This window comes from Mauremys mutica, chromosome 3 (genome assembly GCF_020497125.1).
Source record: "Mauremys mutica isolate MM-2020 ecotype Southern chromosome 3, ASM2049712v1, whole genome shotgun sequence".
Lineage (NCBI taxonomy): Eukaryota > Metazoa > Chordata > Testudines > Geoemydidae > Mauremys > Mauremys mutica.
In genome coordinates, this window is record NC_059074.1 from 207,781,695 (window position 1) to 208,290,197 (window position 508,503).

The 508,503-nt window shown below is 57.3% G+C and overlaps 9 protein-coding genes across 32 annotated transcripts; 3 read left to right on the forward strand and 6 right to left on the reverse strand.

Moving 5' to 3' along the window:
• Positions 1 to 897: 897 nt before the first annotated feature.
• LOC123366186 (cullin-9-like) lies at positions 898 to 67,183 on the reverse strand. Of its 6 annotated transcripts, none has more exons than XM_045009394.1 (41): positions 67,098 to 67,183; positions 64,138 to 64,744; positions 57,963 to 58,117; positions 56,982 to 57,515; positions 49,455 to 49,593; positions 44,536 to 44,726; positions 43,268 to 43,634; positions 42,845 to 43,037; positions 41,462 to 41,669; positions 41,011 to 41,204; positions 40,631 to 40,842; positions 39,005 to 39,239; positions 37,611 to 37,716; positions 36,961 to 37,188; positions 35,279 to 35,369; positions 35,008 to 35,179; positions 33,873 to 33,978; positions 32,138 to 32,233; positions 30,694 to 30,869; positions 27,952 to 28,085; positions 27,686 to 27,871; positions 26,887 to 27,002; positions 25,192 to 25,374; positions 24,600 to 24,757; positions 23,205 to 23,418; positions 22,671 to 22,842; positions 22,206 to 22,354; positions 21,590 to 21,707; positions 20,699 to 20,895; positions 20,358 to 20,617; positions 19,914 to 20,277; positions 19,473 to 19,613; positions 13,081 to 13,245; positions 12,821 to 12,984; positions 8,287 to 8,380; positions 8,037 to 8,111; positions 7,136 to 7,246; positions 4,256 to 4,373; positions 3,544 to 3,677; positions 3,328 to 3,419; positions 898 to 2,075 (listed from the first exon to the last, which is right to left on the reverse strand). In XM_045009394.1, the coding sequence occupies exons 1-41, from the start codon at positions 67,140 to 67,142 to the stop codon at positions 1,868 to 1,870; spliced, it is 7,608 nt and encodes a 2,535-aa protein (XP_044865329.1). In that variant the 5' UTR covers positions 67,143 to 67,183; the 3' UTR covers positions 898 to 1,867. The 6 variants fall into 6 exon arrangements, with proteins under 6 accessions (XP_044865329.1, XP_044865330.1, XP_044865333.1 ...); XM_045009395.1 differs by having other exon boundaries at positions 67,079 to 67,174; XM_045009398.1 differs by lacking the exon at positions 67,098 to 67,183 and adding an exon at positions 67,075 to 67,095.
• A 13,165-nt stretch (positions 67,184 to 80,348) lies between these two features.
• SRF (serum response factor) lies at positions 80,349 to 113,510 on the reverse strand. Its single transcript, XM_045009983.1, has 8 exons — positions 112,838 to 113,510; positions 107,257 to 107,523; positions 96,634 to 96,895; positions 96,144 to 96,317; positions 93,225 to 93,344; positions 82,476 to 82,667; positions 81,395 to 81,471; positions 80,349 to 80,895 (listed from the first exon to the last, which is right to left on the reverse strand). Exons 1-8 carry the CDS (start codon positions 113,354 to 113,356, stop codon positions 80,800 to 80,802), a joined length of 1,707 nt encoding a protein of 568 aa, XP_044865918.1. The 5' UTR covers positions 113,357 to 113,510; the 3' UTR covers positions 80,349 to 80,799.
• Positions 113,511 to 125,824: 12,314 nt separating this feature from the next.
• PTK7 (protein tyrosine kinase 7 (inactive)) lies at positions 125,825 to 229,125 on the reverse strand. Of its 2 annotated transcripts, none has more exons than XM_045009560.1 (20): positions 229,062 to 229,125; positions 154,592 to 154,885; positions 150,024 to 150,126; positions 149,466 to 149,656; positions 148,153 to 148,303; positions 145,313 to 145,443; positions 144,781 to 145,047; positions 143,290 to 143,423; positions 142,781 to 142,916; positions 141,486 to 141,605; positions 141,095 to 141,244; positions 140,476 to 140,626; positions 136,267 to 136,394; positions 135,290 to 135,493; positions 131,419 to 131,574; positions 129,789 to 130,021; positions 129,105 to 129,185; positions 128,765 to 128,916; positions 128,500 to 128,678; positions 125,825 to 126,751 (listed from the first exon to the last, which is right to left on the reverse strand). In XM_045009560.1, the coding sequence occupies exons 1-20, from the start codon at positions 229,102 to 229,104 to the stop codon at positions 126,591 to 126,593; spliced, it is 3,165 nt and encodes a 1,054-aa protein (XP_044865495.1). In that variant the 5' UTR covers positions 229,105 to 229,125; the 3' UTR covers positions 125,825 to 126,590. The 2 variants fall into 2 exon arrangements, with proteins under 2 accessions (XP_044865495.1, XP_044865497.1); XM_045009562.1 differs by lacking the exon at positions 229,062 to 229,125 and adding an exon at positions 156,788 to 156,827.
• An 11,773-nt stretch (positions 229,126 to 240,898) lies between these two features.
• Positions 240,899 to 253,527, reverse strand: LOC123366366 (heme-binding protein 1-like). Of its 4 annotated transcripts, none has more exons than XM_045009753.1 (7): positions 253,403 to 253,485; positions 250,438 to 250,807; positions 249,237 to 249,414; positions 247,095 to 247,180; positions 242,133 to 242,259; positions 241,863 to 242,046; positions 240,899 to 241,692 (listed from the first exon to the last, which is right to left on the reverse strand). In XM_045009753.1, exons 3-7 carry the CDS (start codon positions 249,382 to 249,384, stop codon positions 241,518 to 241,520), a joined length of 720 nt encoding a protein of 239 aa, XP_044865688.1. In that variant the 5' UTR covers positions 249,385 to 249,414; positions 250,438 to 250,807; positions 253,403 to 253,485; the 3' UTR covers positions 240,899 to 241,517. The 4 variants fall into 4 exon arrangements, with proteins under 4 accessions (XP_044865688.1, XP_044865687.1, XP_044865686.1 ...); XM_045009752.1 differs by lacking the exon at positions 253,403 to 253,485 and adding an exon at positions 251,171 to 252,049; XM_045009751.1 differs by lacking the exon at positions 250,438 to 250,807 and having other exon boundaries at positions 253,403 to 253,527.
• Positions 253,528 to 256,121: 2,594 nt separating this feature from the next.
• Positions 256,122 to 307,803, reverse strand: KLC4 (kinesin light chain 4). Of its 9 annotated transcripts, none has more exons than XM_045011842.1 (18): positions 307,719 to 307,803; positions 305,088 to 305,175; positions 304,524 to 304,569; positions 288,352 to 288,622; positions 287,872 to 288,102; positions 287,379 to 287,457; positions 286,959 to 287,184; positions 286,519 to 286,606; positions 285,872 to 285,973; positions 285,029 to 285,202; positions 284,772 to 284,871; positions 284,069 to 284,127; positions 277,771 to 277,838; positions 276,734 to 276,842; positions 275,523 to 275,681; positions 260,438 to 260,562; positions 259,890 to 259,947; positions 256,122 to 257,042 (listed from the first exon to the last, which is right to left on the reverse strand). In XM_045011842.1, the coding sequence occupies exons 4-18, from the start codon at positions 288,598 to 288,600 to the stop codon at positions 256,953 to 256,955; spliced, it is 1,917 nt and encodes a 638-aa protein (XP_044867777.1). In that variant the 5' UTR covers positions 288,601 to 288,622; positions 304,524 to 304,569; positions 305,088 to 305,175; positions 307,719 to 307,803; the 3' UTR covers positions 256,122 to 256,952. The 9 variants fall into 9 exon arrangements, with proteins under 9 accessions (XP_044867777.1, XP_044867782.1, XP_044867781.1 ...); XM_045011847.1 differs by having other exon boundaries at positions 275,550 to 275,681; positions 307,719 to 307,802; XM_045011846.1 differs by having other exon boundaries at positions 284,075 to 284,127; positions 307,719 to 307,799.
• An 894-nt stretch (positions 307,804 to 308,697) lies between these two features.
• On the forward strand, positions 308,698 to 315,821 carry MRPL2 (mitochondrial ribosomal protein L2). Of its 4 annotated transcripts, XM_045011757.1 has the most exons (8): positions 308,698 to 309,027; positions 310,185 to 310,326; positions 312,212 to 312,380; positions 312,870 to 313,011; positions 313,256 to 313,371; positions 313,992 to 314,102; positions 314,935 to 315,008; positions 315,555 to 315,821. In XM_045011757.1, the coding sequence occupies exons 3-8, from the start codon at positions 312,308 to 312,310 to the stop codon at positions 315,765 to 315,767; spliced, it is 729 nt and encodes a 242-aa protein (XP_044867692.1). In that variant the 5' UTR covers positions 308,698 to 309,027; positions 310,185 to 310,326; positions 312,212 to 312,307; the 3' UTR covers positions 315,768 to 315,821. The 4 variants fall into 4 exon arrangements, with proteins under 4 accessions (XP_044867692.1, XP_044867691.1, XP_044867690.1 ...); XM_045011756.1 differs by lacking the exon at positions 310,185 to 310,326; XM_045011755.1 differs by lacking the exons at positions 308,698 to 309,027; positions 310,185 to 310,326 and adding an exon at positions 311,739 to 311,801.
• Positions 315,822 to 318,808: 2,987 nt separating this feature from the next.
• Positions 318,809 to 364,488, forward strand: CUL7 (cullin 7). 2 transcript variants are annotated; one of them, XM_045011713.1, is made up of 31 exons: positions 318,809 to 318,882; positions 326,826 to 327,432; positions 329,349 to 329,503; positions 329,845 to 330,363; positions 331,697 to 331,832; positions 334,430 to 334,614; positions 335,279 to 335,284; positions 335,962 to 336,328; positions 336,554 to 336,746; positions 337,946 to 338,153; positions 338,407 to 338,600; positions 338,769 to 338,980; positions 341,136 to 341,370; positions 343,376 to 343,481; positions 343,905 to 344,135; positions 346,041 to 346,131; positions 346,231 to 346,402; positions 347,115 to 347,220; positions 348,860 to 348,955; positions 350,226 to 350,401; positions 352,082 to 352,215; positions 352,296 to 352,481; positions 353,167 to 353,282; positions 354,976 to 355,158; positions 355,630 to 355,787; positions 358,387 to 358,600; positions 359,044 to 359,215; positions 359,786 to 359,934; positions 362,287 to 362,404; positions 363,732 to 363,928; positions 364,009 to 364,488. In XM_045011713.1, the coding sequence occupies exons 2-31, from the start codon at positions 326,838 to 326,840 to the stop codon at positions 364,297 to 364,299; spliced, it is 5,901 nt and encodes a 1,966-aa protein (XP_044867648.1). In that variant the 5' UTR covers positions 318,809 to 318,882; positions 326,826 to 326,837; the 3' UTR covers positions 364,300 to 364,488. The 2 variants fall into 2 exon arrangements, with proteins under 2 accessions (XP_044867648.1, XP_044867649.1); XM_045011714.1 differs by lacking the exon at positions 335,279 to 335,284.
• A 917-nt stretch (positions 364,489 to 365,405) lies between these two features.
• LOC123367454 (phosphofurin acidic cluster sorting protein 1-like) lies at positions 365,406 to 484,491 on the reverse strand. 3 transcript variants are annotated; one of them, XM_045011715.1, is made up of 25 exons: positions 484,358 to 484,491; positions 415,120 to 415,207; positions 400,143 to 400,232; positions 399,528 to 399,653; positions 399,144 to 399,306; positions 398,865 to 398,956; positions 396,889 to 396,969; positions 395,530 to 395,589; positions 390,467 to 390,618; positions 384,883 to 384,964; positions 384,433 to 384,504; positions 383,963 to 384,093; positions 383,333 to 383,465; positions 383,004 to 383,108; positions 381,331 to 381,437; positions 380,666 to 380,820; positions 380,371 to 380,481; positions 372,467 to 372,569; positions 370,034 to 370,066; positions 369,279 to 369,321; positions 369,108 to 369,150; positions 368,645 to 368,786; positions 367,876 to 368,099; positions 366,997 to 367,110; positions 365,406 to 366,095 (listed from the first exon to the last, which is right to left on the reverse strand). In XM_045011715.1, exons 1-25 carry the CDS (start codon positions 484,411 to 484,413, stop codon positions 365,980 to 365,982), a joined length of 2,622 nt encoding a protein of 873 aa, XP_044867650.1. In that variant the 5' UTR covers positions 484,414 to 484,491; the 3' UTR covers positions 365,406 to 365,979. The 3 variants fall into 3 exon arrangements, with proteins under 3 accessions (XP_044867650.1, XP_044867652.1, XP_044867651.1); XM_045011717.1 differs by lacking the exon at positions 396,889 to 396,969; XM_045011716.1 differs by lacking the exon at positions 370,034 to 370,066.
• A 12,392-nt stretch (positions 484,492 to 496,883) lies between these two features.
• On the forward strand, positions 496,884 to 501,765 carry LOC123367528 (transmembrane protein 121-like). The gene is made up of 2 exons (XM_045011839.1): positions 496,884 to 497,005; positions 500,161 to 501,765. The coding sequence occupies exon 2, from the start codon at positions 500,162 to 500,164 to the stop codon at positions 501,098 to 501,100; it is 939 nt and encodes a 312-aa protein (XP_044867774.1). The 5' UTR covers positions 496,884 to 497,005; position 500,161; the 3' UTR covers positions 501,101 to 501,765.
• Positions 501,766 to 508,503: the final 6,738 nt, after the last annotated feature.

The window sequence follows — 508,503 nt, forward strand, 5'->3', positions numbered from 1 at the left end:
GCGCCAGCAGCCGCTTTGCCCCAGCTGGAGCTGCAAGAGCCGCCCGGCGCTGGGAGTACACTTCCTGCAGGGAGCGCTGTCCCTCCCTCCAGGCTCTCTGCACAATCCACGCTCCCCAGCGGCTGCCCCTCCGCAGCGGGGTGCCCGTGCCCCCTGGCGGCCCACCCAAACCGGCATTAGCAAAGCTGCCCAATGTGTGAGTGAAGGGGGAGCAGGATCGCACACACGCTCTACCTGGAGCTCAGATAGAAACATCGCCCAAGACAGGATGGGCTGGGTGTGTTCACAACTCAGTGCTTGAGACACACACGGAGGGAGGGGAGAAGGAGGCTGCAGGGCTCCAGAATGACCCTGAATGCAGAGCAGAGGGTGGGCCCACCGCCCCCTGGCACTGCCAGCTCTAACCAGCACAAGCTCCTGTCCCTACGGGGAAGAGGTGGCCCCAAATCAGCGGCCCGGGGAGACAGAGGAGTGCAGCGGGATTGTTGGAGCACAAGCCAACGGGACAGAGCGAGCTGGTGCACGACATGGGCCAAGGGGCAGGTTCCCGCTGAGAAGTCGTTTCTTTCCCACCCGGGCCAGGGGCGGGGCGGGGCGGGGCTGCTTTGCCGTATCCTGACAAGTTCCCAGCTGCTGTCCGACTGGACAGAGGCCGGCTCTGACTCTCTGGCTCAGAGCACGCAGCACGATCCAGGGCCTGGAGACAGGACAGTCAGGAGACGGGTTTTCTCCTCGTGCCACCACTAACCCCCGGGATGACCGTGGCCAAGCCACTGCCTCTCCATAAAACGGGGCACCTTCGTGAAGCAACGGGGCCATGTCAGGTTGCTCTGAGTGATGGGCTGGGCTCTCCTGAGGGTCCCCCCCAGCCCCACAGGAGGACACGGAGGCCGGTGCTAGAAGAAAAGCCGTTTATTTCATAAACGGAAGTTGTATCTGTAGGGTTTTTCTTTTCCAGAAAGATAAAGCATAATCTGTGAACAATGACAGCTCCTGCACATATATATATATTTATACTATCTATACGGCCTTCCGCATGACCCCTCTTCATGCCAGAGAAGGCCACAGCTCCAATGGTAAATGAGCAAAAATGCAGTTACAGACAACGCGCCCCTCAGGCCCAACACACACACAGCCAGGCCGAGGCGGGGTGGCCGCGCCCAGCCCCCAGCCAGCTCCAGGGGGCACTTTGGCTCCAGTTTGGACACTTAGTTTGAGAACCGTCCCCACCTCCCCCTGCTGCCGTGTGCACTGCCCTGCCAGGCCGGGCCTGCCCCCATTCTGGAAGTGCAGCGGACGGGAGCAGCCCCGCACTGTGAAATTCTCACGCACCGAGTGTGACCGGGGAGTTCACCCAGGGCCAGAGGCAGCACGTTACTTCCAGAGGCACTGCTGGCACCAGGAGGCAGCGTGTGGGATCCGCCCCCCTGCCCCGGGCTGGGAGATGCTATTTCCCGGCGTGCCAGGCAGGTGGGAACGCTATTACTGGGGAAGGGATGGGGCACTGCACACAGCACATCCCTTCACACACCCGACTGGGTCTGTCCACCCTCCCCAGGGGCCAGGCCTTCAAGATCCACTGGGGCCTGCCGTATGCCTTGAGGGTACGTGCTGGAACAGGAGCACAGGTAACAGGACCTGGGCCCAGGGACAGTGGCCAAGCAAGTTCAACAGAGTCACGGAGCAACCAGCCCTAAAAGGAAACTTCCTTTTATTGGAAACTAGCAACCAGCCCCTGCTGGTGTCTGGGGCCCCCGGCATGGCTGGGGCAGAGCAGGGAGTGGCGGTGTGTGTCAGAGCTGGCTGGCAGAGGAGAGGTGGTGTCACGTTAGGCTCTACGATGGGCTCAGCAGCACGGGGGCCACCTCTAGTCATAAGCTTCATCCTCGTCATCAAAGAAGAAGGAATCGCGCTCTAGATTCTCCGATTCGTCGTCATAGGAAAAGTTGTCGTCATCAAGGTCTTCATCATACTCCTCCTGCCACTCCGGGACATACTCCTCATCTTCCTCATCCTCCTCCTCCTTGGCCCCCTCGTCTGTGTCAGGGGAGTCGGACGCCCCATCGAACTTCAGCCTGCGCAGAAGCAATGCAGAGAGTGGGCGCACGCCAAGCGTTTCCTGCCTGAGGGCAGGTCCGGGAGGCAGAACTGAGCTCAGAGACCGGCCTGGTGTCCTTCCCCTCCACCCACACTCATGGGCCATCGGGGGCACTGTCTGGCTCCCCGGCCCGAGAAGCGTCGGGTGATCGGGGCTCTCTGCATCAGCACAGCACAGGCTGCTCCCGGGACAGCTCGTCTCCTGCCAGGCCTGATGGAGCCACCAATCACAAAGGCGGACACACCAGCTCTGGCGATGGCTAGAGCCCAGGTCTCTGGAAAGAATTCAAACCCCTGCCTGGGAAAGTGGGGAGACCCACTTTCACTGGGCCCACAGATCCACCCGCGTGGCTCCCTGGGTCCCTAGCAATGAGCAGACTGGATCAGACCTGGCTGCCAGTTCCCTGTCTCTGACATAGGGGCCAGCGGCAGATGGACCAGGGAAAAGGGGTGAAAACCTGGCAGTAGACGGGGTGAAAACTGGCCCCCTGCATCTGGTGATCTCCTGATCCCTACTGGCTAGAGACTGTCCAGCCCTGAGCAGGAGCTTTCCATGCCTTCCAAACCCTGTTACCATCAGCTATGATAGCTCTCCTCTGGCTAGCCATGGAAAGTGGCCATTCCCCGGCTGACTCCTGCTACATTCTGGCCTCAGACGGCCGCTGGCAGGAAGTCTGCAGCGTGATCACAGCTGGCAGAGGCTTTTCTTTCACCCGCTGTGAACGGTTTGAATTTCCCTTGTTCTCACGCTAGGAGACAGGGAGAACCGAAGCGCCTCATCTGCTTTCCCTGTTCCAGTCTTCTACCATCTCCCCTTCGGTCTCGTCTCTAAAGCAAAGAGTCCCGATTCCAGCCTGTCTTCACAGGAGAGCTCTGCAGGCCCCTGGGGGTTCGTGTCGCCCTCCTCTGACCCCCTCTAGCGCTGCGCTGCCTTGGGGGAGATGCAGTGACCAGCACTGCGCGCTGTCTCCAGGGGAGGCCACCGCAGGGATTTCTCTAGTGGCATTACCATCTATTGTGTTATTCACCTTCCTATTCCTTACTGGTTGCTTTGCTCACACCTGCGCACTGGCTGCCTGCAGGGATGCCTGGTCCCTCCACCACGGCGACAGTGTAGACCCAGGAAGGTGTGGGAGCCCTGAGCTGGCGTCACAAACACTTCAGCATCCAGTCGGAAGCACCAGCATCCTGCTCCTCCCCTCCCCAGTGTCTCCCGAGAAGGAAACTCACTCTTTGTAAGGTGGGGCTGCATTAGGCACATTTGACAACTTCATCTCCCTCTGGTCGGAGCCTGGCCGGGCCTGGAAGCCGACACGGAAATCCTGCCAGGATGGAACAGTCAGAACAAGAGACGGAGGCGGGGCACTTCACCCCCTCCCTGGCACAGCTTAGGGGACAAAGCCTGCCCTCCCCACCCACATCCCCCAGCTGAAATGCAGCTGGTACCTGAGTGGAGTGCTGCAGGATCGCGAGGAGCCGCTCCTGGATCCTGCGCACCAGCTCCAGGCCAGTGTTAAAATGCTCAGCTTTGAGCAGCCGAATGGAGGAGGCCAGGTCTTGACACTGCAGCAGAGTCTCCTCTGGAACACAAGAGAGGCTGCGTTACACAACATCCCTACTCAGGGACCCATCACCAGAAGCGAGCGCGGATGCCCCAAGTGAACGGGTCCATCCCCCGCGCCCCAGGCCGCAGTCACAGTGCACTCGCTAGGTAGCCTGCTGGCAGCAGCCTTCCTTTTGGCAGGGGCGGAGGGAGTGCTGGAGACGTCCCCTTGCTCTGCCTTGGCTTGCCAGCAGCCAGATTAGACTCCCAAGTTCCAAGGCCAGAAGGAACCACTGTGATGGAGTCTGACCTCCTGTACAGCGCAGCGCACAGCACTTCCCTGCACAAACTCCTGTTTGAGCTAGAGCAGCTCCCTTAGAGACCCAGCCAACCACGGGTTAAAGATCAACGCTGCTGGAGAATCCAGGACAACCCCCGGTAAACTGTCCCAGTGGTTAATTACCCTCCCTGTTAAAAATCTGTATCCAGTCAGATAAGCTGAGCAGAACCAGGCCAGAGCAGCTCCTGGATGGGACACCTCCAACCCAATAGCAGGACAGAGCTACGGAGTCGCTGCGCAGCCGCCCGCCCCAGGCAGCAGCACCATCCCCTCACCCAGAAGGATCTGCAGAGCATTGGTGTGTAGCTCCAGGTTCTCCGTCTGCTGCTCCATGACATCCATCTTCTCGGTGTCCTGGTTGTAGTAGCTGTAGACAGCGGAGTAAGCCAGCACCTGGAGCAGCACAGAGCCGGTTGTCAGCGCCCAGGGCCAGCACGGACGGAACAGCCTGGGGCTCTAAGCTGGAAGTTCATTTCTGACTTCACCTGGCACTAATGGGAACACCCTGACCCACTGCAGCGCGCTGGGTGGGCTTTGGCGGTCCCAGCTCTGACCCGGGGGTAGCCACCCAATATCAAAGCGTGGACAGCATGTGAACTGGCACCACAGAGTGAGCAAACAGCAGGCAGGGATGGCACAACCGGCGCCAAGCAAGGCACGCGTACAGGCTCGCAGGGATGCCCAAACTAGACGTGAGCACGGTCACGACATTCACGGATGCGCCGAGTTAAATCAAGGCAGGAACTAGCCAAGGTGAAGGTGTAAGAAAACTCAGCCTAGCAGCAGACAGGAGAGGGCAAGGGGGCTCCATAGGGTTACACAGCATCTCAGCACAAACACGTTCCCACAGGCATTCCCTATCGCCAGCGCCTCTTGCAGGTTCCACAGACGTCCACAGGAGAACCCGATCAGTGGTCCTCCTTAAGCACCACGGCCAGGAGAGCTACATGTATGTGACACGCAGAAGTTGGTTTCTACGAGGGTTGCACATGCTACAGCGATGACAGAGGGACGGAAACTGGGAATAAGAACAGAATGATAGAAGGGCTTGAACGGCACCTGAAGCCTCAGACCCCTTGGTAGCCAAGCCAGATAGAGAGGAACAGCAGCACGAGCCCTCGTATTCACACACAGCTCACATCATCTAAAGCCAGTTCCCTAATGGCGGACGCGCTCTCCTCTCTGATGGGAGGTGGCTGCATGTGCCATTGAGACAGCGAGCGGCAGAGCCTGAAAACTCTGGACCTGTCTAGCTAAGAACAGCAGGATCTCTGTAGAACTCCTCCGCCCCCGGAGGACGCTGGATCAAAGCGGTAGCTCTTGCAGGGCGTTTATGGTTTACTAGGAGTGATGGAAAGTGTCCCTATCAGGCAGCCAGGTTTCCAATCCACTCTCTCCAGCATTACACTGCCTGGGCATTTCCCAGGTCCAGGGAGCACTGCCCAGATGCCGACTCTGTTCAGCCAGTCTCAGGGGTACATTCCTTTCCCCGTGGTTCACCGATCAATTAAACGACTATCAAAAATAAAGTCACAGATTGAGAGGAGCCCAGAGGAGGCTGCTTTCCAACCACTGCCCAGGAGATGGGGCCAGAAGGAGCCACTCTCAGATTGCTATGCATAGATAACAACTGACAGCGTAAAGCAGGGTTCATTATACTCAAGGGTGCTGTTCAGGCCCTGAGAGAAGAACTGAAGACAGGCACAGTAGCAGGGAGAGGAAAAACAGGACCGTTCATGGCAGATACACTCTGCTGTCATTTACATGTAACAGACAAAACAAGACAAGTTTGGACAATGTGATGCTACCCAAGGGCTCAGGTGCCAAGCAAAACCCCCGGGTAAATTGCCTTCTCTATCTGGAAAGCATGAACACAGACACGTTAGCCAGTTTAGACCTGTGGGAAATAGCTAACACAGCTAACCAACCATTGAAATATTTCTGAAAAACCATGCAGAACGTGAGTGGCATCAGGCGAGTGCAGAAAACAAAGGAGGTACCGACTTTTAGAGCAGGATCAGAAGTAAACAGAAGAGAAGCACAGAAGAGTTGTCACAGGGCTCGTTACCTTTCCTGAGAGCTCAGAGCGGAGATGCACAAAGGTGTTGTTTACTTCTGGGGGAATTCTGCGCTACTGTGTGTGTGCATAATTAATGAGCCCTGCATATTTTTAAATTTTTGCACAGAAAGAAGCATCTGCCAAAACATTGCTGCAGTTCTGCCTTTTGCCCACCAGAGGGTGCTGTGGCGATTGAACAAAGCAGCAGCTCCCCACCAGCAAGGGAAGAGAAAGAGCCCGCCTTCTTCACAGTGGGTCAGGTTAGGAGACAGGGGCTATGGGGAGACAATGTGGGGTACTGGAGGGGGTCAGACAGGGGCTCATAAGGGCTAGTGGGGGAGGACAGACTGGGGCAGGGACTGAATGGGAGTGGAGGTGCAGGGCCACATGGTAATGGGGGAGGGATGCAGAGCTACATAGAGACGGGGTGGCTGGGTGGGAGCACAGAGACACATAGGGATGGGGGGAGAGGGTGCATGGCTACATGAGGAGGGGGAGTGGGTGTCTGAGTGGGGGTGGAGGGACACATGGGGACAGGAACAGATGTGCCTGACTGAACGGGAGAGGCTAGGGTTCAGCCAGGGTCTGCATGAGAGAAGCTCCCTAACGATCCCTCCTCGCCCTCCAAAAAAACCTGGTTCCATACTTTTCCCACCCTTACCCAACAACCCTCCAAGTTCACACCCAGGGAAGTTCCATCATTTGGGAAATCTCAAAGTGGACAGGGTAAAGCCCTGGTGAAGGCTATTAGGTGCACCCCTGCACTGACACTGGGCATGGACTAGGTAATTTAATAGGATTTTCCCCTCTCCAGTGTCTATGGCTCAACGACAGGTCAGCTTGCTCTAGTAGTTAAGGCACCAACCAGGACTCGGGAGACCTGAGTTCTAGTCCCAGCCCTGCTGCATGACCCTGGACCAAAGACCCCTCTCTGTGCCTCCATTCCCCCTCTAAGCCTGTGTCCATCTTAGCTATTTGGCCTGCAAGCTCTCTGGGGCAGGGACCATCTCTTAGTGCCCAGCACCATGGGGTCACTGAGCACTGCTGTAATACCTCAAAATAAACCCAATCGGTCTCCCGCTCCTCATGCATTTACCTTCCGGGCCTGTTCCAGGACTTTGCAGGCATCCACAACAAAGGTCAAGGTTCGAATCTGCGGCACCTCGCTGATGGCAGAAACTCTGTTTCTTAGGTTCATAGCAAATTCCTAAAACCACCAAGAGCAAAGTCATCTCCCCGCTTCACCCTCCACCGGCTTCCAGATCACTGCCCCAGCCAGAAGGGCTCAGCCTCCCCTCCTCCCAACCTCTTCTTTACGAAGGACAGAGCTCCCAGGTTCATCCCTCTGTTACGATCACACCACCAGGCCAGCTATTCTGTTCGGTGAGCTGGGCTGAGCGATCCTGAGTCTGCTCAATGCAAAGAGCTTGTGACCGATTGTGCCTTGCTGAGACCGAGGTGCCTCCAGCGACACCACCCGTCTCCATCTCACCTGCCATGATGGAATCTGCACCTAGAATTGCTGGGGAATGCCTGGCCGACCACCTGTGAAAACTGACTCCCGTCCCACACAGCTGGTAAAGTCTAATGAAGAGCTAATGCCAAATGAGCTTATACATTGCTCCATGGCAGGCAGCTACCAACCAGGCCGATTCTGTCCTTTTTCTTGGCAAGGTCTTTGAGGAGCAGTGGCAGCTTCTATCCCCTACCAGTGGCCTGCACAGAAGTCTACATGTCCTTATTGGACCTGACTTGTTCTCTGCCACCCCACCAGCCTCATCCCCACGCTCACACGCTCCCAAGCAGAGTCGGCAGAGAGGAGCAAACTGAGAGAGAATTTTATCACACGCCACGGGGGAGGGGGACATGCTCAACTCCACCACACAGATCTGCAGCCCAGTCAACTCCAGCCACACTGGAGTCTGAATCGCCTGCCGTGGGCAGCTGGGGTTGGGAAGCAGGGCCTGTGCCCGGAGTGTGGGAGGAGGAGCCCTTACCCTTGCTTGATGATGGAAAGTGCACCTCTCATTGTAGTCCTGGAAACGCTTCTCCTGCCGAGCGGCTTTGCTCACCTGCAGGGAAAGGCAGCAGTTACCCGGAGTGGCTGATCTCTCCCTGGGGAGGGTCAACACAAGACCCACAACCGCCAAATGCCACAGGCCTAGCACGAGAGGTGATCCCCAGAGTCCCGAAGTTTGTCCTCACCTCAAGGAGTATCCAAACCGCTTGCACGCAGCAAACACTCACCATGGCAGAACAATTGTAATAATCCTTGTGCGTTGGCTTCCAGGGCTTGAGACAACGCCAGCAAAATCCATGGTTGCATTTGGCACAGGTCATGCTGCACAGGAAGAAGAGAGAAGGGGAGCTGGAGTTGGCCTGATGCAAGGTGCAGTAGCAAACAGTCCCAATCCCTGCAGACACCCGCCCGGTCCCTGGGCATTGGAATGTGGCTGCGGTGCTGGCGTACAGGGGTGGCTGAGTCTCACGTGCTCAGCTCTGCACGCTTCCCTCACACACAAACCACTATTTTTATTCTATCACAGTTGCTCAGAGGCCCCAGTCAAGATCAGGGAACCCAGGGTGCTGTACAAAAATAGAGAGAGACTGTCCCAAAGAGTTTACAGTTTAGACTGAAGCAAAAGAGTGTAATGAATAAGCACGTGCAGTGGAGGGGAAGGAGGACAAGGAATTGGAAGATTTCTTAACAATAATCTCCTGTCTGCTACCAGCGTCTCTCACAACTCCACGACACTTAGGCTGCTCCTCTCTGTGCTGCTGTTCACAGAGGCTGTCCAAAGTTGCAGCGTCACAAGCACTGGCCACCCCCCTGCTCTTGCTTCCTGCCAGATGAGTCATTCCAAAGCTGTACAGCACTCGTAGAAAGAGATCCGCAACTTCCACGGGAGCACAGCAGCTCTGGAGAACCGGCATACAGCCTGCAACGTAACAATCCAGCACAAAGAAAATACCAGACCCTTTGGCATAACGCCCTGCAGGGTGGGTAGAACTGTGAGAGATGCTGCCAGCAGAAAAGGATGTTATCAGTTTAAAAAAATCTCTCTCTCTCTATCTTCCATTCCGCAGCCCAGCGTCTCCCACAATTCTGAGACGTCAGGGAAGTAGCAAGCAGTGAACAGAGCTTGGGAGGGGAAGGTAAAGAAACCCAGCAATGAGACAGAAGAGGGAAAAAAAGGGGACCACCCTTTTTTGTAAGAATTGCTCAAAGGTCAACATCATTTTTGGGCCACCACCTGCAGCACCTGCCTGCCGAAGGAAGCCTCTGCTGAGGACAGAAAGTCCACCTTCTTGTGACTGATGAAGGTGCTGGCTGGCAATCAGATGGCTGCTCCGCAGATGTTCCATGTGGAATATCTTCTTCGTTCCATCCACGAGGCAGCTAGAGCTCTCATGGAGTGCGCTGATACCCTCCAGAGCCGGGTTTCTGATGCCTTGTAGGCCTCAATGATTCAGAGCCGAAGCCACCTAGCGATGGACGAATTGGAAACTGAGTCCTTGGCATTTAGGCTGGAAGGACACAAACAGGGCACCTGACCTCGTTGTGGATTCCATGCGCTTGATGTAGATTTCCACCACTTTCCTGAGCTCTGGGATGTGCCACTCCTTTACCAGATCTTGCGGCTTCAGACAGAACAAAGGATGGACGGCTTCTTGGGAACTACGGAAGGGAGAATTTACTTCATGAAGAAAGGACTCTAGTTCTCAGCATCACTCTGTTTCCTGCACAGACAATAATGCCAGTTCTGATACCCATCTAGCAGATGCGACAGCAACAAGAAAACAGATTTTTATGTATACTGAAGTCAGGAGCTTGAAGGGATGATTTGTTAGAGCCTTCAAAACCTGTGGCAGATCCCATTTTGGGAAGACTGGCCTCACTGCTCTGAGGAACCTGGAGGTCTGGGGGTTCTCTGCCAAGGATCCTGCAGACCCCATAAAAAAGATGCTCCTGAAAGCAGAAACTTGGTGAGCTGTGGTGCTGGACTGAAGGCCCTTGTCTAGGCCTTCCTGGAGAATGTCCAAAATGGCTGAAATCCCCCGTTTCTTGGGGTCCGCCCCATGCTCTTGGCACCAGCCACTGAACCTGGACCAGATAGAGGCGTATGAGGCTCTCTTGGGTGCTAGCAAAGTCTGGATGACTCTGGCAGATTGATGGAGCATTGTTCAGGCTCTCTTTTCAATAACCAAGATGTCAGCTGAAGCCAGGCTGAATCCAGAGGAAGGAATGGGCCTTGGGAGACAATATCTGAGTGTGGAGGCAACAGCTTTGCCCACTTAGTCATAGTGGGTCTAGGAGTTGATGAGGGTTGTTCTGGGTATTGTTCGGAGCCCAGACCTTTCAGCACCCTGAGGCAGCTGAGGGCTGCATGCGCTCAAGTAATGTTGGGTGTTGAACGTTCAATGCCACTAAAGAGTGTGCAGCCCAACGGGCACTGCAGACTCAAGGGACCAGGGCACCATTCCTGTAAGTGGGAACACACAGACTCTCAAAGAACAGCTTTGCCCCCTGACCTGTGATGGAGCCAGAGCATGACTACTAGAAGACACCCAATCTTGATGGCACAATGCCAAGTGATGGAGAATCCAGCCTTTAGTCCCAAGGGTTAACTACCCGCAAAAAAGGATGCTTTATCTCCCATCTGAATATTTTGCTTTGAGCTTCAACGTCCAGCCATTGGATCTTGTGCTGCCTCCTGCTGAATTAAAGAGCCCTCTAGCATCAGAAATCATCTCTGCAGGCAGGTACTTCTAGGCTCTCTCTCTTGTCCACTAAACCCCTACACACAGACTGAGTTGCTTTCGTCTCTCACTGGGAGACAGGTTTTCCAGGCCTCAAATAGCTTTGGCAGCTCTTTGGACAACCTCCTTTTAAAGTGTGGGCACCAGATATGGACAATGCATAGCTTCCAGGAATGGTCTCAGAAGCACCCTAGTCACATGTGATGCCACCTCCCTACTCCTCCTCCGTGTTCCCATTTATACGTGTAAGGACAAACAGACTTTTTGATACAACATCACACTAGGGGCATGTGTACGGTTGATTTCCTCCATGATTCCAGACTCGCTGCTTTCCAGAAGACAGTCCCCCAATGCTGTATGGAGATCTACATTAATTCAGGGCCCTATGTCTAGGAACAAAGAAACCATAGGGGGTCTATTATGGACTTCTTGAAAATCAGTCCTGAAACCTGGGGTTTTCCTTATTTGCCCCTACAGCAAAACCACCAAAACGACCTCAAAGAGGCTCGAGAGGGCGGGTGAGTCAGAATTAAGAAACTCGTAAAGACATGCCTACGCCACACACTAGTTCTAGTTCTATCGCTGTGCTAACATAGTTTACGCTGAAGCTAGCTCCTAATTAAGGCGCAAACATAAGAAGTGTCCAACGAGTAGGAAGTTGAGAAACCAGAGGAAGTTTCAGTTTGCAGGTCTGGTGTGGGAAGGAACCAAGGGAGGCAGGAACATAGCTTACCATGGAGTGCTCCACAGCTCCAGGCAAAGGCCACATGCCCCCAAAGGTCAGAGGGCTCCGCGCTTTGGGCAGTACACAGAGCAGGGATCTGCACTGATAGCACTGGAAGGAGAACACCTGTCGCCCCTGTGCCTAGCAGTGCTGACAGTTTCCGTGCTCTGAGGGTCGGTTTCCCATTTGGAGCAGAAATCGGTGAGGTGGAGTCGGGCATTTTCTTCGTGTAATTTGTGATGAACACAGAGCTTTGGACAGGGTGGTCAAAAATGGCATAAGCAACTCTATCCTGCAGAGCCTCAAAGCACTGCCCTAGCTGCAGAGGCAGCTCTCTGGGGCCTGTGTGGCTCACAAGTCTCACTGCTTCACTGTCTCCTCGTCCTCCCTCAGCACTCTGCCTTGCAAACCCCTCGCCCAAGGCTGCTCGCTCGAGATCGCATGGCCTGGACAGGTGATCCTCAGCACTTCAGCTGTCAGACAGGGCGCTGAACCCCTCAACATCCTTCACGGGCGCAGTTACTGCATGGCACCTTGCGCTCTTCCCATGGAAATTTCATCCTCTCTGCTCAGACATCAATGACCCCCTCTATTGTATAAGCCACTTGCACCTAGTGCCATAACACTGCTCTCCTGATCATTCGCAAGCACAGAATGTGGGTGATCTGGCTCAAGTCACTTGAACAGAACTGTGGCAGAGCTGAGCATCTCCTGCGCCCCAGCATGCAGACCAGGCCATGTTCCAGTTGTAGTGGTGAGGTGGGCAATGTCCACTGAAAAACAGACCAAGACCTACCCACTTATATCACATACAGCACTGCAGAGCCATTGGGGGGGGGTTCATTCTGGCCATCGAGGACCTGTGATCAGCAAAGGGCTCCGCAAATCCCATGAACCAGAGCAGCTCAGCAGTCCAATGGGGTAACAAGACAACAGCACGGATGCTCATCTCCTTGAAGCCAAGCCAGGACCAGCAAAAACAGAAACTCAAGAAATTCATGCAGGATAGGTCCATCAATGGCTATCAGCCAGGAGGTGCAGGGATGGTGTCCCTAGCCTCTGTTTGCTAGAAGCTGGGAATGGACAACAGGGGACTGATTGCTTGATGATTCCCTGTTCTGTTCATTCCCTCTGGGGCACCTGGCATTGGCCACTGTCGGCAGACAGGATACGGGGCTAGATGGACCTTTGGTCTGACCCAGTATGGCCGTTCTTATGTTCTTAAGTGCCCCAGAAACCTGCCTGGATCCCTCCCATATCCTCCTGGCCCAGCCCCCAATGAGGAAAGATACTCACTGTAGACAGCCCTCGTTTTTCTCTATCTGAGCCTGGCAACTTGGGCAGCGCTTAGAGATGAGTTTGGCCAGGTGTTTGCTCTGGGCTTCCACCGTCATCCCTTCATAGTACCCGCCGTCATCCATCCACTGGGACATGTGGCTGCAGCTGGCCGGGTAATGAGCCTGCAAGGGACAGAGCATGAGAGTCACAGGGGAGTGGGAAGGCAGTAGCGAGCTGGCGTGAAGACAGGCCCGCAGCCGAGCAAACCTCAGCCATACCTCTGGGAAATTGCAGTTGAAGCAGGATATCCAGCAGCACTTGGAGCAGGCCTCTCCGCAGCCGAGTCCCTCCTTACAAAGGACCTGATCGCAGCCCTGGGGGTTAGTGCACCAGGTCAGGTTGGAGCAGCACTCCACGTAGCCTCGCAGGAGAGCTTTCTCGTACTGCAGAGAGAGAGAAATGAGGGCAGAGGTGCATAAGGAGGAAGGATGATCATGTGGTTAAGGCACCGGACTGGGACTCGAGCTGTGGGTTCAATTCCCACCTCTGCCACCAACTCACTGCATGACCGTGGGCACGTCACTTCCCTCCTCTGCGGCTCAGCCCCCAGCCATAAAATAGGGACGATGATGCTTCCTTTCTCCCACCCTGCATCTGTCGTGTCTTTTAGATTGTCGTAAGCTCGCCGGGACATCCCTGCCTCGCACTAGGCCCAGCACAAAGGGGCCCACTTTTGGCTGACACAATCGTCACACAAATAGAAAGCAACACGCTCCCTGGCAAAGGCCCTAGGACTGCTGTCAGGGCAGCCATGGAGCACACGGCAGTTCTGGTTTCAATTTGCCTCAATAGGTAGGTGCAAAATACTCACCAGGGTGCAGACTAGGTTCACAAGGGTGGGAAACAATATAGCCCCGAGGGATCTTGCAACATGCACACACTTACTGCAGATACAGGAAGAGGATAAAGCAGTTGTAGAGACACTGCCTGAGAGTCAGGTGTAGAGGAAAGAGCACCGGGGCTGACTGGAGGATGGAGCATAACAAAGGCTTTGGCGTAATTCAACGGGGAGGTCAAAGCAGCGGCAGATCCCCAAAGAGCTGGCTGGCTCAGGAGAAAGGGCCACAGGTTTCCTCTCTAGGGCAGCCCTGCGTAGAAGGAACTGGCTATGGCTGTCAGTCAGTGCCCGATGCGACATCTGAGCAGAGGAGCCAAGGGTTGAATGAGCCACTTTCACGACTAGGAAGAGGCAGACTGGCGAAGAGCAGAGCGTGGGAAAACCTGCCATGTCACCGGCCACGCGGGACAGCCTCTGAGACCAGAAGACTTGAGTCCCTAGAGCTTTCAAGCCAGCACCTCTCCCCAGCACCAAACACGCCGGAGTTTGTAACGATGCCGCCCTGGAGAGAAGCCCTCTGTCTTGAGAACAGGGGTGGTCCTGTCAAATTCTCGCAGGGAAAGAAAAAACGGCGTTGGCAAGCTGGAGAGGGGAATGGGTGACGGCAGAGAGGACAGTTGCAGGGATGCAGAGAGAAACAGGACAGATGAAACAGACATTCAGCAGCAGCCACTCTTTACCCATCAGCCCCATAGGCTACGGACAGGACAGGCCCATCTGACCGGGGGGGTTGGCTCAGTGCCCAGGCAGAAGGAAGCAGACAGAAATCTGGATACAAAGGCAGAAAGCAAGTGGCACTTATTGCCGGAGACTGTTCTACTTCTGCAAACAAGGAGAGACCTCCTGGTGCGTCAGGGCTGAATGGCTTCTGTTTGACACGCCTAGACCGAACAAAGTTCCTGCAGGAATGTTATTTCCCTTACAGGAACGGTGGCTCTTTCAGATGAACAGAGTACTTCGGCCAGCAGCGTTCGCCGGGGCCATGCCTGCACCCAAGGACCTCGCATCCCCCCCAACCCAAGGGCATAAAGAGGTAAGCTGGCCCTTGGTTCCTTCACCAATACAGAATCCTAGAGGGGTACAACTCAGCTCAGGGGAGTGTCTATTTCCTGCGTTAGACAGTCTCTTGAAAGAGCACTGGTAGAAAAAGGTGGTGACTCCGCTGGTACTAGTTGAATGTCAAGGGATCTAGAGGCCCTTGGAACAGATCGGTACCAAGCAAAGGGGAGTCAGGCATCTGTTGCCACAAGGTCTCATGAAAATCTAAACTCCTGCAGTACCAAAGTGCTTGGTACCAAGACAGCAGCCTGGGCAGATGTTACTGCCAGTGCCGTAAGCTCTATGAGCTCCAAGGAGTATCTGCTAGATGACAGTCTGGTCTACGATGGTACCGACGGCTTGGCTGAGTCTACTGGTACCAACTTAGAGTAGTCTTCTCCTTGTCACCTCAAACCCCGATGGTACTGACCATTTCCCAGAGCTGGGACCCTTATATTCTTTGGGTTTAATGGTGCTCACAGTACCTGAGAAAACTGCAGCCTCGTGGGTGCAGAGTCGGGAACCAGTGGTCTTGATCTGTGGATCAGGGTTTCTTTGGGATAGATTCCCTACCAGAGAACTCAAGCTCTGTTTCTTGGTGTCTCTGAGAGGATTCTTGAGTTCCTCTTAGAAGCTCTAGAGGAGCGCTGTGCTGATGTGGGTGACTTGCTCGGAGACTGGTGCACGGGTCGGAAGCCATTCGGAGGTGCAATTTAATTTCCTGGTTCTTTCTGTCTCTCAATTTCACAACCAGGCAAAAATTACATTTTGGGGAGGGACGTGTGACTCCCCACGGCAACAGACATACCAGGAGTGCCCGCCGCTCAGTGGGAGAGCATCCTGGCATGAAAGGCAATGTTTAAAATCCGGAGAGCTGGACATACCTCCCCAGCACTCTAAAATTCTCCCCAGGGATAAAACTGAAAGGACAATGGGCCTTACAACAAATCTTGTGGTTTGTGTAACGATTTAACTACCGAAGCTAACTAAGCTAAGTAAAGCTAGGAGAAAAATAAAACAAAAATGACAGTTGAGCTCAGCTCAACCGGGACACTACTGAGGCTCAGTCTCGGCCCGAGAAGGAACTGAGGGTGGTTTGCCTGTGGAGCTCTCTGTGGCCATGGTGCAGAGCACGAGGCAGAGTAGAGTGCATGTGCGGACCCAACAGGCACTGCTACCGAACGCGGGATCTCCAATCTAAGGCACACAGGACATGCGCACACCTGAAGTGGCACACCCGTTGGGATACTACTCAAGAAGAAGGTATAGCTGCTTGTGGTGCCAAAGGACGTCAGCTGAGGAGTCTTGGACCAAGGTGAAACGTCTCATGAATATGTAGATGGAACTCCATGTAGCTCACCTGCAAACAGCAAGGGGCACCTCTTGAGGGGATGCTGCTGAGGCTGCATGCGACCCTGCAGAGGGAGCCCTTACTCCCAGCTGTGCCATCTGATAGGATACAGCCAGAGATCCACTTCGATATTCTCAGAGGATACAGCTCGTGCTCATGTCCTCGTACTCATCCTGCTATGGCAATAGTAAGTCTAGGTGGCTTTCTGTTCTGGTCTGTTCTCGGAAGGTACAATGCCAGAGCTCATCTCATGTCAAGCAAACAGTCTCCTTTTTTTGCTAGATGCATGCAGCTTTGGGAAAGACACAGGTAAGTGAACTGACAGGTTTATATGAAATTCTGAAACTACCTTAGGAGTGAATTTTGGTGTAGTTGTAGCGAGATTTTGTCCTTATAGACTACTGTGTAAGGTGGGTGTGTTGCTCTGTACCTCGGGGAAACACCCAGCACCCCCATGTTCATTCCTTATAATATGACTATGTGATATCCAATGCAAAGTCTGTCATGTCGGGTGTCTTCGGCAGGCTCATGATGCACTGAGCGTTGTTGTTATAGTAATGTTATAGGTTGTAATTTCATGTATATAGTTATGAGGCTTAAAACGTGTCCTCATGGCTTAAAACAAGCCCAGGCAAAAACTCTCCAGGAACAGAGGGGCAGTTCACACCCCATCAGGGCACGTACGGGACAAACTCAGCCCAGCCTCACAGCAACAAAGGATCTGTTGGACTCTCGAGTGAGTCACTTCCCTTCCCTTGGTCAGTTTGGGGCTGTGATGAGGTGATGCTCACCTGACTCTGAAGGGGAGGAGGAGCAAAGCCAAGAGGGCAGAAAGGACATGATAAAAGAGAGAGACATTTTGCCAGGCTCTTCCCCTCTCTTCCACCTCCATCTACAGACACCACCACCAAGCGACTGAAGCGCTGATCAAAGGGGAGAGCCTGGCTGAAGGGCAACCAGCCAGCCTGTGGCGAGAAGCATCTAAGTTTGTAAGGGCACTGAAAGTGTTAAGATCAGCTTAGAATGTGTTCTGCTTTTATTTCATTTAACCAAATCAGACTTCTTGTGCTTTGACTTATCACTTAAAATCTATCTTTTGTAGTTAATACATTGGTTTGTCTAGTCTACCTGAAGCAGTGCGTTTGGTTTGACGCGTGTCAGAGACTCCCCTTGGGATAACAGGCCTGGTACACATCAATTTCTTTGTTAAACTGACGAACTCGTATAAGCTTGCAGCATCCAGTGGGCATAACCGGACACTGCAAGATGGAGGTTCCTAGGGTTGTGTCTGGGACCGGACATATTGGCTAGTGTCATTCGGTTGCACAATCCCAGCAGCGGCTGGCCAAAAGTGCTCACTCACGTAACTGGGAGCAGCTTACATGCCAGAGTGAACAGCCCGGGAGTGGGGGTTCTCAGAGCAGAGCAGGGTCAGGCTGGCTCCCAGAGTCGAGGATTGGAGTCACCTAGCAGCTCACCGGTCCAGATAACACCAGGGGAACGTCACAGTGGGTTCTGATGGCAGGAATGGAACTCCTCTGCATACGTTCTGAGGCTCTATCCCCCGATTTAGAGACGGAAGCACTCGTGCAGGTACGCAAACCCGCATGCCCAAGGAATGTCGGTTTGGGGGATATACTGAATGAAACCAGGTTTGCAGACATCTCAAGTAAAGCATGCCATGTACGTGCATGAGGCCATGTGTCCCAAGAGCTGCAGACTCTCACGCACTGTTTGCAGAATGGACGTGAGACTCTCAGCTGTAGAGACTATATCCTGGAACCTGCCCATTGGAAGGTAAGCCATGGCAGACGCGCTGTCAAGGCCCACCCCATGAAATGTAATCTCTGTCGAGGCTGTAACATTGATTTTTCTATGTCCAGTTTTAGACCTGGACCAGAGAACAGACATCTGATAACAAGAAGGCTGTTCTGGATATGTGATCTCGATCTTCTGGAACCAGCCAATCATGCGGGTAAGGAAATATCTGACTTCCAAGATGACACGGATGGGCCACAACCACCTTTGTGAATCCCCACGGGGCTGAGGCTAGACCGAGGGCAGGACCGTATACTGGCAGCGCATACTGTGTACTATGAATTGGAAAAAAAGCTTCTTGTGTAGTCCGGCTGTACTGCCACGTGGAAGCTGGTATGCTGCCCTCAACCTGCAGGACGCCTCTCTCCAGGCAAGGGGTAACAGAAGCAAGGGTGGTCACCCTGAACTTCATTTTCTTGACAAATCCGTTGAACACTCTGAAGTCCAGAATGGGTCAAAGACCTGCCTCTGTTTTTGGGAATCCAGAAGCCGCAGGAATAGAAACCTCTCCCTCTGCAAATAAGGAACTGCCTCTTGCTCCCAATCATAACAAGGACAGTACTCACGCCCCGGAGAGAAAGTCAGCACGGAGAGAAACATCTGGGCACCAGTCGAGCCACCAACAGCAGCTGCCTGGATGTCAAAGGGAATCTGAGCAAGAAATGCCTCCCAAAGGGCTGAGTGAGCAGATCCCAAGTTTCCCCCAGCTAAGACTCAAACAGCAGCACCTTAGACACCCCTCTCTGCTCCAGGCCCAGCGACCCTTGCCTCCAGGATCTCTCTGCCAGGAACTCCCACAGAAATTGTGCAGAAACTAAAATAGCTCTCTGCAAATCTAGCCATGCCATACTTCCTTGGACAGGGCAGGTGTTTGATAATTCTGTAGATGGGGAGGCAGGAAGGGGTCCCCACCAGGCCACCAGTCATTTCCGGAAGAGGAAGGAAAGTCCAGTTCTGAAAAGATGTTAATATTGAGACAAGCCTTCCGTTGGGAGCCTGACCCTGACTCCTCCCCTCTTTGCCAATCAGAAGCCAACCCACCTTGGTCTCTCCTGCTGAGGGCTTTGTCCAAGGGTGGAATGGCTTTCCAAGATGGGGTGGAGGAAACTGGGCAGAGGGGGTGTCTGAGAACTGGAGACTCATGCTCGTAACACAGGGACACACTAGCCACGTACTGTTTGGATTGATGTGCCCTGCGAGAGAGGAGCTATTTTCGTTTCTGCACAGGGACTGCCTTCGTCCTCTCGTGGTTGGTTTCTGGTTTGGGGTGGAAGGGGATTAGATACACAGAGCGACAGGAACGGAGGCGGGGGGTGCAAAGGGAGGAGGGCACGGAGGGCAGCGCAAAGAGCGTGAGGGAGGGCAGAGGAGCGAACAGCCAGTCGGCACAGAGGAGGATTCATTCATTCAAAGGCACCAGGTTTCTCCTGGGCAGCTCTCGGCCCCACCACTCTCCAAGACAGGGAGGGGGGAAAGGTGGTGGCCCAGAAACAACGCGTGTTCCCTGACACACCTGCTCAGGGCGGACTAGACACGGCCCCATGCCCAGTAGTGACCTCACTCACCTTGGCAATGACCTCCTGGGAGGAGATGATGGAGCGGATGAAGTCCGTGGTGGGCTGCGCAGGGCAGTCAGGGATGGGACAGGTGCAGTTCTGAACCAGGTTCTGCTCGATGCAAGTCGTCAGATATTTATTCCAGCAGGACTGGGGGAGGGAGAACAAGATCAGATCTAGAGAGTAACTCTCGTGCCCACCCCAGGGCACAGACCCTCCTGATGAGCCCCCTCCCTTCGTCAGGGGCCGGCTCCCAGCTTCACAAACTCAGGAATTTGCCTTGCAGGCGGACTGCCACCAGAATCATGCCACACCTGAAAACAGGGAGCGAGCCCAGGAACACGAGGAAGCCAGGGAAAGAGAGGTGCTGCTGTGCCCCCGGGACCCTCCCCTGACAGCTTCGTCCCTCCCCTCACTGTCCTAGACGCTGCCAGCCCCCAGGCCCCTCACCTGGCAGCAGTAGTGCATGCAGCAGAGGGTGGGAGGGCTGTCGTCCGGGCACAGCTGGCTCACGCACACCGGACAGTGGGTGACGGGACTCGGGGGTGGCTGGGGGTTCTGCACTTGCAGCCCTGAGGAAATCAGCAGCAGCTCAGGATCCTCGGTGTAGCGCTCGATGAGCAGGTCCACGTTCCACTTGCAGTGAATGAGCAGGTGCTGGGCTCTATCAGCGGAGACACTCAGGGTGTCCAGGACCTGCTGCACCGTCTGGTTCATGAGCACCTGCACCTCCTCCTGACTCATGGTGCGCCCCATAGGCAGCAGCAGGGTCTCCATCAGGACCGCCTCTGGGCCGACTCCACGGGCATCCAGCCTGGCAGAGAGCAAACCGTCACCCGTCTGCAGAGCTCCCGGTGACACCCCTGCCGGCCCCCGCCTGAGACGCTCCCCTACCTGAACGGGGAGAACTTGCTGCCCTTGTCCTGCCCCCTCGGGCACTCTGTGCTACGGAAAATGACCTGGGCCTGGCCCCGGTGAGGCGTCGTGGGCTCCGTGGAGACGTACTCCAGCAGCTGGGGGTTGTCCTCCTGGCGCCGCAGGTAGCCCTGGCTCAGCAGGTGCAGGGTGCAGGACAGCACGTCCGTGCTGCTGCAGCAGAAGCTGAGGAACTTCAGGGCGGGGCCAGACTCCCATTTCTGACAGGCGTCGATCACCTGGGGGGGGAGAGGGCAGAGTTACTCCGAGGCTGCCGGGGCGCGGAGCCGCGCGGCCGCTCGCCTGCCAGGACCCCGTACCCTGAACACCAGGTTATCGATGTGCAGCTCCTTCTCCCCTTTCAGGATCTGGATGATGAGGCAGCAGATGATGTTCCTCTTCCTCTCCAGGGTGCTTCCCTCGTCATCCTCCACATTCAGGTACGTCTGCTTGGGGAGCAGCCACAGGCGCTGGCCGGCCGCCCGCGCCAGGGCCGCCTCGTTCAGACGCAGGACGCCTGGGAGCAACACAGCCGCACTCAGCCACGCCCAGGGAGCGGCTCCTCCTGCACCCCCCGCCCTGCTGAGGGACCAGCCCCAGGCCTCCATGCCCCCCCCCACATATCCCACCCCCCGGCCCTGCTGGGGGACCAGCCCCAGGCCTCCATGCCCCCCCACACATATCCCACCCCCCGGCCCTGCTTGGGGAGCAGCCCCAGGCCTCCATGCCCCCCCCACATATCCCACCCCCCGGCCCTGCTGGGGGAGCAGCCCCAGGCCTCCATGCCCCCCCCACACATATCCCACCCCCCGCCCTGCTGGGGGAGCAGCCCCAGCCCCTCCATGTGCCCTCCCTCCCATGAACTCCACCCCCAGCCCTGTTTGGGGACCAGCCCCAGGCCCCCCATATCCCACCCCCCCCCGGCCCTGCTAGGGGACCAGCCCCAGCCCCTCCACACCCACCAGACCAGTTCTCGCTCCGCCAGCCCTGCTTGGAGACTGGCCCCTCCAGACGCAAACCCCCTTCCAGCTCACAGACGAGCCCCGGGCTCCCTGGCACCTGCCCTGGGCCCAGCCAACCCTCCACCCCCCCCCCCCCACCAGGCCCAGCGCAGGGGCTCCAGGGCTCCATCCCCATCTGTGGTCCCCTGTTCAGGGACCACCCAGGGACAGGGCTCAACCCCCCCCCCCGCCCGGTCCCCCCATACGCACCCCCCTGAGGCAGGCTCTGGGTCAGGATCCCGGCCTCGCCCGTCAGAGGTTTCAGCGCGTGGCTCAGCAGGACAGGAGACAGCCCCGTGGCCTGGGCCAGGGTCTCCACAGCAACTTCCTGCAGAGCAAAGGAGACAGGAAGTGAACACGCAGGGGCAGGGCCATGGCAGCTCGGGGGCCACAGCCCAGGGGCGGGGGCAATGGGGCGAAGTCTCTGGGGGCCGTGGAATGGGGGGGGGCGAGGTTGTTGAGGCCTGTGGGGGAGGGGCCATCTGAGGGGGGGCTGGATGGGGGGGCAGAGGAGAGAGAGAACAACGATTCCTCTGGCACAAGCCACCCAGGGGACACAGCAGCTGCTTCTCAGCAGCTCCTGGGCCACGGGGGGGCAGGGACCAGGGCTGTGGAGATGAGAGTCCCAGGGCTCGGGGGTGGAGGGGATTCCCTGCCTCATGGGGGGAGGGACAGAGGGAAGGGGGGTGTCTGCCCGGGGAGGAGAACAGACCGTCTCTGCCCCATATGGATGAGCTGGGGGGAAGGAGCTCTCTGTGCTGCAAGGACAGGAGCGGTTGGTGCCCATGTGCGGGGTCCCACCCCCCAGAGGGAGCGGGGGTCCCACCTGGGCGCTGTTGAAGCCCAGCAGGATGTACATCTGCAGGGTGGAGACGTGCAGGGTGGTGCTGCCCGCGAACCGCAGCTCCGCGTGGCCCAGCCACGTCCACTGCAGGCGCCGCGGCTTCGTGTGCTCCAGGCCAAACCGGTTCTGACCTGCAAGAGACGCGGCCAGTCCCAGCAGAGCCACCAGAGCGCCGGGCCCGCGGGGTCCCCGAGCCAGCCGGGGCTGCCCTGCCCCCCCCCGCCAGCCACACGCCCCCCCCCCCCCCAGCCACACGCCCCCCCAGCCACACGCCCCCAGGCGGGGCTGGAGCTCACCCCACTGCTTGGCCTAGCCCCGTTCCCACCCTGCCCCGGTGACCCCTCTCCAGCCACAGCCCCCCCCCGGGTTCCCTCCCCTGTCACACGCCGCTCCCCGCCCCCACCATGGGGCACAGTGACCGCCCCCCAGCCCCGCCCCCAGCCTCACTGTTGGTGTAGAAGTCGGCGAACCGCGCCAAGTAGCCCCCGAGGGGCCGCGGGAAACACCTGCTGGGATCCTCCAGGTAGCAGAGCGGGGAGATGGTCCAGCAGCGTGGGGACAGGGCCAGCACCTTCACCTCCGGCTCCTCCTCCGGCTCGGCCGGCTCCTCCTCCATCGCCTGGGGACGGGAGCAGGGGGCCAGGGGTCAGGCTCCCGCCAGGGGCCTCTCTGCAGCACCTCCGGGGGAGGGAGGGGGCACGGCGCAGACCCTGCCACGCCCCCCAAGGAAGGGAGGGGGCACGGTGCAGACCCCGCCCTGCCCCCCAAGGAAGGGAGGGGGCACGGTGCAGACCCCACCCCACCCCCCAAGGAAGGGAGGGGGCACAGTGCAGACCCTGCCCCGCCCCCAAGGAAGGGAGGGGGCACGGTGCAGACCCCTCCCCGCCGGGGAAGGGAGGGGGCACAGTGCAGACCCTGCCCCGCCCCCTAAGGAAGGGAGGGGGCACGGCGCAGACCCCCCCTCCCCGCCGGGGTTCTCACCCCGTCCTCCTGGCCCGCGTCCAGCTCCAGCAGGCGCTTGTCGAGCTGCTGCAGCTGGAAGAGGTGGAATTGCTGCTGCAGCTCCTCCGACGCGCTCAGGCTCCTCAGCATCTGCTGGGGGAAGCGATTGGGGAAGCAGAGCCCGATCTGCTCCACGACGGCCCGTTCCAGCCACACGTTCCCCTGGGCCAGGAGCCGGTCGCCCAGGTAATACCTGCAACGGCAGCCGGCGTCAGGGCGGGGCCGAGCCCCCCCCAATTCCATCCCGGACCCCCCAGGCCCCTCCATGCCTTTGCCATGGCCTGGAGCAGGGCGGCCCGGCCGGCCGGCAGCTGGCGCGCGCTGTGGAGCCCGCGGCCTGGCCTGGCCCAGCCTGGGGGCCCTGCAGGGCCCTGCTGCCCCCCTGCAACCCACGGCTGGGCACACAGGCGGCTCGGGGCTGGTGGCCGGGGTCCGGCTGGACTTTGGGGAGCCCCCAAGACAAGCCAGGCACCAGCAGCCGCTGACGCGACGGGCCCCAGACACAGCCCAGGCCGGGCGGGGGGCGCGACGGGCCCCAGACACAGCCCAGGCCGGGCGGGGGGCGCGACGGGCCCCAGACACAGCCCAGGCCGGGCGGGGGGCGCGACGGGCCCCAGACGCAGCCCAGGCCGGGCGGGGGGCGCGACGGGCCCCAGACGCAGCCCAGGCCGGGCGGGGGGCGCGACGGGCCCCAGACGCAGCCCAGGCCGGGCGGGGGGCGCGACGGGCCCCAGACGCAGCCCAGGCCGGGCGGGGGGCGCGGCTGGGGCCCCAGACGCAGCCCAGGCCGGGCGGGGGCGCGGCTGGGGCCCCAGACGCAGCCCAGGCCGGGCGGGGGGGCGCGACGTGCCCCAGACGCAGCCCAGGCCGGGCGGGGGGGCGCGACGGGCCCCAGACGCAGCCCAGGCCGGGCGGGGGGCGCGACGGGCCCCAGACGCAGCCCAGGCCGGGCGGGGGGCGCGACGGGCCCCAGACGCAGCCCAGGCCGGGCGGGGGGCGCGACGGGCCCCAGACGCAGCCCAGGCCGGGCGGGGGGCGCGACGGGCCCCAGACGCAGCCCAGGCCGGGCGGGGGGGCGCGGCTGGAGCCCCAGACACAGCCCAGGCCGGGCGGGGGGCGCGACGGGCCCCAGACACAGCCCAGGCCGGGCGGGGGGCGCGACGGGCCCCAGACACAGCCCAGGCCGGGCGGGGGGCGCGACGGGCCCCAGACACAGCCCAGGCCGGGCGGGGGGCGCGGCTGGGGCCCCAGACACAGCCCAGGCCGGGCGGGGGGCGCGACGGGCCCCAGACGCAGCCCAGGCCGGGCGGGGGGCGCGGCTGGGGCCCCAGACGCAGCCCAGGCCGGGCGGGGGGTGCGGCTGGAGCCCCTCACCGGTAGAAGTGCTCGAAGGTGTTGGCGAGCTCCAGGCCGGAGAGGAAGAGGATGGGCTCCAGGCTCCGCTGCAGCCGGTGCAGCGACTCCACGTTGGCCGCGTCCGTCTGGCTCTCCTGGATCCGCTGGTCGATGTAGCGAGCGAACTGCTCGCTCACCTGCGGGGAGAGCGCCAGCTGCCAGGGGGCCTTCTCGGGGCGGCTCCCCACGGCAGGGAGTCCCCACGGCAGCTCAGGGGATGCCCACATGATGGGGGGCTCTGGGGGAGGGAACAGTCCTGCAGAGGGGTCGGTCTCCGGAGAGGGGGGTCACCCCACGTGGAGCCAGGGAGGCAGAATGGGGGAGAGGCTCCGGGCGTGTCTGGGCGCTGGGCAAGGGGGCGCGAGGGGCCTGTTGGAGCAGGAGCAGGAGCGGGGGGTTAACTGGCAGAGACCCCCACGCACCTGGGACCCCTCAGACCCCGGAGGGCAGCCAGGAGCGTGGCTGGGCGGAGCCGACGCCGGGGGGCTCAGCAGCCTCTAGGCGCTGGAAGCTCTGCTGGGGCCCAGGCTCGTGCCCCAGGGCAGCCAGCCCCCCGCAGCCCCCCACTCACGTGCATGGCCGTCAGGAAGGAGAGCTGCAGCAGGCCCCCGGAGAAGCCCTGCCGCAGGGCCAGCGCGAAGGCCGTCTGCTGCCCGAACAGCTCCTCCATGGCGCTGCGCAGGCCCAGGTAGAGGCGGCAGTACCGCTCCACGAAGTCCGGCCCCTGCCACGCCGACTCCAGGAACCGCTTCACCTGTGCGGGGGCCGGCGGCGCACGGTTACGGGGGGGGAGGTACAGGCTGGGGGCGGGGAGGGGACAGGTGTCTGGGGGGGGGAGGGGGGAAAGGGACGTCACAGGCGTGGGGAGGGCCCGTGGGGATGGGCTGGCCAGCCCCAGGGGGTACAGGGTGGGCCGTGCGTGGGTGGGGCCCTGAAGGTGGGGAGGGCCCCAGGGGGACAGGATGGGCCAGGCGTGGGTGGGGCCCTCCGCATCTAGTGTCCCTGGGCCTGGGGCAGGTGCCACAGAGACAGAGGTGGATGGGGGCCCTGCTACCCCCATGCAGGGTGGGGAGGGGGATGGGCAGCAGATACACAGCACAACAACCCCCACCCCCATCCCCCCTCCATCACTCCTACTGCTCTACGCCCCTCCCCCGTCACCCCCTCCCCGCCCACACCTGCTGCTGCACCACGCCCCTCCCCCGCCCACACCTGCTGCTGCACCACACCCCCTCCCCCGCCCACACCTGCTGCTGCACCACGCCCCTCCCCCCCCGCACACACCTGCTGCTGCACCACGCCCCTCCCCCCCCGCCCACACCTGCTGCTGCACCACGCCCCTCCCCCCGCCCACACCTGCTGCTGCACCACGCCCCTCCCCCCCGCACACACCTGCTGCTGCACCACGCCCCGCCCCCTGCACACACCTGCTGCTGCACCACGCCCCTCCCCCGCACACACCTGCTGCTGCACCACGCCCCTCCCCCCCGCCCACACCTGCTGCTGCACCACGCCCCTCCCCCCTGCCCACACCTGCTGCTGCACCATGCCCCCTCCCCCGCACACACCTGCTGCTGCACCACGCCCCTCCCCCGCACACACCTGCTGCTGCACCCCGCCCCTCCCCCCCGCCCAAACCTGGTGCTGCACCACGCCCCCCCCCCGCACACACCTGCTGCTGCACCACGCCCCCTCCCCCGCACACACCTGCTGCTGCACCACGCCCCCTCCCCCGCACACACCTGCTGCTGCACCACGCCCCCTCCCCCGCACACACCAGCTGCTGCACCACGCCCCCGCCCCCCCACACACCAGCTGCGGCACCACCCCCCCACCCCCCCACACACCTGCTGCTGCACCCCGCCCCCTCCCCCGCACACTGCTGCTGCTGCACCACGCCCCTCCCCAGCACACACCTGCTGCTGCACCCCGCCCCGCCCCCCCGCCCACACCTGCTGTTGCACCACGCCCCCTCCCCCGCACACACCTGCTGCTGCACCACGCCCCTCCCCCGCACACACCTGCTGCTGCACCGCGCCCCCTCCCCCGCACACACCTGCTGCTGCACCGCGCCCCCTCCCCCGCACACACCTGCTGCTGCACCGCGCCCCCTCCCCCGCACACACCTGCTGCTGCACCGCGCCCCCTCCCCCGCACACACCAGCTGCTGCACCGCGCCCCCGCCCCCACACACACCTGCTGCTGCACCGCGCCCCCTCCCCCGCACACACCTGCTGCTGCACCACGCCCCCTCCCCCGCACACACCTGCTGCTGCACCACGCCCCTCCAGCACTGCGTAATCCCCGTCATGCTGCTGGGCTTCTTCCCCGACACCTTGGCGGCCCCAGAGCTCGTCTCCTTGTTCTTCCCGTTCTTCCCGTCTGCCAAGGGGGGGCCGGCGTGAGAGCAGCCCCAGCGCTACCCCCCTCCCCGACCCAAAGCCGCCTGTGGGGCGAGGGCTGGGCCCGACCCTCCCAGCGCTCCCCCGGGGAGGGCAGCTCGCTGGCAATCGGCAGGGGTGGCCGGGAGCCGGATGGGCCCGGCTGAGCCCCACACGGTCACTGGGGGGGGGCGGGGGCGCAGGGCGGGGCCTGGAGCTCGGGGCGGGGTGGAGCCAGCCAGCCCCAGGCACCCCGGGGCAGTGGAGTAGCCACGCCCGGCCGGGACCCTGCCCCCTACAACTGGGCTGCCTTTGCAGAGGGGCGTCTGGCACCTGCCGGCTCTGCCTGTGGGCACCAGACCCACGGCTCTGAGTGCTGGGCTGGGCCCCCCCGGCTCTGTCTCCTCCCCCCCGGCCCCAGGGCCTTGAGGACCAGCCTCTGCTACGCCAGGCCCAGGGGCTGCCCGCCCGCCCGCCCCGCAGAGCGCGCTCCCACGGCCCCCCGCCTGCGGGCATCGGGCACACACAGGGTCGCGCCCAGCTCAGCGCCAGGGCCCGTGCAACAGGCAGCCCGGAGAGCCCGTACCCGTAGGGACCCCTCTCCCCACTCAGCACCCCAGGGCCTCCTCCCCCAGCCCCACCCTGGCACCAGCCCCAACGCCCGGCAGGGGGAGGGGCCCTTACTGGCTTTGACCGGGGCTCTCAGCTCCTCGGGCTCCGGGCTGCCGGGGTCCACGTGCACCAGCAGGTGGCTCAGGCGCCGCACGCGGGAGTTGAAGATGGTGGCGCGGCTCTTGGCGCGTCGGCCCGTCTCCAGGTTCTCCAGGTACTCGCTCAGGAGCCAGGCCAGGGGGCTGACGCCGCTGGGATCTGCAAGGCCAGAGGGGGAGGCTGAGCCGTCGGCCGGGCGGGCTGGGGGCAGCGGGGAGCCGGGCAGGGGGAACCGGTACCTGGGCTGGTGATGCTCTGCACCAAGGGATTGATTAGGGCCTCCCAGCAGGTCCTGCCCAGAGCCTGGGCCGCCTCGTCATCGGGAAGGAAGCGATCGGCGAACACCTGCTCGTGCCGCAGGGCACAGTTCAGCCTGCAGCAGCAGAGACACCCGCGCCAGTCACTGGTGGGGCCCTGGGGCCTTGCCAGGACGTGGGGGCAGATCCTGGGTACAGACACACACGGGGCAGGGCACTGCTGGGGGCCCCGGTGAGTGCTGGGGGGACCCCGGGGACAGACACACGGGGCAGGGCACTGCCCGGGGCTCTGCTCAGTGCTGGGGGGGACCCCGGGGACAGACACACGGGGCAGGGCACTGCCAGGGGCTCTGCTCAGGGCTGGGGGACCCCGGGTACAGACACACACGGGGCAGGGCACTGCCCGGGGCTCTGCTCAGCTCTGGGGGGACGCCGGGTACAGACACACGGGGCAGGGCACTGCCCGGGGCTCTGCTCAGCGCTGGGGGGGACGCCGGGTACAGACACACGGGGCAGGGCACTGCCCGGGGCTCTGCTCAGCGCTGGGGGGACCCCGGGGACAGACACACGGGGCAGGGCACTGCCCGGGGCTCTGCTCAGCGCTGGGGGGGACGCCGGGTACAGACACACGGGGCAGGGCACTGCCCAGGGCTCTGCTCAGCGCTGGGGGGACCCCGGGTACAGACACACAGGGCAGAGCACTGCCCGGGGCTCTGCTCAGCGCTGGGGGGGACGCCGGGTACAGACACACGGGGCAGGGCACTGCCCGGGGCTCTGCTCAGCGCTGGGGGGGACGCCGGGTACAGACACACGGGGCAGGGCACTGCCCAGGGCTCTGCTCAGCGCTGGGGGGACCCCGGGTACAGACACACAGGGCAGGGCACTGCCCGGGGCTCTGCTCAGCGCTGGGGGGGACGCCGGGTACAGACACACACAGGGCAGGGCACTGCCCGGGGCTCTGCTCAGCGCTGGGGGGGACCCCGGGTACAGACACACACGGGGCAGGGCACTGCCCGGGGCTCTGCTCAGCGCTGGGGGGACCCCGGGTACAGACACACGGGGCAGGGCACTGCCCGGGGCTCTGCTCAGCGCTGGGGGGGACGCCGGGTACAGACACACACAGGGCAGGGCACTGCCCGGGGCTCTGCTCAGGGCTGCGGGGGACCCCGGGTACAGACACATACAGGGCAGGGCACTGCCCGGGGCTCTGCTCAGCTCTGGGGGGGGACCCCGGGGACAGACACACGGGGCAGGGCACTGCCCGGGGCTCTGCTCAGCGCTGGGGGGACCCCGGGTACAGACACACACAGGGCCGGGCACTGCCCGGGGCTCTGCTCAGCGCTGGGGGGACCCCGGGGACAGACACACGGGGCAGGGCACTGCCCGGGGCTCTGCTCAGCGCTGGGGGGGGACCCCGGGTACAGACACACACGGGGCAGGGCACTGCCCGGGGCTCTGCTCAGCGCTGGGGGGGACCCCGGGTACAGACACACAGGGCAGGGCACTGCCCGGGGCTCTGCTCAGCGCTGGGGGGGACCCCGGGTACAGACACACAGGGCAGGGCACTGTCGGGGGCTCTGCTCAGCGCTGGGGGGGACCCCGGGTACAGACACACACGGGGCAGGGCACTGCCCGGGGCTCTGCTCAGCGCTGGGGGGACGCTGGGTACAGGCACACACGGGGCAGGGCACTGCCGGGGGCTCTGCTCAGCTCTGGGGGGACGCTGGGTACAGGCACACACGGGGCAGGGCACTGCCCGGGGCTCTGCTCAGCGCTGGGGGGGACGCTTGGTACAGACACACACGGGGCAGGGCACTGCCCGGGGCTCTGCTCAGCGCTGGGGGGGACCCCGGGGACAGACACACGGGGCAGGGCACTGCCCGGGGCTCTGCTCAGCGCTGGGGGGGACCCCGGGTACAGACACACACGGGGCAGGGCACTGCCCGGGGCTCTGCTCAGTGCTGGGGGGGACCCCGGGGACAGACACACGGGGCAGGGCACTGCCCGGGGCTCTGCTCAGCGCTGGGGGGGACCCGGGGACAGACACACACAGGGCAGGGCACTGCCGGGGGCTCTGCTCAGCTCTGGGGGGACGCCGGGTACAGACACACGGGGCAGGGCACTGCCCGGGGCTCTGCTCAGGGCTGGGGGGACCCCGGGTACAGACACACACGGGGCAGGGCACTGCCCGGGGCTCTGCTCAGCGCTGGGGGGACCCCGGGGACAGACACACGGGGCAGGGCACTGCCCGGGGCTCTGCTCAGCGCTGGGGGGACCCCGGGTACAGACACACACGGGGCAGGGCACTGCCCGGGGCTCTGCTCAGCGCTGGGGGGGACCCCGGGGACAGACACATGGGGCAGGGCACTGCCCGGGGCTCTGCTCAGCGCTGGGGGGGACCCCGGGTACAGACACACGGGGCAGGGTACTGCCGGGGGCTCTGCTCAGCGCTGGGGGGATGCTGGGTACAGACACATGGGGCAGGGCACTGCCCGGGGCTCTGCTCAGCGCTGGGGGGACCCCGGGTACAGACACACACGGGGCAGGGCACTGCCCGGGGCTCTGCTCAGGGCTGGGGGGACCCCGGGTACAGACACAAATGGGGCAGGGCACTGCCCGGGGCTCTGCTCAGCGCTGGGGGGACCCCGGGTACAGACACAAACGGGGCAGGGCACTGCCCGGGGCTCTGCTCAGCGCTGGGGGGACCCCGGGGACAGGCCTCACCGGTTGAAGAGCTGCAGCAGCTGCATGCGCTCGTCCGCGATCTCCTGGCACCACGTGTGCGCCTGGGTGGTGTAGAACAGGTACGTGCGCCGGCACAGCTGCTCCTTGAAGATCGGCCAGAAGGTGGGCTTGGGCCCCAGGATCTCGATGCCACGCACACGCGTGTCAATGCCACCCTGCACAGGGCACAAACCTCCCCGGTTAGACGCGGGCCCGCCAGGCCGAGCGACTCCCCGCAGGGCCCCCCTGGCCAGGCCTCTCGCTGCCCATAGAGGCCCTGCGGGGGGCGAGGGAGGCCAGGGCCCGGCTCGGCCGCACACAGGGACCGGGGGGTGACGTTTTATGGAAATATGCTTATGAGTGCGACTGTGATGTAACTGGAATATGCTGTATGCAAAAGGTCTCTTGTAAGGTATCCGAACAGAGCTTATAACCTGCGACTATGACCCTCCTACGTGTACGCATGGATCATTCTTGGATCTGAAGCCAGAAATATGAAGTATAACTCTGAGGTCCTGTTGTAATTATGCAAAGTGTGGGCCATTAATGGTGGTTTAGAATCGTGATGGCTCCCAGTGACTAGGACAATCAGCTGTAAATGGTTTATTTACCTGTGTACATGTGGGCGAGCCCATGGGGAATGGAGACTGGGGGTCTTACAGTGACAAGTGACCATGTCACATGATACTGGAATCCATCTTGAATCTGGTACTTTTCCATTTAGGAGGAGGGGTGGGGACCCAGAGACAAAGGATTCCCGCCTTGTGCCAAAGCTACAAGAGGGGGTGGAGCAGGACAAAAGGAGCTGCCGGTCAGGAGAAAGCCCCTGCTGACCACCCGAGATGTCTGCTGGGACCAACAAGGACTGGAGCAGACTAGGAAGGAGTCTAACCTGTGAAAGAAGCTTAGTGGAACATCTCTGAGGGTGAGATATAACCTGTAATCAGTTTCTTAGTGTATTAGGTTTTTGCTTGGTGACTTTGGTCTGTCTGTTATTACTTGAAACCACTTAAATCCTACTTTTTATACTTAATAAAATCACTTTTGTTTATTAATAAACCCAGAGTAAGTGATTAATCCCTGGGGGAGCAAACAGCTGTGCATGTGTCTCTATCAGTGTTATACAGGGCAGACAATTTATACGTTTACCCTACACAAGTTTTATGGGGAGTAAAACGGATTTATTTGGGGTTTCCCCATTGGGGTCTGGGCGCTGGAGACAGGGAACCTGCTGAGCTGTTTTCAGTTAAGTCTGTAGCTTTGGGGGTGTGGCCCAGACCCTGGGTCGGGTTGCAGCAGGCTGGCGTGTCTGGCTCTACAAGGCAGGGTTCTGGAGTCCCAAGCTGGCAGGGAAAACGGGCCCAGAGGTAATTCAGCACATCAGGTGACAGTCCCAAGGGGGTCCCTGTGAGCGAACCTGTCGGGGGCCCGCCAGCGCACCCACCTGCTGGCAGCGCTTGATCTTGATCTGGATGATGGGCCAGAAGCGGGTCAGGTTCTCCAGGAGGATCACTCTGCTGGCCGAGGGCATGACGTTCACCTGGGGGGTCGGGAGAGCCGCAAGCCGTCAGGACACAGAGATCCCGCCCCGCCCCGCCCCCGGGAGTGTTGTCCAGGCCCAGCCCCCAGAGCTACGGGAAGCGAAGCCGTGGGTGGGGTTAGCGGCGTGCAGGAACACGGGCCCCACAGGGACGGGGCAAGGAGACGACCAGCAGCTGGGACGTAAGTGGCCTCCCAGTAGGGACGGGACTAGCCAGCAAAGCCTCCGCCGCTCCGTCAGGCAGCCCCAGGGCCCCTCCCAGCCACACCTGGGGAGATCACAGAAACCACGGCTCTGCTGGAGCAGTCAGACGCGCCAGACCTCTCCACCGCTCCCTGCTGCTCCCTCCCGGCAGGGCCACCGGGAGACCAGCCCCTGGGAGCTCCACCGCGCTCAGGAGCTGCCGTCAAGCCACCGGGAGCGGCCGCAGAGACCAGAGCCGATGGGGATGCAGGGGTGCCGCCGGGCACGGGAACTGGCCGACAGCCACAGCCCAGGGGCCCGTGCGAGTGAGACGCAGATCTCCCGGCGTACCCCTCGGGCTCCCAGCCCAGCGTCACACCCTGCTCCCAGTGCCCAGCAACCGATCCTGCTCCGTCCGCACGCAGCCAGCCGAGCAGGTTCCCAGCACCGCCAGCCCCAGATCAGGCCCATCCACTGGGTTTGGAGCTGGGGGCAGGTCCCAATTTCCAGCTTTTCTCTGCAGCGGGGGGGGCTGGAGCCTCACTCGGGAAGTCACAGGCGAGATTCTCATGGAATCACCTGGCCCCAGGAGCTGCGGCTTTAAGGAAGAGCCCGGCCGTGCCGAGAGCTGGTGCCAGCACCATCACTGTAAGCAAAGGCCCAGCGCCCCGCACACCCAGCCGGCCGCCGGCCCCGATGTACATGCTGCTCCCAGTAGGAACGCGCCGGCCGGCCTGTCTGCCCCGCCCACCCCCACGCCTCTCCCCAGTGACCTCCTGGGACTCAGCGCTGCCTCGGGGGCCGGAAGGCGGCTCCTCTCGGTCCCTCCTCTGCTCTATGGCCACCGTGCAGCGGAGACCCTAGCACAACCCAAGCCAGGCACCCGGCCCGGCCAGACAGAGGTTTCCCAGGGCAGCTCACTCGGGCGTGGGCCAGGTGGGGACCAGGTCTGGGGAAGCAGAGGGCGGGAGGGCGGCAGGGTCTCGCAGCAGGAAGGGGAGCCGCTGGGACAAGGCAGGCGGTGCCAGGCCTGCACGGGGCGGACGAGGAGCAGGACAGGAGGAGAAGCCGGGACTTGGCCACTGGGGGGTCTTGCCCCTCCCCCTGGAGCAGCTGCTCCTGGCCAGCGTTGGAGACGGACCCTGAGCCCGGGGCCCTGCCCTGCTCCTGCCCGCCTAGGAGAGGCTGGTGACGTGCCCGCCAGGACAGAGCCTACAGGCCTGGGGCTGGCGACTCCCCGCACCTCGGCTGCTGCCTGCCCCAATTCCAAGGCAGTCGTGCCCCCACCGGCCTGGGCCGGGCTGCCCCAGCTCCACGCTGACCAGCAGAGGGGGGCGCTGGCAGGTGGGAAGCTCTCAGCCTGCGCCCGCCCTGCTAGGGAGCCCCCAAGCCCCAGGATCCCCCCACCCCCTGCAGCGCCCCCTCTCCTGTCCGGGGCGGCCTGGCCCACACTCACCGTATTGAGCTCGGTGCTGATGCTGGCCGGGTTCTCTCCTCCCATGACCACGATCCGGGCCGGCATGTAGCTGGAATCCTCGCTGGCCACCAGCAGGCTCATCTGCCTGCAGCCGGGGAGAGCCACAGCGTCGGCACCGGCCCATTTCTGGGCTGTGCTCCAGGCCTGAGCCTATGGTGCCTGTCCCGAGGGGCACGTCCACCCGCGGGCTCACAACCCCCCATGGCCGCCAGTCCTAACGGGAGCCCCTGAGCCCAGCTCCTGGGGCTGCACCTGGCGCTGCATTGCTCTGGGCCCACAGTGCCGACAGCCATCCCAGCAGGGCGTATGGCGCCCGGGGACACAGACGAGGTCCCTGCATGGCTGGCTCCTGGGAAGGGAACCCACCCCAGCCAGGGGACAGCATGTGCAGCTCCCCTGTGCCACCTCGGGCACCCTGCCCCCCGTCGCCAAATTGTTACCTGGGCCCAACTCCCCCCCACCCACCTGATCCCTTCCCCACCCCCGGGACAGCATGGGCAGCCAGCCACCCCCCTGCCCGCCTGATCCCACCCCCGGGACACCCTGGGTGGGTAGCCACCCCCCTGCCCACCTGATCCCACCCCCACCCCCGGGACACCCTGGGCAGCCCCCCCCCCGCCCCCCACCTGATCCCACCCCCACCCCCGGGACACCCTGGGCAGCCAGCCCCCCCCCCACCTGATCCCTCCCCCATCCCCTGGACACCCTGGGCAGCCAGCCACCCCCCTGCCCACCTGATCCCACCCCCACTCCTGGGACACCCTGGGTGGGTAGCCACCCCCCTGCCCACCTGATCCCACCCCCATCCCCAGGACACCCTGGGCAGCCAGCCACCCCCCTGCCCACCTGATCCCACCCCCACCCCCGGGACACCCTGGGTAGGTAGCCACCCCCCTGCCCACCTGATCCCACCCCCACTCCTGGGACACCCTGGGTGGGTAGCCACCCCCCTGCCCGCCTGATCCCACCCCCACTCCTGGGACACCCTGGGCAGCCAGCCACCCCCCTGCCCACCTGATCCCACCCCCACCCCCAGGACATGCTCTTTGCCACCTGGCACACACAGCCATACCCCCCCCCGGGGGCCAGTACCCACAGCCCCCCACACACACACCTGACCACCACGCCGCGGTGCATGTAGATGTTGATGTAGTGCGAGCCGGTGCTGCCGTTGGACTCCCAGTAGGTCTTGGGGTTCCTGTCCGTCAGCTTGTTGGCTCGGTGGGAGTTCGAGGAAACCTCCAGCTTCTCCCAGCACTTGTCCTCCTTCACTTCCACGCTGGAGCCTGCAGGGAGAGGGGACAGCGCTGAAGGGAGCTGGGGGGCCACCCTGGCGGGGGCACAGCTGGAGCAGAGGGGCCCCGGGCGACGCCCCCAGCACTGACCCTGGCAGAGGTTGCGCAGGAAGACGTCGAAGAAGGGGATGTTGATGGGCTGGTGACTCCGTCTATGCTCCTCAATCTGACCCAGCACCATCTGGAAGAGAGGGACGCAAACCGTCAATGGGGGGAGGGACCTGGCAGCCCTCCCCCACTGCCCGATCGCTGGACCCCGGGCAGCAACCAGCCCCCGAGGAACACAGCCCCACAGGTGGGGAGGGGGGAACTGAGTGAACTGGGTCCAGAGAGAGCCTCTGCCCCATGGCCACTCCCCCCACTTCACACACCATCACCCCCTGCCTGCCCACACCCTTCCAGAGTCCACCAACCCCCCTCCCCGCCTGCAGACCACTCCCTGGTCACCCCTTCCAGAGACCACCAACCCCTCTCCCCGCCTGCAGACCACTCCCTGGTCACCCCTTCCAGAGACCACCCACCTCTGTGACACCCGTACCCCATGGTCACCACTTGTATATGGTTATATTTTGTACAAGGTACGACTTGTGAGGGATCATTTGAAAATTCATAAACCGCTGAATATCATTGTCCTGTTAAGATGTGTGTAACAACAGTGTGTGTAAAGCTATGAGACGTTACTGCATGACTGTTACTGAAATACGGTGCCATTTTGGGTAACGCCCACAAACTAATTGTTCAGAGTCAAAGACACCCTGGCACGCCAGCCAAGTCCCAAAGTACCAAATCAGACATTCACCAGCTGGGGGGGAGCGGAGGGAAACAAGTCACAATTCATCAGGAGGGCAGTTTGGAGCTGACGTACACAACAGCCCGGCCCGACCCCAGGACCCAGCAAGGAGGTTTCCAGCACAAAGGGCAGGAGTATAAGAAAGGGGGAAAATGTCCCTGGCCACCCCTCTCCTCTGTCCATCTCTCTGCTCATGACGACGACGACGCACAAGGAGTTGAACAAAGGGGGGAGAGGTCCCAGGCTGGGAAAAGACGCAGCCTGTGAAATGTGCTGCAGTTGCTGGGGAGAAAAACTCCTTCTTATGCTTTGAAACCTACTAGTTTGTATTCCTGTTGTGCCCAGTTCTGCCTGTCCCGCCTGCGGTCACTCCAAATCCCCCCGCTCTGGGTAACAGACTTGTTTCATGGCTCTATCCAAACCCGTGTTTGGGAAACCTCTGCTTGAGGCAACGAAGGCTGGCGCATGATCCCTCCCAGAGCTGGAATGAGGAGCGAGGAGCTTACGCTGCCCGGGAGGGTTCGGCGCAGTGCAGGAGGCACATTTCTGGGGAGCAAGGCTGGGGCGGGGGCTCTGCGGGTGTCGCCCTGTACGTAATTCATGGACGGCTGGGCACAGCTGGCAGTGACGACGTGCTGGGGGCTGGCAGTGAGCAGAGCAGGGACGGGCTGCTGTTCCCAGCAGGGTAACAGGCATCCCAGGCAGGAGAGCTAAGGGGACCCAGGAGTCCAGGCTGCACCCGGGGGAAAGTCCCCCCCTCCCTCCCTCCCTCCCGCCAGGCCACCAACCCCTCCCCACAGACAGACAACCTGCCCCCCTCCCTCCAGAGACAGCCTGGGACCCCCGGCTGTCGCGCCCCGGCATGCTGCAGAGGTGCCACCCACCCAGCGGCCAGGCCGCCCCAGGCGGTGGGGGGAGGTCTCCCCCATGGCAGAGCCCCCGGTCACCTGGGCGGGGTCAGGACGCCCACCCCACCCCTCACCTGGATGCAGCCGGCCAGGATGCTGGTGGTCAGCTTCTGATAGAGGCTGGCGTATTTCTCACAGTCGCTCACCAGGTCCCGCAGCTCCGACCCCAGCAGCAGGTTGGAGTTGTGCTTGTCCAGGGCTTTGGACAGGGCCTCCTTGGTGCCCAGGCGGCACATCACCACGGCACAGTCCTTGGTGGTGGTGGCCAGGCGGTGGAGGAAGCGAACGAACTCCTGCACGGCCTGCAGAGGGAGCAGCGCGGCCTGGGGGTTGGGGCACCGGCCTGGGAGCCAGGAGACCTGCTTCTAGTCCCACCCCTGCCCCTGCCCTGCTCTCCCTGGGCCAGTCGCCCCCGCCCGCCTGGTCTATGGGGAGCGCAGCTCCCTGGGGCGGGGCGCTCGCAGCTCCTGCGGTGCCCGGGCTGGAGTCTGACAGAGCAGAGACAGGCCCCAGCCCTGGCCGGGGGCGCTGGGTAAAGGGCCACAGGCCCAGCTTCCCGGGCACAGGCCTGGCGCAGATCAGGGCCGTTAGGAGCCAGGGCACCGGGCAGAGACTTCGCCAGCGATTCCTGCCGCCAGCCCGTAACTGGGGCCGAGCCAGGAGCCCCTCCCTGCCCCCGGCCTCCCCACCCCCGACAGGTAAGCAGGGCCCCCCGGCCCCTCACCTCCCGCTCGGTGCTGGGGGCGCTCATGGAGGACAGACAGGGCTCGATGCTCTCGTGCCAGGGCAGCGCCTCCTCCTGGTAACTGTCCAGGAGCTTGTTCAAAATCCTGCACAAGAGACGGGGAAGGTGGGGCCTGAGGGGAGAGGCCAGCGGCTGCCAGTGCCCCGATTCCCCGTGTGCCCGGCCCTCTGGCTGCACGGGCCACGCTCACCCCATGACAGGCCCCCCACCCTCACCCCATCCCTCCCCACTGCCTGGGGGCAGCCCCAACTCCCAGCCCACCCCCTCACCTCGGGAAACCCCAACTGACCCCACACACCCCGCCTCAGGACAGCCCCAACCCACCCTGACCCCCGAAACAGCCACCCCCACCCCCAGACAGCCCCAACCAACCCTGACCCCCCAAAACAGCCACCCCCAGACAGCCCCAACCAACCCTGACCCCCAAAACAGCACCCCCACCCCCGCCCCAACCAACCCTGACACCCCAAAACAGCCACCCCCAGACAGCCCCAACCAACCCTGACCCCCAAAACAGCCACCCCCAGACAGCCCCAACCAACCCTGACCCCCAAAACAGCCACCCCCACCCCCAAACAGCCCCAACCCACCCTGACCCCTGAAACAGCCACCCCCACCCCAACCAACCCTGACCCCCCAAAACAGCCACCCCCACCCCCAGACAGCCCCAACCAACCCTGACCCCCAAAAACAGCCACCCCCACCCCCAGACAGCCCCAACCAACCCTGACCCCCCAAAACAGCCACCCCCACCCCCAGACAGCCCCAACCAACCCTGACCCCCAAAACAGCCACCCCCACCCCCAGACAGCCCCAACCAACCCTGACCCCCCAAAACAGCCACCCCCACCCCCAGACAGCCCCAACCAACCCTGACCCCCCAAAACAGCCACCCCCACCCCCACCCCACCCTGACACCCCAAAACAGCCACCCCCAGTAAGCTCACACCAACCCTCACCCCCAAAACAGCCACCCCCACCCCCAGACAGCCCCAACCAACCCTAACCCCCAAAACAGCCACCCCCACCCCCGCCCCAACCAACCCTGACCCCCAAAACAGCCACCCCCACCCCCAGACAGCCCCAATCAGACAGGCCCCTGCACTGGCTCCCATTCCAACCTGGGACATCCCAGCCACACACTTGCAGTACAACCCACAGATCCCCGGCCGCCCCCTTCCCCTACTGTCACCAGAGGCTCCCTGGCCCCCTCCTCCCCCACCAGTGTCACAAGGACCCCACCACCCCCTTCCCCCACCAGTGTCACCCGAGGATCCCCAGCCTCCTCCTTACCCCCCCGGTGTCACCCCAGGATTCCTGGGCCCCTCCTCCTCAACCAGTGTCTCCGCGGACCCGGCGCGCCCCACACTCACCGGAGGGTCCCCAGCTGCACGGCCTTCTCGGCCCCCAGCTGCTCCAGGCTGCGCAGCAGCAGCAGGAAGTGCTGGGGGTCCCGCAGGGCCGCGGCCCCCTCGCTCTCGGGCCCGGCCTCGTCGCAGACGCAGCGTTCCAGGGCCAGCACCAGCTCCTTGGAGAGGCTGCCCTCCTGCAGGCGGCCCAGCAGCGTCTGCACGTCCACGTCCTTCAGCTCCAGGGCTGAGCCCGCCTCTGCCACAGGGAGAGAGCCGTGGGGCCGGGCACTGCACCCCGCCGGCTGCCCGCTCGCAGGCAGTGTGGGGCTGAGCCCGCCTCTGCCACAGGGAGAGAGCCGTGGGGCCGGGCACTGCACACCGCCGGCTGCCTGCTCGCAGGCAGTGTGGGGCTGAGCCCGCCTCTGTCACAGGGAGAGAGCCATGGGGCCGGGCACTGCACCCCGCCGGCTGCACGCTCGCAGGCAGTGTGGGGCTGAGCCCGCCTCTGCCACAGGGAGAGAGCCGTGGGGCCGGGCACTGCACCCCGCCGGCTGCCCGCTCGCAGGCAGTGTGGGGCTGAGCCCGTCTCTGCCACAGGGAGAGAGCCGTGGGGCCGGGCCGGGCACTGCACCCCGCCGGCTGCCCGCTCACAGGCAGTGTGGGGCTGAGGGTGCCAGGTGCTCTGAACCCCGTCCTCGGGCTCTCAGATGGGGCTGGGGGGGGGGCAGGGGGCTCCGTACCTGCCGTCCCCAGGCTTGTAGGCGGGGCGGGGCTGGGCAGGGGCTGCAAGGGTGGATGGGGGAGGGAGTGCATGGGGCGCTGTACCTGCCATCCCCAGGCTCTCAGACAGGGCCTGTCGCGGGGGTGGGAGGGGCTTCGTACCTGCCGTCCCCAGGCTCTCAGACAGGGGCTGGGTGGAGGGGGAGGAGCTGTGTATGTGGGGCAGCGCTGCGTAGGAGCCGTCCTCAGGCTCGTAGGTGGGGGCGGGGCGGGCAGAGGGCTCTGCCGTCCCCACGTCCTCAGACAGGGGCTGTCGCGGGGGTGGGGGGCTCCGTACCTGCCGTCCCCACATCCTCAGACAGGGGCTGTCGCGGGGGTGGGGGGGTCCGTTCCTGCCGTCCCTACATCCTCAGACAGGGGCTGTCGCGGGGGGGGCAGGGGGCTCCGTACCTGCCGTCCCCACATCCTCAGACAGGGGCTGTCGCGGGGGGTTGGGGGGCTCCGTACCTGCCGTCCCCACATCCTCAGACAGGGGCTGTCGCGGGGCTGGGGGGGTGCTGTACCTGCCGTCCCCAGGCTCTCAGACAGGGGCTGGGTGGAGTGGGGGGAGCTGTGTATGTGGGGCAGCGCTGTGTAGGAGCCGTCCTCAGGCTCGTAGGCGGGGATGGGGTGGGGCGGGCAGGGGGCTCTGTACCTGCCATCCCCACATCCTCAGACAGGGGCTGTCGCGGGGGCGGGGGGGTCCGTACCTGCCGTCCCCACATCCTCAGACAGGGGCTGTCGCGGGGGCGGGGGGGCTCTGTACCTGCCGTCCCCACATCCTCAGACAGGGGCTGTCGCGGGGGGTTGGGGGGGCTCCGTACCTGCCGTCCCCACATCCTCAGACAGGGGCTGTCGCGGGGGGTTGGGGGTGGGGGGGCTCCGTACCTGCCGTGTCCAGGTTCACGGGGAGCTTGTGCTCCGCCAGGCGGCTGAGCGCGATCTGGGCCAGCGTCTCGTTGGCGTGGCCCTGGCCCCCCTGGCAGCAGCTCTGCAGGGCCGAGGGGAGGTCACAGCTCACCAGCTGCTCGGCCAGGCCCCGGTGGCTGTCGATCAGCAGGCCGGCCACCAGCAGGCCGTTCTGCACGGCCGACGAGGCCCTGTGGGACAGAGCGCCAGGGTGAGCGCCCGCGGGCACCAGCCGCTGCTCCTCCCCGGGGGGGCTGTGGGGCGACGGCCCCCCTGCAGCAAGGGCCCCCCCCGGCCAGACACCCCCCAGAGCCTCCAGGGAGCTGCCCCCCGGAAACGACCCCGCTCAGCCCCCATACCCAGCGGTGCCCTGCATGGTGCGGATGGCGGCAGGCAGGGCGCAGAGCAGGCTGTCCGAGTCCTTGCTGGAGGCGGAGCCGATGCTGGCGAAGATCTCCCACATCATCGGGGCATCGGCGTGGTTCAGGGGATAGGGCTTCTCGCTGGCACCCACCAGCTCGCAGGTCCCGGCGCCCACCAGCACCTTCAGAGCCTGGGAGGCCAAGGGAGCCGGTCAGGGAGGAGAGCTGGCAGCGCCAGCCCCAGCCCCGGGCCCAGAACACGAGGCCGCCCAACGCATCCTGGCATCCCCCTGGGATCCTGCCACTGGCCACCCCATCCCGCCCTCTCCCACGCAGGATCCCGGCATGTCCCCACCTAAGCCCACTACAGCCACCACCTCCCCCGGGAGCCGCACTTCTCCCTCCCGCCGAGAGATGCCCGGCCCCGCGGCTGCCGGCGCACACTCACCGCCAGGCCGGCCTGCTGGACCAGCGCCGAGGGGGCGTACTCCTGCATGCAGGCCAGCACGGCACGCACCCCGCCCTCCGTGGCAAAGAGCACGCGCCAGTCGTACTTGGCCATCAGCACGCAGAGCAGGCGGAGCGCCAGCACCACCAGCAGCTTCTCCTTCACCTGGTTGGTCAGCAGCTCCACCAGCATCTTCACCAGCTTCTCCCTGCGGGCGGGTGAGGAGCCGGGCTTGGGCAACCGGGGACTGACCTGCTGCGTGGCTCCAGGTCAGCTCTGGCCCAGAAACCAGATCCCCGGGCCCCCTACGGGCCTCCCACCCCTCCTGGCCCCACCACATCCCCCACTTCCCAGACCCTCACAGGAGCCCCAGCAGGGCAGCCAGGTTTGATTTCCAGCTATCCCTGGGAGTTTCTTCCAGCTCATCACCCTCCCTGGTAAACATCTGGGCCTTACGCCTCACAGGCATGTGTCTGGCTTCAGCTCTGCCCATCTCTGCTAGACTAACGGGCCCGTCAGCACTAGTGTTTTCTCCCCAGAAAGGTCCTTGCGCATCATGATCGTCAGCCCTTGGTCGGCCGGTGTCCGCACTTGGTACAGGGCTACCGGACGGGGTCAGAAACGAGCTGCAAACACCCAGGGCTGGAAAACCTGCCTCACAACAAGCGACTAAAGCAGCTGGATCCAGGCAGCTCCTCGGCCGAAGGGGGAGGAGATCTGCTCGCAGTCTGTAGGCACCTGCCTGGGGAGAACCCTGCTGACACGGGGGCTCTTCGATCCAGCAGACAGAGGTGGAAGGAGAACCACCGCAAAGTTCAAACGGGAAATCAGAGACCTGTTTACCAGGGAGGGTGACCGGCCATGGGACCAGCTTCCCAGGGATGGGGCAGGTCTTCTACGGCTTGTGGTCGCTACGCTGGGAGGGGCCATCTGCCCAAAGCCCACCACCTACTGGGCTCCATGGGCCACTAACCCAGGAGACTTCAGTCCCAGGCAGGAGTGACGGGGTGACGCTCTCTGGCCTGCGCGATGCACAGGATCAGCCCAGCCAATCACAATGGTCCCTGCTGGCCGTACAATCGGTGACATGGATCTGTTGCCCCCCCACCCCCACCCCCCTTTGTACGTTGCTGTAGCTAGACCGTAAGGTTCTGGAGCCAGGATCCTGAGCACAGCCCAGGCGCCCAGCCCTGACTGGCACCCCTGGCACTGCTCTAATAGAAACCTCACCCACGGGTAATGCCCGCGCCAGAGACAGACACCCGCCACCAGCCGGCCCCTGCAGACAGGAGCAGCTGGTTTTCCTGCCCCGTCTCCCCAGGGTGGCACTGGCCGGCCATCTCCAGGTCTGGGCACGCTCAGAGGACCCACCAGAGAACTGACCTGATGGTGAGTCCCCCCTCGGGTTTGATGACCTGCCGCTCTCGCCCGGCCTCCTCCTCCAGGGTCTTGATAATGAACCGGAGCCCAGCCAGCTGCAGCCCCACCTCGGAGCTGGACCTCTGGATCAGTTCCACCACCTCTGCAATCCTCTCCAACGAGCTCTTCTTCCCCGACCCCTTCACGCTGCACAACACTGGCCAGGACCAAAACACCCGTCAACCCGCGGCTGCCCCACGAGCCCTCCAGCCAGCCCCTCCCCGCGGCGCTTCCCCACCCCCCGGATCGCCCCTCTGCCCCACCCCTCCCCGAGCCAGTCGCTGGGTCTCCCCTGCCCAGACCCCCCTTGGCCTGCAGGGACCCTCTTTAGCTACAGCCCAGCACCCAGCACCGCCGCGTGCAGCTCCCTCCCCGGCCGGCACGTACCCTTGGCTTTCTCCTCCGCCATCTCCGGGCAGGGCAGCCCCTCCGCTCGCAGCAGCTCGCTGAACAGCTGGCAGTCGGATTTCTCCGGGGGGGCCGGGGCGGGGGCAGGCACTCTGGCGGTGGGAGGGTCTTTCTTTGGTTTCTTGGACACCAGGGATTCGGCGCACTCCGAGGGGGCTGAGTCCAGCCCCAGGCCGCCCGGCTGAACCCCCGCTGGGCGGAGGAAGTACTTGCTGTAGACATGGGAGCTGTGCAGGTCACTCAGGGTGCAGCCCTGGCACTGCTTGCTCAGCACCCGCAGCACTTTCTGGGCCAGCTCCACCGGTACCGACAGCTGGATCAGGGCTTCTTCATCCAGCTCCGACAGCTGGAAATGCAGGGCCTGGGTTAATGCTCAGCAGGCCCATGTCCCCAGGCCAGCCAGAACCGACCCAGAATGTGCTAGTCCAACCGGGATGTCCCTAGACCAGCCAGAACCAACCCAACCCTGGGCTAGTCCAACCGGGATATCCCCAAGGCAGCCAGAACCGACCCAGAATGGGCTAGTCCAACCGGGATGTCCCTAGACCAGCCAGAACCGACCCAACCCTGGGCTAGTCCAACCAGGATATCCCCAGGTCAGCCAGAACCGACCCCACACCAGGATGTCCCCAGGCCAGCCAGAACTGAACTCACACCGGGTTAGTCCAACTGGGATGTCCCCAGGCCAGCCAGAACCGACCCAGAATGGGCTAGTCCAACCGGGATGTCCCTAGACCAGCCAGAACCAACCCAACCCTGGGCTTGTCCAACCGGGATATCCCCAGGTCAGCCAGAACCGACCCTACACCAGGATATCCCCAGGCCAGCCAGAACCAAACAAGCCCAATTCTCTTGTCCTAGATCGATGTCCGAGTGGCTGCTGACAGCATCTTCCCATGCCTGTGACCTGCCATCCAGAGTCTGCTGGACACAGTTTCTCTACCCGGGCCTGGGCAGAGCTGGTCTCCTCTTTCGTTCTCCTTCCTCTGTTCCACCCACAGTTCTTGGCCCCCCCCAACATGCGCCCCCCCCCCCCCGCCATCTCCACTTACTCCCACAGTTCAATCTCCCCACCCAGTCTGCTCCGCTCTTCCCAAGGCTCCCCAGTTCCCTGTTCCACTCCATCCCTGCTGCCCCCATCCACTCCCATCTCACCTGTTCTCCCGCTTCGCTCCATGGTATCTCACCTCCCAGTTCCCTATTCCTCCCAGGTCCTTCTCCCTCCCCTGCACCATCCCGTCCCACACCTGCTCCTCCTGGTACTGCCGGATGAGCTGGGCGACCTCCTGCTGCTCATGTGGGTCTAGCTTCTTCACGAAGAAGAGCAGCTCCCACCACTCGGCCCAGCTCAGGGCCTCGGAGTCCTCGCTCAGCCGGTCCATCAGGTAGGGCAGGGAGTACAGCCCCCCAAGGGGCTTGCAGTAAAACGTCTGGGTCACTGCAGGGGGCACAGCAAGGCAGAGACACAAACCCTGAGCACCTCAGCAGGACAGTTACGCTGCTGCAGAGCCATCTGAGCCAGGAGGAGACAGCTGGCTTGGGCCACTCAGGCAGCCAAGGGCCAGGATTCAAAGGGAATTCAGTCTCTTAACAGGCTGGCCGGATTCCCAGCCTGCCATCTACCCGCACACAGAGCGAGCGCATGAAGCAAGAGCAGAGAACACTGGGTGGCTATCAGGACCAACCACCACCTTCCTGCTCAGCGACAAGGAGAGATCCAGCAGGGATTTTAAATAAAAGGATTTCCATTTAAACTGACTGAAATCTGAGCTCACTAGTCAGAGCCAGCTGCTCAGTTCAATCCAAAGACACCAGGCGGCTGGTGCGGCGCAGCAAGGGGAGAATTATTACAATCACACTCATCATTTTGAGGACACGACACCATCACATAGAATGACCACTGGCTAGAGCAGGGGTCTCAAACTCAAATGACCCCGAGGGCCGCATGAGGACTAGTGCATTGGCCCGAGGGCCGCATCACTGACACGCCCCCTTGCTGCCCCTGGCCCCACCCCCAATCCACCCCTTCCATGAGGCCCCGCCCCTGCCCTGTCTCTTCTCCACCTCCTCCCCTAAGCGCGCGCAGTTTTAATAAATATATACACTCAGTAATGCACCTCACTCAAAGGACAAAACACGCACTTAGATTTACTGCCTAAGGCTCTGGGAGGGAGTTTGGGTGGGGGAGGGGGTCTGGATGCAGGCTCTGTGCTCGATGCAGGCTCCAGGCTGCGGCAGGGGGTGGGGGTGCAGGCTTTGGGACGGAGTTTGGGGATAGGAGGGAGTGCAGGGTGAGGGCTGTGGGGCTGAGGGCGAGGGGTACATGATGCAGGAGGGGGCTCAGGGCTAGGGAAGAGGGTTGGGCTGTGGGGTGAGGGCTGTGGATGAGGGGTTAATGATGCGAGGGGGCTCAGGGCTAGGGAAGAGGGTTGGGCTGTGGGGTGAGGGCTGTGGATGAGGGGTTCATGATGTGAGGGGGCTCAGGGCTAGGGCAGAGGTTTGGAGTGTGGGGTGAGGGCTGTGGATGAGGGGTTCATAATGTGGGGGCGCTCAGGGCTGGGGCAGAGGATTAGGGTGCGGGGGGATGAGGGGTTCATGATGTGGGGGTGCTCAGGGCTGGGGCTGAGGATTAGGGTGCGGGGGGAATGAGGGCTCTGGCTGGGGCAGAGGATTAGGGTGCAGGGGGATGAGGGGTTCATGATGTGGGGGCGCTCAGGGCTGGGGCTGAGGATTAGGGTGCGGGGGGAATGAGGGCTCTGGCTGGGGCAGAGGATTAGGGTGCAGGGGGATGAGGGGTTCATGATGTGGGGGTGCTCAGGGCTGGGGCTGAGGATTAGGGTGCGGGGGGAATGAGGGCTCTGGCTGGGGCTGAGGGTTTGGGGTTGGAGAGGCTCAGGGTAAGGGAAGCCTGCCTTGCCAGTACTGGCGGAGGGCAGGCACTAGGACCCTGCACCCTAATCCTCAGCCCCAGCCAGAGCCCTCATCCCCCCACACCCTAATCCTCTGCCCCAGCCCTGAGCGCCCCCACATCATGAACCCCTCATCCCCCCGCACCCTAATCCTCTGCCCCAGCCCTGAGCGCCCCCACATCATGAACCCCTCATCCCCCCGCACCCTAATCCTCTGCCCCAGCCCTGAGCGCCCCCACATCATGAACCCCTCATCCCCCCGCACCCTAATCCTCTGCCCCAGCCCTGAGCGCCCCCACATCATGAACCCCTCATCCCCCCGCACCCTAATCCTCTGCCCCAGCCCTGAGCGCCCCCACATCATGAACCCCTCATCCCCCCGCACCCTAATCCTCTGCCCCAGCCCTGAGCGCTTCCCTTCCCCCCCCCGCCCGGCCCCGGCGGGTCCCGCTTCCCTTCCCCCGGCCCGGCCCCGGCGGGTCCCGCTTCCCCCCCCCCCCCCTTACCCGAGCGCGTCTCCGGCGGTCCCGCTCAGAGCCGTGTGGTGAGGGGGCGGGGCTGGGAGCTCCACGCCGAGCGCAGCGCTCAGCCCAGAGCTCCCAGCCCCGCCCCCTCCCCACGCGGCTCGGATCGGGGCGGGGCTCAGGCGCTCGGACGGAGACTCGGCGCTCTATGCGCCGAGGCTCTCCGCTTTTCTCTTGGGGGCCCCTGCGGAGCTCCCCTGGGGAGCTCCGCGGGCCGCAGGGAAGAGCTCCGCGGGCCGCATGCGGCCCGCGGGCCGCATGTTTGAGACCCCTGGGCTAGAGGACTGTCAGCAAAGGAAAGGGGGCAGGAAATGGGGGACGTCTGGGGGGTACTGTGGAGATCAGAAGTAAGTCTTGCTTAACAGCCTCCCTAACATCTGGAAGAAGGGAGTAAGCAGCATCTTAACTGGCAGGCTCCGCTCGGGGGAGCAGAGCACGCCTGTGAGGACTGAAAAATAAAGAAGGACCTGAAGAGAACAGACATGTGCTCAGTAGAAGCACCTGCTTTTGGTGCTCAGAAACAACGGCCCCAGGGCTGTACCAGTACCGAGGTACAGAGATTTCCCGCACACCAAAACTGCAAGCATAAAAGGTCCCGTTTGTTCACTGCTGTATTAACCGGGGTGAGGGTCCTGGGCTCAGCCACAGCAGTGAACAGATGTGGCTTGGGGTCTGAGTACTCAGAGATCTTAGTTTTGCGTCGGCCTGATCTAGGCCCAGATTTTACACTGGTGGCGAGAAGGGGGTCTGAGAAGAGCCATAAGAACGATCAATAGTCTGGAAAACATGCAGGACTCTTAAAGAGCTGAGGCTATGTCTATACTTGCAGCGTTTTTGCGCTGTTAGGTTCACCAGTGAAAGAAAAGCCCTGGTTTGTGTCCTCACTCACTTTCACAGGCATCCGAGAGCGTTCACGTTTGCAGCACTTCCATCGCGGACAAGAGCAGCTATCCCACAGTGCAGCTCTCTCCAGTTTGATGATAGGTCTTATGGGAAGGGGGAGGGAGGTGATCACAGGGCATCCTGGGTCCCTGCACAGCGTCCTGTCCCCAAACACTGATCAACTCCAGTAGCTCAGCATTGCTCCAAGCAGGGGATCGTTTGTCGTGGAGCAGCCATTGTCACCTGGCCAGATAAGTGAGCACTTCCCAAGAAACCAGGAAGGGGAGTTTCTAAATTCTTGGGAGTTTACAGGGGAGGGGTGGACGTCTGTTTACCTGGCGTCAAAGCAGCGGAGCTGCTGGCCTGAGTGGTCACCTAGGCCCTGTAGGATATCCTCCGGAGGCTAAAAACTCTGTAAACAGGAAGAACGGGTCTTCACTTGCACATCACTGCAAAAGCATCACCAGTAAGAGCTGTGCGCCTCTCGTGGAGGTGGTTTTCTGTTTGTGGTGAAACTTCTGAATCATTAGCAAGTGTAGACGCTCCCACGTTTTTTGCGCAAAAAAGGGACTTTTTCCACTTTAAATGGCAAGTGTAGGCATGCCCTACATCGATTTAGCTTATTGAAAGGAAGGCTAAATGGAGCCCTGATCATGGTCCGGAAGTTCTTACGCAGGGAGAAGGTATCATCACGAGAGAGCTCAGTAATAGAAGGGCTTGCCTACATGCAGAGTGCACAGGATAACGGTGTGATTTTAAACAAATGTATTTAAAGCATTGCCAAAGCTGTGGGGACACACTTATTCCAGTTTAAATCAGGTTTATTTCAGGTAAACTAGCTTGACTAGGAATAGATATAAGCTAAATGAATTAAACCACGTGTAAACTGAAATAAGAGCATCCCTACAGGGGTTTGCAGCGGTTTAACTTAAGCCAAAGCAAGCTGGTGTTCAGGCAAAGTTTAACAGACAGACATCACAAGGTCCAGTGGCTGGGGGTCAGTGATGCAGAAAGCCAAACTGGAAAGAGAAGCACACTTTTCTAACAGAGAGGGTGACTGATGGCTGAAACAGCTTACTCTCTGCCACGTGGAGTCTTTACATCAAGACTGGATGTCTGTCTAAAAAATGCATCCTAGTTCAGCAACAAGTTGTTGGGTTTGATGCAGGAATTACTGGGGCAATTCTCTATCCTGTGTTATGCAGGAGGTCAGACAAGATGAAAAAGATTTTCAAAAGTGACAAATTTTGGGTGCCTCGATTTTGGGGTGTTCAGCTTAAGACTCCTTAAAGGAAATTGTTGAGTACCCTGCCTAGAAAAACCAGACCTTTTAAGGTGCTTCAAGATGAACCCCCCAGAAATGCAGATACCCAAAATTACTCAACAGCTTTTAAAACCTTAGCCTATCAAACTCCAAAAAAAGCACACCGGTGCTTTTAAAACTTATGATCCTACATTGTTTGATTCATTCCTCTTGATGTTATATGCACCAAATTTCAGGTGGTTTCATTTGCAGCAAGTGCCAAAATATCCTAAGATGCTGGTTTTAGCAGTTAGTTCAGTTTAATTCTAACTAGAGTTTATGTGCACACTCTAGAGTGACGTCAATGTATTAAATGACATTTTTCACCTATTGTTCTCTGCGCATGTGTCCCATGCAGCTCTATGTCATATCACTGACTGACAAGCTGTCACCCCTCATACAGAACGGCAGAATTACTTCTCTCTTTAGGAAAATCCGTAGAAGAAATGTAAGTCACTTCATGCTGGAAAGGAAATGTGACCAGTCCCAAAGCACATGGGAGCAACAGGCAGAGCATGCACATGTACATACAGTGCACAGAACCTCACCTGTGGTTAGTGTCAAGTTCTCCGTCAGACTGGATACCTTTTCCTGGGCAGCTTCTTCTTCAGGCTGCTCTCCAGCGCCAGTAATCTCCACCATGTGCCAGTGCACCCAGTAAGTCCGGCCTGTAGACTGCCACAAAACCTGTGGGTGAAACAGACCTGTGTGATCAGACCTGCCACTTCCCCAATGCCCCCGTTCTATAACTAGAGAAGGGAATACGCCCGCCACCATCTCCCCCACTAAGCTGCATAACCGTGGGCACATTCTGTGGTATCCAGGACACACAATGTGGCTTAGTCAATATTGATATTGGAACCGTTGCCTTTCCCTGATTTTAAACGGGTAAACTTGATACTGTCCTGCATTAACAAGTGCTTTTGCGTCCGTTTCCTAGGTTCTTGTTTAAAAACAGCATCAGGAACTACTCACATAAGTTCTACCAGCTTTGCTTCTGCTGCTTGGAAACTCCTTGCTCTTGATTTATTCAGGGTATGTCTGCACTGCAACTGGGAATGAGCTTCCCAGCACAGGTCAACAGACTCACGCCAGCTCTGCTCAAGCCAGGACACCACACACAGCAGCGTAGTCAGGGATAGCGGGGCAGCAACTCAGTGCAAAGCCACCCAGCCTCCTTGGCACATTCACGGACAGCTAGCCTAAGCCACTGCCCGTGCAACCTTGCTATTTGTGTGCAAGCTAGAGCAGGGGCCGTGCATGTGTCTACCAGGAAGCCTGCTCTCAGCTGCAGTGCAGACACAGCCTCAGCTTATAGAATTTAAAAGCTGCTCTCCTACTAGATGAGTGTGTGTGTGTGAGAGAGCGCACGCACACTTAACACTAAGTGCCCAGCTAGGGACATTTTCTGCTGTACGTGCTCTGCAGACACTCTCCAGCTTGTCCCATCGTAACAGAGTCAAAAACACTTCTTTCAAGCCAAGCGAAGGCCTTAGCTCACCACAGAGATCGGTACCCGGCCAAGTTTTCAAGCGCAGGATAGTGCTTTGACAAAGCTGGCATCATGTCTACAAGTCTGAACACGGTTCTGAAAGTACAGTGCCTTCTTCACACTTACAATTTCAGCCCTCCTCGGCCGCAGACTTTTTAAAACCCTTACGAAGAAAGATAACAAAAGGAGGATGAGTCAGTGTCTAGGAACTTTTTAAAGACCTTAGGGGAAAAAGCCCTTCACAAATAACATCTGGCAAAGCACAGGCCTGAGCCCACAAGTAAAGATTTTCACGATCAGCTGAAAGCAGAGGGAGAACTCCTAGATCACTAGAGCTGTGGGCCAGAGGACAGTGAAATGATTGGTGTGCCAGCAATCCTCCAGTTTTAACTTAAGGACTAAGAGTGTGTTATACTAGTGTGGACAGGAGAGGCAGGCAGGGCAATGGGATGATAGATTTTTATAGAGAGTAAAGGGCCTGGAATTAAAGGGGACCTCCAGTGACAGAATTTCGTTGTGGAGGATGGAAACGGAATGGCTGGTGGGTAAAGACGGGCTCCGAGCAGGGAGGAGCAAATCCTTGCGGTGAAAGTTCCACACCTGGCAAACGAGGGCTCTGCCGGAGGCCGTGTACAGGGACTGATCAAGTGAGGCCAGGCCACGGAACGGAGAAGTGAGGGTGTCAAGAAGGAAGGAGAAACGGCGAGGGAGGGACTGTTTGTTTGTTAAAGTGGCCGTTATGGCTGGCAGGGCCTTCTCCGAGGGCTCAGACTCTGGAATTTGCTTCCCGCCTTGATCCAAAAGAGCTCAGATTTGGTGACTTCCTGGTCCTGTTACAAAGACCCCTGTTTGACACGGCTTCTGGAGAGGACAGAGGACATGCATCCCACAGCAATCAGGGGATAGAAGTAAGTTTCTGTAGGCACTGGCTGGCTGAGCACCTATGGGAATGCTGCTGGATTTCACTCTATTGTCTAACGAATGAGGCAGGGTGCCTAGAGCCTTGCAGACACATCTTTTTTACAGTTTCAACTCTAAATACATTGGGATGCACCCAACCATCAACTGCACAGCAGACATCTTATCTGGACACTGCGGCACACTCTCCAACCAGCTGGTCTCACCAGTGACAGGAAGATTGGGTCAGAGCCACTGCCGTTACCAGGAACTTTTATACCATCGCCGGGCCAGATGAGCGGCTACCCAGCTCTGGGCTCCCAAAGCCAGCTTCTCAGGCTCAGGTGTGGCACGGCTCAGTGCACCAAGACTGGTCATGCCTGGGGCAGCCAGGACAGCTCACTGCACATGTGTGGAGGATGCTGCACACACGCCGCATAGTTGCTCTTTTCATGTGGGGGGGTCTGGAGGACTGGATGCTGCTGATTCAGAGGCTACTGACTGGGTCAGGATGGTTTTTAAATCTAGCCTTCCTTGTCTTGGTCACACACAATGGCTATCTCAAGGAAGGAGATGGTTTCAGCGAAGCTGACCAGGAGGGTTGTGAGGGCGGCGGAGGCAGCCAAGGAAGATAGCGTAATGGGCTATGCAAAGCAGAGTGTTGGTCTGGGGAAGGCCAGAGTATGGTCCTAAGTATGGTCCAAGGCCAAGTGAGGAAACCACTGCGGAACGGAATGGGAAAACAGAGCGGGAAGAGTGGCCACAGAATATTGATGACAAGTGCAGTCTGGGACAGGGAGGGCAATCCTGGGTGTGAGGTAATATGGTCTGCCCAGCTGACAATGCTACAGCACAAGACAGATGCATGAAATGTTCAAACGAACCCCAGATGGCAAGCCGAGCAATGAACATCATGAATACGCACATAACCCACAGGGCAGTCATTGCACAGAGCGGAGAGAGCTGACCGATCTCTGGTGGGGAGAAGGAGAGGCAGGTAGGGAGCGTGGCCAGGAGATCCATGGAATGAAAGTGGGTGTGGTCAGGGCTCAAAGTTCCCCAACACCCACTGGCCCAGGTGAAAATCTCCTCCCCCCCAGCCCTGCAGTCCGAAGCAACAAGCGTTAGGTGCTGGCTATTCTGTACCCTATTTAACAGGGGCACAGTCTGGTCAATCTCCCAACAGATCACAGCCATTCAGGACCCTGTCTCCTTGCAACTCCCAGCTCCCATTGAAACCTGCACTTCCCCCAACACTGCAGTCACTCCTTCCATCCCCACTCCCCGAGCCCGGCTTCCCCTGCTACCGAGCAGAGCCAGGGCGCCAGCCTTCCTCTCCCAACACCCCACATCCCTCTTCAAACGGCAGCGAATGAGTGAGACCAACACTGCATCTGACTTTGTTCTCCCCTCCCTCCATCTACTGCCCACGGGAACGTTCCAGCCACCTTTCTTTCTGGCCTGGACTCCCAGCGCCTCCTCTTTTGCGCGCCACAATCTCACCCTTCTGGCCTCTAGCCACCCACCTCCCTGACCACAGCCTAGGAGCAGCTCTCCCACCCACCAAAATGGGCACCAGCCTGATCTGCTCCCCTCGGGTCCTTCCCTCACTGAGGCTCCTGTGCCTGGCCAGCGTCTCAGCTCCAACACAGCCTGCTGTGCCCTCGACTTGCCCCGCTACCCAGCGGCCTCTGACTTCCCCCAGCACTGCCAGGACTTCTCTGCTTTCCACCCTCACTGACTCTCCACACTCACCCAGCTCAAAGATCCCCAGCCCTGCCCCAGCCCCACCATCCACTTCCTCAACTCCTGCTGCTGCACAGTGCAGGGCCTCTAGCACATGTCCCAGCCCCAGGAGGACTTGCTCCGCTGCAAATCGTCTCTCCTTCTATGGCTCTGCCCCTAGCGTGCACCATGCTCACTGCCCGGCCACCGTCAGCTCCCTCCTATCCCCCTCCTCCCGGGATCCTCCTAACTTCTGCGGGAAGAAAACTAGCAAGATCCAAGTGGAACTCCATCCCTCTGCCGCCCAGTCCTCACTTCCCTTCCCCCTCTGCCTCTCACCACCCCACCCCTCATGGCCCCAGTCACTGAACCTGAGAGCTCATCTCCTCTCTTCCTGCAGCCCCTCTACCCTGCCCCTGTGACCCTATCCCACCCTGATCCCCCTCACCTCCGGCTCATTCCCCTCCCAGGACAAGCATGCTTTAGTCTCTCCCACCTTAAAAACAAACAAAAAACCCTTGACCTCCTTTACCTCAACCACTATCCCCCTCAAGGCATCAGCACAAACTGAATTTACTAACAGATTAAGTAAGTGATCCCTCAATTCGAGGATGATCTCTATCACAGAATTATATATGGGTCCTGAGATGACTCGAGAGTCTGATCCTGGACCTGCAAATCCACCCGCTGTAGGTACAGATATTTCGTGGCAGGCCAGTTGCCTGCTGGGAGAAAGTTCTTTCTTTTTCCTTCCTTCTCTCAGCTTCAAGGGCAAGGCACTTCTCCTCAAAGCAGGCCACTGCCTGATGTGTTGAGATGAGTTCCTGTCTGCATCCTGTAAAACTTGCCCATACCGGTATTGCCCTGGCCTCTTCTTTTGTCATTCAGTGTTGAACGCATTCTAAAACAATATGCATTTCCTCACCTTTTGGGGGCGAAGCCAGACTTTAAGGCACCTGCTCCCCTACATGGTGTAAACTTTGCTTGTGCCAATCAGAAATGAACACAAACAGGTTTTGGGCCCCGTCCCCTATGACACTTCTATGATGTCATAGTTGGTACTTTAGGCCTGCCTGCCATGTGCAGGCAGGGAGAGGAGAAAGAAAAATGAATCCTGTGTATCCTGTGTACACCCGTAACCGAGCCTGATCACCTCGAAGCCTCTCTCTCAGCTCACGTGTTTCAAACAGAGCTTCTACATTTGCCGGTCGTTATGCGCTGGTTTGTATTTGTAAGTATCGGTTATTACTAAATGCTGCATCTTTGTTTATAAATATTGTTAGTAGATATTTTAGTCATTGTGTGTTTTAAGTTTCATTAACTCTATTAGCTAATCATACGCTGCTCCCTTACCCCTTGTAATTATCCCCAATAAAACTTTAAATTGATTAATTTTAGTGTGTGTGTGTGTCTGCAGTTTGCATCGTGACCCATACTCTCCTTGCATCCCTTACCAATATAGTCTGTTGCCACGTGCAGCCTGGTAAATAACAGGCCTGCATTTTCTTTCGCCCCTGCGAGTCCGTGGCAATCTACAGACCTCCTTTACCTCAACCAGATATTTCGTGGCAGGCCAGTTGCCTGCTGGGAGAAAGTTCTTTCTTTTTCCTTCCTTCTCTCTCTTTTCAGCTTCAAGGGCAAGGCACTTCTCCTCAAAGCAGGCCACTGCCTGATGGAGGAAATGGCACCCTTGGGATCGGTAGTGGCTTGTTCCTTCCAGCTTGTGATGTCCACATCAGTTTTCATAAGATCCGCTTTTAGTGCGTTTTTGTAGCATTTCCTCTGACCACCGCGGGATCTCTGGCCATGGGTGAACTGAGAGTAGAGGGCTTGTTTTGGGAGGCGAAAGTCTGGCATCTTGCACACCATGTCCAGCTCAGCGAAGTCAGTGCATGAGGATCATTGCTTCAATGCTGGTGACATTGGTTTCAGCGAGGATGCTGGCGTTGGAGCAGCGATCTTCCCACTTGACACGAAGAATCTTCCGGAGGCATCGCTGGTGGTACGGTACCTCTCCAAGCTCCTGAGGTGCTGTCGACAGGTCACCCAGGTTTCGCATCCATAGTGAAGTGTAGGAACAACAATTGTCTTCTAGACCTGGATCTTGGTGTCCTGCCGTAGGTCACGGTCCATGAAAACGCGTCGGAGCAATTTCCCAAAGGAAGCACTTGCGCGCTGGATCCTGTGCTGGATCTCACTGTCGATTTTTGAGTTTTGAGAAAGTTGGCCACCGAGGTAGCAAAAGTGCTCAACTGTCTCCAAAGTCCTTGATGGTGATTTGTGGTGGGTCATGTGCAAGGCCTAAGGCAAGTTGATGGAGCACTTTAGTCTTCCCAATAGTGAGTGCGAGTCCTAGGCTTTGGTAAGCTTGTGCAAGAAAATCCAGTATGGACTGAAGGTCATACTCAGTGTGCGTGAGGATGACACAGTCATCAGTAATGGATGCCCTGAAGACTTTAGACTTCGAGAGGAGACATCGAAGATTAAAGACCCTCCCATCCATTCTGTATTGAATGTCAGCTCCATTGGGGAGGTGGTCTTTAACGAGGACCAAAATGATTGTTAAATAGATGGAGGGCAGCTAACTCTGGCCAGCACCTCTCACAGGGATTCACGATTGACAGAGTCAAAGGCCTTTGCCAAATCGATGAAAGCCATGTACAGGTTCTGACTTTGCTCTCGAGACTTTTCCTGGATTTGGCGGGCAACACACATCATGTCGGTTGTCCCACAGGATGGTCTAAAACCACACTGAGATTCCGGCAATATTTCCTCAGCAAGAGGAAGTAATAGGTTTAAGAGGATACAGGCAAGAATCTTCCCTGCTGTAGATAGCAAGGCAATGCCTCGATAGTTTCCACACTCCGACTTATCTCCTCTCTTAAAGATTGTAACAATGTTAACGCTTCTCAAGTCTTCTGGAATCTTCTCATTATACCAGATATGAAGAAAAAGTTTGTGGAGCTTCCCTACCAATTCTTCACCTCCAAACTTGTAGACTTCAGACCCTGTGCCTTGTTGTTCTTAGTTTGCATTATGGCTCGTGTTACTTCTTCTGCGGGGTGGGGGGATGGATCAGCAAGAGATTCTCTTTCATGTCGTTGAGGTATAGATTCAATAGTGGCATCAGAGAGAGTTGACTCATGGTTCAGGACTAACTCAAAATGCTCCTTCCATCTGGCTTTGATGGCTTCGCTCTCCTTAAAATATGTTGACCCGTCTTGGCCTCGGAGTGGTGTGGGTGGAGCATGGACCATAAATGGCCCTTATTGCCTGAAAAAAACTCCTCATGTCATGTTTATCAGCGTAAAGCTCAATCTCCTTGGCCTTTTCTCGCCACCACTTATTTTTGATGACACAGATTTTCCTTAGGGCTTCAGCCTTGAGTTGCTTGAATGACTCTTTCTTCTGCTGGTGATATGTTTGTTTTCCCACATGCAATGAGCTTGTCTCTTCTCGTCAAGCAGGCCCTGAATCTCAGCATTGTTCTCATCAACCAATCTTGGTGATGGTGGGTGACATAGCCAATGGACTCAGCACATGCTGAGAGAATGGCAGTTTTGAATCCCACAAATCTTCATCATCAGCAGCAGCTGTAGGCATAGCGGCAAACTTCTCTTGGAGACACTGCTTAAGTTTCTCCCAAGTCAGGTGGGCTCTGTCTGCAGCTCTGACCCTGCACCAAGCACATGCTGCTCTGCGCACGCATAGCGCGAAGGGAGCCCCCCAGACTGGACTCTCACTTGCAGCCGGCTCTCCTAAACGGGACGTGTGAGGATGAAAAACCTGTTCACCCCCGGCCAGGGGAGCACAGCCCCTTTGTGGATCAAAGGAAGCCAGCTACAGAGAGTCCAAGCCGAACACCAGGGACCGGGGCTCTCAGGGGCAGGGAAGCCATGCCACTTGCAGTGTTTCACCCTCCTCCCTTACTGTGCCAGTCCCACGCTCCTCGGGCACTCACCTGCACGGGGGGCATGCCGTTATTGCTCTGGCGGAACTCGCCCTCGTCCCCAGCGCTGATCTCCTCGTAGTCCTCCAGCATGCGCACCATCATCCCTGGCTTGAGGGTCTCCTGCACATACTCCACGTAGCTGCTGCGCCTGGCAAAGTCGGACAAAGTCAGGAACCCGGGGCCCTGCTTTTTGCGCGGCGAGGGCTTTGGTGTGACCAGAGGCACCTGGACGGCGGCGCAGGCGGGAGCCTTGGGCTGGAAGATGGAGCGGACGACCCGCGGCTGCCCCTCCTGCAGGGACAGCAGCTCCATCCTCTGGCTGCGGTCCCAGCCCATCACCCGCACCAGCTCGGAGATGAGATTGGCCATGGCCATGCTGAACTCGAACTCCCGCTGCAGGCGGCTCCTCTCCCCGACGTGAGCGCAGGGCACGGCGCAGTCCTGCCGCTCCCCGCCCAGCTCCGTGCTGCTGTTGAGCTTGTCCACGAGAGAGGTGACGCACAGATAGCGCTTCACCAGCGAGAACAGCAGCTTCCCGGGGATCTGCAACAGACACGGCGTCAGAGCCACGGTACGAGAGCTCCCCACCCACCCCCCTGCCTGCCCACCTGTCCTGGAGCATCGCTACTCACCCCCAACAGGCCTCCGCCAGCCTGCCCACCCTGAGCCATCCCTCCCCTCCCCCATCCTAACAGGCCTCTGGGCCAACCCTCCCCCCAACCTCCCCGTCCTGCCCACCCTGAGCCAACCCTCCCCCATCCTCCCCACCCTGAGCCAACCCTCCCCTCCCCCATCCTAACAGGCCTCTGAGCCAACCCTCCCGCAACCTACCCACCCTGAGCCATCCCTCCCCTCCCCAATAGGCCTCTGAGCTCTCTCTCCTGTCACCACACCGTCCATCTCCATACCAGACAGGTCTCCAAGCCCCCCGCCCAGTGAAACCCCCTGCTCCTGTGCCCCTCCCCCCAAGCTAGCCAGCCCAGCGGGTACCTGGGGCAGGTGGATCCCCTCGAAGGACATGCAGTGCTCTTCGGAGGACGTGGTCTCTGCAAACAGCTCCAGGAGGGTGTAACGACTGTCGAAGTCCATGTGCTGCTCAATGCCGTCCTGCTGGCTCAGGGACAGGAGAACGTAGGCCCGACTCCCTGCAGCGGCGACACACACCAGCTGAGTGCTTTCCCTCCCAGCTGCCCCTCAGGAGCATCTCAATCTTCCCAGCACCCGCGCCCTGTCCTCTCTCCATTTCTCCCAGCTGCTCCTCAGGAGTGTCTCTGCCCCAGAAAGGGGAATCAGCCACACAAAGCCAAACACCACCCCCATGACCACCTATCCCCACTGGACAACTCAAACCTGTCCCCCCCCACCCACCCTCAGACCCTTCCAACCACCACCTGGCCACTAAACAACCAAGCAAAACATGGGGCTACCACTGCACGGGAGAGTTCCCAAGGCCTGCAGTACCCCAGGCTTTGCCCACAGCAAGAGGCCCAGTCCCCGGCTGGGGAGAAGAGTCAATGAGAGCCACGGAGCTTACTGCCCCCCAGCCCCCGAAGGGAAACAAAAAGCAGCCAATGAAAGCTAGATTGCAGCCACGAGCACCTGCCCACACCTGCCGGTGACCCTGCAAAGTAAAATAAAAAGCTTGTGCTTTTGTTTTGCTGCTTTCTGACGGCGAAAGAAGCCCGGCCTGGCCGTTCCTCTCCCCCAAAGCAGCCTGTCCCCCTCGGGTTTGGCATCAGGAAGCTGGGCCCTGTCAGTTGCGGGACTGACTGAAGAATGAGTGAAATGGGGACTTGGGAGTGAAACCTGCACCAGTCGAGAGAGGGAAACTGCGTCACTATTAAAGCTCCCTGAGAACATCTCGCTTGAATGACGAGGAGCATTGCAACGCCCCCTGCCTGCTAGATTCAATGCCCATGCCGCTGAGTTGAGAGCTCACCCTACACAAGCTCTCAGACATCCAGCAGGTCCTCCAGAAAAACACGCCTCGTATCGTAAGGAGAAAATAAAACAAGCCACAGGAAACCCCTGGTTTTGGAAAAAGCCCTTTCAGGCCCCTTTTGTCACCAGAGACAACCTGAAAGGCACAAGCGCGGTTCTTTAAAACCCTTTGCCGGCTGCCTTGCAGGTGTTGCTGGGATTTTATCACCCTGTATTGATGGGCCCATAACTTTCTGAGCAGTGTCCTTTGGGGCTGCCACGTGCCACGCTTGGCACTTCCCGAGGGTGCGTGTACAGTCTGCACGCAGCCCCTGCAGCTGGCCAAGACGGGCTCAGAACACGAAGAATGTCTTTGCTCACTAATAACCCAAGACAGCAAAGGCAGATTCCAGACGTGCCCCCTCTTTGTGGGGTCACCCCTTTGGTGTGGTAGCAGAGTCAGGCTGTTTTAAGCTGTCCAAATATCATCATGGCAGATGTAAGGATTTGAGATGGTCTGATGCAGCACCAGCATTGCTCCCTGCCTGCCCCAACCGGGGTCTCCACTGCCCCAGGACAGCACCGGATGGAGGGGGGATCTCAGTTCAAGCACACTGCAAAATCCCCCGCAAATGGCTAATTAAAGACCCACACTTGTTTCCACTGATCTCAGTGGGAGCAGGATTAGATCTGAGGGGTCTGGCTACATCTTACACTGACAGAGCTTGTTACTGAATAAACTCTCACTGAACTGAGCTGAAGGACCCCCGTGTGCTTTTCCCTGACTCCATCACTCACTACCCTGGGCCTCTCCGTACCAGGCCCATTCCCTGACATGCAGTTGCAAGCCCCGGAACAACCTCATCAAGGCTGGGTCCACTCAGTTCTGTCCCAGCTAGGAGCACAAGCACTCCCTGCTGCTAACCGGGCAGCTGCCAGATGGCCTCCCAGCCACGGAAGCGAGACACACACCTGTATATCAAGAGGGCAAGGTTTAGTGGGAGTGGTGGTGGTAACAAGCACATCCTGGACAGCTGCTCTACAGAATTTGCAGAGCTCTGCACCAATATTTTTTTAGTCACAGCCAAGCAGCTCTCACCCTCACCACACCCAGCCCTGCGCAGTGCCACATCTTTTTACACCCAGTCAGCCTGGAAACTCCCTGGGCAGGGAATTCTGCCTGCTTCATTGTCCTTAGAGCATCGGGCACAGCTCTGATGGCGTTTCACAGGTATACCAACCGGCACCGATACGGAGTAGGTGGAAGATTGCTCCCCACTACGTTCATTTGCCTTCAGGGACCCCTGGAAGGTGGGGACTGGGGTGAAGCAGAAGTGGGAAACCTTGGCTAGTGCTGAAGCATCCCCTTGAAACACCCGCTAGCACAGTGTCCCTTTGCCAGGCAGGAAGGCAGCAAGCAAATCTGAGCCTGGTGCCCAGGCCTGAACTGCTCTTTGCAAGAGCTAGAACTTGGCATTATGCACAGGATCAGTGGGTGCTGGAGGAAGCATTAGGCACAATGTGCCAATGGTAACCTCCTCTGCCACATTACCGTGCCAGGCACCTACCTCTTTTCTGTGCCTATACACTGATGTCCAGATACCACACCAATGGGTGCCCTGCCCGTCCTGTGCCTACAACACCTACTACTAGCCCTAGGGCAGGAGAAATGACTCCAGCTGGGAAAGGAGCCCGCTCTCTTTTGGGGGGGCTTGGGTGCTAGCAGCAGGCGTTTCTCCTTCTCTGCAGGTCTGCTCCAGCTCAAAGAGGTGCCCTCGGAGAGCTACTGCCCTGAGATTTGAGAGGTCACAGCCGACATGACGTAGGAGCCCCTTTCCCATTCACAGAGCAACAGCTGGCATCAGACTACAGCATGAGGAGCCAGAGACCTCACTGCAAATTTCACTGCAGCCATCAATGAGCCGTTAGGAAAACTTTACAGTGGAGATCACTTCGGCTCATCCATGATCACACTGCACCAGGCTGTGATAGCTCTGAAGAGAGAGAGGTTTCTACGGATGAGGCCAGTGCTTCAAAATGTTTGCTTGGAGATGCTGATCCCTGACCCTCTGGAAAGAGACTGTCTAGTTCTGGGACCTGGACGTACTGCAGCTTGTCTCGGGTAACCCATCAGAGCTTGTCTATTTAAACTCCTGCCCAAGCGTCTCTGGGGAAACACATGGCTTGTGGCTTAGGAGGTTCCCCCTGCTCAGTCTAATTCCAGAGCGTTTGTCTCAAAGCCCTCACGTGGCAATAGCCTCTCCTGGTTCTCCTGCTCAGAACCCAGGCCGCCCTCCCGTCTCGGGAGCATCGCTCAGAACCCAGGCCGCCCGCCCCTCTCGGGAGCATCGCTCAGAACCCAGGCCGCCCTCCTGTCTCGGGAGCATCGCTCAGAACCAGGCCGCCCGCCCGTCTCGGGAGCATCGCTCAGAACCCAGGCCGCCCGCCCCTCTCGGGAGCATCGCTCAGAACCCAGGCCGCCCTCCCGTCTCGGGAGCATCGCTCAGAACCCAGGCCGCCCTCCCGTCTCGGGAGCATCGCTCAGAACCCAGGCCGCCCTCCCGTCTCGGGAGCATCGCTCAGAACCCAGGCCGCCCGCCCCTATCGGGAGCATCGCTCAGAACCCAGGCCGCCCGCCCCTATCGGGAGCATCGCTCAGAACCCAGGCCGCCCGCCCCTATCGGGAGCATCGCTCAGAACCCAGGCCGCCCTCCCGTCTCGGGAGCATCGCTCAGAACCCAGGCCGCCCTCCCGTCTCGGGAGCATCGCTCAGAACCCAGGCCGCCCTCCCGTCTCGGGAGCATCGCTCAGAACCCAGGCCGCCCTCCCGTCTCGGGAGCATCGCTCAGAACCCAGGCCGCCCGCCCCTCTCGGGAGCATCGCTCAGAACCCAGGCCGCCCGCCCCTCTCGGGAGCATCGCTCAGAACCCAGGCCGCCCGCCCCTCTCGGGAGCATCGCTCAGAACCCAGGCCGCCCGCCCGTCTCGGGAGCATCGCTCAGAACCCAGGCCGCCCGCCCGTCTCGGGAGCATCGCTCAGAACCCAGGCCGCCCGCCCCTCTCGGGAGCATCGCTCAGAACCCAGGCCGCCCTCCCGTCTCGGGAGCATCGCTCAGAACCCAGGCCGCCCTCCCGTCTCGGGAGCATCGCTCAGAACCCAGGCCGCCCGCCCGTCTCGGGAGCATCGCTCAGAACCCAGGCCGCCCGCCCCTCTCGGGAGCATCGCTCAGAACCAGGCCGCCCGCCCGTCTCGGGAGCATCGCTCAGAACCCAGGCCGCCCGCCCCTCTCGGGAGCATCGCTCAGAACCCAGGCCGCCCTTCCGTCTCGGGAGCATCGCTCAGAACCCAGGCCGCCCGCCCCTCTCGGGAGCATCGCTCAGAACCCAGGCCGCCCGCCCCTCTCGGGAGCATCGCTCAGAACCCAGGCCGCCCTCCCGTCTCGGGAGCATCGCTCAGAACCCAGGCCGCCCGCCCGTCTCGGGAGCATCGCTCAGAACCCAGGCCGCCCTCCCGTCTCGGGAGCATCGCTCAGAACCCAGGCCGCCCGCCCCTCTCGGGAGCATCGCTCAGAACCAGGCTGCTCTCCCCTCTCGGGAGCATCGCTCAGAACTAGGAGAAGGGGCTTGTTTTGCTGCTGTGCAGATTCTTAGGCTTTTATCACCCCCAAGCCCTGCGTGAGAGGGGCCGAGTCTCTCTCCACCTGCCTGTTCAGCGCTATTACTGTACCCTGGCCAGATCAAACTGCACAGGACCAGACGCTGCCCTCCCACCAGAGCTAGCTGTCTCCCCCACTTGCCTGAAGGGGCCACAGAGGAACAGGAGAGAGAGAAAGATGGCGACAGGCTGGCTGTGGCTAAAAGAATGGGTCCCCTTGCCAGAGCCGAGTTCTCGAGGGGCTGCCAGGGCTGCAGCTGGAGATGGGTGAGATAGTATCTTTGATTGGACCAGCTTATTAGCTGTTCTCACGCCCAGAAACAGACCAAATGTGCCACAAAAATTAAAGTCTATGGAAAGAAGGGGAAGGAAGACGGGAAGGCGAGGCAAGGAACTCGGAAGGATGGGAACTCCCCTGCTGCTTGGTTAGGAACACCGGAGCGCTGCAGACATAGCTGGGGCTGGGCATGAAGGAAGCTCTGCTGCTTGCTTACCGAGGACAGGTCTGCATTTAAAACGCTGCATCAGCACAGCTGCACCGATGCTGCTGCACCACTGTAGGTTTAAGTGAAGACTCCCCTACACCGACAGGAGAGCGCGCTCCAGTCAGTGCAATCCACCCCCCCGAGAGGCGGTAGCTGCCCCACTGACATAGCGCTGTCTACACGGGAGTTAGGTTGGTAGAAAGTCGCTCGGGGGGTGGACATAGGTCTGTAGTGTAGACCTGGCCTTAGTCACTGCCAGCAAGAACTGTCCTTGGGGAATGAGAGGCAGGATGAGCCAAAAAATCCTTCCAAGGAAGAGGGGCAGAGAGGGAAACCACCAGGCTCTTCCAAGGAGCACACAGAAAATCCACATCCCTGAGCCATGTGCGAACAAAAAGCTTGGAAATGCTTTTAGCATCAAGTTTTATCTTATAAAATAGGATACAACGGCAAGCAGGAAATGAAGATTCTGTGTAAGCTCCCAAACTCCACTGGGATTCTCCAAGGAGCACCAGGTAACACAGCGACATGGGCTTCAGAGTCCAGAATGCTGCTCTAGGCTGCCCGGGACAGCACCGGAGATGGGCCTGGGGCCTGGCTCTTCAGTACCCCGAGCAGACGAAAGACGACTGGAACTAAACCCAGGCCTCCCACAGCAGTGCAGTCCCAGTGCCTTGTCCTCAGCATCTCACTCTGCTCACTGCTTGGCCTCATTCCTCCCAAGAAATTCTGCTGAGTTTGCTGGCCTGGGACGCGTCTGGAGATCAATTACGGGACTTCTCCCTCCCTAGGAGACACCTTGAAACACATTCAGGCCTCTGAGTTCTACATTCTGCTGGACAACCTTGAGATGAGCGAGTCAGGCCCTCACCAACCAGTCAGATTCTCAGAGTACTGAGCCCACGTACTAGCAACAGTACCCAGCCTCAACTCCTCCCCAGCCACCCAGAAGAGAACTGGGTCCCCGAGAAGATCCTGCTGCCTGGGGGAACCCAGCTCCAATCTGTTCCCCTTCCCAGAGAGCTCCAGGATCCCCCCAGTACACCATGCTCAGCAGATGGGCCTGGCCCAGCCCTTCTCTGGGGCTCCTGGCCAGCAGATCTCACCTGCGTCGTGTGAAGCCAGGGCCCTCAGCATCTTGCCGGCGCTGCGGCGGATTTGCTTCTCCTCATTACACAGCATCTTCATCAGCAGGTCCAGAGCCCCGGTCTCCTTGAAGACGCCCGTCAGCGAGCCAATGCTGGCGTAGGCGCTCAGCACGTGGATGGTGTTGAGGATGGAGGACTCTGGGCCCGTGGGCCCGGCCATCTGCCGGCTAGCCCGTTGCACCAGGTTCCTGACGTCAGCCTTCATCTCCAGCAGCGAGGCCTCGTCCAGCGTGACGTCCGGAGGGAACGTGCTGGGCGCCTTCTCCTCCTTCACCCGCTGCCCCTCGGGCTTCCTCTTGCCCAGCAGCGTCGGGCAGTTGGCATAAACCTCCTCTGCCGACATCCACATCAGGATGTTCTCCGCTTTGCTCTCTGCCGAAGAGGCATTGGTGCTGCTCCCTGGGCCCTCCTCCAAGCTGAGGATGCTCCAGCGAATCAGGTACTCGGTGTGGCCATCGTGGCCCCGGCGCTGCCGGATCAGCTCCTCGGGGTGGGCCTGCAGCTTGGGCCCCAGGTGCACGAGCAGGTTTCCATTCCTCCTCTCGCCCACCATGACGGGGAATGTCTGCGCAGAGAGAGAGAGGCAGGAGCAGGTTATGATCCACCTAGGAACCCCCGTCGAGAGCTCAGGCAGAGAGCTCTCCAGGGAAGAACCTCTGGGACCCAGCTGGTAGAAGAGGGGGCTAGAGATGGAGAGCTCTGCATGTTCTGCCCCCAGCCCTGCCACCGACCTGCTGTGTCACCTTAAGCAAGTCACCACCTCTGTTTTCCCTCCCACACTTGATCTGTCTTGTGTGTTTGGACTGTAAGTTCTTTAGGGCAGAGACAGCCACTCACTGTGTTTGTACAGCAAATAGCTCAATATCCGCCATCGTTCCCCAAGGGGAAAAGTCATTAACAGAATTTCCTAGGTTCAATACACATACAGTAAATGAATCTCAATGAATAAATCAATTCGCACTGACCCAATCATTCCCTAAACTGTATGCAAACTGAGTTCTCCTGGTACTGAATGGGAAGGTTCACCAAAGCCAGACTAAGGAACTATCACCTCACGTGGAAGCAAGTACCATGGACATGATACCTTGGAACATGCGGACCAAGAAACTCAATTTGCTTTTCTGTTGCCATTTCTGCATTTCAAGCTCCTCTCTGGCTTGCAGCCTTATTTATGGCTGGGGGCCAATGACCAGCCTGTCAGCAGGAAACTTCCTATCAGTATGAACAGAGGTCCTAATGACATGTGCTGTGTGTAGCACTGTTCTCAACGATCCTGGGGACTAGACTGCATGTAAAGCACCAATCTCTCTACTATTCATGATGCTGGGTTACATTAATTTACACGAGCTTTTGTGGGTGAATACCCACTTCGTCGGATGCACGTCACATTCACCCACGAAAGCTCATGCTCCAATACGTCTGTTAAGTCTATAAGGTGCCACAGGACTCTTTGCTGCTTTTACAGATCCAGACTAACACGGCTCCCCCTCTGATGCTTGACATTCATTTACATGGCAAGAGTGACTAATGGAGTCCATGTGGCAGACAGTGGGGAGGAATGAATAGATGCTGCCTGAATCATTTACCCACATGGCCAAGGGAGCTGGTAACAAGGAGAAATATTGTGCAGCTTAAGCTGGATCTGGATCAGTTATCTGAGTCACTGTCTACAAGCAGACATCACACAAGGAACTGATCATCCTTCCTACAACTAGAGGGAGGTCTCTGCATGCAAAGGAGGGCTATCCTGAGATGCAGAGGGAGGGCACATCCAGATCTAAATCCTGTAGCACGGTCCCTGGATTCCACAGCACCCTGGTACAGCAGAGCTGGGATTCTGTGGGTGCTTCCTCTGAATTAAACAGTGGATGACATTATGTATTCTATACATATAGTGTGGTAACACCCAGGAGCGCCAGGCCTGGGCCAGGATCCCCTTGTGCCACATTCTGTATAAATGCAGAAAAAAAGAAGGTGCCAGGCCCAAACAGCTTACATAGAATAGAAAGTGAATGAAATAACACGCAACAGTTCCTGTGTCATTTACTCTGATCTTACATTGCACTCACTTCACTGGCCTCACATTTTCAGGGTTCATAATGTGCCACCGCGTTTTGTGCTGGCAACGGATCACAGAAGTTGTCAGGTGAAGCTGGAGGTTTTGGCAGCTGGGTAGGTTTTAGGCACCTCGACAGGCGTTTTAGGAGTGTGTGGTAAGTCCAATCGCTGAGTGGTTTTACTAAAGCTCTCAGCAGCGAAATGGTCAATGCCATGAGGTTTCAGAGAAACGTCACAGTGAGAGAGATGAACGGGGCAACTCCGCGGGCTGCCTAGGGACTCCAAGCACCGCCCGGGTCACACTCAGCCCCATGGGCAGGGACGGGGCTTCGCACACACGCGGGGGCTATGACTGGAGCGAGCGCTCGGTCCGCGGCCCCGAGAGACGGTGCGGACGGTGCCGCCGCCGCGGCGGGACAGCGCAACCCCGGGCTGCGGCACCCGGCGGCCTCGCCGCCCTGTCCGGCGCTCACGGGACTCTCCGACCGATTCGCTTCCATCCAACTGGATGCCGCCCCCCCCCGGCCCCGCCTGCTGCTCTGGCCGCCGGCCCCTCCCTGGGGACACGGGCCGGAGGGGCCGGTCGCCCCGCCCAGCAGCGCCGCCACGGCCCCGCTCCCGGCCGCCCAGGCTCTCCCCGCCCGCCCCGGGGCCGGCTCCAGCCCCGCGCCCTGCTGGGGCCTGCGGCGGCTCCGGCCGCCCGGCGCGACCCCGCCCCCGGGCCGCAGCCCAGGCCCTGTGCGGGGCCCGGCCCGGCGCTGGGGGGGTGGATCTCGGCCTCCCTCCGGCCCCGCCCCCGGCAGCCGCGCGGCCCCGCCGCCGTCCCGCGCCCGGCACCTGCCCAGTCAGCGCCGCGCTCCCGTCCTCGCCTCGGCCGCTCTCCGCTTCCGGGTACGGCGGCGCATGCGCGGCGCGAGCCTCGCTTACGGGTCGGAGCCGGGCGACAGGGCGAGCGCCGGCGCGCATGCGCCGCAGAGCTGAGGCGCCTGGGTAGCCGGGGCCGCGGCTTGCAGGGGGCGGGGCGGCGATGGGCGGGTCCCCTCTGCCGGGGGGGTGGCGCGTGCCAGCCACGTGCGGGACTGTGCCCCCCCCCCCCTTACCATCATCACTCATTTTTGTAGCAGGGGCACTGGAACAATTTGTGCAGGGGATGCTGGGAGCCATTGAACCAAACTAACCCCTGTGTGTGATAGAAACCACTTCCAGCCAGGGGGTGCAGCAGCCCCCCCCCCCATGCATTGTAGTGTTTCAGAGAATCTGGGTCAGCTTCTCTCTCTCCCCACCAGAAGTAGGTCCAATAAAATATATTCCCTCCCACGCCACCCCTTTCTAATGGCGCGGGACCCACCCGTCTACAACAGCACTGCCTGCAAAGAATCCCTTCTCAGTGCTCTGCACAGTGCGAGCAGTGCACAACGCCACAGAGCAAGTCGCAGAGACCTAGCTGCAGTTCTGAACTGGCCTGTCTATTTTTGGTAACTGCATTTCACACCTTTAGGTTGTTTACTTTTAATCTGTTATTACTTTTAGCACTTGGTCATTGACCCGTGTTAACATTGTGCAGCTGGATGGCATTGTGCTGTTTCATGTATAGTTTAATAGTCTGTAATCATTGAAAATATTAATAGGTGCTGGGAATTTCAAGAGCCACATTGAGACCTGGGACCCCCATGCACCTACGCTGCATACGCGCCTTCCGCTGTCACCCCTACTGTAACATTTCCTGGTTGTATTGCAATAGCGCAACTTAGCTTGTAATGGTCAATGGTTGCTCTTTGTTATGAAAAAAGTTTATTCTGTGGGCTCACATGAGTTAAAGATTGAATGTAACGAGGTGTTTTGAAATCCCACTAGATGCCTAAATTAATACCTTTAAAAAAACCTGACCTTAAGGGCACAAAGTTGTACTGTAATTTTTACTAAATACAGATACTCAACGCCAAGATAGACTGACAAGGACAAGCATTCAAAAATCATTAGCTATTCACCCAAAAGTCATTACATTACAAAAACTGGGGTTTTTAATTTGCTCTGTTAGTTTCTGAGCCTTTAGGGTATACTAGCTTCAGCCCTCCCAAAGAATCCTCTGCCTAAAATGCTTGTACAGTCCTGTAATATTCAATTTGACCTTTCAGTATCATGTGATTTCCCCCCCCACCCCCTTTTGTAATTGAAAATGTATTAAAAAATCCTTATTTCTGTAAGTCATCCCCCATCCTGCAAACACTGAAGTATACAGGTCATGCTCCCCCAGGCCTGGATGGGGGCTGAGCTGAGCTCCCTGGGGTCCCTGATTCTAGGCAGTGTAACACAACAGTAAATAGGGAACAGGTGGGAAGTTGTTGGACAACAGCTTCTGAAGCTTCATGCTGTTCCATGGGCACTTGGGAGACCTTGCTCTTCAGAGAGGCTATTGACGAGATCTGACACAGGTTAATGGCCTAGTCTCCACTTCCAATCCTCTCCCTGGGCCCCGGCCTGTCCAGCTCTGTCCCGTTTCCCCCTTCACCTTGCTTGTCTCTCCACCTACCCCACTGTCTCCCTCCACTCTCTGGCCTCACAGAGGACTGGCCATTGCCTTCCTCCTCTCTCTTTACACTTGGAGCCAGCCAATGCGGTCCCCACCGGAACTGCTCTCCCTGAAATCTCCAGAGATGTGTCCAAATCTCAGAGCTTGCACTTTGTCATCCTCCTCCTGGACTTCTCCACTGCCCTTGATTGCTCTGATTCTATTTACCCCTTGATTTTCATACCCTCTTTCCTGGTTTTCATCTTCCCTCTGTGACCAGTCCTTGTGTGTCTTGTAGGGGTGCCTCAGGGCTCTAAATAGCATCCATCCCATCTAGCTACCCAGCGAGATGTCTTGCATTCCTCACTGTAGTGTGCAAGCACAGCCAAACAGCAACCTTTTCCTAATGAACAAAATAATCCTACACCCCCCGTTAGAAACAGACCTAAATCTAGTGCATGTACATAATATAACCTTCACTTCCACAGAGGAGCTCTGAGCCACGGTCTTTACATGGAAGTAGCCATTGTTAGCACTGTGACTCTGTTAGCATGCTGAGAAAGTGTATGTGTAGTGACTGTAGCACAAGCTGTACTCAGGGATTCGTTACAGTTCTCCACCCAGAGACTGGCAGGGTGCCGTGGTAGTGACGGCTATATTCCTTACCTTACGCTTTTCCCTTACAATTCTACTGACTTTGAGACCTCTAGTTCCTCCATGATATGCAGCAGGACTCCATAGTTCAGCAAGAGGGACATACTGGGGTCAGGGAAATGCCTTTTGCTGGCCCCATGTAAATCTGTTCAGATCTGGCAGTTAGGAGCAGCTGGAAATTTGCTGACTGCAGCCTGCTGTCAAAACCCCTGAACATTCAATGAGTGCTGCACAAGCATCACCCCACCCGGCTCTTCCAGCCAGGACACAGACAAATGGCTCCTCAGCCACTTAGCTACCCGTGGGGTTCAGGGAAGGTGCACCAGAGGGGGGGACTACGATTTCACAGCTGTCTTCTGACTGCATTGAGAGTTATTTATTCATGAACTTTCCTACTGAGTGGTCTTGGCCTAGCGTAAACCTGGGGTCACATCTGTGGCTCATAAAAAGCGAGAGACTCCTGTGGCACCTTATAGACTAACACATATTGGAGCATGAGCTTTCGTGGGTGAATACCCACTTCGCCAGACACATGCAGGTCTTCACCCACAAAAGCTCATGCTCCAATACGTCTGTTAGTCTATAAGGTGCCACAGGAGTCTCTCGCTTTTTTACAGATCTAGACTAACACAGCTACCCCTCCGATACTTGACATCTGTGGCTCGTATCCCTCACCTGGCCACGCTGGGAACAGAACCCAGGTGTTTAATATGGGAGACAACCACTTAGCTGTGGCAGCTTCTTTCTGAGAGGCAGTGTGGCTCCAGATTCAGCTATGCTGTCTTTAAAACAAGGCTACTCCTGTTTCAGTGTGCTACACACTCTGTGGCCCAGCCACAGTGAACAACAGCCTACACCCGCCGGCAGCTACAACAACTAATCTTTCAACTCACGTGGGCAGGGTCTGTGCAGCCATACTGAAGGGTTTGGGTTTAATCAGGATCGTGGTGGGGTGAGGGCATTAGAGTTCCTTTTAAAAAACCCTTGGAAATTATATACAAAAAAACTCCTCCGTTCAGAATGTAGAGAAAAGGCCAGCACTCAACAGTCAGGAAATGCCAAATTTACAACTCTGCCCTGTAGTGACCTCATGGCAGGAAAAAACTTAGTGTCTCCCTAAAAATCAGTTTAGTGTAAGCTGTCACCTCCGTCACTAAAAAGCTTAGTCATAATGGCACGGTTATGGAAGGGCCTGATTTGGGGGCAGAGTCAAGGTTGTTTGGGTGCCTTCATGGTGCTTTCCCAGAGCATTACAAGTTTGGATTTCTTTCAACTGCAGCCTCATCTCTGAATTTCCTGGGTGCGCGGCCCTTGGGTTAGTAAGAATTACAACCTCCCGGTAAGGTGTTAAGATTAAAAAAAACCCAAGTTACTAATACTCCCAGCCTTCACTCCATTTCAAGGAGGTTGTGGGTCTTGGAACTTCGAGTTCAGGATCCTGACACAAGGAAGAAAGGAGAGCAGCAGAACACAGACCCTGGACTTCAGAAAAGCAGACTTCGACTCCCTCAGGGAACTGATGGGGAAGGTCCCCTGGGAGAATAACATGACGGGGAAAGGAGTCGAGGGAAGCTGGCTGTATTTCAAAGAAACCTTATTGAGGTTGCAGGAACAAACCATCCCGATGTGTAGGAAGAAAAGTAAATATGGCAGGCGACCAGCTTGGCTTAACAGTGAAATCCTTGCTCGTCTTAAACACAAAAGAACAGCTTACAAGAAGTGGAAGATTGGACAAATAACCAGGGAGGAGTATAAAAGTATTGTTCTGGCATGCAGGAGTGAAATCAGGAAGGCCAAATCACACTTGGAGTTGCAGCTAGCCAGAGATGTTAGGAGTAACAAGAAGGGTTTCTTTAGGTATGTTAGCAACAGGAAGAAAGTCAAGGAAAGTGTGGGCCCCTTGCTGAATGAGGGAGGGAACCTAGTGACAGAGGATGTGGAGAAAGCTACTGTACCCCTTGCTTTTTTTGCCTCTGTCTTCACAGACAGGGTCAGCTCCCAGACAGCTGCACTCTGCAGCACGGTAAGGGGAGGAGGTGACCAGCTCTCTGTGGAGAAAAAGACGGTTACTCACCTGTAGTAACTGTTGTTCTTCGAGATGTGTTGCTCCTATCCATTCCAGTTAGGTGTGCGCGCCGTGCGTGCACGGCATCTCGGAACTTTTTTACCCTAGCAACACCGGCGGGCCGGCTGGCGCCCCCTGGAGGGGCGACGCTATGGCGCTAAATATATACCCCAGCCGGCCCGTCCGCTCCTCAGTTCCTTCTTGCCGGCTACTCCGACAGTGGGGAAGGAGGGCGGGTCTGGAATGGATAGGAGCAACACATCTCGAAGAACAACAGTTACTACAGGTGAGTAACCGTCTTTTCTTCTTCGAGTGATTGCTCCTATGCATTCCAGTTAGGTGATTCCCAAGCCTTACCTAGGCGGTGGGGTCAGAGTGAGACGTGGCCGAGTGTAATACCGCTGAGCCGAAGGCTGCGTCGTCTCGAGACTGCTGCACCAACGCGTAGTGGGAGGCGAAGGTGTGGACAGAAGACCAGGTGGCCGCTCGACAGATGTCCTGGATCGGAACGTTGGCCAGGAAGGCAATAGATGAGGCATGCGCCCTCGTCGAGTGTGCAGTGACGCGGCCTGGCGGTACGCGAGCCAGCTCATAGCAGGTCCGGATACACGCAGTGACCCAGGAGGAAATCCGCTGGGCGGAAATCGGCTGTCCCTTTATGCAGTCAGCAACCGCTACGAACAGCTGGGGCGAACGCCGGAAGGGCTTCGTCCGCTCGATGTAGAAAGCGAGCGCTCTGCGGACGTCGAGGGTATGCAGCTGCTGTTCCCGAGGCAAGGCATGTGGCTTCGGGTAGAACACCGGGAGGAAGATCTCCTGGTTGAGATGGAAAGCTGACACTACCTTCGGGAGGAAGGCCGGATGAGGGCGAAGCTGCACCTTGTCCCCATGAAAGACCGTGTATGGCGGGTTGACCGTTAGAGCGCGAAGCTCAGAGACTCGTCTCGCTGATGTAATAGCGACGAGGAAGGCCGTCTTCCAAGAGAGGTATAGCAGGGAGCACGTGGCTAAGGGCTCGAAAGGAGGACCCATCAGTTTGGCCAAGACGAGGTTCAAATCCCAGGTCGGGGCCGGGCGCCGCACCGGCGGGTACAAGCGGTCTAGGCCTTTGAGGAAGCGGGAAACCATCGGGTTCGAGAAGATGGACCGCCCTTCCACGGAGGGAAGGAAGGCAGATACCGCTGCCAGGTGGACTCTCAAGGAGGAGACCGCCAGACCTTGCTCCTTAAGGTGCCAGAGGTAGTCCAGGATGGTAGGGACCGGGACCAGGAATGGATTAAGACCTCGATGATCACACCAGAGTGCAAATCTCTTCCACTTCGCTAGGTAAGTGGAGCGAGTGGAAGGCTTTCTGCTCTCGAACAGAACTTGTTGAATTGCTGCAGAACAGCTTCTCTCTGCGTGGGTCAGCCACTCAGGTACCAAGCTGTCAGATGGAGGGACTGCAGGTTGGGATGGCGGAGTCTGCCGAAGTCCTGGGTGATGAGGTCCGGCCACAACGGGAGGGGGATGGGTTCCCGAACGGAGAGCTCGAGCAGCAGGGTATACCAGTGCTGCCTCGGCCAGGCCGGCGCGATCAGAATGACGTGAGCTCTGTCCCTCCGAAGCTTCAGGAGCACTCGGTGCACGAGCGGGAACGGAGGGAAGGCGTAGAGGAGGCGATCCGTCCAGGGGTAAAAGAAGGCGTCCGACAGGGAGCCTGGCGAGCGACCCTGAAACGAGCAAAACAGGTGGCACTTCCTGTTCTCCTTGGAGGCGAATAGGTCTACTTGGGGAAACCCCCACCTCCGGAAGACTGTGTGGGCGACATCTGGACGGAGGGACCACTCGTGGGAGAGGAACGACCTGCTGAGATGGTCGGCCAGCGTGTTCTGCACTCCCGGAAGAAAGGACGCTTCCAGGTGAATTGAATGGGTGACGCAGAAGTCCCACAGGAGCATCGCTTCCTTGCACAGGGGGGAGGAGCGGGCTCCGCCCTGCTTGTTTACGTAGAACATCGCGGTGGTGTTGTCCGTGAACACTGTCGCACAACGGCCTTGCAGGTGGGTGCAGAAGGTGCGACAGGCCAGGCAGATGGTGCGCAGCTCGCGGACATTGATGTGGAGGGCGAGCTCCTGCGCCGACCACTGGCCCTGCGTGTGGAGATTGCCCAGGTGGGCCCCCCAACCGAGTGCTGAGGCATCCGTGGTCAGAGTGACGGACGGGCGAGGAGGGTGGAACGGAACTCCGGCACACACGACCTGTGGGTTGAGCCACCAGTTGAGAGACTCGAGGGTCATCCTGGTGACCGTGACCACCATGTCGATGGGGTCTCGAAGTGGCCGATACACCGACGCGAGCCAGGACTGGAACGGACGAAGGCGGAGCCGCGCATACTTGGTGACATAAGTGCACGAAGCCATGTGGCCCAGGAGGCGGAGGCACAAGCGCACCGTCGTGGTAGGGAAGGCGACAAGGTCCCGGATGATGGAGACCATCGTCTGGTGCCGAGCGCGAGGGAGACAGGCTCTGGCCGTCGTGGAGTCGAGAACCGCTCCGATGAACTCCAGCCGCTGTGTCGGAATCAAAGCGGACTTCTCGGAGTTGATGAGAAGACCGAGCCGATGAAAGAGAGATACGATTTCTGACATCTGATCCATCACCAGTCGCCGGGACTGGCCTCGAACCAGCCAGTCGTCGAGATACGGGTAAACGTGCATCTGACGACGTCGGAGGGCTGCGGCGACTACCGCCATGCATTTGGTAAACACCCTCGGGGCGGTGGACAGTCCGAACGGCAACACGGCGAACTGGTAGTGAGTGTCGTTGACCACAAACCGGAGGTAACGACGATGGGGAGGATAGATTGCGACATGGAAGTACGCGTCCTTCATGTCGAGGGCGGCAAACCAGTCTCCCGGATCCAGAGAGGGGATGATGGTCCCCAGGGTGACCATACGAAACTTGGGCTTGAGCAGGTACTTGTTCAGCTCGCGAAGGTCCAGGATAGGACGCAGCCCGCCTTTCGCCTTGGGGATGAGAAAATAACGGGAGTAGAATCCCCTGCCCCGTCTGTCCTGAGGCACTGCTTCTATGGCACCCACGCTCAACAGAGTCTGGACCTCCTGTAAGAGGACTTGCTCGTGAGAGGGGTCCCTGAAGAGGGACAGGGAGGGTGGGTGGGAAGGCGGGGGCGAAACAAATTGCAGGCGGTATCCCGACTGGACTGTTTGGAGCACCCAGTTGTCTGATGTTAATTGGGACCACGCCGAAAAGAAATGGGAAAGGCGGTTGTAAAACAGAGGGGAAGGATCCGGTAGGGAGAGTGATGGGCCGTCCTCGAGCGTCCCATCAAAAGGCCTGTTTGGCCCCCTGCGGGGCCTTCGAAGCAGCCTGGCCCTGGGTTGCGGCGGTTGCCGGATGGACGACGGCGATTTTGGGCCGGACGTCGGCTGTTGTAAGGGCGATACCGGGATTGGTAGGCCGGTCAGGAGGGCTGTGGACGGAATGGCCTATGCTGCGTCGCTGGCGTATGCATGCCTAACGTGCGTATCGCGATACGGCCGTCCTTTAAAGTTTGGATCCTAGAATCCGTCTTCTCAGAGAACAGCCCTTTAGTATCAAAGGGAAGGTCCTGTAACGTATATTGGACCTCCGGCGGCAGGGTGGAAGACTGCAGCCAGGCAATACGCCGCATCGTGACCCCGGAGGCCAAGGTCCTCGCACCCGAGTCCGCAGCGTCGAGGGCGGCTGAGATTGAAGATCTAGACGACCTCCTTCCCTCCTCCAACATGGCCGTGAACTCCTGTCGGGAGGCTGTCGGCAGGAGCTCGGTAAATTTCGCCAGGGACGTCAGGATGTCGAAGACGTACCTGGCGAGGAGGACCATCTGGTTGGCAATCCTCATTTGCAGGCCTCCTGCAGAATAGACCTTTCGGCCTAGCAGGTCCATACGCTTCGCGTCCTTTGACTTGGGCGCCGAAGCCGGTTGACCGTGCCGCTCCCTGTCATTAACCGACTGGACTACCAGGGAGTCCGGGGTCGGATGCATATACAAGTATTCATAGCCCGTGGGAGGGACAGAGTACTTTCGCTCAACACCACGGGCTGTAGGGGGCACGGACGCTGGCGTCTGCCAGATAGTGGTGGCGTTCTTCTGCACCGTCCGTACAAAACGGAAGTGCAACTCGCACCGGCATGTCAGCCTCGACCACGTTGGTGATAGGGTCCTCGTCCTCGTGCACCTCCTCTATGGGCAAGGCCATCGCCGTCGCCACACGACGAAGGAGGTCCTGGTGAGCTCTCACATCAATGGGGGGAGGCTCCTTAGTTGCTGCACCGGCCACCGCCTCATCAGGCGAGGACGAGAAGGACAACCCCTGGACGACCGTCTCCGAAGAGGGGTCCGCCACCTGCCCGTCGGGGGGTGCGGGCTGCTCGTGGCCTTGGGACTCCGATGCTACCGCATCCGCCGCCGGTGTCGAAGGGGCCGGTCTGGATATCGTCGCCTCTGGGACTCTGCGCTCTGACGCGGGGGGCCTTGGTGGAAAAGGCACCCCCTGGGCCTCGTACTGGGCCCATGGAACCCAAAAGCCCCACGGTTGTGCCCCTTGAGGATGGTCCCGTGGGGTGGGCGGCAGGAGTCCGTATCCGTCCGTGCCGGAAGCGACCGACGCGGGTCGAGAAGGCCATGGCGGTGCCGAAGCGCTCGCAGAGTGCGCTGCCGAATGGGGTAGTCCGTCCCCGGATGGCAAAGAAGCGCGGGGTTGCTCCCGTCGGTACCGGGAAGGCGACCGGGAGTGACGTCCGCCACGGTGCCGGGAGCTCGACCGGTGCCGGGAGCTCGACCGGGATTGAGATCGACGGTGCCACGAACGTCCGCGCGAGTCGCGGTGCCGGGAGCGGTGCCGGGACGGCGATCTCTGATGGTGCCGGCTCGATGGCGACCTGGATCTCGTGCGGCGTCGGGAGTACGACCGGTACCGCGATGACGAGCGGTACCGGGACTGCGACCGACGTTTTGATGGCGACCGGTACCGCGAAGGCGAGCGGTGCCGAGATCGCGAGCGCCTGGATGGAGACCTGCCGCGGGACCGGGACCGGGAGCGTCGTCCATACTGCCTGTCCAGGGACGGTGACCGGGTCATTCTAGCCGGCTTCCCCGCCGACACGACGGCCCGCACCGGCGGCGCCGGGGGCCGGAGGCCCGGTGCCTCTATGAGCTGGATCAGGTCTCTTGCGGAGGCGAATGTCTCCGGCGTTGATGGTAGCCGGGGCTCAACCGCGGACGGTACCGGGGAGCGTCGCGGTGCCGGACTCGACGGGCCTTGCGGCGCCGGAGTCAAGGGTCCGGTGCACGGCTTGTGCACGGGCACCGCGGGGGCCGCAAGCTGTGCAACCGCTCTTGCAGAGTCCTCAGAGCGGACCTGAGTTATTGCTTTCGCCAGTCTCTGCTTCCTTGTTGTCTCAAGTTGCAGAGGGGGAGATTTAGGTTGGACATTAGGAAAAACTTTTTCACTAGTAGGGTGGTGAAGAACTGGAATGGGTTACCTGGGGAGGTAGTGGAATCTCCTTTCTTAGAGGTTTTTAAGGTCAGGCTTGACAAAGCCCTGGCTGGGATGATTTAGTTGGGTTTGGTCCTGCTTTGAGCAGGGGGTTGGACTAGATGACCTCCTGAGGTCCCTTCCAACCCTGAGATTCTCTGATTCTCTGATTCCTTGTTTGTTAATTATTAAAAATTCCACACACAAGCCCTACCCAAGACATGCTCCCAAGGGACATTGCCAATGATTTGAAGATCTGCTCTATCAACCCTAAACCTCCTTTTTCTCAAATGTTCACTTGTCAGGTCAGGTGCAGCAGAGCCTGTGGGAGAGGCTGGCGTTGAATCTGCAGGTGGCTGATTGGCTGTGTTAGCAGGACAGCCGTTGCCATCTGGCCTGGGCACACAGTTTGTTTCTTTAACTTATAATCAAGCCATTTCTGCTCGAGTGAAATCACTTACAACTAGGCGTGACATACATCACGCATGTCTCAGCCCCTCCGGAGTTGTTCTCCTTTAAGCACCCGGTTCCTAGAAGCAGACTCACGACCATCCAATCTGTGCACAAATGATACATTTATTGAAAGAGTATTTTTTTTAATACAAAAAAAAGCTCTGTACATAGTACTGTGATTACTTCCACATCCTTCCAGAAAACACAGCCCTGGAAACTTTAAAAAAAAAACAAAACAAAAAAAAAACCCCACAACCACCACACACACGGACGCACGCACACACACACACACAACCAAGCACACGCTCGCACACACAAACAAACCCCAAAACAATCAATAAAAGGAACTAAAAAGGTCACCACACAATAAATGCCATTTCATCCCTGATATACAAGTGTTCTGACAAGTCCGCACTTTAAATAAAATGCAACATTAGCGTTTAACCTGCATTTCCTTTGGAGGGTAGCGGGAGCTGCATGGGGGCTTTAATCAACTCATTCCAGCTCCGGCCAGGGGGTCAGTTTTGCACCATCAGCCCAAGAAAAGCAGGGGGGGGAAGGCCAGACAACAGCTCCAGACTCCCCTCCCTGCCCTGGACTGACTCCTAGTTAGCAACACGAGGGGGAAATTGCTGCCCGGAAAAGTGGCTCTGTTCCAGAGAGAGACCTGGGCATATCGGCCTGAGCCATGGCTGGGCTCCAACCCCCTGCCGTACGCGGCCCCGCAACGGGTCAGCTGCTGCTGGGAGCCAGGAGCTGCGCAGCCGGAGGGGAGCGGAGAGCCTGGCTTGGAGGAGACTCTGGGGAGCGCCCCAGTGCGGAGAAGAGGAATGACTGGTCCTAGCACCTCCACACTCCCAAGGGGACCTGCCCAGCTCACCAGCAAACAGCACAAGGAGAGGGCTGGCGGGAGGCCGACCCCTCTCCTCAAAGCAGCGGGGGGTGGGGGAGGAGCCATGTCTGCATGTATTCCTGGGAGGGGTGTGAGGGGCAGAGACCGGCCCCGGGGGGACAGGAGAGCCAGCAGCCTGAAACTCCGGCATCTCGCCCCCCCAGGGCCGGGCGCTGGCCTCCTGCCCAGCTCAGGGAGAATTAAGGCTTTGCAGGGACATTGGAAACTTCTCCCCAAGCCGTCTCTCAACCCACTGCTGGAGGCACTTGTTTCCCAGAGTGACAGCAGCTTTGGGAGTGGGGCGCCGGGGCAGACACCCCATTAGGCCCTGTCCCCGTCTCAGCTCTGAGGGCACCATTCCAATTGCAGCCGTGCGGCGAGGCGTATCCCAGCCGACACCAGGCAGGGCCCTCGAGGGCTCGGGCGCCTCGCGCCAGCCTCTCCCCCGTTCCCACCACACAGCAGGAGGGAGCAGAGGACGGACTCCCTGCCCCGTCCTCCCGGCACCCATCCCAGCCCCTCCCTGCCCTCCGGGGGCCGGTGGCTGGACTGTTGCCCGCCACACAGGCCGCCCAGACTGGTCCAAGGGACGCAGGCACGCTCAGAACCGGCAGAGCTGGCCCCAGTTCAATTCCTAGCACCTGTGGGCACGTCGGGGCGGGCAGCTTAAACGCTAATGCTGGAGGAACCATGTCCAAGGTTACAATACAAATTCAAAAGCAAGGCCCCGTCCTGTCCCTACCCCCCGCCCCCACCGTGGTACAAACCCCATGAAAACTGTACAGGAGCTGGACTTTAATTCCTTTGAGAATTACATAAATACTGAGTTTAACACTTAGAAAAATAAAGTCTTTTTTTTTTTTTCAAGGCTTCTCGTCTTTAATTTAAAAAAGTTACAGTAGCTGCTTCGTTCCCTAAGGAGTCAGCAGCCTCCTCTCTCCCCACAGAGCCGCTCACTGCAACCTACGTTCTCCTATCCCCAGACAGGACGCTCCTTCCGAGCGGAGCCGTTCCCCTCCTGCTGCGTCCACACGACCAAAGCGCCTCCCTCTGGGGTGCCCCCCCTCCCCTCCCCTCCCAGGTGCCTGAAGGAATCCACGCTGCCCCCTTTTGCCTCCTGAGCCAGGCTGCGCGGCAGCTCCGGGGCCCTGTAGTTTTTCCCTTGAACGTTTCAGTTGACTCCTCCATCTCGCATTGAAATGGTGCTTTGGAAAGCACTCACCATGGCAGGAACTGTGCCCGGATGCAGACAGCGCCCCCGGCAGGAGCGAGGCAGCACTGCGATGCACAGGGAGCAATCCTGCCGCCACATACCTGGGTCTTCCCAGCCCCGGCACCCGAACGAGAGCACATGGTGGCCTGGAGCGTCCCACGGAGATGATTTATGTCCATGGGCTGCAGGGCTCTCTAAGAAGGGCAGGGACCCACACCCAGGTTACCTTGCTCCCAGGCAGCTCGCTAGTGTCCAGGGGGCACAAAAGCAACTGCCTTGGCCAGGCAGAACAAGAGACATTTATCATGGGAAATGCAAACCACCCTTTACTTCCAGCTGGGCTCCCACGCAGCGCCCGTCCGGCCGCTCCTCATGGACAGTGCTGGGACAGCGTCACAGCCCCCAGGGACACCCGCCAGGCCAAGGAGGCATTGCACGGGGCCGGTGGGGCTGTGCCAGGAGCTCGCTTTCCTGTGTCCCAGCAGTGCCAGGGCTACAGGCAAGGGAGCATCTCGCCCACGGTGCTGCACTACCGCTGCTGGGGGGCTGCTTTCTGCCACGCAGGCCGAGCCACGGGGCCTGGCGCCTGTGCTGCCACCTGGGCAGGAGCAGGTCCTGTCCAGCCCACCCTGCCAGCAGGAGAGCAGCCCAGGAGGATGCTGATGCCCCAGCATCCCTCCTGGCAGGGGAGCAGACTCCGCCTGGGAGCCCCCTGGAGCAGCCTGCCGTCTGCAGGAGGGCGCCTGCTGCTGGGCCATGCTGAAGGCATGCTGCCTGGACCCGCCCTACCCCTCCCTGGCACATGGGAGTGAGACCTGGACCTGGGAAGAGAGCTCCTTCGGTGGGGGCTGCTCCCGTCGCGTCGCTGGGCCCGTGCCCTGCTCGGTGCGAATACTCCTGGCCAACAGCAGCTGGAGACACCCGGTCCGACGGCAAGGAGCCGGGCAGACACCAGGTTGTTTACTGACACGGCGGGGGAGCCCTGCCCTCGAGGGCCGAGTTTCTTTGGCTGGAGTGAGAAAAGCACAGGAAACGCAGCGTCCCAACGCAGCCCAGCCCCGGCTCAGCTCCACCCCGCGCCTCGTGTGTGCGTGCGTGTGTGTGTGTGAAGGAAACGTGAAAAGGCAACAATAAATAAGTGACGCAGTCCGTACGAGAGGGAATCGCAGCCGATCCCGGCGCTGGCGAGGCCAGAGACGGCACCCGGCTGGCAGCAGCTGCCGCAGTTCCCAGGCCGGGGCACCACAGGGCCTCTCAGTCACTCTTGGCGCCGTGGGACGTGTCCAAGTTCACCACCTGCAGCTCGGTCAAGTTGCTGCTGCTGCTGGACTGCTGGCCAATGACAGCCATCTGGAGAGAGAAGGGAGGCGAGAGCACCGGGCAGCGTCACGGGGCCACCCCAGGGTGCAGCCAGGGGCCACCCGGAGAGCCAGCCTGCCAGCTCCACCCATTGCAGGGGGGCCAATGCCAGGCCTCCCCATCCACAGAGCAATGCTTCAGGGCTGGGAGGGTGCGCTGTTAACAGCAGGGAGAAGGAGCAGCTCCCCCACCCGTGCTGCCAACAAGCAGCCAGGCTCTGGTCCTGTCCCATCTGTGGCCCAGCTCCTAGGCTGCTGCCGTCTCCCCTACGGGCTGGGGGTGCTGCGGAGCAGAGGCTGACTGCGTTCAGAGCACGTCCCGTCCCACGGGCACAGTGCCTTCTCGCATGCCCTCCCTCCAGCTGGGACATCCCCCATTACCGGTGACCTCTGGGGATCCCCGCGAGCAGGGGGTGGGACACACATCCGCAGGGCTGGTGTGGGGGAGAGGCTGGGTGGGCGAGGTACCCACCGAACTGCTCTGTGCCTACCTGGTGAAGCTGGACGGCTGAGACCGGAATCTGAACAGTGCCCGATGGGGCCGTCAGGAACACCTGGGGGACAGCACCTGCCACACAGAGTGAGCACTTAGATCCTCCGCCCCGGGACGCCGTGGCAGGCCGGGCCCCAGGGACCGCGCCCCGGGACGCCGTGGCAGGCCGGGCCCCAGGGAACGCGCCCCGGGACGCCGTGGCAGGCCGGGCCCCAGGGACCGCGCCCCGGGACGCCGTGGCAGGCCGGGCCCCAGGGACCGCGCCCCGGGACGCCGTGGCAGGCCGGGCCCCAGGGACCGCGCCCCGGGACGCCGTGGCAGGCCGGGCCATGTGAAACACCAGCTGTCGAGCCTCTGGGAGGCGGTTCGGCCACGCGCACTGGCTGCGTCACCCCGCTCCGCACCAGACCAAGCGGCCACAATGCGCAGGCCGGCTCACCAGGGCTCTCCATCGCCAAGGCAGCACAAAGGAGCCAGTGTCCATCCCAAGTCTCCTGTGCGCCCCCAAACTCTCTTCCCCTGTTTCTCACCTCCTCCCATGTACACCCCCAAATCCCCCATCCCTTCCTGTTCCCCACATCACCTGCGCACCCTCCCTAAATTCCCTTCCCACCCCCAAATCCCCCTTCCTTCTGCCCCCACCCACATCCCCAAAATGCCCCTCCTGTCCCATTGCGCCCATCTCCCAAGTCTCTCTGCCCCCCATGTACTCCCCAAATCCTGCTCCTGCCCCCACGTTCCCGTCCCTGGCGAGCAGGTCTGGGGCAATGGGTCGGTTTTGACAATGTCTCTTAGGGCCGAGGGTCAGTTTTTGCCAGCGCTCTGCTTGCCTGAACGCTTCTCCTGCAGCAGAGGCAGAGGTAAAACATCTTCACCCAGCCCCACTCAACAGCTGTTCTCTTTCAAAATGGCTGCTCTCCCCCACCCTTCTCAATGGCCCTGGGGTCACAGATGGCTCTTGGCACATCCAGCGCCCCCTGCTGCCAGCAGGCAGAGAGGATCATCCGGAGACGGATGGGGGCGGGGGCTGGGACATGCAGAAGGGAAGTCGAGCACAGCACGGGAAGCAGCCCTCTTACCCTGATCCTGGACCTGTCCGTGGGAGACCTGCATTGCCGAGGACGCCTGGGAGAAGGCATTGAGGACGGTCAGGCCCCCGTCTGCCAGGCCTGAGGTGGGCGCATACATCACGGCGTGAGGGCTGGGGTACATCATGTGACCTCCCACTGTGGTTGGCACAGACGAAGTCATGATCGTCGCTGGCAGCGTCACTGGCAGGAAACAGAGCAAGCGCTAGTCAGAGGCGCGGGAGGGGCTCCCCAGGGAGAGCACGACCTGCAGCCCCCCTGCACTGTCCCCACAGGGCCCCACCCCCCACACTGCACCCACAGTGCCCCTCCGGGCAGACCGTCACCCAGGGAACTCATGTTCAGCTGATTACCCACAACCCCCACATCCTTTTCAGAGTCGCAGAGGCCCCTATCCTGTAAGCGTGGCCTGCATTCTTCATTCCCGGAGATACGCATTTACAATTAGCCATATTAACACACACCGTGCGCTTGCACCCAGCTTACCAAGCGATCCAGGTCACTGAGTCAGTGACCTTCCTCTTTGTTATTTACCTCTCCCCTAAGTTTTGCGTTATCGGCAGACTATCAGGGATGATTTTGTGTTTTCTTCCAGATCATGGAATAAATGTTAAATAGCCTAGGGCCAAGAACCAATCCCTAGGGGACCCATTGGAAAGGCACCTGCTCAATGAGTCCCTGTTTACAGTTATTTTTGTGACCTATCAGTTAGCCAGTTTTTAATCCATGTCATGTGGGCCATGTTCATTTTATATCATTCTAGTTTTTTTTTTAATCAAAATGCCATGTGATACCAAGTCACGCCCCTGACAGGAGTCTATGTATATTATGACAACATGACTACCTTTAGCAAACAAACCTGAAATCTCAAAAAGGATCCAGTTAGTTTGACAGGATCTACTTTCCATAACCCATGCTGATTTGCACTAATTACATTACCCTCCTTTAGTTCTTTATTAATCAAGTCCCGTATCAGAGGCTCCATTATAGGGTGACCAGACAGCAAATGTGAAAAATTGGGACGGGGTGGGGGGTAATAGGAGCCTATATAAGAAAAAGACCCCAAAATCGGGACATCTGGTCACCCTACTCCATTATCTTGCTTGGGATCGATGTCAAGCCTATAATTAACTGGGTCATCCCAGTCACCTTTTTAAAAATTGGCACAATGTTAGCTTTCTTACAGTCTTCTGGAAATTTCCCAGGGCTCCAAGACTTATTGGAAATCAACATTAATTGTTCAGCAAGCTTCTCTACCAGCTCTTTTAAAATTCTTGAATGCAAGCTATCTGGAGCTGCTGATTTCAAAATGTTTTGACTTTAGTAGTTTCTATTTAATACCTCCAAAGATACTAGTGAAATGGAAAGTGTGTTATCCCTATATGATGAGACTATATCATCTGTTTATTCCCCAAATACTGAATAGAAATATTTATTGAGAACTTCTGGCTTTTCTGTGTTATTTTTTGATAATTGTACCATTTCCATCTATTAACGGACCAATACCATTGTCAGGATTCCCTTTGTTCCTAATATATTTTAAAAACTCCTTCTTATTGTCCTTATATCTGCTACGGAGATGGCCCTTTGCTTCCCTTACCAATTTTCTCCATGGCCCTTTGCTTCCCTTACCAATTTTCTACAATTCCTAATTTCTATCAACTTCCCCTTTCTTCCATTTCTTTTTCATACGAATAAAATTATTTGGTGACATTGCACTCCATATATTTTATGGAAATATGCTCATGAGTGTAAATATGATACAACTGGAATGTTTTATGAAAAAGGTCTCTTGTAAGGTATCATTACAAAGGTTATAACTTACTGAATACGTTCTTCTTACGTGTATGCATGTATCATTCTTGTATCTAAAGTTAGAAATATGAAGTACAACTCTGAGGTCCTATTGTAGTTATGCAAAATATGGACCATTAATGGTGGTTTAGGATCTTGATGGCTCCCATTGCCTACGACAATTGGTTGTAAATGGTTTATTTACCTGCAAGCCTTCCTGTGTACCTATGGGCCAACCCATGAAGAATGGAGACTAGGAGTCTTGTGACATGTGATCATGTCACATGATACTGGAATCCATCTTAATCCTTGTACTTTTCCATTGATGAGGCGGGGATGGGGACAAACACAGTCAGAAGATCCCCGCCTTGTGCCAAAGCTTAAAAGCTCCATCTTAAATCCGGTACATTTCCATTTAGGAGGGGTGGGGACCCAGAGACAAAGGATTCCCGCCTTGTGCCAAAGCTACAAGAGGGGGTGGAGCAGGACAAAAGGGGCTGCCAGTCAGGAGAAAACCCCTGCTTACCACCTGAGATGTCTGCTGGGACCAACAAGGACTGGAGCAGGGGAAAGGATTGGGCCCAGACTAGGAAGGAGTCTAGCCTGTGAAAGCAGCTTAGTGGAACATCTCTGAGGGTGAGATTTACCTGTATTCAGTTTCTTAGTGTATTAGGCTTAGACTTGCATGTTTTTGCTTTAGTTTGCTTGGTGACTTACTTTGGTCTGTCTGTTATTACTTGAAACCACTTAAATCCTACTTTTTAATACTCAATAAAATCACTTTTGTTTAATAATAAACCCAGAGTAAGTGATTAATCCCTGGGGGAGCAAACAGCTGTGCATGTGTCTCTATCAGTGTTACAGAGGGCGGACAATTTACAAATTTACCTGTATAAGCTTCATACAGAGTAAAGCGGATTTATTTGGGGTTTGGATCCCATTGGAAGCTGGATGTCTGGGTGCTGGAGAGGTAACCTGCTGAGCTGTTTGTAAAGTCTGTAGCTTTGGGGGTGTGGCCCAGACCCTGGGTCTGGGTTGCAGCAGGCTGGCGTGTCTGGCTCAACAAGGCAGGGTTCTGGAGTCCCAAGCTGGCAGGGAAAACGAGCTCAGAGGTAATTTCAGTACATCAGGTGACAGTCCCAAGGGGATCTCTCTGACTGAACCCGTCCATTTTTTTTTTATTTTTTTTTTTTTTTTAAAAACAGCTGCCTTCGTTTCCATCAAAGTCAGATCAGTTTTTCAACCAGTCCGGCCCTCTTCTCCGATTGGGGAAAAAATGGTTACTCGCCTTCTCATAACTGTTGTTCTTTGAGATGGGTTGTTCATGTCCATTCCAATCAGGTGTGTGCGTGCCACGTACACAACAGCCGGAAGATTTTCCCCCTAGCAGTATCCGTCGGGTGGGTCTGGGCACCCCCTGGAGTCGCGCCTTCATGGCCCTGCCGACCTGCCACCCCTTCAGTTCCTTCGTGCCGGCTACGCCGACAGAGGGGTAGGAGGGTGGGTACCGGAATGGACGTGAACAACGCATCTCGAAGAACAGTTACGAGAAGATGAGTAACTGTTTTTTCTTCAAGTGCTTGTTCACGTCAATTCCAATCAGGTGACTCCCAAACTTAAGTTCGGGAGGTGGGGTCAGAGTTGTCCACCGACTGGAGCACTGCTTGTCCGAAGGCCGCATCGTCTCTGGCCTGCTAGGTAACTGTGTAGTGTGTGGTGAAAGTGTGTATGGAGGACCACATCACTGCTCCGCAGCTTTCCTGGGTGGGAACCTGCGCCAGGAACGCTGCTGAGGAGACCTGAGCCCTGGTGAAGTGCGCAGTGATCGGAGGAGCGGGCACTCCTGCCAGGCTGTAGCACTCCCGAATGCAGGATCCACAACGAGATATGTTGTGATGACACAGGCAGACCTTTCGTTCTGTCCGCCACCTCCACGAATAACTGGACGGCCTTTCAGAATGATTTTGTTCTCTCGCTGTAGAAGGCTAGTGCCCTAGGGACAGGCAGTGAGTGAAGCCTTTGCTCCCTGCCACTCCAGTACAGCTTAGGGTAGAATACAGGAGGAGGATGTCCTGGTTGATGTGAACACCTTTGGGAGAAAAACCGGGGGAGGCCTGAGCTGGACTTTGCCCTGATGGAACATAGTGTAGGGGGACTCTCGTGTTAGGGCCCTGAGCTCAGACACCTCCTGGCTGAGGTTATCACTACCAGGAACGCCACCTTGTATAAGTAAGTAAGTAAGTAAGTGAGAGAGAGAGAGAGAGAGAGAGAGAGAGAGCGCGCGCGCGCAGGGAGCACGTCCCCAAGGGCTCAAATGGCAACCCTGTAAGTCTGGATAGGACTAGTTTGAGGTACCAAGCTAGGACAGGCTGTCAGACCTGCGGGTATAATCTGTCGAGCCCTTTACAGAAAGGGCTGACCAACGGGTTGGCAAAGACCGAGCAGCCCTCTGCGCCTGGATGGAAGGCGGAGATGGCGGCAAGGTGAACTCTTATTGATGTCATGGACAGTCCCTGCTGCTTGAGGTAGAGAAGATAGTCCAGTATAAGTGGCACCAAGGCGAGCGTTGGGGATGGAACCAGATTGACAATCTCTTCCATTTGGCAAGGTAGGTAGTTCTCGTGGAGGGTTTCCTGCTGCCATGGAGAACTTGTCTGACTTGATCAGAGCAGGACAGCTCCACTGGGTTCAGCCATGGAACTTCCACGCTGTGAGGTGGAGCAACTTGAGTTTCGGATGGTGGAGGCAGCCGTGATCTTGCGTGATTAGGTCCGGGAAGAGCAGCAGGGTGACTGGGGCTTCCACGGACGTTTTCAGGAGTGATGTGAACCAGTGCTGGCAGGGCACGGCTGGTGCTATCAATATCACCAGAGCTCGGTCCCTGCAAATCTTGAGGAGCACCTTGTGAATGAGAGGGATGGGCGGGAACGCACATAGGAGACTGTTCCTCCTCCCACGGGAGGCCGAACACGTCCGCGATGGAGCCTGGGCTGTGACTCAGGAAGGGGCAGAACTGCTGACACTTCCTGTTACGTTGTGTGGTGAACAGGTCTACCTGGGGAAAGCCCCACTGATGGGGGATTGAGTTCACTGCATCTGGGCGAAGGGACCACTCGTGGCCTGCTGAGATGGTCCGCCAGCTCGTTCTGTACTCCAGGGAGGGACGCTGCTTGCAGCTGTATAGAACATTCGATACACAAGTCCCACAGCATGAGGGCTTCTGGCACAGGGGAGAGGAGCATGCACCCACCCCCTCCGTTTGTTGATATAAAACATCGCCATGGTGTTGTCTGTCAGGACTGATACACAGCTCCCTGCTAGGTGGGCTGGGAAAATCTGGCATGCCAAGTGTACCGCTCCCAGCTCCCGGACATTGATGTGTAGAGCGAGATCCGCCTGAGACCAGAGCCCTTGTGTACTGAGGGCTCCCAAATGTGCCCCCCAGCCCAAGTCTGACACATCTGTCACTAGAGAGAGGGATGGCTGCAGACTGGTAATGGGGACCCTGCACCTACCACCCCCGGGTTGAGCCACCACAGCAGGGAGTTGAGTACTGGGCGAGGCAGGGTTACAATCCTGTCCAGACTGGCCGGCTGACTGATGCTAGCCAGGACTGAAGAGGCTGAAGTCTGAGCCTGGCATGCTGTACTAGGTACATGCAGTTCCGTGCTGTAGTGGTGGGGAATTGTCTGAGACCTCGAATAATAAGAACATAAGAAAGGCCGTACCGGGTCAGACCAAAGGTCCATCCAGCCCAGTATCCTGTCTGCCGACAGTGGCCAGTGCCAGGTGCCCCAGAGGAAGTGAACCTAACAGGCAATGATCAAGTGATCTCTCTCCTGCCATCCATCTCCATCCTCTGACGAACAGAGGCTAGGGGATAATGTAACCCAGGGCTAGAAATCTCACTTCGGGAAGGAATGCCCCGGCGTGTGTCGTATCCAGTACCGCCCCTACAAACCCCATCCTCTGAACTGGCCACAGCTTTGATTTCCCCTCGTTCAGTAGCAGTCCCAGCGTCATCGAAAGATGCTCTTATGAAGGCAACTTGCCTCCCTACCTGAGCCAAGGATCAGCCAGTCATGGAGGAACGGGAACACTGTACCTGCCGCCTGCGCAGGAACGTGGCCATAACTGCCAGGCACTTGGTGAACATGCGAGGTGCCACTGACAGGCTGAACGGGAGGACTGTGAACTGGCTGTGGGTGGTGTTCACCACGAACCTGAGGTATCTTCTTGTGGGACGGAGTTATCGCTATGTGACAGTAAGCGTCCTTCAAGTCGAGGGCGGCGTACCAGTCTCCTGGACTCAGTGAAGGGACGATGGAGGCCGAAGAAACCATGCGGAATTTGTGTTTCTTCACAAACTCGTTGAGTTCTCGCAGGTCCAGGATGGGCTTGAGCCCACCCTTGGCTTTCGGTATTAGGAAATATCAGGAATAGAAGCCCTCGCCCTTCTGCTCTTCCACTGCCCACAGCGAGAGGAGCGAGTGCACCTCCTGTGTAAGGAACTGCTCGTGAGAGGGGTCCCTGACGAGGGACCGGAAAGAGGGGTGGAAGGGAGGGAGGGCGCAGAACTGGATGGCGTATCCCCTCTCTACAGTGTGGAGTACTGAGTGGTCCGAAGTGATACAGGACCATGCACAGCAGAAAGGGGATAGCCAGGATGAGAAGGTAGGGTGGGGGTAGATCCAGTTCTCAATCTGGTACGCCATCATCTGGCCTGCAGAAGGCTTGGTCTGGCCAGAGCCCTGGCCTGAGGATGGATGCGGCTTCTTCCCGCCACACCTTTTCCTCCTCCGGGAACCGTCCTGTCGGTTTTGCTAGTAAAACCGTGGAGGAGGTTGCGTCCTGAAATGCCTGCGTTGTGTGGCGGGGGTGTGTATACCCAGGGGCTTGAGGGTATCCCTCGAGTCTTTTCAACTGTGCAGTCTTCTGTCGGTCTTTTCAGAAAAGAATGCCTGACCTTCAAAGGGTAGGTCCCTGGATAGGCTGTTGGACTTTGTGAGGTAGTCCAGACGACCTCCTCACGGCCATGCCCGTAGCCATGGTTCAGGTAGCTGCATCTGCACCACTGAGAGTCGCCTGCAAGGACGCCCTAGAAATGAGTTTGCCTTCCGCCACCAGGGCCTTACATTCGGAACAGGAGTCCGGACACAGCAACTCGGCAAACTTGGCCATCGCTCCGCAGGAGTTAAAGGAGTATCTGCTAACGATGGCCTGTTGGTTTGCAATCCGGAGCCGCAAACCACCAGTGGAGTAGACTTGCCTCCCAAATAAATCAACCGTTTTGGCCTCCTGGTTTTTAGGGGAGGGTCCCTGGAACTCCTGGCGCTCCCTGTGGCTCACAGCATCCACCTCGCTGTAGGGGGCAAGGAGGCCGGGGTCTTCCACAAAGCTTTTGTGGTTTCACTTAATAGTTTTAATAAGTGGCAGCGAGGGCCCGGAGAGGGTGAGGACGTTCACCATGGGATCTGTATTCTCTACCACCTCCTCTGCCTGGATCCCCAGGTTCTGGGCCACTCTGTGCAACAACTGCTGAAGGACCCTACTGCACTCCAAGGCCAGGGCCGATGACATGCCTGAAATAGGCCCATCTGGGGAGGACGAGGACGAAAACACTGGCCCATGGCCCTGGTCACTGCCCTCGGCGCCCAGGGGCTCGCGGTGCTGGCGTGCCGATGGTGCCGGGATCGGCAGTGTGGAGCTCAAAGTGGCAGGCAGGAGTGCGGGAGTCGTTGCCAGAGATGGACCCGGTGCCAGTTGCTGTGCAGGGCGATGGATGCCTACCTGGATCTCGACGCCTGGCTCGGACCCCGGGCCTGATGATAGGCCCAGGGAGCTCGAAAGGGCCACTGAGTTGGTGGTTGCCATTGAGGTGGCCACGGCGCCGAAGGGATCTAGGCAATACCACCAGCCTCAGACCTCTTGCTGCTGGAGCTATCCAAACAACAGGACTCCGCCTCGGACTCCGAAAAAGACGACCATGGAGGAGTGATGCTGACTGGTGCCATAGGGTATGTCTACACTACGAAATTACGTCAAATTTATAAAAGTCGTTTTTTTAGAAATCATTTTTATACAGTCGATTGTGTGTCCTCCCACACAAAATGCTCTAAGTGCATTAAGTCGGTGGTGTGTGTCCACAGTACCGAGGCTCGCGTCGACTTCCAGAGCGTTGCACTGTGGGTAGCTGTGAGTAGCTATCCCACAGTTCCCGCAGTCTCCACTGCCCACTGGGATTCTGGGTTGAGCTCCCAATGCCTGACGGGGCAAAAACAGCATCGCGGGTGGTTCTGGGTACATGTCGTCAGGCCCCCCTCTCCCTCCCTCCCTCCGTGAAAGCAACGACAGACAATCATTTCACGCCTTTTTTCCTGGGTTACCTGAGCAGATGCCATAGCACGGCAAGCATGGAGCCCGCTCAGCTCACTGTCACCGTACGTCTCCTGGGTGCTGGCAGGCATGGGACTGCATTGCTACACAGCAGCACCTCATTGCCTTTTGGCAGCAGACGGTGCATTACGACTGGTAGCCATCATCATCGTATTCCTGGGTGCTCTTTTCGCCAACCTCGGTGAGGTCGGTCAGGGGTGCCTGGGCAGACATGGGAGTGACTCAGCCAGGTCATTCCCATCTTCTGCCGAGCACCCAGGAGATGACGATGGCTAGCAGTCGTACTGCACTGTCTGCTGCCAGCCTAAGATGTAAGAAAGAGATGGATCAAAACAAGAAATTGACCCGATTGGTTTTGTGAAATCAACGGCCTGCTAAACCCAGGGTTTTGAGTTCAGTCCTTGAGGGGGCCATTCTGTGTGACAGTTGTTTGTGTTTCTCCTTGACGCAAAGCCACCCCCCTTTTTGTTGATTTTAATTCCCTGTAAGCCATGTCGTCAGTCACCGCTCCCTCCGTCAAAGCAACGGCAGATGACTGTTTCACGCAAAACCAGGCGAGCCGGCACCGGAAGCGCGGTGATGAGAGGGATATGGTCGGACTTCTCACAAAGTACGGGCCGGGCAATGTGCCCCAGCAATGTGCACATCATGCTGATGAGCTCTGCAAACACGCTGGCCAGACAGGAAATGAAATTCAAAAGTTCGCGGGCCTTTTCCTGTCTACCTGATCAGTGCATCCGAGTTGACAGCGCTGTCCAGAGCGGTCACAATGGAGCACTCTGGGGAAGCTCCCGGAGGCCAATACCATCGAATTGCATCTACACTACCCCAAATTCGACCCGGCAAGGCCGATTTCAGTGACAATCCCCTCGTCAGAGGTGGAGTAAATAAATCGATTTAAAGAGCTCTTTAAGTCAAAAAAGGGCTTCGTCGTGTGGACGGGTCCAGGCTTAAATCGAGGTAACGCTGCTAAATTCGACCTAAAGTCGTAACGTAGACCAGGCCAAAGAGTGGTGCCGGGCCTCTGGGGACTGCTGTGGTTTCCCGCATGGCCACTGGTGCCAGGGAGTGGCCTGACATCACCGCCGGCTTGCCCCAAGATGGAATAGGCGGCCTGGCTGACACCGATGCCTCGTCCCTCCTTGGGGAAGGCGGCGCCATCAGGTGAACAAGGTCCCGCGCCGCCTCACAAGTCTCCGGAGTGGACGGGAGTTGAATGTCCCAGCCATGGCAGTCCGGAGAGGAGTAGTCCGGTAGCAGGGCCGAGCGTGACTAGACCCCTTACAGGGCAGGAGTCGACGAGCCCCTGGGAGCTCCTGAGCCCAAAGTCAACTGGGTGGGCTGAGGTCTCCCTGTTGCTGTCTCCTTAGGCTTAGGAGGGGGAGAGCGCCCCCTCTTTCTTCTGGGGCACTGGGGATACAGACCAGTGCCTACCAGAAGTCTTATGTTCGGCACCGTGTCAGTGCCGGGAGTCCTCCGGCTCCTTTCTAGGAGCCAACTCCCGTTCTGTCGGTGTCGGTGCCGGTGCGCTGCGCACGGAGGTGGCGCTCAGCACGGGCTCCGACGACCGGGGGTTGGACTGCGGGCGGAGGGCTGCCTCCATGGAGGATAAGCCTGAGTCTCTGCTCACGATCCTTAAGGGTCCTCGGCCAAAGCCCTTTACAAATGCGGCACGTGTCCTTTTGGTGCCTCGCCAAGGCACTTCAAACAAGGAAGAGTGCGCAGGTCACTGTTTGGCATCAACTCTCCACAGACTTCCCCCAGTTTGAACCCCGGCGACCGAGGCATGCCCCAGCGGCGCGGGAAAAACAGGGGGACGGGGACCCCCCCAATGAAAACAGCCTACTACTACTACTGTTAACTTAAAGCAAAAAACGACTAACTATACACAAAGCACAACGAGACACTGCTGAAGAGCGAGGGACGTCCCAGCTAGCTGTCACTGGCAGCAGAAGGACTGAGGGGGTGGCAGCTCAGCAGGGCCCTACATTGGGCGCCATGAAGGCACAACTCCAGGGGGCGCCCAGGCCGATCCTACGGTTGCCGCTAGGGGAAAAAATCTTCCCTCGGTCGTGCACGCAGCGCACACGCCTGGCTGGAATAGACATGAACAAGCACTCGAGGAACAACTGAGACTTTTGGGGCATCTAGTACCGTGTTCTTAAATGATTCCCGACGATCATTCACATTGATCCGACAATATTCTTCCTACCAGCTGATGTGGATCGTAGACAGCTTTGTGAAATCGGCTCTTTTAAAGCACACGGAATATATATTACTGGTCTGTATTTTATTCTGCTTGCACATTATAAATATGATTAAGTGACGATCACTTGGACTTAAGAGACTCTTCATTTTTAGTTCTGTGATCAGTACCACTTTCTGCGTTAGGACAAAACAATGAAGAACTCCCTCATGTTGGCTACACCCCTTTTCGTGACGTACTTCCTGACCCCCTGAGCAGGGTGCAGACCAGCCCTCCACGGCCAGGGAACCACAGCCAGGCCTAGCGGCCGGGGGCAGCGAGCCAGCCGCCGCGGAGCAAGTTACCTGTTCCACTGGAAGAGGTCTGGGCGAGGTCGGTGCTGCTGTCGCTGGATGGAGACGTTTGCTGTGGGGCCTGATGCACCTGGATGGCCTGCACGGGAACCTGCTGCGTCACGGTGCCGCCTGGGAGGAGAGAGGAGAGCCCTTCACCGCACGCTCCCCCGGCCGCTGCCACCCAAAGGCAACGCAGGGACCTGCCGGCCCCGCGTCACACACCCACCCCGTGCCTGCAGGCAGGATGAAAGGAGAGCAGAGCGTTTAGGCCCCACTCCGTGGGCTGGGACACGTTCACACGGTGAGGGGAGGAGACCCACCCCTCTGCATGCACCTGATGGCACCCGCCCGCCTGCCGGAGGAAAGGCCGACCTCCCGACTGGGCTCAGCAGCCCCGGAGACTGACAGCAGCAACCCCTGCAAGGCGTTACTGCCTGGAGCAAGCCACGCAGAGGGGGCACGTGGGACACCTTCCCCACCTGGCACACAGCCCTCGCCTACCCCAGACAGGGGGGAGCCCAGCCAGCAGCAATATGGTCTGCCCCCCTGCCACACCCCATCCCTGCCCCCCCTCACCACTGGGACTCTGCCCACTAACTCCTGGTCCAGGCCCCCACGGCAGCAACCCCAGCCCCTGCCTCCATCAGGAAAGGAGTGGGGGTGGGGCTGTATCCCGGGGCATGGGAGCTGGAGCCGAAACCCACCGCCCAGCACAGACGCACTAGCCGAACAACGTGCGGGTGCCACATCTGACTACGCCAGGTGACGGCCACAGGCCAGCCCCCCCCAGCCAGCCTCCTCCGGGCGCTCGGTGCTCCAAGGGGGAAGCTCGCTGCGGCCCTGGCCCTGAGGGGGACCCGGCTACGAAGCTGGCTCTCCCCGTAGCTGCTCCGGATGCCAAAGGAGAAGCCCGATGTTCCTGGGAGCAGCCGTGTGACACGGCACGAGGCCTCCAGTCTAAGCTGCTGGGCCCCGAAGGAGCTGGGTGCGGTTTTTGCACAATACACACACAGCACAGCAGTCACCAGGCTGGCTCAGAGCAGCCCAGGGTCCTGTCTCTGACAAGCCAGGACCAGCTAGTCCAGAGAGAGGGCAGGACACCGAAAACAGGCAGCTACCGATGGTCTGAACCCTGCCAGTTAGCGACTGGCTTCTACCTGGAACCACGAGGAGACACCCCCCCTTGCACACCCCAACCCTGGCAGAACTTTCAGCTTGCCAAGTCAAGGCGCTGGGACATGCCAGCTCTCCAGCTGCCTACGCAACCTGAACTCGGCCCTTGTGCGTGCGCAATGGGTGGACCGGGTGCGTCGATTCACCATTTCCTTGTGTCCGGCTCATTCGGCGCGTGGCCCCACACAGCACGTGCCCAGGTAACGAAGGCTTTGCTGCAGTGCACTCCGCAGGGTGGGAGTGCGTGATTTTGCTTTGCTCCCATTCTTTTCATGGCGGGTTTTATGTAACTTCCAGTGTTTTCAGAAAGCAAACAGAAAAAACAGGAACCACGCTGAGCCCCGCCTCGGTCATCTACAGGGGTAGAGCCTTTTGAGCCCCAGCACAGACCTCCATCACTGGAGCTCACTGAGTAACTGAAGCAGTAGTAGGCTGTTATCTTCTATGCCAGGGAGAGCCACGCTTTGCCAGTGAGGCTGGCAGCAGAGGAGTGCTGGGACTCGGGGATGCCGGGCTCAGTACCAGGCTCTGGAGGGATGTGTGCTCTCGTGGGCACAGACGCTTCCTGCCCGACCCCCGGCCCTCCCAGCCTGACTACTTCTATAGGATGGCCCCTCCTCCTCCTCCTCTCCTCCCCGAATTGCAGCAATTGCTTCCTCTTCCCTCTCCAGACTGCCTGGGCACCACAGGGGGGCACCGAGAGACCAGCTCTGCTCAGTCTGGTCCCAAGCAATTCCAGGGGGAAGCCCCCCCAGCCTGTGGCCCGGGGCTGGAGCATGGGCAGAGCAGACAGAATGTTTGGAGCCTCTAACAAACCCGTCGGGAGCACGTGCAAAGGGGATGTTCAGAGAACAACAACTCCACTGAATCTGGGTGAAAGGTCACAGCAAAAGGCACCTCTCCAGCCCCAGGGCTACTCCCATGTCCCTGTTTCAAAGCACAGGGTGCTAGAACAGCTCAAAGGACAACTGTAAACACACAGCCCATCACCCGGGCATGGAGCGCATGGGGGCACTGCAGCATGGCTTTTAGCTGGACGTCCCACCTCGACGCCTAACGGCGAATCCCCCTGGCTGGTGACAAGTACATCCTATCGCCCGTTTGAACTCATCAACTCCAGCGCCCAGCCGGGAATCTGCTTCTGACCCTGCCTGGTAGGTTCTCAGCAGCCGATTTGAAATGAGACCGACCTTGTCGACAGCTCAGCTCCTGCCGGCGTGTCCAGTGTGCTCTGGGGACTTGCTGCTCTGTAACCCCTCCGTATATTCCTGCTCCACTTCGGACCCTGCCTCGTCTGTTACCTGCAGAGGGGAGTTCAGGGACCCCCCACTTCCCCCCACCCTATTAGCGGGTCACCTCCTGTAACTCCCCTTTGGTGGAGCAGCTGTTACTGTCCTGCTTCTTTTTACACTGGGTCAGTCACCCCAGGGAGCCAAGCAGCTTCCCCGCCACAGCTCCCGGCGCCCCGAAACCAACACAGCGCCACCGCCAGGGCTGGAGAGAGGCGCCCGGGTGGCCAGGAATCTGCCAAGACACCCCTCCTCCCACACTGACTGCCGGGCCCCCTACGCACAGTCAAACTCAGCCTGCCCCATGCAGCATGCGCCACGCCTGTTTGGGATACTGCCCCCTGCCAGCCGGCAGGCAAGCACTGCCCTCCAGAGCACCCTGGGCTCAGCCTCCTGTGCCCTTCAGCCTGGCATGGGCCGTGCGCCCCCCGCCCCACGAGCAAGCCGAGGAGAAGCGAGCGCTGACCTGTCAGAGACACAATCTGCCCTCCGGCTGTGGCGGGGAAGCGGAAGACCGTCTGCTGTGCCTGCTGCAGCTGTCCAGCGGTGCCCGCCTGCCCCTGCTGGCTGGAGAGGGCCAGCGAGTGCGGCTGTAACTGGGCGAGAGGAATGGTGGGGGTCCCGGGAGGGAGCGAAGCACCTGCCGAAAGGAGGGGGAAAGAAAGGCTTCATCACGACCAGCTCTTACCACCTCCTCCAGCCCCGGAGCTTGTGCTGAGCTTCCTCCTAGGGGCGGCCCTGGACACACCCGCATGGCCCAGCCTGGATCCCCGCAATCCCCACCACAGGCGGGAGGCAGCGCGAGCCCATCCCCTCTCGCCCCCGGGGCCAGGGCCTGGCCGCAGGGACAGCGTCCAGAGAGCACCGCTGGGGGCAAGGCAGCCCTGTTCGCTTCCCCCACAACCCATCGGCCTGGGGCCAGGCCTCGAGAGCCCCCCGCCCCGGCACGCACTGACCTGGCATGAGAGTGAAGCCGCTGGGGAGCTGCATGAGCCCTCCGGAGGCCACGGCGCCGGTGCCGGTGGTTTTGAGCACAGTCCCGTTGGGGCTGGTGACGGTGTTGGGGCTGACGCTGGCAGAGACGGGCGCTAGGTAGTTGGTGATCGGGTAGGAGGGGCCGCTGCTGACCTGCATGGACGTGGAGGTGGTGGGCACCGTCTGGATGGCCGACGTCGTCCCCGGCAAGTTGGTAACTGTGAACGCAGGTTTCAGCGAGTCCTACGAGAGACGGGCAGGTGAGGGAGAGCCAACCCGGGTCCTGGGCCCCGTACGCGCCCTGCTCCCAGCCAGAGCTCAGGGCTCTGCCAAACCCCCAAACCGGGTCCTGGGCCCCGTCCCCCGCCAGAGCTCAGGGCTCTGCCAAACCCCCAAACCGGGTCCTGGGCCCCGTCCTCCGCCAGAGCTCAGGGCTCTGCCAAGCCCCCAAACCGGGTCCTGGGCCCCGTCCACGCCCCGCCCCCAGCCAGAGCTCAGGGCTCTGCCAAGCCCCTGGGTGAGGGCTACACAGGCCAGCAGGCAACAGAAGCTGCTGGGAGCCAGGGCCAGGCCCGTGTGAGCACCAAACTCCCTGAAACACGCGGAGCAAAAATCCACACGATGCTGGCACGGCCCTGGGGCTCCGGGCACACCCCCATGTACACCCCCCGGGCTCTGGGCACGGGCTCTGGGCACACCCTCGGGCACACCCCCAGGGCTCCGGGCACACCCTCGGGCACACCCCCAGGGCTCCGGGCACACCCCTGGGGCTCCGGGCACACCCTCAGGCACACCCCACTGCTCCGGGCACACCCCTGGGGCTCCGGGCACACCCCACTGCTCCGGGCACACCCCTGGGGCTCCGGGCACACCCCACCATGCCATGCACAGGGTTCTCCCCTCCCCACACCAAACTTTGTTCTATGGCCGAGTAATTAGCAGCCGGCCCACAGCCAACTACACTCAAAGGAAACACCAACTGTCCTGCTCTTGTTCCAGAGACGCGTGACCGCTCAGTACGCGGGATGGACAGGAAACCAGCCCCGTGCAGAAGGCAAAGGAACCACTGCTACACAGGAGCCTTGAGATCAGCTGCACCAAAGACGGGGACAGAAATTAGCCAGATCTGACAGGGGCCCACACTGGGCAGAAAGAGATCGTCTGTCTGTCTGCCGTGGCCCCCACACAGCTCCAGCGTGGGCCACAGGTTGCTCCGGAACAAACCCCCACGTGCAGGGGTCGGGAGGAGCAATGAGCCACACGCCAGCGGCAGAGCCCTGGGGCGCCAGCCTCCCCGGGGATCACAGCACCACCCCGCTGCCGAGGGTTACGGAGCTCGTGCTCAGAGCACTGCACAGCAAGTGCAGACTGGCGGGCCCAGAGCTCCCACGTGCTGCGGCCGGCCTGTCGCTCTGCCAAGCAGCAGGAATTCACAGCCTGCCTAACGGCTAAAAAAGGGAAGGCAGCCCATTTTGGACAGGCCCAGCCAATCCAGAGCGCCCTGCCCGGCTCCCCCAGGGGAGGGGAGGGCTGGGTGGCAGAGCCCCGCTAGCCGCGGCACAGATTCCCTGCAGTCCGAATTAGAACGAGCATGTGATAACGGAGCAGAGCCAGGCACATTCACTTTCCATTATCTCAGCGGCAGTCTCCTGTCCCCACGCGCAGGGGCTGGGAGAGAGCCGAGCCACCGGCCCCAGCCCCTCCCTGGGAGGACGAGAGAGGGTGACCCAGCCACCCAGCCGATGCTTCCAGGGGGATCAGCCAGCAATTCAATAATAGCCGGGCGGGCGGGCGGGCGTCCCCACTGCCTGATACCGTCACCGACAGCCGTGCACCCTGGGTATCGTACCCCGGGCGCGCACTGCCAGCAGTGCCCACAACTCACGCCACCTCGGTGCCCCCACCCCTCTGCCCGCTCCACAATCCCCAAACCCCCCTGCAGAGGAGCTGCTTGGTCCCACTCCGCTCTGTCAGGGCAGTGAGAGGGAGCCAGCCCCCAAACTCCCCCACTGCCTTCTGGGGCTCCCCCCTACTCCTGTCTCCCGGGGTGCGGCGGGGGCAGGGCACTCTGCACCCCTCCATTTCATAACACTAAGAATAGCCAAGTTTCATTTGAATAGCTGGACAGCCCTGGTGACTCATGCCCGGGGTGCCCGGCCCAGCAGGGCAGAGCCCGGGGTTCCTCGGAGCGCAGTCCTGCTGCTGTGACACCCACCCCCGAGCAGCTCGGCACGCAGAGTGCCCCCACCAGCGCCCGCGGGCAGGGACCAGGGTGGGGGCAGAAGTCAACGGGGCGGGGGATACAGCAGTGTGGACACGAGAGCCCTAAGCTCAAACACAGGTCAGCAAATCCTTACCCTGGGTTCCAATGCAGGGCAGATGCTCCAGCCCAGGACTCCCGACGTGGCGCCCCATTAACCGAGGGTTGCAGTACACCCAGCGCCCCCACCCATCCGCGAGCGTGTACACAGAGCACTCAGCATTTAGTAGCTGGAGTCTCATGGTGCTGGAGGGGGAGGGGCTGGCCTGAGGATTTTGACCCATGGGGGCTGGCAAGCCCAGGCGTCCCTCCTCCATTGCTGTCCCCTGCCAGCTCCCTGGGGCAGGGTGTGCCTGCTGGCCTCATCCCCACAATCCCCTGCTGCCCACTCCAGGCCAAAGCAGTCCCCCTCCAAAAGCCAGCCCTGCAGGGACCCCAGCCGGGCTCAGGTCAGTGGTTCCCAGCCCTCTGGGGCAGGGGAATCCAGGGGCCAAGGAAATTTATTTCCAAAGAGCAGTTGGGGGCCACGAGGGGCCCTTCGGGGCAGGCTCCCCGCTTTGCTGAGAGAAGACTGCGACTAACATTCCAGCCCCGTGCACACAGATCGACTTCCAGCACCACCTCCAAACCCTTCCCAGCCCACACTCCTCCCGCCACCTTCACAGGGAGTGTCCCTGGCTCCTACAGCCCCGCTGCAGGCCCTGGGGCAGGCATGTGCTGCATTCACTCCACCTACCCCAACGGGTGCACAGGCCCTCGGGGCCCAGAGCAGATCAGCTCCCGTCCCACTGGCCGCATGTCGCCATCCCGCATGGCGGGGGAACCACGCAGCCAGCTGGGGCTGTTTGGAGCAACCGAGGCTAAATAAGCAACGGGCCGGGGCTCATGTCATTCTGAGGGGGGTGGCACTCCCACGCGATCACCCCGAGGTCCCCGCCGCGCTGGAGAATCAGGGAGTCCAAGGCCAGAAGGAAGCAGCAGCTCCTCGTGCCAGCCTGACCTGCCCAGAACCCAGCTCCTGGAACAGACAACAGGAGCCTAGAGCAGCACGTGCCCCAGGCAGAGAACAGGAGGGACCCAGGTGCGCCAGGGCCAGCGTGTCCGTGCAGCTCCAAGGCAGCTCACACAGCTGTGTGCTGGGCCCGGCCCGCCTGCCCCCTGCCAGCAGGGTGCTCTGGAAGTGTCCCGGGGCAGGGGCACCGGAGATCCACGGTCGGATGTGCCGCATGCAGAACAAACAACGTCTCGCCCTCCCAGCCAGCAGGGCCCTGCTCTGAGCTGCCAGGGCTCCGGGTGGTTGTGCCTAGGCTGTACTGCCAACGGCTTCCTCGGGCGTGCCCCCCCTGCACTGCAGCTGAGAGGTGTGAGCCCCAGGACAGGTGCAAGGCTCAGGAGGGGCCAGCCCCAAACCAACGCCACTTCCAGGACGTCCGGCCTCTCCCCCACACCTGCTGCCCAGCCACATTCCAGCCCCGCGCCCGCTGCAGCTGTTCCCTTTGTCAGCACACAAGTGGCGCCTGGCCTGCCCCAGCAGGGGAAGGGGGGCGGGGCAGGCCCCACTCACCACCATCGGAGCCGACGTCCCCCCAGAGCAGCAGAGAACCTGGAACCCATCAGCTCCCAGCCCCTGCTCCCGCCCCTGGGGCTCAGCAAACAGCCTCTGCCCCGTCCCCTCGCCCTCCCCGGCCCAGCTCACAGCTCTGCCAAGCCAGGCCCTTGGGGAGCCTCCCAGCCGGAGTGCGCCCACCCTGCTCGGGGGCAATATGCACCCGGCTCAGGGACGCTGGAGCAGCTGGGCTCGGAGGGTCACCTCCCCCGCCTACTGGCAGCAGGCTCAGCAGCCCCCGTGCCCATGGGCCCCCCACTGGCCAGGGTATGGGGGAGGAGAGCCCTAGCTAGCAGGGAGTGATCAGGCCTCACAACTGTTACTATTTCCCCTTCTAGCACTGTGGGGCAGGGTGGGGGAGCGGTTATGCCCACTGAGCAGGTGGGGCTGGAGGCCCAGACACGCTATGGGGTTCCGGCAGCCTGGCCTGGCCAGACACGAGCCGGCTGGCTCGCCCCTGCGTGGCCCAAGATCAGGCCAGCGTCCTAGGGCAGAGGGCTCAGCCCCCACCTGCTCTGAGGGATCCCGCAGGCTGACCCAGCCCCCAGGGCTCACAGGAGGCTGGCTGGTACTGGGGGGAGCTGCCTCCCCGCCCCTGGCTGCAGCCACTCGCTCCGGCGGGGGTGTGATACAGGAGAAGGGAGGCTCACGCCACCTCCCGCTCCCAGCTGCGTTTACCACCCCCCGGCGCTGCAGGCATCTGGCGCGTTTGGACTGAGCCAGATCTCCTGCCACTGAGCTGCACCAGGACCTGCGTACATGGGCAGCCCCCTGCCGGGGGTGGGGGGCGGCTGCGGGGGCCTGCGTACCTCAAGGCACTGAGCTGGGCCCTGGCCATATCAGCGAGGAGCAGGCACTGCACTGCGAACCTCGGCAGCTTCACCGTGCAGGCCCCGCTCGGCCAAGCCCCCGGCCAGGCCGAGCCCCAGCTCCATCACCAGCCGCCTGCCTCTGCTGCAAGGATCTCATGCTCCTCCTGGGGCACCAGGCTGCACAGCACCTGGGCTCCCCCCGCCACAAGCCACACTTGGGAAAGGAGAGATGCCAAGCCAAGCAGCGCTCCCCGGGGCGGCTGGGAGCCAGCCTGGCCCGCCGGCAGCCTGGCCTGCCCCTCTGTGTGCTGGGGCAGCACGTCCGACCCTGCAGTGCACGGAGGGCTGCACCCCCGCCCCCTCACCACCCCGCCCCACACAGCCGGCTACTCAGGGCCCCGCTTGCTGCGGGTTTGCTGCACGGGTCGCAGGGGGAGGGCCAGGAGCCAGCTGGCTACAGAGCCAGAGACCAACCCCCGCCCCCCAGGAGAGATGGTCCAGCCCACGCCACATGCCGTGCTGCAGGTCGCGGCGGGGCGCGGGCAGCATGCGCGGGCGGAGAGCTGGCCAGAGCCGTGGCACCCATTGCTAACGGCCAGGGACGCTTCCCAAGCGACCTGTGGCTGGGATTCCTGGACAGCCGCCTGTGACGTGTCTGAGCCGGAGCAGAGCAGAGCTGAGGCTGCATGCAGGACTCGGGGAAGCTCCTGGGCCTGGCTGCCGCCCCCCGAACGCCATGGGAATCCTCGCTCCGGTACTGGTGCCCCAGGAACACCGGACAGAGCGCGGCTCCTGGCCACCGCTCCTGGAAGCTGCTACCGAGCCGCTAAGGGCCTGGTGCCTAGCACGGCCCCTCCCACGGCCAGCGCCCGGCACTCTCCGCCCACCCCCAGGCCAGGCGGCGGGACACAGGGAACAGGAGCTCCTTGACCGCATGGTGCTGCCTAAGGCTGGGCGTTCCGGCTGGGGAAGGGGCTGCCCTCTGCTGCAGCCCCTGGCAGCCCCACGCCCCCAGAGCTCAGCAGCAGCCCGGCGGCCCCCCTCCGGGAGCTGCTCTCCGCCAGCTCCCACGCAGCAGAGACCTCCTCAAACAGCTGGCAGCACGGACAACGGCCAGGGGCACACGAGGCTGCAGCGCATGGTCGGTGCCTGGCCCCAGGCTCCTCAGACGGGCCAGCCCAGGGATCAGCCAGCTAGAGAAGATGCACAAGCAGGATTCCACCCCCCCGCTCCCCAGGCCCCATCAGACTTAATTTAGGAGATCTAAGGAGAACATAACGCACAGCACCGGCTGGGACGTGCCGTACACACAGCGGCGCTGGGAGCGGGGCGAGGGACGCAGGCAGGGATTAAACCCAGGCCCCCCTCTCCCCCGCAAACAGACGCGTGGTCCTAGCCAGCACACGGGGCTTGGAGACATGCCCGGGCACACGCCCCTGCTGGGCCGGACGCTCCCCATGGTGGGGGAGAGGCCTGGGAGACCACGCTGAGGCAGGGCCAGATAACCCCAGACCATGCCTGCCAGGGGTTTGCCCCCCTGGTCTTAGAGACCCCCAGGGATGGGGACTGCACTGCCTCCCGGGCAGCCTGGGCCAGCGCTTAACCACCCCGACAGGAAGTTTTCCTCACAGCTCACCTAGCTCTCCCTGCGGCGGACGATGCCCGTTACTGCCTGTCCTCCCTTCAGTGGGCAGGGAGAACAACCGCTCACCCTCCTCGCGGCAGAAGCCCTTGGCATCTTCCAAGATTTATCAGGTCTCCCCAGCCTCCTCTTCTCAAGGCTCAGTACAGGCCCAGCTTCGTAACCTTCCCTCCTTGCTCAGGGCTTCTACCCCTCGGATCAGTTTGACTGTTCTCCAGTGGCCTCTCCCGGGTCTGCCCACTGCCAGAGGCAAAGGGGGAAAGCAGCAGGGACCCACCGCCCCTCAGTGCAGCCGGGCACCCGGGGGAGGGAGCAGTCAGGCTGCAGAGACTGGCCTCACTGCTCCGCCAGCGGAGAGCCAGAGACTCCTGGAGCTGCCTGAGTGGCCCCCGGCTAGGAGTCCCAGCATCCTCCCCCAGCCCGAGCTCCGCAGGGCACGGCCCCTGCCCGCCTCGCCGATCTCTGCCGCACTAACCGAGCCCACTCCCTGCTTCGCTCTGGTGTGAATACGCCAGCCCAGCGCTTCCGAGGGCTCGGCCACTGCTCCGCTCCCCTCCCCAGGCCGTACTGCAGCGTCCGTCCCCGTCGCCCCTCCCCGGGTGCTGCCACCCCAGCACCGGCACAGGAAAGTGCTGGGAAGGAGCCAAGCTCCCTGGAGGGCCCGTGAGTGCAGAGGGCCCCAGGACGCACTCCAGGCCAGGGCTTTTCGTCACTCTCTGGGGTCTGATGGAGCTGGCTGCCACGGAGCCTCCCTGCCTCCACTGCGACCTGCACTCAGGCCGGGCCACCGAAGGAGGCAGCGAGGGGGCTGGAGGCAAAAGAAGGCAGCCCTCAATGGACGTTCACGCATCTCCCACACACCTGCCGTGGGAGGCCGGCCGCAGCCGCACCCAGGGACGCTGACTGGTCAGCAACTCTTGGAAGTGCCCGCGAATCGGCAAAAAACCCACCCTTAACGTTGGGCCAATACACCAGGGCAAACTGGGTGACCCAAGTAACTATAAACCTGGTTAGCCCGGCATCAATCCTGGGCAAACTCCTGGCAAAGCTGGTACTGGGAGCAACCAGCAGAGAATTAAAGGGGGAGGGTATAATTAATGCCAGTCAACAAGATCCTGGGGGAAACGGGTCTCTGGGAAACGAGGCAGCTGTCGTTTCCGAGGAGATCACAAGACCGGGCGCTAGTGTAACAGTGAGACATCCCGTCCTCAGACCCAGCGCCACACGCTACACTCCACACCGCCCAAGGCCCAGCTTCCCGACAGAGCTCAGAAAAGAACTAGCTGCGGGGGCCCGTGGGGCTCTGTACCGGGCTTAGCGCTATTCAACGTCTTTATCGATGATCCGGAAGAAAATCCAACGTCCTTGTCGGTAAAACGTGCAGACGACAGGACACTCAGCGATCGGGATCGCTGGTCAAGCGGGCTCCTTTGACGTGGATTTTAATACAGCCCAACACCAGGGCAGACATGTGAGGAGCAAAGCCCCAGGATGGAGGCTTTTATTCCGGAACGCAGGGACTCTGAAAAGGACCTGGGGGTGGGTCTCGGCTGAACATCAGCTCCCAGTGCCAGGATGTTGTAGGAAAGAGGGGCCAGATCCTTGGCTGCAAAGCAGGGGAGTATCAAGCAGAAGTAGGAAGCATGGGGGTCATCGCCATATACAGCACTGGGGAGCCGGTTACCGGATGCTGGGTCCACACTTCAACCAAAAAGAAAGATGTGGACAAACTGGAGAGGGCTCTGCTGCAGGGACCTGGAGGAGAGAGGTCTGGAAAACACCTCCCACAGCCAGAGACTGAAGGAGGCCCAGCCAGGCAGTGTATCTGAGAGATGACTTGATTGCAATCTACAAGGGTGTAGCCAGGGAAGAGATTTCGGCTAGCAGGGTGCTCCAACCCCGCAAACACAGACAAGATCCCACGGCTGGAAGCGGACACTAGACACATTCGGATCGGAAAAAGATGTCAACTTCTACCAACAAAGATCGTTTACCCTGGGCACGTGGATTCTCCGACACTTGGAGACTTTACATCACAACTGGATCTCCTCGGCAGAGCCCGGCTCGAGCACGAACCGACGTTCTGGGCCCCACGCCAGAGCCGCTGGGGGAGGCTGTCTGCGCTGCGCTTTACAGGTGTCAGGAAGGATGAGCACAATGGGCCCGTCTGGCCTTGGGCCCTCTGAACCGAGAGAGCTCTGCAGCGCGAGCGCTCGTGACAGACACGCTTCTGCTTTCCCAGGGCTTGTGCAGCCCTGGAGACTCAGCCCTGAGGCGGTGGTGCAGGGCGTCAGGACTCTGGTCCCAGCTCAGCTTCCTGGGGAGTCGTGCTGGGCACGCCGCGCGGCTCCGTCACCCTGCCTGCCACGCGCGGGGCACACTGCCAGCAGAGGCAGGGCCGAGAGACAAGCGGGCAAGGATCCCCGGCTGCAGAAAACGAGGTGTGAGACGAAGCCAGCAGAGGGGGGTGCAGGGGCTGCCCGTGCCGCAGGGGCTCGGCCGGCACGCTGACAGGCAGCGTACTGCGCCCCCCTCCCGCCACCATGGGCTGGGGTGCTGCGGCAGCCCCCTTTACTGCCAGTGCTAGCAGATCCCCTCGGATGCCCGATTTCCTTCCCCACTCAGCCTGCCAGCCCAGGGCCTGGGTCACCCACACCAGGGGCTCAGCTGCAGGGCACGGGGGTGGAAGGTTTTAACCGGGTCGCCCCTCAGCTGCACCATTCCTCTGCCTTTCCAGGCCACAGTGTGTGTGTCCAGAGAGCCCGGGAACCCCCCTTGGGGGGCTGTTATAGCCGGGAAGCCACCGACTTCAGGGGAGCAGGTGGGACAGCAGGAAACGGGGCGGCTGCTGCTCAGGACAGTGCCAATATCGCCTTCCCCGCAGCCCAGCGGAGGATGCCTGGGGCTCCGGGGCCAGCGAGCCCCGCATGCTGCCTCCAACCCCCAGTGCCATGGAGGGGGACGGGGGACAGGAGTCTCCCAATGCCCCAGTCCGGTTGTGCAGCGCAGTCATCCTTGAGGGGCAGCTTCCACACCGAACCCACCGCCCCCTGGGGCTCAGCCGCCCACGCCGCCCAGCACGCAGCAGGGGGTAGCTACGTCCTCCCCAGCATAACAGCCTGTCCACCTGCAGCGCCCCACCGGGCCCTCCGCCTGCCTGGTCCTTCCCACCATGGCGCCAGGGGATCCCCTGGCAGACACCCCGCACGGCCAGCGCAGACCCGAGACCCCCACCAGGACCGGGGACACGGGTGCCAGGAGAGGGTGGCAATCCCCCTGCCAGAGGCTCTGGCAGCCACCCTGGGGAAGCAAGGCCGCGGCCGGCTCAGCCTCCTCCCCCCCGGCACCACGTGGTCCCTCGCTGGGGGCCCATGATGGCTGATCTCCCCCTGCCACCAGCCCCCGCGACGGAGCCTTTCCCAGCAGGGGGACAGGGACGGCACAGGGGCTCGTGAAGCCAGGAGGGTCCCAGCTGGCAAGCCAGCCCCTCGGAGTCCCCGGGGCAGAGCAACAGCCCCGTGTTCTCGGCTAGCGGGAGCCCGAGCCGGCCGAGCAGGAACAGCCCGGCCAGCCAAATGATTCCATTCCCCATGGCCTCCCTGCCCCCTTCCAAGCCGGCCCCAAAGCAAGAGACAGCTGCAGCTTATAAGGAATGTGAGGGGCCCTGCCAGGGACTCTGGCGAGGGAAACCAGGCCTTATATGGCCATGGAGGCAGAATCAAATTTTTATCAATGAGAGCGAGAGCATGGAGACGCCGAAGGAGAGATAACAGGGCGAGGGGCTGCGGGGGGGGGGCTGCAGGGGCAGCGACACCTGTCACCCCCCCCCCACCGAGGGGAGAGCGGCTCTGCAGCTCCCAGCCAGTGAGCCCCAGGTGGGCAGGGGACTGCAGCACTGACCTTATCGCAGCCCAGGCCAGGCCACTATCCTCTGGAGCTTGGTGCTCCCACTCCCACCCAATCACCCCCCCCAGGGAAACTGAGGCACGGCCCCACCACAGGGAGGGGGACCCAGCTCACAGCCCAAGGAGCGACGGAGGGGGGCCAGCACCCAGACCAGCAGACTAGGCCCTAGGATACTGTGCCAGGGAACCGCAGGGGTGAGTCCCCCCAAGATCTAGCAGGCAGCCCCGGTTGGCCCTGCGAGCTCCTCAGTCTGGGGGGCAGGGGAGGAGCCTTCGAGCTGATCCCTGCAACAGGGTGGTCCCCACGCTGGGCAGACCCCAGGCAGGCTGCCAGGGCCCGAGCCGGCCCTGCCCATGGGCCCCGAGGAGAGGGGGTTACCTTCGTCTCGCCGCTGCTGTCGGACTCCGACACCTGGTAGGTGAGGTCGGTCTCCTCGAAGCCTGTGGCACTCATGCGCTGGTCGGTGGTGGGGTCGGACCGGGGCGGGGAGTCCGGGGAGTTCAGGCACGTCTGGATCAGCGCCTTCCCCGTCTCGCTGGTGATCATGGGCTGCAGCTTCCGCGTGGCAAACGTGTACACGTGGCCCGTCTCGCTGGCAACCAGCAGCAGCACCTGAGTGCCCGTCAGGGTGGAGAGCTCATAGGCCTGCAAGGCAGCAGAGAGAACGCCGGTCAGCCACGGACACCCGACGTGGGGCACGGCCACAGGCCGGGGCCAGCGCTGCCCCCACTGGAGACGCCAGCGTTACCTGCCTCTGCCTTCCCCCAGCAGGGCCCGAGGCTGTAGGTGTCACTGGAACCCCCAAAGTCCCCCCCCCCCGAGCCCTCCGCCATGATCAGGCCTCAGCCACGTCTGGCCTGCCCCACTGCTTCCTCCCACACCTGCGAGCCAGACGCCCTGAACTCAGCCGGCCAGTCACATGGACGTCGGTGCCGCCCCCCAAAACATCTCCCAGGCCGGCTGTTCTGCCCGAACTACCCCCCAGCATCCTCTTCCTCAGGGCCCTTTCCAGCGCCGCCCCACCCCACTTCCCTCTCGTCTCACTGTCGCCAGCCAACCTCGACTGCCTGCCTGCTCCTGCCAACGCCCCCCCGCAGCCTGAGGCCTGGCCCCCAGCAAATCCCAGGGCACGGCTGCCACGGGCAGAGCTCGTCCAAGCCTCAGCCCCATTTCTCCCCCACAGCCAGATAGCTACCAGGCTCTTGGGCAGTGCCCGTGTCCCCCTGGGTTTGCACAGCACCAGCCCCACAAGGCCTGGGCTCCCCGACCCAGCAACACCCAGCGCCCCCAGCCCATGGCTGCACACAGCCCCGGCAGCAGAGAGCTAGGCTCCACCAGGGCTGCCCGGCTCCAAACCCTCCACCCACACCACGCGAGCCAGCCGGACCCCCCAGGCCACAGGTGCCCCCGGCCAATCCTCCTGCTGCAGCCGGCGACAGCCAGGGGATCCGCCCTGCCCCGCAACACCAGAGCTCCGGCAGCCTCAGCCACGGAGCAGGGCAGTCATCCCTGGCCCAGGCAGGAAGGGGGCCGCCCCGCTGTGAGGGAGCTGGCCCCCTGCCCCCCCGGACAGGACAGGACCAGCACCCAGTGGGGGTCCTGTCTGCCTGCCAGCCCAGCAGGGCACAGGCTCCCTGCAGTTCCCCGGGAAACCCCCAAAGCCCAAGAGCACGGGGCCGGGCTGCCAGGGACGTCTGCCATCTATCGTCTTTCCCGTCACGTCTCTGGGGACGGAGGCGAGCAGGGCTCTGGCCTGCAGCGGCCTGCGGGGGGGCGCTCTGGCCTGCAGCGGCCTGCGGGGGGGGCGCTCTGGCCTGCAGCGGCCTGCGGGGGGGGCGCTCTGGCCTGCAGCGGCCTGCGGGGGGGGCGCTCTGGCCTGCAGCGGCCTGCGGGGGGGGCGCTCTGGCCTGCAGCGGCCTGCGCAAGTCCTGCCACCACGGCACCGAGAGAACGTCCCACCGCGTCCTGCCCCTCAAACCCCACTGCCGGGGAAGTCAGCCAGCAGGGCCAGGGCAGGGCCGACGGGACACAGCGGCCCTCGGCTACGGCGTTCCAAGAGCCAGCGAGCTCCTGACACTCATCCCGGACCGTAAGTGCTTATTGGCAGAGCCTGTCCCACCGAACCCGGCACAAGCCGGACACGGCTGCTGGGGCCCTGCCCTCCCCCAGGTCGGCAGGCTGGAGCCGAACCCCCCCCCGCGTGTCCAGCTGCTCCGGGTACGGCACGTGTCTCCCTGCCACCGAGGAGCGGGGGATCACCACCCCAACACACCAGCTGCAGGTCCCCGCTGCCAGGCGCCGGTGTTACCCCCCTGGCCCAGCAGCCCCAGCCATCTCAGCGCCTGGCGCCAGCACCCGGCCAGGGCACGGCGGCGTCAAGCCAGGCCCAGCACTCACCTCTGCTTCCCTCGGCTGCCCACCCATGTGGCCCTCCAGAGTGGGCGAGACGGACACAGGGCAGCTCAACTCACCCCCTCAGCATGTGGAGCAAGGAGCAGGCAGGCACCCCCGGTCCAGTGGGGACGCCCACCCCCAAAGCGAGACTGGCCAATTTGCAACACTCGGGGCAGGCAGAGCTCTCCCCGGAGGCACCGCGGCGGCTGGCGCTATGCTCTGCCTTTGCAACGGGGAGCGTGGACCCAGCCCCTGGGAGCACAGGCTGGCCACGGGCCTTCCCCAGCACGCTCAGAGCGGCTCACGGGGACCGGCTGCCCTGGGCAAGAGGGGGAAAGGGGCCAGAAACCACTAGTGCAGTCCCGGCCATAGGACCAGCGCCTTCCTGAGCCCCAGCACCCACCGCCTGCAGAGGGAAGCTGCCCGCCCCACTGGTCCCCAGCCAGAGCACCCCAGGGGGCAGCAGCGCTGTCTCAGGCCCACGGCCAGGCCCACGAGCACCCAAGGATCCAGGGAGTGGCCCAGCCCAGAAGCCGGAGGCAGCAGCGGCCCTGCTTTCTGAGCAGTTTGAGTCAAATCAGGGCAATCCCTGGTGCGGGCTCTCAGGGAGCGGTGACAAACCCGTTCCAGGCAGGTCAGTTACACCGGCACCCGGCTAGCGGGGAAGAAACACCATACTGCAGGGGGTTCCCCCCGGACGCTGCCGAGCACAGAGCAACATACAGCGCAGCCCCAGCCGTGCCCAGCAGTCACAGCTGGAGGAGACCGGGCCGGGGTCCTGGCAAAGCACCGTTTAGCTGCACTTCAAGGAGGGCATGTTAGCAGCTGGCTCTGCTTCCACTGACCCTGCCAACTCCGCCTTCCCCGCCCCTCCGATGGCATCACCTGCCCCCGTGTGCCCTGCGTGCCACCAGCCAGGAAGGACAAGGGGGTGCTGCCAGAGGGTAGCCAGCGGTCAGGGGCACCACCTCAGCCCATCCCCAGCAACATCCCCGCATGCATCAGTGGTACAGAATCAAAGCGGCTGGCTTCCGAAGGTGCAGCCCCCGCCAGCCTCCTCACCAGCAAGGTACAGCCCTGTGCTCAAGGGCAACCCGCCACGGCTCCAGATTCTTCCCAGTTTGTTACAGGCCCAGCAGAGGCTCCCGATGCCCACGGCACAGCATGGCAGCCCCTCACAGGCAGCTCTCTGCCCCCAGCAGCTCCCCGCCCTACCCAGGAGGGATCACATTGTACTGGCCCACGGCGTTTCCCAGACACATCGGCACACAGCAGACTGGCGTAAGCACGGAGGCAGAAGGGTTACAATTCGGGAAGGGCTCTATCATGACAACACTGGGTATTCGCGGTAGCCATGGAGATGCCCAATCCCTTTTTGAACCCGGGTAGGCCAAGGGTCTCCCTTCTCTGCCCCACTCGTTGTTAATCAAATTTTATCACGTCCTAATTCGTCTCCTTCCTAGGGTAACGAATCGCTCTCCCGAGAGGAGCCCTCCTGGCACCTGACCACTCTCTGAACTGCCCAGTAACCTGTACGAACAGGTCACGTTTCCCCCTCCAATGGCCAGTACTTCGCATTTCCTGACCCCGGAGTCGGCTCCCCATTGTTCTCCCAGCCTGCCTCGGGCTCTCTGAAGCGCCTCTGGTCCCGACTAGCCTAAATAAGGGTGTCTCCTCTGCAAACCTGCTACATTCCTGCTTACCCCCGTTTCCACGGTTCAAACCCCAACTGGCTCAGCTCAGCCCCTGAGACGGAGGAGCCGATGCCAAAGAGCCCTTGACCCACGCTGACGTTCCCCGGTATCGTCTGTAAATTGGGATTCAGTGGAGTGCTGACGAGCACAGCCCCTCGGCACACTGTTCACCCGGCTGGCTGCACTCAGGGGATCTCTTACACCCGGTCACCTTCCCTTGAGTTGCTAGCCAGCCAGGTGTAGCGCTCCCAGTGCTTCTCTAGCTCTTGGCTGGCCACATCTCCACGTGCACAAGTGGAGATGCTAGACAGCTGATGGAGGGGGACCCACTCCTCAGTTTGGATGGGCAGAGCATTAGGTCACACCATTACGTGCAGAGCAACAACCCAGCTCCCCAAGTCTGCCCTGTACCTTCTGGGGAGAGGCTGGGCCACCACCTTAGTACCAATACTGCACTTTTGGGTTGTTCCCTCCCCTCTTGCTTGCTAGCATCAAGAGATCTTGACTGTAGCTAGTCTGCGGAGTAGGGCAGATCACCTGTAAAAGCATCAAGTGAAGGCTGGATGATAACAGACCTGCTCTGCAGCTCTGGTAGAAACGCATCTGGAACCACATGTTCTGTTCTGGACTTCAGAACCAGAAATACATCAGGAGTTGGGAAACCGGAAAGCGGATTTATGGGCAAGAGGGACTGACTTCCAAGGAAGGGAGCTAGAGATGCACCCAGCGTGGCTTGGCGAACACTTGGGGGGGGGGGGGGGGAGCAGCAAAGCTTAACTCAGTGTGTTGGGGGGTGCGAACTCCAAGGGAGGGGATCTGTTAGGGCTGTTCAAAGCTCCATCCGGTCACGCCTAGGGACCAATTAGGCCAAATAGCGAAATGAGTCTTGACTGTGGCAGAGTTCAGGCCTCTAGAATGCTCTCCCCAGCTGGGTCAGTCGGCGCTAGACTGGGTAGGGCTCTAGCGTGCGTATGGCAAGAATACCCCCGCTCACTGGGTACGGCGCTTTCCCTTTGCGCACAGCGGGTCTAGAACAGGAGAGTAACGATTTACAGCGTGTTGGTGAATATTCTTTAGCCGGTGTTTTGAATACTACTTAGCTCCGTGGGTGTAAACAGGATTTACACCCCTTTAAAAACACCTTCCCTCCTCCCCCCCGAAACGTCACCTTCACCAACACTTAACACGTATTGCCCTAGGCGCTGCATGTGGGCAGTTTAGTACCTGGCCAATGCGCTGCTGCCATATGACTGGTCTCCTTGAGCCAAGAGTCTCTATCATCATCAATCATGTGGATTACAGTAGGGGCTCAGGGCCACCCAAGAGCCGGCTCATCCTCACCCAAGTGTCTCTCTAAGTGTTTCCAGCGTGCCTGTCTCAGCACACCCGAACCACCCCCTCCGACTACCCCTCCACTGGGCTCGGCCTCCATCCCACGGGGGTGCACCCTGCACCCCAACCACCAGCCAGCCAGACTCGGTCTAGCTACCACGCAGCTTTAAAGCCAGGCCAGGACCTCATCTGGCCCAGCAGAGCCTTGGAGGGGAAGCCGCGTTCTCTGGTCCCTGCTTCAGAAGGGGCAGAGGTGACAAGCCGCCCCCGTGTCCCCTTCCCACTCCGCCCCGGGCCTGGCACCCTGGGGTGCGTGCGGGGACACTCCCAGGGGAGCACCCTCAGCACCTTCCCAAGCCGCAGGTCCACGGCTGCTCCGGGCCTGGGGGCTGGCAGCGGGGTTACTCCGGACCCCCATCTCCGGACACTCCCCGCCCCGCAGTGTCCCGAGCCGCCCCCGTCTGTATGTGACCCCCCAGGCGGCTACTGGGGCCCCTCTTCCGCAAAGGCCCGGGCCGCCCCGGATCCCGCCCCGGTACCTTCTTCATGATGCCGGTTTTCCGCTTGCTGAACGTGGTGTAGCGCCGCAGCTTGTTGTCGATAAATTCCATCTTGATCTTGACCCGGCCCCGGGTCTTCTTGCCGGGCTTGGCCCCGCTCACGGCCCCGCTCACCCCGCCGTAGCCCGCGGCCGCCGCCGCCGCCGCCGCCTCGGGCCCCACCACCACCCCCAGCTCCACGTCCCCCAGGCTCCGCTTCAGGCCGCGCCGCTCGCCGCTGCCCAGCTCGTCCTCGTCCGCCGAGTCCGAGTCGCCCTCGCTGCCGCTGTAGAGCGGCCCGGGCCCGGCCCCGGCCGCCGCCGCGTCCCGCTCCCGCTCGAAGCGGCCCCCCGCCAGCCCCGCGCCGTTGCCAGGGCCCCGGGGCCCCGCTCCGCCGCCGTTCGCGCCGCGCGGCGCCCCGGCCCCCGGCCGGCCCGAGGCGGCCCGGGCCATGGCCATGCCGGAGCCGCGGGGCAGGGCGGCAGCGCCGTTCCCGGCCCCGGCCTGGCTGGGTAACATGGTGCCGCGCAGGGAGACGAGGGAGCGGGAGAGTCGCGCAGGGACCGCGAGGGCGGGTCAGGCCGGCGCTGCCATGGGCCCCGCGCCGGCTGCTCCGGCCCGGCCCCCGCCTCCGCCTCCCGGCCTGGCCCCGCTCGCTCCCGCTACAGAGGGACCCGCTCCGGCTCCGGCCCGCCGCCCGCGCGCCACTTTCCCCCCATATAAAGCGATACAATGTTGCCTTTTATGGCGAAGCCGCTCCTTATATGGTGCGAGCCGGCGCCTCCCGCCCATTGGCCGCCCTCTGGCGGGCCTCGCTCGGCATTGGGCGAGGGGGGCCCGAGCGGCGCTTCCCATTGGCCCGGGGGCGGGGCTTGATTTGCATACATTCCTGGGGAGCTGTGCTCACGCTCGACGTCAGTCGGAGGGGCCGGGGACAGAGGGAGGCTCTTAAAGGGACAGAGCCCCATGAACGCTTGCGGGGCGGTAGCGCGGGCCTGGCCCGGGACAGAGCAGGGACAAGCTGGAACTAGAACGAGGAGAGGCTGGGGTCGAGCGGGGGGGGGATCAGGCCAGGCGGAGTGCAGGCTGGAGAGCGGTAGGCCAGGCCTCTGCCCTGGGTTATTCCTAGTCCCTGTGCTGGGATCGGACCAGAAGGAGATTAGCTCAGTGTATTGCCCTTCCTCACCAGAGGCTGGTGAAGGCTTCTGGCCTTGGGAGCCACCCAGCTCACACCTCCACCCCAGTGGATGCCTCGGGGGTTAGGCCAGCACTGTCCTGGGTTAAAGACCTGCCATGAGCCCCCAGCCGAGCTGAAAGCAGCCCCTGCCCTCCTCTTCCTACGGTCCAGCAACCTCTCACAACCCTGATTCAGCAGGTCATGCCAGGGTTTAACCTTTGATTAGCCTGTGGAACTCAGTACCACAAGACATCATTGAGGCCAGGAGCATAGCCGGGTTCAGCAAACAACTGGACATTAATACGCACAGGAACATCCACAGTCACCATAGACAACTATAACCCCTCATTTCAGGGCAGAAGGCAGCCAGAAACTAGTGGGGGCTGGGAGAAACTCCCCTTGCGGGCAGCTTATTCTGAAGTTGTCCACTCTCAGGGTTCTCCCACCTTCCTGTGAAGCTGCTGATCCTGACCACGGTTGGAGACAGGCTATCAGAGTAGCTGGGCCATGGCTCTGACCCAACCTGGCAGTTCCTATGCCACGGCCTACACAGCAAGATACAAAGGTCTGGCTTTAGCTCATGACTGGAAGCTAGAACCCACCTATCCCCTCTGTTTCACACAAGGTCCTTTTAGTTCTTTGGAGACTCAAGTGGTTGCCTTACAACCTGCTAAAGACAGCGCAAAAGGGGGCCCAGTTCCCTTTCCCCCAGCATCCTCGCTGAGAGCAGCTATCTTTGGGGGGGGGAGTAGGGGCCCCAACTGGATCTCCCATTCCTCCCCCACTCAGCAGAACCAGTCACCCCCAGGTCAGTCGGGGGGGGGGCAGGGAGAGGAGGGGTAGCCCAGGGGAGAGGTGCCCTTGGATGGAAGCTCCACGACAGAACCCAAGCTAGGGGCCCCAGCAGGAGGGGAGCCTGCACTCGTTAGGAGCAGGCGAGGGAGAACGCTGTAGGGCCGAGGGCTGGGAGTGCAGAGGGTACAGAGACCAGAGGAAGGGGAACAAGCCAGCCCTCCCCCTGGGGGTGGGCCACAGGGTACAGGGTGGGTGCAAGAGAGATGGCAACAGACACGCTGCTTCCCAAGAGAGGCCAGGAGAGTTCAATGGGGGGGGGGCACTCCTGGGCAGGGCCGGCTTTAGGCCAATTCGCCCAATTCCCCGGAATCGGGCCCCGCGCCAGGGCCCCACGCCTTAGGCGCCTTGCAATTTATGTTTTTTTACTCACCTGGCGGCAGGGGGCTCCGCGCCGGGGTCTTCGGCAGCATTTTGGCAGCAGGGGACTCCGCTCCAGGGTCTTTGGCAGCATTTCAGCGGCGGGGGGGTCCGCTCCGGGGTCTTCGGCAGCATTTTGGCAGCAGGGGACTCCGCTCCAGGGTCTTTGGCAGCATTTCAGCGGCAGGGGGGTCCGCTCCGGGGTCTTCGGCAGCGTTTCAGTGGCAGGGGGTCCTTTGGTGCTGCGGAAGACCCAGAGCAGCCCCCACACCGCCACCAAAGTCCCAGACTGCTGCCAGGTATTAGAATCGGGCCCCGCAGTTAATAAAGCCGGCCCTGCTCCTGAGCCTGTTCTGTACCTCTCAGAGGCTGAGGGACTGTCTGACTCCCTCGTTTGAGCCTGTAACAGGGTCTTACCTCCTCCAGCATCAGACCCTGCTGCTGCCACCCCAATAACATCAGAGGGAAGCACCGCACCCAGCACCCTTGTTTTCAGAGGGAGGCTGGCTGAGCACCATCACACTCACCCGGCCACACACACGCTTCCCATCCCCCAGGCTCTGGGCCAAGGGTAACACACCCCTCCCTCCTGCCCTGCCCCTTACACCTCCCAGCAGGGCTGGTTCTTGGTCACATGCTCCCATCACAGGAGCCCTGGACTCCCTGCCTTCACCTGGGGGGGGGGGGCGGTTACCCCAGCACAGGTGAGGCTGACCTCACCCTCTTAAAGGGCCAGCTCCGCCTGGACAGAGCCCGCATTGTATCCACCCTAGACCTCCTCTTGAGTCTACAGCTCCCTGCCTGGAGAAAGAGAGAACAGCCCCCCCCCCCAGCGCCTGGCTAAACATCCAGCCGAGGCTGAGGGGTTATTGGAGCACGAATCTAATCTCTGGGCTAGTTCTCCCTCCCCCTCCCCCCCCACCCCGCCGCAAACTGTAAGCTCCCCTTTCCCTCACCCCATGCACAAGACAGGGAACAAGCAGCCTCGGAAAGGGGGGGGTCCCTTTTCTGATCAGCAGGAGAGGCGGGTAGGACTGGCCCCATCTGGTACCCAACCCTCTAACACAGGGGAGAAGGAGCCCTCTGCCGGGCCTGGGGAGCCCAGCGCTGCTTGGAACTGCTCACCCAGGGAAGCCTTTTACGGGGCCCCACAGAGGGGAAGGGCGGATGCCGCAAGGTCTGATCCCCACTGTCTGACACAAGCTGAGCCTCGAGCAGCTCTTTGGGCTGGCCCTTCCAGTGGGGGTGTGCCTGGAGTTAGATGGGAAACCCCAGAGATCCTAGCCCAGAGTCGGGCCAAGGCCCACGTGGGCAGGCTGTTGGAAAGCCCATGGAGCTCATGGCACTGGAGAGGACGGGGCCTCAACCTGTCCCCTCGCTCCATGCTGCTCTCTACTCCCTGGGGAGAAACAGCAGGGCAGCGTGGGAGAAATCATCATGGGCCACAGCTGGGGGAGAGGCGCCCTAACCCAGGCCGGCTCAGACCTGCCCCAGCCAGGGAAGAGGTGCCACTCCCCTGGCCACAGCCCAGCCTGGACCTGACACGGCCAGGGCAGAGGCACCCAGCCCAGGTGCTGCTGTGAGGAAAGAGAGCTGGGGGGGAGACTTCTCTCCCTGTCATAGTCCTGGGGCAGCCTGCACCCCAAACCCCTCTTCTCTGGCCCCACCCCAGAGCCCACTGCCCCAGCCGAAGCCCTCACCCCTGCACCCCAATCCTCTGCCCCCACCCTGAGCCCCCTCCTACACTCCAAGCCCACGCGGGGGCTACAGCTAAGCCAGGAGCCAGGATTTGTTTGAGATGCCACCACAGCCCCAGCTGTGGAGCCTGATGCAGGGGAAGGAACTTCAGGTAAGTAATTGTATTTCCCATCACAGGGCCGTTCTGGTGGCACTTAGCAGGACCCAGCTATTGCCTTGCCATTCATTGACTCGTGCTGGGAGAGGGCGTGTTCCGACCAGGAGAGCTAGAGCTGCGATCTGCTTTTCAGTGCCCCCTGGAGTTAAGCGGGGGACCAGGTGGAGCAGTTAATTATGTGCACAGGGATGTCCCTTGAATCCTCCTGAGACATCTCGATGACACTTTCATGGAGGTTTGAGGTGCTCTGCAGTGCTCTGCCAAAGGTCTCCAGGGATGGCAGCCTTATTTCTTCCTCTGCGGTAGGACACTTTCCCACGTCACTCAGCGATCACTTCGGCTTGCACCACTGCAGTACATGGGCTGGCAGCATACAGCCCCGGCAGCATATGGGACGCCAGCAGCAGCTGGGCTCTCTCTGCCTTTGTTACCCTCCGGAGTGAAATATCAGCTAAAATCACCCCTGCCTGTGAAAACCAGTGCCAGTATTCAGTGCCAGTGCTCTACCCTGCTAGAGTCATGCAACCGAGCAATTCCCTCATTTCTGGCCGGCCGCGCTCCCCATGGCTGGGGCTGTGCTCCGAAGCACAAGTACCAAGAAGCACGTCTTGTTTAAAACTTTAGGGGAGCAAGGGAAGGGAGTTCTGAATCTTAACTTTTGCTTTCCGTTGTGACTGTACTGACAATGGTACCTCTGCCTATTTTATCTGCAGCTGCTGCTGCCATTATGTTCTTAATGGTCTCCGCCTCCACACCCACAGAACACCTGAGCCAGATAAGCAGGAGAAAGAAAAGGACTCAGATGATATGTTCAATGAGATCCTGCAAGGCAGTGCTGCATCGGACCACAAGCACAGGGTCTGGAGGGTGAACATTGCAGACAGCCTGGAGAAGGAACCAGGAGACGGGCCCAGGCGTCCCAGCAGAAAAAGGAGAGGGGAAATGCACTAGGATGTAATGGGGCTTCTCTGCCAGCAAACACAGCTGCTGCAGGCTCTTGTGGACCTACAATTTTATCAGTCCCAGGCTCACCTCCCTTGGCAGCCCATGGAGAACTCCAGTCTAGTGCCTCCCTACATCACCCGCTCAATGTTCCACATGACATCAGGGGCTGCATCCCTACCCCTACCACTCCACCCAGGGGACAGTCAGGACAACCACAGCTCCCCATACACTGACCCGTGAAAGCCACACTTGCTGTATGTGTAGCTAAAATCGACATGAATGTTCGTTCCCCTTGTTAAGTTCCGTTCCATTACTTTACTAATTTTTTTATGTATTTGCTTTTAAATTGCACAGATTTTTCTTTGCACTGGTTTTGTTATTCAAAATTCTATTGTTTAGAGAATAATTAATCTTTAGTACTTCACAACATATGCTACAGAGCAGCTAGTGGTACTGAAAGCACCCCTTTACTTGTTATTGAACAGTGACACAACTCATAGGATCAGTGACACACACAGTGTAATAATCATAAATGCAATAAGCACCACAAAATTAATAGGTGCATTGATAGTGTTATATTCCTACATGTCTAGCAATCACCACACAATTCCTTCCTGGCTCTAAAACAGCAGGGCCAGAGAGAGCACAGTCCACCACAACACATTCCTGTAAAGTGCTCCTTCAAAGACTTCCTGAGCCATATAGCCCCGTTCTCAGCTCTTCTGATAGCTCTTGGTCTGGGCATTCAAACTCATCAGACAGCCCCTCCACCCCAGCAGCAACTTTTCCCCTGTGCTACACAGATATTATGCAGGACACAGCAGCCGCTATAATCATTGGGATGTTTTTTCACTAAGATCCAGTCTTGTGAGTAAACCACGCCAGCGTCCCTTCAATCTACCAAAAGCACATTCAGTTGTCATTCGGCACCTGCTGAGCTGGTAGCTGAATCTTCCCTTGGTGCTGTCAATGTAGCGGGTGTACGGCTTCTTGAGCCAGGGGTAGCCTGGGTCCCTCAGAATCACTACTGGCATTTATACATCACCAATGGTAATCAGCTGATTGGGAAAGAAAGTCCCTGCTTGCAGCTTTCTGAAAAGTCCTGTGTTCTTAAAGATGTGAGCGTCATGCACCTTCCCTGACCAGCCCACGTTGATGTGGGTGAAGCATCCCCAGTAATCACCAACAATTGCTTAACCATAGAAAGTAGCCCTTTCTGTCGATCCACTCTGTGGCAAGGTGGCTTGGTGCCAAAATAGGGATGTGTGTGCTGTCTATTGCTCCTTCGCAGTTCGGGAGCCTCACTGCTGCAAATCCACCCACTATGTCCTGTACATTGCCGAGAGTCACCGTCCTGCGTAGCAGGAGACGATTAATGGCCCTGCACACTTGCATGACAATGATACCCCACAGTGGATTTTCCAACTCCAAACTGATTTCCCACTGACCAGCAGCAATCCGGCACTGCAAGTTTCCACAGTGCACTCACCACTTGCTTCTCCACTGTCAGTGCAGCTCTCGTGCTGGTGTCCTGGTGCTGGAAGGCTGGAGGGAGCTTGGTGCACAGATCCAGGAAGGGAGGGGTTGTGCATTCGAAAGTTCTGCAGACACTGCTCATCATCCCAAACCTGCATTACAATACAATCCCACCCATCAGTGCTTGTTTCTCAGGCCCAGAAGCAGTGCTTCACCATCTGCAGCTGCTCCATGAATGCCACCAGCAACATTACCTTGGTTCTTGCTATATCCCACAGCAATCTGTCCTCCAAGGAATCGTCACGCTCCCCACTCATGCGGTTCTTTGTGCAGCTCTCCAAAAACTGGAAGGTCGTGTGCCATAGACTCATAGAACCATAGGGTTAGAAGGGAGGGCCAGGGTCATCTAACCCCCTGTGCTTGCAATGCACGAGACTAATGCAGAGCAGTGCAGGCTCCAGGCTTCTGTCGGAGATGGCAGATAGTGAGGAGAGCCACAGGGGCTCCTGTGATTTTTTTTTAAAAGGTGTGAAAAATATGGATATAGGTGACAATAGGGGATGGAGACAATTGTATGCTGGGAAGTTCACTCCTGGCTCCCAGTCACCCCTGCGCGACCCATTTCTACCTACCGTGCATTGCCAAAACTTTCCATAAGAGTGCACTGGACAGGGGTGGGTTGCATGCTGGGATACCTACCCATAGTGCGCTGCACTGCACATCGATACAAGCTCTCCTGGTGAGTACACGCAGCGCCAACACAAGGAACCAAGTATGCATGTGCACGACGATGTACTAACGTTGACGGCTTTATGCTGATGTAACTTGCGTCGGCAAAATGTGCCGCGTAGCCATGGCCTAAGAAAAGTGTCTGAGTGGAAGAATGGAGCAGGTAAAAGCTCCACCTGAGCTGAAACTCTGGAAAACAACTGGAGAAGATTTAAACGGTTCTCCACTCTCTATCTAAAAGTGACAAGGCCTGAAAAAAGGATGACAGCAACTTCCCATAGCAGATTCTGCAGCACTTGATGTGGTTCATAGTGTGGCTAACTCTGAAATTGTGTTACAGAGATTTGCGGAGAACTTCTCCGTGTAAAAACAAAACACACAATGTGTTTTTACACAGAGTCCCAAAAGAAGGTGAAAAAATAAGAGAGGTTCACTGAGCTAAGGCTGAAGAGCGAATCTTGAAATTTCGGAGGAGCTAACTGATAACAGACCAGCTTGTGACTGAGAGCTGGTAGAAATAAACCTCACAGACAGACTTATGGCCTCCTCTCCACTCCCCTCCTAGCCCTGGTCAGACCTCTTCCCCCTTCTGGCAGAGTGGAGGGGTCAGACCTAGGTCTCCCGCCTCCCCAGGGGGTGCACGAACCCCTGGGACTGCAGCCATATGGGGGCCGCACCGGCTTCTGACAAAATGGCCCAGGTACCTGGCGCCAAGCGAAGGGCTCTGGTAGGGTGACCAGATGTCCCAATTTTATAGGGACAGTTCTGATATTCGGGGCTTTTTCTTATATGGGCACCTATTACCCCCACCCCCATCCCGATTTTTCATACTTGCTGTCTGGTCACCCTTGCTCTGGCTCAATCGCAAGCAGAGGTCGGCACCGCCCTGCAGCCTGGACTGGAGCAGCCAGCTCTGGGACGGGGCAGGCCTTAGCATCCCCCCCCGCCCCTGAAGTTTCTGTCTCCCATTGCCTAGCTGAGGCAGCGACCTGCCCAGCCTGCTGGCTTTGGGGAACTGCTCTCTAAGGTGTTTGTTCCCATTCATTGGGTGGGGAGCCCAGGTGCCTAACTCAGGCTCTGCGAGTGATTTGCCAGGCACTTGGTTCCTTTTGTGCAGCCAGGCCTTTCGGCTCAGTGCTTGGCCCAGGAAGTGCAGGTCTATGCAGCCCAGCCCCAGGCACTCTGGTTTCTGGTCAGCACTCCCGTGCGTCATTCGATTGGTTGCAGACTGGGGAGTGGGCCGCTGTCCTGCAGAGCTGCTGCCTGCGTGGTGACCCACCTCTGGTGGCTGGAAACACGCTCTTAGATTGCACGTCCCAAAGGACGTTGGGACTTGAAGGCTGTTGCTAATTGCTGAAGCAGGGATAGGAGGCTGGAGCTCATCTCCTCTCCACATTCCCTAGCATCCCTCACGCCTTTGCCGACCAGGAAATATTGGAGCACATGGAAAAGTCTGACAGGTCCTGGGTGTTTCTCCACTGACCCTGTGGAACCCTTGACAGCTCCGAGCTCAGGCATTAGTCACAGCCCAGGATGCAGGCTGTTGTGGGGAGATGGCAGTTGCTGCTCTTTCTCCTACCCTGGGTGCCTTGGTCTGCCGGGGCTTGTCTGTGGATGGGCTCCGGGTGCCGGTAGTAGCTTCAATTTGAGGCAAAGAGTTACAAAGGGCTCTCACTAAACAGAGTGTCTGGGTGACAGAACGGCAGATGCAATTCAATGTTTTAAGTGCAAAGTGACGCACCTTGGAGAACATAATCCAACTATCCAGATAAAATTATGGGTCTAAATTAGCTGTTACCACTCAAGAAAGATCTTGGGAGTCATTGTGGATCGTACTCTGAAAACATCTGCTCAATGTGCTGCAGCAGCAGTCAAAAAAGCAAACAGAATATGAGGAACCATTAGGAACAGAATAGATAATAAAATAGAAAATTAACAGAATGCCACGGCATAAATCCATGATGCACCCGCACCTTGAATACTGTGTGCAGTTCCGGTTGCTCTGTCTCAAAAAAGATATATCAGAATTGGAAAAGGTGCAGAGAAGGGCAACAAAAAAGCTTAGGGGCATGGAACAGCGTCCGTCTGAGGCGAGATGAAAGAGACTGTTAGTTCAGTTTAGAAAAGAGATGACGAAGTGAGGATATGATAGAGGTCTATAAAATCATGACTGGTGTGGAGCAAGTGAATAAGGAAGTGTTATTTCTTCCTTCACGTAACACAAGAACTAGGGGATCACCCAATGAAATTAATAGACAGCAGGTTTGAAAAGTACTTTTTCACACAACGCACAGTCAACCTGTGGAACTCACTGCCTGGGGATGTTGTGAAGGCCAAAAGTATAACTGGGTTCAAAAAAGATTTATAGACGTTCCTGGAGGACAGGTCCATCAATGGCTATTAGCCAGGATGGGCAGGGATGGTGTCCCTAGCACCTGTTTGCCAGACGCTGGGACTGGGCGACAGGGAATAGATCACTTGATGATTCCCTGTTCTGTTCATTCCCTCCGAAGCACCTGGCACTGGAGACAGGACACTGATAGATGGACCATTGGGTTGACCCAGTGTGGCTGTTCTTTCACATGTTCATATCTGCTCTGTCAGCTGCTCTTGCTGGATTGGTGAATTTGCTTCCAGAAGTAGCTGCCTGATGATCTGTCACTGCTGAGGGCTGGAAATGGCTCTATTTCCTGGGCAGCCCTGCCCCCAGGGAGCCTTGCTTGGGATTTCCAACAAGAGAACCGAACTCGGTGCCTTGGGGCCAGTTTGTAGCCAGCGCCCCCTAGAGGGGAAATGCCCCTTGCCCCATTCCCAGCCCACCCTCCCAATCAGCCAGTCCCACACCTTGGGCTGGATCAGAGAGGAAAGGCCCCATCTCCCATTCTGTGAGCCAGGCATTTGGCAGCCAGCACCCCCTAAAGGGGAAATGCCCCATTCCCTGCCCCCACCCCCCCGAGCCGGCCCGTGCCCCTTGGTTTTCTAGGTCTGATTTGGAGGACGAATCAGGAAATTTGAAGTTCTGGTTCCTACAGGAACAGCTGTGAGTCGGGAGGTGGGGGGAAGGGGGCAGAATTTTGTTACTTTAGCAGGTGCTAAAATTATGCTTTAATCTCAGTTCCTGGTGCATCCTGTGATGATGTTGCCATGGAAACGAGTGCCGAACATGCCTGCCACACAGGGGCCCTGGCAAACACCCGCCCTCCTCGTCCCTCCCCGCCAGGCCGTGCTGGTGCCCGGAGCCGCCTGCAGACTGGCAGAGACCAGCACGGAGCACATGGAGATGGCTGGGATTACAAGATGGGCCGGGAGAGAGGGCAGACGCCACAGTCGCTGAGGCTGGGCTGCCTGGCCGTGGAGGGGGGCAGAAAAAACGTATGCAAGGCGACTGCCTGAGCATCCCATGCCCAAGCTCTGCAGCCCTTCCCAGCCTCCCGCCGGCCCTGGCTCCCCCCAGCTCCCTGGCCCCTCCCCAAGCTTCACCCAGGGCTGCCACCCCCACCATGTCCTGGAAACCCAGGCCTTCGGCATCCCATCTTGAGAGATGTCCTGACGAGACCAGCTCAGAGAGAGGGACTCAGGTGACATCCCACCCGTACCAGCTCCAGCTGAAGTCCAGCCAGGCCCTGGGATGAAATAGAATCAGACTTTACCACTGTTCAGTGCTGGACAGCGACTGGGTTATGTAGCACCCTTAGCCCATCTATTCCCTGTAAATTAATACAACAGGCCTCAGGGACCTGTCTTGGGACCAATCTTATTTAACATTTTCATTAGTGACCTTGGCACAAAAAGTGGGAGTGTGCTAATAAAACTTACAGAGGACCCAGAGTTGGGAGGTATGGGCAATATGGAGGAGGACCGGAATATCATACAAGATCATCTGGAGGACTTTGAAAACTACACTAATAGAAATGGGATGAAACTTAATAGTGCAAAGAACAAGGTCAAGGACTTAGGGACTGACTAACAAGAAGACTATCGCTATCAGCTGGGGACGTATCAGTTGGCAGCGACAGAAGAGAAAGACCTCGGTGTATTGGGCCATCACAGGATGGTTATGAGCCACTAACGTGAAGCGACTGAAAAAGACTAATGTAATCCTAGGTATGGCTCAGGCGAGGAATTTCCAGCAGAGACAGGGAAGTGTTATTGCCATTGTACAAGGCACTGTGAGACCCCATCTGGAATACCGGGTGCAGTTCTGGTCTCCCAGGTTTAAGAAAGATGAATTCAGACTGGAGCAGGTGCAGAGAAGAGCTATGAGGATGATCAGAGAAATGGAAAACGAACCTTATGAGAAGAGACTTAAGGAGCTTGGCTTGTTTACTGTAACCAAACGCAGGCTGAGAGGAGATGTGATCGCTCTCTAGAAATACATCAGAGGGATAAACAGGAGGGAGGGAGAGGAGTTATTTAAGTTAAGCACCAATGCGGACACAAGAACAAAGGGCTATAAACCGGCCATCAATGAGTTTAGCCTTGAAATGAGGCGAAGGTGACGTTCTGGAACAGGCTCCCCAGGGGAGCAGTGATGGTGCCAGGAATGAGTTTGAAAAGTCTCTGGAGAGGATGGTCTGATGTTGCCTATGATGGCACGTGGCCCCATCGACTGCTGTTAGCCAGTATCTCCCCCAGCCGGAGATGGCTCAGTGCGGGGAGGGCTCTGAGCTACCACAGAGAATCTTTCCCGGGTGGCTGGCTGGTGGGGTTTGCCCACATGCTCAGGGTCTAACTGATCGCCGTATTTGGGGTCAGGAAGGAATCCTCCCCCAGAGCAGACTGGCAGAGACCCGGGCGGTTGGGGGGGAGATTCGCCTGCCTCTGAGGGGGCAGCAGGGGCTGGGCGAGGTTCTGTGGCCTGCAGCTCAGACTGGATGTTCATGCTAGTCCCTGCTAGCCAGAATGGCCCATGCAGGGAGATGGCCGAGGCCACAGACCCATCTCTTGGGGAGGGGGCATTGCCCAGCGTCTGGGCACTACCCCTGCCATTGCTCAGGGAAAAGCCTCCATGCCTGGGCGTGGGGGCCCCATGAGCTCTGCCCCTTGCAGGTCCCCCTGGGGCTGGCGCCCCCTCTCCTCTTAGCGCTACAGTCCTGGCCTCGCTGCCCCTGTGCCCGGGGTGTGGGGAACATGCTGGGCCAGTGCCACCTGCCGCAGGGACGGCCAGGCACCCGCGGGCGTCTCCAGCACCGGTGAGGGGGGCTGCAGGTGGGGACCGGGAACGCCCAGGGGCTCTGCGGCAGCAGCTGGGATGGAAAATGTTTGTTTTTCCGCTTCTCACCAAAAAACCAAAACTGAAACGTTCCCCGGAAGAGACAAACCCACCTGCCAGGCTTTTGCTGACGCGCCCTGCAGAGCACCCTGGTTCCCGGCCAGCTCCATGCCCGGCTCCCGGGTGAGGCGGGAGGCCACCCAGCAGCAGGGACGCCAGCCACCGCGTGTGCCCCTCGCCCTGCTCCCGGAGCCCAGCACAGCTGCGTTGCCCCACCCCACGGCTGGCGTGTGTGCGAGGCACTGGAGGGCTGGCGGCGCCGACAGCCGGGCCAGGACCCGCCCAGCCTCTGCAGGGAGGAAGGAGGCTGAGCACAGCGGCTACAAAAAGGGATTCTTTATTGAGAGCAGCGTGTAAAAAACCTTGGCTGTCACAGCCCCCGCGCAACCAAGCCGACCCCCGGGCTCTGGGCTGGGAGGGGTCAGCGCGACACCGGGAGCGGAGGGGCGCCCCCCTGGGAATCATACAAAAAGGCATCGGACAGTCAGGAAAGCGAGTGAGAATCTCCTTCATATGCCAGGCACTTGGTGTTCCTGCCGCTCGGCTTGCTGCGCAGGGCCATGGGCGGGGCGGGGCAGCAGAACCTCGGAATAAATAGCCAGGTTCCTCGGCGACTCCGGGAGCGGATCTGCACGGCTCCCCTCGCCTGACAGCGGCAGGGACGCGGCCCACAGCTCCGCGCCAGGCTGCCCCAAAGGAGAGGCTGGCAGCGGCGCGCGGGGGAGAGGGGAGGGCTGCATTGCACAGCGCGTCTCAGCCGAAGGGGGTTCCTGGCAGGCTCCCAGTGCCGAGGGACACGGAGCCCAGCCCCCCGGGACGGGGCCTGGCTGTGCTGGGTGGCGGGGGCTCGGGGCGGCAGAGGAGCCCTGGTCAGGGCTTGGAAGTGGCCCGGGCCCCCCAGCGTTCCCTGCAGCACACAAGGGCTGGCTGGAGCACCGTGGGGAGCCGAGGGAAGGCCTGGACGACACCATGCCGGCAGCACCCAGTCCAGCCGTGATAACCCATGGTCCCTCTGGGCTCCGACTCGTCCCAGTCCGACGCTGGAGCCCGGCTCCCCCCGCCCCCCTGCAAGGGGCCGGCTGCCCGCTCAGGCTCTGCTGTCGGACGGGCTGTCGCCCAGCGCGGTGGCGAGCTCACTGAAGGAGGGGCGTTCCTTGGGGCTGGCGGCCCAGCAGCGCTGCATCAGCTTGTAGAGCTTGGAAGGGCAGCCCTCGGGGTGGGGCAGCTTCATCTTCCCCGCTTGTAAACCTGCAGGGACAGCAGGGACCCGGGGTGAGTGACAGGAGAGCCCTGGGGCAGGGCGGGAGTCACCCCCCTGCAGGGACAGCAGGGACCCGGGGTGAGCGACAGGAGAGCCCTGGGGCAGGGAGGTGTCGGCCCCCTGCAGGGACAGCAGGGACCCGGGGTGAGCGACAGGAGAGCCCTGGGGCAGGGCGGGTGTCGGCCTCCTGCAGAGACAGCAGGGACCCGGGGTGAGCGACAGGAGAGCCCTGGGGCAGGGCGGGAGTCAGCCCCCTGCAGGGACAGCAGGGACCCGGGGTGAGCGACAGGAGAGCCCTGGGGCAGGGAGGTGTCGGCCCCCTGCAGGGACAGCAGGGACCCGGGGTGAGCGACAGGAGAGCCCTGGGGCAGGGCGGGTGTCGGCCTCCTGCAGAGACAGCAGGGACCCGGGGTGAGCGACAGGAGAGCCCTGGGGCAGGGCGGGCGTCAGCCCCCTGCAGGGACAGCAGAGGCCCAGGGGGTCGGGGGGAGGGGACAGGAGAGCCCTGGGGCAGGGCGGGTGTCAGGCCCCCTGTAGAGACAGCAGAGGCCCAGTGGGTGAGGGTAGGGGGGGACAGGAGAGCCCTGGGGCAGGGCGGGGCATTGGCCAAAGGCCTGGGGGGCAGGGGGTGAGGAGAGCCCTGGGGCAGGGCGGGTGTCAGGCCCCCTGTAGAGACAGCAGAGGCCCAGGGGGTGAGGGGGGGGGACAGGAGAGCCCTGGGGCAGGGCGGGGCATTGGCCAAAGGCCTGGGGGGCAGGGGGTGAGGAGAGCCCTGGGGCAGGGCGGGTGTCAGGCCCCCTGTAGAGACAGCAGAGGCCCAGGGGGTGAGGAGGGGGGGACAGGAGAGCCCTGGGGCAGGGCAGGTGTCAGGCCCCCTGTAGAGACAGCAGAGGCCCAGGGGGTGAGGGGCGGGGGGCAGGAGAGCCCTGGGGCAGGGCGGGTGTCAGGCCCCCTGTAGAGACAGCAGAGGCCCAGGGGGTGAGGGGGGGGGACAGGAGAGCCCTGGGGCAGGGCGGGGCATTGGCCAAAGGCCTGGGGGGCAGGGGGTGAGGAGAGCCCTGGGGCAGGGCGTGCGTCGGCCCCCTGCAGGGACAGCAGAGGCCCAGGCGGTGGTGGGGGGGGTGAGGGACAGGAGAGCCCTGGGGCAGGGCGGGGCATTGGCCAAAGACCTGGGGGGCAGGGGGTGAGGAGAGCCCTGGGGCAGGGCGGGTGTCAGGCCCCCTGTAGAGACAGCAGAGGCCCAGGGGGAGGGACAGGAGAGCCCTGGGGCAGGGCGGGTGTCAGGCCCCCTGTAGAGACAGCAGAGGCCCAGGGGGTGAGGGTAGGGGAGAGACAGGAGAGCCCTGGGGCAGGGCGGGGCATTGGCCAAAGGCCCGGGGGGCAGGGGGTGAGGAGAGCCCTGGGGCAGGGCGGGGCATTGGCCAAAGGCCCGGGGGGCAGGGGGTGAGGAGAGCCCTGGGGCAGGGCGGGTGACAGCGCCGAGCCTGTGTGCAGGAAGCCTGGAGAGCCGGCCAGGGCCGAGGCACTGAGCAGTCTGGGGAGGGCACAGGGATTGCCGGGGGTCACCGCGGGGCCTGTCCAGCCCTGGGCCCGACTCAGATACCGGCCAGGACCCACTGCTCCAGCAGCCTTCTCAGGAGCGGGAGAGAAGGCAACAGCCCAGCATAACCCCCCAGCCCAGCAACCTCCTCTGCCCAGCCCCGCCCAACCCCGGTGCGGGCGGTGCCCCACGTACCCGCTAGCACCTCGTCGTCCGCCAGCTTGGCGTGGGGCATCTCCCCGTGCGTGAAGACCTCCCACATGAGGACGCCGAAGGACCACACGTCTGACTTGGTGGAGAACTCGTCCTCCAGGACGGCTTCCGGGGGCATCCAGCGCAGCGGGATCCAGGCTTGGCGGAAGTGGTAGTACTCACTGCAAAGCGAGACGGGGGTCAGGCCGGCCGGAGAGCGCCGCACCGGGGAGCCCGCGGCAGGCGGCCAGGGTCTGGCCTGACGCACCTGTTATACACGTCCTTGCTGAGGCTCAGGGCCGACACCTTGACCTGCCTCTGAGCGCTGATCAGGCAGTTCCGGGCGGCCAGGTCCTTGTGCACAAACCTGCTGTTGGAGAGATGCTCCATCCCCAGGGCCACCTGGCTGCAGACAGACACCTGCCACGAGAGACACACCAGTGCCAGGCACAGGGCATCGCAGCACGGCCTGCCCCTGTGCTGGGCCACATCAGGGCTGGTACCCGAGGGGCAGGCTCCAGGGCCCATCCTGGGGAGGATCGGGGCCCTCAGCCGGGCAGATTGGCCCCTTTTAGCCCACCGGGGGTCACCGATGCTCCCTCACTTACCTTGTGTTTGTTGCTGAGGGGCTGAGGCTTGAGCGTCTCATCTTTGCTCTTGGAGATCCTCAGGAATTGCTTCAGGTCCCCCTGGCAAGGCCGAAATCGCCACGTCAGCACGGCTCAGGGCAGCCAGGGGCTGTGTCTGCCAGAGGCATGAGCCCGCCGCCCTCTGGGCAGCAGGCGAGAGCTCCAGCCAGGGAGCCCTGGCACTGCCAGGGCCGGGGGAGCGAGGGCTCCGGAGAGACCGGCGTCCTCTCGGCCCCAGGTTTTAGACCAGCGCCCCCTTACACAGCTCTGCCCTCCCTCGTGCAATGGGCAGCTGAGCCCCCAGGGCGGATCGGGCTCCGCGCGGTCCCCGTTCCCCAGCCGGGCCTGGGCACTCGGAGCCTGGACCAGGGGGGCCTGGCAGCTTGGCACCAGCCCAGGGCCAGGGGACCAGTAACCACGTGCCCTGCCCCAGACAGACCCACACGGAGTCTCCGCTCCCTCCTGGACCGTGCTGGGGGGGAGCCCTGCCTGGATCCCCACAGGGCAAAGCGGCCTCTAGATAGAGGAGGGAGCGGAGGGCCTGGCCACAAACCCAGCCTCCCTCCTCTGGTCTCCTTCCTGGGTGCTAGAGGGTCTCTCCCCACACGGCATCTCCCGGCCTGCGCTCAGCCCCGCCCCTGGCCAGCAGGGCCCCTCCCTTACCAGATCCACGTACTCCAGGATCATGTAGTGCGGCTCTGCCTCGCGGCACAGGCCCAGCAGCCGCCCCACGTTGGGGTGGCTCAGTTTGCCGAACATCTCCGCCTCGCGCCGGAAGTCCAGCTGCAGCTGCTCGTCTCTCGTCTGCAGGCTCTTCACCAGCACCAGCACCTCGCTCTCGCTGTCCTCCAGGCCTTTCGCCTTGGCCAGGAAGACCTCCCCGAACTCGCCCTTCCCTGGAAGCAGAGGGCAGCAGGTCACCTCCGCGCAGCCCAAGCCCCCTGCCCCGCTGCAAACAGGAGAGCTGGAGCAGAGAGGGGATGACTCTCCTGAGTCACCCAGCAGCTCAGGGGCAGAGCTGGGAAAGACCCCAGGTCCCGAGTCCCAGTTCAGCACCTGACCCACTAGGCCATGCTGCCGCCCTGGTTTCCTACACTAAGCTGGCAGGAGAAGGCTGACCCAGCCTTACTCTCGAAGCAGCCAGCAGGACAGAGCCGAGAGCTTTGCCCAGCTGGGGTTTTCACAAGCCCCGGTTCTGGGGTAAGCAGCTGGGGCAGTGGGGCCAGCAGGGAGATGGCCATGCAGGGGACAAGGCGCTGCCACTTGCACACACAGGGTGTGGCTGGCGGCTCACAGCCGCACGTTTAGGGCAAGCGGCTAGGTTAGCGGTAAAGCTACGGCAATACGGCCAACGCCCCGCTTCCGACCGGCGTTCCTGTCTGCTGATATGCGGCAGGGCGTTACCAAGGGCCCAGTCAGCTCTGCCCAAGAATGTCGTACAAGTGGGCATTCCCGGAGCCAGCGCTGCCAGGAGCCGGGGGTATCTCTGTGCGCATGGGGTAGGGGCGGGTGACAGTTCTCATCCCCCGTGTTCTGTCGGAGGGGGTCACGCTCCATGCATGCTGATGGGGCTGGGATGTCTGTTCTGCACAGGGAGGTTTCCATTGTGCTGGTGCTGCGGCTGATTGCAGGACACCAGAACATGGCACGAGGAAACAGCCCCTCAGGGCGACAGCCCCTGGGGACTGAGAGCCATGCCCGTGTGACACAGCAGCCCACTGCTGCCAGCCGGCAAAGGGCTCACTAGTCTTTACAAGCAACTCCTGTCTCGATACCCCCCACTACTGCAGCTGATTTAATGCTTTAGGCAAGGCGGGGTGCCTAGCTCCGCGGGGGGGCGGCAGACGCTGCAAAAGACTGAACTTTGGGGGGTGGAATCTATCAGACAGGCCAGGATTGGGTTTCGATGTAACCATGTGTCTCCACTGCTCACGCTGGTTTCTAGCTGACTCTGTCCCTTCTGCAGTGAATCTCCTGTTTGGCTGTAGCTGCCCTGGAGGGCTGGGATCCCCTGTCATGTAGGAAGTGGGATTTCTGTGGCTAGCTCGTGATCAGGGGCTGGACTCCACAGGGGGCCCCTGGGGAGAGACTCAGGGGACGGGGTGCATCTGCTGGCAGGCTGCAGGGCTGGTGCAGCCAGAGGAGAGTGCTTGAGTAGCAGCCGCGCAGGAGGCAGCCCGCAGCTGGCACAGGCAGGGCGCCCGCGGGCTGGGGGCAGCCAGGGGGCTCCCAGCCCGGGAAGCGTCACGCCCTGGCTGAGCCTGGGTTCCGGACCTAGCCCCACTGCCCATACCCAGCGTCGTGATGCTCTGCAGATTGGCGCGGGGGAAGTGCATCTTGTCGGTGGCGCTGTGCCTCTTGCTGGCGCCGGAGCTACTGCCCAGATTGGTCAAGGCCACTTCTTCCTGGATCTCGGCCGTGGTTTGCCCGTTGTGCAGCAGAGCGCCGCCTGCAGAGCGAGGAAAACGGGGCCGTCACTTCCCGGCGTGGGCAGCCAGGAGCTCGGGTCACTGCCCCGGTCGGGCTCGGAGAGCGCTCTGCCCCTCCACACACTCAACCCCCCCCAGACTGACATCCCCCCCAGACTGACATCCCATGCCTGGAGCCTGACACCCCCTCGCCAGGCTCCTGACGGCCTGCAGGCTGCTACCGGCTTCTCCAAGCCTGGGCCCTGGGAGACCTTCCGCTACCGCACCAGCTGCCCGGGGCTCTACCCATCGCCAGAGGAACCGGCGCCTGAGTTCCCGGGCAGAGCGAGCTGGCCATGCCCCACGCAGCCTCCAGCACGGGCCCCCTGAAGGGAGCTCAGCATGCAGGCTGGGGACGGGGAGCAGGGCCGTCCTTAGGCACAGGCAGAAGCCTAGGGCAGCACTAGGTCTGGGGGCACCGCTCTGCCGGGAGCCCCGACAGATGGGAAGCAGTGGAGCAGTAAGAGCAGGCTGCTGGGTCCTAGAGAGAGCTGAACGCAGCACAGGCTGAGGGAGGGGATGGGCTGCTGGGGTCTCTGGGAAGGGGTCGGGGAAGGAGCTCACCTGTGCGTGTGACTCTTTCCCCCCGGCTGAGGTGAGGTGAGGCAGGCTCTGCGGCTCCGGAACCAGTATCCTTTGTTGTCCCCCATAACATCCATTCTTCTCCCCCCCGCCCCATGGAGCGCCCCATGGAGCACCCCCTCCTTTCTCCCTCCCCCCCCAGGAGCATCCCTCTCTCTCCCTCCTCCCTCCCCTCCGTCAGGGCTGGGTTGGGTGAGGTGCTGGGGGGTAGGTGGGGGGAGGAGGCTGCCTGCCTGCTGAGGAATGAAAGTGAAAGTAACTCACTTCCTCGGCCAGGACTGGAATGTCACATGGGGCTGGGCTGGGGTTAGCCAGATGTGTGAAAAATCAGGACAGGGGGTGGGGGTAGGGTGAGCAGATGTCCCTATTTTATAGGGCCAGTCCCAATTGTGGGGTCTTTTTCTTATATAGGCTCCTTTTACCCCCACCCCCCACCCCCTGTCCTGATTTTTCACACTTGCTGTCTGGTCACTCTAGATGGGGGTAATTGGTGCCTATATAAGACAAAGCCCCAAATATCGGGACTGGCCCTATAAAATCAGGACATCTGGATCTGGGCACCCTAGCTGGGGAGCGCCTCTGCCCCAGGCTGGCAGCTGCCAGCGATCCACCTCATCCGGGGGGAGCTACACAGGGCAGGATGAGCTGCTGTGGCTCCATGGGTGACCTGTCCCTGAGATCAGATGCTGTGCTAACTTCACCATGGTCCGTAAGGCTGGTGGTGGTGCCCATTGGTGTGTGATTGGACCTGAGGGTTTGCTGCTGCTGTTGCCACTCTGCACCCCAAGAGGTGGATTTTGGGGTCTACTGCAGCTGTTGGACCAGCAGGCTGGGGGGTGAGCCAAGCATGAAAGCAGGGCTGTGTTGCCATTTAGATTGTCATTTAACAACTTTGTTTGCCAAAAATTCTTGCTAACAATCCTGAATCCAATTTCAATATTTAAAAAAAAAAAATCAATATCTTAGCCAAAAATAGAAAATTAAGTTGTTGACAATTATTAGTGACAGGTTTGGTTTGCGGCAGGGAGTGGGCCAGTTTTCATCAGAGAAACAAAAAATGTTGACTGACTTTCCTACAGCCTGTTACTCCTGATAAGAGCCCTCCAACAACTGTAATATGCTCATCTCCTTACTAGTGTACAAAGCAGGGGTCGGCAACCTATGGCACACGTGCCAAAGGTGGCAGGTGAGCTGATTTTTGATGGTACGCAGCGGCAGGCTGAGCGGCTCAGCCCATCACTGCTCTGGGGTTCCGGCTGCTGCCCTATTGCCAGCTGGGATACCGGCCACCGGCCCCACTCAGCACCTGCTGCTGGCCTGGGGACCCCCAAGGAACCCCAGGCTGGCAGCGGGCTGAGCAGGCGGCTGAACCACTCAACCTGCTGTCAGCCTGGGGTTCCATTCACTCAGCCGGCAGCGGGCTGGGGGGTTGAGTGGCTCAGTCTGCTGCCAGTCTGGGGTGCCGGCAGCACTCAGCCTACTGCTACTTCGGGGTTCCGGCTGCCGGCCCCTTGCCAGTCAGGAGCCCAGCCGCCGGCCCCACTCTGCCTCCTGCCAGCCTGGGTGAGCAGAACCCCAGGCTGGTAGCGGGCTGAGGGGGTTGGCAGCCGGGATCCTGGCTGGCAGGAGTTGGTGGTCAGAACCCCAGACCAGCAGCGGGCCTGGGATCCTTGTCTAGGGTTCCAGCCACCAGTCCCGCTCAGCCCGCTGCCAGTCTGGGGCTTCATTTACTCAGCTGGCAGTGGCCTGAGCAGGACCTCAGATAATACCAATAGTTTATTTATATAATATAGACATAGAGAGAGACCTTCTACAAACGTTACAATGTGTTACTGGCACAAGAAACCTTAAACTACAGTGAACTTGGCACACCACTTCTGAAAGGTTGCCGACCCCTGCTATAGACTGACCATATGTTGTACTAAGATTCTCCTGCTTTTTTTTTTTCCTGTGAGTCAGTATAGCTTTTGCCAGCCCAGAAGTTGGGCAGCCAATGTTTTACATTTTCACAATGTTTTCTCCAACTTTCATAAAGTAAATACATAGTTAATATGAGTTTAAAAGGCCAGGGACACTTCCTTGTGAAGAATCTGTGCAGCAGATCATGCTGGAGCTGTGAAAATGTCAGTTTTTGATGGAACTTTAGGGGCAGTGATTTATCATGTATTTTAGCATGTGAATGTGCTGCTAGTGCCAATGTCTTTCCAAACAAAAATAAGGCACAATAGGACTTCTGTACCATTTCTGTGCTACCTTAATCTAGATGAGATGATTCTGTGCTGACTTCATTTTGGTCACTTTGTGCTTTACCTAGCAGTAAAACTGGGGTTATATTTTCCCACTGTTTGGAAACCCAGCTTATTAAACTGATTTTGCAGCCAAAAAAGCCAGAAAGATTGCTTTTAATTAAAAACAAATCTTTGTTTCAATACCTCGTCATATAAATTTCCAATAAAATTTTGACAAATTAAAAAAATTATATTATTTGCATCATTCTGTCAAATCAGTATTTTTTCTATAGTGCTACTTCTTTAGTGCTAGTGCATCAGCATTACAGTGTGCTTCATTAAGTTAAACTGGTTTTAATAACGTGAATGTGGCAAGTTTTCCAATACTGTATGCTTATATTTGTGTTGCTAAGAGCAGATCAGGCACAGGGGCACCAGTTTAATAATCTCGCCTAGGGCACCAGAAATCCTAAGGACGGCCCTGGAGGGGGAGCAGGGAATGCCTTGGCATGGGGGTCAGTTCTCACGCTCCCCACTGCTAGGGAAAGCCACAGAGGGGGCGCAGCCTTGCCCTGCCCGCCAGAGGGCACTGCATCCACGCACTGCAGGGGACTCTCCCTGCTGCGGCCCAGTCGCTCGTTGGGTCACTGCACAACCTGCCACGGGGCAGCCCGGCCAGCCTCCGCTGGCACCTGCACTGCCAATGCCACCGGCACAGCCTGCTGGGAGAGCCTGGGACCCCAGCCCCACGCTCCTGCCTGGCACAGAAAGGACTCTGCGCTGATGGAAACGGAGCCAGCCCCCGTCCGTCCCCAGCCCGCTCCCAACGCACTGGGGCCTGCGTGGGAGGCCTGTGCCGAGCCCCGGCTGGCTGCTAAGGCCTGACCGTTGAGACACTCCATCTCGGGCTCCTCGCCCTCCGGGTGCTTCTTCAGCCGCTTGGCCTTCCTCCGCTTCTTGCAGTAGAACATGAGGCCCAGCACAATGATGATGTAGGCGACGGCCGCCCCGACCGACAGCCCGATGGTCTGGATCATCTTGTAGGGTGTGTGGCTGTTGGGACCGTCATCCCCTTCCGCAACCGGCTTGTCTGGGGGCAAGGGACGCAGTGTGAGATGAGAGCGCAACGCATAACTCAACACGCAGCCTGGCTGGACGGGACGCGGCTCAGACGGTGCGTGTGTGTGCAGGGGAGCCCCTGGCTGGGTGGGACGCAGCTCAGAGGGTGCGTGTGTGCAGGGGAGCCCCTGGCTGGGTGGGACGTGGCCCCAGGGAGCCCCTGGCTGGGTGGGACGCAGCTCAGAGGGTGCGTGTGTGCAGGGGAGCCCCTGGCTGGGCGGGATGCAGCTCAGAGGGTGCGTGTGTGCAGGGGAGCCCCTGGCTGGGCGGGACGCGGCTCAGGGGGTGAGCGTGTGCAGGGGAGCCCCTGGCTGGGCGGAACGTGGCCCCGGGGAGCCCCTGGCTGGGCGGGACGCGGCTCAGAGGGTATGTGTGTGCAGGGGAGCCCCTGGCTGGGCAGGTCACTCTGTGGGGGGTGCTCTTTGCCCTGAGTGAGTCCTGACCCCAATTCCTCAGCTGTGTTGCCATAGGGAGCCCGACTACCTGCAGCCACTGAAGCCCCAATGGTCCAGCTCCAACCCCCACTTGGCTGTCTCCACATTGCGCTCACGGTGCCGTGTGCAGGAATGGTGACCTGCCGGCGCGGCAGAACGGTGCTACGGGAACAGGAGACCCTCCCTCGACTGCACAGAGGTGCCCGTGCAGAGGGGAGACGCCTGCCCTGCCTTCCCCAGCTGCTGTTCCCACTGGGGGCTGAGCTGCTCCTGCCCGAGTCCCCAAGAAGGGCTCGAGGGCGCCTCCTACCTACGACATAGAGGGTGGCGTCACGGTGTTTGATGTTGCAGCTGTTGCCAGCAATACACGTGTACCTCCCGGAGTCGTCCGTAGCGACGTCGTAGATCACCAAGGAGCCGTTGGGCATGATCTGGATCCTGTGAACAACAGGCCCCCACCACAGCAGCACTTAGGGGGTGTCCCGGGTGCTAGGTGCTGCGCAAACCCCAGGCAAGGCCCTCCCGGGACACAGCATGTGAGGCCAGAGCAGAGGGGAGCGGCAGGGGGCGAGGGCCCGGGTTCTTGTTGGGTCTGTGCAGCCAGGGATGGCAGGGAGGGAGACGGTGGGAATTCTGTGTCATGTTTTCTATGAACAATACCGTGTACCTCAGAATAGCTCCCGCTACCCCCATATTCCTCCAGAGGCCTCCTGGCCTGCATGGAGCCAGCAGCCAGCCGGCCCACTGCAAAGTGCTGCCCTCCAACACTGCGTGATGCAGAGCACACTCCCGGAACGCCTGTGCGGGCATCTGATCCAGACGAACAGCCGTCCGGGGCCTCAAATCCGTCAGCACAGCAAGCCCCCACCGGCACTGCCCACTGCGACTGACGCCGCTGGGACAGGAGAGCGGTTCTCACCGCTGAGACGCATGCGCCTGCACACCCAGCGGGCGAGCCCAGGGCCCAGCAAAGGGTGTGAATGAGGTAGGTGCTGGGTCAGGCATGCAGGGTGCTGGCTGCCCCCCGGCCAGCGCGCTCTCCTCTGCCTTGGCTCCACTGCTCTGCTGCTGGTGAAAGGGGCCAGGAGGCAGAAAGTCTGAGTCCTGGCACCGCTCCTCAGGCCTCAGCCCTGCTAGGGGCCTCGCTCTCCCTGCCCACCCTGCACTCAGCCCCTTGGCCGCGGCTGTCGGTGACGCTGCCCTGTCGGATGTGGGCACCTGCCTCGAGGAACTGGACCGAAGCCCCGTCTCCGCTCAGCCCTGTAACTAGACCGGTCCAGTTAAAGCAGCGCTGCATGGGAAGGGCTGTACCTCCACTGTAACCCTGCGCTCAGCCCTGTAACTAGACCGGTCCAGTTAAAGCAGTGCTGCATGGGAAGGGCAGTACCTCCACTGTAACCCTCCGCTCAGCCCTGTAACTAGACCGGTCCAGTTAAAGCAGTGCTGCATGGGAAGGGCTGTATCGCCACTGTAACTCTCCGCTCAGCCCTGTAACTAGTCCGGTCCAGTTAAAGCAGTGCTGCATGGGAAGGGCTGCACCTGCATTGTAACCCTCCGCTCAGCCCTGTAACTAGACCGGTCCAGTTAAAGCAGTGCTGCATGGGAAGGGCTGTACCGCCACTGTAACCCTGCGCTCAGCCCTGTAACTAGACCGGTCCAGTTAAAGCAGTGCTGCATGGGAAGGGCTGCACCTGCATTGTAACCCTCCGCTCAGCCCTGTAACTAGACCGGTCCAGTTCAAGCAGTGCTGCATGGGAAGGGCTGTACCTCCACTGTAACCCTGCGCTCAGCCCTGTAACTAGACCGGTCCAGTTATAGCAGTGCTGCATGGGAAGGGCTGCACCTGCATTGTAACCCTCCGCTCAGCCCTGTAACTAGACCGGTCCAGTTAAAGCAGTGCTGCATGGGAAGGGCTGTACCGCCACTGTAACCCTCCGCTCAGCCCTGTAACTAGTCCGGTCCAGTTAAAGCAGTGCTGCATGGGAAGGGCTGCACCTGCATTGTAACCCTCCGCTCAGCCCTGTAACTAGACCGGTCCAGTTAAAGCAGTGCTGCATGGGAAGGGCTGTACCGCCACTGTAACCCTGCGCTCAGCCCTGTAACTAGACCGGTCCAGTTAAAGCAGTGCTGCATGGGAAGGGCTGTACCGCCACTGTAACCCTGCGCTCAGCCCTGTAACTAGACCGGCCCAGTTAAAGCAGTGCTGCATGGGAAGGGCTGCACCTGCATTGTAACCCTCCGCTCAGCCCTGTAACTAGACCGGTCCAGTTCAAGCAGTGCTGCATGGGAAGGGCTGTACCTCCACTGTAACCCTGCGCTCAGCCCTGTAACTAGACCGGTCCAGTTATAGCAGTGCTGCATGGGAAGGGCTGCACCTGCATTGTAACCCTCCGCTCAGCCCTGTAACTAGACCGGTCCAGTTAAAGCAGTGCTGCATGGGAAGGGCTGTACCGCCACTGTAACCCTCCGCTCAGCCCTGTAACTAGACCGGCCCAGTTAAAGCAGCGCTGCATGGGAAGGGCTGTACCTCCACTGTAACCCTCCGCTCAGCCCTGTAACTAGACCGGTCCAGTTAAAGCAGTGCTGCATGGGAAGGGCTGTACCTGCACTGTAACCCTGCGCTCAGCCCTGTAACTAGACCGGCCCAGTTAAAGCAGTGCTGCATGGGAAGGGCTGTACCTGCACTGTAACCCTCCGCTCAGCCCTGTAACTAGTCCGGTCCAGCTAAAGCAGTGCTGCATGGGAAGGGCTGTACCTGCACTGTAACCCTCCGCTCAGCCCTGTAACTAGACCGGTCCAGTTAAAGCAGTGCTGCATGGGAAGGGCTGTACCTCCACTGTAACCCTGCGCTCAGCCCTGTAACTAGACCGGTCCAGTTAAAGCAGTGCTGCATGGGAAGGGCTGTACCTGCACTGTAACCCTGCGCTCAGCCCTGTAACTAAACCGGTCCAGTTAAAGCAGTGCTGCATGGGAAGGGCTGTACCTGCACTGTAACCCTCCGCTCAGCCCTGTAACTAGACCGGCCCAGTTAAAGCAGTGCTGCATGGGAAGGGCTGTACCTGCACTGTAACCCTCCGCTCAGCCCTGTAACTAGACCGGTCCAGTTAAAGCAGTGCTGCATGGGAAGGGCTGTACCTGCACTGTAACCCTGCGCTCAGCCCTGTAACTAGACCGGCCCAGTTAAAGCAGTGCTGCATGGGAAGGGCTGTACCTGCACTGTAACCCTGCGCTCAGCCCTGTAACTAGTCCGGTCCAGTTAAAGCAGTGCTGCATGGGAAGGGCTGTACCTCCACTGTAACCCTCCGCTCAGCCCTGTAACTAGACCGGTCCAGTTAAAGCAGTGCTGCATGGGAAGGGCTGTACCTGCACTGTAACCCTCCGCTCAGCCCTGTAACTAGACCGGTCCAGTTAAAGCAGTGCTGCATGGGAAGGGCTGTACCTGCACTGTAACCCTCCGCTCAGCCCTGTAACTAGACCGGTCCAGTTAAAGCAGTGCTGCATGGGAAGGGCTGTACCTCCACTGTAACCCTCCGCTCAGCCCTGTAACTAGACCGGTCCAGTTAAAGCAGCGCTGCATGGGAAGGGCTGTACCTCCACTGTAACCCTGCGCTCAGCCCTGTAACTAGACCGGTCCAGTTAAAGCAGTGCTGCATGGGAAGGGCTGTACCGCCACTGTAACCCTCCGCTCAGCCCTGTAACTAGACTGGCCCAGTTAAAGCAGTGCTGCATGGGAAGGGCTGTACCTGCACTGTAACCCTCCGCTCAGCCCTGTAACTACACCGGTCCAGTTAAAGCAGTGCTGCATGGGAAGGGCTGTACCTCCGCTCAGCCCTGTAACTAGACCGGTCCAGTTAAAGCAGTGCTGCATGGGAAGGGCTGTACCTACCCCGGAGAAGGCACCTTTCTCTCAGTCTAGCTGCGCCCACGTTAGGGCATAACTACAGCTGGAGAACAGCACCAGAGAGCCAGCTCTACTGGTACCACCACCGAGCGCACAGCCGTCCTGAGCACCCAGCTCCTCACACCGTCCTGGGCTGGTCTCCCACAGGGACTCCAATGGCCTCCCAGGCCTGCTGGGACCCCTCCCCCTGCCGGGCAGTGGCCTTGCGAGGGAATGGACTCCCCTGCTCCTGGCAAGAGGCCCCGCTCCTGTGCTCCTCGGTGGCTCAGCTGGTGAGCTCGGCTAGAGCAGGGTTCTCAATGGCCTGGGCCCAGGGTACCCCCTCCATACCTGGGCCTTGCCTTAAAGCCTCGGCTCCCGGAGGCAGGGGATTCCCAGTCACAGCTGTCACTCACGGAGCAGTGCAGGAAACCACCCAATGACCAATATCCCCCAGGGGACTGGTCTGGTCTCCAGGCCCGGGGCCTAGCCCAGGAGTGTGGAAGGCTGGGGATGGTGCCCCCAGCTGGCCCCCCGACGCTGCTCCAGGATGGATCGGAGGCAGCCAGCCCACACGCCACACATGCCCAAGGCAGGAGAGCTCAGGTTCCAGCGGGGGGCAGAGAGAGGGCTCCATACCTGGGTAAGAGCCTGCTGGGATCTAAAATCCTCTCCTTCCCCTTCCACTGGATGTGTGGCACTGGGTCACCCTCGGCCTGGCACTGCAACACGGCTGTGTGCCCCTGGTACACCGTCGTGGGCTCCGGCTCCAGCTTAAAGGTGATGTAAACTGAACACAGAGGTCACAGCAGCTCAGTGCCGATGCGTTTACTTCTCCTACTGCCGCTCCCCACCGCCAGGTCTGCGCAGGCTCCCTGGACATCCCAGCTTGGGGGGGGAGGTCAGATCAGGGCCCGGGCGAGGGGTCAGTGTGGGACAGGACAGCTCCCTGTGGGTGGCATTTCCCAGTGCCACAGGCTGCAGCGGGGAGCCGGCAGAGCCGCGGGCAGGAGAGGGAGCTGCACAAACAGCACTGGGTTTCGGGGTGACTCGCGGACAAACAGCCGCTGCCAGCAGCTCAGCTGACAGGGAGGCCACCACTGGCAGCACCAGTAGGTGCGAAGGGCCCGTGGGGTTGGAAGCCCGAGGCCAGAGCATGCTTCCTTCCTCAGGACGGCTGGTTGGGGTGGTGCCCAGGCAGGCAATGCCCCTCACCTCCCTGGAGCAGGGACTGAGCCGGGAGGCGCGCAGCACTCACCTGCCACCGTGAGCTGCACCGTGGCCCGGATCTCGCCCTGGGGGCTGTTGGAGGCGATGCACGTGTAGTTACCAGCGTCGCTCCGGCTCACCTTGCGGAAGTGCAGGGCGCCAGCGCTCAGGCTGACGTGAGCCGGCAGGCTGCTCCCGTCTGGAGGGCAGGAACGGGGGGTTACGTTGCAGCCAGGAGGCTCAGGGCACTGCGGGCAGCCTGGGCTCCCCCTCGCTGCGGTGCTGGCAAAGCAGGGCACGTGTGCCCAGAGGGCACCGACCTACCCGGCCAGGCCAGAGGCCTTAGGCCAGACCGATCCCTGGTGCCGCGCCCGGCCACCCCCATGCCGGGAAACCCAGCCCCAGGCAGTCCGGAAACACACCACGTCCCCACCCCTCACCTGTTTTGACCCACCGGATGGTGGGCTTCTCGCGGCCAGTGGCCGAGCAGGACACCGTGACCTCCTTGTCGAATTCCATGCACTGCAGGGGCTGCGGGGGGGGCGTGAACTTCAGCTTCTCTGGAACAAACACGGATGGGGCAGTCAGCCCAGGGACCCCTGAGTGTAACTGACCCCACTGCCTACCCGTGCGGGCACCCGGAGCCGTGCCTGGATACCCGTGCCGGGAGCTGGGGGGGCCGTGCCTGGAGACCCGAGCTGGCACCGGGAGCCGTGCCTGGAGACTCACGCCGGGAGCTGGGGGTCGTGCCTGGATACCTGAGCTGGCACCAGGGTCCATGTCAGGAGACCCGTGCTGGTACCGGAAGCAGGGTGGGAGTGGAGAGAGTAGGTATGGGAGTGTGTGTGTGTGGGGGGGGGGTGGAGAGGCGTGCCTGGAGACCCGAGCTGGCACCGGGGGCCGTGTCTGGATACCCGTGGCGGGAGCTGGGGGTCGTGCCTGGAGACCCGAGCTGGCACCAGGGTCCGTGTCTGGAGACCCAAGCTGGCACCGGGAGCCGTGTCTGGATACCCGTGCTGGTACCGGAAGCAGGGTGGGAGTGGAGAGAGGGGGTGTGTGGGAGGGGAGAGGTGTGCCTGGAGACCCGAGCTGGCACCAGGGGCCGTGCCTGGAGACCGCGCCGGGAGCAGAGGGAGGCTGTGCCTGGAGACCCACACTGGTACCAGGGGCCCTGCTGCGCACACAGGCAGGGAGCAAGGGCCCCGGCTGGAGACCCGGCCCTGCTGCGCGCGCACACGGGGAGCGGGGGCCCCGGCTGGAGACCCGGCCCTGCTGCGCGTGCACACGGGGAGCGGGGGCCCCAGCTGGAGACCCCGCCCTGCTGCACACGGGGAGCGGGGGCCCCGGCTGGAGACCCGGCCCTGCTGCACACGGGGAGCGGGGGCCCCGGCTGGAGACCCGGCCCTGCTGCACACGGGGAGCGGGGGCCCCGGCTGGAGACCCGGCCCTGCTGCACACGGGGAGCGGGGGCCCCGGCTGGAGACCCGGCCCTGCTGCACACGGGGAGCGGGGGCCCCGGCTGGAGACCCGGCCCTGCTGCACACGGGGAGCGGGAGCCCCGGCTGGAGACCCGGCTCTGCTGCACACACACATGGGAGCAGGGCTCACGCTGGAAGAGCCACGGAGGGAGAGGCCCAGAGCAGCCAGTGTCCCAGCCCAGGGGTGCAGGGCCTGCCCAAGCAGTGGGAGCAGGGGCATGGGGGTCCCCGTGGCAGCACACAGCCGCCCAACCTACCCAGGACGTGCACACGGGCATATCCCTCGATGCTGCCCGCCGGGGTGCTGCTCACACACTTATACACGGTCCCGTCGTACACCTCCACGTGGTTTATGCGCAGCGTCCCGTTCTCCGAGATCTCAAAGCGCGAGTCCTGCCCAGCCAGAACAGAGACATCAATCCTGCTGCCCTCCCCCACCCGCCCTGGCCCACAGACCCATCGCATGCACAGCCCACGGCTGGCTCAGTGCGCTGCCGCCTCCCCTGCCAGGGCTCAGGCTGGGACCTGGCCCACGGGAGCAGGCTGGGGGGCAGGGGGTAGAGCTGACAGTGGCAGGTGGGGGGACACGCAGGGGGTCCTCGCACTGGGAAAGGCTCACGGATTGGAGCTGCCCCATGCAGCCGGGGCAGGAGGACGTGAGCCTGCTCCCCGGACCCACGCGCAGCCCGGAGACGACAGGGCTGAGCAGGTCTCCATGGTGCCGGGAGCGCGGCCGGGCTGGCTGGGGCTGACACACCCCACTCACCTCGGAAATGGGGACGCCGTTGCGGTACCAGGTGACGGTGGGTTTCAGCGAGGCCTTGCTGAGGCAGTGGAGATAGCCCGGCTTCCCCTCCTCCAGCGGGCTGTCCCTGGGCATCTCCACCCACCTGGGCACCGCTGGGGAGAGGGGACAGCGTTACCTGGGCGCCCGCCAGCAGGGCAGTGCTTGCTTCAGCCACACCAGGCCCCTGGCAGTGCCCCAGGCTGGCCTGGAGAGCTCGGGCACTGCACCACCCGCCTGCCCAACTCGGACTGCTGGCGACGGGACGTCCGGGGCAGCAGGAGCTCGGCACTGTAATGTGGGCAGGGGGCCCCTGGGAAAGGCCCTACCCCCTCCCACCTGGGCACTGCCCCCGGGCGGGGGGGGACCTGCCAGAGGCCACCCCAAAGAGAGCCAAGGCCGTCTCCTCCCTGCTGCGCCGGGGCTGCCTGCTGGGCAAGGGTCTGCGACGCAGCGTGCACTCGCCCGGCCTTTCCTCCACAGCCGGTGACACGGGGGGCACTGCCCGTCTGCCATCTCAACCCACTGGCCCTGCCCAGCACCCCCTGCCCAGCACCCCACAGCCCATCCCCAGCACCCCCTGCCCAGCACCCCCTGCCCAGCACCCCACAGCCCATCTCCACCGTCCCCTGCCCAGCACCCCACAGCCCTCTGCCCAGCACCCCACAGCCCATCCCCAGCAGCCCATCCCCAGCAGCCCACAGCCCATCTCCACCGTCTCCTGCCCAGCACCCCACACCCCATCCCCAGCACCCCCTGGCCAGCACCCCACAGCCCATCTCCACCGTCTCCTGCCCAGCACCCCACAGCCCATCCCCAGCACCCCCTGGCCAGCACCCCACAGCCCATCCCCAGCACCCCCTGCCCAGCGCCCCCTGCCCATCTCCACCGTCCCCTGCCCAGCACCCCCCAGCCCTCTGCCCAGCACCCCCTGCCCAGCACCCCACAGCCCATCTCCACCGCCTCCTGCCCAGCACCCCACACCCCATCCCCAGCACCCGCTGCCCAGCACCCCACACCCCATCCCCAGCACCCGCTGCCCAGCACCCCACAGCCCATCTCCACCGTTCCCTGCCCAGCACCCCACACCCCATCCCCAGCACCCCCTGCCCAGCACCCCACAGCCCATCTCCACCGTCCCCTGCCCAGCACCCCACACCCCATCCCCAGCACCCCCTGCCCAGCACCCCACACCCCATCCCAAGCACCCCCTGCCCAGCACCCCACAGCCCATCCCAAGCACCCCCTGCCCAGCACCCCACAGCCCATCTCCACCGCCCCCTGCCCAGCACCCCACACCCACCGCCCCCTGCCCAGCACCCCACACCCCAACCCAAGCACCCCACACCCCATCCCCACCACCCCCTGCCCAGCACCCCACACCCCATCCCAAGCACCCCCTGCCCAGCACCCCACAGCCCATGTCCACTGCCCCCTGCCCAGCACCCAGCATCCCCAGCAGAAGACACTTACTGGCTACGCTGACGCTGAGGTCTTGCTTCTTCTCCCCGGCCTTGTTTGCCGCGTGGCAGGTGTAAGTGCCAGCATCGCTCCCGGTAACGCTGGTGAAGACCAGCTCCTCGGCCTCCTGCCGCACCCTGCCGCTAGCGGGTATCGGGACGCCGTTCCTCTCCCACCAGACGCGGGGCTGGGGCACGCCGCGGGGGGCAGGGCAGGCCACGCGCTGCTCCTGGCTCGCTATGAAAACCTTCGGGGAGAACGGCGCCATGTCCTCGATCTCTGAGAGAAACCGGGGGAGACGCGACTTACCCCCAGCCGTGCGCCGAGGCCCTGTGCCTTGGAGCAGAGCAGAGCTCCTGGCCCTGGCTGGGCAGTGGGACAGGACTGCTCTGCCATGGCCGGGCAGCCCTGGAGAAAGAACGGCTCATCCCCAACCACCCTACAGAGGCAGCGCTGCGCCCGCCTGGCTCAGAGCACGTCCGGAGCCGCACGAGCACCCGGCCAGCCACGCAGGGCCTTACCTGCCAGCCACGCAGGGCCTTACCTGCCAGCCGCAGACTTGCCTCCAGGACGGTGGGTTTCCCTCTCTGCCCGTGGCCAATGCACCTGTAGATGCCCGTGCTGCGTGCTCTCACCTGGGTTATCAGCAAGGAGCCATTGGCAAACACCGTGACCCTGCACGAAGGGAGCGAGGGGCTGAGACAAGAGGGACAGACGTGCAAAGCAGCAGCACGGCCCTGTCTAAGCAATATGCTCCGTGGTCACGCGCTCCCTCCCTGCATCCCCTCTCCTGGGCACTGGAAGATGAGACACAGGGGGTCGGGGGCAGGCTCTCTTCCCCACCTGGGACAGGGGGCTGGGGGCAGGCCTGGCTGCCCACCTCAGGAGGGCTGGGGGGTGACTCACAGGAGACTCTCTGACGGGGAATTCCGGGGGAGGTGGTCCTGGACGCACAGGCCTGCGTGGGGATCCTGAGGCAGTCTGCAGCTGGCGGTGTGTGCGCCCATCCTGAGGGGGCGCAGAGCAGGGCCCCGTTTCGGGATGGCGCATGGCACTGGGGTTCCGGGGGATGGAATCTCCATCCTTAGAGGTGTTTACGGTCAGGCTTGACAAAGCCCTGGCTGGGATGCTTTAGTTGGGGTTGGTCCTGCTTTGAGCAGGGGGTGGGACTAGATACCCCCTGAGGTCCCTTCCAACCCTGCTAGTCTATGATTCTATGATGAAGGGAGTGATCACTTCTAGCGAGTAACTGACCCTCAAGCTGCTCGGTCCCTTGTGGCCACATTCAGCACCACCCAGTGAGGAAACCTGCTGCGCCCAAGCCCCACCACGCTGCTTTAGCCCTCCCTGTGCTGCTGTCTTCTCTGCCCTTCCTAGTCCCCGGGCTCCAGCCAGCTGGTGGTGTCCCAGCTGGGATCTGCTCCTGAGAGCCAGGGGGCCAGGCTGGCTGCAGACAGCCCTGCCACGGCTACGCTCAGCTCCGTTCGGAAGCGGCCGGGACAAGAACCGTCAGGTTTGTGAAACGCCAGCTGGGCGCTCCCGGGCTGCAGAGATCGACCCAGAGCTCTGCACAAATGGGAAACGACCAGAATAAACTGAAACCCAACGAAAACCTCGCCCCGCAGCAGCCGCTCCGGTGGCTCCCCTCCTGCAGGGCTGGGCTGGCTCCCTGCCCCCGCTGCTGTGACCTGGCACACAGGGTGGCAGCTCTGCTCGGCTTTGGCCTGGCCACCCCCTCGGCATGACGGGGGCCAGCTGGGAGCACCACAGCCTATAGGAGGCACAGGTATCCGCTAACGGCAGCAATGCAATGCGCCTACAAGCCTCAAGGCCAGGGCGACACCACCTGAACTCACAGAGGCTAGGGCTGAAACGGCCCTCGCATAAGCCGCTGGCCAGGAGCAAGCCTGGATCGGGAGCTGGACTGAAACGCTGATCGGTAACCAAGGATACCAGCTGATAGCAGCTTTCCTGCTCCTCGGGTCAGGAACATCAGCAGATCTCCCACCACCACAAGGCCACGGTCACTGACGTATATGCCATGAAGCTATGGGAGACGGGCACCCCCACGTTAGTGGGGGGCAGAAGTAAGGAAAAGGGGCTGAACCCCTACTGACTAGGCGCCAGCGCCCCCACTGGGAAAGCAGTATCCCAGCCTGTGTGCCCTGGGAGACGCCAGGGTGATGGGGAGGACAATGACTGACTGCAGGTTTTCGTGGGGGGGATGGTGTGAGTACATGGCCGCTCAGACAGTCACGCTGTATTCCCACCCCAGGGTGGGAGAGTTTGTGATTTTGCTACTGGTGTTAATGAAACTATTGCAAACTCAGAAGCTTTTTCCCAACCGCACACGTTGGGATTCCCAGTTTAACAGCAATGCCCACACCACAGCCTGGTCTGGAGCCTAGAACCCACCCCAGCTGGGGATTCTTAAGCAATCAACAGGTCAGGCGGACCCAAAACACAGAGCTGTCTGCACGTGCCCAGCAGAGGGTGCTCGAGACTCTCCAGTGCCATTCCTAGGCTTTGGAGGCTGGGTCAGGCTTGTTGCCATGTGCTGCAAATGGCTCCCTCCGACCCTCAGCTCCTCACTCGGGATCCTGGTGCAGAGCAATGGCCAGGCACGTGTCTGCTCAGTCACCATTGTGCACGGCCACTCTGGGGCTGGCTGCCCATGTCCTCAGCTCTTGCATCAAGCGCTGAGATACCCCAGGCTACCAGGCGATTCCCTGCCCAGCTCTCAAGCTGCCCCATAACCCACACAACAGACGAGAACCAGGCCAGGGCCAGCAGCAACAGCCTGGCCAGCTCAGGGGAGGGAGGGAACAGCGGGATCACGGTTCACAAGGCAGGTGCCCTAACGACAGGGCAGGGATGGTAACAAGGCACCCTGAGGCCTGGCCTGGCCTGGCGTACCCACGAGTTGGCAGGAGTTTAACTATAGGGGAGTTTTTAAACCGATGTCATTAAGGCCGTGCAAAGCGCAGTGCAGACGCTCTGACTGCAGGCGAAGAGTGGCTTGGGTCAAGCCAGCTTCGACCGATTCCTTCCTGACGTGAGCTAGCCAGAAATCAGACTGCTTCCCCTCATCCCGCGTCTTAACCGGAGAGAGAAGCCCCCTTCCAAGCCCCTGGCAAGTGGCTGGCAGAGACCGCGCCCCATGGGAACTGGGACCGACCCAGAACGAGCCTGGCCCTTGGACTGGCGCTGGGAAGGGCGGGGAGGGAATTCAGGACGGGAAGCGGGATTGATCCCCTCACAGGCGCAGGGCTCACGGCTCCTCCAGCCTTGCAGGTCTCAGGAGCCCGCGATGAAATGGGAGACGGGTTTCCTTTCCTCCCCACACCCCACCGCAGCTTCCCAAGGGGGGCAGGGGACACTTACCGTGTCCTGTTGGTGATGGGAGAGCTGTCCTCGAAGACCCACTCCTGCGTGGGAGGCGGCACTGCCGTGAACTGGCAGTGGAACATGGCCTCTTCGTTCTTACTCACGATCAGGTCCTGCGGGATGAGCACCGGGCGAGGGGAGCTCTCGTCTGGGAGGGGAGACCGCAGGAACATTAGGGTGGCTGGGGTCCCGGCTCTCCCCCGAAAGCCAGCTCATCTCCCACGAGACACAGGGAGGCCTGGCCAGGGGCTGGCGGGAATCCCGCACAGGGCAGGGCTGCAGCATCCAGAGAGCCTGCCGGGACAGGGACCCTCGTGCCTGCAGGTGTTTATATGCCTGTCCCAGCACAGGCCCTGCCTCCTGGAGAGGCTGCTGTGTCCTCGCGTCTGGCTTTCACGGGGTGGTTTTGGCCCCTGGCTCCCCTTCGGGAACGCTGACCAGTCTGGAAAGCACAGCCAGAGCCACAAGCGTCAGTCTGCTGCCGCAGCCCAGCCGCAGGCCAGGCCAGCCCAGCCGCAGGCAGGGCCGGCAGAGCTGGGGAAGGCCCAGCCTCCCTTCCACGCAGCCACGGAGAGGGGGCCTGTCCGACATGGCAGGGTCTGGCACCAAGCTGCTTGCTCCCTTCCCACGCGGCAGAAATGTACCTTCACCCAAGCTCCCTTCTGGGCATGCTGCCCCTCTGCCAGCGACAGCCCCTGCGCCAGGCCCCCCACGACTCGGAACGGGAGGGGTGGCTAGGGCCTTGTCTACACACACAAGGTGGGTCGCTTCACCTGGACTGGGAGGGGCACAGCAGTCCAGCCCCTTGGGTGGATGCTGCTGTCACGCTGCCGGCACTGGTGGAAGGGGAATACGCTATCCTGGTCCTGGGCACCTTTATCCCGGTATAACTGTGGCTGCGCTGGGGCTGAACGGGTCGGACACACCGGTACAACGGCCCCCGCTGACCGATACAAGCGCTGTGTGCGGAGCAGGGCTAACAACCCACCAGCTACCTGCTGGGCTGCGCAGCGGCTAGTTACAACCATCCCTGCCTGTGCCTGCCCCGGGGACGAGGCGGGGTTAAAACGTGGCCACCCAGGGGTGGGGCTCGCTCCTTTCTCTAGCTCAGGCAGGGCCCCTGGGAATGACAATTTCCCCTCCCTCCTGGGGGGAGGGAGGAAATCACACCAGCCTGACACTTCCCCAGCTGCGGCAGATCTGAGGTCACAGCCTCCCTGATGTGCTGCCACATCAAAGAGAAGGCGGCTGGCACAGGCCTGAGCAGCCCCCTCCCGGGCCCTGCTGCCTCGTGGGCGGGCGCCCCTCACCGATGAGATTCAGTGTGAAGTTGTCGCTGCTGCACACCATGCCCACGGCATTGCGAGCGCAGCAGGAGTAGGCGCCGTTGTCTTCGGGGCTGGCGCTCTTTAGGGTTAGCGTCCGCTCCTTACTGCTGATCCAGTAGCTGCTCCGGTCATCCAGCAGCTGGCTGCCATCCCGGAACCACTGGCCCGTCGGGCTAGGAGACAGACAGGCACGTCAGCGCGGCGGCCAGCAGCGGGCCTGAGAGCACATGCGCTGAGGAAATGGCCCGCTCGGCTGACCCTTCGTTCCACCCCGCTGGCCTGGACAGGACACACGGGCACACAGCTGGGGAAGCCATGACGCGTGCAGCCGTCCCAATGACAGACAGACCCCGGTCAGCACACCAAGCAGCTCCAGGCCCACCCTTACTGTGCTCCCGCGGGGATGCTTATTCCTGCCTCTCACCTTCCCCCTAGGCTTTGGTGGATCTTCACAGGAGAGACACAGAGAGAGAGAGAGAGCAGGTGAAAGGCCAGGCAGAGCCCAGCCCGGACGCTGGCGAAGAGCAAGTGGCTCCTTACCGCGGATGGCCGTCAATGTGGCAGCGCAGCGTCACGGAGGCAGAGGGCTGGATCTCTGCCATGCTTGCTGGGTGCTTCAGGACAACACCGCCCGTTTCGAGCCCTGCAGAAGGAAAGGGAGTTCCAGCACCCCCTGCTCGGAGCAGCGTGCACACCCCACACCGTCCTGCCTGCACCCCGCCGCTGCCACGGCACTAGCTCGGAGCATGCCAGCCCCCCCACGCTGCTGCTGCCACCTGTCAGCGACAGCACAGCCCCAGGTACCCACCCCAGGCTGCTCGTGGGCCCCAGAGCGCCCGAGCTGGTTCTTGGGGCTCTGGGCTTGGTCCAGCGGCTCCGCTCCCCCAGCCAGCGCAGTGCAGCACTGGCCCCAGGCAGTTCTTGGCTGAGCCCAGCTGGGCCTGGGCCTCTCCACACCCCCCAACCTCCAGCGCTGACATCCGGAGTGTCTCCAGCCGTGGCCTGCAGCACGCAGGGGCTCTGCGCCACTGCGGGGGCAGCGGCAGGGAGTAGAGCATTTGCAGAGATCCATGAAGGGCCTTTAAAGCAGGCAACGGAGCAGATCAAAGCCAGGCAGACATGAAAGCCGAGGTCACAAGCCTGGCCCGGGGGCCGCGCTGGGAACATGGGGGAGGGTCAGCCGCACCCAGAGGGCTCAGCCAAACCACGAGGGTTGCCCAGCTCATCACAGACCCAGTAGAATTGGAAATGGTGCAGAGAAGAGCAACAGAAATCTTCAGGGGGATGGAGCAGCTTCCGTCTGAGGAGAGATGAAAGAGCCTGGGCTGTTTCAGCCTGGAAAAGAGAGGACTAAGGGGGATATGCTAGAGGGCTATACACTCACAACCAGTGTGGAGAAAGGGACTAGGGACGTCATTTACCTCGTCCCATCACACAAGAACCAGGAGTCAACCAATGAAATTAACAGGCAGCAGGTTTAAAACAAACAGAAGGAATTTCTTCACCCAATGCACAGTCAACCTGTGGAACTCACTGCCAGGGGATGTTGTGAAGGCCAGAAGTATAACTAGGTTGATAAAGGAATTCGATACGGGCTAGCTAGACCATTGGGCTGACTCAGCATGGCCTAGTGCTGATGGGGAGTGCCGCGCAGGAGAAGGGCCGAGGCCTGTGCTCAGCGTCAGCCAAGGGGACAGATGTCCAGCAGAGCCTGGAGCAAACACTGGTTAGGAGCATCAGCGAAAGATGGAGACAAGTGGCCCATGACAAACAGACTGTTGGAGGTAAAGGAGTGGGGCTAAGACTGGCGGCGCTCAGGGCCACTGGCCAGCATCAGATTAGCCCAGACGCTGCACAGACTCCAGCTCGCAGCTCTCCATGCCGGCGTCCCCGCGGGAGTGCTGCCGGACTGGGCCCAGCTCCCCCCCGAGCAGGCGTTCGGGGGCAGCGCCATCGGCCTGGCCTCGCATGGTGACGGGGGGTCGCTTTTCCAGCAGCCATGTCTGAAGGCTTGTGCCCAGTGTGGGGGAGGGAAGGTGGAGAGCAGGAGGCGGGTAACTCCCAGGGGAAGGGCCTATCACAGCTCCCGGCCCATTCCCCGGGTGCTGGGCACCGCAGATCCCTGCCTAGGCTTTGGCCCAGTTTGGCAGCTGTAAGCGTCAAGGGCTCCCACCCACTCCCCCAACCCATAGTCCCACAGTCTGGCACAGCCCCCAGCTAGAAACCCCCCCTCCGAACCCGGTCAGTCCCTCTGCTCCCACTTACCCCCGAGGAGTCAGACGGGCCCAACAGGACATCTGCTGGGTCCTGCAGGAACCGCTGTGTGCAGCCCAGCTCCTCGCTCAGTGTGACGGCTCCACCCTGGCCCCCACCCACACCCAGTCATACCCTGGCCACCCGCAGCCCGCCCCGCCCCATCGCAGCCACATCCTGTCATACTCTGGCCACCCCCGCCCCACCCTGGCCACCCCCGCCCCACCCCACCCCACCCATCCACACCCCCACCCCACCCCATCGCAGCCACATCCTGTCATACTCTGGCCACCCCCGCCCCACCCCATCCACACCCCCGCCCCACCCCACCCCACCCATCCACACCCCCGCCCACCCTGGCCACCCCCGCCCCACCCCATCGCAGCCACATCCTGTCATACTCTGGCCACCCCCGCCCCACCCCATCCACACCCCCGCCCCACCCCACCCCACCCATCCACACCCCCGCCCACCCTGGCCACCCCCGCCCCACCCCATCGCAGCCACATCCTGTCATACTCTGGCCACCCCCACCCCACCCCATTCACACCCCCGCCCACCCCCGCCCCACCCCATCGCAGCCACATCCTGTCATACTCTGGCCACCCCCGCCCCACCCCATCCACACCCCCGCCCCACCCCACCCCACCCATCCACACCCCCGCCCACCCTGGCCACCCCCGCCCCACCCCATCGCAGCCACATCCTGTCATACTCTGGCCACCCCCACCCCACCCCATTCACACCCCCGCCCACCCCCGCCCCACCCCATCGCAGCCACATCCTGTCATACTCTGGCCACCCCCACCCCACCCTGGCCACCCCCGCCCCACCCCACCCCACCCATCCACACCCCCGCCCCACCCTGGCCACCCCCACCCCACCCCATCGCAGCCACATCCTGTCATACTCTGGCCACCCCCGCCCCACCCCACCCCCCACCCCACCCACCCCCGCCCCACCCCATCATACTCTGTCCATCCCCACCCCAGCCTACCCTATCCACACCCCCGCCCCACCCCATCGCACCCACATCCTGTCATACTCTGGCCACCCCCACCCCACCCTGGCCACCCCCGCCCCACCCCACCCCACCCATCCACACCCCCGCCCCACCCTGGCCACCCCCACCCCACCCCATCGCAGCCACATCCTGTCATACTCTGGGTACCCCCACCCCACCCTGGCCTCCCCCTCCCCACCCCCCCCCACCCATCCACACCCCCGCCCCACCCTGGCCACCCCCGCCCCACCCCATCGCATCCACATCCCATCATACTCTGTCCACCCCCACCCCACTCCATCCACAGCCCCGCCCCACCCCATCGCAGCCACATCCTGTCATACTCTGGTTACCCCCACCCCACCCTGGCCACCCCCGCCCTACCCCACCCATCCACACCCCCGCCCACCCTGGCCTCCCCCGCCCCGCCCCGCCCCACACCACCCCTCCCATCCACACCCCCGCCCACCCTGGCCACCCCCACCCCACCCCCCCCCACCCATTCACACCCCCGCCCACCCTGGCCACCCCCACCCCACCCCACCCATCCACACCCCCGCCCACCCTGGCCACCCCCACCCCACCCCATCGCAGCCACATCCTGTCATACTCTGGTTACCCCCACCCCACCCCCGCCACCCCCTCCCCCCCCCACCCCACCCCTCCACCACCCCGCCCCACCCTGGCCACCCCCACCCCACCCCATCGCAGCCACATCCTGTCATACTCTGGTTACCCCCACCCCACCCTGGCCACCCCCACCCCACCCATCCACACCCCCGCCCCACCCTGGCCACCCCCACCCCACCCCATCGCAGCCACATCCTGTCATACTCTGGCCACCCCCACCCCACCCCATCATACTCTGTCCAGCCCCACTCCACCCTACCCTATCCACACATCCTGTCATACTCTGGTTACCCCCACCCCCACCCCATCGCAGCCACATCCTGTCATACTCTGGTTACCCCCACCCCCACCCCATCGCAGCCACATCCTGTCATACTCTGGCCACCCCCGCCCCACCCCATCCACACCCCCGCCCACCCTGGCCACCCCCGCCCCACCCCATCATACTCTGTCCATCCCCACCCCAGCCTACCCTATCCAAACCCCCGCCCCACCCCATCGCAGCCACATCCTGTCATACTCTGGCCACCCCCACCCCACCCCATCCACACCCCCGCCCACCCTGGCCACCCCCGCCCCACCCCATCATACTCTGTCCATCCCCACCCCACCCTACCCTATCCACACCCCCGCCCCACCCCATCGCACCCACATCCCATCATACTCTGGCCACCCCCACCCCACTCCATCCACAGCCCCGCCCCACCCTGGCCACATCCTGTCATACTCTGGCCACCCCCGCCCCAGTCATACTGGCCACCCACACCCCTGCCCCACCACACTTACACCCCCACTCCACCTACCCCACCCCGGCCACACCCTGTCATACCCTGGCCACCGCCGCTCCATCCCATCCACACGCCTGCCCCACTCCATCATACCCTGGCCACCTCCACCCCACCCACACCCTTGCCCCACCCTGTCATACCCTGGCCACATCCCTGAGGATTCACTGGGTCACTGCAGTGTCTAGGTGGGAACTGCCCTGTGCCTCTCTGTGGATGGGGGGTGACCGGGCCAGGCCTGCAGCCCAGTGGCCGTGGTGTGTGCCCCTCCACAGCAGACATCGAAGGAAGGAGCCAGGCCGGTAGCTGGCTCTATGGGAAAGTGGACACCAGCTGAGGGGATGCCCTGGCAAGGAAAAGGCAGCAGGAGGGAGGGCTGTACCCACTGCCATGTGCCCTCCCTGGGGCAGGCTCGCTGGCCCTGCTCTCGTACTCACACTTGATGTTGAAAGATGCGTTTGCCGTTCGGGCCTCCTCTCCCGTGACCGTGCTCCTGGCCACGCACTGGAAGCTCCCGGCGTCCTGCTGCCGATCCACGGCGGTGAACTGCAGGTTGCTGCCCTCCTGGAAGCGGCGCTCGGTGTCCTGGACGGAAAGCCCATTGTGCAGCCACTCGAACTCCACGCCGCTCGGCTCCTCCACCTCGCAGCGCAGGATGGCGCTGCGGCCGTGCAAGGCGTCCTGAGAGGACGGCTCCTTGGTGAAGAGGATCCGCGCCCGAGTGCCCGCGGCTGAAAGGAAGGCAGGAAAGGAGGTCACCTGTGGGGCCAGGGGGTACCCTGGGGAAGGGGTGCAGCTCAGACATCAAATGGGGCGAGAGCAGCCCCCTGCTGGAAGCGTAGGGGGAAGGGGTCAGACTCTCAGCTCTCAGGCAGGGGAAGACAGCGTGAAACGGGCCCTGGCAGGCCCTGGGGAGCTGCAGGCCACGCCTGGGTTGGGGGCAGCCCAGCCCCGATGCTGGAGAGCCATAGCACAGACGTTTCCAGGGAAGGGGTTTGGTGGGAGAATTCTGCTGCTGTCCTAGCCGCATCCACCCCAGGGTCTAGGGCAGCAGAACTTTTCACACCTAGCTCGGGCGATGTGAATTCTAAGTGTCGAGCCGGTCAGTGCGCGTGCGTGGGGCTCCAGTGCCCCTCTGTGACAGGACGCCCCCTGCCGTCACACCCGCACCCCACTGCCACCATCTCTGTACCAATATGCGGGGGAGCTGAGCCCTCGCTGGGCAAGAACAGCCCGGGGACATTCTGCGTGAAGCTCTGAGCATTAGCTGAACTCACAACTGAAGGGCACAACGGAATTGGGACTTAGAGCAGTTTCGATTTTCTTCATCTGAAGCCCCAGAGGGATTGTCTGGAGCCCAAAGCCTCCCTGCAGCTCAGCCCCGGGCAGTCTAGGGGGGCCGTCCCCCAGTGTACGCAAGCTGCTGAGCCCATGAAGCACACGCAGGAGGCCTGTCCCGAACACCGGCGTGCCAGGCCAGCTGGAAACACTCCCCTCTCTCAGGGGGCGCTGGCCGAGCAGGGGCAGAGCCCTGGGCTGGGCTGGGCTGGGCTGCTGAGAGAGTCACAAAGGAACACCCAGCTCCGAGCCACATCGAGTGGAGGGTCAGAGTCCCTGAAGCCTGAAACCCCCCGAAGGCACCTTGATTTCGATCCCACAATGGCCCCCTCTGCAAAGCTCTGTCTGGAGCCCTGCCCCAAGTGGGGTCCTGGGACTGTCCCTACCAGGAACTCTCCTGCCACACCTCCCCCACCCGGAGCCCTTTCCAAAGGCAGGGGGTGAGTGCGGGAGGGGAAGGCAATTTAGCAAACAAAGCCCTTTGAAGGAAGCCCACTGGTCTGCCTGGGAGAGCAGCAGTCAGAGCCCTGGCGGAGTCTCTCCAGGGCTGGCCCAGAGGGAGTTTGCAGGAGAGAGGCACGCAGCATCCCGAAGCCCAGGACTAGCCGGGCTGCGCACGCCCAGCCGGGTAGCCGATAGCGTCTCCTCCACCACCAGGCCGGTCCAAGCAGCTCCTCCGTCTGGGCTGCTGCTCCTAACCCAGAGCTGGCTGGTCTCTGAGGCTGGAACTCTCCTTTCCAGCCGCTGAATCCCAGCCAAAGAAACTAAGGGCCCACGGCCGCCTCTGTAGCTTGACCGCCCCATGGGAGCCATAGCTGCTGGCCCCAGGGACTGCACAGGTGCTGACGGGCTCGGCTGGCGCCTGCCGAGCCACAGGAACAAGATGGGACCCTGGGGAGGGAAAGCGGGGGAACGGGCTAGTTGTCTTGGGGCGGGAGTTCAAAGGCCCCGAAGGGTGCGGACATCCAATCCTGTCTCCCGAGGAGCTTGTCCAAGAGTTCAGGCCCTTCCAGGTGACTCTGAAGTGTTCTGCTTGGCAATTTTCCAGCAAGCAGGTTCCTCCTCATCCTCGGAGTGACCGAGCCCTTGTCCGAGAACCCGCTGAATTGCCTCCCGGGGCTCATTTCCTGCGGAGTGAACCAAGGGCTCTGAATCCAGCTCACGGAGCCAACAGCGTTCAGCCTGGCACTGCTAGCCAGTGCAATAGCCAGTGGCGCTCGGGCTCCAGGGGAGTCCGACTTCAAGGCCAAAAGGGACTCGGCTGGCCTCCTGCCTAACAGGCCACAGAACCTCACCTAGTGATTCCTTCACAGAGCCCATTGCTTCTGCTGGAGCTCGAGTCTGGATTTAACAACTCCAAGTGGTGGAGAATTCACCATATCACTAAGGAGGCTGGTCCAGTGATGAACTCCCCTCCCTGTTACAAATGTGCACCTCAATCTCCAGCTCGAATCCTCAGAGCCTCAACTTCCAGAAAAAACCCGCACTGAAACCAGCACCGTTGTCTTCTCAGCCCTACGCGGGAGCAGCCCTGTGCCCAGAATGGCAATCAGGACAAGAGGGGCAGCTTGCCGGCATCCCAGTGCCTCGCAGCAGATGCTCCCTGCCCCTCCAGAGACACTTGCCCTCTCGGCCTGAACAGGGTCCAGCCAGCAGCCCCGTGCGGAATGCAGGGTCAGTGCGCGGCAGGAAAAGGATACGCAGTGTCACTGGCCGGAAATGCAGGCTGAGCACCCCCCCAGGCCAAGGAGAGCACTGGCCAGGCCCGGGCCACGTGGCAGGAGAATCGGCCCGGGCCATGAACGTACACCTAGCAAGGTCAGTCTAACGCTCCACCCAGGAGCGTGCAAACTGCCTGGCTGCAGCCAGCTGCATGCACGCGCCGCTCGGGTTACCAGCTGGCAATCGGAAGAGAGACACACAAAGGGCAATTCAGCATTTGCTGCTCGCTACCCGATCCCGTTCCCAGCCTCCCGCTCTCACATGGAACGAGGCCAAAGCAGCGCAGCGCGTGGGGGGCCGTTCAACCCGAGGCAGATGTTGAGTATTTTACACAGCGAAGGCGAATGGCGAAGCGCCCAAGATGGCGTGTTCCCACAGCTGCTCCGGCTTCAGGAACAGGCTTCCTGCCTGTATTCCAGCAACAAGCTCCAGAGCTACCTAAAGAAGGTGGTCAGGGACCCACTGCGGTGGGGCTGGGGAGAAAACGCAGCCCGCCAGCCCAGCCTGCAGGAAGCAGCGCAGCCGACCCTCACAAGCGCTGCACGGCCAACTGGTCAATCGTGTCTGGTGACAACTGGGGCAGATCCCCGACAGCTCACCAGGAGCCGCTGCCATGCTTGCCACCGGCTGTGGGGGTGGCCAGCCCCTTCCCCTTCCAGAACCAGGCTCCTGCACCAAGCCTCGCCGGGTCTGTCAAACGAGTCTCTGCTCTGGAGAGATGAGCCAACAAGCGCGGTAGGTGTCTCCCACAATGGGTACCTCAGACAGCTCAGCTTGCACCTGGGCCACAGGCAGCCTGCTGGCCGCAGCTCACCCCTCGGAGGGGGCCGTGGCAATGGAGTGCCAGAGCCAGGGCTGTGCTGGAGCGTGACACGGCCTGCCCCACCCACTGCTGCGCCGCAGGGAGCCCAGGGGCAGAGCCACGGGACCTTCCTTCACCCACACACAATGGATAGGACACTCCTGGGGCAGAGACGGCTCAGGGCCCCATCTCATCCGCATTCCCACTGCAAACCCTGCCCACCGTCACCATGCGATACCCACACTGCAGCTCCCACATGAGCAGAACACAGAGCCCGGCCCCGAGCTCCTGGACCCCCACGATTCACACAGACAGCGAGGGCACGGCTGCAGGTGTGCAATCACCCGGCCCCGCTGCAAAGCTGCAGGGGGCTCAGGCCAGACGGCAGAACACACTCCAGACCCAAGCAAACCTGACTTGTAGAGAAGGTTTCCCAGACACTAACGTGGAGGGAGTGTCTTAGCTCAGGCCCTGACGCCCACATGCTTGAGCTGGACATTTTAATATTCACCTACAGCTGGTCCCATTCGACCAATGCGCTCAGCCTCCCAGAAAGGCCTCAGCGAGCCTCGCAGGGGCAGGGGATGAGAGGAACTGCTCTGCTGGGTCACCGCGCCATTCCAGAGCAGCTCACCTGCCAGGGCCTGCACCCCAACACGGCCCGGGGGAGGAAAATCCCCCAGAAGAGACTCCGCAGCCCATGCGGACAGAGGGCATCGCACCACCATGCCCCACCCAGCCTGGGATTGGTTAGCTCAACTGACGGGCAGGCAGGTGGAGCCTCCCCGCACCTGGACAATGGCTGTGAAGGCTACGAGCCTGGTGCCCAGCGCCACTGGCGCTTTGAACACGTGTCTCTATGCCCAGACGCTGGGTGAGCACATTGTAAAGTGGAAACCCTACTGCCTGCAGGGCGGCTGGCTGCGCCGCAGAGCACTGGGCTGGCCACAGGTGGAACTGCGTAGCCACAGCAGGTCTCCACGTCTGAGTGGCTGCTCCTTGCTGGGAAAGGCAATGGGGACAATCTCTTGCATGTCCGGCTTGCCAAACCAGATCCTTGGCCATCCTGAGCTCCCCGGGCTGATGGCCGAGGCCTGGCTCTCCTCACAACGCCTCTGGAAGCAGCACAGAAGCAGGCAGCACTCTCGGTCCACCCAGGCACAGTGCTCTGGTCACCAGCAGTTACAAAGCTGAGAGCCCTGCAAAGGGAACGCCACCATTTCCAGTCCTGGCCTCGAATCACATGTGGGATTTGTTTAAACAGCAGCCCCTCCCAGAGTAAAACCAGACTTTCCACGGCTACCCCCAATCTCACCCCGGCCTTGGTCACAAACTGCTCCTTGCTGGCCTTAGGACGTGCACATCTCCCCATCCACCACCAGGCCTGCCGGTCACATCCCAGCCCCACTGCCCCCGTTTCCGTGCAGCCCACAGCTGCTGCCAGCCTTCTGCGCCCGCAGCAGGGTTACACGACACGGCAGTTCAAACACCGCCAGCAGGGCAGCCCAAACAGCGGAGGCACCAACGGCAAAGGCTAGTGCAGGCCCAGCTGAGGCCTCTGCCAGAGCAAGGGAGCAACGCTTCGGGGATGGCCAAGCTCCGGGCAGGGAGGGCAGCCAGCCCTGCTTTGGGGGACCTCACTCAGCCCCTCTGCCCCACACCGAGCGTTCGCAGACGCTGGCGCCCAGGGACTAACAACAGGAAGCATGAGAAGGCAGCTGAGTCCGATTGATCTAAGCAGGTCCCTCTGGCGGCTCAACGCCCTCTCCCTCCTGGCTGCTGTTGGGTTGGGAGGACGGAGCAGTATTTGAAAAGCCGGTTCAATACCAAGTGCTTTGGGTGCCTGAGCTGTCCCCTCCACCCCCACCTTGAGGAGCGCCGTCTGGAGCCCGAGCCCAGAGGCGCTGGGGATGGAAAGGACCGCAGCGGCGCTGACGGGTTTGGGCATGCTATTCTGGAAGTGGCTGCGGGAGCTGTCACCTGCCAACGCCAGCTGAGGGCAGGGGAGCACAGGGCTATGATGACCGGAGCCTTCCTGAAGCATTTCGCAAGGAAGGAGCAAGACCACTAAAAGCATCACACATTTTGTGGCTAAATGCAGCATTTGGCCTCTTCCCCTGTCATGTGAGCAGGGGGAGATCAACCCAACACGTGGGCTAAGGAGGGGCTGCTCCTGTGCTGGATTCCCAGACCGCAGCCTTTGCCAGCTGCGATTACTTGTCCAGAGAAGCCAACAGGAAACTATGGGGGAGCAAACCTGATGTCATGCAGAGGGAAGCGGGCCCAGGTGGCAGAACAGAGCCATCCCACGCGTTGGGGTGTTGGGGAAGGGCTGGATCGTGACAGACCATGGCCCAGCTTTTTGGCTGGCTTGTGAACATGCCACCTGGTGTTGTGTCTGGGTGCTGGTGTAGGCCCGACACGAACGGGGGAGCAGCACAGCACCCCTGCCATCAGTGTCTGGGCCAGGCGCGGCAGAGGGTGATTAAGCGCCAGCCCACTCTTATGTACACAGCTCGGAGAATGCACACAGGGCCCTTCTGCAGATCACGCCTCAACACCGAGGCCTCCCAGGGGCACCTAGAGCTTCTGCAGAGATACACACACCCTGCCCATCAAATGGTGCCAATCCGCTGACTTTGATCAGCCCTGGAGTTTGCATTGAATAGTACGAGGTAGGTACAGTGATGCCAGGCATGGTACGATCCACAGTGCAAGCCCACTGCCATGAACCAGGGCCTGAAATCTTGGGCTTGGGGGCTTGTCTTCAATGGTGTGTGCCCCGGATGACACTGGTGCAAGTCCAAAGGGGGTTTCCGCTGTCAGCCACCACATCCCACATGCCCTACAACGAGGTACAGTCTGTCCATCAGCCCGCAGCAGCTGTCGCATAAACAATACAAGCCGGCTCAATCTCTCAAGGCTGCCCAGCAAGCTGAACCACACGCTCTTTCATTAAGCTGCACTCGTGACGGGCCATGTCACTGACAGGCTGGGCACTAGCTATCTGACACGGTAGGTGAGGGACAAAGGCTAACAGACAACCAGCAGATGTGACATTGCACTGTACGTACAGCTCCATGCACGTTGTTATTCATTTGTAGTCAAGTAGCCTCCAGACAAGGTGCTGAACAGACAAGTCTCAGAATAGGTTTACAACAACACAACAGGCGGATGAACAGACCCACAGGAACAGAGGGGGGCAGGGCATACGACAGCAGTAATTTGCAGACTCCTTCCCTCAGTTAGGCACACGTGCTACTGCCATTGACCTCGGAAGGAAAGCTCCAGAGGTCCCGGCCGTGACCTAGGCCAGTGCCTTTGGAAATGTTCCTCATGTAAAAGCCAGGAGATCCGTTCAATTACAGCAGGGTAGCCTGACTTTCATGCCAGCACCCTCCTTGCCCTGAATACTTTCACTGTGATCTATTAATTTGTACGAACCTCGCATCTGATGGAGGGATGCGTCATCCTCGTTTTAAGTACCAGGGGATTAAAGTATTAAGCAATTAATTTCAAACCAAGAGTGCTTAAACCAATAAAGCAGCAATCATTAACTTGTGCAACACAAAAAGAATCTGGCAGAACCACCATCACCAGGCCCTCGGTTACCAATGCAATCACATCACTACACTAAGAGCTGACCAGCTAAAACCCAATATAATCTGATTGTGTGCAGCAGCCCATCTGCTATGGCAGCACCACTTCTTGTTCCTGCAGAGAGGAAAACCACAGTGTTACTGAGTGACTTGTGATGCACCTACAGATCAAGAGGTCAGGCCGGGTTATTGTGGCCTCTCTGAAGCACGATGCGTGTACTGGGGTGGACACACTTGCTGTCTGTACAGAAGGGGTCTGTGTGAAACTGAGCTGGGGCCAGCCGGATCCAGGTGTTGACTACGGACTTTACAAACACTCAGGTCCCAGGATGTGTCAGAGGCCGGATCTCCCTGGCGAACCAGGGGAAACAACATGCTTGTTCTCGATTTTTATACTGTCTATTTGAGGGGTAATGGAGGCAAACACTGGTTGGGCCAAGGTAGAGCCTAGTGACATGCTGGATTAGCACTCTAGCACCAGGATCCCGCCGCGTGAAGCAGAACAGGAGCAGCAACAGTTGCGCTCTCCTTCGATGATAGAATTTGGGGCCAGAACTTGAGTGGATACAGGAGCTGGATACAGATTTTCTAAGGGCTCATGACGAGGACTCGTCAGGGTCTGAATTTTAGCGTGAACTAGCAGCAGCCAGACTTGGTGCTTGCCTACACAGACATTTCGTTCACAGAAAGCTGGGGTGTGACTCTACCCCACACTAGCCCACCAATGACTAACTGTCCCTGTGGACCCTGCTGACACGCATTAACAGTTGGTTAATGAGCTTTGATCTAGTCCTGGGTGAGACCTCACTGCAGCTGATGGGCATGCTGGCTATTTTCCATCCAGACTCCATGAGGGAGCAATTACAATTGAAGCCACCGCCCAGAGATTAGACTGAATGCAAACACAGGGGCTGGGTTTTGTCTGATGGAGCTGTGTACCTCTGTGATTAAGCAGCAGCCAGAAGCAAGCAGAAAATCAGGAGACAACAAGAGAAGTTCTTGTAGTCTGACCCTGAGAGAAAGTAAAGAGAGCGATTTTTTTTGGGCAGAGTGCTGGCTGAAAGAGGCATGGAATTGTGAGCAAAGAAACAGCCTCCTGTTTGATTCTTACTGTGTTCAAGGAAACAAAATAAACAGGATTGCACCAAAGAAATACACGATCTCATCTCAATTTCTCTTCCTGGCGAAGACATCCCACAACACCCTGAATGCTGGCTAACCACTTGGGCTAATGAGGAGTAACACTAGTTTTTTTGTGTTGTGAACAATTTCTTTAGCACTCAGTTTGGTGTGACACAATTAGCACTTGAAACCTTCCCAAAGGCATTTTTTTGTCTTTGCTGATTTCATGAACGATTGTATCTGACACCATATACTTCTGGCTGCTACCCTGTGGCTGATAAACGGCAATACAAGGCGATAACGCAGGGGTAGGACGAATCACAGAGTGAAATTAATGCTTCAGATCTGGGACTTGACTAAAGCGTTCTGTAACGGACATCAGAACCCACCTGCTCAGTCACTCAATAAGTAAATAGTTTCATCCCCCCACATAGAGGCCCAACAGTATCAATGCCAAGGTAAACTGTGAGCTTGACAGGGCTTGTTTCTGCACAGAGAAACTTCCTCTGAGGCTTTCAGAGCATAGTGCTGGAGAGCGCGGTCCTTGGCCTCCTGCAGCAGACATCTCGCCGTAGGTCCCTCTCCAGCTGAGCCCAGGCTGGCCGCTCACACTCCAACGGGGACTTGGTAGGGAAACACAGGTGCTGCAGAGGTGGGGTTCGTTCCCTCAAGGCCCTGGAGATCTCAGTGGGACATCAGGGCGCTGCCCTGTCAGAGGTGCCACTGTGGAGGAGTCCTGACTCCTCGGGCCAGTGAAGGCTCCATTGCAGGCGGCTGGACGCCAGGTGCCAGCATCCTGCTCACATTCTAATGGCTTTATTACACTTTGCCGAACTGACTCGTGGTTCTTGACTGGCCTGCAGCGCTGCGGGTGTAGAACAGCCGGCCCGCAACCCACATGCAGCGCCAGTCACACGGTTTGAGAGACGCTTTGGATTCCTGCGGAATGAAAAATGCTAGTACCAGAGCTGCATTTCACATCTCTCCCACTCCGACACCAGCCCCCCTTTTCCAGCCGCTGCCTCTTGTGGGGTAGGTCAGGTAGCCTGCACGTTCGGAGCACCGCAGGCTGTCAGTTTCAGCTCTCCGTAAAGCACCCTGCGCATGAGTGGCTGTCTAGATAATCACGCCCGGATATTCCCTGCAGGCCAGGGATAATGCAGCTCAGACAAGCAAAGCCCTTTATAATTGCACTGAGGAAAGCAGCATTTGAGTCTCCGCCACTGACCGATGTCAGACCAGCGGAATCCCTCCCTCCCAATGGACAGCAGGCTCTCTGCCCGCTGCCATGAGTGCCCAGTTTGTGAGCTCACCAGCGTGATCCCCAGCACAACCCAGACAGCAAGGCAGGCCTGGGCCATCGGCACTCTCGGAAAGTTAGAGAGGGGCTGAGCGGCGGCTCCAAGGCAAACTGAGGGATGAATAGCATGATTGTTCTGACTTCAACCAAAAGGGCTGCTTGAAAAAACAGTCATGAAAAAGCTGATTAACTTAATTAGGAGCCAACCTAAAAGTCAAGGCTGAGCGCCAAAGCATTTCATGAGTGAAATGTAACTGCGCCAGCCCCCACCACCATGGACACAAGTGTTAAAACAGCTCTGTTAAACCTGTGTACACACCCACCCACCCACAATATCATTGTGTGTGTACCACAATAACTCACGTCCATGTTAAGCAAAAAACACCTCAAAAATCTGGTTTGGGCCTGAACTGTTTCTCTGTGGCCTCTTGTGTTTTGGGACAGTTTCTGACTGATCCGAGAAGCAAGCCTTAAGCTCTGGCGCTTTGTAGAATAACGGGGGGTATTTCGCTTTAAATAGGTACGAGTGAAAGGTACAGGCCTCCAGCTGAGCTAGTTAACAAAGGCTGAGGGCCACTGGACTCTTGAGCAGCCAGGTGAGTGGCCTTGTCCCATCAGTCCATGGGACAGCGAGGAGCGAAATACAAACCCTGCTCTCATGTGGCAAAAGAGGATTCAGAAGATTTCTGCAGACAGGTGTGGATACAAACTGTATCCAACGGTGTGAGCACGCACCCAGCTGCACCAGCAGTGAGACAGCTGAGGGAGGACCCTGGGTACCTGGCTCCCTGCTGAGGTTAAGGAGATCTAGTTCTGTGGCTGGTGGCTCAGAGTGAAATTATACCATATGCTTGGTGAGTTCTGCAATTTCAGGCCTGGTACATTCCCCCTGGACAACAGCAGGCCCCTCCTTAAGCAAATCCTCTCACACAGGGGGCCTCCTAGGATCTCCAGCCTCTGGGGACACACATGGAGGCAGCAGGGCCACAGTGGGTCCATGGGACTCATTAGGCAGAGTTCTGAATTAAGAGAGACTTGTGTTCAAAACCGAATTTCTTTTCCTTTGCTGGGAAAGTACATCTGCATGGCAGCCCGGCATCCAGCCCGAGCACAGGAAGTCATAGCAGTCAGCGACCCTGCACAGGAGGGTGGCAAGTGCAGGTGGCTTCCTGTGGAAACATCGTGTGCATTAGCTCTTAATAAGAACCCCTGCAGCTGCCCCCAGCTCTGCGGGGATACTGCAGGTACCCCCTGGCAGTGAGCAGGACTGGGACTCACACTGTCCTCAGCACCCAAACACCCAGCGCTGCACTGTAGCCAGGAGTGAGTCATCGCCAGTCACGGGCCTGGAGACAGAGACCCAGGCGCCAGGGGTCAGGGCTCGGCTCGGAGCGGGGAAGCGACTGACTGTTACGTGCTGCAGGAACAGACTCAACAAAGCATTCCAGAGAACTCCTCTAAGCCTGGTGCTCGCGCACACCCGGCTTCTCCCGGAGCAGCCCCTGCCAGCAGCCCGCGGGGGCTTGCAACACACCAGCAGGGAAACACTGCCACGTACTCAGAGCATCCCAGCACACGAACACAGAGCCCCATATGCCTCCTGCTCCAGGCCCTACTCTGCCCGCAGACCCAGCAGCTCATGGCAGCCGTACAAGGAGAAGCACAAACCAGAAGGACTCAGGCTCTAAATAAGAGGCAAAGCTTATTTCCGCACCCACTGCTTAACTCCTCCTCGGCCGCCCCCAGCATGGCTAATCGGGCGTCTCAGCTGAGCGAATGCAGAGCGAGTGGTCCCATTGCAGGCGCTCCAGGTCCCTCTTTCTGTGCCAGGCAGCATCCCCCTCACCTCCCGCTGCGCCTGATCCGAACAGCTTGAAACAATCCGATCACCACCGTCTCTCCCGCTTCCTCAGTAACATCTCTGGGGAATGCAGCCTGACCACAAGCCAGACATCGCTGCACCGACTGGGCTCCCCTTTGTCTTCGCACGGACCCTCCTCACCTACAGTTTCTCACTGGAAGGAGCGGGGGACACTCAGGACTCAGCTACCCCACCCAGACACTTGGTGTCACATTAAGCCATGTTGGAACCTCTCCAGCCCTCCTTTCTAGCAGCAGGGAGGGGATGCAGTCATGGGGATTTTTCAATACCACTTGTACAACGTTATTGAAGTGACCACGTACACTGAGCAAACCAGAGGGTGGTGCCGGAACTCCTCCGGCCGTTCAGCGGAGCCAGAAACACGCCAGGTTTTGCTGACCTTGAGAGCAGCTTCACTTGAGAGCAGCAGCCGCTCTCGCTAGTCAGACTATGCGGGACCATTCCTGCCTTTGTGTTTGTGTAGTGGCCAGCACACAGCTGCACTCCGGGTCAAACCCGCATGGTGCTGCGAGTCCATGCTATAACACTGACATTTCACATTTATATAGCTGAATCCATGACATTTACGATTTTAAAAATCCTAGACCATGACATTTACCAAAATGGACCGGGATTTTGGTAGGACCCTACCCATGGGGATAACAGCCTGGCCCTGCCTCCCCCAGTGGTGTGAGGGTAGGTACAGGAGCAACTGCCAGGTGTCCCGGCACTATGCTGCTGCGGGCCACAGATCGACAGAATCTGAGGTGTGCAGTGACTCCACGCACAGCGGTAGCTGTACCACGACTCTCAGTCGGACACAGGGCAGCAGGAACAGCCTGTTGCCTCTCTGATCGCCAGGACAGGTGTGGAAGGGAGCAGCAGGAAGTCACCCCATTCCTTCTGTTAGCGGCTGAGAGGATGTAATCGCTCCCCACATCACATTAGACAAGCCGGGGGACCGGAGGGTGTCCCACAAGCCAGGGTCAGGACGTTACCTGTCGTATCCAGGTGCTCATTGCACTGCTTCAGGGTGTTAGCTTTATTCACTGATGAGACAGCTTGGTCTCTCAGCCAGCTGCCTGGGCAGTCAGGGCTTTGGGTGAAGTGGGCACGGCCGTGTGTTCACAACAGTACAGAGTCTTTCACACACTAGTTGCAATGGACAGGCTCAGCGGATGCCCCAAGCCCATCTTGGACCTAACCACCAGAGCGTTACTGTCCCGCTGCTTGCTTCCGAAGCGAAGAGAATCTATGCCAGCTTGCAGTGAGCCCTGGCAGGGTGGGACCATGTGTAGAGTTCAGCTAACGTTAGTCCAATCCCAATGCAGCAGATAAAATCCGAAGCACTAGAAAACGACCGTTGTGCGGAGGCTGCAGAACGCAGAGCACACAACAAGCCAACAGAAGCCTGTCTCCTCCCAGAGCATGGGGCATCCTTCGTTCTCTGGTTCAGAGGAGGAGCTCAGCAGCTGGCGCAGCGGCTGGCTAATTCCTCACAGTTAGTATGAGAATAACCGAGACTAACTGGCTCCGCAGCATTGAGACAAATGTCTTTTCCATAAATAAAACGTACCCTGGACGTTAATGGAGAAAACTGATGAGAGCCTGATTCTCCAAGGAGCTCTACTGCCGGCAGAGATGGTGGGCTCAGCATACACGGTACCCTCTCAAAGTCACAGGACTAGCTCCAGCAGCCCGGCTTAGGAAGCAATTCCAGCAAGAGTGGCTGCTTTCCGATTCGACACGGACAACACCAGCAAGAAAGAAAAGCTCTTCTAGTGCAAGAGAAGCTCCCAGAGCAGCAGATCACCAAGGGGTCCCACCAGCTAGACACACAGCCGAGTCCAGGCTGTGGCCACTCTGTCTTGCAAAAGATACTTATGTTCTAGTGCAGTGGTTAAAAATATATATATATTTGGAGCTATACCTATCTCCTAGAACTGGAAGGGACTGAGAGAAGTCATCAAATCCAGCCCCCTGCCTTCACTAGCAGGACCAAGTGCTGATTTTGCCCCAGATCCCTAAGTGGCCCCCTCAAGGATTGAACTCACAACCCTGGGTTTAGCAGGCCAATGCTCAAACCACTGAGCTATCCCTCCCCCTTAAACTTTTGTATTGGTGACCCCCTTTCCCTTTCACACAGCAAACCTACGAGTGCGATCCCCCCTTATAAATTAAAAACACTTACAAAAAATATTTAACACCATTACAAATGCTGGAGGCTGACAGCTCACGACCCCCCATGTAATACCCTCGCTACCCTGAGGGGTCACAACCCCCAGTTTGAGAACTCCTGTTCTATTGGAAGTGTCAGAGGTAGAACCACCTCAGCAACACACCTATGGCCCATAGCCACTCATCGTCAGTCCATTTTCATCATGAGTTAAAGCAGCAAGCAAGAAACCTTGATTTAAATAACTGATTTTAATCTTGTTTTGCATTCATACTTTTCATTTTCCTAAAGAAAGGTCGATCCTCATTGATTGGTATATCCATTAAAACACATTGATTTGCTATTAAATATAACCTTTACACTAAATATGGCGTTCCATTTTGCTTACCAGGAGGCTATACTGTAGCTATACACATGTATTTAAGCAATTATACCTAGCTTAACACATATTTATTCAGATTCTTAATTTTACATTTTTAATTACATTAGAAAATCTTGTTTACTAGATTTTTTGTTTTTTTCACCCATGATTTGTGTCATGCTCTATTTGGATGGAAATTCAAATTCAATAAAAAATGCACAAAACCAGCATTTTAAAGTAAATACACCTTAAATAAAACGACCTTAAATGTGCTGGATACATAAGAACAAATAAGTAAGTTTTTCAAAACATGTTAAAACCAAGTGACTTATTAAACAAAGGAAATATTATTTGTAGTTAAAGTGGAAGTCAAATGCTAGTGAGGTAAACAGAAAGGAGCATAAACACTGCCAAATTAAGTGTAAAAATGTAATAAGAAAAGCCAAAGAGGAGTTTGAAGAACGGCTAGCCAAAAACTCCAAAGGTAATAACAAAATGTTTAAGTACATCAGAAGCAGGAAGCCTGCTAAATAAACAGTGGGCCCCTGGACGATTGAGATACAAAAGGAGTGCTTAAAGTCGATAAAGTCATTGCAGAGAAACTCAATGAATTCTTTGCTTCAGTCCTCACGGCTGAGGATGTTAGGGAGATTCCCAAACCTGAGACGGCTTTTGTAGGTGGATCTGAGGAACTGTCACAAATTGAGGTGTCACTAGAGGAGGTTTTGGAATTAAATGATAAACTTAACATTAACAAGTCACCGGGACCCGATGGCATTCACCCAAGAGTGCTGAAAGAACTCAAATGTGAAGTTGCGGAACTATTAACTAGGGTTTGTAACCTGTCCTGTAAATCGGCTTCTGTATCCAGTGACTGGAAGTTAGCTAATGTAACGCCAATATTTAAAAAGGGCTCTAGAGGTGATCCCGGGAATTACAGACTGGTAAGTCTAACGTCGGTACTGGGCAAATTAGTTGAAACAATAGTAAAGAATAAAATTGTCAGACACATAGAAGAACATAAATTGTTGGGCAAAAGTCAACATGGTTTCTCTAAAGGGAAATCGTGTCTTACTAATCTATTAGAGTTCTCTGAAGGGGTCAACAAACATGTGGACAAGGGGGATCCAGTGGACATAGATTTCCAGAAAGCCTTTGACAAGGTTCCCCACCAAAGGCTCTTACGTAAATTAAGCTGTCATGGGATAAAAGGGAAGATCCTTTCATGGATTGAGAACTGGTTAAAAGGGTAGGAATAAATGGTAAATTCTCAGAATGAAGAGGGGTAACTAGTGGTGTTCCCCAAGGGTCTGTCCTAGGACCAATCCTATTCAATTTAGAATCATAGATTATTAGGGTTGGAAGGGACCTCAGGAGATCATCTAGTCCAACACCCTGCTCAAAGCAGGACCAATCCCCAAATGGCCCCCTCAAGGATTGAACTCACAACCCTGGGTTTAGGAGGCCAATGCTCAAACCACTGAGCTATCCCTCCCCTCATAAATGATCTGGAGAAAGGGGTAAAAAGTGAGGTGGCAAAGTTTGCAGATGAGAATAAACTGCTCAAGATAGTTAAGACCAAAGCAGACTGTGAAGAACTTAAAAAGAACTCACAAACTAAGTGACTGGGCAACAAAATGGCAAATTAAATTTAATGTGGATAAATGTAAAGTAATTGGGAAAAATAACCCCAACTATACATACAGTATGATGGGGGCTAATTTAGCTACAACAAATCAAGAAAAAGATCTTGGAGTCATCATGGATTGTTCTCTGAAGACGTCCACACAGTGTGCAGAGGCGGTCAAAAAAGCAAACAGGATGTTAGGAATCATTAAAAAGGGGATAGAGAATATGACGGAGAATATATTATTGCCCTTATATAAATCAATGGTATGCCCACACCTCGAATACTGTGTACAGATGTGGTCTCCTCATCTTAAAAAAGATATACTGGCACGGGAAAAGGTTCAGAGAAGGGAAACTAAAATGATTAGGGGTTTGGAACAGGTCCCACATGAGGAGAGATTAAAGAGACTAGGACTTTTCAGCTTGGAAAAGAGGAGACTAAGGGGGGATATGATAGAGGTGTATAAAATCATGAGTGATGTGGAGAAAGCAGATAAGGAAAAGTTATTTACCTATTCCCATAATACAAGAACTAGGGGTCACCAAATGAAATTAATAGGCAGCAGGTTTAAAACAAATAAAAGGAAGTTCTTCTTCACACAGCGCACAGTCAACTTGTGGAACTCCTTGCCTGAGGGGGCTGTGAAGGCTGGACTATAACAGGGTTTAAAAAGAACTGGATACAATCATGGAGGTTAAGTCCATTAATGGCTATTAGCCAGGATGGGTAAGGAATGGTGTCCCTAGCCTCTGTTTGTCAGACGATGGAGCTGGATGGCAGGAGAGAGATCACTTGATCATTACCTGTTAGGTTCACTCCCTCTGGGGCACCTGGCATTGGCCATTGTCGGTAGACAGGATACTGGGCTAGATGGACCATTGGTCTGACCCGGTATGGCTGTTCTTATGTTAAGTTTAACTGATTGGTTCTGGTCACCACGTCCTTCAAGAATTTAGAACTAACAGATCTCATCCTCTCACACCTATTTTTTATTCATAGATTGGAAGAGGAAAACAAAACTTTCCTGCTTTTTCAATTCCCAGTTTCTTAGCTTGGAATAAACTAGCCATTGAACTGAACTAGTTGAATAAACTGAAATTTTAAAAAATCTCTATTTGCACAGTGCTGTCAAAACCTGGGTTAGCTATTCAAACTCGGATTACAGGTGCTGAGCCAGTGACTTCCAGCAGTTCAGTGGTTTGATTATCTTTAAAACTTCAGACAGCAAATGTGTATTGCTTGAATATTAATTATTTGCATTAAACTGAAATGATTTTAATAGACTATAGTAAGTTAAGGCCTTAAAGACTGTGAATTTAAAATGTAATGTTAAATAAGGGGTTTTTTTAATATTTAATTTAAATGTTAAAAATCTGATTTAAATTAAAAATTCATTTGTAATGAAGAAGCCATGAATTCTTATTCCCCCTACCAGCGGTGCAGCAGGGTGGGGACCACAGGTCTCAGCTTATGATGATCCTTTGTGACCTGAGCAAAGCCACATTGCCTGCTGGGCTCTGCAGCATCAAGCAGGCAGTCACATTTGTGTATTAAAAAGAAGGCTGGCTGTCACCTGGTCCATTTTAAGCACGTTCAGTGCCTGCCTTGGGCACATGCTAAACGTCTTACACAGCAACAGGGCAAGAGACATAAGTAGGGCAATTTCTTTACACAATCGGGTGAATGGCAAAGAGCATCAAACGTGAAGAGATGTTTTTAAACAGAGAAAATCCGTTTCAGAGATGCGAACACCATAGAGCTCTAGGCCTTGAAACAGCCAACACATTTCCAGCCAGACTCTCCTCTTGAGACTAGACCTTTTCCCTACAGCTGACAACACCGACCCCAGGTCATTCCCAGAGAGAGCCAGCCCCCTGCACTCTGCTCTCTGGAGATGCACTGAGGAGCCTGCACAGATCTTGTGGTGCAATGTACGTTTGCACACAGCGAACCAGCAGCTTAAAACAGGATGAGTGTTTGAGTTTTACAAATGACACCAAAAAGCCTTAGCCATCAACCACCAGTGAACAGCCCTGGGATTTCAGGACTGTCAGATCTTCCCAGGAGTCAGCCAACTGCAAAGTGTCAGGAAGAACTCCGGATCAGTAATGGCCTGTGAAGCCATGTCACATCAGAGCCCTGAGAGAGGCACAAGCCCTCAGCCACCAGGGAAAACAACAGGGCCCCAGTCCTGACCAGACAGAGCCTAGGCACTTCCCCAGTACACCAAGCTGCCGTTTGAAGCGTAACACCTTCAGTACAGAAGCAGCGGACACGTCCTACAAGCAGGACTAGAAAGGGCTCCTTTCAGATTTGCATCCTCAAAGAACAGGATTAAGAGACACTTCCACACCTTCCTAGTCACAGAATACAACTTTGGACTCATTTGCTAATTACAAAACCCCAACTAAGAGAGGGGGCGGAGGCAAGAGTTTATAATCTGGGCAACTAGGTTAACGATTCAGTCACCTGATTTATGGTAAATGCTCTCCCCAGCGTCTTTAGCACCCCGTGTTTCCAGCTTTGGGCACACTGGCAGGGTAAAGAGAGGTCTTTCAATTAAATGACCAGCAACGCAATCTGTTAGCTAGTCATCTCGGAGGGCTCAAGCAAACCACCATGTGAAGGGACCCTATCACAGAACACAGAGCCCGGTCCGGCCTGGAAATACTTTGCTTAGCACATGTCCAATGACTGACCGGCCTCTGAGGCCTGTACACACATGAACTAACCAATGCTGGAGCAGCCGTCCCCACAGCCGCATCCCCCAACTACGGATGCTCTCTTACTGGGACAGCAGAGGCAAAGCCCCCTCCTCCCTGAGCCAGTCGGGTAGCAGGATGCTGGATGAGCTGCTGCTGCAAACCAGCCTCCAGAAGGGTTGTGCGCTTCAGTCCTGGTGCCCCAAGCGGTCACGCTGAGACAGTGGGTGCTGTGCTCCGCCCCCTCGGCGAGGAACGAAAAGAGGTGCTAGGATTCGGCCCAGCTCAACCCAATAACTAAGCGCTTCTCTCCGGCGCCTCCGGGCTCGAGAGCTTCAGACATTAGTTGCTCCACCTTCCCACAAGCAGATACCCCATTTTCCCAGGTGAGGGCATTGACATGAGCTGCCCAGGCCGGTCAGCCAGCCCAAAGCAGACGAAAGCCCGGATCTCATGACTCCCAGCCCAGGACACTCAGCGCGGAGAGCTGGAGGGAAGCGCTGCCCTCTTCCCAGTCTCAACCACAGGCTGTAAGCAGACTTCTATGCCCCACTTCAGCCCTCCCAACTCCTGCCTCCGCCCAGCCCTCCCAGACTGCGAGGCTCACGAGCTCCGGACACCTCTGAGCAAGTCCAACACCCAGCCCGCCACAGACCTCTCATTCACGCCCAAGTGAGCCATGTGTTTCCTGGCACCGGTCAGCGGGACGTTATGAACTTCCTTCTCTTGCTGCTAATTTTCAGCATGACGGGACAGGGAACAGCACAAAACTCCAGAGTTGAGCTCCCCTCTGACAAAAACGTGAAACCACGTCCCTGATTTTTCACTACTAGAAGCTGTGGAAGCGAGTGCCGAAAGCTAGGAGGTTCGGCAGATCCCTTGAATGCTTACCAGTACAATACGAATCCTTGCTTGGAAAGGCAGTGTCCCAAGCCGCGTAAGGAACACTACTCACAGCGTGACAGCCTGCTCTGTGCTAGGCCTATTCTAGAGCTTAGCAGGATGGAGAGATGCTCGGCTAGTCCAGGGATGGGAGCCAAACTAAACATTGAGAGCGATTTGAAACTCAACATGATTTCCAGCCCCCATGCCGCTCAGTGTGAGGGTCTCCGGTTTAGAAAGCCCCTCAGACCTGCGGAGTTGACAATAAAACATTTTAACCATCCAGGCCATATGGAACTACTTTAAAGGCAGGGAAGAATTTCTGGATGCGGCTGGCCTGTTCTAATCAACCTCAACATCTGGAAATTCCTTTAAGGCCCATCAGGCTAACTTTTTAAGACGTACACTGCATCCACTGCAACCAGAACTTTAGGAGGAAAAAGAGGAACAAAAATCATCTCTGCACCCGGAAACATACTGATCTGGCGAGTCTATGGCCAACTATCACTGGATCACAACACAACTCTACCATGGGCGAGATGGCTGCTGCACCAGGTGGACAGCTCCATCACAGCGATAGGGAAACCAGTCTTCTGGGTGACAGACTAGCTAGACAGGCCAGGCGGGCATTAGACTAGCAACTGAAGGGGCAGGGTACTGGGGTAAACACAGGACAAACCCAAGCCTGTGGCTCAGACTCAAGGTGTCAAGGGACACAGAATAAATTCTTTGATCACCGGTACAGCAATGCTGGAAGCCTGGTTAAACAAGAGGAATTAGAAATGCTCATTGATGTATGAAATTTGAGACAACTAGTACTGCTGAGAGGTGCTGAGAGGAGTCACATAACTGGAATGTTAAAATCACTGGCCACATCCTACCTAGAGAGAAAGGAGGGCCCTGAAACTCAATCCCCCTTCTCAACGGACTGGGCTGGTAAAACTCCAAGTACTTAGAACAGGTGTATCCTCTGGACATATTAGCTGTGATGCTCGTCCGAGTCACATGGACCCAAGAGGCTACGTAGACTCAGGAGACAGCTGTCACCTCTCTGTTCCCTCCGCTGGTCTGACAATCACAGCACCAGCCCTCCTAGGAAGGCAGCATGCAGGAGAAGCTGGGCTGGAGCAAAAGGCTGACATCTCCAGCCGCCCGCAGGCTGCCCCAATGGGCAATGTCTTTTAAAAACAGGCTCTGAGCGTACAGCTGAGAAGCCAGCTACATCTTCAGCCAGAGTTTAAAACAAAACCCACGACCACCAAACAGTCTTGGGCCTGGTCTACACCAGGGAGTTAGGTCGGTATAACAACATCACTCCGGGTTGTGAAAATCAACCCCCCTGAGCGACAGTTAAACCAGCCTACCCCCTGGTTTAGAGAGGTCAACGGGTGAATTCTCCCATCACCATGGCTACCCCCTCTCGGGGAAGTGGAGTAGCTACACGGGAGAAGCCCTCCTGTCGGCACTGGTAGCCTCTCCAGTGAAGCACTGCAGCGTTTCAAGTGTCGACAAGCCCCTAGTTCCCATCAGTCTCTTCCAAGCAGCTCATTACGAGATGCTGTAACCAATGTTTTTCCATGTCTCTCTACCCGCCTCATGGCCAGGATCTGTACCGTGGAACGGCTGTGCAGCCTTAAGCTGAATTTCTAACCAGTTACAATAAAAAGAGAACAAAGCGATTATAGTTTCATGCCTGTAAACTGATCGCTGAAGACAAGGCTGAGGCAACCCACCCTGTAACGTGCATGGGAACAGCTGGCCTCCCGAAAGGGTTCCTAGAGGAATTCCGTCAATACCACACTCAGCAGGGAATCACAGGCAGTCTCCACCGCACATGGTTAACATCACAAAGCTGCTCACACATGCGCTCCTTCACTGCTGCATGATAACTCAGATCCCTACAGCTCCCCCTCCAACTGTAACAATTGCCTCCAAAGAGCATTTCAATGCTGATCCGGTTACATAGAGCAACCTGAACACAAAATCCCTGCAGGAACCTTGGAGCAGGGATTGCAGCCTCCAGGAAAACCCCTCACTGATGCAATCTGAGCTACCAGCGCTTGCCTGGCAGAGCTCTCTGCCCCAGCCGCCCCTCAGGACCTGCTCCCTAGTATTCCTCCCCACAAACGTTCCCCGCTTCCTCCATCTCCCTTCTCCACGCAATCTTCCATGTTGTAAGGGCTGAAGCATTTTTCTTTAGTAAGCAGCAGCAGCCACATTAGGGCAGCAGCAGCCAGGAGCTAAGAAGCAGAGAGTCACATCCTGACATTCCATCTAAACTGCATCAAAACAATGTTCCCGCCCCGGGAATCGGGACAAGCGATGCAGGACGTGCAGCTATGCCAACAAGACACTACCCCACGTCCTGTGTAGCTGCAAGCCCCATTCCAGAGCCTGGCAGCTGCAACACAACACCAGCCAAGATCACCCAGCGGTAAATCGGGACAGGAAGGACCAGGACACTCTACTACCTTACCTTATGTTTGCTATCCGGGAGGTACCTCAGGCCTTAACTGGGTTTTCCCCCTTCGAGTTATTATACGGGCGTCACCCCCGTGGCATACTAGATATCACCAAAGAGATCTGGGAAGAGGAACCCAATGCAGGGAGAAATATAATAGAACATGTATTGCAGATGCGAGACCGGATAGCCCGGGTCACCCCTATTGTATGGGAACATTTGGAAAAGGCACAGGAGGCCCCGCAAACCCATTACAATCACCAGGCAAAAGTCCAACAGTTCCAACCAGGGGATCGGGTGATGGTGTTGGTACCCACAGCAGAAAGCAAGCTTCTGGCCCACTGGCAGGGGCCCTATGAAGTGGTTGAACCCGTGGGGGAAGTAACCTACAAGGTGCAGCAGCCAGGGCGCCGGAAACAAGAACAGATTTATCACATTAACCTCTTGAAACCTTGGCACGAGCAAGAGGCATGTGTGGTGGCCCAAGAGGCCCCAACCCGGGGAAATAACCTACATCAGCAGATCAGGATATCCTTTGATCTGAACCAAACCAGAAGGAGGAGGTAACTGAGATGATCAACCGGTACCAGGACGTGTTTTCAACCAAACCAGGCCGAACCACTGAAGCATATCACCACATTATCACAGACCCTGGGACAAAGGTAACTTTAAGGCCCTACCAGGTCTCAGCGGCAAAAAGGGAGGAGATCAAGGCAGAGGTAAAAAGGATGTTGGAACTAGGAGTCATTGAAGAATCCCACAGTCATTGGTATAGCCCAACTGTGTTGCTGCCCAAACCCGATTGCACCACTAGATTTTGTAATGACTTTCGCCGGCCGAATGAGATATCCAAATTTGATGCATACCCCATACCCCGCATCGATGAGTTTGTTGACCGCCTGGGCAATGCCCGATTTTTTACAACCCTTGATTTAACAAAGGGATACTGGCAGATTTCCCTTGACAAAGATGCAAAAGAAAAGACGGCATTCTCTACACCAGAGGGTCTGTTTCAATATACTGTTCTTCCTTTTGGACTGCATGGGGCACCTGCCACCTTCCAGCGTCTCATGGACAAGCTTCTGCAGCCCCATAACGGTTATGCAGCTGCGTACCTGGATGATGTAATTATCCATACCCCTGACTGGGAGACGCACTTGGAAAAGGTGGAAGCGGTTCTGGACACACAGACGGGCCGGCCTCACAGCCAACCCAGCCAAGTGTGCTATAGGGCTAGCCGAGGCTAAATACCTTGGTTACGTTGTAGGAAGGGGCATGGTCAAGCCCCAACTAAACAAACTAGAGACTATCCAAAACTGGCCCCGGCTGAATCGGAAAAAGCAAGTCCGGGCATTCCTGGGTGTGGTGGGGTCCTACCGGTGATTTATTCCCCATTTCGCTACCAGAGCGAGTCCCCTGACAGACCTGATAAAAGCCCGGGGTCCAGACATGGTGAAGTGGACAAACACTGCAGAGAACACATTCACGGATCTACGGACGGCCCTCTGCAGTAACCCCGTGCTTATAGCCCCGGACTTCAACAAAGAATTCATTTTACAAACCGATGCATCTGAAGTAGGATTGGGAGCTGTCCTATCGCAGATGGTCGGAGACGAAGAACACCCAATCCTCCACCTCAGCAGGAAACTCCTCCCGAGAGAGCAGAAGTATGCCGTGGTTGAGATAGAGTGCCTAGCTGTGAAATGGGCCATGGAAACACTACGTTATTACCTTCTGGGACGACGATTTACCCTTGTGACCAACCAGGCACCCTCCAGTGGATGCAGCAAAATAAAGAGAAGAACACATAGGTGATCAGATGGTCCCTGTTCCTACAACCTTTTCAATTCACCATACAACACGGGGCTGGAAGCCACCATGGCAATGCAGATGGCTTGTCACAGGTACACTGCCTGACATCCCAAGTTGCCCAACCCCGTGGTTTTGAGCAGATGGGGTGGATATGTGACAGGGTCAGGCCAGATGGATACAGGAGAGTGTTAGAAGACAGCTCTATTAGTCCCAGATTAAGTAGATCCCTTTTCCCTAGGTAAGGTAACAGGGGCAGTTCCAGAACAAGCAGGAACTTGCTGGAATCAATTAAGGCAGGCAGGCTAATTAGGACACCTGGAGCCAATTAAGAAGAAACTGCTAGAATCAATTAGGACAGGCTGGTTAATCAGGGCACCTGAGTTTAAAAAGAACCTCACTTCAGTTTGTAGCATGCGTGCGAGGAGCTGGGAGCAAGAGGCACTAGGAGCTGAGAGTGGGAAGGCGTATTGCTGGAGGACTGAAGAATACAAGCATTATCAGACACCAGGAGAAAGGTCCGGTGGTGAGGATAAAGAAGGTGTTGGGAGGAGGTCAGGGGGAAGTAGCCCAGGGGTCTGTAGCTGTTGCGCAGCTGTTCCAGGAGGCACTCTAGACAGCTGCAGTCCACAGGGCCCTGGGATGGAACCTGGAGTAAAGGGTGGGCCCGGGTTCCCCCCAAATCTCCCAACTCCTGATCAGACACAAGAGGAATTGACCTGGACTGTGGGTTCTACCAGAGGGGAAGGTCTCTGGGCAACATGGAGAATCTCTGAGGCGAACAAACCCGCCAATAAGCGCAGGACCCACCAAGATGGAGGAGGAACTTTGTCACGATTTGTGGCTAATCTAAGCACTAGACCCAGACGTACAGACACACTTTTCTTGACCTGTGTGCTATACACATTTTTAACATTAGCTTTAATAAAAAATTTAAATTGGGCTGTTAGGAATTTAACTCCTGTCCTAATAGTACCCACCACCACCAGATAAAGAGACAGATCTTAAGATTTTTGAAGAAAACTTTGACAGCGTTCTCTCTGGCGAGAAACCACTTATCAACCGCTGTGACTGTGAAATCTCTACTTCTATCGTTTGGCCTTTACGATCCCCACTTCTGTAGGGTCTGTCTCGTTCTTTCATTGGTTCTGTCTGTTGTGTAACTAATTTTTTACAATATTTAAATCAACTAAGATGGTGGGATGTGATTGGTTAAAGAATTGTTTTGTAATGGGCTAGGATTGGGGGGAAATACTGGTTTGTAGGACTTTAGTTTACAGTGATTGGTTACAGGACAGCTAAGCAGGACCCAAGTTTAACTATATAAATTGGAGTCCAAAAGGAACTCCAGGACACGGCTCCAAGATCAGAGCCGCCAGACCTCAACACCCTGCCAACCACACTGTGCAGAAGCTGGAGGAGCCCAGGACGATCTAATCCTGACTGGCCACCAGGAAAAGTTCAGCTGCCTTATTGGCAGTGGTGCGCATTGTAGGCTAGCGTGTGGGTTCTGTCGGGTAACTGTCAATACATAGAGGTTAAGGATGTTACTGGGTAAGGCTCGCTCACTGGTATGACCCTTTGACCACACTCCTGTCCCTGTTCTTTTATTAGTTGTCCCCCGCAATTAGTGGGTTTCTGAGGCCCTGTGGAACCTCCCCTTAGGCTGGGGGGGGATCCGTTAGCATGGGGCGGGCTTTGCCCGCCCCGTTTCCCCGAAACCCAATAGATAAAAGGCCCCGCAAACCCGCACAAGATTACGCCCTGAGCCTATGGAAGGGTAAAGGTGGGGTGCCCTGGAGCAGGGGTTCTTAGACTTTTGTACTGGTGACCCCTTTCACCCAGCAAGCCTGAGTGTGACCTCCTTATACATTAAAAACACTTCTTTATATATTTAACACCATTATAAATGCTGGAGGCAAAACGGGGTTTGGGATGGAGGCTGACAGCTCGCGACCCCCCATGAAATAACCTCATGACCCCCTGAGAGGTCCCGACCCCCAGTTTGAGGACCCCTGCCCTAGAGTGTGCAGGTAACAACGCCACCCCGTGTGTGGCGTGACCTCCAAAAATCAGTGTGCCAAGCCCTGACCCTTTCCCCATTCGGATCTCTCCTACAGACTCACTTCCTCTGCAAAAGCCACAGAGACTAACGCAGCTCAATCTCACATTGCTTCCAGGAGAGCCTTTCAATCTAAGCCAGCGGCATCCTTGGCGTCCCTGCGCATCTCATCTTTGTCCGCAAGACGACATACTGAGCAGGGGACTCGCTCCCTGTCTCCGGATGCATGCTGCATGGCACCCTAACGACAAACAGCCACGGAAGTAACATTACAGCAAATCCCCCATAACGAAGGGAAAAGCCGAAGGGAGACAAGGAGGGGAGGTTATACGTGTCTCCTAGACCAGCTGGCCAGCAGCTGCACTGTGCAGCAGCCTGGGCATGGCAGCGGAGACTGCTAGCCCGGTGAGAACAGTTGCAAGTGGCCCAACCTGTCACAACAGCGTGAATGATCAGAGAAAATGTGTCCCCCGTTGGCAGTGTGCAGGGCCAACATGAGGGCTTAGTGTGATGCCCACAGGGTGAGAAGACCACAATATACAAAGGTTTTGTGATGCTGTTACCATTCCCAAAGCTGACCAGAGATGACTAATCCCCACATCCTCCTGACAGTTTCCTCAGGCATCCCCAAGTAGGGAGGCAAATGAACAGGCCATCAGGGGTTTACATCTAATGAAACAAACCTCCTTGAAGAGATCCCGTTTGCTGGGGATGCAGCAGACAGACACTCTTAATGGGCATTATTATTTCTCAGCCCAGACCCACACCCAGAGAAACCTCCAGCCGCACAGGGGAGCTTGTCTCACTGCCAAGGATTTGCTACGCAGCTCACGTCCCATGGAAAGGCAACCCTCTTTCAAACAGCCAAAGAGCCATCTTGCCCCGGCTTGGGGGAGAGGGTTCAGACTGAGTGACTTGGCTCCAGGCAGACAATCTCTGCCTGAGCTGCTAATGATGTTTTTCACCCCACCACATCACCTGCAAAGGTGTTTGCTGGGGCAGGGAGAAGAGGAGGGTTAAGAAAAATATCCCTTCAGGAGTCTAACTCCTCGGCAGATCTACCAGCCAACAAGAGGAGGTGCCTAAGCAGAACAACTGGCCTCCATCCTGAAACTGTACGTCACTGCTCCTGCGTGGGCTGCCCCAGGGCCAGGGCTGCCTCCCAAACCCGCTCTCCATGCTCTCTAAACCAGCCACGCCCAGGAAAGGAGGGGCCAGGCATCCCCAGGCCGAGGATGATGTTCTCCCAGAGATACCTCCGGTACACTCAGCCACAGGCATCTCCAGGCGCAGGAGTGTCTGCCGTGGAGAGAGATTCCCAAGGCATGATCCTGCTCCTCTTCTCCGACGCCCAGCTCTTGGGAAAGCTGAGCACGGTCAGCCTGCATGCTGGGAGGCCCAGAAGTGGGATGCCACTGAACACGCAGAGCTTTAGGGCTGGCTTCCCGTTACACTAGCCTGGCAACGTGAAGCGGGTGCACGTTACCAGAGTGGTTGCAGAGCCGTGTAAAGGGGCAATGACAGAAATGGAATTCAGGCCGCCAGGGCTCTGCTGAACAAACAGCTCGTTCCCTTAAAGGTTCAGCATCCCAGGTAAGGCAAGAGAAGGGCTGGGAGCTTGCAGGGACCCATGGGTGGCCTTACTCTCCCCTCAAAAGGTTCTCTCGGTCACACAGCAGATCCCAAGACTTGCAGCATGTTGGCCTGAGTGTCTTCCTCTGACAGTTGTTCTCATTACTGCCTTCCACCTTCAGCCAGTGCCAGGCCTCCAACCCGCTATAGAGAAGGACAGCGAATGCGTTCAGCTTCCAGGAGCAGGTACATACTAATATAGGGCTGATGGTAGCCGATACATTCTTAATAACATACGACTTCCAGACAGTACCAATCTGCCCAGCTGACTTTGGCAGAGTCTGGTGCAGCCACTCTCATGGGGAGAGATTGGGAGAGTGTGTTAATTTTGTCCCTCTGAGGCAGACACTTATGCTCTACCTGCTTAAGAGTGATTGGGGTGGCCCGTCCCTCCAGAGTTTGGTCCAGACTCTTAGATGAGCAAAGCAAGACTGGAAAGGACCAACATTTCCAGGCTGGAAGCCTTGCAGTCTCTTAAAACATTTGCTTCCATGTCACTAAGATGGGGAGCTGTGAGTCTTTCAGGTGCTGGCTTGTGGCTTTCTACTCCCAACCTCCAGTCTCAGGAGGACTGGACTCCACAAAGGGCTTTTGGCGGTACTCGCCTGGTGTCTCCAGAGAACATCTCCACACGCAGAGAACCCAGGGTGTGAGGTGCACCTAATGCGCTGAATCTTGGAGTGACATCATCTGTTGAAGCACTGGAGGCTTGGACTCTCTTGCAGCACAAACCTCAAGAAGCAAATGGAAGTGACAAAGCCACCTGACCCAACACACATGGGGTCTGAAATTCTGAGCTGACTCGGTTTGGCTTTTGCAGAAGCTTTTCTAGTTCAATGCATGGGGCACACAGTGTGCCACTGCGGACACCTCATTAGACTCTTCACAAAGTCCCATCCGACATGCCCCTTCCCAAAACGGGCTGCTTCCGAATTGCCCCAGCCCCACCACAAGCAGATTTCTGCTACACCTCGCAACTCTGATACTTGAGCTCCACTCCCAGCATAAAAGAAGGGGGCATCTTCAAGGACTTCTGCACTGACTTATGAACCAAATCAAGCTCCTTCAGAGGAGGTGATGTATAGCCAAATGTGCTACCTCAGCACCTGACAGCCTGACGAGATCACTGCAGAGCCACATGCCCTATGTTCCTCCCTCCCCAAGGCAAAACTTACAGCCAGCATGTCAAGGTAATGTGACGACAATTTTTACGAAGGGCTCCAGAGATGAACCCGGCAATTACAGGCCGGTAAGCCTGACTTCAGTACCAGGCAGACTGGCTGATACTATAGTAAAGAACAAAACTGTCAGACACAGAGATGAACATAATTTGTTGGGGAAATGTCAACATGGTTTTTGTAAAGGGAAATCATACCTCACCAATCTACTAGAATTCTTTGAGGGGGTCAACAAGCATATGGACAAGGGGGATCCAGTGGATATAGGGTACTTAGATTTCCAGAAAGCCTTTGACAAGGTCCCTCACGAACGGCTCTTAAGCAAAGTAAGCAGTCATGGGATAAGAGGGAAAGTTCTCTCATGGATTGGTAACTGGTGAAAAGATAGGAAACAAAAGGTAGGAATAAATGGTCAGTTTTCAGAATGGAGAGAGGTAAATAGTGGTGTCCCCCAGGGGTCTGTACTGGGGCCAGTCCTATTCAACATATTCATAAATGATCTGGAAAAAAGGGTAAACTGTGAGGTGGCAAAATATGCAGATGATAACTATCTTGAGTAGTTTTGTAAGTCTTATGCAGACTGCAAAGAGCTACAAAAGGATCTCACAACAAAAAAGCAGATGAAATTCAATGTTGATAAATGCAAAGTAACACACACTGGAAAACATAATCCCAACTATACATATAAAATGATGGGTCTAATTAGCTGTTACCACTCAAGAAAGATCTTGGAGTCATCGTGGATAGTTCTCTGAAAACATCCACTCAATGTGCAGCGGCCGTCAAAAAAGCAAACAGAATGTTGGGAATCATTAAGAAAGGGTGTGGAACGGCTGCCATATGAGGAGAAATTAATAACACTGGGACTGTTCAGCTTGGAAAAGAGACGACTAAGGGGGGATATGATAAAGGTCTATAAAATCATGACGGGTGTGGAGAAAGTAAATGAGTAAGTGTTATTTACTCCTCATAACACACAAACTAGGGGTCACCAAATGACATTAACAGGCAGCAGGTTTAAAATAAACAAAAGGAAGTAGTTTTTTCACACAATGCACAGTCAGCCTGTGGAACTCCTTGCCAGAAGATGCTGTGAAGGCCAAGACCATAACAGGTTTCAAAAAAGAACTAGATAAGTTCATGGAGGACAGGTCCATCAATGGCTATTAGCCAGAATGGACAGGGATGGTGTCCCTGGCCTCTGTTTGTCAGAAGCTGGGAATGGGTGACAGGGGATGGATCACTTGATGATTCCCTGTTCTGTTCATTCCCTCTGGGGCACCTGGCACTGGCCACTGTCAGAAAACAGGACACTGGGCTAGATGGACCTTTGATCTGACCCAGTATGGCTGTTCTTATGTTCTCAAGTCATTTTGCTTTTGGTCTCTGATTCTTGAGGTCACTGTCCTGTTTCAGCTCTGCCGTGGATAAGCCTGAAAGTGGGGCGAGGAGTCAAGACAAAAACCGGTGACAGGAAGAGACAAGCCAGGATACCAAGTGAAACCAGAATCGGTGTGAGGGCCCCAGAAGAAACATGAACGTTCCAGATGGGATAACATGTATCCTGTGTTTTAAACAAGGACTTTGCAATGATCTTAGGAAATAAACAGTCACTAGAAAGGAATGGAGGAAGTGGAGGAAGATGCTGCATAAAGGGCAGTCAGAGAGTAGAGCACCTCACTCTCCGCAGGAGGCTCCCACAGCTCGAGGGGGCAGGCGTGTACCTTCTGCCGGTGAGGCGGTCTACTGGCCCGGAACCTCCCTGTGGAGCGTTGCTAGCCTGCTGAGAAAGCACAGAGCCTACAGGGTAAAGCTACATGACTTGCTGTGATAGACCCAGGCCAGCTGGGAACAGCAGAGTAGTAGAAGGGAAATATACTGGCCACTGGATAAGCAGTTTTCTGTTCCCTGAGTGACCAGAGCAGGGGCTGCTCCAGGCTAATGAGAACACCTGACTCCAATTAACCTGCTAAGAGTCAGGTGAGGCTGTTAAGCACCTGACTCTAATTAAGGCCCCTCTGATGCTATAAAAGGGCTCACTCCAGTCAGGCCAGGGGGAGGCAGAGGAGAGGAAGAGAGAGAGAGACAGACAGACAGACAGACAGACAGACTGGGAGCAAGAGGCGTGCAAGAAGCTGAGTGTGAGTAGGCACTGCTGGAGGACTGAGGAGTACAAGCGTTATCAGACATCAGGAGGAAGGTCCAGTGGTGAGGATAAAGAAGGTGTTGGGAAGAGGCCATGGGGAAGTAGCCCAGGGAGTTGTAGCTGTCGTGCAACTGTTCCAGGAGACACTCTAGACAGCTGCAGTCCACAGGGCCCTGGGTTGGAACCCGGAGTAGAGGGCGGGCCCATGTTCCCCCCAAACCTCCCAACTCCTGATCAGACACAGGAGGAATTGACCTGGACTGTGGCTTCCACCAGAGGGGAAGGTCTACGAGCTGTTTCCCTACCCACAGGGTGAATCTGTGAGGCGAGCAAATCTGTCAATAAGTGCAGGATCCACCAAAGTAGAGGAGGAACTTTGTCACATTGCCTGCAGAGAAACCAGGGTTTGTACTCGAGTGAATCAAGGTCAATACCTTGTACAACAAACCAGGATGTGCCGATTAAGTCATCTCCCTTTAGTTCACACACGGATGAGCGCTGAAAATGCTTTCGGTTATTCAAAGCCAGTTCGGACGCTGCACGGTGTGAACACCCCAGAACAGGACGACAGTGACACACAAACAATTTCACAAGTGCACAATTCTGGCCAATTGTTTAACATTCTCCTGTTCATGCCGAACTGCCTCACTGGGAGACAATGGGAAAATCAGGACCAAGCCAATAAAGCAGCCCAGGAGTTACCTCCAGCAAGCGAGAACTGTGGCCAGCTGGAGCATGGAAACGTCTGCTACAAGGCTGTAAAGACAAAAGGGAAAGAGACGGGAAGAGAAGGGGACAGGAAGCATGAATGCAATGCATGTGAATCAATCCAACTGTTTCATCTGCCAGCAGAGGAGCGGATGTACCAAAAGCATGCGGAGTGCAAGCATGGTCACAGCCATCTGCTGCCAGGACCCTTAGCCGCTCTTTTAATGGGATAACTAGCAAATCTGTCCATGCTGGAAGGGGCATCTGTCCAGAGCTCTAGTCTAAAAGCACATGAAGAGTGAATCTGAGCACAGCACCCTCCTCACACTGAGCAGCCGCCCCACTGAGCTACATCAGCTCTGTCTTCCGGGGAATACAGTGTGGTGCTGGACTCAGGCACATCTGAAACTAGGCCAAGCGTAACCTAATTTGAGACTATCGTGTGTCGCAGAAAAAGCTTTGCACTGATTAAAAGGGCTGTTTCCTCTGTGTTCTTGTCAGGTCAGTAACTTCCAGGAGTCTTATAACGGGCATTAGGCAAGGAAGGTTTAGCGACATGCACAACAAATAAACACACAGCTGCATCTCCCTGGAAGGAGGAGGCAGGAAGAGACGAGGCTGCTACCTGTCCCATTTCAAGTCTCGCTCTGGGTCCGTGTGCAGCCCCCTGCTGCTTGGGTCCAGTACTAGGGTCCAGGTCTGGAACCACGCCGAGCTCCATGCTTCACAGGTAAGTCAACTGCACAAAGAGCTGACAAGGAAGGGGGCCAATGGGGCTATGAAGGGAGCAGCTACTAGTCTTCTGGAGAAGAATGTCCTTCACCGATCTGCTGACCTTCTCCAGCTTTTAACTCGGTGCACTGAGAAGCAGGCTGGGCTAACGGGCTGAGTGGGTGACTGGGCAGCCAGCAATTCCCATGCCCATACTCAGCCCCTAGCATGACCCACGGGGGTGACACTCACCCACCTCCCAGTGGAACTGCAGCTTTCTGCACTATTATCAAGGTGAGATGCAAGCTCTGTCCACCCAACCTTAACTCCAGTAGAGCTGGCACTCCCGTGTAACATGACCTGAAGGCTGCAGAGCTCACACTCGGACAGGCCATGCTACCTTGGGGACTGCCCATCTGACTATCGCTGCCTGGGTGTGTTGTACATCGTCACCATGCAAGTCTTTTGTTACGTGATCACATACTATTTCCCAGATACAGTATCTCACACAGCTTTCTCCCATGGTTAAGCAGCTGTCGTTACTAATCACTGTCACCCTCAATCTATTTCCATGGGGGCTGTCCCAATAACAGCCCTCCCCCGATGCACCACATCCCCATGGAGCAGAATACACTCTAGAACAGGGGTAGGTCCTGGCCACCGGTCCAGGGGGCTCTGCATTTTAATTTAATTTTAAATGAAGCTTCTTAAACATTTTAAAAACCTTATTTACTTTACATACAATAGGTGAGTTATACACTTATAGAAAGAGACCTTCTAAAAATGTTAAAATGTATGACTGGCAGGCAAAACCTTAAATGAGAGTGAATAAATGAAGACTTGGCACCCCACTGCTGAAAGGCTGCCGACCCCTGGGCTAGTGTCTGTTGTGGATGGTGCTTCTTGCTTAAATGTGGGTTGTAGACTTTCTGTGGCGAGTGCTACAGTGTGTATCCTGCAAAATAACCAGGGACAGGAAATAGGGCCTGGTAAATACTCAGGAGACTTGCAGGCATCCTAGCCTGGAGCTGAGCGTAGGCTGTTCACCAGCACAGTGTGCACACAGGCAGTTGGTCTCAGTTTAGCGAGCATGGCTCTGCAAAACAGCATCCCCACTAGTCAGAGCAGCAACAAGCTGGTCTGAATCGCCTCCCCTAGCCTGGAGTTTTCGAAGCGCCTGCAGTGGCTAAAAGCAGCCAGCTAGTTAATCTGAGAGTTGACCTCCCCTGGATTTTGAGTTTGGTAAGCAGAGAAGAGGCAGTTGCTTCCAGCCAAGGTACAATAGCACAGCTGTGTGCAGGAATTCAGTGGCGAATCCCTGCAGCTGTCACCGAGATCCAGAAGTCTCCTTTTGGAATCTCTGCAAGTGGAAGAGGCTTTTCTCCAAGGCCCTGTAACCCTCGCTGAGGCGCAGCCAGATGGGTCCTTCTGGCTTCACGTTAAGTCTGTCTGACCCTAGCAGTACATTTCCAGACATGCTGCTACACGAAAGTTACAGTTGTAAATACGTATCCAGGACTTTGGGGGGCGGGGAGGAGCCGTGAATAAAATATTCATTTAAAATCTGCGTTTGCGAGGTGGGGAATTGAAAACAAAGGTTACCATTTACCACCCCAACCATGGAGGAGTTAGCACTGTCCTGGCGTTCTCCACCCCCGGCAAGTGTCACAGCTAATAGGCATGTTTAAATTCTGAATTTCCTTGATGGCTCAACCAGGAAGAGCTGGGTTATTTTAAAGGTGAGGTGCAGAATGGGGTAGGGAATTGCCCTTTTCAGCTACTTTATGATAGCTAGAGAGAGCCTGAATGGGTTGGGGGGGGGGGGGGGTGTTCTGCCTGTTTTTATATTGTACTCTGGCCTTGCCTACCCTGGCAGTCTTGACTGTAGGCCAGGGGTCGGCAGCCTTTCAGAAGTGCGGTGCCGAGTCTTCATTTATTCACTCTCATTTAAGGTTTCGCCTGCCAGTCATACATTTTAACGTTTTTAGAAGGTCTCTTTTTATAAATGTATAATATATGACTAAACTATTGTTGTACGTAAAAGTAAATACGGTTTTTAAAATGTTTAAGAAGCTTCATTTAAAATTAAATAAAAATGCAGAGCCCCCTGGACTAGTGGCCAGGACCCGGGCAGTGTGAGTGCCACTGAAAATCAGCTCACGTGCCGAAAGGTTGCCTACCCCGGCACTAGATGCTGGTAGCAGTTCCAGCATGGGATGCTAGGCTGGAGGCTAGAAACCCTGTTAGAGTTGAACCTGGGAAGTGCTTGGGACACAGAGGGAAGAGAAGCAGCGAAATGTGCCACCCGCCTCTTGAGAAATTCACACCATTTTTCACGGTTCCCCCACCCCACACAGTTTCTTTCCCTTGCCTGGGGTACGACTCAGACCCTCAAAGATATCTAGGTGCCTCATGGAAGGCAGGCATCTAAATACCTTTGAGGATCTGGGCCTCAGTCCCTACAGCACAGGAGACCAACAGAACCTTTCTACAACAAATCCGGGAAGACCCTGATCCCATCGGTCAGTGCCACCTGCCCCAATGCCCTGAGGAACGTGGGTCCACACTTTCACTTGATGAAGAGAGGGGAGAGGCAGAAATGTCCAATTCTGACTGACAGGATGCAGCTCATCGAGTGCAATATTCAAACAGAAGCACCCAAGCAACACTACTGATCGGCTTTCTTTGAACTCTAGAGGGGGAATCCCGCCTCACCAGAGAGCGCTGGCAGCGCGAACAGAGCAGGATACTGGAAGGCTCCCAAACAAGGCACTGGTGAGACCTCCTCTGGAACGCTGTGTACAGTTCCAGGCACCCATGTTCAAGAAAGATGCCTGATTGCGGGAATTCTCTCGCCCAACCTACCCTCACGTCCACGGCCGAGTACGTGATGGAGAGGATCAATAGCTGTCCATGGGCTTGAGTTCCAGTCTGGACACACATGTGAAATGAGCTTCGATAGGTCTCTGTAAATGTGGGGCTGCCCACGGGTTTCTCCACTGGTACCTTGCTGATTTCCTAAAGGGCGTCCGCATGCTGTCAGGCAGGGTTCTACCAGGTCCCCTCTTGTCTGAGGGGTGTAGCTGCGCGGGAGGGCTGGGGAAGAGACGTGGGTTCCGGCTGTCCAGCCCGAGAGCAGTCCCTTGCAGTGCTCAGGGACTGGCTAAGGGTCAAACAGATAAGGCCAAGGCCATGTGGGTTTATCACTAGTAAGCATTTCTATTGGAGTAGTGTCCAAAAGCCACAGGCAGATTTGGGGCCCCACTGTGCTCCACAAACGTGGCGTCCCCTCTGCCGGACACACTATGAAAAAGTAGCACAGGGCATATAGGAACTGCCAGACTGGGAAAGACCAGAGGGCCACCAAGAGGCAGTGTGTCTTATCATCTACCCCTTTCTTAATGATTCCCAACATGCTGTTTGCTTTTTTGACGGCCGCTGCACACTGAACGGATGTTTTCAGAGAACTATCCACAATGACTCCTAGATCCCTCTCTTGAGTGGTAGCAGCTAATTTACAAATTTCTAATCTGTATTGCTTTCCATTTGTGAATACTGAATTTCACCCACCATTATGCTCCCCATTCTCCTAAATTAGTAAGGTCCACTGATGCTCCTCACATCTTCCCAGGTCTAAACTACCCTAGACATAATTGCAAGTTTTCCCCCACACTGTTCACTGGCTTTTCCTGATCATTAATACAATGGATGCAGTCCAGGTGTCCATGAAGTTATTATCTCTATCAGCTGCTTTTGAGACACCTGATCACAAGAGGCTCCAATGTGCTTCAGAGCTCGGCAGGGGCGGACAGGGCTGTGTTTCAGTGACTGTTCTTTTTGCCTTGGAAAGATCATAACAAGTAATTGTGGGGAACTGTCCCTTTTCCTTCAGAGCTCTCCAGCGTGGAGTGCTGCAGGGAGCTGCTCGGTCCCCCTCATGTTCCACATATGGGGGCAGTCAGAGGCGTGAGGTTTTCACTATGCTGACACCCAGTCAATGTATGTCTGTCTCCTCCGATTCACCAGGGGGCCTCCGCAAGCCCCTCCTTGAGATTGGGGCACAGATAAGAGTGAGCTGGCTGAAAATTAATTGGGGTGAGGATGGAGGGAGGAGGAAAACAGCTGGAGCCAATCCCTTTGGTCACCCAAGTTCACAATTGGAGGACTCCAGAATCCAGCCGCAGCTGGATGGTCATATTACAGCACCAACCCAGACAGCTTTTCACCATCGGCATCTGGAGAGCGAAGCTGGCACAGACGCCATCACACATGCCCCCATGCTTTGAGATCTACACTGGCTGCTGGTCTACTGGTCTCCAGGTGGAGTGTAAGGCACTAGCTATGAATTAACGCATTAAATGAGCAGGGACCTCCCTAACCGAGAGCGCCTCTCCCTGTGATAAAAAAAATGAGGAGTCCTTGTGGCACCTTAGAGACTAACACATTTATTTGGGCATAAGCTTTCGTGGGCTAAAACCCACTTCACCGGATGTGATATCCTATCACAATGAAAACTGAGCCATGACTCCAACTCTTTTGATTCGCCTTAGCCAGTTTCCGATCTATGACAATGCTTTGTTCTTCGGCCCTGGACTACCTAGTTTCTTCAGGTCTGCTCGACATACAGCTATTGCACCTGTTTAAATTGATTAAGAAAACACCGTAGTACAATTTGGGGGTTAGCCTCTTGCGAGGAACTCTGTCTCAGCAGCTTTGAAAGCCTAAATAAATGGTCAGGCAGTTCTCCTTTATCCACCCTCTTCTCTAGCCAGTCAAAGATTCTAGCAGATGAGTCAGACGCGGTTTGTGTCGCAAAAGCTGTGCTAGTTTGTTCCTATCATATCATGAACTTCCAGGTTTTAAATTTCTGTTTTTAATTATAATTTCGGCCAATTGATTGGGTACAGGAGTACGGCTCACCTGACCGGAATTCTCTGGGCCGCTCCCAGCAACCCCAGGCAGATCAAAAAAAGCAGGGGCAGGTGTCCTGCACTTTAGAAAGTCCCTCGTTGCTGCTCCAGAAGAGCCCAAATTTCTAGCTTTTAGCACAGGGGGCCACCTATTCTCCATGCCTCTGAGGAAGGGGAGGGTTTCAGCTCCGTAAAATGCCGTGCTAGTATATTGTTATCTGGCGGTTACTGAAGGAGTGTTACAATAATCCGGTAATTTAATACCAAGGGCATCCGCAGGTTTAGACAATCTGTAGATAGTGTAAATCAGTCTCCAGGGGAGCGATAGCCTATTCCCAAACCCACGGCCCAGGAAAGCATCACCGAGTAACTCAGCTCAAACCCAGCCCAAGCTGCTGACTGAACTCTCAAGCAGCAAGGCCACCTTTGCGCCACTTGTCAGACAGCTGCGTGCCGCCTTTCCACTCAAACGGAGCAAGCTCTCTCTGCGGGCTTGGAGACACCAGGCCAATGGCCTCTACTTTCAAAACTTACCTTTAGTATCAATCGATTGCTTATAGGGACAGGGGAAAGTTGGGACATGCAACTTCAAATCTGTGTTTGTTTAGTATAGAAATTTAAAAAACTATATTAAAAGCCACAAAATCAGTGAACAGCCAGAGAAGCTAGTATTTCCTGTGCTCATACAATATTTAATAAAAGGATGCTCTACTGTTAAACATTACTGCATTTCCGCCCCTCTAAAAACGGATAAAAGCCATTAGCAGTAGGGATATGCAAACAGGGCACTTTCTGAAGTGCTTTTACAAATCAATAGGTGGGCAGAATGTCTGCTCCAGTACAGTCTGATAGAGAGCCCAGTCACCAATTAACAGGAGAACCAAGCAGAACTGATGCTCAGTGATAGAAATTCACATTAAATTAAGCATTCCTGAAAAACAAGCGCTTCCCTCATTACAGCATCAGCTCACTTGATCACCAGGAGAGCTGGAGAATTAATCATTTCTATTTCAGTAACTAATTTACAAGCAGGAGAAGTATTGAGATTTGTTATGCATTTGGACAACACTCGGCAGCTGGAAATAACTCTGTCCTTTCCCATAGCACAGACACTTTGTAGACCTCCCGGTAATTTTCTGTAGGCATATTGCCAAGCTCTTGGTTTAGATTCCAGGATTCCTGGAACAACTTCTGAAGCTTCTGATTAAAGCAACCAGATTGGTCCAGACGCACATTTGGTTAAAAGTGCCTAGACAGGATCAGCACAACCAGGGCCACAAGGGGACCTTGCTGATATTTCACAGGGGATGAGGGTGGGTGCACAGACAGAACACAGAACTGAGCACTGCAGGGGTGTGACCAGTCTCCAGAGCCGCTCACAGGCAGCTCTGGTGAAGGAATCCTCACACCCGGGGCCTGAGGCTCACAGTACCCCAGCTGGGACTTCCCCATGACCCTATCTGTTTAAGTAACATTACAGCTTCCTTCGGGGGCCTCCCCAGGTCCCAGCTTTCCAGACTTGTGCTGCCACCTTCTCACGTACACTCAGCAGCACAAACACAACCCCTCCGAATCTCCACTGGTTCCCCAGCCTTTTTCTGGGTCCCACTCCAAACCCCCGTCCTCCAGGTCCTGGCTCCAACCAACCCCACGGGCCCTGTCTCTCCACTTCCTCTTCCGCTCCCTCCCCACAGGTTCTTTTAATGACCCACCATGGTCTCAGCACCAAGTGAGCAGCAGGCCAAAGGTTGCTTTGTTCTCCACATTCCTGCTTTTTCCTCTCTTCCCTGCCCCTCCCTCCCTTTTGCTTATTTACCCCTCCACTTACCCAGTCCTGAGAAGGGAAGGGAGCAGGAAGACCAGCCCAGCTCAGGGCCAGCTCCGTTCCCGCCTGTGAATGTGCTGGCCCAGCTCGCCCTGACCTGAACGTGACTGCCACCCCCCCTTCTCTCACAGCCTTTTTTGCTCTGTACCTCAGTTCCCCATCTGTAAAATGAGGATAATGCCCCCTCCTCCTACGTCATGTACTCAGTGTACGAGTGATGAGCACCAGAGAAAAGCCCCTGAGGGAATTAATAACTCTGTCTTCAGAGCAGAGGCTAAAAAGTAGCAGTAAATAGGGCTGGGATCACACACTGAACAATAAGAACAGAACAAAATATTGACTGGCACCATCCACTCCGCACACTGAATGAGGCACAGGCTTGTAGAAAACCTGTACTTGATTCACTGTGTAATTAGAGACTGTATCATAATGCATATGGACAAAGGGACCGAGGCCGTCCAGGCAACCCTAATTCTGGCAGTTACTTATTTCTGAGTGCTTGACTTTGCAATCTGAATAACGTTCTTGCAATGGAGTCTGTGTGTAATTTCATACAGTTTTAGCATGTCCCCGTCCCCCCCCCCCCCCCGCCTTGTTCACCTCTTCAATCTGCCTTTACAGAAGAGCTTTCCAGACCTCTGATCATTCTTGTCACTTTTCTCTGAACCCCTCTAGTTCTGCAATAACCATTTGGAGACGGGGTGGTCAGTACTGCACTGTGTCCAGAAGAGGCCTCAGAGCTGATTTATATAAAAGTGAATAGTACAAAGAGCATGAGAATACTGTCACATTCATAGGCACCGACTCCGTGGGTGCTCCGGGGCGCACCGTGTCCCCAGTCCTCTGCCCACCTCCCAGCACTTCCCCCCAGCAGCTGCCAAACAGCTGTTTGGCAGCGTGTTGGGAGGGAGGGGGAAAAGCGGGAACGTGGCGCGCTCAGGGGAGGAGGTGGGGAAAAGATGGGGCCAGGGTGGCAATTTGGGGAAGGGGTTGGAATGGGGCAGGGAGGGGGCGGAGACTTTGGGGAAGGGTTGAAATGGGGGTGGGGCAGGGCCACATGGAAGGGGTGGAGTGGGGGCGGGGCCGGGGTCGAGCACCCAGGGGAAAGTGAGGAAGTGATCACATTCCTTATGCACCAGTATGTTTGCTCTTTGATCTCAGCTGGGCACTGAACAAGGGTCTCCACTGAGCTGTCTCCAGTGCCACCCAGCCCCCTTTTGTGAGTTGATGCAGGGAATTTAGAACCCTGCCAGGTTCACGAGGAGTTTGCATTTTCCCTCTTGTAGCCATTACTTCATATTTGTTGACACTGTATTTCATTTACCACTGTGCTGCCCATTCACCCAGGTTAGTTAGGTCTCTCTGAAGTTCCTCACAGTTCTCTGGACCTGACTAACAAACTATGTGTCCTCTGCAAATTTTGCTCGCGCTCTCTCACTCCCCTTACCAGACCGATAAGTAATAGAGGAATTAGTGTGGCTCCTTAGGTCACAAGTGTCAACTTTTTGCCATGATGAAAGCTGACCATTTAATCCTACTCATTGCTTCCTGTCTCTTACCCAGCTATTGATCCTGGAAAATTCTTTGCCTCTTCCCTTAACTGCTTAGCTTCTTTAGTAGCCTCTTGTGTGGGAACTTATCAAGGCCTTTAGGAAATCTAAATAAACTAGGACAACCTAGTCTGCTTTATCCAGTACTGTACTGACACATTCAAAGAACTCTTAAGATTAGTGAGGCACTATTCTTACAGAATTGGTTAGACCCTATCCATATCATGATCGTCCAGGTATTCTGTTGTTCTGTTTTTAATTATGATTTCAATCAATCAAGTAGACACATACAGGTCTAATTCCCCAGAGCACCCCTAGAGCCATTTTTAAATATAGGTACAGTGGCTGTTTTTAATGAGACTGCCCACTTTTGGTGTCGGCTCAGCTATTTCACACTTGAGCTCCTTCAAAGCTCAGGGATGGATCAAGGAGGACAGGTGACTTACTGCACTTTAAAATGATCAGTTTGCTCCAGCACCTCCTCTCCTGTCACCTCAGTCCCTCACAGCACCTCATCTGTGTTACCAGGAACGAGAGGTTCTGGCGAAAGAATCTCTCCAACGTTCTCAGCATTGAAGAGTGAGGCAAAGAAATCCATGAGCTTCTCAGCAATAATACATGTTTATTTATGCATCTGTTTATTGGCTTCACTAGAGTCAGATTTCCAAGTTCTGAGTGATTTCTGTTTGGGTTAAATACCTCCTCTGGAGCCTGCCAGGTAACCACACTGGCTTACTCCTTGCCTTCCTATTTCCCTTTAGCTCAGTCGGACGCAGGTCTTGTGAGACTATTACTGTTTTTTCAAGTAGCATTCAAGCCACATAATAAAGGATTCTGCTTTTACTTTTAACTCAGGGCCTTTTTCAGGAGGCTCTTCATTTTCTGAAGTCTCCCTTTCTCAAGTGTCACTTTTCAGTAGGCACCTGCCCCTGGGATGTTGACTCTTGTGGTCATTGTTACTTACTGGCTCAGCTACTGTCACTTCTTGCATTCGTCTTAGACGACACACAGGAGCTAAATTGAAACCTCTCCTCCTAGGTGTCCTAGAAATAGCTATTCTAAGAAGCTGAAAAGCAGTGAGCAATTGAAACCAGCTATATGTTGGTTGGACAGCCCAATGGGACAGCTTCTAGGTGGACAGCTGAAGTCTCCCCTTATCATTTTGGTAGATTTTACTGCCTCTTTGACCTTGTGCACCCAGCTTCCTTTTCTTAGCTGGACAGCTGAGAGTGTAACTCACCTAATACATTCACATGCCTACACTGTGGGATTCACACCCATCAAGGGTATGTCTACACTACAAAATTAGGTCGATTTAATAGGAGTCGATTTTTTAGCAATCGATTTGATACAGTCGTTTGTGTGTCCCCACTAAGCGCATTAAGTCGGTGGTGTGCGTCCACAGTACCGAGGCTTGCATTGACTTTCGGAGCGTTGCACTGTGGGTAGCTGTGAGTAGCTATCCCACAGTTCACGCAGTCTCCACTGCCCACTGGGATTCTGGGTTGAGCTCCCAATGCCTGATGGGGCAAAAACATTGTCGCGGGTGGTTCTGGGTACATGTTGTCAGACGACATACCACGGCAAGCATGGAGCCCGCTCAGCTCACTGTCACCGTTTGTCTCCTGGGTGCTGCTGGCAGATGCGGTACTGCAGTGCTACACAGCAGCATCCCCTTGCCTTGCAGACGGCACAATACGACTGCTAGCCGTCGTCGTCGTCCCATGGTGCTCCTGGTCAACCTCGGTTAGGTTGGTCAGGGGCACCTGGGCAGACACGGGTGCTCCTGGCCGGCCTCGGTGAGGTGGGTCGGGGGCACCTGGACCCCAGGTCATTCTCTTCTTTAAGTTTCGTCTAATGGAGATTCAGTCCTGCCTGGAATATCACGCCAGCTGGAGGCTTCGGCCTCAGGCTGCTCTCCCAGTCGGTAGCACTGCGCAGTCGCACCTACCCCAGCCTACCCCTTGCTCTCATGGCTCATGAAGCCTGGACAGTAGTAAGGAGCAGTTCAACTATAGGCTGGGCAAGTGCAGAATGGTGGTAGAATGTGCCTTTGGACATTTAAAAGCTCACCGGCGCAGTTTACTGACTCGGATAGACCTGAGCGAAACCAATATTCCCATCGTTATTACTGCTTGCTGTGTGCTCCACAATATCTGAGAGAGTAAGGGGGATAGGTTTATGGCGGGGGGGGAGGTTGAGACAAATCGCCTGGCCGCTGATTACGTACAGCCAGACACCAGGGCAGTTAGAAGAGCACAGCAGGGCGCGCTGTGCATCAGAGAAGCTTTGAAAACCAGTTTCACGACTGGCCAGGCTATGGTGTGAAAGTTCTGTTTGTTTCTCCTTGATGAAAACCCACCCCCTTGGTTCACTCTACTTCCCTGTAAGCCAACCGCCCTCCCCTTCCCCCTTCGATCTCCGCTTGCAAAGGCAATAAAGTCATTGTTGTTTCCAATTCATGCATTCTTTATTAATTCGTCACACAAATGGGGAGATAACTGCCAAGGGAGCCCGGGAGGGGTGGGGGAGGAGGAAAGCACAGGGGTGGGGTAGTTGTAGGGGCACCCCTTAGAATGGCATGCAGCTCATCACAGAAGCGGCACGTCTGGGGCTCTGACCCGGAGCGGCCATTTGCCTCTCTGGTAGGCTTCACGCGGCACTGCTGCAGGTCCCTGTTATAACCTCTGCCTTCGTGCCCTTGGAGATTTTTTCAAATATTCTGGCATTTCGTCTTTTGGAACGGAGTTTGGATAGGACAGATTCGTCTCCCCATACAGCGATCAGATGCAGTACCTCCCGTTCGGTCCATGCTGGAGCTCTTTTGCAATTCTGGGACTCCATGGTCACCTGTGCTGATCAGCTCGCTACACTGGCCAAACAGGAAATGAAATTCAAAAGTTCACGGGGCTTTTCCTGTCTACCTGGCCAGTGCATCTGAGTTGAGAGTGCTGTCCAGAGCGGTTACAATAGAGCATTCTGGGATAGCTCCCGGAGGCCAATACCTTCAAATTGCATCCACACTACCCCAAATTCGACCCAGCAGGGACGATTTCAGTGCTAATCCCCTCATCAGGGAGGATTACAGAAGTCAATTTTAAGAGCCCTTTAAGTTGACAAAAATGGCTTCGTTGTGTGGACAGATGCAGGGTTAAATCGATCTAAGGCTGCTAAATTCGACCTAAACTCGTAGCGTAGACCAGTTCAACTGCATTGTTGTCTCCACTCGGTTTTTCATCTCACTAGATTCCCCAGAGTCCGCCCTTTACACACAGCACCGCTCCCACACCTCTTTGGACTAGCATGGAACTGGCCAGGCAGTCCACAAGGTGAGGGGTCGCTGAAAGGGGAAACTGAAGGCTGGTTCTGTGCTCTCCACAAGTCATATCTAAGGACTGGAGCCCAAATGGCCAGAGATGACCCAATGCCTTTTTACCATTATTCTCTCTTGGCCTGTGGCAGCTGGGGTCAAGATAGTACTTCGTCCTAAGGCAGGGTGAGGCAGCCAGAGATGTGACTCAGCACCCGAATCCTGAGGAGAAAGGAAAGCTCCTGAGCTGTGGGAGCTTCTGTCGATCCCAGCGACTGCACATCTTCTCCTCACATGTGCGGAAGGGCCTCCGGTTCTGTACTGAGGACACCTTCACAGTATTAGTTTGTGCTTCTGTTGAGACCCCGCAAACGAAGAAGCCATGCGTCTCTGGTCATGAATCTTACCGCAGAGTGAGGCCCCATGTGCAGCTTGCAGGGAGTGCCAGGTAACTAGCTGGCTCTCCTAGCTAGCTTCTTCTGGTGCTGGAGATCTCTTTCTGTTCGACCCAGGATCCCCCCACGTGACACAAGAACCAACGCGAGAAAGGCCACATTCTGGAGAGCCTGGCATATAATTCCCCCATGGAGCTCAAGAGCACTAAGCAGCTCTTATGGGAGCTAACAAAGGCCCGACAGTCAGTATATGTTGAAGCCCTCTTGTTCCAGATGCTGTGCAGAGGCCCCTCAAAGCCCAACGGTCCGGTGTCAGATCCACATAGCTCCCACGCCAGGAGTCCCATAACAAAGTGCTTCCCCGACCTGCTGAGAGCGGAGTAGGCACTGGGACTAGCATGCAAGCATAGGCCCCAGTGCGTCAAGGCCAATATCAGGAGGACAAACACTAGGGAGCTCACATTAGAGGTCAGAACCATAAACTCTCATGCCAAGCTCTCTGGATCCAAGCTCTGATCCCAGGGAGGAGGATTTCTTTCTCCTTTGGAGCCAAGCCAAGAGTGCCAGGCCTCCCCGCATATTGGGTCCAACCGCTCAGCATCAGAGCAAGAGGAATGAACTGCCTCTGATGTCTCCAGCATCACCATGTCAGTACCCAGAACATCAACACAAGCTTTCAGGTCTTACTAGGATTCAGTGCCAAAGGGAATCCCAGCACAGATGAGGCAATGCCTGGCAATGCCCCAACCTTTGGACAAGTGAGAGGTTTGCCCAGGGTTTCAGTGCTGGTACCCTGGAGGCTCGAGAGGGCTCTCTCTCAGCTGAACCCACAGAAGCCCCAGAACTGGACTTCAGGTGCCAGCAGCACGAAGAGTGCAGATGCATCAAAGTACCGGACATTGAGGGTTTTGGAAGGTAGAGCTGGGTCCCTGGGGAACACAAGAGCGGGACTATGGAGAGGCCACCCCGAAGGACAGAGCCTCACTCTCCCCTTCCTGAGCCAGTTTAGAAGAAACGCTCAGACTAAGCAGCTCGCTAAGCTGTGCTATTGTATATCCCAGAGACAGCTATTCAGTCCTCCATTCCGGACGGGGGCCCTGCAGCCAGCTTGCGCGCTGTCCTGGGCCCACAGGGTGAAGCGCAGAGCCTGGCAGAAAGTTTCTGGGAACTTAAGCATAGGCACACCCATGAAGAGTCCTTTCAGCACTCCCAACCCCCTTCTCTCTCGTCACCAATACCTTTCAAGGACTTGGGAGCATGCAGAATACTTTAAACACTGCACCTCCGCCTGGTAACTAGCCTGTTTCGTCAGGACTCAGTTTCAAAAGGCACAGGAAAAGCAGGAATGTGAATGAAGAAACAGTAACTGATTAGCAACGTCTATTTTCTTTGGCCTAGGCTGATTAGCACAACTCTTTAGCTGCTGGGGGAAACATTTTTCATATTTAGTAGCTGGCCCCTTTCCACTGCAGTCAGCAGTTTAATAAGCATTTGAATGACCCGTCCTCTGCAGTGCTAACCCCATCCTGCTCGCATGAATGTTTCATGAGTTCTGAAGGCAGGAAACTCAGAAAATCAATACGGGTGCCTTAACGGTCCTCACTCTTCTCCACTCTCAGCAAATGTATATAATTCACCAACAAAAAACACTCCCTTAAAGCAACCTGAAATTGTAAAGCTATTTTCTAGCTTAATTCTAACACCATGCACCTCCTATGCCCCTTAGTGCGTACCACACTCAAGGATGCGTCCTTAACTTGTGTTAGTGGCACATGGTAACACCCTAGTGAAGACAAGGCCATTTGTAGTTTTCACATAAGTTAAGAACATGCCCTTTTTTCCTAGAGAAGAGACACCCAGAGAGAGCCATGAAGCACAAAGAAGGTACAACACACACAGCGTAGAAAGCAACAAAGACACTGGCCAGTCAGATCCCAATTGGCTTGTAACTGTGACATCTCTTACAACAGCCGCTTGTTTTGAAGTCAAAGCATTTCTTTGTACTCTTAAGAGACTAACAACCCCTAACAAGAGGACTGTTTGCTGATGGATCTCAAATAATAGGGTATGCGGCTTACACATTAGCTTTACAACAACTCTGCTTTCAACAGCAATGATTAACACTCTGCAAATTACAAAGGGACAGACTGGATACAGTAGCTACCTGGTCTATACCCACCTGTGAGGAGAGAATGACAGTGCTTAGCGGATGACAAGCAGATTCCCAGCTGATGAAGCTGGGGGGGGTTGGGTTCTTTTCTGGTTAGATGTACCAGCAAATGAAGGTGTGATTAAGCAGGCGGGTTAACAACCAGAATAGATAACCAGGCTCCCCAGCAGGATTGTTCTCAGGGCTGGAGATAGGCATAAGCAGAGTAAGCAACTGTTAGGGCCCCGAGCAGCTCAAGGCCCCCCCCCCATTAATTATTAGTATGGGTTGTGGGGGGAGCCCCAAAATATTCCTGCTTAGGGCCCCCAATGGGCTAGCACAGTCCTGATTGTACTTGGGCAGCCGCCCCATGCTGCAGTCCTTGCTGCCATGTTGTCACTGCTACTGTTGCCAGTGGTGGACAGATCACGGTTGGTGCAGGTAGGCTTACCCGAACTGCAATCACATTTCATTTGCTGTGCAGACATATCCTTAGTGGAACTGGATTCATGGCTCAGTTTCCCATTTGGGCAGAGAAAAACGGATCTGATTTGCCAGCACCATTACAGCCGCCTGTGCAATGAATTATTTTGAGCTCTAGGCTCAATAGGATTTGTACTGTAGCCAATTTCAGGATTCAGGTCTGTCTCCTCTTACGCGGGGGTTCCGTTCCGCGGTTAGCGCGTAAAGCGAAAACCGCGTATAGGCAAAATTACATTGAGTTGAATGGCGGGCGGAATCGCCCGCACTACAGGTACAGTATTTAAATTGTTATTTTTCTCTTTTTTTTTTTGTTTTTGCCAACCGCGTAAAGCTGAAATGGCGCATGCTAAATGCGCGTAAGATGCGACAGACTTGTACGCCTTCGCACTCAGACCTAGGAACATCGATTCCAGGGCAACTAACTACCTGATGCAGCGATGACAAAGGGAACAGAACTATCCAACGGTTATTCAATTTGCTAGCTATCAAGGTGTCTTGAAAGCAGCAGTCTATCGGTTTTGCATTGAAGTCTCTGTGCAAAATCCTTGGGGGCCATTCCTGTTCCACAGATTTAAAACAACCAAGTAAAATGTAGTCAGCCTTTAGTACCTGGAATTGGAGTGAAGATAAAGAGAGATTTAAATACACTCAACAGTTCAGTCTCTTGAAGTGTGTAAAGTATCACACTGCATGTTAAAAAGGCTTCAAACTGCCCCTTAAAACTCCTCTGCCATGATGCTTATAAAAACTTAACAGGCCACTGGTGTACCAAGCCCACTGCCTACCAGACTCACCAACTGTCTCTCGTTTGCCCCCATTGGCCGGCTGTGTCTACTGTCTATGCGGGTGGCTGCTGCTCAGGTCGGCAGAGCCACCCTAGCCGCGAAGATGGGGCAGCGCAGGTTTGAGCGCAGGCTGTACAAACCCACCCTGGATATATACGCACACTGCTAGTGTGCGCCGCTGCAATCACACCTCCCACTGCAGCATAGGCCCCCCTTCGGCTGTGAGCTCTCTGGGGCAGGGACCAGCCTTTGGGTCTGTCTGTCCAGCCCCTCGCGTAAGGGGATCTTGGTCCATGACAAGGGCTCTGAGGTGCCATGGTAATGTCATTCCCTCTCTAGCTGGCAGGCAAAAGCCCACTTACACCAGATCCGCCCCCCTTCACTGTAGACATCTCCTTCAAGGGCTACAACTTTCTCAACCCACACCACACACTCCCCTATACGCCCCAATGTCGGCCCTCCAGTTCACCAGCCCTTTATAGGCCAGAGACGCCAACAACTCGCTTCTTGCATTGCGAAGTAAGACAACTCTCCTCCGCCCTAACTTCCCACGATGACCGACCGACCGACCACAGTACAGTGCACTTCATTCTGCAGCTAGAGGTATTCCTCAGTCACCACCACAATATGAGCAGCCACCCTCTATACGAACTGGAACCCAGTTATACCTTCCACAGCCACATTCCTGATGCAATTCGCAAAGCCTAGCATCTGGACAGAGCTCTCAGCTCCCCTTTATCCGCCTCTAGCGCACACGGCTCATCCCCCAGGGTACGCCATTCTAATCAGGGCCTGGGCTGCTTTGGCACTTAAGTACCATCCATGATGTATTTCAGGGACCAGACTGTTTTACAAGGACCAGTCTAGACAACAGCTTCAGGAAATCATGTTGCTAGTAGAGAGAAACCTGCGTAGACTGAGAACGCTTTTGAAAAATGATTGTGGAAAACCGCTTTCAAATCGAAACAGGCCAGCACCAGGCAGCAAAGCCACAAGAGCAGAAACGGTTTTCAAGAACCAGTATTGAGAGTCAAGGCAGAATCCACCCCAACTGATTGTTTTCAGATCGTAATCCGCATTCCTTGTTGTAAGAATAGGTTTGATCACGCCTCAGTGTAGGCCTACAAAGAGCAATCACTGACCTCCTATACATGGTGCTTTTGGAAGCCTTGTGAATAAAGTGCTAAAAAATATAACTGATCAGGCATAACATGCAATTCTCAAACAGAAAAGAGCATCGGTTTATCCAGTGCAGGGACCGGGAGAACACTTCCATAATGGCTCAGGGATCCATTTAATGCTAAATGAAAGAGTTCTCATTTTTGTACATAAACTTGGGGAAAACATTTTCACATTAGACCGAGAAAAAAAGCTGGCACGGGGAGTGGAAGTATGAAGCTGGAGCGGCGAGCACTCAATGAAAAGCATATGCACTAGGGGCTTGACTGCCAACTCAAACCGATGCCTTTGTAACAAAGGCCACTTGTGTTCTCAGATCTTCCCAAACTGCTGGGAGTCTGGCAACAGAGCTTAAAGAAAGCTGCATGTCAGTGCTGAACATCTATCCCCTGCTGCCAAGGACTTATGTAAAACAAAGAAGTGGTCACGATACTATCAGCAGGGGCAGCTCCAGGCCCCAGCATGCCAAGCGCGTGCTTGGGGCGGCAAGCCGCGGGGGGCGCGCTGCCGGTTGCCGGGAGGGCGGCAGGCGGCTCCGGTGGACCTCCTGCAGGCGTGCCTGCGGAGGGTCCGCTGGTCCCGCGGCTTCGGTGGAGCATCCGCAGGCACGCTTGCGGGAGGTCCACTGGAGCCGCGGGACCAGCGGACCCTCCGCAGGCACGTCTGCAGGAGGTCCACCGGAGCCACAGGTCCGGCAGAGCGCCCCCCGCGGTGTGCCGCCGTGCTTGGGGCGACAAAATGGCTAGAGCTGCCCCTGACTATCAGACTCCTCCTCATAGGTTTTAATCCCTGAATACCTGCCACAAATTCAGCAGCATCACCAGGCAAGAGAAGCCAGGAGAAGCTGATCCTTAAACCATGTTGACGGCTTATAGTAGGGAGGCAATGCTTCCACACATACTAAGGATGACTCCAGGTAGTAGGTGCCCCACTGTGTGTGAAACGGGGAAAGAAGTCTTGCGTGGAAGCTGCTGGGGATACTGAACACACCAATACACGACACCCTTCATAGTGCCCTAGCACCGTTGTTGTAAATTGGCATGTGCCTCTCTAAACTATCACACTGGTTTGTATCATGCTATCAAGTTAACCCTAATAAGTAAAGTGCATGTGTTTACTGACCGGTATTCCACACAGGCGTATTTTAGAGATGTGCATTAACAGTTATCCGCTTACAGTAAGACTGTATGAAATCCATGGTGTCTGACCTACCCACACCTCTCAGGGATGTGAAAAACTCACCCCCACCCCCAAGTAATACAGTTAATGGGAGACAGGGGATGGATCACTTGACAATTCCCTGTTCTGTTCATTCCCTCTGGGGCACCTGGCATTGGCCATTGTCAGAAGACAGGATACTGGGCTAGATGGACCTTTGGTCTGACCAAGTTTGACCATTCTTATGTTAAGCCAACCTAACCCGGCAAGTTTCCATCCTGATCAGTGCATCCTTCGCCGTGCATCCTGGTTTTCCCTACTTTACAATGGGGAAGTGACACTTTGGCCACGTCCACACTAGCAAGCCGTCGCACTGCGGTACTGATGCAGCTGCGCGCGCTACGATGGCTCGTGTAGCCGCTCTAAGCCAACGGGAGAGAGTTCTCCCATCAACACAATTAAACCACCCCCAACGAGCGGCAGCAGCTCTGTTGGTGGGAGAAGCTTTCTTGCCAATGTAGCGCTGTGCACAGGAGCACTTATGCCAGCAAAACTTATGTCGCTCAGGGGGACATAAATTTCACACCCCAGAGCGACATAAGTTTTGCCACCATAAGCTGCAGTGTAGACATGGCATTTGTTTACGAACCCTTCCATCAACCTTGCTACTGCCTCTCAGAGTGGTGGACTAATTACAGCGATGGAAAAAACCCTTTCGCCAAAGTAGGAAGCATCTACAGTACGGCGCTCCGACAACACAGCCGCAGCGTAGACACAGCCTATGTTTCTGAGGGACACGTTAGTGATGCAATTCCAAATGCTTTCTGAGGCTGGCTTTGAGTATCTATCGACTCCTACTTACTACTCAGCTGCACTAGGCAGGATTTTGGAACTATCAAAATCCTCAAGTACAGGGAATGGCAGATCAACAACTGCCAGCGATGTGTCTCCCCACAGCTTTCTACAGAACCCTTCATAATGCAAGTGTCAATTCCCCACTGTAAAGGAGGGGAAACCAAGATGCTCGGGAGAGGTTGCATTGATCAAGATGGAAACTTGCAGATGGTACTGCCCATGCCGGAGTCAGATTCCCATTTGTGGACACTGCTAAGTCTCAGACTATTGATGAGTTGCCACTGTATGCCACGGTGGGCAATGGTTGGGTATCCCAATGCAAACGGACAGCCTGCTCTTGTAGAGTCAGCATCCGAAAGCCAAAGCTGCCCATTATTCTAAGTGGGGTAACCTGGAGAACCCTAATCAATCCTCTCCCTAGAAACACCCAGCATGCATGTATGCAGCACAGCTGGTTGCCCCAGGCGCAGACATTCCAGTGGCTGCTCCACAAAAATAAGGCTCAATGTTTTCAACAGATGAAGTGCCAAACAGCTGCTGAACTTTCCAATAAACCAGACACCTTAACCTGGAATGACAGCTATTCTGGTTAACAGCAGTGTTTCCTGTGTGGCCAGCCAGAAAGTGCCACGCTCCAGCTTTGAGATGATGGGCAATGGTGCGCTTCCTTTCCAGCTTTAGCCAGCAGCAGCAAAAGTCACTCATCTGTTTACAATGTCCACTGGTATCAATACAAGAATATGGGCCCTTAGCCTTCTCGTTCTTCAACCCTCACTGCTTCCTAGGGGTCTGCAGATTGGTTCAGAGACCCACGTAAAGTGGGCCTGTATGGCCAAGTTGGGATGAAATAAAAGCTGCAATCGAAGGCCTGGACTACTCTATGGACGTAAGCTTACACCGATCTAACTCTTAACTGTCTTCACTATAACATTGCTCCCGCCAGTGTAAGTCGTTGACTACAGCAATTTAATGACTGCACCCTTAGGCCGATGTAGTTAGGGTGGAGCAGTGTCCATGTAGACACTGTTACTTACATCGCCTGTTGGTTGTCAGGGCTCAGAGTGGGAACCTGCCCCCTGCCCCAGGGCTGACAACCCTAGCCCTGAGCCCCGAGCATGGCTCAATTTCACAACAGGGAGCCTACCAGCAGTGCAACTGACCTCACTTTCACGGCTTCAATTTTTTCCCCACTTAGTTTGGGGCTCCCGCTGTCAGCCCTGGGGGCAAGGGAGCTCCAGCTGCGAGCCCTCCCCAGCTGTCAGTGCCTCACACAATGCCCCATGTCAGTCGGTGCAGGCGCTCCTGGCGTGGACGCACACCAACAGGAGGAGGGCAGCACGGACATCAACAGCCGACTTAATTGCTGTGGTGGCTGCAGGTCGATTTAACTTAAGTCAACCTAATTTTGTAGTGTAGTCAAACCCGAGGTGTCAGTCTCAGACCTGAGACACAAAACCTGGCTTTACATCCCCCCAGGCCAGCACTTGTCCTAAGTGCTGCTCCTCAGGGAGAGAAAAACAGGAACAGAGCAACAATGGTGTCAGTAACAAACCGGCCACTGCTGCCACTACCTTTCCTTTGTGAAAAAGGTCTCTGCAGCCATGTGTCACTAGCAGATCCTCCAACGAGCAGACGGGGGAAGGGGATGGATACATACAGGGCTGACGCCGCCAAGATTTAGAGAAATCATTGCTTTTAAGAGCTAAGCATCCCGCACTTGGACCTCCATTTCATGTACATGGTGATTGAAGAACCCTGCTTCCCAGACAGTCCCACAATGCACGGGATTACCAGGCTGACAACTGTTTCTCTCTCTCACACACACACACACACACACTTTTGCTATTTTAAAAGCAGCCTAAAACTAAAGTGAAAGCCAACCCACTGGAGCCAGCAGGGCAGGAGACCTGGAGGCGTTCACCACTGCAGTGCCCAAGGAAAGAGGCAGACGTCCTGTCACTTGGGGCTTCTAATACTGGACAAAGGCTGAGAAAGAAGCCCAGCACAGGCACCAAGCCGATGGAAAGGCCTGTCCCACCTGTCTTTCCCATACCCAGCGTCTATGGCCTGCTGGGTCACGACAAGGGGTAGACTGTTGGTTTCAGCAGCTAACCCTGTTAAGGCCAACGAGATGCAATGGCCGCCATAATTAGCAGCTGGCCAGAATGCCCAATTACCGCCGACTCTGAAACGCTCCCTGGGTTGTGGTGGCCCCTCCTGGCAGTACCGCTGCCCTTGCTTAGCACAGCTCCGGGGGATTATGATAACAGGCCACATGACTAATCTTTGCTCCAGGTCCCGGTGACTTGCCATGTCCCTAGAACCCTCCCTCTGCCCAGGGGAGACAATGGCTCCATCTGACATTCCTCCTCTGAGAGGAAGGCTGCAATTACTTTCCTGCTCTTCCCCCTACACTTACAGCAGCAGGAACAGTGACTCTCATGCTCCTGGCTACACATTTCCTCAACAAAGCATTCCCCATGACCCTTCTCTCTGTCTCCTCCCGCTAAGGGCTGCTCAGTTAAGATTAGCTAGTGCCTGACGCACGCAGCACTTGACTACAGAGAGCGTTCTCCGAACTGTGCTAAATAATCGCCACAGACGCCTTAAGCCAACTGTAAAAGTAAACAAGCTGGTGCCACCAAACCAGTAACTCCATGACACATGATACAACAGACAGTCACAGATCACAGCCTCTCAGAGACACAACCCTGGGGGGGGGTTAAAGCCAATCCCTGCCTGCGCTGAGTTATACTTTGCCTTCTTGACAAGCTCCCCCGCTTCTAACTGCCAGTGGCACATCAACACCATCCATCATATACTCTCTGCTTCCACCCCATCCTCACCTACCCCTCCTCTTCGCTCTCAGCCTCCAACCTCTGACACTATCATACTGGAACCATTGGGGTCCAGAGCTTTTGCAGTGGCCTCAGAGCAGCTAGGCTACCCTGGTTCGATACTGAAGCTAAAACTTGCCCGGCGCTGGTAAGCTCTAGGTCTGTGCACCCCCACTAGCCATTTTGCATTTCTGCTGGGTTGCACAGACAGGGTTGCCACCATACGGGGCTTACCTGGACAGTCCAGTTTCTGGCTTCTGTGTTCAGGTGCCATTTAGGGTTGCCAGGTGCCTGGTTTTCGACCAGAAGGTCCGGTCAAAAAGGAGACCTGGCAGTGTCTGGTCACAGGACTGGACATCAAAAGCCCAGTTACTACGGGGAGACTCCGGGTCATTAACACAGGCCAGCCCCTTCTCAGGCTGCGGCAACTCCCGTCCCAGCCCCGGAGCAGAGGGAGCCTAGTTGAGGGGTGGGGAAGGAGGTGGAGACGATCCAGCAAGCGACAGCGGGAAGAGCAGGGAGAGGAGCGATCGACGGGGCGGGGCCTTGCGGGAAGAGACTGAGCAGGGCTGGGGTTCCCCTTTTCTCCAAGAATGAAGAAGAACTGACCTTGCTTATTTCCAGCCCAGATCACCCCCCGCCCCAGAAATGTATAAACCAATCGTTATATTCAGTTTTGTACAGACAGTCAAACTATGGCAAAAAGGGATACGTTACTGGTCAAGAGAGTCTGATCGGCTATTTAAATATAGAGTGGTCACTTGTCAAATGAGACCAACTGCAAAACTATGAAGGTTGTTTCAAAACAATTATGAATTGAAAAATTCCATTTTAAATATGAATGTAGCCGAGTCTGCTCCTCATCAAGACAAGAAACATCTCACATACACATTATCCCTCCTCCCCTCCAACGCGGAGAGACTATACGGGACAGGCTGAGAGCTGCACGTGACCATCCGCCATTAATAAAACAAATGAAGGGGCTGCATACAAAAAAAGCCAATGGCCCCTAGACCGGAATCCTCTACACAGCTGAAAATCACTCCTGAGGGTCATCAATAAGTTGACAAGATCCTACCGAAGTTCAAAAGGCCCAAGGGGATGCCTGGAGGTGCGCCCTGCCTGAGAACCCAGCAAGACTGGCATCAGCCCTCACGGCACTTCTTAGCAGAGAAGCTGGATCGGAGTCTAAACAAACAGCCTGGCCATACCATCAAAAATTGCAGTGGAATTTCTCTACAAATACATGTGGCAGATTCAAGTATCAACAAAGAACACATTTGTGACCAGGTCTGTCCACTGCTCAATGAGCATTTGTGTGGAGTTTATGAATACCCAAAGCCCAAGCCCACTGCTAACATGAAATATTTCACATTCCAGCACCAAGAGCTAGGCTTCAAAAGCTGGAGAGAGGCAGGAGTGTTTATTCATGGGCTGGAGCTAAAGATCAGGGTATTTACTTATGCCCACGTGTGCTTGGTGGAGTCCTGCTTTGATCTTGATGATTCAAGTAGCAAATGAATTGTAAGCAGAGTAGGAAAAATCCATGTACAGCTTCACCACTAAATATTTGTCACTGATATCTTGCTATTTTTCAGTTCAATTTAAAGAAAGGTGCTGTCAGTTATGCCTGGACGGGGCCCTGAACTTTCCCCTACTGCCCCGGAGTAAACGAGGGCTTTTGGCTGTGTTCCACAACACAACTGTGTTCCTACAATTCCACAAGCCCTCCCAGAATGTACTGAGGGACCCTAATGTCTCCAGTTTAATTGCTCTCCATTCCAGCCACTAGGCTAAACGGAGAGCTCAGCTCAACATGCCGCTCCAGTCAAGAAAGCACAAGATGTTCGTGTGCATCAAGGAATGGTAATGGAGAACTCTACAGAACATACTGTGGTGCACTCTCCGCTGGATACTGCCCGCAGTACTAGCTCAAACGGGAGTGAACGCGGTAAGTCCTAATGCCTGTGTTAGGCTAGACCCCCAGAAGGGTCCCTTCAGGCCTTGAAATCTGTGAAGCCTCGACAGGGGCTTATCACCATTGGACAGGTGAGAGAACTGAGGCAGAGAGGAAGGGTCTGTCTACACTGCAATGTCAGTGGGACTCAAATCAGCTGGTCCTGGGTTAGAGAACCCAGGGCTTGGGCATCAACATTGATTGTTAACCTTAGGTTAATTATTTTCTAACCCTGGCTCAAAACCACAGCTCTAGTGTCAACAAAATGCAGAATGCAGACCTGAGCCAGACCAACCATATCCCAGACTCCCTGCGCCCATCTGAAATGTGGCCGATCTAGACCTCTGACGCAGTGCACAATGGGAAAACTGGACTGGCCAACCCTGCATGTTTCATGAACAGCCTGCCACAAAATCCTGCCGAGCTGTGTGTGCTCCCAGCTACTGGAGGCACCAACATGGAGGAGGCACCTTCTGAAGAACTTCTCTTGCTTGCGCCTTCACTCTTGGGTCAGGAAATGGGCAGAGCATCCGTGAGATGCCAGTGGACATTTCTGTGGTGTTTTCTGGCCCATCAGCAAGAGGAGGCAGCAGCAGAAGAGGTGTACCCAGGCATGGAACTGCTCATTAGACTCACTGTACCCATGGATTCCCCCTACGTAGCCCGGCATGTCTGGAGCAGAGCCGCAAACACAGACTGGTGATGGACAAAGTGGTAGTAGAGGTTTCTGAGGCAAACAGGTGTGTAGTTTGCCCCAAGGTGACAGACATAAAGGATATTACATAAGAACAGCCATACTGGGTCAGACCAACGGTCCATCTAGCCCAGTATCCTGTCTTCCAACAGTGGCCAGTGCCAGGTGCCCCAGAGGGAATGAACAGATCACTGTAATCATCAAGTGATCCATCCCGTCACTCATTCCCAGCATCTGGCAAACAGAGGCCAGGGACCCCATCCCTGCTCCTCCTGGCTAATAGCCATTGATGGACCTGTCCTCCATGAATTTATCTAGTTCTTTTTTGAACCCTGTTATAGTCTTGGCCTTCACAACATCCTCTGGCAAAGAGTTCCACAGGTTGACTGTGCGTTGTGTGAAGAAACACTTCCTTTTGTTTGTTTTAAACCTGCTGCCTATTAATTTCATTTGGTGACCCCTAGTTCTTGTGTTATGAGAAGTAGTAAACACTTCTTTATGTACTTTCTCCACACCAGGCATGATTTTATAGACCTCAATCATATCCCCCCCTTAGTTGCCTCTTTTCCAAGCTGAAAAGTCCCAGTCTTAATCTTTCCTCATACAGAAGCTGTTCCACACCCCTAATCATTTTTACTGCCCTTTTCTGAACCTTTTCCAATTCATATATATCTTTTTTGAGATGGGGAGGCCCCACATCTGCACACAGTATTCAGGATATGGGCGTACCATGGATTTATATTCCTGAAGAAACTGCTGGCTTTGAAAGAATGGGGTTTCCAAACTACACTGGGGCCACTGATGGATTCATGTGCCCACGGTTTGCCCTCCTCAGTGAGTACATAGAGCGTGAAAAGTGCTGCTACACTTATGCAGGCCCTCATGGACCATAGAGGGAGATTTATGAATGACAACATGGGTTACACGGGAAAAGTTCATGATGCCAGAGTTTTCCCACCAATCAGCAGTCTACATTCATGGACAGGCTGGGACACTATTCCCACCAAATTACATCATAAATGGAGTTACTGTCTCACCGGTATTCTGGGGAACCCCACCTATCTCCTTTTGCCTTGGCTTATAAAACTGTACCCTGGATTTCAAAGGCCTTGGCAAAAGACAGTTTAATTATACTCTCAGCAGGTCCAGAATGGTGGCTGAATGTGCTTTTGCCAGACTGAAATCCTGTTTAGGGTGTCTACAGACCCGTTTGGATGCCAGTGTCATCAATGCTGTTCGTTTCCTGTGCCCTTACAGTCTTTGTAAAGCTAGAACTTAGACATTTCCCCCTGAATGGGCCTGTGACCGCGAGGGGCTGCAGAACCGGCACAGAAAGGGCACCTCCCACTGCTGGAGCTGGCAACAGAGTGGGGGATGCTGTGTGCTCCCATATTAGACATGCATGGCCCAATGGAAGAGGGGATATAGTACCTTTGTGAATGTGCTTCCGGGAGGAGTGGGGAATGTTAGTGTCAGGCTTATGAATGACATGACACACTTGAAATGGGGAGGGGTTATTCACACGGTGGACTGATGCAAGTGTGACTTGCTATAGATAACTGTACGGAGGGATAGTCTTTGCATACTAATTCCTAATTGTCCACGATCAGTTGTTTACCTTTATTATTTTCAACACACATGTGATGTGAAGCAGTGACAGAAATAAACTTTCCAGATAAAATAAAGAAGTTTTTATTTGTAAACATAAGGAATTACAACATTCTCCATTGCCAGGCAGGACAGCTGCCATTACCAGACCTAAACCCCAGTAACATCAGACCCTTACAGAAAAACAGAGTGCATGAACAAGTGCAAACAGTGGAACCCTGGACAAGACAGAAAACCCCTACCAAGGCATGGCCCCGGCCCCCCATTCTCCTCTCCCTTCATTCCCTGTGCACATGGCACTGTGGAAAGGGGTCAATATGAAGGGCTGCATGGGGCAAGGTTGCCCTGGCCAGCCACTCATGGGGCCTAACTCCATGGGCCACCCAACCATGGAGTCTTCCAAGCTGCTTCTGGACTGTGGCTCAAGGTAGTGTACAAGGAACTCAGGTTGTGGTCTGGGTGATGAAGCAGGAGCCTCCACTCTTGCAGTCATTAGTGATCTGAGCCACTCAAAGGGCTCTTTCTGCTGAGCTCTGTCCTCCCTTAGCTGTCGTTCCTGTTCCGGGAACTGCGAAGCAAGTAACTGCTCCTGCGCTGAAACCCCATCCTCAAGCTGTGTAGCCGGCCTGAGCCTCTCCTCTTGCCTTGCAGCCTGCCTTTTCTCTAGCTGCACATCCCTCTGTGTCTTTGGTACCGGGCCTGCTTGTTGCCCCTCTCCAGAACTTCAGCCAGAAGTTCATCACGGAAACAATTCCTCCTGGAACAGTCCATGCAGGTGTCCTGGCCCAGGCTTCTGCTGTGCAAGTGCTGTAGCTAGTAGAGAGCGAGGAGCCTGGAACAGGACAAGACCCAGACAGTTATAGTCTCCAATAGCTCACTGCAGGAACACAGGAAAAATCCTTGTGGAACTTCAAGGACATAAAATGATACTGCTACAAACTGAATGTCAGTCTATTGTGAGAAGGATGCTTCAGGCCACAGGAGCTCCCTGGACACAGCCTGCTTAATTCCATGCAAAGCCGCATTTTTCATGTGAGAAAATTGCAAAACTACTTGGGTTTGGGGCAAGGGGGGCTGCCATCAGTGGCTGTGCTACAAAAGCTTTTTCTATCATTTCAGGCCTTCCACATTTTGGGGGACATAACTGTTCTTGTGGTGCCTGATTGGCAAAGAGAGAGGTTAGTCCAAGCTGCTGCTGGGAAACCTGCAGGTTATGGAAGCAAAGGGTTCAAACAAAGTGACTAAGCAGCTTGTCGATGAGTGGAGTGGGCTGGTCAGCTACCAAGGAAAATATGCCCTAAAATGTGACTACCTATCTAGAGCAGTGGTTTTCAACCTGTGGTTCGCAGACCCTGGGGGTTCACAAAAGGTTGTCATTACCATAGAACAGTGGTTTTCAACCTATGGTCCGTGAACCCGCAAGGGTCCCCAGACTTTGGCTATTTTAGATAAAGGGGTCTGCACTGCCAAATTTTTAAAGGCTCCACACATGAGAAAAAGGTTGAAAACAACTGATCTAGAGTTCCTGCTTCAGGAAAAGTTTGCAGAGATCAGCACCCAAGATTGGGCCAGAACTCATGAGGGAATCAATAGGTTGCTGCTGCGTTAGCTTCCATGGCTTACCATTATGGCTGCGTACAAACACACATGATTCCTCCCCACCAATGGCACAATTCTGGGCAAAATTACAAACCCCAGTCCTATTTGGGACAAGTGATTCCGTCACCTGCGGACTGCATGGACTAACTTGAACTGAAATGGACTAGATTTGTAAATGGAACAGATTACCACTCCCACAGTCACTGTTTCCAGGTAGCTCAGTAGACCAACTGGTTACAGAGCAGCATACCTATAAGCATGGCAATGTGTGGTTATTTTTAAGAAACAGGAATGGCCCTAGCAAAAATCTGCACCTTTCCTGTAAAAGTTCACTGCAAAGGTGTTCCTCACTGTTTGCATGGCAGCTGCCATTTTGAATCCCACTTGGTGGTGGGGGAGGTGGAGGGAGGACGCCAAGGCATTGGCATACAATCCCCCATTAGCGGATACACATTGCTAGCCGGGGCTTCTCATAACTTTTGCATTGGTTCCTAGAGCGGAAATCCCTCCCATTCCTATATTAATAAGCCAGAAACTTACCAGGCTCAGGGGCGGCTTCTGATCCCTTCTGCCGGCTGTTCCTGGGAGGGGCATCAAACAGCTGGACCCGTGGTCCAGAGCCTGCTCTGGGGCTGCTTTCAGTAACCGAGTGATTTTGTTGTCCCCACGCGGTGCCTGCTGCTGGCTCCCATCAGTCCCAGGCTGGATTCTGGGATCAGCAGGACACTGTCCCAGCTGAGCAGCTCATCATGCACCACCGCTGGCTTGATGCTAGGTTTAATGTCCAGCACCCAAACACCTCATCAGATGGGCACAATGTCGGCAAGTTGCCCACTGTGTGGTTCTGGCCCCTGGTTTTCCAGGACTCACTAATCAGCTGCTTATCCCACTGTCTGCACTGGTCACAGGTCCAGTAAATTTGCAGCACTGCCAGCTGCTTAGCTATTGGCTGGTTTGTGTGGTTATTCCTGTTACTCTTACTGAAGTCTGCAGTTATGCTGGCCCCCTGCCAGAAACGTACCAAACTCTGGTTGTGTTCCCCTGGCCATGGAGCAGCATGATTTGTTCAGTTGCCATCGCAAACAAAGAAGGCTCTGGTGGTGCATTTGCAGCTTGGTGGTCAGAAGCCAATGGAAGGGCTGCTTCCATTTTCAGTAGCGTAGATGCAAAGTTCTTGGGCTAGAAAAGACAAAGGAGGTTGGCCCATAGGATTGTGGGATACTTTTTGGAGGACTCCCAGCACCCGAGTTGGGGAGATTGTGTCCATACTGCAAAGCACCAAGGCTCGAACCCTGGGTCAGCGCGATTCTAGGTTAGATGGAAGGGGGGCTAGGCTTGAGCCTGGGCTTACACTGCAGTGCAGACATACACTGTGTGGAGCAGGGAACTGACCCTGGTCTTCTGAGTGCCAAGCTAATGCCATAACCACTGGGCCACCGTTCCCCTGGGGCACAGAGAACGATGCCATACATTTCAGCAGACTGTGACCATTCCACTTCTGGGTCCTTGAGTGATTCTCAAGACTCCTACTGCAGGGCAGGGCTCCCCTGGGCCTCCTCCACACAGATGGAGATTAGTTTGGAACTGGCATTAGCAGCTAGCTGAGCTCTGTGATAGAGCACGAGGGGGCGGGGGAAGGAGGTCTAAGCCCCTCTTCCAACAGTTCCACTGGCCTCCTGGCATGAGAAATTCAGCAAGCCCGAGAGCAGTGCCAGGAACCCTGAGATACCTACCCATCCAGCCATGTTCTACAAGCAGCGCAGGAGCTCAAATACAAAAGCAGATCACCAAATGAGGCATAAGGCATACAATCAAAGACACATCAGCTTAACTCTAGCAACGCATGTCATGTCAGTGAAACTTGTGTGTGTAGATGATGCCTAATACTGAACAAAGGAGGGAGTAGCCGATAGGCTTTCGTACAGAAACCTGGAGGTCAGAGTAGTGGCCACCAAAGCCTCCATCTCTGGGGGTGAGATCAACACACAGGCTGGGACAAAACACAGTTACCCTCCAAGTTAACCAGAAGCACCACCAATGGATCTAGCCTCTAGAACTGAGCAGCAAGCTGGGGATAAGGAATTACTGTTTCTGATTCAGACCCTGTGGGGAGAGATGTTTTATGGCCTTTATTCAAACTTCTCCATAAAAAGCCCCCTGGGCACTCTGCTCTGACACACTGGTGACCTGCGAGGTCCAAGGACACACACCATGGTACTATGTAGGGCCAGCGTACCGAGATCCGGATACTATATACCGCCTGCTCTCCGAGACCCAGTCTTCCCCTTCTACCTGCCTGCTGTGATAAGTGAAGGAGAAGTTTTATTCACCTGCAGAAATACCCCAGAGATCTGCATGTTACATATTCTCTGCTTTAATCAGAGCTGACAGACACATGCAAAACGTGCCAGAAGGCTTCACGCTCAAGCTGCAGGATCTAGGAGGAAGACATGACTCCACATCGGGTGTGTATTCCTAGAAAGCTGCAACATGCAGTGTCCTGAATGGGCTCTTAGTTGTTTACAACTAGGCCAATCTGATGGGCAGGTTTACATATTTTTTAGTTTGTGTTTTAAAAATTGACTGAAAATGCAAACAATTTAAGGCTAAAAAGAGGCTGAGTGAGATGCAACAGTATGGAAGTTGTTCATTTGTTTTAAAATCCCTGAAGAAATTAACATAATTCCCAACTTCAGACACGCTCCCCCCCATTGTCTCTTCAATGCATGTCCCAGCATGTTACTTCAATTCAGGGGTGTGTGTTTAACCCTAAAAATAAAAGAGCCCTTATTTACAGTAGGAAGAAATTCACATGCCTACACCAATGTCCATTCTTCAGATAGGTTTCTATGAACAATCAGGTTCTGATTCTTCCTCATCATGGCAAAGCTAGGTATTCAGCTTTGACAAGGGATTTAATGCTGCTCGGTTTAATTCCTTGTTTGTATAATCCACAGCTCAGCTCTTGGATGGTGGTCAGTTCAGTGCTGCTGCAAAGCCAGAACTGGGGTCTCATCAGTTCAGAGCAGCCCACAGGAGTATGGGGTTGGTTTATTTTTTAATTTCATAGCAACTGAGTTGTGAACAAAATAGCTATTCAGAGCCCAGAGGAATTTTTGCTCAGCTTAACCATTTAAAAGGTTGGTACAAAGTCTGTATCATTCACAGAGAACACCTTTGACGATGGGTCCTCAATCTAGCAGAGAAAGGTAAAATCCAATGGCTGGAAGTTGAAACTAGACAAACAGATTGTAAATAAGGTGTAAATTTTTAACAGTGACGGTAATTAACCATTGGAACAATTTACCAAGGGTCGTGGTGGAGTCTCCATCCCTGATGTCTTTAAAATCAATATTGGATGTTTTTCTAAAGGATCTGTTCAAGGAATTAATTCAGGGCCATTCTCTGGCCCGTTTTATACAGAAGGTCACAGACTACAGGATTTCAATTACCTGGGAATCTATGAACAAGAAAAGTCCTGTAAAACAGAGAGTAGGGTTAAAACCAGGAAAGGCCTGGATTCAGCTAAGCAGTATCAAGACATTAAATTTAGGAAAAAACTCTCCTTAACCAACCATGATCCTCAGAAGTGGGATGAATCACCTAGAGGGCACCATCACCACCACCAGACAATTCACTACATGGGTAAGAGCTAGTAATTTCAGCTGCATATTTCAATATTGGTCAGCTCAGATGCAAAGGATGTGCCCCCATGACAGCAGGGCCTCAAGTCAGGGGCTGGTCCTGGGCCAATTTCAAGGATGGAGAGCTAGGCGTGGCTAAGAGCAGGACTTGCACACTGATGCAAACTAGAAAATGTACAGAAGAAACTGACTTGGGCCATAATTCCTTTGCTAGTAATTCATATCTGGCATGCCAGAGTCTGCCATCGTGGGAACGACTACAAGATCTAACCAAAGAGGATGGGCTGGCGGATCAAATCCAAAGTCGCTTCAGTAACTAAAAGAGGGCAAGTGAGACGAGGAAGGTGAAATGATCTGCGTAAACTGGATCAATACAACACTTCCTCCAAAATGACAGTCCTTCTTTACTGAGCACGCTCAACTGCTGTCGGGTGACAGCTCTTCAGTCAGGAAAGGAACAATGGAGAAACCCTCCCTCTGGGACCTATGAGACTGATCACCACCAAATAAATTCTATATTTAAGGTCAGCCTTCCTATTAAAGCGGTCAGACAAAGTTAAAGTTTGGATCTACATTTACAATGGCTTCAAGTGTGCACACGGGACAATCTCACAGATACTGCAGTTAGTGAGCAGGCAGCACACAGACACATACAAAGAATACATTTAGAACAGAACTTTAGCAGAGCAACACAGAAACATCAATAATTGTCTCCTTTGGCCCAAAATGAGAAAAAAGCCCAGCCATGAAATGCAGCGTAACTGTGCTTATGACAGAACCAGATTTATGAGCAAGTTGATGAAATACTGAGGCCTGTTTACAAGAAATTTTGCAAGTTTGTCAGAGAGGAGACAACACAGCTTTTGTAAAGGAAAAGCATGCCTCACTAATCTACTAGAATTGTTTGTTGATGATCAACAAACATGTGGACAAGGATCTCTCATCAATATAGTGTACTTGGACTTTCAAAAAGCCTTTGACAAAGTCCCTCACCAAATGCTCTTCAGCAAAGTAAGCTGTCATGGGATAAGAGGGAAGGTTCCTCTCATGGATCAGTAACTGGTTAAAAGAAAGGAAACAAAGGGAAGGAAAAAATTATTAGTTTTCAGACTGGAGAAAGGTAAATAGCAAGGTGCCCAAGGGATCTGTATGGGGACCAGTGCTGTTCAACATATTCATAAATAATCTGGAAAAAGGGGTAACCAGTGAGATGGCAAAATTTGCAGATGATACAAAATTACTCAAGATAGTTAAATCCAAAGCAGACTGAAGAGTTACAAAGGGATCTCACACCACTAAATGATGGGGCAACAAAATGGCAAATGAAATTCAATGCTGATAAATGCAAAATAATGCACATTGGAAAACAATCCTAACTACACATACAAAACAATGGGGTCTAAATTAGCTGTTACCACTCAAGAAAGATCTTGAAGTTATCATGGATAGTTCTCTGAAAACACCTGGTAAATATGTACTGGCAGTCAAAAAAGCCAACAATGTTAGAAACCATTAGGTGAGGGACAAATAAGACAGAAAATATCATAATGCCACTATAAAAATCCATGGTACGCCCACACCTGGAATATTGCCTGCAGTTCTGGTCACCCAGTCTCAAAGAAGATATTAGAACTGCAAAAGGTACAAAGGCAACGAAAGTGATTAGGGGTATTGAGCAGCTTCTATATGAAGAGAGATTAAAAAGACTCAAGTATCAGAGGGGTAGCCGTGTTAGTCTGGTTCTGTAGAAGCAGCAAAGAATCCTGTGGCACCTTATAGACTAACAGACGTTTTGCAGCATGAGCTTTCGTGGGTGAATACCCACTTCGTCGGATGCAAGAAGAAGTGGGTATTCACCCACGAAAGCTCATGCTGCAAAATGTCTGTTAGTCTATAAGGTGCCACAGGATTCTTTGCTGCTTCATTAAAAAGACTGGAACTGTACAGCTTGAAAGAGAGACGACTAAGGGGGGGGGTATGACAGAGGTCTATAAAATCATGAATAATTTGGAGAAAGTGACAGGAAAGTGTTATTTACTCCTTCACATAACACATGAACCAGTGGTCACCCAACTAAATTAATAGGCAGCAGGTCTAAAATCAAACAAAAGGAAGTATTCCTGCACACGATGTACAGTCGACCCATGGAACTCCTTGCCAGGAAAGCTCCAGCTCATGTTGGAAAGCCAAAAGTATAACTGGGTTCAAAAAACAATTTGCTAAGTTCATGGAGGACAGCCACTGATGGGCCTTATTAGCCAAGGTTGTCAGGGAAGCAACCCCGTGCTCTGGGTGTCCCTAAGGCCCTGACTGCCAGAAGCAGGGACTGGACGACAGGGGATGGATCACACAATAATTCTGTTCATTCCCTGTGAAGCACCTGGCACTGGCCACCGTCAGAAGACGGGATACTGGGCTAGCTGGACCATTGGTCTGCCCCAGCACGGCCGTTCTTATGTTCTTAGGAGAACGAAGAGCTTCCAGTCAGAGCTTTGTCAAGTTCTGAGCACTAAAACCAGATTCCCAGGCTGCTGTGAGCCAGTCAGCAATTCCGGTGCTAATTAGTTAAACAAAAGCTGCATTTTGTGCATGCTGCCTCCAAATCGCACGTTATTTCCAGTCCAATAGCAGTGCCCAATCACAGCTCCTTACACATGAAGAGTAAAGCTGGAGCGCTGAATGCCATTCCAGCAGACATGCAATGTTACTCCCCTCCGACACGTTTAGCTTTATGCAAACACCAAGCTCTGTAGCAGAAACAGACCAGGACTACTGTATATTAATGTATTTCCGCTTCAAGGAACAGACGAGAAGGGAGTGCCACAGAGTGCATATTGCCCAAAGGCAGTATTTAAAGGAGCTGATTATCTTGCAACAAAAACCCAGAGCTGTTTGAGGGGGTAACGAAACACTTGGGCACACAAGTGCCCGCACAGGAGCCTTGGGAAGCAGGCCTGAATGGCTCACCCACCAGAGGGAAAGAAGGGTGCCTGGGCTCATACACCTGCAGGGAGGGAAGAGGCAGCTGAGCGTAAGAAGCGTTCCGCGCTCCTATTCGTTAGGAAGCTCCTTTATCCAGGACCTGCCCAGAGAGGCACTTACCAGTCAGGTGATTGGTACAGTTTAGCTCTCGCTATGGCAAGGGAGCCCCACGGGGGGGGGAGGGGGGGGAAGAGAACGGAACAGGAAAGGGAGGCTCCATTGGTCTGAAGAAGAGCAGCAGCAAGAGAAGAGATGCCCAGCCAAAGGGGAGAGGGGAACACGGAGGGGGAACTGAGGACGTAAAACCTGCTTTCGATTCTTAACACTGGAGATCTCACAGCACTGTGAATTGCAGAGGCTTTTTATAACGCGTTTTTGAGCGTCTCGGTTTCGCTGCATTTCTCTGGGCAGCCTCCCCCAGCTCCATCAGACACACAAACACACACAAACCCAAAGCAACAGGAGGCCAGGAGAACTGGAGCACATAGGCGAAAGGCCAAGCTCACTCACCAAGTCCCTGCCGGAGTGCTCATCTGCAGCGATGGCTACAAAAAAGTAATTTTACTACTTGTAACTTGGGTCTTATTTTTATATTTGAAACCCCCCCCCCCTTGCCTTGACCTGAATGACTGTCATGCTGGGACCCTTGTCCTTACTCCTCACACATCCTCCTTAGGGTTTGCCACAGTTCAGACTCGGAGCCCCACAGAAAAGGTACCCTCGTCTAAGTCTCTGAATCACCTAACGGTACGTCTACACTGCAGGAAAAACCCTGAGGCAGACAGTCTCGGAGCCCGGATCAACTCACTTGGGCTCATGCTAAGGGGCTAAAAATTGCAGGGTAGATGTTTGGGCTGGGGCTGGAGCCTGGGCTCTGACATCCGGTGGAAGGGGGCGGGGGGCACAGAGCCCGGGCTCCAGCCCAAGTGGGAACATCTGCACTGCAACTTTTAGCCCCATAGAGCAAGCCTGAGACAGCTGACCTGGGCTCTGAGACTCGCTGTCACAAGGTGGCTTTTTGGCTTTGTTTGCCCTGTAGACACACACTTTTGGCTGTTGAAATAACACAGGGTAGAACGTAAGTTTCAGTAGGGTTGTGTTTTTGTTTTTTACCCAAAATGTTTATCTGCGGTGGGTTTTCCCCGAATAGCTTCACCGGAGAAGCACATTTAAATAAGGAGGGATTCACGGATCTGAGAGTCACACGGCGTGTCCAGGGGCTAGAGAATCTGAGCTTTTATTTCAAAGGGTCAGCTTCTATGCCTCCCGGATGTAAGGAAAGCCTTCAAAACGCGAGATCGAAGTGCCGCACATCAGCGTTGATTTCCCAGAGCTACGGACAGGCTGAAATACTGGCTCTCAGAGGGGCAACAATCTCTCCATCCCCATCACCACAGTGTCTGCACATCTCAACCTTTAATGCATTTACCCTCCACAACCTCTGAGGCCGGTGCCATTGTCCCCATCTCTCAAACAGGGACCAAGGCACAGAGATTTGTCCAAGATCACACAGGCAACCAGTCCTGGAGCAGGAAACCGAACTCGGGTCTCCCCGCACCCTGGCCAGCACCCCATCCTTCTTCTCTAAGGCAAGAACTCCCTCCACCCCATTCATCTCACTAAGGTGAGACCTCTAAAGCACTGAGCATCCGAGCAGATGAAAACAGGAAGGGAGCGGGGAGGAAAACAAACAGGGATAGAAGTTGGGAGGGGCCGTGAGGAAGAAAATCCAAAGATGCAGAGTGCAGGAAAGGGGAGACAAAGGGCAGACGAACAGTGATGCTGGCAAGAATGTCTAACTTGGCAGCGCTTCGTAGGAAGCAATCAGCTGCTGAATAAATCATGGTAACTAAAATGCAGTCAATATGAAAGGACCAGATTCTATCCTTGAGGTTTGGGCAAACTTCCCACTGACATCACAGTGGGGGATCTGTGATGGACTGAGGGTCAGACAGAGGCCTAAGTGTATACCCCAGTCCGTGGGATTACAGAGGTGCTGGTCCCAACTCCATACTCAAGGTTGTGTTACTTAGAGTTCAATTTACCAGCAACTTTCAATGAGATTGTCATTGAAAAGTTTTTTAATGGCACAAGCCAAATCACACAAAATAAACTGAGCATTATTTGAAGTTTTCATGATGGTTTGATGAGACCTACAATATCACTTATACATCAAAAGCATCTACAGAGCATTTTGCAACTTTTTAGACATAGCGGCAAAGCAAACCCGCAGAATCGGACGACAAGCAGCACAAACACCATCAAACCAGGCGTTCAAATCTCACCTCTTCTGTTTAAATTCCCAAGCAATTGACTATGGTCACCCCAGAAATGCCACTGAACACCACTTTAAAAAGAAGCTAGCAGCGAGCTTATGCAAGATCACTTCAGGCCCATAACCCAGGTTTCTAACATAGAATCATACAAAGGCAGGGCTGGAAGAGATCTCAAGACATCATCTAAACAAGACCCTGTGCGCTGAGGCAGGACCAAGTAAACCTAGACCACACTTGACAGGTGTTTGGTCCAACCTGTTCTTAAACACCTCCAATGATGGAAATTCCACGGTCTCTGTGGTAACCTGTTCCAGTGCCTAACCATCCTTAGAGTTAGAAAGCTCTTCCTAACACAACAAATTCCAGTCATATCCACTGCACCAAATGTCTTCCAGAGTGACTAAACCCGTTTGGATTATCCCATCCCTAGCTACTATTACCCACAGCCCTCTCATCACCAGGGACAGGGTTCAGGATTCATGATCACCATTGTTCCACTGCTGACTAATACATAGCGTGTTACACACATGGGTTGTGGGTGTTAAGGCAATACCCATGTGGTGAGCCCCTCTGTCACCAATCCACAGAGGATGAGAGTCTGACAGTTCTTAACTTGAGAGCCTGGCTTTTCAGCAGAAGCTGTAAAGATTCATAAAACCTTAACAGTGACCTCCGCAGCATTAAGGCAGAACAACTTTCCAAATGCACATGATACGTGACAGTCAGACGTGCCGATCTGTTAATGCCTTGCTGGACAGGACACGTTTGATGAAGCTGGGCACATATTGCTTTTGGGTATCTTTGGGAGATGGAAATGAAAGGCTTCCGGAGCACTGGAGTGTGTTATTGACAGCGCTGTAAGTGATGTGCATTCCTTGCCACCTCCACAAGTCTTCCCCAGGCTGTTAAGGGCTTGGGGAGATGGACCTGAACCCCCTCAACCTGTACTGCCACTAAGTAGTTTTTAATTGCTAATCAAAAATAGAATCTGACACTCTCCACACACTCAGCTAAGACTCATCCGAGCCTGCTGAAGCCCCTCCCCTTCGTGACATCACAAGTACTCCCTCCCCAGCCTAAGCAAGGCGCCAAGTCGGGGGCTGGTACTGGGCTAATTTCAAGGACGGAGAGCTAGGCCTTGTCTATGCAAGGGATGCGCCCCCATGACAGCCACCAGCAGAGCTGCCCCAGTTCACTCCTCTGGTATGGCCAGATAAAGTCACAATCTGCACCACAGGCGCTCACCCTTGCTTGAAATCAGAGTAAACTCCTTCACGACGCGTTAAGGCCTTGCCATGGGAACCACCTGGTGAAATTCTACAGCCTATATTTCACACGAGGTCAGACTAGATGGTCCCCACAGTCCCTTCTGGCCTTAAAGATGGATGAAAACAAGTAAATTACATGCAAAAAAAAAAACCCTATGGTAATATAATGCTAAACATGCAAGTAAGTCACAAACAAGCCAGTAAAGGCACGAGTTAAGAGTCCCAGCAGGAACACTAACTTGGTTCCACTACAAAGCTGCAATTTCTATTACTTTGTTTCTTGTTAACTATATAAATACATTCGTATTTATGCTATGGAGCACAACACACCGTATGTCTTATGGGATCAAGGTAATGCAGCTGTTGCCTTAACTGCCATATTTCCTGTGTGATTTTACTGTATTATCTTATCACTGCATGAATACTATTTTTGCATTATAAATGTGTGCCTTGCATTTCCCTAATCAATCAAACTCTCCAGCAACATGAAGACTTTGCTTTCTGAGGCCCCATGTATGAAGTAATTTTTATTCATGAAGCACATACAGAGGTCTCTGCAAAGCATAAAGCTTGGGGACAGCACAAGTAGGATTGTATTAATCAGTGTTTTAGGCACCTGCCTACCACGCATCCTTAGTAATTCCTTTCAATTCCTTCTGCTAAACTTGATAAATCAATACAAATTTGAGCCATGAAGTGCCAGCTTCAGAGGGAGCGCTTCAGTGTGTAACCTTTGCAGACAGTTTAATGTCACCCTTTTTACTACACGTACAGTGCCCACAAGTGTGATGGGTGCTTTACTGATCAAATAAAGACACAGCCCCTACCTTGCCAGACAACAAAGGGATCACCACACAAAGAATGCAATTTGCACTAACAAGCAAGCAATATACTCAAGCCTCAACCCAGTGCAAGTTCCTGCAGGGAGAATGGCTGCTTTTACAACTTAACAGCTCATTTATTTCAAAAGCCCCTGGTATTCCACCCACAATGCTCATGTTGCTGCACTGTGAGGTAACTATCATACCAGCTGAATCTTCACTGCACTCTTTTTGTAGCAGTTATCCTGTTGCATGCGTGGCTTCTTGCCACTCTTTCCTGTTTGAAGAAGGAGCCTAGTACTTAAATATTTCAGATACTTAATACAGCCCCACACTGCATTAGCTACTTACTGGAAGAATGTAAATAACAGCTCTTAAAGTAACATTTAAAACCAGCAACAGGAGGTGGTTACCAAACTTTTCCGATTAAGCATTTAGAAGCACTGGCGGTTGCTGGAGTCCTGACATTTCCAAGGGCTCCAGTTGCTGGTCTCTCCACTCACATCTGGTTTCTCCCATTGTTACAGAATGGACTGTTCATCAGATCTTAATTACCAATTAATTAGGGGGAAAAAGGCACTGTCAGATCAGAGCAGGGCCCATCTGCCCTGTCTCCAACAGCAGTCTTGACCTGGTGTTTTAGCTAGAGGAAGGTACAAGAACACTCTCCAACTGGGTAACTGTGGAATAACCTGTCCACAGAGGAAGTTTCTTCTTACTCCTATCAGTTAGAACCTACATTATGCTATGAAGCAGGAGGGATTATATATTAGTTACTTAATATAACGAGATATTGTCCTCCATATGAACATAATCCTCTTTTGAAACCTAAACTTGTTACTTCAAGTTTTAAGTTTTTAAAAAAACATAAGAAGTTTCATACAAAAAATGTTAACATGTTAAGTCTGCAGAATCAAAAGCTGGAAAAGGCCAGAATTAAGGTTGCCGCTGTATACTGCCTTGTGCGTATGTATTATGATACAGCCTTCAACTGCATGCTGACATGTCGAATGCCTCATTCCATACACTGGATGGATGGTGCTGATTTAATTGGCCCCAGACCTTATTTGATAAGAACAGATTTTTTCAAAGTCCGATGATACATAGAGTACATTGTTAGTAATAACCCAAATGTAGGTGACTAGATTTAACCATACGGTTTAGATATCAGAATCTGAATACTCAGTTACATCCCCTCATGAAAAGTTGTACAAAGTGGGGGTGGAAAGCAAAATACACCAATGAGTGGAGATTGTCCCTCAGTAATTGAGAATTAGGTAGGTCGTCCATTTAGAAAATACAATCCATGAGGGAAGTGTTTCAGTTACTTTCTTGACTGCACTTCTCATTACACACTATTCAAACCCTGCTCTGAATACAGCTTAGGCTGTGGCTACACTTAGCGCTTCAAAGCGCTGACGCGTCAGCACTTTGAAGCACTAAGTGTAGTCAAAGCGCTGGGAGAGAGCTCTCCCAGCGCTGTCCGTACTCCACCTCCCTGTGGGGAATAACGTACAGCGCTGGGGCTTTGACCACACTGGCGCTTTGCAGCGCCGCAATTTGCAGCGCTGGAGAGGGTGTGTTTTCACACCCTGCTGCAGCGCTGCAAATCTGCAAGTGTAGCCAAGTCCTTAGTTTCCTCAAGGGCTTTTCTATGGTGCTCATCACTACAGCGTCTGAGTGCTTCACAAACAATCTTCACAACACCCCTGTGAGAGGAGATATAATTATCCCCATTATACAGGTGGGGGACTGAGGCACAGAGAGATTAAGGTCTTAAGTATCCACTAACATGGGTGTGCAATTTGACACACCTAGGCACTGATTTGTCACAGTAGCATTGTGTAGCACTTTCTTTGTTCAGAACACAGCTCCCATTGCTTTCAGTTGGAAGTGTGAGCATTCAGCACTTCTGCAGATCAGACCCCAGGTGGCTCAAGATGGATACTCAGAAAATGAGGAACACTGAGTGGCCATCTGTGAAAGTTTTCATTTGTGACTTGCCCGGTATCATATAGAAACTCTGTGGCAGAGGCAGGGATAGAACCCAGGGCAGCATTCAACTTGTCTTTAGCATGAGGCGATCCTTTTTCTTCCTGCAGTTCCCTGATTCATTCACCACACACCTTTCCAATTCTGCAACACATGAAGCAGAGCTCCTAACAGGCAAGTTTCATTCACTACACAATGCACAACCCTCATTCAGTCCCTGAGCAATCTGTCCTGTGGAAAAAAACAGGATGTGATCATGTAATTAAAGATGGACTCATGATGCATATGCACAAAGGGGCCAATTTAAGACTCTCGGGGAACCTCAATTTTGGCATTTCCTAGCTTTTCCATGTTCACTTTGCAACTTTCATGTTCTCTTAACGCTGGTGTTTTTATGCAATTTGTGTATTTATTACACACTGATCCTAGTACAGGCTTTTGGAGCAACCACACTGGTAACCTTTTACTACAGTGAAAGTTGGCCATTTATTCCTCTGATTTCTCATCGCAGCTTTCTAATAGGACAGAACTTTGCCTCTCACCCTGGGACTACTTAATTTCCTTAATGGACTCTTGTGATGAACTCTGCCAAAGCCGCACTGGAAAGTACAAATAAAATTATATCACTGGTATTGGAAACATATCCCTCCAAAAATATATTCATTCTCTCTAATGCACATTTCACAGTGTGTTAAAATAAATAATTTGACAACTTAACTCACACATTAGAAAGCTGTAGATATTAAAAAAACAAATGCTGTCTGAGTCATCCAAATAACCTAAGCACTGAAGAGTCTGGAAATACTCTGCCAGGAACCCCACATGCTTTATAAAGTTAAGTATTTCCAGATTCATGCTTAGATTCCCCCCCCCTCCCCCCGCCATAACAGCCTTCTAATTTCCTCACTTTCAAAACTATGGTTGTGGTTATAACTAAGCGTCACAAGCAAAAAGCTTAGCCAGTGTGGAATTAAATTTGCTGGCAGTCAAGACAGCCCTGTGCTCCTCAAGCCCTTCTAGAATATTAGAGCTTCCTTCCCAAAACTTAAAGTCTGGAAAACCACGAAATGCTGAGTTAAGGTCCCCTTGCAAGGAAAAGCAAACCAAAATTGTTAGAAAAGGCACACTTCCTACATATCACTATCACACCACCTTACTGCTGCCCTTGGGGAAATGGCAACAGGACCTGGGAATATCCAGTACCTTACCCTCCCATTCTCTCTGCAGTGCCCACCTCCGTCCAACACCGCACTCCTCTTCACACAGCCAACAGGCACAGCACCTCTGACCCAGGGAGTACTTGCTGCTGGTTTGTGGAGATCACACTTTATACAGCAGCTAAAGGAGGGTAAGAGGCTGTCACCTCTCTTATGGACATGCCAGGGTAGGGATCCAGGAGGGGAGAGTTACCTGACCATAATACACATTTCAAATCCTAAAAACATGCCAGCTAAACCCAACTCCCTTTACTCTCACTTCAGGTCTGGCTAGTTTAGAACGAAGTTCCAAACTGCAAGATCTAAAAGATTTGTATTAAAGCTGATACAGCTTGAAGTGATTGTGTACAGGGCACGCAGCCATCCTGCATCAAGCAGTGACACTGGGTGAAGTGGATACAAAGCAAGTCTTTCTCACAAGCGGCCACCCGGCTTCCTTTCAGCTCTTCGGGAGCATTGCATGCCCGTGGGCTCTCACGGCTTTGCAGTCCCCGCGCTCAGCGGAAGGGCTCCCCGGGCCGGGGCGGAGGGAAAGGAGCGGGCAGGCAGGAGTACACCTTCTGGAAAGCTGGCCCTGAACAGGGCTGGTGGAAACCAGCTGCACATGAGCTCCCAGAGCAATGCGGTGGCCAAGGGGGCTCAGGTGATCCTGGCACCTACGAACTAGCAGGGAACAAAGACGGGCCCAGGGAGAGGTTCTCTCGGTACAGGAGGGAGGTAGGGAGGGAGGGAACACCCCGGCTGGGGCAGCGCCCGGGTCTGGTGTCCGCACTGCCACAGGAGGCTGGACATGTGAAGAGCCCCGAGAACGAGTCGCAGCCCCCGGGACACCCCCCGCCACGAGACGCGCACAGCGCAGCGGCACCTGCGGGCGCCGCACGGGGGGGCCCCAGGCGAGGCGCGGCGGGACAATGGAAAGTTCTTCACTCCAACAGGCGAGCTCCTGGCCAGCGCCCGGGGAACAATACCGGCACCCGGCCAGGGGAGCAGCCCCTCGGGCCGGGCTCGGGGCAGACGCGCTCCTGCTCCCCCCGAGTCCCGGGGCGGGCGGGCGGGTCCCGGGCCGGCCCCAATCTCCGAGCCCGGGGGGCTGCGGAAGAACCGGCCGCCCCTGCACGTCCAGACCCGGCCAAGGGGGCTGCGCTCCCCCGGCGCCCCCCGCCCGGCAGCGCCTGCTCCCGCCCGGGCCCCGGGCCCCGCCCCGCACTCACCGAGCAGCAGCAGCAGGAGCCAGACCCCCCGCGCCGCCTCCATCGCAGCCCGCCGGGTCCGCGCCGCCGCCGCGCTCACTCCATGCCGCCGCCGCGCCCCGCCCCGCCCGCCAGCTCCGCTCCGCCCCGCCCCACACAGGTGGGGCTTCCGGCGGGGGGGGGTCCGCACCGGAAACCGCCCTGATCAGCGCCACGACCTCTGACCCCGGGGAGGCGCCGCGACCCCCTCTGGAACGCGGACCCCCTCCCCCACCGGGCCGTCACCTAGCAACTGCTCTCCGGCCCCGCCCCTTAGCGACAGCCCTCGTCCCTCCCCTACCAACTGACCCCACCCCCAACCCTGTCCCTTGGCTACTGGACCCCGGCCCGGCTCCTCCCCTAGCAACTGATCCCGCCCCCCAACCCCACCCCATAGCTACAGACTCCAGCCGGCCCCGCCCCTAGCATCTGACCCCCCCGCCCCCAAAGCAACTGACCCTCCCCTAGCAACTGACCCCGCCCCATAGTCACTGACGGTCACCCTGGCTCCTCCCCTAGCAACTGACTCCCCTGGTCCATCCTCTGGCCGTTCCCCTTAGCAACACATTTCCCTCCTCCCTTCCCTAGCAACTAACCCCCACCCCCAATCCTGTCCCTTACCTATTGACCCCCTCCCCAGACCCACTCCTAGCAACTGACCGCCCCCAAGCTCCACCCCTTAGCAACTGACCCAGGGGGGTCCTGCCCTGCCCTTAGTAACTCACCCCTGCTCCCACGGGGCCCTGCCCCCAGTGACTCACCCCACCCCAGCTCCTCCCCTTAGCAACTGACCCCCCATGGGCCCCACCCTAAGCGACAGACACCCCCCACTTACCCTGGCCTGGCTGGATACACCAACAGCCCCCGCCCCCGGCATGCAGTACGCTGCCACCACCCCTTCCCCACATGCCCACTGCCAGGTCAGGGCAACAGCACCCACTTGCTCCCTGGAGGGCACCTACTCTGGGCTCCTGGCTCCCAGCCATCACCTCCCTGGGGCAGAGGCCTGCATCTCGTGCCCTCCTGGACAGGGTCTGAGCAGGCTGCACAGATCTTCTGATACCCCAGTAAGGCAGACGGCCTAAGCAGGCCAGGGTCTGCACTCCGCTGTCTCCTCCGAGGCTGGGAACAGCATCGTTACCGACAGGTGAGTTATAACACAGCTCTTTCGACGCAAGCACACGTATCCGAACGGTGAAAGCATTACAGGGAAAACCTATTAAAACAATCAGAGAACCGACGCCTACGGTGGAACACTTACCAGACGTCCCCCCTGCTCCACCAGGGGCTCGCGTAGGAGTCAGTCCTTCAAACCCCACAGGGGTTCTCCCAATGATTGCACGTCCATAACCACCTTAGCTCAGACTAAGTCTAAAACCCCTGGCCCCAGCACTAGCACCTGCTGTACTTTCCACCAAGAGAGGCGGGTGTGCTGCAGCAGCTCAGAAGGCTGCCGGGGGGAGAGAGAAAGGCGAGAGGGCGGCTGGAGCTGGGGGGAGGCTCAGGAGCTCCCCAAAGGGGAAGCTGGATGGCAGTTACAGAAGGTAGTGCTGGCTACAAAGGGGTTTGGCCAGAGGAAGCTGGTCTGTGAAGGGCTGTGGGCATGCACGGAGCACAAAGCGTATCACCAGGGAGGTTGACCATTGGGGCACTGACAGAGGAAATACAGTTTGGGCGCCTGGGGAACCGGTGTGGCCCTTCGGGTGAGGAGCTGTTGCTTGCGGGCAGACCTGCTGGACAGAGGTGCAGGCCAGAGAGAGACGAAGGCGGGACAGCAGGCATAAGACTGGACTTTGCAGCCAGGGAGAGCAGGAGCTGATTCCTTCTTGGGGTGGCCCAACGCCTTGTTGACAGGTTTCATTTATTGTGATAGACAAGGTGGGGGAGGGAATATCTTTTACTGGACCAGCTACTGGTGGTGAGAGGGACATGCTTTGCGGCCACACACAGCTTTACTTCAGGGCTGGGAAAGGTGCTCAGAGTGTCACAGTTACACTGGTGTCATGGTCATTTATGGTTGATTATTTTCCTAAGCAAATAGTTGATGTTACTTCGTATTGTTTCTGTGTTTGCCAGATTTCTGGGGTGTCCTTTATAAAGTGTAACAATTTAAGGTTATCGCCAGTGTCTGTAGCTCACCTCGGCCTCTCATACAGTAGGCGGAGCCTAGCCAAGGCCTGGGTCACTGCACACTACACCCCTGAATAGGTTACTCTTTCCTGTCTACAGCTTGGGCCCTTGATCTTTACAGGGTGGGAACAGGTGATGACTAGATGATGGTCCCTGCTCCAGGGCATAGCTTCCAAAGGCTTGGGGTTTGCATAACAAGGGAGTTGGGGGGTGAATTTCTATTCACCTCCTCCTAGAGATTTCCCAGTGAGCAAAAGCCCACGCTTTACCTGAGCACCCACCCTGGAACAGCTCTGTCATTGCCCACTTCCGCCACACCATTCCTGACTGTTCTCCCCCAACCTACGCAGCCACCCAGCAAAAGTGCAAAGGCATTCCACCTAGGAACACAAACCTCACTGTGGCCCCTGCATCAGCTCCTACCCCACTGGCCCTCACTGCCTCGTGCCCACCATTCCCCCCTCAGTGCAATAGCTGATAGTACCCTTTCCTCCCCACAGTCTGCTCTGGGCCCTCTCGGGCACCCTTTCGTGCTGGCTGGCATGTCAGAGATCACTGCAAACATAAGAGAGTAAACACAAAGTTTAGTTGTCTCCTATAAATTCCAAGGAAGTATCAGAGTACGGCCCATGCACCACACTCCTCTCCCCCGGCCCCGTCTGTGGAGCAGGGCAGCGTTTTTAAAGTGATGGTCTGTTTCATTGGTGGCTATAGCACCCGTTGTCTTCCCCAAACTGCTGTTAGTCTTTCTGTGACAGTCAGAGATGCAGTATTGACAACCCCAAATGTTCAAAAATCATGACTCAGGCTCACCACAAATCACGAGATTGGCTTTACAATCATGAGATTATGTAAAAATACAAGATTGGATGTTGTTTTTATTTGCCTTCTGCTTGTTGAGCCTTTAGGTGCACCGGGGTCACATTTTGCAGCTTCCTCCACAGCCACAGGGGCTAGAAATTTACTTTTTCTTTAAAAATGAAGGTTGAAATCATCACATCTCCACTTGACTCCAGGAGCTGGGGCTTTAAAACAAGAATTATTATGAGACTCATGACAGAATCACGAGAGTTGCCAATACTGGCAGCTGCCGTGATCACTTCTGTGAGTCCCAGCACTAGAAGTTGGAGTCTGCACCATCAGTCTTTCTAAGGCGAGGAGCAGTCCAATACACTGCTCTAGAGGATAAGAACCAAAGTGCTAGGCACTCCGCCTGGATACCAGACCTCGAGCTCAGTAGGAGCAACTCAGGGATGTAGGTTTCAAGTAGATTTTCCACGTTGGAGCAAAAAACATTGTAAGAAATTTAAAATGTAAACAACAAAAAGTCATTTGAGGGGATTTGTATCTCAGGAACGTTTTGACCCAACGCTGCCAAGTTTTCACCACAAACGCTTCCCTGGTCCTTGAACTGGCATGCCAGATTTCAAGCAGATCTGACTGAGCACGTAGAGAAGTTTGAAAATTGGGCTTTGAAGAGAAATGGTGTTGCAATCTTCATGATGGAGCAGCTAGATCTCCGCTCTACAGCTGGGTTTTATACCACACCTATCAATAGCATAGTATGCCAGAGGCTTCTTACCAGGGTGCAGAGCTAACTACCCAGACAGAGTGAGTACCCAAGCTACCTCAGGTCTGCTTACAAATTTGGGAGCTTAAACAAGGCCTAGAAAATAGAACTGGGAAAGATGCCTGAGGCCACCCCCCAGGGCCCAGCGCAGGAGGGTTCCTGAGCAGGAGGGTTCCTTTGCTGGATTGGTAGCATGGGAGCTTTACTCTTGCCAAAGCCTGGTAGTCTCATGCCATTGTGCTCATTTCCCTGTTCTTAACTTCATAGCACACGGCACTGTCCTGTTCTCCTTTACTTACTGTGCTTTATGGAGCAACACGGAGCCAGTCGGAAGTGAAGGCTGCATCCGCATTTCTGCATCAGGACAAATCTTCAAACGGCCCAAAAATCCACAGGCAGAGTCAGATCTGTCTGAAAATTGATATACCAGTTCGGGCCTGGGGTAGAGTCCGTGGGGGAAATTTGGGGCCACTGGATCAAGGGGTTCTTGAGATGCAGCATTCCAAAACCAACATTTGAAAATATTAGCCTTAGAATGCTTCTTTGCACGAAGATGGAGAAAGCAATGGGTAAGATCCCTGTAAAAGGGATGTTGCTGGGATGCCACTGCTGAGATTTAGTGCGACACTGGATAACTCAAAAGGGATGGAGCTTGTCCTTTTTTTGGTTTGCTGGACTGCTGCAAGCAGGCAGAAAGAGGGGGAGAGAGAGAGCCCCTCCCTCACAAGGTAGCTGAGGGGAAGGTGCACTGGGCTGGAAGCCAGAGATATATGAGTGCAAGTCTCAGCTTCCACAGGCTGCTGCTAACATGTCTGTACCCTTCACTTCTATTAGTAACCATGTCCACATATCCCTCCCTCAGGGCAAGGCAACGATCTGCCTTCCCACTCTGCAGAGAAGGAAACAGAGCTGCACAGCAGCCATCACATCAGTGCCAAATACAGAGGCAATAGATCCTCTCTGCTCCCCCTCAAAATTCCCGTTTACGCATCCCTGGATCACATTAGCCCTTCTGGCCACAGTGTCACGTTGGGAGCTCATGTTCAGCTGATTATCCATCACAGCCCCCACTTCTGTTTCCATCACTTCTTCCCAGGATAGAGGCCCCCATCCTGTAAGTGTGGCCAAGTCTTTGTTCCCAGATGTACACATTTTCCATCAGCTGTATTCAGACACAGATTGTTCACTTGCACCAAGCTTACCAAGTGATCCAGTTCATTCTGAATCAGTGACCTGTCCTCTTCATTATTTACCATTCCCCCAAGTTTTGGGCCGTCTGCAAACTGCCTCTGTGATGATTTTCTTTTCTTCCAGGTCCTTGATATATTGTTAAATACCATAAGGCCAGGAACCGATCCCTGCAGGACCCCACTAGAAACAGACCCGTTCAGTGATGAGTCCCCGTTTGCAGTTACATTTTGCAATCTACCAGTTAGCCAGTTTCAATCCATGTAATGTCTTCTCTGTTCATTTTACATCTTTCTAGTTGTTTTAATCAAAATGTCGTGTGGCACCAAGTCAAAGGCCTTCCAGAAGTCTAACTAGCTTACAACCAAACTTGTGATCTCATCTTTATCAACCAAACTTGTGATCTCATCTTTATCAACCAAACTTGTGATCTCATCAAAAAAGATCTCCAGTTAGGCTGACAGGATCTACTTTCCATGAACCCGATTGGCATGAATTATTTTACACTCCTTTAATTCTTTATTAATTCTTTATTATCAGCTGCTCCATTATCTTGCCCAGGATCAATGTCATCCCATTTACCCATTTTAAATATTGCCACGATGTTAGCTTTCTTCCAGTGTTCTGAATCTTCCTTCATGTTCCAAACCAACAGTAACAGTCTAGCAAGCTCCTCAGCCAATTCCTTTAAAACTCTTCGATGCAAGTTGTCTGGACCTGCTGATTTAAAAACGTCTAATTTTATAGCTGCTGTTTAACATCCTCCTGGGATACTAGTGGAACAGAAAGAGCATTATCATATGATATGACTACATCATGGTTCTCCCAGATACAGAACCGAAATATTTATTGAACACCTCCGCTGCCTTTTCTGCATTATCCTGGATGATTCTACCATTTCCATCTGCTGTAGTGGTCCAAACTGCAGGCCCATTTGTTTGACCTCAATTGCATGCAAGGTCTTGGAACAAATTTTGAAGGAGAAGGTAGTTATGGACATAGTGGTAAATAATAACTGGAATAAAATTCAATATGGTTTTACAAAGGGTAGATCATGCCAGACCAACATGATCTCTTTCTTTGAGAAGATAACTGATTTTTTAGACAAAGGAAATGCAGTTGATCTAATCCACGTGGATTTCAGTAAGGCAGTGAATACAGTTCCACACGGGAAATTATTAAATTGGAAAAGTTGGGGCTTGATATGAGCACTGAAAGGTGGATAAGGAACTGGTTAAAGGGAGATTACAATGGTCATACTGGCAGGTGAACTGTCAGGCTGGAGGCAGGTTACTAGACGAGTTCCTCAGGGACCTGTCTTGGGACCAATCTTAATTAATGACCTTGGCACAAAAAGTGGGTGTGCGCTAATAAAATCTGCAGATGACACGAAGTTGGGAGGTATGGGCAATATGAAGGAGGACGGGAATACCATACAAAAAGATATGAAAGACCTTGAAAACTGGAGTAGTAGAAATGGGATGAAATTTAATAGTGCAGAGTGCAAGGTCATGCACTTAGAGATTAACAAGAAGAATTTTCGTTATAAGCTGGAGACATATCAACTGGCAGTGATGGAGGAGGAGAAAGACCTGGGTATATTGGTTGATCACAGGATGACTGAGTCGCCAGTGTGATGCAGCCGTGGAAAAGGCTAATGTGAGTCTAGGATGCATCAGGCGAGATATTTCCAGTAGAGAGAGGGAAGTGTTAGTACCACTATACAAGGTGAGACCTCACCTGGAATACCGGGTGCAGTTCTGGTCTCCCAGGTTTAAGAAGGATGAATTCAAACTGGAACAGGTGCAGAGAAGAGCTATCAGGATGATCAGGGAATGGAAAACTAACCTTATGAGAGGAGACTCAAAGAGCTTGGCTTGTTTACTGTAACCAAAGGAAGGCGGAGGGGAGATGTGATCGCTCTCTAGAAATACATCAGAGGGATAAATACCAGGGAAGGAGAGGAGTTAAGTGTGAATGTGGACACAAAACCAGAGGGCTATAAACTGGCCATCAACAAGTTTAGGCTTGAAATTAGGCAAACGTTTCTAACTATCAGAGTGAAGTTCTGGAACAGCCTCCCCAGGGGAGCAGTGTAAATGGAGGATTCTCTAACTTGAAGTCTTGAAATCATGATCTGAGAACGTCAGTAACTCAGCCAGAGGTTAGGGGTCTGTTACAGGAGTGGGAAGGTGAGGGTCGGTGGCCTGCAGTGTGCAGGAGGTCAGACTGGATGACCATGATGGTCCCTTCTGGCCTTAAAGTCTATGAATCTGATTCCAATACCAGATGCAGTAGCTGTGCCCCCCCCCCCGCGTTTTACCCCAATGGGGGAGCACTGGGCCGGGAAAAGGGCAGCTTCTCAACCCTCTCTGCACGATGCAACCACACCTCCTTAACTGTGCCCCTGTGGGGATGGCAATAGGAACTGGGGACATCACAACACCTTGCCCACCCCTAAACAGACCTGCCACCCTCTCTGTGCCCAGCACAGCTCCAGCTCAGCACCTCGCCGGCCCCTTGCTGTGCTCCGGGCAGGGCTTGGTGCTGCTTGGCACAGAACACCCAGGGCAACGAGGCTGAGGGAGGGGTAAGGTCCTGCCAGCCCCCGAGGGGACATGTGAGGGTAGGGACCGGAGGGGCTGAGTTAAGGTGGGGGGGGGGTGGAAAGCATCACCTTAACTCTGCATTTTACAGTGTTTGAACAGATTTGAACAGTAAAACCCCATTTTCTCTGTATTCCTGCACTGCCCAATTGAAATACAGCTCAAACAGGCCATGGCAGGGAGCAGGGCTGGCCCTTGGAACCACAGCCAGTGCCAGGGCACTTACTGGGAGCAGGGTCCATTTCTGCATGCTGGCCATGCAACCCAGGGCAGGGAGCCGAGTCCCCCGCGCACCCTGGCAGAAGGGAGAGCCTTTCACAGGGATGTCAGGCATTTGTAACCAGACAGGGCCAGGCGACAAGCTCACACCCTGCCCACGCAGTACACAGCCGCCGGCTCTGCCGGGTGTAGCGACTGCTAGAAAACAGGTCAGGGACCGTCCTGCCCCACCCCCATCGAAGGAAGGTTCAAATAAGGACTAGTCCTTTGAGAGCAAAGCTGGCGAGAGCTCAAACCCTCTCACCACACCCAGCACTGCGCCTGAAGCCCCATGCCAGACAGACTTGGGTTCAGAGCTCAGCCCTTCAGACAGCTGGAAAAACAAAGCCAGGCTCCTCCGGGGATGAGAGCCAGAGGAGCGCCTCATGCCCAGGGAAAGGGCAGGGCTCGGGAGAGGCAGCACCACCCATGGGGAGAGCGCACTGGGCTGGGACTCAGGAGACCTGCGTTCTGAGCCCAGCTCTGCACAGGGCTGCGGTGGGCCTTGGCCAAGTCACTTCCCCAGCATGTGCCTCAGTTTACCCTCCCACCCCTTGTCGAACAGGCTGCAAGCTCTCTCTTACTACGTGTATGTACTCTGCCCAGCAGAATGGGGTCCTGAGCTCACCTTGGAAATATTCATTGCTGGCAGGGCTACCTCTCCTGAAGGCTGCCTGCCCCTTCCCATTCTAAGCCCCTCTTTCCAGTTGCTGATCACATTGCTAGGTAACTACGTGGGATGAACTTTGCATGCTGGGTACCTGCCTCCTGCTGTGCTTTTTCGTTTTGGCAAACGAGCCAAAATGGTTCAGCAGCAAAGAGGCCTGTGGCACCTTATAGACTAACAGACGTTTTGGAGCATGAGCTTTCGTGGGTGAATACCCACTTCGTCAGATGCTACCCCTCTGATACTTGACAAAATGGTTCAGGCATTTTCAAGCATGAGGCGAAGGGGAAAAACACATTGTTTTGCCCATGTCAAAAAATGATGGTGGTCTCTTTGAGCAGCTGTTACGTCCCTCTGCCTTGGAGCAGGGATTGAAAGTTGGCGGGGGGTGGGGGGGGAGGCTTTTGTCATCCTTATGAAAATCTGGCCAAGCTCTGGCTTCGACCCAGCCCAGTTCGCACATGCTCCTTAGGAACCTGCTAGAGTTTAGCAGCTAAACTCCTCCAGGATTCTGTCCCCACTGAGCATGCTCCATCCTCTCAGCGCCTAGTGCTGCCCAGCCAGCACCTGGCCATGCGCTAACCCATCGCTATGGGCCACTCGGCAGGACGTTCCCGGTAGTGCTGCTCCGAGCTGGAGGGGGGCCAGGCCCTGCCAGGATCTGAGCGCAGCGAGCCTGGCTCTCCTGTGCCCTCCCCTGCTGGCATCCAGGGAGCGGGGAGCGGGAAGGCACCTGATTCCAATGCAGAGGGGACAAAAGCCAGACCAGGGGAGGGGAGGTGGGGGAGGCTGGGAGCCAGTGAGGGAAACGGGGTGAGGGTGGGAAGGAATACTGGGAGCTGATACCGAGGTCAGCCAGGGAGTTGTGGGGCAGACTTGGCTGCACAAGGAGACTGGGACTAGAAACGAGCAGGGAGATCCGGAGCAAGGAGGGAGAGATCTGCCGAGCAGCTGGGGTGCAGGAGAACTGGGACTGCCTGGGAGGTGCTGGAGAGAGACTGAGATTGGAGGAGGATCCCGGGGATGGATATGAGGGTTGGAAACCAGTGTGGGGCAGGCAAAGAGGCTAGGCAGATCAGCCAGAGTGGGAGGGGGCTGTGACTGGCCGCACAAGGGGGACAGACTGTGAGGGTGAGTGTAGTAGGCCAGCCCCCTCCCATGCCCACCTCGTAGCCTAGGATTATGGTCCAAGTAGCCTGCCTCAGTTTCCCTTCTTGGAGTGTTAAAATAAAACTTCACTCAGGATTTTTTCTTGGTCAAAAATACTCCTCCTTCAGGCGTGGATTTAGTAATACAAGTCACCCTGCCAACAGCCCTGAAAATACCCGTAGCAGGTCCTAAATCCACACATGGTTTCTCTTCCCCTTCCTAGGCCTTCATGCCTGGGGCCTTTGCAGTCTCACCCCTGCTTGGCCTGGGGCAACTCCCCTGATCCCAGGGTCCACCCTGCAAGAGCCATTCCTCATCCGTCCTCTCCATTGCAGCCACCTGCTGCCAGTTGAAGGCTACGTAGGCTACCTTCATCTGTAATCCCAGGCCAGCCCCAGCCCTCCAGCCTGTAAGGGGTGAACCAGCCTCTTACCGGGTAAGTGGGAAACGGCCAGCAAGCCCGGAGAGGGAGACTAGGAGCAGCTGGGCAAGGAGAAAGGGGCTGGGCCAGTGAACTAAGGCTGGGGAAGAAGGAGGAGCAGGAAGGGGATGGGGCAGGAGCCAGGCTTTGGGGTGACGGTGGGTGGAACGGGTACAAGCTGTGCTCACTAGAGACCACTCCCCTCCTAATCCTTGAGTCTCACCAGTCCTCCACTGTCAGCAAATGTCTGTGAAACCCACCAGTGCTGGTCCGCCTGGAGGATGACAACCTACTACTGCTAGCAGTGACTGTTAGCTCAAGTGGCTGAGGTCAGTGGGGTGGATCTAAAGGGCCCAAGGCCTGCTGGTGATGCGAGTGGGGGGGCGGTCTGTCCGATTCCACAGAATGGAATTGCTGTTTCAGTGATGAGCATCCCAGAAAAGCTCATAAGGAAATTAATTATTCTGGCTTCAGCGCAGGGGTTGAACAGTGGCCAGGGTCACCCAGGGCACAATGAGACTCGCTGCTCACTGGGTGAGTGGCACCCATCCATCCTGTGCACTGAAGGGGACAAGGCCCTGTGGACGACAGCACGAGCGTGTAAGTTGCAGGTGCCCAAAGGGGCCTGGTTAAGGGTGCGCAGGTAACTTAACACTGGCATTGCCTCACTTCTGAGGGCTTGAGAGAGGGGGGGTCTGTACATACGATACACGGCCGGCGTGCAGCAGAGCGCAGGCAGCCTGCCCCGGCAAGCCCTTGGCACGACACTTGGACAGCTAGTGGCTACAGGGAGAGGTCATTCCAGACTGACAGACTGACCATGTGCTTGTCTAGCTCAGCCTCGCAAGATCTGTGGCCCCCTTCCAGTGCCAGCGGGAGCAGGGAGGCTCCACCCACGTGATTCTCCGCATTGGCTCCAGACCGTGCTCATGGATCCCAGGGCCAGACAGGCCCACGGCCGTCAGCCATCGACCTTCCCTAGCTGAATTCCTGCCTGAACTAGAGCAGAGCTTTAGAAAAAACAGCCCAGGCGGATTTAAATATTCCCAGTGATGGTGAATCTTCCCTGCTCTCAAACATCTGCACCGTATTTCTAGTCTGAATGGGCCTAGCTTCAACTCATATAAACCCTCCTCAAAGCTCTGGTCCCACTGCAGGTACTTACAGACTGTGACCAAGTCACCCGTAACTGTCTCTTCGGTTAGCCAAACGGACTGAGCTCCTCGCATCCCGTCTGGGGCCCCCGGGCACCGTGGGGCGCTGGCTGGTTTCCCCTGCATCTAGCCCTTCCACTGACTTCAGCCGACTCATCCTGTCAGTCAGTCACTAAGCCCCTGCTGCATTTGCCAGACAGCTGGATGTCATGGGGCCAGCTCAGGTGGTGTCAGGGTTGGCCGGGGAGGCTCCTGGGGCAGGGATGCCAAGGACAAGGAGCGAGCACCCTCCTACCAAGCCTGCTTGAGACAAGCAAGAGCCCAGGCTGCCCTCATCTCTTGGAGCACAGGGCAGGGGATGCATGGGCTGGACAGCCCCACACACTGTGGGGTCCACCCAGTCCCTCCAGACATGGCCCAGGAGGTCTCTGAAGCTGGTGGACCCAGCCAGGCCCATCCTTAGCAGCAGCTGCGGTGACGCCCTGCACTCAGGAGCAAGCAGCAGGCTGTGCGCATGCTGGCTCCGGCGGGGGAGTGGGATCAGAACCTGGGCACAGCTAACAGGGCTGTGGAGCCCAGCATCGGGTGCACTGTGTCCACGAGGGGGCAAGAAGCTGCCCGGGCCCTTGTCTGGGCACAGCATGGCCCCCCCCAGCCAATCAGCTGCCACACACCGTGGTTTGAGCTGGATTTATTTCAGGTTCGTGCTGCCAGCCTCCCCCAGCAGCAGGCGTGAGTGTGAAACCAACCAATCAATGCACAACACAACACACACAGTGCCCCGCTGCTGCCCCTCTCTGCTCAGCCCAGGGCCGGGGCCACAGGCTCAGCAGCAGCACGGCGGGCGCAAGGGGGGGCAGCAGGCAAGACACGGAGGAATGCTCAGTGCCCCAGGAAGTGCCACCCCAGTCATCACCCAAGGGACCTCGTTCAACCACAGCCACACGTCGGCAGTGGTGCCCGGCCCACCACTGCAAACTCAAGTCCGGACGGACACCTCGAGCCCAGGCTGGCACCCTGGCACAAACGGGCATAAGCACCCGGCCTGGCCGGCCAGCCCCCATGTGCCCAGCCACACTCCCCACTCGGGCACGCTGCCCCCTGCAGGCGTGGGATGGATCCCGGCCAGCCCTTTGGCACATGCTGGTTTTCCCGGGGCTGGGCGCGGAGCAGGTCTCCTCTTCGGGTCCAGCGCAGCGGCGCTCCTCTACGGCGACCAGTGCGTCAGGCTGTGCATTCATCTCCTTCAGCCAGAACTGCCATCGAAACCAGGGCCAGCACGGGCTGCGCTGCCCTCATTCTGCCCGCCGGATGAACCAGATCTCGTTGCGCCGCTGAGGGACGCTGGGGTTCTCATAGGCAGCCACCATGTAGCTTTCCCGCAGCACGGTGTCTGTGGAGCCCAGCAGCTCCCAGAGAAGGCGGATCTCCCGGAGGATCGTCTCCTCTGTCGTCACCCCGTAGAAAACCCTGGAACAAAGGGAGTGGCCACAGCCACCGGAGAACAGTCAGCTGGCAAGCTCCCCTGCCCCCAGTGCGCCACCTCTCCTAGCCCCCGCCCCGAGCCACCGACATGCCTCCCTTCTCCTCCCCCTCAGAGCCGTTTCCTCCCCCGGCCTGCAGCAATGGCAGGGCCTCACCTGGTCAGGACGCGGAGCGGCTGTCTCTCCACGATGCGGATGTCAGGGTCCGTGGGGAGAGGGGGGTCGGGCTGGAACTCCCCTGGGAGGTAATAGGTAGTGGTGACGTCCCGCAGCAGCTCGGTGCCCTCCTCACTCAGGCGGATCTCGTTCACCACAGGCACGGTCATGCCCAGGTAGCGGCCTGCAGGGAGGCAGGCACAGGCGGGCAGTGAGAGGGCGCCCGAGGGGCGGAGCCAGCCCCCCCGCCCCTCCCCTGCCAGCACACACCTGTGGAGTTCTCCTTGCAGATGTAGCGCATGAGTTTCATGAAGCCCATGGAGATGCTCTGTTCGTACATCGGCTCCCCCTTGGTGACGCAGGCCCATTTCCCCGCTGGGTACAGCCGCTCCTCGCACTGAGACAGGCAGGGAGACAAGCCGGTCAGAGCCCAGAACAGGGCAGGAGGCTGCCTGCTGACAACACCCCACCCCTACGGTCACTGCCAGTCACCAGGCGGGGGCAGAAAGCTCCTCTGGGCCCTGGGCCCTGGCCACTGGCACGGTTGGCAGAACGGAGGGGGACACATCCCAGCCGTGTGTGGCCAAATGCAAGCAAGGAGGTGGCACACCCAGGAGCATTGGCCTTAAAGCTGAGTCCCCCCACTGCTGGAGGACATGGGGGTTGTAAGGGGTCAGGCTAGGGGGTAATCCAGAGTCCTCTGGGGTGTAAAAGTTCCCTGGACACACACTCTGCATGCTGCACTGGGCTTCCTCCCCATTTCCAGCCCCTGGTCTATACAGCTAGGAGAAGCTATAGCCAGGCGTACGGGGGACCCTTGGCATTCAGCTGTCTCCAGCAGCTTTTCCTAGATACACTGCAGCCTCAGCTTCCCCCGGCTGCACTGTGTGTGTGACACACACACACACACCCTGAGCACCAAGGGCAACGCCAGGGGCCAGGACGAGGTGACCCCACTGCTTGAATTCAATGGAAGGCAAAGCAATGGCTCGCCAGCTCACACTGCCAGGGCACACACTGGAAAGCCAACGGAGCAGCTGGCAGCTTCACAGATCCTGGGGCTGATCTCCAAGGTGCTGCAAACCTTGTCTTGCCCGGCTGGGAACTGGAGCGCCAGAGGAGACCCCCTCGTGGAGGGGAGGCTGGGCCTGGCCTGGCCGGTAGTGCCGCAGGCCACATGCTTCAGTGTTTATGATCAGTTTGCTGGGAAGTGCTTTCGGGGAGCTGCTGCTCGCTAGTCCTCACTGGCCTTGCCCGGAGGGAACGACCTGCAGGACTGTGCTCAGTCAGACCTGCCACGTGCCCACTGTTGATTCAGTGCTGGGTGTCAGCCCCGTGTGAGAGAAACCAACGTTTCCCCGACCAGAGGGAGAGAGCAGCTGGCCGCCACCTGGAGAGACCGGGTGCTGGGAGAGGTGGAGCTAGCCTGGGCACTGTGACAAGCTGCCCACCCCAGGCCAGAGGCACTGGCACCCCCTTCCGGGCTCAGAAACAGATGCTAGCTGCAGCAGGTCAGGAGTGCAGAGAGCTACAGGAGTCAGACGGACCTTCCAGAACAGGACCCAGGTGGAGCAGATCCTGGTCGAGGGTAAAACCTGCCTCAGAAGCGCTAGGCTGAGGGTCAGTACGGTCACTAGGAAACGCTGTAGAGAACTCAAAGCCCATCCCGCTATGCAGCCAGAATGGCGAGACTCAATTACCACTCAACAGCGCTGGGCTCAGCCGAACCACGCAGAGCCGGGCACTTAAAGCACAGCAGTGCTGGCTCTTGGCAGCTCACCAGCCTGGAGGGGCCAGGGGACCACGCCCACTCTGGCTAGGGCTTCTGCACTAGTAATAGACTTGGAGGTTGTAGATTTCAAGGTCAGCGGAGACCTCCCTGCACAGCACAAGCCAGAGGATCTCACTCAGCGACTCCTGAAGGAAGCCCGGGAGCTAGAAAAGCCTCTGGTCATGATTTAACAGCTCCCAGGGCTGGAGTTGGGCCAGATCTGAATTACAGCCCATTAAAAGCCTGGGCCTGCTGTGGACACAGCATTCGGTGGCGATTGTACGTCCCTCTGTTTGCTCCCCATGGTGGTGTTTGCTCCAGGATTACCAGGGTCTCGGTCCCACAGGGCTCAGCTGGCATGTACGGAAAGGGGGACAAGAGCTTCAGCCTGCCCCATTTCCCAGCACCGAGCAGCCAGGGCAGGTGTCAGTTGCTGAGACCCACTGTCTGGGTTTGCAGCAAGGGAGGAATCCAGGAGGGAAACTGAACCAAAGAGCTCCGGGGTGGTCCAAGAACAGACCAAGGGAGGGAGGTAGGGGCTGCGGGGGGGCCGAGTGAACCTCAGGGCTAAGGCAGGTGAGGAGATCTGCACACAGACACTCATTGGGTGATGGCCCTTTTCCCTGGGGAGGCTCCGGTCCTGCTGTGGGGAACAAACACTACTGGTCACAGCCCCGCCCCAGGAAGGCTGGCAGGACCCGAACACAGTCAGACCTGGTACCCTGGGCCCGGCCTACGTATGGGAGAATGGCAGGATTCCACCTTGTGTGAGGAGGCAGCGCAGGGTCTGTCAGCTGTGTGGGGCACTCGGCGACCAGCAAGGGCTCCACAGTGCAGCTGGCCTGGAACGGGGACATCAGACAAGGACTAGAGAGAAGTCTGGCTCCAGCATCAGCTGCTGGATCTCACTCTGCCTGCTGGAACGAGGAGTGCTCTGGGTCACGCGCTTCAGCCTCAGCTTTGGGCGCCAGTGCCCTAGAGATCCCCGTGCTGCTCATGGTGGGCACTGCGCCACTTAGGTGAGCAAATTCTGCCAGCTGATGGGGCATCCGGACAGACTTTAGTGCTACTTACACTGGGCACAGAATCACCATAGCTCTTGGATCTCCACCCTTGGCCCCTGACTCAGTCAGGCCAGAGGGGTTCTGGGGTCACAGTGCCACTTATGCCAACGGAACCCTTGAAAGGGTTAACTCCCTCTGCTGGGTTCCCTCGGGCCTATGGGCAGGGGCACTGAGGCAGGGCCTTGCCCCATGCAGAGGCAGAGGCTTGGAGTCAGCCAACTCCAGGTGGCACAGGTGAGCAGGGATCAGCCTATTCCCCTATAAAGAGCCGGGGGAAGGGAGACTCCAGCCGGCACGCTTGGGCATGGGGCTCATAGAAGAACCCTTCCAGCTGGAGTTTTCCGTTGGGGAGGAGGCAAAGCAGGCAGGCCCGGCCTGGCGTCTCCTCCAGCAGCAGACAGCGCCCAGGGTAGAGGTGCTGTGCCTAGCGGAAGGCTGGGGGCGGGGGGAGACTTGGTGTTTACTTGTCAGTGTCACGTCACGTGAAGGGGCATTAGTGGACAGAAAAGCCTGGGTGGAGTTTATTTAAGAAGTAACAGACAGGCCACTGAAGAGTGACCTCAGGCCACGTGAGGGTGCTCGGGAGGACACTGTGACGGCAGCCATGGTGACAGGCTGACGGGGGGTGGGGGCTCCGGAATGAAGCCAGAGGGCCTTAGACAGCCAGAGAAGGGCAGCAGGGCACGGATGTGTCCAGAGAATAAAGCTCTCGGTGTTCGGTTTACACTTGCGGTGGTTACAGTTACTGGCACAGGCCAGCAGACGTTCCCCCTCGCCTCGGTTATCGATGGAGCATGCCTGGCTGCGAGCTGCGGGGGCTGGAAGAGGCTCCCCGCCCAGGGGCGAGGAAGAGATCAAACTCTGTCCAGGAGAGTACAGCTGGCGGGGGGTTAACAGTCAGCAGTGCTGGCTCCTCTGCAGGTCCTCAGTGCCCCGTGGGTCGAGCCCAGGGCCACTCTAGCTAGGGGTTCTCCAAGGCGCCGGCCCCGGGCACTGACTCGTGGCCCCAGCCAGTCTGGGGACTGTGGTGCACATTTGCTAGGCATGGAGCCGCTGGGGCTAGTGGCTCTACACAAGCTAGGACCTAGGTGCTAGGCCTAAAAAGCCTCTCTGATCAGCAGGGGCTTAGGCAGCCTTCCCCCCTCTGCAGGGCTGGAAAAGCTGAGGGACCCCAAACCAGGCCAGCCCAGCAGGCAGAACAGGACACCAGCAGGGAAGCACCAAGGACAGAGCATAGTCCCAGTCTGCTGCGCCCTCAGTGGTCAAAAGGAGCTGGAGGGTAGCTGGGGCCACTGCTCCCCTTGCAGAGCCCTGCTCCGGGGGGAGAGAGGGGGGCAGGTTGGCTGGCCCGAAGGCCGGGGCTCTCCGTGGGACTCAGCGAGCTAGCAAGCAACCCACACAGGAAAGCCCCCAGAAGCGACACTGACTTCTAGAGACGACGCGGCCCTCTCCTGCGCGGAGCAGAGGGGAGGAGCCCGAAAGCCGCCCAGGCGGGCACAGAGGCAATGCTGGAGGGGTGCAGAGTGAGCAGCTCCTGGGGCTAGACCAGGGCTGGGGGCTTGGCACGAGGAGGGTGGGCCTGCCGTCTCTGGACAGGACTCACAGGAATGAAGTGACCCTGGGCACGTGCCAGACGGCAGGGGCTGGGACATGGAAAGGAAGAGAATTCCTGCAGCCGTGCTCGGGGACTCAGGCCAGCAGGACTGGAGAGACTCTACCCGGAGCAGGACACACGTGAAGAACACGCCCCTTGCATACACCAGAGAGAGACAGGAAGAGGCAAAGGCTAAAACACCAGGTGACCCAATGGGCCAGGGAGCGAATGTCAAGGTGCCCTTACCTGAGCTGGGCTCCTCCAGTCCCGCCCCAGCAGCCTACGTGACAGGATGAGCTTACCCCGCTCGCAGCATCTCCCTCCCCCTCTTCCTGTCTGCTCGCACACTTGCTACGTCCTGGCTTCCGTTAGACCCGGAGCTCTGCGGAGCAGGAACCGTCTCTCACTCTGGGACTGGGCATCGTTAGGGTACACAACGGGCAGGGCGACACGACAGACGGACAGTGCGGGGCGCGTCTGGTGAAGAACGCTCTCCCGTCGCCATGGTAACTCCACCTCCGCGAGAGGCGGGAGCTGTCCACACCAGCGCGTGGGTGGGGATGCTGCGTCACTCAGGGGTGAGATCCCCCAATTGGATTGAAACAAAGCCCCGGTGGAGCATTATGGATCGTGGGGGGTCTGGGCTGGAGACGAGGGGTAGCAGCAGGAGGGCGCAGGACCAGGGCAGGGAGAGGATCTGGGCTGTGGTTGTTTGCAAGGCCAGGGACCCACTGTACAGAGACACAGGGCCCCCCACACTTCCCAGGACACGGGCTGCGGGTGCCCAGAGGAAGGGTCCTCACCTTCTCATGCTGCAGCAGGGTGACGTAGGGCACCGGCTCACGCACCTGGTTGTGCTGCGTCATCTGCATGATGGGACCCGCCATCTCTGCAAAACCAAACAGACAGGAGAAAACGGGCCGGGACGGCGAGCAGGGCGGGGAGAAACGCACAGTGCAGAGCAGCAGGGACCACGCAGCCCGAATACCAAGTGCTGGGAAGTGTCCGTGCTGCACCCTGGCTGCGACTGGCCACCTCCCCAGCCCAGGAAATGGGCAGCGGCAGCTTGCTCGCCCCCTCGTACCGCTCTGTGGTAACCCCGATGCTGGACCCAGGCGCTTCCGAGGGCTCCCCTGCCCTGAGAAGGGCGTACACGGAGGAATGGCTATCGCCGACATACAGGACTAGCCTGCTCTGTTTAGACTGGCAGCCCTTTGGGGAAGGACTCCTGGCTCCAGACCTGCCTGCAGAGCGCCTCGCACATGGTCAGTACGATCTGCCACTGTAACGCGAGACCGCTGGGCCGACAGGGCCAAGCTATCGCAGCTCTGCGTATCGCAGCTGGAGCCAGGCACAGCATTAGCAGAGCGCTCCCCGCTGCGGCGCTAGGGAGTCCGGGACGAGGCTCCATGGCACAGAAGCGTGTTTCGGATCAAGAGTCCCACAGCTGGTTTTGCCTTTATTCTTACGTCTTATACAGGCTGTTCACACTGGCTGCACTACCCAGAGCTCAGCGGTCAGAGCCAGAGGTCAGTGGGCACACGCTCAGCAAGCAGAGTTACCTGGCGGGAAGGCAGGTTGATAAAGCACGTGGGCAGGGTGCCTTCACACTCTATTGGCCCTGCCGTCCGTCACTCACATACGGAGGGGACATCGGCCCCTCTGAATTGGGCACCAAGCGTCTGTTTGCTGAGGGGTTACTGGACAGGCTGTGTCGCTTATTTCTCCAAGGAGCCAGTGGTTTAATAGGAATCAGCTGAACCAGTCTGCTCTGGCCCTGCTCTCCCCACTGCATGGGGGGCAGAGGACTGAATCATTTCCTTGAGGGGCTCTCGCTGTGGAGACGCTGCATGCTCAGCTCTGATTCACCCTCAGGGTATGTCTATGCTACAAAATTAAGTCGACCTAACTTACATGGGCATACAGCCACCACAGTAATTACAGGGCTCATGCATGGCTACTCTTCGCTCCTTGTGTCAGTGGTGTGCATCCTCACCCGGTGCGCTCGCAGCCATTGTCCTGTCAGTGCGGGGCATTGTGGGATGGCTCCTGGACACCAGTAACAGTCAACGTAACCAACACAGAGTCAGGCCAAGGGTCAGAAGCAAGGTGTAGAGGCAGGAGCAGAGATGGCACAAGGATCAGGAACAAAGCTAGAGTGAGGCAGGAACCTGGAACAGGATGGGAGCAGGCCAGGATCCAGGACAGATGCCGATCACAGGAGACAGGCAAGGAACGGGATCCGATGCACCAGCAAGAGGGAGTTTACACAGTTGCTCAGACCCCACTCCTTACCTGTCTCCTTCAATCTGCATCCAGCCCTGTTCCTGCTCTGCTCCTCTGTCCCCTGCTCCCAGGTCCTGCCTCGCCTCTTCTCTGGTTCCTGCCCCTACACCATCACTCCTGACCCCTGGCTCCAACTCTGACCCGACTCCAATGCTGACTCTTGGCTTGACTCCTGCTCTGACCGTGCGCCAACTGCCCACCTCCCGGTTCGTAACAGCTGCTTGGACAACCCACCCCGGGTCACTTCCTGGCTGAAATAATGGCTGCAAGCCAACTGGGTGACCCAGGCCTTGGGCATCCCGACAGGACTTCCTGGGGGGCCTGACCTGCCAAGATGAGGGAGGTGCTGCTTCATCTGTCTCCCTTGGTGGTGACAAGGGAGTATCCGAGACTTAGGGCGGCCAGAGCCCAGGTTCTAGACCTGCTGAAACGAAGGGCCTGACTCAGCTCCTTGCATGCACACTAGTCTCTCGAGCCATAGAAACCCTGTCAGCCTATAAAGGAACTGCTAGTTTCATATTTCCTGGGCCATGGGGCTTAGAGCACTGCCCTTGGAGGGTCAGCTCCTCCCAGTGGAGCAGCCAGGAATGGGCCACACAGAGGCTGCAGGTGGAATTTCTAACTGTGGGGGTGGGGGAGGAACTCAGCCTTGCTCTCACCTTGAGGAAGGGTCACTTGGTGGGTGCTGGCCACTGTTTCCCAATGAGAGAACAGCCTGTTCTGTTCTTCCCCATCCATTGGCTCCTCATCTTCATCAAGGGACTCATCGTCCAATCCATTGAGGTCCTCCAGGGTAATGCGAGCCATGCCAACGCCACGCCAACGCCACAATGCCTGCTGCAGGGGGAGAAAAGAAAAAAGCAGAGCGTTTAGTGCAACCCTGAGAGCCCGCAGGAAGAGGGGGAGCCGTGTGCGCTCTAGACGCAAGGGAACCGCAGGCTTGGAGTGGTACATGCCAATACAAACAAGTTGGGGGGGGGGGAGAAGAGAGGGGGCAGGGCCTGGTAGAGCCAGGGATGAAGCTCAGGCACTGCTCTGTTCTCCTCCCTACCCCCTCCATTCAGCCCAAGAAGAGTCACCTGAGAAGCTGAGGACCAGACTGGAGAGTCAGCAGAGACTGGGGTGACTCGGGTGGGGCAGTAGAAATGGTGCAGACACTGCCAGTGACTTCCTGGCTGGTAGGGACACCAGGAGGGTGGTGAAGGAAGGTCACGATATTGACATAGCCCTGGGGATTATTAAGAGCCCCGGAGCTGTGATCAGAACCCAGAAGTCCTGAGCTTACAGCTGCTTAGATACTTGTACAGAAAACACTCGTTAGCAGCAACTTATTGGTGCCCTTTTGCTACCTTGCTTCTAAGCAGCTGGTGCCGTCATGGGGAGTGTTGTCTGACCAACGGCAGCCTGCGTTTTCCGATCCGTAAAACTGCTACAGTGCACACTAAAGCTATCGCTGTACCAATGCGATGTATTTTTATTATTGCTGCTACGGGATTACTGCACTACACCTCCTGTTCTTCATGCTGCCCATCATACTGCATCAAGAAAGCAATACTGAGTTAAGGCTATAAAAGTTTTATTTTTGTTTTAAGATCAAACATCAACCATGACAAACACAGCCTTCCGCTCCTGTAAACGTTTTTTGTACTCACACTTAACTGTGACACTCTGTACACATTGTAAATCACTGGATAAGGACATCTGCTAAGCAAATTAATAATAACCTAAAAGTATTATTCCACATCAAAGAGAGTCTTCTATTTATACAGTGAGGATCAACTTGCACATTAATTAAGCATGGACAAACTCACTCACTTCGGCTGAAAGAACATTGAGAAGAAGCAGAGCAAATTAACAAACCCAGTTTTGTTTTGAAGATGGGACTCCATGTCCTGCAGACCCTGTCACCAAGTCCCACTACCCGGGGAAAGTGCCAGAGTGTGTGCAAAGCCTTCAACCGCTCAGAGTTTGTTGGACAACTTCACTCTCTTGATTATCCTCTCAATTATATGTTTCATCAACACAAGCTTGTTTCTTTGGCCTTGCAGCAGCTGCAGCTCAGTAATTTCTCATCGGGTAGCTCTCCAAACGTGAGCAAATCCTCATCCCCAGCAGCTGCTAAGTCCTCTTTTTCCATGTTGACTGGAAGTGGAACATTGTTCAGGGAAGTCGCCAGTCTTCAATCCCCTCGTCTCGCAAACCTTCCACTGGTGCAACACATTTGCCTTTCCTGTAACAATTGGAAATTGTTGTCAGTTTTACATCTTGCCAGGAGGCAGCACCAAGATGAACACAATCTAGCACATTTCCAAGTTTCAGGCCTGTCTGAACATATGTGCAGGGTCCGCAGCAAGAGCAACAATAATCTGGTTTGTGATTTTTGATCGGTAATGTCCCTTCATGTTCTTAATCACACCTTGAACCATAGGTTGCATCAAAAATGTAGCATTAGGGGGTAAGAATTTGAGCTGAATGTTAGTGAGACCCATTCCTTGGGGGTGTGCAGAGCAGTTAGTCAGGAAGGGGCATATTTTACAGCTCTGCAAGCAAAGCTGATAATCCCACTTTTTCAGCCAGTTGATGAAAATCTCACCTGTCATCCAGGCATTCGCTGAACTGACAATTGAAGGGAAGTTTACTGAAATCCTTCAGAAAGCATCTGGGTCATTTTGACTTCCCGATCAAAATGACCCAGCAGGCGTCTGTCACTCCCATCCACGTTGGCACACTTTCCCTCCTCCTAGCTTTTCATTTTTTTTGACATGTCCTTGCAGAACTGGAATTAACTTGCAAACTAGAGTCCCATTTATGAGATGGAAGAAATGCTGGCTAAACCGACTGTCACTTGCCTTAAAATCATTCAACCCCAGGGAAGCAGCAAGCTGAAGGGGTTTTTCCTTGGCACAGGGAGTACTACTTGCTGGACCCGCAGTCATCTTTTCCTTGAACAATATAAAGAGAGACTAGTCGACATCAGGAGCTTTGCCCTTCATGCCGAAGCTTACGGCAGCCATTTGACTGTCTGTCTTCGTGCTTATCCTTCTGCTTCCACATTCTGCCAACAGCCAACCTGTGCAACTCCCACTTGGCTGCAACTTGGTGTTGAGGAGCCCCCAGAGCTCGACAGTTGTGGATAATCTGTAGATTTTCTTTCAGTGAGAAATTGCTTGGCATTTTGTCTGGTTTTGCCACAAAAAAAACAATGCAAGTAAGCGGAGGATGTGACATCACAATGTCATAAATGTTGCTCTAATGCAGCAGCTACGTTGCTGTTACCGAGTGGACAACTTACAGCAGGGCAAGTGTTCCCAGGGGAAACGTTGCTCGTAAGCGGTGGGTGCTCTTGCAAAGTGTTGCTGCCAACAAGTGTCTACTGCATCTCCAGTAACAGACTTCAAAGTGGCAATTCTTCAACAAAAAACATTCAAAAACAGACTCCAATGTGAAGCTGCAGAACTGGAATTAACTTGCAAACTAGATACCATCAGATTAGGTCTGAATAAAGACTGGGAGTGGCTGGGTCATTACAAAACCTAAATTTAATTTCCCCAATACTAATTTCCCCTTACTGTTACTCACACCTTCTTGTCAACTGTCTGTAATGGGCCACTCACTTACCACTTCAAAAGTTATTTCTCTTGCCTTGGTATCCTGCTGTTAATTGATTTATCTCATTAGACTGATTTAACACTTGGTAAAGCACCCCCATCCTTTCACGCATTTATACCTGCTCCTGTATTTTTCACTCCATGCATCTGATTAAGTGGGTTCTAGCCCATGAAAGCTTATGTCGAAATAAATTTGTTAGTCTCTAGGGTGCCACAAAGACTCATTTTTTTTGTTCTAGATACAAAACCGCCATCTCTGGGGAGAGCATCTAGGCCAGGGGTAGGCACCCTATGGCACGTGAGCTGATTTTCAGTAGCACTCACACTGCCCGGGTCCTGGCCACTGGTCCGGGGGGTTCTGCATTTTAATCTAATTTTAGATGACGCTTCTTAAACATTTTAAAAACCTTATTTACTTTACATACAACAATAGTTTAATTATATATTATAGACTTATAGAAATAGACCTTCTAAAAATGTTAAAATGTATGACTGTCACGCGAAACCTTAAATCAGAGAGAATAAATGAAGACTCGGCCCAGCACTTCTAAAGGCTGCCGACCCCTGGCCTAGGCTGCCATGCCCCCAAGGCAGCGCCTGGGCAAGCCAAGGACACTGCACAGCTGTGCGGGTTTCCCCCTCATCTGTCTGAGCGCGGGGATCACCAGCTCTCCCACCTAGGGGCCTGCCAGTCAGGTCCGCAGTTCGGCCCCCGGGGCCGTGATTACACTGGTCAAACCGGTCTCTGGGAGGCATCTGTTTGCGGTGGGGGGGTGTCTGTACTGGCAGCATTACGTGGCCGTGGCCGGGTGGCTTCGTGCCCCGGGCAGCGGCTGTGAAAGTTCTTCACAAGGCGACGGCAGGAGGGGCCCCGGCTCGGCCCGCGCCTCCCCAGGCTCGTTACCCGGCACGGGGGGACTCCGGATTCGCTCCCTGTCAGTGTAAACGGCCCGCCCGCCGGACTCCCCATTGCCGGCCGCGGCGCCCTGCAGCGGGGAGTTCCGCAGGCCGATCCCGCCTGGGGCAGGGGAGCCCCTGAGCCCATCTCGCCCCGCTGCCCCCCAGCCCGGCCCGCAGAGCCGGGGCCCAGGAGGGGGCCCCACAGGCAGCGCTGGGGACCCAGGAGTCCGGGCGCTGAGGTCAGGGGTCACAGGTCACGAACCCCAGGGCAGCCCCGGGCCGGGCAGGACCCCGCGGAGGGGGGGGGGGGCCGTTACCTGGCACTTCCTGCTCCGCGCCCGCCCCGGAACTTCTCCGTCCTGAGGTCACCGGCCCGGAAATCCGGTGACGATTCCTGCGTCCTGACGTAACCCTCATAACGGGAGGGTGGACCTGTGACGTGATGACCCGGAAGCGAAGGGGATACTTCCGGTCCCGCCCACACCCGACGGGATCAGTACGGGGAGAGGGGCCGGGCGTATGGCGGTGGGCGGGGCCATCAACGGGGGAGGGCGGAGCTGTGTAGCCGGGGGGCGCGGCCTCTGGCAGGGGCGGGGCCTGCGTATCCGGGGGCGGGGTCTGTGCCAGGGGCGTGACCGAGGGGCGGGGCCCAAAACGAAAGTCTCCTCCTGGGGCGGGGCTGGGGCGGCCCCTGGGCGATGCTCCCTGCCTATTGCCCCGCCCCCACCCTCAGGCCCCGCCCCCATCCCGTTGCCCCGCCCCCCTGAGCGAGGCCGGCCTGGGGCAGACCCATCACTGGCCTGGCCTGGGGTGCGCCTCCCCGAAGCCCTGGCCGGGCCGTGCTAATGAGAGGCTGGCCGAGGTGCTCGTTAGGGTAACGATGGCAGCATGAGAGGGGCTGAGCCAGTGTTGCCAGCCCCAAATGATCAAAGCTCCTGAGCCAGGCCCAAGAGCGGCGTCAAAGCTGAGATTTTGAAAGAAGTGGCCAATGGGGGGGGGGGGGGTTCTTTGTATTCGCCTTCTGGTCTTTGAGCCTTTGGGTCACATTCAGGCTTTAGCTTGTGAGCCGTAAGGTCCCGTTGTCTTTTGAACAAAGGAAGCTGAGCTGCTCCTCTGTGCCCATGATTCAGGAGTCAGAGCTTTGTAACAACCACCATAAGACATGCAGTAAAATCAGGGGAGTTGGCAACACAGCGAGGTTAGTCAGAACTGGAGAGGACCGTGAGGAGCGTCACAGGGAACTAATCCAGGCTAGAGAACAGGCAGCAAGATGGCAAATGAAATTCAGTGTTGAAAAATCCAAAATAATAAACACAGGAGGGAACCATTTGAACTATTCAGACATGTTCCTGGATTCTAAATTAATTGTACCAATTCCGGAAACAAACCTGGGCATGAGACCTCTGCTCAATGTGCAGCTGGGCTCAGATAAGCAAACAGTGTTTGGCTGCAGTAGGCATGGGATGGAGAACAATATGGACTGTCATAAATGCCATACCATAAATTACTATGACCGTCTCCCCAGCACAGGGCCCCTCGTTTCATGCAGGATATTACAGAACTAGAGGGACTGAGAAAAGGGCAGTGAGAATGATCAGGGACCAGGCAAGCTCGCATATGGAGACAGGTTGAAAAGATTGGGATTGTGTACGTTAGAGAATAGACAAGAGGGAACATGATCAAAATCTATAAAACCAGGACTGGGACAGAGAGGGGAGATCAGGAGCTTCTATCCACCTTTTCACACAAGAACAAGGTGACAGTGACGTTTAAAGACAGCAAATTCAAAACTGGTAAGAGGAAACACTCTTTCCCAGTATGCACAATTAGCCTGTGGCACTCACTGTCACCTGATGTTGTTAAATCCCATTTAACAGCATTCATTAAAGGCATGGGCATTCATTGGGTAACAACAATATGCAGAGTTATAATAATAAATACCGAAAACAACTGGAGTTTTGGAAGGGCTATAAACCCTAATGCTTCATGGCAGAAGCCAACCTCTAACTAATAGGGTTAGGAGGAAGCTTTCCCTGGGGCAGGGTATTCCACAACTACCACTGTCAGAGACAGGGTACTGGACTGGGTGGACCCCCCACCCCCAGTTGGATCCAGTATTGCATGCGGAGTTTCTTTTGTAACTCTACAGCCTGCAGCTGGGGTGTTCAGGATGGAAAGCTGGAGAGATCACCAGGCATTTCACCCCCAGCAGCCTCCCATGTGTTTAACGCAGACAGCAGCTGAGAGCAAGGGATCTGCATGCAGCCAGATGTTGGTGTGAGACTAAACCTCCCTCTCCCCTTGGCAGCACGGCAGGCACGGGTGCCGGTTGAGTCTGCACACAGGCCTAGTCAGGTGTCAGTCTCCAGCACCTGGGGCTCGGCACAGAGGAGGATGTGAGGGCTTGTGACTAGCCAGGCCTGGACGTTAGGAGCAGGGCTGGCTCCAGACCCCAGCGCGCCAAGCGCGCGCTTGGGGCGGCATGCTGCGGGGGACGCTCTGCCTGTCGCCGGGAGGGCGGCAGGCGGCTCCGGTGGAGCCGCGGGACCAGCGAACCCTCCGCAGGCACGTCTGCGGGAGGTCCACCGGAGCCACGGGACCGGCGACCGCCAGAGTGCCCCCTGCGGCGTGCCGCCGTGCTTGGGGCGGCGAAATTCCTAGAGCCGCCCCTGGTTAGGAGTGGAGCTGGGCGACATTTTTCAGACAAAACTTTTTTCACCGAATAATGCATGTTCGGAGCGACCACAACATTTCACAAATTCGTGTCCAATTCGCCAGATTGTTTCATACAAACATTCAGAAACAGTTTAAATGTTTGACTTTTTGATTCAAAACAAATTTTTGTTTCAAATTTGACTCCCCTTCTATTACTTTTGTAAGGTAAAATCCCTCCAAAACCAAACGTTTTGTCTGACCCAAAACACTCTTTTTCTTTGGTTCAGCCACTGAGCTCCGTAGCTAGGAGCCACTGTCCACATTTGCCGGAGTGCAGCCAGCCCTCCCTCCCCACTGGCTTGGAGGCTCTCACCACAGTCCTATCGGTGATTTTTTATTTAATAAAATAAAGTACCACAATCAGAGGTAAATCATGGGTAACAATGAGCCCGCCAGCTCCCCCGGGGCCCATGCACTGCTCTCTCCATGCTAAGGCAACACGGTGAGATCAGGAACCAGGCTTGCAGAGCTCCTAGGGATGCCTGGGCTGAATCCCATCGGTGAACTCCCCAGGAAGGTCGCAGGGTTGCCGTGACCCTTCCAGCCTCGTTCTCTGGTTCCCAGGGAGCTGAATCGGAAGAACCCCAGTCCCGGGCACTGGGTGGTGCTGAGGTCGGGGAGCAGCTGATAACTAAGGAGAGGGCAGTGCTGAGGGGGGTGAGCCCTTCACTGCTGAAGGGTCAGGCCTCGGGGGGCTGGTGAAGGAGCCCGCAGGTCTGTTTTAGAGCACACCTGGCGCTCCTCTCAGCCAGCCCCTGCCTGGGGGAAGGGCTGGCACCAGCCCCAGGGAGTGGGGAGTCTCCACCCCTCAGCTCTGATAGCCAAAGCCACAGGTAAGCGCTGCTGGAGCCCATCTCTGAGCAATGCTCCAAGTGCTGCCCCCAAAGCCGCTAGTCCCTGGCAGGTACCAGGCCCAGGCAGGCGGCTGGCAGAGGGAGGCTCTGTGTTGTCTCGTGGCTGGTGCACCTCACGCCACGCAAGGGCACACCTCTTCCAGGGGCAGTGTCTGAGACAGGGCAGGCTGGAGCTCCGGGCCGCGGGGGAGCAGCTGGAGTGTCCTGGAGGTGGTGCCGGAGCCACAGGGTGCAGTCAAGCAGCAGGAGCATCTGAGATGGAGCCAGGAGGGGGTGCAGAGAGGAGCCTGGAGGTGGGTCAATTGGAGGTGAGCAGGGAGCTGTGAGAGGACAGATCCACGCTGCTGGCACTGAGGCCTCTCCTCTCTGCCCAGAGGCCCGGGGAACCCTGAAAAACAAACCACACCATTCAGGATCCCACGTCCCCGGCCCAGCTTCCTGGGGGGAATGCGCTGCCTGCCCCGCTCTGAGCTGAGCCCAAGGGGCCATGTCGTCTGAGCTCCCCCAGCAGCAACCAGTCAGGTTAGCTCCTGCCCCAACCCCATCTCAGTGGGATCCCGTCTGATTTTCATAGTGACCACGGACAGTATCACAGGAGCTGCTGGGGGAAGCTGGAGGCTTTGGCACCTGGGGAGGAGCTCAGAGGGGAGGGGGCAGTGTGGATTTAGCACATTAGTGGGGGGAGGGGTGTTTTTTTAAAGTGATCATCAGTGACTACATGACTGTTGACATGTGACTGTCATCACTAGGCTCCAGAGTCACAAGCTCATCAACAGAAATGAGTCAGTTCAGCCCTCTCCAAGCTACTGTTTCAGGCTGTCTGCACACCCAGGCAGGCACACGCAGGGGTCATGCTTCTGCCACGTTTAAAGTTTCTTCCAACAACACGGGCTCGGTTTTTGTTTTTAATAAACGCTCAGACTCTGGCAAACAGTTCTGCAGCAAACCTCCCATCCCCGGAATCCTACCATCCAGCCCGGGGCCGGATTCACTCATGGGCTTGGAAGATCACGGTCCAGCCTGAATTGTCCCAGACACTGGCATACATGGCCCTGGGCTCCTTCCAGAGCCTGTCGGTGCTGCTCCCTAGCTGGGCACAGGGCTGGGTACTGAGCTGCCCTGCACACCGGGCCCAGGGCCTGGCACCTGCAGGAACCAGGGCTGTCGCGCTGCTGGGCCCCTGGATTGCAGAGTCAGTCATGGGCCTCAGCAAAGCCGGGGCGGCGGCTGCACGCGGGCAGCCAGCTCCACTGAACAGCACCTGGGGCTCTGCTCAGCACCTGGGAGCCCTCCAGGCTATTCCTGCCCATGAGCATTTCCAGCCCCCAGCCCCGGGGAATTTCGGATGCCACTGCCCCGACCCCGCCTCCCCCCAGCCCCGGCCCCGCCTCCCCCCTGCCCCGGCCCCGCCTCCCCCCAGCCCCGGCCCCGCCTCCCCCCTGCCCCGGCCCTGCCTCCCCCCAGCGAGTACCCCCCCAGCCCCGGCCCTGCCTCCCCCCAGCCCCGGCCCTGCCTCCCCCCAGCCAGTACCTCTCCCTGCCCCGGCCCTGCCTCCCCCCAGCGAGTACCCCCCCAGCCCCGGCCCCGCCTCCCCCCAGCCCGTACCCCCCCAGCCCCGGCCCCGCCTCCCCCCAGCCCGTACCCCCCCAGCCCGTACCCCTCCCTGCCCCGGCCCCGCCTCCCCCAGCCAGTACCCCCCCAGCCCGTACCCCTCCCTGCCCCGGCCCCACCTCCCCCAGCCCGTACCCCTCCCTGCCCCGGCCCCGCATCCCCCCAGCCAGTACCCCTCCCTGCCCCGGCCCCGCCTCCCCCCAGCCCGTACCCCCCCAGCCCGTACCCCTCCCTGACCAGGCCCTGCCTCCCCCCAGCCAGTACCCCTCCCTGCCCCGGCCGCGCCTCCCCCCAGCCGGTACCCCCCCCAGCCCGGGCCGGGCCTCCCCCCAGCCCGTACCCACCCAGCCCCGGCCCTGCCTCCCCGCAGCCCGTACCCCCCCCAGCCCCGGCCCCGCCTCCCCCCAGCCCGTACCCACCCAGCCCCGGCCCCGCCTCCCCCCAGCCCGTACCCCTCCCTGCCCCGGCCCTGCCTCCCCCCAGCCCGTACCCCCCACAGCCCCGGCCCTGCCTCCCCCCAGCCCGTACCCACCCAGCCCCGGCCCCGCCTCCCCCCAGCCCGTACCCCTCCCTGCCCCGGCCCTTCCTCCCCCCAGCCCGTACCCCCCCCAGCCCCGGCCCCGCCTCCCCCCAGCCCGTACCCCCCCCCGCCCCGGCCCCGCCTCCCCCCAGCCCGTACCCCTCCCTGCCCCGGCCCCGCCTCCCCCCAGCCCGTACCCCCCCAGCCCCGGCCCCACCTCCCCCCAGCCCGTACCCCTCCCTGCCCCGGCCCTGCCTCCCCCAGCCCGTACCCGCCCCAGCCCCGGCCCTGCCTCCCCCCAGCCCGTACCCCTCCCTGCCCCGGCCCTGCCTCCCCCCAGCCCGTACCCCCCCAGCCCCGGCCCTGCCTCCGCCCAGCCCGTACCCCTCCCTGCCCCGGCCCTGCCTCCCCCCAGCCCGTACCCACCCAGCCCCGGCCCTGCCTCCCCCCAGCCCGTACCCCCCCAGCCCCGGCCCCGCCTCCCCCCAGCCCGTACCCACCCAGCCCCGGCCCCGCATCCCCCCAGCCCGTACCCCTCCCTGCCCCGGCCCCGCCGCCCCCCAGCCCGTACCCCCCCATCCCCGGCCCTGCCTCCCCCCAGCCCGTACCCCCCCCAGCCCCGGGCCCGCCTCCCCCCAGCCCGTACCGCCCCCCAGCCCCGGCCGCGCCTCCTTCAGCCCATACCCCCCCCAGCCCCGGCCCCGCCTCCCTCAGCCCATACCCCCCCAGCCCCGGCCCCGCCTCCCCCCAGCCCGTACCCCCCCCAGCCCCGGCCCCGCCTCCCCCAGCCCGTACCCCTCCCTGCCCCGGCCCCGCCGCCCCCAGCCAGTACCCCCCCCAGCCCCGGCCCTGCTCAGTTTGTAGGGCCAAGCTGCCCTGGCGCTCCCAGTGCTGGTTATTAGCATCTTAGTCCTTGTCTGGCCTTTGCCCTGATGCGGCCCAGCTGATGGCTGTTGGCTTCCCAGCTCACCCTGCCCGGGTCGGAGTTCATTTCAGAAAGGCGGCTTTGCAGCCCTAACTGGCCCGTGTGCATCGCTGTGCAACCCCCGCCCCGCGGGCTGTGAGCTGGGGGGCGGCGGGCACGGCTTGCTGCCGAGCTCTCACCTGGAAGGAATCGTCACTGGATGTATTCAGGTAATTTAATGATGCTGCTCGTTTCATGCTACAAAAAGAAAGAGGAAAAGGGTGAGATCTCGAGCCCAGCCCCAGCCCCAGCCCCTGCCCCTGCCCATGGGGTGCAGCCTCCCACCCCTCGGCCTGGCAACCCCCCGCCTCTCCGCCGGACAGCACAGGGACAGGAGGGAAGGAGCTGGGACATTCACTATTTCCCTGGCAGACCCAGCCCCATCCCCACAGCCCCTCCTAGAGCTTCGTGGGTCCCCATCTCCGCACATGGGCAGGACGAGAGAGCCTCTTGCTCCCCCTGGTTTCTGTGGGCTCAGCCTCCATGCTGCTGCCGCCAGCCCTGCAAGGCAGCGCCACCAGGCCCCAGGCCAGAGGGCTCTGCAGAAACCCCTCTGTGCAGGGACCCTGTGCCAAAGAGGCAAAGCCTCAGGAAAGGGCAGCCCCTGGCATCTGCAGACCGCGTTTCCGGCTGGCCTGAGAGGCAGCGACGGGTGCGAGAGCACGCAGGCCCCTTGGGAGACACCTACGTTGTGTCCCTGGGCTCCAGGGGGAGGTTCCCCTGCAGCTTCTTGACGAGCATTTCACTGCTCCTCCTGAGCACGTCCCGAAGCTTCACCAGGGAGCTGCTGCGTTGGAGGCCACCGGTGCCATCCTGCAGAGAGAGAGACAACCAGCGGGGGCGTGAGATGGCTGACGAGCGCAGGGACTGCGCCCCATGCCAAGGGAAGGCTGCAGCAGGACCCCAGTGCAAATACCTCAGGCTCACGAAGCGCTAAACACACGGCAAATCACAGTACAAACAGAACTGAGCCTCTCGGAATCGGCACCCCCCAAAGGCTGCCCTCAGAGCCAAGCGCGGCCAGTGCTGAGCAGGGAAAGCCTCAGACAAGCCGGGCACTGAATCAACACGATAGACCAATCGCCAAGTCGCCCTGGTGCCCCTCGAACCGGCCATTGGCGTAGGGCCCCTCCCGGGGCAGGAGGCTGGTGGCGTTACTCCCACGCTCACGTGCCCACAGAGACCCCCTAGCCCTGGAATTCCAAGTGCCCGGCCGGGGGGAGCCCCGCCCTGATTGCTCCACATGGGATGGAGCAAGCACCCCGCACGAGGACACCCATCTGTGGAGACTGAACCCCTTTGCGGCTCAAACGCAGGGGGAGGCAGAGTCCACAGACTTCCCCGGGGGGGGGGCTCTGGGACTGACCAGCTTCCTCCCCTGGGGGGCAGCGAGGACCCCAGTGAGCTCCTCGTGCTGGCACAGGCCGGTCGGGCTGTTGCTCGCTGACACGCACGCTGGCAGGAGCCGGGCCTGGGCCTGGGGTTGGTGTATGCTGAAGGGAGCTTTGCAGTTCATCTTAGGGGGGCTGGGGTGCCTGCTCCTCTCCCTCCTTGGCGCACACCTGCTCCTGGGCTGACTGCTCCCCTGGCATTTCCCGCTCTCCCAGGACAGGCAGGAGACTGCTGTGCTGAAAGCCCCTGGCTCTGGCTGGGCTCGCTGAAGGACGATGCTGGCTCTGAGGGACCCGACAGTGCTCAGGGGAGGAGTGTGGAGCGCCTGCCCCGGGGAGGACTTTCCCTCTCCGCGTAATGGGTGTGCTTGGCTCCAGCTTAGCCCTGCTGCAGATCACTCCCCCTGGCATCTCTGCTTCAAGGGGTGTTTCTTCGCTCTCCGCTCTGCAGCCTGGCCCTGGCTTCTCTTGGAGCCTGCTGACCTGTGGCTCCAGCAGCCCTGGGCTGTTTGTGAAACTCTCAGCCACGGATGTGATGGACTGAGATAGGGCAGAACAGAGACGGGGCCACAGGCCCGGCATGGGTGTGGGACCCACCCTGGGGCCCAGCTCAGCAAAATCAAATGGCAAATACAAATTCAAGAAATAGATTAAATAGCTGTTCTTTATGTATAAAGTCCCCAAATGTTCACGTTCACGTCTCTAGTTAAAATATAGAATCACTGCAGTCTGGGAAAAAATCATCTCAGTGAAGACGGACACAAACAAAGCACCTTGGAGAAACACGACCAAGGTAAGACAATGATGTTCTCAATCTTATCTATCTGTGTTATCCTCTAGATACTATAGGCGGCTGTTGAAGCGGGGGGTTGCGGAGTTGCCTTGTGGCTGGGGTTGCAGCAGGTTTGCCGTGTGGTGGTAGTGGGGGGGGGCTGTTTTTTTTGCATTTCACCCATAGGGCAGGCTGGCTTCCCTCATCCCCTTGCAGGAGCTGACCAGGACATGTCCCAGCAGGACCAGAGATCCCAGTGCTCTTGGCCACTGGGCAGGGCTGCCCTGTGTCGTCGCTCAGCACTCCACGAGCTGGGGTGAAGGGCCCTTTGGTCCAGTTTTCACCCCCATCCTAACCCCCCCGGCTCTAGCTCCTCCCCACGCCCTCCTGGACGCGACACCCCCATGTCCCTTGCCAGGGCTCCCCTGGGGGCTGTTGTGTGCCCTGGCTTTGCTCTGCCAAGAGCATTTCTCAGGTGCGTGGCCTGGTGGAGGGCACACAACCCCCCGGCAGCACTGACAGAATCTGGGGCAGTGCTGGAGGGGCCCTGCCGCCCCTCGGCAGAGGGCAAGGCTGGCACTGAGGCCCACAGAGAAGCAGTGCCCCAGGTCACCCAGCAAGTCAACCCCAGAGCTGGGAACACAATGTGGCAATTGTCAGGCCCGACCAGAGCAGGGTCCCATCGCTGACACTGGCCAGAACCAGCTTCTCCCGAGGGAAAGGCAAGAAGCCTGCAGTGGCAGTGACAGGATAAGCTGTGCAGAGGGCACATCGGCTAAGCTTGGCGTGCACTACACGGCGGTACCACATCCGCGCCCTGCTGTGAACAGGCAGGAGAGTTGTCCCCACGCTAACCACAGTGCAGAGACCAATGGAGAGCAGCACAAACCGAGTTCAGCATCATGGCAGCCAACACCTCTGCTCATGTCTGCTCGGACATGGGACAACCCTGTGCGGCAGGACAGGCCGGTGTGACCACCCAACCCCCTTAAACAGGGGCTAGATCCCTTCCAAAGCTTTTGGATTGTAAAGATCCTTATGAGTGTGACTCCAGCTTAGTTATCCTACGCCAGCTGAGTGTCCAATCCTTTTTCAAATCCTGCTAAGCTCCTAGCGGCACCACTATCTTGTGGCAGTGAGTTCCGCACACCAACTGTGTTTTGTGTGAGTCTTGCCTTTGCGCAGCTGTGAATTTGCCACCTTTCAGTTTTAATGACTATCCCCTTGTTCTTGTGCTACAGGAGCTGGTGAACAGCCACACCCTTCCCTTTGCCTTTCAGTACTTTTTGTCCCTTTGCCGTGTCCCCTCTAATCCATCTCCTCTCCACAGCAAACAATATGTGTATAAGGCAGCACCTAGATGCCCCAGCTGCCACTGTACTAGGTGCTGTACATGTGGTAAGAAACATTTGGTAAGGCCCTGCTCCAAAGAGCTTGACAGGTGTCATAATAATGTATTTCTCCTATGCTAGGGCTTGGGAACAGTGAGCTGTTCAAAATGGAAGCACCGGGCCGGATCAGCGCCTGGGCCCAGCTAGCCAGCCCTGGGTCCCGTCTCTCACACCAGCCAGGAGCAGCCAATTCAGAGGTGAGTCCATGAAACCCCATAAAGGACAATAGGGGGATAACCTGTGCAGAGGAATGGGCAGTCAGGGGCAGTCATTTCCTGAAGCACTATGGTTTCTATCCCACTCCGAGCCTCTCTCCTATACCCGAATGGCCCCATCCCTAGGAATGGGAGGTTACTCCTCTGCAGACCAGCTTTTTCCTTTGATCAGGGTGGCAATTGCTGCTTTCCACTTTCACTTCTCCCTGTATCACAGGATCGTCCCTGTGCCATTCACTGATCTAGAATCTGTCATATTCCCTGTCTTGCTAATCAGCCAAACTTTGCAGTATCCGCTTGCGGAAGTTTTTCCAGGCCTCTAATAACTTTTAATGCCCATCTCCAAATCCCCGCTATTTCTGCTCTATTGTTTTCTCAACAGGGTGCCCCACACTGCACACAGCACCACAGGTGACAGCACACCATGGGTTTATATACTGCCAATAGAATGCTTGCAGTAGGACTTGCCATTCCATTCTTCGGCATTTCAGAGAATTTCACTAAGCTGCTGACAATGCCGCCCCGGTCTCTTTCCCAGGTGGTTCCAGTTAATTCAGAACCCAGGCATGTGAAGGAGTTGGTCAGATGATTCTCTCCTTGGATCTGTCAGCATTGACTATTGTTACCACTGTGTAGCCCATTCTCCTAGCTTGGCTGGGTCCTCTGAGGTCCCTCATAGTTCTCTCTCTGGTCTTGACAAAGCTAAACATGATCCAATGGCTCAAAGTTGAAGCTGGACAAATTCAGACCAGAATTAAGATGTACATTTTTAACAGGGAGAGTAATTAACCATTAGAACAACGTACCCAGGGTTGTGGTGGATTCTCCATCACTGGAAATTTTCAGATCAAGATCAAATGTTTTTCTGAAAGCTCTGCTTTTAATTATAATTTCAACCTAGTCAGCTGAGCCTGAAGTGCGGGCCCTGGTCTGTCATTGGCAGGATGTGAAAACAGAACATGTCCTATCTTCCAGCCCTCCCGTGCAGAGCTAATGTCAGTGGGTGCTGGTAATCCAGCCACTAAGGGCCTGGGTTTAGGGAGACTCCTCTGCACAAGCTACCCACTAAGTGTCCTTTAGGGGATTTCATGGACTCTCCTCTGAACTGTTGTTCATTTTGGCCACTGGTTGAGACGGCCCCTGGGTTAGAGCTCTTGGCAGCACCACCTGGCACCAGAGGCTCATTGCTCTTTAATATTGGTATGATCCAGCATCTTTCCGTCTGACCCCTCAATCCCTGATACAGCAGGTCCAGGGTAGGAATTTCCACAACATCCTCAGCCATGAAGACTTGGGTGAAGAAATCCTTTTGCGTCTCAGAAACATCCCACTCTTCTGTATTTGCTCCCTCTGACTCGAGGTGGTGCAGCAGACCCACCGCTTCCCTCACACAATTCCTGCTTGTGATCTGCTCACATACCCCTGGTTTATTTTTAATACTTGTGGGCACTTGCTCTTCAGATTCCTTCTTAGCTTGATGGGTTCCTCAAGTTTTGTCGGCTGTAGTGCATGCTCCTTCCTACCAACGTCACTCATTTCTGAAGGGTCTGTGGCTTGAGTAACCTCCTAAATCAGCCATTTGTCCAGATGAGTTCACTTCTTGCTCTCCCTTTGTTGGTCTGAGGTAGACCTGCCCTCCGAGACTCTGTCATTGCTTCCTTCAGTGGAATCCAAATCTGTGGGGCTTGGCTTCTTTATTTTTGATTCTACGGCCTCTTTGAGCAGCTTCCTCATTCTTTAAATGCCCATCTTACTTGTAGTCTCAATGTGCCAGGTTTTGGTGACTGTCCTTCCCTGTGTGGTGGCATTTGGGTTGCTATGACAGAGCTCATCTACTCTCCCTTCTTGAGCCAACTGCTGTGTGCTACTCGGGACTCAGCCTTGGGGTGCTCTGGAGCTACCTGCCCCAGAAGCAATCACTGAAAGGAACTGCGTCTCTGAACGAGGTCCTGTGGCGCCCTCTGACCAGGTGCTATGCGGGAAATCTCCCATTATTATTCTTGCATTACACTGAGTTGCCTCTTTGATCTACTGTTAGATCTGTATTCTTCAGATGTGGAGTATGTCTGTACACCAGCTGTGCTGTGTGGTCCCTGGCACTCAGAAATGCCACCCATTAGGTTCCACTGAACCCTTCAGTTCTGGCACTACTCCTCCACCTCCCTGCAGAGGTGGGTCCTACCCAGCTCACGCTTCTCCATGGATGTTGGTCGTTCCACCATCAAAGCTCCTCTCTCTGGGCTAGGAATTCTAATTGCCCTAGCTTGGTCCTTTGCTTCTCACTGTAGGGGTGGGGTGGGGTTACTTTTGACTGTACGCCTATTCTTAACTCCTGGGTCTGCCAGTTTGATAACACCACCATTTCCCTCCGTGACCTCGCCTCGGCCCCGCCCCGATGCTTAGCCAGCCCTGGGTGTGGAGCTGTCAGAGGCCCTTGTCCAAGCATTCTTCGTAGTGAGTGAAATATAGCTTCCAGGACCTCTCCCTGCCCCTCCCACTACGCTACCTAGGCAAAACACCCAACAGTTCTCCGTCTCCCCATGTGCAGTGATCAAAATCCCCTATGGAAGCTCCCAGCTCCCATCCGAGTCCCTGGAGCGACCGTCTCAGTCCATGAGGTTTGATCAGCCTCCACTGTCCTGCTGGAAGGTGGGTCCTATCTAAGAGGATATGCCCTGCCTCGCACCTGCATCCCCTCCTGCCACGGGACTGACTGCAGTGCCGAGAGGATGGGGGAAGGCAGATGCGCTCTGCAATGGCCCTTTTTGTCACCTCTGGAATAGTTTCAGCTCTCGCTGCTCCTCCAGTTCAGCAGCTCTGGCCTCAAGATGCTGCACCTGGCTCTGAGGTCCATGGGCTGTTTGCATTGGATGCAAATGAACCCCCACATGTCCACAGCCCAGGCATCCTGGGGTGGGTGTCCTGGCAGCCGACGGGGGACCAGGTTATCTTTCTTTAAGTGGAAGGCCAGGATTTCAGTGGTCTATCTCATCCACAGGATATTTGAGCACTTCACTAACAGCCAATCTAGCAGCCTGCCCCCCAGCACCATCTCCCCCAGTGCTCACTCTAGCAGCTGGCTCTCTGCCCTCACACAGGGGCAGTGGCAGGGAAAACCACGGCTGGCTACCGACGTCCTACTTGCTGTGGTGCCAGGCAGCCCCTCCGGCTGGAGCTGAGAGAAGCGGCCGCTGGTGCATTTGCCAGCTCTGCATGCTGGGGCAGACCCCTCCCCACGCTGCACAGGAGAGCGTTGTGGCATAGCAGCAGAGCTCAGTCAGGCTGGTGCCCAGAGAGAGGGCAGGGAGCAGGACCCGTGTTCTCTGACCCCCAAAGGCCCTTCACAATAATGGGGGAGGGCGGGGGGAGCAGATAAACCCTTGGAGTAAAGTGTCAGGGTTTGTAAAATGGAGGCTGCTGTATACAGGGGTCTCCCTCGTCAGAAAGTCCCATGAGGCAGCTGAGTGTGGGGGGCTCACGAACCCTGCAGTGCCCTCGCTGCAGAGAATAAAGCCTGTCTCTAGCCTAGCCGAGCCCCTTTGCAAGATGTTACGCAGCATCCTGCAGCGAGGGAGGCTGGGCTGCCGGAGCTGAGGAGATGCCGACTAGGAAGAGGGTGGAGCAAGCCCACCACAGAGTGGCTGCTCTGATATTCCACTGGGGAAGCCAGTCGTGGGATGGGAGGGGACACGGGTGAGCTGGAGAGACAGAAGCAGCTGACGTTCCTCATGTGCCAAGGGGGTCGCTCCACACACACACACAGCCAGCAGGGAGTGCTGTGATCATCCCGCCTGACCTCCAGTAGAACGCAGGTCCCAGCACCTCACCCAGTGTCGCCTGAACCCAGCCCGGCCTTCTGGCTGGGCTAGAGGGGAGCGGTTAGAAAGACATCCAGTCTCGACTGAAAGACTCCCAGTGGTGAAGGAGCCACTGCCTCCCCATGGTGAACTGGTCCAGTGGTTAATTACCCTCAGTGTTGAAAATGTCCATCTTACTTCCACTCGGAATTTGCCTCAGTTTCCAGCCACTGGATCTTGTTCTGCCTTTGTCTTTGCTTTCCAACCTGACTCATCTGCTGTTCCCGTGAGGGATTCAGTCCTTAGCAATGCAGAGGGCAGAGTATCTGAGGACTGGGACTTGCCTACTGGGCAGAGGATGTTGTAAGGCATTAGACAGACGTGCCGCTAGTGCTGGGGAGGAGTCCGGTCTTGGCACATAGTGGTACAGTGACAGCAGGAAGTGAAGGGTCACTTAGATTGCTAGGAATAAAACTTCCAGGTCTCTGCACAGAGGGAGCTTCAGCGTCTCAGTGCACTGAGGAGATGATGGTATGAAGAGGGGGGTTATTTTTGTGTGTTGGTGGGACAGCCTCTCCAGCAGGGCTGAGGGGGGCTCCCCCCAGCCCAAGTGCTGCCGGCACAGAAAACTAACCAGAATGTGTGAGGGGGGGAGGATAATTTGAACTAGGAGCTGGAGGAGCACTCAGATCAGACAGGCTCCGACCTGGCTCTAGGAATGGGCAGAACGGGTGATGACAGTGCTGCTGACAAACACAAGGTAATGCACATTGGGAGGGGAGCGCCTCGCTCATTGTACTCAGTTCTAAACCGACAACAGGAAAGCCCTGGTCTTAGCCAATGCTCTGTACCGAACCATTGACTGTGCCCAGTGTCTACCTTGGCTTTCTAGCACAGGTCAAACCTCTTGTTGTTAAATCCTTTCCACCGTCGCAGAGCGCCAGCCAGCCCTCCTCCTGCTGCTACAGGGGACAGGTGGCGATGCAGCCATCGGGGAGGCAGGACTCCCTGCTTATCAGAAGGAATAATTGGAGCTACTCTATACCTCAAAGAGTTCTAACGTCACTGTAGCCTCTCAGGGAACAGGACTGTGTGTCTCTGTGGGAAGCTCAATGAAAACCTCTGTCAATGGTCAAACAAGAAAAAATATATCAGGGCTTCCAAGGAATGGGATGGAGAATAATGCTGAGAATGACAGCTAAATCCCTTGTTCAGCCTCAGCTGGATACAGTGCACGGCCCTGCTCCCCCGCCTGAGACAGGAGAGAGAGTTAATGACATGCAGTGAGACTAGCCAAGGGCCTGGAAAACTCCTATGGAGAGAGGCTGGAAAGCCTGGGCCTGCGTAGACTGTAAGCGCTCTGGGACAGGGACGCTCTTCCTACATGTCTGCACAGCCCCCAGCACAACGGGGCCTGGCTGGTAGGGCCACGAGTTCCTACAGTAACACAAATATTGACTCCCGAGAGGAGATGGCTCAGAGGGGACACGCCGGCAGATGGGCAGGCAGGCATGGCTATTCATCCATGCCTGTAACACAACGACAAGGGGACAGTTTCAAGTCTCCTCTCAATCTCTTTCATGAGAAACTGCACAGCCTGAGCTCTGTTAGTCTCTCACTGGGAGGCATTTTCTCCAGCAGACCAGCCCTCAAATCCGATTTCTGGCTCTTCTCTGCCCCCTCTCCAATTTTTCAGTTGAGGCCAAATGCTTAGCAGTATTGACCGAAGGACTGGAGATTTATCTGGCACCTGAGCTATTCAGAGATACGGCAGTGTGGAGTTAAAGGATTGGGCAGGGATACACCAGGGCACGAGCCAGCCTCCAGCTAATAGGGTCAGGAGGAAACTGCCTTTGGTTAGCCACTGCTACTCCTGGGTTTCTTCCAGCCTGCTGTGGGGCAGCTGGCACTAGCTCTCATTGGAGGTGGGCCCTGGCTCCACCCTGAGCTGGCAATTGCCAAGTGAATGGCACTGGTCCCACACTGTCAGTACTGAGGTGTCCTCATGCCAGCTCCCCCCACTCACTACAACATTCCTGCTTGTAGCTTTGATCAGCCCTGCATCACTGCTTGGCCAAGCCTGAGCTCAGCACCTCCAGCCTCTGGGAGCTGCCTCTGGCTGTGTATCTGCTGGGGGAGCTCACTCCCAGCCCTGCTGCCTAGGGCCGGCTGGGAAGTGGCCTGCAGGCTGCCACGGCTACGGACTCTGAACCTCAGTGACTGCAGACAGAGGCAGAGGGAGGCAGCCGAGTGCCACGGCTAGGCCCCAGGCCCCAGGCCCGGCAGTCAGGAGAGCCTGGGTTTGTTCCCTGGTGTGATCATAGACAACTCCTTTAGAGCAACTTTCCAGAGCGGCCCCTCGCGCGGGTGCCCAGCCGGAGGTTTGCCCAGAGGGGCTCCCACTGATGGGAGTGCTCAGCACCCCTGGAAACCTGAGCCTGCCCTGAGCCCCCTACTGGGGGGGCCTCACTTTGGGAGGTGTCTGAGCCTCCGGCCCCCCATCTGTTCGAGGGGCCCGCTCACTCCCCTTTGCGTCTAAGTATTGCCATGCTCGGTGCATCTCCCAGCCCACACAGACACACAGTCCCCACACACACCCCTACTCCTGGGTGGGCCAGGGCTGGGCAGCTGCAGCACATCCGGGCCCAAGGAAGGAGTGGGTTGCTTCACCCAGCGTCGGTCCAAGTACCGGCAGAGCCAGGGGGCCTGCGTGTGTCGCATGGAAAGAAGCACAGGGCAGCAGTTCAGGTCTGGCTGCCTTTAATTGGAGGTAAGTTCGTTCACAGCATCGACGGGGAGCCCCAGTTCACGTCAGAGAGACGCGCCGCGGCAGAGGTGCTCCCCACGCCCAGTGCCAGAAGCAGGCCGCTGAATAACCCGTGGCAGGTGGAGTGCACAGCCATGCAGGGGCCCAGGGCACGGCTGGAGGAGATGCAGGAGCAGGGGCTGGTTTATGGCTCTCTGGGGGGGCACTGGGAGCAGCCACCAAGGAGAGGCTTCCTCACAGCGTCCTGGCCCCGGCCTTGCTTGGGGCTGGAGCACGGCTGCATGGGCACTGGCCTGTGGGCTACCAGGGAGCAAGCTGGGAGCCCAGCACCCTTCAGCAGGGCTCCTCTGCACTCAGGACAGGAAGGCAGCGGCTGCTGTGCATCTGGCATTAACAGGGCTCTGGCTCCCTGAAGTAGAGACTCCCCTCCCCTGCCCCCACTGGATGCCAGGGCCTAGGGGGGCTGCCAGCAGCAAGGGTCGGCTGTCCCACAGGCCACACAGAGCCCTGCCCCACAACCCCTACTAGGGCTAACGGCCCCCCTTGCAAGGCAACCCACCCTGGGCCACCAAGCCCTGGGGCAGGCGACCCCCTGTGGCATAGAGCCCCAGGCAAATGCCCCCCTTGCAAGACAGCCCCCCACACTGCATCCCCTTGTGCAGAGGGTCCTAGGAGACCCCTTCTAGGCTGCTGCAGCCCAGCCAGCTCCCATGGCCCCTGTGACAGCAACAGGCAGCACCTAGCTCTCTTCTCTATGCCCCCGCTGCCGAAGAGCCCAGGCCCCCTGAATCCTCTGGGCGGCCCTGTCTAGCTCTCTTCTCTATGCCCCCGCCGTTGGGCTGCTTGGAGCCCTGTCTCGGCATCAGCCCCTCTGTCTGCAGCAGGGGGGTAACCGACCTTTCCAGGGCCACGGCTGGGAGGGGCAAGGTTTGGATACATTCTCCCACCACCCTCCTCCTAAGTGCAAGGCAGTGACCCGGGAGGCTGAATGCAGCTCCCAGCCCAGGTCCCTAAGGCCTGCCTGGGTCGAGGCTGCTCCGCTGCTGTCTGGGCATGAGCTGGGCTGGGAGAAGGAAGTGGGGACTCCCCAATCCAAGTACCTCAGAAACATGCCCTGCTCTGCCTGCTCCTCCACCACCCCCTTACCTCCCTACAGCCAACCCTGAACTCATCCCATCTCTCCCTCCGTCCCCCCACCTCCTCTGGAATGCCCCCGCGTCCCTCAGCCCTCCTGCCTGCTCCTCCCCAAAGCAATTCACCCTGCCGCAGGGGGAGCGCCCCCATCCCGTGTGGGCCTCCAGCTGGCCCTCTCTGCTGGGAGCTCCAGCTGGGGCCTGCCTGCTCCCTTCCCTTGCCACCGTGGCTACACATGGCTCCAGCCTCTGCTCCTTCATTCCCTGCTCCCTTCCTCTTAAAGGAGCAGCAGTGCACATGCTGCTTCACCCCTCGCTCCCCGTCCCCGTCCCCTCCCAAATGGGCTACTGGGGAAACGCAGGCTGGCTTGGAACCGTTTTCTCAGCACAGTCACCCAGGGCCATAACAGAGACCAGGTGGATACCCCACCCTCCGGTCTCAGCAGAGAGGCCAGGCCTGAACAAGCCACACACAGCCGTGCCTGTCCCATGTCTGCGTCCCGCAGCCCCCGTCTCCCCCAGCCCCTTCAGCTGCTGCCCCCAACCCTGACTGGGAGTCTGGATCAACAGCCCCTGCTTGCAGGGTGGGACCCCTGGCTTTGGGCAGCCCCCTCTCGCCTCGGCCTTGGCACCTGTTTCAGTCCCCAGAGCCCAGCGCTACCATCCTGTGAGTCAGAGCAGAGCCTCAGTGCCCACAGACCAGAGCCCCCCTTGCTCGCCCAGGCCTCTGTGGTGCCAGACACAGGCCCATTCTAATGGGATACAAGTGCCCACCCACAGCCCAGCAGAGATCCCCATGCGGCCCAGGCCTGCACACCCCAAACAGTACCCCCCTAGCCTCCCTGTGCCCTGGCAGCTAGGGGAAGGGCAGGGAGCAGGCTGGGGGGCGTGTTGCAGAGCAGGCTGGGGGATGATGCGGGAGTGTGAGCTCCTTTGGGTGTGTGGTGCACACCCAGGAAGCGAGGACACTTTCCACCAGCAGGCCAGGCCCCAGTGACACAAGGACAGAAGCAGAGGTCGGGGGCCAGAGGGATCCCTGCAGGGGAGCGGACAGCTCCACGCAGATTCTTCCTGCTCTCTTGCTGGCTGACAGAGTACAGCGGCTGAGCCCCTGCAGCCAGGCGCTCCTCTGCAGGTGCCGGGGCGCCCCTCGCGTGCTGGGAAGGTAGGCTGGGGACTGGCGTGGAGTCCTTGCCGAGGAAAGCAGGAGCGGTGGAAGGAGGGATGGTGCGGAGGAAAAGTCGGAAGGTACAACACATACATCCAGGTGATTGTAGTGGAAGGGAAAGAGGGAGTCTCAGGAGGCATTTAAGCCTAGTGCACAGAGAGGAGAAAGACATCATTGACAAGGCCATAGTGAGGATGGAGGTAACCCTGGGGCATAGGCCCGGGCAGAGACAGAACACACAGCTGCCCTGCAACTGGGCACCGACCATTCCTAGGGGAGCAGGAAGACTCAACCAGGGGCCTGAAATGCGTGGAGTTAGAGGGGGTCAGTGGGGAGGGCTGGGCCAGGCCGGACAGAGGCGCCCTGTGTGCAGACCCGGAGGCCTGGGAAGGTTTGGGAGGCCCTGAAGGCTAGCTCCAGACCGGGCCCAGTCAGCTCTCATGCCCTACATGGAGGGAGGGCGCAGACACCTTTTCTCCCAGGTGTTTCGTCACTGGAGTGAATGGATGCCAACAAGCAATGACTCCATCCTCCTCCTCTCCCTGCCTGTCTGGCTTGCTGGGATGCGGCCACAGTTACACTGGCTCTGTAGCCAGCAGGGCTGGGGTTGCTAATGAAAATACCAGCAGAGCCCCCTGCCCCCCTCTCCTGCAGGCCTAGTGCTGGTTAGAAAGGGCCCATGTGCAACATGTCCCTTGGGAGATCTCGGTGCTCCAGGTGCTACCTTCCTGCCCAGACCACTGCAGGGCAAACCTGCTGCCAGGGGGAGCTGCTCTGGGGAGGGCAGGACAGCAGTTCATGGACAGAGATCTTTGGTACTTGAGGGCCTTCTCCGCCCACGGACTTGACCACTGGAAGTTACACAGCCTTTGGCCCAGGGCACGACAGGCAGGACTGGGGGTTGGCACTAGGGGATGGGTGGCCAGGATCCCTCCAGATCAGAGCAGGAAGCAACTGCCCATGAGGGATAAGATCCTAAGTTAACTGAATCCATCTACCCCTGGGAAGGGCATGTAGCCAGGGGGCAGAGTTACTGCCCAGCAGAGCCGCGGGGGAGCCAGCCAGGTGGGCAGCAGAGCCGCGGGGGAGCCAGCCGGGTGGCCAGGCCCGTGGGCAGCAGAGCCGCGGGGGAGCCAGCCGGGCGGCCAGGCCCGTGGGCAGCAGAGCCGCGGGGGAGCCAGCCGGGCGGCCAGGCCCGTGGGCAGCAGAGCCGCGGGGAATGGGAAATGCACTGAGCCACCAGGCTGGGACTCCCACCTCCCTCAGGGCTCAGCCTCAACTGGGGCAGCTGTGAGCTGCAGCCCCCCTGGAGCTACACTGGGCCTCATTCCATAGCTTGCCAAGCCAGGCAAGGGAAGTCCTGCTAGGCCTCCCCGGCTCAGGACACGACAGCAGGCACTGCCTTCCCCCAGCGTGGGCCGGGATGTGGCACAGCCTGGCCCCCTAGGAAGGGTGTGATCCGGGGCAGCCCCTCAGGGAAAGAGCTCCCAGCCCACCACCAGAACGAAGCAGATCAAAGGGCACCACAGTGAAGACACAGCATGGGAGGGACCACGCAGGGAAAGGCAAGCCAGGAGATCAGTGTTGGGGAGTTCTGGACCCAGCGCCCGGCAGCCCCCAATCCACCCTCTCTGGGGGATGACAGGCCCCTTCAGAGACCCATCCAGGTGGGGCAGTCCTCCAGGCCCTCCACTGGCAGGCAGGGAGACAGCCGTCCTGACCTCCTCCCTCCATAGAGCAGCAGGCTGCCTGCATTCCCTGGGAGAGGGAGCTGCACCGCAGGGGAGACCATCGCCATCCTCTGGAAGGAGAACCCCAGCCCTGCTGCCCCTGGCGGATAGCCTCCTTCCCCCGCTCCCAGCCTGCGGGCTCCTCGCCAGTCCTACTCGCAGCCCTGGGGGGCTCCCCGCCAGCTCTGCTCCCAGCCCGGGGGCTCCCCACACTGCCTGGAGAGGTTACTCCACAGCTGCCTCTTGGGTACAATCCACAATCAAGAGAGCGAGAGGCACAGCGTGGTGCTGCCTGGCCGTCATGGCAAGGGAGGAGAGGCTCATGCAGGGTGTGCGCCTGGGGTGGGGTTAGTGAGCTGATGGAGGTGGGGGGGTGTTAATGTAGCCAGGGTCACAGCAGTCAGGAGCTGCCTAGTCTAGGCCAAGCCCATCCCCCACCATGCTCCGTGCCCCCTTCCTCTAGCTCAGATGTGCCCAGAAACTAGCTACAGTGCACCACTCCCCAGGACCCCCAGTGCCACGGCTCCCCTCCCCCGAGCCAGAACACCCACCCTCTCCCTAGCACCACGTGCCCCACACTCTCCCCACTGCCGACCCCTGCGCACTGCACCCCAGCTAGACTCACATGCCCACTCCTCTGGGCCAGGAGGCTGGTGGCCCTTTCAGCAATGGAAACAGAAGAGCTGCCTCCCTTCAGAGTAAGGCTGCCCTGGCCTCCAGAGCCAGATGGAAACCACAACCAGGGTCAAGCCCAGTCTCCTTTGGAGGCAAGGCTGGTGGCCGGGGGATGGAGACACGTTCCTGCCCACCCTGCCTGGCCTGTGCTTCCACTGAGCCCTAACTCCCAACCCCGCCCGTCACAGGGGGGCACATGCTGGGAGGGGCTCTATGGCTTTCAGCCCCCAGGACAGCAGAGAGGGTAGGGAGTTGCCTGCAGCTATAACCCACTCCCCAGTCACACTCACACACACATGCACCCCCCCTCCCACCCCGCAGCAGGGTGCTGCCCACCACAGGGCACAGGAGCTGTCTGCCAGGCGCCCTCAGGAATGCCACTCGGGGCTGGCAGTCGGTGTGCGATGCAGACATAGCCAGGAGGGGTGTTAAGGGGATGCCAAGGCTGGGTTAGGGGCAAGCCAGGGCTGCTTTGTTCTGGACATTTCCAATGCCAGGCTCAGCAGCCCCTCGGAGCGAGTGCCAGGCGCTCCTCTCCCTGGCCCAGCTGGCTAATGGCGAGATAGGGCAGGGCAGGGTGCAGGGAATGAATGAGGCAGGCAGGGATGCCACGACAGGCCATCAGCTCCTGGAGACTGCAGGGGGCAGCACTCCAGCAGGGGCCCCTGGGCAAGTGCTGCCCCCTGCCTCTCCCGGCTGGCCTAGGCAGTTCTTGATGGTGGACTTGTACTTACCCCGCTCCACTGCACGCCCATACTCACTTCCTCGCTACCGTCTGTGGCGTTCTCATACTTGACACTGCCCACCAGGCTGTCACGGCTCCTCCTCCGCTCCGCACTGGCTCCCTCCTTCAGAATCTCCACCACCTTGGTCTGGTTAATGGGGTCAATGCCCTGCAGAGGAGTCAGCACAAGAGGATCCAGTCAGGGCTGGCCCCTGGCTGCTACAGAGAGCCAGTGCCACCATCTGCCCCGGGACGTGGGGGCAGGGGGATGGGCCGTGCCATCTCCAGGACCAGAGCGCTCGGGGGAGGCTGGCTTTGTGCTGTCCCCTTCGGGCCTAACCTCACACAGCAGGGAAGGGAGAGCCCCAGAGAGACTTGCTGCGGGCAGCCGGGCGTCCCCACCCCCTAGCTCACCACTCTGAATGGGCCAGCTAGAGCATTACACGCAGGCCGGACAGAGCCTGGCTGCAGGGCTCTGGCCAGCAGAGTGACCAGACAGCTGACAGTCCCACTGGCCATCGCCTAGCCCTTCTGCTGCTAGCAGCCCGTGTCCCGAGCAGCCCTTTGCGAGGGGCCTCGTGGAAGGTGCCGCCGCTCCCGCTCAGCAGCTGTTTCAGCTCCGAGGGGCACTACTGCCCTTTGCAGAAGCTATGCCGGTCGGGCTATCGTCTCACATTCAGCCAGGGGCTTCAGCGCTCTAGTTATTAACCCTCCTACCCCCCCAGTACCGAGCAATGCTTCCAGCCCTGCAGTTCCCGGGATCTCCGCCAGAGCCCTTCTAACCAGAGCGGGGCAGGCTCTGCCACCTTCCAGCCCCCCGCAGTCACCCGTTTGTTAGCCGCTCAGGCAGCCCTTGGCTGCACCGCCAGGCCTGGGACCTTGTGTGTCCAACTGTCAGTTTGATCTCGTCACACCTCAGTCTCCCCAGCAGCTTCTGTGGTGCAGATGAATGGCTCCCTAGCTATCGGCCAGGCTAACAGATCTGTGGCAGGAGCGTTTCCCTGAGTGACTCCTCCCAAGCCCCAGCCCAGGGGGAGCTGATGGGACTGCACAGATTTAAATCCACCAAGCCTAGGGAGCCTGGGCAGTGGTAGGCATCACAGGGCCCCACTCCCAAGAGATCCTGTTGCTACTCTGAGGGGAAGTGCGAGTGAGCAACCCCTGCCCCACCCACCCAGCTCCATCCCACTGCCCAGGTTGCCAGGGCATCCCAGGGGTTACCTGCCGCCGAGACTGCACCGCACATGCCTCCAGCGTCTCTGCTGCTTCCAGCTTGCCCTGGCGCCTGTACAAAGCGCCTAGGTTCCGCAGGGTGGTGGTCACTGTGGGGCTGGGGGCGAGAGGAAATGTCAGGCTGAGGCAGCAGCCATCTATCCTCCCAGCAGCTCCTGGCACTCCTTGTTCTGGAGTGGCTGGGGCCCCCTGCCACGCTGGGAAGCCTCAGCTCTGTGTGCCAGTGCCTGGGAGCGTCCCAGGGGAGAGCAGATGGGCCATAGCTGGGCTGGAGTGGGAGAGCAGGGGAATGGAGCCGCCAGGTGCCTGGCCTTCTGGCATGGGCCACGCTGCACAGGAGGGCCCAGCCATCAACTCTCCCTGAAGGCATTGTGAACGCACGGACGCTGCACGCCCCTAAGGAGCACCTGTGACCCTAAGAGCTGCTCCGCGCCAACTGGCAGAGGGCACCCCATACACAACTCAGCTCAGCCTGACTCTCATTGCCCCAACTGCGTCTCTAAAGTGTCAGGTACGACAGCATGGGTCAGCTGGTGACACACTGGCCCTGGAAATCATCCAGTGACTATGGATGGGGTGGGCAGTTAGGGACACCTGCTGGAAATAGGTTCTTCCCGTGTGTTTGAGAGGCGGCTCCTATGTCCAGCCTGCCCTAGAGAGAGGCACATGGATTCCCCTGTCTGACTGGCTTGGTTCCGGAGACACAAGGGGGCGGAGGGAATGTCTTTCACTGGACCAAATTCTGTTGGTGAGCGCGCCAAGATTTGCAGCAACACGGCAGGCTCTTCGGACCCTCACAGGCAGAGGCAATGACAGTAGATGTACATACAAGATAAGGTAATCAAGCTAAAGAGGCCAATCCCCAGACAAGTGCTGGAGAGGGCAGGGCAGCCAGCACGAGACAAGGAAAGCACTGCAGGGGCTATTACTGCGCTGAAGGGTGTGGCAGGGCAGCACCTTGGCTCCAGAGGGGCTGGTTGCCAATGCCAATGCCATGGCCCCCGGCTCCCCAAGCCCCGCCTTACCTGCTGACTTTGCAGGCCTTGTACCAGCTGCCGTACTCTGCATAGGGGTCACCGTCTCTCTGTTTGCTCTGCAAGGGAAGGAGAGGAGAGGTTAGCTAGAGCGGTGCCTGCCTCAGGCCCCCAGAACAGCCCCACCCCATGCTGGACTGAGCCAGACCCTGATAGCTGTGGCCAGCAGCAGCTCAGCATTTAAACACCCCCCTTTCCATCCCTGCCCCCCAGTTCTATGGGGGCCCCCAGAGGAGCTCTACATCCAGCCTGAGCTCCCTAGAGCTGACTTGAGCCACCCAGACTCCATCCCTGGAGCCCATCCTCCCGCTGGGGCATGGCACTTTCCTGCCCCACTTTGGGGCCGGACCTGCCTGCCCAGCCACTGCTCCCTGAGATTTTCACAAGCACAGTGGCTGGTTTCCACGCCAGCCTGAGTGGGGCCAGCAGTGCTGGGGCTGAAACAGACCTAAGCCCAGGGCAGATGGCTCTGAGCACCACGGCTGGCAGTGCCACAACCAAGGCTGGGGTAGTAGCAATGCCATGCGCACCCCCCTGCGCACATGTTCCAAGCGGGGGAGAGGGCAGTGCCTCCTGACCCCATAGTCACCAGGGCACAAAGGCAGGGCTTAATTTGTGCCAGGCCTGAGCCCCAGCACTGCTGGGCTTGGCAGTTCAGAGCCCCGACACCGCTGGGCTTCCCGCACCAGCTATGAATGTAAACACATTGCTGGAGCCTTAGCACCTCTCGTTACAAATTAAGCACTGCCCAAAGGGGACAGCCAAGAGCCCAAACATTCAGAACTCAGTCCTTGGGCTGGTTTAAAGGGCCAGATCCTCACGCAGGGGCTGTCAGAGGGGGGAGCACCCAGGGAGGGCAGTGGGGCTCGCAGCTCTGCACATCAGGCCCCTCCCATTTCAGAGTCTCACTCCAGTCTAGGCGGCTTCTCCAGGCCCCAGTGAGAGCATTTTGGCCTGAGTGACCCCAGGGAACCTTCCCACAGGGCAGAGCCGCTCCCTTTGGAGGAATCCAGCCCCTGGGCCTGTCACTCCAACCTCCAGGGCAGGCAGCCAGCGTGGGGACACTCAGACACGCCCTCTCTCTCAGGGCTGGGAGCTGCATTTGAGTGGTGTGCTCTCTCCTCAGGGGCCAGGACTGGCCAGGGGATCGGCCCAGGCTAACTCAGCCTTGCCAAGACCACAAGGGGAAGCACCTCAGCCATGTCAGATGTGGGGACAGTGACAGGCCATGCCCAGCCCTCCCTCTGCCCGGGAGCCCAGGTGTGGCCTGCTGGGCATCTAGCTTCAGTTCCTGCTTCTTGCACAGCCAGTCAGAATAATGGGCTCTGGGGCTGGTGGAGCCCCCAGCACGACCACCTTGGCCACAGGATGACACAGCCATGAGGTCAATGGCTAGAGCGCTCTGGACAGAGAGCGGGAAGGTGAGCAGCAGGGGGCTAAACAACCCTAGCGGGTACACCCCATCCATGGGCCTGGAGCCAACCCTGCACACATACCATCAGCCCGGAGCACTCCACCCCACCCCTGGCAATGAGGAAACACTGCTTCAGCTTCCAGCCATGGCTTGTGTTAGACCTTTGTCTGCTAGACTGAAGAGCCCATTGTTAAATATTCCTTCCCAATGTATGGAATATTTCCACTACATGCATCCGACGAAGTGGGTATTCACCCATGAAAGCTCATGCTCCAATACGTCTGTTAGTCTATAAGGTGCCACAGGACGCTTTGCTGCTTTTACAGATCCAGACTAACACGGCTACCCCTCTGATACTTCCCAGTGTAGGTACTTATAGACTGTCCTCAAGTCACCTCTCAACCTTCTCTTTAAGCTAAATAGATGGAACTCCTTGGGTCTGTCACTCTAGGGCAGGTTTTCTAACCCTTTAATCGTCCTCGTGGCTCTTCTCTGACCCCTCTCCAGTGTATCAACAGCCTTCTTGAACTGTGGGCACCAGAAGTGGACAGACTCCAGCAGCACTGACGCCAGTGCCAAACAGAGAGGTAAAATAACCTCTCTGCTCCTACTCGAGACTCCCGTTCATGCACTCCAGGATCGCATTAGGCCTTTTGGCCACAGTGACGCAGTGGGAGCTGAGGTTCAGCCAATCATCCACCACAACCCTCACATCTTTTTCAGTCACTGCTTGCCAGGGTAGAGCCTCTCACCCCGTAAGCATGGGCTACGTGCTTTGTTGCTAGACGTAGACATTTACACTTGGCTGTATGGAAACACAGATTGTTTGCTTGGAGGCTTGACCCCAGCAATTGACTGCCTGGATTGGTCTACCTGCCGCCTCCTGAGGCATGTCACACAATAACACACCTGGGGCTGGCCCGTGTCAGCTGACTCAGGCTGAGGGACTATGAAATTGCAGTGTAGATGCCTGGGACTGGGCTGGAGTCCGGGCGCTGGTAGCATCTCAGTTACAGCAGGCTCATGCAGCTTGAGACAAGGGCCAGGACCCAGACTCTGTATATCTCCCAGCCCTGCCTTTAAACACCCACTGATTCTCCTGCCAGGATATCTGCTGCAGCACCCTGGGCTGGCATCACCACAGAGCTCCCTCCCAGCCCCCACATCATGGGGAGAGTCAGGCTATTCCTACCAGTGGGCATTTCCCAACCCGTCAGCCCAGGAGCATTCCAGCTGCCACTGCCATGCCCAACACCCTCCCTCCCTGGGGGGCACAGCTCCTGTCTTGGCCCTGCCCAATCCCCTCCCCGCATGTGCCCCCGCTTGTAAATCCACCCACCCAGCACGCAGCCCCATGGGGATGGTCTGTGAAATGGTAAGTAAAGAGAAAGAAAGTGAAGCTCTGCCAAAATGGGTATGATGCTTTTTAATAGGAGAAAACAGACAGGCAACCAGGTATAGCAGGGAGGGCCTCCAGGCGTGGGAGGGAATGGGAGCAACACCCCTCAACCTAGGGGCCGGGCTAGTGCTCCGCAGAACCAAGAGAGCTCAGCTCAAGGGAACAGGGACCACCTGTGGGTTAGGCTAGCAGGCACGTCTCCCACTGGCTACAACACAGCTGTCTCCTTACACCCAGCCCACTGCTGCCAGCTTGGGGGGGGAGCCACAGTATGCCCTGGGGGGCGGCTGGCACCGCATCACTGCACTGCAGAATGCCCAACACATGAAGCCACCTCCACTAGCAGGAGCCAGAGGTTCCCCCCCGTCTCTGTGCTTAGCAGTAGCCTGGAAAGCATCTCAGCCCTGTCCAGGGGAGCGAAGGCCCAGTCCTGGCCCCTGAAGAGAGCACACCACTCAAATGCAGCTCCCAGAAAAACCGGGTGCTGGAGCCACTCCTTCCCAGCTGGAGCTCAGAGCTGCTCTGGGCTAGAAGCAGGAAAGGGCAGTACAGGCATAAGAAGCCACTTTGCCCCGCACTGGCCAAGGCAGTTTCAGGGACCCTGGTGGAACCTCCTTGCGGCAGAGTCTTGTCCTGAGATGGCAGCAGGAGAGCCATGGGGACATGGAGATTTCTCTAGCTCGAAGCTAAAGGTGTACGCCCCAGGCCAGAAGTTCGGCTCTGGGAGTGTGTGCGTATGGAGCACGCATAAGGCCTGGGAGGCAGGGCCCAGAGATGGGTAAGCAGATGTGAGCCCTCAGGCAGGGATGGTGGTGACTAAAGACCTGAGTGGTCTACTAGCCTGAGCTGCGGTCTCTCCTCCCAGTCCCCCTGGTAAGGGAGCTGCTCCCATCTGTCAGAGCAACACTAAGGCCCATGGAGAGCAGGGGGCCATGGGAGCTGCCTTTCTGAAGGAAGGGCCTTCCCTGGAGCCTCCTGGCACACGCAAACAGGGAGGGTGCTGCAGGCTCGCCAGACCCCCTTACATACCCTGGCAGGCTCCTCAGCTCTGAGCCAGTGAGCCAGGGCTCACCGTGTACCTGGCCATGGAGCTCTGGATGCACAGGGAAAGCAACAGGACACGGAGCCGCTCCAATCAGCAATCCCACACACCAAGGCTAGCAGCACAGGCAGGCCTCCGCGTAGCAACATGCCCTGAAAGCAGCTGAGCAGCAAGCTCCACTGACAAGAGGTGGCCACATGTCATCTGTTAATCTCCAGAGATCTGCCCCTTAAACACCACCAGCAGCGGTGAGCCTCCAGCCAGCCCTGGGAGAGCACTGACCCTGCACCATCTGGGCAGGTGACACTGCAACCTCCAGAACCTCACCTGCACATGTGAGGGGGGACACAGCAGTACCCTGGGGAGCTCTGCACAGCACTGGCCTCAGCCTAGGTGACAAAGCAGCCAGGTGCAGAAGCCCTCAGGAGCAAGCCCAGTCACCCCAGTCAGGGGCCACAATGAAGTCAACAGAACTGTATGGGCAATGGCATCAAAGGCAACTAACAGACCTAACGGGCTCAGCACGGTCAACTGACCTTCATCCATGGCTGGATCTCCTCGAGGCTCTGCACAGCGCTAGGACAGATGGGCAGGGATGGAAAAGTTGCAGCAGGCCTCCAGGCAATGCCAAGGCTGCCTCACCACCACCTTTTCCATCACCAGCTCCCAAAGGCGCTTACAGACAGGCTGACATTCAGCACAGCCCCCCGTGTCAAGAGTTGGCACCAGTCCTCCTTTCGGGAGACATTAACAAGCTCCAACAATAGCTCCAAACCCTACATTTGGTTTAGCCATCCACAAAAGGCCTCAGCGACAGAACCCAGCTGGCACCAAAAAGCCTCTCCCTCCTCCACAGCCAACTCCTCACTGCTCAGAACTGGCACCCCGCTGGCACCCCCACTGGAGGAGACCCCGCAAATGCTATCAGGGGCTAGAAATCTTGCCTTGACAATTGCCATGTCACTCCCTCCTCTTTCCCAGAGGCCTTGTCTAGCCCAGGCTATCGGCACAGCCAGCGGACCTGTGGCTTACAATAAATGCTGGTATCAACCCAGCAGGCCCTTGGCAGCATGGACCAGGGGCCACCACCCTGCTTAGGTGGAACAGTGGGTGCAGGCAGCACAGAGCACCCAAGGGGCGAACTAGCTTAGAGCAGCACTGGCACTGCCACCATGATTCTTTACAGTTTATGTGCTAGTCTCTGCAGTCCTGCCCCCCTGCAGCACCCCCTGCCCAGCATGGGGCTCAGCATCCGACAGGGACTACACTGGGTGGTGAAGAGATTGCAGCTTGGGGAGCAGGGAGGCCAGGAGAGAGCCATCTAGACTAGACTGCGCTGTGCAGGATAGAAGCTGGGACAGCTTCCAGACACAGGGTGGGATCTCAGAGGGGCCGTGCACCTGCACCATTCAGAGTTAGTTACTCAAGCCCTCAAACTCCAGCCTGGCCGCCTAGATGACGACTCTGCCAAACCTGGTACAGGGTCTGTGCACACAGACGAGAGACCTGAGAGAGGCCTCCCTGCTGCATTTGCACAAGGGGGGGCGACAGGTGTGCTGCGGACTCCTGCGTCTTGCCTGCTGCATAAGAAGGGACACCTGCTCCGTATGTCTGTTTAGCTCAGTCCATCTCAGGAGTGCACCTGCCTCTCTCTCACAACTGCCGGGGTCAATTCCCATTTGCCAGAGAGCCAGGGCTGCTGCCCACTGCCCCGGGAAGGCAGCCTGGCTCCCAAGGCCCTGTGCTCTCTGGGGCTCTAGCTGCTGGAAAGGTTTGCGTTGCCCTCCCTCAGAGCTGGGCTGGAAGGACCAGGGTGCCGGGGAGAAGTCTAGGTCCCATTCTGGCTCCAGCAGCACACAGCAGAAGGTTCTCTGGGGGAGATGATGGAGGCAGCAGACTGCAGCCTCTTCCCAGTCCTGTCTGCCTCTCCTCTCAGGTTCCCTTTCTCCTGATCAGCCTTATGGGCTAGCCCAGGAGTGAGCTGGACTTTCAAGGCCCTTTGGCGCTGGAAGCTAAGTCTCTGGCACAGAAACATGCTGTCATTCTGCCATCTTCCGCTGTCCAGCGTGTCCTAGGGAGAGCACTACAAGCAAAGAGAAAACATGCAGGCACAGCTAGACACACAGCGGGCCTCCCCCCGCCCCAGCACAGCTCTCCTTCCCACACAGGCACAAGAGAGCAATTGCAGCACCTCCACCTCTGCCAGGCCCCTGCCCAGCTGCAGCACCCTGCCTCCCTCCCTATGCCTACGCCCTGCCCCTGCTGGCTGGGACCAGCTGCAGCACCTGCTGCTCTAGAGGGGTTACAGAAAGCAGAGACTCCCCTCCCGCCCCTAGGGAAGAGAAGAGACTCCAGCTCCCTCTCCACCCCAGCATCCAAGCTGAGCCACTGGGCTGTCTCCACTGTCAGAGGCTGTGCTGATCTGACCTCTTACCCTCACCTTGCTCATCTCCTCCCTCTCCTCCGCGTGCATCCAGATCGGCTTGTGCTCATCTGTGGGGAAAACACAACAGGGTGCTGTTCACAACCGCGCTCCGGAGCTCCGCCCTACCCACCTACGCATCTGGCACACGCTGCAGCCCCACTCCCCACTTAGGAACCAGCCAGGATCCTGGGGCACTGGCTTCAGAACGCACCTCTCCGGCTCTCTCCACGGGACACTGCCTGTGGGGCTCTCCCCAACCCCAGCAGGGGCTGCATCCCCTGCTCATGGGCAGCTAATCCCTTCCTGGTTTCATAGTCACTGACCTGCTCTCCACACATAAATGACCTTCCCCTTAGCCCCAGGGAAAGCCTCCAGCCACTCTGCATGGTTCAGGGAGAGGGGCAGGGCGGTGCCATGCCCAGGGATGGTGGCGCAAGGACAGCTGTTCACCACTGTACAGTGTCACTGTGCTCTGCAAGGTCTGTGGATAGATCTCGTGGTGCCAGCCCTGCAGGGGAATGGGTGCCCTCTCCCTTCCCAGTGCACAGAGACAAGCCCAGGCAGGGTGCAGAGCGCAGCAGGCTTTGCAGGGACTCGCCCTGCCAGCAGAGGGGACATTGCATAGTGCCAGCCCCACAGCTGGAATGGGGAACTCCTCAGAGAGCTATGGCCAGGCTCCCCACGTCCCCCAACCATTTCCAGCTGTACGTACCATCCACAGAGCCAAACTCCTTCACATGGGCGCGGGTGAGGATCTCCTTGTACAGCACCTCAGCATCCTTGTATTTCCCTTGTTTCAGGTAGCAGGAGGCCTGCAGCCAATAGAGAGAGTTTTTCAAGCCCCACTGGGCCACTTGGGACCATGATTGCCCCCTAGGCCCCCCCAGTCAGCTCTCCCAGCTCCTCCCCCACTGACCCAGATGCCACCCTATGCCACCCAGACATCCCCCCATCTCCCTGCAGACGCACCAAGTTGTTCTTGGTCTTGGCCACATTGGGGTCGTCATGGCCCAGGCGGCTCTCGTAGATCTCCAGTGCCCGGCGGTAGTAGTACTCCACCTCCTCGTACTTGCCCTGGTTCTGGCACAGCAGTGCCAGGTTGTTCAGCTGTTTGGCCACGTCTGGATGGTCTTTGCCTAGAACCTGGAGAAGCCAGAGAAGGGAGGCCTCAGACAGCAACCCCTTCCAGATCACTGCAGGCCCCATGGCTGCTCCTCCTTGGACTCCTGGGAATGCCCTACTCTACTGAGGGACACTCTAGCACGCTAGCCCTTGCCCAGCACTCCCAGAAGCTAAAAGGTAGGGAACAAGTAGACTCCAGCTGGTCCCTCAGGGGCAGGGCCTGTAGCCAAATGCCAGGGAGATTCAGAGAAAAGGTCCACAGGCAGTGAATGGAGATGGGGACCCCGGCACTACAAAACAAAGCTGGAGGCAGGAGAGCAGGTGGCAGAGGCCAGCGCACTCGGGGCAGGGGGTAACTACAGGGACCTGCTGGATGTTTTTCAGGGCATTGGGGACTCAGACTTTAAGGCCAAAAGGGACCATTCATGATCATCTAGTCTGACCTCCTGCACACTGCAGGCCACAGAACCTCACCCACCCACTGCTGTAATAGATCCCTCGCCTCTGGCTGAGTTACTGAAGTCCTCGAATCATGAACTCATCTCCCTGCCCTCCCACCCCAGGCCGACTGCTAGGAGGAGTCAGGGGAGGGCAATGCTGGTACCTTCTCCCAGATCTCAGGGCTGGGGAGCAGCCCATCAAGAGGGGTGAGGGTGGATACATGCACACATGGAGGGCTCAGGCGGGTACCTTCTCGCGGATTTCCAGGGCTCGCTTGCACAGCGGCTCTGCCTCCTTGTACTTTCCTCTCTTGCCATAAAGAACAGCCAGATTGTTGAGGGTCGCGGCCACCTACAGAACAAGCCCCACCCCACTGAAGTGAGAAGGAACCAGAAGGAATGTGCCTGGGGAGCAAGGCCATCCTGGTCCCTTTGCACTCACTATTGCAGCCACTGTGGCGAGGCACCGCAGCAGCTTGGCAGCACACAGCAACGCTGCCCAGCTAGCTGGGCCAGGAAGCAGCAGCCTGTATCCAGCTGCAGGTGCCAGGCGCATTAAGGAAGCAGCACAGAGGTATCCAAGATGCCCAGGGTAAAACCCAAACTCTTCCCAGAAGTGCTGGAGTCAGGACTGGGACTGCACATGCCCTCACCTGATCCCCTGGCATGGTGTAGGGGGACAGAATGCCAAGGGGTGCTCCATGGCCAGTGCCTGAGCCCCATTCCCTGCCACCTGGGGCTTTCCATGGCAGCCTGTTGTGCAATCAGTGAGCAGCCCAGCCACGTGTACCACGGAGAATGGTGGGAGGGAACGTGACATGCTTCCTGCCCACCTGGCCCCCGCTCCCCAGCCAGCAGGGGACCTGTGCCCCCAGGGCCAGGGCAGCAGATACTCACTGCAGGGTGGTCTTTCCCCAGCGTCTTCTCGCGAATGGAGAGTGCGTCGTTCAGCAGATGGGCTGCCTCTTTGTATTTATTCTGATCCCTGCAGCACAAAGTCAGTGTATCACGGTGCAGGTCTAGAGTGCTGGGACTCTGAGCATGCGGCACCTGGGACAACAGTCCCCCCGGCAACCCTGCAGCCTTTTCCAATTCCCAATGAGCCTCACCAACCACAGCTCTCAGCCCATTCCAGCCTGCCCTCTCCCATCCCTCCCCAAATCCCATCCCTCCCATGGCTTTCTGTAAAGCCCACCCCAGGCTAATGGGGCCTGGGCTTCATGGCCATCACCTGACCCCAAGCAGTTTCCCAAGGGAGACTCTGCCAGATGCAGGAGCCGTACATTTGCCAGATGGGGAAGAAGTGGCAGGGCCCTGCTCCCCACCCCAACGCTCACCTGTACACCAGCGCCAGGATGTTGAGCATGGTGGCCACATCGGGGTGGTCGTGGCCTGATGTCTTCTCCAGGTCCTCCAGTGCCTGCTTGCAGAGCGGCACAGCTACCTCGTAGCGCCCCTGCGAGGCGTACTGGATCACCAGGTTGTGGAGGGTGCGCAGGCGTGCTGGGATCTCGTAGCCACCCTGCTGGGCAGCTGCCGCCGCACTGCTGTGCTGGTGGGGCACTGCAAACACACACACGAGTAACCAGGCTGGTGGTGGGCACAGAGCACGGGCAGCACACCGCTTGGGCTCACAGCACCAGCCAGGCTGGGCTACCCACTCACCTCAAACCAGCCAGGGCTCTTATTACAGGCCCCAGCAGACAAACCACAGGAGAAGGTGGGAGGATGGGGTAGGGGGGACTGGAACCACTTACTTCCTGGGCCATGTTCCTCTTCTTCGTTCGGGAACAGATCATCCAGGGAGTCCTTTGTGGAGTCCCCTTCCTTCTCCTCCTGGTAGGGGGAGGGGAAGAACCATCAGTGTAAAGTGCCAGCACCCTAGTAAGACAGCTCCCCACCCCACCCTGTGCAGGGTCCAGTCCCCACTGAGGTCAGGCAGGTGCTCCCCCCACCCCATGGGCCCAGTCGCCCCATGGTCAGTGAGCCCACCCCCCACCCCGAGTCTCACTCCCGGTCCTGGCAGCAGGGTCCCACATCACAGCTGGTTCCTTAGCAGACAGGCCCTGGTTCAGGCAGGTGAAAGCGCACTGACACACACTGCCACACACTGCCGGACTGACACACACTGCCGGATGTCTGGAGCACAAGCCACGGAGGCTGGGCACTCCTGGAGGGCCCGTCTATCCCTCGGCTCAGCCCTGTGGGATAGCTCTGGGAATTAGCGCCCCCTGCAGCAATGACTTTTACCGATGGTGAGACGTCCTCATCGTATTTCTTCAGCTGGTTCATGAACTCCAGGTGCTTCTTCTCCTCCTCCAGCTGGGCCACTGTCTGCTCACTGCGCTGCAGCTTCTGCTGGGTGTTGGCCAGCTCATCTCGCAGCCACTGGTTCTCCTGGCACAGTCTCCGCACCTGGGCACGCAGCTTCTGCTTCTCTGACTCCACTGCATTCAGGTGGCTGGACAGAGCCATCATCACCTGCGCCAAGAGAGCCAACAGCAACATCATCAATCCAGCAGGAGAACCAGCACAGCCTCTCCCCAAGGCAGCCCCACTACGTTGCACCCTGGACCCATCTGCCTCTCCAGACAGAGGTTAGCCATTGCCAGGCTCAGATCTGGCAGAGGATTCTGCAGCCCCTGGGGATGGCACAGTACCGTATCTGCCCTCCTATGCCAGACCCCTGGGTGACCCATGTGCTTGCTACCATGCCTCCCCGTCGCTCACCTGAGCCTCCCCAAGCCCCAGCTCAATCATCTCCACCGACTTGCGAAGCAGATTGGATTTCTCATGCACCAGGTTGGCCTCCTCATCCTTCTTCAGACACTTGATGGTCTCCAGCAGGCTGTGCAGGATGGAGTTGTGCTCGTTCTTGAGGGCCTCCAGCCCCTGGATCACCAGCTTGGTGTTGCAGATGATCTCCTCCTGGCTCAGCTTGTCCAGCTTCTCCTCCCTTGGGTACACCATTGTGGACATGGTCCTTCACCTACACGCCCACCTAGCAACGAGAGAAGAGCAGAGCCTGGCCCAGGGGAGCTACCATGGCGCAAGATCCTAAGAGAGAAGCTGCTTAGAGCCCCACCCCCACAGACGAGTCAGAGGGGATACCAGGGACCAGGCCTCAGACGCTTTTGATTACCCCTCTCCTCTCTTCATCCCGTCTCCTTCAGGGAGGGGAGAGATTTTTGGGCCTACCCCCTTCTAAGAGGAGGGGGACATGGAGGGCCGTCTGTCACCTGCAGGAACAGCATGCGTGGGCAGCAGACAGAGAGCCAGCGTCAGAACTGACACGCTCCTCTACGCCCCCACACCTTTGGCAGCTAAGAAAGCTGATTTCGCTGCCCTTTAAGAGCGGAGATAAGTAACTGGCAGCTGGGCTTGTGATGAACACACCTCCAGTCCAGAGGTCACTGAGAGAGAGACAGCAGGAACCAGCGCAAAGAGGCACGAGGCACCTTGGCTGGGTAAGAAGAAAGGACAAAGAGAAGATAGAAAGAATCCAACCCGAAGTCTGTTGCTTCCTCAGCAGTGAAACCCCTAAGAAAGCACCTGCCGCAGGGCCGGGAGGCACTGACCTCGGCCAACCTAAAAGGCTCACCACCCCCAGAACAAAGACATGCATTGGTCTGAGCCAGGGGAAAGGAGCACAGCATGATGGACAGGATTCGGCACAAGCAAGGGGGGAAGGCACCGCCACGTTACTGAAGGCTGTTACACACAGGGAAATTTACTGCATTCCAACAGCAATACAACAGTACCACAACAGCTACGCCGCCAGAACTCCCCAGGGAGACTCTTCTCTGGAATGACAGTAGCCTTTTCTCTGGGTAATCTGCTTTGCTGCCAGCCAAGGGACTGTTCTCAGCACAGGGCTCCTGGGTACAAGCCACTCCATGCCCCTGTCTCTCTCTATGTGCAATGGGAGAATAGGAGCCCACCAACCTTTGCAGGGAACTGTGAGAGTTACTGTTTATAGCGTGTCATTGTTACTGCTGGAGCCCTGCACAGGAGCCTTCCGTGCTGTTCCTGGCACAATGGGGACAGCATGCACTCTGCAGTCCTGAGCGTGAACGGACCAGGTGCAGGGAAAGCACCAGCACATTTGGCAACTGCAGTCCAGAGAGAACACCACACACTGCAAGCAGAACTCCTGTGCCCTGGCTGTCCCTCCCTGGCAGACCTGTAGGGTCTGGTCTCCGGCTCCCTCACACCCACTCCTCCTTTAGGTGGTGTCAAGGTGCAAGGTAGAAACATACCGCCCCAGAGATCAGCCCCTTCACACTCCAGCCTGACTCCCCCCTGCCTCCCCCAAGCCAGACAAGTGCCCTGGCCCCAGGCACATCCAATTCTTACCTCACTCAGTGTCCCTACCTAGGGCTGGATTAGGGGCAGGGACCTAGTGCCAGTGCTGGGGCATGCAACAGCAGCTGCTGGAGTCTGCCCACCAGCATTGCCTCTGCAGACATGGAGAGATACCAAGCAGGCAGTGCAACCTGGGCTCATATGACCCACTGGAAGGAAGGTGGCAGGTGGCCAGGGTATTACGCCAGCCAGAAGAGGGAGGAGTGAAGGGAGGGTGCTGGCAGCAGATTTGCCTTTGTTCTGCTGTTAGGACCCACCTTTGTGTGTTATGGGCTCTTTGCTCAGCAACAGTCTCCTGCCTGTGTTTACAGCATAACAAGAAATCCTGCTCCAGGTGCAGCATGGGGGAACAAATCAAGTCTCTACAGAACTCCCACCCCAGCGGGCATACTCCCCTCAGCTCTCCGGGAGCCCCTACCATCTAGGCCTCCAGTTCCTTGTGGTGGGGAGGGGTGCCCCAGAGGAGAGGTGGTCGGTGCAGCTGCAGGGACACAGCCCCAGGGACGCTAGTTGCACACTGAACTTGGAGAGGATCGCCCACCCACTGTGAGACAGTAAGTGGGAGGGGACAGAGGAGACTGGCAGTCAGTGCCCTCAGAGACAGAGGAAGGCTGCAGAGCAGAAGGCTCTTGCACCAAGAGCACTGGGAGCTGAAGGGGCCTCGGCCTGTGAAGATGCTGGAGCACATCCATGGAGAGGGATTTTAAGGAGGCCTGGAACGAGGACTTTGCAGGGGGTGGACGTGCGGGTGGCTGCAGCAGCACCATGGATGTGCTGGAGAGCTGGGCCTCAGGGAGGCCACAGAGCAATGGTCATGAGGAGAGAAGGGTCAGGGAAAGGAGGAGACAGACGGATGTGCAGACAGTGGAGGCTAGGAAATGGCTCAGGCACAGATGCTGGGGCTTGGGGAAAGAAAGATGAGATGACAGCAATGAAATGACTGGAGAAGGAAGACGACTAGGTGGGGAGGAGTGAGGTGAGTGAGTGCAATGGAAGGAAATGGCAGATTCCTCATCTCTGGCCAGACAAACTGGGAGGGGCAGGTGAAATGGAGAATGTAGGGGAGTTAATGGCCTGGAAGAGGGAGCGAGGAATGCCAGCAGGTTGGGAGGGGAAGGAAGCTGGGGCTGCTCTACACTGAAAAGTGACATCTCTTGTAGAGTGAAAAGTGTACACCCCTGAGAGATGCAGTTAAGCCGACCTAACCCCACCTTCCATGGACCTAGCTACTGCCTCGCGGAGAGGTGGATTATCTACAGCCCCAGGAGACCCCTCCTGCTGCGAGTGTCTACACCAATAGTCCCCAAACTTTTGTAGTTGTGCCCCCCTTGCCTCTAATACAATCTGCCTGCCCCCTGCCCCAGGAGTCGTGGTTGGGCACTGGGGTCGGGAGCGGGGCTGGGCCATGGCCAGGAGTCGGGCTGGGGCTGGGGCCCAGTGCCGTAACAAGGGCGAGGCGAGTGAGGCACTTGCCTCGGGCGCGCAAAGCAGAGGGGCGCAGCTCTACTGCGATCGGCGGCACTTTGGCGGAAGCACTACCACCGACGCGTCTTCGGCGGTGGGTCCCTGAAGGACCTGCTGCCAAATTGAATGAAGCGGTGGCAGCAATTCGGCAGCAGGTCCTTCCCTTCGACAGGGACCCAGGGACCCGCCGCCGAATTGCCTGGAGCCAGCCCTTGCCTTGGGCACAAAAATTCCTTGTTACAGCTCTGGTGGGGCCAAACAAGGTGGTGCTCTCTCTCTGCCCCCCACTCCCCAGGGGCGCTGGCCCAGGTCCCACCACACACACCCAGAATATTCCTCCGCGAATTCCTCCCTGAACATGCCCCATAGTTTGGGGATCTCTGGTCTATACTGAAGCACTTTAGCTGTAGCATGTTAAATGTAGACCAGCCCTTAGACTCTGCAGGTTGGGAGGCAGCTCAGCAGAGTCACTGATGAGATTTCCAGCTCAGGGGAAAGACAGTCAATGAAACATGGGCTGCCTGAAGGAATACAGCAGAGAGGGGCCTGCTGCTGCTGGAGCCCAGAGGGGGAAGTGTTCATCCCCACAGCCGTGACAATCTGAAGGAGGCACCCCCAGCACAAGAATGGCAGGACAGTGCCACCTGAAGATGGCTTGGCCATTCTCTCCCAGGCCCTGTCTCCACTAAAGCCATGTTAGCCACAGCATTGCAACTAAGTCACTAAGGTGGAGTTATAGTTGCTGGCACAAAACACAGGACTTCAGCCTAGGCTCAGACACGGGGAAAGCAGGAAATGGGAATCACAGGCCTCCAGTGTGTGAGGGAGAAGAAACCCCTCCTCCAAAGGCTTCTCAGGGTGGTGGTGTAACCCTGGCCACTGGAGGTATTTAAGAACAGGTTGGAGAGATGTCAGGGACAGTCTAGGTTTACTTGGTCATGCCTCAGTGCTCTCAGAAGGCTGGACTTGACCTCTCAAGGTCCCTGCCAACCCTACATTTTACTCCTGGGGGAATTCTGCGCCATTGCAAATGCACAGAATTTATGTCCCCCGCAGATTTCTTTGCTTCCCCACAGAAAAATGACTTTCTGATGGGGAAGCCACAAGAGCGGTCCTGCGGCCTCCCCAGCAATATGTTCTGGGTGCCCAGGGCAGCCACCAGAGAGGTAACTCACTGTAGGGCAAGGGGTGGGACTGGGCAAGACCCTGCTGGTGGCTTCTACCCTGAGCCGGCCTCAGCTGCTAGTCCCAGCTGGGCTGGGCAGGACGGGACTTCCTTTTTCTCTGCACACATCCGGGGAAGAGTCAGACCCACCTCCAGATTTCTGCCCCAGCTGCAGGAAGCTCTGCAAGCTCCCTCCCCTGCTTCCTGAACTCATCACTCCTCAGCTGCAGGGGGAGGAATCCCTGTACAGGGAGCTGCTCCCCCATCCACCCAGACCCCTTCATGCCCAGACCTTCCCACCGAGCCTCACCCTCCCGCTGAGCCCCACTCCCCCAGCATGGGACCCCTGTTGAGCCCCCCACACCCTCTACCAAGCTCTGCCCGCCCCACTCAGACCCCTCCTCCCACTGAGCCCCAGCCACCTTCACCTGGATCCCCTGCAGAGTCCCATTAGCACTGCACCCAGAACCCCTGCAACAAGTCCCTGTGTATCCAGATGCCCCGCACACTCTGATTCCCCACTGAGCCACCCGCACCCAGATCGCACCACACAGAACCTGCACAACCCACACCTGGATGGAAGGGCAGGGGCCTGGGGTGTTTCTGGGCCAGGCCTGGTCCCTGCGCTGTGTCACGGTTGGGTGCAGCCTCACCACTGAGTCCGTGTCCCAGGGGGAGCTGACAGTGATCTCCTGTGCTCCCCAGTGTGAGGCTGGAGCCTCCACATTTATTTGACAAATAAAATGGGCAGAATTTTAAAATATTGTGCACAGAATTTTTACTTTTTTGGCACAGAATGCCCTCAGGAGTAACATTTCTATGATTTTAAGTGCTAAGTGGGAGCCTCAGCTGGTGAGTCAAATGGAGTTCACAACTCAAGGGAGTAAAACAGACCATTTGCGTGTTCCTTAAAGAGTCCCCTCCGGGAGAGCAAAGAACAGCCACCCCTACTAGTAGACTGGCTGCTGGACTGCAGGCTCTGCTAAAGGGGGCAACTTCTGAGAGGAATCTCTGGATCCAAGCTTCCCCTGCTCCTTGCATGAGCAGATCAGCCTGTCTTTGCTAAATAAACTGAGGCAAAGGGAACCAAAAATGAGTCTCCTTTTTGGATCCTGAAAGGGCTATACCATCCAGCACCGAGCATTTCCTAGTTTCCTACCAGGAGGAGCCTTGAGCCAGAACTGACACCCGTCTGGGGTCGTGCAATTCCAGCTCTGAGCGCAGCAACGTCCCAGTAATGCCCAGTCCAGTAATGTTTTCTGCTATACAGCATGTGAGCAACGCTGGCTGGCTGGAGCCCTGCCACCGGCCGGGTTTACTCTCTGGCTGGGATAGCGAGTCTTTGCCAACAATGCTGGATGCTGCTCTGAGTCTCAGAGAGCGTGACCCAGGGCTTTGTAGATACATCTCTGTATTAAGCATCTTCACATAACTTTCATATGATTTTGTATTATGCCTCTTCGTATAACCTGGTATTAAGCTATTTTCATACAACTTTGTATCAAGTCCTTTGATATAGGAACTTTGTATCAGAGCCCTATGTAGAAAAACTTGTGTTAAGCCTTGGTATAATGTTATAGCCCCTAAGGATACTTAAAGTAGAAGAAAAATGTCTTTTTGCTAGGAGTAGACTAAGATCTTCCCCCCCACACACACACTCCCTTAATCAATTGCCCTGTTGAATGAACGAGGTGTGAATGAGCAAGGTGTGGAAGGCAGCACCTCCAGCCACTTGCAACCCTTGGAGAGGGGATGGAAGCCAGACCCAAGGACAATAAAACGTGTCAAGTAGGCTCATTAAGAAAAAGCAGACATATTGACGGCCCCAGGGGGAGGGGGGGGTTAAAAGCAAGCACTTTCTTTTGGAAACACCCTCTTTGCAGCATTGGGACAACACCCAGAAGAAAGCAGGACAAAGGACCAAGGGACATAGACACAGATTTTGAATCTGGTACCGATTTGCATGAGACGGAAGCTGCTATAAATGTGAGGTGTCTTGCAGAGGACCCCGGGTCTCGTCTTGTCAACATGGGAGCATCAATCTGGATTGGCAGACGCCCGGCTCCACCCCCTCCCCCATCTAACTCACCTGGCCAGTAAAGTTAGGGGGAGCAACTAATTGGTAACAACAACAAGCCGGCGTGTGCTTGTGAGTGTAATATATCATATGCATAAGATACGGTGTTAACTAATCCATGTATTACTAAGAAATGTGGGGTTTTGCCTTATTCCCCCTGAAAAGATCCTGTGCAGTACTTTACGTACAACAGATTGTCCCTGTCCACAGTGCTCCAGAAACAGCCCCACTGCAAAGGCCTGTGCATATGCAGACTATTGGAGCCACCTTCTCAGCAGAGGCAAGCACCTGGTCACTGCTGACCATTAGTATGTTATCCCAGGCACCATCCCGTCCCCAGACACCCCACTCCCCTGGGGTGCAGTGATAAGAGAATGGGGAGCGATGCAAGGGATGCCAGCTCAGGGAGGGCAGCGCTGTGACCCAGGAGATGGCAGCTCCAGGCACCATTTGATTGATCCTATGCTCAATTAAGAACAACAACAGTCACACAAAGCATACACAAGCCCACAATGTGAGTGCACACCCAGCACACACATACATACAGTTGCAACAGGAGTCACTGGGAAGGGGCAATCTCTTCCCAGCCTTCAAAGGCTCTTCACACCCTAAATGAGCCTCCCCACAGAGACCTTATAAATAAGGGCAGAGCATTCTTATCTCCAGGCTCCCCACACCACTTTGTCCACAGTCCTCTGCTCTGCAAGACTCCTGCCTCTCATTCCCAGCACAGTCCCAACCCTCCCAACTAACCCAGTCCCCCAGCTCAGTTCTGGGGGTTCCCTGCACTCCCTCCCACACAGACCTAGAAAAGCTGTGCCCCCACGCCCCTCCAAACCCCTCACTTTTCTTACCCAGCTCCAGTGATTACAATTATCCCAGTTTACAGAGAAGGAATTTAAGCAGAGAGAGGTTAAGGATAAAGTTAGTGACCACCTCCCGATATTTGGGCTTAAGTGGCTTGCCCACCATAGCATGGGAAGTCTGTGTCACAGCAAGAGACACCCCATCTTCCCTGGGTCCCAGATTACTGCCCTAACTACAGGATCATTGCACTAAGGCAGCCTAGCCAGAGATCTGCTCAGCTTCCCTCCTCCTCCTCTACCCAGGAAGTCTACCATCTGGGAACTAATTGCTAGGCTAGTCCAGCTGGCTAGAAGTGATGTGGCGGAGCACCCCTATTGCACAGCCAACCAGAGATTTGGCCTACTCTTTCTGAGAGGCAGCATGCCTTAGTGATTGTTCTGCAATACGGGTGCTAGTCCTGGCTCAGCCAGAAGCAGCTTTGTGAAATCGCTGCTGTCCTCATTTGTGGCACAGGCTGAAAGATACTTGGGGGAAAGTAAGTGTATGTTGTATGTTTCACTATCAGGGCTGGCCTACATAAGAACCTACTTCTGCTATGAGGTAAAGACATTACTCTTTTAGCTCAGATGGAGCCTCCCACCCCATGGGGCTGGAGGTCCTGGGGGAGGTCACATCCCTGTCAAGAAACAATCCCCAGTTATCTGTCTGAGGTTTGACAGGATCAGGCCCAGTATTATTAAAGTTACTATTTATTTGGGAACCCTGATGTACCTTGCAACCTTCACACTTTATTACAAATACAGAAGCATTCCTAGTTTATTAGTACATTTATCAAAATCACAAACACTCTAACCCAGCAAGGTAGATAGTGATACTACAGAATGTACATCTGAACATCCATACACTCACACCATCCCTGGCAGGGCCCAAAATGTTCTGAAATGTTAACCATTATCTTCCTCATCACCATCGCCTTCCTCCTCATCACCAGTGAGGATCATTCTGGCACCTCCCAAGGGCTACATCTCTTACACTTCCTGCTCACAGGCTGGGATACAACTTGTGTAATATATTACGCTGACACTGCTATGTCTAATATATATTCAGTAGGAGTTTCTCCCCTCTTTCTTATTTGTATTTAATCATCCTACTAACGTTGGGGTGCCCTTCTCCTATAGTTTAGTATGTTAATGATCTCAACTTATCATATGCATCATTGCCAGGGCACTCTTGTGGTCAGGCATCCACAGATGTTCCCATCCTAAAATACTGAAAAGCTGGTGTTAGCTCACGTTCCTGTGGTTGGCTGGTATCATTATGGACAAACTTTCCCCTTAAACACTATTCCCAGTCCCCCAAAACTTAGGGCCAGGCCATTTATCTTTGCCAAAGTTCACAGACCTCAAGCCTTATGCTAACTGCTGAAGCCAATGTCTTACAGGAGACAGGCCTGTAGGTTCCCTGCATTACTGCTGAATAAAATAAATGCTAAAACTAGCTCTATGGGCTACAGCGAGGAGCTGGAGCTCTGCCAGGATGGCTAGCAGCTTGCCACCTCCCTGAAGTTTTAAAGGCAAATCAAACTTTGTGTTTCTAGTGTTAGCCTGCAGCTCGGCACCCTGTGCTCGGTCAGTGAGGGGTGGCCAGAGACACATGCACCTCCTTTTCCTCTAGGGGTGGGCAAAAAGAATCGCAAGACTCTTGCAACTTAGAGCAGCCTAAAGTTTTCAGTCTCAGGCACCTTTTGGTCAAATGACTTCAGATTTTCTCCCTACTCCCACCCCAGCCCTTGAGCTGAACAGTCAATTTCCAGGCTTAGCCACTGTTTAAAACCAAACTTGGCAACTTCCAAATCCACAAAGGGAGCCCGCCCCTGCCCTGCCCCTACCAACCTCTCCATAAACAGCACTTCTCCCTTCTACCGTCCTTTTCATCACAGGATCTTAATGCATTTCAGACCCCATTTTATAGAGGGAAAAGATGACACTGAAGGGGAAGAGACGTGTCTCACAGGCACAGCTGGGAAGAGAGCCAAGGAATCCTGACCCAGAGCACCCCCTGGGCATTCTAGCCCTGAGCTGAACATACAGAGCTCTGCACCACTTCAAGCTTTTCCGGTCCTGAGCTCCACCAGCTCTGTATAAGCACCTCAATCCTGGCTTGCAATAACTCCTTCTATTCTTCAACTGAGCTGCACAGCAGCCCCTGCTATTCCAGACCTGGCCTCCTTCCATACAGCTCTGCTACTCCATTACACAGACACAGACCCCTGCCGCTGTGCTGGTTATTTAGAAGTGTCTATCCATGCCAAACTTTGATGCTAGTCTAGCTGAGCAACTCCAGTTGCACATACAAAGGGAACACCAGTGGCATGCTGGGGCTCAGCTGGAGGGTAGGAGCGCTCTCAGCAGCACCACACTTAGCTTACTCTACAGTGGAGCCCAATGCTGAACACTGGGGCACAGCCTAGCCAGAGATCTGCTCAGCACCTAGCTGTGTCCAACAGGAAGAGGCTTTTGCTTAAGGGGATTCAAGCTCCCTATTCGGCTATTCAAGCAGGGGGAAGAAAGGGAATCCTCCAGCCTGAATCATGGTCCCAAGGACTGGGAGCAGCAGCCTGGCTGCCTCCTCTTAGTCCCTGTGTACAGTTCAGCTGCATTACATAGCAGGGAGAGGCAGGGCCAAGGAATGGGAGGTCATCACAGTCAAGGAGAGCCCTCTCTTATGGGCACAGGAGCAGCCTGTCTCCAAAGAAACCCCCCCCACATCAATAGACATTTATTATCCTTTGAAAATGATGACCCCCAAGGGCTTCCCTGGAGTTCCAGGAGAGCCCCCCCTTACAGCTTTCCTAATGCTGGCAGGTACACAGCCTGCCAGACAGTACGGGAGCTCTATGGCAACGCGTGCTAATGTCAAGCTCGCTGGGAGCAGCTGCTGTATGCAAGCTCAAGAGAAAACCTTCCCTGCACCCCCACTGCTGATAAGGGCATTGTGTGCTCTGTGTCAGGGCAGGCAAAGCTTTCCCAAGGTTCCTTTGGAGGGCAAAGCAGCTTCCAAGAGGAGGGCAGGCGTCTGAGCTTACCAGGGGCGGCTCTAGCAATTTCGCCGCCCCAAGCACGGCGGCACGCCGTAGGGGGCGCTCTGCCGGTCACCGCTCCCGTGGCTCCGGTGGACCTCCTGCAGACATGCCTGCGGAGGGTCTGCTGGTCCTGCGGCTCTGGTGGACCTCCCGCAGGCGCCGGAGCCGCCTACCGCCCTCCCGGCGACCGGCAGAGCGCCCCCCGCGCCATACCGCCCCAAGCACGCACTTGGCGTGCTGGGGCCTGGAGCCGCCCCTGGAGCTCACCCTTCAAGATGAGGGAGCCCCAGCTGAGCAGCTTTGGGCCGGAGACATCCCAGTGGCTGAGGGAGGGACAGGGAAGAGTGCATTTAAAGGTGTGAGATTCCAGAACAATCCTAGGCTTGCCTACACTAGAATTTAGCTAACACTTGCTAACTAGGAAGCCTAGTGCAGACAAAAGCACAGTGCCTGTAGTATGTGCTGAGCAGGTCGAGTTAGAGACTCGGCTTCCCTTCTGCTAGGGAGAGAGACATGGCCTGCTTCCTGGGTAAGGGCAGGGGGTGCTTTAGTGGAGGTTTTCATACAAAGGAGTCTGTTGAAATCGGCTACTGCTGCTCAGCCCCTGAGGAACTCCTGGGGTGGTGCACATTGATACTAACCCCAAAAGAAGAAAGAGGGGCCTCCCGGCTGTACAGAGATTAGCAGGCAGTCTAGGGCCTCTAATAGCCTTCTCCGAATTATTCCTGGCACCACTCACAAGCTCAGCTGAGCTGGGGCACTATAGGGTCTCCCCGAGGTGGCAGGACAGAGAGGAAGTTTCAAGTCCTTCAAGCAGGAGATCTCTTGGGGACAGGCAGACCTGAGAGTGGGGGATCCCTCTAGAATACTTATACCACATTCCTCACCATGATAAGAGCAGTCACCCCTTTGCCAAAAGGGAGCCAGGCTGGTGGTCTTAGGAATCCCTCTTCCCATCCCCATTAGTTACATTACACACTGAGAAGCAAAAAGCCTGCGAGGACCCAGGAAGGAAGAACTGATGAGAAAAATATCGCCTTATCCAGTAGTGAGGGGCTATGGTTCAGGCATTCAGCTTGACAACTTTCCACTGTGAGGTGGAGTGAACGCACTGCCACTGAGCTTGGAGCAGACACCGCTAGCAGCGAGGTACCCTAGGGAAAGGGCCAAGAGGAAAAGATACTTTCTCACTAAGCTGTCCAACATGCTCTGGGTTTCTCCATCAGGACCTAATCCATCCCATTTTCTCTTCTCCCCATACCACACATCACCACTCACTGAGTTGCTTCCAATAGTGCGTTAAGCAATGTGACTACATGTCACATGTGGTTTGTTCTCTCATCCTCTCTCCAGAGGGAGAAGAGTGTGTGGGGGGAAGGGGAGTGGAAGAGGGTTGTTAGCAACAGATATATCTGTGTGTGTGTTTTTAAACTAGAAGAGACAGGTCAAATAAATGTGCCTTGTACTTGGAGCAGAAAGTGGTGAGGTTTGTGCTGGTCCTTAGTTTTGGGGGGAGTTTATTGCAATCTGTAAGGTGGGTCCTAGAGCCTAGGCTCCAGCCCGAGGCCAAACATCTACACCACAATTAAACATCCCCTTAGCCCGACCCTAAGCTGGCTGGCACAGGCCAGCTGCAGGTATCTAACTGCAGTACAGACATGCCCTTAGCATCCAAAATGAGAAAGCTGGAAGATGTGCTTATCACTCTCCTGCCCTCAGGTATGTCAGGCTGCCTACGAGTTTCTAAGGGAAAGAGCTGGGAAACCCATTGCTTGGGCATTTGAAACCAGAGTAGCCACTGCACTAGAGAGCACCCAGTCAGGGTGGATAGATGACATCCATAGAGTCTAAGGCCAGAAGGGACCATTATGACTATCTAGTGACTAGTCTGACCTCCTGCATAATACAGGTCAGAGGACTTCCCTGAATTCTTGTGTGTTTGAATTAGAGCACAGCTTTTAGAAGAAACAGCCAATCTTGATTTTAAAATTACCAGTGATGGAGAATCCATTACAACCATAGGCAAGTTGTTTGAATGGTTAATTACCCTCACTTACAATTTTGCATCATATTTCCAGTCTGAGTTTGTCTAGCTTTAACTTCCAGCTATTGGATCTTGTTAGATCTTTGTCTGCTAGACTGAAGAGCCAATTATAATGTTTTTGTTCTTCATGCAGATACTTCTAAACTGATCAAGTCACCCCTTTACTTTCTCTTCATTAAGCTAAAGAGATTCAGCTCCTTGAGTCTACCGTTATAAGGCATGTCTTTCAATCCTTTAATCATTCTCCTGGCTCTTTTCTTACTACAGCGTTGACCAGAAACAATCAGTCCAATGAACCATCTATGAACAACACCTCCTTAGTTTTCAACAAAATATGTTATGATACACTTTGAAAAAATTCATATATATCCAGCACACTAAGGCAGTTTTACTTAACTAATATAAAGGAGTAAGTGTTTTTGTCCAGTTTTTATTTAATTCACATTTTCATCTAATAGAGCATGAAACAATTCACAAAATGAGAGATTAATCTAGTAAATACATCATATACCTTAGTAAAAAAAAAGTCAAAATTAAAGAATCTGATAAATGTAAAGTAAGCATATAATTGCTTACACTAGATTTATACACATTTACTTATCCTCCTGCTTAGCAAAAAGAAATTTAGTGTAAAGACTATATTTAGTTCATATTTTAATGGTTACCAACCAATAAGAATCAACATCTCTTTAGGAAGATATTTAAAGAGTACAAATGCAAGATAAGGTTAAAAAAAATTGATGAATTAACTCAAGATTTCCTGCTTGAAAATTTAAATCATTATTAAAATAGGTGATTTAAATCAATCCACCCTGCAAATACAGTGGTAATATAACCACTTTCTCCTACTTGATGGGCCCTAATAGTTTGTTCCATCCTGAACTTCCAGGACATGGTATCAGATGCTGTGAGACTAGATAAAACAATGGGATACAGGGACCCCTGGGTGCTCAGATGTTATGGTGATGGGAGACATAGCAGTATGTAGAGAGAGATGCCGGTCACCATTAACATACTTACAAATACCTTTGTAAATCATTCACTTTACTGCCTTCCCAGATATTCTGGTGCCCAGTATGTAGGAGGTGTTAACAGTGTTGCCTATGCAAGTAGCAACATTTTGTAATAGTGACTGCCCTTGATGAGGTAGCAGAGGGGGACGGGCTGGGACTGTATTTATACATAAGAGGCCATGGATTCTAGTGAACAAGTAACACAACAAGATGATTAGGTGATGGGGGAAAGGAAAGTCAATTTAGTTGCATACCCCATGCAAGAGAAAAGTGATTCTCTGCTGAGAATAAGTGACAAGGGGCCTCGGATGTTCATCCTAGGGAGAGACTCGGGCCCTTTTTAAGACAAACTGAGGTTTTAAGGGTTTATTTTCATAATAATAATTTAAGTCTTGTTTACCTGAGGGCTACCTAGTTAAACAGTAGGGTTGTGACATCACCAACACTAGGGAAGCAGAGTTTGACTGGTCCAAAGCAGGGATTTTTTTTTCCCAGCCATTTCAAATTATTTTGTTAGTACCGATCAAAACACAAACACTTGGGATAAAAGGTCTCTTCGTACAAAATTCCCCACACCTCTAATTAAGTGGTGAGAGAGCTCCTTGACTACAGCTGAGCCCCTGCCCCCAGGGACACTACAGAAAAACAAGACCTGACACTTTGGACATTTTTAAAGGAAAGGCAGAAGATAAAGAAAAGCTTTTTAGAAAGCAGACTTCCAGGCTCTGAAATTGTCACAGAGAAGCAAAAGAACATGGCACATTCTCTCTCATGCTTTGTCCTGCAGCAGAGACACAGGGATCTTTCCCAACAGACAAAGAAAACCCCCTCATATGCCACACAGCCCATTGCTGGAGGCCAGCACAAGGGTGTTCCTACTGTACATTTACCAGGATTGTCTAGTCTAGTTTGGAACCTCCCAAGAGGAGGCTTCCAGTCTAGCTCACTGCAAAAGCATGGCCAAGTATAATCCTTTGTTACAGGAAGGTGCAGAGCCAGCCCTCCCTCCTTCCCCAGGATGTGACTCATCCCACCCCCACCCTGCACTAGAAAGGAGTGGTACCTGGATTCCTGCAGAAGCCTGTCAGGTATTAGCATTCCTACTCCCAGGGATGTTGTGGACATCGGAGGACTGCAGGATGCAGTCACATACACCGAGATGATAGCATCGGCTGCTACTCTGACCTCCCTTCACATAGAGACAGACATTAGGCAGCTCAGCAACCAATCTCCCCCTACTGCAGTGGGTTGGGGGAGGAGGTGCAGCCAGGCTACAGAGAAACCATCAAGACTCTCCTGGGAGCACAAGAAGGTTTTCTCCAGCATTGTTCACCCATCAGCATGGTGTGGCAAACCCACACAGGCTTCTGCCTCTGGGAGGCAGTGGAAATCCCAGCGAGCAGAGCATAGCACAGCGCCAAGCTGTCACCGTATACCAAGAGGGTTCTACCCTACAGTTATGATCAAAGCTTCCTGCCTTGCTGTTCTCTGGAGTGGGATCCTAGAGACTGTACCTGGCCCAGAGTGCTGATGCCACCTCCTTCTCCCTCTGCCCCCAACAGGTGACCAAGGATTTGCTGGGTTTCAGTGAGACATTCAGTCATCAACCCTGTTTGGAATCACACTCATCCACATTCTCAGTGTGAGCCCTTCCCTAGCCTCTCAGGCCAAACATATGGAGCTTAAGGGACCGTCAAATTAGCAATAGCTTCCTCTGGCACTGCAGAGTTATTAGCTATTTGCATAGCAGTAGCACCTAGGGCCCTGCAGTGCTAGGCACTGTATACGCACAGAACAAGAGAGACAGGCCCTGCCCAGAGTTCACAATCTGACTAGACAAGGTGGCCACACAATCACTGACAGGCTGACATCCACCAGACTGCCAGGAAGCACAGCTTGGCGGTTCGTTTTTGTTCCCAGCCATCCTGCTCAAAGGTGCCCACCCTTCAGCCTAGTCCACCTGCACAAAAACAACCCCATTCATGGGGCAAAATGAGCAGGGTCATTGTAACACGCCTTAAAATGGCTCCCTAGTCTGCGCTCTCTCCCCCACCCCACTGGTGCAGCTATGTGGCCCGCAGCCTCAGGGTTATGCCCCTGTCCTATGTAGTGTCCCTGGGGAAGAGGGAAGGAGCCCAGCCCAATGCTTTCTACACCCTGCTTCTGCAGGGCATCAATAAGGAATATTATCATTCACCTCTCCTGCTGAATGTTTGTTATACCCACTTCTTGTGCCTTGTCTCAAAGTTGTGTTTTCACCATGATATTCCTAACGCGCATTTGCCAACTCACTGCAGAATCCTAGTAAAGACAAGCCACTATACTTTTACCGCGATGTAGTGCAGTGAGGGCAAACCAGGGCACAGGTGCAGTGCTGACCCTATCTTGCTACATCACAGTAAACACTCCAGCATCTCAGCTCCACTAGGGCTCCACAGAAACACAGCAAACATTCACTAGTTATCTCACTGTAAAACCCGCCTTTTCTGGCAGTGAAGACATGGCCTAGCTAGACTGTCAGAGCCCCAGGCCGGGGATTGACTGTGTACAGCGCACTGCACAACAACTGCTTCTACCCTAGAAACACTTCCTCTCAGGACAGGTTCCCGCACCCCCTGGCACTTTACCTTTTGTAAAGGGAAAATGCACACCTGAGGGTAAGGAATCCGCCTGTCTCTCTGGGGCTAGGAGCTTTACTCATGCATCAGATGGGGCTGATTTCCACTCAGTCTGGAGAAGAAACACCTAGTAAATTCTAAAGTACAAGGCAAGTCTTGTTACTGTGCCTCTGCCAAGTCAAAGGAACCTTTTCTTGATTAGGAGGAAATATTAACTCTGCCCTGTGCTTCTAAGGAAGCTCAAGTCCAGCCCCACCTGTACCTTACCCAGAGAGTTGCAGCTGCTCCAGCAGTTAACAAGAGTCCAGAGTCCCTGTGAACAAACACACCCGTTGCTTAGAATTAAGGCTGTTTTACTGTGTGGACAGCAAGCAGCATTACTGTTAAAACCTAGGCCTTTTCTAATACAGATGTTAACAGGGAAGAGACACACCTACTACTCAGTTCATACAATCTCTGAAATAGAGGTTTGTGTGTTAAATTGCACTATTTCCCAAACAAGCTTAATACCACATGCCTGCCCCTCTTCAACCTTCAGACCAGGAACTCTGACACCTGCCTCTATTCCAGCATGGCCTGCAAGCCATCACCCACCCCAGCCTTGCATGGCCACAGAGCATCCTCCAGTTCATCTGCACATTACTAGCCAGATGTTAACACCCTGCCTCCATATGCAGAGCAAATGCCTCCACCATGCTCTTCTCAACTACCCACTACATCCAAAAGACCATCATTTCACAATTCATTCTCCAGACATTGCCCAGAAACAGCATCTACCCAGTCCCACTACACCTTTCCTATGTACCCTCTCATTGAAGTGGAAGTTCTTACCTTCCAGAGGGAGGCCACCTTCCACCAAACCTCTCTCTATGCATAGCATGCAGATCTGAATACCCTGCTCATCAAAGCAGGCAGGTACCTTGGCACAGAGGAGAGAAGGGAGTCAGTGTGGTCATCAAGTGGCTATTTTCATTTGTGGTCAGTTATTTCAAGAGAACTTCTGAGGTTGTGTTTATGACCAGGGTTAATATTATCAGAAGACACAGAGCGGGGCATTAGGACCTAGGCAGAGATGGAGCATCCCTGTTAGATGGATGGCTACATGGCCTGAGAGCCAAGGGTTGGGAATTTTTAAAGCCTGCAGTATGATCTTACACAGATTTGTGGAGATTTTAAACTCCTCCTTCCATCCTTCCATGGAAAAAAGGGGAATCTATAAAGGTTTTACAAAATGAAACAACACCCCAGTACATAATGTATAGGATAAATTCTTCAAACACAAACAGGCACACAAGGCCAAATGCTGCACCATGCCACACTTCTGCAGACTTTGTAGTGTCCAGGATCAGCATGTACAGGGGTATTAGCTAACAACAGTTAACTGGCACTCAATTAACTTGAATTACAATGCAGACAAACCCAAAGAAGGCAGCTCTCTCAGTCAGCCAAACTTCTTACTCTGACAGCTAAGTTCCATCTCTGCTGTTCCCTCCCCAATCTCCCATCTCAGAAATGCTGCTTTAACTACAGACCCATCCCAGAATAGCCCTGCCTTCTTCTGTGCAGCTCCTCAGCAGGCCATCCACAGCCTGCAGCCTCTAGTTTCCTCAGTGCTGGCCGTGTTCCCCCATCCCTCTGCTGTGCAGAAGGAGCACAGCCAGTAGCCATGCACCTCTGGAAGGGCAGAGCAGGGGTTTTACTAAAGGGGAGCAGCATTAGCTTAAGTGGGGGAACATGGCTGGGAAATGTCATGGAACACAAAAGGGGCAAAAATTGCAGCCCCTGAAAGCTACCCAAAGCTGGCTTCCAGCTAAGGCATTGCCATGCAGAAGCCTGGGGGTGGGGTTGATTTCAGGGACTCTCAGACAGCAAAGAAGAGATTTGACTGACTGCTGTCAGAGTGGAGTATGTTGATTGTTTCATTATGTTGTGTCCACCCCGCCTCCCAATCAATCAAGTCTGCTCTGATTCAGTTGACCTGGATTCTTGTAAGCATCTGGGATAAGTAACACTGATTGTTGCCTTCCCAACAATCAACAGAGCCTCAAAGTGCTCTTCAGTCAGGAGGTCCAATTGGTGTAAATTTTCTACTAATTATTAGTTTAGACAAGTAGACAACAAAGTGAGAGACCATGTGTGGATCACCACACTTCAACAGCAGCAGAATATTCTGCCCCAGCTTGAATTCAGGGCTTTGATCTTACGCAGACCTAGACTCTCATCACAGGTTTCATATCCAGCTCTGCTTTCACTGATAATTAAGGCCCTTGCTAAGCCACACACAAGGCAGGCCAGGTGAAGGGCCTGGTTACTCGCCTGTCTTTGCCAGCCCCTCCTCGCCATCCTAGCACGGCACTGGCCAAGTGCCCCCTGCATAGGGTGACCAGACAGCAAGTGTGAAAAATCAGGACAGGGGTGGGAGTAATAGGCACCTATAGAAGAAAACACCCCAAATATTGGGACTGTCCCTATAAAATGGGGACATCTGGTCACCCTACCCCTGCAGTTAGACTGCAGAAAGACCCCGTGCTTTAGGGCTGCCTGCCCTGGACCGGTCATCACAAAGGATTGACAAACATGGTTTGCCGTATATTGAGTAACCAGATGTCTACTTGCCCTTAAGTCAGACCCTTTCCTAAGTTGGGAAGATTGCTCCCTACAACATTAGTTCTGCCTCGGGTCAAACTTTAAGATGCTGGCTAGGGAAGAGACCTGTTAGGTCCCGTCTAGCCCATTGCCAGGGCAGGACTAGCCTCTGCCTGGAGAGCTTTGTCCAGTCTAGGTTTAAGCATTCCAAGCAGGAGTGTTCCCTCTTCCCCGGGGACGCCAGTCACTGGCGCTCCTGCCTGCTGCCGGGACGCCTTCCCTCGCAGCCGCTACGTCTCCCCCCCTGCGTCCCACCTGCCCCGCTCCCAGAACCGAGCGACGTGTCCGTGCTCAGGCCAGAGGCCCGTGGCAGGGCTAGGAGCCCAGATCTCAAGGGCCGGCCCGGGGCCCTGGGCGTGGCACGGCGAGTGTCACGAGTCTTCGCTCTCTAACCCCTTACGCACCGCAACAGGGGCTGTATCGTCCGGCCATGGCTGCCCCCCCGCCCCCGACTCCCGGGTCTCTCCCCGCAGCGGACGCAGAGAGCGGCGAAGGGGGGGGGGGAGTCTCCGCCCCGCCAGGGGCACCCCGGGCATTTCGCCAGCGGCGAGAGCACCGGTCAGGGCTGCTCGGTGCCGGCCAGCGGGGCCCGTTCGCGCCGCTGGGCAGGGGGCGAGGCCGGGTCGTCTTCTGCCGCCTACCCGCTCCCCGCGGCCGCGGCGCCGGTTCCAGGGCGCTCAGGCCGGACCGAGGCCCCCGGCCCCCAGGCCGGTCAGCGCCGGGCGAGCCGCTCGGGGCGGCGGCAGCAGCAGCCCGGGGGTGAGGGCGGGGACCCGGCTCGCCGGGCTCACGCGGGGGAGGGGCCGCCTCACTCACCCCCCACTCGGCGGGGCCCGCTGGCTCCGACCGTCCCCTCAGCGCCGCCGGGCCGGTCCCTTTAAATCCAACTCGATCGCCTCAGCCCGGCAGCCGCTTCCCACAATGCCCCGCGGGGCGGCTGGGTTCCCGTGGGGCACGTAACGTGCCCTAGCAACCGCCCCGCCCCGCCCGGCCCGCCCGTTGGGCGCGCGCCCGGCGGCGCTGCGGGGCGGGGCCGCTCCCTGCGGGCGGGGCGCGCGCTGTGGGGACGGCCAGGGCCAGCGGGGCTGCCCGCTCCCTGACAGCCAGGGGCCCTGTACGGCCTGGCCACGCGGCCCTCGGGCAGGGGCGCTGGGCAGTGTGTGTAGGGGGGGGTCCTGGGAACCGAGCTGTAACCCCCGTGTGTGATGGAACTGCAGGCCGGGGGTGCGGAGCCCCCACTGCCAGGGTGACCGTTAACGGGGCGCATCAAGCCGCATAACAAAGTTTGGGGGAAGTAGGTCTCCTCAAACACACTCGCCGGGGGGGGGCTTTTTGAAGAGACGACAAACTCGAAGGACGGTGCCGCTGGTGTGGACGGAGCTTACCGAAGTCCAAACGTGTCCTCTGACTGAGTCCCACGTGACACGGGTTTAAAATAAAGCACTGTCTGTGAGGAATGTCCTTTATATTTAATGGATTGAAAGCTGGCTAACTGAGCGATCTCAACAAGGAATTGTGAAGGAATCATTTCTAGGGGGGTACCACACAGATCTGATCTTAGCCTAATACTGCTTAATATTTTGATCAAAGATCTGAAAGTAAATATACAGTCAGTGCTGATGAAATGTGCAGATGACACAAATGCTGTCAGAATGGTATATAATTATAGGGACAGAGCAGTCATACAGAGACAGCAGGGTCACTTGGTAACTTGGGCCCATTCAAACAAAATTCAAACAAGGCCTAGGAAAAAAATAAAGTAGGTCATACTTACAATATGGGGACTTTATCTGCAAAGGACTTCAGGATTATGACAGATAACCAACTCAGCATGAACTCCCTGTGTGATGCTACGGCTAAGAGAGCCAACACAATCCTCGGATGTATAAGCAGGAGACCATCACCTCTGTTTACAGCACTGGTGGGCACATTACCAGATACCGTGTCCTGTTCTGCCATCCACACTTCAAAAAGAATGTTTTTGAGAAACTGGAAAAGTTCTGAAAAGAACTAAAAAGGATGCTTCGAGGTCTGGAAACCTTGTCTTATAGTGAAAGACTAAAGAAGTTCAATCGACTTGGTTTTTCAAAAGAAGGTTATTCCCCATCTACAAGTACCTTAATGGGTAAGAGATTTCTTATAATTCAGACTGGAAATAAGGGGTACATTTTAGACCATGAAAATTACTAACCTATGAAGGATTCTCTGTCACATGGAATCAATAAATAAAACCTAGATCTCTTTTTAAAAGGCTTAGCCAGAAGTAATGGGCTTGATCACTGTGCGAGATTCTCCTGCCTGTGTTATGCAGGAGGTCAGAAAAGATTATCATAATGTCCATTCTGGCCTTAAAATTTATTAAATTTGTCCCCTCAGCAACCATGCGTGGTGCTAAGGCAACCTGACCAATTTCCCTTGCCAACCACACTCCACACTAAGAAAACCTGGCCCTACTCAACCTTGCCAGACATACCCAGCCAAATTCTACTCACCAAGCACGCTCTGTGTTATGGAAGTGTAACCCAGCTGCCCTTGCCAAGCACAGGCCTAATTCCAGCTACCTTCCCCTCAGGAGTGACACCTGACTCAAGCCCCAGCCAGTTATACCCAGTGCATCTCTGGCCTCCGCAATAGCAAAATGACACGCAGCCCAACCAACAATACCCAGCAATAACAAGACCCAGACCAAGCAAGACTCCCTGCCCCAACCGCAGGAAAAATACCAGTTAGGGGAATTACAGAGGGTGTGACTCAAGGTTGACTTCCAAATTGCACTTACAGAAGGGAGTCAACCTCTTTATTCTGTATGAAAAGCACAGCATTTCCTCCTTAAACTTACAGCCGTTTAAGGGACAGAGAATGAGCTTTCTAAAAATGTACAGGTAAAAGTGACTTAAGAACTGGATCCTTTAAGAAATTATGTATCTTTTCATTATCTTGAATTATTATACTAATGGACTAACACACTCCACCCCATCCGAAAAGCACGTTGCAGTCACTTGCATGCTGGGATAGCTGCCCATAATGCGCCGCTGCAAGTGCCGCAAATGTGGCCATGCCAGTGCGCTTGAAGTGTGGACAGACTGCAGCGCTTTCCCTACTGCGCTCTACGAAAGTTGGTTTAACTCAGAGCGCTCTACATCTGCAAGTGTAGCCATGCTCTCTGGCTCCACTGCACATTGAGCCAGCACAGGCAGGGGAAGTGAGACAAGAGCACTGGAGAACACAGACACAGGGGGACTTAGGGACTGACCGGGTTCTCCCTTCTATCTTTTCACATAGCACTGATCTCACCAACAGCCCGTGACTGTCGATTACAGATGACTGGCCAGATTCATCAGTGTGCTCTGGCAATGCAAAGCTGCTATAAACCCATCTTTCCTGTCTGGAGTGCTCTGGTGCATGGGTGAATCTGTGCTGAAAAGTTAGCATTCCACAAAATAAAAATAAAGTTGATACTGGAAATCTTCAAATCATTGGAAATGTCCCATGGGAGTATTCTCTTTCTCTTGGGATTTCTTGGTTAGGGCTCACATGCAGTGTTCTTAATTTAACAATCAACCATACAAACATGATGTTAAAATGGAATGACTGTTAAGAATATGTAATAGTAATTTAGGTCAAAAAGCATTACAGGGATGTTGTAATTATCCCCAAACCAAACAAGTTAAGGTTTGGAAAAGCACAGTTACATGATAACCAAACACCTTTAAATCTTCCTATAGTGACACCATGAGCAGGGAAGATGTAAATAATTCAATGTGTAGTTAAAAATTACTCTAATCTGGGATCACACAAACACTTTGGGTACATCTACAGTGCAAAGAAAAACCCATGGCCCCGTCTCAGAATCTAGCTCTGGGGCTAACCCTAGCAGCGTAGATGTTTGGGCTCTGGCTGGAGCCTGGGCTCAGAGACCCTCCCCTCTTGCTGGGTTTCAGAGCCTGGTCCTGAAGAGTTACACTGCTGGTTTTAGCCCCGCAGCCCAATCTCTGTGAGCCCGTCAATCGACCCGGGCTCTGAGACTGAGCGCTGCAGGTTATCCTTGGCTAGGGTGACCAGATGTCCTGATTTTATACAGATGGTAACGATTTTTGGGTCTTTTTCTTATATATGCTCCTATTGCCCCCTACACTGTCCCGATTTTTCACACTTGCTGTCTGGTCACCCTATCCTTGGCAGTGTAGCCATACCCTAAAACACCGCCATCAAAATGGTCTGGTTATTAGAGGGGATGGTTGTAAGGCTGTGCGGATCCTTAGTGGTGCATTCCCACCCCAGGATTGATGGCACAGAGTGTGATCTTCACTCTAATTTCTCTGGATGTGCAAGGCTTGGTTTGGAGATAATGGCATGCAGGGGCGGCTCCAGGCCCCAGCACGCCAAGCACGGGCTTGGGGCGGCATGCCGCGGGGGGCGCTCTGCCGGTCACCGGGAGGGCGGCAGGCGGCTCCGGAAATGTCCCATGGGAGCATTCTCTTTCTCTTGGGGAGACGCCTGCGGGAGGTCCACCGGAGCCGCGGGACCGGCGACCGGCAGAGTGCCCCCTGCGGCGTGCTGCCGTGCTTGGGGCGGCGAAATGGCTAGAGCCGCCCCTGATGGCACGGCTACTCTCCACACCGCTCCAGCCCTAACACGGGACTGGACCGGCGCGGTGCACCAGCAGCCTCGGCCCAGCTGGGGGGACTGGGGCCCAGTGCTCAGAGCTGAGGATCAGGACTGGCTCGGGGGGCGGAGTCAAGACACGCCCCGCCCCGGGCTCTGTGGCTGGGGGCGGGGCCCGGCTCCATCCGGGCCTGCGCCGGTCACGGCCCGCTAGGCGGGCTCCTCCCCGGCCCCGCCTCCTCGGGCCGGGCGCGCATGCTCAGCCGGGGCCGGGGAAAGCGGGGGTGCCGTGCTGTGAGTGAGGCCCCCCGTGCTCCGTGGCGCGAGGCGAGCCCCGCCCCCCCGGGCAGTGCGCGCGCGCGTGGGGAGGGCAGTGAGGTGTGGGCCCCACGCTGTGCCGTCTCTGCTCTCCCAGCCGCGGTGCTGCCACGATGGCTGTCTCGAGCCTGACTCGGGCCTTGGGGGCCCTGCTGCTGCCCTCCGCCCCGAGCCTCCCGCAGGTACCGGCCCTGCCGCCTTGGGCGGGCGGGTGGGTGGGTGCAGCGTGCCCAGCCCTTCTGCAGCCTGGCCGGAGTGGGGTGGGCTCGGGAAGGGGCCTGCATGGCAAGCTCGCCCCGCATCACTTGTATGGCCCCGTCACTTCCAACCTGGGGCTGGAGGGCTCTGTTCCCGGCGTGTCATGTTGTTTGTTTTGGATTTCCCAGCTAGCCCAGTATCCCAGGCTGGTCTGCCTTGGGGGGAACCTCCTCCCTGCGTGCCATGGATTCAGCACCTCAGCCAGCCTCTCCACCAACAACCCCATGTGGAAATGCAGGATCAAATACACCACCAGGCCCATTGGCATGAAAAAGACAGGTGGCCGTGATCACACAGGTATGTCTAGAGTGCAGATTCCCTGCAACCCACCAGACTGGGGCAGCTGGCTGAGAACGGACGTCAGGGTTACACTCAAGGGACCCCATTCGTCTGGGGGGGCATCAGAGGAAGCAGAGAAGTTAATGGCCCAAGATCCATGCCATGGGGGCAGGAAGGGTCTGCTCTTCGGGGCTTTGTCTTGTTTGTGGATCCCACGCTTCGTGCATGCAGCCCAGGTACACCGTTAGCATCTCTAGGCCATGCTGGGACATGAGCTGCAGGAAGCTATGCTGGGGGCTTAGAATGACCAGAGTGGCCAGATGCCTCCTTCCATAAACAGAGCAAGTGTGTGGATGGATGCAGGAGATGGCACATCTGGGACCTGGGTGGGAGTCAGTATCTCCTGAAGGAGTTCAGGGGTGGTTGCTTCCTGAGGAGTTGGGTCAGGGCCCAGGAGTGGATGGAGCTGGCTCAAGGATGGCTGTCTGACTCTGGCTGTCTGTGCAGGTCGTATCACTGTGCATGGGATCGGCGGGGGGCACAAGCAGCGCTACCGCATGATTGACTTCCAGCGGCTGCGCTATGTATCTGGGGCTGAGTCAGGCCCCTATGAGGAGAAGGTGATCCAGGTCCGGTACGACCCCTGCAGGTGAGTGGCAGTGAGGAGTGTGGATCAGGTTTTTGCTTGGGGACGTGTCTGGGGTGTGGGGCCACATGTGGGTGTGAGGGGGACGGTGCATGGGCCTGGCTGCCCTGTGTGGGGTGGGAGGCACTGTGGGGCCCATTGTAAAGGGTAAAGCTTTCTCACGCTGTGGGAGCCAGGTGTGAGGCTGGTAATCTTGCTGCTCTCCCTACCCCAGTGCCCTCACTGAGCTCCTCTTTGTCTGTGGCAGGTCGGCTGATATCGCCCTGGTGGCTGGCGGCACGCAGAAGCGCTGGATCATTGCGACAGAAAACATGCAGCCTGGTGACCTCCTCAAAACCTCAGGGCACATAGGCAGGATGGCAGGTGAGCTTGGGCAAGCTGCTCTGGGTGAATCCCAGGGCATAGGCCCTGGCTCCCCTTGGCAGGGGCTGCACTGTTGCCTCTTGCACGCTTCAGAACAGCATCTGCCATTGGGCAAGATGCTGGCCATGCCTGTGTGGGGCATAGCTGCTCAAGCTCACTTAGTGCAGCACATCTTCATAGAGACCCTCCCTCAGGCTCACACCACATCACTCCGTCTACAGTGGCACTTGTAGCTGCTTCGGGTACGGTGTCAGCTGGAAGGAGCCAGCCTCCCATGTGCAGCCAGCTCCCTGGGACACCAGGCAGGACCCTCTGATGCAGGGTTACAGGGGGGTTGGGAGAACAGTCTCAGGGGAAATGTTGAATGATGGTTGGGGGAACTTCAGATGTTCTCATCCTGCTGTGAGAGCCTGTCCTGAGGGTGAGGCAAAAACCCAAACCAAGACATTGCCCTGGAGCCTGTGCTGGCCCCCCATGGAGTGAGGGGTTAGGCCGGGTGGGAAGTTACTTTGGGGCCTTCTGCTGGGATTGGGAGCTGGAGAAGCCCCATTTAGGCCTCCCTGGAGTCACTGTGATCAGCAGACTTGGTGCTAGCACACTGACGGGGCTTTGTCTTTCAGTCTCTGCCAATGAGGGGGATGCGTACCCATTGGGAGCTCTGCCTGTGGGGACCCTGATCAATAACCTGGAAAGCCACCCTGGGAAAGGAGCGCAGTACATCCGAGCAGCAGGTGAGATGGACCCTCGCCAGGATCACAACCAGCATTAAAGCAGGTCTGGTCTTGGCCCTCCGTTCAAGGAGAGCAGCTGGGATGGGGTTGAGTAGAGGCCAGATGACTGGATCGGTTTGGTTTGACTCCAGGCAGGTTATATCCTAGGTTCTCCCTCACTCCACCTTGTTGGGGACTGAGCAGCTTCCTCTGGCTTTGGTGCTGGTCTGAGGTGGATAGCGGGTGGGTGCCCAGCCCCAGAGAGGCAGGGACCTGTGGGTGCTGTGGTACCAGGGAACCAATGCTGATTCCAGGCTGGTATCCTGGGCCTTTGCCCTCCTTCACCATCTTGGTTCAAGGTCCCTGCTCTGGCATCTCTGCCCCAGGCTGGGAAGAATATTTCCTATTGTTTCGCTTGTTGTACAGCTCTCCCCTAGCCTCAGCTGTGAGGCCTGACATCCCAAAACAACAACTCCTGCTTGGGGAAGGAGCGAATATCTTGTCCCAGTGGGTGAGCAGGGCACTCCCAGGGCGTGGGGCCCTTCCCAAAGCTATCTGCCTGCTCCAGGCCAGGGGGCAGGGGCTCCTTACCTGGTGGGTCTGGAACACTCCCTTCTTGTGATGTATGAAAATCCCGAGTGCCTCTGTCCCCTCCCGCCCGCCTCCTTCGGTGACAAGGGAAGAGGTGAGGGCTGTGTGCATCTGGGATGGAGCCACTTCTCTCCGAGGCACTGCAGAGGGCTTCAGCTGGTTTGCTGGCAGGGGACCATTTGCTAAGGGAGGAGGTTGCTGGCAAGGGACCGGTTGCTAAGGGAAGCTAGAAACTAGCCTGCCCTCTCCTTGTGTGCCGCAGGGACCTGTGGGGTGTTGCTGAGGAAGGTGAATGGAACAGCCATCGTGCAGCTGCCGTCTAAAAGACACATACAGGTAGAGGGGGTGAGGGTGGCGTGCAGATGCCTCTCTGCCCTGGGCCCTGAGCAATGGCTGCTGGCTGAGTCTGCAGTGTCAGCAGCCAGAGGATCTGTCCTGGCTGTATGGGCTCTGCAGCAGCCTAGACCTGTGGAGCATAGGCCTGGTCCCAGACACACATTCCCAGTGTGGACAGGCCACTGAGCAGAGGCAGGGAGGGATGAGGCCTGGTTCTCAGTTCTGCCCTAGGATAGGGGAATCCCCTACCCAGCTGGCCCCCAGCCTCTGATCTTTGTCTCAGTCGTATTCTCTAGCCTGGCCCATCCCATGGGTGGGGTCCAGCAGTGAGAGGCACCTGCTCTGGTGCAGGGGTGGCAGACCAGTGCCTGCCAGGCCTCCCACACATCAGAGGGGTTCCAGGAGAGGACATGGGGCTGGGGCTGTGTGTGCAGGCAGAGCAGCTTCTTGGCAGCAGGGGCCAAGAACTCTCCCTAGGCAGCCCTACCCTGGGTGCTGTCTGCCCCAGGTGCGCTCCTGCTCACAGCCTCTCTCTTCCTCTGGCAGGTGCTGGAGACCTGCATGGCCACCGTGGGGCGAGTTTCCAACATTGACCACAACAAGCGGATCATTGGGAAAGCTGGCCGGAACCGCTGGCTGGGGAAGCGCCCGCGCAGTGGCTTATGGCACCGCAAGGGCGGCTGGGCAGGACGCAAGATCAAACCACTCCCACCTATGAAGAGCTACGTCAACCTGCCCACAGCAGCAGCTCGGGCTTGACACCTGGCACCCGCCCCTCAATGGCTCTCAATAAAATCAGCCCCTCAGCTCTCACTTGTCCTACAGCATCTGCTCTGTGCACGGCTGCAGGAGTGCCCTGATGGGATCAGTGCTAGCAGGCTCCACATACTGCTTGTGGGAACCTAGCCTTAGCACCACGGGCATGTTCAGAGCCCCTAGAGTGTGGATGTGGGGCTGCTGTAGGAGACTTGGCCTGCTGATTCCCAGCCGCTGGGCTCGTCTGAGCCTTGGGCCATAGAGGTGGGGAAGGGGATAACGAATTCCTGGAGTGTTAAATGGATTAGCCCTGTATTCTGTCCCCTTCAGCATCTGCAGGAATCCTAGTCCATGCATCTTCCCCTTTTCCCAGAACCCTCTCCACTGCAAGGGAACTGAACCTAACCTCCTGGGCCTAGCATGGTAAAGATCCTGTTCTCCGTGAAGGCGTGGGGGGCTGTTCACGGGTCAGAGCCTACCAGTTGTCCCCCTCCCTACTGAAGTTACTGGACCCTTTCCAAGAACCTCGCTTCCTGGTGCTGGAAATGCTGCAGTAATCTGTGTCCCTCTCTAGGTTATGTCTGCTCTGGAGGGGCTGAACTTGGTGAGATAGGACAGGGGAGTGGTTGTTGCCTGCAGCGATGATGGGGGTGCCAACCAGTTACCTGCTAGATGTCCCACAGTGAGGTTGGATCAGTCCCAACATTCTCCTGGGTTATGGCTGGATGGTACATACTGCTGGGCTGCCCTTCTGAGGAGGAGATAGCCACTCTCATTCTCTTTCCCATGGGGAAGCTGCCTTGGGAGACTTGGATTAGAAAGCCATATGGTGCTGCTTTCGTACAGAAGCCTGGCATGGGTCCATGCTCCCACTGCTGGGCCTTTCTCACAATAAATGTCAATTGTAGGAGAGATTTGTTCCTGGCAACCTTGTTATTGTCCCTGGGAGAGAATGAATTTCAGGTGCTGGACTAAGGTCAGACCTGCTGGGATAAGCACAGTGAGTTGCAAGCCTAAATTCTTGGCCTGGAGTGACAGGGACATGGGTCTGTGCCCTGAGAAAGAGTTGATGGCTAAGAAGCATGAGACCTGAATGGGTGCCCTTAAAGTCATCAGGAAGGGGATCAGAGGAGCGGTTAACCCCAGAACTTTGATACCCAGAATCAAAGGGAAAAAATCCATGCAAAAAACCTGGCCACCTGAAATGCAGAGATCCCAATATAAAATGAAACTTTTGGGACTGGGGGAGTCAGGCCTCCGCACCTTGAATCTACAACAGGATTCCCTCCTGGTGGCTGAGTCCAGCAGTCGTGTTTTGTAAGAGGGAGGGGCTGTATTACTGCTTTACAGAGCTCAGCAAGTTGCCTCTAATGGAATGAGCATAGAATGACTTTCCAGAGTCAGGCCAGCCAATGAAATACCCTCTTAGTAATTAGAGCTGGGTGGGTTTTTTTGGTGAAGAGTAGATTTTGGGGGGCACCAAAACTATTAATGAATTCAGGTTGGCTGTTGGTTTTTTGGAAATGCTGGTGTTATGTTTTGAAATTTTCAAACCAAACCCTACCAAAAAATGTTAAATGAAATGTCATTTTGAACCTTTAGTTTGACCTGGACAATTTTTTAAAATTTTTTATTGGTGGTTTGTTTTTTGCAAGAAAACCCAAAACAATTCTGTTTCTGTTCAAAATGACCCAAATGTTTTTATTTATTTTTAGCATGGCCACTGAACCAAAAAATCAATTTGCTCAGCTCTATTAATGGTACTACCCTGGGGGGAGGGGTCAAACAAAATAAAATGTTGGGTGGCCTTTCTAAAGGCTTCAGCCTCTCCAGGCAGAACTCCAAGGAACTCTTCACAGCAGGCATGTGGAGAAACCCATCCTGCTAAAGCCTATGGGGGAAACATGACAGGATACCAGGCTCAGACATGTAGAACTCTGATACCAGCTTGAGAAGGAATCTTGGATGAGCCAATTTACCAGTTTGCTCTGGTTGCTTGGTGCCACTCCAGGGCAGTGCAAACCAGCTGGAATGTATGGGCAAACTGGCCCTCAATTTGCTACTAAGCAGCTGCAGAACTTTGAGGTACAGTGATGTTGTGAACCAAGGAATCTACCAGTAAGAACTTGTGACATGCATAGTTCCCCTCACATCATGGATTCATTTCTACCATGGCATGCAAATGAGCCTGAGTGGAAGGGTGATGATTGTTTGAGGTACTTCTGAGGTTACCATGGTCCCAACTGGAGACAATGAGTTAGTTTAGTTTATAAACTCTGTAAAAATGAGATTTCAAGATCTGAAAATTCTTTTAAGATGGCGGTTCAGGCGGATAGTATCTGTTGTTGAAGGATGAAAACGTTACAAGGATGTTGTATTCCCCCAAAGCAAGTGTTACAAACACAGAGCAACACGCAAGGAAAAGAACATAAGGGCCACACTGGGTCAGACCAATGGTCCATCTAGCCCAGTATCCTGTCTTCCGACAGTGCCCAATACCCAGAGGGAATGAACAGGTCAGGTCATCATCAAGTGACCCATCCCCTGTTGCCCATTCCCAGCTTCTGGAAAACAGGCTAGGGACACTGAGTGCATGGGGGGGTCATGTGTTCCTGGAAGTCCTCCAAGCATGCTGAGCTGTGGAAACAGACGGGGAGATGGGACTCAGGGCCTCCCTGCTAGCTCATGTAAAACATGGGCCCTGATTGTGGGAACTGGGCTTTGCTTGGTGTGCCAGGCTCTGAAGATCCAGGCAAGACCATCCCTATCACCAGAGCTTTGCTGGGCAGCTGCTCTCAGAGAGGCCCTGCTGCACCTGAGGCAGGCGGTGTTTGGAAACCCAGTCCTAGATGCAGGATGTCACGGGCAGGCTGCCAGGGTGGGAGTCCCCGGTGCTGCTTTTCCAGGGGCGCAGGAGTCAGGACCTTAAATCCTGCAGCTCTGGGGGGAGGGGCCGTGGCGCGCGGCTCCGCCCCCACCGGGGGGCACGGCCTCCTGCCCGGCTCTTCCCTTTGGCGGGCGCGACTGCCGGGGTTTGTCTCCAGCGGGGAGCCGTAGTGGGCGGGGTGCGCACGCGTCAAGGACCCGGAAGCGGCGCGGGAGCGGCTGGAGGGAGCAGGTAACGGGCAGAGCCGCCGTCTGGCCCCGCCCCCAGCCGTGGCGGGGAGGGGCCGAAGGGAGGCCGCGGCCTCCCCCGCGGGAACTGCTGGGGGGTCTCCCGGGTCCGGGGCGCTGAACCCGAGCCGGCCCCGCCCGCCGCCCCCCCCCCCCAGCGCCCTCGCGAAGGGCTGGCCCGGGAGGGGGGGCTGCTGAGAGCCCCGGGGCCGGGCGGGCACAGCGCGTGCGGCGGGGCGGCCTGGAGCCCGCAGCTGGGGGGGCTGGGTGGAGCTGGGCAGGGGGAGCCGCCTCGGCGCCCTGAGGCCCGGGCCCAGCGGCCCCCGGGCTGGCTGTAGCCTTAGCGGGAGGGGTGGAGCTCCTTCGGCTGCCTAGGGGCCCTGGTTAGGTACCGCGCCAGATACTTATTTTTCAGAGCAAATTCTTACCTCCTAGCGCTGGAAAGGACCCTGCAGGGGCATCGAGTCCAGCCCCTGCCTCCACCAGCTGGCCCAAGTGCTGATTTTGCCCCAGATGATCCCCCTCAAGGATTGAACTCACATCCCTGGGTTTAACAGGCCAATGCTCAAACCGCTGACCTGTCCCGCCCCCAGCGTGTTTAGCAAATGTCTACACAGTACTTCTGAGCCAGCCTTCACCCTGGGTAGAGGCTCAGGCTCGTGTTCTAAAAACAGGGGTGTGGCCAGCGCTGTGCAGCTGCAGCCTGGCCTGCAGTCTGGGCTCAGAAGCCTAGGGAGTGGGGTGGCGGCTCCAGACCGAGAGCTTGGGCTGCAGAACCTGAGCTCCAGCCCAAGCTGCAACTTCAAAGTGCTCACTTGCTGGAGGGTTCTCTGCAGCTTGAGGTCCTCAAACAGTTTGAGGACTTCAATAACTCACACATAGGTTAGGGGTTTGTTACAGAAGTGGATGGGTGGGATTCTGTGGCCTGCATTGTGCAGGAGGTCAGACTAGATGATCATAATGGTCCCTTTCTGACCTTAAAGTCTATGAGTCTACACCGGTGGCGGGTTTCGAGTTAGTGGGGCCCTGTGCTCAGCTTCATTTTTGGAGCCCCACCCTGGGGACTCAGCCAAGAAAAAAAACATTCTCTCTTATCTCCCCTCGGCCCCTGTTTTTCATTCTTTTTTTCCTTCATCCTCCACCTGTAAATAATAGGAAGTAAATGAAAATGAAGTGAGGTACCTGGATTGTTTTTGCAGTCTAATTTTTTTTCCACAGACCACTGGAAAATTGCTGAGGGTCTCGGCAGGCCACTTAATGATCTTTCCAAATATTGTTTGTACTGTTTGCTAGCTATTGTAAAGCGCTTTGGATAAGAGTGCTTAATAAAAAAAAGTAAAAGAACATTGGGGTGTGGGGTCTGGCCAGGAGTTAGGGTGTGGGAGGCAGCTCAGAGTTGGGGTGTGGGGTCTGGCCAGGAGTTAGGATGTGGGAGGCAGCTCAGAGTTGGGGTGTGGGGTCTGGCCAGGAGTTAGGGACTTAAGCTGTGGGAGGGGGCTCAGGGCTGGGGCAGGAGGTTGGGGTGTGGAGCGCTTACCTGGGGCAGTTCCCATTTGGTGTGATGGGTGCAGGTGGGAATGTGTGCGGGGGGATGCTGGAGTTCCCGTTTGGTGCTCGGGTGGGGATGTGCAGGAATCAGGGCATGGGAGTTGGGGACTAGGTATATGTGGGGGTGCAAGAGTCAGGGAGGGCTGGGGGTGTGTGGGGGATACAGAAGTCAGGGTTGGGGTTGGGGGGGTGCAGGAGTCAGGGCAGGTGGCTGGGAGTGTGAGGGTGCTCCAAGCCCCCTGTCCTGAGCAGCTCAGGGCATGTGTAGAGGGAGTGCGGGGGCCCCGCCTCTGCTTTGCTGTGCCCTGATTCCATCCCTGCCCCTGCCCCACCTCCTCCCTGCCCCCATTCCATCACTTCCCCAAGTCCCCATCAACGCCCCACCTCTTCCCCTGAGTGCGCTGCGGCCTCGCTCCTCTCCCTCCCTCCCAGAGTGCCCTGAGGCACAGCAAACAGCTGTTTGGCGGCGGGGGAAGCGCTGGGAGGGAGGAGGAGGAACATGGCGCACTCTGGAGAGGAGGTGGGGGATGGAGGAGCGTGGCTCCCAGTGGGTGTGGAGCCTGCAGCAGGAGCCCCAGGAGCTGGCAAGAGCGAGCTTCTGCCCCTGCAGCTGCCCGGCCCTGGGGCCCTCTGTCATTGGGGGCCCCATGCCAGGGCACCCTGTGTTTTACTGTAAATCCACCTCTGGTCTACACACCTATTTATAGAGAACTAGGGTGAGCCATGTTAGCCAGAGTCTGTGCCCCAAACTGGGACGCTTGCTCCAAAATGCTGTGTAGATGTACCCATAGTGTTTAAGGCCAGAAGGGACCACCAGATCATCTAGTCTGGCCTCCCGTAAATCACAGGCCACCAGCAGCACCCAGCACCCGCACATTAAACCCAACAACTGAAATTAGACCAAAGTGTTACAGCCCTCAGGAGACTAAACTATTGAGAGCTACAGGCAGAGAACAGGAAGGCCCAAGGTGCACCAGTGGCAGGGAGTTGGTGAGGTGAGACATGCTCAGATGAGATGAGCAGGTGATTCGCTTCTCATGCTGCAGAGGAAGGTGAAAAATCCCCAGTGTCCCTGCTAATCTGAGCTGGGGGAAATTCCTAAATTAGTTTTTGCATCTTTACCATCAGTAAGAATCTTTTAAGAACATCAGAACCAGGAAAACTGCCAAACAGGCAGTGGAGCCTGTAGGGCTATGTCTACATGGAACTAAAAAGCCCACGTCTGGCTTGGGTCAGTTGATTTGGGTTCGGGCTTCGTGGCTGAAAACTGCTGTGTAGATGGTTGGGCTTGGGCAGGAACCTGAGCTCTGGGACCCTGCAAGGGAGGAGGGTTACAGAGCTCTGGCTCCAGCCTGAGCCCAGAAGTCTACACAGCAATTTTTAGCCCTGTAGCCTGAACCCCACAAGCTCAAGTCAGCTGACCTGGGCCAGCCGTGACTGTGCTGCGGGGAGTTCATCCTCCTGTCGACATAACCTAGACAACAGAGATGCTAAAGGAGCTCTCAAGGAAAACAAGGCCGTTGCAGAGAAGCTAAATGAATTCTTTGCATCAGTCTTCACTGCAGAGGAGGTTGGGGGAGATACCCACATCACAGCTATTCTTTTTGGGTGGCAAATATGAACTACTGTCCCACACTGATGTGTCAAAAGAAGAAGTTTTAGAACAAATTGATAAATTAAACTGTAATAAGTCACCGGGACCAGATGGTATTCAGCTGAGAGTTCTGAAGGAACTCAAATGTGAGATTGTAAAACTAGTAGCTGTATGTAGCTAATGTAATACCGATTTTCAAAAAGGGCTCTAGAGGCGATTCTGGCAATTACAGGCTGGTGAGCCTAAGTTCAGTACCAGGCAAATTGGTTGAAACTATAGAAAAGAACAGAATTATGAGGCACATAGATGAATAAGACTTGCCGGGGGAGAGCGAACACAGCTTTTGTAAAGGAAAGTCATGCCTCCCAATCTATTATAATTATTTGAGGGTGTCAACAAGCATGTGGATAGGGGTGATCCGGTTGATGTAGTGTTCTTGGCTATTCAGAAAGCCTTTGAGAAAGTGACACAGATCCACAGGATTGGTGCTGTGGCCCCAGCTTTGGAGTGCTCTCTAGGAGGAACCCCTTCAGTGTGTCAGATCCCTAGGGGTCTCGCTCTTCCTCCAGGGAAGCCATGCAGCTTCACTGGCTCCTTAGACTGGACCTGCAGCACCCCTGCTTTTCACACTGAACCCCATTCAGCAAGTCCAGCTGAGACAGACTCCTGATGGAGTTTTGAATGTTAGCAGCAACTACCATGTGCATGACACAAATAAAGACTCATTTTGTTCAAAGACTACACTTCAATTAAATGATAAAACACTTTTTTTTTTTTTTTGCAAACGGGACATGACAGCGAGGAACATTCTCGGTTCAGGCTCTCACAGCTCTGTGTAACTCTAGCTTTCATCTGAAACCGGTTTCTAGGGGTGGATTGCCGGGGTACTGCGACAGAATGGGGACATCCGAAGAATGGGTTGGGGGAGTTTGGGCAGGGCATGGAACAAGTTCTGTACTGGCTGCAGGGGGAGTCGTGCATGGATGTGCTCAGACTGCAGCACTATGAGGGACTTGAGCATCTCTGTCTGACCCTCCAGTAGCTTTATCATCCACTCCTGTCCATCTATCATCCGCTCCTGCCCTGTCTCCTTTCCAGGCTATACAGGCCGAGGTTTTTATGAACTCTCTCCCTCCATGCTTTAGTTTCCTTGTGTGCTGTGTCTGTTGATTGCAGCACTTCTCTAAACATATCCTCCTTCCTGGTTCGCCTCCTTATCTGACAGAGGCGCTCCACTGGTGTGCAGGAGTTGGTCCTCAAGGGCACATCTGCAGAAACCAAAGGAACGCTGGACAGAGACAGTATTGTGGGTGCACTCACAGCCGTGAATCACAAATCATGCACCTCTTTCTTACTGTCTCTTGGCTAGCACACAGCTCGGCAAGAGTCCCAAAGATGGTGAGTTTGGGAAGGGGGAATGGCCGGGAAGGGACAAAGGGTCTGGGTGATTTGCAGAGAGGGTCACTACACTTACCTAGGGAGAGTATTCTGAATATTGGCCCCCTTTTCCACAGGCTGGGGTAATCAAAGCCGAAAGCTCACTCCTAAGGGTAACCCAGGATGCAAGGAAGCATCTCCTGCATGCGTGCGGCTTCAGACCAGCTCTGTATGCTGCTCACCTGTGGGCTGCTTTGGTCCCCGCTGAAATAATTGCTGGCTGGTGCAGCAAAGTTTCCTACAGCGGGAGAAGAAACAAGTCAGCTCTACCAAGATCTCTTCCTAGAGAGGATTCCCGGGACATCCCAGTGTCATTAACAGACTTGTCTACTGGGTCCCCACTGCGTAGCTGCATAGGCTCTGTTGTTAATTTATCTCCCTTATCCCTCTTCTGCCGTATAACAGAGTAAATGAGACCTCAGTCTCCTATCATTGTGCAGTATCAAAGCAAAGTGCTGCTTACCAGAGCTTGCCTCTCCTGCACCATGCACGCCAGAGCCGGAGTGCTGGGACTGGCTAGATCGCTTTGGAGTCAACAATAGGCCCTGGTTTGCCACAACACCAGATGTCCCTGTCACACGTCCCACATTCTCCTCCAACTCCACTTCCTCATCCACCACTTCGTCCTCAGGGCTGCCTCCGCTGGCTGTTGCCTCCAGTCCCCCCAAAGCATCCACAGGGCTCGTGGTGGTGGGGTTGCCACCAAGGATGGCATGCAGCTCCTTGTAGAGCAGCGTGGCTTCGGCGCTGCACCAGAGTGACGGTTGGCCTCCCTTGCCTTCTGGGTCGCCTGCCTCAGCAACTTGATCTTAGCACAGCATTGCTGCATGTCCCTTCTCCTGTATGCCCCAAGCAATCTGCCTGTAGATATCAAAGTTCCTACAGCTTGAGCAAAGCTGCCATTGCACAGCCTTCTCTCCCCACAGACCCAGCAGATCCAACAGCTCCGGTGTATTCCATGCTGCAGCGCGTCTGTTGCGGAAAGCCGGCACAGTCAGCTGGGAAGGTGCTGAGTGAGCAGTCCATGCCGAGCAAACAGGAAGAGGAATTTCAAAAATTCCCGGCCCTTTAAATGAGGGAGGAGATCATGCCTGTGTACCTCAAGGCAATGGAGTTCAAAGTGCTGACCAGAGCGGTCATGCTGGGCATTGTGACACCTCCTAGAGGTCAGTTAGGCCGACATAAGCAAGTGCAGTGTCTACACTGACACCGCATCGCTCCAGCTGCGTCACAAAAGGCTCTGTGTTGTTCGTTGAGATGGTTTTATTTTGTCAGCATAGCAGGGGATTTACATTGGCGGGAGGAGCATTGCAATATGTACACCTCTACGGTGTTGTCGACAAAACTGTGTCATGTAGACAGGGCCTCACAGGGGGAATCTTGCAAAACTGGGTGACTGGGGAACGAAATGGCAGATGAAATTCAACATTGACAAGTGCAAAGTAACATACATTGGAAAACATAATCCCTACTATAGCTATAAAATGATGGGCTCTAAATTAGCTGTTACCACTCAAAGAGAACTTGGAGTCATCATGGCTAGTTCTCTAAAAGCTACAGCTTAATGCACAGCAGCGGTCAAAAAGGCTAATGGAGCATTAGGAACTATTAGAAAAGGGATAGAAAATATAATCGTGACACTATATAAATCCATGGTGTGCCCCTACCTTGAATACTGTGTCCAATTCTGGTTGCCCCCTCTCAAAAAGGATATGCTAGAACTGGAAAACATTCAGAGAAGGACAACAAAGATGATCAAGGATATGGAAATGCTTCCTACAAGGAGAGACTAAAAAGATTAGGGCTGGTCAATTTGGAAAAGAGACAATTAAGAAGGGATGTGATAGAGGTCTCTAATCACGAGTGGTGTGGGAAACGTGACTAGAAAAGCATGACTGACCCTTTCCCACAATACAAAAACCAGGGGTCACATGATGAGATGAATAGGCAGCAGGTGTAGTACAAAGAAGAGGAAATACTGTTTCACACAATGCACGATTAACCTGTGGAACTCTCATTGCCATGGGAGGTTGTGATGGGCAAAAGTATACCTGAGTTCAAAAAAGAATTGGCTACGTCCATGGAGGGTAGGCCATTAGCCAAGATGGTCACGGATGTGACTCCTTGCTAGGCATGACCATGAGCTTCTGACTGCCAGAAGCTGGGACGGGAAGACGGGTGGATCTCTCCAGAATTGTCTGGTTTTGTACGCTCCTACTGAACCTCTAGTGCTGACCACTGTCAGTGACAGGATACTGGGCTAGATGGACCATTGGTCTGATCCATATGGCCATTTAGGTAAGGCTAAGATTTTGTCATGGTTATTTTTAGTAAAAGTTATGGACAGGTCACGGGCAAAAACCAAAAATTCACGGAAGCCTGTGACCTGTTTCTGATTTTCACTAAGAATAACTGTGACAAAATGGAGAGGCGGGGGGTCCAGCACCCACTGCTGCTGCAGCCCCGGGATCCGCCCTGCTGCCTGCAATGGCTTGGAGCTCCAGGGTCTGAGGCTGGGAGCTAAGGGGTCCAACTGCAGTGGCTGGGGGAGGGGGAAACTCTGTGGTCCGCCTGCTGCCCCAGGGTTGAAGCGGAAAATGTTACGAAGGTCTCTGGAAATCAGAGCCCTGGCCCACCCCAGCCAATGTCCCATTGTCAGCTGTGAACCGACCCTGCCTCTAGCCCGTATAGCCCAACGAATACTTGGCCTCAATCCTGCAGATGTGTGTGCCCTGCTTAGCTTTCCTGCTGCAGCGCAAGGCTGTTGCAGCAGTGGGAGAGGCAGAAGACATTGGTGTGAGATGAGGGACTACAGGGAGCCAAGGTCTGTGAGAGTCCAGCTGCGACAGGGGCTGGAGGGAATTACACACAGGAGGATGGTTCTGAACCAATGCCGGGAGCAGAGGAGGCTGTGAATGATGAGCATGATGTAGTCGGGCTTTCCTGCATGGGAGGGTGAGGTTTCAGCAGAGGTGGTCATAGACTGTCAGGGTTGGAAGGGACCTCAGGAGGTTATCTAGTCCAACCCCCTGCTCAAAGCAGGAGCTATCCCCAAACGGCCCCCTCAAGGATTGAACTCACAACCCTGGGTTTAGCAAGCCAATGCTCAAACCACTGAGCTATCCCTCTCCCCGGGTCTGGGAGCCATGGTATGCTTGGGCAATAATGCAGAGGTGGTGACTTGCTTAAGGTGACACAGCAGGTCGGTGGCAGGGCTGGGGGCAGAACATGCAGAGCTCTCCATCTCTAGCCCCCTCTTCTACCAGCTGGGTCCCAGAGGTTCTTCCCTGGAGAGCTCTGTCCCCGAGCTCTCGACGGGGGTTCTTAGGTGGATCATAACCTGCTCCTGCCTCTCTCTCTCTGCGCAGACATTCCCCGTCATGGTGGGCGAGAGGAGGAATGGAAACCTGCTCGTGCACCTGGGGCCCAAGCTGCAGGCCCACCCCGAGGAGCTGATCCGACAGCGCCGGAGCCACGATGGCCACACCGAGTACCTGATTCGCTGGAGCATCCTCAGCTTGGAGGAGGGCCCAGGGAGCAGCACCAATGCCTCTTCGGCAGAGAGCAAAGCGGAGAACATCCTGATGTGGATGTCGGCAGAGGAGGTTTATGCCAACTGCCCGACGCTGCTGGGCAAGAGGAAGCCCGAGGGGCAGCGGGTGAAGGAGGAGAAGGCGCCCAGCACGTTCCCTCCGGACGTCACGCTGGACGAGGCCTCGCTGCTGGAGATGAAGGCTGACGTCAGGAACCTGGTGCAACGGGCTAGCCGGCAGATGGCCGGGCCCACGGGCCCAGAGTCCTCCATCCTCAACACCATCCACGTGCTGAGCGCCTACGCCAGCATTGGCTCGCTGACGGGCGTCTTCAAGGAGACCGGGGCTCTGGACCTGCTGATGAAGATGCTGTGCAATGAGGAGAAGCAAATCCGCCGCAGCGCCGGCAAGATGCTGAGGGCCCTGGCTTCACACGACGCAGGTGAGATCTGCTGGCCAGGAGCCCCAGAGAAGGGCTGGGCCAGGCCCATCTGCTGAGCATGGTGTACTGGGGGGATCCTGGAGCTCTCTGGGAAGGGGAAGAAGTTTATGTAGGGCCTTTCCAAACAGTGAAGGGACTCGGGACTGGGGTCAAGTCCCTTTGTGTATGGGACTGTCTTCTGCTGCCTGAGCCACCCCTCCTCCAACCAGGTACCTGGGCAGAGTGCTGGCACTGTGCATGCTGCCCCACTGCTGCTGGATGGGTGACTCTGCCCAGGTGCCCCTTCCTGGGGAGCCTGCAGTCTGATGGTACCAGCTGGTACAGTACAGAGCTGTGCTCGCTGTCTGGGGCGGCTCACAACTGGGAGCGCCAGCCTCAGGGCACTGTCAGAAAGCAGGGCAGACGCCCCAGACCAGTATGTTTTGTAATTAGAAACAAATGTGAACTCCGTAGGCACTCTAACAGTCTTACCGTGGAGTCACAGACAGGCCCCTTGGGCACGCCAGTCTCTCTCTGGCAAACTGGACTGAGGGATAGTCACTTTACACTGAAAATCACCACAATATTCAGGTCACTCCCAGTCCCCAAGGACCAGGCACTTACCCAGGTCAGTTGTACTCAGATTTCAAACCCAAGACAATGCCTGTAGCCAATCCTGTAATAAACGGACTAAAGCTTTATTAACTAAGAAGAGAAATGAGGGTTATTTTCAAGGTTAAAACAGGAACCATGCGCACCAATGAGTTACAGTCTTAGCTTTAAGAAGGTACCGTCAGCTTCTATAATAAGCAGCTGTGTGTGTCCTTTATGGCCGACCCAGGCCAAGCAGCATGGGAATCTCTTGCTCATGTTTAGGAATCTTTGCCCCTCCGAGTCCAGGCAGCAAGAAGATCTCGGTTCCTCCTTGTCAGGGATTTTTATCTCCCCTCCTTGCCCCAGAATCCAGGCTGATGGGATGAGTTGGTGCGCAGGTCTCTCCTTCCTGGAGGGAGTGAGGCACGCAGTCAACAAGGTCTCTGTCCTTGGATGGTCCACACTGCCTCATCTGCCGTCAGGGGGCCACCTCGGGCGCAGGGCAAGCACTTTCCCTGAGTGACTGCTTCCTTTTCCGTTCGATGAGTTCCACAAGTGCAGAGGTTTGCAGTGCAAACACTCGATACAACAAAGAGTCCTAGCTCCTGCTCCAATACATCTGTTAGTATAAGGGGCCACAGGACTCTTTGTTGCTTTTTACTCGATACAACGTCACACCACGGGCTACAGAGATTGCAAGTGAAATCAATACACGCAGCATCCTACAGGATTCAGAAGGTCTAAGCATCACACACATCATTACAACTCTAATATTGATCTTAACAAGGCTAATCCGCAGGTGAGTCAGACCGGTCTCCAGCTCCGTATTCGTCAGTGTTCAGTGAGGCTGGGCCTTGGCATGAGCTGGCCCATGGTCTGCCAGCGTCTCACTCCCCTGGCCAGCCCAGCTCAGGCCAATCTGTAGCTGGAATGGAACAGGGGTGTCTTCAGGTGCACTGGGAAGGGGATGGCAGCTGGTGTTTGGCTCTGCCCATGTGTACAGTGGTGCCTCCTTGGCTTTGTACATGAGCCCCCTGTTCTGAGGGGGCCATACTGCAGACTCGGGCTGTTGTCTCCCCAGGAGCTGCCCTGCTCTCCTCCCCTGGGCAGTATGAGCAGCGCTGGGTTTTGAGACAGTGAAATATGGGTCGAGCCAGAGAGCCTGCAGGTTGGGTGCATCTGAGAAACGTCTCTGGGATCCCAGCCCTTTCCTCTCCAGGAGCTTGCGCTGAGGGGCTGGGAGAAATGGAGAGAGGACAGGGCGCGGGTGCTGGGAAGATTGAGATGCTCCTGAGGGGCAGCTGGGAGGGAAAGCACTCAGCTGGTGTGTGTCGCCGCTGCAGGGAGTCGGGCCTACGTTCTCCTGTCCCTGAGCCAGCAGGACGGCATTGAGCAGCACATGGACTTCGACAGTCGCTACACCCTCCTGGAGCTGTTTGCAGAGACCACGTCCTCCGAAGAGCACTGCATGTCCTTCGAGGGGATCCACCTGCCCCAGGTACCCGCTGGGCTGGCTAGCTCGGGGGGAGGGGCACAGGAGCAGGGGGTTTCACTGGGCGGGGGGCTTGGAGACCTGTCTGGTATGGAGATGGACGGTGTGGTGACAGGAGAGAGAGCTCAGAGGCCTATTGGGGAGGGGAGGGATGGCTCAGGGTGGGTAGGTTGGGGGAGGGTTGGCCCAGAGGCCTGTTAGGGATGGGGGAGGGGAGGGATGGCTCAGGGTGGGCAGGCTGGCGGAGGCCTGTTGGGGGTGAGTAGCGATGCTCCAGGACAGGTGGGCAGGCAGGGGGGTGGGTGGGGAGCTCTCGTACCGTGGCTCTGACGCCGTGTCTGTTGCAGATCCCCGGGAAGCTGCTGTTCTCGCTGGTGAAGCGCTATCTGTGCGTCACCTCTCTCGTGGACAAGCTCAACAGCAGCACGGAGCTGGGCGGGGAGCGGCAGGACTGCGCCGTGCCCTGCGCTCACGTCGGGGAGAGGAGCCGCCTGCAGCGGGAGTTCGAGTTCAGCATGGCCATGGCCAATCTCATCTCCGAGCTGGTGCGGGTGATGGGCTGGGACCGCAGCCAGAGGATGGAGCTGCTGTCCCTGCAGGAGGGGCAGCCGCGGGTCGTCCGCTCCATCTTCCAGCCCAAGGCTCCCGCCTGCGCCGCCGTCCAGGTGGCCTCCTGCCCGCCCCAGAAAGAAGCCAGTGCCTTCAAGACACGCTCTGCCTTCCCAAGCCGCAGCAGCTACGTGGAATACATGCAGGGGAACTTGGTGCGGGGCATGCGGGTGCGCATGCTGGAGGACTACGAGCAGGTCAGCGCTGGGGACGAGGGCGAGTTCCGCCAGAGCAACGACGGCACGCCGCCCGTCCAGGTACGCCTGCTGGCAGCGGGGGCGCGCGGCCAGGCTGCGGGCATCTGCCCGGGGTCTGGGGGAGCCCTTGGCCTGAAGCTCCCTGGTGCCTGGCTGCGCCCTGTCCCTGGGTGGGTTTGGAGAGTGCTGCTGGTGCCGGAGGAGGCCTTGGGCTTCCCTGCTGGCTTGAGGGGTGTGACGGAGCGATTCTGGCGGGACCCAACTGAGAGTGCCAAATCAGGACCAATTGCTTAAACTGGGCAGTCACAGCCCTAGGCTGGGGTTTTTCCACCTCTAAGGCAAACCAAACCAGCCAGACAAAAAGGACTTTGGTCTCACCCCGCTGGCTAACCACAAGTCACACAAGCAATTTCCTTAGACACTCCAGTCTCCCAGCATCACCACCAGTGCACTCGTCCTGGGGATGAATGGTTATGAAAACCAACACCCCAATAAAAGAAAAAGGTTCTCTCGATCCCAAAGGACCAAGCCCCAGACCCAGGTCAATATACACATCAGATCTTACCCACAAATCACGCAGTTGCCAATCCTTTAGAATCTAAAATCTAAAGGTTTATTTACAAAGGGAAAAAGGTAGAGATGAGAGGTAGAATTGGTTAAATGGAATCAATTACATACAGTAATGGCAAAGTTCTTAGTTCAGGCTTGCAGCAGTGATGGAGTAAACTGCAGGTTCAAATTAAGTCTCTGGAATACATCCCCCGCTGGGATGGGTCAGTCAGTCCCTTGTGTAGAGCTTCAGTTTGTAGCAAAGTCCCTCCAGAGGTCAGAAGCAGGATTGAAGACCAGATGGAGATGATGCCTCAGCCTTATATAGACTTTTCCAGGTGTAAGAATCTCTTTGTCCTCACTGTGGAAAATTACAGCAAAATGGAGTCTGCAGTCACATGGACAAGTCTCTGCATACTTTGCTGAGTCACAAGGCGTGTCTGCCTTCTCTCCATGGGTCAGTTGTGTAGCTGATGGTCCTTAATGGGCCATCAAGCCAGCTAGGCAGGGCTAACACCAGCTTGTCTGGGATATTTCCCAGAAGCAGAGCATAATACAAAATACAGACAGTACAGAGCCAATACTTATAACTTCAACTACAAAATGATACACAGACATACAGACAGCATAATCATAACCAGCAACCCAGAACCTGGTCTTAGACACCTTAGATGACCCCCTTTACTTAAGATTTGGTGCCACTACAGGACCTTGGTTGCAACCCATGTTCTATATGGTCCCAATTTATATCAATAACGTCACAAGGGGTTCGGTGGGCCCGGCTGCTCCGCCTGGGTTGTGGGCAAGCTGCCCTCAGTAACCGGTTTGCGGGGCTCCCCCCCAGGTTTATTGGCAGGCGCTGGGCCGCACCTACTGGGTGCACTGGCACATGGTGGAGATTGTCAGTTCGTCTGGCCAGGCGGAGCGGGAGGCCCAGGAGAAGGTGTCCAGCCTGACGGAGAACCTGAAACTGACCACTGGTGAGTGCTTGCTGCTGTGCTGGGCTCTGCCACAGGCCTGGTGAATGACCTTGGGCAAGTGCGTGTCTTCTGTGCCCCTGTTCCCACGTCTAGCGAGAGGGGCACTCCCTTGCCCCACAGGGTGCAGTGCTGACACCCCAAAACCCTGGGGAGGCGCCCGGTGCTGGGGCTGTGTGGACACCTCTCTGGAGACATGCATTTGTGCTGGCAGCCTGAGAGAGTCCTCTTTGGGGAGCAGGTCACATGAGGAAGGGAATTAAGGTTCTGCACCCATCCCCCATTTCAGTGGGGTCCCCTCCCAGCAAGTCTTCCATCCCACTCTGCCCAGGGAGTGTGCACCACTCCCCTCCTCCCACACCCCGAAGGAAGAAGGAGATACGGCTGGGAGGGGGCCGCACACACACTCCGCTGCCTGGAGACAAACCTGTCTAGGTGTCTGGGCGCAGGGGTAATTCTGTGGGCATGTGAATGGTAGGAAAGCCAGGGAGGTGTCATTTGATTTGTAAAAATCCACAGAATCATCATTTCAATTATGTGACCCTCTGTGGTGTGGCCGGGGGAGGGGCTCTCTGCCTCCCAGCTCCAGGTCCTCCAGTCGGTGGAAATTCTGATAACACAGTGTCATTGGAAATGAGTCGAGTTGGGGATCTCTCAAAAGTCCTTCCCCTCCAACACAGTGGGCTCAGGCATGACCAACCTAGAACAATGATGTAGTGTATAGTCGAGAACATTTAAAAATCACCGGTTTTTAGTTACACTTTAGTGCGGGCATGTCGACTCCTCGCAAAGTTAAAGTGTGGCCCAGAACTGGCCGTGTTGTGTCGTCCGTCAGTGCTCAGAACGCAGGTCGGATTCCCTTTGTTAATGTTCCAAATGCCTGGGAGCGGAAGGAGTGCTTCAGGGGAGTGTGCCGTCATCGGCAGAGCGGAGCAGCTCCGTGGTATTATTAGCAGCTCTGCTTGCTATGCCGAAAGTTGTAACGAGGGACTGGTTAAGACATCAGCATCCAACCAGCAATCACTGGAATCCGTCTGCGAATGGTATACGCGTAGTTACGTGCCATACCGCACATAACGGAACTGATTACAATCCCAGAGCCACTTATTTCAAAACCCTGGGTTTTCATTTGGTCTTGATCATTTTTAGGCATCAGTGGGGAGACAGAGTACCAAAGAGTAGCTGCATCTGTGAGGAGCTGGTTAAAGAGACCGCTCGGTGACACCGTGTGTAGTAACCCTGATCCTGGCCTAGCACCAGCTAGCTGTGATACAGCAGCACAGAATGCTGGCCTCCGGAGCGAGACGGCCAGTGGGAGCTGGGGCGAGGGCGCGCAATGGAAAAAGCTGGTGGAGAACGTGGACGAAAGGAGAAGTGTTTTCCAAGAAGCAAACAAACAGAAAAGAACTGCCACCGCCGCAGGGTGCATTTATACCTGCTATCAAGAGGGCCAGTTATCGAGCACTGGACGGGCTCTGGAACAGCAGAATGCGTTCAAAACTACCCTCCCTTATCGGGAATGGCTGGGTCTCGGAGGATGGACTGATCACACCCATTCTGTGTGAAATAACAACATGTGCTCCTGAATCAGTCCCTTAGGTAAACAAATGCTCACGTTCACAGACTGCAGGTTCGCCACCTTACAGCGTTTGGCCAACAGCCTGCCTTGGCTGGAGATGTGAGTGCGGTGTCAGTGACACGTCTAGCAGAGACCGGGGATGACTTTGAGGAAGAAATGTTTTCAGTCCTACGTGTCAAGGCTAATTTCTCTAGGATTAGCCGAGATCCATGGTTTTTCTTTTTATGTAGCCGTGCATTCCTGGGTTAAAGTCTAATTAACAAAAGGGGATTTTGAAACATTTTCTCGACTAAAAAGCGACAAAGAGTCCTGTGGCACCTTATAGACTAACAGACGTATTGGAGCATGAGCTTTCGTGGGTGAATACCCACTTGCGTCTGACTGTACATCTACATAATTGCTCTAGGTTTGCCATGTTTGGTACCATTGTGTCTGTGGGGGAAAGAGCTTCGAATCGTCCCAACGAGACCCATTTCTGATGACACTGTATTGTCAAAATTCCCACCAACCGGAGGATGTGGAGCTGGGAGCTGGTGGGACACAGAGTCCCCCTTCCCACCTCCTCCCTGCAGAGGGTGATATTGTAGCGGGGAGGGATAGCTCAGTGGTTTGAGCATTGGCCTGCTAAACCCACGGTTGTGAGTTCAATCCTTGAATGGAGCCACTTAGGGATCTGGGGCAAAATCAGTACTTGGTCCTGCTAGTGAAGGCAGGGGCTGGACTTGATGACCTTTCGGGGTCCCTTCCAGTTCTAGGAGATTGGTATAGCTCCATATATCTTATTCATTTATTTGAAATGATGATGCTGCTGCTGACGTCTGTGAATCAAATGACACCTCCCTTACCTTTTGATCACTACCTTTCCCTCGGAACGAGAGTTCGCTACCTCATGTTTCCAGCCTATAGGGTCCAAACGCCCTTGGCTGCCTGACTGGCCCTGGCTCAGATGGCTCTGCAGCAGCATAACTGTCCTGCTGAGGTGCTCAGGGATTGTCTCTCTGCCTTGCTGTGCCCCCTGCAGTGACCCAGACGTTTTACTGCAAGCCCCTTGGGGGGCTGTACTCCCTGCCCTACCTGACGGACCGGCTGAGCGAGGACTCCGAGGCCCTGAGCCGGGCCGAGTGGTGGGAGCTGCTCTTCTTCGTGAAGAAGCTAGACCCCCACGAGCAGCAGGAGGTCGCCCAGCTCATCCGGCAGCACCAGGAGGTAAAGGGAGACGGGACTGGGGAGATCAGACAGCAGCTAGGCCCAGCTTTCCTTCCGCCGCTGCAGGGTACCCATGTCACAGAGCATGTCTTCCAAGAGCTACACGTGCCGTTTATTCCCGGGGGGGGGCGCAGGCTGGAGCGAAAGCCCTATTGGCACAGGAGTTATTTGTCCCAGGGCTTCCTGCCAGCTGCTGGGTACCCCACCGTCCCCCTCTTGGGCCCTGAACTCACAGCAGCAGTTTGGATTTGCTCCCCAAACTCTCCTTCTACTCTGGTAAAGAAGGTCTCTGCTGGCGTCTCTTTCTGTGCCTTTAAGCAGGCAGTGAACACACAGACTTCTCTTGCCCTGAGGTTAGTGGTGGTGTCTGTGAGGAGTAGCCCCTCTGCAGTCCTGCCACTGGGCTGCTCATCCATTCCCAGACCCGTGCTTTGAGCGTGCTCCGAGCTGGGTTCTGGAGGTGATGGACTCAGCTGTTACATCTGCTTCCCTGGCCTGCAGCCCTGAGAACTTCTAACCTGGTCGCTCTCTGGCCTGTCCCAGTCCTGGATGGCTAGTGCACCCTGTCCAGCTCCTCCTTCAGCTCCCATGTTCTGGGAGGCTTTCGTAGACCCTGGGACAGGCATGGTGTAGGACTGTGACCAGAGGAGAGGGGAACTGAGAGGAGCAGGTCATTGGGGGCTGACATACTGGGAATGGGATGAGCAGCACAGAGGAGCTGTGGGTGGAGGCAGGGATGGAGTGGAACAGGGAACTTGGGAGCCTTGGGAAGAGCGGAGCAGGCTGGGAGGGGAGATTGAACCGGGGGACTAAGTGGGGATGGTGAGGGGGCAGGTGAGGAGCGGGGACCAAGGACTGCAGGTGGAACAGAGGGAGGGGAACGAAAGAAGAGACCAGCTGTTAAAGAAACTGTGTCCAACAGACTCCCCACAGGCATGGGGAGGTGCTGTCAGCAGTCACTGGGACGTTGATTGTAGGACGAGAATTGGGCTTGTCTGGTTCTGGCTGGCCTGGGGACATCCCAGTTGGACTAACCCGGTGTGAGTTCAGTTCTGGCTGGCCTGGGGACATCCTGGTGTGGGGTCGGTTCTGGCTGACCTGGGGATATCCTGGTTGGACTAGCCCAGGGTTGGGTCGGTTCTGGCTGGTCTAGGGACATCCCGGTTGGACTAGCCCATTCTGGGTCGGTTCTGGCTGCCTTGGGGATATCCCGGTTGGACTAGCCCATTCTGGGTCGGTTCCGGCTGGCCTGGGGACATCCCGGTTGGACTAGCCCATTCTGGGTCGGTTCTGGCTGGCCTGGGGACATGGGCCTGCTGAGCATTAACCCAGGCCCTGCATTTCCAGCTGTCGGAGCTGGATGAAGAAGCCCTGATCCAGCTGTCGGTACCGGTGGAGCTGGCCCAGAAAGTGCTGCAGGTGCTGAGCAAGCAGTGCCAGGGCTGCACCCTGAGTGACCTGCACAGCTCCCATGTCTACAGCAAGTACTTCCTCCGCCCAGCGGGGGCTCAGCCGGGCGGCCTGGGGCTGGACTCAGCCCCCTCGGAGTGCGCCGAATCCCTGGTGTCCAAGAAACCAAAGAAAGACCCTCCCACCGCCAGAGTGCCTGCCCCCGCCCCGGCCCCCCCGGAGAAATCCGACTGCCAGCTGTTCAGCGAGCTGCTGCGAGCGGAGGGGCTGCCCTGCCCGGAGATGGCGGAGGAGAAAGCCAAGGGTACGTGCCGGCCGGGGAGGGAGCTGCACGCGGCGGTGCTGGGTGCTGGGCTGTAGCTAAAGAGGGTCCCTGCAGGCCAAGGGGGGTCTGGGCAGGGGAGACCCAGCGACTGGCTCGGGGTGGGGCAGAGGGGCGATCCGGGGGGTGGGGAAGCGCCGCGGGGAGGGGCTGGCTGGAGGGCTCGTGGGGCAGCCGCGGGTTGACGGGTGTTTTGGTCCTGGCCAGTGTTGTGCAGCGTGAAGGGGTCGGGGAAGAAGAGCTCGTTGGAGAGGATTGCAGAGGTGGTGGAACTGATCCAGAGGTCCAGCTCCGAGGTGGGGCTGCAGCTGGCTGGGCTCCGGTTCATTATCAAGACCCTGGAGGAGGAGGCCGGGCGAGAGCGGCAGGTCATCAAACCCGAGGGGGGACTCCCCATCAGGTCAGTTCTCTGGTGGGTCCTCTGAGCGTGCCCAGACCTGGAGATGGCCGGCCAGTGCCTCCCTGGGGAGACGGGGCAGGAAACCCAGCTGCTCCTGTCTGCAGGGGCCGGCTGGTGGCGGGTGTCTGTCTCTGGCGCGGGCATTACCCGTGGGTGAGGTTTCTATTAGAGCAGTGCCAGGGGTGCCAGTCAGGGCTGGGCGCCTGGGCTGTGCTCAGGATCCTGGCTCCAGAACCTTACGGTCTAGCTACAGCAACGTACAAAGGGGGGTGGGGGTGGGGGGGCAACAGATCCATGTCACCGATTGTACGGCCAGCAGGGACCATAGTGATTGGCTGGGCTGATCCTGTGCATCGCGCAGGCCAGAGAGCGTCACCCCGTCACTCCTGCCTGGGACTGAAGTCTCCTGGGTTAGTGGCCCATGGAGCCCAGTAGGTGGTGGGCTCTGGGCAGATGGCCCCTCCCAGCGTAGCGACCACAAGCCGTGGAAGACTTGCCCCATCCCTGGGAAGCTGGTCCCATGGCCGGTCACCCTCCCTGGTAAACAGGTCTCTGATTTCCCGTTTGAACTTTGCGGTGGTTCTCCTTCCACCTCTGTCTGCTGGATCGAAGAGCCCCCGTGTCAGCAGGGTTCTCCCCAGGCAGGTGCCTACAGACTGCGAGCAGATCTCCTCCCCCTTCGGCCGAGGAGCTGCCTGGATCCAGCTGCTTTAGTCGCTTGTTGTGAGGCAGGTTTTCCAGCCCTGGGTGTTTGCAGCTCGTTTCTGACCCCGTCCGGTAGCCCTGTACCAAGTGCGGACACCGGCCGACCAAGGGGTGACGATCATGATGCGCAAGGACCTTTCTGGGGAGAAAACACTAGTGCTAACGGGCCCGTTAGTCTAGCAGAGATGGGCAGAGCTGAAGCCAGACACATGCCTGTGAGGCGTAAGGCCCAGATGTTTACAAGGGAGGGTGATGAGCTGGAAGAAACTCCCAGGGCTGGGGTGGATTCTGCACCTCTGGATAGCTGGAAATCAAACCTGGCTGCCCTGCTGGGGCTCCTGTGAGGGTCTGGTAAGTGGGGGATGTGGTGGGGCCAGGAGGGGTGGGAGGCCCGTAGGGGGCCCGGGGATCTGGTTTCTGGGCCAGAGCTGACCTGGAGCCACGCAGCAGGTCAGTCCCCGGTTGCCCAAGCCCGGCTCCTCACCCGCCCGCAGGGAGAAGCTGGTGAAGATGCTGGTGGAGCTGCTGACCAACCAGGTGAAGGAGAACCTGCTGGTGGTGCTGGCGCTCCGCCTGCTCTGCGTGCTGATGGCCAAGTACGACTGGCGTGTGCTCTTTGCCACGGAGGGCGGGGTGCGGGCCGTGCTGGCCTGCATGCAGGAGTACGCCCCCTCGGCGCTGGTCCAGCAGGCCGGCCTGGCGGTGAGTGTGCGCCGGCAGCTGCGGGGCCGGGCATCTCTCGGGGGGAGAAGTGTGGCTCCCGGGGGAGGTGGTGGCTGTAGTGGGCTCAGGTGGGGACATGCCGGGATCCTGCGTGGGAGAGGGTGGGATGGGGTGGCCAGTGGCAGGATCCCAGGGGGATGCCAGGATGCGTTGGGCGGCCTCGTGTTCTGGGCCCGGGGCTGGGGCTGGCGCTGCCAGCTCTCCTCCCTGACCGGCTCCCTTGGCCTCCCAGGCTCTGAAGGTGCTGGTGGGCGCCGGGACCTGCGAGCTGGTGGGTGCCAGCGAGAAGCCCTATCCCCTGAACCACGCCGATGCCCCGATGATGTGGGAGATCTTCGCCAGCATCGGCTCCGCCTCCAGCAAGGACTCGGACAGCCTGCTCTGCGCCCTGCCTGCCGCCATCCGCACCATGCAGGGCACCGCTGGGTATGGGGGCTGAGCGGGGTCGTTTCCGGGGGGCAGCTCCCTGGAGGCTCTGGGGGGTGTCTGGCCGGGGGGGGCCCTTGCTGCAGGGGGGCCGTCGCCCCACAGCCCCCCCGGGGAGGAGCAGCGGCTGGTGCCCGCGGGCGCTCACCCTGGCGCTCTGTCCCACAGGGCCTCGTCGGCCGTGCAGAACGGCCTGCTGGTGGCCGGCCTGCTGATCGACAGCCACCGGGGCCTGGCCGAGCAGCTGGTGAGCTGTGACCTCCCCTCGGCCCTGCAGAGCTGCTGCCAGGGGGGCCAGGGCCACGCCAACGAGACGCTGGCCCAGATCGCGCTCAGCCGCCTGGCGGAGCACAAGCTCCCCGTGAACCTGGACACGGCAGGTACGGAGCCCCCCCACCCCCAACCCCCCGCGACAGCCCCTGTCTGAGGATGTGGGGACGGCAGGTACGGAGCCCCCCCACCCCCAACCCCCCGCGACAGCCCCTGTCTGAGGATGTGGGGACGGCAGGTACAGAGCCCCCTGCCCCCCCCGTGACAGCCCCTGTCTGAGGATGTGGGGACGGCAGGTACAGAGCCCCCTGCCCCCGCGACAGCCCCTGTCTGAGGATGTGGGGACGGCAGAGCCCCCTGCCCGCCCCGCCCCCACCTACGAGCCTGAGGACGGCTCCTACGCAGCGCTGCCCCACATACACAGCTCCTCCCCCTCCACCCAGCCCCTGTCTGAGGATGTGGGGATGGCAGGTACGAAGCCCCTCCCACCCCCGCGACAGGCCCTGTCTGAGAGCCTGGGGATGGCAGGTACAGCGCCCCATGCACTCCCTCCCCCATCCAACCTTGCAGCCCCTGCCCAGCCCCGCCCCCCCTACAAGCCTGGGGACGGCAGGTACGGAGCCCCCTGCCCCTCCACAGCCCCATCTGAGAGCCCGAGGACGGGGTTCAGAGCACCTGGCACCCTCAGCCCCACACTGCCTGCGAGCGTGCAGCCGGCGGTGTGCAGTGCCCGGCCCCACGGCTCTCTCCCTGTGGCAGAGGCGGGCTCAGCCCCACACTGCCTGCGAGCGGGCAGCCGGCGGGGTGCAGTGCCCGGCCCCACGGCTCTCTCCCTGTGGCAGAGGCGAGCGTGCAGCCGGCGGGGTGCAGTGCCCGGCCCCATGGCTCTCTCCCTGTGGCAGAGGCGCCCCCAGCCCCACACTGCCTGCGAGCAGGCAGCCGGCGGGGTGCAGTGCCCGGCCCCACGGCTCTCTCCCTGTGGCAGAGACGGGCTCAGCCCCACACTGCCTGCGAGCGGGCAGCCGGCAGGGTGCAGTGCCCGGCCCGGCCCCACGGCTCTCTCCCTGTGGCAGAGACGGGCTCAGCCCCACACTGCCTGCGAGCGGGCAGCCGGCGGGGTGCAGTGCCCGGCCCCACGGCTCTCTCCCTGTGGCAGAGGCGGGCTCAGCCCCACACTGCCTGCGAGCAGGCAGCCGGCAGGGTGCAGTGCCCGGCCCGGCCCCACGGCTCTCTCCCTGTGGCAGAGACGGGCTCAGCCCCACACTGCCTGTGAGCGTGCAGCCGGCGGGGTGCAGTGCCCGGCCCCACGGCTCTCTCCCTGTGGCAGAGACGGGCTCAGCCCCACACTGCCTGCGAGCGGGCAGCCGGCAGGGTGCAGTGCCCGGCCCGGCCCCACGGCTCTCTCCCTGTGGCAGAGACGGGCTCAGCCCCACACTGCCTGCGAGCGGGCAGCCGGCGGGGTGCAGTGCCCGGCCCCACGGCTCTCTCCCTGTGGCAGAGGCGGGCTCAGCCCCACACTGCCTGCGAGCGGGCAGCCGGCAGGGTGCAGTGCCCGGCCCGGCCCCACGGCTCTCTCCCTGTGGCAGAGACGGGCTCAGCCCCACACTGCCTGTGAGCGTGCAGCCGGCGGGGTGCAGTGCCCGGCCCCACGGCTCTCTCCCTGTGGCAGAGACGGGCTCAGCCCCACACTGCCTGCGAGCGGGCAGCCGGCAGGGTGCAGTGCCCGGCCCCATGGCTCTCTCCCTGTGGCAGAGGCGCCCCCAGCCCCACACTGCCTGCGAGCAGGCAGCCGGCGGGGTGCAGTGCCCGGCCCCACGGCTCTCTCCCTGTGGCAGAGGCGCCCCCAGCCCCACACTGCCTGCGAGCAGGCAGCCGGCAGGGTGCAGTGCCCGGCCCGGCCCCACGGCTCTCTCCCTGTGGCAGAGACGGGCTCAGCCCCACACTGCCTGTGAGCGTGCAGCCGGCGGGGTGCAGTGCCCGGCCCCACGGCTCTCTCCCTGTGGCAGAGACGGGCTCAGCCCCACACTGCCTGCGAGCGGGCAGCCGGCAGGGTGCAGTGCCCGGCCCGGCCCCACGGCTCTCTCCCTGTGGCAGAGGCGCCCCCAGCCCCACACTGCCTGCGAGCAGGCAGCCGGCGGGGTGCAGTGCCCGGCCCCACGGCTCTCTCCCTGTGGCAGAGGCAGGCTCAGCCCCACACTGCCTGCGAGCGGGCAGCCGGCGGGGTGCAGTGCCCGGCCCGGCCCCACGGCTCTCTCCCTGTGGCAGAGGCGGGCTCAGCCCTGGAGCTGAAGGACGTGGACGTGCCGACGCTGCTGGGCCGCCTGCAGGAGGGCAGCCTCTCCAAGGAGCTGGTGCTGGCCCTGGAACGCTGCGTCTGCGACGAGGCCGGGCCCGAGAGCGAGGGGGCCGCGGCCCTGCGGGACCCCCAGCACTTCCTGCTGCTGCTGCGCAGCCTGGAGCAGCTGGGGGCCGAGAAGGCCGTGCAGCTGGGGACCCTCCGGTGAGTGTGGGGCGCGCCGGGTCCGCGGTGACACTGGGGGGGGGCGCGGCCGGGTCCTCAGTGACACTGGGGGGAGGGAGGGACCTTGGCCGGGGATCCTGGGGTGACACCGGGGGAGGGGGACCTTGGCCGGGGATCTGTGGGTTGTACTGCGAGTGTGTGGCTGGGATGTCCCAGATTGGAATGGGAGCCAGAGCGCGGGCGTGTCTGGCTGGGCTCTCCTGGGGGTAGATTGAGGCACGGTTAGTTGGCACTGTGCTGGGGACGGTTGATTGGGGCTGGCTGGGGCTGGGGGTGGCTGTTTTGGGGGGTCAGGGTGGGTTGGGGCGGGGGTGGCTGTTTTGGGGGTCAGGGTTGGTGGGGGTGGGGGTGGCTGTTTTGGGGGTCAGGGTGGGTTGGGGCTATCTGGGGGTGGGGGTGGCTGTTTTGGGGTGTCAGGGTTGGTTGGGGCGGGGGTGGGGGTGGCTGTTTTGGGGTGTCAGGGTTGGTTGGGGCTGTCTGGGGCTGGGGATGGCTGTTTTGGGGGTCAGGGTGGGTTGGGGATGGCTGTTTTGGGGTGTCAGGGTTGGTTGGGGCGGGGGTGGGGGTGGGGATGGTTATTTTGGGGTGTCAGGGTGGGTTGAGGTTGTACTGGGGGTGGGGGTGGCTGTTTTGGGGGTCAGGATTGGTTGGGTCTGTCTGGGGGTGGGGGTGGCTGTTTTGGGGGGTCAGGGTGGGTTGGGGTTGTGCTGGGGGTGGAGGTGGCTGTTTTGGGGTGTCAGGGTTGGTTGCGGTGGGGGTGGCTGTTTTGGGGTGTCAGGGTTGGTTGGGGCTATCGGGGGCTGGGGATGGCTGTTTTGGGGTGTCAGGGTTGGTTGGGGTGGAGGTGGGGTGGCTGTTTTGGGGGTCAGGGTTGGTTGGGGCTGTCTGGGGGGGGTGGCTGTTTTGGGGGGTCAGGGTTGGTTGGGGTGGGGGTGGGGGTGGCTGTTTTGGGGGTCAGGGTTGGTTGGGGTGGGGGTGGGGGTGGGGGTGGCTGTTTTGGGGGTCAGGGTTGGTTGGGGCTGTTTTGGGGGTCAGGGTTGGTTGGGGCTGTCTGGGGCTGGGGGTGGCTGTTTTGGGGTGTCAGGGTTGGTTGGGGCTGTCCGGGGGTGGCTGTTTTGGGGGTCAGGGTTGGTTGGGGCTGTCTGGGGGTGGGGGTGGCTGTTTTGGGGGTCAGGGTTGGTGGGGGTGGGGGTGGCTGTTTTGGGGGTCAGGGTTGGTTGGGGCTGTCTGGGGGTGGCTGTTTTGGGGGTCAGGGTTGGTTGGGGCTGTCTGGGGGTGGCTGTTTTGGGGGTCAGGGTTGGTTGGGGCTGTCGGGGTGGGGGTGGCTGTTTTGGGGGGGTCAGGGTTGGTTGGGGCTGTCTGGGGGTGGGGGTGGCTGTTTTGGGGGGTCAGGGTTGGTTGGGGCTGTCTGGGGGTGGGGGTGGCTGTTTTGGGGGTCAGGGTTGGTTGGGGTGGGGGTGGCTGTTTTGGGGGTCAGGGTTGGTTGGGGCGGGGGGTGGGGGTGGCTGTTTTGGGGGGTCAGGGTTGGTTGGGGCTGTCTGGGGGTGGCTGTTTTGGGGGTCAGGGTGGGTTGGGGCTGTGGTGGGGGTGGGGGTGGCTGTTTTGGGGGGTCAGGGTTGGTTGGGGTGGGGGTGGGGGTGGCTGTTTTGGGGGTCAGGGTTGGTTGGGGCTGTCTGGGGGTGGCTGTTTTGGGGTGTCAGGGTTGGTTGGGGCGGGGGTGAGGGTGGCTGTTTCGGGGGTCAGGGTGGGTTGGGGCTGTCCTGAGGCGGGGTGTGTGGGGTCGGTTGGGGTTTCCCGAGGTGAGGGGGTGGGCTGGGAGTTGGGGCTGCCCCCAGGCAGTGGGGAGGGATGGGGGTGAGGGTGGGGGGCCTGTCCTGGGGTGAGCGTGGCCCGTGCAGCCAGAGGGCCGGGCACACGGGGGATCGGGGCACTGGCAGCCGCTGGCCTGTCCCCTCAGGCCCCACCTTCCCCGTCTCTTGTGCAGGATTTTGAACAAGCTCCTGGACAGTTACCAGGAGGAGGCGCTGCCCTGGCACGAGAGCATCGAGCCCTGTCTGTCCTCCATGAGCGCCCCCAGCACCGAGCGGGAGGTGAGGGGCCGGGGGGCCCTGCTTACCTGTCGGGGGTGGGGAGGCCGGGGGCAGGGAGGGGCTCCTGGCTCGGCCCCAGTTACGGGCTGGCGGCAGGAATCGCTGGCGAAGTCTCTGCCCGGTGCCCTGGCTCCTAACGGCCCTGATCTGCGCCAGGCCTGTGCCCGGGAAGCTGGGCCTGTGGCCCTTTACCCAGCGCCCCCGGCCAGGGCTGGGGCCTGTCTCTGCTCTGTCAGACTCCAGCCCGGGCACCGCAGGAGCTGCGAGCCGCCCCGCCCCAGGGAGCTGCGCTCCCCATAGACCAGGCGGGCGGGGGCGACTGGCCCAGGGAGAGCAGGGCAGGGGCAGGGGTGGGACTAGAAGCAGGTCTCCTGGCTCCCAGGCCGGTGCCCCAACCCCCAGGCCGCGCTGCTCCCTCTGCAGGTCGTGCAGGAGTTCGTTCGCTTCCTCCACCGCCTGGCCACCACCACCACCAAGGACTGTGCCGTGGTGATGTGCCGCCTGGGCACCAAGGAGGCCCTGTCCAAAGCCCTGGACAAGCACAACTCCAACCTGCTGCTGGGGTCGGAGCTGCGGGACCTGGTGAGCGACTGTGAGAAATACGCCAGCCTCTATCAGAAGCTGACCACCAGCATCCTGGCCGGCTGCATCCAGGTGAGGGGTGGGGTGGGCGTCCTGACCCCGCCCAGGTGACCGGGGGCTCTGCCATGGGGGAGACCTCCCCCCACCGCCTGGGGCGGCCTGCCCGCTGGGTGGGTGGCACCTCTGCAGCATGCCGGGGGTCCCAGGCTGTCTCTGGAGGGAGGGGGGCAGGTTTTCTGTCTGTGGGGAGGGGTTGGTGGCCTGGCGGGAGGGAGGGAGGGAGGGGAGACTTTCCCCAGGGTGCAGCCTGGACTCCTGGGTCCCCTTAGCTCTCCTGCCTGGGATGCCTGTTACCCTGCTGGGAACAGCAGCCCGTCCCTGCTCTGCTCACCGCCAGCCCCCAGCACGTCGTCACTGCCAGCTGTGCCCAGCCGTCCATGAATTACGTACAGGGCGACACCCGCAGAGCCCCCGCCCCAGCCTTGCTCCCCAGAAATGTGCCTCCTGCACTGCGCCGAACCCTCCCGGGCAGCGTAAGCTCCTCGCTCCTCATTCCAGCTCTGGGAGGGATCATGCGCCAGCCTTCGTTGCCTCAAGCAGAGGTTTCCCAAACACGGGTTTGGATAGAGCCATGAAACAAGTCTGTTACCCAGAGCGGGGGGATTTGGAGTGACCGCAGGCGGGAAGGCAGGACAGGCAGAATTGGGCACAACAGGAATACAAGCTAGTAGGTTTCAAAGCATAAGAAGGAGTTTTTCTCCCCAGCAACTGCAGCACATTTCACAGGCTGCGTCTTTTCCCAGCCTGGGACCTCTCCCCCCTTTGTTCAACTCCTTGTGCGTCGTCGTCGTCATGAGTAGAGAGATGGACAGAGGAGAGGGGTGGCCAGGGACATTTCCCCCCTTTCTTATACTCCTGCCCTTTGTGCTGGAAACCTCCTTGCTGGGTCCTGGGGTCGGGCCGTGCTGTTGTGTACGTCAGCTCCAAACTGCCCTCCTGATGAATTGTGACTTGTTTCCCTCCCCTGCCCCCCAGCTGGTGAATGTCTGATTTGGTACTTTGGGACTTGGCTGGCGTGCCAGGGTGTCTTTGTCTCTGAACAATTAGTTTGTGGGCGTTACCCAAAACGGCACCGTATTTCAGTAACAATCATGCAGTAACGTCTCATAGCTTTACACACCGTGTTGTTACACACATCTTAACAGGACAATGATATTCAGCGGTTTATGAATTTTCAAATGATCCCTCCCAAGGCGTACCTTGTACAAAATATAACCATATACAAGTGGTGACCATGGGGTACGGGTGTCACAGAGGTTGGTGGTCTCTGGAGGGGTGACCAGGGAGTGGTCTGCAGGCGGGGAGGGGGGTTGGTGGTCTCTGGAAGGGGTGACCAGGGAGTGGTCTGCAGGCGGGGAGAGGGGTTGGTGGTCTCTGGAAGGGGTGACCAGGGAGTGGTCTGCAGGCGGGTAGGGGGGTGGGTGGTCTCTGGAAGGGGTGACCAGGGAGTGGTCTGCAGGCGGGGAGGGGGGTTGGTGGTCTCTGGAAGGGGTGACCAGGGAGTGGTCTGCAGGCGGGGAGAGGGGTTGGTGGTCTCTGGAAGGGGTGACCAGGGAGTGGTCTGCAGGCGGGGAGAGGGGTTGGTGGTCTCTGGAAGGGGTGACCAGGGAGTGGTCTGCAGGCGGGGAGGGGGGTTGGTGGTCTCTGGAAGGGGTGACCAGGGAGTGGTCTGCAGGCGGGGAGGGGGGTTCGTGGACTCTGGAAGGGTGTGGGCAGGCAGGGGGTGATGGTGTGTGAAGTGGGGGGAGTGGCCATGGGGCAGAGGCTCTCTGGACCCAGTTCACTCAGTTCCCCCCTCCCCACCTGTGGGGCTGTGTTCCTCGGGGGCTGGTTGCTGCCCGGGGTCCAGCGATCAGGCAGTGGGGGAGGGCTGCCAGGTCCCTCCCCCCATTGACGGTTTGCGCCCCTCTCTTCCAGATGGTGCTGGGTCAGATTGAGGAGCATAGACGGAGTCACCAGCCCATCAACATCCCCTTCTTCGACGTCTTCCTGCGCAACCTCTGCCAGGGTCAGTGCTGGGGGCGTCGCCCGGGGCCCCTCTGCTCCAGCTGTGCCCCCGCCAGGGTGGCCCCCCAGCTCCCTTCAGCGCTGTCCCCTCTCCCTGCAGGCTCCAGCGTGGAAGTGAAGGAGGACAAGTGCTGGGAGAAGCTGGAGGTTTCCTCGAACTCCCACCGAGCCAACAAGCTGACGGACAGGAACCCCAAGACCTACTGGGAGTCCAACGGCAGCACCGGCTCGCACTACATCAACATCTACATGCACCGCGGCGTGGTGGTCAGGTGTGTGTGTGTGTGGGGGGGACTGTGGGTACTGGGCCCCGGGGGGGGGTATGGCTGTGTGTGCCGGGTGGCAAAGAGCATGTCCCGGGGGTGGGGGTGGGATCAGGTGGGGGCCAGGGGGGGGCTGGCTGCCCAGGGTGTCCTGGGGGTGGGGTTGGGATCAGGTGGGGGGAGGGGGGGGGCTGGCTGCCCAGGGTGTCCCGGGGGTGGGGGTGGGATCAGGTGGGCAGGGGGGTGGCTGGCTGCCCAGGGTGTCCCGGGGGTGGGGGTGGGATCAGGCGGGCAGGGGGGTGGCTGGCTGCCCATGCTGTCCCGGGGGTGGGGAAGGGATCAGGTGGGTGGGGGGGAGTTGGGCCCAGGTAACAATTTGGCGAGGGGGGGCAGGGTGCCCGAGGTGGCACAGGGGGGGCTGCACATGCTGGGGTGGGTTCCCTTCCCAGGAGCCAGCCATGCAGGGACCTCGTCTGTGTCCCCGGGCGCCATACGCCCTGCTGGGATGGCTGTCGGCACTGTGGGCCCAGAGCAATGCAGCGCCAGGTGCAGCCCCAGGAGCTGGGGCCAGGGGCTCAGGGGCTCCCGTTAGGACCGGCGGCCATGGGGGGTTGTGAGCCCGCGGGCGGACGTGCCCCTCGGGACAGGCACCGTAGGCTCAGGCCTGGAGCACAGCCCAGAAATGGGCCGGTGCCGACGCTGTGGCTCTCCCCGGCTGCAGGCAGATGAGCCTGCTGGTGGCCAGCGAGGATTCCAGCTACATGCCGGCCCGGATCGTGGTCATGGGAGGAGAGAACCCGGCCAGCATCAGCACCGAGCTCAATACGGTGAGTGTGGGCCAGGCCGCCCCGGACAGGAGAGGGGGCGCTGCAGGGGGTGGGGGGGTCCTGTGGCTTGGGGGCTCCCTAGCAGGGCGGGTGCAGGCTGAGAGCTTCCCACCTGCCAGCGCCCCCCTCTGCTGGTCAGCGTGGAGCTGGGGCAGCCCGGCCCAGGCCGGCGGGGGCACGACTGCCTTGGAATTGGGGCAGGCAGCAGCCGAGGTGCAGGGAGTCGCCAGCCCCAGGCCTGTAGGCTCTGTCCTGGTGGGCACGTCACCAGCCTCTCCTAGGCGGGCAGGAGCAGGGCAGGGCCCCGGGCTGAGGGTCCGTCTCCAACGCTGGCCAGGAGCAGCTGCTCCAGGGGGAGGGGCAAGACCCCCCAGTGGCCAAGTCCCGGCTTCTCCTCCTGTCCTGCTCCTCGTCCGCCCCGTGCAGGCCTGGCACCGCCTGCCTTGTCCCAGCGGCTCCCCTTCCTGCTGCAAGACCCTGCCGCCCTCCCGCCCTCTGCTTCCCCAGACCTGGTCCCCACCTGGCCCACGCCCAAGTGAGCTGCCCTGGGAAACCTCTGTCTGGCCGGGCCGGGTGCCTGGCTTGGGTTGTGCTAGGGTCTCCGCTGCACGGTGGCCATAGAGCAGAGGAGGGACCGAGAGGAGCCGCCTTCCGGCCCCCGAGGCAGCGCTGAGTCCCAGGAGGTCACTGGGGAGAGGCGTGGCGGTGGGCGGGGCAGACAGGCCGGCCGGCGCGTTCCTACTGGGAGCAGCATGTACATCGGGGCCGGCGGCCGGCTGGGTGTGCGGGGCGCTGGGCCTTTGCTTACAGTGATGGTGCTGGCACCAGCTCTCGGCACAGCCGGGCTCTTCCTTAAAGCCGCAGCTCCTGGGGCCAGGTGATTCCATGAGAATCTCGCCGTGACTTCCCGAGTGAGGCCCCAGCCCCCCCACTGCAGAGAAAAGCTGGAAATTGGGACCCCCCCCCAGCTCCAAACCCAGTGGATGGGCCTGATCTGGGGCTGGCGGTGCTGGGAACCTGCTCGGCTGGCTGCGTGCGGACGGAGCAGGATCGGTTACTGGGCACTGGGAGCAGGGTGTGACGCTGGGCTGGGAGCCCGAGGGGTACGCCGGGAGATCTGCCTCTCACTCGCACGGGCCCCTGGGCTGTGGCTGTCGGCCAGTTCCCGTGCCCGGCGGCACCCCTGCATCCCCATCGGCTCTGGTCTCTGCAGCCGCTCCCGGTGGCTTGACGGCAGCTCCTGAGCGCGGTGGAGCTCCCAGGGGCTGGTCTCCCGGTGGCCCTGCCGGGAGGGAGCAGCAGGGAGCGGTGGAGAGGTCTGGCGCGTCTGACTGCTTCAGCAGAGCCGTGGTTTCTGTGATCTCCCCAGGTGTGGCTGGGAGGGGCCCTGGGGCTGCCTGACGGAGCGGCGGAGGCTTTGCTGGCTAGTCCCGTCCCTACTGGGAGGCCACTTACGTCCCAGCTGCTGGTCGTCTCCTTGCCCCGTCCCTGTGGGGCCCGTGTTCCTGCACGCCGCTAACCCCACGGCTTCGCTTCCCGTAGCTCTGGGGGCTGGGCCTGGACAACACTCCCGGGGGCGGGGCGGGGCGGGGCGGGATCGCTGTGTCCTGACGGCTTGCGGCTCTCCCTGCCCCCCCAGGTGAACGTCATGCCCTCGGCCAGCAGAGTGATCCTCCTGGAGAACCTGACCCGCTTCTGGCCCATCATCCAGATCAAGATCAAGCGCTGCCAGCAGGTGGGTGCGCTGGCGGGCCCCCGACAGGTTCGCTCACAGGGACCCCCTTGGGACTGTCACCTGATGTGCTGAATTACCTCTGGGCCCGTTTTCCCTGCCAGCTTGGGACTCCAGAGCCCTGCCTTGTAGAGCCAGACACGCCAGCCTGCTGCAACCCGACCCAGGGTCTGGGCCACCCCCCCAAAGCTACAGACTTAACTGAAAACAGCTCAGCAGGTTACCTGTCTCCAGCGCCCAGACCCCAATGGGGAAACCCCAAATAAATCCGTTTTACTCCCCATAAAACTTGTGTAGGGTAAACGTATAAATTGTCTGCCCTGTATAACACTGATAGAGACACATGCACAGCTGTTTGCTCCCCCAGGGATTAATCACTTACTCTGGGTTTATTAATAAACAAAAGTGATTTTATTAAGTATAAAAAGTAGGATTTAAGTGGTTTCAAGTAATAACAGACAGACCAAAGTCACCAAGCAAAAACCTAATACACTAAGAAACTGATTACAGGTTATATCTCACCCTCAGAGATGTTCCAATAAGCTTCTTTCACAGGTTAGACTCCTTCCTAGTCTGCACCAGTCCTTGTTGGTCCCAGCAGACATCTCGGGTGGTCAGCAGGGGCTTTCTCCTGACCGGCAGCTCCTTTTGTCCTGCTCCACCCCCTCTTGTAGCTTTGGCACAAGGCGGGAATCCTTTGTGTCTCTGGGTCCCCACCCCTCCTCCTAAATGGAAAAGTACCAGATTCAAGATGGATTCCAGTATCATGTGACGTGGTCACTTGTCACTGTAAGACCCCCAGTCTCCATTCCCCATGGGCTCGCCCACATGTACACAGGTAAATAAACCATTGACAGCTGATTGTCCTAGTCACTGGGAGCCATCACGATTCTAAACCACCATTAATGGCCCACACTTTGCATAATTACAACAGGACCTCAGAGTTATACTTCATATTTCTGGCTTCAGATCCAAGAATGATCCATGCGTACACGTAGGAGGGTCATAGTCGCAGGTTATAAGCTCTGTTCGGATACCTTACAAGAGACCTTTTGCATACAGCATATTCCAGTTACATCACAGTCGCACTCATAAGCATATTTCCATAAAACGTCACCCCCCCGTCCCTGTGTGCGGCCGAGCCGGGCCCTGGCCTCCCTCGCCCCCCGCAGGGCCTCTACGGGCAGCGAGAGGCCTGGCCAGGGGCGCCCCGTGGGGAGTCGCTCGGCCTGGCGGGCCCGTGTCTAACCGGGGAGGTTTGTGCCCTGTGCAGGGTGGCATTGACACGCGTGTGCGTGGCATCGAGATCCTGGGGCCCAAGCCCACCTTCTGGCCGATCTTCAAGGAGCAGCTGTGCCGGCGCACGTACCTGTTCTACACCACCCAGGCGCACACGTGGTGCCAGGAGATCGCGGACGAGCGCATGCAGCTGCTGCAGCTCTTCAACCGGTGAGGCCTGTCCCCGGGGTCCCCCCAGCGCTGAGCAGAGCCCCGGGCAGTGCCCTGCCCCGTGTGTCTGTACCCGGGGTCCCCCCAGCCCTGAGCAGAGCCCCGGGCAGTGCCCTGCCCCGTGTGTCTGTACCCAGCGTCCCCCCCAGCCCTGAGCAGAGCCCCGGGCAGTGCCCTGCCCCGTGTGTCTGTACCCAGCGTCCCCCCCAGCGCTGAGCAGAGCCCCCGGCAGTGCCCTGCCCCGTGTGTCTGTACCCGGGGTCCCCCCAGCCCTGAGCAGAGCCCCGGGCAGTGCCCTGCCCCGTGTGTCTGTACCCGGCGTCCCCCCCAGCGCTGAGCAGAGCCCCGGGCAGTGCCCTGCCCCGTGTGTGTCTGTACCCGGGGTCCCCCCCAGAGCTGAGCAGAGCCCCCGGCAGTGCCCTGCCCCGTGTGTGTCTGTACCCGGGGTCCCCCCAGCGCTGAGCAGAGCCCCCGGCAGTGCCCTGCCCCGTGTGTCTGTACCCGGGGTCCCCCCAGCGCTGAGCAGAGCCCCGGGCAGTGCCCTGCCCCGTGTGTGTCTGTACCCGGGGTCCCCCCAGCGCTGAGCAGAGCCCCGGGCAGTGCCCTGCCCCGTGTGTCTGTACCCAGCATCCCCCCAGCCCTGAGCAGAGCCCCGGGCAGTGCCCTGCCCCGTGTGTGTCTGTACCCGGCGTCCCCCCAGCGCTGAGCAGAGCCCCGGGCAGTGCCCTGCCCCGTGTGTGTCTGTACCCGGGGTCCCCCCAGCGCTGAGCAGAGCCCCGGGCAGTGCCCTGCCCCGTGTGTCTGTACCCGGGGTCCCCCCAGCCCTGAGCAGAGCCCCGGGCAGTGCCCTGCCCCGTGTATGTCTGTACCCGGGGTCCCCCCAGCGCTGAGCAGAGCCCCGGGCAGTGCCCTGCCCCGTGTGTCTGTCCCCGGGGTCCCCCCAGCGCTGAGCAGAGCCCCGGGCAGTGCCCTGCCCCGTGTGTCTGTCCCCGGGGTCCCCCCCAGCGCTGAGCAGAGCCCCGGGCAGTGCCCTGCCCCCTGTGTCTGTCCCCGGGGTCCCCCCAGCGCTGAGCAGAGCCCCGGGCAGTGCCCTGCCCTGTGTGTGTCTGTACCTGGCGTCCCCCCCAGCGCTGAGCAGAGCCCCGGGCAGTGCCCTGCCCCCTGTGTCTGTCCCCGGGGTCCCCCCAGCGCTGAGCAGAGCCCCGGGCAGTGCCCTGCCCTGTGTGTGTCTGTCCCCGGGGTCCCCCCAGCCCTGAGCAGAGCCCCGGGCAGTGCCCTGCCCCGTGTGTCTGTACCCGGGGTCCCCCCAGCGCTGAGCAGAGCCCCGGGCAGTGCCCTGCCCTGTGTGTGTCTGTACCCGGGGTCCCCCAGCCCTGAGCAGAGCCCCGGGCAGTGCCCTGCCCCGTGTGTCTGTACCCGGGGTCCCCCCAGCGCTGAGCAGAGCCCCGGGCAGTGCCCTGCCCTGTGTGTGTCTGTACCCGGGGTCCCCCCAGCGCTGAGCAGAGCCCCCGGCAGTGCCCTGCCCCGTGTGTGTCTGTACCTGGGGTCCCCCCCCAGCACTCACCGGGGTCCCCAGCAGTGCCCTGCCCCATGTGTGTCTGTACCCAGGATCTGCCCCCACGTGCTGGCAAGGCCCCAGGGCCCCACCAGTGACTGGCGCGGGTGTCTCTGCTGCTGCAGGCTGAACTGTGCCCTGCGGCACGAGCAGGTGTTCGCCGATCGCTTCCTTCCCGATGACGAGGCGGCCCAGGCTCTGGGCAGGACCTGCTGGGAGGCCCTAATCAATCCCTTGGTGCAGAGCATCACCAGCCCAGGTACCGGTTCCCCCTGCCCGGCTCCCCGCTGTCCCCAGCCCGCCCGGCCGACGGCTCAGCCTCCCCCTCTGGCCTTGCAGATCCCAGCGGCGTCAGCCCCCTGGCCTGGCTCCTGAGCGAGTACCTGGAGAACCTGGAGACGGGCCGACGCGCCAAGAGCCGCGCCACCATCTTCAACTCCCGCGTGCGGCGCCTGAGCCACCTGCTGGTGCACGTGGACCCCGGCAGCCCGGAGCCCGAGGAGCTGAGAGCCCCGGTCAAAGCCAGTAAGGGCCCCTCCCCCTGCCGGGCGCTGGGGCTGGTGCCAGGGTGGGGCTGGGGGAGGAGGCCCTGGGGTGCTGAGTGGGGAGAGGGGTCCCTACGGGTACGGGCTCTCCGGGCTGCCTGTTGCACGGGCCCTGGCGCTGAGCTGGGCGCGACCCTGTGTGTGCCCGATGCCCGCAGGCGGGGGGCCGTGGGAGCGCGCTCTGCGGGGCGGGCGGGTGGGCAGCCCCTGGGCCTGGCGTAGCAGAGGCTGGTCCTCAAGGCCCTGGGGCCGGGGGGGAGGAGACAGAGCCGGGGGGGCCCAGCCCAGCACTCAGAGCCGTGGGTCTGGTGCCCACAGGCAGAGCCGGCAGGTGCCAGACGCCCCTCTGCAAAGGCAGCCCAGTTGTAGGGGGCAGGGTCCCGGCCGGGCGTGGCTACTCCACTGCCCCGGGGTGCCTGGGGCTGGCTGGCTCCACCCCGCCCCGAGCTCCAGGCCCCGCCCTGCGCCCCCGCCCTCTCCCCCAGTGACCGTGTGGGGCTCAGCCGGGCCCATCCGGCTCCCGGCCACCCCTGCCGATTGCCAGCGAGCTGCCCTCCCCGGGGGAGCGCTGGGAGGGTCGGGCCCAGCCCTCGCCCCACAGGCGGCTTTGGGTCGGGGAGGGGGGTAGCGCTGGGGCTGCTCTCACGCCGGCCCCCCCTTGGCAGACGGGAAGAACGGGAAGAACAAGGAGACGAGCTCTGGGGCCGCCAAGGTGTCGGGGAAGAAGCCCAGCAGCATGACGGGGATTACGCAGTGCTGGAGGGGCGTGGTGCAGCAGCAGGTGTGTGGGGGGGAGGGGCGTGGTGCAGCAGCAGGTGTGTGCGGGGGAGGGGGCGTGGTGCAGCAGCAGGTGTGTGCGGGGGAGGGGGCGTGGTGCAGCAGCAGGTGTGTGCGGGGGAGGGGGCGTGGTGCAGCAGCAGGTGTGTGCGGGGGAGGGGCGTGGTGCAGCAGCAGGTGTGGGCGGGGGGGAGGGGCGTGGTGCAGCAGCAGGTGTGGGCGGGGGGGAGGGGGCGTGGTGCAGCAGCAGGTGTGTGCGGGGGAGGGGGCGTGGTGCAGCAGCAGGTGTGTGCGGGGGAGGGGGCGTGGTGCAGCAGCAGGTGTGTGCGGGGGAGGGGGCGTGGTGCAGCAGCAGGAGTGTGCGGGGGAGGGGCGTGGTGCAGCAGCGGGTGTGTGCAGGGGGAGGGGGCGTGGTGCAGCAGCAGGGGGGGGCGGGGGAGGGGGCGTGGTGCAGCAGCAGGTGTGGGCGGGGGGGGAGGGGGCGTGGTGCAGCAGCAGGTGTGGGTGGGGGGGAGGGGCGTGGTGCAGCAGCAGGTGTGTGCGGGGGGGAGGGGGCGTGGTGCAGCAGCAGGTGTGTGCGGGGGGGAGGGGCGGGGTGCAGCAGCAGGTGTGGGCGGGGGGGAGGGGCGTGGTGCAGCAGCAGGTGTGTGCGGGGGAGGGGGCGTGGTGCAGCAGCAGGTGTGTGCGGGGGAGGGGGCGTGGTGCAGCAGCAGGTGTGGGGGGGGAGGGGCGTGGTGCAGCAGCAGGTGTGTGCGGGGGAGGGGCGTGGTGCAGCAGCAGGGGTGTGCGGGGGAGGGGCGTGGTGCAGCAGCAGGTGTGGGTGGGGGAGGGGCGTGGTGCAGCAGCAGGGGGGTGCGGGGGAGGGGCGTGGTGCAGCAGCAGGTGTGTGCGGGGGGGAGGGGCGTGGTGCAGCAGTAGGTGTGGGCGGGGGGGGAGGGGCGTGGGGTAGCAGCAGGTGTGGGCGGGGGGAGGGGCGTGGTGGAGCAGCAGGTGTGGGCGCGGGGGAGGGGCGTGGTGCAGCAGCAGGTGTGGGCGGGGGGGAGGGGCGTGGTGCAGCAGCAGGTGTGGGCGGGGGGGAGGGGCGTGGTGCAGCAGCAGGTGTGGGCGGGGGGGAGGGGCGTGGTGCAGCAGCAGGTGTGGGCGGGGGGAGGGGCGGGGTGCAGCTGCAGGTGTGGGCGGGGGGAGGGGCGTGGTGCAGCAGCAGGTGTGGGCAGGGGGGGAGGGGCGTGGTGCAGCAGCAGGTGTGGGCGGGGGGGAGGGGCGTGGTGCAGCAGCAGGTGTGGGCGGGGAGGGGGTGACGGGGGAGGGGCCTAGTGCAGTAGGAGTGATGGAGGGGGGATGGGGGTGGGGGTTGTTGTGCTGTGTATCTGCTGCCCATTCCCCTCCACACCCTGCGTGGGGGTAGCAGGGCCCCCATCCACCTCTGTCTCTGTGGCACCTGCCCCAGGCCCAGGGACACTAGATGCGGAGGGCCCCACCCACGCCTGGCCCATCCTGTCCCCCTGGGGCCCTCCCCACCTTCAGGGCCACCCCCACGCACGGCCCACCCTGTACCCCCTGGGGCTGGCCAGCCCATCCCCCCGGGCCCTCCCCACGCCTGTCACGTCCCCTCCTCCCTCCCCCCCACAGACACCTGTCCCCTCCCCCCCCAGCCTGTACCTCCCCCCCGTAACCGTGCGCCGCCGGCCCCCGCACAGGTGAAGCGGTTCCTGGAGTCGGCGTGGCAGGGGCCGGACTTCGTGGAGCGGTACTGCCGCCTCTACCTGGGCCTGCGCAGCGCCATGGAGGAGCTGTTCGGGCAGCAGACGGCCTTCGCGCTGGCCCTGCGGCAGGGCTTCTCCGGGGGCCTGCTGCAGCTCTCCTTCCTGACGGCCATGCACGTGAGTGGGGGGCTGCGGGGGGCTGGCTGCCCTGGGGCACGAGCCTGGGCCCCAGCAGAGCTTCCAGCGGCTAGAGGCTGCTGAGCCCCCCGGCGTCGGCTCCGCCCAGCCACGCTCCTGGCTGCCCTCCGGGGTCTGAGGGGTCCCAGGTGCGTGGGGGTCTCTGCCAGTTAACCCCCCGCTCCTGCTCCTGCTCCAACAGGCCCCTCGCGCCCCCTTGCCCAGCGCCCAGACACGCCCGGAGCCTCTCCCCCATTCTGCCTCCCTGGCTCCACGTGGGGTGACCCCTGGGAATGACCCCAGCTCCTAGGGAGTGGCCCCTCCCCCTCTCCGGAGACCGACCCCTCTGCAGGACTGTTCCCTCCCCCAGAGCCCCCCATCATGTGGGCATCCCCTGCGCTGCCGTGGGGACTCCCTGCCGTGGGGAGCCGCCCCGAGAAGGCCCCCTGGCAGCTGGCGCTCTCCCCGCAGGTGAGCGAGCAGTTCGCTCGCTACATCGACCAGCGGATCCAGGAGAGCCAGACGGACGCGGCCAACGTGGAGTCGCTGCACCGGCTGCAGCGGAGCCTGGAGCCCATCCTCTTCCTCTCCGGCCTGGAGCTCGCCAACACCTTCGAGCACTTCTACCGGTGAGGGGCCCCAGCCGCGCCCCCCGCCCGGCCTGGGCTGCGTCTGGGGCCCGTCGCACCCCCCGCCCGGCCTGGGCTGCGTCTGGGGCCCCAGCCGCGCCCCCCGCCCGGCCTGGGCTGTGTCTGGGGTCTGGGGCCCGTCGCTCCACCCGCCCGGCCTGGGCTGCGTCTGGGGCCCGTCGCGCCCCCCGCCCGGCCTGGGCTGTGTCTGGGGCCCGTCGCGCCCCCCGCCCGGCCTGGGCTGAGTCTGGGGCCCGTAGCGCCCCCCCCCCGGCCTGGGCTGCGTCTGGGGCCCCAGCCGCGCCCCCCGCCCCGCCTGGGCTGCGTCTGGGGCTCCAGCCGCGCCCCCCGCCCGGCCTGGGCTGCGTCTGGGGCTCCAGCCGCGCCCCCCGCCCGGCCTGGGCTGCGTCTGGGGCTCCAGCCGCGCCCCCCGCCCGGCCTGGGCTGCGTCTGGGGCCCGTCGCGCCCCCCGCCCGGCCTGGGCTGCGTCTGGGGCCCGTCGCGCCCCCCGCCCGGCCTGGGCTGTGTCTGGGGCCCCAGCCGCGCCCCCCGCCCGGCCTGGGCTGTGTCTGGGGCCCCAGCCGCGCCCCCCGCCCGGCCTGGGCTGCGTCTGGGGCCCGTCGCGCCCCCCGCCCGGCCTGGGCTGTGTCTGGGGCCCGTCGCGCCCCCCGCCCGGCCTGGTCTGTGTCTGGGGCTCCAGCCGCGCCCCCCGCCCGGCCTGGGCGGTGTCTGGGGCCCCAGCCGCGCCCCCCGCCCGGCCTGGGCTGCGTCTGGGGCCCGTCGCGCCCCCCCCCGGCCTGGGCTGCGTCTGGGGCCCGTCGCGCCCCCCGCCCGGCCTGGGCTGTGTCTGGGGCTCCAGCCGCGCCCCCCGCCCGGCCTGGGCTGCGTCTGGGGCCCGTCGCGCCCCCCGCCCGGCCTGGGCTGTGTCTGGGGCCCCAGCCGCGCCGCCCGGCCTGGGCTGCGTCTGGGGCCCGTCGCGCCCCCCGCCCGGCCTGGGCTGCGTCTGGGGCCCGACGCGCCCCCCGCCCGGCCTGGGCTGTGTCTGGGGCCCCCGCCGCGCCCCCCGCCCGGCCTGGGCAGAGTCTGGGGCCCCAGCCGCCCCCCCCGCCGGCCCTGGGCTGCGTGGGGGCCCCGTCGCGCCCCCCGCCCGGCCTGGGCTGCGTCTGGGGCCCGCCGCGCCCCCCCGCCCGGCCTGGGCTGCGTCTGGGGCCCGTCGCGCCCCCGCCCGGCCTGGGCTGTGTCTGGGGCCCGTCGCGCCCCCCGCCCGGCCTGGTCTGTGTCTGGGGCACCAGCCGCGCCCCCCGCCCGGCCTGGGCGGTGTCTGGGGCCCCAGCCGCGCCCCCCGCCCGGCCTGGGCTGCGTCTGGGGCACGTCGCGCCCCCCGCCCGGCCTGGGCTGTGTCTGGGGCCCGTCGCGCCCCCCGCCCGGCCTGGGCTGTGTCTGGGGCTCCAGCCGCCCCCCCCCGCCCGGCCTGGGCTGCGTCTGCGGCCCGGCGCGCCCCCCGCCCGGCCAGGGCTGTGTCTGGGGCCCCAGCCGCGCCGCCCGGCCTGGGCTGCGTCTGGGGCCCGTCGCGCCCCCCGCCCGGCCTGGGCTGCGTCTGGGGCCCGTCGCGCCCCCCGCCCGGCCTGGGCTGTGTCTGGGGCTCCAGCCGCGCCCCCCGCCGGGCGTGGGGTGTGTGTGGGGCCAGTCGCGCCCCCCGCCCGGCCTGGGCTGTGTCTGGGGCCCCAGCCGCGCCGCCCGGCCTGGGCTGCGTCTGGGGCCCGTCGCGCCCCCCGCCCGGCCTGGGCTGCGTCTGGGGCCCGTCGCGCCCCCCGCCCGGCCTGGGCTGTGTCTGGGGCCCGTCGCGCCCCCGCCCGGCCTGGGCTGTGTCTGGGGCTCCAGCCGCGCCCCCCGCCCGGCCTGGGCTGCGTCTGGGGCCCGTCGCGCCCCCCGCCCGGCCTGGGCTGTGTCTGGGGCTCCAGCCGCGCCCCCCCGCCCGGCCTGGGCTGCGTCTGGGGCCCGTCGCGCCCCCCGCCCGGCCTGGGCTGCGTCTGGGGCCCGTCGCGCCCCCCGCCCGGCCTGGGCTGCGTCTGGGGCCCGTCGCGCCCCCCCGGCCTGGGCTGCGTCTGGGGCCCGTCGCGCCCCCCGCCCGGCCTGGGCTGCGTCTGGGGCCCGTCGCGCCCCCCGCCCGGCCTGGGCTGTGTCTGGGGCCCGTCGCGCCCCCCGCCCCGCCTGGGCTGTGTCTGGGGCTCCAGCCGCGCCCCCCGCCCGGCCTGGGCTGTGTCTGGGGCCCGTCGCGCCCCCCGCCCGGCCTGGGCTGTGTCTGGGGCCCGTCGCGTCAGCGGCTGCTGGTGCCTGGCTTGTCTTGGGGGCTCCCCAAAGTCCAGCCGGACCCCGGCCACCAGCCCCGAGCCGCCTGTGTGCCCAGCCGTGGGTTGCAGGGGGGCAGCAGGGCCCCCAGGCTGGGCCAGGCCAGGCCGCGGGCTCCACAGCGCGCGCCAGCTGCCGGCCGGCCGGGCCGCCCTGCTCCAGGCCATGGCAAAGGCATGGAGGGGCCGGGGGGGTCCGGGATGGAATTGGGGGGGGCTCGGCCCCGCCCTGACGCCGGCTGCCGTTGCAGGTATTACCTGGGCGACCGGCTCCTGGCCCAGGGGAACGTGTGGCTGGAACGGGCCGTCGTGGAGCAGATCGGGCTCTGCTTCCCCAGTCGCTTCCCCCAGCAGATGCTGAGGAGCCTGAGCGCGTCGGAGGAGCTGCAGCAGCAATTCCACCTCTTCCAGCTGCAGCAGCTCGACAAGCGCCTGCTGGAGCTGGACGCGGGCCAGGAGGACGGGGTGAGAACCCCGGCGGGGAGGGGGGGTCTGCACCGTGCCCCCTCCCTTCCTTGGGGGCGGGGCGGGGTCTGCACTGTGCCCCCTCCCTTCCTTGGGGGGTGGGGTGGGGTCTGCACCGTGCCCCCTCCCTTCCTTGGGGGGCAGGGCGGGGTCTGCACCGTGCCCCCTCCCTTCCTTGGGGGGCGTGGCAGGGTCTGCACTGTGCCCCCTCCCTTCCCTGGCGGGTGGGGTCTGCACCGTGCCCCCTCCCTTCCTTGGGGGGCGGGGCGGGGTCTGCACCGTGCCCCCTCCCTTTCCTGGGGGGGACGGGGCGGGGTCTGTACCGTGCCCCCTCCCTTCCCCAGCGGGGTGGGGTCTGCGCCGTGCCCCCTCCCTCCCCCGGAGGTGCTGCAGAGAGGCCCCTGGCGGGAGCCTGACCCCTGGCCCCCTGCTCCCGTCCCCAGGCGATGGAGGAGGAGCCGGCCGAGCCGGAGGAGGAGCCGGAGGTGAAGGTGCTGGCCCTGTCCCCGCGCTGCTGGACCATCTCCCCGCTCTGCTACCTGGAGGATCCCAGCAGGTGTTTCCCGCGGCCCCTCGGAGGCTACTTGGCGCGGTTCGCCGACTTCTACACCAACAGTGAGGCTGGGGGCGGGGCTGGGGGGCGGTCACTGTGCCCCATGGTGGGGGCGGGGAGCGGCGTGTGACAGGGGAGGGAACCCGGGGGGGGCCTGTGGCTGGAGAGTGGTCACCGGGGCAGGGTGGGAACGGGGCTAGGCCAAGCAGTGGGGTGAGCTCCAGCCCCGCCTGGGGGCATGTGGCTGGGGGGGCGGGGAGCAGCATGTGACAGGGGAGGGAGCGAGCACTGGGGGGGCCTGTGGCTGGAGAGGGGGCACCAGGGGAGGGAGGGAACGGGGCTAGGCCGAGCAGTGGGGTGAGCTCCAGCCCCGCCTGGGGGCGTGTGGCTGGGGGGGGGCGGGGCAGCCCCGGCTGGGGGCATGTGGCTGGGGGGGGCGTGTGGCTGGCGGGGGGGGCAGGGCAGCCCCGGCTGGGGGCGTGTGGCTGGGGGGGCGGGGCAGCCCCGGCTGGGGGCGTGTGGCTGGGGGGGCATGTGGCTGGCGGGGGGGGCAGGGCAGCCCCGGCTGGCTCGGGGACCCCGCGGGCCCGGCGCTCTGGTGGCTCTGCTGGGACTGGCCGCGTCTCTTGCAGGTCAGAACCGGTTTGGCCTGGAGCACACGAAGCCGCGGCGCCTGCAGTGGACGTGGCTGGGCCACGCGGAGCTGCGGTTCGCGGGCAGCACCACCCTGCACGTCTCCACCCTGCAGATGTACATCCTGCTGGGCTTCAACAGCGCCCAGGTGGGACCCCCGCTCCCTCTGGGGGGTGGGACCCCGCAACTGGGGCACCAACCGCTCCTGTCCTTGCAGCACAGAGAGCTCCTTCCCCCCAGCTCATCCGGTCTGTCCTCCCCCCTTGGGCAGACACCCCCCTTCCCTCCCTCCCCCCACCCCCAAGTTCACGGACTCTCTTCCCATCAGAAGCAGGAAGGCTGCTAAACAACCAGTGGGGCCCCTTGATGATGAAAATACAAAAGGAGCGCTTAAAGATGATAAAGTCATTGCGGAGAAGCTAAATGGATTCTTTGCTTCAGTCTTCACGGCTGAGGATGTTAGGGAGATTCCCAAACCTGAGCTGGCTTTTGTAGGTGACAAATCTGAGGCATTGTCACAGATTGAAGTGTCACTAGAGGAGGTTTTGGAATTAATTGATAAACTTAACAGTAACAAATCACTGGGACCAGATGGCATTCACCCAAGAGTTCTGAAAGAACTCAAAGGTGAAGTTGCAGAACTATTAACTAGGGTTTGTAACCTGCCCTTTAAATTGGCGTCTGTACCCAATGACTGGAAGTTAGCTAATGTAACGCCAATATTTAAAAAGGGCTCTAGGGGTGATCCCGGCAATTACAGACCGGTAAAGCTAACCTCTGTACCAGGCAAATTAGTTGAAAGAATCATAAAGAATAAAACTGTCAGACACCTAGAAAAACATAAACTCTTGAGCAATAGTCAACATGGTTTCTGTAAAGGGAAATCGTGTCTTACTAATCTATTAGAGTTCTTTGAAGGGGTCAACAAACATGTGGACAAGGGGGATCCGGTGGACGTAATGTACTTAGATTTCCAGAAAGCCTTTGACAAGGTCCCCCACCAAAGGCTCTTACGTAAATTAAGCTGTCATGGGATAAAAGGGAAGGTCCTTTCATGGACTGAGAACTGGTTAAAAGATAGGGAACAAAGGGTAGGAATTAATGGTAAATTCTCAGAATGGAGAGGGGTAACTAGTGGTGTTCCCCAAGGGTCAGTCCTAGGACCAATCCTATTCAATTTATTCATAAATGATCTGGAGAAAGGGGTAAACAGTGAGGTGGCAAAGTTTGCAGATGATACTAAACTGCTCAAGATAGTTAAGACCAAAGCAGATTGTGAAGAACTTCAAAAAGATCTCACAAAACTAAGTGATTGGGCAACAAAATGGCAAATGAAATTTAATGTGGATAAATGTAAAGTAATGCACGTTGGAAAAAATAACCCCAACTATACATACAACATGATGGGGGCTAATTTAGCTACAACTAATCAGGAAAAAGATCTTGGAGTCATCGTGGATAGTTCTTTGAAGACATCCACGCAGTGTGCAGAGGCGGTCAAAAAAGCAAACAGGATGTTAGGAATAATTAAAAAGGAGATAGAGAATAAGACAGAGAATATCTTATTGTTCTTATATAAATCGATGGTACGCCCACATCTTGCATACTGTGTACAGATGTGGTCTCCTCACCTCAAAAAAGATATACTGGCACTAGAAAAGGTTCAGAGAAGGGCAGCTAAAATGATTAGGGGCTTGGAATGGGTCCCATATGAGGAAAGATTAAAGAGACTAGAACTCTTCATCTTGGAAAAGAGGAGACTAAGGGGGGATATGATAGAGGTATATAAAATCATGAGTGATGTGGAGAAAGTGGATAAGGAAAAGTTATTTACTTATTCCCATAATACAAGAACTAGGGGTCACAAAATGAAATTAATAGGCAGCAGGTTTAAAACAAACAAAAGGAAGTTCTTCTTCACGCAGCGCACAGTCAACTTGTGGAACTCCTTGCCTGAGGGGGCTGTGAAGGCTGGACTATAACAGGGTTTAAAAGAGAACTGGATACAATCATGGAGGTTAAGTCCATAAATGGCTATTAGCCAGGATGGGTAAGGAATGGTGTCCCTAGCCTCTGTTTGTCAGAGGATGGAGATGGATGGCAGGAGAGAGATCACTTGATCATTGCCTGTTAGGTTCACTCCCTCTGGGGCACCTGGCATTGGCCACTGTCAACAGACAGATACTGGGCTGGATGGACCTTTGGCCTGACCCAGTACGGTGGTTCTTATGTTCTCCACAACCCTGGTCCCTGCCCCCCGGTGGCCCAGGAGCTGCTGAGAAGCAGCCGCTGTGTCCCCTGGGTGGCTTGTGCCAGAGGAATCGGTGTTCTCTCTCCCCTTTGCCCCTCCCCCACAGGCCTCAACAACCTCGCCCCCCCCGCATGCCATGGCCCCCGGAGACTTCGCCCCATTGCCCCCGCCCCTGGGCTGTGGCCCCCGAGCTGTCATGGCCATGGCCCTGCCCCTGCGTGTTCACTTCCTGTCTCCTTTGCTCCGCAGGAAGTTGCTGTGGAGACCCTGGCCCAGGCCACGGGGCTGTCTCCTGTCCTGCTGAGCCACGCGCTGAAACCTCTGACGGGCGAGGCCGGGATCCTGACCCAGAGCCTGCCTCAGGGGGGTGCGTATGGGGGGACCGGGCGGGGGGGGGGGGTTGAGCCCTGTCCCTGGGTGGTCCCTGAACAGGGGACCACAGATGGGGATGGAGCCCTGGAGCCCCTGCGCTGGGCCTGGTGGGGGGTGTGTGGAGGGTTGGCTGGGCCCAGGGCAGGTGCCAGGGAGCCCGGGGCTCGTCTGTGAGCTGGAAGGGGGTTTGCGTCTGGAGGGGCCAGTCTCCAAGCAGGGCTGGCGGAGCGAGAACTGGTCTGGTGGGTGTGGAGGGGCTGGGGCTGGTCCCCCCGCAGGGCGGGGGGGGGGGGGGTATATGGGAGGCCTGGGGCTGGTCCCCAAACAGGGCTGGGGGTGGAGTTCATGGGAGGGAGGGCACATGGAGGGGCGGGGGGGGTGGGAGGTGTGGGGAGTGGGGGCATGGAGGCCTGGGGCTGCTCCCCCCGCAGGGCCGGGGGGTGGGATATGTGGGGGGGGGCATGGAGGCCTGGGGCTGGTCCCCCCGCAGGGCCGGGGGGTGGGATATGTGTGGGGGGGGGCATGGAGGCCTGGGGCTGGTCCCCCCGCAGGGCCGGGGGGGGGGATATGTGGGGGGGGCATGGAGGCCTGGGGCTGGTCCCCCAGCAGGGCCGGGGGGTGGGATATGTGGGGGGGGGGAATGGAGGCCTGGGGCTGCTCCCCCAGCAGGGCCGGGGGGGGGGATATGTGTGGGGGGGGCATGGAGGCCTGGGGCTGCTCCCCCAGCAGGGCGGGGGGTGGGATATGTGGGGGGGGCATGGAGGCCTGGGGCTGCTCCCCAAGCAGGGCTGGGGGGGTGGGATATGTGTGTGGGGGGGCATGGAGGCCTGGGGCTGCTCCCCTAGCAGGGCGGGGGGTGGGATATGTGGGGGGGGCATGGAGGCCTGGGGCTGGTCCCCCAGCAGGGCCGGGGGGTGGGATATGTGGGGGGGGCATGGAGGCCTGGGGCTGGTCCCCCCGCAGGGCCGGGGGGTGGGATATGTGGGGGGAGGCATGGAGGCCTGGGGCTGCTCCCCAAGCAGGGCCGGGGGGGTGGGATATGTGGGGGGGGGCATGGAGGCCTGGGGCTGCTCCCCAAGCAGGGGCGGGGGGTGGGATATGTGGGGGGGGGCATGGAGGCCTGGGGCTGCTCCCCAAGCAGGGGCGGGGGGTGGGATATGTGGGGGGGGGCATGGAGGCCTGGGGCTGCTCCCCAAGCAGGGCCGGGGGGGTGGGATATGTGGGGGGGGGCATGGAGGCCTGGGGCTGGTCCCCCCGCAGGGCGGGGGGTGCAGGAGGAGCCGCTCCCTGGGCGTGGCTGAGTGCGGCTGTGTTGCTCCCAGGCGTCCTGCGTCTGAACGAGGCGGCCCTGGCGCGGGCGGCCGGCCAGCGCCTGTGGCTGCTCCCCAAGCAGACGTACCTGAATGTGGAGGATGACGAGGGAAGCACCCTGGAGAGGAAGAGGAACATCATCTGCTGCCTCATCATCCAGATCCTGAAAGGGGAGAAGGAGCTGCACATCGATAACCTGGTGTTCAGGGTACGGGGTCCTGGCAGGCGAGCGGCCGCGTGGCTCCGCGCCCCGGCAGCCTCGGAGTAACTCTGCCCTCTCCCCCCCAGGTGATCGACGCCTGTCAGAAATGGGAGTCTGGCCCCGCCCTGAAATTCCTCAGCTTCTGCTGCAGCAGCACGGACGTGCTGTCCTGCACCCTGCACCTGCTGAGCCAGGGCTACCTGCGGCGCCAGGAGGACAACCCCCAGCTGCTGGAGTACGTCTCCACGGAGCCCACGCCCGCCCGCTCCCCGCCCCTGCAGCGCCCCCCCCAAGTCACCTTCCAGACTGTGGAGATCAAGACGATGCCCAACGCCGCCTGCGCCGAGCGGAGACAGACCTTCTCCACCTTCAGGTAGAAGCGGAGCGGGGCTGTGCGCACGGGCCAGGCGGGCACGGACACTGCGCGGCGGCCCTGCTCCCTGGGGTGCCAGAGCCCGTCACAGGCAGTGCATTGGCTGCCTGGGCCCAGCCACGGCCCCTGGAGCACGAGACATGATTCCCAAGGGCTTGGGGTTTTTAATGTAAATAAAACAGCTGTGCTGGTCTGTGCCCTCCCTGTGCTGATCTGTGCCCGCAGCCCTGGGCCCTACCAGGGAACGGCAGAGCTGGCACCTCACGCCCAGCGTGCAGGGGCTTGGGCACAGCTGGAGGTTATGGGGGGCTCCCTCCCTTGCCCTGGTGAGGCTGGGGCCAGCGCCCCCATTAGGCTAGTGGCAGAAGTGAGACATCCGGCTCCGTTGGCAGCTCCTGATTCTCCTGTGGGCCCGGGGGTCAGCGTTGACAGCAGGTCCCTGGAGCTGGGCTTGGCGGTCCTGCCCCCTGGCTGGCGCGGTCTCCCGGGAGCTGGGCTCCGGGCAGTGCCCGGCGGCTGCGGCAGCCGTAGCCATGCACGGTTTGTAGGCCCCCAAGCCCCAGCGCCCGCCCCATGGGGGCTTCTCGCCCACCAGAACGCAGCCATGTGGGAGGCAGCAGCATGGCCATGGCTGAGGGGCTCGGCCCCCCCTTCCCGCACGGGGCGCAGCTGCACACACCCTGCACCCCCGTCACAGTGGTACCAGAGTTAATTTATTAAAATTAATCCAGAAAAGCAACCATACAGTAAGTTAAAAAAAATAGAATCTTGTAAAAAACCAGGGTAACGCCCCCGCCGGCCGCCCAGCCCCCCGTTTGTGGCTCCGAGGGCAGGGAGCGGTTTGGCAGCATGAGGGGCTGGGCTGGGCGGAGGGCAGGAGTGTGAGATCCGCTGCAGTGCCAGGGCTGGTGGGCTGCCACACTCGGCATGTGACCCCCAGGCCAGCAGTAAGTGGGAAAGCAGCTGCAGCCCCGCCTGCCCCTAGCATTTCTGGGCAGGGGGGCTGCAGCTTGGACTGACGGCTGCTGAGGGCACAGCTGGGCCGGCCCACCTTTCTGCTCCCCCCCCCAGGCCCGTGCCTGGAGCTCGCTGCGGAGCAGCCCTGCCCCCCAGGCTCGCTGCAGCAGGCCCCTACGTGCAGCGCTAGGAGAGCCTCAGCTGGTCCATAGGCCCCCGTGTTCCCTAGCGGGTGGGGGGGGGCTGGGCCCAGGCTTGCCGGGGCCTTGAGCAATGGCAGCATGGGGCAGAGACCCCTCAACTCCCTGGAGCTGCCAGTGGGGCCCTGGGGCTTCCGAAAGGGCGTGACTGAGGGTGCAGCTGGCTGAGCCAGCCCCCGGGCGGGAGCCAGAGCAGCCTGTTCTGCTGGTGCAGCACTAGTAAGACTCCCTCCAGCAGCTCCCAGTCCCCCTCCCTTCCGTGGGGTGGGCCCCCTGCCCCCGGGTCGTGGGAGGCTGGCTTGGGGGGCTGCAGCTCTGGAAGCCCCGTGGCTGCCCCTGTTGCACCAGTTCCAGCTGCATGTTAAAAGCCCCCTGGGGCGAGGTGGGGGAGAGACAGTGGGAACAGCCAGGGCCTGGAGCGGGGCAGCAGGAACCTCTCCCACTGCCCAGCAGAAGGGACAGGCCATGGCCATCACTGCCTCCTGCCACACTCAGCAGAGTCCCGGCTCCCAGGCCGCCCGGCTGGCTCACACGCTCTTCGAGTAGCCAAAGATGCCCACGGGGAGATGCTTGACATGGGTTGGCCACTGTGCGGCTAGCTGGAAAAACTTCACGTCGTTCCACTCCACCCCGTCGATGGACACTGAGAGAGGAGAGAGCAGAGCGCCAAACGTAAGAGTGGCCGTACTGGGTCAGACCAAAGGTCCCTCTAGCCCGGTGTCCTGTCTGCCGACAGTGGCCAATGCCAGGTGCCCCAGAGGGGATGAACAGAACAGGGAATCATCAAGTGATCCACCCCCCTGTCACCCATTCCCAGCTTCTGGCAGACAGGCTAGAGACACCATCCCTGCCCATCCTGGCTAATAGCCATTGATGGACCTGTTCTCCATGAACTGATCTAGTTCTTTTTGAAGCCTGTTGTAATCTTGGCCTTCACAACATCCTCTGGCAAGGAGTTCCACAGGTTAACTGTGTGGTGTGTGAAGAAATACTTCCTTTTGTTTGTTTTAAACCTGCTGCCTGTTAATGTCATTTGGTGACCCCTAGTTCTTGTGTTACGAGGAGTAAATATCACTTCCTTATTTACTTTCTCCACACCCGGCATGATTTTATAGACCTCTATCCTATCCCCCCTTCGTTGCCTCTTTTCCAAGCTGAAAAGTCCCAGTCTTGTTAATCTCTCCTCATACGGCAGCCGGGCCAAACCCCTAAGATTGTTTTAGCGCTGGGGCGACCACATCTGCAGGCAGTGTTCAAGGTGTGGGGGTACCATGGATGTATAGAGCCAATAGGATATTTTCTGTCTATCGACCCCTTACTTAAAGGTGCCCAGCGTTCTGTGAGCTGTGCTCAGAGCACACATGCAGCTCAGCTTTGCAGGGCAGGGCTCAGCGTGTGCGCGTGCACAGCTCGGGTGGGGGGGGAGAGACTCTGGCAGAGCTCAGCCAGCCCCCGCTGCAGCCTGCCGGGGTCCGAGTGGGGGCAGAGCTGTGGGCCTGGCTGGTGCTCTGGAGGGGTGGGGCGTGGTGCCGGGCCGCCCTCACCTCGGAGCATGGTGTTCTGGTGCTTAGCCGTACAGATCAGGCGCGTAATCCCTTCGATGACTTGGCTTTTGGGCTCCAGGTCCTTCTCCTTGGGTTTCTTACTCAGGAACATCACTGGGAGAAGCAAGCAAAGACTCCTAGAGCCAGCCCTGGCAGGGGAACCAGGCAGGGAATCTCCGCCCGTTCCGGGCCGGGCCGCTACGGGCCCCGCCAGGGGAGCCGGCCAGGGACTCTCGGCCCCCTCCGGGCCGGGCTGGTACGGGCCCCGCCAGGGGAGCCAGGCAGGGACTCTCGGCCCCCTCCGGGCCGGGCCGCTACGGGCCCCGCCAGGGGAGCCAGGCAGGGACTCTCGGCCCCCTCCGGGCCGGGCCGCTACGGGCCCCGCCAGGGGAGCCAGGCAGGGACTCTCGGCCCGTTCCGGGCCGGGCTGGTACGGGCCCCGCCAGGGGAGCCAGGCAGGGACTCTCGGCCCCCTCCGGGCCGGGCCGGTACGGGCCCCGCCAGGGGAGACAGGCAGGGACTCTCGGCCCCCTCCGGGCCGGGCCGTTACGGGCCCGCCAGGGGAGACAGGCAGGGACTCTCGGCCCCCTCCGGGCCGGGCCGTTACGGGCCCGCCAGGGGAGCCGGCCAGGGACTCTCGGCCCCCTGCGGGCCGGGCCGCTACGGGCCCCGCCAGGGGAGCCAGGCAGGGACTCTCGGCCCCCTCCGGGCCGGGCCGCTACGGGCCCCGCCAGGGGAGCCAGGCAGGGACTCTCGGCCCCCTCCGGGCCGGGCTGCTACGGGCCCCGCCAGGGGAGCCAGGCAGGGACTCTCGGCCCCCTCCGGGCCGGGCTGGTCCGGCCCTGCCTGGGGGCCAGCGTGGGCCTTTGCCAGCCTTACCTTTCTTGTTCTTCTCCTTGGTGACCACGGTCATGGCCATGGTGCTGGGGGGGACCAGCTCCCCGGCGCCGGGCACGCGGCTGACCTGCAGCAACCGGAAGTTGCTCTTCAGTGTGTTCTTCAAGCCCATCTCCCGCTTCTCTCCCTCCTTCTTCTTCTCCGGCCCCTGGCTCGTCCAGTAGTCGACCTGCAGGCCCATCACCTCCACGCCGGGGCTCAGGGACCTGGGCGATAGCCACAGCAACATAGCCCCAGCCACGCTCCGCCCCTCCGCGCCGGGCCCAGCCGCCCCCTCCCCGCCGGGCCCAGCTGCCCCCTCCCCACACCATTGTCCCTCGGATCCAGCCCCAGCCACGCTCCGCCCCTCAGTGCTGGCCCAGCCGCCGCCCCTCAGCGCTGGGCCCAGCCGCCCCATTCCCGCCCCAGCGTCCCACAGGATCCAGCCCCATTCGGGTCTCCTGCTGCCCCACAGCCAGCTCCAGCCCCTCTTCCCCATGGGCATCACCCATGTGGCCCAAGGGGCACGGGAACATTGCCCACAATCTCCGCAGAGAGTCTCGGGCCGGGGCTGGGGGTGTGTGGCACAGCCCCCGCCCCTCCGTGCCTGGCCCTGTGTACCCCACCCAGCGCAGCGTGGGCCCCCTCCCTGCTGGGCCAGGGGACGCAGAGGCGGCTGGGACAGAGCAGTGTGGCTGGCGCTGCTGGAGGGAAACGGTTAAAAAGCCTGCGGGACATTAACCCTCCCTCCAGTGCCCGTGCGGAGCCTCACCCAGTCCCCGAGAGGCTGCTGCTGACGGACGGGGAGGGTGGTGGGGTGCCCATGGCCTCCTTGCTGTGGGGGGTCCCTGCGCTGGCTGGAGGTGCGGAGCTCAGCAGGGAACTGGTGCAGACCGTGGCATCGTCAGAGTCCACTAGCAAGAGGGAAAGGCAGGGCCAAGTTAGCGGGAGGAGGGGGCTGAGCTGGGGGGGTATCCCCAGGGCAGCAGTGGGGCAGAGGGCCATGACACCCCATTGCCTGTGGCTCTGGGCTGGGGCGGGATGGGCACTCACAGCCTAGGGCCACCACTGGTGTAGCTGGGACCTTCCCGGCTCCCTTGGCCAGTCGAGGCTGCAGCAGGGCTCAAGGAGGGAGGGGGGGGCCCTGGAAGGCTGCCGCCCCCCTGGGGTTCCCCACCAGAGGGGAGCGGCAGAGCCAGCCAGCCCCACTGCCCCGGGCCGCAGGGCGGGCTCACCTGAGGCGCTGAAGGACTGTTCCACGAGCCCCACCTTCACCACCTGCAGACAGAGAGACGTTAGACACCTCCCTTGGCCCTGCCGCCGGCCGGCCGCCCCGCCCCTCGCCCTACCCGTGTCCATGCGCCTGGCAGGGCTGGCGTGCGGTGCCCCCCCCATCAGACACTCACCCCAACAAATGGCACAAACTTCTGGCAGGAGTCGTCGTCTGGGCTAAGCGAGGGAAGAGGGGAAAGGTCAGACGGCAAACCCGCCGCGGGGACCCCGCTGCTGCCTGCGGGGCTGGCAGGGCCGGGGGCGCCAGGCCACCGGGCAGGGCCCTGCCTTGCCTTCAGCATCGGGTGCCACCTACGGGCCGAGCAAGGCTTTCTGCAGGGCCCCGCCTGGCCCGCCCGGCTGGCGGGGGGGGGCAGCGAGTCATTCGCCACGTAGGGCAGTGCCCAGCCTGCCCCGCAGGCAGTACCCAGCCCCCCAGCTAGCAGGAGCAGCCCCCGAGTCGTCCGCCACGTAGGGCAGTGCCCAGCCCTCCCGGCTGGCAGGGGGAACCCCCAGGCCGTTCACCCCACCGGGAGCAGAGCACTGTGGGGCTCGAGTGCCCCCGCTCTCCTGGGGCCCTGGGTGCTGCCCCGTCCCCTCCATGCACAGCACCCGCCCAACGCTGCAGCCCAGGCTCAGGCTAGTAGGGAGGGCAGGGGAGGAGCGGGATAGCGACAGACGGAGCAGCAGGGGGGCTGCAGGGAAGGGAGTTCACATGCAAAGCTCCTGGGCCGGGCCCTGCTCCGGGCCGCAGGGCGGGCGGGGGCACTGAGGGGCGGGCAGGGGGCACTGAGGGGGCGGGCAGGGGGCACTGGTTCTATTCCGGACACAGAGATGGGACGGAGGGACACGCAACGAGGCCACAGCGCAGCAAGCCACGGGCAGGTACCTGATATAAAAATCAAAATAGAGGCTTCTCTTCCTTGGGTGCCACAAACCAAGAGAAGGGAGAGGTGAACGCACTGCTGGGACGCGCCGTTACAGCCAGGCCCTGGCGGGCGCGGTGCCGGCCCCACCCACAGCCCCATGGCCCAGCCCGCTCCCCAGGGGCAAGACGGCTCCGGGGCCCATTCAAGGGTCTGACCCCTGCACCCCTCCCCATCCCTGCCAGGACAGAGGGCGTGAAAATGGCCTTGGTACCTCCCAGCGCTCAGCTCAGGGACTAGCACTGCCCCTGCTAGCCTGGTGCCCCTCACTCCCGACCCGCAGCCCCCTGCTAGCCTGAGCTCCCCCCCAGCTCTGCCGGTGCCCCTCACTCCCGATCCGCAGCCCCCTGCTAGCCTGAGCTCCCCCCAAGCTCTGCCGGTGCCCCTCACTCCCGACCCGCAGCCCCCTGCTCACCCGGGCTCCCCCCAGCTCTGCCGGTGCCCCTCACTCCCGACCCGCAGCCCCCTGCTAGCCTGAGCTCCCCCCTCCCCAGCTCTGCCGGTGCCCCTCACTCCCGACCCGCAGCCCCCTGCTAGCCTGGGCTCCCCCCAGCTCTGCCGGTGGCCCTCACTCCCGACCCGCAGCCCCCTGCTAGCCTGAGCTCCCCCCCAAGCTCTGCCGGTGCCCCTCACTCCCGACCCGCAGCCCCCTGCTAGCCTGAGCTCCCCCCTCCCCAGCTCTGCCGGTGCCCCTCACTCCCGACCCGCAGCCCCCTGCTAGCCTGAGCTCCCCCCTCCCCAGCTCTGCCGGTGCCCCTCACTCCCGACCCGCAGCCCCCTGCTAGCCTGGGCTCCCCCCAGCTCTGCCGGTGGCCCTCACTCCCGACCCGCAGCCCCCTGCTCACCCGGGCTCCCCCCAGCTCTGCCGGTGCCCCTCACTCCCGACCCGCAGTCCCCTGCTAGCCTGAGCTCCCCCTCCCCAGCTCTGCCGGTGCCCCTCACTCCCGACCCGCAGCCCCCTGCTAGCCTGAGCTCCCCCCTCCCCAGCTCTGCCGGTGCCCCTCACTCCCGACCCGCAGTCCCCTGCTAGCCTGAGCTCCCCCTCCCCAGCTCTGCCGGTGCCCCTCACTCCCGACCCGCAGCCCCCTGCTAGCCCGGGCTCCGCCCTCCCCAGCTCTGCCGGTGCCCCTCACTCCCGACCCGCAGCCCCCTGCTAGCCTGAGCTCCCCCCTCCCCAGCTCTGCCGGTGCCCCTCACTCCCGACCCGCAGCCCCCTGCTAGCCTGGGCTCCCCCCAGCTCTGCCGGTGGCCCTCACTCCCGACCCGCAGCCCCCTGCTCACCCGGGCTCCCCCCAGCTCTGCCGGTGCCCCTCACTCCCGACCCGCAGTCCCCTGCTAGCCTGAGCTCTCCCCCCCCCCGCTCTGCCGGTGCCCCTCACCCGCAGCCCCCTGCTCGCCCGGGGTCCCCCCCCTCCCTGCCAGTGCCCCTCACTCCCGACCCGGAGCCCCCTGCTCGCCCGGGCTCCGCCCTCCCCAGCTCTGCCGGTGCCCCTCACTCCTGACCCGCAGCCCCCTGCTAGCCTGGGCTCCCCCCAGCTCTACCAGTGCCCCTCACTCTCCCTGCTATCCCAGCCCTGGGTTTCTCTGAATGAGGCCGGCTGGCCGGTAGCTGTGTAGGCTTTTCCCCAGCTGGCCACGCTGCTCCCGTTCCTGGCCTCACCGCCCAGCAGGATTAAGTGCCTCGGGTCTGCCAGCAAAGGCCGGGGAGCCCAGTGCCCAGCCCAGACGCCCGCGTCCCCAGCCACGCTCCCGCCTGGCAGCTGACCCAGCAAGCGCTGAGGCTCCGTGGCAGCAAACAGCTGATACCCAGCGGGCTGCACGCGGGAGCCTTGCACTGGGCACGTGCCAGCAGCGTGAGAGAACGACAGCTATGGGTGCCCCACCGGAGAGTGAGGGGAGCACGAGCCGGCACCAGGGGAGCGCACGGGACTGCACGGAGCTCGGATCAGAAACGAGGCCCCGGAGGGAAGGGTCACCCCTGCTCTCTGCCTGGGCCCCACACTTGGCGCCAAGGCAGGCCGGGCGGGAAGAGCACAGGGTGGCATTTATCTGGGCATCTCCACTCACGGCTCCTGCGGCTGCTTCTGCCACTCACACACTGGGGGGCGGCGGCCGAGAAGGGGACTGCACCAGAGACCCTGCATGGGTTGGGGGGACCCCAGCCCGTCCTCCCCTCCCCCAGCCCTGCTGCTCTTTCCTCTGCCACCCGGCTAGTTCAGACACCTCCCTGGGGCGCTGCAGAACCCGGGGGCCACCCGGCCGGGATTCAAAGCGCCACGCCCCAGATTTGGCTGGGGAAGGGTCCCCGGCAGCAGCTGGCACCAGCTGGCACGGCTGGGCGGTGTCCAGGGCGAGTGCCTGTGCCCCCAGGCCTGAGTGCTCACTGCTGCTCTCACCTCTTCTGTTTGTACGTCAGCATGGCCTCGGAGATGGGCAGCTGGTGAGACTGGCCGGCTCCTGCAATGAACTGAGCCACGCGGCCAGGGACGTCCACGGTATCTGGGGAGGCAAGGTGTTCCCACTCAGCTCTGTGCTCTGGGGAACCGGGGCGCAGTACCCAGCCCCCAGCCTGTCTGACTCACAAAAGCCCCCCCTCCCAGCCTCTGCTTGGTCCAAAGCCGATGAGAAGAAAGACTTACAGAAAGCAGGAGACACCTAAACCCCAGGGTGACAGGATTACGGCAACTCCCCTGGCCTCATTTGCATGGAAGAGGGGACAGGGAGGGATCCCCATTAGCACATAGGAGGGAGCAGAGATCCCAAGGCAGGAACCGCAGGGAACTCTGGGACCAGAAAGGCAGGGAAGCAGTGCATCATGGGGGATCTCTGCTCCACATGTTAATGTACCCGCCTACCCACACCCAGCTCAGCAGTGATCAGACCAATTCTAACAATAAACCCTCCGCTAGTATCCAAACTACTGAAGATGCCTAACTGCACTGTGGGCCCCCTGGAAGGAACACGACCCATAGCCAGGAAAAGACGGTTACTCACCGTAGTAACTGTTGTTCTTCGAGATGTGTTGCTCCAATCCATTCCAGTTAGGTGTGCGCGCCGCGCATGCACGGCATCTCGGAACTTTTTTACCCTAGCAACTCCGGCTGGGCGCCCCCTGGAGTGGCGCCGCTATGGCGCTGAATATATACCCCAGCCGGCCCGTCCGCTCCTCAGTTCCTTCTTGCCGGCTACTCCGACAGTGGGGAAGGAGGGCGGGTCTGGAATGGATAGGAGCAACACATCTCGAAGAACAACAGTTACTATGGTGAGTAACCGTCTTTTCTTCTTCGAGTGATTGCTTCTATGCATTCCAGTTAGGTGATTCCCAAGCCTTACCTAGGCGGTCGGAGTGAGACGTGGCGGAGTGTAAGACTGCGGAGCCGAAGGCTGCGTCGTCTCTTGATTGCTGCACCAACACGTAATGGGAGGCGAAGGTGTGGACAGAAGACCAGGTGGCCGCTCTACAGATGTCCTGGATGGGAACATGGGCCAGGAAGGCGGCCGACGAGGCGTGCGCTCTCGTTGAGTGAGCAGTGAGGCGGCATGGTGGCACGCGAGCAAGCTCGTAGCATGTCCGAATACATGCCAGGAGGAAATCCGCTGGGAGGAGACCAGCTCACCCTTCATGCGGTCGGCGACTGCCACAAACAGCTGGGTCGAACGCCGGAAGGGCTTCATCCGCTCGACGTAAAAGGCAAGGGCCCTGCGGACGTCCAGGGTGTGAAGCTGTTGCTCCCGAGGGGAGGCGTGCGGCTTCGGGAAGAAGACCGGGAGGAAGATCTCCTGGTTGAGGTGGAAGGCCGACACCACCTTGGGGAGGAAGGCCGGGTGTGGTCGAAGCTGCACCTTGTCTCCGTGGAAGACGGTGTATGGTGGACCAACCGTTAGAGCACGGAGCTCAGAGACTCGTCTTGCAGATGTAATGGCGACGAGGAAGGCCGTCTTCCAGGAGAGGTAGAGCAGGGAGCACGTGGCCATAGGCTCGAAGGGCGGTCCCATAAGCTTGGCCAGAACGAGGTTCAAATCCCAGGTCGGGGCAGGACGCCGCACCGGCGGGTACAAGTGGTCCAGGCCTTTAAGGAAGCGGTTGGAGAAGACGGACCGACCTCCCATAGATGGACGAAAAGCGGACACTGCTGCCAGGTGTACTCTCAAGGAGGAGACCGCAAGACCTTGCTCCTTAAGGTACCAAAGGTAGTCGAGGATGGTAGGGACCGGGACTACGAACGGATTGAGTCCTCGTTGATCACACCAGAGTGCGAATCGCTTCCATTTCGCAAGGTAGGTGGAGCGAGTGGAAGGCTTTCTGCTCTCTAGCAGGACTTGCTGTACTGCCGCCGAACAGTACCTCTCTGCGTGGGTCAACCACTCAGGTACCAAGCTGTAAGATGGAGGGATTGCAGGTTCGGATGGCAGAGTCTGCCGAAGTCTTGGGTGATGAGGTCCGGCCACAACGGAAGGGGGATGGGATCCCGAACGGAGAGCTCGAGCAGCAGGGTGTACCAGTGCTGCCTCGGCCAGGCCGGAGCTACGAGTATGACGCGGGCTCTGTCCCTCCGAAGCTTCAGTAGCACTCGGTGCACTAGCGGGAATGGAGGGAAGGCGTAGAGGAGGCGATCCGTCCATGGGTAAAGGAAGGCGTCCGACAGGGAGCCTAGCGAGCGACCCTGGTATGAGCAAAACAGGTGACACTTCCTGTTGTCCCTGGAGGCGAATAGGTCTATCTGGGGAAACCCCCACCTCCGGAAGATTGTGTGGACGACATCTGGACGGAGGGACCACTCGTGGGAAAGGAACGACCTGCTGAGATGGTCGGCCAGCGTGTTCTGCACTCCCGGAAGAAAGGATGCTTCCAGGTGAATTGAGTGGGTCACGCAAAAGTCCCACAGGAGCATCGCTTCCTTGCAGAGCGGGGAGGAGCGGGCTCCGCCTTGTTTGTTCACATAAAACATCGCTGTCGTGTTGTCCGTGAACACCGCTACGCATTGGCCTCGCAGACGGGCGTGGAAGGCGTGGCACGCCAAGCGAATTGCCCGCAGCTCCCTGACATTGATGTGGAGGGAGAGCTCCTGGGGCGACCAGAGGCCCTGGGTGTGAAGGTCGCCCAGGTGTGCCCCCCATCCCAACACCGAGGCATCTGTTGTCAGTGTCACGGACGGACGAGGCGGGCGGAACAGGACTCCTGCACATACGACCTCTGGGTTCAGCCACCAACTGAGCGAAGCGAGGGTAGGCTTCGTGACCGTGACTACTCTGTCTATGGAGTCTCGGTGTGGGCGGTACACTGACGCCAGCCAAGATTGAAATGGGCGAAGGTGCAGTCTCGCGTAGGCGGTGACGAACGTGCACGACGCCATGTGGCCCAGGAGGCATAGGCAGGACCGAACCGTCGTAGTGGGAAAAGCGTGCAGGTCTCGAATGATGGAGACCATCGTCTGGTGCCGAGCACAAGGGAGACAGGCCCTGGCCACCGTGGAGTCGAGGACCACTCCGATAAACTCCACTCTCTGCGATGGAGTCAGTGAGGACTTCTCGGCATTGACGAGAAGGCCTAGTGCCCGAAACAGGGAGAGTATCTTGGCAACTTGGTCTGTTACCAATAGGTGGGATGGCCCGCGAACCAGCCAGTCGTCGAGATAAGGGTAGACGTGAACTCGACGACGGCGGAGGTCTGCAGCAACCACTGCCATGCATTTGGTGAAGACCCTCGGCGCAGTGGACAGGCCGAAGGGTAGCACCGCAAACTGGTAGTGCGCACCGTTGACCACAAAACGCAGGTAGCGTCGATGGGGAGGGTAAATAGCAATATGGAAGTATGCGTCCTTCATGTCGAGGGCGGCAAACCAGTCTCCCGGATCCAGGGAGGGAATGATGGTCCCCAAGGTCACCATGCGAAATTTGAGCTTGATCATGTATTTGTTGAGCTCCCGGAGGTCCAGTATGGGTCTGAGACCTCCTTTCGCCTTGGGGATGAGAAAATAACGGGAATAGAATCCCCTGCCCCGCCTGTCTTGCGGCACCTCCTCTATGGCACCCAACCTCAACAGAGTCTCGACCTCTTGCAAGAGGCATTGCTCGTGAGAGGGGTCCCTGAAGAGGGACGGGGAAGGTGGGTGGGAAGGAGGGGGCGAAATAAACTGAAGGTGGTAACCATACTGGATAGTACGGAGTACCCAGCTGTCCGATGTTATTTGGGACCACGCCGGGAGGAAGCGGGAAAGGCGGTTGCAAAACAAAGGGGTTGGATCCTGGGAATAGACTGATGAGCCGTCCTCGGGCGTCCCATCAAAACTGTTGTTTGGGCCCTTGCGGGGCCTTGGACGACGCCTGGGCCTGGGTGCGCCTGCTGCCTGAAGGTCTACGGCGGTTGAGGCCGTTGCGCCGACTATTATAGGGCCTTGACCTGGCCTGGGTAAAAGGCCGGAAGGGCTGCTGTTGGCGGAAGGAGCGCCTCTGGGTAGCTGGCGTGTGCATACCCAGAGTGCGGATAGCTACACGACCATCCTTCAGGGTCTGTATCCTCGAGTCCGTTTTCTCTGAGAACAGGCCGTGAGTCTCAAAGGGCAGGTCTTGTAGGGTATACTGCACCTCCGGTGGCAAGGTGGAGGACTGCAGCCAGGAGATGCGCCGCATAGTTACTCCAGAGGCCAAGGTTCTGGCCCCTGAGTCCGCCGAATCCAGAGCAGCCTGGATGGAAGAGCGGGAGGCTTTCCTGCCCTCTTCGACCAGAGCCGAAAACTCTCGGCGGGAAGCCGTCGGGATCAGTTCCACGTATTTCGTGAGGGACACGAAAATGTCAAATGCGTACCGGGCTAAGAGGGCCAGCTGGTTTGCAATGCGCAGCTGGAGACCCCCCGCCGAATACACCTTGCGGCCCAACAAGTCCATGCGCCTGGCGTCCTTCGACTTCGGCGCTGGGGCTGGCTGTCCATGCCGCTCACGGTCGTTAACAGACTGGACGACCAGTGAGTTCGGAGCGGGGTGAGTGTACAGATACTCGTATCCCGTGGGGGGGACCGAGTATTTACGTTCCACGCCCCTTGCAGTAGGGGGGACGGACGCCGGCGACTGCCAGATGGTCGTGGCATTTTTCTGAATTGTTTTGATAAAAGGCAGGGCCACTCGCATCGGGGCCTCCGCGCCGATGACGTTGGTCACTGGGTCTTCATCTTCCGGGACCTCCGCCACCGGAAGGTCAATGGCCTTTGCCACCCTGCGGAGAAGGTCCTGGTGGGCCCGCAGGTCAATCGGGGGAGGGTCCACCGTAGCGGCACCCGCCACCACCTCATCCAGAGAGGAAGATGAAAACAGAGTCTGTACCACCACCTCTGCCGGAGGCTGCTCAGGGGCTTGGGAGGTTGACGGAAGCCCTGCGGGATCCGACGACGGTAGGGTCTCCCCCAGTGGTGTTGGGGGAGGGCGGCTCACCGTGGCCTCTGGCATCCTGCGTTCAGCACCCACTGGGCGCTGGGACAAGGGGAGCCCTTGGGACTCATGGCAGGCCCAGGGGACCCAAAAACCCCACTGCTGGTGTCCCAGGTGTTGGCTCTGGGTGGGAGCCCCGAGATCTGTCTCGCTGCCCGCCTGGGAGACGACCGATGGCTGACGTGAAGGCCACGGGGGTGCAGAGGCGCTGATGGAGTGCGCCGCGGAAGGAGGCAGCTTGTCCCCAGACGGTGCCAAGGAGCGGTGCCGGCCGTCACGGTGCCAGGGTGGTGATCTGGACCGTCAACCACTTCGGTACCGGGAGCCAGAGCGTGACCTCGATCGTCGGTGGCGAGAGCGGCTTCGGGAGTCGCGACGTCGAGATCGGTACCGGGAACTGGATCTCTGACGGTACCGTCGGTCCGGTGACCGGGACCGTGAGCGGTGCCGGGAGTGCGACCGGTACCGCGAGACTGAGCGGTACCGGGACTGCGACCGGTGCCGGGACGGGGTGCGGTACCGAGACTGGGATCGGTGCCGGGATCGGGACCGACGTGACGGCGACCGTTGCCTGGATCGGGACCGGGTCCGAGGCTTGGAGCGTCGCCCCTCTCTTCCGTCAGGGGTCTGGGGCCGCATCATTGCTGGCTTGCCCAACGATTGAACAGCCCGCACCGGCGGTGCCGGGGGCCGGAGGCTCGGTGCCTCTATGAGCTGAATAAGCTCTCTCGCCGTCACAAATGTTTCAGGAGTGGACGGGAGATGCAGCTCTACCGCGGCCGGCGCCGGGGAGCAGGGAGGTACCGGACTCGACGGCTCTTGTGGTGCCGGAGTCAACGGACCCGTGCACGGCCTGTGCACTACCACAGGTGGCTGGGTAAGCTGTCCCGAAGCTGCAGGTTTAGGGGGTGCGCCGTGCTGGTGCGCTGCACGCCGAGGATGGTTTCGGCGGTGCCGGGGGCCGGAGGCTCGGTGCCTCTATGAGCTGAATAAGCTCTCTCGCCGTCACAAATGTTTCAGGAGTGGACGGGAGATGCAGCTCTACCGTGGCCGGCGCCGGGGAGCAGGGAGGTACCGGACTCGACGGCTCTTGCGGTGCCGGAGTCAACGGACCCGTGCACGGCCTGTGCACTACCACAGCCGGTGCCGGAGGTGCCGGAGGTGGCTGGGTAAGCTGTCCCGAAGCTGCAGGTTTAGGAGCTGGGTGCGCCGTCTTCCGCTTCCTCTGGGGGGAGAGGGAACGGTGCCGGGACTTCGGTGCCGTCTGCGTCCCTTTAGGAGCCTCGGTACCGGGACGGCTCGGTGCCGCTGGTGCGCTGCGCGCCGAGGATGGTTTCGGCGGTGCCGGGGACGGAGCGGGAGGCTGGAGTGCCGCCTCCGTAAGGAGCTGTTTAAGTCGAGAGTCTCGCTCCTTTCTTGTGTGCGGCTTGAACGCCGTGCAAATCGGGCACTTATCTGTCCTGTGCGATTCCCCGAGGCAGCGCAGGCAGGAATCGTGCGGGTCGCCGATGGGCATAGGCCGCTGGCAAGCCGCACAGGGCTTAAAGCCCGGTGCCTTGGGCATGAGCCCGCACCGGTTGTGGAAGAAGAGGGGCTAACCCCTCTAATTCCCTACTATACTATTACTATCACAACTATAACAACTAACTTATTCAACTAATCTAACTACTAAACTAAGTGAACCAACTATATACACTAAAGGTACGGAGAAACGCTAGGGTTGTGGAGGACAGGGAGCACTCCACTGTTCCAACGGCCGTCACGGGCGGTAAGAAGGAACTGAGGAGCGGACGGGCCGGCTGGGGTATATAACAGGCGCCATAGCGGCGCCACTCCAGGGGGCGCCAGCCGGCCCGCCGGAGTTGCTAGGGTAAAAATGTTCCGGTGAGCCGTGCATGCGCGGCGCGCACACCTGACTGGAATGCACAGGAGCAATCACTCGAAGAAGAATTGAGCAGCTCCTAGTGTCCAGCCTGAACAAAACAACTCTGGTATCCTCCACTGAGCCATCAGTTTACCCATAAACAAATCTAGTGTCTCCCTTGGCCCATGGTTCTTTCCCTACAAACCCCCTTCCCACGCTCAAGTGAGTGCTCGGATGCCTGGATCCAAAATCTACATCAGTTCCACTGGGACGTCATCTTCTCCTGCCTGATCGTGCTGGGGGCTCTGCTGTCTCCAGCCCTCCGGCCCCCCAGCTACCCCCACCAGCCGGAGTGGTGAGAACCCAGCTCGCTCGCTCTCTCGGTGTCGCCCTGTGACCCTGACTCGTGTGATCAGTGACAGTTTTCTAAACTTGACTTTTGTCATCGCATTTAAGTTCGATTGAATATTCTGAGTGTTTTGTTTGTCTGGCTCCCCTGTGGTTACCACCTGGCAATAAATAACGTTCATGGTTAAGCTGGTTGCTTCTCTCTCCCCCCATTCGCTCGGCAGCGATGCTCCTCGTAGCTAAGCTAAAGATCCCTGCAGCCAAAACCCTGTGGGGTTTGCTCATCAGGCGGGTTACGACCAGAACAATTGTAACGTGAAAGCGGAGACAGGGCCGTGCTGAACCCGGGACGTATGAGGGTGGCAGCGTAGAAGTGCTGCTCCCCCAGCCTGCTGAGTCCAGGGACATCTTAGGGGTCAGCTTGGGAGTGCTGATTAACCCGGGCCTCTCAGACACGCTCTGTTAACGTGGGCGTGTTCGTCTGGCTCTGGGGAACCTCGGCCCCGCAGGAGAACGCCCGTGACAGAGCCCCGCCCCAAGAGTAACCCGAATAAACGCGCGAACCCCGAGGTATCGGGCACAGCTGGTAACAAAGGGGAGAGGCGAGCGCACCGCCAGCTGCCCGCACAGCCCGGAGCTGGCCCTGCCCGGCGCCCCTGCTCTCACCTGCGCTGGGGGGCTCGGCCCGGCTGAACAGCTCCCGCCACGCCGTGTCCAGGAAGAGGGCGCTGTACCTCCCATCCACGGACGCCAGGTACTTGGCCAGCGGGTGTGAGCCTGCCAAGCAGACGGAGGAAGTGACGCAGCCGGAAGAGACGCTGGCTCCTCCCGGGAGCAGAGCTTGCCGACGCCCCGGCTGCTGCCTCCTCTCCCCCGCATGGGCTGCCTTTGGGGAGCCCTGCAGCCCCTTCCCCAGGGGCCCCGGGCCCCAGAACCGGGGCTCCCAGCGGGTGGCTCTTACCCAGTGGCACCACCAGGAAGCGCAGGTAGTTCAGCCAGTCGGGGGTCTTGCTGGCCAGCTGCTCCACGAAGAACCGCAGCACGATGCTCAGGTAGCTCTGCTCTCCCGCCACGGCCACTTTGACTGGGGGAGGCACGTGAGAGTTGCAGTTACAGCTGCAGAAGGAAGAGAAACCCTGAGAGACTCAGAGCCACGCAGGGGCCGGGACAGGTGCCACCGATGGAGACAAGCCCACTCCCTCCTCAGGCCCCGGGCTGGCCACGAGCCCAGATGAAGGGCCCACCTCCCCCGGGGCAGGTCTGCTGTGTCCCGCCTCGCTGCTCAGCTAACGGGGAGCAGCCAGGAGTTCTCAGTGTTGAGACTGACACCGCCATCATTAGGGTCCAGTGTCAACACCCAGCTGGACAGCCCATCCCTGCTCCCAGCCCAGGGACTCAGGGCCCAATCCTGCGATGGTGCACAATCAGCCCCCAGCACCCATGGGCTTCTCCTTCAAACCCTTCCCTCACTACACGTCCCTGAGCCTGCTCCAGTGCCATCTGGGCCAGGTCCTTCCCCCACCCCCAGAGCCAGGCTCCTCCCCCAGGCAGCTCAGGGCCAGCCCTCTGCCCCACCGTGCTGCCCCCAGAGCCAGTCTCCGCCCCCCCCAGCCCGGCTGCACTCACTATCTCTGGATGCGGGCGACGATGGTGTTGAAGGCAGCCTGGACGTCGGCCACGGACCAGGTGGAGATGACGGGTTGTTTGTGCGCCTGGAGCTGCTCGCTCAGGTACTGTCGAGACAAAGCCAGAGAAGGCAGGGGCTGAAGCCCAGCCCCAGGCAGCCCAGCCCGCGGGACCCACGGCAGCCCGAGCCCACACACACGTCCCTTCTCTTCCCCCCAGTGGCTCCAGTTCATCCGGTAGGAGCAGTTCTAGCGGCGTCCCGCTCTCTTTGGGGTGTCTGCGCCAGGCCCCTACCCCAGGGCCCCCGGCGGGAGGAGGTTGGACCAGAGACTCCGTTCCCATGGGGGCAGGGCATTTCCAGCGGGGTGTGATCGCTCCGAACTGCCTGCCCGGTCTCCCAGCTGGGGGAGGGGCCCCTGAAGTTCCTTTCGGCCCTGGCATTTTCTCCCCCACTTACTCACTGTGATCTGGTCACCCCCTGTCTCCCCTGGAGCAGCCTGAGCAGCCTCTCACTGTGAGACGGTTTCTCCAGCCCTCCTAACGTTTCCACAGCTCTTCTCTGCCACCTCCACGTTTGCAATGGCGGACACCAGACCTGGCCGCGGTGCCAACGCCGGAGACCTCCCGGTGACGTCTCGCTAGCTCCCCGGAGTGCAACAGCCGCAATTTCTATTTACTGCCAGTGTTCCCGAGCCCTGAGGAATCCCGCCAGCCACACGCCCATCCAGGGACGACTCCTCGCGAGCTCTGCCAGGCAGCTCGTTCAACGAGGGCTCCCGGGAGGCTGGGCGAGGTCTGCGAACTGGCGCCTTGCGTGGAGCTGAGTCAAACCCCGTCCCGAAGTCTCACTATGGTACATCTCTGCCGTGACCTTTGCCAACCGAACTTGTAAGCCCATCAGAGATGGAATCAGGGCTGCTTGACAAGACCTGGTTTCCATAACCCCACCGCGGCTGCATGAATGATATTCCTGCCCTTCGCTGGATCCCATCCCAGCCTCTCCATGACACTGCGTGGGACTGATGGCCGGCTAATGAGCCTGCAGCCGGCCAGCTAATCCCACCTGCCCTTTCTGACTACTGGCCCAACACCAGCCCCCAGCCGGGCTTCTGGAATGGCCCTGGTATTCCAAGATTTATTCGAAATTAGCATCAGAGATCTCCACAGTCACCTCTGCTAAGACTCTTGGGTACAAGTTCTCCAGGCTGCTGTTTTAAAAACGTTCGTCCCTGGCAGGTGGTGTTTAATGCTCCTCAGTGACTGCTGGACTGGAAAGCACGTCGTCCTCCACATGCGACACGAACACGTCAGCCTGGTTCCTTTACGAATCCAGCACGGAAACCTCACCGAGCACTTCTGCCTTTTCTGTACTGTTATTGACAATTTTACCCTCTCCAGCCGGGATCTCCTCGTTCTCAATAAACCGAAACGCGTTCCCCTGCTCTCCTGGTCGCCTGCTGCTCTGTCGTGTAGCACATCGTTCCTAAGGCGCCAATGCTAATCCCGGTCGTGCTCTCCAGCGGCTGCCACCGAATGAGGGCAAAGGACATTTGGCCCTAGCCTGGAAACCACCTATATCCTGGGGCCGCCTCCCCCTGCCAGGCTACCACCTCCCATGGCCCCGCAGGCAGCCTGCCCAGGTGGTGTGCAGCCCGGCTCCCCTCCCTCCTCACCTGCCCTTGCCACTCGGCGACATTCACCAGGACGATGCTCTCCGGCAGCTGCTCGTCTGAGATCAGGATCTGGTTCAGCTGATCATAGACGGATTTCCGGGGCACCTAAGACAGCACGACCAGGCAGGATCAAACGCTGCAGGGATCCCCTGCTCTCCCACAGGCCAGCCACTGTCCCGCTCCCACGCCTCCCACATGGGCCAGGGTCCCGCAGGCACCAAACCAGGCCCCCCACTGCCTCTGCTGTGAGCAGTTGGAGCCCAGCCCCCCCGCGCCCCCTGCCCTGCGAGAGGCAGGAACGCCACCCACCCACACTGCTGCAGCCTGACCTGGGCACTGTGCCGCGAGTCCGGCGAGCTCTCACTGTCCAGGCTGCTGGCGCGGTCGCTCTGCCCCTTCGAGTTCTGCCGGTCCTTCATGGAGGTGCTGCGGGGCCGCCACACCTGTCTGCTCTCAGCTTTGCTGCAGGGTGAGAATCTCCAGCAGTTAGAGCTTACGCTGCAGCAGCCTTGGCCCCAGAGCTGGAGCTGCAGAGGCTGGGGCAGCCAGGGCCCCAGAACTGCACCCACACCACTGCAACCGCTACACCAGAGATGGCTGCACCTGGGGCCGGGCTGAGCTCCCGTCCTCCCTCGCCTCCGGGGCCGGGCCCCCGTCATCCCCACCCCCAGGGCCGGGCCAGCTGCACCCGGGGCTGGGCAGGGTCCCCATCCTCCCCCTCCTTCCCCCCGGGGCCGGGCCAGCTGCATCCGGGGACAGGCAGGGCCTCCCCGGGGACAGGCTGGCTGCACCCGGGCTGGGCCCTCATCATCCCATTGTGACTGGTCCATCAGCACTTTCCTTGCCAGAGAACAGCATGGTGGGCCCGGCCGTGCTCGCCCCGTCCCCGTCCCCAGCCCGGGGCCCCGCGGGGCCGGCCCGGCCGTGCAGGCCGGGACTGTGGCCGGGAGCTGCCTCACCTGGGCGACACAGCGTTCGGGGGCTCGGGCTTGCCGGCGCTGGCCAGCTGGGCCAGCCTGTCAACACTGCTCTCCCGCCCGGCTGCCTCTGCCGCCCCGGGGCGTGGGGAGGGCTCCTCCGCCTCCAGCACCTGAGGGGACACAGAGTCACTGGACACAGGAGACACACCAGGGCCCCGGGACCCCTTCCCAGGGGCTGATGGGCCCACAGCCAGTCTCCTGCCCCCCCCACCACCTAGCTACAGCACGTCTCTGACCCCATCGCCGTGGGACCTGAGCACTCGGCCCTACTAGATGGGGGCCCAGAGGCTCTGTGGGGGGGCCCATTGGGAGCCTGTGGACCATCCTTCCTCTCAGCTCCCTGCCCATGTCTGCCCCCCCCCACCCGAGGGGACAGCTCGCTCCCTGAGCGCCGGTGCCAGCCACACACCCCGGCTCAGCCGCGGCCGCCCGCCAGCACAGACACTCACCGCGGCTACCACCTCCACGCCCACCTCCTCCAGGGCCCGCGGCGCTCCGGCCTTTCGCTTCTCTGCTTGTCCCTGGGAAGGGGAACCAGAGTCTAGACCAGAGCGTCCCAGGGCAGCCCCGAGCCTGGCCCCCAGCACAGGGCAGCCAGATGTGGGTCTGGCTGCCTCTGGAGACACACGCGCGTGGGGCAGCCTGCACCCCAGAGCTCCCGCCAATCCTCTGTCCCCCCGAGAGTGCCCCCCAAGAGCGCGCCGGCTCCGTCCGGCTGTGCCGGGAGAGGACGCCGCTCGCGCCCAGGAGAGAGAGCAAAGGGGAAGGAAACGCAGCGCAGTGACCCGCAGGTGACAGACACCTCCCCGGGAGGCCTGGCTCCCGGTGGGACACCCCAGGCCCACAGGCTGCTGGCCTGGCGGCTGGGGGGAGGACGAGGAGGCAGGGGTGTGACTCACAGGGCTGCCGGACTCCTGTTCCTGCCCTTTCTGGCCGATCTCAGTCTGGGAACCCGAGTGAGAGACGCCCTCAAAGAAACGCCTGCAGGAGAGAGACAGACAGGGACGAGATGAGAGACACGAGGACACCGGGGCCCCCACTCAGCCAGCACCACAGACAGGCCCCCACTCGCTCCGGCACTGGCCCAGCCCAGCGTCCCCGGGGGAGGGGGTGAAGCTTGCAGGGAGGGGAGCTTGTCCCCTCGACACGCTGAACCAGAGAGCGCCGGGAGCTGAGCCGCAAAGGGACGACACTGAGGGTCCAGGGATCCTGCCCTCAGACTCACACTGGGCCGGGGTGGGGGGAGACTTGGACTGAGTCGGGGACCTGCGGTTCCCGGAGGTGGCGCACAGGGCTGGCAACCAAGGAAGGGCCGGTTCCCTGCTCGGGGGGCTGGGGCAGGTTTACTCCCGCCCTCCCGTACTGGGACTGTCTGAGGGAGCCTGATGCGTGCTCACACCTCAGACTGGTGCCCCGTCTCCCAGGCCTTGCGGTGCCCAGGGGCTGGCTGGACTCCTGGCTGGCAGAGAACGCGATCCCCAGGCCGGGTTGCTCCCAGGAGGTGGTGCAGCCGCGCAGCTCCGAGAGGGGGAGTGCTGGTGTGAAGGGAACACGCCACGGGGCTGCACCGCCTCCAGGCCTGCAATACAGCGGCGCTTCCCAGGCAGGCGGGCGGGCAGCCCGGAGGCAGGGGGCTGCTACAGCGAAGCAGGGGGACAGCGCCCGGCCGTCATACACAGCAGAGCTGTCGGGCGCCTCAGGGACCTGTCGCTGGATGACGCAAAGCCTTTGGGGTCTGACTCCTTCCCACAGCTGGGGCTCTCGGGGGCTGCCAGGGCTACGTCCCATGCACAGGGGGTGCTGGGGTCACCTCTCTGTTCCCAGACAGCACCGTGTTTAACGTGAGCCGAGGTCACCCCACCCCAATGCCCCACCCCCACCAGAAAGCTGGGAACGCACAGCTGAGATCAACACCCCCCATGCTCGGCGACCTACACCAATGCAGAGTCAGACACATGGGCTGGAAGGGACCCGGAGAGTCGCCGAGTCCAGCCCCCTGCGCTGAGGCAGGGCCAAGTAACCCCAGACCATCCCTGGCCTTAGAGACCCCCAGGGCTGGGGACTGCACTGCCTCCCTGGCAGCCTGGGCCAGCGCTTAATGACCTGAGAGTCAGAAATGTCGCCCCCACCCTCCTTTCACAGGGCAGGCTCGCGCCCCGGCTCCCGCAGCCACTCTGCCGATGGGCATTCCAGACTGCCGACGCCGGGGCTATGCAGCAGCTGGATGATTGCCTATGACTGGCAGCGCAGACAAGCCCCGGGCAGATCCCTTGCTAGTCCCTCAGCTCGAGAGACTAGACTAGCTGACTGTGGGTACAGAGCACTGGCTGCCCGAACCCCACGAGATCACGAGGCTTTTCCCGCAGTGCCCCCACAGCTGCTTGGTTTGGCTAGAGAAGATCTTCCCAGTGAACACGCGACAGGAAGGAATGGCCAGGAACCACAGGCAGGCCAGCTCCGAGGCTCCCGGCACCATCTGCTCCATCCTCTACCAAAGCCACAGCAAGCAGCTGACAAAGACGTGGCTGGTTGGCGGAGGCCCGGGCTCCAGGCAAAGGGAGCTGGTATCTGGAGTCCCAGATCTGGAGGGAAGTGGGGGCTTGATGGAGATCCAGGAATCCCAGCACAGCTGGACAGATGTGGTGTGCAGCGAAAAGGCTGGCGGCTGCGACAACGCATTCTAAAGCCTTGGCTAAAACAAGCTGAGAAGCAGCCCAGGGCACAGGACTAGGGGCCCAAAACCGACACCACCTCCCGGCCCGTGGCTATCGAAGAGGCAGAACGTGACCCAAGACATCTAGGACATGGTTTCCACCTAACAGAGCAGCACTGCTGAACCTATGAGCAAAATGTCCTCAGCTTCATCCAAGGGCTTAACCACGGAGCGGCTGAATCGGCAAGAAAAAGAGGCGCTGTATTAAAGCCAGTGCCGGGGCCCTGGAGAGCAGCAAACGTCGCTGCCATCTCTTCAAAGCCTGTCGTACAATCCTGCGAACTGCAGACCCTGGAGCCTGAGTTCAATCCCAGGTAAAACCCATACGGCTGCTGCTAAGGGAAATCACCCTTCCCAACCCACTACGGCGCTCTGAGCAGGTCGACCACGCAGCGGGGAAAGGAGAAGAGCCTGGGGGCAGTGCTTGGCCTGCGGCAGAGCCCCCCACAAGAGGTGATTCAGGAAGTCAGAGTCATGAAGTGAGAGGCAAAGGCACCTGGCACCCCCCAGAGAGAGCCTTGGGTGTCACCGTGGGCAGCTCGCTGGAGACTCCGTGGGCAAAGGCACCTGGCACCCCCCAGAGAGAGCCTTGGGTGTCACCGTGGGCAGCTCACTCTCGCAGCCAGAGGGGAAAACAAAGGAGTCGGGCACGTGAGGAACGAGACGAAAACCAACGCTGAAAACACCCGGCTCCCAGGGACAGACTCCGGCGGCTCTGGCTATTTAGCTTGGCCAAGAGAAGGTGAAAGGGGGACCTGGTGACAGTCTAAGGGTACGTCTACACTATGGGATTATTCCGATTTTACATAAACCGGTTTAGCAAAACAGATTGTATAAAATCGAGTGCGCGCGGCCACACTAAACACATTAAATCGGTGGTGTGCGTCCACGGTCCGAGGCTAGCGTCGACTTCTGGTGCGTTGCACTGTGGGTAGCTATCCCGTAGCTATCCCATAGTTCCCGCAGCCTCCCCCGCCCCTTGGAATTTCCGGGTTGAGATCCCAGTGCCTGATGGGGCAAAAATCATTGTCGCGGGTGGTTCTGGGTAAATGTCGTCAGTCACTCCTTCCGCTGGGAAAGCAACGGCAGACAAGCATTTCGTGCCTTTTTTCCCTGGATTGCCCTGGCAGATGCCATAGCATGGCAATCATGGAGCCTGTTTTGCCTTTTGTGACTGTCACCGTATGTGCACTAGATGCCGCTCACAGAGGCGATTCAGCAGCGCTACACAGCAGCATGCTTTTGCTTTTGCATGACAGCAGAGATGGTTACCAGCCATATTGCACCATCTACCATACCATAAATTGGTAATAAGATGATCGTGGCTACCAGTCCTTTTGCACTGCACCATTTGCTGCTGTCATAAGTGCCCCTGGCTGAGATCAGCCAGGGGCGCAAAAGCCAAAATTGGGAATGACTCCCTGAGTCAATCCCTCCTTTTTGGTATCTAAAAATAGAATCAGTCCTGCCTAGAATATGGGCAAGTGTACTAGAGAACCACTGTATCAGAGAGCACAGCTGCTCTGTGTCAGATCCTGCAGAAATTATGAGCTGTATGCTATTCACAGGGGGTGCTCCTGCAACAACCCCACCTGTTGATTCCATTCTTCCCCAGCCTTCCTGGGCTACCGTAGCATTGTCCCCCCACTTGTGTGATGAAGTAATAAAGAATGCAGGAATAAGACACAGTGACTTGTTAGTGAGAAATGAGTGGAAGGCAGCCTCCAGCTGCTATGATAGTCCAGACAGGACATTAAGGAGTGTGGAGGAGAAGAGCCCAGCATCCCACTGCTAGTCCAGGGGCAATTGAATCTGTTCTTTACACATGAAGGGCGGGGGCTGATGGAGCTCAGCCCCCTGTTGCTATGATGAAGACGGTTACCAGCCATATTGCACCATCTACCGGGAAAAATTAGGGGCAGGCACCCTTGATCGACCTAACGGATGCTAGTCGGCATGGTTACCAGTCCTTTTGCACTGCCCCATGTGCCAATAGGCTGATGATGACGATGGATATCAGTCTTACTGCACCATCAGCCACCCATGGCGGGGGGGGGAGGAAGGATGTTGGTGTTCAGTGCTGCAGCATCGCGTCTATCTGCAGCATTCAGTACAGATAGGGTGACATGTAAAAGAGTCAAGAGAGGATTGTTTTCCCTTTCACTTCTGGGTGGGGGGGTGCGTAAATTGCCGAGCTATGCCCTGACCCACCGCGGACACTGTGTTTGACCCTAGAAGCATTTGGAGCTCAGCCAAGAATGCAAATGCTTTTCGGAGACTGCAGGCACTGTGGGATAGCTTGAGTCCTCCAGTCCATGACCGTCCATTTGATTCTTTGGCTTTCCGTTACGCTTGTCACGCAGCAGTGCGCTGAGCCCCTGCTATGGCATCTGTGTGGAGATTTTTTTTAAATGATTTTGAATTTCGTCTTCTGTAACGGAGCGCTGATAGAACAGATTTGCCTGCCCTTACAGCGATCACGTCCGCATCGTCCATGCTGGAGCTCTTTCTTTATTTTGATTTTTAACTGCATCACCACCCGTGCTGATCGGAGCTCCACGCTGGGCAAACAGGAAATATTCAAAAGTTCGCAGGGCTTTTCCTGTCTACCTGGCCACTGCATCCGAGTTCAGATTGCTGTCCAGAGTGGTCAGTGGTGCACTGTGGGATACCGCCCGGAGGCCAATACCGTCGATCTGCGGCCACACTAACCCTAATCCGATATGGTAATTCCGATACTAGCGCTACTCCTCTCGTTAGGGAGGAGTACAGAAACCGGTTTAAAGAGCCCTTTATATCGATATAAAAGGCCTCTTAGTGTGGACGGGTGTGGCGTTAAATCGGTTTTACGCTCCTTAAACCAGTTTAAACGCATGGTGTAGACCAGGCCTAAGCCCTGACAAGGGGAACAGATCGTTCGTAGTGGGCTCTGGTCTAGCACCATCCAGTGGCTGGAAGCTGAAGATGGACAAACAGACTGGAAGGCAACTAGCAGAGAGAGGAATGAACCCTTGGAACAATTCACCCAGGGTCGTGCTGGATTCCCCAGCACGGGCAATTCTTCACTCAAGTTTGGCTGCTTTTCTAAAAGCTCTGCTCTGGCAATGGTTGGGGGCTGGTCTCTGGCCCATGCTCTGATCCCAGTGGGTCCTCCTGGCCTGGGGCTGTGTGATTCAGTACCATACCCTATCTCTCAGCTGGCCTCCCTCGGAAAGCGTGTGCAGCTGTGGAGTAACCGCAGAAATAGAGGGGTTCAGAGATGGGCAGCCACCCTCTGGGAGGCCAGCCGGGACAGGGCTCCTTCCTCCCTGGGGACCAGTGCACATGCTCCCTCCCTCCGTCCCATCCGGCAGCAAGCGAGTCTGTTGGTCCTGCTCTGGGCTGGCTCTCCAGGAGACGCAGGAAATGCACTCCGCAGGCAAGGCGACTTCTAGCCAGGTGCTGTGCTGCTCCGGCTGTCCGCGGTCAGCATCCGGCGCTGTGCAGCGGTAGCCTGGGAAGCTTCCTTTCCAAGCTTTCCCATGAATCCAAGGGGACGACAGGCCTCCCAGCTGCTGGCTGTGTGCTGCAAGGAACCCGGGAGCGCGTCTAGAAAGGAAAGCAGGACCTGGGGCTCGAGTTGGGATAGAGGAGAGCGTAACTGCCCTTTGGGGACTAGCGCCAGCTGTGCCCGGCCCTGGGGCACAGCATGGGGAGCTCGGCCGGTGCCTGGCCCTGCACACCCGGTGCAGGACATGTGATGCGTCTGCGTTTCTCTTGTCTGCTCTCACCTCAGGGTGGGCTTGGGGGTGCTGCGCACGCTCTCGTTATCCTCCAGCTCGGGGCCGCTGTCGCTGTTGTTGCATTCCTCCAAGCTGTCGTAGAGCAGCCCCAGGTCCTCCTCCACTTCTCGGGTCTGACCCACCGGGTCGGAGTCCAGAACCTGCGGCAGAGAAGCACAGGTCACAGCAACGCTCCCTCCCCACGTCCCCAGCTGCGTGCTCTCTGGAGAGGAGCAGCCCCACAGGCCTGTCAGCAGGGAGGGGAGGAGGAGCTGGCGCTCACCTAGTGTGGGGATCTCAGCTCTGATCTGTCCCAGCCTGGCCCAGGCACCTGGATTCTCTCCACTGACATGGGCAGGGCAAGGTCCAGGCTATGGCCTGTTCTGAGACTCCGGAGCATTCTGGAGACACGCCTCCAGGCCCTCCCCCCACCAGGGCCTGCCTGTCCTCACGGACACCCGAGGGACGAAACGGGCGGGGGCCCGAGCACAGCTCCCCCCAGTCACTGCCCACAGCTGGGCCTGCCTCGGGGGAAACGAGGCCAATCCCCCGTGCGTCCTGGCCTGCCCTAACGTAGACACCTCCCCCACGCGCTCCTCGGTGGCTGCTCCACCATCACTGCTGGCTAATTTCCTGTCTCCAGGGATAGAGCCCTGGGATGTGCCCAGCACGAAGCTGTAACCCCTCTGCCCTGAAGACACCTGCCTTGGTTTTCCAGACGGACGTATCAAATGCAGCCCACAAACTGGACAAGAGACTGCCCATCAACCTCCAGGGAGGCCTAAGACCGGCGGCCAAGCAAGACCGTACGTGCTCTGCCTCTCAGGGGAAGGACTAACTCTTCTGAAACCAACGAGGCCAAGGGCTGGAGGGCCCAAGCCTCTAACTCCAGCCCCGTTTGAGCGCCGAAGCCACCAGACTAACACCCACAGCCCACGCACACAGGACCGACCCAGCCCGCAAAAAGCCAGGCAGGGGCTGGCTTCAGTCAAAATGAGCCACAGCCTCCTTACGCTTGAGTCTCTGAAGTCAAACCAAAACAAAGCCTGGAACCCACTTTCTCAGGCAGAGATCCAAATTCACTGGATACCAAGCGCTGGCAAGGAAAGCCCAGGGCTTAGCAGACTCCTCCCAAACCAGCCACTCTGCTCCGCTCAAGAGGCCACTCGGGAAGGACAAAGCCATCTGAGACCCACCCCAATGCAGACAAACTGGTCTGCCTTTTGGGGTTCTCCGACTGTATCCTTACAGAATGGAGACACCGTGGTAATCGCCAAAACACCCGCTAGCAGAAGGGAGAATACCCTGCCCGTTGTCAAGCAACCAACCAGATCTGGCTTCACAAAGGGACAACCAGTCCCAGGAGTATCTGAGAAGTCCTCCACTGAGCCCTGCTGCCGCTCAGGCCAGACCAGGCCGGCCAGCTCTGCACCCCATACAACCCTCTGGGAGCCATCAATTCCAGCATTCCCCCTCCAAGGCCCTCTGCACGAAGGAGGGCAGCAGGCCGAGGCTGCCCAGGGGCACTGAAGTTCTTTGAGAAGAAACGGAAGGTTACATGGCAGAAAACACAACCGAACACCTTCTCCTCTCCCAGCAAAACGCCCTCAACCGGTTCTACCTACTGCCGGCTCAACCCAGAGAATCAAACGTAGGGAGCTAAACGCTGTGACGACACACTACCCTGTCCATTTCTGCCCCCTCTCCGCATGGCAACCTTCACTCTGACGCGTTCCAGGCTCGGACACTGGCTACAAGCCCATGAACAAAGGGTGATGACCACGCCCGGCAGGGAATGGGCTCTGGGCAGACGTCCAGCTGGGGCACCTTGGATTGGCTCACGCTGCTTTAGCCTTTTCACCTGCGCTCAGGAAGCGTGTGGTAAACAGCATGTGAATCAGGGGGAGGGATAGCTCAGTGGTTTGAGCATTGGCCTGCTAAACCCAGGGTTGTGAGTTCAATCCCTGAGGGGACCACTTACAGATCTGGGGCAAAATCAGCACTTGGTCCTGCTAGTGAAGGCAGGGGGCTGGACTCAATGACCTTTCAGGGTCCCTTCCAGCTCTAGGAGATTGGTATAGCTCCATATTTAAAAAATAACTAGGGAGCTGCTATCGCCATGTGAGACAGAGATGGAGCAAGATTATTACTATGGGCAGAAATGACCAGAGCTGAGACTCTGCTGTGTCATGACCCACAGGTCTCAACCGGAGCAGCCACGCTCCAACCCTCCACCTGGCAGCCTGCTGATGAATGGTTACCTGGGACCCATGATGCTCAGCCCGTTTGAAACTCCGCCCCTACAGTCCTATTGGCAGAGTCCCAGAGCAGCTGATTGGCCCGCTGGCCCTACTTAAGCCAGGAACAGGAAGCTGTCTGAACTGGGCTCTGCCCTGTTGTGGACTGCGTGCCTCTGGCTTGATTTCCTGGCAGCCCGACCCCGAATAACTCCTGGCATCTGACTAGTGGTTCTGATCTCCAGTTTGTCTCCTGCCTCTGACCCTCTGGTTCCTGACTGATGGTTCTGATCTCCAGTTTGTCTCCTGCTTCTGATGCCCTGGTATCCTGGCCAAGCCGACTTCTTCTTGTGACTGCAGACTCTGACTATTAGGTCTGGCTGCTCCCGACCTGGCTGTGACAATGCAGCTCCCCCAGCTGGGGAGAACAAGCTAAGACACCCCAAAATCAGTTATAGAGCCTAAGGCCAGAAGGAACCACCAGACCATCCTGCCAGTTCTCCTGTAGATCACAGGTCACTCCCTCCAGCACCCACGCACTAAACCCAGCTGGAATTAGACCCAAGTGCTCCAGTCCCAGGAGACTAGACTGTCACGTGCCAGAGGGTGAGAACGGGGGGACTGACCCAGCCCCCTGCAATGGCAGGGAAATGAGTCAGTGAGTTAGACTCAGATAGTGCTGGCAAGTGACCTGCACCCACACGCTGCAGAGGAAGGTGAAAATCCCCAAGGTTACTGCCAATGTGACCCAGGGGGAAGTTTCTTCCTGACCCCACATCTGGCAATCAGCCAGACCCCGAGCACATGAGCCAGCCCAGCACCTGAGAGAGGTTGCTCGGTGCTGCCTCCCCCACCCTGACCATCTCTAGCCGTGGGCATCCCTGATGGCTTCTGAGGAAGGAGATAAAAAACAACCACCCCAGAATACTGCTGGGGGCCAGTTGGAACCCTGAAGCATGAGCTTTAGAATATAAGACATGGGAGAAACCAGCCTAGGAGCCAGTGCAGCTGAGAGCCGAAGCCCTTGCCTACACTAGCCTTTCCCCTTCATTCCCACCACTGGGGCAGCCCCCATTTCCTCCCGCATGGGAGCCGCGGTGCCATGCAGGCTGCTCCCAGCCGGGTTAGCCGAGATGTGGTTAAACACCAGCGGCTGCCACTGGAGGAGCTGAACCCGGCAGCCCAGCAATGGTGGAGACGTGTCAGGCAAAGGCAGAGCCTTGGGGGTGACAATGGACATCAGCGCAGACACCTCCGGAAATGCAGTGGGGCAGATAACGAGCAATGCGACCGAGGGCTGCAGGCCCAGAGGCAGCACCTTGCTGAGCAGGGGGCAGCCCAGCCAGGCCCAGCCCCCTCCATTGTGGGCACTTCCTGTGCTTCCTGCCTGCAAAGTGTCAGACCCGGCAATCTCGACAGCCTCCTTCCACACAGGTGTTGAAAAGGAAAATTCAAATTCTGTCACAACGGCTCCCCTCCGGCCTGAGCCCCAGCCCGCCGGCACTAGCACGTAGATCTCAGCCACTTGAGCTGAAGGAGTACCTACATTACTAGCAGCAGTAGGTTCTTATCCTGCATCCGCCAGCCATGGGGGGATGCATAACACCCTGAGCAGTGGTTACAGATACAGCCACAGCCTCATTCTACAGACAGCCCAGCCCAGCCCCTGCCACTAAGGGGCAGGGATGCTCTGTCAAATGGAAGAGCTCTGCCAGGAAGGACCCTGTACCTCCCCCAGTTACTGCTCCTGTCCCCGGGGTGGCTGACACTTGCCTCCCCTCTAGGGACAGCAGCTGTGCTCAGTAACGAGCTGTGAAGGGACCTGAACCATTAACTCCAGCCCTTAGCAGAAGTCAAACTCGGGGCTCCTGCCTCATCTTCTCCCCTAGGCCAAAGGGGATTTTGATGAGCAGCAGCAGCAGGAGGAGCCAGTCTCGGTGTCCCCACGAGGGTGGCTCTGGATCTTGGGGTGGCCTGAGGGGGATTGAGGAGCATGCACAGTGCACATGGAATGTTCTGAGATTTCTGGAGCAAGCTCAACTGAGCATGTGCAAACGGCAATTTAGTGTCTTGTAACTTGGCCAAACCAGGGTGGGGGGGTCACAGGGAGGGCAAAAGGCACCTCTCAGGGCCCAGCACTATCCCCCGGTTGAAAGTTAAGCTCCTGTTCCAAGCCCCTGAGGCACCAGAGCTCTTCCAAACCACAGACAGATGGGCTGAGGTTGTTTACGCTACCAATTTCCCCCTCACTTTGTTCTCAGACATCGCGAAACGCAAATGCTGGGATTTTGGGACTTGAAAGCACCAGGAGATGCCTTCAGCCATGCTGGCTGCACTCCCGTGGAGGCCGGAAAGCCAAACCCCAGCGCTCTGCCCAAGTCACGTACAGGCTCTTCCGCTAGCAGGCTGCCCACACATGCCAGAGCTCGTGCCGGGGTGCTGCCTCGTCGCCTGGGGCCGGAGGGGGCTTTCCACGGGGTGGACAATGTGTCCCTGAGGGGCACCGCTGGGCTCGAACACATCTGCACGTAGGGTTTGCCTGGAGAGAGCCAAGGGACTGGTTCAAGAGCTGCGGAAGCTTCCTAAAAGTGTGTGTGGGGGGGGGCCACCGGCGCATAAATTGTGGCCCCTTCCCCCTTCCCCCTTGCCCTCACGCCACCTCTTCCCCCTAAGACCCTGCCCCCCGCTTGCTCCTCTCTGCCCCCTCCCCCGTCGCCTTTTACACGTCCGGTAAAACATGGCGGAAGCACGGCCCCCTGGCTCCCCGGACTGATCCCAAGGTGCTTGTCCTGCTGGCGCCAGGTGTCAGACAGGGACGGACCCCCCCTTTCTCACCTCATCCATCACTTTAAATCTCTTCAGCAAAGCAACGAATTTCTGCTTGAAGTTCGGTTGCTGGAAGGGAAGGACAGAGGAAAACGCGTGAGGTTCCCAGGGAGCTGCCACCCCCCTGCTTTCACTGTGCCGTGTGCTGAACTCACGGCTCCACGGCGCCCCCACATGGGGAGAGGTGGGCCCCCTCCACGGCCTCAAAGCTAGCGGCTCTGTCAGCACCTCCGGGCTTGTGAGCTATTGTCATGAGCGAAACACAGAGAGACGCGGCCGAACTCCGAGAGCTCCCCAGACAAAGACAGACGGGAGGGAACACACACAAAGGAACCTCTGCAAAGCAGCCTTGTGCAGAGACACAGCCCCCCGGCTCTTGGTCATTTTTAGCAGGGCTTTTGGAATAAATGTGGAAAACTCTCCTGCAGCACAGCCCCCAGACCCTTCCCCTCCTGAGCACAGGGCCCAGCAGCAGCCACTGCAGCCCCGGCCTCCCCAAAGCCATCCCAAGGGCAGAGCTCTTCACTGGTTCGGGTTGGCCACCCTTCTGAAGGGGCAAAGGTCCGGACGGCCCTCTGACACTGACTAGGAGACACGGGAGCAGAATCGGCCCATGCCGAGCTTGGCTGGGTTTTGGCGCATTGGCAGCCTGACGGACAAGACGTGACCTTGAGGGCTCCGGAGGTGCGGGGAGAGGGAGAGCCAGATTTCCTTTGCTTTCGGTAGCAACAGTAGTAACAACAAGACTAGGAGACCTGGGTTCGAGTCTCCTCTCTGCCAGACGTCCTGTATGCCCTTGGGCCAGTCACTTTGCTCCCTGGGCCTCAGCTAGAACAGCCCGGCCCTGGCTCCCAGGGCACATTAGGGAAGGTGCAAGGGGCTCTGACAGTGCTGGGGGCCAGAGAAGCTCTGTGGATAGGCAGAGCAGAGGGCTGGGGAATGCACCCTGCAAACCTCCAAGTGCTCTGAGCCGAGGACGCGGCTGCCCTCACGGCAATGGGCCGTACCGCATGCTTCACACCAGGCTTCTCACGGCGGCACAGGCTCCACCAGGGAGCAGGGCAGAGAGGACTGAGCCACAGGGCCAAGTCAATGGCCCCCAGGGATGGGCAGCTGCCGCTCTCTCCTGAGCTACACACCACTCACAGCCTGCGGGCGAGATCACTGCACTGTGAGGGGTTCTCCCCCAGGGGCACAGCACCCTGCACCGCTACCCTCCAGCTGCTCACTGAGAGCGGGGCAAGGGGCAGCTCCACCACAGCCAGAGCTCACAGCGCCTCCTGCTGGGGAAGGGCTGCGGAGGCTCCCTGCTGGGCCTCCCCCCCAGTCCCAGCGCTGCTGCGCTAACACAGGAAATGCCGACGTTACTCTGCTCAGGGACGTGGTTCTGATCATTTTCCTCCGGGCTTTCTTCGGCTTCCTCACTTCATCCTCTTCGTCGTACAGATCCTAAACGGCCAGAGACGGCAGCACGTCAGAAGGGCACAGCACGGCGGGGCACCCCTGTCTTTCCGGAAGGGTCCCGGCCAGTGTAGGGCCCTCTGAGATGACGCCCAGACGCTGGCCGGGCCAGAGCACAAGGCTGTTATCTCCCAGCTGGCCAGTGCTCACTGATTGCTCCCTGCTTCGCTCCATGACCATCAGCCGCTACCAACACCCCCGGCAGACTGCGCACGGCCAGAGCCAGCCTGCTCTGTACAGCGCACCCTGCCACTGCAGGGGGTAGCTCCCCTGCTCGTGCAGCACCTGAGACCCACACGTGTCCTGCCCCACACCGCTTACAGGCTAAGCTGCCCGTGACCCAGGGGAAGAACAGACCGAGGCTTCCAGGAGCCAGCTGGTGTGCAGCTCGCTGGAGTTCATGTGACCCATTGTCACTGCAGAGCCTGCCACACGCATGAGAAAGGAGACGTGGGCTTCCCGGAGCAGGGTCCTGGAACAGATACCCAGGGCCTCGTGGGGAGCAGCTCAAGGCGGGGCCCACAGCTGAACCATGCTCCTTTCCCGCAGGAAGCCTGGGTGTCATGAACAGCAGCTCCCCAGGACACTCCTCAGCCACACACTTGGGGGGTGTTGCGAATACTCAGCTGAGCACAAGCTCCCAGTGCGACTCTGCAGCTGAAAGGGCTAATGCCAGCCCGGCATCGCAGCCGGGTGACACTGGGAGCAGGGGCAGAGAGGTTACCGTGGGCAAGTCTCCACTACAGAGTTACGTCAATGTCCAGCCACTCAGTCCTTGAAGCGGTTTCACACATCCACACTATGCTCACCAGGAGCACTTGCACCGACTGAACTGCCCGTGTGGGGCATTGCGGGACGGGTTCTGAAAGGCAGCAGGAATCGCTGTAAGCAACGCGGCGTCTACACGGACACTGCGTCGACCTAACCACCTTGGCGTAAGTGCTACGTCTCTCGCAGGTGGCCTCATTGAGTCGGTGCAGTGGGAGCTCCATTGTAGGGCGGACGCTTACAGAGCTGCCGTACGTTAACCTAACTCTGTAGTGTAGACCAAGCCTGTATCTCTGTGGTTAGCACTGATGTGACCACTGCTGGACTCCTGTGTCCAGGTCAGGTGCCACAATTTAGGAAGGATGTTGATAAATTGGAGAGGGGTCAGAGAAGAGCCACGAGAATGATGCAGGGCTGGAAAACCTGCCTTAGAGCGATAGATCAAAGAGCTCAATCTGTTTAGCTTATCAAGGAGAAGGCTAAGGGCTGACTCGATCCCATCTGAAAGCACCTACATGGGAGCCCAGTACTTAATAACGGGCTCTTTAGTCTGGCCCAGAAAGGTCTAACACTGGCCCAGGGCTGGAAACTGAAGCTAGATAAGCTCCGACGGGAAATACAGTGCAGATGTTTACCAGTGAGCGTAATAAGTCACTGGAATCACTGACCGGGGATTAGAGGGAGTTCTCCAGCACTGGAACCTGGGACGTTTCTCTAACAGTGACGCTTTAGTTCAAGTTGGAGTTTGTTCAGGGCAGTTCTCTGGCCTGTGTCATGCAGGAGATGAGCCTAGATACTCACAACGGCTCCTTCCGGCTGTGGGATCTATGGCTCGACGAAGGAGGACATCTGCTCAGAGAAGCCCTGTGCTCCAGAGTGTTCCAACAGCCTTCACCCCGAGACGTCACCTATTGCACGCTGCGGCCGGCCAGCGCCCCGAGGCCCCCGTTCTCTGCTCCCCCGAGGCCCGGGCATTCATTCCCAGGGCAGGAGAGGGTCTGGGCCAAGGGGGCCCCATTCCTCCTGCCCCAGGGCTTTGCAGGCATCCCCTCTCCCTGAGGGCAGGACCCACTCTGACCTGAGACCCTACGGCAGCAGGGCTAAGCCGCCCTTACCTGGCCTTGCACAGCATCATCGCTGGCCTCTTGCTCTGAAGAGAAGCTGTCGTCGTCCTCCTCCGAGTAGTTATCCATGTCTGGGGAGCGATCTGAAACCAGAAAATGCAGGTGCCACGTCCGAGCCAGAGCCCCCCACCCCACCCCCGGGAAACACCCAGCATCCCCAGGGATATGGGGTATCCCCCACATCCCTGCCTCAGGGGAGCCTGGGGAAAGCTAGGCTGAGAGTGGGGAGAGAGGAGCGCACGCGTCTCATCTGGGCTGAGAGATACGTACCCGAGGCTTTGATTTTGGGGCCGGAGGGGACGCTGCCATCTTCATGGTCAATGGGCTGGCTGGACAGGGAGTAGATGCTGATTTCAGCCACTCGGATGCTCACATCCTTCATGTTGCTGTGGAGGCCCAGAAGCTGCCCTCCGTCTGTGGGGTGCTGCATCACCTGGGCGAGCAGACAAACACAGAGCAGTGACGGCCGCCCAGCACGCAGCCAGCAATGCGTGCGCCCCCCGCGGCTGCCTTGCACGCGCTGACCAGCCACTCAGTGCTGGCGGCTGGGCAGAGCTCCCAGGCCAGCGCAGCCCCTGGGCCAGCTGCTCCCAGCAGCAGCTCCTGCTGCCCAGCTCCCAGGCATCGCAGCTGGTCCCCACCGGCGCTGCTTACCTCCGCCATGTTAATGATTCCCACCGCCAGAGTCTTGTAGCCCAGGATTGTGCGGTTCTTGTACCTCTTCCTTCGCTGCAGCATAATCTGCAGCCTGTTGCCATCTCTCTTCAGGAAATGCGGGTACTACGGGGGGAGGGAAACACTCAGCCATGGCAGGGCAGGAGAGCTACACAGGCCGGCCAAGTGTTCATGCAACCACAGCCCTATCAGCTCCTAAGCCTGCACCCCAACCTCCTTCCACCCCCCCAGCCCCGGCCCACCCTGAGCAGCTCGCTTCCCCCCACCCCCCAGGCCTCAGGCAAACCCGCTTCACCCTCCACATCTCCTCCGCCCACACTGCACGGGCGAGGCAGAGCGAGGTGCCCAGAGCAGCTGGCAGGCGGCATGGAGATGCAATCAGGCCCGAGCTGACAGTCAGGACCCCGACTGCGCATTCCCTGCATCGCACGTGCACCCCACAGGGATTAAAGCGCCCAGAGACATCACCACTGGGCTCCTGCTCAGTTCCCCCTGAATTCCCTGCTGTCGGGAAGGGACCCGAGGTGGTACAAGGAGCGTCAGATCCTGCTGAGGCTGGGTGCTCTGCATCCAGGCTAGCAAGGTGCATGTTACCTGTAAAGAAAAAGTCAGTTCCAGGTCAGTTTCCATCAGGCCCCCGGGTGGAAGGACGTATTCATTGGATCGCAGGACTCGCTTTGAACCCTGCAACGAGATCAGGAGAGGCATGGAGGGACGGGCGGCAAGCCGAGCCGCTCAGCTGGAGACGCGCGCTGGATACACTAAATGGCAGGTGTAACACCAGGGGTTCTCCACCTCCAGCGAATCCTGAAGGGTGGAGACAGACGATAGGGCCCATGCAGTCCGCCTCCTCGGGGACCGGAGATCGTTCCCTGCAGAACATGGGGAAGGGCGTATCCAGCCTAGTGATGGAGTTTCCACCACTTCTCTTGGAAGCCTGTTCTAGCCTCCTAGGAAATCTCCCCGACCCCTAGCTTCTGCCTCACCAATCCCGCTCCTCTCCTGGCTCTCAGAGCCACCCCGCCCCCCGGTTAGCACTCAGCAAAGGCACACGACCACAGAGGCTTCTCCCAGCTGAGCCCCTACCCCCAGGCATCCCCCCCGCACTGATTCCTGATCAAAGCCTAGACACCACCGTCCTCTCCTGAGCACAGACACAGCTGGAAGGGAGGGCCCAGGAGACAGGGCAGCACATGGGACATGGGACAACAACGACGCAGTCCTGAGAGTCATTTCTCAGTCAGGACAATGGCTTGACCCAGTGCTCTCCAGCCATCTGCAAGGGAAGGTCCCCACAGAGCATGGATCATCTTGCAGCCCACCAGGAAAAGCTCGAGACTGTACTGCCTGGGAACCCCAGCCCCCGTGCACACACCGAGATGGACACGCCCTCCTGACAGAGCCAGATCCTCTTCATCTGACTCCTGAGACCAGCTCACCTGCGGCTGCTGCCTCCCCCCTGAACCCAGCAAACTGCTCACATAACGGTCAGGGACTTTGCCATCAGAGTCACCTGAGCGGAGTCCAGGAGAAGGAATCAGAAATGCCCTGAAGAGAGGATTCGCTGAGATAACCCGGAGCAACAAAGGCCAATGAATGCAGCAACGTGTGCCCTTGCAGAGATCCAGCTCTGGAGAGACAGCATCCCAGACACACACATCAACACACCATGACCTTTGGATCCACCATCCCATCCGAACGCCTTCGCTGCCCTGAGCTGACCGGAGGGGACCAGAAAGAGAACCAGAGAAGAGAACCTCTGCCAGGCTCGCCTAAATCCTACAACATTGCGGTGACCCTGGGACCGGAGAGGCAGCTAACGCAGTCCCTCTGACAGCCTGCCATAGGCAGACATCTACCAGGGCTCAGAGGGGCTAAGACGGACACCGTGTGCTGGAACTCCCCAGCGGGCCAGCAAGCGAGAAAGGCCAGCAGACAGACAATGCTTTCTCTGGTTTGGTTATTCTGTGCTAGGCCTTTGCCTTACAGCAAACAACATCCATAGCGGCAAACATGAACATCTCCCGGAACGTCTCCTTTCTCCCCCAAAGGGCAGTGAGCTCCAGCTTTAGGGCTATTTAAAGAGACTGGCCTGCAGGAGAGTTTTCCTATAAATACTGCAGACAACCAGAGGGAAAGGGAATCACGGACATTGTGACAATGAAATTCTTACGTAACTTCATGTTTCAAATACTTTGACTGTGTTTTTCTTGTGTGTATTTAATACAAGGTTTTAAAGGATGGTTGTTACAATGGTAATGCCAGCGAAAATGTAACACAAACCTGCACCAATATGTTTAGTGTTGTAATACAGTAAACAAGGGCTTTAGTAACACCTTTATCTTGTTGGGCATGCACGATTCCCTGCATGCCCATCATCAGTACAAGGCATCCAGCTGTGTTTCCAGACCTGGGTCCTCTGGAAGGTTTGCAAGCTGACTCGACAAAGTTCCAAGGAGTGGAACGAGGACTGGTTCATTTTCATCCTCACACAAGGTGGGGTCACTGGAGCTCTGAGATGCCAAAGCTGTGACAGGTTCTTTACCAGTGCAACTGACCAGCACCTTTCACCAGGCTACCGCTGAGCCTCTGGAGGGCTAGTTGGGGATGTACCACCCCAAAACGTCTTTGGACGCTGAGGGGGCTTTATTGCAAAAGGCAAGGGAGGACTTCCCTGCCTCTCTGCAGTAACAGTCCCAGACAGTGACACACTTAGACCTCCACCCCTTCCAGGTTTGCAAGCTTTGCAGTGGACAAGGCTCCACATCCATGTGCTATTTGTCTGGCCTGCAAGACTCTCTGTGATTACATCCAAACCCATCCAAGTTTTGACAAACAGCCCCAGTGATGTACTGCCAAGGCAGGATTTTTCTAGCCAGCTGCGTCAGGGAGTTTTCCTGCTTTGGGAGCACAGCATCCACCCTGGATTGCTCCAGTGACTCATCTGCCGGGGAAAGACGACGTCTTGGCAGATGCTTTGAGCAAATTTACAATCAACTTCCTTGGAGAAAATGACAAGTCTGGCCTGTAAGGGTAACGGTGCTGACATCATATCCAGTGCTTGCACATCTGTCAGGGACCTGTCTTCAGACTGCAGCCCATTCTGATTAACAAACTAGCACCAGAGAGAATCCATGTAGCACCAGTTAGAAACTGGCCAACTCCTAGACCTCAACATGGTAATTGTTAATAGGGAATTATCAGGTGGGGGGAGGTCTCACAGGGATCAGTTCTCAGCCCAACACTCTCAACGATTTGGAAAAAAAATATTAAATCTTTGGTGATGAAGTTTGCACATGACACAAGGCTGGTGGGGTGGGGGGAGGTCACTGCACTGTATCACTGAGTGAGTGGGACACAATCAAAGATGCAGTTCAATACAGCCAAATGCAAGGTCTTACCTCTAGGAACCCCGAGTGTCGGTCACAGTTATAGGATGCTGGACTATACCCTGGAAAGCAGCAACTGGAAAGGACTTAGGATGAATGGTGGAAACCAGCTGAACACATGCTCCCAGTGCAATTCTGTGGCTAAGAGCTAACATGATCCTTGGATGTACAAGTGGGGAAATACTGAGCAACAGTAGGGAGGTGATAGTTCCTCTGTCTACAGCACTGATGAGACTGTTATTAGACACTGTCCAGCCGTGGTGTCCACACTTCAAACCATCGGTTACAAATTGGAGAGCGTGCAGAGAAAAGGCACAAGAAAAATTCTGCCTTACAGTGAGAGACTGAAGAAGCTCCATCTATTTCGTTCATCAAAGAGAAGGTTAAGAAGAGACTTGATCCCTAGGCTAGATTATTCATAGATTCCAAGGCTATTGTGATCATCTTATCTGACCTCCTGGACAGCACGTGCCACAGCACATCACCCAGTAATTTTTGCATCAAGCCCATGTCTTCTGGTTGTGCTACAACATGTCTTTTAGGAAGATCTCCCGTTTTGATCTTAGGATTCCCAAGCAATGGAGAATCCCCATCCCTAGGTAAATCGTCCAATGGTTAATTATCCTCACTTAAAAATCTGCACCTTATTTCTAGTTTGAATATATTTAGCTTCAGCTTCCTACCATTCAATCTTGTTAGGCCTTTTTCTGCTAGACTGAAGGGCCAGCCCAGCTGCTATCAGAAACATCTTCCCCACGGAGCTACTTACAGACTGATCAAATCCCCCCTCAACCTTCTCTTTAATAAGCCAAATACATTGAGCCTCTTCAGTCTCAGCGTCAGGCAAGTTTTCGAATCATTCTTGTGGCTCTTTCCAATTTGTCTACGTCCTCTTTGAAGTGTGAACACTAGAAATGGGCACCGTGTCCAGCAGTGGTCTCAGTAATGCTCTACCCAGAGGTTATAAATACCACCTCCTTACTCCCACTTGATATTCCTCAGTTTATCCATCCGGATTGCAAGGACCGCATTAGCCTGCACAGCCACTGCATCACACTCGGAGTTCATGTTTAGATGGTTCCACCATGACTCGTAAGCCTTTTTCACTGCTTTCCAAAGGACAACTCCCCATCCTGTAGGTGGGACCGGCTTTGTCGATTCTGAAGGTTTTTTGAAAGTCGGTCAGGGTGAAGCCCAGATGCTGTCAGTAACCCTGGTCAGGGCTTGGCCATTTTGACCTCAGCCATCCTTGATCTGATACTGGAGCTGCAAATCTTGCTTCCTCTGCCTACCCACGGGCTTTGTACCAGCGCCCAGCACCGTAATGTCTGGGCACAGCTCAGTGACCACAAAAGGCTCTTCTCTCTGCGCCCTCTATTTCAACCAGTCCAACAGCTGCTGACACTGGCTGGCTCGTGTCCTTTCCCCCTGGAGGAGAATATGTCAGCACATGTAGCTGGCAGGGTCTGAGCCACCCTGTGTATTCTGCACACAGGGAGTTTAGGCTGATTCCTTTCTCTGGCTGCCACTCTGCCATTGCAGAGAAGTCTTTCTGATTTACAACCATTAGCTGCATTAGCAGATCCCCCCAGCTCTGCTCAATTCACAGAGGTTCTCTTCAGCCTAGCGGGAAGTGCAAAGAGGACAGAAGAAGCAAAACCTAACTGAACCTATTAAACTTTACAGAATGAATGTGAGTCAGGTCCCACAGATCAAATACTACACAGATCCCCTTCTGCTAAAAATTCCCCGACCAGCAAGATTAAGTGCACTGTTTCACTTCTGCTGTGAAAGCAAGTGGATTAGTGCAGCTGAAGGGACTTCTCGCTTGGCATTAGCAGCTCTAATACATGCCTGTCCAAACTCTTATCCCCTTTGCTGGTAATACCCTTTTAATTAGTTTTAAAATCATGTTAATCCACGGAGTGTATCAAAGAACCTTTCTGGAAAGCAGATCGCTTGCATTGTGAGCTGGAAGTGACATTCAAACACCCAGGAGCGCCCCTGTTCCATGCCCCCTGCTCAGCAGCGTCTAAGAGAGGCAGAAGAGCCCTGTGGTGTCCACCCAGCCTCCAGCCTCCAGCTCGGGCAGCAGAAACCTCGCCACGTTCCTGAGCTGCTGGGTAGCGAGTGCTCCCCTGGGTAGTGTAGTGCAGGCTGAGGTGCACACAGACTTGTCCTGGCTCCGGCGAGGCCTTGTCTACACAGCAACCGGAACTGCAATAACTCCACGGGCTTCACCTCACACCTTTCGTTACTTCGGTGCCACTCCATGGCTATGTCCACACGGCGATTCCCCAGCCCTGGCCGAGCTCGTGGGAGTGTAAACAGAAGACCAGCAGCAGTGGAGGCCTAGCTCGGCCGTGCAGAATACACACCCAGTGGGTGTGTGCTCATGCTGCTACCTGTGCTACTATGGCTACCCAGCGATTTCTACTCGCACTCGTATGCCAAGCACTAGTGCAAGTCTGTGTACACGAGATGGGGCATCACAACTCTAGCTCGTCACACAGACATAGCCTGTGCGCAACTCAGAGGCCTTATCTACAGGAGAGCGGGGCAATGGTTTAACTTAACAGTTCTCTCATGGCCACGCTGGGGCTTGCTCTCATGCCAGCATTAGTGTGGTTTAAACTGACTCCTGATCTGATTTAAGATGAACCAAACCAAGCTTGGTTTAAAGTGAAATAAGAATGTCCACACAGCTGGTGGACAAGGCCTTGTTTGGGAATGGATGTGGCTAACATCAGTTTGCGTAAGGGACTGGTGCGTAGACTGTCTGGCCTAGTGTTCAACACAGCTCAGCTAGGATCTGCACCTCAGGGACTATAGTTGCTGAGCAGGAGTTGGAGGAATCACAAGAGCCAGGTTTCGTAAGCAAGAGTTAGGGTCACAGTCAGACTGGGGTCAGAGACCGAACGTCAGAGGTAGAACCAGGCTGGAATCAGGGTCAGGACGGGATCAGAGACTGGAGGTCAGAGGTAGAACCAGGCCAGAGGCAGGGTCAGAGTCAGGCCCAGGCCAGGATCAGAGACCAGAGGTCAGAGGTAGAACCAGGCTGGAATCAGGGTCAGGATGGAGTCGGAGACCAGAGGTTGAACCAGGCCAGAGGCAGGGTCAGAGACCAGAGGGTCAGAGGTAGAACCAGGCCAGAGGCAGGGTTGGTTCAGAGACCAGAGGTAGAACCAGGCCAGAGGCAGGGTTGGTTCAGAGACCAGCAGTAGAACCAGGCCAGAAGCAGGGTTGGGGTCAGGCCAGGGTCAGAGGCTGGAGGTCAGAGGTAGAACCAGGCTGGAATCAGGGTCAGGATGGAGTCGGAGACCAGAGGTCAGAGGTAGAACCAGGCCAGAGGCAGGGTTGGTTCAGAGACCAGAGGTAGAACCAGGCCAGAAGCAGGGTTGGGGTCAGGCCAGGGTCAGAGGCTGGAGGTCAGAGGTAGAACCAGGCTGGAGTCAGGGTCGGGGTCAGAGACCAGAGGTCAGAGGTAGAACCAGGCCAGAGGCAGGGTCGGGGTCAGAGACCAGAGGTCAGAGGTAGAACCAGGCCAGAGGCAGGGTCGGGGTCAGAGACCGGAGGTCAGAGGTAGAACCAGGCCAGAGGCAGGGTCGGGGTCAGAGACCGGAGGTCAGAGGTAGAACCAGGCCAGAGGCAGGGTCGGGGTCAGAGACCAGAGGTCAGAGGTAGAACCAGGCCAGAGGCAGGGTTGGGGTCAGGCCGGGGTCAGAGGTAGAACCAGGCCAGAGGCAGGGTCGGGGTCAGGCCAGGGTCAGAGGCTGGAGGTCAGAGGTAGAACCAGGCTGGAATCAGGGTCAGGATGGAGTCGGAGACCAGAGGTCAGAGGTAGAACCAGGCCAGAGTCAGGGTCGGGGTCAGAGACTGGAGGTCAGAGGTAGAACCAGGCCAGAGGCAGGGTTGGGGTCAGGCCGGGGTCAGAGGTAGAACCAGGCTGGAATCAGGGTCAGGATGGAGTCGGAGACCAGAGGTAGAACCAGGCCAGAGGCAGGAGACAGGAGTCAGGCCAGTCAGAGTCAGTCTGAGATCAGAGACCGGAGATCAGGCGACAAGCGAAGTCTGATGTTGCAGCAGGCCACAACCCTGTATGGTTGCCCGGGCAACCCCCGGGGTTAAACAGGGCACTTGGCCAACCAGAGGACTGCAGGGTACTGTCGCTCTGGCTCCCTTGGGTGGTACTTTCTGTGGCACCTACTCACCACAGTGCTCCCTGGCTGTGCTGCTGCATGGCCTCTTGGTGGCACTGTGGGAACGTCTGCAGCCCCAGCATCTAGTGCACAGAGCCGTACAGCTGTCCGGTACCCTGTGTCTGTCCGAACGGGCGCTGGCTGCTTTCCTCCCGCAATACGTGTCTCTGTGCCAACCTGCACCCCAATCATTCGGGGGGGGGTTCAGTCACACGTTTTGTTACCGCAGTGAAAGTCTGAATAGAGACCAGCCCCCAGGTGCTGCTCAAGGCCCCCCCTCCAGGCCCCGTCAGCTCTCATGCTGTACATGGAAAGGTGTCTGCACCCTCCCTTCTCCCAGGTGTTTAGTCACAGGGTGAACGGGTGCCAAGGCAGTGACTCCAACCCCCGTCCATCTCTCTGGGCCCCTGCAGCGGTCCTGGTTTTCCAGGCCACACAGGGTTGGGGCTGCGCATGCACAGACAGAAAAACCCTTCAACCCCCAACCCCCTTTCCAGCTCCCTGGCTTGGTCAAAGCAGCAGCCCAACATTTCCCATCGAGGCTGTAAATGTGTCACTGACCAGCCTATTCCTCATTCCCTTCCATGGAGGCCTCCAGGCAGCTCCTCAGCACAGAGGCGAACAGAACATACCGGAACTAGGAGAAACCCCAGTGCCAGGGTCCAGCACAAGAGAGGGGACTCAGGAGAAGATGACAACTGCATCCTTGCAGCTGAGGCTCTGAAAGCACTTCCCAGAGATCCAGTGAGGTAGGACAGCAGCACTGGCTTGACTTGGCAGCACAGAGCCAATACCTAAAGTGCCTTCCCCAAGAACAGCTGACTCCCCAGAGCTCTGCCCTAGCCACTGCACAGTCCTCCCTCCCCAAGCAGCAGCAGAGGTTTTGGTTTCTAGGGTTTCTGGTACAGGTGACATCAGATCAGATGGACCCAGAAGGGACAGATGGATGAAGAGGCCCATACAGAAACCAGCAATGCTGGCAGTCAGACAGAGAGGAAATAATAAGCAGCAGGAGACAAAAAAGAGAAAGGAGAAAAGGCAAAGCTCCCCAGAGATGCCTCCCCTGCGGGAGTGAGAGGGGAGGCAGAGAGCATGGCAAATGCAGGAGAATCCTGGTCCTGAATGGGCACAATGGAAGCAGCAGCAGGGAGAGGACGCTCGGGAAGGAGGCAGCACAGGTTGTACTTTTCAAGGCAACTGTTAGATGCATCCAGCTAAGCAGCCTGGCCTCCCCAGAGCCTGCCAACACTGAGCCGGAGCCTATCCAAAGCACTTTGTCGAGGGCGTGTAATTACCACCTCCGGTGCTGGATGGGCAGCGCAGGAGACCTTGGTCGTCCATGGAACAGATACAATATGGACGGCAGCAGGGCGGCCTCCCCTCGTACCCTCCCGATGCCACTCACCCCGACTCACCTCCAGAGCGAGCCAGGTCGCTCCTTAGCCTCTCTGCAGTCCACACTAGCCCAGTGGCGATCAGGCCACCTGCACAGAGACCCCCAGCTCATGTCACACAGGTCTCCAGCCACCCATCAGCTTTTGGTCACTCCTGACAGGTTAGAACTGGCCCAGTTAACTTGCAGCCCGCAGCTGGGATGGGCCCTTTTGCCTATAAGGTCATTTAAACAAAAGGGGATTGAACAGCCTGTCTTGAGCATCCGATGAGTGAGGATGCAATGCCACAGCAGGGTGGTGTCTGTCTGGGAGCGCAGGCTGTGCTCGCCTGTGCAGGGAGAGGCTCGCGCAGCAAGCCGGCCATCGGAGCTCACGCTCTGGGCATGCTCCAGAGGCTGCAACAGGGAGAGAAGTATTTGCTGGTTCCATCGCCGCCTCCTTACACCCAGAGACGGTGGCGCATTCCTCTCCCTCCCAGGGAGGGCCGGTGTTTGCAGCTCCCCCGCAGATGGATCAGCAGCAGCTTTTTAAGGATGACTCTGGCTGCGCTCTCTGCCCAGAGTTCTTACCACGCTAGCTCCCTTTGTATTATCATTTCATTCCCCTGACAACTCCTCATTAAGTGTCATCTGCAAATTCAGCTAATGAGCTGTTTTCCCTCTTCCCTGGCATCCAGTTAATTCTGTAATGCCGGGGAGCATTTTGTGCTGGATGCAGCAGAGTGTTAGCGATGCAGGTTGTAATAAGGCAGCAGCTGGCCCCGGCCCCAGCACAGCTTCCTCCATCCAGGATGGGTTGGGGCGGTGTCACCCAAGGCACTGATTTTTCTCTGTGCTCTCTCAAAGGCCATGGGAATTTCTTTCCTCAATCCCCTTTTCAGACCAGTGGTTAGAACAATCTCTGCCTATTTACTGGCCCTGTTAGTCAGAGAAATGTGTCGCACTGGGGGGGATTATCCAGTGATGATCACAATTCCTCGGTAGCTCTGGCTGCCTGGGCCATTTCTCCATCCCAGCACAGGTGCAGGTTTACACGTGGGAGCTCAGGCAGTGGAAGGAGCTGGTGATGCGCTCTCAGAGGAGCAACATCGGCAGCCAGGAAGCAGCATCTGTTCTCGACTGCACCACAAGAGGGGTCTTATTACTGCGCCTCCGGAACCTGAGCACTGTCCATCATTGCTGCTGTGCCCTCGGTGCCATCCGTCTTGGAGCCTTTTCCAACCGAGGCCCCCGTCCCATTGCTCACGGGTCCAGGGCAGCATGTGGCAGGGACTGAGGTCAGGCATCTCACAGGCTTCTGCTGGGGGACCTTGGCTTTGCAGGGCCACTGGGAGCTATCCTGGGGCAGTACCATTTTGGGCTTTGTCCCTCTGCAGATTTAGTTAGTTCCTCTACCTAAGCAGGCAAGGGTAGGGCCAGGTACTGACAGCGACTGGGTGCCACGCAGGCGGGAGGTGGCAGAACCCAGATGAAATTCAATCCTAGAGAGCCTGAGGGGTGACTGGCCAGCCCACAGCTGAATGCAGACCTTGCATCTCTTGACTGGCATCTTGCATCTGTTACCCAACATTCCTTTTTCCCAGCTTCAAAGCACTGTTGGAGTCAGCTGCCGGGGCCCGTTAATACTCACTAAGGCTACTTGCCCTTCTAGGATTGCCGAGTGTCACTCGTAACACCCAATGCCATTAGCAGCTAGCTCTCCGACCCAATCGCTCCAACTCTCACATGACTTCACTGGCAGCAGCGCAATCCCCTGCTGACTTGAACGGGGTTGTAGTAGGGTAAGGTGCCTCCCGAAATTGTTGGCTTCATGCAGTAAGATCACCAGGGGGACCTGGCACAAACCATGCTGAGCTAGGAAGGTTGCCTCTCTTAGCATGCTGGACTTTTCTTCTTCTCCCTTGGCAGGAGCTTAGGCAGGAAGGTTGTGACAGCTACAGAGGCAGCCATGGTGGTGACCCAAGGAATGGAAGAGACGAAGGTGGCCAGATGTGGAAGCTGCAGGATGCGCATTCTCCAGGAGCGGGTACCCAAAAAGAGCTTTGTTTGTATCGAGTGCTGACTGAGAGAGCTGAGGGAAGAGGAGATCTGAAGTCTGGAGATGCAGGGTGGAACTATGTTGAGTTTCAAAGGGGATTTGAGCAGATGATGAAGGGAAGGCGAGAGGAGGCTGAAGGGAAAAGTCAAGACTTGCAAATGCAGGCTGGACTGGAGAACTCTGAGGGGAGGCTGCTGGGTGAGGAAAGTGGCCAGTGGAAGCATGTGACTATGAGAACCAGGCAGAGGAAAAGACCAGCTAGTGAAGGAGGAGGAGGGGTCAGGAACAGGTTTGCTGACTCCGAAAATGAAGATGGGGCACAGCAGGAAGGGAGTGAAGGCAGGAGGGCAAAGAAGAGACGAGCAGCTAGTCCTACAAGATGAGGGGAAGCGTCAATGGAGACAGCCAGAATTCAGAGCCCCAGGAGGATACAAGGCGCAGAAGATTGCAAAGGAGAAGACAAGACAAAAGGACGTGCAGCCAGAAAGAACAGGAAGAGGAAGGCTGAAGAACTGCACCGACACCAGGGAGTGGCAGGTCTGAGAAGAACAGACAAGCCTGGCACCAGAGCAAATCTGGAAAACAGAAGGGTGCGCTGTCTGCTGGGAGCTAAGAGACAGGATGTGGACCTGAGGCTGAAGAGGATCTAATGGGAACAGGAAAGAAGCCACTGATTGTCCTTCACATAGGAAAATGAGACAGCTAGAGTCTCGCTGGAATGCATCAGGGGAGACTCTGCCAAGCTGGGGAAGACGCTTAAGGAAATGGAGGCTCAGGTGATCTTCAGTGGGGCTCTGCCTGTCCCTTGAGGGGGCAAAGGTGAGATGAGATTGTGATGATCAGCAGATGGCTCAGGCAGTGGTGCTATAAGGAAGGCTTAGGGATGTTTGACCACTGGGAGGCATTCATGGACTGAGGACTGTTCCCCTGGGATGGACTCCACCTGAACAGGGAGGGAAATAGATTTCTGCGATGGAGGCTGGCACAACTGATTAAGAGAGCTTTAAACCAGGAAATCAGAGGAGGCGGTTCGGAGGTGCTCAGATAGTCTCCACACCTGATTCGAATGCTGAGTGGGAGGAAAATCAAGTAAAAGAGGATACAGCAGTGGAGAAAGGAACACGGCTAGGAGAGTGGACAACCAGAGGAAGGATAGTGCCAATATCAATGACACTAACAGTCAGGTAGGTGATGCTGGCAATGGAATGACTGCACATCATTGGGCGAGGAATCTGGGCGAAGCCGAGCAGAAACAACTAAGACGTTTGTACACCAATGCAAAGAGCCTGGGGAACAAAATGGAGGAACTAGAACCACTGGTGCAGGAAGTGAAGCCAAATGCTATAGGGATAATGGAAACATAGTGGAATAGTAATCATGACTGGAGTACAGGAAAGACAGACGTAAAGGCACAGGTGGTGGAGTAGCATTGTATATTAATGACAAGCTAGACTGCGGGGGAGGGCTAGCTCAGTGGTTTGAGCATTGGCCTGCTAAACCCAGGGTTGTGAGCTCAATACTTGAGGGGGCCATTTAAGGATCTGGGGCAAAAATCTGTCTGGGGATTGGCCCTGCTTTGAGCAGGGGGTGGGACTAGATACCTCCTGAGGTCCCTTCCAACCCTGATATTCTATGAATCCATGTAAAGAAACTAGAAATGATAGAATGGATCAAACAGAATCTCTTGGGGCCAAAATCAGTTTGAAGGAGAAAGGTAACAGAGGCTCCACAGGGATAGTGCTGGAGTCTGCGACACACCCCAGGATCCGATAGAGACCACCAACATTGTAATTAAATAAATGCTACTGGGAATTGTGTGATTATGGGAGATTTTAATTTCCCAGATATTGATTGGAGAACAAGTGCAACTAATGAAGGCAGGGCCCAGACATTCCTGGACATAATCGCGGACAGGTTTCTTCAACAAGCAGCAATGCCATTTTAGGCTGAGAATCGGCAGGCAGTGAGGACCTCACAGAAGAGCTGCTCCTAGAGGACAGCCTTGGTTCCAGTGATCAGTCCCTGGCTTGCCAACAGCTACAGTTTGGGCAGGGGGAGCACAGGGCAGTGCTCGGGACCCAACATAGCAGCATGTGAGAATAAATACAGCTCCTACCGAGCGGTGTCCAGCTGGGTCGGGCTGCACATGGGTAACGGCTCAGCTCTGCGGCTCTGGCGTAGCGAGGGCAAGGCTGGCGAATGCAGTGAAAGGGAACCTGCAGAGCGGGGAGGGCTCACGGCCCACGGGGCACTGAGAGGAACAAAGGCGACCGGGGCAGGAGAGCCCTACAGAGGTCACATGCAGTTAGCCACCCAGGGGATTCCAGCCTTCGCCAGCCTGGCCTGCCCCTCTCAGCCCCTGGCCAAGCCCAGCCCTGCAAGGAGCTCTCCTGTCACACCAGCAGAGTGCTAGCGGAGCTCCTCCTCACCCCCAGCCGCCAGCCCCCTGCCCGGTTCTGCTCTTCCCCCGGGAGTGCCTGCGGCAGGGGCGGTGCTCTCAAGTCTCCTGGAAGGCTCAGTAGCGATTTATAGCAACGCCAACAACCTCCAATACCTCCCGAGATGAGTCTCAGACAGCACAAGGCAAGTATTTGCACCGAGACCAGGACAAAACCCTGGATGCTGAACTGACTGGAGGGGCCAGGACTGGAGAGGCTGTCTGGCCCCCCGGTGCCCCATACTTCCTACAGCTCTGGGCTGGATCCTGGAGGGCAAGTGGGGCAGGCATGACCAGCCCTCCCTTCTGGAGCAGCATTAATACCCAGGCTTCCTCCGCTAATCCAGCTTTAAACCCTAATGCCTGCAGCACAAAGAGCTCTCTGGCCTCCTCGCCCCACCCTGCTTCCCATGGCAGCCACAGCTTCCATCCGAGACTGCTGCTCGGGATGGCGGCAGGATCACGGGGCCCCTGTGCACTCTGGGAAGGGAGGATCCCTCTCACACACCCAGAAGGGGAGGGGGCAGGATGACACATGCCTCCTGGGTCTGTGCACGTGTGACACAGCGAAAGGAGAGAGATCCCTGCTCCCTGTGAGAAAGAAGAGGTGGTAGGATGGATCTCCCACCTCACAGAAGGCAGCAGGATCATCCACCCCAACAAAAAGGGGAGGCTGGCACTGGAGATCACACACACGCACAGGCTGTAGGGAGGAAATAAAATCACCTCCACCAGGCTGGTCTCTCTCCCTCTCACACACAGTTCTCTTCCTGCTCCTCACGCAGGCTGGAGCGAGGAGTTCCTAAGACAGACCGGGCAGGCGGGCTGAGCACGGTGTCGTTCTCTTGGGATGAGACTCAGCCCCATGGCAGTTGCATTCAGGGAGCCTTTATCAGCGTGCCAGGCTGTGCGAGGGAGGAGCAGACCCGGGGCTGCCTGCCGGAGGACAGGGCTATACGCTGTGTTTGGGGTTCGAACCCCTGGCTCCGGTGGTCATTACCAGCCATTCCCGATCCGGTGACAGGTTACCCTAACCACTCAGCACCACCGTAGACCCAAGGGAGCTTTCTCCTCCCCTGAACCACAGCGTTCCCCTGGTGTTTGAGCACCAATCATTATATCCTGCCTCCCTAGAACATCCCCTGCAGTCCAGCTCCTTCCCTGCCGGTTGTGCAGAGCCGTTTGCAGGGCACAGCGCAGCTGCAGGAAAGGAGGGAGCTCCTAGGGCTCGGGAGGCCCAGTATAATGCATTGGACAGCCCCAGATGGAAGGCCCCAAAGCAGGACCGAGCCAAGGTGTTCAGGCAGCCCAGGTGCTTCCCGCCCAGCTCTGCTGCCCTCCAGACGCTATCCAGGTAGCTGCAGAGCAGAGCCTCTTGGGTCCAGGGCCAAGCGTCAGCATCATCACAGGCGTCCCACACAGACAGAGGGGTCCATTGATGTGCCAGAGCCAGATCCGCGTGGAAGAGGCCATGCTGGGGTGGGGGTGGAGGTGTCACTCTCCAGGGCCCAGCGGGGCACCGAGAGGCAACGGGCACACTAGCTAGTTTTGGCTGGGCCTGTGACAGCCCTGGGGAGCGCTGGCAGCATGCCGCAGTCCTTCCCTGGTGCAGGGTGCGGCAGAAGGCAGGAAGGAGCCCAGCCAGGGCTGCAGAATGCAGGGGAAGAGCTACCTGGAGTCCCGTGAGCACTGGCAGCCAGGCATCCCTCTCTACGCCTGGAGACAAGAGCCGAGAGAGCCCCTCTGCTCAGATTCAGCCCCTTAGGGTCTCCTTCCCGGGGGCTGCTGTTTCCACCAGCCCAAGGAATGCCCACACAGGGCTGCCTCCCACCTCCCAAGGGACAGAGGCGGATGCTCGAGCAAGGGGAGAGGGGGATGGGGAAAGGACCGGTTCCAGCCCCGCATCACAGGCCTGGCCACCAATTCAGCGCTAGAGCAAGCGGCAGAGGTGGCTACCACTGACCTCTGGGAGAGCTGGTCCCACTGGCACCAGGGCCCACCCTGCTCCCGGGGACTCGACAGTGGCGCTAACAGAGCAGAGAGGGGAACGAGGGCAGAAAACGCCCGCGGCACCAGCCTGCCCACCCCAAGCGCTGCACTGGGGCAGCGGCTCACCTGAATCTTCACAGCGATGAGCACCGAGCTCAGCTCCTTGTCCAGCTCCCTCAGCACAGTCAGCTTCTTCAGGCGCAGGCTGCAGAGCCTGTAAGACAGAGAGAATGGGACACACTCAGGCACCACCATCCCCAGGGCCCTGCCGCATGGTCCGAGGCGTCCGGACGGGAGCGGGGATGGCGCCCAGCCGCAGCCGCCTCTCCCCGCCACAGGCACACACTCAGCTGAGGAGCGGGGGGATTCACACCCCCCCCCCCCGGAAAGCGGATCAGAGCAGAAAGGGAAGGAGGAACATTAACAGCTAAAGTAGGATTAAGGGATTACGGTGTGACAGGAAGTCACAGGCCGTGTGGTGGAGAGATCCTTCCCCAGCAGGGCTGCTGCCAGCCCTCTGAAAAGCTACCTTGGTTGCCAGGCCTGTTTATTTATAAACTAAAGCACTTAAATCCACTCTGATCTGGGACTTAACAAGACAAATATTCCCATTCAGACATCACGCCTCTGCTTGCTCCCTGGGGCAGCTTCATGCTCCCAGGCCTGGCTGAGCCAGGAGCACAGGGACCCCAGCCCGACGCTCCCTGGGGCCAGAGCAGGCTGCCCTGAGCCCACCCTCCATCCCGGCGTGCTGTGTGCCCGCCACGGGAGGGAGGGAGGAGGCTGGGCAGAAAGTGGCACTGCCTATTCCCCCAGGCCCAGCCCCTGAACCAACCCACAGGTTCTGCCAAGGAGAGGAGTCGCATGAGCTGTTCAACAGCTTGCCTGCAAACCACCACCCACTGCCTGCGCTTGGCTGGCCTGGCCACGCGATGTGGAGCAGAGACCGGCGGGGCTGGGTGGAAGAGCAGGGGGGGAGCCAGGCAGGGAACCGAGGAGTGGCTACAGGCTGGAAGGGAGGCGGTGCTGCAGGGCAGGTCTAAGTGCCCTTGACACAGCTACGCTGGGGTCCCACAACTGGAAGGGCTGGAGCTCCCAGACGAGGCTTTCCAGCCTTGCACTGCTCCAGAGCATTGCGAACTCAGCCTGCTGGTCTGTCGTGTGCTCGGCTACAGGGCGTCCAACAGGGCCAGAAGGTGAGGAGCTTGTCGCTCCTGAGAAGATGTGGAGGGCTCTGCCCAAAAGCACCAATGGGAACCTGAAATCCCTGATTGCTAGGAGATCCCTCTCCCTGTGGCCAATGCCAGGTACCTCAGAGGGGATGAACAGAACAGGGAATCACCAAGTGATCCATCCCCTGTCGCCCATTCCCAGCTTCTGGCCAACAGAGGCTAGGGACACCATCTCTGCCCATCCTGGCTAATAGCCACCGATGGACCTGTCCTCCATGAACTTATCTAGTTCTTTTTTGAACCCTGGCCATTTTGGAAAAGGCGGCGCAGGCTCTAAATACTAGGAGGTTCTTTCGGCATCTCTTGCCTTTCTCCCAGATCTGTACATTCTGTGTGCTTTACATTTTAGTGGCAGACTCACTGCCCTGGCATGTACTTCACAGGCTTCCTCAGCAGGCTGACCCAGATAGCTAGAGGCCAGTGAGCCTGCCATCAACGCTGAGCAAAATAATGGGAAAGCTAATCTAGGATTCAGTCAATAATTAATGCCAGTCCACACGGTTTTATGAAAATAGTTATCGACAAACAACCCTGATTTCATTCTTTGATGCGATGACAAGGCAGTTGCACATATGTAATATACAGAGACCTTGGTAAGACCGTCGACTTAGCACCATCCAACGCTCCATCAAAAAAACGAGCATTATACAATACTAGTGAAGCCCCATTAAATGGCAGATCCCCAAAGCAGTTCTCCTTACATGAGACTGTTTCCTGGTGGGTTCAGCAGGGATCAGCACTAGACCTGGTGCTCCCCAATATTTTTATCAGTAATCTGGAAGCCAATATAAAAATCACTGCTGATGAAATTTGCAGATGACACATTGGCAGAGTGGTCAAAATTGATGAGAACAAGGCTCAGTCATACAGCGTGATCTGGATCGCCTGGTAAGCCGGGCCCATGCCAACAAAATGTGATTTAATATAGTCAGATGCAAAGTTACACATCTGGAAACAAGGAACATAGGCCGGCCCTGCAAGGCAGGGGACTGGCCCCTGGTTTGCAGTGACTCCGAAAAGGAGCTGGGATCTCACTGTGGACAGACAACTCAACATGAGCTCCCAGTGCGATGCTGTGGCGAAAGGGGCTGATGCGATCCTTGGATGAACAAACGAGAGGAGTGAGTGGGATACAGAGGTGATTTTTACCTCTGTATGCGGCACTGGGGAGGCGGATACTGGAATACTGTGTCCGGTTTTGGGGTCCAGGTTTTTTATGTAGAAAAATTGGAGAGGGTGCTGGAAAGCACTACAGGAATAGCTCAAGGGCTGGGAAACACCTTCTAGTGAGAGAAGGAAAGAGAGCAGTTTGGTTTATTAAAAGGATTGAGAGGAGACTTGATTACAGTGAAGGAGAAAATGCCAGGTGCTGAAGGGCTCTTTAGTCTAGCCCTGACAGGCACAACAAGAACCAGTGGCTGGAAGCTGAAGCCAGACGAATTCCAGTTAGAAATCAGGCCCCGATGTTTAACAGTGACCAATCCCTGGAACAAACTCCCAAGGGCTAGTGGATTCTCCATCTCTGGGGATCTTCAGAGCCAGACTGGAGCCTTTCTGGAAGATGCTTTAGCCAATAAAGGAGTACGTGGGTGACATTATCTGGCCTGTATTATACACAAGGTCAGGCTAGATGATCTAATGGTCCCTTCTGGCTTTACAATTAAATCTATGAAGCACAGACATCTGAGCACTCCTGGCTAGGAAATCTCGCCGCTACAGAAGCCTCTCTCTTCCCTGCCCTGTGGGATTTTGGAGAGTGCCGTAGAAAACATCTCTCCATTTGCCTTCCCCCTTTTTCATGCTGATTAGAGGCCTGACCTCCCTTCTCCCCCATTCTATTTCCCGTTTGTGCTCATTCGCTCTGCGAAGCTCCTGCCCGGGGACTCTCTCGGGAAGGCAGGATGCTCTGTTTTCGGGGTCTGGGTTCATGCCGGGGTGGGGCAGAAGGTTGGTTGTATTGTGGGTTGGGATATTAATGCACAGCCCTGGCAGTGGGACTGTCGCCTGTTGTATTCTAGGGGCTCCAGTCTGCCTCGGGTGATTTTCTCTGCAAACCCCAAGGCTGCTCGGTGCTCATGGGACACGTCTCACCGGCAGGTTAGCAACCTGTCCCTCTTCATAGTTATGGCTTTATTTTACCAAAGATTTACATTGGACTTCCCAGGCCGTAACTGCCAGGTTCTCGGGGTTTGGGTATCACATTCACTGTCCGGGGACGGGACGCCTGCCTGCGGGGGCGGCCCCTCGGAACACCTTGCCTTCCGCATTAGCGCTTTGCACAAGGTAACTGGCATTCACCAGTGTTGCAAACCCTCTCTTCTCCTTGCTAGACAGATTACAAACAGCAGTTCTCTAACCCCCGCCTCTTTACTACTTCCCCTGCTCCTGCTAGTACTTTCACTCTAGTTCTTCAGCCAGGATCAGCTCTGAGGCTGGTCTCCCCGGGACTGACCCAAATGACAGAGCCCAGCGCCCCGGAGCTGAGGAACTCAAGATATCAGCGAGGACAAACGTGGAGCAGAACCCAGCAATGGCTGGCCCCTGCTCTGCGTAAGGAGAACACCCTGCCTACATCAGCGTTTGGAAGTCGTGGAAATCCTCCTGTGGCCATGCAGAAGCCAGCCCTGAAACTGACGGAGCCCATGGGGCAGGCGCGTCAATCATCCGCCAGAGGGTTTCTTGCCTCTTTCTCTGCAGCAGGCATGGCTGGTCCTGGCCAGTGTCAGAAACAGAGACGGGCCTAAACGGACCACGGCTCTGATCCCGTCTGGCAACTGCTGCGCCCCTACGGCAGGAGTCCCGGCTCAGAGAGTGATTGTAATTGCTCCCCAGTGACGGGAGCCTTCTGGCTGATTTCTACAAGGCTTGACAGGGATTTCAATGAGTCCCGGCCGGCTGGAAAAGCCACGGCTCCGGCCCAGAGTCAGAGTGCAAGGGAATCCCAGGGCTGGGACAGTGAATGCCAGCTCTGCTCGCTCAGACGAACCACAGGCTTAGGTGCACTGCTCCCACGGCTCCGGCCCAGAGTCAGAGTGCAAGGGAATCCCAGGGCTCGAGCTCTGCGGAGGAAAAGCAGCTCAGGCCCCTCTGTGCCCTGGAGGGAAAGGGGAAAACACCTACGCGCTTGGGGGACAGCCTGCCATCGACAACTTACCAGGGACCCGGTGGATTCTCCATCACTGGCCACTTCCCAATCCAGATTGGCTCTCTCTAAAGGCTCTGCTCCGGGACCGGGAGCAGGTCTCTGGCCTGTGCTCTCCAGGGCAGGGGGTCAGAGGAGGTGATCCCAAGGGACCCTCCTGGCCTGGGACTCCAGCAGGCCCAGGCATCCTGGAGAGACTCCAGCTGGGGGGGGGGCACACACAGGAGGGGACCCGGGCTGCCCTCTGAAAGGGTAGCACCCTGCTCTCAGGAAGGCAGAGCCAGTGATTCACAAGGGGGAGGGGCACCACGAACGAATTCCTCTGCAAGTGGAGGTCAGCGAGGGGCCAGGCAGCTGCCAGAGCCCTGGTACAGCAAAGGGCCAGACAGCCTGAGGGAGCACATCCGACCCCCCGCTTCCCTCCCCAGCACCAGCCTCGTGCTCCCCACCCCTGCATTGAGTGGGGCAGACCCTGCCCCTGCCGACCCCCTGGCACTCAGACCCTCGCTGCAGCACCGGGGGCTGAGGAGAGGGGAGCAGTGCACCTAAGCCTGTGGTTCGTCTGAGCGAGCAGAGCTGGCGTTCACTGTCCCAGTCCCCGCGCCGACAGGCAGCCGCCTCCTTGCGGTGCCCACGGGAGCCCTGTGATTGGCGCCGACAGCAGCTGTCACCAGCCAGACGCGCTCGGGACTAGGGCTGCACTGCCGGCCACAGGGAAGTGGGCTCTGGCTGCTGTTTCCACAGGCTCTGGCACACGGCGAGGGGGGCAGAGCAGAGGGCGTGGGGCTGGTCCCCATTAAATCCAGGGCCAGGGCGAGGAAGAGAACCACACAGAGGCAGGGCTGCTGTTCCCATTTGTCCAGGGGAGCGGGGCTCAGAGCCGCTGAAATACACACCTGCTGGGAAGAACCAGGCTCCCCTAAAACGAGCTTGAGAGAGAGGCAGGGCTCCTAGGTCCCCACTGCGGCAGCGGCGCTGCCTCGGGCCGCCCAGCTCCTTCGGAGCATCTCCCAGCAGGGCCGACCCATGGCTGAAGCTGAAGAGCCAGAAGCAGCAGAGACCCGCTCATGAGCTGACCTGGAGTAACCCAGGCCTGGAAACCAAGCCTAGGCTGCATGCTGAATACACCCCCGTCTACCACAGCGCCAGGCAGCCCGGTCTAGGGCGAGCAGCCATCTGCCCTGCAGAACGGGGGAGGAAGTGCAAAGAGAAGACTCGGAGACAGGCCCCCCCCCACCATTAGTGGGTGGAGTCAGGGCCGAGAACAATCGACACAGCAGGAAAAGCTCCGGCACAGGGGGCTAAGGCCACTGCAGGGGTGTGAACTGCCAAGAGCAGGGGGAGGTGACGTTCAGCCCTGGGCGAGGGCCAGAACAGAGCTTCGGCAGCAACGCTGTGCTCTGAATCATGCCAGCCCAGAGAGCCCACGGGGGAATTCCACCCAGAGCAAGGAAGTGACTCTGGGCTGGCGAAAAGGGGTATTTGTAACCTGTTAGCTAACACATGTTCTAAAACCCGCATGGACACGTGTCAGCCAGCTGGGTGTTAAAATACAACTTGCCTGCCTGCAGTGGGGTTTAAAACGTGCTAGTTTGACTGCGTTAGTGTGACAGGACGCCCCCCTGCCGTCACACCCGCACCCCACTGCCACCATCTCTGCACCAATACGCGGGGGAGCTGAGCCCTCGCTGGGCAAGAACAGCACGGGGACATTCTGCGTGAAGCTCTGAGCATTAGCTGAACTCACAACTGAAGGGCGTTTGCCAGGCTAGTCTGGGGAGGGGCTAAACCCGCTCCCAAAAGACAAGTTGTCGCCCCAGCCGGGCAGCCGCCGTCACAGCGGCTGGGCCATCGCCTACCAAGGGGCCATTCTGGGGCCAGGATGGGGCAGGAACAAACGGATCCGACCTTAGCAAACAGCAGCATGGAACCCCACCCCCACCCCCACCTCCTCGTCTCCTGGCTCTCGGGGGGAAGACCTTTATCGAGGGGTCACCCTCAGGACACTGCATTTCAAAGGGGGGCTGAACTCTCAGGGTGGGGGTCAACCCCCGTTCTCTCTCCTGTTCACCCAAGACCAGGCAAGAAACGGCCGTGGGGCTTTGGGGGCAGATCCTGGCTGGGGGGTTTGGGCAGCAGCGTTACTGGACACGTGCTCAGGGACTGCAGCTCAAGCCAGGCCCAGCTTGGGAAGTTCAGCCTGGGAAGTGATTTATCTTTATTGCTCTTGGAACCATTTCTGACTTTAGTGCCTCTTTCCTGGTACCCCCTGAACAGCTCTCGCCTTGCAATTAAATACACTCGTTTTATTCGTCAATTAGTGTTGTGATCTGGGCGGGTAATTCCAGCTGCTGTGCACCGATCCCCTGAGAGGGGCAACAGACCCAACCCAGCTGGGCTGCCCAGGAGAGGGCTGGAGACGCAGAACACACGTATTAGGGGGGCATCGGGACTGGGCGTGTGCTGGGGTCGCCCTGGGAGCAGTAACCCAGGCTGGCAGGAGCCAGAGTGCGGCTGGTGTTTGGGCTCAGAGCGGGCTGTGGCTGCACACAGACACCCAGGGTGTGACCTGCAGCAGCAAAGCACTGAATGGCATCTCAAGTTGCAGGGCAGGTGGATAACAACCCCTCCCTCCTCTGGCTTGCACCCCGCTCTGTCACTTAAAGAACACGTTTCAAATCTCCACCATTTCTGCCAGCCAAAATGGGGCCTAAGCGCAGGGGATGGCATAAGAAAAGGTACAAGCCACGGTGGTGATGCTGCTCTCAGGGAGTATTAGCAAAAGCTTCACGCGTCAGGAGGCAGAGATCTCCCCTAGGAAGCAATTACTGCTCCTAAGGAAGCTTTGCCCTCCCAGGGACCTACACAGGCTAGGCAAAGAGCAGAGGACAATCACCGCTGAAAACAAAGGGTAGTGGACCTTGGAAGGAAAATCTGAACTGCTTATGCAGGTTCCTGGGCTCTAACTGAACTGGAGCCATTCCGGGAAAAGCTCTGAGCATCAGCGCAAACCTCTCTGATATGCGCAGCAATGGTCAAAGGGGGGGCGGGAGTACATCACAGTGCATAACGAATGAGCTAGACAGTAATGCCGTTACATAAAGCAACGGAGCATCCTGCTCTGGAATACTGTGTGCAGCACTGCTCCCCCCACCTCCAAAGGACGCAGCAGGAATCAGCCCACGGCTGTGGTAGGACTGGGCGCGCAGTGCACAGATTTGGGAGTGCACATTTTGCCCAAGAACAGACCCCAGATTACAAAAACTTCCCTGGGCTCTACCATCAGCATTCTTAGCCGTACTCAGCTGCATCCGACTCATGCAAAGATAATGGACTAAAATCAGATCCGGCCAGGATCTGAGCCTACAGCTCACATCTAATTCTTAGAACACTGAGCCATCCCCTCTGGGCTCTATACAGCTGATCAGATGAGCAAACGCTTGTCATGATCTGGGCACTCAAATTACTTCTCAGAATAATGCCAGATGCTGCTTCCTCAGAGCAATAGAAGGCAGAATGGAGACCAATCAAAAGCCCATGCGATGACTGTCCCCCCCCTTCCAGCCACTCCTGAATTGTCCCTGTCCCAGGGCAGATATCCGCAAGCACCCCCAGCTCCAGCATTCAGCTTGGGAAAGGTCCGGCCGTTAACTCTGCAGAGTTTCTGTAGGATTTCCCTGGCGTTTTGCTAAGCAGCGCGTGGAGCCTAGGAAGTGAACTGACCTGACCACCCTCTCCAGCTAGAAGCCTTGCTGCAGCCCCAACTTCAGTGCAGGGGGCAGACCAAACTTGAAAGTCTCTCCTGATCCAGATGGAGCAGCCACTGCCTTGTGCTGCCAGCTCTGATCCACACAGGGGCTCGTTCTCAAACTCATACTTACAAGTCACCCAGAAAACACGCAGCTTTCTCACCCCGGCCTTTGCAAACATTTCTGCTGGCCGGACGGACGGACGGCCCTTCGGCTGAGGGAAACGGCCCATTTCAACGTCTCTTAGCGCAGGCAGGACTTGCCAAGCACTGATGCTGCTCTGCGCTAACAACCCTCCGAGAACGCTCTGCTCAAGAGGAAGGACAGCCTACCAGAGCCGGAATCGGACCTAGGAGGCCCCATTGCTCAGCAGGGGAAATCACAGCCTTGCACACATCAAGTTCTCCTCTGTGCTGCTCACACGTCTTTCCTAGAGAAGAGCCGCCCCACCCCACCCATCTCCAACTGCAGGCGCTCAGTCCCCAGACCAGCACAGCCACACGCTGTCCCCATTCACAGCTCACACCGGCTCTCCCGCAGCTTTGTTTCTGGGTCTGAACGAACAGGCCCCGGTCCCTGGGGCTGAAATCCAGACATCAGCGCTCGACTTTTGCTCAGTGCTCACTCAGGCAAAACTCCCACTGAAGTCTGGCATAACTGAAGGCCAAAGCAGAGCAGCAAGATCTTTATTATTGGGGGAGATACAAGGGAAGGAAAGAACTCAGCCAGAGTCAGGTTCGGGGGGGGGGTCAGCAAGGCTGGCAGTTAGGAAAAAAAAATCCTTTTATGTGCAAATTCAGCCAATCTGAACTGAGGTCGCTGAGACAATAAATCCAGCATCCCATCCAGTCACTTTTCTGGTCTCTTTCGAGATTAGCACAGCGCTGTGTCCACAATGGGACAGCCTGGCAACCTGGCTCCAGCGAACCGCCGTCCCAGAGCAGCTCTCCAGGGGGTCAGAGCCGTGGGCCCTCTTTGGAGGTTGAGCTGATCAGATCATCAGAAATCCTTACCAGGCTGCTATGCTTAGATGAAACCACCACATGGTCTCTCCAGAAAGGTTCTGACTCTGCATTCACTGCCCCGGGCCCGCCCCATACAGCTTTGTGACATGGTCAGCAAATGCTTTAAGCCACAACGTGCCAGCAAATTCTCCCATAGGCCAGAATGAGCAACCAACATGCTTTTCTGCTACTTCCAGGGGCTGCTGCTACTCGCCTGAGCCTCTCGCCCTGAAATCAATGGGAGTTTTCCTGCTAGAGTAACAAGTCAGGCCAGCATGTGCAGAAGTCCCATAGCGGTGCAGCCGCCGCGGGTTCAGGCTTTCAGCCTTTCACAAAAGGCACCTTGGCCTAGCCGCCTACTCTGGCTTCTTTGTTCCCCACATTTGGAGTGGCCACAGCACGTGTTACACGGCACAACTGGGGAGAGTCCAGAGGAGAGCAGCAAAATGTTCAGAGGTTCAGAACACCTGAGCTGTGAGGAAAGGTTACAGAACTGGGCATGTCGAGTCTTGAGAAAAGAAGGCTATGGGGGGACCTGATACCTCAGGAGCTGTCACAGAGAGGACAGGCATAAATCGTCCTCCACGTGCACAGAAGGAAGGACAAGAGGAAACGGGTTTGATCTGCACCAAGGCAGATTTAGGTCAGATATTAGGAAAAACTTTCCAAGTCTCCGGGCAGTTAAGCTCTGCAATAGGACTCCAAGGGAGGCTGTGGAATCCCCACCACTGGAGGGTTTTAAGAATGGTCTTGGTCTAGGGACGGGCTAAGTTTACTTGGTCCTGCCTCGGTGATGACCTCTCAAGGTCACTTCCAGCCCCACATTTCTAGGATATTCTGCTATTGTGGAAAACCAGGTATGCGATAAGCTCCACAGGCAGGGACAGTCTCAACATTTGTGTGCACCGCTCCTGGTCTCACTCACACTTTGTGGCAATGGGTTCCACAGGCTAGTTAAGGATGGGATACAAATATTTATTTTCACAGTTTGGAGTTTGCTACCATTCAGCATTATCTAACATTTATATTGGAGTTGTGTCTATACTAGAAGAACTGCCCCAAATCTCTTACAGGCTAAAGGAGAAGACATTCGAGGCAGATGAGACAAACTGGCCAGAGACTGGATAACAAAAAGAATAGGACATGTGCTGCCTCGCCGACCTGTTATCCCTTACCTACCTAAGCTAGCTCCGTATAAGCCAGCTGTGAACAGACTGAAGTGTGCCCACACAGGGGCTTGCACTGGCTGAACTCCATTTAAAAACTGATTCTAGGTAAGCCAGTGCAGACCCGGCCTGAGACGGAGCGGGACTGCATGGAGGGAGAGCAGTCAGGCAGCGGTGGGTGGAAATGCAGCTGTGTGAGAAGATGAGATCACCCGGTGGGACAGATACAAGGGAAAAGAGGAGGGCACAAAAGCCACGTGCCAGCCCCTAGAAAGTGCAAGAGACGAAGACGAGCTGAAGAACCAGAAGGAGACGGTCAAAAGCCAAAGAAGGTCAAGATGTCAAGCAGGGGAACAGGACCAACAGTGTCAAGCCCATGAAGAGCTCGAAGATGACAAGGATGGAATGAAGATTCTGAAACGTGGCCAGGAAGAGGTCGCTGGAAACTCTGCCATGTTCCTGTCCCTGTACACTAGTGTCAACGTCAGACCCTGGTGCCTGACGTGCAGCTCCCCAAGTGCTGCAATGCACCCTCACATCTTTAACACGGAGGTGAGCCCCCCTAACAATGAGCCCCAGTGTGCATCTCCAGCCCAGCAGCCGCAGCAACGTCCCCTTCTGGCAGGAATGCCCAGCTTGCATGATTCCAGACACACACAACCAGAGAGCAGGTTTCTAAGCTACCCACACTCCCTGAGCTGGCAGTGTCTTCGAGGAAAGGACGGTGCCACAAAATTCATACGATCAGAGCAGATGCAGTGACAGCAAGAAGCGTACGCTAGTGGCGAAGAGTAAGATCTGGGCTGCAGACAGCACATGGAGATGTACTGCACTATTTATTGTACAACTCCTGCAGCAACGCAGCCATGCCTGTCAAAAAAAATAGTCCCTTTCGTCAAGGTTTGAGAGCAGAGGAGAAGCATCTCTGGCTGTGACACAGAGGGGAGGCAGCTGTCTCAAGGGAGCAGCAGGACTTTCAGAGCTGGGGCTTTATCAGGAATGAAAGAGGGCAGTTTTCCCTCAGGGAGCCTCCCAGGTGAGGCGTGCAGACAATTACTGCCTGTGCTGCCTTGCTCATTTCACTGCCGAGTCTGACGAGCAGATTCAGCTGACTCGGCCTTTCTGAGGCATCAGTACAGCCTATTATCAATGATCAACAAAATCACTAATCTCTTCTGAGGCAACCAGAGTTCATGCTCAAAAAAGCATCAGATGGTTCCTCGTCAGCTTGCAAGACCCTCGGGGAGTTCTGTGAGCAACAGAAGGTCTAAGCAGATGATACACAAAACATCCATAGTTTTTCTCTTACAGCAGTTATCCCAGGGCACTGGGACATCCTTTGCAAGGCACAAATCCTGGATACCCAGCAAGTTAATTATGGTCCACGCCCCAGCCTCCAGCTTAGCCAGTGACGACACCAATATCCCGGCAACCTGCTGGGAGATCCCAATCATCTTGCAATGGGACATCTTGGTTAAGACTTGGTCTCACCTTCTACCAGACGCACATCTTCACTGGCAACTGACAAGATTCCCAAAACCCAGGAGGTCACCGAAGTGTGCTGCCTTCTGCACCCATGTGATGCTACATTATCTGGCATGGCCCAGATCACCACTAACCCAAGCACAGACAGCAGCCTCCTCACTCTCCATTTTGGCCCCTAAATGACAAGCCGAGGATAAACACTTCATGACAAAACAAGCAAAGTCCATTGTCCTGTTGACAACCGCTTCGTGCCTGGGCTCTGAAGACTGACTACAGCCTAACAGGCACATTACAAAGAAACTAGGGGCCTGAAGGCTTCAGGCCTGGCAAGAGTTCAGCATGACTGAAGGTCAGCCCTGCTTTCAAGCCACATCACACCCAGGAGACTAGCTTTCTGCTACGCAGGCACACGCTGGGGACGTGGGGCAGCACCATGGCAGGGGGCCGAGCCCTCCTTCCCTGGGCATTTGCTGGTTAATTCCAAACCTTCCCGTTCTCGGTCAGTGTCCTTGTTTCCTTTTCAATCTGAACATTATCTTCGTCACCCTCTCCTAGAAGAAATGAAGAGCGGCAGCTCCTCTGCACAGCCTGTCAGAGTAACAACGCCCTACACAAGCATTAACTAGGCTTGTCTACATGCAGTGTTGCACCAGTTGAACCGAAGGTGCGATTTAAACGGATTCGGTTAAATCGGTGCACAGGGAGAGGCACATTTATTCCAGTTTAAAGCAGGCGTATGAGAGCTAGGTAACCTCACTGTTGCTATTTTGGTTTAATTTAACTGAATAGGCCTGGTCGACACACAATATTGTACTGGTATAACCGGAGGTGCCATTTTAAACTGATTTAGCTAAACCAGTGGCACATGTGTGGACACACTTGTTTAACTAGCTATACACCAGGTTTAAAGCAATGTAAGACTGTGCACTCAAGGGTTTGCACCAGGCTAGTAGTTTTTAAATTAATTTAAGTTATGTGGTGCCGTTTCTGAATGTGTGTAGAGACAGCCTTAGGATTAGGTGGAAACAAAACCACGATGAGACATGCTTAGACTGAGGAGAGTGTCCACACCGTGGTTTGTCCCAGTGTGATTGAACCAGTTTAAATAAACACGTGCAAGTCTGAGAATAGACAGAGCCTAAGCCTCCAAACACCCTGGTAAGTTACTGTATTCTCCCCCACTTCGCAGCTGGGGAAACAGAGGCACTGAAGAAAAGTAATTTCCCGAAGGTCACCAACTCATAACAGATCCTTCATTTGCAAATGAAGGAAACGGATCCCGGACTCAGCTACTGGTTACAGTTCTACCTCACAGGATCTGAGCTGACCTTTGTTACGAGAGCGGACATGGTCCTGTACAGACCTCGGAGGCTGCATTCTTCACTAGCCAGCTCAATTTTTTTTCAGGCAATATGCACACAATGCTGGCTATTCATCTGGGATGAATCTCTCGCTCGCCACCATTCTTGGTCAGCCTGGCCCCTCTCTGTTAGGCTATCATTAAACTTCAGCCTCAGAGCAGCAAGGAACACTTGTGAAGGCTTTCTTATTCGATCTCCTCCGTAGCAATCTTCCTCCACAACAGGGACACGTCTGGCGAGGAAAGCAAAGCCAGCCTTTCCTTGACCTCAGCAGAGCGGCGATTCCAATCCCACCTCACCTGGTGGGACGAGATAACAAGCCCGGTTGTTCCGATGCCAAGTTACAGTGAAATTGATCTCAGGAAGGAAATCCAGGTTTAGATCTGGCGTTTCAGGAAAACTGACTTACCACCACAGCTGGTGAGAGGCAGCTTTAGAATTAGGAGAAAGCAATAAAGAAGCTCAATGCCCCAATGAACCAAGGATCCTGTCAGACAACAGACGCACACAACAGAGATCTGGAGATTCATCCCCTTGTTCACGTCTGACCCCCAGGGCAGGTGAAGGTCTACATCTGTGAGTACCTGGGGGGCAGGAGCCCACGGACTTAATGCAAGTGCATTAGCTGAAAGGTACAAATCTGTAAGCTGCAGATTTCACTAACACATTTGCACGTGCTGGTGGGACGTGCCTGGATGAGCCAATCACTGTTGCTCGTGTACAAGAGGGTATTTCGCTTTCCTCTAAAGGCGGAGACGGAACTGGTGGGTGAAATGAACAAGCGGGGTGGGAAGGAAAGAGGAGTGGGGAACAACAATGGGGTATTTCACTGCAGACTAGCCATGTGCCCAAGTGGTTGGCCTTTTGCTGAGTTTCAGGAGGAGGATTCGAAGGAGGTTCGGGAGGTAGAATTGTAGATTTGGATGGAGAGGTTTGCAACCCCCAGGAGGTGGCGTGGAAGAAGGCATGGATTGCGCCGCTGGGGGAGGCAGACATGCCACCAGAGAGCCATGGAGGCTGGGCTGGTCTGGTTGGCCCAGCAGAGCTGGCTAAGCAGTACAGGGGTGTTAAAGGCAAGGTCCAGGGCTGTGTGTTTGATGCAGTGGCGTCGGGGGAACCATTAGAAAGCGGGTGACACAGCCGGGGGAAGATCTCGACAGCAGCATTTGGAACGGGCTCAGTGGGAGCCAGATTGCAGGGCTCACAGCCAGGGAGACAGGTCCTGAGCAGAGAGGTGCAGTGTAAAGACAGGGTAAGATCACCCAGTGACAGTGCCGAGGGAGGCAGCAAGGACAGCACCACGGGGGATCCTCAGGCACAGAGGGAGAGGGGAGAAGGAACCCCACTCGCAGGTAGCAATCTGAGAACTGGGAGAGGACCAAGGCACAAAAGCTGAACGAGGGTGGATTTCGAGAGCACGGTCGTCAGCATCACAAGCAGCCGCTGGCACGAGGAAGGCAAGGACGGTGCGCAGGCTGAGAGGAGCCCAGGGAGAGCTGGTTCAGTGGAGCACAGAGGGCCAGAGCTGGCCTGGAGAACGGAGCTGGCAGAGGGAACTGCAGACAGCACTCGCAGGGAGCCTGCAGAAGGGAAATGGGGCAATGCTTTGAGAGGGAGGAGGGGCCGAGGCCGGTTTGGGTTTAAGTGATGGAGGAGACCAGTGAATGCTGGTATTGGGAGGGGAAGGACCCTGAGGAGCGATGCTGAGTGGACGGGTGAGGGAACTGAGGAGGGAAAGCAGGGAAGAGGTCTCGGCATCTGACAGGGGCGGACGACGACAGCGTGAGGGGCCTGGATTGTTTTTCTCCCTGAGGATCTTGCCCAGAGTGCAGGGCGGTGAATGAGTTAGAGGAAGGACCTCTGTGACCTAACGCTGTTCCTGGGAGAACACACCGAGCTCTGCTCTGTCATGAGGAGGGATTGTGAACGGCAGGATTCGGCACTGCAGAAACGCAGGGCAGCGCTCCATGCCCATGAGGGTTCGGTGGCTTCGACTTCTTTAAGAGTCGGCTTCATACTCAGATTCCTCTGACTTCACGGGGCTCACAACAGGGATGAATCACACCCACGTCTGACACTGGGCCTATGGATCTGATCACACAGAACCCGAGTGATTTTCCTGCCACTGCTGAAGGATGTGATGGATCTAACTCCCACTCAATGCTCCCCTTTGTCCCTACTGAGAAGAAACATCCAAACCTCTGGAGTCTACTCGCCTGGGCATCTACATCTCTGCACTGGAACTGGCAAAAAAAAAATCAAGGGCCACACCAAGCCAAACGTAATTAGTATGAAACTGAATACACCCCAATCTTGTTGCGACTAAGCAGGTTTGTCTTAGATCTGCCGACTGTCATCTGCACAAGTGCTGGAGAACATCCTGTAGGAAGAGCCATGCATGGAACAGGATGGACAACAGGAGCGGACAGCTCGTTTCCACTGTGGATTGCTGGGATTCCCCAATTCTTTCCAGCAGCGGTGTTTGACACACAGAAGTTAAGGGATCTGGTCTGGACTCGGACTTCCCGCCCAACAGCCTAGACTGAGCATTTCACCGAGGGCTGGATTTCTTGGTACGTGTTGCTTCCAAGCTGGAAACCAAATGACTGAACCTTTTTTTCATGTGAGAAGTGGTGGTTTTAGAAGGTTTTGCTCATTTCATTTGTAACAGATTTCACATGTGTCCAGTCTGTTCATAAAAACTTAGTTACTTCACTAAGGCTTTACTGATTTCAGAACCAGCCCAGCGTACACTAGAAGTCCCAGCCTTGGCTAAAGCTCAGGCACAGCTAATGCAGCTGGGAAGTGTGCAGCAGGTGACCGGCCGGCCAGGTGTATGGATGGTTAGGGCACAGCAGGGGCAGATTAGGTACAGGGCAGGGCTAACCACAGCCACAGCAAAGCACCGTGCTCAGAGAATTGCTTAGCTGGTTTTCTGACACATTTCTCCAGCTGCTAAACTAGCAGAGTTCTCCTGTAAGAATGGCAGTGATCATTCAGATGCAGCCCATGGTGGTCGGACACAAGCACAAGGCCTCAGTGCACACGCAGAGCAACTGCATTGACAGGACACACTCCCACCCTCCATAAGTCCATATGCTGCACTGCCGGAGAGAGACTTCTCCAAGAGCTCTCATGTCAGACACCCTGACGCTCTTTGGGGAAGTAACCCAGGCTTCAGGAAGGAAACCTTTGCCCGTTAACCTGTGCCATATGGAGAGTCAGGGCTGTGACTCAAGCAGACAGCGAGTACGAGAGCTGCTAGTATGGCTATCTATCTACACACACGGCCCTGTGCACGCCACAGCGAACCACAATGAACCTCCAGACCAAGGGCCCTAGCAGCAGAGCTAGGATTTTGCTGCAGCTTCACACCAATTTTGCATGTGGAAGTTTTACCCAATTAAACAGGACAGTGAGTAAGAGTCAGTATATCCGCTCCTGGGCTCTTTATTTCGATATTAAATTCCATTTGTTTTGCACCATCTCAGCGTTCACTGGGTGGCACAGAGTTCCGTACTGACGACGGACAGCCAGAGCACAGACGGTGTCGGGGCAGAGCTGGAAGTTTTGGTATCTGGAGCAGCAGTGCAGTTAGCTGGGGGTTATGGGACACAATTAGCTAGGCTTTGGCTACACTTGCATTTCAAAGTGCTGCCGCGGCAGCGCTGCCGCGGCAGCGCTTTGAAGCGCTAAGTGTAATCAAAGCGCCAGCGCTGGGAGAAAACTCTCCCAGCGCTGTCCGTACTCCACTTCCCTGTGGGGAATAACGGACAGCGCTGGGAGCACGGCTCCCAGCGCTGGGGCTTTGACTACACTGGCGCTTTGTAGCGCCGCAATTTGCAGCGCTGCAGAGGGTGTGTTTTCACACCCTGCTGCAGCGCTGCAAATTTGTAAGTGTAGCCAAGCCCCTAGACATTTCTGCCAGAGTGATCAACAGTGAAACCGCTAATAGTGACATTTCAATTACTGTCATTATGTTTCAGCGTCAACAATCCCATTGAGCTGAATCGGGAAATTCACATTTTCAGTGCATTAGTTTAAGCTAGCTGCAGACTCAAGCAGACCGCACTGCGCTGGTTACACTTGGATCACCATCTGAAACCGTTTCTTCTCAACTATACAAGCTTGATTTTTTTCAATGAAATCTTAGATTCAGAAGCACAAAACTTCAGCAAAGGGTGGGGTCCATGGCAGATTATCTGGTGTTGGAATCATGGATAACACTGGACCCTGACTACCTACACTCCACAAGAGCAATTACCATTGATCATTTAAACTCCTGAATGTTCAGCTTTCAAGGGTTTCTTTCATGGAATCACAGCACTCGTAGGATCGGAAGGGACCTCCAGAGGTTGTCTAGTCCAGTCCCCTGCACTCAAGGCAGGACTAAGTATTATCTAGACCATCCCTGACAGGGGTTTGTCCAACCTGCTCTTAAAAATCCCCAATGATGGAGATTCCACAACCTCCCTAGGCAATTTATTCCAGCGCTTAACCACTCTGACAGTTAGGATGTTTTTCCTAATGTCCAACCTAAACTGCCCTTGCTGCAATTTAAGCCCATTGCTTCTTGTCCTGTCCTCCTCAGAGATTAAGAACAATTTCTCTCCCTCCTCCTTGTAATAACCTTTTATGTGCCTGAAAACGGTTATGTCCCCTCTCAGCCTTGTCTTCTCCAGACTAAACAACCCCAAGTTTTTCTGTCTTCGCTCATGGGTCATGTTTTCTAGCCCTGACTCATTTTTGTTGCTCTTCTCTGGACTTTCTCCAATTTGTCCACATCTTCCCTGAAATGTGGCGCCCAGAACTGGGTACAATACTCCAGTTGAGGCCGTATTAGTGCAGAGTAGAGCGGAAGAATTACTTCTTGTGTCTTGCTTACAACACTCCTGCTAATACATCCCAGAATGATGTTCGCTTTTTTTGTTTGTTTGTTTGCTTTGGCGCAACAGTGTTACATTGTTGACTCATCTTTTGGAAACCATAAAGATGTTCACCCATCTTTGTAACCGTCTGGAGATTCCTTGTCAATATTCTTAGATAAAAAGAAAACCTCAACATCTTCCAATGCTTGGAAAGGTTTCCAGTCCTTTATACTTTGACCATTTATAAGGCTTTCTGTCCAAGGCTGAGACAGATAGTATAATCCCTATTGTACAGAAAGGAAAGCTGAGGGCTTGTCTGCATGAGACATTACTGCGCGCCAAGCCAGGGTGTGACTCTGCAACGCACTAAAATGCAGCATGCTTCAACTTACTGCGGTTTGAAACAGGAGCACGTGATAGCACGCTATGGAACGTCTCGTGCGCTGTAGCAGGGGTCACATCAGAAGTCACCGCGTGGCAAGCTGGTGTGCTGTAGGTTCACACCCTGGGTTGCCAGGTGCTAAGTTGTCATGTAGACAAGCACAGAGGCACCAACTGGCAGGACTTGCCCAAGGTCACGGCAAATTAGTAGCAGAGGTGGGACTAGGCCTTAGTCCTCGGTTTACCGACGAGGCCATGCTTCCTTTCAGCACACCAACTCTCTTCAGCGTTCCTCAGTGCTGCAGCCCAGTGCTTTAGCAGAAACTAGCTGGCCAGTGGCACAGCTAACCTCCCATTGTCCGCCCCAGGGGAGGCAGAGGACATGGGGGTGGGGGGACAGACACCGAAAGCAGCTGCTTTGCATAGCAGTACTTTTTAAATCCTGCCAATCCAAATGGCCAATAAAGAGCTGAGCACGCCCCTCAGCCCGTCCTTGCCAGCCTGGAGCCCATGTCCCTGTGCTCTTGGATGGAGGCCTGCTCTGCTGCTCCACATAACACAGATGTCTACAAGTGAATATATTCAGGAGTTGGGAAAGCAGGGTACAGTCACCAGTGAGCGGGACTTGAACCCCAAAGCACAGAGCCTTCCATGGCCCCCGAACACCTGGCCCAAGGATCTGCTTTCTTGTCCATTGGCATTCAGCTCCAGAGAGGCAGCCGGACGGGTTCCCAGCTCCATCGTTCCCTTCCGCAAAGCTGCGTCAGTTCAAACCCAGCGTGGAGCTGCTCTAACGCCTGCCGCTGCCTCCCAGCCCCCAGGAACAGTTCACCGGGCTACAGCCCTGCCTGTCAGGATCTGCGAGCGCTGCAGGCAGTAACATCTCCCGGCACTAGCTGGGCCTGATCCCTATTTCCGATAGAGGGGCGGGCCGAGTCCTGGCTACCAGTCCGCAGCTCGAGCCGCTAGCCAATGCTCTGCCATCAGGCACTGGTACCACTGTGCCAGCCCTTACGATTTACATTCAAAGCATCACTCCCTTCACCAGAGAGACAGATGGAAAACGGATTGTGCTGGGCTGTTATCCCTTTTCAAATCCCCATCCCCTCTCCCTGGCTCCCCTGACAAGCAGATTCATTTCCCTGACCTACTTTTCCAGGAGAAGAAAGGACTCAGCTACTGCACCTGAATTCCAATCAGCTTCTTCACCCCGGCCACTCGGCACCTCCACTGAGCGCGGGGCGGTGAACAAACCCCCCAGGAGGAAAGGGAGCAGGGCTACAAACCCCCGCACAGCGAGCGCCGGTCACCTCATGAGACCTGCCTGTGCCCGGGTACTCGAGTCACACAGCGCTCGGGCCCCAATTCCGATACCCGGGTTAACGACGGGGTGGAGCAGGACTTTGGCCGTGCCGTTAGCATGGACACGGGTTTCCCCCAGGGAGGTTTAACCTGCTCAGAGTGCTCCTGCTCCTCCCTCTGCGTCTGAAGGCAGCGGGAGGGAGACGAGGCTCAGCAGCGTTCAGATCCCCGCACGACCCCACCAACTTGCCAATTCTCGTGATCTCTTTGCAGCGAGGAGATCTCAGCCTGGGCTGCAGCCAGCCTGGCAATGACACGAGATGCTCCAGCCGGGTAGTGAACTGCAGTTCCACTGGGGGCAGAGCCCCTCCGATTGATTGGCTGCCTGCCCCACTTGCCCACCTCCTGGGGTAGAGCAGCCAATCACAGCTGCAGCAAGCAGCAGGTATGGGCCTGTTCCTCAGAGCGGGGCACTGAAAGAGCAATGGGACAGCTCCTCCGCTCCCCCCGCCCATGCACACACCCCCGGCCTGGGAAGGGGTGGAGGGACTCTGCTGCTGCAGCCCCCCAGGCCTGGGGGAGGGGGGCAGAATGCCCCAGGAGAACTTCACGGCTGAGGGAGATTCCCAAACCTGGGCCAGTTTTTTTTTTTGTTTTTTTTAGGAACTGTTCCAGTTTGAGGTGTCATTAGAGGAGGTTTTGGAACAAACTGATAAACTAAACAGTAATAAGTCACCAGGAGCAGATGGTATCACCCAAGAGTTCTGAAGGAACTCAAAGGTGAAATTGCAGAACTACTAACTGTGGCCTGTAACCTATCATTTAAATCAGCATCTGTTTCCGATACCTAGAGGTTAGCTAATGTGATGCCAATTTTTAAAAAGGGCTCCAGAGGTGATCCTGGCAATTACAGGCCGGTAAGCCTAAACTTCAGTACCAGGCAAACTGGTTAATTGTCATGCACACACTGGGGGCAGTCAGGGGGAATTCAACAATCAAGAGACCAAAATGCACAATGCAGCCTTATTAAAAATGTCTCGTGATTGCTTGGGGGCTGAGCCATGATTTTGAATAGTTGGGGCTGTCAGTGCTGTGCATTCAAAGGTCCCCCGGCCCTGCCCACAGTCCCTGGCGAGCTGGGTGTTTTGCTAACGCAATCAGTGACAATACCGCCACTCTCAGGCTGCAGAGCCACACCCCCGGCTAGAAGCGGGGTCTCCCCATGCCAGGCTGGCTGCAGATAGGCCCAGCTCCACTGGAGGCATTTTCAGAAGGTTCATTGGAAGCAGAGGAGTAAGGAGTTCTTTTTATTAAAGTCTGAATGTTCAGAAACTGAGGAGAACTGGAACCATGAGCCACCCGACAGGTTCAGTCCCACTCGCACAGCCTTGCAATAGCCTCGGGGCAGCCTCATGGACTGGCACAATCTCAGCACTTTCAGTCTCCATGGCCCAAGGTGGCTATTTCCACAGCAGGTTTTGCTGCCCCGTTACCCACTCTCCCCACTGCTTCCCCATCACCCACCCCTCCTGCCATCAAAAGAAGGCCACACTGGGTCAGATCAATGGTCTATGTAGCCCAGCGTCCTGTCGTCCGACACTGGCCAATGCCAGGTGCCCTAGACAGAATGAACAGAACAGGCCATCGTCAAGTGATCCATCCCATCCATCCCCCATTCACCCATCGTCCAACTCCACTCACCTGCCACCCACCTCTTCCCATCCCCATCCTCCACCCCTCCCACTCTTGTCGATTACCCCTCCCCATCCTTCTGCTTCACTGCATGGAAGAATCTCAGGGTACATCTACACTGGAGAGAAAAGCCCACGGCACCGAGTCTCAGCACCTGGGTCAATTGACTCAGGGTGGCAGGGCTCAGGCTGCAAGGCTAAAACTAGCAGAGACAATGTCCAGGCTTGGGCCGGAGCCTGGGCACCGAGACCCTCCTCACCGGGTTTTGGAGCCCAAATGTCTACACTGCTCGTTTGAACCAGGCAGCCCAAGCCGGTTGACCTGGGCTCTGAGATTCAGCGCCACGGGTTTTCCTTTGCGAGGCAGACCTACCCCAGCAGCCAGGCTGAGATGGGACTTGGAGATTTGGTTCTGAGGAGAGGGGAATGAAATGGGTGTAAGCTGCTCAAGCCTCTTTTCTGAGAAATTCTGGGAACTCTGTGTAGACCAGTGGTTCCCAAACTGGGGTTCGTGAAATATTACAGGGGGTTCTCGGGAAAATTCCCTAATGGTGGACAGAGCTGTCCCTAGGGACCCCGGGCAGCATGGAGCCAGCAGCCCGGAGCCCCTGGACTTCAAAGAGCTAAGCAGATCAAAGCAAGCATCTCTGTCACACTGAGGAGATTTAAACTTCAAGACTCCTTATAAGCAATGGAAAGGGAGGTGGATATTTTTTGCTGTTTTTTAAATTAAACAAGCAGCTAGTATTGTTTCTAAATTATGAAGAACAAGTTTAAGCTTTGTTGTAACGTGCATTGTTTGCCTGGACTGCTCAAGAGCTGAATGCTTTGAGTCGGCTTCTTAAATCCCTTCATGCTGTTTCACATCTGATACTCCTTGATGAAACATAGGAGCCTTATAACAGGCTTATTCAAAGTGATACAAGCTATGAAAGTGAGATCGTGGAAGTGTTTTGCTGTTTTCATAATGTAATAAAAATACTGTAATGATAAATAATAATAGTGTGTAATAAGCATGTCATAAAAATAAATTTTATATTTCCAAGATCACTGCTTTTATAATTTATACACGGGTAAAGGAGAAAATCCCTGGAAACATTCATTTTTAGGAGGGGGTTCGTGAGATTTGACATTTTAGTGAAAGGGATTCACAGGTTGTTAAAGTTTGGAACCACTGGTGTAAACGTATTATCCATTATATAGATATAGACCAAAGGCAGCGGAAGCCATCTTAGAGGGGACTCCATCAGTGAAATCCATAGTACGCGCCGCATTTCCATTCCTGTTTCCAGGTTCTTCCCACAGCAGGACGGGCAGCTAGGAGCTGAAAGCCCTGCGGAGGCTTGGGGCATGGCCCAGAAGGCCACCGCAGCCCTGACGTCCAAGCCTGGGCTACAGCTGATGGGTCAGCACATTTGGTTTTGTGTTCAGGATTCCTGCGCAGCGAGCACACATCAGTGCAGACCTGAGTGGCTGGAGTTCATTGTGAATTTCGCATACTATGTTTGAACTGCAAACTGCTGATGAGCAGGCGTCAGTGTCCCAGCATCTGGCACAATACATGTCTGCTGTTCCCAATTATCTCCACCTCCCTGCCCTAGCGAGAACCACCACCCGCTTCCCAGGACAGCAGAGTTAGGGGGCCAGCAGCCATGTCTGTGGAGAGAGAAGGTCAAGACCCAGAGTCCACTGTCCTCCACTGCCAAAGGCACCTTGCTTGGTTTAATTCATCTGCAGAACATTGTTGGGTAGAGTTGAGGGATCAGCCCTACACCAGGGCTGCCTACCTGGAGGTGAGAATTCAGAGCCCCAGACTCAGATGCTGGGAAACGAGGAAATGACAGTCAAGTCTCCCCAAAGATCCCCCCAAAACCTAGCATTCCCACAACGCTTCACAACACCCCCACACACACCTTATCTCTGCCCCCCCCAGGGGGCCCACAAGGAACACAGAGCCCAAGTACCTTGTCGCTGCCTAACACTCTCACACCTGTTTTGTGTGTTCAGTTCAATTCCTGATCACTGCCGTGACCCAGTTCTTAGACACAGAACTACCACGGCCCGTACGCTAGGCGAGCGTCTCAACTATCATTTTAGACCCAGATTTATCCCTCAAATCACATAAGCCGATTATCTCACTTTTCTCAGATACAGACATGCCTAGGACACAAACACCTAAGTGCATACACAGACACAGATGGGTTTGTACAGCACCGAGCACGGGCCCCCACTACCACCTGCGGCCTCTGGGCAGGCCTGCCACAGTAATTAGCATGAATAAACACCAGATACAATGTGTCACACAGAGATCGCCAAAACTTAGCACTGCTCCCAACTGCCACATCCCCATTCACCCTCCTAGACCCTCTCTGACCAGTCTGCTTTTAAACTGCCCACAAAAACGTATCCTCCTTTTGTCCAAATATGGCATTTTCCCCTCCCGCCACGGCCCAAGGACAGTCCTGGAACAGGGACACGCCTAACGCCTAATACCTTATGGTCTTTCAGGGGCAGACATTGGAGCTTTCTACCATTAGGAAAAGGAGACTCCAACTTTCAACAAGACTCATCAACCCATGCGCCTACTCCTGGAAGGTCCCAAGATACTGGACTTCAAATTCATACATTTTCGCCTAGCAAGGCTACTTGAGGTCATTGTTAGCTGTCTCAAATGACAGGGGGATGGGGGAGGTTATAAAATGAAGTGCGCACAGTGAACTCAGGCTCCTAGAAGACTCTGGGAACTTGGAAAGGGAGAGATTAGTAGGAACATTCTCGAAATTTTCCGGAACATGCAGTAAAGACAGGACAATGCCATTCAGGCATAAAACCTTTCCACTATCAGCACTTGTTAGGGATGGTTTACACAGCTCCAGTGCAGTGAAGAGCCACTCATGAGTAACATGGCTACTCTAGTCCGATCTACGAGAGCTGGCCCACGCCGGGAAATTGACTGAAATAGCTATTCCAGAATAACTCCCCATGCAGACACTCGTATTCTGGAATAAGAGTGACCTGTTCCAATCTAGCTTCATCCACTGGATTAAACTAAAGAAATGGAATTCACATATTTTATATATATATACACACACACACAAGCCTATTTCAGTAACAGTATATATAAGCCTAAAATTCTTCTACCACCAGGGGCGGCTCTAGGAATTGCGTCGCCCCAAGCAGGGCGGCACGCCGAGGGGGGCGCTCTGGCGGTCGCCAGTCCTGCAGCTCCGGTGGACCTCCTGCAGATGTGCCTGCGGAGGGTCCGCTGGTCCCGCGGCTCTGGTGGACCTCCCGCAGGCACGCCTGCGGATGCTCCACCGAAGCCGCGGGACCAGCGGACCCTCCGCAGGCATGCCTGCGGGAGGTCCACCGGAGCCGCCTCCCGCGGCACGCCACCCTAAGCACACGCTTGTCGCGCTGGGGTCTGGAGACGGCCCTGTCTACCACCCTCCGATCATGTGGTTTCTATGAGTACATGTGCACTTTATGTGTATTATAGGTGGGAACAGTGGCACTGCCTATAATTAAGGTTGCCCAACAGTTCCTATTAAAATACTCTGTTTCCAGTTGCGTATCACTTTGCCAAACTTCAACGATTTGATTTGAAAATTTTCCATACCGGGTGTCTGAGGCTGACTTATTCTGGAAAATCTCAGCCAAGCCAGTTCAGCCATTTTCAAGAACGAGGCTAGGAGAAAATGTGTCATTTAACCCGTGTTAAAAAAATTCTGTCCCCCTTTCCTTTGAGATGCTCTAGCGCCCCCATGCTGTGGAGCAGGCACTTGAAATTTGGCGGGAGGTGACCCTTGTGTCAGGAAAGTGCCTCGGCCGTCCGCATGAATATCCCTCCCCTCCCCCACCCCCAAACTTGGCTAAGTTTGAGCCTTTGAAAAATTGCAGTTTGCACGTGCTCAGTAGAGGCTTACTAGACCTTCGCAGCTTAATTATTCCATCTGCACTGAGCATGCTCCAAAGGCTACCAGAGCTGGGCAGGGCGTTCGCGGCTGCTGCAGGCTGTGCGGAGTCCAGGTCCGGGCACCAGAACTGATAGCAGAGACCTGTGCACTCAGTGCCCCCACTGGCACCTAGGCAGAGCGGAGAAGGAAGCTGCATGAACTGAACACAGAGGGGACAGGGCTGGACCTGGGCGGTGGCAGGAGTAGCAGCCTAGGACTGGAGGCTGGGACTAGCTGGGGAAGAAAAACAGGGGTTGGGGAGACAGGGGAAACAGACTGGACAAGGAGCCGTGGCGGGCAGGGAGCCTGGAACTGGCTGGACAAGGAGCCGTGGCGGGCAGGGAGCCTGGAACTGGCTGGACAAGGAGCCGTGGCGGGCAGGGAGCCTGGAACTGGCTGGACAAGGGGTTGTGGGGACAGTGTGATTAGACGAGAGGCCCAGAGCGGGAGACTGGAACTGGGAGCCAGTGGGGATGGGCGTGTGGGTAACTGGAAGCCGGGAAGAGAAATCAGATGAGGAGCCAGAAGGGCGGGGGAGGGGCGTGACTGTGTGACCCAGGAACCCCTAATGCCGACTGGCAAGGAGGTTACAATATCCCAATTCTGGTACGAACACTCCGGTTCACAAAGCACGTCCTGAGGCCTCAAACGAAAGGCAGGGTCACGCTGGTCATTAACATTGTGAAACGCACGTCCAGATTCTGTGGAAGAAGTAACGAACAGATACTGAAAATATGGTTTTAAGTCTGTATCAAGGCAGGGCAGATAAGAGATTTTGTTTATTCATTTGTCTCCCTGCGGAGATGGCAGTTAAGCATTTTAAGCCAACACAATGGATAGCCATTTACATACGAACAAACAACAGAGATGTGAAATCAACAGGGGAGCAGCACACAGGAAAAATAAGCCACAGGTGGTTACCCTGACTGAGTGCAGATACTGAACTGTGGGGACAGAAATAGAAGGCCAAGAAGAGACCCCTTTATCCTGCACGTAGGAAATAAATGGGCCGTGTGTTCACAATCATGAAAACAGATCATGATCAACCTTGGTTGAAACACCTCAGAGGCCTTTGGGAACGAGACATTTCTTTAGGCAGGAAGTTAGCCTGTTAAATTGAGTTTCTAGAAAGTGCGTTATGATTCTGTTGTATAAGTAACCTTTTGTTTCCAATATTCTTACTCAGTAGCACCTGAGTCTTTGATACTAAACGTATCCTTGTTTTCACTATAAATACACCTGAGTGCTGTGGTATTAAGCAAAGTGCTGATCCCGAGTTGAATCATACAAGGTGGTGAGTGCACGGTTCCCTTGGAGACAGCAGACCTGGTATTTCTGAGAGTGTTCAGTGGAGAAGGGGTTGGACACTACCACAGACACTTAGAAGGGGCTTGAGGACAGGGCGTATGGATCATTAACTCTGCAAAGCAATTTCTCAATATATCTAGTCAGATCAAACCATAGTGAAAATCCACAATTCATGTCACGCAAAACTCCACCCCCCGCATTATATAAGAAGTCATCTCATCCACAATTAACAATTCATGAAAATCCACACACACGCACACCCACCCACCCCCTTTGTGGCACACAGCGAGTGTCCTTCATTTTATTTTAAAAAGTGCTGTCAACTGCATCCATAAAGGTACTATTCCCCTTCTTCCATCAGGTCCATAATGGGGGTGCAGAAAGCATCCCTGATTTCTGTTGCCCACATGCTCCCTGCTCCAGCTGTGCCAGGTGCACTGTCTGGCTGGGTATATCAGCTCAGCAACCCATTACTGCCACAGGTTCATTCAGGGGCAAACGGCTCACCTTTGGAGTCGCAAAGATTGTGAAGAGCCCAGCAAGCCACAAGGGCGTGGACATCACCGATGACACTGAAATCCAGATGGTTCTGTAAACATTTCCAACGGGATTTCAATCTGCCAAACGCACATTCAACCACCATCCTGCACCTACGGAGTGTGAGTAGACCTTCTTTTGCCAGGGCCTCTGAGATCAGGATATGGTTTCATAAGACAAGACAAAAGGAGGTACGTGGGGTCCCCCAGAACAGCGACAATGGAGACTAACTCCATTTATGAGTGTGTCATTTGATGGGAATAGTGTCCCAGCCAGTCTATGAACATAGGCTCCCAACTGGCAGATAACCCTGGCATCATGAACTTTTCCAGTGCAGCGCACGCTGGCGTCCCCAAATCAGCCTCTGTGGTGCACAAGGGCCTGCATAACAGTGTCGCAGTGTCCTTCGCTGTCTACGTACCCACATGCTCCTTGAAGAGGGAAAGCTATGGCCACGAGGCCCATCAACGGCTCTGGCAGAGTTTGGAAAAAACCCTCACAAAACCAGCAGGTACTGCAGGGTTATTGCTCATGCCCACCGCCTGGGGGTAAGCCACGCACCCGACTGCCTCAGAAACCTCCACCGCCCCTTTACCCACCGTCGGCTTTCAGCACCAAACTGGCTAGTAACAGAGCTGTAGCTCAGGGCAGGCAGCTTCCGGAGGGCTATAGGAACCTGCTTGTGGAGCAGCACAGCCGGCCTCGTGAGCGTATCTTTATGCTGGAGGGCTGCGGCAAGCTGCTCACAAAGCTGCAGAAGAGTCGCTTTCTTCATGCAAAAGTTCTGGAGCCGCCGCTGGTCGCTGTAGGTCTGCGTGACAATGTGATCCCACCAGTCTGGGCTTGTGGCCCTGCTGCAGGATCACTGGTCTACATAGGGGGCATCAGAGGCTACCCCAAGAGTGGAGAGTAGCATCAGCCAGTGTGAGCCTGCCAGGTCTGTATCATCGTCCTCCTCCGACAGGTGCCTTCAGCAGGTCAGAAAACGCCACCAAAATGTCCACCAGTATCTCAGGGATGCTCTGCCCGTTTCCTGACACAGAAGTGAAACCTCAAGCAGGACAAGTTCTGCTAATGGGCACTCCTCCATGCAGCTGGCTCCGGTTGCCAGGAGAGTGCAGACCCAAAAGATGGCTCGGCTTGGATGCGTTGGTGGGCTGTAACAGCCTCCTGCAAAGCACCGCAGGATGGGCAGTCTAGTTTTCCTGCTGTGTACCTCAAACAAAGAGCTGGTGTGGCTACCGCTGGGGAGGGCACTAGGAAGCCTGGGGCAGGCTGGTTTGAACTGGGGAAGCATGGTGCCATGTAGATGCCTGAGCGCAGGTATGAGACCCAGACCTAGAAATTCTAAACCTAGAGTTAATATTCAGTGTGGACGCTCAAGCCTGGGCTTACCGATACCAAACCTGCGGGCTCAAGTCCCACGGACCCTGGGCTTACATTGCAGTGTTGACATACCAGGTGTGAGCATGAGTTGCTATTAACTCCTTGTTTGCCAGGAATGGAGTAAGACCCCCACACCCTGTAACAGAGGCATGACCAGGCAAACCAATGTTTATGTAGATTTGCTAGAATTTTATTCCACTTCCCAAGATACCCCCCTCTTCATTTTTAAATGGAACAGCTTCCCCCGAGCATCTCCAATCCACCGAATGGGGCTACTCCCATTGCAAATGATGAACCCCAAAGAGCATGCAGCCGTTTATGCCGAGTGCGTTGATGCTGCCTTGTTTTAAGTTTCTTGCGTTGCTGATCTATGGAAGAGAAGAAACCAAGAGGAACGTGCCAGCCCCTGGAAGCTGCATTGGACACGCTACTGGATCCAACGTGGCTCCCAGAAATGGGGAAGGTGGAATGCCAATGTGCAAACTTGGCTAGTAAACCTGGCAGGGCAATCTCCTAGAAAGGCAAGGCCAGGCCAGACCGCTCCAGAGGGCTCCCCCAGACTGGGGCATTCCCAGTCCTCTGCTCACTTTTAAACACAGCAGTCATGAGCATGTACTCAAAAGCCCACAAGTCGATCCACTTCCACAGAGCCACAAACTTCCTCCAAATGCGTCTAGAAGGGTGCAAGCGGTCGGAGAAAAATACAATCACAACAGCTAACGTCCTGGTGCACTTTGCTCCCTGCTTAAATACCTGCTATACCCCACAGGGACCCCTGCACTGAGCTCCAGAAGCCACTTTCCTCTCTGCCATCCCCAGCTTCCAGGATCCCAAGCACCAAGGCACATCATTTCACGAGGCAAATGCCCTTGAGGAATGGCAACGGACACAGCAGAGCTGAGCAACCTGCCCTAGCAACCAAGGAAAGCAGAAAGAAGGAATCCTTGCCACGTACATTTCTGCCCATCCGCCATCGGATGCCATCCTCTATCAGGAGCATTCGCCGCATTCCAGCAGCACCCAGGCGGGTGAGGCACTGCCCAAGCACATAAGCTGACGATCCGGTCCCTGAAGAGCCCAGAAGCTAAAGAGAAAAGCGACATAGGAGAGAGGGATACTGCTATGCCGCTGTATGTCTAAAAGGGTGTTTTGCATAGTAAATGTCAGCTGTTCCTAAGAGCCCCTCTCTCAAGGCGTAATTAGGTGGCTGATTTCTTGCCGTCACTGAGGTAGAAGTGGCTCTCAAGGAGGAAGCTGCAGGACAGAGCAGTGGCTGTACGAACCAAATCCAGAGGCATTGCATGAGAAGATGGGAGAAGGCTCGAAGGGGGCTGGGGAAAGAGGAGATTTCATCTCATTCCAAAACGTAAGCAGGGTCAGGCCAGGTCAGCACTTGGAGGTGACACCTCCTGGGAAAGTCCAGTAGCTCAGGAGGAAGTGCTCTTCCCCGGGGTTTGTCCTGAACCTACTGCCCCAGTGAGGTGCTGGGGGCACCATCTTCAGACGAGATGTGAACCGAGCTCCTGACAACTCCTGGGCAAAGAGTCCCAGGCACTCTTCACATACGCTAAGGTGTTTGCCCCCACACCTGGCTAAATTCCAACCTGAGAACCCATCCTGCCTTCCTGACCTCCCCTGCCGGTTCAGGCGGATGGAATACACGGCACTTCCTGCCATGTATAACTCCCCAGAAGAGCTAGCTGCCCCGACACAGGCGGGTTGGGGTGAACTATCGGCCCATGTACGGAGAGGGCAGACGATTCTTCCGCCTGATCCACCGGACACAGTCACTAGCTTGTGAGAGAAAGCCCCACTCAGACTGGCCCTATGGGCTTCGCCAACCTTTCAGCCATCCACTGCAGGGTTTGGCTAATTCTACTGTCCGTCGGATGTTAATGACAGGAACCTCTTTGGTAAAGCAGAGAGTTAGATTAATCCTTCCTGACAGGAGAGGAATGCCCCAGCTGCACAAGACTTTCCTCTTCAGCAAACCCCAACCAAGTCTCCACATTCCCTCTCGATACTGAAACAGCAGCCAAAGAATCTCGTTCTAGCGTGGCCTCCAGGCGTCGGCATTCCTGGAGACAGATCCCCTTCAGCCTACTGCCAGTGCCTTTCAAAACATTCCAACCTCTCCCCCATTTGCAACCTCACTTCCAGAGCAGAGCGCCACCAGCTTTCCCTTCTCCGAGTCTGGCAAAAGCACAGAGCACCCCTCCCATATCCTGGGCAACAGAGGCATCTCCACTCCTTTACCAGCAGCTCACCTTAACTCTGACCACTGGAGAGCTGAACAGTCTTGTCACTCTGTAGGGATCAGGCACAGCACTAAGTCGCGGTCCCTGCCCGTTCAGCTGGCCACCCATCCACGTGCTCACTATTGCTAGAGGCAGCCTGCTGATGGACACGGATTTCCACTCGAGCCAGGCAGGGCAGTAGATGCAAAGGGCTTTGTACCAAAGCTAGCACGCTTTCACACACTCCCCTCTGGCCAGGGCACGAGCACGCACGGCAAAGCTTCCAGAGCCTCTCACTTCTGAAGGGTGAGTTGCCAGCTCTCCTGTCTGTGCTGCCGGCTGAGCCCAGCAGAGCAATCACCAGCTTTGCAGTGGGGAATCTTTAAGGACTATTATTACAAGGTTGCTCAAAGGTGCTTGGGGACAGAATCGCGGCTGGGGAATTGGACGGAGACGCGCTTGGAGGGTTGGGAGCAGTCTCCTAGGAGGACGGTAACTGCAGTTAGGGCTTTATTTAATTTGCCCTGGCACCGTACAACATATCTACACTTCCACTAGGCCAGAACAAAGTGCAGGAGGGGAGGCAGGTTCCTTTCATGGCCCCGCCCCACCGCATAGCCCGCTCCCCCCGCTGCACATGGTAACACCTACTGATGGAACCCTGGGCTAGTGCCAGGGACCCAGCAAACACACATCACTCCTACAATCTGACAGCTGTCACTGCTTTTCTTCTCACTGGACACAGGCAAACAGCTGCTTTCCCAGTGGCTGATCTGGCTGAAGACAGGCAGGTACTGAAATAGCAGCATTCCGTACGGCTCCCTGAATCCTGGCGAGAAGCCCCCGTCTCTGCCCAGCAGAGCCTGGGGTTTTCTTCTTGTTTGTAGAGGTAGCTCGTTCTTCCTAGCAGGAGCCAGCCTGCACTGGGATTGTGCAAAGAACAGGGCAGAGCCACCAGAGCTGATGAACGCTAGCTGAGTACGCTCCCCGCAAACTCACAAGGCTCCTACTCCCTCCCGACATGCAGTTCCAGGGCTGAGTGGTGCTAATTCAAAGAGGAGAACGTTGAATAGACACTAGATCCTAGCTAAGGAGACCTATTAGGTCACCCTGTCCATCCCTTGCCAATGATGAAAGCAAACCAAGGTCTCTGCACACGTCACACCAGAGGGCAAGGGCCGCAGTCTGGAGAGCGGGAGACAGTAGCAGCCCGGCTGCGAGGAGTCCGCGCTGGCACCCCGCTCACAGCCTTGGGAAAGCTCGAGTATGGCGAGGGGGCCTGTTCCCATGGTACCCAAGCACCAAATACAGTCACTGGAATGTGCATGTGTCCCAAGGGGAGTCAATGGGCACTGCCCTCCACCTCTCCCAGAGTCAGCCGCTTGTCTGTCTGCTCCAAATACCAGCCACCCCCAGAACAGAGCCCGCTACGCCCAGCCCCACCTCATGCCCTCTTCCTCTCACCCCTGGAACTCTCTCCTCCTTCCCTTCCCAAACCTCACTCCAAGGCGCTTATAAACTCGCCTTCCATACATAGCAATCCTGCCGAGGCCTCCAGACACACACTGCTCGCTCGAGTGCGAGAGCTAGTCTGTGCCTTCCCTGCGTGGCCACCGCCTCCCGCTGCAGCGGCCGCGCTTCGAGCAGGGCCGGCCTGTTCTGCAACGGGCCATCAAAAGCAGCACTGGTGCTATCTGACCAGTACAGATGCTCCATGAACGTAACCGGCCCAGACGCTGGGGCAGTCAGCTTCTCCCCAGGGCCACGGAAATGCTTCGGATAGCCCCGACCAGAATAAGGGCTTGTCTACGCTTAGAACGCGGCCCAGCTGCAGTGCTTCAGTGAAGACTAAGGATGTAAAATATTAAACGGTTAACTGGTAAGTATTAGTCTTACCATTAACCCACCCTGTTAACCCCCCGCACGTGGGTCTCGAACCGGTTCTCCTGCAGCAGAGACTGACCCGAGGCCCAGCCCCGGGCCTAGCAGCCCCAGCCGCCCGACCCCAGCCCCGGGCCTAGCAGCCCCAGCCGCCCGACCCCAGCCCCGGGCCTAGCAGCCCCAGCCGCCCGACCCCAGCCCCGTCGGGGGTTAGAGTAGTCCCCGGCCTCCCCGTGCCACTGGCAGGGGTTTGGCTGCGGAGGCAGAGAAGCTGCTGCTGCTGGGGTGGCACGGAGCGTCTACAGAGGCCGTGTTGGGACACACCAGGTACCTTTAATCTCCCTTTAATCGATTAACCGTTGAATGATGTAATTTTAATAGTTTAAATGGTTCTCTTTTTAAATGATATTTATCTCCGCAGTGAAGACACGACCTTCGCCAATGGGGGGGATTGTCCCTTTGGCGTACGTAATCCACCTCCCCAAGAGGCGGGAGCAGGGTCGAGTCTAAGGAGAATTCCCCCATCAACCTAGCGCTGTCTACACCAGGGCTTAGGTCGGTTCAAATGTCACGGGAGGGGGGGGATTTTTCACACCCCTGAGCAACATAGTTCTACTGACCTAACTTCTAGCGTAGACCAGACCTAAACCTCACCACGTCCCTCACTAGCCTCAGCATTTAAACTTAGCAAGTGCCCGGGACACCCACTGAGTGACAAGCAGCCCTCGTCGACGTGCAGGACCTAGGGGTCAACACGCATTCCATTCTGAACCCCAGCTCGAATGTCGAGACAGGTGGTCTCTGTAGATTGCAGGAGTCGAGGACTACGGGCTGGCTGCCTCCCTCCTAGAGCTCCTGGAGGAGAGCATGCTCCCAACACACCTCCCCAAGTCCAGCGGGAGGAGGGGGGTGTTACTGTGTGTACTGCACCTTCGGCCCCAGACTGCCGGGGCTCAGGGAGATTGGAGACCGCTATGGGACACCGAGAACACAGAACGTGGCAGAGAGCTGGAGAAGGGAGAAGCGTCACAGCAGGATGATCATTGCCCAAGATCATGCCCCAGACAGACAGACAGTCCTGGGGCATTTCATCGCTCTCGCCGGAGAGAGTCCCAGCGTCTCAAACCCAGGGGGAAGGAGCTGCTGGCCTGTCACACTGACAAAGGCAGAACCATGGTTTTACATCACAGTGGCACCTCGAATGCGCGAGGCCCTGCACAGACCTAGGGCATGTCCACCCCAGCGTCGGAGGTGGAATTCCAGCTCCAGAGGCTGAGCCGCAGCAGGACAGACTAGCCACCCATGTACTTGCCTAGTGTCTTGGATGGGATCATACTGGGGATTGGGGGGAGTCCATCCTGCCCCTCACGCCCCCACAGCTGCGGTCCAATTTTAGTGCGCTGGCTCCATCAGAGCTAGCCGGGTCCGTCTCCTGAGCCGGAAGTTACCCCCTCAGCTCCAGGGCAGACGTTCCTGCTGGGCACGTCTACACAGCAAAAGCTGCACACAGGCTAGTGCAGAGAATAGCAATGGAGACAGCGCAGGGCAGGCTAAGGAGCCAGGCCCATACCTAGGGGCCGTGCCAGGCATGTAGCACTCACACGGCTGCACACACTGCGCTGTCTACCCAGGCTACCGGGACCCCCGCTGGCTTGGGCAGCTTTGCCCGGGCACAGCTTATGCTGCGTAAACATACCCATAGAAACAGACAGGGCCTGCCCGGGGGCTCACCATGGGCAAAGACCAAGGGGAGGCGAACGGAAGACAGCATAACGTAAGGCAGCCAGGGGGATGCTAGGTTTGTGGCTTGTGGGCTCTGTGACAGGGAGGGGCCAGAAGGGGCCAGTTAACCTGGAGGGGAAGCCGGGATGGACAGGGCCTAGTGGCAGCTGAAGGCCGGCTGGGGAAGGGCTAGGAATAGAAAGCCAGGAAGCGAGAGCAGGGAGGAGCTCTGCGGTCACTCCCTAGAAGGAAGGGAAGCTGGCCAGGGACAAGGAGGAGACCCAGGGGAGAGTAAGCCCTGGGGTCCTGCTCCGGACCAGGGAGACTTACAACAAGCCTAGAGGGATGCAGCAGCCATAGGGACCAGAGGAAGCTCTGGTGGCAAACCCACAGATAGGCCTGGAAATAGAGAAGTGGGGTAGGAGGGAGCCCAGAGAAACAGCAGCTAAGACTGAGCAGCCCTAGGTTGCTAGTCAGAGGGTTCCGGGGCTGGAAGCTGGAGTGGCGGGCGGAGCCGGGTGACCCAGGACCTGGAAGAGAAGATGGCCTGAGACACCACGTGGACAGCTTGGCCGGTGGGGCTGTTACCCTGCAAGGGAGAACTATACAGTGGGGTGGCTGGAGGGCTGAGACACGAAGGGGGAGCACCCTGAGTCACAGACAGGGAGAGGCGCCAGAGTAGGAAAGGGGCGCCAGACGGGGCGCAAGCGAATTCCCAGCCGCACTGTGCGGAGTGGAGCCCGTCGCAGGCCCTTAGGGGAGAGGGATGTGGGTGGGGGAAGGAAGGAGACGACAGTGGAAAGGGGCAGAGAGGAGACAGGCTGTGCGTGAGGCCTTCCAGGACAAGGACCTTCCAAAGGCTACCCCACCCCCTTGGCCCAGCCCAGCCTTCAGGGACACACCGACAATAAAGCTACTGAGGGGTCTGCGTGGATTTAATCCAAAGCGACGGCGCTACCGGTGCAGCACTGAACCTGCAGGGCAAACAAACAACCGCAAAGCCGAGCAGCTCAGCAAAACAAACATCCGAAAACTGAATACAGCCCTGCCCGCCCCCAGCCATCAGGCCGCAGAGAACGAATGGAGGCCAGGAGGGGACCGCAGCTAGGGAAGTGAAAGAATCCGACAACAGCAGCTGCTCCCAGTGCATGAGAAAATGCTCAAGATCTGTTCCACGAAGGGGCTGCCCGGCCTCCTGCTGCACCCAGAGAGGGGGGCGTGGGTCCCACCCTCACCATAGCTATGAAGTTACCCCAAAAGGGTGGGAGCGAGAGCTCCTCTGAGCTGGCAGCCACATCAGCCAAGCACCAGCGCCTGTGCAGGGCTCGCCTGAGAATACCACAGGCGACTCCAGCCCAGGCTGCCCTACTTCTCCAGCCAGGAAGTCAGTACATTCATCAGGCCAGCCCTGACCCATCTCCAGCCTGCTGGAGGCACTGAGGGGGCCGGGGGGCATACTGGGTCAGGGAGATCCCAGAAAGGACTTGTTCAGTGGCGAGGGAGGACAGACCGTTGCCAGCAGGTCCCCAATTCACACCTGACACACAGTCTATTTGATAAGACGTGGAGGAAGGTGTCACCAGACTCATGCTGGCAGAGGACACAACACAACAGCTGTTTGTATAGAAAAGCTTTCGAATACCACGATAGACAGGTGGTATGCTTATCCCCGCATACACACCTGGCAGCACCCCACCAGGCAAAGCGAGGGGGCTCTCAGACAGGCAGTCCCCTTGATACACGAGTCCTGTCAGCACCAAAATAGGGACACAGCATGCCCCTGGCTTACGCTCCCAGATACCTGCTGCAATCAGTGCACACACATGGCCAGAAACACACCTGACTGGCCACAAGTGAACCCGCACGTATGAGTTATCTCTATGCAAGTCAGATGTGCGCAACTGTACATGCTTAGCTGTGAAAATCTGACCGAGAGACCAATTCACAGGCCTTCTCGATTGCTCTCTGGTATGTTGAGACGTAGAGGCACCAGAACATGGACCAGACCGTTTCTCACACACAAATGTGCATCAGCATAATACAAGGAGATGACGTCTGCGAAGGATGCTCACTCCTGTGGTTTCTGAGATCTCTAGAATCTCCGAATGATTATCGCTTGTGACTAAACATTTGATTCTCTGTTCTTTTTATTACACACACAAAATATCTCCATCATTTGAGGCTTCAAGACAGGAACATTGGTGAGTTAAGAGCTAATTTGCATAAATCTGGGAGAAAAATCCATTCCTGGAGTCATCTTGTACCACAAAAGATGGTCCTATCAAGCCATGGCTGTGTGGTAATTCGCTAGCCTCACAGAAACAGCTACAGGGGAAAAGACTTTTCTGCCCCACGTGATCAAATTAACAGAGCAGAAGAAATCATTTTAGGTCCATTCATGGGCTGTCCACTACCCGTGCGTTTGGTGCAGGAAAAATCAATTAGCTAAAAGACCTGCTAAGATCTTGATCTAAAGCAATCAGCTTCTCTTGGTACTTCTGGTACTGTGGGACCAGAACTCAATGATGTGACAAGACACATTTTTCCTCTTGGGATGCAGAATATATCAGAAAGCGTGTGAGCTCTCTCCTGAGCTGTCAACAGAAAAAACTGCCATTCAACAACCAGATGGCCAATAAGCTCCTGAGAAGCCTTTGTATCACGGGGAGACGCGGTCCCTGCTCAGTTGATGTCGTAAAGTAGCACCTGACAGTTCCACAAGGCTTCTCATCAAAATGGCACAAAATGTTTTAAAGAGGGGAGGTCAAACAGCAACATTATCCTCATTTTACAGATGGGGAAACTGAGGCAGGGAGCGTGGTTAAATGCAGAGTCACACAGCAAGTCAGTGACAGGCCAGAATAAAACCCAGGCCTCCTGACCCCAGTCCAGCACTCGTGCTGCTGCCTCAGTGTCTCCCTCTTAGCTCCCAGACAACTCCCAAGATGGAGAAATTAGACAGTGATTCTTTGGTCTAGCTTTATCATAAGGATCTTGAGGAGGAAGCTATCCGAGGCTGAGGAACAACCTGCGGCCATTCAGTAAGAGTGATGAAGCAGCAAGTCTAGGTAAGGAGATGAAACGACCCGCCCGCCCCTGACTGACACTATATGCAGGGCAGTCAATAGGCAGCCTGTGGGCCAAACCCGGACCGCCAGGCGCTTTTGAACGGACCACGGCATCTTTTTATTTACGTAGTATCATTATTGTTATTGGGTTTGTATTATTCTCTCTGGAGTCTGGACCTTGACAAAAAAAGAAACGGACGACCCCTGCTATAGGGTATTGGTGCTGATCAGGAACGCGTGAGCGTATTTCACACCTGCCAGGGCCCTGGCATGGAATCCTGCGGAATGCTTCTAGAATCAGAGTCTTAAACAAAAACGCTGGGGAGCCCGCGTGCAGTCCCAGGCTGACAGGCAGGAAGCAAACTAAGGGGGAGGAGCCTGCACATCTCTCTGCACAATGGATGTCATCCATCACCCCATCTGCATATTTAATAGCACAAGGCCACCTCTTAACTGGCACATAGATCTATGCCACACAGCACGGGACTCCCAGGGGTGACCTCTAGAGGGATTTCACAGACGCCCGCTGCAGTTGCAGGCCTGCCTAAGCAGATTGTCACAAGAGGAACGATTCGCACAGCCTCCACTAAGTCAAGGTGCAGACATGAGAGAGACAGAGTATGCGGATTCCCTCAGAGGCTCAGTAATAAGATGCGAGAGCAGCTTTTTAATCAGTGCATGCAGAGTTTGCCTTAGAAGAGAAGTGCTCAAAGAACAGAGCCCCTCCCCAGGGGAATACGAAACCCAGGATAACACATGCAAAATGGGCGACACTCAGAGGCAGGGAGTGAGAGGGCTCCAGAGTTAGGCACAAGCTCGGGTGGATACAAATAAGGATTTTTAAAATTTAAAAATCAAGAATTTTTTATTTAAAGGTTTTTTTTAATTTATTTACATGTTGCTGGTTCTTTTCTCTCTCTCTCTCTCTCTCTCTCCATTCTAGAGATTTAAAGGTGGAATTCCAGATTTTACATCTTTTCGCCCCACCAGGTTTCACACTTACAATGCTCGATGTTGACAAAGACGATAAGTTCAGGGCCTCAATGGGTACGTTTAAACTGGGGGGAAAAAACTATGAGCCAGAGAGTCTCAGAGCCTGAGTCAACTGACTCGAGCTCGTGCTGCAGGGCTGAAAATAGCGGTACAGACATTCCTGCTCGGGCTGGAGCCTGGGCACTGAGACCTGCTGAGGGGATGGGTCTCAGAGCCCAGCACCCAGCCCAAGAGGGAACATTTACACTGTTATTTCAGCCCTGTGGTGTGAGCCCCGCCACGCCTGAGTCAGCTGATCCAGGCTCTGAGAACTGCTGCTGGTGGGTTTTTGTTTGTTTGTTTGCAGTGCAGATGTGCCATAAACAGCACCGGGCAAACACCACAAATGTAAACATAAAACTGAGATGCAAATAGCAACCAACCTTCCCACATCCTGAACTTCCACAGATCAGGAAAACTGAACTGCTTTGACCATGCTACATGGCACCAGGGATTGCAGTGTGAGACTTGTGCTCCCAAGTCACCTACATGCTTCTGAAAATCCCACCCGTAGGTGCCTAACTTGCAGGGGCGGCTCTAGGTTTTTGGCCGCCCCAAGCAGTCATGCCCGGGAGGCGCCCCCGAGCCGCGGGAGCAGCGGACCTCCCGCGGGCATGACTGCAGAGGGTCCACTGGTCGCGCGGCTCGGCTGGACCTCCCGCAGCTGCGGGCGGTTCGCTGGTCCGGCGGCTCCGGTTGAGCTGCCGCAGGCATGCCTGCGGGAGGTCCAGCCGAGCCGCGGGACCAGCGAACCGTCCGCAGTCATGCCTGCGGGAGGTCCACTGGAGCCGCCGGCCGAGCGTCCCCTCCGCAGTCATGCCTGCGGCAGGTCCGCTGCTCCCGGGGCTCCGGTGGACCTCCTGCAGGCATGACTGCGGCAGGTCCGCCGGCCCAGCCTGCCGCCCCCCCGGGAAAGGGCCGCCCCAGGCGGGTGCTTGCCCCGCTGGGCTCTGGAGCCGGCCCTGCTAACTTGAGACTCTTATTTGGGAAAGTTTTGGCCTGAGGATTAATAAAGTTATTAGGAACATTTTCTATATATTGAAAAATCAAACTAACTTTTCACAGTTAACCCTGAAGCAGTTTTGCTTGGAAGTGACAGAAGATTTTAAGGCCACTAAAAGAAAAGTTAATAAAATACAATTTTAGCCCCTGTTGCTGCAAACACTTCTGCACATGCTTCACTCTAGTGCTGGTCACATGAATTATGCACCTGTTTAAGAGGCTACAGAATCAGAGCAGCAGGATCATTTCAACAGTTTGCTTTTTGCATGTAAAAGTCTGTGAAGTTCCAACAAGATCTCTTACCATACTTTACAAAAGCAGTACTTAACATTTACTTCATTATAGTTTTAAACTAAGGTTTCAAACAGCACAAATTTTCAAATTCAGTTTTAAAAAGAATAAAAGACTGGCCACACTGGGTCAGACCAATGGTCCATCTAGCCCAGTGTCCTGTCTGCCGCCAGTGGCCAATGCCAGGTGCCCCAGAGGGAGTGAAGAAAACAGGGCAATTATCAAGTGATCCAGCCCATCGTCCAGTCCCAGCTTCTGGCAGTCAGACTTAGGGACACCTGGCACATGAGCTCACATCCCCAACCATCCTGGCTAACAGCCACTGATGGGCCTAACCTCCATTAACTTATCTAATTCTTTTTGTCAATCCAGTAATAGTTTTGGCCTTCACAGCATCCTCTGGCAGTGAGTTTCACAGGCTGACCGTGCGTTGGGTGAAGATGTACTTCCTTTTGTTTGTTTTAAACCTGCTGCCTATTCATTTTACCGGGTGACCCCTGGTTCCTGTGTTACGTGAAGGGGTAAAGAACACTTCCCTATTCACTTTCTCCACACCAGTCATGATTTTATAGACCTCCATCATATCCTCTCCTAGTCGGCTCTTTTCCAAGCTACACAGTCCGAGTCTTTTTAATCTCGCCTCATATGGAAGCTGTTCCATCCCCTTAATCGTTTTTGTTGCCCTTCTCTGTAACTTTTTCGTTTCTAATATACCTTCTTTTTTGAGATGGAGCAAGCAGAGCTGCACACAGTATTCAAGCTGTGAGCGGACCATGGATTTATATAGTGGCATGATGACATTTTCTCTCCCCTTCCTAACGGTTCCTAACATTCTGTTCTCTCTTTTGACTGCCGCTGCACATGGAGTGGATGGTTTCAGAGAACGGTCCACCATGACTCAAGATCTCTCTCTTGAGCAGTAACAGCTAATTTAGACCCATCATTTTGTATGGCTAGTGGGGATTACGTTTTCCAGTGTGTGTTACGTTGCATTTCTCAACACTGATCACCCAATTATTTAACTCAACGATTTAGACTGCCTTGACTTAAATCGCTGCACGCGGACAACCACCACACCACACCACACACTTCAAACACCTCAAACGACACTGCTGCCCAACCTGGGAACGTCGGTGAGCTCAGGTTCAGCAGGTACTGAAGGGAGCCAGTGGCTTTAGCTAACCTGCACGCACTAAGACAAGGACAGCAAACAACAACAACAACAGACTCCTACTTGTCTTTATAAACACGGTGCAGTGACCTATTCCAGCCTGGCCAGAGAGCTGCCGTGCCTGGCTCTACCCTGCCCCAATGCAAACGTGATGAATGGCACAGCTGAGAGGAAACTCAGTAACAAGGATGTGGTGCCTGAGGGAAAGGATGTTGGTTGCCACAGCAACTCAGCACATCCATGTCACCAGAGACCACCACGGCATACAAAGAATCCAGACAGCAAAAGCCTTTCCAGCACCTGGCTGACAGCTGCTTATCGCTGGTTATCCCACCTGCCTGCCGCAGGATCACAGAAGCCAAGCAAGATTAAGAAGGGTCAATACATGGAGAGATCTCCAAGGAACAGGGAGGCAGCTGCAGAAAGTGGGGGCAGGGGGGCTCCCTGAGTCAGTACTGAGCCAAAGCTCCTGCAGATCATTGGGAGAACCATGCTATGGAAGGTGCTGTGATGTGGATGTTTAAAACTGTGGTCACTAACAATCCCTTAGCACTTCTCACAGCTGTATGAGTGCGGAGAAGGGAACTGTTTGAGCTGTGTGTTCTGGACAAAATCACAGTTTCCGAGCAGCATGCGCAGTGTTGTATGCAGTCAAACAAGTGGGGCATTCTACCACAGAAACAGCTGCACTTTTGTGATCAGGGAAGTGACCCCTCTGATGGGAGCTGGTAAAGTGCTTTGGGATCCTTCAGGATGGAACGGGCAAGAAATATGTAGGACATTATTATGATGAACTGGAGTAAAACTTTCCCAGTCTATAGTGTATGTAAGTGGCCAGGAGAGCAGGGGGCTGCCTGTATTTTCCCCAAGCCTGAGAAAGAACAAAGAATGTGCATAGTCTTTACAAGCATTTTTTTATACTCCTTGTTTATTGCCACCCTCAAAGCTTGAAATGTAAATCAGTGCCTTTTGGCCAGGTTTAAGCCCCAGTCAGACAGCAAGACCCATTGTGAAGCTCCAGAGTGTGATATTAGCAGATAGCAGTAAAGCTACTTTAATGACTCCCACTAAATTCTCAAACCTCTTGTAGCTGTTACACTGAATGCTACAGGTAAACCTGGACCACTGGACTTTTCCCAAGGGACCTGCACCCCACTGCTAGAACAGCCTTGTCCCCCCCTCCCCCTCCATACCAACCCCAGCTCTGGCCTCTTTCCACGCATGGCCTGGGGAGTAGGGACTTTGCAGCGAGAACCTGCAGGAATACAAGTCTCCTTGAGGAACAGACTGCAAAATGCCTCTCCTGCAAGAAGGCAAGGTTTGCAATATGGATGGAACAGATGTGGCTGCACTACTCTGTTTGCAATTCCCTACAATTAAGCACTAAACCCCAGCAGACCCAGCAAGATGTGCAGCTGATCTTACAATTGCAAGCTCTACGGATCAGGAGCCTGGACGTTTCTATGTCCTAAAAAGCACCCCACACGCTTTGGGCCCTCCGTAACCAGCAACCCACAGCACACTGAAAACGTCCAATCAAGTGTGCAGCATTGTGAGGTGGACTCCAAGCTTACGGACCCGAGAGATGAACGCTGCTTACAGCTGCGGTAAGGGCTGCCGGCCAGTTCCCCACCCCGGCTCTTGCTCAACGCCAGCCCTGCTCGCCTCTCCGTGCCTACGGCCCCATCTACTCGATCTACTGAAACAGGTGGGATCATCTCTGATGGCAATTGCCATGCCCTGAGAAGTAGTAGTGTGAATGACCTGTAATAAATGTTACCGTGTTCTTGGACTCCGGATCAATTTCTCTGCTTCAAACCTGTTTAGTTAGAACAGCCAAGGGAAGAGACAGACTCTGCAGTCTCAGCTGTGGCGCAAGGCACTGGTTACTTTAGAAAGATCTACATTTGATATTTCTGGCCATTATTTTTTGCAGAGTTTCTGCTGAAAGCGGTTATCAGCTACTTATCTAGCAAGTCCTTTTGAGGGGCGCTCCATGCTTCAGGTGGAGCAAGAACTGGCAGAACAGATCCTCTTTGGCATAACATTTTTTCACCCCCGAATGTGAGCTCACTTGAGTAAAAACAAATTAATTACGGCCCCACACTCGCTGTGGCAAGTTGGACTTAAATTCTGCAGCACCCTGGCAATTCTGCAGCTCAGCTCCACATAAATCCGACAAAAGCAATTTACTGCATTGCCTGTGAAAATGACGAATACGGTGAGGACAGCAGTCTTTGTATTATTTACTCGGGAGTTTGTTTTACACTGCCCTGAGGCTTGCAATTTTCCGCAGATTTCTCTATGGACAACACTGTATTAGGCTCACATAAGAGTGTGAGGTTCACAGGTGCTTTAGCTACTTTTTGGCCAAGAAACTAAAAATCCGAAATCACATTAATTTTCTTAAACCCACCTGCTTGGGTGCTAAAGAGGGAGAGAGCTATGCGAAGATCATTCAGCACTAAGACCTATTAGGAGACCATCTCCCCGGGGCCAGCACACAGTCGCTTCCAACTGTGTATTTTAGGGCCAGAAGGGACCGGTGTGATCGTCTAGTCTGACCTGCTGCATAATAGTCCAGAGAATTTCATCCAGTGATTCCCGAATTAAGCCCATAACCTCTGGCTTTTTGACACGTATCCAATCTCGAGCTGAAGCCTTCCAGTGAGAGAGAATCCACTGTATCCCTGGTTTATTCCAATGATTAATTACCACCACTGTTTAAACTGTCAGCCTTAATTCCAGTCTGAATTTGTCTAGCCTCAGCTTCCACACATTGAATCCTGCAATGCCTTTGTCTGTTACTGAGCCCTCGGTCACCAAAAAACGTCTCCAACGGGTGTCCTTTTCAAGCGCCACCCTTTCCCCAGGAGATTATTCCTCAGCTTGCCGTATTTGAGATCAGGACCCAGGGACGTGGCATTTCCAGGAACACATGGTCGGCTTTTACGTTCTCTGTGCGATGTATTACTGTTCTCGAATATCACTACGCATCCCAACTACCCGGCACCGTTCTATGGGCCCGCGCCTGCTATACAACGCAATGGCCACACCAACCAAGCCAGTACATTTTCCTGTTTTGATTTGGCCTCCACATCAGCAAGACATTAGGACCCTGTTGGGCTCCTCCTTTTGAGGATTTCTTTCTAGCAGGGCTCGGTGGGCTAGTGGAGTCCAGTTCTCTTCCCCAACTCCCCTTTCATTTATTTTCAATAGCACCTACAAGTTTACTAGGCGCTTCACTGAAAACAAACAAACACCGCTCTCCCCCTCCAGGAGCTTACGAGCTAAATGAGGGGCACATGACACACACCAGGAGGGAAAAGGCAGGAAATTGGATCAGAACAGACAACTGCTTGCAGGTGTCTGTATATTATTTAATAAAGCACAAACACACACACACACACACGCAGTGTAGGTGATGCTACAGCACTGGGTACAGGCTTGGCGAGATTAGAAGGAGGTTTTTTCAGCAGACAGAGTAGGGGAAAATGTAACAGGTCTGAAGTCTTAAGTTACTGGTATAGTGGACGGGGGCAGGAGCAGAAGATGCGATATAGCTTGATTTTAGTAAAGTGCTTAACACAGTCCCACCTGACAGTCTCATAGGCAAACTAGGGAAATGTGATCTGGATGAAGTTACTGTAAGGTGGGTGCACAACTGGCTGAAAGACCCGTACTCAGAGAGTTATCGTCAGTGTCAAACTGGGAGGGCATATCCAGTGGGAGCCCACAGGGGTCAATCCTGGGTCCAGGCTCATTCAAGATTTTCATTAATGACTTGGATAACGGAGTGGAGAGTGCGCTTATAAAGTCTGTGGATGACACCAAGTGGGGAGGGGTTGCAAACACTTTAGAAGACAGGATTAGAACTCAAAGCTACCTTGAACAAATTGGAAAATTGGTCTGAAATCTAGAAGATGAAATTCAGTAAAGAGAAATGCAAAGTACTTCACTTAGGAAGGAAAAAAAATCAAATGCACAACTCCAAACTGGGGACTAGATGGCTAGGCAGTAGCACTGCCGAAAATGATCTGGGGAGTGTCGTGGATCACAAACTGAATGAGGCAACATTGTGATGCAGTTGCAAAAAAGGCTAATATTCCTGAGTGTACGAACTGGAGAGAGGCCAGAGGAGGCAACAAAATGATCAAAGCTTTAGAAAGCCTGACCTAGGAGAGAAGGTTAAAAACACCTGGCACATGTAGTCTTGAGAAAAGACGACTGATTGGGGACCTGATACCAGTCTTCAGTTATGTGAAGGGCTGTTATAAAGAGGACAGTGATCAATTGTTCTCCATGTCCACGGAAGGTAGGACAAGTAGTAATAGGTTTGATCTACAGCAAGGGAGATTTAGGTGAGATATTGGGAAAAACTTTCTAACTCTCAGGGGAGCTAAGCTCTGGAACAGGCTTCCAAGAGATTGTACAATCCCCATCACTGGAGGTTTTTAAGAAGAGGTTGGACAGACCTGTCAGGGATGGTCTGGGTTTACTTGGTCCTGCCTCAGCGCAGAGGGCTGGACTTGGCGAATTCGAGGTCCCCTCCAGGCCGACGGTTCTACGATTCTAACACAAGACTCTCCTCCTTCCATCGAGTTCGAAGTAGGAGCAGCGAGCCACAGCAGACAGTGTAGCAGTTCTGCTGCCTCTCGCTGGGTGAACTCCAGCTTGACTTAGGTGTCACCCCTCTGCCCAGACATCCATCCTGCCCCACGCCATGGCATCCATCCAATACCTCGCCAGCAGTCCCTGCAGAGGGGGTGGGAATGTAATAGCCACTTCTGTCCCTTTCGCATACCCAGGAGTCCTTGCTCCAGTAATCTGACCCTCTGGATTGGTCTCACGCTCACTGCAATCTTTGTTTTCCTCTCAAAGCAGATTACAAAACCGCGGGACGCAAACAGCACATTTATTTTTATACGGAACGAGACCCGATCCTGTTTAAGCAACACAGTACGTGACACCAGACTCCCAGGAGCTATTCGTCTAGCACAAGCAGCTCTGCTAGCCGAGGCTCCCCTCACGGGGGCAAGGAACACCGCGCGTGCTCAAACAGACTAGAGTCGCCTTCTTCGGCGCTAACAGCTCCCCTTCAAAGGTCAACAACGCAGTAACAGTGGCCAAAACCCTCAAACCCGGAGGCCGGAGTTGGGCTCAGAATAAACGAGGCCTGACTTTCAAAATGCTCAGTTCCTCGTCCCCACGCCCCGTTCGAGCGGCCAGCTTTCCAAAAGGCAAAGGTAGGACGCATGCAGGAGCCCCGCGAGCAGCCCCTGGCCCGTGCCCCCACCCCCCAGGGCCCACAGCCCAGGACAGATGGAGGCCCTGGGGCTCCCCACAGCAGTGCGGGGTCCATGGCTGGCTCTTACCCCAGCCCCGACTTGGCCAAGGGCAGGGTTTTGGGGGGAAGAGGAGCAGGGGCGGCGTCTCACGGCGAGGGGGGGTAGGTCCCACTTCAGCCTCCCCTCCCCCCAGAAGAGGCCAGCGCCGCCCCTGAGCCCTGGGAGGCACGGAGCGGTGCTGCAGGGAGTCCAGGAGAAACGCTGTCCCCGAGTCATTCAGCCGGGGACTGGGACTTGTACTCTGCCTTTCGGGACTGTCTCACCCAATTCGGGACGCGTGCTCATCCTACTCCCAGCGAGGAAACCGAGCTGGACTCTTGCATATTTCCTGCTTCCCAGAAATAATTTCCTTCGAGGGGAAATTCTGAGTGCAGAGCCCAACTTACTCCCTGCCACGCACTGCACTGCAGGTTTGGTCACCCAAAGCAAACAGTACCGTCCAGGGAGCGAGTCCTGCCCTCATGCTCACCCACGGGCCATGGCTCGAGTCCACGGCCTGGGAATCGAAGAGGACAGCTGGGCGGTTAGAGACATGACATTTACAGACAGCCTTCCAAGTCCAAACTTGCCAGCTATTTTTCATCTGCACGGCGCCCACAGCAGGGGATGTCACCTGATCCCCAGCTACTCTGGGACAGCCAGCCGGCGCCGAATGCAGCGGCTGGCCTCAGACAGAGAGCCCGTTACAGCTAGGCTCCTGGACCTGCACTGGCTGGCAGAGTGAGGTGCTGGTCTGGACCTGCCAAGCCGAGTGGTTTTTGTCCTAGCTGCCTGAATGACCTACCTCACCCTCCCCTGCAATGCCACAACGGTGACCGCCAGACCTGCCTGCGCCAACATCTCCTCATTGGCCCATTTAAATACAGCCTTCCCATGACAAGAGCGCGGCAGCACAATGGGGAGGCTGCACGCCTAGGGGCCTTGCTGCAGACACGCATGCTTTGCTCCTGAGAAACGCACCAAATACAATGAGAGGACAGCAAGCGTTTGGCTTGGGTCACCTGAAACAGGGAAGGAGTTCGGAGTTTCCAGAGGATGGCTGGCCTTCGGTGTAATCTGGCCCACTTCCAAGGCTTTTCGTTCTTCAGAAGCATTTGTAGGCGCCCAGGAGATCAATCACCCCTGCAAGAGAGGGGTGAACGGTATCCAGAAAGGGAGCAACTCCCCCAGGGGCTGGGGAACAGCCACAATGCTCCTCCTCTCCTCAGCGGGACACCAGAGATTGGGTGGCTCCGGGCTCGAAATGGCCCTCAGGGGTGGGAAGGGAAGTGACGGAGGGAGAAGCGTGGACACACAAAGGAAGTTTGGCATGTAACGTTTTGGAAAGCTCACCTCACTCCTCGGACAGCATGTTTCATTAGGCTAAACATCTCACCATCTGGGGCTCCTAGCAGCTGTTCTCCGAGACCAACACACAGACCTGCTACTCGGTAAGTGGTAGACAGGCGTTGTAAGAAGCTGCCCAGCACTCAGGAACCAGAGCACGAGGCAGCAAAAGGGAGATAACCCGGCTCTTCTACCACACTCTGTCCATCTACTTAGACTGTAAACTTGGCCGGACTGGGGCTGCCTCCCACTGGGCGTATGTACCAGGCCCAACGCAACGGCCCCTGCAGTGCTCCTGTAATGTTAAGAGCACCAGGAAGGGGAGGGAATGCTGATCTGGCATGGGGGGTGCCCCACACACGCCTCATGACTAGAGGTTTGGGGAAGGACCATGGACAGAAAAGGGATTCAGCTGCAAGCCAGGACGTTTGACATCACTAGCTAAGGGCTGTTTCTCCTGCGTTGTACTGATTCTACGATAAAGAGCCTCGGCCCAAGCGAGAGGGGAAGAAGGTGCCCCCTACACACAACCATATAGCACCAGCGAGCAATTGTAAATTTAATCTCTACACGGGGGCAGGGTGGTTCAATCGACAGCTTTTTGCTGCGTGTTAGGTGATGCGCATTGCACAAACCCCACGGAGAGCGTGCCCATGGGACGGCCTATTCTCGGTCAATGCATAACCTTGCGTAAGCACAGCAGTGGTTTGCTGGGCACTGAGGATGTGGCATTCTCAGAGGGTATCCCATGCTCCTTTGCATCGCTGCGGAACAGTGTGCATTCTGGGATTTTCCTTGCTGTGCACTATGGGATGCAGAGTGGAAGTCACATTTTTTAAGAATTCCATGCTTCATCTGTCGCTGCCCCATACTTCCTTTGGGGGTGGGCCAGCACCGTCTTCAAATCGTGGTTGACCCGCACGGACCCAGCACTGTGCCGCAGCACCATGCCGGCAACCTCAAGCACGCAGAGGCTGCTCAGGCTGCATCTCGCACTCGGAGCTGGACAAATTCGGCTCAGGACTTTGCCAGTCGCACTGCGGAGCAGATGATGTGCTGGCAGCAGCAGCTCCTCCGGAAGCAGGAGGATTTTCAGTGGCAGTGGAGTTGGGACGCAGACAAGGAAGATGCCAAGCAACTGACAGTAGAGGACCAGTTCCTAGAGCAGCTTCTCAGGGTGCAGTGCCGTTTCTGGGCTCAGGAAGCCAGACCAGATGGGGCAGGGGATTTTTCTTTAGACTTGGGATGACCAGCAGTACCAAGAGAATTTCAGGACGACGACATATCCATGGGCAGGCGGATCCGGAAGCTGACACTCCTGAATGCTATTGGTCCATAGCCAACCAATTTGGCATGGGAAGATTGACTGCTGGGGTCACTGTCATGCAGGCATGTGGTGCCAGGAAACAGGGTGCAAAGCTGAGTAATGTCCAGGAGGTTATTGATGGCTTTCCACACAGGAGGGTTCCCAAACTCTACTGGGGCAACTGATGGGATCCCCGTGCCTATTCTTTGCCCCCCACCCCATGAGGGCTCAGAATTCACGAACAGGAAGGGGTATTTCTCCACGGTGTTCCAAGGCTTGTCACCCACCGTGCCACATTTACGGACACAGAAGCTAGCTTGTCTGGAAGGGTCCACACAACGCTAGGATCTTTCAGAATTCAGCTCTGTTTAAATTCATGGAGCAAGGACAGCTGCCCCCGGGAACACTCTGGACATTCCTCTGGTTCCTGGGAGACCCGGCTTATCCTCTGCTTCTCTGGTTAATGAAGCCATTCACAGGCCACTTGGACAGAACTATTTAACAATCGCCTCCGTTGTTGCAGAACAGCCAGTGGAGGCATGTCTGGCCATTCGCAGAGGGGATGGCACCGATGGTGGAATAAGTTGGAGGCAGCAGAAAAAAACAAACACCAAAAATGTCAGCAGCATATTGCATTTCATAAAAAGGTTTTGAGAGTAAGGGTGAAAGCCCGAACGATGGGCGGCAGGCTGAGCCGGCTGAGCAGCCAGCATGACACCCAAGTCTAAACAGCCTGGCCAGTACGGTCAGGAATTCCTAATACTTATTTTGAGTCTCAGGCTTGAAATTGTGCATCTGTCCATCCAGCCGTGCGGAGGGGGCAGCGGAGGGCAGTGTAGTTCAGTGCTTATTTGGGCTGTGGATGTGCAACATTCTGGCAACCCATGTGTCATGGGGTGTGTTCGTAAAGCCACCTCCATTTGTGCAAACGATGATTTTCTGTGTAAAATGAACTGTCGACTCCTTGTGAAGGGTATTTTAAAGGTTTTCATTTTGCTTTATCTCCCTTGCAGACATGTTGAAAGTGCAGAGAAAATGAGCCTGGGCTCTGCAGCGATAGCCTGAACCATCCCCGGTTACCAGCGCGTAAGGACGCAGGTTATGGCGTATTTATACCTCACGGGGAGTTGCATGCCCGTAAGAGTGTAAGGTCAATGTCTACCTCACGGACAGCGAAACCACCAAACTTCCTTTCCTGTAGCCACGGTCTCGGCAAACTTTTGCACTTCGCACAGAAGAGCGATTCGTGCTCCAGCTTGACGCAGGAGGGCGGTGCCATAGAGGCTCCGGCCAGACCAGACTGCCAGCCGACATCGGGAGCTGGCAAACAGCAGGGAGGTGGCGTTCAATGGGCAGGACAGTTGCGGGGGTGGAAGAAAATAGGCACATGGGTGAATGTTTTCCGTGGCAGGGCCTGAAAGTGGCCGGTAGATGGGACGTCAGCACGAGACCAAGGCAGACAGCTGCCGTATTGGAAAGGTGTGTGGGAGGGCTGGACGGACAGTGGAGGGTGATGGACGGGAGCGAGCACCTGGCCCAGAAGCCAGCATGGCAGTAATAATCAATTAACACAACTTAATAACTGATGTTAAACCTCACAAAAAGACGCACCCACTGAGGCTCCCCCCTGGGATTAGCCAGTTCAGCCCCAGCAGGGGTGATGGCAGGGCAGGAACCAGGCTCATCTTCTGCCTGGCAGGTGGTGTCAGCACCCTGAGTCCTGACGAGATCATGGCTTTCCGGGAAGATCTCTTCACCAGCGAGTCTTGCTGGCTCCATAAGCTTCCTGGGTGCAGGGGTTACATAGTTCTATAAAACCCCATCCAGCTCCTCAAAAGGCAGATTGGGGACATGCCCCCAGCCAGATTTTTTCCCCGTTATCCTTCATTTTAACATAGGTGCTCTGGGGTGTTTGCTCTTTATCCAGCACTGTGCTGCATCCCAGCTGTGGCCCTTTGCAGACATCTGCCTAGCAATGTGCACTTAAAGGTCTTTATTCCAGACAGTGGCTGGCCACAAGAGCTTCCTGCACCAACGCTTCTCCCTGGATGGCGAAGAGCGCCAGGGTCTCAGCACCGCTCCCAGCGGCACGTTGCAGGAATTCTGGAGTAGTGTCACAGCTAGTGTGATAAACTGGAATCCAGGGGCCAATGAACAAACAGGGGTAGGGGCCGTCCAGTCAACTTGTCTCCAGAGCAAGGGAGGGCACACAGGTAAACAGGTCAGTGAAAGTCGCCTGCAAAGCAGTGTGGGATAGCCACTGGACAAGTGCCAAAGTCGTTTGCAGCAGCATTAGATGCACAAGAACAACAGAGCGAAGTAAGTGGACTTTGAAAGAAGACTCCAGAGTCTGCAATAAATGTGGATTCAGTGCACTACAATTCATTGCACTAAGTACGCGAGCGCTTCCAGCACAGATTAACTCTGTTTAGTTCAGATAAACCCTTGCAGAGAGTGGCTCATTTGCATTCCTAAGAGGGGGGTGCAGCACAGCTGGCTAGAACCAGACAGTGCAAGGGATGCAGGGATCAGCAGCAGCACTGTGTGTATTCGCTCACCTGATTCAGGCAAGGTACATCCTAGTGTAAGTTCGGTTCTGAGCAGAGAGACTGATTGTGCTCTGCTCCAAGTCACATGGGTTGTATTGGTCCATGATACTGAGCATCATATGGCTGTGGGCGGGGGTGTCTGATCGCTGCTCAGAGGGCTGATGAACGGGTGGGATTTCCCAGAGTACCTCGTGGAGTTAGGAACTCAAATCCCAGGGACTTTCAATGCCCTTGTGAAAACACACACACACACACACTCACTCACTCTCTCTCAGCAGTGGTATCTGGGAGGAGGTTGTTTTCTACTCGTTTTTGGTCCTCGAATACTTGGCATGGGGAAGTGGTCACTGCTTTGGTACAGATGCAGAAGAAACCACATGCTGTTTTCCGTACGTTGATTAAGAGGATGACGACGCCTCGTTCTGCTCCACAGCCATTCGCGTGGAATTCCTGCACATGTTTAGTGTTTATCTGCATTACTGGCAGGGTAGGTCTCCTTCTGGAGTGCCACAGTTGCCAGTTTGTGCTGGACAGCAGGCTTCAACTCCCCTAGACATTCTACTATCCCGTACATTTTAGCCCACTGGTGTTCTTTACAATGGAGTGGGTCACCCCAGCCTTTCCTCATATTGCTTTTATAGCTAATGTAAAATTCACTGGAGTTATTGTGGTATCAGGTATTGTGAAGAGGCAGTAATCTCTGCATAGCTACAGTGGTAACCATCTTCCATAAAAGCCCTAATTTAACTTTCCTATAACTGTGGCTTGGAAAATCTGTTTGGCTTTAAGCTCTCAGATTTGCTCTGAAGCCAAAGATTAACACGTTTTTCAGACTTTGCTGAAACAAACGACATGGGTAACAGATCATTAACATCCAGGGTAATTTTTTTAACTGACTTGTCAACTGTTGGTTTCCTCCTAGCTCAAACACAGATCCTGCCCTCTAAACATTTCATATGGCTAAGTCTCCTTGAAAACTCATTGGCCCTGCCTATCTTTGGGAAAATGGGTTGTAATTAAGCAAAGTCATTAATTTTTGTATCATTTGGGACCCCAATCCTGCTTCTACTGATGTCAACGGGAGGCTTTTTTGCCATTGTCTGCGGTTGCATCAGGATTGGGCACTATGTGAATGTGCCGCAGCCTTTTGGATGGTTGAAGCTTAGAGAAAACAAAGGTCGTTCTAGGGCAGATAACAAACCAAATGACATTAATAGGCAGCAGGTTTAAAACAAATAAAAGGAAGTTCTTCACGCAGCGCACAGTCAACTTGTGGAACTCCTTGCCTGAGGGGGCTGTGAAGGCTGGACTATAACAGGGTTTAAAAGAGAACTGGATAAATTCATGGTGGTTAGGTCCATTAATGGCTATTAGCCAGGCTGGGTAAGGAATGGTGTCCCTAGCCTCTGTTTGTCAGAGGGTGGAGATGGATGGCAGGAGAGAGATCACTTGATCATTGCCTGTTAGGTTCACTCCCTCTGGGGCACCTGGCATTGGCCACTGTCCGTAGACAGGATACTGGGCTAGATGGACCTTTGGTCTGACCCAGTACGGCCATTCTTATGTTCTCATGTTATGTTCTTGAGCTCAGTTAGCAGAGCCCTGCATTTCGGGAACGGTCAAACCCGGGTTTCTCGCTCCAGCACTGCCATGTTACATGGTTTATTCTGGAAAGTGGAAAGCCTTTCCAACGATAACATATTAGCCACAATACGACTAACCAGGATTGATTTTGATCTCCCTTTTAATGAGGGAAAGAAAAATCAGCATGTCTTCAGACTTTCACTGTTATAGCTCACTGACAGCTAGAACACAGCTCTGAAAATTAATCAAACCAAACAAGTGCTTTCATGTTAACGTTTTAAAATGGCCCCTTTTGACATTTTTACAAGCAATTTAATATTAACTGGGCAGATGGCCACACAAATTGTCACATAAAACCATAAAATCCTTTTTACACTGGCTCACACACAAGAAACAGCTTTCAAGGACGAGAGGTGTCTAGTTTTCTTAAACAGTTTACAATTCTGTTAGCTAAAACCAGAGGAGAAATAAGCACAGGCCAGCTGAGGAAGACGTGTCTTCCCAATCCAGTCAGGTTCCTTTTCACAAGTGAAAGTAAATACCAGGATCTGGTAAAATTCCCCACCAAATGTCCCCTATAGATCAAGGCGCAAGTGCACATGCTTAATTTCAAGAGGAGGCAAATGAGCCTCATGGGAAGCGGGTGTCCCATGCCCTGGCCCAACATCACAGTGACTCAGACAAGACCTCCAATCACTGGGCCAGCAGTCTGGGAGAACACGCTGCCGTCCCTTTGATAAGCATTCTTATGGGCCAGCTCTTTCAAAGGGGGTGCAGTTAAGGCACAGAGAGGTTCAGTAACTTGGCTGATAGGCAGTGTCCCGGGGTTGGCACTGGCTGTGAAACCAAGCGATTCAACCAAGTTCTAATCTAGGGGCTGACAGCTTGTCACAACTGAGCACTTCTCAGCATGATGTGGAGCACGGGCAGGGTGCCTGGCTAACCTAGCTAGACAGCAAGTGTGGGTGGTTTGTCAGGTGGCCACGGAATGAGCCAGGGCTCCTCAGAAACCTGGCAGCTTGGCCAGTATCCTCCACGTCTTTACACTAATAATACTGCGATCCAGCCATCCCAGGTAGTGAAAGTTTTGTGGTGGGAACCCCAGAGCCCTAAGATAGGAAGATGGCCAACACCCAGGGAAGTCACTGGGCAGTGGGCGCCTGACACCCCTGGGTACATTAGAAAATCCCAGAAGAAAGAAGAGATGTGATCTCCCACACACACACCCTCCCCCCGGAAATTCCCAACAGCCGTTTGTTTTAACGCACTCAGGTCATTACAAGACAACAGACTTGCTTATTACGTCAGTTACAAATCCCAAGCACTTCAGAAGCAAGACACAGCCTAGCCAGACACAGGCCATTCACCCAACCCAGGAAAGGTAGGGAGGGTCCAGTGGCCTGGGACATGGCTCCCATTGCTGGCTCTGCTATTATCCTGCTATGGGACCTTGGGCAAGTCACTTCATTTCTCTTGTGCCTGTTGCCTGCCCCACCCCTTGGCTTACCCCTCTATACACTGTGAGCGCTTCAGGGCAAGGACAGAGGTACAGTATCCAGCACAGCTGGGGCCCTGATCTCAGCTGCGGCCTCTAGGTCCTGCTGTAAAACCATCATAACAATTCCCACACAACAACCCCATCCAGTGTAGACCCGATGTTTGTCTTCGGCTGGCGCTCTACATGCTAGATGCTGTCCAGAGACAGGAAGAGCTGCCTGCCCTGAACAGCTGGGATTCCAAGGTAACATCCAAAGGGTGTGATGGAGATTATATACCGTCTTCCCTCAGTCAATACAAATTCATCATTCAGTGTGTCTCTAATAAAGGCTCGGTCTACACAGGTCTGTCTCCATATACAGTAGCTATTTCAGGCAGGGTTGCAAATAGCTCTGCCAGTACAATTCCTACCTGGAGGCAGTTGTATCAGCAGGAAGGTGCATACACGCTGGGAGAGCCATTCTCCCCAGCAGAAGCACCTTTATAGAGATAAGTGCACCATACAGCCGGGATTGGACCAGCTCAGCTAACGCACACGTTGTTTTAATTTCAACATTTCCCCCTTCTCCTCCCCCAGACCTGCAGGAAGTCAGCATTTCTCCACCAGTGGCCCCCAAATCCATTGCTATTCTTTGAGGGAATTTTAACAAGGACGTACACTCGGCTCAGTTCTTATTTGTACGACTCAGCAGGTGGATTCCACTTTTCCCAGCAGAAAAGAGCACAGAAGGATGTGAGACCAGAGCGCTGCCTCAGGAAAGCTAGAGAGCTAACAGCCTGCGATGGGGCACCTGTTGCTAGATGATGGAGCCATTGTTTCCACAGGCAAAAGCATGATGTGTTAATGAGCTAACATGACAAAGCATGAAAAGCGATTACAACTGGACCATTTATGGCCTTAAATAGACTATGGGAAAAGGTGCTTTATATCTTCTTAGCAAATATGCTTTTAACACACTACGGACAAGTCCCAGGACTGGCCAGCAAACCAAACAACAACTGAGAAAATATTCTGTTTGGTTCCAGCAAATAGGAAAAGTCCACGTTGGGCCAGTCTGGGAGGCAGGGGGAGGAAAGTGTCTTTAGAGCCTTTAGCCCAGGGGTTAGGGCATTTGCCTGAGACATAGGAGACCCGGGTTTGAACCCTCTACTCCAAACAGGGACTTGAAGTCCGAGGTCCCCACTCCCAGGGGAGCATCCTAACCACCCAGCTATCGCTATTCTGGGATGGGCTGCTCTGCTTCTCCTGCTGAAGTTGCTCCACTTTGTGTAAACACTTCAATATTCATTGGGTCAGACAGAAAGTGTGAGAATGACTGTCTAGCTTGGTGGTTAAGGCTCTCACCCAGGAGGGCGTGGGTGCAAATCCCCCCTCTGCATCAGAGACCTATGAGGAGCGGGCGGGGCATGCTGAAGTTTTGCCTAGGGTCTCAGATTGCCTTGAGCAGCCTCTGGGCAGACAGCAGATGTGAATCCACACCTCCCACCTCCCAGGTGAGGGCCTTAAATCCCAAGCGTAGCCCAGAGGCTCTATTTAGTTTTAATGGTTCCCAACCAATGAGAATCAACCTCTCTTCAGAAAACAGGACAAAAGGCAAAACCAGATTAAAAGTGATTCCCATCAAGCCACCGTGCTAGCTAGTCACAATCTGAAGAGAGAGAGCGTGGTGGTGAAATTCTACATGGAAGGATACAAGGAACAGAAGACACGAACATGGGTATTTGCTACACGTCTCCAGGAGAGGGAAATGAAAGCTTCTTGGACCAGCTCCCACAATAATCCAAAACTACAGAAAATTCCCCAGCAATGGGATAGGATTTAACAGGCAGCAGGAAGGAAGTTCCTAAATTACAGGATTTACTCTAGGCACATACATTATGTTCTGGAACGTTGGAATTTCAACTAAAGTAGCTACCCAGAACCTGCTTCTGGGGGACAGGGAATGAGCAGATGTGAAAAACTGGGATGGTTGGAACCAGGGTCTACGGTGCAGTAAGGGGTGAGAGGGTCAAAGCAGCAACAATCAGGGTATGACAGTTCCGGAAAGCACATCGGGGCAATTCAGAAAATCTCCAAGTGAAATGGGAGGAAACATTGAAATTTACGAGTACAGCAAACGAGAATCCTAGGAACTCCTGAAAGCACAACAGATCAGGGAGCCTCTGAAAAAGAACGCAAGGAATAAGATTTGGCCAGTGTGGCTTGACAAGGAACTGGCTCAAAGATTTGGGGGTACACACAAACCTGGCCTGAAAATGGAAAAGCAGAGACATCATCAAACAAGAAGAATTATTCACTGAAGGCTTGCAGGGAAAGGCAGTAAGATAGTAGTGCCAAAGATATCAAAGGGAATATGAAGGACTTTCAAAACAAAGGGAAAGTAGTAGGAAGAAAGTAGGTCCATTAATAAGTGAGGGATGCAGAATTAATGGATTACTCAAAAATGACTGAGCTGCTTTTTAAAAAGCATAAAAAAATACAGAAAAGATCTTTGAACATTGGTAAGAAAGATCTTGTAAAAACAGAAGTCAGCTGATCTGAATGACATGCACTCAGGAACCGAGGGGCTTTGCTGCACCTATCTTTGAACCACCACTGAAAACAGGGGAATTCCAAGAGACAGACCTAAAACAAATGCAGAACCTTTTTTTAAAGAAGTGCATTATCCTGGAAATTACAGCCCTAAAAATCCTGCCTCTACCCCGACTAGTCCAATGGAACAAGGTATTAAGAGAAAAAAACTGAGAGTCACAGAACTATGAGCAATAGGCAGCATGAGGGCAGGTTATAAAGAGCACTTGTCAATCAAATGGGATTGATTTTAGAAAGAAGTGAAAAGCAAATGGCTGACAGGAACTCAGTAGCTGTAATATACACATGCGGATTTTAATAGCGCTTTTGATATTGTCTCAAAATCCGATATTGAAAATTTCAGAATTGGGTGGCTAGGAATGCTACAAAACAGCCGTAACAGGCGAGGCATCGAATCTGGGGAAGGTGTCTACCAGAGAACTCCATAAGCGCTCGGTCTTTGGTCTAGTCTTGCAGGAGTTTGCAAGGCAACAGGGTGGCAAAAAAGGCCAATATAATTTCAAGCTTCATATGCGGAGGGTGATCACATCATGGAGCCGGCAATTAACAGATTCTCTGTGTAGCTCCACGTGGTGGCACCTGGAACACTGAACGCCCCTAAGGCATCAAGAGCAGAAATCTACTGTCGCATCGGGGGTATTCAAACAAATGAGGCAAGCCCACATTGTCAGAGAGATCCAGCGCTCTTCAATCCACCCACAATGGCCTGCCTCCCCTACAGGCGATGCCAGCACCCCCCAAACACATATCATTTCCCTTTCCATTGCCCTGCACTGGCTAACCACACCCACGTGCGACCCAGCCACGGGGGGAGGGGAAGCCCATTACAAACATTCACAAGCTGGAATTCAGAGTCGTGCAGAAACCGAGGGAGGGAGGCTGGCAGGGCTGAGGTAAGAGGGGGATGGAAGGAGAGCTCAGAACATCTGCATGTCTGACCTGGCTACGCAATGGCTGAAGGCCGGGGCAGGCACAGCAGCAGCAGACTGTCTACACACAAGAGAGACATACACACCGAAGCATAGTACACAGGCTGTACCTAGGAGAAATGGGGTTAAAGGGAAATTTAGGCTAATGGCAAGGAAATCCTCCTGATGGGGGTGCCGAAGGCTAGGGAGCGAGACATGTAAGCCTCATCGCTGGGGCAATCTCGTGTAGGCAGCACACGCTCAACATGGCTAAAACTGAGCTCTTCACCCCACCAGCCCCCTCCACCACCGTGCACAACACCACCCACCTTCCTGTTGCTCAGGCCCATAGCCTGGGCATCTTCGTCAACCCGCTAGGCTCTCACACCCACGCTGTGTCTAAATCGCGCGGATTCTGTGTCACGTCTCTAAGATACAGCCACACGGCTAGAACTCGTAGCCAAGCTCCCGCCTGGCATCTCCGTTACCGCAACAGCCTTCCCTCCGGCCTTGACAAAGGCCATCTCGCTCCGCTCGCATCCAGTCAGAACGTCGCTGCCAAGAGCCTTTTCCCAGCCCGTCACACTGATCGTGCCCCCCTCTCTTTGCACCCCTTCCCTGGTTCCCCGCCCCCCTGCATAAACCAACTACTTATCTTCACTTTCCAGGCCCTGACCGGTCTATCCCCACCTACCACCTCTCATTCCACTCTCGCCTCCGATCAGCCAGCAATACCCCCTTGTTACATTTTCAAACAAGCACCTCCATGCTGCCCTCCAGCTCGGGAGGAGCTGCCCATACACATCTGCAAAGCCACCTCATTGTCTGGGTCTGGTCCCTCCTCCACACCTCCTTTGCCTGATGCCTACAAACCCAGGCTGTCGGTGCGCTGATACCACTGCTATGCCTATCATGCTGACCAGTATCATCTCCGTGTTTCCTGGTACTCCCTCGCTGGTCCTTCTGTATCAATGTCACCTGTTTTCTTAGGCCGTAAGGGTCTTGGGGCAGGAACCATCTTTTTGTTCTGTCTGTACAGCACCTAGCACACTGGGTTCCTGATCCATGACGAGGGCTCCCAGGCACTAGAGTGATACAAATAATAAATTAACAAGCTAGGAGTGGACGAAATCCACTACAGCATGGACAAACAGGGAACAGCAAGGCACTGGTCCCCTGGAGATGGGCTGCATGATCTGACAGATCTTCTTCATCTCTACCTTCCACTACGCCATTTCTTCTAAAGCTCTGATACCGTGCCCTCCAGCTGGGATCATTCCACACGCAGAGAAACACACAGCGTGAGCAGCCCAGACTTCAGCACAAACTTAATCTACTCCAGTAGCTGCCTATGACTATTGCTGCCCAGCCATTCCCTCCTTCAGCAGACAAGGAACTTGACAGAAGAGGAGGTTGCGGAGAAGCAGTATCCAGAAAAGGTGGTAACAGCCATAACTCATCGAATCAGTTTATAAATGAAGATGATCAGCTGAGCTCCATTTTAGCCGGGTCCCAGGCCAAGCAGCAGCAAGACGGCACTAATACAACCACAAATACATATAAGGGCTTTAGAGCGGAGCCCTGAGCAGCTCCGGAGCAGTAGAGCTGCAGGTTTTTGCCTGGAGCTGGAGCAGAGCCAGAGCACAGATCCAAAGCCCTGATACATACGGCACTCAAGAATCTAGCAAGCCGTCATGGTTAATTGAAGTATGCTAGAGAGACACGCCAGAAAGCACCAGATACCACCGTAATAGATACGGTATGAAAACAGAGGTTACTGCCTAGCTGCTTTGATAGCAGTATAAAATGTCATTCACTCAATCTCAAACCCTTGTTAGAAACCAATCTTAATTACAACAGTAATTCAGAACAATCTTCGATCCAATTACAGTACAAAGTTAGCAGCTGGAGAGACAACACGCGGGAAAATGTCAGGCTTTTCGGCAGAGACAAGATGGGTGAGGTAATATCTTATTGGACCAGCTTCTGTTGGTGAGCAAGACAAGCCTTTGGTAATCTCAGACTGTCTTACTGACCAACAGAACTCAGATTTGTTTAGATCTGAATACCCATAACGATTGAAAACTGGCTAAAGAGTGAAGAAGTACTGAATTGCAAGGCCCGTCTAGCAGGTGGGGTGTTGCAGGGACTGGTGTTAGGCTGTTTTATTTAGCATGTCATTAATGACCTGGAAGGAGGCATAAGTACATCAGAGCATGTCAATTAAGTTGCCAGGGGATACCAAGTTAGAAGTGCAGCAAAGACAAAGAAGGATGGAAAATAACACAAAGGCATCAAACAAATGAGTCATTCTGGAGAAATACAATTTAACAGATCTGGAGAAAAATTACTCCAAGTGGATTCAGGGCTTATGGAGGAGAGGTGCTTAAAGGCAGTAGTGACAAAGGAGAACCAACAGCGGACAAGGATGAGATGTTTGTTTGGAACATTTTATTTTTTATCTGGGGTAAAAGAAGATTGTAATCAAACCACGTTACAAAGGGGATTGTTTCCATGCAAGCAACTGGACGACTGCACAGCACTCCCAGCCTGGAGCTTCCCTCACATGCAATAGCATCAATATGTTCCTTAAAAGGACAATATGGAATCAATCAACACTCCCAGAGTTGTGACTCTGACCATCTTATTCAGACCGAAAGTGTCCCTGGAAATGTAAAGGCTTGTCCTCTTTAGAGTCAATACATCTGATTTAGTTATGGAATAACATGAGTGTTTATTAGGAAGCCTAATATGCATATTAAGAAATAAAGATATTCCACCTGGAATAAACAAACGCCCAGTTCACAGACCCTCATCGTGCAATACAACAGCCTCCGAGGGGCAAACATTCAGGAAGCACAAGACTGAGCTGCAATAGAGCCAGACTGAATCCAGCCTTCCTATTTCCTTTTCTGGAGTGAAGGCCTGTAACTGATCCACTAGGAAGCTCAACTTCCCAGGGCTGTGAGAACAGCTGCTGCCCAAGCACAGCAGCGCCACCAGAGCTAGGGCTGAAGCCATTTCTCCACACTGCACTACATTTTTAGGATCTATCCCTTGCACAGAATGAAGGAGGCTGCTGATCTGTCTAAAATGGAGGTCTGACCACCAGGCTGCTTGGATCCAGGTGGAGGCACTACATGCGTGGAACCTGTAGTCTCCTGGGCAATGGGAGGGTGGCTGCGGCTAGCACCTAAGGATCCCCTATTTTAAGATTCTGCGGCTGCAGTTTCAGTTTCAGTTATGGAAACTTGTGTCTTCCAACCATGTTTCCATGAGCCTATAATTTTCCAACACATGCATGGGGAGCGGAGGGGGACTTCAATAAACAACGCAGAAGTCACAAGTGATTTGCTAAAGATAGCACCATGGGGTTCCACATTGACTGTTTCCCAACGACTCTGGTTCAGACAGAAAGAACAGGAGTACTTGTGGCACCTTCAAGACTAACAAATTTATTTGGGCATAAGCTTTCGTGGGCTAAAACCCACTTCATCGGAGGCATGCATTGGAGAATAGTGTATTCTCCACTGCATGCATCCGATGAAGTGGGTTATACATCTTCTTACTCTATTTTCCACTGCATGCATCCGATGAAGTGGGTTTTAGCCCACGAAAGCTTATGCTCAAATAAATTTGTTAGTCTCTAAGGTGCCACAAGTACTCCTGTTATTTTTGCTGATACAGACTAACATGGCTGCTACTCTGAAATCTGGTTCAGACAGGATCAGTTTCTAAAGACAAAAGTTTTTTTCCCCCCTAACTACCAGCACCACAGAATCCATCTGGGATGTTCAAAGAAAGGTGGGCTCCTTCAAGCTCATACATCACCACCATAAGAGTCACCAGGTCAAATTCAGCCTTGTTTTGCTCCCAAGAAGCTGTGGCTGCACAGTTGTGAAGGTAGAATTCCATTCGACAAATAGACTTCAGCATTCTGCTGATGTGCCTGCCAGAACGGAATCCTTCTTTCTCACCGTAACTAGAAGGGCAAGGACGCATTCATCACTAAAGCAAGCAGTTATGATACTGAACACAAACCTGGAGCAGAGCTGTCAAGGAAGAAGGGACCACTGTAAGAGTATGTAACGTCCTGGAATTGCCTAACTTTTTAAAACTTGATTTCACAGCACGTATGTTATTATTGCAAGGTTTTTTCATTTAACATTAGAGGTGCAGTAACGCCTCTATGGGTTGTTTCTCATTTAAAGGCAGGGGCCCGTTCTCTTTATTTTGAATGAATTTATCTTGTGCATATCACACAAATTTAAGCACAGTGGGTAAAAATACTGAAGTACTGAAAATCCCTAGAAATGTCGATGGAATATTACTTGGTAAGAGTCCAAATTAATGTTAAAGTGGGAGTTTCTAGAAAATTCAATGCAACTTTTCTCAAACTCCTTTAACTCGCAGTAGCGGGTTCATGAGTCATGCTTTCCATATAGCAAAGGCATACTGACAGCATTCCGGGGGACTTTCCTTAAACAAAATCAGAATGGGACACTTAATCCCAAATAAGAGCGTCCACACAGGGACTTGCACCGCTATAACTAGAGGTGTGAATTAAAGCTGATTTGAGTTATTTTAATGCAAGTTTGTGTGCAGATGGGGCCTCAGGCACAACGGATGGAAACCAAGCAGGGGGGCTCCCCAGCAGGTGAGGCAGAGCTGGGAAGCCAATCACTCCTGCACAGCTGGGTAGCTTAATTGCATGATCAGAAAACAGGAGACTGGGCTTCCAGGTGCTCAACTCCTTCCACATGTCTGCACAACAGCCCAGTGCCAGGGAAATCCAGCTTTGTTCACTGAGTTTGAGCGCTCCCAGAGCCAGAAAGTGCCAGCCCTGCCTCTCCCAATCCAGAGCAGCGCATTCAGAGGGTGGAGTGGGCACGGAGCAGAAGTCCCACAGCCCCTGAAAGCTGGCGAATCTAATCCAAGTCAGGAAGGACGACACATCTGCTCTGGAATGAAACTGAAGTATATTGTTCGTCAGCCTGGAAAGAGACTTTTTAAAAACTAATTCTAAACCCATTTGAGCCTTTCTTGATTTAGCCAATCGCTCTGGAGCCCAAGAGGAAGACATCCTGCCAGGCACAGTAGCTGGCTTCCATAACTATTCTTCTGTGATTCAGCACAACCCTGCGATCACAATGAAGCCATGAGAGGTGGACATTTAATTTCATTGGTCACGGTTTCACACACATGCTGTTTCAGAGGACATCTACCTTAAAGGTGGCATCTTTGGCAGCTATCAGCCAGGGGGCCTTTCAGCATGTCCTTTCTAGCAGCAGCTGGGAACAAGTCAGCGTCTATGGTCAGTGCAAAAGTCCCAGATTTGATTAGGATTTTGGGTAAAGACAACATACTTGTAACACACAGAAAGGTCCCTTCCAAGAAGACTTCCAATAGTGAGGTTATATTACACTTTATTATGGGAGTGCCCCAGAGCCTCAAACAGGATCTGGGCCCCAGGCCATAGAATAAAACAGTCCCCACCCTGAAGAGCTCATAATCTAATTAAGACATGACAACAAGTGGGTGTAACAAGCAGAGTGACCAACACATGGGCACCTAGTGACACACACGATTAGCTGGCCTGAAGTCAAAGATTTGGTTTTAAAAAATAAAATCATGATACTAGCAATCCTCACTGGCCATTTGCCTGGATGGTGCTAAGCTGTGGAGCCGGAGCCGGAGCCAGAGCCAGAGCCCGAGCCCGAGCCCGAGCCCGAGCCCCGCTGCCGGGGTCGGGGGGGAGACCTGAAGCCCAAGGGTTTCAGCCCCAGTAGGGGGGCCTGTAACCTGAGCCCTGCCACCCAGGGCTGAAGCCCTTGGTCTTTGGCAATAGCCCCAGGCCCTAGCAAGTCTAAGCCAAGCTTGGCAACCCTATTAGAACAGGGTCCTGCCCCACAGTTTGAGAACAGCTGGATCCAATCATCACTGGTTACTGTCTGCAGTTCTGATGTCAACATCCTTTTAGAAATGTAGACAAACTACAACGGGCTCACAAGAATGAGTCAAGATCTGGAAAACCTCCCACAGAGGGAACATTTAGGAAGCTCAGCTTATTGAAGAGAAAGTTAAGAGAGACTTGATCACGGTCTGTATGCAGCTATATGGGGAGAAGATTTCTGATAGCAGAGAGCTTTTCACACCAAAGACACAAGATCCAACGACCGGAAACTGAAGTTGGATAAATTGTCTTCATCCTTAGAATGCAAATCTTTAAACCCAGAGGAGAATTAGCAATGGGAAGAACTTATCTAAGGATACAGTGGATGTGATCAACATAGGAATTCCTGGGTGAAATTCTCTGGCCTGAGTTGTGCAAGAAGTCAGACTAGGCGATAGTCCCTTCCGGCCTCAAAATACATTAACCCCTTTCACTCCTTAAACACCAGAGACCTTGTGACCACACTGTGCTATTGTGACCAGTCCTGGGTGTCAGCCACAGGATTCCCATTCTCTGGGAAGCCACAATAAGGAGTGCTCTTCAAAGTAGCAGCCAACCCACTTCCAATTCCATTTACCTCCCCCTTAAATCCCATCTCAAACCTACCGTACAAGCGTCTCCCAATAACTTCCCCTCTCTAAGCGTCATCCCATTACTCCTACTTATTTGCCTTTTACCACCCCAAAAACATTTCTTCCCCTCGTTGGTGTGTATAGTCTTCTCTTTGTTGTAGCTTACGTGCACATGCACACACCTTGCCACTGAACTCAGCTACACACACACACACAGCATCTTTACTCCTTCTGCATAAATCCCTCTCTTTAGTCCCCCGATCATTGCTGTTCTTCTTTGAACTCTAATTTGTCAATATCCATCTGGTAACATGCCCAGAAATAAATATAACAGTCTAAGTCAGTGATTCTCAAAGCCGGTCTGCCGCTTGTTCAGGGAAAGCCCCTGGAGGGCTGGGCCGGTTTGTTTACCTGCCGCGTCCGCAGGTTCGGCCGATCGCTGCTCCCACTGGCTGCGGTTTGCCTCTCCAGACCAATGGGGGCTGCGGGAATCAGCGCGGGCCGAGGGATGTGCTGGCTGCCGCTTCCCACCGCCCCCATTGGCCTGGAGAGGCGAATCACGGCCAGTGGTAGCCGCAATCAGCTGAACCTGCAGACGCGGCAGGTAAACAAACCGGTCCGGCCCGCCAGGGGCCTTCCCTGAACAAGCAGCGGATCGGCTTTGAGAACCACTGGTCTAAGTCACCCTAGAACTGTAGCGAGAAACTATTACTTCCCTGCTCCGTGTTGTGATTCAGCCTCAGGAGTATGAATATGCAGCCCAAAACTGTGTTGGTTTCTTCGCAGCCATATCACATTCCAAGTTTCTGTCCAAGATCCTGTCCTCTAACCCAAGGTCTCTTTCAGCGTCACTGCTATCCAGGTTTCTGCTGCCAATTTATAGTTTATTCAGAATATTTTAGCCCAGATGTGTTCATTCAAGTTGCTCAGTCAAGTTTCCTTAATATTCTTTTCTTTTCACTTAATTCCTCCCCATCAGTACAGAGGTACTCTTAAAAACCCTACACATTCACCAGACCCAGAAGAACGTAGGTAGAGAGACACTTTTGTTCTGGGTTTTTAATCTGCCTAAGTTTTGTGCAACATTTACATACCATGTTGACAGACACTAAGATAAGCGGAGAAGCAGCCATTTGACTGTAATGCTTCTCCTGATTAAGTTATCATCTAAGCAATCAAGGGGCCTCTTTGATCGCCATTTGCCTGGAGTTGTTAACCAAAAGACACATGGTTAACTAAGATCTCCAATGTCCTCTGGCTTCAAGAACCTCAAGAGTTGGCACTTGAATTTTTTTGTTCTTGTTTTTCACCTGTCATAAGCAGGTCTATTAAATCCAGACATACCATCATCCATCAATATGGTTAGCACCTAATGCAAATGTTCCTGGTTACACCAGTGGGTCCTTTTACAACATCCTAGGATCAACTCTGAGTATCTGCATTGCACTAAAGATCTCAGAGTACAAATCATTCTGAGATTTAGTACAAAAGGGTTTTCACTGCAACACAAAATCCATATTTGAAAATCAAGTTCTTGAATATGGTGTGTCCACATCTGGTCTGGGTCTAATCCAGCCAGGCACTATCAACCAAAAAAAGCCATCTACACTTGAGGAGATCTAGCCACCTGAGCATCAGGTAAAAGCTGGGCCAGCATGGCTCAGTAATGGAAACAATACTTCCTGCTGCTTCTCTTGCTAGAATTCAGGCTTCAGTGAATTCACTGATGCCAAAGGCATTTCTAAACACTTGCTGCAGCTGGCGCCAGGGGCAACAGTATATTCCTACAGGGAAGAGCTTCGCTTCATGAGATGAGGCAAATAGTGCCAGGGCGGAGGTGCAGAAGGCTAAATTTCAGTTCCCTTGCTCAGGCCAAGAGACTGTATTAGCCAAAGGAATTACAGCTCATAAAAATCTTCAAATGCTATTGCTATCTATCATTCCAGTAACTTGAGCACTCCGGAGAAGAGAGACAGGTGCTCTTGCAGTCGTGCACTATGATGAGGGCATCAATACAAGATCTTACACAGACAGACAGCGTTGAGGACGACAACATAAGAGTTTAGTAAACAAGTCAGACAACACAGCATTTGAGATACATTTGTCTTCACGAAGTAGGTAAAGAAATAAGAAGAGGGACACTTGTTTCTAAAAGCCAACTCTGATGTCCAGCAATCTCATTTAAAAGTTTGTCACAAGCACAATTCTCTCCCCTCTGGACAAGTGTGCCCATTTTTGTCAGTTTTCCCGCTAAGCTAGCCAGTCACAATTAGGCTGTTTAAAGAACTAAGCAAGACAGGTCCAAGTTTTAAGTAGCATCCTCCCCCATAACCTCTCAGAACTGTTTTTTTCTCTGAGTTCTCCAGTGAAAACTCATCTGGCCCCTCATTTCCACCCAGATTACTGCAATTTCTTTATCCCTGGCCCCTCTGATGCACTGCCTTCTTCCACCCCATCCAAAATACTCTGCTGGCAAAATCATCTTCCACGTCCATCTGAGTGACCACATCCTCCACTGCACAGAAGTCACGCTGTTTGTCTTAATATTCAGAGCCCTCGGCCCACCTCCCTTTTCTCCATCCGTGCCTCATTTTCCACCGCAGAGCCCCATCTACCTGTATGTCAGCTCACTTTCCATGCCTTCTTCACTATGTCCTCCCCCAACCCCAGACCCACATGAGGCTACTACCCTCTCCACAACCACTCCTGGAGACCCACTCCTGCCAGGAGTCCTATGGGTAGCTCACTGACCAATGAGGACAAAGAGTAATTTGGGACTCATTTACATGTCCTATTTTAAAAGTGTTGGTGACAAGTGGACCTAAATTACACCCCATCATCCTGTCTTTAGATTGTGAGCACCTCAGGGCAGGGACTGTGTCGTCTTCTCTGGTTAGAAAGTGCCTACATTGTGCAGAGAGAGGGGCCGTGTCTCTAGCTACCAAAAGCGCGGATAAGAGCAGCACTGAAGCTGGGAGCACCACAAGGGAGTTCTTGGCAGCACCTGCCCCAGGTGCGAGAGTGGAGCTAAGGAAAGTGAGCTCCCACTAGGCACTCAAGCCACTCTTCCAGGCTAAGCGGGAGGGAAGCAGACTGAGACCAAGCTGTGGAACTCCGACTCCCCCAAGACCAGAGTACCGGTTACGCTATGCATACCCTAAACATCCATGAAAACCAGGCCACATACCATGGCCCAAACCTAAGAGTCTCACCGCAAACGTTCTTCATCCACAACCCAAATCCCCTGCTCCCGAGTCACTCTGCTCTCAGGTTCTTCAAACCCACTGCTCCCTCCAACCCCACAAAACCCAGAGAAAGAGTTCTGTAAAACCCACCAGAACAACAAGCACCCGCCACGCCATAGCCCTCCCTCCGGGGATTCCCACATCCACCCCCACTCAGACCCACTGCTGGACAGGCTCTGACACCCCTCCCCCCCCAGCCAGGCTGTAAAGAGATTTCCAAAGCACCCCCCCACCTCACACTGGGGCCCATACACCCCACACACACCTCCTGCTCCCCAGATACCCCCTCACAACCCACCCACCCTCTTCATAAAGCACCTATTGCAGAAGAATGAGCCCCCCAAATAACCCTGCTCCATAAGCGACACACACACAGAAGCCCCACATCCCCTACAACCTGCCCCCTGCCTTCCCCCCACATTCAACCCCCATAAACTCCCCACACCTCACCGCCTACCCCACCCCCACTTCTACTCTGACACCTTCTGCCCCACAAATCCCCCATTTCCCCCCTACCCACAGGCTCCCCCCCACCCAACACCCCATGAGCCACCCACACTGACAGCTCCCCACGCCCCATAGCCCCCCCACAGACAGTGCCTCACAGCCCCCCCACACCCACCGACGGCTCCCCACACCCCATAGTCCCCCCACACCAATGGCTCCCCATGCCCCATAGTCCCCCCACATACCCCAATGGCTCCCCCCGACACCCCATAACCCCCCCATGGTGCCCCACGGTACATAGCCCCAACGGATCCCCACTCTCCATAGCCCCACACACATACACCGACGGCTCCCCCCACACCCCATAGCCCCCCCATGGTGCCCCACACCCCGACGGCTCCCCACACATACCCCGACGGCTCCCCCCACGCCCCATAGCCCCCCCCATGGCGCCCCACATCCCGACGGCTCCCCCACGCCCCGACGGCTCCCCACACGCCCCATAGCGCCCCACACCCTGACGGCTCCCCACACGCCCCACACCCTGACGGCTCCCCACACGCCCATTAGCCCCCCCCATGGCGCCCCACATCCCGACGGCTCCCCCCACGCCCCATAGCCCCCCCATGGCGCCCCACATCCCGACGGCTCCCCCCATGCCACATAGCCCCCCACACCCCGACGGCTCCCCACACGCCCCATAGCGCCCCACAGCCTGACGGCTCCCCACACGCCCATTAGCCCCCCATGGCGCCCCACACATACCCCGACGGCTCCCCCCACGCCCCATGGCGCCCCACACCCCGACGGCTCCCCCCACGCCGCATAGCCCCCCCCATGGCGCACCACACCCATCGACGGCTCCCCACGCCCCATAGTCCCCCCACATACCCCAATGGCTCCCCCCGACACCCCATAACCCCCCCCCATGGTGCCCCACGGTACATAGCCCCAACGGATCCCCACTCTCCATAGCCCCACACACATAACCCGACGGCTCCCCCCACGCCCCATAGCCCCCCCCCATGGTGCCCCGACGGCTCCCCCCGCGCCGCGCCGCTCACCGGGGCACACAGCTGGGCGCCGAGCGGTCGATCTCCCAGGTGGCGAACAGGTTCATGGGCACCGGGACCGGCCCGGACCCCGCCGCCCCGCACGGACCCGCCGGGGGCCCGGCCGCGCCGCCCGCCCCGGGAGCCGCCCCCAGCGCGCCCGCCGCCGCCGCCGCCATCCCGATCCCGCCGCCGCCCGGGAGCCGACACTGGAGGGGGCGGCGGGAGCCCCAGACCCGCGGCGCGGCGCGGCGCAGCCTCCGCCCCAGCGCCGGGGGGCCGGGCCGGCCTCCGCCCGCAGCCAATCGGACGGGAGGGGGCGGGACCCGCGGGACCCGCGCCCAACCAGGGAGGCGGGGCGGGGCCACCCGGGAAAAACAGCCAATGGGGGCACGGAGGGCGATGTTGGTGGGCGGGGCTCTGCTGGGCGTGGGAGTTACGTGAGGAGATGGCAGGGGCTGCTGCTCGGGGGGGGGGGGCAATAAGCGGGACCCCCCCCCCGCCACGATAGAACCCGGGGGTCCCGGCCCCGCCCCCCGGAGCGCAGACCCCCCCGCCACGATAGAACCCGGGGGTCCCGGCCCCGCCCCCCGGAGCCCGGACCCCCCCCGCCACGATAGAACCCGGGGGTCCCGGCCCCGCCCCCCGGAGCCCGGACCCCCCCGCCACGATAGAACCCGGGGGTCCCGGCCCCGCCCCCCGGAGCCCGGCCCCCCCCCCCGCCACGATAGAACCCGGGGGTCCCGGCCCCGCCCCCCGGAGCGCAGACCCCCCCGCCACGATAGAACCCGGGGGTCCCGGCCCCGCCCCCCGGAGCCCGGACCCCCCCGCCACGATAGAACCCGGGGGTCCCGGCCCCGCCCCCCGGAGCGCAGACCCCCCCGCCACGATAGAACCCGGGGGTCCCGGCCCCGCCCCCCGGAGCGCAGACCCCCCCGCCACGATAGAACCCGGGGGTCCCGGCCCCGCCCCCCGGAGCCCGGACCCCCCCGCCACGATAGAACCCGGGGGTCCCGGCCCCGCCCCCCGGAGCCCGGACCCCCCCGCCACGATAGAACCCGGGGGTCCCGGCCCCGCCCCCCGGAGCCCAGACCCCCCCGCCACGATAGAACCCGGGGGTCCCGGCCCCGCCCCCCGGAGCCCCGACCCCCCCGCCACGATAGAACCCGGGGGTCCCGGCCCCGCCCCCCGGAGCCCGGACCCCCCCCCCGCCACGATAGAACCCGGGGGTCCCGGCCCCGCCCCCCGGAGCGCAGACCCCCCCGCCACGATAGAACCCGGGGGTCCCGGCCCCGCCCCCCGGAGCCCGGACCCCCCCGCCACGATAGAACCCGGGGGTCCCGGCCCCGCCCCCCGGAGCCCGGACCCCCCCCCGCCACGATAGAACCCGGGGGTCCCGGCCCCACCCCCCGGAGCCCGGACCCCCCCCCGCCACGATAGAACCCGGGGGTCCCGGCCCCACCCCCCGGAGCCCAGACCCCCCCCGCCACGATAGAACCCGGGGGTCCCGGCCCCGCCCCCCGGAGAAAGGACCCCCCCGCCACGATAGAACCCGGGGGTCCCGGCCCCGCCCCCCGGAGCCCAGACCCCCCCCGCCACGATAGAACCCAGGGGTCCTGGCCCCACCCCCCGGAGCGCAACCCCTCCACCACGATAGAACCTGGGGGTCCCGGCCCCGCCCCCCATGGATGCAGCCCCTTGGGATGGAACCCAGGAGTCCTGGCCTCGCCCCCTCTCCCCCCATCCCATGGACACTGCTTCACGGGATGGAACCCAGGGGTCCTGGCCTTGCCCTTCCCCCGATGGACACAGCCCCACGGGATGGAACCCAGGAGTCCTGGCCTTGCCCCCTCCCCCCCCCAAAGGGTGCAGACCCCCGGGATGGAACCCAGGGGTCCTGGACCTGCCCCCCCCCCATGGATACAGCCCAGGGGTCCTGGCGCACACATCCTTTCTCCTCCTCCTCAAAGACACCCGTGCAAGAGGCAGCCAAGGCCTAGCTTCCAGCAGGGCCACTGCCTGGCGGCTCGAACAGGCTGAAGGTTCAGGGGGGACTAGCCCCAAACTTGATTTTCTGAACAGAAATGGACCACACACTTAACAACAGCACTTGGCCTCTGAAACCCTTCCTCTGGGAGCTCCGCGGCCAGCCCTGTGGCCTCTCTCCCATAAAAAGCACTGGACACTTTTAAACGCCCTCCTTCCCAGATACCACCCGCTGTTACAACTATTTCACAGGATAATCCTACCCAGGGGAGAAAGGTGGGCCCAGCTATAGCTTATACTGAATGGGAGGAACCCCCATGCACCTGTATATCAGCAAACAAGTACTGTTTAGACTGGAACTCCCCACACAGCAGCTGCAGACTAGAACCAGGGCCATTCCTGGTGCTACTTACAATTCCCAAGCCAGGGTGGTGATCCCAGAGCTAAGCATTCAGGTGAATTTTGTCAGGCACACACCCCAACCTCACCCAAAAGCTGACTTTCTTGAAAAAGATCTTCTGTGACTGAACTGTCCCATGTTCAGTCATAGGGGAGGATGTGGGGGAAGCCTGAAGTGAATAGGAGATCATCTTCATTTATGAGACACTCAAATTGGTGAGTTTTCATTTTAGAAAAAGTGTCTAATGATATTTTGCCAAAACATCTCTCAAAAATGGATTGATCTAAACATTTCAAATCCATTTGTCCCATGTTCCTCAGCAAGAATGAGTGCATGGGACTTACTATACATGACAGCTTGGAACCTCTGGGAGCTTGGCAAACAGTCTAAGCTTTTAAAGAGCCTGGTGGAATTTAGAAGCAAGATGAATGTCTCCAGAACGTGTACATTCAGTGAGACAAGGAAGAGTTTCCATCCAAGCCTGATCGTTTTACTCCCTGCTGGCTCTACAAAATACTGAAAGGATACTGTCTACCTGAAATCTGGCCTGTACAGGGACTTAGAGGAGGAATTTTTTTTAAAGTACATTTTAAGTTAATCAGACAAAGTATTTTTGAGATGGGGGTGTTTGGGAGGGAAGGTTTTTAGGCATTTCAGGCAGTTCAGTACATCTTTGGAACATCATAGCTCAAACCTGAGTTGGTTTACAAGCACCACATCTTTACATAGGCCCTGTGAGATTGGATTTGACGAGGGCTCCAGGACTCTATCTTCAACAGGGCCCAGCACCAGCCACTTCAGAAGAAGCAGCAGGAAACCCTATAGTGTAACTAACTGGCCAGGGTTAAAGCTGGCCTGAGGCAACCTGCAGCATGAAGGTTTAGATATCCCTGTAATGTGTTTATCTAATGAACGTCTAGATGTTCTTATCCATATACGTGTCCAATCCTTTTGGGTCGTGCTAAGCTCTTGGCCACGATATCTTGCGACAGAGTTCCCAAGGGTAATGATGCATTATGTACAAAGTATTTCCTTTGAGCGGTTTTCAATTTGCTGCCTTTCAGTTTCACTGGGGAGCTCCTTCTTCCCGAACTCTGAGAAAGGCCCAATAGGAGTATCCACTTTACCTTCCCTGCCCCTCCCCTTATTTTGTATCTGTGTCTACACAAGAAAATTGTCCCAAGGGAACTAAACTGGTTTAGGAACATTTAGTGAAATGGGTGCAACCCCCTTGTATGCTGTGCTTGCTTGGGATTAAGAATGTCTTTCAGTGCCTTAGTTCAACAGGTGCTATTAAACCCATTCCCCACTAGTTTCTCATGTAGACAAGCCCTCTGTCATGTCCTTTTCTTCAGCTCCTCTCTACGATGAACAGTCCCCATTGTCTCACTCTCCTCCAGTGGATGATTTGCCAGGCCTCAGTCGTTGTTTTCTCTCTCCAGAAGCCTTTTGAGTAGCCCAGACCAGCCCACGCAGGCCTCACAGCCATGCCCAGTGTAGTTTAGTGAGGAGATCTGTACAGTGCAGCTGTCAAGCCATGTCCTCTGCTGTTACTTCTCTTCGGAGTAATGTGATATTCCTGGAACACCCAGGGCAAAGCAAACCCCGAGGTAACCTGACTGATTTAACTGCTGGAAGCGAGACGAGCGTGGCCGGATCCCTGGGGTGCCGTAGCAAGCACTCAGCCGAGCTATCGTGATGGACAGATACTGAGGCCAGGACTCATGGATCACATTTTGTAGCTTGTGTGGGCCAAGCGTGCTGCGCCCACCGTTCTCCATTCCCCACCCTCCAAGCTCTCTGTGTGACACCCTCTCGCAACTCCCACCACTCTCCCCTCATGCCAGGGGCTCTGTGTGTATCCCGTTCCCCGGGGGCTCTGTATAGCTTCTGTACCATCGTCCTCCATTTGCCCCACTCCATGGCAGGTGGACTATGTGAAACCCTCTTCCCTCCCATGGCAGGGGGTCTCTATGCACCCACATTTCCCCTTCACCCCCATGCCTGGGACAGTGAGCCCCCACTGCATTCCAGGCTCTCTGTGTGCCCCCCCCATCCCTACTGTCCTAGTCCCTGCTTTTCCCTCCCCATTTCCACACTCCCTGCCCCAGGTCCCCCCTTTCCCGTCTCCTGCCATCTCCCCTCCTTGGGGCCCTGCTTGCTCAGCCAACTATCTCAGCTCCATAGCAACAGCTCTCATGTGCTTTAGGGTACAACACTTCTGAGTCTTCATGGGAATCCTTCATGGAAAGCTTCTCTGATAAGCTGCTAGCCTTTATCGTTCCTGAGTCACGCATTTCGGGGCTTACGGTTCTGCAGGCCACTAGCAGAGCTCTAACCCTCTGGGCCACCCTCTCCTTTCAGGACAAGCTGTGGAGACGGCCACGCCAGTCAGGGCACGGGTGACGGGCAGCTTACGCACAGCACCCCAGCTGAAAGAGCTTGGGGCAGAGTCACTGCCCTGGTCCCTTTGGAGTTGCACCAGAGGAGCCAGATTCTGTTCCCGGTCTCCCCTGCTAGGGATTCACCCACACCAGGGGAGTCTGCGGGGAGCGTGCAGCCAGCTGTGCTGGTTCCATGCTGCCCTCCCCCATACAGCTCCTGCTGCTCCGGAGCCAGGCGGGAGGCGGGAAGGAGGCGTTTCCAGGATGCACTGAGTTCTAACTGACCGCAGCTGGTGGCTAGTCCCTCGGCACAGGGCAGAGCAACCCCTACCTCCACAGGGTACCTGGCCCTTTATGTTCTTCGCAAGTCCCTCATTTCAAGGCTCCCGTGTGGGGCTGGGATCTCTCTGGGGCCTTGAGTTCAGCACTTCCAGTTCACAAGTGCATGGTCTGTGCTGGCTGGTATCCTGCCCGCTCCCCGGCTCGGGGCAGGATGCTGCACTCCAGGGTATGCAGTTCCATGCACTCCGGGTGAGTTCTACTCAAACAATGGAGTCCTGCTGAACACCCCCTTCAGGAGGATGCTCTAAGTGAGGTGGGAAGCATCCTCTGGGAAGTAAGTGGGTGGGTATCTGGTGTCGGCTGGCAGGCAGGCCCCTCCTGCCCTCACCAGAGGCTTCCTGAGCAAGGTCTATCTGGGCAGGCCTGGCAAGATCTGGGCCATCTTCCTCCTTCCAGACAAGTCTGACCTTCCTGGATTTGCCTAATATACCCCCTGGCCGGGCCAGCATAGCTACCCCTGCAGTACACCCAGGCACCTGGGCACCAGCCTGCAGCTCTGCACACGGTAGGACTGCCTCAGCCAGCACCTTGGCTCCCCAGACACATGGCCCCGATCACACCAATCAATCCTTTACAAGCACCACTAGTCCCAGCCTGGTGTGGCAGGCCTGGGGCAGAGCCACTTCCTGCCCCCTGCAGGCACAAATCGCCAAGCAGGTCACCCAGCTGCTTTGCTTGCTTGCAGGGGCCCCAGCTATAGGGAAACGCCCCACTCTGGCTGCTCAGGGCAGGCTCCTGGGAGCGGAGCAGCTGGAAACTCGGGCCTTTGTGGTCGAGTGACTGTTCCCTGAGAACTGCAGCTCAGGTCCCAGCTTAAGGGAGACACGCAGCCACTTCCAGGAAAAATTCAACCAAACCCACTTTCCGTTTCTCTCCAAGTTTTCCCCTGGAAAATCCCCACAAGCTTTGGCCCGAAGGAGGCACAACACGATGCCCAAGCTCATCTGCACTCCAGGGCCCATGCAGCCCAGAACGCTGGCAGGCACCACAAGCCCTGGGGGGGGGGGGGGACGACACAGGGATTCAGCGGAAGCCCCAGATTCTGGTGGAGGGAGGGGACCTGTTGATTTGCAGGTGGTTTAAACACCAGGGGGACAGGTGTGCACCCAGGGATTTGGGGATGCTTTAGACCCCAGGGCTGCATGTGGAAATCCAGGGATTTGGGGGGGTGCTCTGGACCCCAGGTGGGTGGTAAGGTGGGCAGAATCCATGCAAGAAGGGTCCTGAGTCAGCCTTGAGCTCCCTGTCCATCCCAAGAAAAGGGTGAGCAGCAGCTGCCCTGTGGAGCTGCAGTGACACCCAGGGGCTGGTTTGGGCAACGCTCAGTGTCTCTGTGTGTCCTTGGGCACAGGCAGCCCCTGCACCTCTGGGTGAGTGTGTCAGGTCTCATGACATAGATCCCGGCAGGCACGACACTTTTGAAAATTGTACCCCCAATTTGGATGTAGAGTCTCCATGGGTTGGATGACCCATCCCATCCCATCCCTGGGGAAATTGTTCCAGTGATTAATTCCCCTCACTTAACAATTAGTACTTGATTTCTAGTCTGACTGGCTCTGGTTTCAGCTTCCAGCTGCTGGATCTCATTCTGCCTTGTCTGCTGAAGAGACGTCTCCTATCAGAAGGCTTCTCCCCAAGTAGGTAATCGAATCACTTCTTAATCCTCTCTCCAATAAGCTACCTAAATTGTGCTTCTCCAGTCTCTCACTGCAGAGGAGGTTTTCCAGCACTTGCGTCTCTTTCCAGCTGGTCAACATTGCTTTTTAAGTGTTGATCCCGGAATTGTACAGACGGCTCCAGTAATGGGCTCACTAATGCCCTGTGCTGGCAGGCGTCTGTCACAGACCACCTCGCTAGGGAACAGGATGATCTGCTCCTTAGGCATTTGTCCATAATGTGGAGGAAGGAAAACTGTGACCATGGGAGATTTCAACCTGGGGGCTGTTGTATTAATTTTGATGGAATACATGGGCCTGACGGTCATAACACAACCCTGTAGCTGTCCCACATTAAACAGTGTTAAACAAGGGTTGGCGTTTGGCATACAAAAATCTCAGCCTGCTTAGTGCTAGGGCAAACTCCCCATTAAACACCCTGTTACCCTTTTATGAAAGTACAGAAAAGAAGGAAGGGCAGTTAATGCAAGTATGAAGTCAGGCTCTCATTTTCACACTGTCCCTTGTCCCCTCTCCCTTTGGCTGGAGAGAGGTTTCGCAAGGACCCTCTTCCCTCCCCCAGTTTGAGAGTCTCTCAGATCATACTGAAGATGGGAAAACTGTCCCTTTCAGGGAACAGAGAAGAAGTTGGTTGCGATGGGCTGGAGCTGTCGTTGGGAGAGTCTCAACCTGTTTCCTAGAAGACAAAACAAGGCAAACGCACACACACGGGGAACAAAAGAACAGCAAAGATAGAAAATGCAGTGTCTGTGTCTGGCGTCGATGCTAACTTGCAACCTCGCTTCTAGAAAACAAACCACCGGCCCAGCACACCGTGAGGCCTGGCAAACTGGTACCGGCGTTGGGCTCTGTACAGCACTGCTTCAGCTGCCTGTCTCTGGTCCCAGACTTACAGCAGTGATGCAACAGATACAGTCTTGACTGGCTAAGACAGAGTCTCATTGGACAGACAGAAATTGGAAGGACAATAAATAAGGTGGGGAAGGAAAAGGACACATGGGGTGGTCTCCCATCCCAGGTGGTGTTCAGGATTTGGATGGCATCAGTGGAAGTGGCAGTGTTGTCTGGATCCCTCTCTCTGGCCTGCACATCTCTCAGGAGCAGGGAGACAAGGGCCCGTTTTGGTTTAGATGGAGCCCATCCCTCCCATATCGGCTCCTCCTTTCCAAAAAGGTTCCCCAGTTCCTACTAACCTACACCCGTCCTTCCTACACCATCCACGCACTGAGACCCTGCAGTTCTGCCTGTCTAACTGGCCCTGTGCGTGGAACTGGATGAATTTCAGACAATGCTACCATGGAGGTCCTGGACTGTAATCTCTTACCTAGCAGCTGAAATTTGGCCTCCAGCAACTCTCTTACCTTTCTCTATGTCACTGGTACCTACATGTACCACAACCACTGGCTCCTCCCCAGCACTACAGATAATCCCATTGTCTTGCGTGGTCCACAACCTTTACACCCAGCAGGCAATTCACGATGTGGTTCTCCCAGTCATCACAACCCCAGCTATCTGTATTTCTAATAATCGAATCCCCAATAATATATTACCTCTCTCTTCCTAATACCTGGGGTTCTCTCCCCCGGAGAGGTATCCTCAGTGCCAGCAGATACCATGACATCATCTGGAAGGAGGGTCCCTCCTCCGCTCCAGCTTGATGTTCTCCTTCCCGGAGACTTTCATCCTCCTCAACAGCACTGAGGCTGTCAGACCGGGGGTGGGACCATTCTACTGTGTCCTGGGAAGTCTCCTCTCTGTACCTCTCTCTGTCTCCCTGTGCTCCTCCAGTTCAGCCCCTCTGGTCTCTAGAGCCCGTACAGAGTCTCTGAAGGGTATGAGCTCCTTGCACCGAATGCACACATACACCACCTGCCCATCCATGCTGCATTTGCTGCACTCAGTGCAATTGACTGGCTAACCCCATTTTGCTGCTGGATTTCTGCCTGCATTCCTTTTACTCCTGCAGCTTCCTTTCTTGGGTTGGTTTGCTTGGGGGATTTTTGGAGGGAGGGGGTGTTTATTGGCCTTCGAGAATGTTAATCAGGTGTATCTGGCTCTCTTGCTCCCTCTCTAACCTCCCTTGTACACTGCCATTTGCTGCTCCTCTTCGCCAGCTCCAAGGCACCGGGAGAGCGCTCCGGAGGCAAAGGCAGTGCAAACTCACACTCAGGGTGCCACAAACTCAGTCAAAGAGAAGGTTTTCAATTGCTTCCATCCCAATGCTGGGCATCTGGGTAACAAACAAGAGGAATTGGAAAGTCTCACTGATGAGAAGAAATCTGATCCAGGTAACACTACTGAAACCTACTGGGACAACTGGCATGATTGGAATGTTACAATCACTGGGTATAAACTGTTCAGGAAGGACGGGGGAAGGGACATTCTACACTGAAGGCATCATTACCTGCTTGAAAGTTATTGATAACTCAGAACCACAGGCTCTTGAATGCACATGGGTCAATGTGCTAATGTACAAAGTCCAGAGAGGGGTGCTGGTGGGGATCTGTTGCAGACCTCTGAATCACACCAGAGAGTTATTCCTTCAGCAATGGTCTTTAATATCTGGAAAGAAAAATGGTTGTTATGGGGGATTTCAGTTGGGAGACATGTGCTGGAGATCTCAATAAAACATTGTGAGTTTCTAAAAAAGGATGGATGATAATTTCCTGACACAAAAGGTATTGCACACAACAGAAGGTTACTCTATTGTGGACCTCATTATGACAGATAAAGATTAATTAATCGCTGGGCTGGAAGTTGGTGATTGCCTAGGAACCAGTGATCATGACCTGATTACATTCAATATGCCGAACAAAGGACAGTCCCAACCACTAATACACATACGTGGTACTTCAAAGGGCTAATTTCTCAAAGCTGAGGAAAATTATGAGTGAAACATCAGACAGAAAAATGTGAATGAAAATTGGGACTTCTTGAAATGGAGACCATTATGTGGCCAAAAAGTCATGATTCTACAGCCAAGAAAGAGCATAACTCTGGCTAAAAGCCCATCCGAGTCAGTGCAAAAGTGAAGGCAACAATTAGAAATTCAAAAGGAATACGTAACAAATGCAAAAAAGGGGAAATAGATAGCAATCAGTGTAAATTAGAAGTTATGAAGTGTAGAAAATTGATAAGGGAAACATCCATGGCTTGCAGGGCTAAGGACAATAAGAAGGAATTTTTTAAGTGTCTTAGAAACAGTGGAACTCCAAGCAATGGTACAAGCCCATTACTAGATGGAGATGGTAATAGTGTTAATAACAATGCAGAAAAGGAAGAAGTATTCAATAAATATTTCTGTTCTGTATCTGGAAAAAAGCAGGATAATGAACTCTTATCACATGAGGCTGATTAAGTTCTTTCCAGCCCATGATCAGAAGGCCTGGATAACTTGCACCCAAGAGTCTTTAAAAAGTTGGCCAGGTTCTTGTCAGGTCATCTTTTATCTTAGACAACATTTCTTAAACCAGGACATTTTGTTCTTCTTAACCAATCAATGTATTAATTCACCCAGAATCACAGTAGTAGAAAATCAACAGTTCTTCAACCAACTGTAGACACAACCAATGTTTTAGGCATGCACTGAACACATCAATAGTTGTCTTGCCAGCAATTGTCACGGACTAGGGTTGAGGCTCAGCAGTTACAGCTTTATGTGCTCTACCTGATAACTGGTGAGGAAAGAAAGCAGAAGAAATACAGCATTACGCTGATACTAACTCCACAAAGTTATTTTGGGACAAGCTCCACTAAAGAGTTCATATTGATCCACCTAATTAAAAACCAAAAGAGGCATCTCAAAAAGACGGGTGCAGGACTTTGCTGAGCTATTCCATCGTCCCGCTATTGTCAACGGACAGATGCTAGAGGAACTAACTCAGCACCCCACACATAAAGAAATTGCCTCATCACCTACTGTTGAGGAAGTATAAAAAGTTATCAAACAAACAAAGTCAGGTCAATCGCCAGGCAAAGACAACATACCAGCGGAAATTCTTCTACTTGCAGGCCCCCACACTGTTAACTATCTGCATTCACTTATTACGATATCTGGGAAGCTGAGAAAATTCCTCTGGATTTCAGAGATGCAATCATAGTTACTCACTCACTCATGCCCCTCACCCCAGTCGGGGTACGGGCCGCCAACCACAGATCTCCAGAGTCCTCTATCCTGGGCCATTAATCATAGTTACACTATACAAAAATAAAGGCAACAAATCTGACTGTGTATCTCCCTGCTACCTGGAGATGGTAAATCCTTGCTCATATTGTACTCAATCTCCTTGTTGAAACATTATCAGAGAAGTATGAGAGGGGTAGCGTCTGACGAAGTGGGTATTCACCCACGAAAGCTCATGCTCCAAAACGTCTGTTAGTCTATAAGGTGCCACAGGACTCTCTGTCGCTATTATCAGAGAAGCTTCTACCAGAGACACAAAGTGATCCATGGGGCCCCACACAAGCTTGTCATAACATGTGGTGTACTTCATCCAGTGCACCAAATGCCCCAGCAACAACGGTGTGGGTGAAACCAGACAATCACGGGGCTCTCCAATGAACTCACACAGGAAATTGATAAAAAGATAAAAACACTCTAACACCTGCAGGTGAACACTTTTCAGAGGGATCACTCTATACCTGACCTCTCAGGCCTCATCCTCAAAGGAAACCTGCACAACACCTGCAAACGACAAGCCTGGGAGCTTAAATTCCTTACTTTGCTAGACACTAAAAATCATGGACTGACCAGAGACACTGGACATATGGCCTACAACAGGGGTTCTCAAACTGGGGGTCACGAGGTTACTATATGGGGGGGGTCGTGATCTGTCAGCCCCCACCCTAGACCCCGCTTTGCATCCAGCATTTATAATGGTGTTAAATATATTTAAAAGTGTTTTTACTTTATAGGGGGGGTGTCGCACTCAGAGTCGTGCTGTGTGAAGGGGTCACCCCTACAAAAGTTTGAGACTCTCTGGCTTACAGCAATCTGTAACCCACTAAACACCCAGCTTCCTTTTTTCCTCCTTGACCGCTGTGGCAGGAGCGGTGTTAAGTTAACGGCCACTTCACGTTGAAAGGTCCCTTGAAATACGTGCGAACGACTTATGCCCAAGAACCTGTCCCACCTTGTGTCGAGCAGTGGCCGCTCCCAGCCTGAAGCTGACTCTGGGCCTGTCTCGCTTCCCACCAGAAGCTGGGGCAGCAGCCGCTGTTCGCTCCCCCTTGTCTCGCTGCTCTCCGGGGACCGAGGCTGCGCTGTCCCCGCCGGCAGGCGTGTGTCCGTGTCCGGCGGGGCAGGGGTCTGTGCTGGCGGCTAGTGGGGAGACCGGCAGCGGCAGCCAGACCCTCCGGCGCCGGCCCCACGCGGGAACAGCCGTGACCCCTCCCCAGCAGGACCCACGCCGCTGCCCTCCCCGGGGCGGCCCCGCGACTCGAGCCGGCCGGCGGACAGGGGCCGGGCCGGGCCGGGCGGGCTGCAGCAGGCGCTGGCCGAGCGAGGAGCGCCGGGGACGGTGCCGAGCCGGGGCGCTGAGCTCCGCGGGGCCCGCGCGCAGGCAGCCGGGGAGGGCGCAGCCGAGCCGGGCCGCGCTGCAGCCGCAGCACCGGGGCCCCGGGGCCGGGCATGGACCTGGCTGCGCTGCGCCGCGGCCGCTCTCCCCGCCCCGGCTCGCTGCGCGCCCCGGGGCCCCGCCGCAGGGAGAGACCAGGAGCCGCCGGCCGCTGCCTGCCCGCGCCCGGCCTCCGCCGGCTCGGAGGGGCCCGCAGCAGCCGAGACCTCCCGCGCCCGGCTCCGGCCACCCAGCCCGGGCGGGAGCGGGCGCTGGCCGCTCAGGGGAAGCAGCATCGCGGCGGAGACTGGCGCTAGGTAAAGCCCCGCTCCGCGCTCGGCTCCCCGCTTCCCGGGGAGCTGCGGCCGGCACATGCCGGGCCCGGCCGGGCATCGCCCCCCGCCCGGGCATCGCCCCCCGCCCCCAAACCATGCAGGAGAGCGAGTGACCGGAACCTGCTGCCGTGGCCTGGCAGGGCAGAGACCCCCCTAGCCTGCCCCCTGCACGGGCACAGACGGGGGCCCTGGCGGATAGGCAGCATCTCGGCTGGTGCCCCAGGGTGCCCGCTGCCCTGGTGGGGCCGGCTGGGCTGGGGACACGGGAGGGCAGGCCGAGAAGCAGAGGGCACTGGCCCTGCCCCGCTGGGTGTGCGCGTCCATGGGGGGAGATAGGGGGTTGGATGAAGGCTGGTCCCATGTGGGCTGCTTGGCACTGGCACTGGCACAGCCACGTCTCTCCGGGCCTGGGCAGTCCCGGCGCTGAGGGTGGTAGTGGCAGCTGGGGAGATGCCAAATGTCTGCAAGGGAATCGGAGCTTGTGCCTTGGCCAGTCTGCACCAGCAGTGCGGGCCCAGGAGCCGGTGGGACACCTGGCCAAAGAGGCGGGAGCTCCAGGAGCTCCGGCCGCAAGAGCTGGTCGACACCTTGGGGGCCGGAGCACTGGTGCGTCTGGGCAGCCGGGGTTCGGTGGGGACGGGAGTGTGGCCATGGCCAGAGCAGAGGCATAGGACCAAGTGACAGAGATTAGAGCTGGACAGTGTAGGACAGGCCCTGTGGGCCGTTCTCCAGGGCTGTGGCTGGGCAGGTTTGCAATGGCCCAGGCACTGGGGGGCTCCTCCCCTGGGAAGTCAGTTCCCCAAGTCCAGAGAAAGGCTCTCTGCCGCAGGGACTCTCTTTCGCCTCCTCTCACAGCCACAGCGTGTCTGCCCTTGCTTAGCTGCGCTGGACCGACTGAACTCTTTAACCCTTTAGTCCCCGATCACGCTGTGCCTCTTCTCTCAATTCCCTCCGGTTGTCAGCATGTCTCTGGTAATGCGGTGCCCACAATGGAGGGGGCTGGGCCTGGCTGGGCTGCCCCCTGCTCAGCAAGGTGCTGCCTCTGGGCCTGCAGCCCTCGGTCGCATTGCCCGTTATCTGCCCCACTGCATTTCCGGCTGGTGTCTGCGCTGACGTCCACTGTCACCCCCAGGGCTCTGCCTTTGCCTGACACGTCTCCACCATTGCTGGGCTGCCGGGTTCAGCTCCTCCAGTGGCAGCCGCTGGTGTTTAACCACGTCTCGGCTAACCCGGCTGGGAGCAGCCTGCATGGCACCGCGGCTCCCATGCGGGAGGAAATGGGGGCTGCCCCAGTGGTGGGAATGAAGGGAAAGGCTAGTGTAGGCAAGGGCTTCGGCTCTCAGCTGCACTGGCTCCTAGGCTGGTTTCTCCCATTGATGGGGGGTGGCTTAGCTTGTTCTCCCCAGCTGGGGTAGCTGCGTCCATCCCAGCTGCATCTCAGCTTGGTCATTTCTCCCCACGGTGTTAATCTTGCTGGGTCCCTCGGGCTCGTTTTCACTGTTGATCACAGCTCCCCATTTAGTGTCACCTGCTGCTCACCGCTCACTTCCAGGTCACAGGTGAAAACACTAAATGAGCATGGACCAAGCCAAGGCCCCTGCTGGATCCTTCCCCCCAGCCCATGCACTGGAGGACGTTTGTTTACCTCTGCAATCTGGACTGTGCCCCCTTGGGCACATGCATTATGCCATTGCCTTTAACTGCATGATCTCAGGCTATTTTTCTCTGGGCAGAGGTGCTCAGCAGAGCCCAGCAGAGACCTCTGCCAGGGCGGAGTGTGGCTCAGCATGCTGTGCCCATAGCATCCATAGCCTCAGACTGCTCCAGGCGTAGTCGCCAGCCATGTCAGTTCGCAGGGGGCTTTGGTGCCTCCACTGAGACAAACACACTCCCCTCCTCCTCCAGTCTCAGCCCTGGTGCTGGCTTCTCTCCAGAGCAGCTGCGGAGCAGCAGCAGTCAGGATCCTGGCTCTGCTCCTCCTCTTTTCCCCATGCAGCAAGCCGCAGCAGCTGCACCAGTGCTGGGCCCAGGCCAGAAAGAGAGACGGACCCGGGGGAGGGGTGGCATCCTCCCTGGTACCTGAGGAGGACAGTGCTCTGCACGGACGACGGAGGAGGAGGGGGACATATCAGGCAACGCTTCCATGCCCCAGCAGTTGAGGAATCGAGAGCACTAAGCTAAAACGCAGGGCCCAGATCACAACACCCAGGATCTGGTGCCCTGGCTATTCGAGTCCTTGCTCTAGGTTTCTCTGTGCACAGCATGAGCGGTCTGGGCACGGGAGGATTGTATCAAACTGAGGCCCTTGGGTGTCACAAGGCAAAGTGACACCACAAGACATTTATCCAATATCACCCCTTCACATTCACGTGTGTTAAAGACTAGTGAATTGTGCGGACACATTCAAGGCCTCAGAACAAAATAAGATGCCCCTACGAGGGTCAGTGAGGACACAGAAACCTGGAGCAGTAACAGCTGCATCGGTGCTAAGGGTGTCACGGAGTTTGTTTCATGCAGAGTTTTGCACCATCTCCAAAGTTCACATACAGAGACACTGAAAACCAGTTTGCTATTTCGTGACCACAGTCTTGATTTGAACATAAATTTGTTGACGGGCTCTTCATTGTAGCAGACAAAAGTCTAACAACATGCAATGGCTGGAAATTGAAACTAGACAAATTCAGACAAATTAACCATGAGGGCAATTTACCAAGGATCACGGTGGATTCTCTGTCACTGGCAATTAGGGCTGTCAATTAACTGCAGTTAATGCAAGCGATTAACGCAAAACAAATTAACTAGATTTTAAAAAATAGTCATGATTAATCACAGTTTTAATTGCACTGTGGGTTGGTATGGTATGGGGGGGCACAGGGATGCTGTGTGGGGCGGAGGGTGGGTTGGCAGGGGTATGATGGGGCGCAGAGGGGGATCTGGCACAGGGATGCTGTTGGGGGGAATGACCTTACCAATGCAAAGCAGCACCCCTCCCCCTGCTGCCCACAGCTGACTGGGAGAGAAGTGGCAGGAAGGAATGTGCTGCTCACCAAGGCGGGGGAGATTTGACCACCATCCAGAGCAGAGAGAGCCCTACAGCAAAGGAGCTGCCTGACTGACCCGTGTGTTCCTCCTTCCAGGATGGTTCCCCCACCGCCCATCAACAAGCCCCATGCCTGCCTCTCCACTGTCCTCATCATGAGCAGCTTGGTGCTGATGGATGCCTACCTGGTGGAGCAGAACCAGGGCTCCAGGAAACTGGGCATCTGCATCATGGTCTCGGTGGGCGACGTCTGCTTCCTGCTGGTGCTCCGGTACATGGCGGTCTGGGTCGGGGCCGAGGTGAGGACAGCCAAGCGCGGCTACGCTATGATCCTGTGGTTCCTTTATGTCTTCGTATTGGAGATCAAGGTCTACTTTGTCTACCAGAACTACAAGGCTGACCGGAAGAGCCTGGACCTTCTGGCACGCAAAGCCCTGACCCTGCTGCTGTCCATCTGCATCCCAGCCCTCTACGTGCTGCTGGTGGCCACCGAGCACATGGACTACGTCCGGACATTCAAGAAGAAGGAGGACCTCCGCAACCGGCTCTTCTGGGTCATCATTGACATGCTGGACGTGCTGGACATCCAGGCCAACCTGTGGGAGCCCCAGAAGAAAGGGCTGCCCCTCTGGGCCGAGGGCCTGATGTTCTTCTACTGCTACATTTTGCTCTTGACTCTCCCTTGCGTGTCCCTGTGCGAGATCAGCATGCAAGGGTTCAGCATCGTGCCGCACCGGATGATGCTCTACCCTATGCTGAGCCTGCTCACCGTCAACATTGCCACCCTCTTCATCAGGGGGAGCAACATGGTCTTCTTCCGGGATGCCCGGGTCTCAGGCATCTTCATGGGCAAGAACGTGTTGGCCATCGTGCTGAAGCTCTGTATGTTTGTGCAGTACCGGAAGCAGCTGCGCCGCGAGCCGGCGGGGTTCAACGCCGAGCCCCACCACAGCGCCGCGCCCCAGCCTGCCCTGCAGCTGTTGAAATCCCAGAACCAGACGCCCGGCCCCGAGGCGCTGGGCCCGGAGAACACGTGACCTGAGGCGGGCACCGCAGACTGGGCATGGAGTGATACCTCTGTTTGGGGTTGGACCCTAACAATGGCAGAGTACCGGCGCCTGCCGAGCCCCCGCCCAATGCTGGTTTCTCCAGGAAGTCTGTGAGCGACCCCTCCTTGCTTTGCACAGACAAACTGACCGGCCACGTCCTAGCTGAGCACGGGGCTGGGGAACAGCCAATGGTAGCCAGCCCCCGAGGCCAGCTGGCGGACCCTGTAGAGAGGCTATCGAAGGGGAACAGGCAGTGCCAGGCGACAGGGTCTATCCCTGCTTGCTCCCCTGTATTCCTTCAATTGCGAGGGTGTCGCAGTGTGATGGCTCTGCGGTGGGCCTGCTGGGAATGTCCCGGGGGGACACAATCTCCATGGACTCCCTGCACAGTCACTGTGAGGTCAGAGTCAGCCGAGGAGTCCAACAGTGCTGGGGGGCACCCGTTCTGCCCTCGATTGTGTCTCCTGGGCCCCTCTTTCTGCACGCCCACACGTCCCCACCACACACACATACTCCACTGCCTGTTCCCTCTTCGGGAGTGCAGGATCCCCCAGGGGAGTGGTGCTGGAGCTGCCCAGCCCCCAGATGCCCAATGGGACTCACTGGCTTGTGGGTGAGCATCTTCCTTTTTCCAATAAACGAGAGTCCAAGCCCTGCAGCCTCCTGGCGTCTGTGTGCAGCTGCTGCTTGTGTGGAGGCCAGTCGGGATGAGCGTGGGTCCTGCTCTCTGTGAGGGCTGACAGAAGGCGGCGGGGGGGGGGGGTAGGATTATGGGACAACAAGAGCTGGCTCATTGTTAAGGTAGCAACACGACTTCTGTTTGAATTTTCCATCCTCTCTGAAGCCTGCGTCCCCAGTCAGATTGGAAAGTGGTCTGCTAGTTCAGGGCCCAGGGGAGAGTGTGGGGCACCTTTGGGGTCACTGCTTCAAAGGGTGCCCAAGATACAGCCCTGCAACATGATTGGTTGTGTAAGACCTCAATTTCTTATAACCCATTTGTTGCAGCTTAGAATGTCCAAGCAACCTTCTGAGACCCTTCCAGTCCCATAGACAAAGGAAGACAGAAGACAGAATATTCTAGAAGTGAATTGCTGTTTAGGTAAGTGGTGTAGGATGGAGGGTTTGGGTTTTGTGGAACATTGGTCCACCTTCTATGGGGAAAAGGGGTTGCATAGTTTGGATGGCCTCCACCTCCATGGAAGGGGGACCAATCTCCTCGGGGACAGCTTGGATAGAGTCGTCAGGACGGCGTTAAACTAATAGCAAAAGGGGAGGGTCGAAAGGTGGAAGATATGAGCACTGAGTTGGCGCAAAACTGATACATTGAGAAGAAAATTAATCAAGACACCAAAGGACAGGAAGAGAAGGAATTATTTAATTGCCTATACACTGATGCTAGGAGCCTGGGTAACAAATGAGGAATTGGATTGCTCATTTATGAGCATAAATTCAATCTAGTTGGGATTAATGAAACCTGTCGGGATGCTTGGCACCACTGGAATGTTAAAATCAATGTTTATAACCTAGTTAGGAAGGATCAAATGGGCAAAAGGGGAGCGGGTGTGGCACTCTGTCAGAAATGGCATTACCTGCTCCGAATCACTGATCACTCAGAAGAAAATGACCTTGAATGCTTATGGATCAAAGTCCTAATAGATAAAGCACATTCTTTCCATTCTTCTGAGTATTGAATCTCCAGCAAGAATCGTCTGTCTTCCTTGGATGGTTGGAGAATTCTTTGCAGGTAAACTTGCTTTTCTTATACGTTGGGCTGAGCTGCCATCTGCACGCGTGACCTGTACATCTCTTTGTTCCCTGGGACCTGCTGGATCTTGAGAGGCATCTTCCATAGTTTCCATTTTGAAGAACCGATATTGTTTGAAACTCCTAGCTGTGTGTCATTCCTCCTGCTTCTCTTCTGTCTGCTGGCCCCCGTTTGCCCATCCTCATCTTTCTCCATCTGTACAGAAAGACGTTGTGACCTCTTCCTCTGGCAGTTATGAACTGCCAGCTCTCCTGTCTGACTCCCACTCTCACCCATTCCTTGGTGGTCAGCCCCATTCTTCATTGAACTTGGGGCACTGGTGTTTCCCAAATCTGGTTGTCTAGAAGCTCCTCGGCTTCTCTGATTCTTAGTAGTGTCTCCGCTTGCCCCTCCAGTCCAAGAATCTTCTGCTCCGGCACGGTCTCCCACTTGCACTTCATGCCCAGGAAATCCCTCCTGGCTTCAGGCAGGAATGAGAGCGTGGCACTTCCGCTGCAGGTCACCACCATTGTTCCATTGCTGGCTATCTTGATATCACACACAGAGCTAGAGTGACCAGATGTCCTGATTTTATAGGGACAGTCCCAATTTTTGGGTCTTTTTCTTATATAGGCTCCCATTATCCCCCACCCCCTGTCCTGATTTTTCACATTTGCTGTCTGGTCACCCTGCATAGAGCTGAACCTGGAAGGAAAGCCTATCCCACGCCAAACTCCCTCAGAATCTCCCGTTAGCTGCCTCTGCTTGTGGCTCTTTAGTTCACCTCGCAAGTGACTTTTTATACCCAGTCTTCACTGCTTAGCTGAGCTCAGCTCTGCCTCTCACCACCAGGGAGCAATTAACCACTCCCGAGACTTCAAACAGCACAGCTCATCAAAGCTCCACGGGCTAGAGCCTTGGGGTCTTCAGCAACTCACGGATCAAAGCTCGAAGGGAGGGGCTGGCGTGTGGGGAACTGGCTGTGTGGCAGGGGAGCTGGCTCTGGGAGGGGATGGCGTGTGGGGTACTGGCTGTGGGAGGGGGCTGCTCTCAGAGGTTGCAGGGTGGTAGCAGGTTGTGGTGGTTCAGTTTCCGTATGACACACCCAGCGTATTTTCAGTGTCGGCACAGCGTGCCCGCACAGCCCGGGGCCTCGGCCATATGACGTGCAGGAAGTCCAGCTAAGATCCCACGAAGTCCAGCTCTCTCCTTGGTCTCTGCTACCTGCTCAGCACTCTCCATTCTTCTCTGCTGGCTGGGTCCTGTCCATTCCACCGGGGAAACTGCTTAGCGCACCAGCCCCAGATGGCATGGCCCAGTTCCACCTGGCTGGGCCATTAACCCTCCTCGGGGGCCAGATGCTCTGCAAGCCAAGGGGCTTCAGGAGGACATGACTAGAGCCAGTGCCCACTGGAAGCAGCTCCTCTGCTAGTTCCCTGCTAAATCCCCCATGCTCCCATTAACAACCGTCCCCAGCTGCACTGCTGTCATGGATCCGATGCATCGGTGCTGCGGCCCCAGCTTTGGAACAGTCTCTAGGAGGAACCCCTGCGGCGTGCCAGACCCCCTAGCAGGGCCGCCGAGAGCGGGTTCGGGCCCCAGTGAAAATGTTTTTCGGGCCCCCCAGCAAGGGCGGACCGGCTAAGCAGGGCCGATGAAGCCAGGCCCCAGTAATTTGTACCGGCTTCCCCCCCGCCTCATTGGCCCTGCCCCCTGGGGTCTTGCTCTTCCTCCAGGTAAGCCACACGGCTTCACCTCCTCCTTAGACAGGACCTCTGGGCCTAGGGCACTCTGCGTCACAGCGTGAGCTCCGTCCAGCTGAGCCAGACCCTGAGGGAGACGTGTCCTCTCTGCAGGGATTCATGCATCTCACCAAGCATTTGCAGTGAGACTCATGCAGCGTTGTCAATACTGTCGGGTTTATTTGTTAACTGGAGCAGAGCACAGGAAGTCCTTGGGGTAGTCCAGAGAAGCGGAGACGAAAGCGTAGGCCATTCTGGTTAGCCCAGAGCCCAGCCGAGCTGCAGGGAGCCCCTGGCTCAAGCTATGTCTGTCGCTCTGTCTGACCTCCTCTGTCAGACTCCAGGTGAAAGCCCTGACTCCTTCTGGCAGCCATCTCTTGTCCCCCACCTTCCCACTCCTTGCTCTCCAGCTGGGGAGTATTGCTCAGCCTCCCTGCTGAGCGGTGGGGAGATGCAAATCCTTCTGGGTCATTGTCTGGGCAACGGGATTTTCTGTTGTCTTTTCAAATGCTCCATTGATCTGGGGACCAAGCCTCAGAGAGCTAGGCGCCACGTATCCCCGTCTCCTAGCCTGCACTGGGAGCAAACAGCCCCTTCCCACCACTGGGTAACAGTGCAGCATATAAGGGAAACTGGGGCACAGAGAGGATTCATAAAAATATTCCCAATTTATCAAAGTCCTCTTGGGCCAGGTGTCAGCATTTAACCCTTTGTGCAGGGTGCAGCACTTACACATCATGTCATCTCATCAGCAGCTTTGCTAAAGCCGCCCAACCTCTGGCCAGGGCTCTGGGCAGGTCCCCAGTCTTGGAGACACAGGTCACATGAGCTGGAAACGCAGCCTCCACAGCTCTTCCACAGGCTCCCTGCCACATCCTGGGAAGATCCTGCCGGGCTCCAGCTCCAGCTTCGAGCTGGGCCAGGCCTTGGGGAGATGCTCAGTAACAGGAATTGTCACTCACTGACGTACCATTCTCTGCAGCCCATGGCTCAGTCCCAGAGCCTTCCCCGCTCCCACCATACCCATCTTCTGCTGACCCCTGGGACTCCTGAGCTCTCACCCCCCTGCTTGTTCCCTGGTTATTTGTTTCCATGGAGATGTGGTCTGGTTAACAGGAGACCCAGTTCTCTCCCTTATGCAGTCATCTAGCCTGAGATCTCTGGGTCTCTACCGCAGGAGGATCAGAGACAGCTTGAGCAGGAGGCATTGCACCCCTGGGGTGCCCCTGCTGACGGGCAGGGGAGGCCAGCCAGCAGCTTGGGACAGCCCTCATCTCTCCAGGCTGGCAGGGCTGGAGCACAAACGGAGAGAGGCAGCAGCAGGTGCCCAAGGCAGAGCCACACGAGACTCATTCATCTCACCAATTAGCCACTCGCTCATGAGCGGAATACAAAGCACAGCCCCCGCCTCCCTACGTGGTTAGTGGCTGCACCCTGACAGAGTGCTGCGGAGCCCAGCCCCGGCGCTGTTAACCCTATCCCTGGCACAGGGGGAGCAGCCCACCTCTGGCCGCACTGCAGAGAGGAGGCATGTGGCAGGGTGCATGCAAGGGGGCTGCCCACTGGTAATTCACTAGTGAAATGGGTGCACACAGCCCTCACCCAGGGTGCTCTGCAGCTGGGGCAGAACAGGCCCTTCTGAATCTGCACACGCAACGCACTAGTAGCCCTTCCAAGGGACTCGCCCGGCTGCTCTGCGCTAGGGTGACCAGCTAAGGTGACCAGTGTGAAAAATTGGGACGGGGATGGGGGGTAATAGGCACCTACATAAGAAAAAGCCCCAAATATTGGGACTGTCCCTATAAAATCGGGAGATCTGGTCACCCTACTCTGCGCAGGGACTCCTCAGGTGCAGCTTTCAGCCCAGCTGTTCCCCTGCTCAGCCAGCCCTGCCGCCATTCCCCTGCCCCTGGGCACAGCGCTGTCTCCGCTCCAGCCTAGTGCTGCTGGTGATGGGTCTGGCCCTGGCCGATGGACACCCCCCCCCCCCGGGCGGCAGTGATGCATGCCAACTGTGGGTGCTGGGGTACCCTCAGAACCGCAGCTTTCATTAACAGGAGGAGTCCGTTTCTAGCCCGCCTAGCGGGGAAGGAAAGCTTGAAACCCCCCTCCCGCTCCGCCTCCCCAGCATGCTCCAAACCAGAAGGCAAATCAAAGCCCCCAATTTACTGTGCTTTTGCCTCGCCTGACACTGAAGGCAGCTCCAGCTGGCTGGGGCCCAACTCAGGCGTCTGGAACGCTTAGGGATGCCAACGGCTTGTGAGCAAAGCAAAACCCAACTCCCCTCTGCAGCCAGCACTGCCCCACCCATTGGCCTGGGGGGGCTGGCCCAGCCCGCTCTGCTGGAGGCAGAGCAGCCAAGAGGGCAGAGCACCACAGGTGTCTGGCGCACCAGCTGCCAGGGTAGGACCTTTCAGCTGGAGAAGGGAGTCCCCCGAGGGCTGGAAGGAACCAGACAGGGGCAGATTGAATTAGTCAGGCCACCAGGCAACAAGGCCTCAGTTAGCAGGGAAAGGAGCTGGTACTGGGGCAGGAAAGAAGGGGCTCTCCCTCAGCTGGAATAAAGAGGACAGCCCCTCACTTGACCCTGTCCTGCTTCCCCACCCCAGAACTGCATGACTGGCTGCGCTGGCAAACTCTGCTGGGGAGCAGGTCACTAAGTAGTGGCTGCATGAGGCTGGATCAGGGCTGCAGGAGTGGTCAGGCCTGTGGTGCATTAAGGGAGCCGTGTGAGGCTCACGCACTAGCCTCCCGGGGACAGCCCAGGGCTCGTCCCTCAATCATGCCCCCGGGATCTGTATTGGGACAGTTACCTTTATGGCTGTAGCCCTGTGATGGTCTTTGCCCATAGGGATCATTGCTTAGTGGTCAGGGGCTTAGTCCCTTCAATACGTGGGGGTGGGGTGGGGTGAGGGGCAGTTTGGTTGTGGAGACTGCCACTTCCTACCACCCTGCTATTGCCCAAAGATCCCAGTCTAACAGCAGAGAGCGGAGGGGCATTAGCTCACCACATGGCACCTCTTCGTGGCCAAGCGGCTGCCTCCTCTTGGGCCTTGGGCCAGGTCAGTTCCCCGTCAGGGCCAGTCCCTAACCACAGCCGGGTAATCAGCACTGACTGGGGTAGGAGGAGAAAGGGGGAAATGCCTCCTGCACAGGGTCCATCAGACATTGGTCCTCCCTTCTCCCGAGGAGGGACCTTTGGGCAGCTGTGGATGGGGGAGATCCTGCCTTCTCTCAGCCCTTTTCTCGGGTGCTGAGTTGCAGAACCTCTCTTCACTGGCCTGGCCACAGCCGAGCTGTTCTGCTCCCCTTTAACTCCTTCTCCAGGCGGTGCATCTCCTGCAGGTGCGGCGGGGCAGGACAGCCCAGAGCAGCTACTTCACCCCTTGCTGCCCAGTGTGGGGCTTGTACACCCCATCATGCACTCCTCCCACCATGGAAGCCAGGGTGCCAGGACCATCGGCTTGCTCCCCGCAGCAAAGGTCAGCATTTTGGTGAGCTTTTCTGGCTCTACGCTGAATTTTGAAAGTGTTCGGCTGGAGAGATAGGTACCAGCAAACAAGCCAGGAGATTGAACGCCATGAAGGACACAACCCCCTCAGGGGGGTGCAGAAGGTAAGAAGCATGAATGGCTTCCCCAGGAGGTAATATCAGAGAGAGCCCGTGGCCCATTTCACAGCGAGACCTGCCTTTTTTATGATGGACTATGCCTGTTCCCATGCAGCTCGAGGAGAGTATTGGGTGTTCCTCTCCGTTTGCTTGCTGGGACAAGACAGTGCCCAGTCCCATGGCCGAAGCGTTGCTCTGTAAAATGAATTCTCCTGTGGGGCTGGGACTGCACAGGCCAGGCTCTTTACGCAGGAGTTCTGTGAGCTCCCGAACCTCTCTGACTCGCTTCTTCATGG

Coding starts and splice junctions, on each gene's coding strand:
- SRF (XM_045009983.1), bottom strand. CDS start 113,356: ATGTTACCCAGCCAGGCCGGGGCCGGGAACGGCGCTGCCGCCCTGCCC. Junction 96,318..96,633: donor CGGCTTCACTCTCATGCCAG/GTCAGTGCGTGC, acceptor TCCTTTCGGCAG/GTGCTTCGCTCCCTCCCGGG. Junction 82,668..93,224: donor GACCTCTTCCAGTGGAACAG/GTAACTTGCTCC, acceptor GTTTCCTGCCAG/TGACGCTGCCAGCGACGATC.
- PTK7 (XM_045009560.1), bottom strand. CDS start 229,104: ATGGAGGCGGCGCGGGGGGTCTGGCTCCTGCTGCTGCTGCTCG. Junction 149,657..150,023: donor CACATTGACGGCCATCCGCG/GTAAGGAGCCAC, acceptor TCTGTCTCCTAG/CCCGACGGGCCAGTGGTTCC. Junction 135,494..136,266: donor CGCCACCCTCTATGTCGTAG/GTAGGAGGCGCC, acceptor CCTTGCCCCCAG/ACAAGCCGGTTGCGGAAGGG.
- LOC123366186 (XM_045009394.1), bottom strand. CDS start 67,142: ATGCGCCGCCGTACCCGGAAGCGGAGAGCGGCCGAGGCGAGGACG. Junction 43,038..43,267: donor GGCGGAGGAGAAAGCCAAGG/GTACGTGCCGGC, acceptor GGTCCTGGCCAG/TGTTGTGCAGCGTGAAGGGG. Junction 33,979..35,007: donor CACCGCGGCGTGGTGGTCAG/GTGTGTGTGTGG, acceptor CCCCGGCTGCAG/GCAGATGAGCCTGCTGGTGG.
- MRPL2 (XM_045011754.1), top strand. CDS start 311,939: ATGGCTGTCTCGAGCCTGACTCGGGCCTTGGGGGCCCTGCTGCTGCCC. Junction 312,008..312,211: donor CCGCCCCGAGCCTCCCGCAG/GTACCGGCCCTG, acceptor TGGATTTCCCAG/CTAGCCCAGTATCCCAGGCT. Junction 312,381..312,869: donor AGGTGGCCGTGATCACACAG/GTATGTCTAGAG, acceptor CTGTCTGTGCAG/GTCGTATCACTGTGCATGGG.
- CUL7 (XM_045011713.1), top strand. CDS start 326,838: ATGGTGGGCGAGAGGAGGAATGGAAACCTGCTCGTGCACCTGGGGCCC. Junction 330,364..331,696: donor ACGGCACGCCGCCCGTCCAG/GTACGCCTGCTG, acceptor GCTCCCCCCCAG/GTTTATTGGCAGGCGCTGGG. Junction 355,788..358,386: donor ACCTTCGAGCACTTCTACCG/GTGAGGGGCCCC, acceptor CTGCCGTTGCAG/GTATTACCTGGGCGACCGGC.
- LOC123367528 (XM_045011839.1), top strand. CDS start 500,162: ATGGTTCCCCCACCGCCCATCAACAAGCCCCATGCCTGCCTCTCCACT.
- KLC4 (XM_045011842.1), bottom strand. CDS start 288,600: ATGTCCACAATGGTGTACCCAAGGGAGGAGAAGCTGGACAAGCTGAGC. Junction 287,458..287,871: donor ATGAGGACGTCTCACCATCG/GTAAAAGTCATT, acceptor TCCCCCTACCAG/GAGGAGAAGGAAGGGGACTC. Junction 260,563..275,522: donor TGGGCGTGCAGTGGAGCGGG/GTAAGTACAAGT, acceptor CTCTCTCTGCAG/GATGGCACCGGTGGCCTCCA.
- LOC123366366 (XM_045009751.1), bottom strand. CDS start 249,384: ATGGCTCGCATTACCCTGGAGGACCTCAATGGATTGGACGATGAGTCC. Junction 247,181..249,236: donor CCAAGTGACCCTTCCTCAAG/GTGAGAGCAAGG, acceptor TTGGTTTTGCAG/AGATGGCGGGTCCCATCATG. Junction 241,693..241,862: donor CCGCTCCGCGTCCTGACCAG/GTGAGGCCCTGC, acceptor CCTTTGTTCCAG/GGTTTTCTACGGGGTGACGA.
- LOC123367454 (XM_045011715.1), bottom strand. CDS start 484,413: ATGAACCTGTTCGCCACCTGGGAGATCGACCGCTCGGCGCCCAGCTGT. Junction 399,307..399,527: donor GAATCATTAACATGGCGGAG/GTAAGCAGCGCC, acceptor CTGCTCGCCCAG/GTGATGCAGCACCCCACAGA. Junction 370,067..372,466: donor CTGACGTACAAACAGAAGAG/GTGAGAGCAGCA, acceptor GTGGCACCCAAG/GAAGAGAAGCCTCTATTTTG.